Source organism: Centroberyx gerrardi, chromosome 10, assembly GCF_048128805.1.
Source record: "Centroberyx gerrardi isolate f3 chromosome 10, fCenGer3.hap1.cur.20231027, whole genome shotgun sequence".
NCBI lineage: Eukaryota > Metazoa > Chordata > Actinopteri > Beryciformes > Berycidae > Centroberyx > Centroberyx gerrardi.
In genome coordinates, this window is record NC_136006.1 from 27,820,928 (window position 1) to 28,388,590 (window position 567,663).

The 567,663-nt window shown below is 42.4% G+C and overlaps 3 protein-coding genes across 6 annotated transcripts; 2 read left to right on the forward strand and 1 right to left on the reverse strand.

Annotated features, from left to right (window-relative positions):
* Positions 1–1,026: 1,026 nt before the first annotated feature.
* Positions 1,027–68,883, reverse strand: myo1b (myosin IB). Of its 3 annotated transcripts, XM_078285946.1 has the most exons (32): positions 68,713–68,883; positions 58,897–59,043; positions 55,572–55,687; positions 35,350–35,444; positions 32,304–32,408; positions 30,652–30,698; positions 27,583–27,646; positions 24,520–24,618; positions 23,633–23,736; positions 21,439–21,586; positions 20,142–20,260; positions 18,817–18,903; positions 18,634–18,699; positions 16,549–16,653; positions 15,421–15,483; positions 14,858–15,058; positions 13,731–13,957; positions 13,060–13,260; positions 12,382–12,475; positions 11,355–11,504; positions 11,179–11,247; positions 10,977–11,063; positions 10,490–10,576; positions 9,101–9,187; positions 8,034–8,120; positions 6,972–7,046; positions 6,636–6,770; positions 5,957–6,063; positions 5,658–5,790; positions 5,012–5,164; positions 4,258–4,388; positions 1,027–3,636 (listed from the first exon to the last, which is right to left on the reverse strand). In XM_078285946.1, the coding sequence occupies exons 2-32, from the start codon at positions 59,020–59,022 to the stop codon at positions 3,504–3,506; spliced, it is 3,501 nt and encodes a 1,166-aa protein (XP_078142072.1). In that variant the 5' UTR covers positions 59,023–59,043; positions 68,713–68,883; the 3' UTR covers positions 1,027–3,503. The 3 variants fall into 3 exon arrangements, with proteins under 3 accessions (XP_078142072.1, XP_071762719.1, XP_078142071.1); XM_071906618.2 differs by lacking the exons at positions 9,101–9,187; positions 10,490–10,576; XM_078285945.1 differs by lacking the exons at positions 8,034–8,120; positions 9,101–9,187; positions 10,490–10,576.
* A 1,461-nt stretch (positions 68,884–70,344) lies between these two features.
* LOC139917484 (eIF5-mimic protein 2-A-like) lies at positions 70,345–78,933 on the forward strand. Of its 2 annotated transcripts, XM_071906622.2 has the most exons (12): positions 70,345–70,444; positions 71,277–71,350; positions 71,814–71,990; positions 73,576–73,670; positions 73,823–73,888; positions 74,076–74,211; positions 75,893–76,002; positions 76,295–76,465; positions 76,827–76,973; positions 77,344–77,482; positions 77,762–77,884; positions 78,171–78,933. In XM_071906622.2, exons 2-12 carry the CDS (start codon positions 71,287–71,289, stop codon positions 78,200–78,202), a joined length of 1,260 nt encoding a protein of 419 aa, XP_071762723.1. In that variant the 5' UTR covers positions 70,345–70,444; positions 71,277–71,286; the 3' UTR covers positions 78,203–78,933. The 2 variants fall into 2 exon arrangements, with proteins under 2 accessions (XP_071762723.1, XP_071762724.1); XM_071906623.2 differs by lacking the exon at positions 71,277–71,350 and having other exon boundaries at positions 70,356–70,444.
* A 67,778-nt stretch (positions 78,934–146,711) lies between these two features.
* Positions 146,712–399,035, forward strand: lrp1bb (low density lipoprotein receptor-related protein 1Bb). The gene is made up of 94 exons (XM_078285934.1): positions 146,712–146,815; positions 151,044–151,235; positions 154,792–154,847; positions 216,849–216,971; positions 237,217–237,354; positions 252,913–253,032; positions 253,639–253,767; positions 256,098–256,355; positions 257,602–257,764; positions 262,840–263,062; positions 264,331–264,523; positions 264,649–264,792; positions 266,085–266,321; positions 269,362–269,542; positions 273,213–273,432; positions 274,078–274,267; positions 275,599–275,721; positions 276,585–276,728; positions 278,204–278,329; positions 281,361–281,477; positions 285,520–285,600; positions 285,705–285,875; positions 287,788–287,970; positions 291,379–291,579; positions 293,853–294,098; positions 296,954–297,151; positions 297,879–298,083; positions 299,873–300,037; positions 300,343–300,587; positions 305,914–306,045; positions 306,374–306,601; positions 307,210–307,384; positions 307,711–307,805; positions 311,349–311,498; positions 316,872–317,012; positions 317,123–317,248; positions 317,475–317,606; positions 320,471–320,605; positions 321,308–321,437; positions 323,605–323,731; positions 323,855–324,006; positions 324,353–324,477; positions 324,697–325,068; positions 329,502–329,691; positions 332,009–332,213; positions 335,174–335,366; positions 337,691–337,816; positions 339,039–339,167; positions 339,677–339,796; positions 340,783–340,896; positions 341,136–341,285; positions 341,534–341,656; positions 344,462–344,581; positions 345,553–345,681; positions 346,150–346,272; positions 349,136–349,276; positions 349,482–349,669; positions 351,400–351,583; positions 351,676–351,761; positions 354,747–354,869; positions 357,925–358,106; positions 358,400–358,599; positions 359,184–359,372; positions 359,509–359,657; positions 359,941–360,034; positions 360,361–360,477; positions 361,314–361,433; positions 362,805–362,924; positions 366,326–366,442; positions 367,555–367,661; positions 369,905–370,037; positions 371,595–371,701; positions 371,933–372,065; positions 372,630–372,752; positions 372,987–373,109; positions 373,754–373,894; positions 374,195–374,329; positions 375,078–375,197; positions 375,430–375,671; positions 376,211–376,434; positions 377,134–377,240; positions 378,496–378,612; positions 378,909–379,082; positions 380,377–380,502; positions 381,067–381,231; positions 386,085–386,246; positions 386,912–387,086; positions 387,521–387,625; positions 390,321–390,434; positions 393,076–393,152; positions 394,656–394,746; positions 395,105–395,255; positions 396,670–396,744; positions 397,769–399,035. The coding sequence occupies exons 1-94, from the start codon at positions 146,712–146,714 to the stop codon at positions 397,907–397,909; spliced, it is 14,196 nt and encodes a 4,731-aa protein (XP_078142060.1). The 3' UTR covers positions 397,910–399,035.
* The last annotated feature ends 168,628 nt before the right edge of the window (positions 399,036–567,663 follow it).

The window sequence follows — 567,663 nt, forward strand, 5'->3', positions numbered from 1 at the left end:
TGTTGCTAGAGGTTTTGGACAGGATCGTCCATAATTAAATGAATGAATAAACAAATGTGTTAATGAATGTAGACCGAGTGACAAATGCGGCTGAGTCGCTTGTGGTGTAGGCTGGGCTTTGCTGCACTCAAATGAGCCTAGGTGGAGACAGAGGGGAGAATATTAATTATTGGTAGTGTTGTATCATATCCACTAGATGTCGCCAAAGACTGCTCAAAGTCAGAAGCAGCATGATCCCCCCCCACCCCCCCATTTCCTCTCCACTCTTGGTGAGTTGAGTATATTCACCTTTCATTATAACATTACAGCAAGTGTGTGTGTACACGTCATTATTAAGATCATTATGGTCTTTCATAAATAAAAAAACCTCAGTTATTAAGATATTTTCCAGTAAATCTGAAATGAATCAAATCAGTGCCTCTTTTTGCTGGGGACCCCCTGGAACCCCCTTAAGGACCCCAGGACCCCATTTTGGGAACCGCTGTTCCTCGTTGCTGGTTCGATGCAGATCGGCGTCTGTGATTTTGAATACCCGAGGCTTTGCAGGAGATGGGATTGTGCTTTGTATAGTTCCTTGACACTCCCACTGAGGGCTGGATCTCCACAGGGAGGCCGGGGCTCCTCCCTCCTTTCCCAGCCTGCAGAGTGGTGGGAACCGGGTACGGGGCAGCCCAAAATGGTGCGCTATTTTTACCGCTCTGTGCACAATCTGTCGAGGGCCGGTCCCCGGAGACCCGCTGCCGGCAGCTCTCCCCAAGCCGCGGAATTTAACCCGGGACAGCTCTCCCCAGATGTGATGGAAAACATCTGGCCAGCTGTTACACTACAAGGCCTGGCTGTCCACCCCCACCGCCAGCACCCCTCCCCAGGCCTCTCCCAGTCCCAGCCAACCCCCTGTTGATACCGCTGATAAATAGCAAGCCAGGCCCTCCCAGGAATGTGGGATTTAATCTTATGTACTGATGGCTGATTTTACACCGTTGCCTGCATAGTATGCTTATTCACAAAAACTCCAGAGCAGCCAAAGATATTTATTATTGCTTTTTATTTAATTTAAAAAAGATTAATTGTAAATGTTACATTGAGTTCTATTGAAACATTTCCATGTTCTGTCTCTCAGCACAGGCAACATTAGGCACACAACAAGAATGCATACATCATTTTGCAGTTCTATCCATCGTTTACTTCAAATACTAAACAGAGAAGAGACTGGGGGAAAATAGATGTCACCTTCGCAAAGCGGCGTTGAAATCTCAAGCTGCGCAGAGCCGAGGAACAAATAAACAAAACTGGCATTCAGCTCAACCTTCCCCCCACCCCCCCCGAGCAAGGAGCGGGAGCAACCGATTCCTCAAGTCCCCCCGTGTCTTCTGCGGCGTTACAAAAACACTAACTTTTAAAACCAAGGAACCCCTGTAGAATTTGAGAAAACGTGACTAGACCAAGTCTGGCTGTGCCGTTACCTCCTCACGGTCAGCAGAGAAACGATGGTCGACTTAGAAATCGACAGTACAAAACCCTCTACAAAAAAAAACAAAAGCATCAAAATAAAGAATATTGTATTAAATATACTTCAAAATATAGCACTCGGTTGCTTCTCTGGTCATCAGCATTGGCGCGTGTGTAAATGTGTGTATACCAAATTTTGTACATGAGCGGGTGCCAGACGGTAAAAGCTCTTCTGCAAACGTCTCAAGAATCTATGGCCATGCGCACTCTAACTTTGGGCTTTATCCCCCCTTCCCCGCCGAGAAATACACTGCATTTATTATTAGCCCAGAGTGGGTCAAGCACTACAAGTAATAACCCACATCGCAATGGCAAAAACAGAGATATTTCAGCAACACGGCAATAAGAAGAACTAGGATACTACGGCCATGCCGGGGCTACAACTTAGAGCCTATGTACAGCTTATGGTACAGTGAGGGCCACTGCTATATGGGACACAGTGCATTTACCCATGAGCACGCCTCAACTCTCCTGACGACTGTGTGTGGGTTCTCACTCACTACCGTTTTACCGGAAAGCGACACTTGAGACGTTGAGCTTATTTCCCTTGCGAAGAAATTCTGATATCGAGGGTTTCGCTTTTCACCAGAGAAACCGAACAGCTTCGAATCTGGGAAAGACATTATGGAAGGCTTGGGGGACCTTTGAGTCCTTTTTGCGTCTTGTGGTCCTTTCCACTAGAAATGTCTGTCCTACCTAATCGAATCCTCCATTACGCGAGAGGAGGGTCTTTGATTGGTACATGACATACGGTGTGTTAAAGATATGGATCGCCATCGCAAAACGTTGGATGGCAAAGATGCAGTTTAACAATAACTCTGTACATGCATTACATGGAATGAAGCTTGGGAATGGTCAGGAGCTGTAGTGTGCTTGCGAGGACAAGCCGAGAGGAAATGGAAATTGATCACGTGTGCAGTGCTGTCAAAAGAATAAAACGTCGCCACCACAGGTCGATAGCTTCCCCGATTCAAACAGTATTTGGCGTTGATATTAACAGTTACAGTAACTGTATGGGGGGGGTCACTCATCTATATGGTTCTTAGTTGAAGTACACCGACACGTGACAAGTCGTGGGACCCCGAAAGAATACGGGACCTGTCGAATGGCACATAGGAGTTGTGGATACAAAAGTGGTTCTACGATCACTTGGCAAATTACATTTGACAAGCGTTGGCGCTTCCGCTGAACACGCCCACTGTACGTTCTATTAAATTAGTGGGCGTCGGAAAAAAAACACAATATAGAGAATAATAAAACATACAATCAAATACATTTTTTAGACCATCCTCTTTTCTTTTTTTTTTTGATCACACCCGAGGTGAAAAGAAGTGCAGCCGTTACCGCTTTTCGGAGAGAATAAATCCGTCGGGCCCGGCTCAAAAGCTCTCTGTTCATCTTCGTTCTTCAGAGTCTTGGTCGGCGCTCGTCAAGAACGGATGAGTCAAAGCCAGCTGAGACTGCGGCTCGTCGCTCGATTATCCACCCTGACATACCTCAGAAGATCGGTTCAACATACAGGCAAAATCAATCGTCATCGACAATCATCATCATTATTAACATCGCCATTGGTAAACAGAGATTCTCTTGTGCTCCATCAACAAGAAGAGAACACTTTTGTTTTTTCTTCAACTCTTCACCCCAGTTTTACAACACAACACCGGTAAAACTTTTTGAACACCAAAACTCTATGGCATGCAACCCAACAGGGGCTCTCTCTACCAAAAGTGGCGGCGCATGGTTGCCACGACAACGGAGTAAATCTGATCAGAAGAGACTGAAGGAAACGACAAGAAAACAACAAACACAATAAGTCAAATAATTGCACAGTCATTTTTGGGGGGTCAGGGCGGGGCCTGGGGTGCAGGTGCTGGAGAGCAGAGTTCGGGGGGTGGGTGGCGGTTCGGTGGTTAAATGTCCCCGACCTGAATGCTCGACAGTGGCGTTGGAGAGCTGGAGAAGGGGGGGGGGGGGGGGGGGGGGGGGCTGCGGTGTTACGCCGTCGTGGGCACCGACACCTCCAGCAGGCGGTTGTTCTTGCGCTTGCAGGACGCGCTGTTGCCGTTCTTGGGGCCTCCCTGGATGAACTTCACACACACCTTGTCCTGCTTGAACTGCACCAGAAACCTGCCGCACAGAGACATTAACCACATCAGATCCTGAGAGCAGAATAACTTTCCATGCTCTTTCCCTTGAAAAGCAGCCTCATCCATCTGTGGATGGTGAGGTTTTTGACCAAGAGGAGAATCTATGATTCTCGTCTGCCTGAGACAGTGAGATCTGACGTAAATATCGGATCAAGAGTAGAATCAGGAAGGACAGGGGGAAAGTAAATTAAAGAAAAACATATGGGTTCACTCACAATGTGCATCTAAAAGTGGGAGTATTTGTTGTGTTCTTCTATCTTTCTATTTTACTTGATTTGATTCTTTTAATGCAATGCATCTTGCTTGTTCTTTTATATGAATTTTATCTTTTTATCTGTCTTTTATCTGCCTTTTATTGATGTAAAGCACTTTGAGCTGCATGTTGTGTATGAAAGGTGCTATACAAATAAAGGTTATTATTATTATTATTATTATTATTGTACTACAGTCTTTTGAAGCCTATGGATGCATACATGAGCCTTTAGAAATCCATGAAAGAGACATGAAAGGATACAAGTGCCAATTTCATGGAAAAGAACTGCATTTTAAAAGTGAGATAAGGCCAAAGTGGCAGTGTGTGTGTTGGGGGTGGGGCTCTTACTCGTCTGAGATGTCAATGTTGAGCTGTTCCCTGTCTGTGGTGGTGGTCCCGGTGCGGTGCAGTTTGGTGATGATCTCGATCAGATGCTCGCTGCTGAGCAAGAAGTCTCCTTTGGCAGCTGAGGCCGATCCCTGATGCAAAATAATACAGTAAGTAAAGCTGCACCAAGCAACTTTGCACGTTTACGTTACATAAAACTCTGAACTTCAATACCTAGAAATAATGTAACATGACGTCAGTAAACTGCACACTAATGTTTTATCAACCCGGCAGATCTGTGATGCTTGACACCAAAGGAAACCGAAGAGACCAGAGAGGAAAAAGATCTAACGTTGGTGAGTCCAGCTTTCTTTTGGATTTTGTTTTGATTCATCGCTCCGTGGGCAGAGAAGATTTCCCGCCAGTGTCCGTACAGACACCAGAATTTCATTTGGGCAAATAGAGTGAATCTACAGGGTCTCAATTAGTGGGGATGGGACACTCTTCTCTATTGCGGCTGCATTTTGTGATTCAGACTGACAAGATGGAATAAAAACCTTGCCTATTGCAGCTTTAACTGCATTTTATTCACATCCTAGTAGCTGTATGTATAATCAACCTAACAATTCATTGCACACCTGCCTAGTTAAGGGACAACCAATTTTAGTACCTCAATAGACCTCAACCCAAACTGTATCAGTCCATTAACCTCTAATGGCCATGGCTCCACTAATACTAAACATAACGCGTCTCTCCTTGTCCGGGTCTCCCTCACCTCTTTGAGTTTGAGAGCGAAGAAGCCGTCGCTCTGTGTGCTGACTGAAATGCTGGTGAGGTCGGGCAGCGGGACGCTGGCCTTCACCTGGCCCGTCTTCTGGTCAGCCAGCACAAAGCTGTTCTTGGTCAGCAGGAAGATTCGAGCTGCGCCCTGGGAACCAGAGCAGAGACTGCGTTCACCTGACTAATGTCATGCTAATGTTGTGCTACATGGCAATAGTATGGCAAAGGAAGGTGGATGCACAGACTGAAAAGTGTTTTTTTTCCCTCTCAGTGCATGAAGAGTTTCTTTGATCTTGTAAGTGGGACAGCGTACAGTATGATACCTTCTAATAAAAACTCCTGCCCAGACATGTCTGGCATTTTCTAGAAAAAAACAAAATGTACCAGTTGTAAAGTTGTCAGAAAGCATCTGTTTGCTGCAGACCTGGGTCAAACACGCATATCAAAATAGCTGAAATAGTTTTGGTGGGCTTGACTAGGCTTGTCAAGCGAGACGAAACTCCAAAGATACGGTCCCAAAAGTGCAAACACAGCGGGTTGCAGAAAGTAAATGCAGCTTATATTCTTGACTTTCACTTCTTACACACACACACACTGCACAGATGGTAAATATTTTAGTGGGTGTGCTTGATCTCGGTTACCTTGCCGTTGGCCCTGTTAATCTTGTTGACAACGTCGGCCAGCAGAACCTTCTCCTCCACAGCACTGTTGAGCTTCTGGTACTTGGGGTTCTTGCTGATTTCCACGTAGTCTCCTTTGAAAGGCTGGCTCACACTGAGACAAAAGGCAGAAGCAAGGCTTTACACCAGACTTAACGTACAATTAAGAGATTCACTTGCCAATCCCCCACCACCCCCAGTTTCACTCTGCATAGATTTTCCTTGAAAAATATCTATTACAACTAGATGAACAGCACTCTGCTCCTGTGTATTTCCAGTACCTGCTGGGGTAAAGAGCCTTCTTGTCCTTGAAGATCTCACTGGCCTCCAGCTTCTCCTCATACACCGCCTTCCTCTCCTCGGTGAACTGGCTCCTGTACTTCTTGCACTGAACACACACAGACACACACACACACACACAAACACCAAACATACTCTCATTACTACAACAACTAACAGGCACAATACGAACTATAAAATTCCATAACATCATAATAATAAACTTATTTTATAGAGCACTTTTCAAAAGCAAAGTTACACAGTGCTTCACAACAAGGAACAAGTGCAAGGAATAAAAAATGTAGTGCAAATAAAACATAATGCACTGTAAATAAAACATAACAGAGATAAAAACAAACAAATGACAATAAACCAAAGTATATCGTAAATATAAAATTCAATAATGAATGAGGCAGCTCATTCATTACTGAATTTTAGACTTATTTATATTCCCTTGCTTTCAGTGGCTCTTGAAGCTGCTAGTTTTGCTGTTATGTTGTCTTAAATTTGTATCTGGTATTCCATTTTTGTCTATATGATATGTATTTTTATGTTTTTAATTCAAGTTTTTATTGTGAAGCACTTGGTTTTAAAAGGCGCTACATAAGTAAAGTAACTTGGCTATTCAATAATGGTGAATGGGACTTGATAGCAGAGACTAGGTGTGGTTATTTGACTGACCCTCCAGTGGTGGAAGATCCTCCTGAGCTCTGTGTGAGCCCCGTCCAGGAAGAGGTAGGGCCTGGCCGGCCAGTTCTTGTCTATGGGCGACATGGAGGGCACGGTGCTCTTCAAGCCCAGGAAGTATTTCTGCATCTGGACACACAGGTGCACAATGAATACCGTATGGCAAGGGAATCCAGTTGGATTTGTCCACACTTTGGGAACATATTACATTATACTGAATGTATAATGTGTACCTTTGTAGAAAAAAAAGCTGCTTTCATCCGTTTCAGAGCTCAGATTTTTTGGTGTTTATGTATTTATTCAAGCGTAAAACATTCAAGCCCTACTTACAATTCTCTGGATGGTGAAGTCGTAGATCTTTCTGCCGGCGTTTGCCCTGAAGAACTTCCTGTACTCTCGGCGGACCTGTTACAGCGGGGGGAAAAAACAAACAAAAACAAGACCTGTCAATCACCTACTGTCAAGGTAATTGGATGAGGAGCAGGCAAGAAAAGGAAATAACTGACAGAGAGGATGACAGCGACAGACACGAACAGGACACTAGAATAACAGACGTTTGGTTAGTCACAAACAATTACCATGTATGACAGAGACCGACTGGAAAGGACAAAGTGAGCTCCAAGCTGTCGACTTGTAATCAAACATAATAAAAAAAAAACACCGCTCCAAATTAATTGCTGAAAAGTCAATGATGGTTATGGCAAATGACCTTCATGGTGACTTTAATTGCACAAATTGAGTTGTAAACAGGAGCACTGAGAGGTGCTGTGTGGTCAATTAGCATGATGAAAAGATTAAGGCTGCAATAAATGACCAGTTGATAATGAAGACTGTTCCTCTAAAACCGGACAACAGGCACGCAACAGACAGATAACCACCAAAAAAGTAGGACACACACAGACCACACACCTAAAGACAAAGAAATAACAGGTGATACAAACATGGTTTGCTACACAAAACAGGGTTGCTTCATAGGGTTAGTTCCACAGTTCGGCATGCAGAGGATGCAAACATCACAGATAGTTAGACAGGTGGAGAAGAACACATCAGACAGACAGAGAGACAGACAGCCTCTGCCATATCAGTCAGGGTCAGTTGGTTTAAAACTCTGCTGAGAGGGCTGCAGGCTTCAGGAACCCAAAAGAGGAAAAAAAAAAACTTGATGATCAGTTACTTTATCTAAAGCTAGGGGATTACCGGGGGATGTTTTACTTTTAAGAAGCGTTTCACCTCGCCGCTTACACACTTCTGAATCCTCTAGCTGACAGAAATGTGTGCCAGTGCAAAGGGAGTATATGCCAGAATGAAGGTGGAGGAGGTTACATGGAAGGGTCAGGGGGGTTGAGTAGGTGGTAGAGCTGGTGGCGGCTGGGCCACGGGGCTGCTAGGTACCTTGAGTCCCTGCCAGTAGGCCCAAATCACAGCGACGGCGTGCTTACGCCTGGCTTCCTCCTTCAGTCTCTTTAGCTCCCTGCGAGCCTGTCGGGGGGAGGAGGGGAGGGGTAGGCGGGGAGAGACAGAGAGAGCAGGAACAAATGAAGCGAGGGAAAGAGGAGAGGAAGAGGAGGGAGACACTCTGTCTTGCTCGAGGCGAACGCACATACACACACACACACACGCGCTCGCACACATGAGCCCTGCGCGACTGTCAAGAGACTGAAAAGTACTCCTCCAATCTCCAGAGACGGAGGAGCTTGAAGCAAAATATAACACAGGACACTGTGGATCATATAAACATTTATCAGAGCAGCATCTGTGAGAGAAACGGACGTGGCCCTTTTCAGTGGGGCTTCAAGTGTAAAAGGGGATGACCATAAGTCACACAACTCAGGCAGCAGAAGTCGTCTCAAAGGGTCCAAACACTTCAATCTAAAAAAATAAAGAAAATACAAAACCATTCCACAGCAAGCAAACATGCATCAAGCACACGGGAAGAAAAGAAAAGTCATGCAGGTAGAGCAAGCAGCATGCAGGTCAGGTATGGACCTTGAAGGAAGAAGATGCAAGCACACACCCAAGGCATGACCAGTGGACTGGTGTGTGTGAGAGAGAGAGATACTGACAGTAGAGGGCTGCCCCACCTCCTACATTTGGCATGCAGGCAATGACCTTGGAAATGCCCATGAGGCTTAATAGTGACTTTCTTGCTAGCCAGCACTCTTAATGCCCCCAGGTCTGTCAGATCCAAGGGTCACTCACTGGTTCACTCAACTAGTTCTCACATTACCCCATCAAAATAAAAAGTGGCAGAATGGTCCGCTGAGCGATGGTGTGTGTGTGTGTTATGGCACCTTGTCGTACATTATAAATGAAATGGTGGTAATGGGTTGGGTTGAGTAGATTGATAGATATGTTGAGAGGTTATGGCACTAGAGGGGGTGTTTGGGGGTGTTTGGGGGGGAGTGGGGGGTGTTTGATGGAGGCGGCAGCTCACGGACGTCGACGGGCTTCCCAAATACCTTGGTGCCCTGCCAGCCGGCCCAAATGACCGACACGGCGTGCTTATTCCTCGCCTCCTCCTTCAGCTGACGCAGCTCTCTCCGGGCCTGGTGGGAAGCGGTGGCGGTTGTGGGAGGAGGTTAATTTCAATGACATTCAATTAAGTGTCCCAGGAGAGGTATTGAGTGGGTGTAAAAATCATTTTTAAAAAAAGCATTAAGAAGCAACACATTGACCAAATACAACAAAAGATGCTACGGTTAGGATTCCCAAGGCACTGACTGGTTAACATGAAGGTGTGAGCAATATTCAGTAAAGCAAATAGATACCAATTGTAGAGCTCATGTTTTGTGACTTCCGCCATTTTCTGTGACTGCGGTGGGACAGTCTGGATTAGTATTACATTATCCGTAGCTCTATAAAGACGTCGGCAGATAAGATGCCTTTGGGTTTGCCAAGAACGGCGGAGTACTGAAGTTCGCGGCTGATTACTTCCGTCTGATTTGTCAGACGCGATAAGCTCCGTGTCTCTGCCTTAGTCATGTAGCGCAGAACAAATAGGCTTTAATGCCATCTACAATGAGTCAGTGGAAGCTCTTTGATCCTTATCAGAAGGAGGCTATGAGACCTTGAGATAAGATGCTGATGAGTAGCAACTACCAAAAGATATCTTAAACGATAACACTGTAAAGTATGGAATAATATATATTGTGCAAATGGTATGCATGCAGGCTGTAAAAGTCTGCGCACAATCGCCGAGCAGATCCCAGAGATTAGACCAAGCCATTGAGGCTTTAAAAAGTGCCACCATATGTGCCATTATGTGGTCATGATGGCATGATTATTACTAAGAGCCCCCTGGTGTGTTGGTGGCGCTGTATAAAAAAAAGAGAGGGTTCTTAGCATAATCTAAAAAGGACACTGCAGAGAATACATCGACTGCATGGTGGGCACCGATGGTTGAACAAATTGATAGATTAAAGAAGAGGAGGGACAAACAGAAATCACCAGATTGGGGACAAACAAAAACCAAACAAACACTGGGATGAAAAAGATTTGGGTGCTGTTACTCGGATAGTTTGGCTCCAGATCCACGGAAATCCAGTTTTGGTGTGAAGTTAGAAAAAAACAAACATAATGTCAAAGCTGTTAGTGGGCAAACTTTCACAATACTCCCACACGTTAACACCTACGAGACGAAAAACGGGATGAGTTACAAACACCAGGGACATTAGTCAGACCAGTGGGTGACAGAGGGACGGGGAGGGATGGGGGGGGGTTCATTCAGAGGGACTGATTCTATCGGGCGGTTCCACAGTGGGTTGGGACAGCATGTGGGGGGGGGGGGGGAGCGGGGATGACAGGACAGCTGGGGAACGGCGACACACACCGCAGCTGGGTTCAAATACCTTGGTTCCCTGCCAGTACGCCCAAATTACTGTCACGGCGTGTGTATTCCGCGCCTCTTGCTTTAGGCGTCGCAGCTCCGTCCGAGCCTGGCGGGGGCGTTGGCGGTGGCGGAGGGGCGTTAGGGTAGGACAGGTTGAGATGTGAGGAGGGGGAAAAGATTAGAGGAAGGAGAGAGGAAGAGAGGAGCGGGAGAAGAAGAAGAAAAGTGGCAGTTGTGTGATCAGCCACCGAAGCAGAGGAAACAGCAGTAATAACGATAAGCATAGATTTGTGGAGGAACACGATGCTTGTAATACTGTTATAAACTTGTCTAGGTCATTAGCTGGAAGCACTGGAGTGAAAAGCATTAGATGGGGAAAAAAAATAGAAAAATGACTTAATGTTTTAAGACTTCGAGATCATGAATAGACAGCCTGTATCAAAGCAGTGGAGACCGATGCTCTGGATCGACTCCCCATCCCTTGCAGGACTTGGACGCATCAGTACCTGAGTTCCGTGCCAGAAAGCTGCGATGGTGGTCACCGCCTCCTCGCATCGCTTCTGGTATTTCAGTTCTCTCAGGAGCTTGCGGGCCTGGTGAAAGAAAGCAACATGCATACACTTTAATGTCGTTTCTGTACTGATTTTTGCACTGTTTCTATGCTATATTTCATTCAAAATGAAGTGAATTCACAGGAAGGGGACGCACCTTCCATCCTCTGGCGAAGGACTGCATCACGATGGTGGAGCTCTTGATCTTCTGGTATTTCTTTTGTTGCTGCGAGATGCAAAGGGAAACGATATGAATCACAACTTCATCTTCTATCAAAAATCACTGTATTTTGCGGTTACGTTTTTGAGTGCGGTTTCTGGGGGGAGCCTCACCGCATATCGGCGGTACCACGCTGCCACCACCACCTGACTCTTCTTCAGCAGCAGAAACTCGGTGCGGCGCTTCCAGCCGCGGTAGATCTTCTGGATGAGCGTGGCCAGGTCTTGCAGGCACTGCCTCCTCCTCTCCTCCAGGAAGAAGAGCTGCAGGGAGGAAGAGAGGATTAGACATTAAGACCCGGGGCATGTTCTCTTTTGGAAAGCACAACAAAAGGGGATCAGCCGGTGTCTTGGTGAAACTTTGAAATAAGACGATAAAGGTTTTCTTTATCTAGCGAAATACTTTTATCTGAGAAAATTATGATTCAACAAGTAATGTTATGACGCTGCAGAGACGATAACCATCTTGAAGACTTGTGGAAGTCAAAGGTATGAGCAGTGAGTGGGTGCTACTCATTACCTGCCCCAACACATCCTCACCCAAAAAACACTCCGAGAGACTTTTCCAGTACAGAATGATTCAGGAGACATGAGAAAAACACGGAAATCTGGATGAACACAGCTGAACTAGATGAACTATGTGGATAGCATCTCCGTGCAGCTGGTAGATATAGAAGGGAGATAAGTCGATTCTATAGAGATAGCGATCGTGGTTTAAAAAAAAAAATCTCTTCTATGAGATCATGTTATTACAAGCTTTGTTTGGTCTCCTGCTGGCTGGGGAGAAAGTCCATTCTAACGCTGCAGGCTTTAAGAGCCCACATACAAGCGCTGAGTAAAAATGCTCATTTCCCATGCTAGATGGGATGGCTAAGTGAAGCCATGTGTTGTGAGAGTGGTGGTTCCGTGCTAATTGCTGGAGTGGGGGGCCTCCGAGAGCAGCCCTTCCTGCTTTAGAAACCTCTTAATGTGAGAAAACGGGGCGCCGGAGCTCAACAGCCATTCAAACACACAGCTTGATCTAGCCGAGTGTGAGCAACAGAAAATCCACCCTCGTCGCGGATGAAAACAGCTGGCTGGAAAAAAAAGACAAGCTGAAGGAATCCAGGAATGTTTTATGTGTGCGTTATGTGTTTTCTACCGTTCTGGGGTTCCTGATGAAGATCTTGGAGCGGCCATAGGACAACTCCTCCGCTGGGATCTGGAGGTCTGCCATCAGCACCTCCACTCCTTCCCTATGGGAAGCCAGAAGGGTCAGAGGGATCATCCAAAGCACACTCTACAACTCAAACATAGTCATAACCAACACAAACATGACAGGAGAGAAGCGGTGGGAGGAAAATGGACCTAACAGAGAGAGGAGTGGGTGCAGAAAGAGAGATAACAGAACATAGATGTATAGTATAGATGAGGTAGGGTTTGAGAAAGAGAGAGAAAGAATGGCATTTGGAGTAGATACCAATCTAAAGTAACATGTGGAGGGAATACATGATGTGACAGTGAGGGGCTTGTTAAGGATCGCTTAACTACAAGATACCAAATGTCTGGTACAGCCATCAGATAGAGTCGGTGCTTTTACCGACACAATAGATGAAACATGCAGGCCTGGCTGATATGGGATGGCAGGGGGAGATAATGATTAAACGTCTCAACATGTCACGACAGAGAGAGGGGGGGGATGCTTCAGTTCTGACGAATGGTGAATGACTGGTATTCGCCCGTGCGTCAAGACCGCTGCTAGATTCTGAGAGGACATAAGAGAAGCAGTTCTCTGCCCCATAGCATCCCTGCTTCCAGACAGGCAGAGCTGGACTGTTACCTGGCGGGCCCTCTCCAGTGGGGCCAGGTCTGCTTGCAGAGCATCTTGTAGCGCTCCAGGCAGGGCTCGTAGGGCTGGCGGAAGGCGTAGCCCGCCCTCCTCACGCGCACGTTCTCCATCAGGCCCAGGTAGCGCACCTGATGGCAGACCAGGGACTCGGTGAAGATGTGGGCCGCCTTCTTGTCGTTGGGCTTGATGCACCTGAGCGACCGGATGAGAGAGAGGTCGCACACGCACTTGGGTTAGACTAAAAATCGGATATGGGCTAGTTATATCAGATTGGCATGATGCAGTCAAAATAAATGGTAGTGTCGGGGTTTATCCAGATATGGGATGTCAGGCATTCATGTAGGTCGGCTGGATGGGAGCCTGTTTGGTCCATTTCCCATGCATGCCAATTCTTTGAGCACTTATTTTGCTTACAAGACTTTCTGCCAGGTTGGCTTAATGGGAATCTCTCCTTTGATCTTTGTACTATGTTAACTAATCTGTCCTGCCAGGATTGAGTGATAGGATTTTTTTTCAAAAATTTGGCAAATTGTACTTTTATTACATAAAATCTCTAATAAAAATGCGAGGGACTGCAAACTGCACACACCCACACACACAGGATCCTGGAGTCACTGAGTAATAATTGATATACAATGACCATATAAATGATGGGACTTTACCGGATGTAGTTTGGGTTCTTGGTCTGCAGGTTCCTCATCAGCGTGCCCACCGACGCCTTGAACTGGAATCCGGCAGTTGGTGGTCTCTTCAGGTTGACCTTGGCAGGGTTGCCTTCAGGGAACAGCTGTTTGATGAGGCTCTGGTTGGCCTTGTACATGGCCTGCGACAGGTCGCGGTACAGCAGGTCATTATTCTTGTCCACGAAGCCCTCGACGCGGTACAGCACCTGGATACAGAGAGAGGAAAAACACCGATCATAGAAGTCTTTTTCAATTTATCATGGAAGGGAGTGCAAATCGCTACAAATGAATCAAAATATCAACTCTCCTCCCAGCAGCTTTTTATTTCAAAAGTTTCAATATGTGATCTGTGCATACTGACCACAGTTTACACAAGTCAATACACTGAGTTCAGGGTATCAGGATCACCCTCCTAATATTGAGTTGCACCTCCTATCAGCACAATCCATGTCTCAATTATCTCCAGGCATAAAGCTGCACTAGGTAACTAACCGGCCAGTCTGTGATGCATTATACCAAAGGATACCAAAGGGACGAGAGGAAAAAGATCTAAATTTGGTGAGTCCAGCTTTGTCTGGATGGAGTGCTGCTGATTGCCATTCAGGAGACACTTTGTATTTCATTTGGACAAATACGGTGAATCTACAGCATCTCAGTGTATATTAGTACTGTAGTTGATTGCTCAACCAAGCTGAGGAATTGCAAGTTCACCAAGCATTTAACTGCAGCGTTATGTTGACTGAGCAGGGATTAAAGGTTTGTTTACTCAGAAAATCCCCAGCTTTCCAGCTACTACTTTTCTTCATATCCACCTTAACCCCCCCAACACACACACACACATACATACACCACCCCCACCCCAATAACACCCGTGACTGCACCTCAGGTTAATCAGAATTTACATGCCGTGGTGGGGTCTCCAGCGTACCCGTCCCCAGTCATTTCATGTTCTCCAGTAGTGTCGGCATCCTGACGTGGTCATGTTACAATCTAAATCTCCTCAGTCTGTTCTGCATTTCCATGATAGCACAAGTCTATCCCTGAACAAACTTCTATTTGATCTGCAAAAATCCCTACTGCCCTGTGCGCAGACTCCTGTCCAGTACCTTGCCGGCGTAGTGCTGGATGCGGAAGCAGCTGTGCGGCAGGCTGTGGTCGGTCAGGAACTTTGAGTTCTTGCTGAGGCGGCTCTCAAAGTGCTGGTGCTCGGCGCAGATGGTGTTCAGCTTGTCCAGGAACGTGTCGTCGGTGACCGTCCCGGGCCTCAGGCACTCTTCGTCCAGCATGGCCAAGATGCCGTTCTGGTTCTGCGCACGGAAGGGTGAAGAGCAGGTAGGGCGACATAAGGGAGGTGGCGTAAATTGTCAGACATAAATGAATTCTAAAACATTGAAATTTGGTTCAATGTTTACTTACTGGCTTGTATTTGTTGTCTGTAAAGCACTTTGTAATGGTTTTGAAAAGTGCTACACAAATAATGTTCATCATTATCATTACTGAAGTTAAAACTGCACCGTGAGGCCTCTTTACCTCGGTCGTAAATCATCTGCCAATGCTGACACAATCGCGCCATTTACCATTACTATGTCGGACTCAAATGAAGCGTGGATTCCTGCTAAATTGGTTTGTTTGCTTTCTGAGAACCAGGAGACACCCCCGACGGACTTACATTCTCAATGAGGTCGCAGATGATGGCGTTGTTGAAGTACTCGACGTTGGTCCACTCGATGCCCTGTAATAAAGAGAAATGAGGGTCACAGGGTCAATGTTTTTCTCTTTCTCTCACCAACTTTCCCCGGAGTGAAAGCTCTCCCACATTAGCCAGACACAGTTATACAGAACTGAGTGGCTGACTTCTTGACCTTACCTGCATTTAGAGAGCTAATTGAGCACCCAGTCAAGCACTTAAGGAAAGACAGTCACGTAATCACTGTTGATCTCATCCAGGCCTTTTGCCCACTTATTGATGGCCTCCAGTCAGACAGACAACTTTTGCTAAGTATGCTGTCGTATTTGGTGCAACAAACGCTGTAATATCATATGCAGTATATGTATATTGGTTTCACAATCATTGAGTCTGTTGTAGGATGAGGTTTCACAGCTAATGAAATGGGCTGGGAAAGTGGCTTTGGCTGTTGAGAGCCATGTGACTCAGAGGGACAAGTTTTTTTTGGGTGGGCGTGACTTGAGATGGGTGACTAGCCATGTGAGCTGCTGACGCCTGATTGGTGGTCCTCCCTCCTCTCTCCCGGACTGTGGTATTTTCCCATGCACTATATTGGATAGCAGCCAGGGAGTGGAATATTATTGGTGGTGTGTGTGCAGAGTGGTGGGGTGTGTGTTTACTCTCGCTGGAGTGAGGGATCACTTCCGTCCCCAAAAGTCCATGGAGGGAGGCGGGCGGAGGAAAGCGACGCATAGAATGATGGACGAACGACAGAAGCAGTGAGCACAAGACGCAACTGTAAAGCAGAATTACGACTGGATCGGGAGCAAGAATGCAGATCTACCCTTAAACAGTCCAAAAGGTTCAACAGATGAGTGACATGACTGGGCTGAGATCATAGCTCACACGCTGCAGCGGCCGCCGTGAAAAGCTGTTCACACTACAAATTGGCGTGCTGACATGTGGAATGATGTAGATGTGGGGAGCGGGTGAAAGAGGGCTTCCAGGGCTAAGGGCTAGACCTGCTGGGAAATTTCTCCCAGTGTTACAGGAGGGTAACTCTCCACTATACCCCTACTCTAAATGTATGGATGCCCAACAGTAGGGGAGGTGGGGGTACTGCTGACCTACCTCTCGAATATACTCCTCCTGCTCCTCGCGCAGGGTCAGCTCGATGAAGATCTGCTGCAGCTTCTCGTTGCAGTAGTTGATGATGAACTGCTCAAAGCTGTTGTCCTGCGGGAGCGGCCGTAGGGGGAAAAAACAATTAGTTCCATCTGTCGTTAACATGCTGAAGTCTCCCCTCCCCCTCCAGATGCACGCAGCAGGATATCATGAGGCGCTACAGTACATACATAGTGCCGGTGGTGGTGGGCCGCAACTTGCCCTGCCTGAACTTATGTTGCACTGCGGTCTTGTTGGCCCTTCTAAATTCCTCTGACAACTCTTCTGATGTCATGTTAAAGAAAATGTCTCTTTGCAAAAAAACCCCCCAAAAAAACCTTGACTGCATCTGTCTGCTTACTCCCACATCTCTCCTTTAGCATTGTGGGAACTGTTTACTGGCCATAAATTTTACATAACGCTAGCAATAATCAACTTAGACAAGCTAGAACCTACAGCTCTCCCTTTGCTGGGAGATTTACAGCCTCATTGCTTTGACAACCAGAGTTCACCAATTTGGACAGTAAATCTTCAAGGTGTTACGTGCAATGATAACCCTTATCAGAAGAGGTTCCTGTAAATTGTTAGGCAGTTCATGAAACAGTGATGGATTGTTAACCATTTGAAAGCCTCACCCACTTTTACTCTCCACTTCTCACCAATTACTGTCGATTATGAGCATTTAGTGGTGAGTCGTGCCTCTTGGCTGGTGGTGACATTGTGTGCTGGGTTAGGTGATGTTCATTTGCTTAGGATACTTGTCGCTATGGTTAGAACAGCATGTCTAGTCTACAAGCTGTGAGTGAAGGACATAGCTGGGTTTCTCAGCAACTCGGAAACAGGCAGGACACATGGCCACAAGGGGAGTGGCTTTGACCTTTAAAGGTATTGTTAATGTGTCCTCCATTTCCCTTGACAGAGAAACCAGGAAGTCATTTTCACCTCTAAAAACACACATACACACAATGGCAAATCGAAGCATATCTATCCCCGAGTGGCAGCAGACAACAGGCTGAAATGTGACGAGCTCATATTGTAACCCTGTCATGGTTCGTGACAAGCTGTTTACGATAACTTAAGGAAGCTACCATCTTGAAACTATGTTTTAAAGTCTATGGACCTGCTCTTCAGGGGCGTTAATTCACTAACCCTAAGGTGCAGTAAAGTCCCTGCATCATTTGCCGCCAAAACTTTTATTGCCTACGTTTCTGGGAACAAATTGGAGCAATAACTGATGACGCACTCATTTGGTCAATGTGATAAAATATGAAATGTGGCTCACCAAACTACAAGCTTTTTCTTTACATATGGCTTCAAATAGATTTCTGGTGATTTTTTTGCTTGCTCTCCATTTGCCCTCCATTACAATGATAGAATCATAAGATTTGCCACACACCTTGTTATAACCAATTGACACCCATGCTGTTCTTGGATATCAATTAAGCCTAGTGCCTGACTAAAAACAAAAAAAAGACAACTTCTCTGAAACTGAACTGAAATTAGCCTTGGCTATTATTATTAAACTGATTTAATGCGTTTCCAATCAGAAAGCACAGCAGTTTAGCATAGCAGCTATATTTTTGCCATAACTCAAAATGGTGCATTAGGCTCCATTAGTCACATTTTGCAGCCATCGTCTTTTCAGCCCCGGGTGCCCTGTGTCGTCTTTAACGAGGAGCTGAATTAGAATTAAAGGGGTTTTAGATCACAGCATGCACACTGGCACGGCAAACGCCCATCGGCAGGTGTTACTTACTCCGTCCTGGAGACCCAGACACAACACAACAGTCAGGAGAGAGGGAGGACTTGAAAGTGAGTGGGGGTATGGAGAAGACATGCACTTATGGAAATAACGGTTTCATCAACCCTCAGTTCTTGTAGATAAGCATTTGGTGAAGTATCTAAACATGCAAACGGTTGCCAGCGGCCCAGGGCCTCCTGCAGGCAAACAGCCTGGGGCAAAATCCTTTTTAATCTAATAAAATGTTTGGGTGGTCAGATGCCGTCTGCATGCCTGATCAGAACGAGAAGTGTGTGTTTGATTCGCCTTACCTCAAATATCTCAAAGCCGTAGATGTCCAGCACACCCATGACCTTGTGGCGAGTTTTGGCTTGAGCCTGCCGAGAGACAATGGTCAAGGTTAGAAAGACAGTGGGATTCTGGGGAACTGCCAGTCTGAATTGGCAGGGCTAATGGCAAATGACAGCAAAAACATATAGTAATAATATACATACCTTGATGCTCCCATTGATCCTGGTGACTAGCCAGCTAAACAGACGACTGTAGAGATTTTTGGCAAGTGCATCGCGAGCATAGTAGGCCTGTAAATAAACATACAATATCGGTTTAATACATTAACAACTGACAAGAAATACATCTTCATTTACATGCAACATATTGCCATGCGAGCCTGTTTCAACATGGTAATGCATCAGTCTTAAACTACTAGGAGGAGGCAGCTGCTGTTAAATATCAGGTCAAATACATGTTATTACACATTATAAGTCATGGCGATGGCAACCGGAGGCTCAGAATTCTGCAGCCTGTGGAAGTGAAAGTGCAGAATAACATCACGCTTAGTACATTCCAGCCATGACATTTCCCCCCCCATTCCAGGCCTTCCACGGCGCACCGGGGAAATTATACATCGAGCCGTCTGAGTGGGCGCGTTGCGAGGATAAATACTACTCCTATGGCTCAGGAGGGTTCATCTGCTGGCGGGCTGCCGGCCGGGAGTAGAGTGCCTTGTGTAAAACTTGGAAAACTAAACCCAAAGACAAGTAAGTGGAGGCAGGGAACGGAAATAAGTGACCCTGTGGTGACTTCCGTGCAGCAGCCAAAACCCCAGACAGATAGGCACTTGTACAGGTTGGTGTTGAAATCCGCCAGATTAGCTGGATGCCGTTTCAGATTTGTCTGACTACTTCGATGCTTATTGTATTGTATTGCGAGCGTGTAATGAGTGTCTGCCGTTGTTCCTCCTTTTTTTTTTGTCCCCCAAGCTCCTTGTTTGCGCTATCGGGCCGGATGTTTCTGTGGAGGAGCGAAGGGGGTGGGGGTGGGGGTGGGGGGCTGTTATGTGAAAACCACCGAGGAGTTTTGAGATTTTCTACACCGACTAAAATAGAGTACAAGGATTAGAGGACCTTAATCTGCAACTGTGGATGTTCACATTATTGGGAGGTCAGGTTGATCCCCGGGACCATTTCCCCCTTTTTTTAAGCGGCTTTTGAAGCAGGAGGACCCGTGTCTGCCGCATCCCCTTCGTATCAACACTCCCCGTGAGTCTGGGTGAACTCGCTAACCTCTCAAATGTGACCTACATTTAAATTTCCAGGAGGGATACCGCTCATCTATAATGGAGGGGTTTTCGTGTAGCGTTGACGCGGATGTGGGTCGGCAGCCGCCGGAGCAAGTCGGGGGGAAGTAATGGCGCCTTTATCTTTTCATGCGCTGTGTGTGTGCGAGCGTGCGTCTCCCCGGTAACCTGTCGGCGCGAGCGGAAGAAGACTGCATCGCTATAAACGGAGCGAGACGGATTGGTAGCTTTCCCTCTGACCTGGGCCACGTTCAGTGTGGTGGACACTTTCTCCATCTTGGCCTCCACCGTGCGGTAGCTGAACGCCCTCTCCAGCACCGACTGCTCGATCCCCAGCAGCTCACACATCTCCTTCAGGTCTGCAACGGGGCCAAAAGGGAAGATGTTAAACGACAAGACACCATTAACGATGAGACACCAGGGGAGAGGAGGGAAAGACACAAAAGGATATGACCATCATGTAAAATACAGACTTATCTTACGCAAGTGCACCCTGCATTTAGGGCATGTTCCTTTCTCTTGCCATGCATGTTAATATCAAGCTCTATTCTCTAGTTTAATGCTGCATGTGAACATGGAACTGATGGAACAAGTAGGTCACCATGATAAAAGGAGGTCAAGTCTGTTTGTCAGCCACTGACACACTCTTTACATAAACTCATTGCTAAAAGATTTTTTTTAAAGAAAATTTAGACCAAACCTGGCTATCCCACCCAAATTTGATGAAGTACAAAAACAGTCCCCAATTCTCGGAAGCTTTCTCCAACACCTCAACCTTGAAAATGTTGTGTCGGGAGGCCACTGTGATGCTTTATTGTTGCAGTATAAATAAATCTTACGCAAGTATGCAACTAAGTGGAAATCAGCATCAAAGGCTGTCTTCTTTCCTCTCTGATTATAGAGCAATGAAGCTAACAATTGTCAAATACAGCAATGTTTTGAGAGGAAAACTAACAAGTACTAACTGTGACATAATCAAACATCTACAGACAAATGGCTCAGCCTCCAGCTGTCAATAAATGGATTTGTGTGGCTCTGATGACACAGTAACCACACTGGTAGAGACATGGGAGGCAAAATAAGCCAGTACAATTTTGGAAAGTAGAGTATAGGACTGAGTGTCTTCCATGACCACAAAGTTGAGTTCAACATGATAGTGTATGATTAACGTGGATTACATGCATTTTTCTTTGCAAAAAAGGATGGGTCATCCTACGGCCTGGCAGGGAAACATGTAAATGTAATATTTGCCTAAAAGAGAACAGCTGGGTGAGTGATAAGGATAGCCAGTTCTCACCAGGTAAATCATCAATCAAACAAAAATACACGGTGACAAGGACGAGGGCTAGAGTCAAGCAACCAATAGGTAGCAGTGGTTAAACAGCAGCCTGACAGATGAAAAGGGAAAGCAAGCCAAATGGACTAAGTGTGGGTCATAAGGCTTATGTCTACTTGGCTTATGTGTATTATCTAAACCACAAATTGTTGGGACTGAGGTGAGATTTAGGTTTTGACAGGTATGATCTGTCAAACCCACCATTTTTGTCTTTGACACGGCTCTCGTCGAAGCCGTTGCAGCGAGACTCGGGCTTGAACTCGATGTTGCCCAGCTTCAGCACGGCCGCCACCAGCTCCAGCACCGACTGCACCTCGTCCTCCATGAAGCCCACGATCTGCATGGCATTCTGAGAAGGCAAAACAGGACGAGCGGGTCATTGATCAACTGATATTCATTCACATGGTAATGGGGAAACATGGACACAGAGTGGCGAAAGGGTACCAGGTTACAAATGCATCAGATTTGGAGAATGGTACCGCAGACAGCAGTTCATGACTGAACAATGATTATGCATTTGTTGCACACTGTCAGCATAGTAACTTGAGTTGTCACGATAACTGAAATTTCAATACTAATTCAATACTATTGTGAAAGACTGAATTTAATATAGAATTTTATAAATATATATTTTCAGTAAATGTGTTCTGCATGCTGAAATTCCGTTCCAACATCACCACCAGAGGGTGGTAATGTGTAGATTTGAATAGTTAAAAGAAGAAGACGAAGGATTGCAATAGACAGTGAGTCTCTTGACAGTGGACTGCAGCAGTCAGTGCAAGATTCAATTAACAGCTGAAAACATCAGTATCAAACAGTCCACCACATCTTGAACTGGATCCCAGTCCACCTAAACTGGTTGACAAACTGGTGCCAAATATGGAGCCATTTCCATAACCAACCGACATGAAACCCCTGTGCAAAAGCTGCTACAAAGCTGACCAAGTCAAGTATGGAAACACACTGCTTGATGGTTTTTCTTGTTTACCATGGAATCTAAGTAGTATAACATTTTTAGATATTACACTTAGTGTTGGTACTGAAGTCAAAATTCTGGTATTGTGACAACACTAAACGTAACAGAGGTTGAGGAAGGGGAAAAAACTGTTGACCGGCAAGGCTCCATACCCTGTGGAGAGACCCATTGTTCAGACGGAACGGCCTCTATTGTGTTTCCATTAGTGAACCGCAGCTGTATGGGGAACGCTAAGGAAAACTCAATGTGAGAGGTGTTGAGAAGCAGGATGTGCTGGGATGCAGGAGGAGACGAGTACGCTAGAACAGTGATAAGCAAGCATGTGCCATGGAGGGCCAAGAGTGCAGGTTTTCATTCCAAACAGAAGACTGCAGCAGGATCCTTGCCCATCCCTTCAGTAGAATACAACAGAGCGGGAGCAGAAGGTAGTAGAGCTTAGTGGAGCGGGACTGACAACAACTGAGTGCAGTAGAAATGGGCTCTTATAGACACAACATCCTATGAGTCATCATCAGTGGGGACAGGAGTGGCACTGTACATGGAGACAAGGTCTTGTGTGTGTGTGTGTGTGTGTGTGTGTGTGTGTGTGTGTGTGTGTGTGTGTGTGTGCACGCGTAAGCATGTATAGATGAATAAGGAAGCAGCTGCCTTTTCTCCTGTGGTTTTCCCACAGAAATGCCGCTGCCACTATGCACTGTACAAGCTGAACCGTTGATGTGACTTTTGTTGTGTGTGTGTGGGGGGGGGGTTGCAGATGGAAATCCCCCTCTTTCGTTATTGCCAACCTGCTAGTTCAAAGTTCATATGGTTATGCAACAGGTAGGAGAGAGGCTGTTGAGTGTTTTCACAATCAAGAGAACAGGAGCGATGTAATCCGCTCTCTGTTTGTTGTTTACATCAAGGAGATAAGGAGAGATCAGACCACCTCCACCCTCTGTAACAGGGCTAAGATGAAGCTGGCTGGTTGCAACGAATGACAAACAAGTATGGAATGCCACTGAAGAGACACTGTGCTTGTGATGTGTGTGTGTGTGTGTGTGTGTGTGTGTTCTTGTACTTCTAAAACTCAAACTGGTTCTCACAAAAACAGAACTTCAGAACTTTTTATTATTATTTATTATGTACATTACCTTTATTTTTATTTTATTCTATTTTATTACCTCTTTTCTTTTATTACCTTCCTGTACTTGATTTCCTTGGCACTGTGGCACCTGAATTTCCCCAAGGGGATCAATAAAGTGTCACCTTATCTTATCTTGTGAGAACATTTTAGCAAGGTGGGGTCATTTTGACCGGTCCTCCCTTCTTCAGTTTAGGACTTGGGTTTAGGGTTAAGATTAGAATTAGGATAAGGTTAGGGGAAGGGTTAAGGGTTAATATTAGTAAGACAAACGTGTACAGTGTGTGCGCAGTACTCACTCTGACTGTCCTGAAGTTGGCGGCATCGTCCAGCCCGTTGACCGTGGCCGAGTCCAGGCTCAGGTAGTTGTACTTGCTGAAGTCTCGGTCTAGCTTCAGCTTCTCTGTGAGACACAAATTTTGTATTTAAACCACATTTAGCCTGGCAGATTGACTAAATCCAAAGAGCAAATTGAATCTTATTTACATTAAATGCCAAGGGGGACCGGTAGCAAGACGATGGACAGTTACACACCTACATACTGCACAGTAAAACCACAATCTTGTAATGGTACCTTCATAAAAAAATACATTGACCCATGGTTCAAGGAGAAGTTACAAACTTCTCTAACCTCCAGGCCACTGCCACCCCAAGCAAGATTTCTATGCAACGCATCGAGTCACAAAGCTGCTGTTGTGCGCATTACTCTGGAAGATCGAATGGCCCTCTTAAAAGCCCTGTATCTAGTATCAAGGAAATCTATTCCTCTCGCCGCCGCATGTGTCGTATTTGATTACGGGTTGCATTAACTACAGTCGAATCAAGCCCCTCTGATGTGTGGACTCTGGTGCACTGAGTCAATGGCCATTATATTGTTCTCCTGTGTCCGGGACATAAAACAATGCCCCCACTCCGCTGAAAAGCAAATAGAGGGAACAGGTTTCAGGGCCTGTCTTTGTTCTCTGCTGTGTTTGTTAGGCAAGAAGAAGACGGTGTCATTAATGCGTTAACCACGTGTGCTTACAGCGCCAAGCTTGCTGGAAAATGCCTTGCGCATAGCAAAATCTTGCCTAGTGCAGCTAAATATATTTCTATCTGCTATGACTCTCAGAGACAGTTGGAGAGAAATTCCATTTGTGGCATATGCTAATCTTCAAATACGTCTCCCCCTGGTGTTGCGACTCACTTAGTGTGTCCTCAGAGGCTCCAGACAGGAGCTGGTAGAAGATGTGGAAGTTCCTCTCTCCTCTTGGCTGCTTCACCACCCGCGACTTCTCCAGCAGATCTGGAAGAGGAGAGGGCGGGAAAAGGAGAACAGCAAAAGGAAACAATGAGACACAACAGTCAAGTTCCTAACAATAGACTTCAGTTAGGAAATGTTAAAGTGGTGACTCACAGAGGTGTCCTTCAGTAAGAATAGTGTGGCAGATCTGTTACAGTAAGTATTAAAGAGGCGAGTGTCCAGCCCACATCTGTATGGAGCTTAGATGGGTCCCTGGTGGTCCGAACAAATATTTGAGTTGCCAAGACGACAGAGCCAGTGTTGGTTCTCCCATTGTTCATTATGTTCCTGAGTGTGTGTGTGAGAGAGTGTGTGTGTGTGTGTGTGTGTGTGTGTGTGTGTGTGTGTGTGTGTGTATATAGCTGGGACAGGACAGAAGTCTCAGAGGAAGAAACCACACGAGGAGATCAAACGTCAGCTCCTTCTCCTGGGCTACCAACCAAGTGCAACACTACCTGATTAAAAGGCGATCCATCATCTGTTCACCGCAATGGACTTCGCATGATTTAATTAAAGACCAATTACAGAACTGAGCAGTGACTGCGGTTGCTTGAGATCTACTGCGCTGCCACTCCGGCTGGACAAGAACTCTCCGTTTCTCCAGTTAGAAAAGCATCTTATTTTATGGAGACGGTGAGATGTGAGGTATGGCGTTGCTTTGAAAAGAACAAACTTTTTAGAATAAAACCTACGGCAACTGCTATCGTCACTAACACTGTAGTCCTAGCCAAGCGAGAGCCGCTCCGGGTCTTGTTGATCTTCAGTTCTCACCTTGCAAAGTCTGACTCATCCACTCTGTGGGCAGTGAGAGGCTGGGAAGGACCACTTCACACCGCATTTATAGGTGCACTCCTACCAGCGTCTCACCAAAGAGCTTTACCGAGAGACCCAGGGTTGTCTGCGTTGGTGGGCGAGCAGGCTGAACATGAATCTGTGGCGCCCACTGGCCCTATATCGCATTAAGTGGCTCTAGAGCGGCCAGCTCATCAATAATACAAGGTCTCTTTAGTGAGTGGCTGGCAGCAATACGGAGCAGTGATCAAAAGAAGCAGAGTGGGAAAAAAAACAAACTGAAAAGCCACTTACTCTTTCACTTAATGTTTCTCTGTAAAAACTTTTAAATGTGTGTATTTTTAATACACTAAATCCCTGTTTTGCTTTGTGCAGATAGCCATCTGCAAGCAGGCTCCAACACAACATAATATGAAGATGCAGGAGGAAGGGAGGGGGGGGGTTCGATGAAGAGTTTTCAGAGACATTCTCGCCCTAAGGGGCTCTGATGTGACCTTCCACCTTTTGTACAGCCAAACAGCTCAGTCCTCTTGTTATTACTTTTTAGTACCACAGCTAGCCAGCTCTCACATGCCTGCTGTAAAGCATCCTGAACGGTATTTGTGGCATGCTGTGTTCAGGATATGCGCCTTTAGATAAGCAAACATACATTAAAGTAGCAGTGTGGGTACAAAAAAGGCCCCCATATCCTGTTGTGGTGTTTTGACTAAAGGCTTTGGCTGTTTGGCTGCCAAAAGCTCTGAGCTTAACCACACTATCATTACCAAAGCTACTGAGCATTGGCATCGCAAAAATTATAGCTGATGCTCCTCTCTCTATCCAGCGACTCTGCCGTGCCCAGTTAGTCTTAGGCTCTTGTTTTTCTATCTCCGTTATAGAAAGCGCTGCGGGCCCAGAGGCTGCAGAAAGAGGGGAAGAAAAGGAGGCATGAGCTAAAAGGCAAAGAGCAAGCCAACTGGCCCTGCCCTCCAGGAACATCCACATCCATCCGTCTGTCCAGACAGCCAGCCAGCCCCGTCTGAAGCAGTCACATGTCCGTGGCTCTCCTTCAGTCATTTCCTTGTGTTGGACTAACTCAACAGACTGACAGAGGCTCATTTGTGCCTCCGCCATAAGCGCCTCTCTTTGTTTCCGTGACCTCTGGCAGAAAACTCAGCACAGACAAAACAGTGTGAACAGAGGCAAGATGAAACCAAAACAGAAAAAAAGGGCTGAGAGGAGAAAAGTGAGTGGGTGGAACGTCTTCGTTAATCCGTCCGTAAATGTCGCCGATTAATTTGAATGGAGCATTAATCAATCCTAAATACTTGATAGAAAAGGTGCTACCTAGACTGAAAATCTGAATGAAGGAAGAATGGATACGAGGAACAAGACAGAAACATGTTTACATTATATTACATTACATGTAAATAGAGGGAGTGTCGGACATGTTCCAGTCCACAGTGTGTTTTTAGTGCTGTGCCATTGACCCCTCCATTGACTGGGAACAAAATCAAACTATTGATCTAGCTCCCTTGCTCACTTTGATGGGGCAGCAGGATGCATCAGGATACCGGTATGCTTTCATTGGCCCTCTCGCAGCATGTATCATACATGTGTGTGTGTGCGCGCATGCGTGTATGTGTATGTGAATGTCTGTGTGCATGTAACCTCACATAGCCACAACTCCGGCTCAACAACAGAAGTCTGGAGAAATCTTAACACAATAATGATGGAAACTTGTTCTACCTGGGCAGAAAAACAAACCGGAGGCGCCGTTTCCGGGAGCTTGTGCAAGAAACCTATTTCAAACCCAGAGCCAATCAACGCTGCCTTTGGCTCAGCAGGGTCTTGTTATCCCCCATTTTAAGACCTCCGTCGTCTGAGTCGGAGGTATGGCTACGCGAGGTTAGTGTGTATGTGACAAGCCATCCTCAAAGTGGGATGCCTGTACGGCTTGATGTTTAACTGAGCTAATTGTGTCACTGGGAGACAGCACAGCAATCAGTCTAAGGTTCATAAAGATATCAGAAGAGGAAGGAACTTGTCTTATATGAGAAAGCGAGTGAGGGAAGATTGTGTGTGTGTGCCATTAATCATTCCTGCGCAATCACTTACAGGAAGGAGGTTTTTTTAACAAGGGTTTACTAGGACACACCATTTTATAAAAGGGACATTCCACCCAATAATACTCACAGTTGCTGATGACTCCACCCAGAGGATCTCCTTTGAAGTCAAACTCGATGTCCATGTACTTCCCCTGTGGACCAGAACGCAGCAGTTAGTAGAAAACTTCCTGAAACCAAAACACCCTGATTATCATATCATAGATTATCATAGGCTTCTGAAAGAAAGAGTGGTCTCATCTTACCAAGGCAATGACCTTTTCTAGCCTCTAGGCCATTTGACACACTGACAAAATAAGGTAAAATGGACCAGTGGGATTAATTGAGTCCCTGGCCCACCTCTTGATGACAAAGCTTTAGTGGCGTGAGTTCACAGTGAGAATCTCCGCGCCCCGCAGTGAACCACAAGCCCTTGAAGACCCAATTACAGTCCTTTCCCTCAAACTCCATAAAAGTCACAGCCTCCGGGCGATAGATGTATTCATAAAACCAGCTGCCAATCACAAATAGAATTGCTATGAAATAACTGGCCTCTGTGGAGGAAATGACCTTTTTTTTCCCTCCTCTTTCTCTCTGTTGGAAGAGTAAAACAAACCATCTCAGCCCCGCTTTCTCCTTCTGTTTGAAACTCGGGAGTTAGAACAGTGAGTCCTGTGTGTGGGGCGGTTTGATTTTTTCCCTCTCTCCTTTATTTATAAGCAGACAGGCCCTCAGAACAGGCCAAGCTCAACCGGTGAGAGGGTTGAAGCCAAACTCTATAAGTTTGTCGCCCTCTGCAAAATGAAGTGACAGTTTGATTCGCAGGTGATGAGCTATGGCTAACTGGCATCCAGTGGCGAGGCCTGAGGTCCTTGTCCAGCGGTTTATTCCAAGGTTACCTAAATATAAACAGGTCAGGGTCATAATCCTTTATAATACTCCCTGTTATGACTGCCTGTAAGCCTGAGCATTGGGACACAGACAGGTGTTATGTTGCACAGCTTCATCAGTGCCGCTGCACATGGAAGATGGCATATGGTGCAAAAACAGAAAAAGAAAGAATTGGGAAAAACGTAGATTGGCACTTTGGCTGCTAGCTGGTATTGGCTGGCATACCAAATTGCCATTATAGCGATACTAGGGAAAAATTCCTTAGCCTTACGGCAGCAGTGGAGTGTATTTTGATTTGACATTTTTCAGTTGGGATCTATTGGGAATTTCTTCAGCCTTATTGGACTACTCTTGCAAAAGTCCACAGCAAAATAAACATTCATGTCACAAAATTCAAATGAACACAAGTTGTAGTGTGATGCCTGCTGTGATGAGATGATGTCAGGGAGGAATCTGAACCAGACTGCTGCTTCCAGCGGGCCTCCCTGGACACTCTGGACTGCCAGCAAGCGTGAGAATAGCTCCCCAATAAAAGCATGTTCTCCAAAAACGAAATGTCTCGTTCCATATTGCCGCTGTCTGGAACTGAATTTCAACTGAATTTCTGGATTAGGGTCTCTAACGAAAAGCTCTCTGCAGAGACGATGAGACGGAGGTTGAATCATTCTTATGATGCCGTCTCCGTCTACACTCATCGGGTTTCTTCGGCTTTGTCATCCTCAAACCACAGTACAGGGTTAGCAACGGGAAGAGCTTGAAACTTAAGTGTTAAACAAGTGCTACCTTGTCAAAGTGAATAATGTGTGGAAAAACATGGAAAAGGGATGAGAAAAAAGTAGAAAATCAGCACAAAGCAAAAGAGAGTTTGCTTTCTTTTTCTAGTGCTAGATCACAGAACATGTTAGCCAACTCAGTGGAGAGGGACAAAGTGACAGCCTAGTGTTTGTTCTGGCATTCGGCCACAGTGTGTAGTTGATGAGCGGCAGCGTAGGTCAAAGGACATCAGATGAATCAGAGTTCGCAGTCCCCTCCGCCTCTAACAATGCCTGCACACTAGCACAGACACAGGCTATTCTGCATGGAGCGCAATTTATTAACTGTGCTGTAACCGAGATGACGCCCGGTCTGGCGTAAGACACGGGGGTGGACACATCAGGAGCTCTTCAGTCATTCTTCCTTAGGAAAACACGGGAGTGGAAATCTTGGCAGAATAAAATGCAGTAAGGGCTTCCTCAAACACAGCAATATCTTGGAAGAGACCTGTTGCAGACAGCTGGTTGTGGCTGCCAAAACAGTTAGGGCTGTCCTGAGTTTCCACCCTGTGCTGCGCTCAGCTCTGTTACTGTAACTGCTTGGTGTCACTTTGTGTCTGTGTGTGTGTCATGATAAAGGCTACACATGCTGCATTCACGTCATATGGGAAGGATGGTAGATACAAGCTTCCGACTAGAAAATACCATTAACATCAGTTTCAAGTAATACTACTTGGAAACTCGGGGTTTGGCAATGAACAGCAATTTCTTGGACTTCCTGATTTCTGACATCATCACAAAGACAGACAGAAATACCCGTAGACAAGTGTAGGAAATGAAAAATTAATTTCAAGTAAAACAATCATGATGAATGATTTTAGGTAAGCATGATTTTAAGCATGAGTTATTTTGTGATCACAACTCATAATGCCATTGCAGAATACAACTACATGCTGGGTTTTGGTTTTGTGACATTGCAGTGTTTGGTTTGCTATAAAACTTGAACTCAAATGTATCAGTCAACAGAAAACTTCCATCATGGCGTCTTGACAGCTTCAAATGAGTTTGAATGCGTAAACACTTCCAAGTCATTGCAACGGTTATTTCCATGTGATATGATTGCAGCAACATCAGTCATGTGGTCTGAATCCCAAATGGAATTCCAATAAAAAAAATAAAAAAAGGGGGGTGACACCCATACCCTTACCAGGAAATAGAAGAAGAAATAGAGGAGGATGTAGACAGGAACAAAGAAAAGCAAGGAAGAAAGAAATACTGTGGGGCGTAGTTCGAAGGAAAGAGAAAAAGTAGAGACAAGAGAAAGAGAAAAAGTAAATAGAGACAAAACAAAGAGAGAAGAAAAGACAATAACCCACAGGCAGGGTTTGTTTGATTATGCTGACGTCTGGATCAAAAGCTAGCTGTGCATAATCCTCAGCAAATAAAGCCTTTGGCCTTTATTAGGGGAGCGCTCATCTAATCAAATGACACACATCAATGGTAAAGAGGATACTTACGAATCTGGAAGAGTTGTCGTTCCTCACTGTTTTGGCATTTCCAAAAGCTGAAAAGGAGGAAAATCATAATTGGACATATTAGAAAAAACATGCGTAATACAGACAAGCCATCTATGTGGTCATAGCTCATAAAGACTGAGATGAAAGCCTGTTTCTAAGTACGCCTGAACTTATTAATGATCCTGAACGCTGTGCCTTCACTCCAGCTAGCTGTCAATCATGTAACGAGCAGATCTCAAAGCCATTTGTACTGATGAAGCCCCATAATTCTGTATGGATTAAGCAAAGCACTGGGGCTTTCCAGGCTTAGGACGGGCTGAACCTAGCAGTCACGCCACATTGAAGTCAAAATGCTTCAGTGTGTGTGCGCGCTTATGAATAAACAATAGTAAACAATGTTCAAAGGCGGCGTTATTGACTATGAATACTTTCGTTTTTATGAGTACCTTGAATGCGTCATGAACAAGCGTGTACATATAGACCTTGTCTTTTGTGCATGAGTGAACCATTTACTATTGTACTCTTCCCCAATCTACGCCCCTCTCCATTCTGTTCCAACCACATTTTTACATTAAAATGCTATTAGCGTGTCACTCAGCACACCGCCGTCAGTCTAACAGTGCTTAATTGCTGATAATAGCTGATTAACGCGTGCTGAAGTGAAGTCCATCGTTAATGTGAGTGTGTGGGCCGCTAGTCTGCTGCGACGGCAGCCGGAGGGCGAGAGAGAAGGACCGAGAATTATAAAGGGACTGAAAGCGATAAAGTTAAAGGGAGCGAGAGGGACAGAGGAATCGGAGAGCGAGAAAGACAAAAAGAAAGAGCAAGAGCAAAAGAGTTCCAGAGCAAGCGAGAGCATGACAGAGATTACATTATGATTGTGAGCAGCAGGATGGCCGCTCCGCTCTCTCCCTCGTTCTAGCGTACGGGGCCGTTACACCGGCAGGAGCTAAACTCTTACAGATGTGCCGGGGCTCTGCAGCAGCTCAACCCCGGGCACGCAGCTCCATCATTCACGGGCATTTCCTGTCTACTGCCCCCAATTAAAACACAGCTGTTCCTGTGCCAGCGCTGAGCCGCGTGGGGAGGGGGGCTTTTCCCCCACGTGTGGTATTACTGGGGATATGCTGAGAAAAGAAGGAGCGTATTATGGAAATGACTGAGTGAAAGTTTTACAGGGCTCCTGCGTATTTTTTTGCATTTTCGGGACTAAAATGTGTCAGTGTCTCTATCCAAAGGTTATGTTTTGTTGTTGTTGCAGTTTAATCTCTGATTTAGAGATCTTATGTCTTCAGTTAGCTAAAACTATCACTCAGGAATTTTGCAATGAGGAAATTTATTTTTGGGATCACTGCTCCTTCTGAGGATACCCAGATCTACGAGTATGCTTGAGGTTCACCATTTTTCTCCCAAACCAGACAAACATGTTTATGAACAAAATGACAGTTCCAAAATGTTTTGGACATATATCATAGCACAGTAGTGGGGTGAAATTTGCATGCCCAGAAAACAATTTCCAGATTTCTTGACTTTTCTAGTATGTAATCATAATATGTGGGTGCGATATCCCAAATGTATTGTTAGAGCTGCAGCCTCTTTGGACTCTGTTGTATCGTGCCAGCCAGACAGAACGGGCAGGGCCCTTCACTCACCCTCCAGTACAGGATTGGACTGCAGCAGCTGTTCCTTGACCTTGTTCACCTCCTGGCCCTTCCCACACACCGCCGCCACGTATGACATCACCAGCTTACTGGCCTCTGGAACACACACACACAAATATTAGGTCAAGGCCTCTGCTAGACATGGCTGAGGAACAAGTGTGACATATCCACCCCATCTCCCCATCCCCCCCCCCCAAAAAAAATCCCCCTTACATCATCCCCCCAGAGCCCCATCATGGACAGGGTGTGGAGCACTCATTTAGTCTGGGGCCCCGAGTGGAGAGTGGAGGAGGCCCCATTTCACACACCTCATAACGAACACCCACCTTGTTTCGTCAGATGGTTACCATTATTACATCAAGTTAGCATCATCAATAATACTGACTTCACTGGGAACTGAGAGGACTCTTATGAGAACCAAACCTTAATTTGGCTCTGCTGAAATTATCCCCCGTCCACCCAGAATCCGTTCTCATGTTGGGACTGAGGCAAGTTCAGAAGGCTCAGAGAGTGTGTGTGTGTGTGTGTGCTGATGGAGAAAATGGAATCCGAAAATCATTTTCTGGATGGGAATAGTGACACAGGCTTATAGGATATCTTGCTGTCTGGTACAACATGACATGCCTTGTAGGATGAGGGTGTCTGGATCATCTCTCCTGTCCAGCGAGACAACAGTGACCCAGAACTGATGATGTCTGAGATGTGCCAAGGCAGGATAGAGAAGGGCTTGACAGCAGTTACTGGCACAGACTGCTGATGAGGGTACAGGGCACAGAAACGGGTCCAGACACACTTATGTTCCTTATGGGACGTTCTGGGCTAGAGGGTGATAGGCCAAACAATTGTGGCTGCACAAAAAACTACTGTGATAAAAGGTGGATAGTGTTGCTGAGTAACAAAGGTATGCACTGTATGACTTTTTTTTATTAAATCTCTTAGAACAGCAAAATAAAACGTCCTTGGTCATCTCTCAGACAGCAAAAGTATGCAGCATCTCCTGTAGACTATGATGGCATCTGATCATTTCCTTTGTCACAGTTTTTCATTCAACAGAACAAACCACGGCTAGACAGATTATTACAAACACTGACCAAGAGATGAGTGCCGGTGACCCCATACTGGAGAAGCAGGCACATTTTGGTTGGCCTCATTCCTCTACAAAGCTACTCAAATTCTACTCAAATTCAACTTCATCTCCTTGACTTGGCTGACCAGCTTCCAGGAGTGGATATTTCTTAACTCATGAGAGGTTGAGGGTGCACAACAAAGACTAGCTGGTGTGCTACATGATCTGTCAAATTGTATACAGGGTTTGTGAAATTCAAATTAGTCAATCAATCAAAGTAGTGATAGAACAACAAAATGGGTCCATGGGTGGCTGCTAAAGTGCTACAGGGAAGTTACATTCTGAATTTGAACTCCGACCAGATGTATTTCCAAAACATCTACAGCATGGAGAGGGGAGGGGAGAGGAGAGGAGAGGAGAAGAGAGGAGAGGAGAGGAGAGGGAATAATTCACATGAGCAAGGGTTCAAACTAACCATACAGCCATTTCAGGGACGTGGGATCACTGCTGCTGTAAACACAAGTATCAGCGTTCCCACTCTGCTGAGATGCAGGCCATGCGTTTCAAGTTTTAATGGGGACCAAATGGAGATGAGTCAAGCGAAGTGACACTGCGTTAATCATTCCCTACCGCACTTTATAGAGCCTTAACCTGGCAAACACATGCATATCCAGCGTGGCAGATGACAACTGGCCATGGTTAGAGTTCAGACTGAGATTCCCATTAACATCAAGTCTAGGCTCCAATAACTGCAGTGCTATGATGAAAAAGGGCCTTGGGGCGGAACCATGAATGAGCGAACAACATCAAACAGTATAGCGCCCGTTTCATTTTTGGAGACTTCAGAAGTCACACTGACAAACAGTAGTGTTTAAAAAAATCTCACCCATGGTTTCTTATTATCAAAGCAGAAATGAGACATGAATTGAACTAGTGAAACCAAAGAAACTAACATTACACCTCAATGATAGCTCTGTGATAGTCGATAGCTTTGATGGGAGCAAACAATCAGCCAACCTTGTATGACAAGAGCAAGGTATAAGATTTACATTTCTGTGTAAGAGTGTGTGTCTGCTGTACAGGATGATATCATTCTATAAAGTACCTTGCGGCTGCTTTCCAACAGTTTGTCCTCTGCCAACTCAGTATGGCCTGGAACACAACACTGCCAACATGGCAGACTAAGAAGTGGGGAAAATCCATTCCTCCAGGGTTTCTGTATGGTATGCAGAATTTTATTCTATTCGAAAATATTAGAAACTAACAGAAGAAAGGGACCAAGGGCATGAACGCTGCATTTCTGAGTTTCCTAACTGCCAAGTGTGGATGTTGACATTTGGACTGTGTACTCTGCAAGGCTGGTAATGTCACCCAACCAGGACACCACCAGCTTTATACCGCTGGTCCATTGTGATTTGTCTACTGCTATCATTTTACATGCATTGCATATGCAGGTCAGCATAGATTCTAGCTCAAGTTTCAGGAACAAACATGACGCTTGTGTTCCCAAAACAAAACTGGCATCCAGCTTTTAGGGTAGATCTAGATTCATCTCTGGGCTGAGGGCTTGTGTTAATGTTATGGACTGATCTATGCTGAAATGGGAAAAGTTTGCAGTGTAGGCCACCATCTGGCTAATATGGGTGGCTGGCCTTGCCCGAGCAGTAGGTCAGCAGCATAGGAATGAATAGATGGATGTGAATTATACACGCAATGACCACTGGGGGCACTAGACTTCCTAAGGATGTGGTAAAACCTGTAATATAATAGTCAGCATGTCTGTGTTTTTTCCCCGAACGTCATGAAATTTGGTACACAGGTTTAGTAGCAGCATCAGCAGTAGTAGCAGTAGTACTGGTAGTAAAAGTGTGCGGACTCTATTTTTCAAGGAAGGTTGATCTTATCTCTGCCCAGCACCTGTAGTTAAAACCTTTGGATGTGCGTGTTCTATTAAAGTTATTTATGACTTACCGGTTTTCCCAGCACCGCTCTCCCCTGTGATGAGGATGCACTGGTCCTTGTCCTGGTCCCTTAGTGAGCGGTAGGCCTCATCTGCCAAGGCATAGCTGGAACACAGAGGGACAAGTATGAGGATGTTGGTTGTCATATTAACATTACATGTTCCCCACCCCGCCATCACAGAGATTAAAAGAACTGCACCACCAACAATGGAATTGATTACTGAAATTGTGCTTTTCTGTGATGAGAGGAAGTGAGAGGCGCTTTGCCTGTGCTGCCTGCCTTACATAATACCTTCATGTTCAAGTGTGCCTATTTCCAAGACCATGATCTCCTGCATATGTGAATATCTGGCATAGGAAAACAGAAAAGTGATTGAGTTGTAGTTTCCAGAACATCTTTGATCGTCCAGGATATTTCTGGGTTGACAGGGAGGTAATGGGGGTAGTAAAAGTTCAGATAGATGGCATGCTGTTGTGCCAGGCCACATGGCCACTCGCCTAATCAATAGCATCTGGCTTTTTTCGAAACTAGGAAACTAGGTCGCATCTGTGGGACAGCCACTAGACTGCTTAAGTGACTTGTAGCTTTATTTAGCTGCATTGGCTGGTTCGCATTTGGGATTTGGCTTTAATTGTTTGGAATATTGACCATTTCCTGCTCGATCTCCGAAACTAATGCTGCAAAAGCTTGTGCAATCAACAGCAGGAAAAGAACAGTTATATGCTTGAAAAACATGTCAAAATCTTCTCATACAAGTGTGTATGTAAACTAACGGGTATGTAAACTAACTAACTTCAACTGTCACATAATCACTGATTTGAGTTATTTTTTATGCAACTTTAAATTACATTTAGTTAAGAGCTGAATCTGCTATATCATATTTGTTGGCAACAATTTGAATAATGACATTGTTCAATGAAAATGTGAAATAACATTCCATCGTTTCATGTTGATTGAATGACAAAGGTTTGTTCAGCCCATTGTCACATACATTCCAGGACAGTGATACAATGGGAAAGTGGGACAGATTATTGCTGTTTCACCACCAGTGGATTCCCAAACAATAGATGATTTGTTATTGTGCAGCTCTCTTTATGCGAACGAATGGTTTGGGAGTGGGGTGTGGAGGGTCATATTGCAATGGCAGCTTCTTATACTGGGCAGGGCGGTGGTCTATGATTTCAATGTGAAACGCCCATAGAGGAGGAACACTATAGGGTGAGGCTACAGCAATATCTCTTTACAGCTCCCATTTGGCAGGGAAACAGTTATCTACAGTGCTGCAGGAACAGGGTTCCAACTTTCTCCTCCAACAGCCCACGAGACTTCAAATTAGCCCGCTAGATGTCCCGTTTTCCCCCCCATCTGTACTTTGACATTCATTACTTAGGAATTTTTTCCAAAGCCACCACTAATAATAGCTGTGATTGTGGGGAAATGCTGCATGTAGCTTCCCCTTTTTTCCTCTCGACAGACGCAAAACCTCTTCTCTGTTGAGAAAATACGGTGATAGTTTGAGACAAGGTAAAGTGGATTTGGCATATGTTGCGAGACCTCCCCTAGGAGCTATGCTGTCATTAAGGAGTGAGCTGTCTGCGCTGGTGGAGACATCACAGAACTGATGGCAAAGTGGGCTGCAGGGTAACGTAGTAAGTAGGGAGATCATGCTTGGACCAGAAGGCTCAGGTTCAAGCCCCTGTGACTGCAAGCATCCGCCCTGCTGAAGTGTCCTTGAGCAAGACAATGAATTCCTACCAGCTCTAGGAGTGGGGGAAGAAAACAGCAAATGTCTCCTTTTTTTTTTTATATATATATATATATATATATATATAACATGTCACTCAATACTGGTAATTTCAAACCATCAAAAATTCCCCCCACCCCTCTTCTAAATAACATGTTAAGATCGACAATCATAAGTCATATGTTTCACAGTAAGTACAGTGTAAACATAGCTCGGGGTCATTTTGGAGGAATGCATCAAAATAGCCTCTCCCAAGTGTCTAATTTGGCCTAATTCCTTGCCCGGGGGGGGAGGGGGCACTCCAAGGTTCCCAATTTTGTGAGTAATGTCATTAATTACTTATATGCACCGAGTGTCCTAGACTGTAGGAATGCCTGACGCCCACAGCTTCAGACAGAGACTTTCACACACCTATAGCTGGGTCTAACATGGGATATATCTTGACTTGTACACAATACAGACAGGGCGAGTTCATCAACTTTGCACCAACTTGTACAAGCAAAGCTGCAGCCAAACTAAGCCAGGCAAGTACACTACACAATGAGTGGCAAAGATCGGCAAGTTACAGAACTGGTTAGGCAGGCTTCAAAGCCGTTTCTAGGAAAGATGTTCATTATGAGTCAGTATACTGAATAAAATGCATAATGATGTTTTATGTACTGCAACTTCATGACAAATGCACACAGACATGGAAAAAGAAACCCAAAGTGTAGTCTAAATCTAATTTGAGGCAAGGCAACGAAAGGGATAAATATATTAGTGGAGTCATTGTGGCTAGGAGCGTAACTTGGGAGAGTATAATCACACAAAGCTGAACTGCCGCTGACCTCTGATGCAAAAAGCGGTTGATTGCGAGTAAGCAGCCATGAGAGAGTAGGGGCCAGAGATGGATAGCCAGATGAATGCATTCCAGGCCACAGTGCCGAGTCAAAGCTCAGGCTGGCTAATGGAGCTTCGGGTTCTGCACCATCACACAGCGTTCTGGACCAGAGACCCCACCGCCCCGGCCACCAGCGCCCCCTCCCACCCTCTCCTCCAGCCCCGAGCCCAAGCCTTCCAGCACCAAACCCTCAGGAAAAAAAAAGAGTAATGCACGTTTTGTTGCTTTAACGGTGCCTTCTTATCAAGCTGGTGAAGTTACTTATTAAGCCTGTGAAGTGATATGATACCCTTTATATATACTGAGAGGGCAGACTCAGTTGTAGCCCTAACGCTCCAGCATTTTTCCTTGTCCATCCAAGCCCAACCCTCGTCCTCAGTCCCCACCCCTTCACCCCAGCCTTCTCCTGTACGCTACCCCTCCACTTTTGTGTGGACCAGACGGGCCGGGGGACATTACGTCACTGCTGAAAAGTCCAGGGCAGCGCAGCAGATGTCGGCTTTGTGCAAACAGCCCCGCTGCCTGACATGATCCTGACAATGAGCAAACCATCACACAATTATCTTGCCCCCAGAGGAGGGCGGCAGGCCGGGGGGGTACCAGGAGTAGGGGAGGGTCTAGAATAGGAGTGGGAGGTCCTCTGCCAGGAACCTCTGCCCAATGACACACACGCACACAGCTGGTCATATGAATATGAATGGGCATAATCACAATATGAATAGACCTGAATGAATAAGAACGTCCTAACCCTCTGGGGCCACAACCAAAACTCTGCATGACATCCCTCATGTTTATAAAATATATATGAAAAAAAAACACAACTGAGATCAAATCTATACTGTGGACACGCCCTGCGACAAAGGGCAGAGAGATGGAGGAGAGAGAAACGGAGAAATCGGAATTAGACATAATTAACATCCCTGTGGCCACAACTTCATGCAATCATTAAGACCATCAAAGCGCTGTGAACAGCAAACGGATGCAGCGTTTCCCCAATGTGGAAGTCAAAATCATGACCAAGCACCAAGAGGTCACCATCAAAGGCGGCGGAACCGGCGAGTGAGGCACCACAACCCCCGAGGCCACCCTGATCAGAGCGCGGAGGCCTGGAGCCGGGCAAGGGGGGGGGTAGGGCAGACTGGGAGAAGGCCTCGGCCCAGGAGTGGTGCCTGGCACACCCCCTTCACATCTGCCAGCAGGCTGTAATTTGGACTTGCACGTGGCAGCGGTGAAGGCAAAGCCACACTGGCATGAGGTAAGTGGTAGGAAATAGTCATCCTGGGTCCTTTCTACTCCCAACCTCTGGTAACTGGGACAGGGGAGGAGATGAGGGGCCAGCTGAATCTAAAAAGGGTGGGGCACCTTGAGAGCCAATCCAGCACACTTTGAAGACATGATTTGTAGATGCTAATGGAGTTATAATAATGTATGGGCTGGAGCACAGCCCACCCAGCTACTAGGAGATGACAGGCCCTGCCCAAACTAAAAGTTGGTCTTTCTAACTGAGAAGCGATTAGCCAAGGCTTCATACTGAAATTTTAGCGCAACAGAAAAGGGCAAAGCTCTGTTCAACTCTATTCTCTGCTGTCCCGCAGTTTGGTGCTAAATTCAGCCAGCGTCTTGGCTTCTACGCTGTGTGTTTGTGTATGGGGGTTGAGGGCTGTACAGTAGCCTGTGATCTCAGTGTGATCTGGCTTCTCCAGAGGCCAGCCGGCCTCAGGACATCCGCCTGCCGCTGATGGAGCAGCCAAGGAAGCAACTCTTTCCTGCTGCCGTAGGACCAGGTGGCGAGAGTGGGTGGGAGCTGCACTAAGTCACACACACACACACACAATAGAGTACTGCCACAGAGATTGATGCCTCAACTGCAGGTGTGGGTAGGCAGGGAGCTGTCACACACACACACACACACACACACACATATAAACACACAGAGCACGGAGCACGGATCTTGGCTCCAACAGATGTGGCCCATCTGTGTACTGCTTTTGACAGTGCGTTGCTACAAAACATGCCGCGAGGGGAAGTTTGATTAGGACACAGGAGAGCAGAGCTATAAATATATGACACAAGATCATAATAACAATAGTATTATATTCACAACAGCATTCTCAATGTGTAATATGAATAGCTCTGCTCCCTCAAAGTGAAATAAGGTGACGTACCGCTGCCCCAAATCTCTAATTCATCTAACGCACTCCGGAGTTCACTTGAAGAAGCTGCTGCTGAATTACTCATTGATGCCACCCCCCCCCTTCCCACCCCATCCCAAAGTCAGACTTCGTGGGGGTTCAGGGCTTTAATTTACTTTACTGTGCAGCAATTTAGCGTTCCGCAGCGGGGGAAAGCACACATCCAAGTTGTTTGTCTGATCCTTGAAAAAGCAGGGGGAAATAACCATGCTGAGTAAGGTAGCAAAACATCCGCAAAGGAACACACAAAGCAAAGCTTCTTCTGAGCCTCTTTCAGAAGGTTTATGTGCATGCGTGTCTAACACACTTCATAGGAGAAAAAAAAAAAAAAAAGACAGAGTTATGGGGTCAGAATTAAATTTAGCCACAGAAACAACTAGATTATTCAGCTGCCCCCCCCCCCCCCCCCCCATTGATTGCCCTTTAAAAAGGACTAAAAGAGCTTCAGTGAGTTGGCCGAGTGATGAGATTTCATACGATGAGGAATGAAACAAACGCCCCAGGGTGCTGGCTAACGGCTTTAACCTACAGACAATTGAGAGTGTGTCTGTAGTACATTATTGTGTTGGCGTGACTGGCTTGTGTTCTGAGGGGATAACCCCACCCCCCTTCGCCTTCTTCGCCAGAACACACACACATATACACAGGATGTTGGAAACAGAGGGGATAAGTCTGCTTTTTTTAGCCCAGAGAGCTCCAGTCCCGTCAGGCCCGAGGACTTCCCCTCCTGGTCCTGCTCTGCATGACTCAGCCGTCCTCCTGTAGACGTGCTACTGCTCCACCGGTCACTTCATGCTCTCAAGAGGCCTCGCTGCCCAAAAACACATCTCAGCACTCAGGTGAATTATTATTGACCTTCAGTGGAACAAACTACTGTCCCACCATACACATAACAGCTTGGCTTAGGATTCATTTAGTATAGTCTGGCATGGTTAACTTGTCTAGAAATGCTAACAATTTCAGGGGAAAAAAATACTCAAAACACTAATGTTTTGTGAATCTATAATGGTAAGCTATAAAGAGTGTATGATCATTAGACAGAAGCTTACCGTAGAGTGAATCCTGGTCACACAGCTGACCAAAACCAAATCTGTTTTCAGTCACTTGGACGTTTTACTGAAAACAACGTTACTGTGTTGTTGTTTTTAAAAAAAACTCTACAGCCAAAAGCATCAGGAATTTATCTGGGCAGTCTTAATTGTGTCATCTTGAAATCTGAACTTGGGGACAAACAATTAGGGCTTAGTTCATCACCACAAAACTGCCCCCCCATCCCCATATACACACCATTACACAAAGACGGCATAGAAACAGACAAACTGTGTCGCCTAGTTTAGCACAACATCACTTGACATGTCTTGGAGGGAGCAGCGGCCTCAGGGTGACCCTGTATGGACCGCTGCAGGATCCCAATGCTGCAGCTCAGCAAACTGGGCCCAGTCAGACAACAGACGGAGCCATTGTGGGTCTGACTGGCAGTCTAATGTGGGCCCGCATCAGCGCCACACTGGAGGATGACCGCTACCCTGCTCCGAACCAGGAAATGAGGAGGGGTGCAGAGGGGCAGGAGATCTAGATGACGGGAATATGGTGGGGGGTACTTTTTTTTTTTTTTTTTCTAGGGCCAAAATAAACAGCGATGGAAATATTAGAGCTGAAAGGTAAAAGAGAAAAATTACGCTGGTTCATTCAAGGAAATTCAGAAATACAGTTAGGGTTTGATAGAGTTACAGTGCAACATTTTTGGTATAAACACTGAACCATTAAAAAAAAATAAAAAATCTCTCCACAGCCAAACTGCCACAGCCCACTGAATCCTCAATCAATCCAAACACAGCAACCAACTCTTGAGTTTGCTTGGCTCAACAATCACACGCCGCCGCGCCGTGACCGCGGCGACACTCCTCAATGGCAAGAGTGCGGGATGAAGGCTTTTTAAATGACCATGTTAAACCGCGGCCCGAGTCATGGGAAGTACCAGTTTGGAATGTAAACAATGAGAAAAGCAAACACGACGCTGGCCCGACCGTAACCCGGGTCGGAGGTCCCTGTAAGCCCGAGAGCTCCATGAAAGGGAACGACATGTGCTCTTCTGAACGTCGGCTGGGACTGTAGGAGGGGACGGGGTTTCGACAGTTGGAGGGTCATCGTATCTCATTACACTCATTTCCATAAATTTAAAATGGAACAAAGACGGTGCTGGTGCCAAGATGCTTTTGGGAATCCCAACCAAGATTGCAGATCATATCGACATAATATCAGTTATAATATAGTTACAGTTAATATCAGCCTGCAGTTCAGGAGGTTTACCAAGGTGCGCTTCAAATGTTTCTCAAATTTATAGCAGTAGTGATAAGAAACTGATAGCTTATTTCACAATTAGTACTTTCATTTATGGACCGATCACCATTTACAAGCCTAAAATATAATGGATATTAACCAATGCTACTACCAGCCCAGTAAAAAAACACCAAAATATTGGTCTCATTATACATATTGTCTGTTGGCCCCTACTGAAAATATGAGTGCGTTTGAGGAACTAGGCAGAAAAAAATTAGTCATGGACTAAAGGTTGCATGGTCCAAGTATGTTGTTTTACTCAACTGAAATCAATCTTATCAATTTGCCTCCATTTTGTTTTGCTTGTCAGGTATGCTTATGTAAGCTGTGTACACAGATAAAAAGGTCCATAGCCATTGTTCTGACTATGAATGGAGAGGTTTCATACTGGTGTTGGGCAATCACAGACAATAGAAAATCTATAAAATCTTATGCTCACAAAAGCAATAAATGACTGAGGGCACGGCCAAGTTTAATCCATGTGTTGTTTAACCATGGGCAGGTGGATACAATATCTCTGCAAACAATGGATGAACTCATATCTTTTCTATTAATAATTGCCACAGGTCCCCGAGTAATTTGAGATGCCAAATCTAACAAAACAGAGCTTGGTTCATACTGTGTAAGAAATTTGTAATATATGCAACCTGCCTAAATCCACTAAGATAGAAAAATAATACATCTTGCTAAGTAAATGCTAGGAAAATAGCATTAAAAGAAAAAGAGTAAGCATTGTGCCTCAAATAATTTGTAGCTATTATCTATCTCAGTTTTTCACCTGGGATCCATAAGCTCTAGGGAAGTTAAAGAGACCAGGACCACTTCTCTGTATGTGTGTTTACATGAGAGTATGTGTGTGTAATAAAGCAAGAGTGTCTGACAGAGTATTACCTATATCCACAAATGCAGCAATTGATTATAAAATGGTTGCCACTGCCACAGAATTATTAAATTTTATGCACTGGCATTTACATTTGCATTTTATTCTTGGTTTGTACAGGTGGGTGGAAAAGGGAACATGCGCGCACACACACACACACACACACACACACACACACACGCACACCTGTTTCACCTTCCTCCCCAATCATCTCTCTCTAGGTTCACCTAGCTCACCATCACGCCAACACACATGCTGGAGAGGACTCACTCTGCCCACCCGAGTCAAAATGCCATTTCCACAAGAGCCCACTTAAAACTACCTACGTACAGGCAGGTTCTGTGCGGCTCTGCAAACACAGCTTGCCTCCTCTAAATCAAAACAGTCTTATTTATGTAATACCAAACACGCGGGACACGTGGCATGGGCCTGTTGCTAAAGATCCGCAGAGACGGATAAAAATGGGTCAGATGCATAGTCCACTGAAACACTTCATGTGTCCGGTAGCAACATGGACCTGATCAAATACCACATGTGGATCTTGTACCAACAAAAACCTGTCTTGCAAAACTCAGTTGCCCTGAGGCTTTCTTTGGGGGAAGAGAGTGTGCCATGTTTAACACGTCGTGGCTGTTTGAGCTCCAGGTCCAGATCTTTTTATCGGACGAGATGCAACAATGATATCAAACCAGAGCTCGTCTTATCACGGATGTCCGTCCATATGTGCTATAAAGGAGATACTCTGTAATAGGGCTGCACGATATTGGAAAAAACTGACATTGCAATATTTTTTTTTTCTGCGATATATATTGCGATATGAAAAAATACAGAAATTTTCACCAAATGACTTGAATAGCTCTATCAAGCCTTGCCCCTTTAAGAAGGTGGCCTTGTGGGTAACCTGCGCGGGTGACGTAGTAGGAAGTGAGTGTGTTTTTAGCCGCAGCCAGAGTGAGTTGCAGGATGCTAAGTGAGTAAAGTTACCATAGTTAGCGGGAAAAGAGCTTAGAACATCACCGAGAGACTGTGCATTATGTTCGCTGCTGTACCGAAATAAAGTGCCAGTTCTCCACTGCAGAGTCGGTCCGGACTCTTAGTAAAAAGCTTGTTACCAGCTACGAGCCAGGCTAAGCTAAAATAGGCTAGCACAACACCAGAGGCTTCCCAACTACGGTTCGGGGCCGTGAAAGCTGGAAAGGTAACATACGCTACTCTTACAACAAACCCTTAAATCGGAGTAAATTATGTTATATCAGACAGACTTCTCTTGTAGATTAGTCATAGAAAATGAGAACCGTGCGAGTTTTCCTTTTGTATCAAGCAGCAAAAAAGTTGTAGCATGACGTGTTTGAGTTAATTTGCCTTACTTGACATCGCACGTCCTGCGATGTGACTATTGCGCATGCGCACATCGCGATGACGATGCTGAAACGATATATCGTGCAGCCCTACTCTGTAATTAGGATTCTTTTCTCCTCACTGCCTTTTGAACTAAGCGTTCCAAGCTGAAGACATAAGAAAGGCAAACAAAGGTGCGAGGCCGTGATGCAGTAAATGGGTCTGAAGTCCATACTAGCCACTGACACAGTGGGGAAGTCACCATGGGTCATCCATACAAAACGAACACGCTGCATGTAAAAGGACACTCAACCTCACGCAGAATGACTATTCAAATGCATCCCGACACAAATGGGCAGTTGGGGCGATTGTGTTGCACCATAAAACAACATCAATTTGCTGTTGTGAGCTTGGCAGCAGTTCCACAGTGAGACGCCTGCAGTGATGCCAGGGCTGCACAGCGGCGATGGGGCCAGACATCTGGCAAACATTCCTGGATGAGAAATGCTCCACACTACTGTCTCTGCACGTGTGTGAGATCTGGCACTGGGAGACCAAGTCAAACACAGGACTACACACACAAATTAACTCTACTTCTACGCCCCATTCAGAGGAGGATATAAACCAACATGTTAAGGATGTTGTGTGTGCCCCACATTGGAAACCCCTTCCTTTTCAACTGATGCCCTGGAAATCAGATAACCTGTTGAGAAACATCTCACACACATAAACACACACACACACACACATATACACTGTGTGGGGGGAGATAGTAGAGAGGAAATGCTTCTCGGCACAATGCTGGTCAGGCAAGCACTCCCTACAGTTAGCTTACTCCCACATGAAATCTCTAGTCTTAATCAGTGCTTTTGACATGAAGGCACAGGCCTTTCCCTGGAAACCACTCTGATGGCAGTGAATCACGTCCAGGTAATCTGCCCTTCATGTGCTCAGCCAGGAGACATGTACACACTGGAGATTGTTGGTTTTGTGTTTATTTTAACCGGGACAGTACCAATCTAGCATTTTAACTTCAAATTTGCCATCTTAAAACATGACTCATGACATTCAGTTATGAGAAAGTGTCAAATACTATTATAGATTACTATGGAGGTAAAGGTGTAGGTATCTGATGGGAGCAGTCAGAGGCCACTGCTACATATCTGATCTACATAGAGTTTTTTTGTTGTCGTCTTGTATTACTGCCAGGGATTGAGTTCCCAAAACCATGGGAGCCAAAGTTGTGCTTAGTTTCCCGTGTCTCTCGCACAGCCTCAACATGGTATGGTTATCGAAAAAATATTGCTCATTTCAATCACTTACTAAAACTTAAGTCACAATGAAATGAAAATGGACTTTTTCGCATTTTTTTTTCTTGTATTTTACTTCCTGGAATTTGTTTTGTATGTTTAGTGATTACGTCATTGTGTACCAGTAGGTGTACTGTACCTAAAAATTACCATCACAGATTTTTGAACAATCCCTCCTCCACCCCATCCCCTCCACCCCTTCCATCATATAAAACCTGTGTCAGAAAAGTGACAGAGTGTCAACATGGTATGTATGACACCATGGTTGTATCCCAAGATTATGTTCAAAGCATTTCACAAGGGATTGCTTCAGCAACTACACTGCAACTACACAGTATGCAATGGGCTTTTCTCTTTCCATGTTTGCTCTGGTCCAACCCTCCCACTCTTGAACAACCCATCCCCACGTTATGTCCTGCCCCAACATCCTGATTCAAATTCCAGAAGCAAGGCATCATTGAAATGCTATTTCTTTGTGACTTTAAAGTGGTAATATGCAACATCCATGTTTTTTTTTATATTATTTTGTCCGCATCTTTGGTGTCAAGCATTTTTGCTCTGCATAATAATGTGAGATCATGCATTTTGAGGACACAATGCACCTGAAGAAAAACACAGACTCATCAAAGCCAGTGACGTTCTTCTGCGTAATGAAGCAAATTCCCCATATAGTCTAATGAGTAAAGCCATCATAACCATGTGCAAGACAGCTGAGAGCCCCATCATACGCCTTGCATCAGGCCTCTCTGCTCCACCAGCCAGCACTGACGCCCCTGTGGTCCACGCTCTAGTGGCACTAGGTACCGAGTGCTGAGAGCACTGGGGGTCTCAATACCTCATTACACATTGGGGAAATATGATCCCACCCTGGAGACATGGGGCTAGCTGCCTGTCCACACACACACACTTACTTCTCCCAATCTGTGTCTGGCTTGGCCGCTGAGGGAGTTACAACAGACGGCTCCTGGCCATCTGTAAGGCTGCTGTGCATGGAGAAAGGCCACTGATTAGTTCATCTCTAATGCTGCAGTGAGTGTGTGTGGAGGGGAGGGAAACACCTGCCAGTTTAATATGAGAGGCCTCATCTGGGCAGAGAGCATTTTCCTAAATTAGACAGCGGAGGGCATGATGGATGGACAGATGGATGGTCCTCTGTCTGTACAGATGGATGATTGCTATGCAGGTCTCTGGATAGACGGATGAACTCCCATACAAGTATTGTTTTGTTAATTGCTATGTATCAAATTAGAAAAGCTGAATGGAAAGGGCAAAGTTCAATCAAATTTCCTCAATGTCGCAAAGAATTTTTCATGCCCGCTTCAAATGATTTTTTTTGTCAACAAAGAAACTATGCAGAAAATAGTGATGGAGACACATTTGTTGGATAAATTATGACATAGGCTTGGCATGAACGGCCCAATAAATGGCAATAGTTGAAAAATGGCTCTGCATATCCTGAAATGTTTTCTGTAGAATATCTGTCAACCACAACCTCCTTTTTTTGATTTACAGGAAGCCTACTTATTGGCTTCAACCCAGCTGATGGAAATATACCTAATTTACATTTTATTTGTTGTGACATTTCTAAGGTTTGTGTAAAATTTGCTTGACAACTGGATGGAAACAGCTTCTGTCTTTGTGTGAATGGATGGACGTCTACTGGTTTCCAGCCTGGGCCAGAGTGACATCACCGTTCTCCACAGTAATGGGTTCTGATTGGGACGGAACTTAATAAGAGGCAATTAGTCCACTAACAACCTTGGAGATGGGAGACCAGCTGCAGGGCCACACATGCACGCACACACACACACACACACACACCTCTTGGGAGTACAGGAGCAGGTGTGACACTACAAACGTGTACGAGCGTGCACACACCCACACAGGTCCCCGACACGCACTCAGAGACACAATGGCAGTGCCGCACATGCAGGAGGTGCATAAGACGGCCGAGCAGATGCAGACACACACACACACACACACACACACACACACACACACACACAGGCTGAGCCAATGATGATGCAACAGCATAAAGCGACAGCAACTGTATTACAAAGGCTCTAATCCTGCTTAAACACCTTTTCCCGTCATTCAATCAATAACCTTTAGCTGCATAATCTTCCTTTTATCTCTGCCAGATAGAATACCCAGAGTGCTTAACAAATTTCCATAACACCAACAGTGTTAGACAATGAATAAACACAAACATACACAGGACTACAGGCTGTGAGGACAGAGAGGACCAGTGATTATTGTTTTAGTCAGACCATGTGTTAGACCAGCTGACATTTTGTCACCGTGGATGGCTCTTCACAGTGGGACCAAGTGTGGAAGGACGTTGTTCTCCAGCCAAGAAGTCAAAGAAAACAGATTTGTGTGTGGGCCATACACTGAAATGCTGACATGGTGCCATCCATGACATGGTTGTGTCCAAATTCTACGCCCCTAAACTCCAAACGGGTGCTGCCAATTGACACAGCAGTGTTATTTGCACTGTGTGTGTGTGCGTGTGTGGGAGGGGGGTCTGAAGTTGGGGTGAAAAGTCATCTGTTGCCTGCTATTTGTTCATTATAAGGATAATACTGATGAAGAATTTTGTATAATAGTTCTTTCACTTAATGTGGATTGATTCAGATACGTTGCCATTTTATACGAGATTTATTCCTCCAAATGACAACTTAATCAATAGTTGAGCCTGGGGAGTTGGGAATGTTACGAATAGAAGTGGGTGGTGTTGTTAAAAGTGACTTCTCTTGTGGTTCATTTTCTTTCTCTTCCCCCTGCATCTAAACTCCCATCGGCTGTTGCCAGTGTCTCTCTCAGATTTTAGTCTTGGTGACAGTCGGCAGTCTGGAGCCCGTTCACACTACAAGATCATCTGTGTCGACTGTTGGGCCTGAGTGCCTCTCCTAAATAAAAAAGGTACATCTTATGATCTGCAGGATTACTGATGTGCCTTAAAAGTTAAGCCCATGACATTTGCACCTTGCAGTACCAAGTTATATCCAGACAGAAGATACAGCTTAGAGTACATGCAGAAGCCAGAGAAAGACATCAGCCAGGCTTAACAGCCATCTGGTGTGACAGATAAACCATTTTTGAAAATATATAATCCTCTGATGCATGAAAACTTCACTGTAAAGTCATTCTTGTATGGAGACAATCTGCAAAATGAACATGCAAAGTGTGGCAAAATGTGATGTGTTTTACGTAGCCATCGTATTCGTGCAGTTAACTCTGCTGATGTGTAGACTTTTGCTCCCGAGCAGGCATCCAGCCCAGCCACAATAAAAATGACCCTGATGACTTGGCTTCACTATAAACCACTGCTATCGTGCAGACAGGGTTTAACCTAATGGTCCAAAGGGAACTAGAGTATATCACCAGTAATCACACAATTCAGGAGTCGAGCCCCATTTCTTAATCTCATATGTAATCTGAAAAACTCTGACTGGACCAGCATCCACTCCGCTGGAAAATACTTGCAGTGCCAAAAGGAGCAAATAAATTAGACAAAACTGAAACTGGGGCAATAAGAATCCTGCCCCAACTACACAAGCTATCAAATCCATGGTTGATTCAGAATTTCATATACTGAGAGTCTTGTAAATAATATACATGACCTTAGATCTCCCCTTAGGCCTACTAAAAAACAAAACAAGACCTCATTCAGACCTCATAACTCCTCCAGTTAACTTGTCCTGTGCCGTTTTCAGGGCTAGTCATAAAGCAGCTCAAGGTGTGATGGGTTCACCAGGGGTGGTCTGCCTGCCACCTCCCTGTATGGAGGCTCACCCTGGTCATCATGGGCTGCAGAGCTAATGCCCTGTTACAGCCCTCAGCTGTGGCAGCTAGAGACCGAGCTCTAAATGGCATGAAAGTGCCTTAACCAAAGCTCACAAGGAGTCCCGTATTCATGTGGCCTTTATAAAATGCTGAAGAATAAGTTCCTCTTCATTAGGTTTTAAGAGTTGTGGTGAGCCTGGCCTCACAAAATCATCTGTTCCAACCTCTACTGTATAAAAAGACTTCATTTAAAGCTTAAGGGTTAGTTTATTTGAGAGATGACGATCCAGCTAAATGCTGAACACGGGCTTCTCCATACTGGCAACACCCAAAGTCCGTGGAAGACTCAAAGGCCCAGGCTGGATCCTCTGGCCCTGTCTGCTGCGACCTGTCCTGAGCTGCTGATTTTAGACTGTTCAAGTGTCTAATGAGGATCAAAGCCAGGAGGAGGGAGACCCCCCGGACCCCTGGTGTTACTTTAATTAAAGTCCAACACTGATCCCCCTCAGCACTGACCAGTCACAGTGGACACAATGCCCCGCAGCCAGTTGAGGATCAGCCATGCAAAAGCAGGGTCATGAAAAAACAGGAACTCCTCCTGGTTTGGAAACATTAGGAGGAGTCTGAAGTCATTTCTGAATGAAGACACATTGACTGTGGGTTCTAGACTCATCTATTAAATATTTTCATCCAAACAGCAGACAGCAGTATTGCCTCCTGGTCCCTTGGTCTTCAAACTAAGCCGCTCTCATGTGTGTAATCAGGCAGTGACGAAGTAAAAGCTAAAAGTTAAATATAGATCAAATCAAATCGTTACATATGAAGATGTTACATATGAATTTGCCACATGATGTCAAACCAAAGCCGACACTGTCAGGTAATGAATTGTGCAAATTTGTTTAAACTCTGTCGCATGCAAAACTTGCATGCATGTGTTCAAAAGTGGCCTAGCAAGTGCCTGGCTCAGCAATGCTGTGTATGCGGAGCTCTGGCTAAGCTAATAAAATGTTTGTCTTTCATTTAATCAAGTTGTTTTACTACAAGACCAAACAACCAGAGGCACAGTTTGGTGAGGTAAAACAAATACTTTTCTGTGGAGGAGCGGCTAATTCTCCTGGACTTCAGCCTTTGAACACAGTTCTCTCTGCCGTGTTGTACACGCTGCACCAATACCTGCTTCCCCTTCTGCTGAGGCCTTCCAACAATTTGACTGGACTATTGAACTGGAAATGTTGACTTTTCCCCAAACTGATGTAGTAATAGTAAGAGAAAAATCACTTCTGGACAATGTTCTCCAACCAGAACCTTAATCAAGGGTCCTTTTCTGAGTGATAAGAATCAGTATTGTTGGGGTAAAACCAAAAACAAATGAAACGAGCAGTAATGCACTGGTTTCCACTGTAAGAGGGCAAAGATTGGAAAACCAAGTAAAGCCCACAAACTTTAACGTAATGTGACGATAAGTATCTGGTGGACACATATACGCACACCAAGCTGCAAGTCTCAGGGTCAATTGATACAAGAAGTCGTCTTTTCTATTTTTGCTGAAGACCAACAAATTTTAATTTCTTCATTTTTAATGCCATCAGTGTCACACTTGGTAGGCCGTTGCAAAGTCATCATGTTGATACTTGTGCCAAGTTTGGTAGTGATAGGCCAGTCGGAGCCAAACTGATAATATATTAAACACTTCATACCCTAATTTGTATTTACGAATTAATATTTGGGCTATTTTTTGACAAATTGCTTTAACCATGAGGAGATGCACATATGTACCAAGTGGCATGTTAAAGTCAAACCCACATAACTGACACACTGTTCGATTGATTGAGACATTATTTTAGCGCCCCCTATGGGCACACTAGTTGTAATCCTTGTCGCCAAGTAGCAAGGGGCCCCAACATGTGCTGAAATAGAGAAAAAGTACCGGTGCAGGGCCGAAATACTGGGCAAAATAAAGGGAGAAAGAAAAGCAATTCCCGCAATAACAATAGGTCGCTCTGCTTTCTAGTGGAAAGTTAGCAAAGTCAATTTGCTTCTGTGTTCATGGCTGAAACAAAACAGGCAATTACATCACCTGCAGTGCTGCTTACTTGCTGTTCTGCTTTGAATACCAGTCAAGTCAAATTCATTCAAATGGCTCCATCCAAATGTGTTTCCAAGCCACAAATATGCATTTCCAGCTGGCTCGAGGTATGGCCGAGTACTTATTAAAACATTAGCCCGTGGAACATTTAGTTCCTGGAATGCATGAATTATTAAACTTTCATATACATTCTTAGGAAGACAAATCAGATCATCTGATGATATAATGTGGTCCTGTCTGTGTCAACATGGATAGAGCATGGCACCAACCCAGACATAATTAGTTTCAGTTTCCACTGGGGACAGCCATGGTAAAAATATATGTACTCATGTTATTTGTTGGCGCTTTGGATTAAAGTATCCACCAAATGGCATATGTTATTAATAACAAGATTTTGGCTTGTGTTTACCAGCAGCTACCCAAGTATGGGGCTGCATGAAGAAAAATGTTTAATTCCTGAAAAAAACAAAAGAAAAAAAGAAAAAAAACATGAAAGCAAGCCCACTACCCACTCCCCACAACCAAGCAATCACTATTAAGGTACGGGAGGGAAACAGTGAATTGAGGTGAATCTACAGCTTTCTTGTCTATTGCACATCAGCAATATGAGATGGAGATGAGGATGACAGCGCTGACGTGTTTGACTGGAAGAGGGGTTTTGTGTTACATGGGGCTGATCAATGTAAAGCCACAAAGCCGGTCCAGATGGCCTGACAGGAGGATTAAGATCAATTTATGGAGCGTTTTGAAACAATCTGGCCTTGACTGGCACTTCAGGCCCACTGCAAGAGCCAGTCCAATTAAACAAGGCTTAATCTGCTTTGCTTAAAGGCCACTGGCAAAGACTTTAACAGTCTTGTTTACAGGATCTATGTCTCTTCGACAACAGGTGAAACATATCTGTTTGCCAATGCAACCAAGTGATCCGTCACCAGAGCTGCAGAAATGAGGTGGCTTGGAGCAGAGCTGGATCGGAGAGGGACGTCCCAAGCTTCATTCCTGAGTCATGGTTCCTGGTTTATCCATTTCGTGATACTTCTGGTTTGGACAGACATTTTTAAGGTTGTTTATGCCCTACACCCATTTCACAGTTGGTTCAACTTTAAAAAGGGGGTGGTGGGGAGACAAATTGTTGTTTTAGCCCTAAATTGTACAGGGGATATATTTCATGATGGGATTGGGGCAAAGGAAATGCCATCTGCATCCGTCCCCACTCACATCGCCCCTTGCCTCTCACCCCGGGTCAAAGCTGAAACATCTTAGCTGCTCTGGTTTAACATGAATCCTTCAACCTGGCTCGGAGGATTCAAGGATGGCTTAGACATGGTCCTGAGTTTCAACTTAACTGCAGCCAGATTGGTTGAAAAGGATCAGACATAGACGCCAAAGAGTTGTCGAGCAATAGGGTCTTATACTAATCGCACAAAACCTCATTACCTGAAACAGGAATCCAGTTTAGTACTGCAACTGTCCCTAGACAAATGACAAGCAAGCATTATGTTTGTCATTTGCTTGTCATGGGCTATCCCTTAGTTAGCAGCTTAACTGCTACTTGACCAGCATTTGTGCGGGGCATGAAGAGGTCAGCGGAACGCGTCTCTGGCCTCTAGACTGTTACACGCTGTGAGGCTCATCATTCTACACTGGAAAAGATATCCCTCTTAACAAGTCATTTCGTCTAGTATTGAGCCGTAAAATCTTATTTTTCTTAAAACAAGTGAAAAAATCTGACCATGGACTGGGACAATTTCCAATGCAAACTGACTTCTTGTTTCTTTAAGACCCAATACTAAACTAAGGGCATTCTCCAACCTATAGTCTATTTGCTTTGCTCCAAATCAGGGGACGTGTTGTTACTTTGTTGCATTTGCACATTGGTGTGGTTACGTCTCACACAACAAAATTTCAAGTGAACCATCAATTATCAACCAAAGCCATGTGGGAGCAGTCATTTCCTTTATTTCAGAAGCTTGGTAGGGGAAAGGACTTTATTCCAGGGTAAACAAACACGGAGCGTCAGCTGCGTTTGTGGATCATTGCACTTGCAGTCATTCATTTGGGTCGGATCACGTACTCACTACAAACTGAGCCCTGCAGGGTTTGCTTGGAAGTGTACCGAGAAACCTCCATCTCAACAAAGTCTCGGCCCGACTGCTGTGTTCTCATACAGCCAAACAAACCCGACTAACGGGGAACTCGCTCCAGAGTTTAAAATATCAGCTCTGAACCAAGTAGTTGTGAAAACATCTTAAACAACTTGTTAAGATGGATATTTTTTTTTGCAGCGTAGACCCTTGAATGTCAACCTCTCCTGCTACGGAGGCTCTGACTCTGGGCCATCATGGTCCAAGTGGCTGATCTGGTTCAGTGCCAAAACTCAATCCTACACATGGCTTGAGAGTTAAGAACGAGAGAGAGAGCCTGACATCCCTTCACTCAGTCCATTTTAAAACATTGGGTTTATGTGGTGGGGGAGGGGCTGGTGATGACTGAGCTAATGGAGAGATAATATACAGACCAGCATAAGGGATCTGGCGAGAGTAAGAAACTTTTATTTCCCGACAGACAGACAACTGGACACCTTTGCCATGTTATACGTTCTCCTGTTGTTCTGCCGAGTCCCTACTAGTGTTGAGTCATAAAAACGGAGATAGCCTGAAACAATGTCAAGTGGTCACTCCTGTGTAGTTGGCTGTAAAGTAAAGCCAGGCCCTCGCTTTTGTCCGCGGGGAGTATGTCAGCATTGAGACAGGGACTCTCTCTCTTTCATTGAGAGAGGTTTCTGCTGCAGCCTAGAGACACAGTAGGCTAATTGACGAGTGCCGGGCTTTGTTTTAGCCTGGCAGCCGGACAGCAGCGCTGGCTCGGCGTTAGACAGACAGATGGCTCGGCGCTCTGAGTGACCAGTAAAACCACCAGGCTGACTCTCCATACAAAAACCAGTGTCACTCTCTCTCCCTGCCTCCCTCCAGCCCATTAGTCACTGTATCCAAGGTGCTAATCCTTTATCAGAAATGTGCGCTGCGTCAGACAGAGGTTTAAAATTTTAAACCAACACTCAGACTTGACGATCCCTGCTCATAACATTCAGATTAACATGTGGCCTTGAAAAAAACCCTGGGAAGTGCTTTTGTCACTTGATCTCAACAGCGACAAAAAAAAACAACTTCACATGTACAGAGCCGAGTTCAAAAGCTCACTGTCCCACCAAGGTACTTGAGCAACAAAAGTCCAATTCACACAGGCCTATCGGTATGTGATAAACTCATGTAATTAATGAATCACCCTCCCAGCCTCTGCATTTCCTGAAATGCATTCCCACAGGATAATGAAAGATCCATTAAGATCCATTTTTCGTGACAGGAGGAGGATAGAAATTGTGCATCTGGAAGAAGAAGGAGAAAAAGATATTGCATGCCAAAATCAAATTATGGCTGAAATGACAGGAGTTTGATTTGCACAGGATTAGAATTATTAGGGGAATTCCGTCTTCACCGAAACACGGCAAGTAATTTGCACTGGAATTTTTACTTTACAAATTACAGACAGATCGGCACAGGATAAAATATTAGTCCTGTGGAGGAGTGTGTTTGAGTGAGAGGGAGGGAGGAAATAAAGGCCGTTTCAATAAAGACAAGGAGGTTTTAGAGTGGACCCGGGTTACGGACTCACATGTGTGGACTGAGCTCATAGAAGTTCCTGTTGCGATACTCCTCCACCTTGTCTGGCGTGTAGATGGGCAGGGACCTGTAGGGGTTCATGGAGATCACCACACTGCCAATGTATGTCTGGAGGGAGAGAGTGGGGGCGAAAGAGAGAAACAATGAGCAATCAGTGTGAATCCACGTGGCATTTTCATAATATTACACACACACTTAACAGAGAACAGCAATGGCTTCGACAACCCTCCCTCCCCCTCTGTCCATTTGGGAGCCGATTGTAACCTGAGGTGAGAGGAATTCTGCTTCCCTCAGCTTTTCCCAGCTGGGAATTCCTGATGCATTGTTCAGGCCTGCAACGCCTGAAGTGAGAATGAAGACATGCAAAAACAAAAGGAAAAGCCTGTGGAATGCTTGGACCCGGCAGCAGACAGACAATGACGAATGCAAATGAGCAGTGGAGGTAAAGGTGTCATAGGAGGATCTATTTTAATCGTTTTTTGGTGTGTGTGTGTGTGTGTGTGTGTGTGTGTGTGTGTGTGTGTGCACTCATGCTGCGTGTGTATTCACGATGCCGATGTCGATGATGCGACCAATATGATTTTTTGAAGGCAATACCAATATTTTTTGAAGGCAATACCAATATTTTTGGATTGAATATTCAATATCTTTAACTTTGACCATTTTCATGCCAAAAATAAATAAATAAAGTATTTAGTGTTTCCCCCAGAATGTTGTTCTTGTCAGGATGGAAAAAACCTCTGAAACAGCATTTAGACGATGAGACACTAAAATTCTCTATTAAAATCCAGGATGATAAAAATTAAAAACATATTCATGCATTCTTGTTTAGACTCGGTTGCATTAGAATCAATTCAAGCTCAGGGCTTCCCATAGACAACCAATGTAGTACTGATCAATTCTACAACAAATATGTAAGTCAGACAAACTGCATCATATCCATCATATCAGAGGTGGACTGCAGTGACTGGCCAATATCCATTTTTTACAGGCCAATATTGGCAACTGGATGTATATGCAAACCCATATATCATGTAAAGCATTGTTTTACATGTTTTTCTTCATACATAAGACCAAAACACTATAATGTTCTGATTGCAGCAAAGGATTACACTCATCAGTTATTTCTGAAAGCAAATGTAACCAAACATCATGCTCCTCCTCCCACGCTCCAAACAGAGCCCAGATAGCACTTTCAGCCATCAATCTGAACCTCTCCCTCGCTTTCTGTGGTAATGGCTGTTGCATAATCCACTCTGACAAGAGTAGAGCCTGGCCTTCCCCATGGCAACGCCGCCACCTCCCACGGCCTATTGTTCAAAAGTACACAGGAGGCAGGACGGGGCCTTTTGAGGTGCTGGGGATGGGGACAAAAAGGGAAAGAGCGTGTGCAATGTAAACAAACAAGGGGTCGACGAGGGTCCCTCCTGACTCCGAGCAGATATGAGTATGCAAAAAGCCATTAAAGTCCCCCCGAAAAATAAACTCTTTCCAGCCTCTGCAGGTCACAGAGAATAAACACTCACACCTCCCCATGGCCCCCATAATTACTTCATGAATACTCTCCCTGAATACCTTCAAGAGTGGTTACCAATAGGGCCACTGGAGCGTACAATAAAGGTTCTCAGCTGGGTGGAAGATAAGGGTGTTGTCAGTGCAAACATCACCACAGCCATGAAACAGGAAGGACAGCGAAGGGGCTTTCCAGGTAGCTTTACAATTGGTATCGAATGATGGGTGGGAATGGAGGCTTGAGCCACTATGTGAAAAACACAGGTGGTGATATTTCGCTCATCAATTTAAGACAGCCAAGTTGTGAACAAGACAGACAGACTGCCAGGACTCGGATACCGTTAACTGTGAAAGTGCAAGACCATCTGTGTTAGTTCCACCTCTAAGTGGGAAAGAGTGATAGGCAAATTACAGAGGGGGGGGGGACCAATCTCCGTGCAGCAGTTTGTAATTGTACTAGCTGCAAAGAAAAATATAAACACGGACTTCCTCATTGCACAACTCTGCCTCAAATGCCAAGGCCCTCAGGAGATTGAGAATCGGTGAACTCATGAGAAACATTTTCTCTCATATTGCTTGCTCAGCAAAATCAGTGAAGTCAGACATGGGGAGTGGCGTAACAGTTAACAGGGAAATTTTGATTCCCTTTGAATTGCCAAGGAGTTATCCGACACACGATACTCTGTCCCTCTGGAACACAAAGCCATGTGTCTTCTGCTGCGTTCCCCCGGTCATATGATACACTGGGGGGGATTTCTAAGGAATGACGCCTCATAAGGGAAACATACTGTTACATGCAAGGATGTACACCACAGATTTAGTGGATAAGTGTAGGCTTCAATGCTTTGACTGGTCACCAATTTGAGGTGCAGCTCATGCCACCCAAACGCTCCCATTATAGACTAAGCAGAACCATGTGATTTACCTTTCCATGAAGACGTCACTTTCTACTTCCACCTCACACGCAGCCATTACAGTAGAAGAATGCTTGTACAAAATTTGCTAAAACAGTGTAATGGAAACAAATCCCTTGGACAAGCTTGTATTAGACATAAATAACTGTTTAAAATGCATTGCTACGCATGTATCCTGAACCTAACTCCATGAAAGACGCGTCAGCGCCACACTGGAAACAAAAGAGTTCTGAGCTTATACTTCAGGACAGAGAAAATTGAGGGCATCTGAAATGTCAAAACACCACACCATTCCCATTCCTCAGCAGGAAGTGGGCTACGGCTCAATATAATATCGAGCGCGCCGCTGAGCCAACCGGCGCTCCACGAGGTGACATCATTCCCTGGGCCCCAGGCCTTCGTCAGCCAACGGCAACCAGAGCAGAGCTGTAATCATCTCGGCTGACGTCTGGAGCGGCCGACCTGCAGAGTGGAAGGATCATGGAGCGCCGGAGCACAATGCCCATAACCAATGCTCTGATCCGGGGATGACAGTTCGCTAGCCTCCCAACACCCTACTTCTGCAGATAAACAGCACAGCCAGCAAGGCCCAGTGGATCTCCTTGTCCCTGAGCTCTGGATTTCTGCCTCATTTAAAAAAAAGGCATCATCTACATTCCTCTGTGATGTGATTTATTGATTGGTTGGCTACTGTGGTCTCTGTATCTGTGCCACTGTTTTCTGAGGCCAGGGCTAAAATGATTCAGAGTGAGTGGAGAAACAATGGAGTTATGAAAAGTATCCGCATGTTTCCTCAGGGAAGTGTTTCCATATCCCTCTTAGGAAGTAGTGGTAAACACAGAAGGGTGAAGGACAACAAAATGTGCTCAGTTACAAACTGCGCAGACTTACGTAGATCTCGTTGTGGTCGAAGCGGTTCCTCAGGTTCTCCAGGAACGAGTCTTCGCTCAGGGGCTCTAGGAGGACCATGTCGCCCACCCCGATCATGTTGTCTAGAAGTGACGTCTTCACCTCCATCTTGGCTGCTGGTGTGCCCCCCTGCAAAGAAAAACGGCAAAGAAAAAAAAAAAAAAAAAGACATGAAACATACATTCCTCAGAGGGAGAGAGACTACCTTGTTTTCAGCTTCTCAATCAGTTTCAATACATTCAAGTGGCCATTATTTTGCATTTGTGTCAGTTATTACTTGTGAAGTCTCTAGTGAAGTCTCCAGAGGCGCTCTCTGATCAGCCAACAACAAACAGTGCTAAACTTAGCCAACGCAAATAAACTCCGGGGAGGACATGTTTGTTCAGCAGGGGTTTGACTCCACGGGACGAGCGGGACCATTTAATTGGCTATTGGGCCTCGTTCTACTGCGGCACACTGTGGACCTGAGAGCGTCCCCTCGGGAATACATAACCGTGGAACTTTGCCCTTGACCTCTGGGCGTCCGCTCGGCTGGGGTTCACTATTGTATCCGAACCCTGCGGAAACCGAAGAAACACCCCAAAAAACAGTAAACGGCCTCAGAGTTTTCTTTCCCACTTGCTTGCTGCAGCAGTGTGATATTTAGGGACGGTAAAGGGTCTGGGCTGGAGGGTGCCCAGACAAAGACACTGCTGGGGGTGGCAGTTTTCTGTCCAGTGTTGCCCCCCGTCTCCTTTGGGACAGTAATCCCGGAGCTATAGGGCCGGAGATAAAAGAGGGGCCTAGAGCACATTCAGGGCCTTGATACCGGGCTTTGCTGTACCACAAACCCCATGTCTGCTGTTGTGACAGAGGGGCCACAGGGTGAGGCCGTGCACTCATCTTTTGTTCACTGCCCTCTCTCTGCACAGACCTCCCTCTTTTAGATCAGCAGAAACAGCCACTGGCATGGAAGGAAAATAGAGCAAGGCTACATATTTATAATGCACTTCCTGATGTTTTGGATATGCTTTTGAATGAATAAACCAGTTAGTGCAGACTGCAAGAAACCCCAAAATTATCAACATCTGATGCTCGCCCAGCACCAGCTGAGAAACATCGCACAAAAAAAAAAAAAAAAGCATACGTTTTCTCTATAAATTAGTCTCAGACAGCCATTTGAGAGGTCAGATAGTGCAGACCTGGACGTGGCAAGTTAATGTGCAGGGATTAAACAACTGGATTAGCGGGTAGCATGCGATCTGAAGTGAAGGGTGGATACGGTGGTGGGGTGGGGGGGTTGGGTCAGGACTAGAGCTTGTTTTATCAGGAGTGTGTTTGTGAATAAGGCATGGCCATGGACATGATTGCAAGCCACTGCTGGACCAGAGAAAGATGCTGGGTGAACATCTAGTCCTTGTTATGGCCATCCATCCCTGACTTCCATTGAGTAGAGGTCCTGGCCACTGTCGGGTGAAGTTACTTTTAAAAGTAATTACTTACGACATTATAATTTAAAAAGTAACTAATAACGGATTACAAGAATAGAAAAACCAATGCGTTATGCAACTAGTTAGAACAAAAATGTAATCTGAGCAACCTATATTTGAATCTATGCATGGAGCTAAAGTTGAACAACCAAACAACTAGTATTAGATCACATATCACACGCTACTGTCCAACGCACACGAGCGGTTAATATTCCACTATTCAAGCCACTGATGTCGGTAGCCAGCCTAATCTCCATTACTACACATCTAGGAGAAACAGCTGAAATATGCCTTTGAAGCAGAGATAAATCATTTACAGCCATACATAAAGATAGATAAAGAGGAGTGTTTGTCTTACATGGCCCCTCACTAATAGGCTTGCTCAAAGCCTTATTTTTTTACAAGGCCCTGTTGGCGCAGTCAGGCAGTTGCATCTCCAAGATGGGAGCTTGGAGTCTCCAGGCGATGAGAGGGGTTTAATTCATAGTGAAAGCTCTCTATAAAAGAACAGGAGGAAGAGAGGCTCCAGCATTTTAGCTAGGGAAAACCCCCACTTTGTTTCCAAGATATAACTCCTTGTAAGTTAGGAAACCAACTCCAAGGTTTAGTTTTAGCAGTGGCATAGCAACAGCGTGAGTTCTGTCAAAAAATGGACTCCCTGGGTAGACCTCCACTTCACTTTTTCCCTGGCTTCTGTTCTCCTGCAGGGCACAGTGTTATGAGCCCATAAAAAAGTCGCCCGGCTCTTGGTAGGAGGCAAGACTCAGGTTCCAAAACCACTCATTCTCGCACTCAGCGTGAACACAAAACCTTTAAAAAGGTAGGCCAAAACAGATGGGGATAAAATGTTGCAAAGACTTTTCCAATTTTAAGTGCAGCACAATCCCCATACACCATTCATCCATCTGCAGATACCTTAACAAGACAGGGGTCTAGACTAGATTCCTCAAAATGTATCCCCACAAAACAGTGATGTTGATGATCATTTAGAGAACAATTACCAGCACACTTTACAAGGTTGCAACAAACCAGACAGTCAGAATAAGAGATAGATAGATAGATAGATAGATAGATAGATAGATAGATAGATAGATAGATAGATAGATAGATAGATAGATAGATAGATAGATAGATAGATAGATAGATAGATAGATAGATAGATAGATAGATAGATAGATAGAAAAGCTTAATAAAACTAATTAATTAGTCTACCTGTTCACAGTAGCAGGGAAATACAGGGAGACAAAATGGCACCAATATCCTCTGGGTTCAAGCCAGGTGGACCTTCTCCCTCTCTCACTAATTGAGGAAGGAAACAGTAATCCACCAGTGAATTTAGAACAGGAAGCTGGATGACAGAAAATGTCCTGCTTGCACCTGGCTAGGGCTTAGAGACACCCTCCAGCTGTGATGGACTGGAAGCTACTGACTACTGTAGGCGTTTACTCCTGGCGGACTAATCACTACCAACGGATATTTGACAGCGGCGGCTGTGAGGCGGTTTGATTACATATTTATTGCGGAATTGATCGATACTATACTGGTCGTCTGTGGGACGCGATTGTGAAAATGCTGAGTCTGGTCTCTGGCATTGAACAAACAGTGGTTGTAAGAGCATCAGCTGTGTGGCACCTACTCCTCCTCAGAGCACCAAGGGGAAAAAAATGCATTAATTAATTTAGAAAAAAAATGTGCTGAAGCCTTTCGTTGACCTGGGGGAGAACATATGTGTCCGTGTCGCCTGAGTATTTGAGTAGCAACATATTGCGTCTGCCTGCTGCCTGGATGCCCACAGCTCCTCCGCTGATAACCCACTACCCCAGATTTGGAGCTTGCTTCCAGGCAGCCAGTGACACAATCCCATTAATAAGAGTGGCTGCCTGCTTGAGCTTCCCCACTGCTGTACTGAATCAAAAGAGAGGGGGGAGGAGAGAGAGAGAGAGAGAGAGAGAGAGAGAGAGAGAGAGAGAGAGAGAGAGAGAGAGAGAGAGAGAGAGAGAGAGAGAGAGAGAGAGAGAGAGAGAGAGAGAGAGAGAGAGAGAGAGAGAGAGAGAGAGAGAGAGAGAGAGAGAGAGAAACCTGACAACCTTGATTAAACTCATACGGGATTATCCCGACTGCTGACTGGTAGGGAGATCAGCATAGTGGAGAAGTAAATACTAAAGAGTGATTTTGTTGTGCATGACCCATCCTGATGTTGCATCTTTTTCACATTCCAAAATAGAACATGAGGAGGAAGAAAAGCCAGGCTTTTTGTTGTCTTTCCCCAATTGTCAAACTTTTTATGGTCTATTAAAGCTGCATGATTTTTATGTAACAATACACCCGTTTAAAATCAGCCTAAATCACAAAGTGGGGCTGCAATAGAGAAGAGGGTTCCATCCACACTAATTAAGATGCTGCACATTCACTCCATTTGCCCAAATTAAATTCTGGCATCAGGTATGAACACTGGTGGGAAATCTTCTCTGCACACAGAAATGACAAAGAGTGAAACTAGGTTATCCATGTTTCACTCTCTACTGGCAGCCTGATGCATTTTGCTTTTTATATGAAGGTAAGCATCACATACTGTACGCTCACATGGCTCAACTCCTATAACTCAATTTTGAGGAAATCAGTGAAAACAAATCTGGTGTTTCCAAACTGTAGTCAAATGCCCCATTCTGGATTTATGTTGTCTAAATAATTGAATGTCAAGTGAAGGGCACTACTGAATCACTGTTTAGATCATACATAGCAAATACACATTAAGTCATAGAATGAAATACTAAATTAGAATCTTAATCTATAATTCCCGCAGATTAAAGCGCTGTATTTATAGAAACTCAAACTGCCCCAAGAAAAGGAATGAGAGATTTTGTCATATGGAAAGTCTGTGTTACTGATGAGTGGGCTGGACCTGGGATTATGAAGTATGTCACCTACAATATTATTATGAGACATGCTTTGCCTCCTGCGTTTGACACTGACCCAGATTCCCCAGCCACAGCTACAGGGAAAAAAACCTGATATATATAATTTACAGGTCCTAGACTGAGGCCTTGTGTGCTTTTCCACCCTTATCTTAAGTGTGGAGAAAAGTCTGTCTCGCTCACCCAAAGGCGAACAACAGTGCAGGCACACACATGCATCCAAACACATGCATGCATGCAAGCGCATACAAGTAGTGAAAATAGGCAGAGCTGAGCCAATAAACCAGCTGTTGTTTATTAGGATGCTTGTGTTTTAATTTTTAAAAAAAAGCAGTTCAGAGTTTTGAATGAGTCAACATTTTCATGACGAGCTAGAATGAAACCCCACAGTCTAAAATGACATTAGTTCTGTGGGAAAATAGATGCATATTGTGCGAGGTATTATAAGATGTGAAAAGTGTCATTCTACCTTGGGAGTGGCTGTTTGAGAACACAGTGGTGTCTGTCTGCGCAAACAAATGATATTAGACTCCATTATGCGGCGTAATAGACTGTAAATCCCCCAGAGATGGAGCTGGCCTTGTCACGGGCGGCCGAGTCACAACATCACAGCCTGTTGGCAATCATGCAGATTAAAGCCCTCCCTAATGGAGCAACAGCAGGGCATGGGGCTTTGCCAAAGAACAGGCCGGGACAGGGCTTTGGAGGGCCGGGGAGCGAGCTGCTGCCTGGGAAAGTGACCTGGAATCCAGAGTCCTCACCGCTGCAGCAGGGGCGTAGGTATATTGCATGTGGCACTACTGGCACGGAATTAACTGTAGATAGACTTTCAAGACAACTTTAATAACACTCTACCCGAGTTTTCACACCACATAACCTCCCAGTCTGGTGAAAACACAAACACTACTACAACACACAACCAATACCATCCAGAAGTGGCTGACCAGTTCACACTAAAGGAGAACATCAAAACTTGTACAGATTTGAGCTGTAAAAATCAAAACATGTTTGAGATAATCCTGATGGTCCCAACTGGATCCCAAACTAGCATGGACTCCCATCTTGAAATTCAGTTGCACTGGCCAAATCTTGGCTATAATTGGCCTGTTGGACCTACAAAAGTCCTGTTGTGTGTCCACAGCCTTAGGAGCGATTCAGCAAGGGATGTGGAAAGTTGCCTTTTCCTGCCAACCGTTTATCATTGACACTGGTGACCAGAATTTGCTGATGTGTGATGATGGGGAGCTGACCCCTCTTAAAATGGCTCTAGTGCACAGGGAAACTATAGTGTTGAACTGGGCTTTGGGCTAATGGGTGGTAGTTTCATACATTGTGATGGTAAGCTAGAATGACAACTAGAACGCCAGCATTCTGCAACCCATAGACCGTTTTCCGTTGTGAAATACAAGGAAATAACAAAGTGATGCCTCATAGATATTTTTTGCGAAACACAGAAGCTTCTCATACCAGGCCACTGTCCTCTGACACACAAGACAAACCCCATCTGGAACTTCCATAAACTCAGTCCTCTCAATTATTACTCTAATTACTGTTACACAAGCGCAGTGCGGCTTACAAAACCTGAAAACCCATGTGTCCAAAAGAACATCTGTCCTTCAGAAGAGGCCATGAGTCACATTACGTGGAGTTAGGACAGTGCAGAGGGACACTTAATCAACACACTGAACCACTGTTGGTTTTAGGATTCATGTCAGTATTTACAGCCACTTGAGGAGAAAGAGTTATGAAGGCTGCCCCGACCATCTTCACGACTAACTGCTCTCTGACATTCCTTGTCCAAGCCGAGGAGCCGTGCCAGCAATAACCTTTGTTTTACAGTCGGCTTCAGACATTCATAAAAAACATGTCGTTGGAGAAAACGCCTTCCAGCCCGCCCCGCAGGAATAGACGGCAAGCCAAAGTAGGCCAGAAAACAGTACATGTGGTGGTCATGTACAGTACAGGTCTGGCTTCAAAACATGAACCTAGCATCAGGAATCACGTTTATCATGTTTACCAACCCGGCTGGTCTGTGATGCTGTATACCAAAGGGATGAGGGAGGCAAAAGATCTGATGTTGGCGAGTCCAGCTTTCTCTGGACACACTGCCTATTTTCACTGCTTGTATGAGCGCTGCACACTGTCGTTTAGGACACAGTTTGGATTTTGTTCTTAAGTTTCCATTCGTCACTTTCTGTGGGCAGCAAAGTGTCCGTACCCGAGACCTGAATTGAATGTGGGCAAACAGGATGAATTTTTACACAAACAAAATCTTGCTTAGTGCAGTTTTAAAGAAGGATGTTTAGGCCATGAGTGGTCTGAAACACGGATTGTTTAAAAAGGGGTGAAATTCAACATTAGCAAGGAAGTCTTAATATTTTGTATACAGTTTACATGGGCAAACCATTCTTTCTGGATCCCCAGGTTTCACATTCTTGTTGTACTTCACCAGTAACAATGGCTCTAAAGTGACGTGCCCACTCATGTATTAAATAAATACACACAGCAGAACCCTGTATGGGAACATTTTCCATTGGATATAGCCTACATGAACACATGAAACTGTTCCACAGCCTGTTCTGGAGCTGCAGGTTCGGTGTCGTCTGCACTGCAGGCGGTGCAACACTGTGGCTTGGTCACACAGCTGAATGGAGAAAGCAGCTGTCCTGGACTTCACAGAGCAGTAATGGGCCGAATCAAAATGTACAGCATTATTACTCCGGCCCTTTAGGGAGACCAGAGCTACCGGGCTGAAGCAGTGAAATCTAATGAGTGGAAAAAAAAAAAGTCCTGAGTCAAACAGCACAGGGGGAAAGTATATTTTGTGAGGGTAGTAGACTTTTATTTAAATGACATGTCAAACTTAGGCAATTTGTGCCATTTTTACCGTTTCAACTCCCGAGTAACATAAGGCAACGCAAACGTATTCACAGATACAAAGGTTTCTGGTTTGCTGTGAGGCTGATAAGGCGTAGGATCTGAAAGTGCAATTAAATTTCCGTTCCAAAGTCTTTTGATGCGGCATTGCATCAGAAAAGGCTCCCATGTGAGAGGCTACTGAAGGCTTTAGGTGGGGCATTGTCCCGAGCTGCACACGTGTGCCCCCCCCCCACCCCCCCCCACCCCCCCATCTATCTCTGTTGGTGCAGGGCCAACGCAAGACGCACGCCTCGCTACACTAAGCCGCGAGGGCAGACAAGTGCAAACACTATTCATCACCATGGCATTGGCTGAGGGACTTTGGTCCTCGACAACACGCCGCATTAGGCAGCAGCATCTCACCCAACACCGGTGTCGGGGCGGAGGGGCTTTTGGCACGTTCAAAACGGGACAGAGTCGGAGAGAGAGAGCGGAGAGCGGGCCGCCCCAACAGAGTCCAAGAGTCCCGTCTCTACTGCGCCGGTTCACATTGAGGAGCGCGGCTAACAAGGGTGGCTATTTCTCCAGCAGGCCCACACGTTGCCCTTTTTCCAAGTCTGAGCTAAACGGTCGGTACTGCGGCCAAGAGTCTCTTTGCAGCTCTGAAGCCTTACCGCACTACCTTCCACAGTCAGCTTACATCACTGTTTGTTTGATCAGCGCGGGTAATAAAGTTCCCATCTGGTTCCCCCGACAGAGCCTTTGGCCGACAGAGGCAGTACACATTTGTTGAAAGCCACAGAGAAAGGGAGAAACACAATTCTTCCACAAAAAAAAGGACTTATCTGATCCTGTTGGGACTTCAACCTCACAAATGGAATTAGAAACTGCTTAACTGGTGGATTCAAAGTGGAGCCAAGCATAAAAAAAACACAGGCATCAAAAGGAAGCCGAGCGACGAACGAGAACACTTAAAACTTCATGAGACACCGAGTCTTTCACATCTCACTATGCAAAATTCATGTTTTGAATCCGTTACGCCGCAATATTTCAGTCGTGTCAATATTCTAACAGCATGAAAGTATGGAAATGTTGTTAGATTGGACCAAACCGTAGCATGGCAACAAATCAGGGTCAGAGGCAAGGACAAGCTCATGTTTTGACTGAATACAATCAGCAGTCTCTGCAGGCCTTGAATCATGTTTGAGATTATTTGCGGCACACCGGGTGGTTTTGAGAGTTTCCACCTAATATCATGACATTGATTTGAGACCATTGTAGCTCGGGTTTCCTGACGAAAAATGCAAACTTATTGCTATGCAAGTAAAAAAAGACTATTATTACTATTAGAGACTTATAGTGCATCTGTGATACTCAATAGTGACTTTACAGCAGCGTCATTATACTTTTAGGTACTTTTTAACCTCCTACAGTAATTACTGTCTGTTTTTCCCTGTAGTAGATGATATGATATTTTTATATTTTACTGTGATATCATTCTACAATTTACAATAGGATTATCGTAGTTCTTTTTTCCAGGGACGCCTCCCCTTGTTTCAACTTCTGAGTGCCTGGCTGGATCCCAAAGGGGACCCCGGCAGAAAGAAAGCAGGTTGACTTTTTGACAAGGGGAACCTGGGGATGTTTCTCAGAGAGGTGAGCAACAAGGGTTTTATTCATGCAGTCGATGCTGAGCAGTAATTTATTCCAGTCAGTTGCATAAAGACTTCTTAAAACCAGGGGTGTAGCGGAGGGTAAACCCACCTACACCCAGTTTACCCTCCTTTATAGGCTGACGTTGATCTCTTGGAGTATAAATCATAGTACACTAAGATATTATATAGTAGCCTACATACAAGTACTACCAAACTGATGTAAGTTATAAGGTATTTTAATGAGAAAAACTTTGTTTTGTTTATCACTACATCACGGACTCAACCATTCCTACAGAGAATGATACAAATATTTGCAACAGGATAGCCACTGCTCTTCCGAATTGCTGTGGCTATGGCTATGCGCTGAAAATGCCCAAATTCCCAAAAAGTAGCATGTTAAAAGGATGAATTCAATGTGTACCTGAGTATATTTCAAAGACTTGGTACATCTGCTACTTTCTTCGGCGTTGGGGTTTGCACTGGTTTGACTTTCTCCGGTCTCAAAGGCATGGTTCCGCTCGCAGATGTTGGCAATTAACGACCACGCTCTTGATTAACAATGCTAAATGAGCCTTGATTTGGATTAAGGACGAGAGCAGCAACAAAAGTACACCCAGAGCTACCTAGACCTCCCAATTTTATCCCCCCACCGTTTCATTTCTTGGACCCCCCCCCCCAAAAAAAAATCCCCAACCCCCCTCCTGCACAAAGTGAGGAGGAATGAATGAGTTTGGGGAAAGGCGTTGTGTGAAGTGTGACTTTTTAAAGTTCAATTTGAGCAAAGTTAGCACGAGCGTTGCAAAGTAATGCACGCGAGTCAAACAATAAGCGAGGACTTGCACTTAAATTTGAAATTCAAGCACCGAAATAATAGTGAAGAAGATGATATAGCCTACTTGCCTCTTTATCTCTTGAAGAGTTGTTCCCCCTCGTTGTAATCCACTCTACGGACAATGTAGGATCCCAGGGGTGCTTCTCCCGGTCTGGAGTGGCTCCTGAAGCCCTTCCCCGCTGACTTTAGTTCAACTTTACCTACTGTGCTGGATGAGGCTAGACGCGTCTCTCATCCGGCTCTCAGGACTTTTGAATGGAGCTGCTGTGGAGCGGGTTGGGACGCAAGGGTCCGCCGGCGTAGGGAGTGGCTGAAGCGGCGTCTCTCTGGGCTCAGCGTCCCCTAATCACCTCCAGTGAAGGGAGGAAGGAGGAGGTGGTAGTGGTGGGGGGAGATTATGCTGCTTTCAAATGCTGTCGAAAATACAGCAATTTCAACTGGTGTGCACATGAAAGACCTAGTGGGAACTTAAGGGGTGTGTCCTGAGGGGAGGAAAGTCGGACGGTGTCAGTAATAATAATAATAATAATAACGCTCTGAATAAGAGGGTTAAAAATAATGAATGAATGATTGAATGAATAATGTGTATTAAGAAAAGAGTAAGAAAAAAACAAAATCAACAGCAAAAGCAATATTGCTTTTGAATGGAATGAAAAGCAAGGCAAGAACATAACAACAAAACAACAATAATAACAGATTATTACATGAAAGCAAGTCAATAAAACTGACCTTTAAGAGGTGACTTAAAATATGATTCTGATTTAGCCTGCCTAAGCTCCTCAGACAGGTCATTCCAAAGTTGATGCAAAGGCCATATATACTACTACTACTACCACTACTACTACTACTACTACTACTACTACTACTAATAATAATAATAATAATAATAACTTATCAAAATATGCACTGTTTGTTTGACATTCTATGTAAACAATTTGTGTTGTATTCTTCTACCTTCGCTCTTTGTTAAACATTTAGTTGCCATTTTTATTATTTTGACAGTACAGTGGAGAGAGACAATAAAGGGGAGGGAGAGAGGGGGATGACATGCGACAAAGGTCCCAAATAAAACAAATTGCTACAGGGTTCATTTAGTTATTGTGTCTGACCAAGTGCGACAAGTCTTATTTACAACTCCCTGATCTGGGAAACAGGAGTTTACAAGGTGCAAGTGAACGCAGCATTAAAGCACCATCGATGCTACAATCAAAATTAAAGGCTCTGCTACAACCATCTCACCGGACAGCACAACACCCCCCTCCTGTGTCATATTAGTAGATAGCAACGAATGAGCTGACAGATTTCATTGTTAACCTGTACTGACCTTGGGTCAGTTTTATGTTTTACTCTAATAGTAGAAGATGGTTATATAACCCCATTTCTAATGGGAGGGAAACTGATTCTGGAGCAGTTTTCTGGGGGCGAAACTTTTTCTCTGCCCCCTTAACTAAAGACAAGAGCGTGAGAACTGTATAGGGGGGTTAACTTAAAAAGATGGTCGTTATATCATTTCCACGTAATAGATATGAAGAAAATCTTAATCATATAATACCACATGCTATATTTATCTGGTAAATATATAATTTTTATGTTGCTATAACACATTGTGTATCTATTTTACATGTTTGTAAACTGTACTCCACCCACACAAGTCTAATGATCCAAGTCGATTCGGTGGTCGCGCATGCGCTGCTGGTCACCATTTCCTCATCTCCGGAATTTGGGTCGTATCCAGTAATTCAGTTTGTGTCGCATTACTTTGTGTTTCACCGACTGTTTTTGATCATAAATAGGATTTCGGTAAGCTGCCGTTCGTTTCCGTGTAGTCTAACTAAGCGTGGGTCTTATTATATTAAAACTTTTTATTAAGGCTTTGTTTGGGGGGAAAAATAGGGAAGCTGAATCTGACTATTACCTGGTGTCTAGACATCCGGGTCGGGTCAGTCTGGTTGTTGGAATGAATGCGGTTCTGCCACAGTATTATTTTCCCTTTTGTCGTTTTTGTGATTTTAACATCTCTAACAATTTAGAAAATATGTGTGTTGTCAGATAGAATCATATCAAAGCAGTGACTGTTGCCATGAATTCACGGCAACAGCCGTTATACCCAGCGAGGTAGAGGTAAAGGAAACGGTAGGTAGAACTGTGACCTCCAATCGGTTAGCATCATACGGAAAACAACCACTAATTTCAATAAAACGTGACAATACTTTCAGAAAAGCACTTCCTTAAGTATTTATCGCTGAAAAGACATTATATCGGTATAACTTCATCAGTGTGATACTACTTGCTGTTATCTAGGCCTATGCTATGAATTTATGTTGGAAAGATTTAGGCTATATCATGCTAAAAGGGTGGGTAAAATGAGTCTAGCCGGGTTTACCTTGCACTGCATCCCTGATTATACCTGACATTGCATCCACTTTGAACTCAAATTTCAGTTTTGTTTTGGAGTGTTGTGTGCCATCAAGGCCCAAGAGTGTGCAGGTTTTTACTCCAACCAATCATTACACTAGAGATGAATAGAGAGTGTGTGTGTGATTGAGTACAGGTGATGGAGAGAGTGATTCCTTTGTCACTGCTGACTTGTTGGGTGCTCACCCTGATCTCTCTTCATTCCTTTGTCTTTTAGGGTGTCTTTTATGAGTAATCAAAGGCAGCAGAAGCCTACGCTTACAGGCCAGCGTTTCAAAACTAGAAAAAGAGGTGAGATAAATAACTGCTTCTTTTTATTATTATACCTTGCATTTAGCAGGCCAAAATGGAGGCCCTATGTACTAGTGTGTGCTGCATTTTGGTTGCACTTAAGGGTATTATTACAATCTGACAATATAGGATTTTACCATCTGAACCTAGAAGATCCAAAGACCATGATGCGTTGCCAGTTTGATCTTTCACTGACTAAATGTAATCAGGATGTACAAGGTTGTAATGTGGGTGGTGAGATTCACCCTGAAATGGGAAGTCGAAGACTAAGCACACAGTAAGCTTGATAACTTAAGGCTTGTTGGACTCTATTCAAAAGCCTTATGCAAGGAAAAGCATACACTACGCTTTGCATGTGCATGACATGTTTAGGCGTTTGGGTATTGAAGTATTTCCTTATAAGTGGGCGTAGGGTTAGTAATAAGCAGGCAGAAACGTCACTAAATGCCTGTTCTCTCAACAGATGAAAAGGAGAGGTTTGACCCTACCCAGTTTCAGGAAAGCATCGTACAAGGTCTGAACCAAACTGGCACTGATTTGGAAGCTGTCGCAAAGTTCCTTGATGCATCTGGTGCCAAGCTTGACTACCGACGCTATGCCGAGACGCTCTTCGACATCCTGGTGGCCGGCGGAATGCTGGGTAATGGGCAGGACTTTGTCGTACATAGTTGCTCTGCCTCCAGTAAGACAGTGCACATTCTTTAATATAGCAATAATACTCGAAAGGGCGCTTTTTATTGAGGTTATTGGTGTGATGGTGATAAAGCTAGTCCATTGCATGGTTGAGCACAGTTGGCATCACCAGAGTACCAAGAATCTCAGTAAACAAGTGCATAAAATGGCTTTTATGCAACGGTTACCCAACAAATTAAAACTGTTTAAAAAGTTTTCTTCAAAATAGTGTACGTACATTAAATGTAAAATGGGTTGCTACAAATTGGAGAAACAGGTTGGTTCCCCCAAGAGTTAGAAAAACATCAATTCCATTTTTCTGAAGAAGTATCAACACAGCTGGAGGTGTTCTTAGACCAATTAGATGGCTTGACCGAAAATGTGTGAATGTAAAGTTTGAGCCTATAGCCCTAACACAGACAATGAAGCCTCACCAAGTATTTGTAACATGTGAAATGGAAGGAAAAAAACTGAGATTTCAAAATCTTCTGCACTCATCTTGGACACATCCATTATTATTACATACTGTATGAGATACTGGCAAAAGGTCAAACCTATTAAAGACTACAATTAGCATTGAAATGATTCTGTGTGCTCACCCAACAGGGATTACAGAATGTAGGCTAGCTGTTGAACCTGCTTGACCTTGTCAAGGAAAGATCCCCCTTAAAACACTTTAGCACTGTCTAAGAAAACAGCGATGTACCATTTTTATTTGGTGGTGTATTTTATTTTTTGGCTGACTTATAGTTTGACGTTTAAGTGTTGCTGTTGCTTTGCCATAGGTGTCCACAGCGGTGTGAGCATTTATAGTTCTGCGTTGGTGATTCTGCACGTAGACCGAAACACTAGATGGCAGTGGCGTTAGTACGGAAGTAATAGCCTAACAACAGAAATAGTAGTATTTATTTACATTCTCTGAAACTCATGTTCTGGATATTTCTCGCCACAAATTCAGTGACATCTCGTAATCTTTATAATATGGGGATGAGGTGTCATACAAAGGAATATATTTGTGGATATCCTCAGCTAGTGCCACTTTGACCTGCTCCATGTTGTCTTCACTATTGGCGGACATCAACCGGATAGGAAATACGAAGCGACCCAAGTGGGCCAATAGTTCTTGCGGTCTTGTGTCGCGCAGTTACATTTTTGGAGAGGTGCACATAAGCTACGGCAGCACCACCGACACCAAGATGCCTTTATTCCTGTGGATAACTGGCCAAAAATAGACATGACACCACATCAAGATATCTCAAGTGCAACTGCAATGGAGTTAATCTGAGAGACCAATTTCTCTGCGGGCAGTAGCTTCAATAGACTAGAATACAATGCAGCTACAAGACTTGTGTTTTGATTGTTTCGATCATAGACACGCCCCAAGTATTTTATTGGCATGTTTTGTTTCACTTAATGTGAAAGCTCTCCTCTGACATTTAAGCATTCAGTTTTGATGCGGTTAGAGATACAAAATGGCGCAAATGAAAGCAACTCATAGGGGGCGTGATGCGTAACACTTACAAAATAAAAATAAATAAATGTTTGTTTTGCAGCCCCAGGGGGAACCTTGTCAGACGACATGACCCGCACAGAGTTCTGTCTCTTCACAGCACAAGAAGACATAGAGACCATGCAGGCATATGCACAGGTGAACGACTCCAAATCGCACTGAATATGAGCACACCATTTCATTCGTGCTCCATTTTCACAGACTCAAGGTTGATGCATCTTACATTCTTTGAGGGAAATTCCAATGATAATTCTGCAGTGGATAAAAAAAATGTTTTGTGTGTCCTTTAGGTCTTCAACAAGCTCATCAGGCGTTACAAGTACCTGGAGAAAGGGTTCGAGGAGGAGATTAAAAAGGTTAGTTTTTTGCTCGAGGCATCTTCACAGGAACGCTCGGGACCTGCACAGTTCAGGTTTTTGCCCACTCTCCAATATGTTTTCTTCAACTCCCAAACTTTCTCGAGTATCGCTATCGAGTGTCTGACTCAATTCAGCCTACAGATAAATAAAGTTAGTTTTTTTCCTTCTGTTTGCTCCTCGGCAGCTGCTGTTGTTTCTTAAGGGCTTCACAGAGTCTGAGCGCAACAAGCTGGCCATGCTAACTGGGATTCTGCTGGCCAACGGCAATATCTCTGCCTCCATCCTCAGCAGCCTCTTCAACGAGAACCTTGTCAAAGAAGGTACCTAGTTTTCTTGGCAGGCTCAGTTATGTTGTCCATTTCAATTCCGCAAATAAGGTCCAGAGGTAGAAATGCAGATCAAATGAGAAGAATCATCTCAGTAGAAGCCAGTGTTGTTTTTCCCTCTTCAGTGCCTAGCATAGATTTTACATCAGTGATGGGCAACTGGTAGTCAAACACAACTCTGCTACTGGAGTCCGTAAATCCTGCTTCTACATGAATTCACTGCAATTTCGGGGCACTTATTATCCTCTAATTTGCATGCATTTGGTATAGCCGCAGAGATAAAAGTTGACTTTTATTTGATTCACACACTGCTCAAACGAAGCACTTGGATGCGACCTCAGTCCTGTCACCTTGCTTATTTTTGTCTCTTTCGATATAAACCATATGCTCTCTCTTGGTTTACTTTACTGTGACCTCTAGGAATGTCATAGCAAAAGATTTACAACTGCGAGACACTTAGAGGACCATAACGCCTCAACATTTTAAGAGCACTATGCAGTCGTGGTAGGAATGTTTTTGAGCCTTGAAGATAAAAACTCTCTCTCTCTCGCTCTCACTCTGTCAATCAGACTCATGATTTACCAACATTTATCTAAGTCTTAAGCATAATTGCAGTTAACACATGACTTGGAACACTTAATGCTCACGCACAATGTTACAATGAAACTAGTCACCCAAAAGCCTTGAGTAAAAGTATCCAAAACATTTCATTTTCCTAATTTCTATGTAATGGGCAAGCAGTAGATATATACAGTCATCTGTCATCAGTGGTAATCTGAGAAAGACACGTTAAGTGCAGAAGATGTTGCGAAACTCTCCTTGTGATTCATCCAGTAAAAAAAAAAAAAAAAAAATCCATGGACCTCAAATTATTCTGTGCGGGTTGATAAATGTGAGTAGTGCATGCTGAGAAACACCCTCAAGCCCATAGTGACTAATGACTCCAGTCTCCCACTGCTGCTACTGACCCAGCCGAGTTTTACATCCACCCACGACAGCTAGGATTCTACTCGATTCCTCAATTTTGGCTGGGTCAGTTTTCTGTCTTTGGGGGACTGTTGTGTTTTTTCTCATGTTGATTACTCACTTGGAAATTGATTCAGGTCAGTCTTGCCATTCTGGTCAAGGCTTAACTGCTTATTACCCCGTCCCCTTCGAACGCAAGCCAATTTATTTCTGGTACACAAGGAAGCCATTATCCTCAGCAATACCAATGAAGACAGCTTTTGAAACGATGGAATACACACACAGTCACGAACTGAAGACTCTGGGCAGTTTTCAGATGCACTTGGAAACTATATTGTTGTCAGTGGGCAGTCACGACATAAACACAACTTGAGTCTAAAATACGAACATGCGAACAAGCTTAAACAGATATGAGATTGGGGGACTCTCTTAAGCAGATGTGCTCCTCTGATTCACATTTTCATATTTTGTTATGAAAGTGGCATTTTTAAAAATATACGTTCATTTGATATGCCTTTGGTCCAGACTTATTTTGCCGATTCTATGACCCCTGCATCATCTTGATTCATTCCTTGTTTTCTAGGCTTTGTGCCAGTTAAAACCCGCCTAATCGCATCCCGTGGAGTTTTGTTTACCAATGTATTACCGTTATCCCGGCAGGTCTGTTGGCAACAGCTGACTCCCATTTCATCCCATTTCATTTGTTCAGGTGTTTCGGCAGCCTTTGCTGTGAAACTCTTCAAATCCTGGCTTAATGAAAGGGACATCAACTCTGTCGCCGGCAATCTCCGAAAGGTCGGCATGGACAACAGGCTTATGGTGAGAGCATGACATCTTGAATACAAAGTCTCCAACAGGCTAAGGCGAAGCGTATGCTTCCTGTCATTGGCTGAAGGTCAAGAAACATTCTGTCTGCTTAATGATGTGCAAGCCATTTTCCTGATTAATAAGACTGTTGGACCACAATGAAAGCTAATAATCTGCATTAATGTAATGTAGTTCCAAGCTATCAGGGGATTCAGCACGCAGGTTTTGAAAAAAGGCCTCTTACTCGCTGGAGAGGCCTCCTCTGCTGCGTTGGGTCTAAACCCACGATTGTGTGCCTTTTCAGGAGCTGTTCCCCGCCAACAAGCGTAGCTGCGAGCACTTCTCAAAGTACTTCACGGACGCCGGGCTCAAGGAGCTGTCGGACTTCGCCAGGAACCAGCAGTCCATCGGGGCCCGCAAGGAGCTGCAGAAAGAGCTGCAGGAGCAGATGTCGCGCGGGGACCCCCTCAAAGACGTAAGCCCTGTCACAACTCAATCGGCTTCTCTTCCATTTGATTAGTCCCCTTTTCTTTTCTTCTTTACCAAAGCAGTCAGTAGTGCACTTAAGATTGCTTCCTTCTTAACCTCCGCCCCTGTTTACTTTGAGAAGTCTAGGAGAGAAGGATGCATTGAATCAGTGACAAGTTATTGAAATCCACTCAACCTGACCGTATTATCAGCTCCTGCAAGCTCTCTCAAACCCTAGCTCCCACTAGGGTTCGCGTACCCCCGGCTTCTGCAGGATTTGATAAGCAATAAGCCTCAACGTATGTTGGCCATGATTTTGCCTGCTTTGCCAATGATATGCCCTCTGTCCCCGGGTTTGGGCCCCGCAGAGCATCACCTACATCCGAGAGGAAATGAAGAAGAGCAACATCTCTGAGCAGACGATGATTGGAATAATCTGGTCCAGCGTAATGAGCTCCGTGGAGTGGAACAAGAAGGAGGAGCTGGTCACAGAACAAGCCATCAAACACTTAAAGGTGAGAATCCCATTATAAGGCTGTCACAACAACACACTCAACACGGGAGAGCTTCAGAATCTTAAAGCTGTCACACAAATTTCATCTCAAAGGTTTTTTTTTTTTTTTTAAATCAAGGCTGCTCTAGGCTTTGAACCTGGTGGAGGAGATACTCGATTTTCTATCCCAGAGGCGTTCCACCTCCAAAGAAGAAGTGATGTTTTTTGTCCTTTTTGTGCTCATTTTCTTCGGCCATAGTGATGGTATTCTAAAAGTGGATGATACCCCCCCCCCAACTGATTCCCACAACCTGTCTGTTTCAGCGTCTGAAAGCATACACCTCTAACTCCAACATCTACATCTTTCCCCTGTTGTTGTTGTATGTTTTCAGCAATACAGCCCTCTGCTGAAGGCTTTTACCTCCCAGGGCCTCTCTGAAGTCACTCTCCTGCTGAAGATCCAGGAGTATTGCTATGACAACATCGACTTCATGAAGGCCTTCCAGAAGATTGTTGTGCTGCTCTACAAAGGTAAAACCTGTTTGTGTCAGTGAGGCTATTTTTTTATTTTTTTTTCAGCCACAAAAGCATGTACCAAACTATTCATCAGCGTGTGGCAGTCGCATGTATTTGTGGAAAGACTATGTAGGCATGAGAGAATGATGCCAGATGGCTAGAGATTATAGCCAAAAGTCTGCCTTGATTGATGTCGTCAACCTGCTGGGCGACATTTGTTTTTCAAGCACCTGTGGACGCATCTGTGCTGTTGGCGTCATGTTGAATAGACTTTTTTCGCGGGTGTTTTCACAGCGGATGTCCTGAGCGAGGAGGCGATTCTGAAGTGGTACAGCGAGGCCCACGTTTCCAAAGGAAAGAGCATTTTCCTGGAACAGATGAAAAAGTTTGTCGAGTGGCTGAAGAACGCAGAGGAAGGTGAGCAATCCCACTTGTAGCCTTTTTATGTTTTGCCAGTTGCTCCTACCTCCCATAGCCATAGATTGCCAGAGAAAGTGGTACGGCTTTATGCTTTAAGCCAAGTGTGCCGGAGAACAAATGGAGACCATGTGTTTGATGTGTCCCCTTTGTTTGTGTCTCAAGCTACCATCACCACCAAATGTTTTGTTCTGTCACATTCAGCTGCAAGTTTGTATGATTAGCAGTGCGTAGATGTTTGTGCATAATGCTGACTCATTTTTATTTATTTTTTTGTGTTTTCCAGAGTCCGAGTCTGAGGAGGAAGAAGCAGACTGAGGACCTCAAGCCAACTATCATAATCATTTTGTAATTTTTTTTTTCCATTAACATAGAACTGCAGTAGAATGTTTTGTTACAGAAGTCTCCGTCTCTAGTTCTTTTTTTCCTTTTCTATTCTACCTCCTCTACCATTAAATCACGATGTCTAGTTGTACTGTAATGTAAGGGCTTTTACATCTCGTTCATTTTAGACACGTTTTTCTATTGGAACCAATGCTTGTAGTCTTCTTCTACTCCTCTTCAGAAGCAGGACACAACGCCACATTTAGCTAAAACTGACCGAGCCCCCTTTGGTTTACGAGTCAAAAGGGGATTCTTTGTAAAGATGGTTCCCTTTAAAATTAGCCAGTTTACAGGCATATTTGACAGCCATCTTTTTTAGTCGTAGGATTCTTATTGCCAGAGGTCAATATAAATTATCTGTGTTGCCATGATATCTTGGACCTCTGTGAAAGGCATACAGTTTTCCTTACCTCATTTTGCATTTCTGCCAACTATACGACAACTTTGAATTTAATGCCAGATTTTAGCTCCCGTCTCCGTCTCATTTGACGGAGCTGTGCCAGTTTTAACTGCAAAGGTGCTGGTGGCAATGCCCCTCAAAATGAACTGTAACTCCTCTATATATCTTCTGTAACATAACCATGCTAGCTCCTAGATTTAATAGGTTTCTTTTTCTTTACCCTACACTTTGACTTTTTAAAATAAAAGTAAATTAATGGTTTTCATTGCTGGTGTATTATGGGGATTTTTATTAGTGTTATTGCCGGATACATTTAGTCATATCGGAGAACATTTACTGTCAAAGTGGTGAGCAATTAGAAAGAAATTTACAATCGTATGATAAAGCATCCAACCATATGAAAAGTTCCTTGCAGAGATTGAGGAAAATCCCTCTGTAGGTCACAGATCAGCCTCTGTCCACCCAGACATTTTCCGCTGGTTGATCACCTTTAGCCTCACCTAATCATGTAATCAGGAAAGGCGGTGCGCTCTGCGTGACGTGAGGTACAAACAACCATCTCATTCACCTCACTTCTATCCCACTTTAAATGGTAATTACGGCTCAGTCAAGCATGCGAAAATGGGAACGAGATGGTGATTCAAGATGTTATGAAAACGGAGGTCACTGCACATACTTCATGACAGTCATTTCACAAAAGATAAAAACAGAACGGCCGTTTTAATGCTATGGAACAAAAAAAAAATGTATTTTGAGCGGGCATTTTTACGCATATATCTTGGTTTAGGGGGTTAAGACAGCAAACTTAGTTTTAGCTGAATCAATCAAATTTATATATTTTATAATATTTCTCATATTATGGCTATGCTTCAACCCACTGTGAAGTGTAGAAGCAGGACCACAAGCAATCCCTCAGGCAAGAAGCTCTTCATACTTAACATGCTTTTTTTCCCCCTAGGGAACTGAAGTGTTCCCTTTAATAACTGTACTCTTATATAAGAATTCATCCATGCCTTGAATGCTGCGGTAGATACAGTTGACATGTATTGTGGAAGCTGAATGGATGCATGTGGCTGACATTTTCTAAGTGTCTTTTTACAATAGCCTTGTTATTTCACCTATAGAAATAGATATATATATATAATAGCTCGGGCCAGCTTGTAAAATACAAACACTGTACAGCAGAGCACAATGATCACATGCGACTGATGGTCGGTTTCACACGACACCAATAGATGGCAGTAAGCCCTTAAGAGATACACACACTCTACTCTTATTAAAACCTCCCAGAGTTGTATTCAAGCTTTCAGAAAGTAGAAAGTGCCATTTTGAGAAACTAGACTAGAAAGTATTAGACACAGGCAGAACTACAAAGTATCAGACACGAGTATTTTCTCTGCCTCCGTCCCTGGAGGATTTGTTTGCCTTTTGGTTTTATTTAGTCTTTCTACAGAACATGAAACAATTTGGGAGACTGACACGCCGGCGGGGGGAAACACGGCTGCTTTTGAGATTGTGTATGCATGCGTGAGTGTGTGTATGTGTGTGTGCAGTGGTGAATGGCAGTGATGCCCACCCCTCCCCTTTCTGTAAAAAGCATTGGCAGCACCATCTTGGTGGGACTGTTCTCTTGCTTGTCAGCAGCGCTGCCTCACCAGGCTGTCTAACACACACACACACACACACACACACACACAGCTCCTCCCTGCATGTCATAGTGTACAGGCACAGAGTATTGCTGCATATTGAAGAGGGCTTAGGTATAATGAGCTGTGCATGTTGCGGCCTGCCACATCTGCCTGTTGTTTTGTTTGTATGCCCCATTTTTTTTTTGGCATCCGCATATACTGCTGGATATAGCTCTGCCTACATGAGCCTGTTTTTTTTTTCAAAGGTGTACCATCTCTCAGGATGCCTCAAGGTGTGAAAGTGGATGCCGCAAGACTATCAGGGTTTAATTTGTTCTTTTCTATCAGTGACAGGCAGTCCGGAGGTGTTCCCTAAGTCAGTCTTTGGCGATGTTCTGTACCTGTTGTCATTTCATTACCATGCAGCACAGAAGACAGCGTGTTGGCAAAACGAATAAATAATGTTCTTTTAAGCTTTATTTACCCGGAGAAGTCTGACTGAGGGAGCATGCTCTTTAGCAGGAACACCCTGCTTCATATTAACACAGTTATTCTCATTGGAGAAAGACAGAAAAGACGAGTGAAAGAGGAGGGTGTCACAGGCTGGACTTCATGAGCGCAAGGCATTCACTTCAGTCTACTGATACATGTGGAGTGCCATTAGTTGAATTTCTATTTATGTGTCATGTTGCAAGGGTCGTGCTGCAACTCTATAATTTCCCTCAATGACATTGAAAACTGCGTCAGGGAGAGAAAATTGAAAAAAAAAAAAAAAAAAAAAAAACATTTATTTTGGGAAATTTCTATCTCTGTTGGACTTCACTGCATGAAGCGAACAGAACAGCACAATATGCCAGGGGAGTTGTGGAGAGCAATTATTCTGGATTTCACACTGCGGCTTTGGTCAGTAAACATGACTCAGACTGCAATGCAGAACTCATCTGAATAATGCTGTCAGAAAAACAGAGGGAGACAGGGCCATGGTTCCTTATGAATGAGAAGAGAGGGACTTGAGATAATTACTGGGTTTTCAACGGCAACCGCTACCCCCTCGGACCGCGCCGCGACACGCCGGGCACAAATGGCAAACTGTTTTTGTTTTTCGGCAAATTGCAAGTGATATCTGTATGCTTTGCATTTCAAGCGGGCCGGTTGCGCGTGCTGTGCCGCTGCTGTTGTATTTATGGAAGAGCACTCATCTGCTGGGCCTAGCAACCAGGTGAAGTATGGAAATAAAGATCAACAAGTTGACTCACTAAATGCCGCCAATTTGTCCTTGGCAGGGATGGCCGAACATCCTAAAGCAGTGCAGCCTCTAAACTCCTGTGTGGCCGTATTATGGACAAGTCAGCACCTCTGTAACAAGGACTATTCACTAAGCTCTTAAAGCCAATGGGGCTGAAGAGCTTTTGGGGTTATGGGCTAGCAATCACTGTTGCCTGTCAACTCTCCCCACTCAGTCTTTCCCTGGAGGTACCATCCTCCATCCTCATCAGCTTTGTCTCCTGGAAGCTGGCAGCACAGTAATGGGGGGCTTTTTATTGTAGTTGCCGGGAACCATTCTATAACTGTCTGCTCAGAGTCATTCCACGTGCATAATGCTCCTCGATTCAGAGGCGGCTTAAAAGATAGAAGGCGAGGTGTGGACCTTCAAGGCCGCGGCTGCCGTCGAGACTGTAAAGGTACCGTGTCGTTTGAATTTCACTCTCCTCCTCCTAGAACCCGTCTGAGAAAGGTCTCCATCGTCGCACAAAGGAAGGAAAAGTGCAGCATTTTCCTGTACGATCCAAACACGCGGTGTATAATGCGTTTCTTTCAATGGAAGCCTATAAACGGGGAAATCAATAATGATCTCAAAAAGTGGAGGGCCGCTCCGAACAACACAATTGAGGCCGTCATGCTCTCGCATCATCGGTCTTAGGCTAATGGAGATTGGAGAATGGAGATAAGAGATGAAAGCAAGAGATAGTAGCGAGAAAATTGCTTGGCTGTCATTTGAAACAACCAAGCAAGACCGCAGACTCTTAAGGTGAGCGCCGCAAACTACGGCGAGAGGTGAAATAATTGAAATGGTGAAATGTGCACTCTGTGCCGAGTGGGCTGAGTGATCCGGCGGTTGCCACAGCCTCAATAATAGAAGTATCTCCCCCTCCCTTAAAGTCCTTCTGCCGGCTTACGGAGACCGCACCGAGTGTGTGTAATGGCCTGGCTGCGAGAGTCCAGGGATTTAGTAGCTAACCCTGAGTCAACACCGAGGCTCATCACAAACATCATTACTTTCCCTCAGCCTGTCCTCTTTCCCTCCTCGGCGGCCCGGGTCCACTCGCTGTGTACAGACGACAGGGAGCGAAGGGATGGATGGCCTGGTTTGATAAAGAGTGATGGACTCGAGGGCCGGCTGTTGACTGGGAATGCGGCGTTTCTGGAGCTGGCCGTCCAGAGAAAAGGGTCTTGAAGGGTCTCGGAGAGCGAGTCCGTCATTAGCCATCTCGCCTAATGGAAGAATACGTGCGGACAATCCGTGCCCTATTACTTTTTCACCCTTCAAAATCAACGCCACGAGGGCTGAACAGGCCACCGCTGAAGCTAACTGCAATCTGTTGGAGAGGAAGGGGGGGAGGAGGGGTGTGTGTGTGTGTGTGTGTGTGTGGGGGGGGGGGGGGTATAACTGAGCCCTCCTGGGAACACCACTGCTACATCACAACACTTTGGCTGTGACAAACCGCACTGATAACTTGCAAATGGAATGAAAGTTTGGATCTCCAGAATGTTTTTAACGAGTCTCCCTGGAGTGTGGCATAATGACTGTAACTCTGGAATGGAGAGAGAGAGCATCAGAGAGAGAGAGAGAGAGAGAGAGAGTTTGAGTGTTAGGTCTGCATGCAGCTCTCTGCTTTCTTTTTGCCCGTTTATGCACCAGCGGCTCTGGGGACTCAGACAGCAGGCTGTGGAAAGACACACGAAGAAGCCTCGACAAAACTGTTTGTTTTTGTACGGAACGGCAGAGCGGGGAGGAGGAATCTACTTAATATTAAATAACCCGGCACGATTTTCACAGTTCCGAGGGTAAAATATTCAATAAAGGCCAGCCAAACCTGTGAAGGATGTTGACATCAGAAATATAATTAGCAAAACCTCACCATAATTCCATTAGGATATGGAGAGGGTGTTTTGAGGCTGCTGCATTTAAACAGCATGGATTTTTTTTTTTCAGGAGTTGTGAATATTTTGCAGTTAAAGTGCATATGTGAAACATTATGTCGCCATATCTAAAATATGAAATGAGCTCCCTTGAAGAATATTTCAGTCCGTGTTTCCTCAGTGACAAGTACAGATCCTTTTCGATAGGCGCAAATGTATTTTTCCCTCTCTGCATTGTTGAGGAAAAATAACATAACTGATATCGAAGGGAGAACTTTATCTCCGACAAAGGCAGTTATTCTTTTTCGAGACCGGCATTTTCCGATTTATGAAGGACTATTTATTTCATAATTATCTAACTCGCTCAGGGAGGAATATTCAATGAAAAATCAGAAAAAGGCATATAAAAGCAGATGTGAACATGGAGTGGGGGGGTGGGGGATCTCTGTAACTACCCAACAGCGTTTGTTTGATCCAGTTTCCTTCTTTCATCTTCCCTCCTTTAAGAGACTTGGATTACGTTGACAGAATAGCAGAGGCCTTTTGAGGATAAATTGAGAAAAAGCGCAATGTGAATCATTTGAGATACGGTCTGATCCACTGAGCATTGGATCAATAAGTGGGGGGAAAAAATCAAACATGATCAATGTGGTCATCACGCCAAACAAGGACATGAAACAGATTGGAATATGTGTTTTAATGAAGGGCAAACAAATTGAGAGTTTGGTTTCAATCAGAAGATCAATCACTGGGGTCAGCACACATGAACTCTTCTGTTACTGGACACTGATTTGTGAGAACTGAAAGAGAAAAGTGTGGTTTTTACTGAAAAGTAATGAAATAGTCATGATAAATGTGATTCAAACGTTAACGCTAGGTACACCTACAATATTTGAAATATTGTGGATTTTATTTATACCGAGAAGAGGTACAAAGAAAATTCGAAAACAATTCAAAAGTACATTAAAAAAAGAGTAAGGTTAAATTTTTTTTAACTCGTACAGTCAGAGAAGTGACCATGTCATCTTTGCTCGAGTCCCAAGTCAGTCTCAAGTCTTGAGGCACAAGTCTCAACTCAAGTCCCAAGTCTAAATGTAGATTACCAAGTCAAGTCCAAGTCAAGTCCATGTCATTAATGTCAAGTCTCAAGTCTAAATGTAGAACAGCAAGTCAAGTCAGAACAAATCAAGAGTCCAGTATCAATTTGATATCTTAAAGAAAACTAAATATCTAGGATTTTTCAATGCAATATGGTTTTAATAGGATAAAAACTTGGTAAGAGCATCATGAGTTTGATTTCTATAATCAGTTTCAACTTCAATAAATTCAATCATTCCATACAAATTCAGAAGACAGAATTTAAATTCAGTCGTCTGCTGGAACAAATCTCATCACTTTCAATCTAAGTAATTTACACAAACACAAGATCTTTTGTCAAGACTTTAGAAACCTTTTCAAGTCATCAAAGTACCATCAAAGTCGAGTCCCAAGTCACCAGAACCCAAGTCAAGTCAAGTCTCAAGTCTTCTCTTCATGCATCAAGTCAGGTCAAGCAATAGAACTGTGACTCGAGTCCAAGTCATGTGACTCGAGTCCCCACCTCTGCCTACAGTACATTGAGATGGTGTCTCCAGTTTTCTTCCTACTTGTGTTCCATGCCACAGCACAGCAGGATGGTGTAATGTGGAGGATTAACCGGATCGCCGGGGTTCAAACCTCCATTCTGCTTGAGCAAAACACAGATTCTCTCCCAGCTCAGTCGACCCTGACCTCTGGCCTCAGCGAGAAAATAATTTCCCTATGAAGATTAATAAATGATTACCTTTCTAACTCCACACAGGGCCTGGTATTGGTTTATTTTGCTGCGTTAAATAAATGATACTGATCCTATTGACAGTTGACTGATACTGAAAAGAGAAGCACCAAAGCATATTTTGTATTTTTTGAGTCAGTATTACCCCATAGGCTATAAATGTTATCTGTCAAACATTATGGCTCACCATATTTGCAGTACGTCTCTTCATGATTTGTATGCATTCAAATAATTTGTTTTATCCACACAGAAGTGTATATTTGGCATATGCAATTGTTCTGAATATGTTGAAATATGCTATGCTTGTAGCTGGGCATTATGGGAAATTGTAGCACTACCTATTTGCCTTATGTATAGACATGTACGAGCATCTATATACACACATATACGTTTATTTCCTCTTGTACCTGTTTTTATTTTTATGTTTATTTTTATTACTATCAGAATATTTACAGTATATCTGTCACTGTGGAGAAGAAACCTGAAAAATGTTGAATAAAACCCTGTTCAGTGTCTTTGTAATCATTATGGGAGCCAGCAGCAACATCCTATATACTGGCCCATGCGTATAGAAAGCACATAGACACTCACATTCTCCTCCCGTACTGAGATCCTTTGATGAATTTGGTCGAAATTGGTCGGAGAATATTTTAGCAGGTTAGGTTTCATACAGCGCACAAACACATGCACATACATACATTTTTTAGTTTTCTAGTCACTAGGCTCCCGAATGGATTCTATACAGGGGATAAAAATATGCGCTTGTACCAGTTTTCAGAACTCGACTGCATGTATTCTGTATTTCTCTTGCAGGCCTCCAAAGTTGAGCTTGTGAGGTGTTGGCATCGTTACCTGCTTCAAAAAACATCGTAACATCTATCAGCCTATGACATTATGAGGATGTGGCATGTTTGTACAAGCTGTTTCCCGCAGTACACGTGTGCATGTTCCTTCTTATCCATGCATCAGTGCACACCATGGGCAAACAGGTCAAAGCGGTTCCAATTAAAGCCGCTTCATGCTGCCGTCTGGTCTAGTCTAGGTGATATGTATCCAAGAAGTAATTAAATAGTGGGGAAATACAGCAGTAAAGTGTTATGGGATACAGTGTTAGCTTTACTTTACTAAGGCGTAAAGTTGTATAGAGTCATCGGGGAATAGTTTTCAGACTGTAGGTCGTAACCTATTGGTGCGTCTCAGTGTTGATATTTGCATGAACTAGGTAACTTTCTTATCCAAGTCATTTATCTTCACTAAAATGAATTCAGGGTATTCGGCCCTTGATTTGACCATAACATCCTTCACTGCATAGCTCCTTATGATTAAAGGAACCCAAATGAAATATCTTTAATTTAAGTTGAATGTCTCTATGTCTCTCAGTGTAATGTTAAAGTCAGCACAGCTTTCAGCTAAGGTGATCCTCAGCTAAATGCTTTTAGCTATTCGGGGTCCACAGCTTTGAAAAAGAGCTGTACTATAGAGGTCAATTCATTTCCTTTATTCAAAAACATACGATCCAATTCGACCTAAGGCACCCACTTTGCAGGTTGTGTGCAGCCTGACGCGGAGTGAATGCTGGAGGGTGTCCTAAATTTGAAAGTACGCACTTTTATTGAATAATGGAACAGACAGAATGGGAATGGTGGCTGATCAAATCGCCGGTCTTAGCGTTCAGAAAGCGTGGCCGCGGGGGCCTCATCTGGGTACGGCCTGCCTAATTCAAACCAATCAGGTCAAACTCTGATTTTTGCAGCCCCAGCCTGAAGTTTTGTTTTTCCATTAAGTCAACTGACGCTCTACACACTTATCCGGAAATGGTGTTGCAGCGTACACAATTCTAAAAGAGCAATGTCGATACCAAGAGCTTCTGAAAGCACTAGGGTTTACATCTTGGTAAAAGTGGACATTGTGTTAGCATGCACGTTCATAGATGTGCGTGTATAGAGCTCAAACCTGGGTAACCTAAATGTAATTCAGTTTTATCAGTATCATTCAGCAGCAATATACTTTCAATGCCTGTTCATACTTACATTCAATGTTGAATTTATTGATAACCTTTGGAAACAGTCGGCCTGTACAGTCATAATGCTGTAGCTAAATCAAAGTGAGCACAGTAAGCACTGTCAGTAAACTAAGACGAACAAACGTTACTTAGCCAACTAAATATAGTGAGAATAGAAAAAAAGATGAAAAAGTGTTATCTAATATGCATGTATCCAAAAGCACGAGTGGCTGTTTATTGGCAAAATAGACAAAAAATATAGCCGCAAGTGGCCATGAAAGGGGTTCATGCCTTTTCTGAACGGTACTGACGTCGCAAAAAAAGTGTCAGTGGTTCTGAGGACATCATCCAAATATATCCCTTGATATATCTGCCAAGTTTCGTGATCATTGAACAAACGGGTGTGGAGTTACGGCCATTTTTGTGTTAGGCCATGCCCATTTTCGGCGTTTGTGGTGCCCCCTTTTGGTCGAATTGGAGAGAATTCGGTACACATGTTAGAAATGCCATTCCAGACAAGGCTGAGAAGTTTGGGACTGATTATGCAAATAGCCTTTGATTTACCGGCTGTTACATGGTTATTACACCATAGGCCCCACCACTTTCACCAATGATGACAAAACTTCTGATTTTGACTAGTACATCCTCCCTGAACATGTGTACCACATTTCACGCAATTTCTTCATCTGGATTAGGAGATACAGTTTTTTGGCATTTGTGGGGCCCCCTACTGTTCAATCTTAAAACAGCTTTGCACACATGGTTATTGATGCTATCTGAACATGTTCACCAATTTTCATGATGATTGGACAATCTGTCATGAAGTTATAACAATTTAGCTGACAAGCCACGCCCTCTCACAACTTTAAAAATGTATATTTTCAAAACTAAAGCAGATATCAACAATCCAAAAAAATAACTTATAGAGCTTGGTCCATAGATGCTACTGACCGATTTTGGTGGTGATCGGTCAAACGGTGTAGGAGGAGATGTTAAAAATGTGTTTTTCAAAACTTTCAAAATATCTCAAAAATTTTCCAGGTGGAACTTGAGGGTCCAAATTGCAAAATTGTAGGGTTATGTCAGCTGGATATGTGTACCAAGTTTCGGACAAACGGTGTACGAGTTATGGCCTTTAAAGTAAAACCTTTAATTATAGCGCCCCCTTCAGGGCGATTGGGTAAATATTTGTTGAGCTAGTAATGGGTCATAGTATCTGTCATTGGGCCAAATTTGATGTCTCTGCGATGTACCAACTCACAACAGGAATTTGCGCCAACGCGGATGAACAATAATAAACCAGCACAAAAACAGTAGGGTTTCAGCCCTACGGGCTTGAACCCCTAGCAAGGATCTTGAACGTAGCCTACCATGAGCAATGAAGGCTAACTCTTAGCTAAGCTAAGCGCTTAAGCTAATGGAAGTGATGTCCTGTTCAACTCGTCTCAAACAGAAACGAGAGAGGAACCACTTTTTCCTGGCACAGCAACAAGTACTCACCAACCACAATAAACTCTTAGGAGACGCCACAATAACACTAACAATAACCAAGAGAACATTAAATTGCCCTTAAAGCAACAAATTTCAGTCTTTTCATTGGGTGAATACAGTGTTTTTAGTGAAAATGTTTGATTTGTGTTTTTCCCTGCAGCTCCAGAGATTCTTTTCAGACCACTGAATTCACTACATTCACTGTGTTTGTATCATTTGAAAGGTACTTTGTGCCAATCCAGTACACAGAGTCCAGTACACACCAGATTACCAATTTGGCACGCACATTTAATGAAAGAATACCTCATTTCTTCATCCTTCATACTTCATTTATCTGTTAAAAACACATGAAGTGCATTGATGTTCTGAAAAGATTGAGCGAAATGGGGGGAAAAAAGGCTTTAAAAAGTGACTTTCCAGTCGACACGCATGTTAGTTTGGGTTTTCAAATTTGAAGGAAAAAAAACAGAAAAAAAGAAGTATAGCGCTCAAGTTCCAGTCTGACAACCTTCATTTGTTTTTCATTGTTCCCTTTATCGAAAAACATGAAGCATTAAAGTATGATGTTTGCCTAAAACCTTCTTTTGTTCATTGGAGTATTTTACCCAAACAGGGGACCCTCTTTTCCATATCAGCTGCGCCACAGAGGGCCTGAGTCAGCCAAACAAAGATGTCTAAATCTTGTCTGTCTCTTCAACCATAGGATGAGGGATTTGAATTAGAATAACTGTTGCAGCTTGTAAGCTGGGTAAATGTGTTGAGAATCAGAATAACCGGCGCTGTCGGTGCCTCAGCGAGCGCCCAACAAGCCCTGATTTATCTCCGCTGGCTGATAGGAGACAGTGGGACTAAGTCATGCAGACGGTGTGTATTAAAACAGCCGCACTGTGACTTCATAAACCGCACAAAAAAAGCGACGACGGTGCTACAACACACACACACGCACAGAGCTCGGACGTGCACGCGCACACACACACAAAAGTCATTCATTCACGGCGAGGGATGGAATCTGCAGAACAGTAGGCGTTTTATCATAAAATGTTTGAAATCGTGCAAATGTTTCTCAGATTTATGCTCCTCCGAAAGAATCGCGCCGGATCCCGGCAGTTATAAATTTGCTATGTTTGAGTTGAGCTGTGCTCTGTAAAAACTACGATGCTGATGAGGACATTTATTTCAGAGGCTGTTAGAAATTTGATGACCGTTCTCCACCGTCAGTTCTACTCAAGCTGAGGACTCCAGATACAAGCTATTTCATTACGTTGCCTTGGTTGCTAAGATAGAAATTCCTTCCCTAACATCTGCATCCATCACCCCGCTGACACTGCCGAGCACGGATGTATAAAGAAAATCTCACTCGAGAGTTAGTTTGAAAGTGAAGTATCCAGGGAATGTATGTGTAAGGCCATTATCAAAGCACACAATGTGAAGGCCCGGGTAATGATGTCATCGCCAGGGCTGGAAAAAAAAAAAGCTTGTCTTCTTTTCCTGAGAGCCTGGCAGCCGGACAAAATGAATAGAAGAGAATATATCGCACCCAAAGATGAAGAGCGAGAGGGAGATGTGATAAAAGATGTAGTGCATGAGCTCATCAGCCGGAGCCGCTGTAATAGCTTCCGTGACTATAGAGAGGTGAAACTCCCGTCTCTTTGAATAAAACATCCTCTTTCCAAAGTGTGTACTTGGAGTGGCATCGATGAATATATCAGGCCCGGCCCCCAAAGTTTAAAAATGTATACACCCCGCGCTTCCCTGTGTGATTTTGATCTCCATTAGATAGAAGGGCCAATGCATTCTTTCCTTTTAATGTCAGAGATGAAACGATTAATGTATGGAACGGAGAGGCAGGAAGGGAAGCCATACTGTGACCCCATGCCGAACGAGGAAGATTTGAGCGAGTACACAAGTGTGTTCGCGGTGAAGAGAAGTTCTTCAGTTCAAACTATGAGCTTGGGGTCTTGACCGTTGGCCGCCGTCTGTCTCAGTGAGGCAGTCTGGCTGCTGCTCAGCGGCAACCAGACTTCAGCTGGAACAACAATGCTAGATGTCCCGAATCGAAATCGGCATCCTAGCCTGGTTTGAAAAGAGGTATGATGTAACCTATGGCTTTTAAAGGATAAGTTTGGCGATTTTGGATCTATATATAATTTGTCTCTTACATATACTTGGACCCACAGAGAATATTGACTCCAGTCAGCTGTCGTTGAAATGGCTAACCTGTTGCTAGGCCTCTTACTGCTAACAATGAGTCCAAACGAGGTTTGTCAAAATTTGTCCAAAAAAGCAATTTGTAGACTCCACAGGAGAATTGAGAGTAAACAAGTCATAATTACACACACTTCCACTAATCAGGAAATCACAGAACTATTTTTCTCTGCCACAGCACAGACCGCTGTGGGGGGAAAGTGTGTTACTGGCGGCGTGATCTAGCTTAGCCAATGGTCAGGTCAGATTGTAAACAGTAGAGTTTGGTAGAGTTTGGTAGAGTTTGGTAGAAGACTATCCAATGGTGTGGTGTCGCTGCTTTCTGATAGAAATACATTGGTTGGTCGCAATATCATTTTCACAGACTTTTTTGGAGATATTTTGGCAAACCCTGTTTGGACTCATTGTTAGCAGTAAGAGGCCTAGCAACAGAGCTCGCTGTTTCAACTGACAGCTAACTCTGGTAATATTTTCTGTGAGTCCAAGTACTGCAGGTATGTAAGAGACAAATTATATATAGGTCCAAAATTGCTGAACTTATCCTCATTGGTCTTTGGCACAATAGAGACAGCAAGCTAGCTAATAAGAGCAGAGATCCAACAGAATCATAATATATCACCATGCAAAATACTGTAATAGCAAAAAAAAAAAATCCTTTAAACTTGTGCTGGATGGGCTATCGGTTAACCTTTTATCAAAATCTTGATCTGATCAAATTAAATTCCATGTTCGCATACTGTAGCTGACTGTTTACTGTCTTGATTTTCTTACGTGTTTTTTTCAACCCTCTTAGTGCAAAGTGACCAAACCCTCTAAGCCCCGGGGCATATATACTGGCACCACGCTGCTAAAAGCTCCCGGCTTATAAATGCAGAGGACTGTCAGGCATCCTGTTTGTACTTCCAGACTGTCACTCTCTCCGTGCGTTCAGAGCACATTCTGGCACTCCAGCCAAGGAGGAGGTGTGCAACAAAACATTCAAATGTTTACAGCGGCAGCCAGCGATATCAAGCCCACCAGCTGGGTTTACTAGCGAGTTATCCGCTATGCTACGAGGGAGTGGAAGGAACAAAAAAATGAACAGATAAAAATAGATGTGAGGAAAATGCTTGTGAATTGAAAACAAGAGTGATGAAAATGCATGTGGATTGAAAAAACCGAGTGATAAATTGTCAAGTAAGGTGATAATTCTACTATAATTCACATGTTAACCACAGGGTTTATTAGGCTAAACGTGTAGCTGGCAGTAATTCAGCACTTTCCACCTTATCATTATATCTTTGTGCACTCAAAGGACGCACATATGAGCTTACAACATCCTCAGCATCAGAGATAACAGACAGCGTGTCTATAATTAATTGACAAATACTCTCTATTTTAACAGCCGTCTCCACGTGGCTGACCCATATACTGTAGTAACATTTATAGCTCATAACATCAGCGAAGGGACTTCTTTGATTAAGCCTGGGTAATGTACAAGGCAGAAATGCACTGTAAAGCACTATCGTACTGGCTCCTAATTGCCTGATGACTTTAATTAAACTTCAGGCTCTTATAGTTGACTAATCGCACAGCCACACAGCTCCCACCCTCCTTTAAATGGCGCTCGCATGACTTTTTGCAGATGTCAGCATTCCGTTAATAGGAAGTGGGTTCAAAAAGGGGCACTTAACAGGACTGGTACACTGTACACAGATGAAGCCCAAGTGTAGTCAAGTGAGACAATTTGTCAGTGCTACCATTACAATTTGTCACCAAGCAGTTACCATGAAGTATAAATCAATATACTCTCAAACAGCCACCAATTCCATTACATTTTTCAAATTAAGCACCAATTTATTGCACATTACTATTACTCCATAATTTCTCAGTAACAACAAGTGCAAGAGGCAGTAATACCCTTTCCTTTCTGTGCAAACCAAACAATGCGCTATCTGCCGAGGCGTTCATCAGAATTTGTATGCAAGCGCCGTATTTTGTTTTAATGATTCAGATAAAATTGTTCTCCCTGCAGTCGACAGAGAAGGCACTCTGAGGGAAAGCTTTTATTTGCAGAGGTCCAGGAGTTAATGCCTTACTTATATATTTTCTGACCTTTAAAATGATGCCATCTTTGTGACTATTCTGCACACAAATGCATCTGGTCTGCCTGTAACCTTTGGAAAATTGCAAACTAGGGGGCTGAAATCATTCAAATTATTATAATTCATCTAGGATGGTGTGGAGTTTATAATAAGTTTTGGTGCTGGACAAAAATACATGAGGTACATGAGGTTATATTGGCATAATGTGTGGACAATATAGATTCACTTGCTTTTTCAATTTCAGCAACGCTTTGCTTAATATAGGTCTACATGTTGAATCACTAATGCAAGTGAAATGGAAACAGAATGACCCATTACAAACTCTACTGGAAGGTTATTATCGACATCAAATTATGATGATAGAGAGGAAAATGGGAATATCCACCCAATTAGTAAATATGAAATATATGTTTTAAAATTGAAATTTAACTCTAGCAATTTATTCAAAAGATATTACAGCCTAATTTTAAATTAGAACAAATTTACATAGTATGGAGGGTAGGAGGGTTCAAAGAATACAATTTCGCATCATAGATGATTTTCTGTTTTAAGGCACAGCCAAAGCGGAAATGGTTACAAGGAACTGACGTACAATTCAGCTGTGATACTTTCCAATTCATTAAATATCAAAATGAACAGAGGAGAGAAGGTTTTGAGCTGTTTCGTATAATCACCATCTTCAAGTAACTCTCCCTGCCATCACTGGCTTTTTAAAGCTGCATTAAAGCTGCACCAGGCGAGATTTTTCTGTAAAAAATACCCTCGTCTTATCAGCCTAAATCACTAAGTGTAGCTGCAACAGAGAAGAGCCTCCCATCCCCCCAAATTAAGATGCTGTAGATTCGCTCTGACGATTTGCCCAATTAAATTCCAGTGTCAGGTATGTACACTGGTGGGAAATCTTCTGCACAGACAGGACGTCACAAGTTGAAATTTAAGAGCAAAATACAAAAGTGTCTCCTAAACAGCAGCGAACGAGCCCTCCGTCCATAGAAAGCTGGACTCACCAATAACGGGTAATGAAGTCAAACTCTCAAAAATTCAATTATCGCTCGCTGCCCCTTGGGGTTGTTGCACAAGTTGCCTTGTGCAGCTGTAATGGTCCCATATTGTGGAAAACAGGATTTCGCTTGCCTCTTTGATCATAAAGGAGTTGGATGTGCTATCTAAACATGGTGAAAGTATCAAAACGCACGGTCGCCAACTAAATCCACACAATCCATATTAGAAAAGCGAGCCTCTAAACGAGCCGTTTGGACTTCTGTAACTTTGTGGCGTCACAAAGGTTCGCTCATTATCATTTTTGTAAGAAATAATAGACTAACAAAGTGTTTTTTTCAAAGCGGTTGAGCGGTTGTCATTGTTTATTACCGGAGAGTTTTCCCTACCTGTAGCTGCTGGGCTGCGGTGTCTCACGTTTCACTCTTGAAGCGGTTAGCCAATCAGAACAGAGGGGTCGTTAATATTAATGAGCCTTAAAGACACAGCGACAGAAACAGCCTATTCTTGGTAAGGCTCAGAGAGATGCTGGAAAATGAACGTGTAAAAATGGATTGAGAGTGTTTTTGGTACATGACACTACACAAACAGCTTTGAATGGACCTCAAGACATAAAATAAACATTGGAAAGTGTAGAATATGGGACCTTTCAGAAAAAATACACTATGTGCAGATGTTGCCATGGCAGAAATCCTCCTTCTTACTGCATGGATCACATGTAGCCTAATGGTGATTGAGTGAGAAGCCTGAGAAGAACAATTTAGAAATTAATGAATATAACAAATGAATGTAATGAAAGGTAATTAATGAATGTGTTATATATGTATTGTACATACTGTTTGTACTGTAGGTAGATATTTGTTTATATTTTCAGCTGTCAGAAAGCAACCACAATTACCTGACAAACAGATCAATAATAATAAGAGTTACATATTTTATGGTGCAACAGTGCTACTGCTCAATATTTGAGAAGAAATTGGCTGCTGTGGGGTAGTGAGTAGGTGCATGATGGGAAACGTCCTTGATAGACACCGCTGTAGTAACCATGATTTGTTAATGAACATTACATAAAGGCCAGTCTGTAGAAGTGTGTCTGTAGCTTTTTCAGCTTCAGCTTTTTCATATCTTGCAGTCAAGAAATATGATGAATTGACCTGTGGTTCTGCTGCTGCTTTTTCTACCCTAACGTGGCCAAGAGTAGGAAGGTTGAAGATCAGGTTTCATGTGACGTAAAGCAAAACTTGTTCAACTCCACTCAGCTGAACAAAAGGCTCTGTGATTCCCTCAAGCTGTTGGGCCCTCGGAGACATGCAGCAGCAGCAGCAGTAGCTCAGTGCGGAAGGTGAAAATGAGCATTGTCCAAGGCCGGGTGATTATTCCTAGCCAGTCAGTCATCACCAGCACGCCTGAAGAAGAATGAAGAGCATTCATTATTCATGGCATTGCGCAGCTCCTAACATATTGCAGGGACAAATCGCATGCAAGCAATATATCCTACAGCGCGCGCGCCGAGCACTTCTGCATACTTTGCGCTCGCTCGCCGAGGTGTGTGAAGTCGTCTATCACGATGAATCCGACAGACAGGCGGTCCAGGTTATTGATTTTAATGGGGAGGCTTGGTGGGAGAAATCTACGGGTGCCATCAGAGACCAGAGAAGCTTCTGCTGCTTAACATTTATAGGTTCGCTAACCCGCTGAAGTTTCCTGTGGTTTTGCCCTGTTTAGACGGTAATGTCTGGAAGATCAATGAAAGACTTTGGGCAGGAATCTAAAACTTCACGGTCGGATAGTTTTGGACCCATCAATTGGACTAGCATCTGACATGCAGTAAAAAGAAATGATTGCTCATTGGTGCTGCTGACTGTTTAATTGGGACTACTTTCATACAAAAACTCAGGGTCCAACCTTGTTATACAGCCTCCACAGCTATGGACACATCTTAAAGTGATGCTGAACTTTGGTAGTACCTTCGGTTGTGTAGCTACCTGGCCATGATATAACCGAAAAATCAACAATTCTCTGTTATCTGTTTTTGGAAAATCATACTTCGATTGGATATCGGTGTTACGCTTGTTCAAACTGAAAGGTTTAATAAACATAAAGAAAGCGATTAAAAGCAATTCAGCAGAATGACAAATCTTTTATATATATTTTCAGAATCTGCTTTGGTTTATGTGCCAGAAGTGTGATTTTCAGACCTGTTCCACCATACAGTGGCAGTCAATGGAGAGAGAAAAAAACAGAATTCTCCAATCTCCTCTATCGGAGCAACAGATAACAGAGAATCGCTGATTTGGGGGTTTTATCATGGAGGAAGATACACAACCCAAGGTACTACCAAAGTTCAACATCACTTTAAGGTGATGAAACATAATCATCACAAGTCATGAGCGCTATGCTCACACAACTGACAGTTATATCTATCCAGAAAAAAAAGCTTTACTTCCCAATATTTCGAAGATTCATTCTCAAAACAATGTATGCCCTTATCATTGTCACCTACTGAACCGTTGCACAGTCAATATGACATTCTGTTTGTAATTCATGTAACTCAGCTTACTTGACAAATGATCACTTCAGGGTGCTTCAGCCCATCTAACTCCGGAATGAATAAGTGTAGAGCCATGAATGTGCTGTCACGCTCAAGTTCAAGTTCATTTATTCTATAGCCTTTCATCACAAGCATGTCTCGAAGGACTTCACAGAGAATGAGCCTACCTAGATCTAAAAAAAACCAGAAGCTGACCATACGTGCCATAAACAGTTTAGCAGATGCTGGAGTGTAGTAGAGATAACATATTTAAGAAAGAGAATGCTGCACACTGCTGCCAGCACTCCCATATATTTATTAATTATCAATTCATAATTTCAGTAGGTGGTATCATTTCCTGATCACATGATTCCCTACTTTTAAAACAGGTCACCTCATAGAAAAATAGGTATCATAGGTAAAAATTGGATATCATTAAACAAATATCATAATATCATTAGCAAAATATATCATTAGAAAAATATATATCTAGCACTTTAGTACAAAAAAAACATCATAACATCACAATCACAATCCCTGTATGAGGTTGAGTACATTTATATGTAAAGTTTGGTGGTCTCTATTTTTATTGGTTGGCCTTCCTATGATTAGGGGCTGTATGGGTCTCTTCTTCTTTTTATTTGGTTATGATTTGTGTGTATGCATGATTTTATGTGTGTATTGTATAGGTTTTTATGTGTTTTTATGTGTGTATGATTGTGCTATTTTATGATGGCTTTTATGGGCTCGTCTTCTCTTAAACTTGTTATGTCTTTCATGTCTTTTTATTTTATCCTCTTGTTGTAAAGTGCTTTATAAACTGTGTGTCTTACTTACTTACTACTCTTAAATACTGTAAGCGGGGAGATATTTAAGATGTTTTAACTGAGAGTCTGATTCAACAATATACCAGTTTTTTTTTATGGTTTCTCTGAATGCCTTACCCAATGGGGAGTATTGGGTCAAACGGGGGGATATAATCTGGGCATATGCTGCGTTCAGGTCATATGGGAGTTACCGTAATTACTAGCTTCCAAATGGGAAAAAACATTCAGGTCACGGAAATATGGGAACTTTCTGAAGTCTCTGATATCTCAGGCCTGATGGTGAAAAACATGGTTTGTTGGTAGGCTACAATACAATTTACAATATCAGTTTAAACTTAAAAATACTGTTTTCATTTCCTTTGCTCCTCCAAGTCATTCAGAAGAGGGCAGTAGTATCAGTTGATTGTAAAGTACCTAAGAGTAAAGAGAAGGAGCATAACAACAACTGAGCACACAATCGCCATCTTGATTTTTCCAATGAATGCAACACCTGAACACTTCCAAGTCGGAGCAATGGGAAGCTTTCCCATCATTCTGCTTCCTTCCATACGACCTGAACGCAGCAATATACCCAGATGTAAATACCCGACTTAGATGTAACTAATCAACAATCAATCACAGAACAAAATGATGCTATCCAGTGAGCAACAAAGTAAAACACAAGGAAACAAAACGGGCACAACACACAAAATAGCATGCTGGAAGACATAACAGGCCTAACCTAACCTACTTAGCTGAGCCAAGCCTCGGAGCCACCAGCCTTAGACCCTCAGTGAAGACGAGGAAAAACCGTCAACAAAATTGAAGAAACCTTGGGTGGGCCAAGTCAAAAAGGGATCCTGCAGCAGGAAAGCTGAGACTCCGAAACTCTCTGTAAGGTTGATATGAGATCCTTCTGTCTATTTTCCTATTGACTTCCAGGGGGGATTTGCTGGTATGAACCTCCTCCCAGAATGCCTTCGGCCTGTATATTTATCCACAGTGGAAACAGTGTGTCAGCTTTTGGTTATTTTGCTCTCTCATAACTTCAACTCGCATTGTCTATACAATACATACCGAGTAGGAAGTAACAAAGTTTGGGACATTTTTAAAAGCCCTCTTTGATGTATTGGATTTGGCCAAGTGCTCAGTGACCCCAAGCAAAGCGAGGATGTAAATTAGCCATGCAAGAAAGGGAGCTAGTAATTGTGATACCCCTCTCTTTGAGGTTAACATCTGTAAGAGATTTCAAACTTTAGGAAACCAGTATAATCCTGCAGAATTTAATGAGTTAGAGTTGAAGTTGATCTTTTATAGCTTTTTCATCACCTGTTCGTCAGGAGTGCCGATAATTCTGGAGGGAGCTGGACATCCAAGAGAGTCCAGTGGATTCCAGACTATGAGGCTATAATAATAATTTCTGCCTCTTGGTGATAATTTTAAAATGACTAAGAACTGAACTTGACAACTGAAGGTCTATCTTGAAATGTGTAATGAGCCCACGCTGTCAGTGATGGCAGTTGTTGACATGGATATGCATGCACACACACACACACACACACAGACACACTCAGAGCATGTGGGCAGGACCCTCGCCGGTAATTATTCGACTTGCAGGGGCAGACGTTTCTCATCTGTTGATGTACACACAGTGAGCTGCAGCATGGTGGGTATCGCAGCCCTGCCATCACCAGAGACAGAGGGATTAGAGTGGACTTATGCTAAGCCTTGATTTCCATACACCGGCGCTAGATGTACTTCCTGGCTCTATCTCACTTTCTGTTCACACGCTGAATAGAGATGGGCTCGCTGCCGAGGGGGTCAGGTGGCTCCCAGGTGCTAGAAGCAGTGCAAGCCAAGTCACCAACAATCAACAATTATTGTGCTCGACTAGTGGTAGGGTAAGTGATTTAAAGCTGCGGCAGGCAAGATTTTTAGTTAAAAATACAGCCATCTTAACAGTCTAATTCACAAATTGAGATGCTGTGGATTTGTCCAAAGTTACGTTGTGCAGCTTTAAGGGTAAATGTGAGCTTTTTGTGTATTTGCTTGTTGCCTGTGAGGAGCTTTCAACATAACAGTACAAAGGGGGATCTACCTTTATTGCTTCTGGCTCTGGCTGCTTAAGTATGGCCCTAATAGAGGTGGAGGAGTGGCGTAGAATCCACTGATGTGTTTAATCTGTGATGTCCAAGGGCTCGGCGATGGGCCTCAGCAGGGGGGCGGAAGGAGGCGAGGCGGCCTGATTTCCGCCGGTCGATTGCCGGGGCGTGGAGGAAGGGGAACAATGGCGGTGGAGGCACAGATATACTATCCCCATTGATCTGCAGTGGCCCGAACGGCACTCGCTTTACAAACACATTGCCGTAATGGAGTGTGAAAGTGGAGAGGATGAAAAGTAACAGATGAGGAAAAATGAACCTGACCGAGTACACAGCCGCCGCGAGACTCGGGATCCATTCTAACGATTCAATAGTGTCAATATTTATTACTGTAGCTCCATTAGCGGCGACCGCGGCTCGTTAATATGTGCGAGAGCGGCTCACGGTGACCTTCACAATTACGCCGTTTCCTCAGGGGTTCGTCTCCTGCGGCCAACTACATCAGATGGAAGAGGACACGTTGAAAAACTAGGGGGAAACTTCCTTTGCCCACTGGCATATGTAGTTTAGCCCTTAACCATCTGATGCGGTCCTGCCATTTAACTCTATGGCATTATATCTGGTATATGTCAAAGGTGGTAGGTTCTTTAGTTAAATCATAGCAGCTTTGCCTGTAATGTTTAGCTGCCCCCTGCTGATTTAGAGTCAAGGTAGTTATAAATAAGCTGAGCGATAAACCTTGTTGATTGTCACTATTCTTCATGCTCGCACAAGCCTGGTGTTGCCTTCAATTTGCAAAGCCAAGAGTTCAATCAAAGGGACCCACATTAGAGCTATTGTAAGCTGCGACTCTCATGAACAGGGTGGAAAGGCTATAAACTGCTGCAACTTCACAAGTGCTGATGCTTTAAAATTGTTACATGCGAGGCTAATCAAGGTTTTATTAAGCATGTGGAGACGATGTGTTATGGCGAAAGGGGTCTGTTGACTGATGAGACTAATCAGGGCCGTCCTTCATGCGGCCACACTTCAATGAGAGCAAGGAATCCATGTGTGGAGCTTATTCACTCATGTCTTCTGTCTCAGAAAGTTTGCCACTACCCACCCTGCCTATCTAAATGGAAATGACCTGGGGATGCAGCAGCGCTAGCAAATCTGCAGGTGAAGGATTGGATGCACATGAGCCATATTTCCATTGGGATCACCTTGCGACTCACCCTGCACAGCTGAAGAGTTCTTTCTTTTTTTGTCAAGTCTGATCACCATTCCGCCATTGTGCCCTTTATCCCATGCGTCACATCAAACAGGACAGAGTCAGCAATGACACACAAAGATAGCATAAGTAGTATAAATAGTACAAAGGCCCCTCTGGCATTGTTGTCTCTAACTGAAGAAGTGTTGGAGTGCATTTTGAATAGTTCATGAACGAGGCCCGAGGCCTCGAGTCAATCACTGCCTCGGTGCTCAGATGGCAGCAGCCGGCTCTGAGATGTTAATTAGTGATGATTTCCCCTTCTGCCTTCGGCTGCAGGGACAGGTGAGACAGCTACAGTAAAGGTGAGCTACTGCAGGGAGGGATACAGGAAACTTCCTAGAGCTCGGTTTAGCTTTTGATCTGCCGGGATCATTCTCATCTATTGCTCAGTTTCATTTAGTGGCACAACATGGTGATGAAAGCGGAGCCCCTCTGACACCCACTGCACTGCGCTGACGGCATCTTAAGAAGGCGAGGTTCTGCTGTGAGACGGCACAGCGTCACCCAATGGATTGTGACTTCTTACTAGAGATTCCATTTGGAAGTCATTTTTTTCCCTCTAAATATGTCAATGTTTGACTGTGTGCATAAAACATCTATTGCCGATTGACCCTATGCAGCGTTAGCGTGGCTTGTCATTCAATTCAAATCAAATCTGTATTATCCCACTGGGGGATCTTGGCTTGCAGCCATGTAAAAATATGAACACATCAAATTGGTATCTGCAGTCACAACAATAGCAAAGAGCAAAGGCTGACTCAGCTACAGCAGATGCGTTTCTGTTCTGTCCACTTGTGTCAGGTCAGATACGCAGCCATTTACTTCCAAGCAGCTGCTCCACTGGCCGTGTACGCAGCACAATCTGAAACAGAGCCGCAACTCTGGAGATACGCATGACTTCTATTTTTGTTGGACTACACAGCTGTCTGTTGCATATTTGAGGCATATAAATGTATAAATGCACTGAAATAAATGTTGGAGATGAGGTTATCTATGGAGAGCTGCTGAGAAGCCTGCTACTTGGCTACAGTATACACTGTCAAAAAAAAAGGGACATAAGAGCCCTATATGGTACATTAATGATCCTCAAGGTACAAGTTGAGATGTTTCTGGACAACTAAGAAAAACTATTAAGGCCTTGTTCAGAGGCCAGCCCAAGTCGGATTTTTGGCATATCCAGATTGGAGTCGGATTGATTTTATCAAGTCTGAACAGCAAAAAACCACATGGAAACTACATTTGTATGTGGTTTGAAATGCGATTCAAATCGGATTTCTGCAGATGCGTCTGTCTGACCGCTCTAGCCGCTCAAAACGGTTTTCAAACTGTCATTAACGTCACTCACAGCGCAGCACGTGCTGTCGGCGTCACATCCAGAGCGCCAGAAACGAAAATGGAGAACGTAAACAACAGCCTTTACCGTCGGGGGTGTTGTTCTGCTGCAACGAGGAATTCCGTACCGCAACTACGCCATCATATGGCGTAGAGGCAAAGATGATAAGCATCCATTCTGCATTTGCAGCTTTTTGTTTTGGTTCAGTGGCTGAAAAACGTGCCGTCAGTTACCGTACGTACGCACGCCGACGTCGTTACCATGGCAACCACTGCAGATAGCTTAACCGTGCCTGAATACCCAAATCCGACCTGGTCACTTACAAATAAGTGTGGACAGTCAGAACTAAAGATTGGATTTGAGAAACAAATCGGATTTGCCTGCAGTCTGAACAAAGCCTTGTTTGCATGAGGGCAGGAGATCAAACTCTTGTAGAGGGTTAAAAATCCTGTAGAGGATCGTCAGGACAATCCATACATTAAGTTCAAATCCTAATTTGTTATCTTGAACTGTACCAAGGTATTGAACCACCAGCTTGATATCAGAACTTTTAATGACAGTCAGTTTAGGGCTGGGTGATGTGTCCATTTTCTCTGGGCAGGAAACAACTACAACGATCAGGACAAGAACAATACGGCTTCCAAAAGTGTGAACAAGGCCAGTCGATGTCAGGCTCTCTAATGTGGGCGACGTCTCGATGAGCGCCGCATCACCACAATTAGACGGTTTCGTGCCCCGGCGAATATATAAATAACGCAACCCGCTGATCACAATAAGCCCCCCAGAGACGGACTGCACCTCTTTTCAATAAAAAGCCCTAAGCCACGCAGGAGCAAAAACTGAGAAGCTGCAGACATGCTGACCTTTCATTACTCAGACAGTCATATTTCCTTGTGCTCTTAAAGGGGGGGACAATGTAAAAAGCCCTCGAGGCTAACAGGAATCAGCTCTTAATTAAAGCGCTCCGCACATTACACTGTCCACTCCCCGCGGCGATTAATTCCGATGATGGCGTGGGTTTCCGAACTGTACCCCTCCGATCTGGATATTCTCAAGTGGAGGGAAAGTGTACATGTTGATGACTTGATTCAAAAGAAGGGATTATCTCACCGAGCCCCGGCGTGAATGTGCCCGGCGCAATAGGATGTGCCAGTGGTAAAGGTCAACCGCGCATTATTTCTGAGAAGAGACGGCGTACAGTAATTAGTTTTTATCGATTCCACTGTCAGTCGCGTCCACTTTTCCGTGCCACCGTAACATCAGCAGCCTTGGTACGGGGAGGTGAAATGCCAGTGGAAGAAGTAAATCTTGGATGAAACTACCATGTGGCTTGTGAGTGCGTATGACTTGCTCCCGCTTAAGCATATCCCCTATTTTCACTTCATGTCAACGCGCCGCACTTGTAAGCAACTTGCCTCTAGAATTCAGTTGCTCAGTCAAACAGATGGGAGCGATTTCTGTTTACAGACATGTGGGTTTATGATCTTTTTACAACACGGTACGTTTGTGCGTCCGCATGCGTGTGTGTGCATACACGCGTGTAGTACGAGTGTACAACTGTACAAAGTATGCCATTCTTCACGTGCCGCTGCTCCCCGCCGCTCCAAAGACTCTTAATTCTGCAGGCCAAGGGCATAACTGAATAATGCAAAAAATCGTAGCCAAGCGGACTACTGAGGTACGAATGCGATTATAAATGCATGATACAATGTAGTGAAAAATACGCTAGGCACATCATTATGTTACAGCTTGTTATGATGGCAATGAATTTATAAACATTTCAAGCATGCAAACATCGGATCAATATTATACCCAAAGTAGTTTTTGACCTAGAGGTTGCAGGTAATTGGAAATAAGTATTAAAAAGTTTATGATGTGGTCTGTTTTTTAAGTTATTGTTTTAAGAGTGTCTGTGTGCGCATGTGTGTTTGTGTGTATGAGTGGTGGTTACAGTATATTTTAAAGATGCTGCAGATTAATTGCATTTCATATAATGACTGTGCTCATGAATTTGCAGCAAATTGTCCTCATCTTTATGCAGGTGCCTCACTTCTACTTTTTAACATTTTCTTAATGGTAAATGTGCCTAAAGGAAAATGAATAATGCGGTGTCACCTTACCGGCTACATCGATGTACATATTCTCTCTATTGCAAAAAAAAAACCAACCTAAATATATTTCACCAAGCATCTCATTTCCCATACAAGTGGAAAAGATGTGGAGGAAAAAAAACAGACAAACTTTTCATTTTCACTCATTGCTTGGAAAGTATGGGCCTTGCAGCATTTCCACCATACAATTCCAGATGGCATAACAGGCGAGCGAGAGGCATAATGCATGCAGAATGATATGCACCCCAGCCTTTGACAATCCCTCTGTTCCCGTTTTACTTTGTAAATCATCTGGATCACTTGCTCATTTCATTTAGAATCGGAGGCATATGTGAGCACAAAAAAGCCATTATAATGTATGCATAATATCACCGCGGTGCATTCATACACCGACACCTCGCGTCATATGCTGCGTCTTTACTCGCTGGGCAAAGTTATTGTTGCGGGCCGGAGAAATGACAAGTAAAACTGGGTTGGGATTTTATAGAGGAAGGGGGAAAAGATGTTGGCAGGTATTCACTGAAAGCTCCGATGAATCTGGCGATGGCGTGCCTGAGAAATGGGGATAAAACCATTGAGTTGTCAGATTGCCACCTGATATAACATACGAGGCAAGAGATGAGCATGAAATCCTCATAAACCAAAATGCGGCAGTCTATCATCAAAGTGAGATGAGGAGGAAATGTTTCATGCAAGGTCACAGCGAAGCAAATGTGACATTAAAAACAGCTCAAGACGTTAATTCATTCTAAATGTGCCATTTATATGCCATGGCAAGCTTACCTGACAATATATGCCTTGTAAAGCTTTGTGCAAAGGTCATTCCAAGTTTCCCTGACACCATTAGAAACTTTTAGAGGCGTTACTTTGTTAAAGTGTTGACTGGAGACATCAGAAAAACATTCCTCAGCATGGTGCGGCGCCATTTTCGGCAAAACTGTTTTAATATTTGATCAGCGGCTCACAAAGACAGAAGAGAGACTGATTGCTACAGCCTGGCGATTGATGGCTTAATTTGTAAAGCTACTGATCTTATGGCAGCGCTGCCAGAACAGCAGAGTCTAGATGCAATAGTTGTTGATGGGGTGGGGGGGAGGGGAGATGTGCAGTATAGTATTGCAGTGCACTGCAGATATATCCTCTCTCCTGTAATTTGTTAGTATTCAGTAGAGGCTGTGCTGCAAGCAGGCTGAGGAAAATGAGGCTGAAATTTGTATTTTCACTCATCTTCCGCCCGGTGGTTTGGCCGGGCGGATAAGGCTTTGGGAGTCCCGCCCAAGACTTCTTGATCTGTCGTGGCAGATGCACCGGCGGCGTTCAAAGGCATTAGCGGCGGGGGCAGTCAGGTGTGAGGCGCGAGGGGGTCGGACCCGGGAACTCGGGGATGTGTATGAGCAAGACAATACCTGACCTTGGCCTCACCATGCGAGCTGCTTGGCGAGGTGCGCGCCCCGCCGTGAATGCGAATGAAGAGGATGAAGGCAGAGGCAGAGTAAACGCAGGGAGCAGAACAAGCTACCTGGAACACTGAGTCACTGCACACTTTGGTCCCCCCCCCCCCCCCCCCTTTTTTTTTTTAGCATGCAGTAAGCTTGTGCTGCGCTCTAATATTGTGCTTGTCTTCCTATAAAAGGATTGCAGCCCATGAAAGGATGTGAACAAGTGCACAATTTGGGCAGAGGAAGTAAGGCACTGGGTGACTGAATGACTGATCTAAACCGGTTTTTGTAATGGTTTTCATCTGTTCCCCGGGGAGACGGTTGTCTCCTCAGAGAGCTACTTGAGTTGGCTCTTAGTGTTAGCCTATTCATCACAGCGCTGCTCTGAATTAATCTTACCTTCCTTAAGGTTTCTCCGGGCTCCCTTCTCTCTTCTCTGTGTTTACTGTGGGCACCGCAGCTTTTGGAATTTGAATCCTATGGGCAAAAAAACACTTCCTTCTTTCATTTTTCGCGATTAGAATAAGCTTCAGCGCTATTTCGACCGCTCTTAATGATCACCTGGAAACGCGGCGTATAGGTGAGCCACCGCCGATTTGCGAATTGAAGAGTTTATGGCTCACTTAGTCGACGCGGGAAGGAAGCTAGATGTTTAGAGCGTATTAAAAGATTATCAAAAAAGGGGAGAGAATTTGCGCGGAAACATCCATTTGCAAAGTATTGATTATACAGTGGAATTAAGTGGGATTAATGGCAGGATTTAGAGCTGTATTCCTCGACATCGCCGGCACACACACAGTCTTTAGGGACTGCATGTGGCATTTCTGTTTTTCCACAAGAGAACATAAGTGTCCTGGATCCAAAGTGTAATAAGTATACCACACAGTGACATTTTTGCATGCGATGGGGGGTATAGGAGAGTTCCTTGGAGCTTTACATTTAAAGTAGAGTTGGAGATCCCAATGTGCTGATGATTACCAGGGGAGAAGGCACAGATTTGCCTCTGTACAATGTAAAGACTCCCCAGTCAGTGATGCTGCGGTGCCACATCGCTTTTAAAGGCGCTGCACCTTTGTGCCACAAATTGGAATTTCTCATTAATCCACCTATAGATAACTCACTGGAATAGAATTTAAATGATGAGATCTCAGACACCATGGCATATACAATCATCTGTCAGGAGCTGAATTCATCTCACCTTTTCATACCGTTATAGTGGTTTTAATTTTACATGAACATTTAATGCTAGTAGAGGAGCTGTGCATTTCATGTCTTATTACAGTACAGAGCAGGTTGTGAAAGGACCTGAGCAAATTTCACATTTGTAATTAAAACTGGGGAACCACTGACCGCAGGGACATTTTTAATGCATTACTCTCAACATCAATTTTCGGGCAGTGAGCGATTTTTCAATGAAGATCACACACTGATGCTTGGGAAAAAAATCAGGTAGCAGTTTTTTTGCATTATATAATCATCATCAAGCTCGTGCCATTTTCCATGGTTCAACCCTTAACAATTCATTCAGAACAACTCACATTTATGTGACATGCTCACATACAGGTTTTCAAAATGTTCATTCAGAAATATGTATATAATTTTATAACTCACACCCCTCTTGACTTATGGTCCAGAACACGAGAGCCGTTCATTTTTATATGTTTGAGCAACAGCGGTTTTTCAAATCATTACCCCATCTGAGATGCTGAATTTGAAGGTGTTTAATGCCTTTGTGCATGTGTGTGTGTGTGTGTGTGTGTGTGTGTGTTGGGGGGAAGGGGGGGGGGGGGGGCTGAATAAAATCGCATTCATCAATTTATACTCAATGGCCTTTTTTTCAATTTTGGGATTACAGTTATCGCTCTGCTACATTACATTGTATCATATTACATAACCCATGAATGTGGGATACATTTGTAATAAAAAACTGTAATTAACGCTGATTGTTCATTCATGAACTTGTCATGAATCATGTCATCAGCCCATTATGAATGTACAAAATGATAACATGTTACAGCAAAGAATTACATTAACAGTCCCTAGCATTTCCCATGGCATGCTTTGATATTTAGAAAAGGTGAGGGTAAAGGTTAGGCTGTGAGCTTAACATTAAATTGTCTTGAAGAAGTGAGAAAGGCAGTGGTTCAGTCGAATAACGCCCTCTTGAAAGCCATTTTCCACTGTCTGTCATATGATTGCCTCCCTGCGCAGACACCTTTTATTATGCAAAGGAACGGCAGGAAAACTGTGTTGCCCAGCCCTCTATTTTTAGAGGTCATGGATATTGATGCAATCAGGGAGATGACACACATTTTCATAGTTGAGTGGGTTTGGCTCTGTGAGGTGAGTATAGAACCACTCACGTGAAGACCATAAAATCTCAGCGTAGCCACTTTCTGTTCCACATCAGACCGCTGCAGACAGAGACGTACTCTAGTTACTGGCACGGAAAAAGCTTCCAGTAAGCCGCATTTTACCTGAGTTTCTTGCAGACATCAAGAAGGCAAAATGCACAAGAATATAAAAGGAAGGCATATGATCTCATTCTGCAATCACGTCAGGATTTCACCGTAACAGTCTCGTGAAAGCATTTTGACAAGATATTATCGTAGCGATTAATTCAGTGTGGTGGGGCCGAGAGAAAGAGTGGAGATAATCAATCCGAGGGATTTGAAAGTCACCTTCACTGATCATTTACAAGGCTTCCACAAAGCAACAACGCACGGTTGACGGAACATGTGGGCATTGCATATTTGCCCGATAACTTCTAATGAGGACAGTAAGGTTAACGAGACAGGTGATTAAGTTTTATATACAGTAAGATATGAAGACTACCCACACTAGCCTGTAAATTTCCGTGCAAATCCCATTTTACAGCTCAAACATCTGCTCCGTTTAGACTTTCCCACTTTGAAAACCTTACACAAACGCTCCATTCACCATACAGTATGTAAACTCATGCAGCAGGTCAGCACGGCCCGTTTGAATTACTGATGCAGAAATCGCATCGTCTAACTGAGTGATTGTTTTGTACCTGTGAGTGTATTTTTGCTGAACGCTTTTATCTTAAAGAAGTGGATGCTTATTTCCATGTTTTTCAGCCAGATATGCTACAAGAGATTCAATGGAGCTGCCAGGTTGTGGGGTTGTTGGTGGGAACACAAAGCAGCGCATTGTGAGGAACACAATGCTTCACCATTTTGTTTGAAAATCATGTTTTATGCAATGGCACCCCCCCCCCCCCCCACACACACACACACACACACACACACGCACACACATACACACACTCAATCAGCGGGGAAATCTGTCTCCCACTCTTTTACATCATCCACACTAATCAAAGTCAACGAAGGACAGCGCAGAGAATGCTGCACTTAGAAAAGTTCCATTTATACATTGAAAAATGAAAACGGAGAATAGACTACTAGCCTTGTGGCTTAACTGGATTCAGACCTTCCCTCGGGCTAAATGTGCCGCTAAGACCCTGCGTTGATTTCTTTTCAGGAAGGTGGAGAGATCGCTTTCAAGTATTTTCACTTCACGGACGAGCGCAGAGAGCCGTTTGCCGCAGAGAGAGACGTTGGACCGCTTGCTTTCAAGCCTCCAAGGCGGTTACAGAGAAAGAGTTATTTAGCAGAGGAGAATGCCTGATTGAGCCTTCACACAAGAGGATAGAAAACCGCTCCGCTCTCTTTGAGTCGGCCGCCATTGGAAGGAAATGCATGAGCACAGCTGCATTCAACACTAATTTAGAAAGAGGGGAGCGTTTATCTGTTTTAACGACAAAGCTGATATGTGGGATATTAATGATAATGATGATGATGATGATGATAATCACGTTTTGGCGTCCTTGATGTATCTTACTGCCTTTTATTTATCAGAAGAAGAAGTTTGAAAGGTGCTATTCAAATGCAACTTCTCATTCTTATTCTCGTGACAACGAGGACAGTCAGGGCGATGATGCTGACGATAATGATTTCGATGATGATGATGATGATGAATCGCAGCGATCCTGTCCACTCATCCTCCCTGTAGAATGAGCTTGAGCGGGGGGACGGTATTCGAGATTGTCATTGATGGCGGGAATTTGTATGGAAATTAGTACAAGCCTGACTTCCTATGAATCTGAAAATCTTCTCTCGGTGTTTCCATTCTCTTCGGCTGTCAGAGGGAATTGATGGAGTGCCGTGCGGGGTTTTGAGAATGGAAAGAAATAGTGCAAGATAAGAAAAAAAAACCCGCACCGCTGCTGCAGCGAGGCGAAGAGCATCCGGTCTCGGGAGAATCCATCGAGCATTGACTCGGTCCGAAATTTAAAAGCCCCAACAACCTCTTTCTCCCTGCTGACAAATTGAATACTGTAGCAATCACTTTTCCCAATGGCATGAGGAATAGTTTCTTTACAGCGTGTTTCACCGGCAAACAGCTACGGCCCGTTGGAAGGACAATTAAAACGCACGTTATGCGCGATACCGTCTTTGTCTCACTCATAAAGTTTGAAAGAGTGAGAAAGTTAAATAGTTTATGGGCCTGCTTTGTTTTGATTACACTGTGCTATCATTCTCTCCTCACACAAAGCAGACAGCCTGTTTACCAAGCCTGAGCAGAGTAGATGGATCCAGTGTCAACACCTTGATTACTTTTCAAAGTAATTATTCTGCCCTAATTAGACGAGAACCTGGATAAAGAGGCCTGGTTCTATACATAGGACCATTTCTAGGTAAAAAATGAATAATTTGATATTATGCGCCGAGTCTCTACAAGAATTCGTCTTTTAATTGGAGATAAACATCCAGTAATATAATTAACAATGGGAATAGGTTGAAATCCCCTCCTCAAAATGGAAAGCCGTTGGCAGCTGATGCAGGGCGCTCGCAGTGTGCCGAGGTGAGATAAGCACCTCCTTGAGGAATGAACGCACCTGTGTTAAACTTGGTTCTTCCTCCTTGTAGACAAGAATTTCAGGTTACATGTCCATTTTTGCTCTGACCCAGGAAGGTTCTGTTTCGTGTGGTAAGCATTGCGTCCAATACGTCCAGAAATGAGCGAGAAAAAGGTCTTTGATGTCACACCAATGCATTAAATGATAAGTTTGTCGATTTCGGACGTAATTTGTCTCTTACATGCCTGTAGTCCTTGGATCCACAGAGAATATTGACTCCAGAGTCAGCTGTCAGTTGTCCAAGTACAGGTATGTAAGAGACAATAGGTTATAAATAGGTCCAATAATTGCCAAACTTATTCTTTAAAAGCCCCTTAAAACAAGATGGAGACGCTACACCAAGAGGGTTTTCTGTTATTTTGAACTGTCGCTAGTAAGAAAAAGTAAGTCTCTCCAACAAACATCCTTGAGTCCACCAAATCAGTTTGATATAAATTGTCAATGGAGCCCCTCCAGCCTGTACATCTCGTGTCTCCGGTTTCCTCAGGAAGGAGAGACGGGTGAATTCTTAAACTGAGGTGTATTTCCCTTTAAGCTACCGGGCCAATGCTCCGGCGAGGCTCCGGCGTACCTTTCAAAATTCCAATCAGGTTTGAGGACAAGGTCTGAGAGCACAATGAAAGATTTGTGGCTCTCCCTTCATTATTCTCACAATCCCTCATTAGAAACATTGTCTCTTTCAGGGTTTTATGAAAGGAGAAGTTTGTACTGTCTGCACGCTGCATTCTTCATTATCTGCCGAAGCTTGCTCAGGCCACATAAACATTGACAACAGGTAATGAGGTGCTGGTGGAGAGACCTGACCAAACAGAGAAGTTATTGGTGTGACAGGCAAGCTAATATGAAGGATGGAGGACACTGGTGAGTTCCCAAGTCAACAGAAAAAGGGTTCTGATGGAAGACACACTCCATTTCCTCTCTTTTTCTCTATTTGTTGCAGCCTCTGCTGATGCCTGTCTGCCCACCTGACCCTCTCGTCTCTTTTTTCTTTCTCTGACAACTAATATTTGAAGGTTTCCCTCCCAAAACAAGTTATCCACCCTGTGCAAAAAAAACGAAATTACTACGACTCGACGACAACAAAATGAATGTTGCCGTGAAATTGGGGCACGTTACACAGGAGGTTACCGCTAAATTATGAATCTTCTTAAGCATACAAAAACACTTAAGCCTATGCATGCTTCTGAGAAAAAAATATAATTAGATTTGTTTTTTAAGTACTGACTAATTAATTTCAGGTGGTGTTTTTTTTTTATCATATGGCTTAACAGCTTAGTTTTAAGTTGCATTTGTGGTCATTGACATATTGTATAGAATATTAAAAATCTCATAAGTTTAGATTCAGGTTGACGTAACTAATAATAGTAATAATTATTTTACATAACAATTATTAACAAAACATGACTATTAACACTTTAAATACACACCAACTGGCATCACATATCCAGTGAGAGCAAAACTTTACACAACTTTTCCCATTGATCATACCTACTTGTGTCAATGCAATCAAAAACCTTATCGTTTCTTCAACATGAATGTAATTTTCAGCCATATTTCACTAGTTATAAATCAGTGTTTTTCCAATTTACAGCAATCACTCTCTCGATCTCAATAATTGATTGAAACACGCTGGAGGTTTGGGATAAACATCATCCTCCAAATTGATCAAAAAGACTCCATCGCCACGTCTTGATGAGGTTTGTCAGGTCACACTGTGCAGGGTGCATGGCAGTTGTCGGTGGTGCCAAAAAAAAACCGGAAAAAAAAACCCAACACTCCTCATGCATTTACTCCAAATTGGTTCAGTGCCTCTCCACAAGCACAGAGTTCCAGACCGGGCTTCATTAACTGATAGCAGCGGAGACGGAGGCATCGGCAGGGACTGTCAGCAGTCAGATACACGATAAAAGGGACAGAAGACCCACAGAGCATTAGGACACACACTGGCTCTCCAAAAGAGAACGAGTAATATACATATACACATACAACATACATTTATATATGTTAGTGATGGGACGATATGTTTATCTCACGATACGATTCGATACACGATATGGGGTTCACGAAATAAAAGACCAATGACAACAAAGTCTGACTGTGCAGAATCATGTTTATTTCTAAGCCACAAATATAATTTCATTGGAGAGCTTGTGAAATTGTGATGGGCAAGCCGTCTCATCTGTGATTACTACAGTAGAATAAAATGCAGCTAATATCACGATTCATTTTTCTGCCCCACGATACATATTGTCACATTTTTGTATTGCCATATATTGAATTTCGATATATCGTCCCATCCCTAATATATATATATACATATATATATTTTAATTCTGCATGGATCCTGTGACGATAAGTCAAGGGCTGCTTTCAATTTAAAGGTATACATCAAGCTTTGGCTGTTGATCAAGTTAAGTGATGAGAACATAGATGACAAATTCATCCATGTGTCCCCGCTAGTAGATGACTAAATCACTGCTGCATTCCGTTAAAGACTGAACCATCATTTGGAAAAATAGATCATAGATCATTCTTATTTAAGGGCTAAGAACACGGAACAATGACAGACAGGTAGTAGAGAAAAAACAACACCCGAAGTACGTACAATGTTCTCATTCTCTGGCAATAATGGAGTAGTCACTATAGTCTATAAGAAGAGCGAAAGAAGTCTATGGGGGCAATCCAGCATCCCTCTGTGTTTCTTTTGACTGAGACAATGGGTGGGACGGGAGAAAATAACATTGAAGAGGACACAGGCAAGAAGGTCAGGGCGAGATCATCTTGAGATCAGCGGGGGTGTGCGGTTCAAGAGACCAGAAACAGCTGGAGAGAGCGAGCGGCGAGGCAGCGGTCTTCAAGGGAAAATTGACCCAAAATCAACTTGCCGAATTAGTTTTCAGTAGAGGCCGGCGTTCAGGCATCCAAACACCCGGGACGCGGTACGAGTGCAGTGCGGTTGCGCAGAGTGGAGAGTCTTTGCTAGTAGGAGTCTGTGCACTCTGACCCCACCCACAGCTCCCACCACAATTACTCCGCACCCGTTCCAAGGGGACAAAGCGAATTCTGGGAGACAGAGAGCAGCATCTTTACACAACTGAAAAGGATGAAAAATGAATATCTCAGAAGCGATGCGGGAGCCTAAAATACAGCATTCTTTCTGAGAGTGGTGCTTTTGATATGTGGCACCTTATTCATTATTTGGGTTGATTTCTCCCTCCTCTCCGCAACACAAAGGCACACAAGGTGAATAAAAAACAAGCAGCAGTCTGGGGAACACAGTAAACATTAATGTGATATGCCACTCTGAAAAATGTTTACTTTGCCAGAGTTGACTAATGGTCCCTATTTTATGCACTGGGATGTTTGTGTAACTCATTTAATCAGTGTGTGCCTGATGCTGTTTTCTTCAGGCCATTACAGAGGATTAAGGATTACCTTTACCAGCTGTAAGCAGGGGTGTCATTCAGTATTCAATGCATTTAAATCAAGTCATTCTACCATGGCCGGCCCGCTCAAAACAGTGAGTAGTAAGTGTTTATATGGAGAAGATATTCTCTATTTATGATGTTGCTCTTTATTGATTCTTGCAGCCTGGAGTGTTGCAGCAGAGCGGCTGATGCAGGAGGCCAATACGAGACTGGAAGAGGACCTGAAGAGGCTCCATCACGTCCCCAAAGCCAGAGAGTTCAGTTTAATTAGAGGAGCTTAATGCTGCCTTTTATGAGGCCTGGAGGGGCTCCTCTCCTCCTCTTCCTTCTGCATATTCATGATTCCTGTTTTGTTAGAAGGACCAAAAGAGGAACATCCAGATCACAGCTCTGGGAGTTCCGCTGTGTTGTACAAGACAATCTCCTGGATAGAGGTACAATGCTAATTAATCTTAACAATTGACCAGAACACAAAAGGTACAACACTGAGGGAATTAAATTGGACCATGTTAAAAGTATTAGCCTAATTGTGCCTTTGATGTACTATATAGTGCATATAATAATATAATGGTTCACTGATGCAATGTCAAGAGTTATTGATGACACACGAGGGGTTGGGAACCTCTCTCATGATGATGGGACATGAAAGGGTCAGTATAACACACAACCACATTTTTCATTAGAGGATAATTGAAGTGAATGTAAGACCGCCGAACACCAATAGCGTTGTCCGGGCTTCAATTATAAGACATAAAACGAAGAAGAAGGCGCGTGGAATAATTTTGTTTATCATATAATAGGTCGGTGTTACTAGTCTAATGGGGAAATAATCCCACTATAGGTCTAATAGGTGTGACAGCGTTCTCATCACAGTGTTCTCGTGATTCAACATGGCCGTGATACTGTATATGTCACATATATAAGCAGCAACCACAGGGCCGGCTGTCGCTAGAGCTGCTGTATAAAAGATTCCTGAGCCACCGCTGTTGTTTTCCAAACTGATTACTGCCACACTGGCAGACTGACAGCAGACTTGTGTGAGCAGCCACTGTCATAACCTTATCCCAAAATAGATGGTTTTATTACCATAATAGAGACCAGTGGATCTTGAGCTGAAGCCAGGAGGGGTTGCCACATGTCAAGCAGATGACAGCGCAGACGTGATTCTAATTGATTTCAATGATTCCGTTGGATTTTAATCGCCAGGGAAGTACACACGGAAACAGGGAACCGGTGTGTTTTTCTCTCCCACTTTCGCTATGGGACAGTGACTCAGACTCGGGGAAATATTTGCACATCCAAAGCAGTGGTCTAAGTGCACCAGAGTAGAGGTTACATATCATAAATTGAAGAAACTTCAGCACACCACTCTTGCATAAACACCACTCCAGCAGACAAGCAGTGCTTTAGCGTTCCCTATAGAGCATAGGGCTAACAGAGCTGAAACATTAGTTTTGAAACAAAGTGGTGCTTTAGCAAGAGTGAAGGACTTTCTTCAATTTTGTGAGATATAGTCCTGCCGCGTAGATGTCCACAGACAGCAGATATATGTATTGTCTTTCGTCAATGTCAATATCCAGCAAAATATCTGTAACGGCTTGATTCACTTGGAGAGCTGCTGGATTCACTCAGAGAAAATACACATTATGTAGCATCTCTCTACCTCTCTCTCACATCTAATAAAGCAGAAAATCCATCTGTTTGTGTCTTAAAAAAAAAAGTATGGGAGAGGTGGAGCGAGAGAAGAGAGAGAGAGAGAGAGAGCGAAGCATCATACATACAGTATATCTCCATTCATCCAAATGAATTGATTGATTTTCATGAATTTTCTGCCTAAGTAGAAAAGATCAAACGGAGATAGAGTCACAAGCCGGATTCAAACCCCGACAATCATCAGCACATTGTACTCCTATGTGCCTTAGCGCCACTCCACTGAGCCGCCATTTTCCCCATATTTCCATTCAGAGGAGAGACAGTTCGCAGTCTAACAAGAGTGGCTGTCAGAGTTAGCGGCTGTCAAAGAGACTTTCTGTTCTCCATCCCACCCCATCATCACACCAAGAGAGAGGGGCTGCACCGCGCAACTTAGGGTCCTTTCATCTGGGTGTGGAGGTTTGTACGCGCCGCGCTTATCAGAGCTTTTAACAAGAGGGCAGTCGGTACCCCACACCGTGTCACTGCTCTTTATTGTTCCACATGAAGTGGTGAAGTCCTCCACCAAACACCGCAGACAGCCTCTCCGGGTCCCTGAGGAGGTCATTACGATGGGGATGAACAGCTCCAAACCACTGTAAGACGGACAGCAGAGTGACAGCAGGGGAGGACAGGACACAATATAGGAGACAAATATAAATTGGAATGTGCTGAACTGAAATAGATCAGCTTTCTGTTGAAGTAGAAACTTTTGACAGTTTGGGATCTTGCTAGCATCAGCAATCCTCCGGTTGAACAAATATGAGCAGAGTTTCTCTCTGAAACTCCAAACCGGTAATCAATGCAAGTCAATTTACTTGTATTTAAAGTTGAACTACGCAACATTTTTATATAATTAAGTGTCCGTTTTGCTACGCTCTATCTCTGATTGATACAGTATAACACCATTGTGATTCAGACTATAGCCAGTTCATGAAAGTTTTTTACATTTGCTGTTCCGGTAGGCCTTTCCTGCAAAAACACAGGCGCATAGTATGGTATATCGCATGGTAGTCAATTGAGCCTAAACGGCTAATATGGTCAACTGTATCATTACAGGGTTCTTAGCCTGGAAATAGTCTAAAGCAACAACATAATTTCAGTGTCAATATAAAAATACAAATGGCAAGATGATTTCTTGTTGGGTATTTTTCCCTGAGAGTCCATGTTTGTACATGTCAATGTTAGCACTGTGGCTAATCAGCGCTCATTGGATAAAGTGGTACATGAATGATAAGTAGCTGGCTCTCATGTCCGCACGACCCATTCACGAGCCTTGCTGCCGGCAATCTTGTCAGCAAGGCTGCGGCTATTAATTCTGTTTAGCATGAAGTCAAAGTGTTAATCCCAGGTATAATCACCACAGTTCCACTATCACATAGCAACGGATTATTTACAGGACGTCACCCCCAGAGTCTTCCATACTTCCACACTTAGCAAAATACCACTGCCGTTAAACAATTTGCTACTACTGGAAATTATGTTGATTGACGTCATCGTATGTATATGAATTATTCATGAGGTAATGGACAAAAACAAAACATATGATCAAGCTTTACATCTAGAGGAAATACTACCTGGGTTGTATTATACATGAATTCAATCCACATTTGGAGGTTTCAGTCATTCACAAGACACACTTTTATGCAAATCCTCCTTATGGCCCCATTCTATCTGGTCTCCCTGTGAGAGAGAATACTACCATATTTGACCACTAGAGGCACAAAGGTGCTTTTTTCGGAAGAACTAGGTAGCATGAGCAGCGATAGTGTAGCGATACCAGGGAGACATTTGCAGAAAGCCCACAACCTTTCTGTTGCTTTCTTGAATCAACACCAAATGGCCTATCACAACAAGTAGCCATAAAGGTGTCTATTAAGACACAGTTCATGGCTCAAGGAGTTGAGTCTATGCCAGCCAGAGATGTCTCCACAGGACAGCTCATGAAATTAACGACAGGATACTACCTCGGCAAAGAGGTTTGAAACTCTCTCACACATTCCACAATTAACGACCTTTATCTTTCAGCCATCAGGAGGAGAAGGACTCAGGAACTCAGGAATACTAATGAACTATACAATCACACATCCATACTTTTCACACATCTGAATATAGGAAATCACCCTCCTTTCTTCATTTGGAGTACCAGACTGTTCTGATTAATCAAAAGGGACAGTCACCATTGGGTGAGAACGGGAATACACACCGTGTCAATACGAAGGAACAAAGACTGCTGTTGACACTTTCCAGAGTCTCATCACTACCTCCCTCTCTGAAACAGGACAGTCGTAAATCTCTCCCCTTTTCACATTCCTTTAAAACCTACTTTCAACTATATTTTCCAAATGTCTTTAATGAATTTATTATGTAGTTTGAAGTATACTAGATGTGTTAACTATAGGCCCATATATACACTCACCGGCCACTTCATTAGGTACATCTGTTCAACTGCTTGTTAACACAAATATCTAATCAGCCAATCACGTGGTAGCAACTCAATGCATTTAGGCATGTAGACATGGTCAAGACGATCTGCTGAAGTTCAAACCAAGCATCAGAATGGGGAAGAAAGGTGATTTAAGTGACTTTGAATGTGGCATGGTTGTTGGTGCCAGACGGGCTGGTTTGAGTATTTCAGAAACTGCTGATCTATTGGGATTTTCATGCACAACCATCTCTAGGGTTTACAGAGAATGGTCCGAAAAAGAGAAAATATCCAGTGAGCGGCAGTTCTCTGGGCGAAAATGCCTTGTTGATGGCAGAGGTCAGAGGAGAATGGCCAGACTGGTTGGAGCTGATAGAAAGGCAACAGTAACTCAGATAACCTCTTTACAACTGTGGTGAGCAGAAAAGCATCTCAGAATGCAACACGTCGAACCTTGAGGCGGATGTCACTTTGGTAGCTGGTTGACACTGAGCTGAAAGCTGATACCTACCCAGTATTAGTAAGGTGTTCCTAATGAAGTTGCCGGTGAGTGTATGTTGAAGATGTTTAAACAATAGCTAAGTAACATGCATAGACAATGATGTGTTAAATTATTGAAGTGTATAAGATATTCACCCAGAAACACTCTCCCATTTTCATGGTACTACACTGCCACCTTGTGGCCATTTATAGTAACGACATGTCAGTATAAAATGTCAGTGCGTCCGAATGTATTAAATGATTAAATTGTCTTTTGATATTAATCACGCAGTTAGAAACACAAGTTACATATATGAGCCACAGATTTGACTAGGAAGGTTTATTTGATGTCCTTATATTGATGTGCTAGCTATATGAGTTTGAATGTAAGTTCACAGGTTTTTATTATTTCGATCAATTGACAACAGTAATTGGTGGAGATGTAAAATACCGACGTATTATTTTAAAAGAAATCTTTATTAAGATCACTTAGTAATGGATCCCAAAATAACATTCCGCCCTCGCCAAGAAACCTGCTGAAGCCAAGACCAACAATTTAGCTACAATTCGACTTTAGCTGAAACTTAGAGTTTGAACCTGGAGTTAGAGACGTCTTCTCCAGATGAACTTAAGAATCGCGTACAAGAAGTTTGAACCTCGCGTCTAATAGTTAAGAAGTTATCAACGCTCGGCCAAGCGAAGATCATTTTCGAAGCTATTTAGGAACGAGATCATTTAGTTTATAACAGTTAGAAGAGCTAGAAACGTCAACTCTTCCAAGACCAGCAGTCAAACACTGGTTCAACATCGCCGCAGTGTTCCACATCCAGAGAGGCCTGTTGTCTACAGCTGTGAAAAGCCGGTAGCGCTGCTTGCCTCGTGACGATAATACATCAGAGACCAGCTGTTCCACCAGCGCTGCCGTTGCCAGGTAACCGGCCACGCCGAGTCCGTCTCTCCGAGCTCAGTGGGACCAGACAACCCGACCGGCAGGACTTCCCAACTGAACAAAGTAGGCTCTGATTATCCACGTCTTTACTGCTGAGAGTTGATGCAAAAGCTTAGATTCAAATTACTTAAATAGATCAGGAAAAGTTAGGCTTTTATAGTCTAGTTGCCCCGTAGCTTTCCGCCTCGTTTCTCTGGTTGATTGATCCATACATACCTCCATTTAGTGCTGCCAATTCTTATTCCCACATTTCATTATCATTTCCCTTTCATTCTTATTTTGTTTCATTGCATTTCATGTCTATTTTTAGTCTATAGTTTCCGTGCTTCATTCTGGTGATCAATATACGTGCCTTATATTGCTTATCTCATTGAATATTGTTATGCTTGAATAGATAATAGATAATAAATATCCCCATTTATTACAAAGAAGTTGTTATGTGTTTCCTTACTTGCAGAATAAAGTAATCCCTGAACTGAAAAGATTTCATGATCTTTAGACTGATGACTGATTAGTATAAGTAAAGGTCCTTCATCTACGAAGGTGGTGCCCCTTACAAGTGTAAATTGATATATTGATCAAAGTTTCATATTTTCATACCTTTACTAAATTCTAGATTTGATCATTTCGACTCTACACGCTACAATAGCCACCATGGCTGAACAGACAAAGAAAAGAGCGCCATCTACAGAAACTCAAACTACATCAACAGAAAATCCATGCTCCGCCCACATTACTTGATTGACAGGTGATGTCTGGGAAGTGCAGTGCAGAAAGACCACAGCAATGAGCACTTAGCACCAAAGATGGAGACTAAATAAATACAAACAATCAAACAAACAAACAAACAAACAAGAAACAAACAAACGCGGATGTCTAATTTCTCTCGTTTCTAATTTAGCCTGGTTTTAAACAAAGAGCATCCCACTGAGAGCAAACACTCTCATTTCCAGGCGCGCCACAATACACAAACAAATAATTAACAATACTATGCAGTATGAGTGCATGATTCATTAGATAGATTCCTGAGAAATTTTGTACTTAAGGTATACACAAAACTATAATTTATTATAAGAACATTTACAGTTCTCAAAATGTGGCAGAAAAGTGCAGTTATCACATAAAATCTCTAGTTCACCTATAGAAACCCATGTTACAAGTCTCTTAAGAGCTTCGAGTTGTTCCTGTTATATAATCAATTACAGTTGTTGAGTGTTATCTTATTCTGCTCAGATGTGATAAATAATTCTGTGGAAGGCAGAATATGAGCTAAGCACTTGAAAATGAAGTGTTCAGGATACTGCTACACAAGTCTCTACTGAACTTGGGCCAGCACTAAATATTACAGTGACGCAGGCATTTTTCTATGTAGGTGTGGATAGCAGAATACTGTCTAGATTCATTAATAATAATTACTCAAAGTGTTTCTTATGGTGAAAATGACTGCAGCGTTCACCTCATAGAGATACATCATAGGTGCAATTGAAAGATGAGATGTTCTTTCCATTAATACTACTTTTACCACAGTGTTTTTTGCATTGCATTGCAGGAATTTATTAACAATAAGGAGTATAACAATTTACAATTTCAATTTCAGCAATAATATTACAGTTACCAATCAAAACAATAAATGATTGGTGTAATAAGACTGTAGTAGAATTATCCAAAAACTAAATCCCACCTCCCCCATCTCCTGATTCATTTTCGTTAGAATTAGTTGTCATCCTCTCACACTGAGCTAACCTAGATCAGAAAAGGCAGAAAAGTTTACTTTCTCAGGGTGAAAGTATTCCCACTACTTAAATGAGAAATGGTAGACTGAGATCAGAAATGGCAGAAAAGTTTACTTTCTTTGGGTGGAAATACTCTTTCTGCTTTGTATTTTGTCCAGACTAGAGCATTGGACATCAACGCTGTTTGGTTTCCTGATCATTCACAGGAGAGGGAGCCGAGTTATCCTGATTTTTGATGGTAAAAGAGGTTGCAATCGCCATTTTCACGGTATAACTACTCGTTTAAAGAGTAACTGTACCCCAAACCCAAATCTGTGAAGCCTGACATCTAATGGTGAAAAGTAGGGTACTGCACTGGAAATCTACTATAGGCTGGTCTTTGGTGCCAGGTGATGTCACCTTCTATAGAGTACAACAGGTGGCACCAAAGATCAGCCAATAGCAGATTGCCAGTGTAGTACCCTAGTTTTCACCATCAGTCTTCACCACAAATTTGGGTGGGTTTTGAACAGACTAATATGTATGTAAGCATTACACTGATTATTTTTACAGTTACTGTTTGAATACGCTGTTACAACACCACCAATTAACACTTACTGGAGGTACTGAAGGGTTCAACAGCTAGTCAGTTTAGGTTCATACGAGGCCACTGCAGCGGCCAATCAGGCTAATCAGACACCAGCCCTCTTCTTGTAGCATGAGAAATATTTCAGTACCGTCCCTTGCGTCCGGACCATTATATCCTGAGCATTCTTTCACGGATGACATCTCCTAAAATGCGAGGTCAGACAGGAATTCAAAGTTTAAGCGCACTTAACGTGTAAAATATTCATCCCTTTAATCTCCGAGTTGAGTCAGGGATCCCTGCTCTGTTTGGGATCAAGTAAACTTGCTCGCTCTTCGTAAGCTATTAGGCTGTGGGTGGCTTTCTCAAGAGAGGCCTCTGCCAAGTAACAACCTATTAGGGCTTGAAATGTTATTGATTTCCTCACAGCCAGCTTATGTAGTACTGTTAAACAATACCACCTATTTGAGCCATTGCTGTAGATACTGCTGTAGAAAACCTGCAGAATGTACAGCAAAGAGTTTCCGTTGAAGGATTACATCGTTAATATGCTTATTTATGAGTTTGATTGTAATTATCTGAAAATTCCCGGGTGTCCTATCCTGAGAATAAGCCCTATTTAGTCATTCATTAGTTTCTGCATTATACATTTGTACTGTATTTTTGCATATACCATAAAAAATGTTTCCATAGAACACATGAAGGCAGTGTAAGGCAAACACACCAAAACTCAGTTTAGCTAGCTTTTATTTGCAGAATAGAGTTTATCCACCTTTTTTAGACTGACATGAATCTTAATGACAAGAATCCATAGTTATAATTCAGCTAAATGAATGCTCTTCTGAAAAAGATGTGGTTGTTTGCCTTATGGTGCTCTCCCACCTTTTTATTTACCACTACATCGCTGCACAGGACCTGCTGACCTGGACAAATGATTACTAGCCCAGTAGATAATATAATATTGAAGTTGCACAGTCACTCCTCATCGAATGCTTTTAAAAAATATATACAAATGTTTTTCTTGAACGAGTATAACATGATAAAGAATGGTGCCCTTGCTTTCCCTATATCCCTTTCATTCCTATCGTGTTATATATGTTGTCTATTTATATGTTATGTACAGTATTATTGATTCTTTTCGTGTTATTTTATGTAGTGTCAATTGATATATTATTGAGTGGGTAGGTTATGTATTTTGTGTGTGTGTGTGTGTGTGTGTGTGTGTGTGTGTATGCGTGTGTGTGTGTCTACTCATATGTGTGTGCAAGTATACAGGTGGATGTGTGTTTGTAGGCTACATGTATGACATAGGCCTACTGTTAATGTGAATTTATATAAGGGATGTATGTAGGTTCTTTTTTACTGCAAGTCCTTGGGGTTTTCGGCATTGTATACTATTATATACTGTATATTTGTTCATATTTTCTCTTTTCCAAATTGCACAAATAAACAAAAAAAATAAAGTTTAACGAGGCAGATCATGCTCTAAAATTATATACATACATAAAAATCACAAATTTGTGTTGTTTTTCATGTATATATCATATTTTATAGCTCAGTATAAGTAATGTAATGTTCAATTTAACAAGGTAAATCATGCTTTAAGCTTATATTTAAAATGCTGGTCATGCTCTGTCCATAAATGCTACTTTAGCAGGTGACCAGCTTGGGCACTTTTATACTGCTCTTAGCTGGTCTACCAGCATCAGTGTTCTCATTTCCCATCTTCACCACTCCAGACCATCTCTGCCCAGCTAAGAGCAGCGAAAGACCAGCAGAACCCATCAGGAACCAGCTCAGACCATCATCCAGCTGCATTTTTTTTGCAGCAGGGATACGAAGCTTTAAAGAACAAAATCGTCTTATCGTGAAAAATACTATTGTCAGTCAGAAATTACCCATCTACATTCAGTCATAGTTTTGCCTTTATATCATGGACTTGAAATTGTACACTTGCTCTTGCCACCGTGCCAAGCTTCCATGGATGTCAGATTATGGCCTGGTACCCTGCAGTGATATGGAATTGAACTGTGCTGCAGGGATTTGGTGAGGGAAGATTGCACTGCGCCTCCACACCCACAGTAGAGCTGCTTGATACCGTTATGCTTCCATTTTACCCCATCAAAACTGCTCAGGGTTGTTGACTGTTTTCTGTGTATGAGCAGTAGATAGAGAAGGTTAGATAGGATAGACAGATGGACGGACAGACAGAGAGATAGAGAGATAGCCTTGTTTTAAACAGGAAATTACACTGAGATTGGGATTTCTAGTTCCAGGAAAGCCCTTTGTGTGCAGACAGACAAAAGCAATAGTAATTGAATATTAAAATACCTGGAGAGAGTGTTTCTGTTGAGCTTGGGTGGGAGTTAGCGGGTGAAGGGTCCACATGTTCATCCTTTTGTTAATGTGGATATTTACATGCTGATACTGATACTGAGATTTTTAGACTAAACTTGTCAATGTATCATTACAAGGATTCATAGTTTGTACCAGAATTTTCTTCTTGTCAGGGTGGAAAAGCCTTTGAAACAGCATTTAGACCATCATGGGACACTAACACTCTCCATTGAAACTCACACTAATGAAATTCTTTACAGCTCTTTAAGGTTTCAGGGAAGAACCTCCATCATATCACAGGTGGATGACACTGACTGGCCGATATCCAATATCTGACATTTAATAAAAGGCCAATATCGGCAAACTGATATATTGGTCTACCCTTAAGATACACCTTCACATGATTTTGTATCAAAACTAAATTAATTCTTCCTCCTTAATTTTAACAGGGCCCTTTAGAGCCCCTACGTGTAGAATATTAACTTCAATATATCATTCTCAAATTAATTTTGATAGCATAGTATAGGCTAATAGCTGTAGAAAAATGAAACTGAGATGTGCAGGATTGACTTACAGCACAAAGAGAGAGCCTCAACCAAAACAGAAAGAGGACAGTTTGAATTGCTCTACTTGTTTGTATGGGAACCAATACAGACAAGTCCAGATGCTATCCAGTCCCACGGCGCCTAGCGAGCTGTGCAGCATCAACTGTTGCTGTAGTTGAAGTTACTACATAATAATCAGGATAACCACATCATTAACCAATGTTTTGTCAAGAAGAATAGATCTACTCTTCTGCCTTCGCTCTACTACTGCTACGCTGTGGTAGGTTAGCTGTCTTTCAGTATCATAGTAGCCTGTTAGCCAAAATGTTTCGTTAGCATTGACCAAACTTAATAGATTCCACATCTGTTGGGCAAAACAGCTCTGCCAGCTCAATCTAGTTGTAACAAAAATATTCGCCAGCAAAAATATTTTTTGGTTATGCATAGATTAGCCACCGCAGTGACAAACGCACATTGTGATACATAAACTGGGCAAGCGAGCATCACTCAGTATGAGGTGAGGGAGTGCTGTTTGATTGACGGGTCGACTGACTTTTGGTCTTGTGCTGTGGGGAAAAATAACATTTTGTCAGATTGCAGAGAGAAGACCAATATGTCACGCTGAAAATAAAGGTGCGAACTGGAACAGACAATGTTTCTTTGGAGTGACGCCATAGAAGAACCATTTCTGGTTCCACAAAGAACCATTTCTGTACTTTGCTTAGACACCTGCATTGTGTTTTTGTCTATCTGCCCTTGCATAGCCTCATTTGTAATTGCACAATATATACTATGGAGGAGTTTGGTTATTTTCCACATTTATGCCATCATCCAATACCTAAGAATTAAGAATATCCGTTCTTTGGGATATTAAAAGGTTCTTGAACGGTTCTTTGTGGAACCAGAAATGATTCTTTGATGGCATCACTCTGAAGAAGCTTTATTTTTCTGTGTGTATACAGGATGCACAGGGCTAGACAATAGCATTGTCTGCTACAGCAAGTGAGTGAGGTGGAAATACCTTGAGAAGAACAGTGCTCCGGTAATAGTGAAAGCAATGAATTCCTATTTCTGCCCAGTTATAACCGCTGAAACACTTAGGATATGTTATGTTTGTATGCGAGTACATCCTCAATACAATGCCCTTTGTGTTTGAGTGCAGTCTTGAAAATGTGAACTTCACAAGGTTAAAGTAAGTAATAGTTGAGAGACTTCGTTTTATATTTCAAGTGTTTTGCGTGCTCTAAACATTCCAGCAGTAGATGGTTAAACATAAAACAAGATTTAGAGGAAAACCATTTGAATAATGCAGATGAAGCTGAACGATAATAAATGGCAAGTGAATTGAGTTAAATGGCAAAAGCTCGGGTGTCAGGCTGTCGATAATGTTGTAATTACATTGCAAAGTAACCCAGTCTGCCAGCATTGCTGACAACTTAAATCGCCAAAGATTAACACATTTGGTTCCCATGGGATTCTTCATTCCCTCTGTCAGGTTAGGACTGACATGCCATAACACCCCATTAGGACAGAATTTCACTTACCACCCTGTTTACAATTGGAATAAATGGGCACAAATAAGCTAATAATGTGGAAAGCTAATGTGATAGCACTGCAGCAGCATCCTGAGCTCCACATCCCCTAGTCTGAGAGTTGAGTCATCTATGTCATATGATGTCATCTGTTACAGAAATAGGCTTGAACTGTCAGAGCCAATGATGTTAGAAACAGAAATGTGGAACCCTCTGAATGTCAATGAGGGATGATTGCTGCAGTGTTGCATCAAATTGATGTGCACAGAGTGAGATTGTTTGAATAAATTTCACTCGAGGTGTGCAGGGCTGTTTGGCATGTGGAATCATTCGCAATAATAAAGTTTGATTCTATTAAAAAGATGTAATTGCATAGTTCCCAATTTTAATACAGTTTTGATTCTGCATTTGAACCTTCTCACACACCAGACAGACGAACTGAGCTGTCAGTGCAACTCTTTAACATCACCAGCCCCATTGCCTCATCATTTTTAAAATTATTACCCAAATTGAATCGTCTATTTCAGTTTGATGACCTCTAGGAATAAATTTAATGAGTGAAATGATTTGAGAAATCTAAGGTGCCAGTCAAGGTATGATGCAACCTGGTGCCAACATGTTGGGGAATTATTAGAAGGCTCCTTGAAAATGATTTTTCTTCACTTTTTTATGGTTTTGAATAAGTAAGTAGCTGTAACTTAGCTGTCAAAATACAGTACATCATTGTACTCTGATTGCCTGAGCATATCCCTAGGTGGCTTGGGTTTTTATGTTATTCCATTTTTTTTTTTTTCCTGAATAGTAAATATTGGATCAAATTGTGAGGCAGCTGGTGATTTCCAGCCCTGGCCAGATTTGGAAACTGTACTGCTGGTGCTTAAAGCAATATTTCACTCAGGTATTTTGCTGGATGTTGAACTTCACATCACTATGGGAACAGTCAGTCTTCATCTTTAACTTTACCTTTGGACTGTGTACAGTATGCAACATAAGCGCTCAGATTTTTTTCGGACAAAAATTCCTTCTGGGAGGAATGAGGAATAGAGAAATATCAGATTTTGATTGCCCTCTATGTATCGTTACATTGTCCCTATGTGTTAGAGTGGTATGAGAGTGTCTTCTGCTATGCAAAAAAAAAAAACATATTATGCAAATTATGTCAGCGGCTCCACTCCTAAGTTTTCAGCTATACTAGTTTTCAGCTACACCACAGATGCTCTCATGTATTGACTCAGCTGATTCATATACTGGCATAGTTGCTATGTTAGAAGAAGGATTTTTAGACTAACTAAAGCAATGGGTGACATCTGGATAACCATATGGGAAGCCATTGTCAATGGCTCAGTGTTTATGAACCCGCATGGCGATATGCATACCTTAAACTCCAAACATTATGCCAAAGTGGAACATTGCTTTAAAGACACAATCTGCGATTTATGGAATTGTGCCCCCCATTGACATTGCATTGCCCCATGCACGCAAGGGTGGTGTTGGGGGAGTTTGGGGGGGCTGGGGTTGGCAGAACAGCTATGGTGGCAGAGAGTGGAGCTGGATTAGAGATGGCTAAACTGAAGTTGGCAACTGACCATTGTTGGGCCAGGCCATGTGGTCAAACAAAGGAAAGGCCTACATGTAAGATTAAAAGCCTAAAACCGGCCTAGCAAGGGAATCAAAAACCTGAACTCTAGCCCACCCGCTGGGCTGGGACCTTAAACAAAGGAAAGCAGCGCCAAAATTCCAACAGGCCCTGAAGTTCACACCTAGGTGCGAACTGGCTGAAACCCAACCTCTGGTCTCTCATTGGACGAGACTCGGGCGAACCCTGGGATGTCCCCATGACATCACCAAGAGTATAAATTCCAGAGATACCTTTCCTCATCGCCCCTTATTGCGACCCCGTTGCTGAACAAGGTGGTACCTGAAACGTTCGAACTGTTCTTTTGTTTAGCCGAGGCGCAGTCTTCAACTCACGGGACGAGACCAGACTGTTTAGTGTTAGCCATAACACTGTTGGATCCAGAAGGATTAGACTAGTTGTTCGAGTATCCGACATTCTAACTCCTTACACGCACTGCCGTGTGTAGCAGACCTGCAGAAGTGGACTGGAAGAGAATACAGCTAAGGACACTCCTTCCCTCCAAGAAGACAACGTAAGGATACGTTTCTTCAACCAAGTCGACTCCTGGCTGACATCTTCGCTGCCTACGAGGAAAGCCAGCTGGCCGTTGTTCCGTGCACGGAGAGATAACGGTCCCGCAGATTCGCCTGGGAAAACCCCCTCAGATCGATAAGACGGACTCAACCACACACCAATCACTCGAGAGTGATTCCCAAGTAAGAGGCTTTGGTTCTGGGCAGAGACTAGAATAGGTGTGTTAAATAAGCTTACTGATCAGAAGCTGTATTTGTGCGTATTGGGAAGCGCATCGGACCGCCGCATCCATATTATGCTGTATGAATAAGACCTCAGTCATTATGCTTGCTGCTTAATTTGATTGTGTTAATGTGAAGCTGATTTGTGTTCAATTGCATGCCGCTGAGCTTGCATCCATGTTAGTAGCCACCGTATAAAGCCAATATACTGCATTTTACCAGTTCAAAGACCAGTAACCCGGCGTACTATTTCCAAGTCGTACCCCGAATTCCTGTGTGGTAAAAGGCTATTGTGTCTCTAGACGGCGAGTAGAACCTCTAGGTTTACCCTGAGTGTTTCCCCCTTTCTCTCTCTCTCTCTCTCTCTCCCTTACTAACCTACACACACACACACACACACACACACCCACATCTCATTACACATTCATTGCTACCTAAGAATTAGATGGTGTTAGTTTAGCTACCTAACTCCAACCCCATCTTGGTTCGGAAGCCCCTGTGTTCAAACTCACACAGCCACAGCCGCCATCTTGAACTCTCGCGAGACGTCCCACTCACGTGGTCACGTCCGCCATCTTGCCTTCTCTCTCTCTCATCTCTCTCTCACACACACACACACACATACATACGCACGCATCCATACGTGCCATATGCTGTTTGTGCCTTTATGCTTGCTAGTTAGACCTATAGTTATAGTTGTATAATAGTTGTTGATTAACTGCAGTGTTATTGATTATTGATTGATATTGCTAAAGTTAAATAAACTCTGTTATACTTTTAAAGAGAAGTTGTCTGTGATTCTTTGTGTATATGTGTTGCAATAACGGCTGGTTGTGAGGGCCTGTGTACGAATTCACCCTTCACTGTTCACTCATAAATGTACAGTGGTACTTAAACACTGTCATTTGGGGGTGAACAGCCATTTTGAGACTGTATTGAAGGTTCGGTTATTGGTCCCTGATTCCAGGGTGGTGCCCCGTTAATATTGACTCCTGTCAATAATTTTATGAATATTAATAATTTCACAATTATTAATTATTGATTGCTAATAACCAAACCTGCCCCTATCAAAGCCCAACACCATCTAAAAAGATTAGATAATGATGTGTAACCCGGGACTGTCAGACTCTACATCTACTGATCCTCCACCTACGTCTCATGGAAAATAAACTTGTGCATGACCGTTCCCGGCACCGAATCAATGCTGGCTCAGCATGTGTCAAATGGAGAGCACAAAAAAAGAGTTTTCCAGTGAAGAAGAGCTAGCTACAGTATTACTATACTCCAACAAGACTGGCACTGTCCCCGGATTTCCCACTCTTCGAACAGCATTAGTAGGGGAGCTCCGGTACGAAAGTAACACTTTTTACTTTTTCCCAGTTTACTCAGGTATGGTGCGAGTAATAAATATCATATTATGTAAGAAACAACATGCATGTGTCCCCGTTCAGATGCAACTTTCCGTATGTTTCTGAGTTAAATGATGTGGACATAAACAGATGGAGAACACAACTTGCGCTGTGTTACTTTCGTACCTCCTGTGTGGGACAAAAGTAACACAGCTGCGGTGCGAAAGTAACAGCTGTCAGAAAGAGTGTAAGATGCGTCTTATGATTATTTTTTTGTGATCTTTACTTTTAACAACGAATCTTGCAGACCCAGTTTTATATTTGTGCCAATTTACCAAGCCAACATATTAGGCTACATAGCCTAAATACTCTTTGCATCAAGTTACCAATGTTGCATTAACACAATATTTTGACGCATGATAAGAATGAATGGCAACAAGCATCCTATTTTCTCACTTTCTACCAAAGTATTTAGTGACTGAGGTTGACAATTCTATTTCAATTAACTAATCAGGCTGAACTTGCAGCTTAGTTATGAAAATATATTGGAGCACTGTGGCGTGGCTAGTAGTCAGAAAGAAGAGTGAGACAGTAATTCCTTTTGCTAGCTCAAGCGAGCCCAGATTTATTCCCTGCCACAGCGAACAGTCTAGCTTTTACTAAAAGCTAAATTCTGGGTCGTATTTTTTTGTAATTCCTCTTGCACAGCGAGAGGCTGCACATTAGCACAAATCGAGCACAAATCACAGATCACATTTGAATGACATGGGGAAACAACATGAATCCTTTTTGTTCATCAGTTAGCACCAAACAGATGCTTGTGCAAAGTGCTGCTTGTTATACAACTCAAAACACATTTGAGGTGTGACACTCTTTTGCGAAAAGTTGACGTAGCTATAGTATCTATTTTATATTGTGGACACACACCGTAATACTGTAATAATTATCGCTCCAAAAGAGAGGCTCAAATTAGGGAGCTTTGCATATGGAAGCTGCCAATAAAAAGGAAGGGAGAACAGGAAAGACTCAACAGGCTCCCTAACAAGCCTGGAAAAAAGGTTTTGTATTGTCTCAGACAGAGTTTTGATAGACTGTCAAACGCTGCGTGGTGCCTCAGAGAAAGTGTCGGCATCCGAAAGAGTTTGGACAGCCCTGTCTGCAGCCCAGGCATCACTTACGGACAAAAATAACATTTGAATTATGTCATGTCGTATTCCAGAAAGGTTAATGTTGACTTAAAGCTATTTATTAGAAGAGCTAGGTGAAGATCACCAGTGGAAGCTGTTATCAGTTGGTCAGAACATCTCGTTTTTTACACATTCATGTTCAAAGTGCTCTTATATGTCAAGTATTTGATTGAAAAATTGCTTAACCGTTCTTTCCAAGCGATGGCTATGTGCAGTGCAAAAAAAAGGCACTCATCACAGTCACAGGCCACAGAAGAAATGAAAAACGTACACCAGAGATTCTGCAGTTAGAGGTGGAAGCAGAACAAAGTCTGCCGATGGAGCCATGCTTCTCTCATTTGTTTTTTTCTGAAAAAGGAGAGCATTGTCTCTGCACTGCGGATGCACATTCACCGCTTTGTGCCTGTCTGTGGTGTTCTAGCCTTAGGGTGACTCTCCCCCTGTGGTTCAGATTGGATCTGTCTGGGAGGAAATGTTCCCTCACAGCCAGGCATGACGACAGCATGGGGAAGACACGACCCCCTCGAGCTACACGGAGCAGCAGCCTGCTGGCTCGCCTCTGATGAAGCAGGAGAGACAAGTATGTTGCCATTCAACATGTATATTATATTCTCTGCGTTTGGCTTGAAGATGTCTCCTTGAGACTGAGAAGGAAACAGGGTGAGGTCAGGATTTTAAATCCTCAATTTGTTTCGCACAGTGTGTCATGCCGGTTGTTTGTACTGTGTCACAGCAGCGTACAGGGAATGTGAAGTTGATTTGCACTGCACTGCCAACACCTCCTGCACTGTAGTGGTATATAATAGTCTATAATAATAATAATAGTACTAATAATATATAGCCGCAAGTGGCCATTAGTGGGGTCCAAGCCTATGGGGCAAATTATTTGACAGTGAGAATATATGTTTGATTCATCATTATGGAAAAATTCTACATCTCAGTGATAGAACATTTCAGTGACTGAAACTGCAGGTGAACTGTTGCCTAACACACTGCCATTTGAAAAATTGCCAATTCGTCCTAATGGTGGTGAAATTCATCATGACAAAATGTGGTCCTACGCACTTTGGAGCCTCTAGCATTAAGCAAGGAAATATGCCTCCATTCCTGTTTGTGCATCTTTGCCGTCAACTTCTTTTGTGCGTCATGGCGTTTTGTCCGTCAGTATCAAAATTCTGTGATACAAAGATGATGTTAGTTGAAATATGCTGTGTGTAAAATTTGGCAACTTTGTAGGAGAAATGTTAAAAAGTAGTTGCTGTTGCAAGGTTGTCCTGATAATGGCGCTATGGAGCGTGATGAAATGTGATCTGTCACACTTGGGGGTCCATTCCAAATATGTATCTGGTTTGGGGTTTTTTTTGTATTTGGTTGCTCTAGCATCAGGTGTTTAGAAATGTCACACTTGATGTTTGCGCGTCTTCACAATTCATTTGTGCACCACGGCCAAATGGTTTGGATTTTCAAAACTCTGGATAATTGCCATAATCTAGGAAGTCCATATATGCTGTGTGCAAACTTTCACTGAGATTGGATAAACTTTGCGGGAGAAATAAGTTTTAGATAAAATTCAAAATAGTGGAACAACGTTTGTGTAAATGTATGTGCAGTGGATTCGGCTTGAGCCAAGGAACCCGAGGGGGAAAAAAATCTTCTAGACCTTATGGTTCAGGAGTTAAAACATAAAAAGCCAAAACATAAAACATAAAGTTGTTGTTGGCCATCATCTGGCCAATCAGTGTAATTTTCGTTGCCTGGGTAGTGGGGGGGAGAAGAAGAAGAAGAAGAAGAAGAAGAAGAAGAGAAAGAATACTAACAAAAACTAGAAGGGCACTCGGAGAGCGCAGACCTCCGCCAAGGTTCGTGCTATTATTGCTTGTTCGTGAGTCGGATCTGGATCTGCTCCAAAATTTAATGGGCTCTTCCTTGGCCCATGCTACACCCTTCCACGAAGTTTCATGAAAATCGGGCCAGTAGTTTTTCCGTAATCCTGCTAACAGACAAACAAACAAACAAACGGCACCGAAAACATAACCTCAGCCTTACGGGCTTGAACCCCTAATGAGACAAATGTAAACATGTCATCCCCGCCCCCCCCCCCCACCCCCCCCCACCCCCCCGCCCCGGGCCAATCAGTAACAAATATGTCACTTGTTTTGACCTGTAATTGCATAATTGCAGCTCCCCCCCTTTGGCCAATCAGTGTAATTTTGAAAATGTCGGAATGCAGTAATGTAGTAACACCAGGCTACAGATGCCTGTATTCAACTATGTTCACAAGACCTTAATTATCATGAATTAACATAATGCCACTGCCTCAGAAATACCACATTAGGCAAAGGAGAACACCCACATTTATAATCTTCTGGGCCAAAATGGCATTGAAGAAAGTGAAAAATGTGTCGGTCTCTGGAATTGGTCCAATGGGGACAGCGACATCATACGCAGCGACTCAAGGGAATAGGCCTCGTCGGGACTGTGGGTTGACCGGTGGGCAAATGTTTCTTCCCCAGCTTCTCAATTCCCTCTGAGTCCAGATCATTTGGGACTTTGCAGCGTTTCAGCCCTTTAGTCTAGAAATAGCATCTTTAACAAATGATTTTCTTCAAAATATTTAATATAATTTGAGAGAAAGTAGGCATATGTTCAAAGCAAATGAAAGACTTGACGTAAAAGACAAACTGCAGAGTTTATGCAAATCCTACGTGTGGTCTCAGGTTTTAGTAAATTTCCTTCAGATGTCCAAACAAGTTGGACTCCTGAAAACCACGGCATGCCTGTAAAGAAATTTACAAGAGATGATTGTCTATTGTTCTGGAGATGAACAGGCTGCCACACCAGCAACTGGCGCCTGCAACTGAATTCAGCAATTGAACTGCAACGCAAGCGGGACCACATCACCAAGGAGGACCCAGGAAAGGCACGTAAGCATTACCTGAACCTGAAGCACTCACATTGGTAAAATGACTTCAACTAAAGCACCATTAAAAATATTGAACTCTCTACATCAGTGGTCTCAACGGCAAACCACTACACTACAACATCAGGGGTCTCAAGCCACGGCACATGGTCTACATAGTGTAGGACTATCTGTCCTTCTCCCACTTAGTTCCACATTGTCCTAGCTCTGATCATTTGTCATCATTCAGAACCTTCATAATGCATTATTTCCCCCCCTTTGTTATGATGTTAGTTTGTCTTTTGTGTGAGTAGTTTGTAGTCAAATGTGTGTGAATTACTCCTTTGGGTCCTCTGTGTAGATGTCTCTATTTCGACAAGAACTCAAGTACCTTCAGGATACATGCAGAAGGGCTATCATTATTTGAAATCAACTTGATTGCAATAGATTCCCAGGCTAACTGGGTGGCCCCCTGACTGATTTGTTTTATTGAATAAATTGATGATTGATAATCCTAATCAATTACATAATAAGATTATTAAGGTAAGGTAAATAAGGTAAATAGTAATACATTATAAGGTAATTATAGCACAACCTTGCCAGCCTAAGGCAAGATAAACTACAGTGAGATGCATCATTTCTACAAGTTTCCTCAAAACCCGATCAGTGGTGTCTGAGATATTATGCGTGACACGTGGATGAATGAACAAACAAACAAACAAAAGATGTACCCCCCTCCCCACCCAATTTTGGGTTAAATACTGTTATTTTAAAAATGCTGGGATGCAGTAGTAGGATGCATCATTTCCCCAACTTTTGTTAATTCACCAATTTCACTGTGGGGGATACTACTACTACTAGTAGCATTATTACTACTACTAATAATAATAATAATACAGTCCATAGAACATGTTCCAGTAACCTGGCCAGGGCTAGCTAAATACAGAAAACTTGACAATGGACTTTAACATCTGAATCTGTACTAAAGTCAAAAGTAGTTTGCTCCTAGCCAGACATTTATATCCCAGAAATTGTAAATGCTCCAAAGCCAAAGAAATCTTTGAGCAAGTGGCATTGTTTGGGGATAATTGTGTCGGGAAACAAAGAGCTTACAACACAATGATGAATGTGGATGCTCTTTTCCATTGAGCAACGCTGCAACAAGGGAAGTATAGGCTGACCCACTTTAGACCCATATGTGAAGGTGATATATGGAGGATGTTGGGGAGGCAAAGAATGAGGCACCGTGAGAGGGCGTGAAAGAGAAGAAAGCTGCTGGGATTTCCCTCCTGTGTTTAATTGCTGAAGTTTATTGTTAGTGGATAATAATCATGTGGGGCACATCATCTTCTTTCTTAATGTTCAATGAAGGGATGGTTACACTGCTTCTCAGCCTTTATCCTGCAACTCGCCAGAGACGCAAGCGAGCAATAATGAAATGTACCAGAGGGACTTCAAAAATCGTAGTTTTTACAATGACAAAATATACCAAGTTTAAGTTCAAGTTCAAGTTTGTTTATTTATATAGCCCTTTATCACAAGCGTGTCTCAAAGGACTTTACAGAGAATGAACCTAACTAGATCTAACTGATCAACAATCAACCATAGAACAGAATGATAGGACAAACATCAGGAAGAGCAAGACACACAAAAACAGATTATAGCAAGACATAACAGCCTACCTACCAAAACATATTCACAATTTTTCCTATCACCACACCAAGACAGGCATCAGAATGTGGTTCCTACATTTAAGACTGCTTCGCAAACATCCATCAAATCATCGCTGGATTAACTTTAAGAGAGAAGCAGGAGAAAACAATGAAAAAATCAATGACTTAGACCACTGAATCATTGAATGCTCAGCACTGTATGTCCTAGCAAGTCTTTGTCAATATTTATTGACATTTTAGTATTTTTGACAATAACGTTAAATGCACTTTCTACAATCTGGTGCATTCTTAATATATTTACCATTAGTATAAAAAAAAACAGCCCATATTTGAGGTCAAACTCTAATGTGGTGGCTATGTTTGGCCTGTTTGGATCAGCTGGGATTTGTGAGGTCCACAGATGGTTGCTGGGAGTCAATGATACATGATGCCTATATGGATGCGGGGTAATTGCCGGTTACGTTGTGAACATGACAAATTGCCTCCACCAAAGTGAGGTCCCTCAAGTGAAACGAGCAGCCATGAGGTCACTCTCAGGTTAAGAGCGTTATCGGCTGTTGACCTTGACTACTCAGTCTCACTTATGCGTGGCAAGGGTTGGCAGGGGAGCGAGGCAAGAAACATGAATGCCCGCAGTCCGCCTGAACACAACACTCCAAATGTCGTGTAAGTGCTGCATGCGCAAAAGCCTGAAGGTACATGAAATCAACTGTATTGTACTTGCCCCCGAAAAATTCAAATGATTAATGCTTGTAGATTTTGGTAATTTTCTATTTACAATACAAAGGGCTGGTTGAATGGCCTGCCTACGTTTGACTGCAACACATTATTCCCTTTCTCAGCTATGAGCGACTATCTAAAGACTCCAATCCTGTTAAAGATTAAAGCGTTTACACTTGGGTTTTTGAAATCCCTTAATATTCATAATTCACGCGGCATCAGAAAAATCGGTAAATACATTAAATATAGCCGCTTTATGTCCCATCTTTAAGTGGAAATTGCATGCTGTGACATTAAACTCAGAAATATCACAGCGGAGCTCTTTCAATGACCTATCAATATTTCATTTGTCCACTTCAAATTGCCTTTGGAGCTCATATTTTTAGATCAAATTTGTTATGCTATATTTCAATGGGTGGTACCCCATGTGTATCCAAATGCAGAGCGCGGTGCATGGATGATAACTTGCTAACTCCCTTGATCTTAGGTTGGCTTGCCTCCTCGGCTGAATCCTACTCGGTAATGGTTGTCGCTATTTTAAACAAACCATGGGGGATGCATCTATTTTGCATTAAACCATTTCATTCTGACAAGTCTCCCTGGGCTGCTGACAAATCCAAGTTTCAGAGGCCCATTGGATAGTTGAATACATGAACATATTAGACAAGGAGGGCTTTGTGATATTTCATCCATGGCTCTGTTTGTAATGCATCAAGGTGTTTTTTGAATGTATGTATGCCAAAGACGTCTGATTCTGTCATTTTAATGATGTTTTGGTCCCCAGCAAATGGGAGACTCACAGACCGAAGACTTACACATCTTGTTATTGTCTTACCCCTTTTCACAAGATGGTTAAATACAGCCGAGTGGAGAAATGTCTTTGAAATCAAGTCCTCATTTTCCTGTTGTCTAAATATAACACACTCAGTCTTACCTGCCTGTTTGTGTGGAGGCAAACATACGGCCATTGAACTCCTATGGGTGCGAGAGGCAATTATTTGGAGAAAGCTGCGATGTTGCAGTTGGAAGGAGGGGTGTTAATTACCTCAGTGGATTCACAAGATGCCGCTTCTTCCCTTTCTTTTGTTCAGATCCTTTATGGGCTAATTAATTATGAAAGAATGCACAGGTGATTCATCTGAGAGCAGGGAAATGTTTGAACCTCTCTTCTCCCTTCCACACATCCACAGAAACCAGGGGAAGGCTCTTTATCTTATATATCAAGAGGTGTGCATAACGGCGCATAAAGTACAGTAGGGGAAGCATTTAATGGGGCATCTAAATGACAGAGGGCTTAGCTCATGGGAGGAGAGTCCTTTGAGGTGCAGACGTTAAAGCAGTGGTTCTCAAACGTTTTCGTACCACGGATTCCCAAATAGTCACACATTTGGGCCATGGACCCTCATTTGATAGGATTTTGTCCCAGGGATTCCCCATATAGGAGGATTCTCTTTGCTTTTGATTTAGTACTGAATAGTAGAACTGTCTACACTGTATCTCAGGAGGTAAGGATGGTAAAAGTGAAACCTATGATTACAGTAGTTATTCTTACACATTCTTTTTTTGCCGTTTTTGCCTTTATTCAGAAGTTCAAAGCTGAGAGAGACAAAGGTCCCAGGCCAGATTCGAACTCAGGACATCGCATTTACATAGTACACTCCTTAGACCATGTAGCCACCAGGATTCCCCCATTACTAACACATTCTGTAACTTGGATAATTCCTAGTGAATAAAATTGTAGTGAAATTCAACTATTCCTCAATTTGCTGGTGGATCCTCTGGAACCCCCTCAAGGACCCCTGTGAGTCCCAGGACTCCAATTTGAGAACCATAGCGTTAAAGGACCTGAAGTTGGGAAAAGTAGTTTTATCAATGGTGTGGAATTGATCGGGAATATCAAACCGGTGCTCAACTGCAGTGGAGCAACCCCAATCACTATTACTATTAGCATCTGTAAGATAAATAAAACTAGATGCCGCCGTCTGCCCTCCTGAACCAGACAGAGGAACAGTAGCCGGGCTTCTCTCTCTGTCGTCTGTCGGAGGGCCGGAGCCCAGCCTGGAAACTATCATGAAGATGATGTGTCTCTGGAGACGGAGACGCCTGGGGAGAGAGGCAGCTCTTAATCATCAGGGACCCACTTCTCTGGCGTTTCTCGCATTGTCGGGGGACACTCACCTCTTTTGGTAAATGTGGGAGGGTGCCCCTTGTGCGCGCAGCTTCTGACTCACAAGCGCTTTTATTAGAATTGGCATTGAGAGCTCACACTGGGATGAGCCTCATTCTCAATCGGTTTAAAGTTTTTATCAAAGGAGCTACATTTAGCATTTTAACATCATTAAATTATTACCACATTAATTTTAAGATACTGGTTTAATTACTTTAAACAAACGGGACCATTGCTGAGAAGCCTCTACTGGCCTCCACACTGCATTTTACATTGTGTGCCACAGAGTCAGATTTGGTGGGGAATCTGCTGCTTTGCTTTATGGCACAAAGGAAGATTGCTTTATGGTACAAAAAAGGAAGAGTGTACTCTTCTTCCAGCACAAACAGAGCTAAAGCTTACAGAGTTTCTGGCGGTGGCAGATGGTGGAAGGAGTGAAAGGCCAATGGAAAAATTACTTCCAACATGTTTATCGTCTTCAGTAAGGAGAAAGAGAAATGAATACCACTGACGTAAGATAGAGGTACCAATCGTCTCGACCGTGATCTCATTTGTTTATGGTAATTATACCATGGTATCACAATTATTTTGCCAATGACATACTGTTGTTTCAAAATGTAACATATTGCAGCTTTAAATTGGTCATATTAGTGGTAGGTTTTTAGATGTGTCTCCATGGGCAGAACAGATGGGGGGATACTTTCAAAGATTTAAAAAGTAGTTTAACAAATTTTTATGAGGAATCCATTTAATTCAATTTGCTTTTTGGCACGAATGTGAGATGAACAATATTGCCAAAGCATCTAAATACAACTGAATGAAAATAATAAAATTAAATAACTAGTACATAGCAGCGCACATCTGTTCCACTTGGATGACTGTGTGTGTATGTGTGTGTGCGTGTGTTGCCCTACCTTGTTAGTGAAGGATAAATCATGGTGAAGCACATGCCCACATTGTGCCTGTTGCTCACAAAAGCCTCAAGAGCCTCTTTCCTGTAACAACATAATTTCTCTGAGAAATAAATACTTCCTTAAAAACTTTTTAGTCACTCTAATTTTTTCCCCACTCTCTGCTACTTCAAATTCTACAAAAATACATCCAGAGTTCAGTAGCCTTCAGTAGCTTCTTGGTGAGCAGAATACTTCGATTAAAGATTAAATTCTTACAAGTGGCCTTTCTCTGAACATGTCAAGTGGACAAAACATGCTCAAGTGGAGAATGACAGAGGGAATCCATCTCCGGCCATCTCCTCCCTCCATTAGGTCTGTATGGGAGCAGCAGCCAGCCACTGTGGGCTATTTCAGCTGGGCTGCAGAGAGCAGCCAGGAGGACCATCATTTGTCACTAGTCAGTCAATGAGGCTCCAGACCACACTGAGGCTGGAGGTGGAAGGGGTAGAGGAGATGTTGGTAGACGGATAGACAATGCATGAGGATCACAAATTCACAAATTCAGAATCAATTGACTGATAAGTGATACTGAGAGGCGGGGGGGTAAGGACGGGGAGAGGGGAGAGATCTAATCAAGGCTAGGTCACACAAGAAGATTTTTTACGCTGATCTTAAATCCAACTTACTTGATATTCAGACTGAATGGCCATTTTGTTCCCACTCCATTATTACCTCCGCCAAGGAGGTTATGTTTTCGGTGCCATTTGTTTGTTTGTTTGTCTGTTAGCAGGATTACGGAAAAACTACTGGCCCGATTTTCATGAAACTCATGACCAGGGCCAAGGAAGAGCCCATCAAATTTTGGAGCGGATCCGGATCCGACTCATGAACAAGCAATAATAGCACGAACCTTGGCGGAGGTCTGCGCTCTCCGAGTGCCCTTCTAGTTCAGCCTGAGATTACCTCCCCGTTTTGAGATTGCCTCCCCGTTTTCTGTGTGGTGGGGGGGTTTATTTTCCCTGAACCAATCACTAGTGACTGACCGCTCTGATGTTACTTCAGTCGACACTGATGCAATCGATACATTCATGTTTAGTCATCGGATTTACCAACTTTACCAAGCATGTCGGTCGATTTTGACAAAAATATTGTCTTTGTAAAGACATCTTTCTATTCTGCTGAAACGTCAATGAAAAACTGTTGCATGAACGGTTCAAACTTAAGTCCCGCTTGCAAAGGAGCAGATTGGCAAGACATAACAGCGTACCTATTCTACATAGCCTAACCTACCTACCAACCTTAGACCCTAAAAACATACAAGGAAAAACCTCCAAGAAAACCTTATTAGGAAAAAAAATGAAGAAACCTTGGGTGGGCCAAGTCAAAGAGGGATCCCCCAACAGGACAGCTGAGTGTGCAATAGGTATAAGGAAAAACAGTGGAATGGATAATGACATGAGAAAACAGATGAGGCAGAGAGAGTGAAAAGCAGCGGAGAGATGGGCCACAGTGCTAATGTTAGACAGAAACCAGACCAACTCCAGACCAGTCAGAGTCAGAGATTTTTTCCAAACATGTTTGATTTAGTCGGGTCGATGTCTGGCCGGGCTCTTGTTGTGTGAAGCCGTCCAAGACCCACCAAGACTAAAATCTGAGAGAGACCCTGGCAACAGCCAATGTTGACCAGAGAATGAACAGAGAGAGAAGTCGCATTACAAAACTCCTTCCCACAAAGACATTTTACAGGTCCGCTTGCTCCGTTCTTGATAAGTTGTATTTAGAGGAATAAACCTCATTTACAATGGTATGAAATGGCAACGTGCCTGAATCAATCAACGTAAGTATGAAATTACAAATGAAGTGAAAGAAGTCTCATGCAATATTCTTCATCAGTGTCACTTCAAAATGCAGTTGTAATGCAAATGTAATCTGTAGCTTCTGAGCCATGGAGCAAGAAACGGTAGAACAACTATTTTGTAATTGTATTTACAGTGAGCTGCTGGGAAAAAATCAGGTAGTGTGTGTTCCCTCGTCTTCATCTTTGCCCTGCCGTCTAATGTGAACAGCTTCCCGATGGCATGGCAAGTATGTTACTCAAGAACTGTCGTTTAGTCTGAACTGCCCTCGAAGGGCAAGTTTTTAACAGTCTTGTCGTCTGACCTCAGCTCCAGAGAGAAGAAAAGAAAGGAGAAAAATAGAAAGAAACAGAGAGGGAGGAGAGGCAGGGAGGGGCGGGGGAGTGTTCATTGTGGATGAGCCGGCTATTCTTTTCCTCAGGTCACATTGATAACCTGCAGCTAGTCTGCACAATGGCCTCTGAGGGCTCATCTGATCTGCGCATAATGACGAAGCATCGCGCCGTGAAAACACCTCCTGAAACATTGATGCCTGCACTCGCCTCTGCAAAATTCCAAATGTACAGTACATAACAGAGAATACATTATTCATCTAATACTGTTTTTGAGCCATCAACCTTGTTCAGAGTCAAGTTAGCGCTGCATAAAGGGTGAACTGAAGAGATGGATGTGGTGGGGGGGGGGGGGGGGGGGGGCAGACATGGTCTACTTCTTTACCCGCTCTCCATCAATCATAACAGGCCATCAAGAGAGGCGGCAAGCCACAACCACAAAGTGTCAGCTTCCATAAACACGATTAACACAACTCATGTGCAAGATAAACAGCAGAAAGAAAAGGAGAGGGACAAGAGGGAGGAAGAAAGGCAGGAAGGATCCTAATGGACACACAGCATCAGTGGTCATCCCCAGATATTAAGTCTTTATGAATGATCCGGTGTGTATGCCAGTGCCGATGCAACATGGTGGTCGCTCCTTATCTTACCCTTTTCATTTTGTCAGGCTCTCAAGCTCCATATGAATTCCTAGATGTCCTAGATCCTAGATCCACATGTCTGGAGACGCATTGTGGCTGATAAATTCATTGGTTGAGTTAAAGCTCAATGGGCGGAACCAAAGAACCACAGTTTTAGAGCACAAGTTAGCGAACTGGCAGTTGAATGGCAAAGAAGGAACTCTGGTCCAAATATAAATTAAAAATATAAATGCCAATGACTTCTTTTTTTAAATCATGACCATGGCATTCATGATGTTGGAAGGTCAGCAGGCTAGCTGACTAGCTTACCTACGTTGCTACATGCTAGTATGGCTAGTTTGAACTTGGAAGGTCAGTTAGGCTAACTAGCTAACCAAGATAACTTAGTATGGCTAGATGGAATTTATTGAATTAGTAAGAACAATGCCAGGCTTGTTAGCTACCTGTTAGCTACCTCCTCTACCACTTGCCTTTTTACCCTTTTCACCCCTTCCCTTTGCTTCAGTCTAATGTTACTCAGCCAGGAAAACTGCGGTTCTTTGGCTCCGCCCATAGGTTTAACTGAGGTTTAAATATTTTATTTCTGTTCTGCCTCTGAGAAATGTTTGTAGAACTAAAACTCCAGTCTGCACAGATTTCAAGGTAATCCAGTTGTGGAACAAACCTTTACTTTCCCATTTACTTCATACTTTGCCTATTTACTTTCTAGCCTTTCTTTACTCCCCCGCTGCAACACAAACACAAACACACACACACACACACACACACACACACACCCTCAGAGATAGGAAATAGACATGTTAAGGCTGCACACACATGGCACCATGGAGTTTTGATAGCAAATTACAGAATTGATCGGGAGCTCAGCAGGCATTTATCAATGTAGAACCTCAGTCATGCATATCAATGAGCCCAAGCAAAGAGAAAAAAGCAATGTAAAAATCTGTTCCTGCGGCAGATTTCTAATATTCTTCATTGTGCGGCTGTTTTGATATCAGTACCTAGGCACTCTGGGGTGGAAATTTCCAGATCACTATTGTATTTGATTTCCCTTACTGATCAGAGGAAACCAATTTCTGACCCTTCACATAGCGCATGATAAAAACCTGCAGTATAATGGATTATTTCCTCTCCCGGTGACCCCGCCTCCTCCGAACCTCCAAATCTCTTAGCTCTCTCTTTCTCTCCTGCTGTTTTTTTTCTCTCTCTCTCTCTCTCTCTCTCTCTCTCTCTCTCTCTCTCTCTCTCTCTCTCTCTCATTCAGAGCTGAATAAATAGTGCAGGTCCGTATATGTACTGTGGACACCTGACTGACGATGAAGCAGGCCGACCTGTTCTAACCATCGACATTATTGGCATACTGTTCCCTCCGACAAGGCGACGACAACAATGAGGCTATTCATCGCTAACCTGGCTGGCAGTCGGGAGCCACTGCTTGTTGATAGGCAAGCGAGGCAAAGTCTCCCCTCTCTCTCTGAACGGCTGTCGACTTGGAAAAAGGCAATTAATATTCCTTTGCTGAGTAGAGGCTTTAGTTTTAGGCTGATCACGTGGATCCTGCTGGCTGCCACCTCCCCACTCACACAAGTCAGATAATTACCTATTTAGATGTTGCTGAGGAGCTGTGTGTGTGTGTGTAAGTGTGTGTGCCCGCGCGTGTGTTGGCCCGCTGCCACGGCTTGTGAAAAGAAGCACCATGAAGTGGATCTGTCAGTATGAGTTAGAGAAGGAGGATGGCTGCCCACTAAGAAAAAAAGGCACAGGACACCGCACTGAACTAACAAGGCCACAGAAACAGAACGTGAATATTTTGCGCTCTGTCTCGTCAAATAGATTCACATCTGGACATTGTTTTTTTTTTTTTTTATCGTTGTTGCCGTTGTTTTGGAGATTCGACATGCAGCAGCCCACAAATTTCATTAGCGTCTTCGTTAATTATGTTGGATCTAATTAAAAGCTGTCATATTCCGACGGCTAATGGGCTCTGCGTGGAGGCTGGCGGGGTGAAGGGCTTTCGGAAAGGTCGGCTGACTCACCGCCGCCGCTGACCCCCCTCCAACTCAACCTACCCACACCTCTTAAATCTCAATCACGGAGGGGAAGCGCAGCCATTACTCATTAGCCAGGTATCCAGCGGCTGTCTCTCTCTCCCTCTCTCTCTCTGCTCATCTCATCCCTCACACTACCGCCGCCACCTCTGCCTCCTTCCCGCTCCTTCCCTTAGAAACGCTCTCCCTGGACCCCCTGGAGGGCCCGAGCTGCCTGCCGCCCCTGCTGGGGAACCGCTCCTGAAAATCAGCTGCCCCCCTCTCCTCCCCTCCTCCCTCCTCACCCCCAGCCTGAAACCATCGCCATCCTCCTGCGCCCCCCTTGCTCTACTCCTCCCTTCTCCTTTTTCCCCCTCCTCCACTGCCAATCTGAGGAACATTTCTTACAGGGCTACTTGTGGCAGCAGCAGAGATTGACAGCGAGAAGGAGTGTGTGTGTGTGTGTGTGTGTGCTTGTGTGAGCGTGCGCGTGCATTTGGGCAACAAAGTCCCGCACTAAGCTGAGGGCGGCTCCGAGGTCCCCCCCTGAGGCAGAGCTGAGATTGAGTTCATTATTCAGTAGGAGTGGGTTCCTGCTGTGAGCGGAGAGTGATGGCGAGCTGCACTGTCTGCGCCGCGGCTCGTCTAACCCGGCCGTCCACTGGGAGCCGGCGAGAAATATTGCGAGGGAGAGAGACTTCAACTGTCGCACGCAGATGGAAGGACAGCGTTTGGGCTTTTTTCCCATTACAGTCTTTCACGGTCAAGCAGCGGGACTCTCCGTTTACACAGGCACAGGCTTTATTTTCCAAGATAAAGCCACGCATAATCACTCGAGCACACTGAGTGATCTTTTCTGTTCTCATTTGCCTTTTTTCTCCCGGTTGTACTTATATGGTTACATACTAATATACAGTATGCAGTGCACCCAATGTGAAATTGATGTGCATGGTGCAGCACTTAACCAGAATTCTCATGCATCCCTAGATGGCAGTAGTAAGTTAGACATCAGAGTGTATTGCCCGCCATGGCAGTGAGTGTGTGTGTTCGAGTGCTCGCGAGCATGTGTCTGCTTGTATTTGTTTTCCCTTGAGGATGATAAAGTGTGTTGGTATAATTTTAAAAAATAAATTTAAACACAAAATTAATAATAGGAAAAAAAAATCATAACTGGAAAATGCTCTTGTTTTGGTGTCATGTTGTTCCTCACTTACCAAGACCATGATTGCTCCTTCACTCATGAATAAATAGAGGTTGGTGGAGGTTTTTTTTTTTTTTTTTCAGTTTTCAAACAGAGGTAATTAACTTGAAATTGCTTTGTTGAAATTGGTCCTCAAACGGCTTTTGCGCAGGCACAGGAAACGCCATCACAGTTGTTCTGTATTTGTGAGAATTAAATGTATGATGCGCATCTCCTCCGAGATGTACATGTGAGCTGCTGAATAACAGAACAATCAACTCACACATCTCTGTGTTGTGTTATACAATAAAATATGTTTGTCATTTCACAGTGAGACCGGCTGTGGATGGGTTTTCTGTATAAAGCAGATGAATCGGAGCTAGCCAAAACAGCTTCTGTTTGGTGCAGGAAACACGAAAACATGCCATTGTTTTATTTATGGGCCGCTGACTGTGGTTGAAGACTCCTAAATCAATTTGATAGTGGTATATCCCTGCAGCTTGTCATCCAGCACACACACACACTCACACACACACACACACACAGCCCTCCCCGCACACTACCCCAAGAGGGGGCATCAAAGGTACAGTTTACATCCCCCTTTTCAAAAAGTGCAAGTCATTTCCAGCATGACGAGAGTGCAGTGATTCATGCAGCAAATGGCCTGTCATCCCACTGCTTGATTAACAAGCCCCCAGGCCCCGGGGAGCGCCACCAGATCCTCATCACTTTACGGCCCTGGCAGAGCGGTGCGGCTCGCCCGCCGCGGCGACAGCGAACCGGCCTACGTCCATTGGATTTCCTGCTTCTCCGTCAAATAACTGTCAACAGAAACAAAACACACGTCAGACCGGATTTGGGAACCATATTTTGCTTATTCCTCATTTCATAAAATTGCTTTCGACTTCTGAGGGGGACTCTTGTGGTAAGTCAGCCGGGCAAGAATGCTGAGGCTATAAGCTGCGGCGAAACCACAGCGGCAGCGTTATTAGGCTGATAATGAGCCTGCGACTATGACAGGGTCAAGCAGGGTCAATGGCTGCTGCTAATTTTGGGGGATGTTACACTTTCGACGGCAAGTATCCGAAGCCAATGTAGCTCAGGCGCAGCAGAAGCAGTGAGAGAGCTGGCATTGGGGGGGGGGGGGGGGGGAGAGATGGCAGTCAGCCATCACTCATGTCAGTCAGGGAGAGCGGCTCCAAGGACACGGTGCTGGAAAACGACCCGCAGAGCATCACTCCGCTCCACGCGGACGGCGAGATCTATGACCCCGGGGTCACGTGGGGCCGCCCGCCCGCGTTGCTGCGTGTCAGTGTGTGTGCATGACAGGTGGGACAGGCCCCCCCATCCGGCCCCGCGTGTCAGGACCGGTAACGCAAGTGAGTGACACGCGCGATGCGTGAGCGGCCTATTAGGCTGCCCCGGCCTCCGCTGCTCAGCAGCACCGCCGCCACCAGCTCTTGATTCCCTCTGACACATCTGCACCGCAGCCAGGCCTGCCGCTGAGCATTACTCTTATTGACAGGTGCAAGCCCTCTCTGTACATGGCAACGCTCATTATTAGCGCAACGGCTTTAGATTTAAGCTGATGTGATTGTGTATAGGTGAACGGCCGTCGCTAATTACGGCTAAAGGTGGAGAGGAGAGGCCGAGAAGGACAGCAGATGCACAGATGCAACACAGCTCCAGTGCAAGTGCATATGAATCATTATGAGCGAACGGAAGAGGATTTTTCCATGCTCAGAAAAAATGTCAAGGCAGGTCAATCAAATTGCAGCCACCATAGTTACTGTGGAAAATGCAGCCTACCTTCAATATTCACACATAACACCCACAGTGTGGTCTCACAATGTGCTGTCCTCAATTTCTATTATTCAACTTGTTTTTCTGCGAACCAGAAGACGCTGCAGCCCTGGCAGTGAGCAATAGCAGAGACATCGGTGTAAAGTAACGTCCTTGAAGACTGGGACTTGCCCATTCTTTTGTGACAACTCAATAATGAAGCATGACAGATTGTTCCGAGTGATATTTAGGCATGTTGCCATCTCATCTAAGATACATCTCTTCGCCACCTTAAACAACGCTCGGCTTAATGAATTTAAAACAGCGTGACAAGGTAGGGTTTGTTTGTATTTGAATAGCGCTAACTGCTCAATTCATCAGTGTGGGAGCAATTAGTATGTGACGCAATTTCAAATGCATTTAGTAGATGCACATTTGTACTGTATGGATAAATAGTGTGATGTAGAGGCTCTCAGCTGTCCAGTCCAAATGTCTACCCAGGGACAGTCTTACCATTAGGCAGGGGTAGGGTTAGGTAAGGTAATCTAAGGTTAAGGTAGGCAACTGCCTTGGGCACCACAAAAGACAAGAATAGAACTAATGTATACTCATTTTTAATGAATTTATTATTGAAAAACCCCTCTTTTTGTTACAATAAATTATGACAATCTTGAGTCATGGCCACCCCCCCCCCCCCCCCCCCCCCCATACTCAGTCAGGCTACAGCGATTTTGCCACTTGACTTTAAGCTCATTTTCCCTTGCCACTGCATAACTAGCTGAGAGAGAAGATACAAAAAATATAATAAGCAAAGCTACCCAAGTTTACATATAGAAAAGATGGAGAGATTTGGGATCCAGGGGGCCCCATGCTTGCCTTTGCCTAGGGCCCTCAAATCACTAAGTCCGCCCCTGCGTCTAGGCCAAGAGACAGTCATCAGCAAAGATTATGCCTCCTGAGTTTATCAGCACTACTTTTCACCAGAGTTTTTGCTTGTGATACTCCGACAGTCTAACCTGAGCGCTGGCAGAGCTATGCAACACCCAGCAAATTGCGTGAGGGAATTCGCCAAGACTTGCCAAAGGTCCAGCGAGTGCTCAGAGTGGGATTGTAGATGGATTGTAGTATCCCGTGGCCTAGCCGTGGGCTGTCTGCTGTGTGGGCACTCTTCACAAGGCTGAGCGCTGCCTGTTTACTCGCCCGTTTCCACAGGTTCATTCCTTCTGCGATACTTATCCAGTCCGGGAGAGAACATGACTAATAGGATCTATTCTTTGTTTCTTCTTCTTCTGCTCCTTCTTCTGTGCTACAAGTGATAGATGACGTAAATGCTGGCATTTTGATGTTCAAAACACCCCTGATCGATAACCTCGCGGGACACATTTTCAATGAAAGGCGTCCCAGGTAGAGCACATGCAGAGCACATTTCCTTTCATGTATCTTTGGATTGAGTGGATTGTCGGCCCATCTGATCAAGAGGATGTTCCTATGCAGGGAATCTAATCTGTAGTTTATTGGAAGAAATATTGAATGCCCCATACTTTTCATCAGTCACTCCTATCTATCTATCTATGGGCTGATCAATAATGATAATATGTACCTTCCTTGCAATAACTAGTTTTTAATTACTATTGATTTACTGTACAATAAAATAACAATAAAAAATATATATTGTTGCAACAATAACAAAGAACTACCTCTGGCATAATTTTTCCGGAACAAACACAGCTACTTTTTGTTGATGCTAGACAGCAGAGCATTCAAAGGCCTTTCTGTTAATCATGTTAAAATGGATATAGTTAATCTACAACAGCAGTCTCCAGCAAAATGCGGAATACTTACATTTCACTATATTTCATTCACTAGAATAGTGATTCTCAACTTTTTTTATTTCAAGGACCCCTAATTTAGTCCACATTAGAGTCACGGACCCCCATTTGATGAGATTTTGCCACTTGGACCCAAATCTGAGAATATTTGTCCAAAATTCCATGACTATCTGTATTGTAGGTAGAAAGATAACACTGAAACTATGATCAAAATAGTCATTCTTCTACATTCATAATGGTGAATTTTAACAATTCATCAATTTGCTGGGGACCCCCTGGAACCCCCTCAAGGACCCCAGGTGGTCCCCGCACCCCACATTGAGAACCACTGCACTATAAGTTAGAATGACAGATTGCATAAGAGCGACTATTCTGATTGGAGGTTTCACTCTTCACTCTCCCCACTGTTACCTCCCCACCAACAGTATAGACAGTTTTATAGATCTATACTAAATCACGACTAACTGCTAGGGATGGGAGGTTATGCTTATCTCACAAATTATGTTTATTTCTGAGCCACAAATCTTGCTAGCAATGGCATTGGCTTGCTAGAATGTAAACAACAATTTTAAAATGTCATTACAAAGTGCAAATAATATAATTTCAATGGAGAGCTTGTGAAATTGGGCAAACTAACTCATTTGTGATTACTACAATATAGTAATCACAAATGTACAATAGAGTAAAATACTGCGATTCATTTTTCTGCCCCACGATACCTATTGTCACGTGTTTGTATTGCGATATATTGAATTTCGATATATCAGCCTATCCCTACTAACTGCACATTTGTTTTTCTCAAATAGGGGATTCACTGGGACAAAATCTTATCAGTGATGCTCTGTAGTCTAATGGGTATCAATTCGGGGCTGTTTACATGAAAAACTTTGGTAACCTCCTGGTCTACAAATGGATTGAGAGATTCAAACAATACAGCTCAAGGCTCCACAGATGTTTCATGTCACGGACCCATGGGCAGACACAGATTAGGTTACGGACCCCTATTTGATAAGATTTTATCCCGGGGAACCATATGGGAAGATGTTTTTTTTTACTGTTGATTTTGTATTGAATTGTAAAACTGTCTCCACTGTAGGGAGATAATAGGGGTGAGAGTGAAACCTATGATGAGAATAGAAATGCTGTATCTGGATCAATCATAATGAATTAGATTAGGGCGAAAATGAATTATTCCTCTTTTTTTCTGAGGACCCAATCGAGCTCAATGTGCACTTCAACTGGATATGGCAAGATGCTGCACTCCAAATTTGATCCTGCAGTTTTTAATGCATATAATGGCAAGCAAATACCATTCAAAATTACCCAGAAATCTATTTGGAAGCCATATCTAATAAAAAAAAAATCAAGCACTCAGGACCAATATGTTCCCTCAAAGATGATAGTTTTGTCTAATAATTTATCACATTGACCAAATAATAATATCTTGTCAGTCATCAGCCATTGCTCCACCAGAAATCTATCAGGTTAGCAAGTTTTAGTGGCAAATGACATTAGATGCAGAGACTTTGCCATAGGTTAGTGGTTTGGTGATGGACCCCTAAGGGTCCCCGGACCCCACTTTGGACACCAACTGGTTTATACCTAATCAATGGGATTCATTCCAGACTATCCGCACCACCTCGATGGCATTTAATCATTGAAATAAGACAAGAAAGACGCACTCATTCTTTATCCTCCCACACTCCCACCCCGCCTCCTCTGCTCTGCTCTGCTCTGCTCTCCGTCCCTCTGCCTCTCTCGTCGCTCCTGCCGTCTCCGGTGCGTCTGCTCACTGTAGAGCGGCGGTGCGAGTGTGTCGGGGAGCAGGCGGGAGCGCTGCTCTGTTCTGCGCACTAGTTCCGCTGGACATCACCGAATAACGGCGCTCGACAACCAGGTGGTGGTGGAGGGGGAGACTGGACCCGGATCCGGACCCGGACCAGGACCAGGAGCAGGAGAAGTACCGCGGCGGCTCTCTATCGCCCGCTCTCCGCAACCATGTCCGAGTTTTTTCTCATCGCCTTCCTGGCCGTATTCTCGGGATTATTTCCGCGCGCCGAGCCCTGGACCGTCTCGGACGAGGAGAAAGGTAAGGATGAACCGGGGATGCGCAGTCCGCTGAAACTTGGCACCCCGGCCGTTGTTAGTGCGGTCCGGGGTTATTACTTTATCACCTGCGCCGAGCGTTTTGCCGTGGCTGGATGTAATCCCCTCTGTCCTTTAGCAGGCAACCTTCATCATTTGTGGCTTTACATGACAAAGAGTTCATTATCTGAAATTGCCCGTCGTGCTTTCGGATCGGTGTGTGATAACCACGCTGGAATGCGAGCCTATTGCAATTTCTGCGCTTTTATCATGCAGGCTGTGGTGTTATTAAATGTTAAGTGGCCGGTAAAAATCATGCGTTAGTGTGTCCCATCTGATAAACCAGAAATTATAGACTCATCACGCTGAACTTGACCCAACACTCGGGCTGGAGCTTTGATTTTGCATTTTCAGGAACATTCTTGAGGCTGTCGGAGCCAGAATAGACTCAGTAGGAATGACTGCAGGCGCATAGCACCACTATCCTACAATGCAGCAGGTGAACATGTCTCCGGATTGCTGGGACAGAAGTGAATTTTGTCTTTTTCCTTCAAGCCGTCGCCTATACATCCCCGCTGTAATATCGGCAATTGACAGGACTCAGTCTTATGCATGGCCAGCTCTACAGCGAGGCGTGTTGCAGCTTAATAGTGATGTGGGCACAGCAGGAGAGGGAGGGGGGGGGGGGGGGGGGACTCATTATAAAGCAACATATTGACTGGTTGCATGCTTGAATTTGAATTGTGGGACAGAGTGACAGGCTGTCTGGTGTCTGCCATGCTGACTGCTGTTTCTGAGGCTTTTCCCAAGATCAACAATCTTCAAGCTATTCATGTTGCTGCCATATAGACATATAGTGCAGGGTGTAGGGATGGAACGGATGCTAAAGCCACCGAAACTCACCGTTAACCCACTATTTAATTTGCAGAACAGAGTTTACCCACCTTTTAGGCTTTAAGACCTAAATCATAGTATATATCAGAGTATACCTTCATAGAGTGCGTAGCATGAAACTGATGTAAGTTTTATGAGGATGGGTCTGTTAAGGAAACAAGCATAAAGCAATGCCTCCATGAAAATAGAATTGATTTTTGTTTATAGTGATGGCCATTTGCCTTATGATGAGTCTACTCACATTTGGGGAAATTGCTATTATAAAGTGTATCATGTGAATTTTTAAACATAAACGAGTCGTATGAGAATAACGCAAGTCACATGAAATAACAGAAAATAAAACATACATTTTGAAAAATAATGTATGAATATTTTGTTCCCATCGGTCACTGACCTTAAGGTGCTCATGCGGTGTCAAGTCTGCTTAGTGCTGTTGTGATACCGTCCCAAATGTCACCAAATACCCCCAACACAGCGTGGAGAGCAGGGACTCAGAGTGCGCCTGGCAATCACAGTAGGAGAGAAAACACTGTTTACCTCTCTCTGTGCATGAAATGAAAAGATGAATTTGTATCTTGAACTCCCTGAGGATGCCCTGCTCTGGGAGGAGGAGAAAAAAAAAACAACAACACCCACCTGAAATTCAAACGACTTGGAGTTTGTGTTTGTCAGCATTGCAGCACTGTGCTATAATAAGGCATCTTGAATCAAAGTGGAGAATTATGTGCCATCATCTGGTCTCATCTGGTCTTCAATTGAATTGGTTTTCTAGCAAGGCACGATTTAAAAAAAGAGGAGTACAGTGCATCCACCCTTCCAACCACACACACACACACACACACACACACACACACACACATTCAGACACATACAAACACGTGAAAATGAGTAATTGGTACCTGCATCTATGTCAATATAGCTCCAGGACAGAATTCCAGGTGTTGTTCTGCTCGTCTGCAGAACATTTTCCCTGAGAATAAATGAAATGAGCTCATATAGCAGCGTCCAGCAGGAAGATAGCGATAACAGCATTTCATATTTCTTCAAACACCGAAGCTGATTGTTAGCCCAATTAGTCTGAAATTAATTTGCTTTGTGGTGGTGGAGTTGTTATGGAAAATGCCAAGTGGAGAGCCCATGGTTTTCTCTGCATGAATCCTGAAGCATTTCCAAACGCTCATTCATAGAATTGTCTCTTTGAAAAGCCTCTGCTGGGCTTCGCTCTCTATCAGCCGTCTCCATCTAACATTGAGCAGGTTGACCCGGCCGGGGCAGTGCTGATCTGACAAAACGACAGGCTCAAAGAAGTCAAGAGAGCCCACACCGCGTCGTATTTATTATAATTTTTTTTTTATTTTTTTAATCAAAATACCCTTGATCTTAAGCGGTGACCGCAGCACGAGATAAGCATCATCCAGTACAAACAGCTCAAGGTTGTCTGAAATGTATACTCCATTTATAAAGTGGTGGTATGGTGGAAAGGCACAGATAGGTCCACTAATGCAGGGGAGGGCTGCCTTTAGGAGCTAATTAAGTGAGATAGTGAGATAGCATCGCAAAGTGTATGTCTGTGTGTGGGTGTGTGTGGGTGTGTGCACGTCCTATAGGGTCCAGCACAGGAGTTCAAGCTGATCCATATGAAGAAATGAGTCCATGTCTCTGTGCTAGATGTTGCCCAATACAGATTAGTGTTAAAAACAGCATCTATAATTTATCTGCATCGCTTCATGTTTTTGAAGGGTTTCACTTATAGATAGAAAATATGTTTTATGGAACTTTAATTCATCATAACTAAAAGTACAAGCCTGTTTAACAGCAGTGTTTCCAAATACTACAAATCCAAACTATCCTGAAAATACATGTCAGTTCAGTTTCAATTCAATAAATGGATTTTCTTCAAAATCCTTTTTTTTTTGCCATAAAAATATCTACTATTATTATTATCACAGACATGACTGAGAATGGAATCTCTGTTATCACACAAATTTCAGTTAGAATTAAAATTAAAATGATGAATTGAAAATAAATTGACCCCAACTCATGATTTAAATCTCATGTTTAGCTGTCATATACTATTAGTCATACAGACAATACAATTCAGCATTAAAAATTGGCTTCATTTCACTAAATCACTATGTAAACAAAGCCAGGGTGTTGGCGGTATAAAAGGGGGCACCATGCTACAATTAAGGGATTGGGGCATTAATATCCTCTGACGTTTACACAATGGCTATCTATAACAGTTCTTCCTTAATGCCACTGAATAAAATACATGTTCAGTCTGCTTAATATCACCATTGTACTCATACTCCTTAATAGATAGCTTGAAAGCAGGAAATTGCTTACTAAATTGTAGTCGGACATGATAAATTGCGACCAAATGGAGATTATGTAAATCGCTTGGCTTTAGTAATGCTAAACCAAAAAAATCAAATTGTCTGTGATTGCCCAGGCTCCTCCATCACATTCGCCCTGCAGTGAGGTTGCGTAACACGGAGGGCAGGACGCAGACTTTCCAGGGAAACTGCTGGGTAGTAACTAACTGTTGACCTTCTTAGCTCGGGCTGAATTCTGTTTTCATAGCTGCTTTGCGTCTTCGTCTGGAAGGCATTAACACGAAAATGAGCCCACCGGCTGTTATGGCTCTTTTTTGTGTTTTTTTGCAGCCCCGTTCCTGTCCGCATCCTGTTCTGGCGTGGCAGCGAAAGCGCCCACCTCAGCAGTAGGTGATCCTCGGGACGGTAGCTGGCCCCCATACTGACGCGGGCCGCTCCGTCTTCACCGAGCGATCGGTAGTTCTGGATTCCAGTTGAATCTGGTTTTTGGAAAGAGTAAATAAAGCTCGGCGGTTGAAAGCCGAGGACTTGCTGAAAGGTGGGCCGGTCTGCGGAGGAGGTGACGCACCGGGCAGCCGCGCCACGTTTCATGTGAAGCATGGGGAAGTGACTCAAGCGACACCTGTGGAGGAGGGCACCGGCTGCTGTTGTCGTTGGCATTCAGGCCCGGCGTGGCTCATGCGTGTTTTATTGACTCTCACTGCACAAGTTTGAGTTGGCTGGAAAACCAGATGAGTCTTCAGAACAGCCTGACGCTCGGTAATAGGTGGAGAAGGTCAGCTTCGGTTTTTTACATACCGATTGTGCTGTCGTATTGAACGGCAGAAACCGGAGGCCGTGTTCAGCAATTCATTTATTTATTTTTACCTAAAGGTGCTTGAAACCTCACCCTTTTCATTACCGGTCCCAAAGGTTAGCAACCGAGTCTCTTTTTTCAGATTCAGGTTTTCCGAGGCAAGCGATTCACTGCTTAGACAGCATTTCTGTGGGATTGCATTGAGTCTTTCATGAGCTATGAAAAGATGTTAGAACAGCTGACACATCTATCCAGTGATGTCAATGAAGTGTTGCTGTCAGTGGGCCCTTACATCTATCTCAGGGCAGAGGCCTCCAGCTACAGGAGGCAGTGGGGAACCAGGTGCTCCCACATCTTTCATTATGTTGTGTGGCGGTGGGGCTGGCTCCCGCAGAAGGCAATTATTGAACGATGAACCCATTGGATTTTGATTGTGTCACCTTTAGTATCACCTCGCACACGCTTAATGGGATACAATTGAATCAGCGATGGATTGGCCCGACTTGTGAAAGCCATCGGCTGTAAATTGACTCGGCGGCATTGATCCCCCGGCCGGAGGAGGAGCCACTCGTTCGACCCGCATGATCTGTTTGTGTTTATCTTCTGGTTTGACTTAATTATTCGGGCAGCGCGGGGTTTGATATTAGATTTTTCCGAAATGTTATGGAATCGGAAATGCGATTAATGAATCAATGAGTCTTTCCTCAGAAAAGGCCCCATCTCGGCGGAGTTGAATCAAAGTGCTGGGCTCAGCCATATACTGAAATGGCTGCTGGAGAAAAAAAAAAAGCACAGTTCAATTATTAATGAGGTAAAGCATAACTGTTTTATTGCCAAATATGCTAATGAAAATAGGGCCCGTAAGAGCAATGGCGGGATAAACCACTCGTCCCGCAAGTCGAGTTGAGTATGAGGTCATTAGCGGGTGATGGATAAGATAGAATGCATCATAAAATGAAATATAAGGGTGATGTAATGTGAGAGCTGCACTCACATGGCCAGCTGTGCATTGTTAACTCTTAGCTGGTGCCTTGTGGAAAGCAAAAAGCATTGCAGCCTACTGGACGATGGAACAGAAGTCCAACCTCAGGAAAGAAATCATCTGTGGCACAGCAAATATATTGAGTATTACTGCGCCCTGGCTTGTCCAAGACTGTAAAGGTTAAAGTTAGTATGTGGCTGGGTGTGAAAAGTGAAGACTGAGTTGAGCAGAGCTCTTTCTGGAAGTGCCCCAGCGGGGAGGGGGGGGGGTGTCTGGGTCCTGGGCTAAAAGTCTGCCTGTCAGTTTGAAGGGGTGAACGGCCAGCTGGATGGAAGCAGCACCCCAAGGAGACGCCCCCCCCTCATAACACTGTGTGCTCGGCATACACTGACGTTCCCCTGTGGACCGGACCCGATGGTCGACGGTCTCACTTTGTTCCTTCTTCTCCTCTTTCCAGACCGGAACGCGAAGATACGCCCTTCTCCCGGAAATGGGGAGCCGCCGGGGCCGCTATTTCTTTTGTTTAGCTTTTGACCAATTTGTATGGTTGACCTTACGCCCGACAGTAAATGCTTCAAATGGTCGCCAAAATACAGAGGTAGCGGGGACTTGCTCATGCAGAGGCTGCGTTGCCATGGGAATAGTGGTATCGAGCACTGGCCAAATAGAGAGAGAGGGAGAGAGAGAAGGAGAGAGAGAGGCAGCTTAATGATGCAGGCAATGCAAAAACTCTAGTTGAGACACGGCTGTTTTTACCAATCAAAAATGTCTTATACATATACATGCTTATAGATTCCTTGACATGTAAATGATCCACGCTTTTTTTTAACATCTCTTTTGGACGACTGCGATTCTCTTTACTCTCGTCTCAGTCAGAATTCTCTCCCTCTCGCCTGCAGCAGCAAGGCTTTTAACTAAATCTAAGAGACGTGACCGTATTAGCCCCGTTTTAGCCTCTCTGCACCGGCTGCAGGAGAATTTTTTAGAATTGATTTGAAGATTTTACTGATCACCTTCGAGGCTCGTGCTGGACTAGCACCTAGCACCAAAATCCAGGCTGAAAACAAAGGGGGGCCTTTGTTCTCAGGCAGGAGATCATCACAGCTTCTCCAGTGTCTTCTTTTAAATCACTCCTGAAAACCTACTTTTAGAAACTTGCTTTTACTTTATTTTTTTGCTTAGATTGATCACTGTCATCTTTCTCTTATTGTTATTTTATTATCTGTTTATTCCATCTTTGCTGGTTTTTTTTGGCTTGGTTGTTTTCTTGTCTGTTGTCCTGTGAAGCACTTCAAAAACTGCTCTATAAATAGTTTTTCAAAACAAAACAAAAAGTAATACCAAAAATTATAATAATAATAATGTACATGGCAGCATCAAACATGGCTTGGCTCACCATCACTTCTTCACAGATTCACCACCATTAATTTTTTTTAAAGGCAATTTATGTTTGGCAGATAGTGTGCTTCATTAAACTTTACAATAACATTATTATCAGCTGAAAACTGTCTAGCATTAACTCCACTGTGCAGTAGCTTAACTTTACACTTGAGTGGCTAATCTTCTTTTCACTGATGTACGTTGTCTATCCTTGCAAAAAGGACAGTGCCAGAAGCCGGGCTGAGCTCCCTTGATTGATTTGCTGTTTGTTTGTTTGGTATTATGTTAGTTGACCTAAATCAGTTTGGTGGAGGTAGAGTTTTTTTTCTTTAATTCTCCACTGAAAGAAAAAAGAAATCCCACCAGTAATGCCTGTCAGAGCTGAAAGGTCCTTCGATGCTTACATGCCTCCACTCACTGTCTTTTGCCTCACACTGAAAGTCAGTGAAGTCCTTATTGCCAGACACAGAAAGTCATTAAACAGTGCTGTCCATAATAGCGTCATGAGCCATACTGTGCAAACAAAGCATTAGCAATTAGTTTACTTTATGACTGCTGGACCAAATTAGATTTGTGTTTCTATCTGGTTTGCATAGTGACAATGTGGTAAATTGCACTGCTTAGCTGTGATGTGGTAAACTCTGAGAATGTTTGAACATGTCAGTCCAAAAATGAAGTATCATCATTGAGGACATGCTTTAGAAAAGACTTTTACATTGTGGAAAATGGAGGCTACCTTGTGGAAAATGCATCAGACAGATCTGATTATAAGCAGGACAAATACTGTGTTTGTTGAGACAGTGGTTTAGATAAATTGCATCTGTTTTTACATGAGAAAAATGACATTTAAAGCTGCACTATGCACCTTCGCACACTGGCAGCCCCAAATGCCAGCAAGAGGTAACTTGTTTGAATTTTGAGAAGCCATGTAACGTGTTGGCAGTAAACTGCACATTCCTGGGTTCTAAATGTCTTCTTCTTAGTGTCTGGATGGTTCAACCTTTGTATTTTGTTCTTGAAGCAAAGATCTACAACATTTTCACATAAATAAAAGTCTCTGTATTGCTGATTGATTTAACACAATAGTGATATCAGAATATCAGTTCATGAACCTTTTACATTTGCTGTTCCAAACACCTGGTGTCTAGTAGGTCTTTCCTGGGAAAAATCCTCTAGCACACGGGAAGTGATGCGTTTTACATTCTTGGTTTGTTTGGAGTAAACAGAAGAAGAACTGGGTAGTTAGCATGAGCAGTGATAGCCACCATGGCTGAACAGACAAAGAAAAGAAACAAAAAATCCAAGGAAAGAGACGTCACAGTACTGGGCACACTGTTTGATTGACAGGTGATCTCTAGTGACATCACAACAATGAGCGCTTAGCAACAAAAATGGAGACAAAATAATATAGTGTGATGGTGTCAGTATCATCTCTGTTATAGCCTATATAAAGTTGGCTTCAAATACTAAGAATGTATATGAGATATGACAGCTGAGCAGCATATTAAGCATCCACAAAAATATCCACCACTGCAATGACTGCTTAGCAAAGACGTCAATAAAATCATACAGGACTTGGTGTCCCTAGTGAAGGCTGGGCCGGTCCAGCCAAACCTCCAGGCATGCACACTTCAAAATGTTAAACTGATAAGATGTTAAACCCCAGGGCAAAGTAAGGTGCTGCGCCTATGGCCCAGCCCAAAAAAACAAGTATCTTGTGGATTAGCACTTTAAGTTTTGATTCATCTCTTCCTGTGGGCAGAGAAGATTTCATGCCAGTGTCCATACAGAGACCAGAATTTAATTTAGAGCAGATCTACAGCATCTAAATTATCATGGATGGGACGCTCTTCTCTGTTGCAGTCGCACATTGTGATCTAAGCTAAGACGGGTGTATTTTTACAGAAAAATCTCACCTAGTGCAGCTTTAAAATGATGATTTATTAAACGGCGGCGCATAATAGTCACTGGTTGACCAAAGAAATTCTTAACTGTGGCCAGCCGTGGTCAAAAGGCAGGTGCTCAGACAGGCAGACTGGCCGCCGCAGATAGACCGTGACTAGTCCGCGGGTCGGACTGTGACCGGCGTGCGGGTCGGAGGCGCCGGTGTCGCGCCCCTGGCGGCAGCGGCAGTGGCTGAGGACCAGAGCGAGGGCTGCCGAAGCCTGGCTGGGGACTCTCTCTCCCAGCTGCCACCTGGCCCAGGCCAAGGACTCAGAGCCCCATCATACAGCCCTCGGCCCAGAAAACCAGAACAGGGGAGGGATTCATCCAACCCCCAACGAGCCTCATTCAGCAGACAAAGTTGGCCAGTTGGTGATGCTGTACTGTGTCCTTCCTGAAAGAGAAATCGCTGTACCGGGCAACAGAGAAATATCGAGCCGTCCGAGTGATTCATGTTAATGCACAGCTCTGTAATAGTCTATAATTTTCCTTTATGGATTCAAACATAAAATGCTTATGCAATAGCACACAACCTAAGATATTTCCTTCTTGGCCTGATTTGTTTTCAGTCATACTCACAAGCCATTGCCTTTAAAGAGTTGCAGTATATTGCAGCTATTAACCAGAATATAGATACATAGGAGTTGGTGGTGTTTAGCGAAGATGCAGAGAAGTGCATGGTATTTACATAAGATATATTACGGCATGCAGTACACACACTATGCACACACAACCACACACACACACATGCACACAATGAGCTTTTCTAAAATGAGTGTCTGTCCATGTTGTGGCTGCCTTCCCTGGCAAAGCTCCCTGTAGTCCAGTCCTGAGAATAGGAGGGTTAGGTTGAGGATGGAAAGGGGAATTACTGGCATCGTTTCCACTCCCCTGTGCAAAGCAATGATTGGCTACGTCAAATCTGCGGCCAGTTTATTGCCAGCTGCTCAGGATTCTTGGGCCGCGCTGCGAATATACCGGTCTGATCCTTTCAATATGAAGCCGGAGCCGTCGGTCGGAGTATATGTCCGAGCCTGACAGCGCACTAAGGGAGGTTTTTTGGACCTAAAATATTTGTGAGATTGCCGCTAAGGATGAATAATTCAGTGCACTTTCATGGCATAGTGCATGAATTGAAAATCATAGCTAAAAAACCGCTCCCACTCCCGCTGCCCCCTACACCTGCAGCTGTACACAGTTCACTCTCAACAGCTGCTGACGCCGACCGGCCCAGGAGGATTCGGTTCAGTCTTGCGGCGGCACTATCACCGAGTTACTTTGCGTTAAAATTAGATTGCCAAATACATCACCAGTAGCTGTCATCAATCTGATTCAGTATGATTCCCTAACATGCTTCCGAGCCGCTATTGATCTCTGATCCCCGCCGCCCTCCCTCCTCGCCCCGGTGTTAGATTGGGAGTCCTATTAACCGCGCTCCCATCAATCACGGTTCACCCGTGTTTGTTTGTAGACGTCTTTGATACGATTAGAGCGTCGCTCTCGGAGTTTCTCGCTACTCGGGTTCTCTTCCCCTTCTGTTCCCTCTCTCTCTCTCTCTCTCTCTCTCTCTCTCTCTCTCTCCGCATCGCCTGATTTGAAATGCGCGCAGTCACTCCCCTCCCGCTTTGGTGATGTGCCTCGCTGCACGGTGGAAGGGACCAGAGATTAAGCACTTGGGCCTCAAACATGTCGGCTGTCACAGGTATCTCTCACTGCTCGACGCCTGATAAGGGCCACTTGCTCCTCAAACAGCCCTCGCCAAGCAGAAAACCCCCGAGAAATAAAACACCCTCTAGACTCACTGACATTTAATATATTCTCTCAAGAACTGGATTACGAGTGTTTTTTGGGCCATCTGAAGATAAGTGCCTACCCCTCTTGTTTTTTTTAAAGGACCATTCCATCATCCAGTTTTTTGCTCATTTTTCATCTAATGTTCCATTTAATGTTAATTCGGACTGCTTTTACATGATGCGCCACGATTAAAGATGTTTTTAAATCAAACCTCTCATTCAGTTTCAAACCGCATAGAAAACAACTTCTAATTCAGTAAAGGTAAAGGTAATCCATCATTGTGAATGAGAAACCAACAATCGCGTTTTGCAAAGTTGATCAAAACTAAAATCATGAACTCTGTGAGAGCCAAATGGGACAGGAGGGCCTGTGCCAATGTGCAAACCAAAACAAGGCGCTTCTGCCAGCTATAGTCCATAAAATGAAATGGAAATTAAAGCGAGATTTTTACACGATTACAGCAGCTGACCCAGCCGCATGTTTTTGTGCATTATCTTCTAAATCTTTTTTTTCCTTCATGTAACATTCCAGGAATGTATTAAATATGTTGTTTTTGATGTTCACAAACCGTAGTTGTAATTCTTATTTCTTTCTTTTTGAAGCAGAACGACTTTTTGTATTACTTTACAGTAAGTTTAGCGTTGTGGAGAGTATATGGGTGTGTGTGTGTGTGTGGGTGGGTGTGTGGGTGGGTGGTGTGTGAGTGGGGGAAGTATGGGGGAGTGTGACAGCTGCTCAATTCAACAAGTTTTCATCTCTGGAATGTAAAACGCATGGAAAATATAAACACTTAAACACATGAGATTGTCATAAGTGTGAGTTTTGTCATGGCGGTTATGTTTTTTTGTTATATGTTATCAGTGAAATTTGTATTAAATATCATAAAAAAGAATGATTAAAAACAAAACAAATATTTCCAACATCAAAGTCTTGAAGGGTCCCTATCACTGCTCAAAATACTTATTTCAAAAAAATGAAAAGTATAATTTGCCTTTGTAAAAAAAACATACAACCCTAACATAATGCATTCTAGGGGAGTAGGGTTACCCATGCTGGCTAGGGTTAAAAACTTAAGCTACGTATTGGAAGTCATAAATTAATATATGTTAAACAAACCATTTTCAAAAATGTTGCTTCCAAATGTAAATTATATCATGAATAATTTATAATGGACAATATAGACTATTAATAGTCTCTGTGTGTGCGCACATGTAAATGTGGTGTGTTTGTGTGTGTGAAAATCTGTTAATATGTCTGCGGTGAGCTAGATTAGGCAGAAATTGAACTTAGTGCAGTGGGAGGCGGGTGATCAATGGCAGAGAATTAGCAGCCAAAGGTCACACCGGGATACTGTTGGACTATTGGCAGCGTGTTAGCACCCATCACACTCACCATTAGATGACGTCATGAGCTGTAAATACAAAGCATGACAACATCTCATGAAGAGCTTGTTTTGCCAAGGTAGAGGAGGTTGTACTCGGGGCGCACTCCGGCCTTGATTTCATTAGTCTTCCCATTGATTGGTGCGAAAGCAAGATGTGGCGATCTGGTAATTTCCCGCCTCACTTGGCCCAGTTGACACATTGTAAGTGAGCTGTGTAAGACGTCTTTTCATGTAAACCAATCAGGCCGGAATGGAGGCTGGGGTGCCTTTGGCCAGGGAACTAGAGAGGTTAGTAGATCAACTGTCTCACATAGCGCTCTTGTTTTTGTACGCTGTCTGTCTATCTGCCTGTCTGTCTCGCTCCCTCTCTCTCTCTCATGTCTCACACCTCTTCCCGTCCTGACCTAAGGCAATGGACCCTTTCCACACTTGCGGATTCTACGCAACTGAAGTCGTCACAGTAGGCGTTTGTGAATGAGAATGCTACATCCATGGAAGACACACTTCGAGTACTTTCGTCCTCATTGCGATATCTACCAGATTTTTCAACAAAAGACATTGTTCTTTTGGTGGACCAGTTTCCGATTACAGAGAGGACAAAGCTTGACAAGGACTACAAGCTCTTTTTTGAGAATTACCTCCATGACAACGAAGGTAAAAGATTGAGGACTGTCTTCCATGGACGTATCATTCTCATTCATAAACGCCGCCGTCGCTGCTGAGTCCCCTACTATGACGACTTCCGTTGGGTAGAATCCGGAAGTGTGAGAAGGGTCTCTTCATGTATTTCAGTGGATGAAATCTTGGATGAAATTGTACAGGTGAAGGGAGACAGCTGAACTAGAGGCACCTAGGCCAGCACAGACAGCGAGGGAACACAACGTCTTTAACGGAGAGTCACGTCGGCTTATTTGTTGATTTTCACGAGATAAGAGAGATGAAAAAGACTACCATCTTCGCAGCAAACGATTAATTACTGTCAAGCGTCGGAAGCCTCCACGATCCATTCCTCCGTGTTGAGGTGACATTTATGTTGATGTGCAATTAAATGGCATTGTTTGGAGCAACAGATTGCATGATATTGTTTGGTGACTCGGGTGTCGCCCCTGTGATTATGAGTGCTTTTCTTGTTTGTTCCTCGGCTTTTGAAGTAACAGTTTGAAATTTCCTATGCTGATGCGCAAACAGCGGTTGGAGCTTTTTTTCCCTGTCAACAGTTTTTGATGTTTGACAAATTATTGTCAACTCTGATTGTTCAAGCCCTTGAGGCAAAAGACTGCCTGTTCCTCATAATCAAGCCGTGGTATGCGTCCCAGCAGAGACACGGCATCTGTTCGGATCATTAGAGACTCACTTCATCCTCATTAGTCAGGAACTGCCAATAGGGAACCTGGAGAGTTTTTAAAAAAAAGGTAAAGTGACAGGTGTCACACCTAGACCACCTCACATCCCCACCGTTTACTTTGTTGTCAGCTTGCCTTTGTGGTTTTTGCAGTTTTAGGACTTCCAGTAGTTTCTGTTTTGTTTCAGTTCAGTTCTGTTTCATGGTTTCAAGGTTTCTAGCTAAATAATAAACTGTTACTCTGAGCAATACAGGCAAAGGTTATGTTGCCCTAATGATAAAGTTCACACATTTTGACACAACACTTTCCCTTTGGTAAAAGATCATTGCATGACCAGTGGTGTTGCAGCAGCGTTTTACTAGACACACCGTATACAACATTGTTGGATTCAAACGATTCAGCTAATGTTGGCAAGCTCATTAACCCTGGATAAAGTAGTGCATGCCCTTTGGGGATGCCAGCGGGTTCAGGTTTTTTGGAAACGAGCTCATGAATGTCTAAAAGACATTTCCAGCAGTGAATTACAATTCTCTCCCAGGCTATACCTTTCTGAGCGATCCATTGGTGGTGAGGGGCTGTGGGGACCCAGACTGGGCCCAGACTGGTACAATGGTGGACAGGCAGATTTTAATGAGGGCTTGGAAAAATTTAAGGGCTCGTTCTTATCGGGGACTGCTTCACTGAACTTGGCAGAGTGGCCTCTTATGAATGACTGTTCTATAGACAGACAGATTGGAAGATAATGCCATAAAATCAGAAAAGTACTATTTTTACAAAGTTAAAGATTCAGGAAGATTGTATTTCTCAACATAATGACGTTGTACCTGAGAAAGGATTTGGTATTCTACATTTATTAAGGTACTTTGTGGTCTTTATTTTCTTTGTTTTGCTTTGTGCAGTATTTATTCACCCTGGAAACAAGATCGATTCAATGCAATATTGACAGGTTCATCAGCCTGAAACATCCTGCACAGGGTGCAGATTTAGTGGTGGTCATATATTTTCAGGCTCAGATCAATTATTCCGTGCCTCCTGTTATTAACCTATGAGATTGTGCAACAATCACGATTGACCTGTCTCGTGTGCATTAATGTGAGACATTGTAAATGACAGTAACTGGCTATATGATGCTTCCACCTATCCTCTGATGCAGAGGTGGAGATTACCTGACAAGGGGCTTTTAGAGCTGAGAGACCTCTCCTGAGATGCATCTCATGAACCCAGCCCATTAACTGTGTTGACAAGAATGTCTTCTTGTCAAGCTCCTTAAAAGTGACTGCATAAAAAAAATCATTTCTAAAAATAAACCATGTATGTCTTGCAAAAACAGTGTCTGCGAGGGCTGTCATATCCAATTGCGACAAACTGGAATTTGGACATGACAACATTCATTTTTAGCTACTCCCCTGTTGACCTCCGTCTTGTTAAGCTAACCAACATTTTCATGTCTGACTCACAACTACCTCGGCGCTCTGATTCATCATTCATAACAGTCGGTCAAGACAAGGAATATCAGCTCCCTTAAGTCTTTGATGTGGTTGCTACACTCAAGAAATTAAGTCTGCAGAGAGGTTTTCCAGGCAGGCTGTGTTGTCTCCGTGCACCAGTTTTTCGATTGCGCTGCCATCATGCCAAGCTCCCTGACACAGTTATCTGAGGTCAGGCCTCAGCATCTGTCTCCCCGAGACACTCCTCAAACAGGAGGCCGCTTATCTCGCCGGTTACAGCATCCCGATGGATGCCTCGGGGTGGTGTCTTAGCCAAAATCGAACTTTGTCAGACATTGTTTGGACATGGCCAGACGTCAAACTACGATCTAAAATGATGAATTGGGGGATATAAACTGGAATGTTAATCTAAGCTGCATACCCTTCATAGATGTGAATGCATCCAGCAACCTTTGATTTTATGGTGAACAATCAATTCAATATATCAAACTAAGGGTCAGAGGAGTGATGTTGTTTCTTATTTTTTTCTTATTGCTAAAAAAACAGAGGCCACAAAAAGATGTAATCCTCACTTCACTGTATTGTGCAAGTCAGCTGCATGGGAAACGCGCGATACGGCTTGAATATGCTCGGAGCTTATCAAAGTGTCAAACTGATAGTCAGGCTCTGTGGCTTAGACAGTGACATGAATCAAGTCCTGTTACAGGGCTGTTTGAGAATAATATTGAATATGCCACTTCTGCAGCAACCAGTGGAGCTGCTAGTCCTCCCGTCTAAATCGCTACCAAAGGCCTAAATTTGGATGTTCATTCAAAGCCTGGGAGTCTCTGAGGGGATTTGCATCTGCCCACTATTTTGGTGTGCCCAATTCCTCACAGTTGGGTTTTTCTACCAGTACAGGGAGGATGATGTCTTTTCTACTGCATGTTGTGCTTTTGTTTTGTGGCTTAATTTGGTTCCTGGAATCCTCTTTATATGCTTTCGAGCATGGGAGGGTTTTAATGTTAACCACTCCCATCGCTTGTACTGACTGTAGACACACGTGAATGAATATTTTGTTCTTTGTTGAATCCGCTGTCTACAAACTCTCGAGCAGGCTGTACCAATTTCTTTGTGTGAAATTGGACTCAGTGTGAGTTGTGCAGATCTATCTGCATATCATTTGAACCACTCCACTCAGGGCCATACGGAGGCTTTGCAGGGATGCTAGAATCTGATTGATCGATATATTTAGCACTTCGCCTCAGCATTATCTGTGTTTTTCAGACAGCGAGGCTCGAGAAATATAATTTAGAGCGACAATCTGTCAGAGGTTGAAACGCCGTCGACCAAATCAAACAGCCCTCGTCTTGAGGTGCAGTAGCCTGCCAGCTTCCGTCGGGAGAGTGGAGGGACATTTCTGCACCTCAAAATCCTTAATTTCCATAGCCGCCTCAATGTGATCGCCTGCTGCAGGCGGCGTTTCCCTGTGGAACACAGGCTCTTCATTATAAAAGGCCCCTCGCCGACCATCCTCCACACTTCTCTGACCTAATGACTTTCTAGAGAGCAGAGTCTCGGTTTAAAGCTCATCCTTATTTTCCTCTCTCTTTGTCTTCCTCTGGAGATGCAGCCTAAGCACTGCATCCTTATTTTTATACCGATGGGTAGGATGAGAAAATGGGATTGCCCTTTTGTGGCATTAAATATTGATGTACACTCACACAAACAGGGATAAGACTGAGAAGTAGAGAACTAAAGCATAACTAGACAAAAGAGGGTGCATCTGATTTACATGTTAAGTAAAAGTGGCTTTTTAATGAGCGCACTGTTATCATTGTAGAGGAAATGTTGTGAAGCACCATGTAGTTTCGGCTGAGGTTTCTCTCTTCCCATTGTACTGTCTGGTTTAATTGTTGAAAGAAGTCCCATTTAAACTGGAATATGTCACAAGGTTACATGTTGAATATTAGTGTAATGGAGGCTTTGTTTTGAAAGATTGATGTTGGCCTTGTAGAAGCACATTCAACAGAAGTGCCTTCTCAGTGTGGGCTCATGAAAAATTAACAAAACACGACATCAAATTTAACAAGTTGAACAAATGATTTCATTTTGTATTCTGATTTTTGTATTCACTATAATCAACATAATCTAAATCTGCACTGGCAGATAATTTTGCTGCTTTCAGATATAATTGTTTGTTATTGTAAACTCTATCAAGGCAAATTTGAAACAAAATAAATGGCCTTAAGACATTTTTTTAATTTCATGGTTTGCTGTTGAAGCAACTCATATTATCATAAACATATCATATTATCATCAGAACCTGCAAAATTTGCTATTTGTAGATAATTTGATTTTAAAATATCTCAAAATAGTGAATACAAGGTGCAGTCACTTCATTTAATAGTGAGTGGAATGAATTCACAGAACAGAGTGTTTGGATCTTTCATAACCGTGATGTTTGATATAAATTCCAAGGCTTTATTGGAGTTGAGCGGATCGTATCAAAGTGAATGGTATATTGAACTGCTATTTGTTGAAGTTATGTTCAGCGGGAGTATTAACACAGAGGCTTGTTAAGAAATCTCTGTCATTGCAGCAGCCAGCAATTTGCAGCCATCAAACACCAGACGAGGGTGATGCTCTCCATCATTATTGTTATACTTCACAAAATAATGTGAGGAATGAATAATTTGACTCATGGAAAGCATAACTCCGTCCATTTTTGACATAGACGCGATTTTCCCCATCATTTTCAATTCTGCTGATCGATTCTGACCAAAATCTTGTCAATTGCCTCCCAATAGAGCTTACTTACGTCTTGCTTGACAATGACGCTCACTCTCTAAGGAGATTTTCAGTGTATCCATGACCTGACAACTGACAAAAGACCTGACTTCAGATCATTTTAATTTACATCCTTTTACTGACATGTCTTATTACAGAGAGAGCAGTCAGTGTGTTGAAAAAGATGCTTTTGGGGTTGGTTTATGGAGTGTCCATTAGCCTGTTAGGACTGCATCTATCCGCACACCCAGGCAAGTAAGATGTAAGCAGCTCTATGGCGAAGCAATTGATGAGATTTTGGTCACAATCAATCTGTATGATGGAAAAAGATGGGAAAATAGGGTCCAGGTCGAAAAATGGCCTGAGTTATGCTTTAAATCTGAAGAATGCTATTATGTCTTCTCTTCATAACATACAGTAGTGCCTTATCTGGAAGCACAGTGTCTACGAAATAGCTCTTGAAATTCCTGTTGACTGAACGTGGCAGAGAATTGTTATTGTTGAGATGAGACTGAGGGAGACAGAGCGCAGATGTCTCCAGAGCTTGTTAAGAATGTTGAAATTGAAAAGGAAGGCACACAGAGCTACACCTGGGTGGCGTGCGACGTCCCGGCAGCACTTACTGTCACCCGAGCTATTCTAGGATTTACATGACCGATTTCTGATAGTCTACCGTGATTAAAAAAGGTGTCCGACCGATGCACATTGATTGAACGGTTGCTGTCATAAACTGTGGCTCACCCTGTTCAGACAGTCAGGATAGCACTTATCCGCCATGGTGGGGAAAGAAAACAACAAATTCAACTGCTAACGAGATATAAACGATTTTTCAGAAAGTCTCAAGATCCTCTTCACTTTGTTATCATGTCGCCCACAAAGTGGTTTTGTGCTTCTCTTTTGTTTTTGCCGGGGGGGGGCTTTTCATCATTTTGGCAGTTGAAGAAAACAAGAACCCTAATTCCCAAAATGATATCGGACCCCCACTGCAATAATCTTTAGACCAGCTGAGCCTTGTGGAAATCAGTTAGGCGGGGAGAACCTCTTTTCGGTGGACACATTACATCGGCTTTGAATGGAATGAAGAGCGCGGATAGAGCAATTTAAATGCTTTCCATGTCAATATTTAATGTCATCTGCCATGTTCTTGGCATGCGCCTTAGGCCATGCACGTGTTTTTCATGTCTGTAGCATACCTGACATGTTTTACAGTCTGGAGAATGACATCCTCCCTTTTTGCCAAAAATACTCTCTGTCCTTAACTGACTGAATCCCTATTGTTGAAACGCACATGCACGTAAGTCCCTTTGTGTAGGCCATAGATATGACTAATCTACATTGACCTATGTTTGTTTAGTTGGAAATAGCTAACGGCAGAAGAGAGGAAAGCTATCATAATTTCATTTAGTTTACCTTTTGGTGTGTCCTTGCTTGTATGCATGGATGTAAGGATGTACTAACTAAGGAGTCTACTAATATATGTGTAGATTCAGAGCCCTCCAATCCATTTTCCATGCCACATTTTATGCCACAGCAGCTGTTTTAGGGCACAGGGCATTGCCAAGAGCCTGAAGATGTTGCCCTATGTCTCATTGGCTTTCAATAGGGAGGAAGTATCTTCTGGAACCTACATGAAAAGAGGGTCCAGTACCATTTATGGACAGAAAGTCATGGGTCAAATGTTTCAGTCCCTCACAGACAATGTTCCCCACAGGCTGCATTTGCGGTCCAGCTAAACTAGGCTTGTTCCAGACCGAAGAGTACACAGAAAAGTGTAGTATCATCAAGACAATCAGCCCTGCCCCTCCCTATACACAGAGTATGTGCTGTGCTTAGGGCCCAAGGAGGTTTTATAATAGGGTCCTGTCTTGGCCACTGAGCAAACTTGTTGTTTCAGCCATTTTTTTCAGTAAAATATTAATATTAAAGTATCATATTCTGCCAATATTTATTTAAAAAAAAATCTGCTGCCCCATGCCCAATTGGTGGATGTTCAAGCAATGAATCACTGTGATGCAATTTTGCATATCTAATGCACAACAGATGAGAGAGAGCAAGAGTGAGGAGAGAGGGAGAGGGAGAGAGAGAGAGTCTCGGCAGAGCGAGGACTGACTGGGGAGTAAACTTGATGGGGCTTTGTCGTCACCTTTTGGTATTATATAGACACAACAATGATGGATTTTATAGAGAGGAAATTTCTGTTTTTGTGTTAGATGGTAATTTAATGGATTTGCAGTTGTATCAATCATGGAGGTCCATTGGAGAATTGGCTCTGTGCAAATAATGTCTAAACAACCAGGCTAGAAAAAGTAAGGCACCTAAAAAGACAGTTGTGGGTTGGATCAGTCAATGATCTGATATTGATATTGTAGATTTGTTTCCAAATTTAGGATAATGTGTGCCCTAGTCTCTACTCCACTACACATTGTATTTTGAGAAGAGTCAGCTCAGTTAACCTGAACAGTTTTTAGCTTTGTTAGCTAGCTAACTACCCAGCAAAGTAGCATTAATGTTAAAATGCAGCTAGCCACTACTTGCCCAACCTGATCTCATAAAATTTTATGAAATGAGCAGACAACGTGTTATGAACTTGAATTATGTGAAGATTACGTTCCACCACAAATTGGACACGCGTTTTCTTTTATTTAAGGTAGGGTTAGGTTTGGTTATGGTTAAATAAGAAAAAATTAGCTAAAAATTAAAACTTCACTCACAGTAGAAATCTTCTTTGTATGAGTTGGGAATTGAAGTGGAGTTGAAGGCAAATGTTTACACCCATCCAACACCTCGACCTCGCTATTTCAAAGTCTTACTACTATATCTAGTTGTGCCTCCTTCACCTAATCCTTTCATCACTCTAATCAGTCAGCGTGAAGTCTGAAGGAAGCAATGGCGGATGAAAATGTAAACACTTATCTTGTGACTGAAGCAATTATCAAGAAACTGAATACAGCTATACCTGCACTATACCTGCAATATACACTGTTAAAAAGATTTGGTTGGGGACAAGATGCATTATGGTGTCTTGTCAATGGACTTCAGTAAAAGCCGAATTTATCAACTAGCCCCTGTAGTACATGAAGAGATGGGTAGTGATAGGCCTGTTATTATGATAGTTTCTCCAACAGTACACAAGTACACCAGTACAGTACTTTACTTCAATTTTTTATTTTTTAAAATGTATTTATTGATTCAAAAACACAACCATTATGTATTTTATTGCATATTACAGTGGTAAATCTGGTTTGCGAATGGTGGGCTCACAACCATGAAATGAACAGGGGGTTGTGTGTGTGGTGGCAAGGGGGGGGGGTTCGGGGTTGCAAATCAAATTCTGCTTAGGGCCCTCATTAGGCCCAGGGCAGCCTTGAGTACAGTATATCTCCCCGCTATCTTGCATGAAAATATGATTTGTCCGGGGCAGAAAGGAATTCTTATCAGGAGAATGTGAAACTCGGCTGCCAATCATTGTCCCACTGCACTTTTAATTAAAGGAGAACATGAGATAGTGTGCGATGGCACCTTGCCCCGTGGGGAGCTACACCATTTCATATTTCATTTTATAGCTCGTTGTATTTTGCAAAGAACCTTCACCTGGCACCTCTACCGGTGCTGATCATAGACAGCAGTTATTTGAGGAGAAAATTGAATTTTTATTCTGTTACACGAATGGTTTCGATCTGAAGGCGTGACAACACAGGAAGAAACTGTCCCTGCTTCTTTTTTGGCACATCTGCACCAAGGGCTTTTAGATGGAGAATTCAGCTATGAAACAGAATACTTTAGTGTGAAGGAAGCACTGGCAATAGTGCTGGAGTGCCATGACCAGACATTTTCAAAGCTATTGTTCCTTGACAGCTTACACATTTGTGTTGTGTGTGCATGTGTGTGTGCGTGTGCGTGTATGGTATACTCATGTGTTTTGTGCTCTTGGGTCTAAATGTTTTCGTGTGTGCAGAGTATGTACCTCTACCCACCATGCTTGTATCATAATTTGAATAGGGTGTGCAGTCAACTGTTACTCTCTGTAATCTCGCCGAACGACTCAGACCACTAGTCAAGAGGCAAATTGGCTGGAACAGCTGGAATCAAGCTGTAAAATGGCTAACTAGAGGGCGAAAAATCTCAGTAATCTCAGTATGTTGTGAACCATTTCAATCAGCCCAAAGCAGTGGGAGACTGCAACTTCCATACTCAATATGGTTATAGTTCCGCGCAATATGGCCGGCAGCGATGAAAACAAAGAACATCATGCAACACCCTGCTGTAAAGTCTGCAGAGGCTGGAGTCTTCTGAAGGCTTTGAATAGTGGATAGTGTTTGGCAGTTCCAACATGAGCATTACTTATCCACATCTGTGGAAGCCGCACAATATTAGTCCACACTGCGAGGATCAAGGACCCAGTCATTGAAATACCAGTGTATTGAGTGACCTGCATTTTTAACATTGAACATTGAACTCAATTTTTGGTAAAAAGCACCTGGAGTTCTGGAAGAATGCTCTATGGTCAGATGAGCCAAAAGGGGGGTCTTCCTGGCTGTCATGGGCCCCATTATGTCAAACATTGCATTTCACAGGAGGAACTTCATACCAGGCGGTTAACATTGTGGTTTTGGGATGCTTTGCTGCATCAGGACCTGGACAACTTGTCGTCATTGAAGGAACAGCGAAATCTACCATGTATCAGAGTTCCACTGGAGAATGTGAGGCCATCCATCCGTGAGCTGAAGCTGAAGCTCGGTCAGTGCAACAGCAGGGGCAAGTCTACCTCAGAATGGTTGAAGAACAAGAAATGTAAAGTTTTGGAATGGCCTAGTCAAACTCCAGGTCCAAACCTTCATGCTTGAAAACCCATATACTGTATGTCACTCAGCTGAAGCAGTTCTGCATGGCGGAGTGGGCGCAAGTTCCTCCATGTCTATTTAGGTTCATGCTGTATGGTGAGGATTAGCAGTTATGAACCAGAAGAGATGTATTCACTCAGAATCACATTAGAAAAAGAAGAAGTAGAGCCTCAGTCTCCAAATGCAGCTCTTCTCCTGTCACTGTGAATGACTTACCAGCCGAGAGTTTAGCATTTACTTCATGTGCGGTAATGTCACAAACTTTCCACATTGAGAAAAACTCTTTGACATCAACTGATTTTCTTGCTAGACCTGACAGCGAGAGTGAGAGTATTTTAAGGCTGTGGGGGTGTGGTACAATATGCCATTGTCATCTTGACTGACTGGAAGACAACATATTGTCTTCAGTCGTGCCATGGCACCGCCTTTGTGATTCCGTCAAATCATTTTTAGCACCGGAGCACGTCGGCAGAGAGAGCCTCGCAGACACGGCGTCCGGCTCTGCTGCTCTGTGATGGGATTTACTGATAATGGTAATGCGGTCCAAGCACCAACCCCCCCCCCCCCCCCCCCCCCACCTCCACCACTGCCCACCAATGAATAAGTAGTCCTGGACCAGAAAATGGAAAGCTGATACACTGAGCCAACACATTCGGTGTGAAACAATGTGTTTACATTTAAACGGTGCCAATTTACTGCTTAAGAGCAACCGTTATCAATTCCATTGAGGCCAAGATAATTGACTCAGAATTTGATTTTCTCAGTCCAAACATGATTATGGTGTGGCTTAGTGGGTGTCTGCAAATGCTGATTTGTTGCAGGTTGTTGAGGCTGGAATTCAATCAAACGCACCCTATTGATAAAGCGTATTGCTCCGGCTTGGAGAAAATTGTGCTCCAATAGCTATTCACAATGTGTTTTCTTTAATTTCAGCAAATAGATATTAGTGAAATGGAACATCAAGATAATTAGTACAAATCAATTCCGTTTGATTATATGTTTTTCTTCAGCAACAGAATGAGAATTTTTTTTTTTTTTCAGTGTCCACCCTCTGTGATTCGATTACTTTTCAAGGCCAGGCTATGTGATTTGATTAATAATATGCATCAATACAAACTACATTTGTATCCAGTTAATTCCAAATGAAATAGTGATAATATAGTTGCATTATGGCTACGGTATACGAATGTGACACTGGGTAAGTCCTTGTCACAACACTCATTGATTGGAATTTTGATTGAAAACCATTGGTAGTGATTGAAATTCCCCCAGCTCTAAATAACCCCCATCTCTGTCCATCATTATTATGTACTTGTCTGAGGGAAACTGGCAGCAGCTGCCATTGAAGCCTGTTGTAAGACGTCTCAGGTGGCAGCTGCTACCATAAGGGCGGAAGCAGGTGGCAAGGAGTCTTTGACATTGACTTAGAGGAAAGTGCATATTAATCAGTGTGAGAGAGTTCAGCCTGACTTTCACACTTTCACACTAGACTGGAATTGTTGCTCTCTTTTCTAAGCCTCATCTTGCTATCTTGGCCCCTCTTTCGTGCCAAATAAAACACAGAATATTGCTCCTCTCGCTCCACTGCAAACACACTTTCTTATTAGCTTGGCGGGCGGTATTACTTTAACCTCACTATCAGCCTCATGGACACACACACACACACACACACAATATGTTCTAATTTACAAGGGGGATGGTGGGAGGCAAAACATTATATCCCCCACTTTTTTCCTTAAATAGCAAGGGTAGCAAGGGAGATGCATAACCCATTATATGACGTTCCCCTTGTGTTAAAGCCCATGAAAAGGTAATACTGTGGCTGCCTTGTAAACATGTAATTTGTGGCCTCATGTGCATATAAAAAGCATCTAAAAAGTACGAGAATTCAATTACAATCCAATTTTGAAATCTCCAGCACACATCTCTCTCTTTTCCTGACACTGGCTATAAATTAGGCCTGGGTGTTCAAGGAGATGGTCGACATCAGCAGTGTGCTACCAATAATAATTTACTATCATTTATGAACAGTTACAGTGTGGAGCCAGCATTACACGTGTAGCTTTGACTACGAATCAGGTGTCTTTGCTAATGTTGTATGCTTGCATTATATCAGTGAACATGGCTAGTGCTATGAATTGTGTAACTCACCATTTAGTTACTATCTGACCAGAATGAGGACCTCTGCATTAATACCTCAGTATTTAGCAAATGTGAATCTACAGCTTTATACAGATAAGGCTCTTCATAGATATTAAGATTTGTTTGTATTCATATTTGGTGGACACTTAAAATGATGCTCAACTTTTTTTGTATTAGAAGCCAACTTTGCAGAGGCTTTAACACAGAGGATACCTCACCCAGTATTAAAATGTAACACCCGCCATGTGCCAAATTTGTCACCCATCACACTGGCAGATGATTTTGACACCATAAATATGAATGTCTCAGTTATATACCGTTTTTGGTGTTTGCCTACTCTCAAACTTTGTCCCTGCTGGCCACTGTAGACTCTCTCTGACTGTGAGCCAATCAAATCAAAGCGAAACAACAGCTCTGCATCAAAAACGCTCCCAATTGGCTGCCTGTTACACTGGCTCTACACAAAGCAATAGCATCCAAACTACTGCAAAATTTGACATGTTCCCATTCAAAAGTGATATAAATTGTTTTGGCTGGTACATTTTTTTGAGTTTACCAGCCCTTGGCGAGTTGAGGTGAGTCACCGAAAGTGTGTTTTTTCTGGGTGTGGAAAGGTTCAATATTAAGTCACCAGCAAAGCTTTTAGATGGCAGTGTATCATCTGTTGTAGTGGAGAAGGTACTCACGCTCTCTCTGCTGCACCTGGGCTGTGATACTGCACCGCTGTAGTGACAGAGGCATCAGTGAATGGCTTCTAATCATGTCTAATGTTCCATGTAAGAGTCTACCCTGTCTCTGTCCTTCCTCATCACAGAGACCATGCTATGTCAGTGTGTGTGTGTGTGTGTGTGTGTGTGTGTGTGTGTGTGTGGGTGTGGGTGTAAGTGTGTGTTTGCAAGGCTGGGCTTGACAGCAACACATTTGGCTTCTCAGCGGACCATAGAACTGCGACTCAGACTCGGAGTGCTCCGACGTCTCTTCATAGCCAGGTCTCTTGGCGCATGACCTTATTCCCTGTGACATTTTCAGCCATTAATCTGCAGACGTATAGTGATGGAGTACCTCTCCTGGGTTACATTGTGCTCGTGTCACACCATTTTCTGGATGGCACGGAGGTCACGCAACCCTGTGGTGGCGACACCGGGACGAAACGTACCTTTGATTCAATCAGCTCCGATAGGAGGTCGCTGCCGGGGTTATTGATGTTTTTTCTTGATCATAGCATCGCTGGCACAGGTATTTGTCATGCCAGTGGACATGCTGGATGGCATTTTCATAATGCTGAACATTGGAGGAGCATGGTCGAGATAAGATAAGGTGAAACTTTATCGATCCCCGTGTGGAAATTAGGTCGTTGGCGGCAGCAAAAGTGAAAGGGGTCAGTAGGGAAAAACGACAAATACAGTATAAGCACAAAATTAGAGTATAAAATAAGCAATAAAACAGAAAAAATAGTAAAACAATAAAGCAATAAAATAGATTCTAAACAATAAAGGGTCTGTATCAACATATGCTAAGTAGAGTGTATGGGTTACTTTCATATGAGGATTAACTTACAGTTATTACGACTGTTTTATTAGCATTAGTATTTGCTTACTTAAATATGGAATACTAAATTTGAAATATGTGCTACATATAAATATAAGTAGGCTATTTATAAACATAATGCAATAAAAAAATATATCAGTATGTATACTTCTGCCCATGCCGATCAGAGGTAGGTTCCAGCCTCCCATGACCCTAAATGGGAATAAGCTGGTAAGGATAATGAATGAATAAATGAATGAATCAGTATGGATACAGCATGAAATAGTGGAACCATTATAAAAAATATCATTAGTGTATGCAGAATATAATGATGAGAGGGATATGGCAAAGCTGCAGAAGCAGGTATCTGGATTTACAGCAATGTACATGATGTGCAAATGTGGATTGTATTCACATTAACAAATGGACCGATATACATACATAAGGTGTTGTGGCTTAAAGAAGTGTGTTGTACAGAATGTGTCATTTGGGTATAAAGTGTCCAGGACAGAGACAGAGTGCAAAAACACGTGCATTATTATTATCCGTTCACATTATCACCATATTATCAGAACATGCATTCACTCTCATAACATCAATCCTTTTCTTTTTTCCAGGAAATGGTTCTTGTTCTTGTTTCCCCCCACCATAAAATGTTTCTTTATTTGACATTCTACCTTTGGAGCTGAATTGTTTTCAAAATAGATTAGTTATTCTGTAGATATTTCTGAGATCTGTTTTGACAACCGCATCACTTCAGACTTGTCAAAATTGTCATGCTTTCCCTTACAGAAAGGACGAGGACTGTAATCTTCGCATCACTGACAACGTCTGCATCTCCAGCAGAGCAACTTAACAGAGCATTGAGTAATTATCTTGACAGTTGTGCTACTTTTTGTTTTTTTCCTACTGACCGCACTATACGTGCGTTACAAACCCGCAGCTCGTATGGCGCTCATATGACTTCAACATTGTTTATTGGTTTCTGCGAGATTTCCCTCCGGGGGGAGCTGGATAGATGGCCATCAGTGATTTATCATCTCTCGCCGGAGCAACAGCACAACAAGGCAACCAAGAAGAGCAGGCAGATTTAGGCTGTCAGGTGTGTTGCAGTATATTGGGAGTAAAAGGTTAGGCCTGTCACTAAAACAGGGGCTTAGAACAAAGCTGATGGGTACTTACAGCAGTGAATCCGTCCCCTGCCATCGGCATTGTTTTATCTCGCTCTGTAATAATACTTTATGGATCTGTTGACGGACTGTCCGGAGCAGTCGTTACACGCCGCTCCTCTCTTATCACAGTGGGCCGAGATTGCATTAATGTTTGTTTTCTGTTCACTGGGCATTATGGCCAGGGGGGCCGCGGCAAGCCGGTGCCTCGCCGTTCCTGCATGGCGATATGTTTTCCTGATAAATTGTGAAATCAATGCCGCCGGTGGAACACTTCAATCCCCAATGTCAAAGCTGTGCCTTTGCATGGAACATTTATTCCGGTGGCGGCAGCTGTTGCTACAGTCTTAATGCATTGGCATCGGCCGACCTGGCAAGTATTTAAGAAGACGAAAAACCCATCAGGCTTAATTTAAGGACATTTCTAAGTGCTCCGTGATAATGCCTTTCTCTATCATAGTCATTTATAGAATCATGTTGTTGGTCTTGCAGTGTTGTGAGGAATAGTAAATAATAAGCTGTCTTACAGAGGTGGGAATGTGCTGCAGCCTAGTGCGATAGCGTCTTCCGTAACAAGGTTGGATCCCCTCCTGAGCTTCGTTTATGTGAGCGAAAACTTGCAGCTTTCAACTTTTGAAAACTACTTTTGCCGTTTATTGTCATGGACACACCAGAAATTTGGATCCCAGTGGCTCTCCGCCTCGACCCCTCATGTGGGCTGTAACCTCCATCTTTTCGGTGCGGGTATTGACAGGCAGGCCGGAGAGAAAAGCCACAGTATTACTCCTCCAGCCGCACCATTTTTCTCATCTCTGCCTCTGAAATGATGCTGCAGCTGCTGTAAGCTTGAAACTGAATTAATAATGAACAAAGTCAATAGGTCTCAGGATCCTATTCTCCCAGGATTCACCTTGAAGTGACTTTGCTCAGGTATTGAAGTATCGAGTCCAGAAGGAAATCCTACATGTATTTACTACTAGAGTTTGGGGGGGTCTGTCTGTTCCCCATTACTGTGTGAAAGTCTAGCAGCCCCCCGTTGGAGGTTTTCGTCGGACCTCAGATTTCACCCACAAGACGGAGGCTCTATGGTTGAGAGTGCAGGGTAATTTTCAGCATAATTAAACTCATGTCGAACAGCAAGTGGCCTCTTTGTGTCTTTTAAAGCAAAGCCTTAAAGGAAGTGTCCTCACATTGCTGTCACACCTTTTCATTCCTCTCATTGTTCGGGCCTTTTGTAATCTCTGCCGAGAGACATTTCAATTTCGGTGTGCGTAAAGCACTCGGAAATTAGATTGTTCTGCGTCTGTTTTGTTTTGTGCAAACTAATAAAATATGCATCAGCCGAGCGCTATTTAGAGCCCCACTGATCAATACGCATGCCTGTTTTTATGAGAACTCTCCGAAGAGATGCCTTGTCAATCTGTCAGAGATCATTAGCGAGGCTGAGGGTGTGATAGATTGTGGCTCTGATGGGAGAGAAAGTCAGGTAGGCCTGACATTAACATCCCATTGCCAATTTTCCATCTGTCTCGTTGTTCCCGATTCACGCCGCTGAGAAATAGATTCAGTAAACACAAACTGCACATTTCTCCATTCATCACTGCATTAGAAAGGCAATTCTGTCTTTTTGTGAAAAGGTGGATATTGTAGAACTGAAATAATAAGCCTCTGTGCATCACATAGCCTATTTGATGCATATCCCGCTCTTTGTCTCTCTCACTGTTTTCTAAGCCTTTATTATACCAGGCAAAAAGCCTTATTCACCACTAGATTGGGTTGCCCCTTTCACAAGCACCTTCAGTCAGAGGATATGCTTTATTTTTTTTGCCATTGTCTAATTGGTGCATAATGCTACTTAAAGCTGCTCGAGGCAAGGTTTTTATGCAAAAATCTATCAGCCCAAATCACTTTCTATGTCCTAAAGCTGGACTCACCAACGTCAGATCTGTTGCCTCTCTCTTCTCTTCGGTATCCTTTGGTATAAATTATCACAGATGAGCCCCACCTACTGTATATCTTCATTCTCTCAGTTTGCACAGCCTGAGGAAAACCTGTTCTGGTTGAAACACATTGTGAGATCTGTTGAAGATGCACCACGCCTCGTGAACTTTCTCAGTTACCGTGTGTATTTATACTTCATGAAATAGCATTTTCATTTCATCACAAAGAAGCTCTTTTCATTTTGTATTTCACGGGGCCACTTGATCGTCGTTTTTGCCCACTTTTCGTATCTCCTGAAATTCATGAAATGAGCACAATGTTTTAAAATGCAAATACGTGCTCATGAGAAGTGAGAGGGTGGATACATTTACCTTCAATTCCCACAACTCGGTTTCAATTCCCAACTCATGCCAGGACGTTTTCTACCGGGAGTGAAGTTTTCATTCTCAGCGAAGGTTTTTTCTTATTTAACCATGACCAAAACCTTAGCCTAACCTCTAACCCTAACCCTAACCCTAACCTTTACTTGCTTAACCTTAACCCTAATCTAATCTTAACCAAAGTTTTCGTTGCCTAAACCATTACCTACCCTAACCTAACAGGAGAAAATGGCCTTTCCAATTTGTCGTACTATCACAAAATCCAATTCATGCTATTCACGCTATCACATAATCCTGGTGGAGGAATGCAACACATTCCTCCTCGCACCTTGTCAGTGGGTGAAGTTGTGCCAGAATACCTTTTCAACAAGATGAATGTAATCTTTACATAATTCGTGTCTACAGCTTGTATTGCAAAATTTTCCGAGACTGTTGTGACAGATTCAAGGGACTAAAATCACGGACGCGCCGCGGTAACGATTACGTAACCCTACCTCCTCCGTTAAACTAATCCCATCTGACATATTCACACCCTGCCCGGTGAAACCACAGTCTTGTACTGCTGGCCACAGAGCAGTTCCACTGGAGCAGCTGAGGATGAAGTAAGTGTCTTGCTCAAAGGCAGGTAGTTGTTAGGAGAATGGAGACTGGCTATGTCTGAATGCTATTCAGTACATACAGTGCAGGCTGTACTGTGTGTACTGAATAGACTGAATGGACTCCACTGTGTGCTGCAGCTTTACACAGTCTGTGGAAAATTTCAGCATGGAACATTGCAGTTTAAACAGACTCCATTCAAACCACATTGCTTTGTGTCTGGCATATCGTTTTTTTACTCTCTTTATCTGTTGTTAGTATTTTGCCGATCTACTCAGTAAACCTGGAACACAGTATAAACAGTATAAACAGTATAGCATTTACGTTATATAGATCTTGGAGACAAATGTGCGTTCGAGATCAAGACTATTTGTCCCAACTGGGGAAACGTGTGGATGCTGCAACGCATAAATCACATCACATACAACAGACAGGAAACATAGAAAACACATCAAGTGAACAATGTAGAGTGCAGAAAATAACTGTTACGGTTGAGCAGGCATTTTAGGGCATGTGAAATAAATCATTTTAAATAGAAATATGCCGAAACAGCCGACTGATCAACAGGTACAACGCACAATTTTGACAGGGAATGAACTGTATGTTGTGTTCTCTTCCCCTTCCCAGATTTTCCCAGGTGGTTTGGGGATTTGGGAATTCTAACCCTAACCCAAGTAAAAAATGAAGAGTTATATCAAAGTTCCATATATCGCGATACAAAAATGAGACAATATGTATCACGGGCCACAAAAATGAGTGGTGATATTAGCTCCATTTTATTCTGCTGTTATAATCACAAATGAGACAGCTTGACCATCACAGTTTCACAAGCTCTACATCCAAATTATATTATTTGCACTTTGTAATGACATTTTGAAATTGTTGTTTACATTCTAGCAAGCCAATGGCATCGCTAGAAAGATTTGTGGCTCAGAAATAAACAGAATTCTGCACAGTCAGACTTTGTTGTCAGTGAACTTTTATTAATTACATCGTATCATGGTTGTATTGAATCATGAACCTCATAACGAATCGTATGGTGCGATAAGCCTATCGTCCCATCCCTAATACTTTCTCAAAATAGCTTTTCTTTGGAACCTTGGAGGACCTGCTGAATCTTCTTTTTCTATGTATGAGATTAACACTTTGATTTTTTTTTTCACTGAGATCGTTTCATTGTTCTTGGAAGTGCTGTAGGTGAAATGCTTTCAGAGCACCTCATATGCCGGTTGGTGGATGCTTTCATCAAAAGCACCTTGCAAGTACCTTGAGTGCATCCATTTTTTAGCGTGGGCGCACCCAGTGGGAATGGAACCCCTAACCTTGCCAGTGCTTGTACCATACAATGTTAATGCCCCTCGAGTTACTCTCCTGTCTTGATGCTTTTTTTTTGTGCTGTGAGACCTTTATTAGACGAAGCCGCCGCTCTCATTCTCTCGCTGCTTCTGTGCTTTAAACATTAGTAAAAGGTCTAGTGTGGCGAGATTATGGAAATAGTGTTTTATTCTTTTTCTTTGGTTGAAGGTAGTCAAGGGTGTGTGAATGTTAACCTGAAAACATTTGCCAGTCAGACGGCTCCAATAACCCATTGGCTCTTTTTCTCTCTCAGTATAGCAGTGAACAAAAAAACATATGCCCTTTATCCCTCCTGCAAAATTCTGGCAATATTGAAAGCTGATAGCAATACTACAAACCGTCATGGATCACTTCTTGTTTGTTGGTGTCTAGCTTTGGCAGAGAATTCTTTTCCAATTTCATAAACGCTGTTTGTTCTATAAAAAGAAGAAAAGCATGACCTTGTAAAATAACAGGTACTGTATGCTCCGCTGCTGAAAATTAATTTTGTGAAATGTCCATGGCCGAAAAAAAGCAGTCAATTGGAAAAGTGTGAGAATCACCTTAAATTAATCATGGGATATAATAACTATTTCATGACAATGTATACCTAAATTGATCAAATATCACGCTGTACTTCAAACATGTGAGCTCTAAAGCCGGATCTTTTTTTTTTGGAGTGAAATCAGCCATAATTGATGGTACAGAAGAAGAGATGAGATGCAGGAGTTCTAAGATCTTTATGGACCTTGATGGGCCTTATTCATAGAGCCGGTGCATTATGTATGTTCAAATCTAATTAATTTCCTACTGACTGAACAATGGGGCAAAGGGAGCTCATATTAAAGCAATATCATCCCATAGTAGTAGGAGTATGTTTCCTCCTCCAGAACTATAGCTGCTCTAGGGATTCTCTGCCATGTCCGCCATTCAGGATATTCTCCGTCAATATAGATAATTGCAAAGGCAAAATTACCTCTCCAAACCTTAAAGGCAGGGCAGAATGAAGCAAGTGCCTGCTTCGATTTAGATTTTTTTTTTGTGTGTGTGTGTGTGTGATTTTCAGGCCCGGTTTTTAAATTGAAAGTAGGAAAAGAAGCGCCGCTGATTATGGGCCCTAAGAGCAGCCAATTTTTGCGACTGAACTCCTGCAGAGGCACGAAGGAAAAAGATGCGAACGCTCCATCCGATGTGTCCGTGCGGCTCGGCTGACACGGGAGTACCTCGGAGGCGGTGTGAACACAGACTTGATTGAGAGAGATGCAGCTCATGATAGCTTATCAAAGGGTGAGGATTCTGCCGGCCAGACACTCTGGGGAATGAGCCTCTTCCACTGGGATTTCTCCAGGAGGAAAGAGAGGGGTTGGGGGGGTGTAAGCTATATTGTCGCGATCTGGCCTTTTGCTCTCACCGAGAAATGGAACGGGATGTATCGCCGTCCCCCCCTGACAGTCTACCTTATCCGCAGACTTCTTGTCTTATCCTTTCAATTAATGCCACCCAGTGTATGATTGCCTTAATCCGGGAGTAATCTTTCATCTCGAGAAAATTAGCCGATGAAATGACTGACGAGACAAGTCCCGCATCCGTGCTTATTGGTATGCCGCGTTTGTTGTGGCTGTTGTGTGTGTGTGTGTGTGTGTGTCTCTGCAGAGAAAATAATAACAGCTAGTGCATTGCCACGGGTGCATTAGTCATTGAGATCCTTGGCTTGCGTCCCGTGGATTTACCTAGACAGCGAAGGCGGGGTGCGGGGGTGGGGGGGGGGGGGGGGAGAAGCACGTGCGGGGAGAATGATTGGCAGAGCTAGTGACAATTAAACTGTAGCTGTTAAGCAAAAGAGGGGATTTGGATCTGGAGAGATGTCCGCTAATGTCCCCCGCGCGTGTCAACCTCGCCTCCGTCTCCTCCGCGCCCCTCCAGGCTTAGCTTTTTTCCCCCCGCGCCGACGCCGGCTGTAGTGGGCAATTACGCTATCGCGTCCGCCGCGTCCGCCGCGCTTTTGCCCGCTATCTTTTAATTGGAGGAACGGGGGAGTCATTTTACAACGGAGGATGAAGGAGATGTGTTCTACCTGCCTTCCGCCGGCTAAGAATAGAGCAGAATAGAATAGGGATCTCTAGCCGGCTCTGTAATGTGATTTCACCCCGGGCCACGGTTTTAATAGTCAGGGATAGCGCTCCCATTGAGGTTACTTTCATTTCACAGGCAAGATGCTTCCTTTGTGCTGGCCTTGCACAACGGGGATGTGAGGATTTTCGCCAGCTTTGTCATTAACGTTGCAGTATTTAAAACTCGCCGCTGTATTTCTGGAGGGTCCGTATTCATCATAGCGGTACAAGGTGTAGACTCAAACCGATGGTGCGTTTTTTTTAAAAGTGAAAGTGATAGAATTGAGGTTCAAAGTGATGGGCGACAGACCCCCCCCCTCCCCTCCTCACACACACACACACACACACACACACACACACACACACACACATACATATCAACCCCGTCCTCGCTTGTTGGAGGAAACTTCCCGCGAATTAGCCTGCAAATCATATTCAATTTGATCCCGCTGCCAAATGACATGCTAAATTATGCATAACTTTTTAATTGGCTCGTGGATGTGTGTGGATGTGTGTGGATGTGTGTGGATGTGTGTGGATGTGTGTGGATGTGGGATTTCTCTTTGTGCGCGCGTGTGACGTGAAAGGTGAGGTCGTGTTGCGTCTTGCCGAGGCGGCGCTGGATGCTTTCCAGAGGTCACATATCTGAACAGTATGGGAGCTGGCTGCCTGCTGCGCTGCCTCTCCTCTCCTCTCCTCTCCTCTCCTCTCCTCTCCTCTCCACACCTCTCCCTCCGCCTCACCCCATACCGCCTCTTGGTAGCAGCCAATTTACCCTCTGGCCAGTAAGCGCAACTTTTACCACATGTTCTCTCGCTCTCTGTTTCTGTATAAATAGTCCTAAGATAGTTGCCCTCCTTAAAATGAAGGTGTCAGAGAAAGGACGCGGCTCTGACCGTAATCTGTTAGCTTACAGTGCTTCACTTTCAAAGTGAAAGGCCAAAGCTTTCCCCTGAAAATGTATTCCCTGCATAAATCTACACCTTTTGTAACTGAGGCAATGTCTATCTGAGGGTTTACTCAGTTACTTGCATTAAGTACACATTGCCCTACACTCTATCCAAGTGAAAGCGTTTGCTCAATTGCTTTTATTAAATATACGCTGACCTTTGGCTGTAACATACCTGTGCACAGAGAAGAAAACAAGCAAAGCTCTTACCTGCTGCGAAGCTCTGCTGACATTTGCAGAGAGACAGGGAGCCTTGTGAACTCCTTTAAAAGCCACTGGATATGATTACTGAGATTAGCGACTTGATGAATCACCGCATCAAGCCTTTATAAACCATTTCCAAAAGCTAATATCAGCTCCCAAATATCAGCTGCATCACGTTGCGGTTAACATGCCTATTTAAATGACTTCTCCTGCCGCTATTGAACAGCTAATGGCTAATGAGCCATTAGCTTTCCTAACTGCATAATGTGCTTTGGGTCCGGCGATAGCCACCTCGCCGAATTCATATTCATGACAATGGGAAAAAAAGGGGGACCTCAGAGGCTCGGAAATTTACCTTGAAAACAGACAGCTACCTTTTCATCAGCCGAGTGAAAGGGAACGCGTATTGTCGCGCTCGTCTGCTGAATTCTAAAAAAAAGTGGTGATGAAATTTCGCATCAGCCGTGACAGGCCGCGTGAGATAGAAATTAGCAGCGAGGTGCGCCTGCAGGATCATTCTTCTGTAGAGAGCTAATGGAAATGCGAGGAAACAGGAAAGCTTTTTTTAGATAAGGTTAAAGTAAATGAGGTTGGGCAGGATACTTTGGAAATGTAATTGAAGCCGATAACACATGACTTATCAATGAGAAGTAATGCGTTCCTGATCACTGAAATTTGAACGTAATTAGCCGCCGATTACTTACACTTACATTATTTACAGGCTTTTTGTGTGCATGAGTGAAGGCCTGTCCCTATGCCAAATGCTTATTGTTTGAATCTGGTGGAGTGCAGCTAACCATCACATTTCTCCCACATTAGTTGATGATAATTTGGTGCTTTTCCCTTTAGAAAGAAATTCTCATCCTACATGGAAAAAGCTATATTTAACATTCTCCTTTGTTTAAGTTGACTTTATGTAGCTGGAAGGAATGGCTATACTGTCAGTGAAACTAAGAGAAGGAAACTGTTTTTAAACATTATTATATATTATACTATTTGTTTGAATACACCTAAATAACATGAGGTTCAAATTGATTCCAGATTATATTGATTCATGAAATAATCATGGATTTAACCATAGTCTTTGGAATATAGATTGCAGTTCCTTTATTGTGTAAATATGATGGTGTAACCCAAGCATTACAGTCACAGCTAAGGTGTGATCACTACATACACTCCAGTTGATATGAGTCATCTCACTACAGCCTGCATTTAGTTCCTTTTATCTCCTTCAACCAGGTGATTTAAAGCTGCCTTGATGGTGCAACTTTAAACCTTATCTCTAGTGATGCCTACTGTACTAATGAGTCTCTCTTAAAAGCCAACACATGGCCTGCCCGCCTCGCCAGCGACTGCATAAACGGTGGACACGGCGAAAGATGTGCTGCCAAGGTGCCACTGTGGCTGCCTTCCCACCTGCCGGTGTCACAGGTTCCCCCCTCTCTGTTTCCCAAGCAGTGCATGATGGGAAGGCCATCTGACGATTCTGGGCGCGCGTCCACGGGGCGCGCGGCGTCCTCCGTCAAACTCGGAACGAACAAACGCGCCGGAGAGAAAGAGGCGAAGGCGTCCTGTTAATAGCGCTGTCCTCATATTGTAATGCCATCTGCTCCGTTGTAGGTCGTCTGGGGAGGAACATCAATTTGATGCTGCGCGTCGGAGCGGCCCACTCTGCCTCCGCGCTGTAATATCAGGTGATAATGCTGTTTGTCCATCGCTCTCCGCAAAATGTCAAGGTAGCCTCTGTAGCTATAAGTGAGATATTTCCTGCTGCCAAATTTTGTGTTATGGAGCTGCAGGCATTTTAAAAAAAAAACATTGGATGGAGTCCAGTTGTTACAAATCCCTTTAGCACAGCAATGAATGCCATACCTCTTACTGAAACTGGGCACACGGCGGATATCGGATATTTTTGCACTCGGCTACGTGAATCCGGAGTCTGGTCGGCGTGCAGCTTATCAAACGACGGAAATGCTAATTGCAAAATCCATAAGAGAAACGGGCGCAGGGGCAATTGCTGCGGTCTAACTGTAAAAATTGTCCGGTTTTATTCCCATCGCTTTGAGCTCCGAAAAAGATTAATATTCTCATTGGAGATTGCACAGTACCGACGCTGGAGATAAAGTAATACTAGATTGTAATGAAGCCGAGCGTGCGGGTGCTTGTTTGTGTCTATGTGGAGCGGTGATTAATGCTGACGCGCAGGGAGGGGTGGGGGGGGGGGGGGGGAGGATGAGACATTTACACCCCAAAGCAAAGCCCCCGGGACCCAGCGAGCCTGCAGCCGCGCCCGCCAGGCACACACACACACACACACACACCCCGGCGCTCCACTTCCGATCCGCCCTGGGGGAGGGGGGGTAGAGAGCCGCTCGGAGGTGTGATAACTTTATTCTTCTTTCGCGCGCCGGCTACAATGTGACTTTGAGCGCAAACCGTTGGGTCTCTTCAATAAAACTAAATGATCCAATCCGGTAATGGAGAGATATATTTTTTAAATGACTGCCTCCTCTCGGCACATCACTCACGCCATATGCCAAAAGCCCGCCGCGGCGAGCCTGTGCATTAGAAAAGGCATTAAGGCGTAACTACCTGATCCCCAACGTTGCGGTATCGATGTGAAGGGATGGCGTCGCCGGCGAGATCGTGAACTATAAGTGTCGCCATTCTTCTCAATATTTTGACTCTATATCATTAAAATTGTGGACCAGCAGCCTTGTAAATAACCGCTAAGCAAGATGGGAAGGGATTAACCCTCTTGCCCTTGTTCCCTCCTCATGATAGTTGCATCATTCATACTGCAGGGCAAACCTTTGCATTTGCTGCCTACTAAGTACGCCATCCACTGTTTGTTCCATCTCTTTTGTATGGAAGATATTTCTCAAATAACACAAAGGGAACTGTACAGGGACGCTGCAAAAAGTGTCTGACAAATAGGACGTTTACTTTCTGGGCCCAAAACATCAGAGACTAACTCTTTTTGTCATCTCCATCACAGAAGCCTGTGGCAGGGATTGATTGGAGCACTGCTGATTCCTTTGGACCCGCTGGGCTGTGCAAATGCCTTTTGACGTGGGGAGCATTTCTAATGTGTCAGCTGAGACCCAGGGCTCAATTACCATGAAGTAAATTACAAGCACATTACTCTGGTCCCAGCAAAGAAAGCCCATTTTGAGTCTTTTTGAGGCTAAGTTTACCTGCAGTGCGAGGTGTGGCTTATTGGCTGATTCCATAAATTCTTATTATTTTTAGATGCAAAGCACCTCATGGAGCAGTGAAGTAACTCACTTGAACAGAACTCACTCGAACAGAAGCTCCACCTTGTCCCCGCTCTTACAACCAATGAGACTTGTGCTTTTTCCATGGGGGTTTGTCTTACCGAGGAAGATTTTATGAGAAAAAAAAGGGAAGAAATAGAACAATTGACATCGACACGTTACATTTTTCATGGCCAAAACAAAAGGGTTAGGGAAGAAAGGTAGCTAAGCAGTTTATTGTTTTGCTGTGTGATGAACTACGTTTCTTATCAGCCAGTAAAAAAAGTAATGAACAGTGTAGCTCACTCACACACATACACAATCTTTCTCTCTGTCCCTCGCTCTCTCACACACACCAACACACACACACACACACACACACAGACATATTATTTCAAGAGGTGAATTCACAATGACTATCAATAAAGACATTCAAGAAATAAAATGTATTGTTATGAATGACTGCATTTCTATGACACTTTTCTTGTATTAGGAAATAAGAAATAGGCTGAATTCCCAGCGTGTCACTTTAAGAAATTGATCAATCGTTTTATATCGATAATCACTATAATGCTATAGGCCTAATGAAAGCCAGTTGTGAGACGGTCAGAGTTGCTGCGACAGATCTCATTGGTTGAGTCAGGAGAGATGAGGTGGAGCTTCTGTCCGATCTGGGTTGGTGAACGAGTGACAAGCATCATTTGTTCGTTCATTCATTCATTCATTCACTCACTCACAGTAAGCCTATCTGCCCCTAGTGGCCGTTAGGAGGCATGGCACACAGGATGCTGAAATTCAGTGTTTGGTCTGTAACACTGCTGAAGTGTGTAGGGTGCTTTGCATTTATATGTATTCTTGATAAACATTTTTTTATTTTTTTATTTGTCATTTTTTGCCTTTACTTGGTGGAATGCCCCAACTGAGCCACCAGGACGTCCCACTTTAGGGTGATATTTTTCGGGCACAAAACAAAATAACTCAACTCATGATCTTTATCAGAGCATTTATTGCTTTTAAAGCATTTTTAAAGACATATGCCACATTACAACAGCTTGAAAGTGTACATTAAAAGTACCATGCTGCAATGAAAGGTGTGGAAAACAGCGTGTGTTCGATTTCTGAGGAAGATCATTTTCGGGAAGCGGGGGTCCAGCAGCGGGCTGGGAAACATAACTCGTCTAGTTCTCCACTACAGGGGGTGAAGTTGTGAAGAGCTGCTAGTGGAGCTAACACACTGAGACCTGACCTGCATTCCGCCCACATCGGATGGGTCTATCCTGTTCGCGGGTCGATCTCGTGGTCGGGAACTGGCGGTTGTGTTGGCACGTCATTTTACTTTGCGGCGGCTTGGTGGGCCGCTGTCACGCGCCGCAGCTGGGCGTCCCTGTGTCTGTGGATGGCCGGGACAAAAGCGCAATCACCTCAGCAGCAGCAGTGCCTCCTATTACTGTCAGAGAGCTGAATTCTATTATGCAACTGGGTCCTGGAATATTGGATGAAAATAATTGCACATTCCTCACAGCGCTGAGGCACCGCATATCAAAGCAAACCCATATAATTAAGCCGATCCGTGACATATCAAAGATAAATCTAATCAAGCACAAAAGCCAGTTTTCCATGTACGCAGAATTCAAAAAGGAACAGTGTGTTTTGCGATGGATAATCTCATTACTCCCATGTTTCCTTTAGCGTTCTCCTACAGCTCCACTGACCTTCAGGTGATACTAATCGTCTGTGGCTAATTAGGCGCTGGTCTACCTGAGTAAACAATGTGTTTTTCGTCCAACACTGCAGTCCAAACATTAATCATCACTCACAAGTGAGTAGTCGCAATTAGCTAGATAACAATAATTGAAGTTTGAAGTATGTGATGTCTGTGGCAAGAGAAATGACACATGTAGCGGCGCTCATTATCTAAGCTGATTTTCCAAACAGACAAGTTGTTTTTATCACACTATGGAGCACGTTCAAGAAACTTTAGACTCCAGATACTTTACATTGATCTTTGTGGATAAAATTATACTGGATGTAGCTTTTCCTGTCATCTCTGATACAGCAAGAAGTGCTTTATCAGGCGGGTCACTTAACGCTGTGCTAGGCAAGACTTTTATGTACATTTTTATGCACAAATACACCAGTCTTATCAGACTTAATCACAAAATGGGGCTGCAATAGATAAGAGCTTCCCATGCCCCTTTATTGGGATGATTCACCCTGTTGCCCACATGAATTTCTGGGTGTTGGGTATGGACACTTCTCCGTCCAAGTGATGAATCAAAACTTGTCACAATGAAATGAAAAATAACTTTTTCACCTTGTTCGCTAATTCTCCATATCATAACATACACCCAACATACGCACAATAAATGCTGCGATACTGGGAGTAATCAGCTTAAAGGAATAGTTCACCCCAAAAATCATTATCTACTCACCTTCATGCCAGTTGAAACAAACGCTGGTAAAGTTTGTATGTCAATGTAACACACAGTGAATTGCTTGTGGAACTCTGTAGCAGCCTTCTCCAAAACAACTGCAGTGAATGGAGACCATTTCCAAGCTCCAAAACAGGCAAGAAATGACCGTAAAATGACTCCAGACAGCATGATCTAAGTGTTCTGAAGCCCAACGATTGCACTGTGGGTCCAAAAGTCCAATATTCACCTCATTATCTCCTGGATTTTCCGCCTTCACAAACCTCTGTTCGCCCTTACAGTCGTAAATACAACTGTTCATGCATTCAAGTATTTTTTAGTCAGAAATAACAATATGGACCCTGAACCAAAAGTAGCTTTTTTGTTGACTATTTTAGAAACAAAGTGGTACACAGTTACTTTGTGCTGCAACGGCAGAATGAAAAGGAGAATTTTTGCAGTGGGTCAGTTTTGTAATTGGTAAAAAGTTGTAAATGCGTAGCACCTAAAAGTTAAACTCAAAGTCAACTTTCCCATTTATATTTGCCACTTTATTGGGTCGTTCAAGCACGCTCTACCTGTAATGCAGTATTTCCAACAGCATTTGAAGGCAGCATCTGCTTGCTACTGTAGTGACAGTTGGTGCGGTGCTGAACAAGTGTGGAAAATCTAGGAGATAATGAGGTAAATATTGGACTTTTGGACCCACAGTGCAGTCATTTGGCTTCAGAACACTTGGATGATGCTGTTTGGATTTCTGGGTATTGAAGTTCACAATTTTCAAACAGTTACATCTCACTGCCATTTGGAGCTGTTAACATGGGAGGCTGCCTAGTGTCGCTTTCAAATGGATGGAAAAGTGCAGTGTAAGGGTAAAAAAAAAAAATGAAAGCAGATGACACTCCTCATGGTAAATGTTACATGAATGACCTAGAATAAAACGCCGCCAACGGATTTGTCTTCGCATCGGAAGTGAGTGAAATGACTAGAGGACAGTAGAAGTTTTGCCAAGTAGGCGTTTCAGTGGTCCAGATGGGAACGGCATTACCAGATGGTGAATGCTAGTGGAGAGGAACGGGCAGGCTATGTGTCACCAGTGGGGAAGGAGCCTTCTCTGCTTTTGAGGCTATTCCACCTGCAGAGATTCAGCCCACGTAACCCAGGGCGGCAAATTCTGAACGGAGCAGTATGGCGGCTGTCTTTGTTTTGGATGTTTTGGTCAGTTGTTTTCTGAGGGAACAAAAGGATAGTTTTTCGAAGCATTAGTTTGTGAAGGGCCCCGAAGTAAGTCAGGGAGTAGCAGTGAATAAGCTGCCACAGATGCTCCAGATGTTTTGTGGCAGATGGGCGGACCTGTTTGTCATATGGAACGTGATACATGTTCCTAAGGTGAAAAACATGTTACATGCTCAGAAAAATGACAAAGAGTTGAGCCATTGAAGCACACAGTGGTTTCTTCCCAATCCCATGCCAATACACAAGCTTCATTGTTCATTCACATCCATTTCTGAAAGTCCTATTTATCATTTGCCCCAGGTGAAAACCTCTCTACTCATTAATAAATATCGAAAAAGTCAGTTTTCTAGAATATGTTTTAGTAAATGTGGGTAACATGAACTCCTGCTATGGCTGTCAACCAAACAAGAGAGACCAGCGAGGAATGTTGAGTGAATAAATGTTCCATTTGGAGTTGTTTGCTGTCAGTGTGTAATTAGGTGAGGTCTCTGTGGGGCCATTGCAGTGGAGGGACATCACTTGATTAGAACCATTAATCAAGTCTGTGCGGAGGGGACGAGGATGACTACCAAGCTGAAATGGGCTGTGAGCTTTCTCTCAACGCTTCATTTCAACTTCAGATTTGACAAACCCGCTTTACCAAACCCATCATTCATGCAGCGCAAAACTGTCCAAATGAGTCATTTAGCAGTAGATGCGAGCGCCTTCAACCTATGAAAAACATCCCAACAAATTCCTTGTTGGGCATCAAAACAATTATCCTCACATTGTCGTTTTATTTTGCAGCACTTTGCGTTTTCTCATAGGGCTTGCGCAGTTAGAGATTAACTAAAACATGCAGAATGCGTTAATTCTAGACCTCTATCATTCCCTTTCCATCCGTCCCTCTGAGAATGCTCATAGCCAATTTGCCCTTGAAGCTACATTTTCCTTGTTAAGGCTGGAGGGCTTTGCTTTCATCTTAGCCATGCCCGTACTGCACATTTGGAGTATGCAAGATGTATGTGCTGTGAAAGGCCAAATGGAGCTTTGCTTGGAGTGGAAGTGGGATATGCTGTCATATTTATGAGGAGGAAAGTATTATTTTGTGTCCCGGGGATTTGCATCTATACGTTTGACTAAGTGCTGCCATGAGATGGCATTTTACAGCCAACTGTTCCCACCAAAGGTTCCTGTTAGAAATATATCCATCCAGAAATTACTAAGGGAACCTTTCACTCCTCGCTCATTAGGAGGATTATGTATTCATTTAGAGGTAATTGGTTAATGGCGTTTCAGTCGCAGTGTGCCCATTATCTGTCATACTACCACTAACTAAATTGCATCAATTATATTGTGATATTGTTATGCTTGCAACATACATATGCCACATATACATATACCTGGTTAATGTATACATTCACCAATAGATGTGCACATTCACATTCACATCTTACCTCTTCAGATTGACTTCTGTAGTAAACTGAGATCTGTGAGATGGGGGAGATTCATTCATGTAACACTGCAACATCAGAAAATTGGCAAAGGGAGACCGTGCATTTGGTACATTTTCATGCGAGGCCCTGTTGCATGGAGCGAGGATGGAGAGCATCTGAGGCCAAATGATTTTTCGCCAATCTGGTGGACATTGCAGTGTGTGCCTCTTTACTTTAGGTAGACAGATAAGACGTTGCTGTGTTGATAACAGATGTATTCAACATAGATGCAGTTTGGCCAAGAGATTGATATGTAATTGATTTTGTATTTTAGGCCAATAGTTGATGCTCTAGCCTACACAACTCATTCCTGTTCATTTTTTTGCCTCTCAAATTCTACTGTAACTTTTTCCAACATTTTTTGTCAATATCCTAATCTCATTAAATTCATCAAAGACCCTGAGGTGCAGAACTGTAGTGTTGGACAGTGCGCCCAATACGCAATCATCTGTTACAGTCAGCAGGGTAACACTAGCGTTTCCCACATACATTAACTGGTAAATGTACGTGTTTACCAGATTTAACTAGCAATTTATCTGTGTGAACAGATTATAGAATAGACTTGTGATAGCGGCAGGTATTGCAAAGTGTGTGAGTCTGTGTGTAATTTATTTTTAAACACTGGTATTATTCAGGTTTGCCGAGGGTAAGCTGTGGTCACTAAGGAACTGTGACCAGTGGCATTTCAAGCTGTGGCCTCCCCTGCTCAGTGAGAGTGAGTGGTTGAGAGGGGAGAGAGAGAGAGTGAGAGAGAGAGGGGGAGAGAGAGAGAGAACAGGAGAGGAAACGAGAACACGGTTTTGAGATGCCAGGTGGGAAAACATGTCCAAGAGGGGATAGTGGGAGCTAGAGTCACCTTGCTTGGGGGGCAAAACCGTGCAATTTTGAGAGTAACCCGGTATTGGCACTGAGGACATGGAGCCAGTGACTCATGTTGGCCCATGGCCACTGGAGTCTATCACCTTCAGACGGCCATTTGCCCATTGGTGGAGAGACACTTTGACTGCCGGTGGCCACAGGCTCAGCCTCGTACACAGAGCAGGTGGCAGGAACACGCTGCCAAGAGGGACGTCTTTTTTTGGCTGCGGTCTTTAATGAGCATGGAAATCTTATCCGAATATTCCTAGTCTGAATGGAGGACATTCACTGAACTGATTTTTAATTACAGATAGGTGTTTGACATATTTCATGCGGCATAGCAGAGTGGGGCGATCTATGGATTTTCCCCCTGATCATTAACTCTTGACTTATGAACAGATGGTGATCTAGCCAAGAGCTGGAGAAGTCGTGTAGTAATCTGTGAACAAAAGCAAAGCAGCAAGGTTCAGAGGATCAGCGGTAAGGTGCAGTAATGGCGCTGTTGGCCCATTATCGCACGCTGTTTTATTGTTTGAGCCTTTACTGAGCATTTTTGGTGGAAAAAAAAAAATCCTTTTCTTCCTGTTTCAAATCAATGTTGGAAACAAAGGTTTGAGGGAGATCCCACACAATGTTCTTCCCGATAGCCGGAGCAGTTTGCTGGGATACTGCGGCGCACTGGATGGTGCAGGTATGAATCCTGCGGTGGTGTGTGGGGATATTAATTGAGAACATCAATAACAACAAGCCCTGTTTCTCTCTCTTGAGGAGAGCATTCATCATGTGAGGTCAGTGCAACCAGGCAAGAGAAAATAGGACAGATTTGGCCATAGAGAGCAGGGCCGTGCTGCACTGCAAATCTCCCCTACCCGCACCAAACTGACAAAGTGCCATAACATTAGCCACGTGTTAGTGTGAAATTACTACAACATGTTTCTGCCTGTGGTCATGTGTACGGGTGACAAATCCAATCAGGTATCAGACATGATTCCCCCCCCCCTTTTTATTGTTGCACATTGGTGGTAAGAATTGCAAACAGAAGTAGAACATGCAGGGCCTGGAAGACAACCTGTACTGCAGGTTTAGGAATGTTGTTGCATATCCTTGAGTCTGAAAAATTAATGCCTCTTACGTCAAGGACAGTCAAATCAATATTTGTGAACAGGAACAACTCTCTCTCTCTCAAAGCCAGACTTTAACCTGATTAACATGATAAGCTTGGAGATGTTCCATAGATAATAAATCTATTCAAATCAAAGGGTATTGGAAACTGACCAACACCTTTAAAAATAAAGGCTGTTTGTTTATTGTTTTGTCCAAACTTATTATTATAGCAATAACTCAGCTCCCTTGTCACAGCTGAGCATCTTACCAATAACTGAAACCCACTCCTCCCATCACCCAAGCTCACTCCCATCCCATAATTTACATCAAGGTCCTATGTAATGGAAACATTAAATCACTATTCAGACAAATAGGACCTTATAATGACCTGCTTATTAAAAATCAGATATCAACCAGTAATTGTCATCCACCTCTGATATGATGGATATGAAGCAGTTTGTTTGATACATATTTACTGTAGAATTGATCAATAGTACACTGGTTGTCTATGAGAAGCCCTTTACCTGACTTGACACTGGTCAAGCAGCTAGCTAGCTAACATCAACATTATTTTCTCAAACGGCTACATCTATTGCCAGGCATAACATTATTCATGAGTGGCATTATTGCGAGTTGAACAAGGAAGATGCTTGAATGTGTGACCATGTAGCTGTTGAAATTACTTTGTAGCTACTTTGACAGTATTATCTCTGATTCATCTCTGTTTCCTCTTTTGTGCAGGTTGATTACGCTCGTTCATTCAGTTGGTTGATCTGCTTCAGATTGTCCCACCATTTTTTAGTACAGTTCATGGTGTAGTAGCTGTGGTAGCATGTGCTAGTTTGATACATTAACATTGTTGTTGTGCTGCCTGGGTGCTGCATGGTGCCACCCTGTGTAGTCCCAAAGACAACAGAGCAAGCAAAGAGGCATGTCTATCATTTACTCAATGTCTAAACATTGCATTGAACGCATTAATGTAGGAAAACAATCAAAATGTTTTCTCTGGTCATTTTGTACATTTAATTTAATGTAGGCTACACCCTCCAACCAGTCTGAACCAAGTATTCTCCCAGTCCATTTTGTTGAGTTGAAATCCCTTATTGAAAAGAGCTATAGTGATACTATAATATGTTTTACGAGGATACTATATAACATATCACAGCAAAATTATAATATACGTGTACACTCACTATCCACTTTCTTAAGTACAACATCCCATTTGTGCAAACAGTTCGCTCCTCCTGTCTGTGAGTCACATAAATAAAGCATGCAGATAGGATCCATCCTGCCTGGTGTCAACAATTCAGACTGGTGGTGGTGGTGTAATGGTGTGGGGAATGTTTTCCTGGCGCACATTAGGCCCCTTAGTACCACTGGAGTATCATTTGAATGCCACAGCATACTTCATCCATCCATCCCTCCATCGCTTTATGGCCACAGTCTTTTTCAAATGGATACTTCCACTATAATAGTGCACCATTGTCTCAAGATGGTTCCAGGAACATGACAGTGACTTCAGTTTACTCCAATATCCTGCACAGTCCCCAGATCTCAATCCAACACAGACCTTTGGAATGAGGTGGAAGGGGATGTTCACAGCATAATAAACATAATCATAATAAACTTTATACTAATATAGCACTTTTTCCAAACAACCATTACAAAGTGCTTTACAAAACAGGATAAATAAACCTATACAGTGACCAGCTGAGTCCTAGGAACAATACTTAGCTGGGGGCCGGACCCCGCTGTGCATTGCAAGTTATCAGTAAAATCTTAAAATCAGTTCTAAAACTGACAATCAACCAGTTTAGAGCTGCTAAAATGGGAATGACATGATCCCATCTTCTTGATCTGGTTAAGAGGCTTTCTGCTGTAGAGGGAGTTACAGTTGTCAAAACATGAAGAGATAAAGGCATGGATAATTTTTTTGAGGTCACTAGAGAATAAAGACCTTATCTTGGACATATTTTTTATCTGAAAGAAGCAAGCCTGAACAACCCTGATCTTAACCTGATCATTAAAGGTCCCATATTCTCCACTTTCCAGTGTTTTATTTTATGTCTTGAGGTCCATTCAAAGCTGTGTGTGTGGTGTCATGTACCAAAAACACTTCAACACTTTTTACACGTTCATTTTCCAGCATCTCTCTGAGCCTTACCAAGAACAGGTTGTTTCTGTCGCTGTGTCTTTAAGGCTCATTAATATTAACGACCCCTCTGTTCCGATTGGCTAACCGTTTCAAGAGTGAAACGTGAGACACCGCAGCCCGGCAGCTACAGGTAGGGAAAACTCTCCGGTAATAAACAATGACAACCGCTCAACCGCTTTGAAAAAAACACTTTGTTAGTCTATTATTTCTTACAGAAATGATAATGAGCGAACCTTTGTGACGCCACAAAGTTACAGAAGTCCAAACGGCTTGTTTAGAGGCTCGCTTTTCTAATATGGATTGTGTGGATTTAGTTGGTGACCGTGCGTTTTGATACTTTCACCATGTTTAGATAGACCATCCAACTCCTTTACAATCAATGAGGCAAGAGGAATCCTGTTTTACACCATATAGGACTTTTAAGACAGAGGTCTGAATGAAATACTACACCCAAATTCTTGGCTACGTTACCAATATTGACTTTAACGTGGCTGATAGAGTTTGGGGGCTGAATAGAACAATCTCCGACTTATTTTTGGACTTTTGTGACATGCAGCAATCTTTAAGGCAGTTGAGGGTGCTGGTATCTCCTGGTTTTATGGGTCTGTATGTCTGATTGTCATCTGCATAACAGTGAAAATTAATATTATGTTTGTGGATGATCTCCCCAAGTGTAGGTGTCTAAATGGAGAATTATGGAGGGCCTTAGACTGAACCTTGTGGAACGCCATATATCAGATGAGCTTTACAAGGGGAGCTGCCTAACACAACAGAGAAAGTCATACAAAATAAGACTAAAATCAATTCAGAGCAGTGTTTGTCAGCCCCATCACTTTTCCAGGCGATTAAGAATTTATGATCATACCTACAGTTTGTTTTCTTTGGTTCAAATCCTAGTGCAAAAGTTGACTTTGTTGGTTTTTTTGTATTTGGCTCATTGCGGTTCACACTGCCCAAGTACAGTCAAAACAAATCTAATTCTAGTCCCTGTAACGTTAGCGAAGCATGGCGGACTTATCTGCACTCTCCAAGTTTTCCCTCAGTTAATTTTGTTATGCGAGGCTTTCCAAGTATCAGTAATTGTTGGCAATATCCATCTCCTTATACTAGGGAGACCACATTTTCAAACCCCCAAACCGGGACCCTTAAGTGTACCGCACGTTCATGCACGCGCACATATATGCGCTTATACACGCACCATAGGCGTTTTCATCAGGATGGGGGACAATTATTTCAGCGCTTAGCACACCTAGTGACTGCACCTTTCAACACCATGGACAGCACCTCAGCAAACAAAAAATGATGTTTTGTCTCCAAAAATCCACCAAAACATAGTTTATTTGAAAACTGTATAATAACACTACTAAACACAAAACACAAGGATTGCACTGGTGTAATATAACATATTTTTTGATTGTCAGATACCTTTCAGCTCTGGTTGTGTTTCACCAGATGGTTGCAAAGGTCCCCTCCTGAGCTGCCAGTTTCAGATCACTGTCACTGGCGTTTGCCCCGCTGAAGTAGGTCGCAACGGTGCTACTACTAGCTTGTAGCCACCGCTTATGTTTGGCCGTCTTAATATGATCTTTTATGTCGGCATTTCCACCGTGCGTGACCGAAAATGTACTCTTGCAGTGTGTGCAGAACGCAGCATTTTCGTTGCCGGCCTTCTGGAGGTCTTTAGAAAAGAGCGACTTTCTCTTCGGCATGACAGCTAACCGTTAGCGTACTGACAGATTCTGTCAGACAGAGCCACAAGCATCATAGGCTAGCAACAGCCTTGACAACGACACATTGATTGATTGACACATACAGACAAATCAGTGTTGAATTCAGACGCGTGCTGCATTGTTTATGTTTTTTGATTGGGTTAGGTAATAATGAGCGCGACAGAACATGATGAAAACAAGTATAATACTATTATTATTATTTTAATTGTGGTGAAAACCGGGACAATTTGGTAGTGAATGTTGAAAACCGGGACATTTTAGTGTTTTACAGATATTTGTCGGGACTCGGGACACCCATCTTGAAACCGGGACAATCCCGGACAAACCGGGACCTCTGGTCACCGTACCTTATACCCATAAATCCTTGCGCTTTGGGGTCAATTCCTGTAGTCCTGTCCACGTTCTTTCTCCTAATGAATCGCACCACAGTTCTCTTGGAAGAGGACTGGGACCCACATTTTCAGGAGTCTTGGTGTGTTTATTTGGTGCCACCCTGAGTTCTCAGCTGGCCAACAAATCAAACTAAAGGGGTAAATGCTCCAGAGCTCAAATAAACTGCTCCAAACATGCTTAATATGAACGTGCCCAGACAGACAGATTATAAGTCTCTAAAGCGATATTATAGTGATTTTTAGTTAGGGATAATATATCTGAGTAGTATTCTTAAATTGAGTAGTATTCCCTTTTAATTGAATATAAAAGTTATACAGATACAAACCATCAGTGCCCTCCTGAAGCCCTGTAGGCTACCGCACTCTTAAATCCACTCTCAAACCCTCAGGAAATTCTCCAGGTCCCACGGTCACAAAACATTTCTAATTTTCTAGTTTTCACATTTCCTACAAGTGGGAGATATGACAAAATTGGAGGGAAGGTTTCTGCAGGACACGGACAATGTGTGCTGCAAAAATAGTCATTTCACAGCTGTGTTGGCTTACAGATTGGAAAGTTTAATGTTCCAGTAGGTGGAAGGCTGGTAGAAACCAAAGTATTCATAAGGTAGCCTAATATATGAGGTCATATGTTGAGTCTCGTGGCACCACACCTGTTTCCTGTGCAGACTAGAAAGCAGACATTTGGTGAAAATGAGTCAGGCAAAAGTTTTTATTATTTTTTAGTATTTTCATATTTGCACTGCAGAGTGGATGCGAGTAGATATTATCTGTAGGGCTTTTCTACAGGTTTTTAAGTGAGACAGATTTCTGCGAGTGCAAAAATCATTTAGGCTGTCAGCGCATGAGGCGTTACATGGTTTTTACATCTCGTACCTAATCAGGTCTTTATCAAAGCAGCGCTCCCCCAGCCCTTTATTAAATATGTATAAGGTAAAATTCAGGTGTTGACATAAATTTGCCTTGGGAGTTCAGTGAATAATTTGTTATGTGTTTGAACCGTTCAATATTGAGCGATGTTTCTTTGAATCTCCTGATCTTACATCATTACTTTCTTGTTTATTTCGCCCACAAGGAGGATGCATCCCTAGTCACAGTAGCACTCCACTCCTTTTTTTTATATCGACTCACTTTGAACAACTTCAATTTTGAATGATCGTTTCATGTCTTCTTCTAACACCCCACTGTGCTTGCTCTGCGTTGGCGTCGCAACTGTGTCTGGGAGGAATAGCAAAATGCCAGCCCTTATTCCAGCCTCATACAATAGCTACTAGCTATCTTGTACTTCTGAAAAGCAGCTGTGAAGCAACCCTTAGCTTACATTTGACATTGCTGACAGCCGAGCTTTAAACGATCCGAGACGAGCGAGAATGTTCACATTGTTGACTAAGCCTGATGGGAGACGAGCGCGCAGCGGCATGCGCGCTACATATAAATTCATATTTTATGAAACCGTTAATGTCATTCAAGGTTATTGTAAGACTAAGTTGTTGCATTATTCCGTGTGTGTCTGGAAACGAGATATTAAACTCATTAGGATGATTTTACAGTGTTTGACTAAGGCCACGGAACTGAAAACGGATGCCCAATACGAAGCCAAAAAGCATCATTACTAGTGTTACATTTCCACATTCAGGCAAAGCTCTTTCAGCCCTTTTAGTTTTGTTGTTCTGGCCTTCTCTGACATCGCCAGAAATTGGTGATTAGGGAGCCTTTAAAAAACAGCAGCCTCCTCAAACCTTTGCATCAAAGTGCCATTATTGTCTTTTTCTGGCTGCCATTCACATGAATACGTAGAATACCCTACAATACAATACCCTCTTTTTTACCTGTCAGGTTTTGAAAGCTTGAAAGCCTTCAGCTCCTTTTAGCGAGTGGGAATTACTATAATTTGTCTAAGAGAAAGCAAGACCGAGCTGTAAAGCCTTTGACAGAACAGCGATAAAGTCAACATTTACAGTACGGGGAGCATGTAGGCCTTCTCTGTAGCGGATGGACGCGAGCAGGCGGACGTTTTAGAAAGTGACAGCGAAAACATATCGGCCCAGAGAAATCTAATGCAGAAAGCAAACAAGTCATCATAATCATTTGCGGGAACACTCAGCCGCACGCCAAGCATTTTGACTGTCTAAACCGTCTGACCGGTTTGACTTTTATGGGATGTTTTCCTGATGATTTCAATGTTTTCGGGGTGTTACGGTCGGCTCAGTCGTCACTCGATTCCCAGTTCTTTCTGTGTGGAGTTTGCATGTTCTCCCTGTGTTTGTGTGGGTTTCCAGTCCAAAGACCGGACTCTAAATTGCCCATAGGTGTGAATGTGAATGTGAATCTATCTGTGTTCGCCCTGTGATGGACTGGCCACATGTTTCCTAATGCATGCTGGGATAGGCTCCACTCCCCCGTGACCCTGAATAGGTTTAAGTGGGTAAAAAGAATTGGTAAATGGTAAAACAGTACATCGAAATTTAAACTGTAAGACATAAATTGAAATGTGCAACAAAATGCATCATCTTGTATGTATTTTCATACAGTGTCGAGCGAGGCAATGTTGGATCGGGAATTGATGGATTATTTCTCTGCTTTGGTCATAGCATGGCAGCTTTAACAGGCTGCTGCTCCCACAAATATTTGCTCTATGTTGCCATGACGACTTCTTTTATTTCTGCTGTGTAAACCCCCCCCCCCTTCCTGCTTCTTCCCCAAGCATTTTCAGAAGGTAGTATGATGAATGTCAAATTGGCAGAATGCGTTTTTTTTAATTGCTTGGACATACATGGCCTGATGCAGTAATATTTTCAGTTTGATTTCTATTCTAAAGATAGAGCGATGATTAATCGCCACAACTGTGTTGAGGTGTTTGTATGTATTATATTCCGCTCTATTTGGCCTCAGATATCGATACATATAAATACCACAGATGACATTGGAGCCTTGTTGCTCAGTGTGACATGCACACAGATACATGTTTTCTCACTGTATGTTAACTGCTAACAAGGACCTCAAGTCTCCATATGGCACAGCTCTGATTAAAGCACAGCAGACTATAGTTAGTTCACTCTGAATTTACACTGACGCGAGTGTGAGCGCTATTAGTTATTTGCTTTTACAAGGCAAATACAATCTGATTCGGCTTCCGCACTGCCTACATAGGTCATTAAGACTTCCTGTGTTTGTGTTGAGGGTGTTAGGGCTGCTGAAAGGTCACATGGATCTGTAAGTTGTTTTCCTGGCTTTTTTCCTGTTTACCCGATTTCCCTGTGCTTTATTGGAATTAATAGCCAGTGAGCATCTATGGCGCTATGCATCTTAACAAAGTCCAGAAGTTGCTGACAACCATGTTAATTAGCTGTATAAAGGTCATATACCAAGTAATGACGCGAGTTACAGAATGGCGCTACAATCAGACATGCTAATTTGGAGCAGTAACGCCGGACTGTTATTTTCACACTTAATTGCATTGGAGAAGGGTGTATGAAAAATTATAACTTGGAAATGATTTAGCAAAGGGTCCTCGGTGCTATTCCTCTGCGTCTGCTAGATACAGCCAAATCAAATTGATCACATATTGTTTCCCATCTTAAACTATTAATTTCATAAAGAACTGAGCAAGCCTGGGAAGCTCTTTGCATATTACAGTATCACAATCCTATTGGAAATGAGTAAGGACATGAAATTGGATTAAGTGGATTTGATCTGGCACGTAACGTATATAGGGATATTGGTTTTCATAGAGGAATAATCATTACCATACCATGTTAAAATAGTACTCCCGTAATGTTTCAGTCATATCTCACTGTTGTGCATGACATGGCACATCTGATGACCTCTCTAGTTTTCCCAGTGCTACGTTGTGAATCATGCCGGAGCTGTCATCGCCAGCTCTTGCTCTTACGCTGTTCCTCATTTAGCGGTGAGGAGGAGATGCTTAACAGCCTTCCGTTCCTCATCTCATCCCACCGTCAGCATCAGATATACCAAATCATGTGATAAATTAGAAACGGTTCCTCCCTGTGTTGACTCACTTTCATGCCCTAAAGAGGCCGATCCGATTGACTTTCCCCCGATGGATCCGACTCATAAACGCTCACAGCGCTGTTCGATGCACGCAATCTCTTTCATCTCTCCCCGCGTCCAGGAATGACTGATGCCGCATTTGGCACACGCCGCGAGGTTTTGAACTGTTTATTTTTACGAAATACCTCGATCCCGTGACTTCTCTTTTCCCGAAGAGCAAAGCGTTTGCAGGGTCTGAGAATGCAAGAGTAAGCTGCTCCTAATGGCCGCGCTAGAATAGGGTTCATTCATCTGGGAGGAGCGCGGAAAAGTCACGTCGCAACCACAGTGACACGGAAATAATCAGCGACTGTTTTGGAAAGCGTCTGCCTGCCGTGCCAGATATTGTTTATTCACTGTTTGCTGTTAGGAATGTGTGAAATGTTGGCTGCTCACTGAGTCTAAATATTCGAGAAAAAAAGAAAGAAATACTGTTAGCATTGGTGCTCACAGACACTTTGAAGGACTGTTTCAAAAGTTTTTAAAAGGGCCACTTACTCGTGGATGCCTAGAGGGACTGCGGTATTCTTCACCTGGGAGGAAAAACTGATTTTATAAAGTAAATTTCTAGTAAATTCTGGGAGAAGGAGTATCATATTCAACCATTAGGTCCAGTCCTGCCACAGAAAACCAAAACATAGAAATGGAAACTTCTTTTTTTTCATCCTCAAGCTGACAGAGCTTGCCCCTATAAGGACTGACTGTGACAGCTAATTATTAGAAGTTTTAAACGTGTTTCCGAGCTGCGAAATGTTTTTGCCTTTTTCCTTGCTTGTAAAACAACTGGCTCCAGGGAAGCGCATTCATTTTCTAGCGAATCGAGTTTCATTCAAATGAATTCATTGGAGGAAAACAGATCTGTATTTATTAACGCAGAGTGAATACCGAACCCCGAGGAGGAGAGCCTTGTGGTTTTTTGAGCGAACAATGAAATGAACTCGGAGAACGGCTCGGCCAGTCGCTACTAACATTCTGTCTTTAAAAGAGCACCAAATCGCCAAATTAAAGGCTCCCTCCTACATACAAAAACCCACAGCGGGTGACATTTAGGGTCCCTTATACTGGAAAATAATCGTCTCGCTCAAGTATAACCTTTAGACAAAATCAAAGCGTATATATAGTATATGTGTCCTTCAGGTCCATCATTTGATTGCCCCTTGTCCGTTTTCGGTTTTGCTTCAGATTACAATTAAGATTTGACGTCCCTTCGGAAATGTCTTCTCAACCTAACTTCAGCATCATAGGGAAAAAAAGGGACAGTGGGGATGAAACTGCTGCAGTGGCAATGCAAATGTGCAACAGTAATTTAGATACAAAAGAGATCTGTGTGTTGGGAATAGCCAATGCAGATGAGTAACAAGTCTTTGAAAATAACTGACCAGTGGTTTTAGGACTACATGGCTGAATCCAGCACCACTTGTTGGTGAATTCAGGATTCCACAACTACCATGGCTGTAGGCCTGCAACCCAAATCACATCAAGTGTCTGCGGGGCAAAAATGGATATTCTCCCTGTTCCACCGCTTTGGAGAGAAATTCAGATTCTCTGTTTCAGGAAGCGTTAATGGAGCCAGATTAGTTTTGCTTCAGGCTCCGCTGTGAAAAGCACTCGATCCTCAGCTTTGTTTAACAAGTAATATGTGTTGCTTATCATTTCCTTACTTTCATTAGCTGTGGGACCTGGGGCGGGGAATGAACGCACACGCATGCACGCACACACACGTGCACACACACATACACACATGTAGGTTATTACATAATTGATAGGCATTGGTCCGTTAAAATGGCCTAAGCAGCACCGCCGTTGCAGTTTATGCTGTCCAGAGGATCTGTTGATTCACAGTGGACATATGATCATCAGCAATTACCATGCAACAGCCGACTATAATAAACCTATAGCAACACAAGCAAACACATCGCTGCTTCACCATCCCTCTCCTTAGAAGTTGAAATGTCTCTAATTGAGCCCGCATCCTCCTGGAAAACATGCAGCAGTTCCATAACAAGTAGGAAAAAGACAGGCCATCATTTTGAATCAACCAATTTGCAAGTTTCTAAGAGATAATGTGCTGTACTATTTCTGTGGAAGCGTCGGTTTGGCGGTGTGAATCTTCAAACTCGTACAATACTGAGAAAGTCACAGCGGTAAACTTGCATTATTAAATCACAATCATTTAACGTGCAAAAACTTAGCTGTTATTAATGACCTTTGCTCATCCTTTTGATTCCTCCATGATCACTGTCACATGCACATAGGGATTAATTTAATCTATTTTGGAATTTGTATTGTGTCAAAAACCATCATGCAAGTTGTACCAAGACACAGTATTTCATCTCAAAGATAAACATTCCTAGCATTTAGAAAACATACAGCACTGGCCATTTCTTAATGATTGTATTGCAGTATTGCAGAGCATTTCATTAATATTACACAATGTTAGAACTAAATGAGTATATATGGAAACCACTGAAAAGAGAGCAAAACTCCATTTCTCAAAAGCATTTGTTGTGGGAACGGAGCAAAAGCGCAGCAGCGGCTCTGCCAGCATGCAGTAAAAAGTGGGACTTTACAAAGGTTACGTGTGTCTTTGCCCCTGTAGAGCTACTTGATCACACTGGGAGGACAGCATTATAAGGCCTCTGATCAGACCAGCGGTATATGTGTAGTTCTGCACTAATCAGATCGGGGTGTTATGGTCTGCAACCATTAATAACGAAATGGAATTGAAAGTAGGTAAAACAGTATATCTTCCCATGCAAGAGAAACAGAATTGGGCAAAAGCCACTGCATAGTTTACACTCTGTAGTCTTGTTTTCTTGTATTCCAATAAAGATTCTAACTTGGCAGAAGACCATGGGGAGGATTTTGTTTCTTCGTGAATTTAGAGAAGTCACAGAAAGACGTACGGGAGGGTGAGAATTTGTCGCGAGATATATTTAGATGCATTTTTGCCCATTTTCTGATCACACAACAAAATAACAAAGCGGTGGCATCTGACCCGCGGTTTCGTCAGTTCCTGGCTCACATTAAAGTTTAACACAGTTGCTGCCACCGCTGCCTAATAAGGCTGGCTTGTGTTGCGAGGCACATTGGAAGAGACACGCGCTCCCCATTTCTAATGGAACAAAGCTAATCAGATCTGCGTACGCCGACTCCCAGCTGTGCGACTTCGCAGAGTTCACTGACAGTAAAGTGGAAAAACTTAAATAAAGAGCAAGTCCATTCTAATCACATGCTTCTGTGGCCCTGTGGCGCGCAATGAGACACAAATGTCACATTAGCAATGCGTACTGGTTTATTACACCATGTAGAAAGTCAGTTTCTACTAGGGTTAGACTGATATACAGGTTTGCCAATATATTGGGATGATATTAGCTTTTTATGAAATATTGTATATTAACCAGTCATGCCGCCCCCTGCTGATATGATGGAGGTTCCTCCCTGAAAAATCTTCATTTTAAGTAACACTTTCTATGAAGGCCATGTCTATGATACATTATAAGCACATTCATAACACGTTATATAATACATTTAAAAGGCATTATAAAACACGTTATAAATGTTTATAATCATGAATGACACCATATAAAGTATTATAAGTTGTGGGCATTTTATAACCCCAATGCCAAAGTGACAACAGTGTTTGAAAGAAGAATGTGAGTCCTGGGTTACACAGCACATTATAACTACCAAACCATAGCCAGTTATTAAAACACATAGAGAACTGCTTTAATGTAGCCTATCATAACAGATGATAAATTCTAAGTCTCTGAAATGGAAGAATGTCTTATAAACATCAGTAATACGCTGTAGCATTTAGAAAAATATTTTTCACAATGCTTATTGATGCCATTTGTTAAATTTTAATTATAACAGACAATGGCATTATCAACCTTAGAGCTAGTTTGCTTTAGAATATAGATTATTAACCTAGAAAATTTTTTCAATGCAGTCATACAGTCTTTATCAATCAATAGAAATTCTATTGGAGCTCATCAAAGATACAGACTGTTAATTGAGTGGCCATAGAAAACGACAGGTAACAGCAGTAATAACTGAGAAAGTCTGATTGTCAACAGACATCAGTATAAAGTTATTACAGACCAGAGAGACTACAGAACCTACAACTCCCCTGGGCACCAGACCTACAGGAGGCACCAACTCATGTGGTGTCAACCATCACTCCTTTTCCTTTTCCAACACCTAGAGAAAACTGCCGTAAGTACTAAAGCAAACAAATGAATCAACTTTATCAGAGCATTCCCAAACTATCTGCCTCTTTAGACAAAGGAGGTTCTATATTAAGATGTGAGAATCATCTTAGCAGCTAACGTTAACCACGCCGCAAACGTTGGCTAGCAACAACCAACGTTTGAGTTGGAGTGTTCTGTACTAATGCGTAATTATGATGGTAGGTTCAGTATGTGGTAATACAGCATGAAGTATCAGTTATCCGTTCTGTATTATATAAAACATTGTTTGTTTGCTTGCTAACGAGCTAGCTAGTTAATGTAAAGGTAGTGACAATGATAACGACAAACTACTTCCGGCGCGGTTTCAAAATAAAATCCCTCAGACCACTGTTCTCTGGTCTGTAATAACTTGATGTCTGTTGACAATCAGACTTTCTCAGTTATTACAGCCGCTACCTGTCGTTTTCTGTGGCCATTCAATTAACAGATAGATAACTCATCACGATCAGAACAGATGTTCATGAGCTCCAATAGAAATTCTAGAGAGCTCAATCAACTTGTGTGTGAAACCAGCCTAATGTGTTAAACATTTGTCTTCTGACAGCCTCTAAAGAGTGAATCATTCAGCCATAGATCTGTAATGTTTTAGCTCCTCCATTGCTGCTTTTGGTATGAAGAGCTTCATGCACCAAAGGCTTGGATATTTATGAAGATGCAAGAGTAGACATGCAGCATGATGAAATTCAGCATTTATCTACTTGATTAAAATCAATTTCCACTTGACGATTTACAGTAGCAAAATCTTGAATTTGTTCTATGCTTTGTTGTATGCATTTTGTGTTTTTTACCCAGTTGTCTGTAGGGAAAGTGTATTTGTTTTGAGGATTTAGAAGACATCCCTCCGACTTACTAAACATCATTTTTTAATCTTTTCAGCGTGTTCTTTTTCAATTTCAAATTTAGATTATCTTTATCCAGGTGCTGCGATTTGATTTACAGAGCAGAAATACATCTTCGCATTTTTATCATTGAAAAGGTAGTGCTATATTGGCGAGGTACGGTATAGTTAGTACTGTAGCGCCTCTTTGTCAAAGGGACCTTCTTGTACTGTTTGCCAGGTAATATGTCACTTGCCAAGGTGGATATGTTGTTGATAAGTAACGAATGGCTCATTCAGCGTCTGCGGCGGTACAGTGGGGCCGTGGAGGATGTGATCCCTCACCGTAACAGCTCTCACTCCACTCCCATAATGCAGTTTAATCTGGAGGCTACACCCAAGGCACTGACGCCCCCCCTGCAGAGTATCAGCCCGCACTGGACGCGCCCAGTGGAAACCTTGACTGGCACTTCACCCCTCAATGATGACAAAAACCCTGTCTGCTTAAGCAGGTATTACTCCACCTGATTGGTAATCATGACGTGGGCCGGGGCATAAATCCCTCTGACTGCTCCTGGTTAAGATGGAGGTCTTTGAAGGAACACGGTGATTAGGTGACCTTGGATGGGGCATGGAAATGGGGCAGCGGAGAGGGGGGCGGAGGGGGGGATGAGTCTTTTCGATTATTGGCGGTATAATGACACACTCTCATGCAAATGAAATTCACATAGGCGAGGCTCAACGGAGTGAATAGTTCAGAGGCCTCAAAAAAAAAAAAAATGGAACGTGTTCTTATAGTGTTAATATACTTTTATTGAAAGCTGCGCTAGGCGAGATTTTGATGTAAAAAATCCAGCCGTCTCATCAGTCTAAATCATAAAGTGGGACTGCAGAGAGGAGCGTCCCATCCCCATCCCATCAGTCAATAACCAATTCGCACAGGAACTCTGGAACTCTAGGTTGCCCCTTTGACAAGTCTTTTTCTTCTTTTTTTTTTTTTGGCATCGTCTAGTTGGCATAGGCCTGCTTAAGCTGCACTAGGCAAGATTTTTATGTAAAAATCCACCCATTTTATCAGCCTGAATCACAAAGTGGGGCTGCAATAGTCCCATCTCCCCTAATTGAAACACTATAGATTCAGCCAAGTGAAATTCTGGTGTTGCGTATGGATACTTTTCCCATAGAAAGTGACACATCAAAACTTAAGAGCGAATATAAACTGTCTCCTAAACAGCAGTGAGTGATCTCTCAGGCAAGAGAAAGCTCTATACATCTGGGTTGCAATTAAGTGCAATTAACTACCTGGCAGGATGGAGAAGCAACAGGGCCAGGATTGAGAAACACTGCTCTGTACGGATGGTGGTGCTGTTCATCGATTATTGCTGAACTGTGTTTAGGTTGAAATTCCCCATTAAGGAAACCTTTCCAACACATGCTGAACAGCAGATATTGCTTTTAATTACAGTTGTATTCTGTAATGACTTTCACACCTACCTTGTTTGGTTGAATTGAACCCTGGAGTGTTTTTCCTCCTTAGTTTGGTTCAGCTGGGGAGATAAGTACACCAAAAAACAGCCTCTGGTCTCTCTGAGAGAGCCTCTCTCAGTGGTTCATTCGAAGTTGGAATGCAATCGAAGTGAAGATAGGAAAACAGCCAGGGTATTTAATGAGGCTGATCGGCTGATTTTTGTCAACAAACTTAGATTAAATCAGGCGAAACTCTAATGATCCCCGTGGGGAAATTGGGGAGTCTTCCATGCCTCAACTAAACTGGACAATATAAACAGTGGTAACATTATTGCTGCTTCTTAGGATTAAAATATGTGTCTAATTTGACTTGCACAAGCACGATTTTGTTCACAAAGCAAGCTTCTTGTGTTAGTCGGCCATGGGAAAAATAACCAAATCGATGAACAACTGCAACAAAGTAAGAATTTCACTTCTGAGAAATCATCTCGCAAAAGTTGAGTGGCTGTTGAGACAAAACATTTTGAAACCAACCTTTAGATGATTCTCAGAGAATACAAAGAAGAGCACCGCCGTGGCAAATACAACAATTACTACTGCGATGATTCAGTAACCCTTGGGATATAGTGCTTTCTCTGTGAATGCATTGTACTGTAAAGCCTTCCCTTGCATGTGGAGTAAAAGGGCAGCAAACACCACACAGCGATCAGTCTTATGAATCATTCATTGTTTACTGGTTCGGGGATTTATGCCAAGGAGCAGGAGGCCATTCCAGCATTGTCTTCTGAAACTTTTCTTATGGTGCTCCCTTTTAATAATTTGTTGACATGCCCCTGCTGTTGTTGAGAAAATAAAAGTGACCTCGCTCTGTGGTGAAGGTCAGGCAGTGTCTAATGAAGGCCCCATAGTCCTGCCGCATTGATTTCTTACCCATTTCATGGCTAGAATGCAGAGTTGCTCAGCGTTGCCATGGGGAAAGGCCCCGGGTACGAGCCGGCGTTTCCCGGAGCCAGTTGCACGCCAGAATCTGTAAACACAATTACTTTTTCCTCTCTTAGTGCATCGTTATTTTCTCTCTCCCCCTTTCATTCGCTAACTCGGGTTGGCTTAGTGATCTCTAAGAATTCTTCTTTTTTTTTTTTTTTAATCTTTCAAGGATCCAGCAGAGAGGGACGTGGGCTTGCTGCAAAACTGACGCTCCCAGATTTGTGCAAATGTGGGCACGCGTCCAGAAGCGGCGTGACATTCTGAAATCGTTCATCAGCGCGAGCAGAGTCATGGTACTCTCTCCAGTCTTCATATTCTGATCAGACTTGACGTGGATGGCATTTAAGTCTAAATACCACATGGCGTATGTCACTTCTAGAGATACGCTTGTAATAAAGATTCATTATAAAGGTGTGAGGCATCATTGAGATGCGTCACACTGCATTGCAACTTTTGGCAGATTGAAGATATGAAGATTAAGGGAGAGAGCGCATTATACTGTGGTTATACTTAATAACCTGCTTAGTTTGGCCCACAGCCCATTACTCATCCATAATGCATATGACCTGCAGCTGGCCAGGAAGCCAAGTCTGCTCTGATACTCTGAGAGGGTTTGCATACACTAATCTATGTTTGTGCACGTGGGTGCAGGTGGGTTTTTGGTATGCGAGTGTGTGCATGTGCATTTTCTGTGCTCCTTGTCCTCATTAGACCTGTGAAAAATACATATTTGAACTCTTTAGATCCACTTGATTGGTGCTACGCAGCCCATGCATCTCTTAAAGGAAAAGTTCCACCCTCGGAAACCTCTTGCACTTTTGTGATGAAGTGTTGTAATTTACTGTTTTGCTGTACCCACTTTCCCTCAACCTGCCTCGTCTACTTCTGCTTCACTTAGTGATTTCTTACGTTTCCCAGAATGCCTTTTAACAACCCCCAGAGAAGGGGCGTGAACTTGTTGCAGTCAGCTGTGGGTTTTATGTGCAGGCGGTGAGCAGCAATGACGATTTTTCCAGTTTTTCCAGTCGAGAAAAAGCCAGACTCACGCCCCTTACTCAAAACACAGACAAATTGGTCTCTCTGCCTCTTCTACGATGGAGTGCTCCCTGTATGATTGTGGAACGTCGGTGCAAAACAGTGAGTCTGGAAAGAAGCCTATGCTCTTTGATTCTGAGGGACTGACACCAAAACCTGACAATTACTGTTGATGTTTTAGATAGCTAAAAAAATTCTATTATAGCTGATAGAAATATCTGGACTTCACGTCGTCTGTTTGGCCAGTTATGCACGTAAGAAAAACACCCCACCAAACAACAAAATAGACCCAGAAATAGTTGTTTTTAGCATTGTTATAAAATGTTATAAGGTGGATTTTCCCTTTAACATTTAACGTTACATTTTCTGTGTGTGTGTGTTTGAGCGTAGTATTCAAATGTATTCAACTACTATTCCACTATTCTATTTTGCCCCAAACTGGTCGTTGGGTGACCTTGAGTGCCTTGAGTGTAATACAGGTCTAATGGACTATCACTGACCTGTCAAGTTCACACACTGCTTTCTATGTTGAGCCGGCCAAGTTGGATGAGCTGCAAATAGCTTCCTGAGATAGCAGTTATTTCTCAACCTGCAACTCTAAGATAGGCCCGGTTGAGGAATATTCTGAGACACGTTCTTTTTTTTTTTTTCTTCTTCTTCAGCTCAACAACATAGCTGACATTTAATTCAGCGCCGTAAGCAGTGTATTGCATGGCTGCTTTTAGAACATGAGTTTTGTTTGAATAGGCGTGTGGCTTAAGACTTATCCACTCTAACATATTGCTGGACCGTGTGTATATTGCGATCCAGCTGCATGTGTGACGCTGTAGTGGCTCCTAGCTTTCCTTATTGGAGTGTGGTATTGTTTAGGAAGAGAAATATAGACCTAGGCAGTCTCTTAACACAGATTTTAATAGCAGTGAGCAAATAATCCTTGATTAGGATGCTAGAAGCTGATGAGGATGCGGTTTTAAAAATGCCAGATTCAGAGGTTTGCTGTATCTAAGTGATCATGTTGCAGTGCTGGATGCGTTTAGTAATTGGGTCAACATTCTAGAGTGCATACCTCATCTCAAAGCAAAAGCCGAAACCGAACTTGATCAAAATGTATGCTTCTGCAGGGAGCGCTGGCTGGTCTTCCTTTTCCCCGGTTTGCAAGCCATCTTCCCTGCCTTGCCTGTCTCCAAATGACACTTTGTTCTTCTGCAAAAAATCTGGCACATTTCAAAGGCTCAATGGCTTTAATGAGCCACAGTGTTGTGCCAGTGGTGGCGGTCGGGTGTCAGGAATGAAGCTCATGATAATGTGCCCGGCTGAGCTCCGCTGAACGTTTCCCACTGTTATGGTAATGGGACCAGTTTGTTCCCCACCCTCCCCGCTCACTAAAGGCTGCTGACATTTTTTTGCTGTTCTTACCATAGCCGCCCGCTTGTTGTTTGCACAGAATTATCTGCAAATAACCATACTGCTTAGTGATACACCGCGCCTGCATGTATCTTTCTCATGCAAATGCAGTGGTATTTTAAACCTGGAAGAGGACAAAAAGAAAAATGGACCGGGTAGTTTCCTTCTATTGCGTGTTTGTCCCCGTTTTTTTTTTCTCTATGCCGCCCTCAAAGCTGCAGCGACAACGGAGTATGAGTCAAGGAGAGGCGTTCGACAAATCTGAAGGGGAAGATGAATTGACATAAGAGGTCATTAGGATGACTCATATTTGGCCCTTTGCTTTCAAGGCAGAGTGGCATGAAAGAAGGTAGGACATCAATAGGTAGCCGGGCTGCGCCGAGGTCCAGGGGCCATCTCTTTCATGGCTTCTACCGCCAGCTGAGGAAATGGCCCCTCTGCCACCGGCCTTATGCTTTTCAATGGTAATCAATTCAGCTTCAAAGGAGTTAGAGACATTTCTACAGAGACTTCTGCAAACCGAGCACGCCTCCCCCCTACCCCAAGCCCAGGCTGTGTTTATTGATGTGTTGCTCTGGTGAATGTTCTTTTTTTTTTTCCTTTCTGGAAATGTGAATAATGTTGGCCGTCTTCATATCTACTTTAAACATTATTGGCTCACTCAGCTCATGATGAAGCTCAGTGCCGAATACAGGGTACTAGATGTTATGTTAAAAGTGGGAAGAAAAAGAAAAGAAATTCGACTGGACCACTTATTTCTGCTGGGTCCCTCATTACAATCGCTTGTTGCAGGGCCAAGCTTTGTTCAAAACCCATAGAGCTTTATTTTAAATTCTAGCCAACATCCCAAGGTTTCCAAATATACCAAACATGTCATGCTGAATTACAGGGGAATGTGAACAAAATGATGCACAATATATCTAGGTTTTTTCCATTTGATGTAATGGTGCAGCCATAAAAATGGCGCCTTGGGTTTGAATATTTCACTCAATTTAAGCAGCCGGAGCTTCAGTGAAGCGTTGCAACGAGCAGATACAGAATATGTATTGACATTGTTGTACAGTATGGAGAAAATGGGTTAAAGTGGGTTTTTTCTAACTTTGAAGCGACTGAAGGGGAATTTAAGGTGGAGCAAAGGGTTAATTGATTCACCAATAGCAACTGTATGTGCAAAGTTTGGAGTGGAAAAGTTATAGTGTTAAATACAGTGCTAAAGGGCAAGGGAGGTTAAAAAAGTGTACTCTACCATCAGTCTGGACACGTCACGTACTGCTTTCTCCCCCTGTCATATAAAAAGGCCTATGCTGTATCATTTTTATAGAAGTGACAATCTGCATGGAGGCTCTCAGCTGTTATCAAGTTGTCAACATGTTTAGCTGAAGATCACAATATTTTGCCGCTCGGTGATGGTTTAAGAAAGCGCATCTTAACTGCAGCCGGCTGATGTTCATTTGGTCTGAGATGTATTTTGAAAGATATACTTTTATTTTGGTTGAGAACATCGACCTTGCTCCATTTTTTTGTTACCAAAAAAAAAAGAAGGCCAGTGCAGCATTTTCTCATGCAATACCTACCTTGAGATGCCATTTTTTCCCCTGCTCACCAGTGAATTGAAGCCTCTGTTTTTGGCATGACCAGTATGCTCACACTTTTAAGAACGTCCCCCTTTTAAAACGCACGGAGAGAGAAAAAAAAAAAAAAGGCTTTGAATATTTCAAAAGAGACCTTGAATCAAGTTGCAAGATTTCAGATAGATTGCATCGGGGGGGGGGGGGGGGGGGGGGGAGTAGAAGAGGTAGAATGGATGAGATGTTTGACCTTTTCAGATTTGTCCCTGGGTAGTGAATTTGCTGGAGGGTGCCGGGGGCAGGGAGCAGTGGTGCGTTGAATTATCACTCCCACTGTTCAAACGCCGCGGACCCGCTCTCCCGCTCTCCCACTCTCCCACTCGCTTCCACTCCCACCGCTAATGGGTTAGGAACACACTGGGAGAGAGGCGGAGACGGAGGGGAGAGCGGGAGGGGGGGGAGTTAGCGCCTGTTTGATTGTCTGCGGGTTAAGCTTAGAAACAAATTACCGCTCCTCCCCGGCACCGAGGAGAAGGTAGCGGTAGGTCACATTGCGGTGTCAAATCTTTAGCAAAAGCCCGTGTCACTCCCCCTGAATGATCGAGCCGAGTCTCTGACAGCTGCTGGCAGGAAACATGTCAACACTCTGACAGATGCTTGCTATATTGAAAGGCTGCGATGACTTTTTAGTTGACTGGGCTTTCACTGCCCCCCCCCCCACCCCCACCCCCCCCTCCCAAAAATCAAAGCACAACGCCCAAGGAGGCAAAGAGATAAGAACAAACTTACCAACGCTACTTTGTAATAGTTTGCCAAGGCACGAAGGACATTACGTCTTTGTTAGATTAGAGCGGCTGTCACAATCACAATGCCTGGGCGACTTCTGTGTCGGCCTCTTCAGAGGCCGCCGCTTTTAGCCGCGTTCCATTCAGCTGTGTGCTTCCACTGCAGATGACCTGCAGTTCACAATAATAATCATTCGCTAGGATCAATGCCATCTCACCCACGCCATTTTGCTCGGTTCTCAAGCAAATCAAGGTGAAGCCACGAAACATGCGATTCACCCATTCGCTCCCCGTTCACCTCATGCTGCATCTTCTCTGTGTCTTTCTCCACCTCTCCACCCTTCCCTCCCCTCGCTCCATCCAGAGGCCATCTTGTGTGACGTAGGGGAGTTTCACTGTCACGACGGGCAGACCTGCGTCCCCGAGGCCTGGCTCTGCGACGGCGAGCCCGACTGCCCCGACGCCTCCGACGAGACCGGCAAAACCTGTAAGTCGCTCATTTCCATGCCATTCTTCACTAATGCCGAAGCTGTCATACGGAAGGCTGCCACAGCATCTCATTTGTCAGCGCGTCTCATAATTACAGAATAAGTGCCGGTGTGACAGATGTTAACATCTATCTCTGAGGGGGAAAAGTACTGTGGCTTATTACATGTGCTATTGCCTGGAATGGTCTTCTTGTTACACTTAACAACAAGAAACCTATAAATAATTTATTGCCAAGAGATTGCAATGGAAAAATCATTTTTCCTATATTTCTATATACAAGACCACTGTTTTGTTTTGTTCCAAGGTCCATCCGGTACTTCTGTTCTTCCCTGCACTTGTGTGAACTGCTGGTTGTTTCTTTACCTTCAAATAAATCTAATATTTAGAAGTGAGGGAGCTGCAATTGACAGGGTGCTCCGGTTGCATATGCAATCAGTCATAATCTCAGAGTTTAACTAATTATGCTACAGTCAGTTGACAAAAATCCTCAGGGATGCCATTATGAAACTAATTACATACTGCCTTTATTATAACAGACTTAGCAGCTATAGGGAACACCAGTTACGAGGAACAAACATGGAATGGGGTTGTTGCATTGATGTACAGTCATTTCATTTTTTTGTTCATTTTTTTGTCATATCACTAGCGCAACTGTCATACAAATGTGTAGATGAACACTAGAAAGGCCAATGGATTTGGGGGGAGGGGGTCCAAGAGAAGGCACACTCCTTATGAAATAAATGTAGCATTTCTTTAGAATTTAATAATGTGTCAACTACATAGACTAATTTGTAAACTGTGTGTGCATTTTATTTGATGCCACTAAATTGTGTTTATTACCATCATTTCCATTGTTTACTACAGGGTTATTATAGTTTTTGGTGTTATTCTACGTTCTCTACTCACATTTTCCCAGGCAGTTTGTGGATTCAAACTTCTCTTAACTCTAACTTCTCTCTAACCTTAAAAGGGCAACAAAGTAAGATTTTTACTGCCTCATACAACAAAATGACCATAATTGTGGGGGCTGATAGGGTTGTTGATCAATACTAATACTCAACTATTACATGACCAGCTGCTGAGACTGAGACTTGTGTAGCAGATAAGTTCTATCAATGTTGTTGCAATTTCTACTGGTCGCCCATCGAGGCTGATCGATTACTTAATACTCTTTTATTTTCCAAAACAATGAATTGCAACAGGGCCAAAAGTGTCTTTAGATAGGCTAAATGGAAGACAAACAGAAATAGCTGTGTTTGAGCATTTATCACATAATATACTAAAACTGCGAGGAAATAAAACACTAAATGCAAGCAAGAGCGAGTAGCGTAATTAGCGCTGAAACAGTCTTCCGAACGTGAGGAAATAAAACACCGGTTTCAGTTTAGAAGTCTTATTGTTGGGCCAGTTTCTCTCAGCACTTAGAGTGCTGATGTGTAATGGATCTTGGCGTAGTGTCTCTGCTGTGTGAGAGAGAGCTTCCCTGGCCGACATGCAGCCTGTGTGCAGCTCCTTAGCTTGTTGCAGGAACAAGTCATACCAGCTCATCTTCTTAGTCACGCGCTGTTTATACAGTATAAAACCGAACATGTAAATTGATAAGTGCAACGTCCAGGATCTTGTAAAACACCAGCGCAGGGCAACGACGGGTAGTTGCGCTGGACTTATTCCCTCCATTTTCATCCCTGTGGAGCGGACATCTGTCTGTGCGAGCTGGGTGGCAATTGTTGCTTGTTCATTGTTCCCAATACAATATAATTCTCCACTGATTCACTGATGGAAGGGTGTTTGCCGCAGGTTAGGGATGATGGTCCACTGCCAATTGTTGGTTGGAAAGATTTAGTACACTACACAAATGCATACAGCATGTTCTCACAATAGTCCGACTACACAAATACGTACAGCAATGAAAATAAGATAGGCCTACATCCTTAGAAAGATTTCAAACAACTTTCACAATTTCAACAGTACAGTAAAGTGCATTTGTGAGGATTAAACAGTAAACTAAAGTCTGTGCAGTCAAAATTAAGAAAGAAAAAGAAAACAGTTTGATAATACCTACCAACCAGATAAAAAGTGATAACTAGATAAAGACAGCTTGTAGCCTATTAGAAAAACGGTGTAAAAATTGTTAACATTTTAATAATTCAGTAATTTAATAAAAGGGATATTTGTTGGTTGGGCATGGATTTTGCTGCATTGAAGAGACAACATTTTTAATTTTCCATATCCATCCATAAGTCTTCAACATAAGTTTGAGTCAGACACAGAGAAAGATCCGTCAAAGCTGTAGCAAAAGAGAGATATATAAAACGAATACTATTTCCCAGTCATGGAAAGACGGCGTCTCTTACAGCTGAGATATTTTAATTCTAAAATTTAAGAGCGCTATCAGTTGTTGCCTTGACTTTTCAAGTGTTAAAACTCCATCAAAGTGCTTATTTTTTCCTGCCTACCTCCTCAGTCGTCTGTCACTTCCTTAAGAAGAAAGTAATTGGTAACAATGAGTTGTGCATTGAAACTTCTTTCAGAGAGCTTTAAGAATATTTGAAGGCAAATGCCAGAAGAAAAAATGTGTCCACTTTAATTAGTCAACAGTTGTTTGAACCTTGCTTTTTTTTATACTGACTGTATAATGCTGGGCTCATTTGTCAGAGAGTCTTATAATTACAGAATGACAGCCTGCGTGACAGATGTTAACATCTACAGATTCAGGACCTCTGTGGTAAAAAGTAGGCTGTCCTACACAGGTGCTATTGCCTGGAATAGTCTTTTTGTTGCACAGGCATAGTGGTCCTGTTGCACGACAATGCATCTTTAAATGCTTTCAAATCTGTTTTTTTAATGGGAAAAAATGGTGCTTTAGTTTTGAAATTATCAGTATTATTTAGTGTTTCTTGCTTGTCTTGCTTCCCAGTGTTTCATGATTCAAGACTACAGTGGAAATATGTGTCAGACTTTTCTGTCTTTTCTGTCCATCTTGTTCTTCTGTTCTTCACTACACTTGTATCTTTATCTTCAAATAAAGCTAATATAGTATTTGGAAGCAAGGGAGCTGCAATTGACAGGGCGCTCTGCATGCATTCAGTGATAATCTCTAAGTTTAACTAATTATGCTACATTCAGTTGAAAGAAAATCCTCAGGGATGCCATTATAAAACTACATACTGTCTTTATTATAACAAAGACGTACCAGCTATAGAGAGCAGTAGTTATAAGGAACAAACATGGGATAGGGTTGTTGCATTGATGCATGTTATTTTCTATATTCTTTTATACATTTGGATAAGCTACACTATCGTGAGGTAATTAGCATCTCTACATAAAAAGAGTCAGTACAAAGCCATGTAGTTCACATTGAGTATTCTCTATTACATAAATTGATCTTAGTCTGTAACATTACTGCAACAAGTGGTAATCCTCAATTTTATGTTTTGCCACCATGGTACATGGTGTGCTGGACTTTTAAGTGGCGTTTATCATGGTGGCGTCTGTCTGTCTGTCTGTCTGTCTGTCTGTCTGTCTGTCTGTCTGACTGACTGACTGACTGACTGTCTGTCTGTCTGTCTGTCTGTCTGTCTGTCTGACTGACTGACTGACTGACTGACTGACTGACTGACTGACTGACTGACTGTCTGTCTGTCTGTCTGTCTGTCTGTCTGTCTGTCTGTCTGACTGACTGACTGTCTGTCTGTCTGTCTGTCTGTCTGTCTGTCTGTCTGACTGACTGACTGACTGACTGACTGTCTGTCTGTCTGTCTGTCTGTCTGTCTGACTGACTGACTGACTGACTGACTGACTGACTGACTGTCTGTCTGTCTGTCTGTCTGTCTGTCTGTCTGTCTGTCTGTCTGTCTGTCTGACTGACTGACTGACTGACTGACTGACTGACTGACTGACTGACTGTCTGTCTGTCTGTCTGTCTGTCTGACTGACTGACTGTCTGTCTGTCTGACTGTCTGTCTGACTGACTGACTGTCTGTCTGTCTGACTGACTGACTGACTGACTGACTGACTGACTGTCTGTCTCTCTGTCTGTCTGACTGACTGACTGACTGACTGTCTGTCTCTCTGTCTGTCTGTCTGACTGCCTGACTGACTGACTGACTGACTGACTGTCTCTCTGTCTGTCTCTCTGTCTGACTGACTGACTGACTGACTGACTGTCTGTCTCTCTGTCTGTCTGTCTGTCTGACTGACTGACTGACTGACTGACTGTCTGTCTCTCTGTCTGTCTGTCTGACTGACTGACTGTCTGTCTGTCTGTCTGTCTGACTGACTGACTGACTGACTGACTGTCTGTCTTGTGCACACAATAACTCCAGAACAATACATGATAGAAACTTCACACCACAGGCTCCCCCTGCTGCACCTTGCTGCATAAATTTGCATAAATGAGGAAAACTGAGTTTGCTCAAACTGCTATAACTCCGTAATGCGTTAAGATTTGGAGTTCATATTAATACCACCGACGTGTTATGTGAAGATGTATGTTGACCAAGAAATATTTGCTAATTACTGCATTAATTAGCCTGACTAATACCCTCATTAGCATAACTGGTTATGTTGAGCTCAAGTGCCTCTTGTTTGATGTTGTCTCCATCTTTGTTGCTCAGCGCTCATTGCTGTGGTGTTTCTGCACTGCACTTCCCACAGATCACCTGTCAATCAAACAGTGTGTCCAGTACTGTGACGTCTTTTTCTTGGATTTTCTGTTGATGCAGTTTGAGTTTCTGGAGGTGGCGCTCTTGTCTTTGTCTGTTCAGCCATGGTGGCTATCACTGCTCATGATAATTACTCAGTTTCTCCTCTATTTATTTCAAAACGTATCACTTACTGTGTGTCGCTGTTTACAGTAGAAAACGTAAAAGCTTTCATGAACTTGGTCTAGGTTAAATTACGATTGTGTTATATAAATCAGCGATAGAGAGTAGCAAAACAGTTTCATAATTTATATGAAAATGTCGCAGATTATTACTTTAAACTGGAAAGCAAGGGACAGCTATGACATTAGAGTAGTGCATGTTATAGGCCAATAAATATTTAAGATGAGCGTGAAAATAATTCAGCCTTTAAACAAATGCCTCTTCAAGGAACATTTAGATGTATGTATGCAAATGGACTACTCTGGGGCCCTGTTGGCTCCCCTGCAGACTTTTTGATGGATCCTCTGATTGCTCACCTATGATCTCTCTCTCTCTCTCTCTCTCTCTCTGTCTCTCTCTCTCTCTCTCTCTCCCTCTCCCCCTCTCTCTCCGTGAGTCATGTTCTGATATTGTGCTAAATTATTGGATCTCTCCAAGGTTGCTGTGGGCCAAGTCGTTTAATCTCCACAAGGTATTTCATTATCATTTCGATTAATGCTGGCTCCATTTTATTTACAATGCCTGCGGAGAGAAAACCTTGCATATTCATCTTGGGAATTCGGCACAGCTCATTATCATGGATTATGTATTGATAGAAAGGGGAATTAGATCAGCTTTGCCCTGCAAACAGAAGGAGGGATTGGAATGGATTTTGCCTCCTTATACAACAGCAAGAGCTTCCATAACCTGCGCAAAAATAGATCCTTTATATAGGTTGATGTGCGCTGAGTGAAGCCATAGAGGATTAAAATAAGGGCGCATGGAATTCAGCAAGGTGTGAAGTCACCGGTGCTTTGATTTCAGTGCAAATATTTCGGGCCGTCCATGTACTGTATAGAGGAATTTATTATCTAAAGAAAAAGGCGAGGTAATGCGTTACGCTCCTGTCTTCTAGAAATGTAAAAATGGTGGCCTCTCTCCTCCCCGCTCTGCCTCTGTCAGGGAGATGCAATCACTGCATCTTCAGACCCCTGTGAGGAGGAGGAGGAGGAGGAGAGGGAGGGAGGGCGGCCTTGTGTTTTACTACCTAGAGACTAGAGGGAGGCGTCGGTTTACCCGCTCAGCCGCGGGCCTCCCGGGACTGGACAGCTGACGGTGGTTATCCAGGGAGCCGGGGAAAACAGCCCGCGCTCCAGTAATGGCTAAAGAAAACCCAGCAAAGTGGCAATTCTCCAATTCTGGAGCGGTCCACGCAGGCGTTTTCTGTGCAGTGAAGAGTGGAACCTTTGCTGTGTTCGGAGACAACACAGCAGAGGTGCGGCGAGGAAGATTTGCCTAGGCTAGGGTAATCGCATTCCGAGTTTGTGCCTCGTACTTACAGGGAACTGTCAGGGCCGTCTGGGGACATACAAATCAGCTGTTTACTGCGCGTTTGAGATAAAGTGCGAGAGCCATAATTCACTTTCTGCACACACCCTTTCTATTTTTGTTTTATTAAAACTTCCACTGCTAATGCCTACAGGCTGTCAACATGCAACTCTCTCCCAATATTGACGCTGCACGCCTGCTAACAGTGTCTCAGAACTTAAATCCTTCATGAATCCTGCAGGAAAAGATTTCATGGATGTTCGGCTCGTCTCAGTAGTGCTGCCACGAAGAGCTTTGCGAATCTCTTGGTGGAGATGGAGACCGCTGAATCCCCCCTGATTGAATTGTCACCCCCAGAGGACGAGACAATAAACGGGGTCAGCAGCTGCCTTCAAAAAAACATGGTCACGGAGCGTTGCCAAGGCTCCGTTTCATGGCTGCCGCTTGGCTCGACCCGATCAACATTGATGTCGATCTCGGCGTCCCCGAGGCAAGAGGGAGGGGACTGTTCAAAGGCGAGTCTCTCCGGGGTTTCTTCCACTTATTCCCCTGCGTCGAGAGGGGAGGGCAGGGCTCCCCATGCCTTCCTGTAAAGTGCCCGGCTCTCTGTACCGAGCTCATCAGTATCTTAGAGAGACCGAGACACAGAGAGAGGGAGGAAAAAAAAGCAGCATCCTAGAGGAGAAAAAAAACAACATCGAAAAGTCTCCCATGATCCAACACAGATTACAGAGGATTGCAGGGTGTGTATTTCACTGTTGTGCCTCAGAGTAAGTTTTAGTAATTGACTTCTTTTTTTTTTTTACAGTGCGGTTCACTCCATGTGAGTAATTATGGCATCTGGGCAAGTTGTGGAAATCAACGAAGCATTTACTTTGTTTTCCTTTAAATGCGCAGGCTACGGCTGTAAATAATTGCTTAACGCACTTTTGATCTAGCTCCATTTTTCTGAAGATAGGTATTGGGTGGCGCATTTTCGCAGCAGTGTGCATGCTCAAACTTTCAACCAAGCTTTTAAAATGGCGAGAGATGAAAGATGCGTTTCAAGTGTCAGTGGGGGAGTGCCAAGCGTAGCTCTTGAGCAACCCCCATATTGCAAGATAAACCAAGTGAGCAGCATGAATCCAGTTTTACTCTTTACTGTCGAGTTCAATATGAAAATCATCATTTTTGATCATTGGAAAATTATCCTTGGGAGTTTATCCGCGGCGCATTAGAATGTTTGTGTGGCACTTGCTCTTGTAGGGTCGCTCTTTTTATTTTGCGCGGATGAAATATCCAAGTACGTGTTTTTAGCTTTAAACTTAAACTCACATTACCAATACAACATTCGGAAGTAGCTGACAAAGCCCCTGTGGAAACAGCACTTAGGACCGCTGAGAATAATGTGGGCCTGCCTGCGATGAAGCTGCAGTAACTATATATGCAGTGTATTTTGGGCTGCCGATCAACATCCTGCAGGGTATTTTATCTGGCAAGTCCCATATTGAAATAAATGTATCACAAATGTGTCTGGTCCCCATGAGAATTGGCGCCAGTAGGATGGAGGTTTAGGGGGTAATGTAGCGTAGCACCTTGTTATTGAGCTGAAGGACAGGGCCTTTTGCATTATGTAACGTTTACTTTCCTACCTCTCCGTCTTTCTCTCCGCGGCGAGACGCAACCCTTCTGTTGACTCATCAAAAAAAATCAGAAAACATGCCATTAGCCTCACTGGAGCGTGTTTACATTCAAATACCGCTTCTGCATATTTTGACAGCGTTTTTTTCCTTGAAAGCGCTCGGCTGTCTTTGACTGCCTATATTCACGAGCCCATAAAATGTGCATGCTTTAGCTTTCGCGTTGCTGTGTCCTGTTAAGTAAGGGGCGAGGGCGGGGGGGCGGAGATCTGCTCGAGGCATGAGAATGCTTCCAGGTGATGTTCTCATCGCACTATCCCTACAACATTTAACATGGGATTGGAGTGTCAGTGTGGCTGAAGGTAATTGGATATCGTGTTTGGTTCCTCAGCCCTGCATCTGAAACCTCAGTGTGATTAGAGATCAAATGCAGCTCGTTGGCCTCTGCTGCCATCAGCGTCTTCAACCTGCCTCGCGCGGATCCTGCTTGCAGTCGTCTTAATCTGCTGTTTTTGCAGCCAGAGAAAGGGATTCTTCTTCTGAGGCACAAGGCTTTGAAATAAGACTTTTAATTTAGTCTCACTCTCTCTCTGTCTCTCTCTCTGTCTCTCTCTCTCTCTCGCTCTCTGTACAGTTGGAGCAGAACTCGTATACACTTCCTCAGGCTTGTGCCATCTGCTTTACCGGTAGCGCTAGTAGGCGGGAAACAGACACAACAAATATGGTGTGTGTGTCCCCGTGTTGCTGTGTGCGTGTGTCCCTGTGCGCGGCTGAAAGCGTACGCGAGCATATGTCCATTTCTATGTGTGAAGGCACTTGATGATTCGAAGTCTCGACGATTAAGACCTCCTCCTCTGCCGATGCACGGTTTTTGCATTAACGAGAGAAGTCGACCGACCTCTTTGCCCTTGAAATATCATTTGCTCGTATTCCCCCCGCTCCGCTGCATCTATTTCTGCAGTTTAGCAGACTGTGTTTGAGCATTGTTTTTTTTTGGAGAAAGCGTTTGGTTGAGAATGAGTTTGGCTTCCCGGTGTCACTCCGCCACCCATGCGATGTCTCATCCATGTCAGAAGTGATACACTGGGAGGAGCACACCACCGCTTTGTCTTCGCTCTCGCGGCGCCTGTCTCAACAGTTCGCTCCATTGACAGATTTTCCTGTTTGTATTCCTCCCCAGTATGAGCATTGTAAAGGACAGCATCCTGGCTTGTCACCTGAAGCGCCAGAGAAAGAGCATATTTTATAACCTGACATGCTTGCTGTCATGGAACCATAGTGTGACATTAAAGTACTAAAGCCTGCATTAGCCCCCTGTTGCTGCGACGGAGAACAGAGCGGCGGAACGCTGCGAGCTTTAAATCAGAACAAACACAGATGACACATGAAGACCGCACCGCACAATGAAAGCGAGAGGCTGCAACATCACAATGGCGAGCGTCGGCCGTTTCCCGTCGCTGCCACAGCTTTAAACGCAGCCTGGACTTGGCTCTCGATGAGCATGAATCACTGGCACCGACCTTCATTTATTTATTAATCATGAATAATGGATAATATAATAGATAGAGAAAGGGATGAGCTAATGCCATTTCTTATAGCCACTCGATAAACAGTGGTCATAGTCCAATGATAATTCTCGGGGAGTTGGGTTAGAGCCAGAGGTTATTTAGAGAAAAATACACATCCTCCCCCTCACTGTGTATATTCTGCTTTAACCACGATCCTCATTAAAGATGCCTTTCAGCAAAAAATGACTTATTTACTCCCTTATGATCAATTGATTCACACTATAGGCCAGTGCACCAATTTGGTCCCTGAAACACATTGCATAGTGCAAAATATAAACAAAGTCAAAGGTCACAGCTTTCTACTAAAACTATTACATTTTTAATGAAGGAATCCAAGGCCAAGGGATCGGAGGGTTCCTCCATTTTATTTGAAAGACATATGATCGAACTGCCCTCGATGGCACTGAGGTCAGTTCACAATGTCACACACACGCATTCAAATCACATTCTGAATTGCTCCTTGACCTTCCTTGATCTCAAATGTGGTTGCCATGTCTTGACTGTAGTGGTGCATATCTAGGAGAGTGGTTGTCACAGTGGGGTTTGGGTTGGGGGGGGGGGGGGGGGGGGGTTGTTGGTATGAATAGAAGAACTGGGTAGTTAGCATGAGCAGTGATAGCCACCATGGCTGAATAGACTAAAAAAAGAGCGCCACCAGAAACTCAAACGTCATCCACAGAAAATCCAAGAAAAAAGACGTCATTTGATTCGTTCAGTTCAAGCCAAACCTTTACATCAGAGTCTGCACTAATGACATTAAGTTAGAACACATCAGCCATAAAGTAAGACTATTATGTGTTTATTCCTCTTATGAAAGGGTGTCAGGATTGAATACAACACTGTATATTGTACTCTGAAGAAGATAATTGTTCTCAGTGAATATTGGTTTTAGCCCCTCTGACTGCAATATATGTATTATTCATTTGAAGCTGGTCCCAGAACAATTAGATTAGAACATTTGCATAATGGTCGGTCACAACAGTATCTCTATTGACTAATTATGTCGCTGTTTTCCAAATAATATTCAATTGGCCTTTTTGCTGTTGTTTGTATGATGCTTCTGAAACGCAGCTCTAATGGATTGTCCCCGGCTCCACTCGTTCCTGTCTGTAGGCTGATGTATGGCTTCTTTATTGTACAGTAGAGCCAGGATGTATGGAGGCCAACACAATGACAGCTTCATTCCACTGTACACTGGTGACATTATTCCTCTCCATCAAATGGGTTTGATTGAATACTCAATATAATTTACAGCAAATTTTTAGTTAATGCACACAAGAGTAATGAGGTGTCAGTAGGGCCGATCGGCTCTGGAACGTTAGTTTTATGATTTTGCTCTCATTTACTGTACATAATGCATGTAGCATGTGTTGATTTGCATTTTTGGGGTGAGATATGGCCGTTAGGAGAATTAAATTATGGTGGAAAAAGTTTTTATTAGGGAGGAAATTAAAATATTTTAATTTGAGCTGATCTGTCGTCTATCAAACTCTGGGTTATTCTTGTAAATATAAGTGATACCAGCTATTAAGCTAAAAAAATCAATCATTCCTAAATGTTTATGCAGCGAGGAGAGAGATGAAATTTGCAGAGTTGACTTCTGGACAAATAGGCTGACAGCTAATCTCTTTGGCATTTAAAGGTAGATTCACTTATACATTCATATGGATGCTGCTGCCTCTCAGATGGAATGCATACTGACTAGACTTGATGCTAAGCAAACATTTACAGTAACATAAGAAGGCAGTCAGAGGACTGCTGCATCCCACATGCCCACCTTACACATACTGCCATTTAGGTAACCATGGCCAATACAGACTGGGCTAGGCATCTATCAAGTTTGGTCCCATATTCCTACTTAGCATTCTGGTTTTAGATTCATAGCTCTATCTTGAACATCTGCATACAGGACATAACTATATGTTTACAGCATACAGGCATGTATGCTGTATACAGATGGAATTAACTCTTCCCACATCCTCTGTTTCATTGTTTGCTGCTTGTTATTGACTAGCACATAGCCACAAATCTGTTCAAATTACTAAATCAACGAACAAATGGAAAATATCAAACATTGAACATGTGGTGGAACAGGCAGAAGAGACATGCAGACCAGAATCAGCATGCAGAGCTAAGATGCATTTCTGTCGGTTTACCACTTTGTGGGAGGGAGCACCATATGCAATGTATTGTCTCTCATATGAATGCAGAATTTGTGACAAGCAGGTGACAAAATTAGGTCTCAAGAAAAGAAGAAAGGTATCACTTGCTTAGCAAATATTAGGTAGCCTATATACAGTATATCTTGCATGGAAAGTGGCATATGTTTGCTCAGCATGCATCTTATTCATGAATTCCCAAGTAGGCTACACACTCACATAGTTATAGAGGGCTTTCAGGTGATGTAACGCACCCACTGCCGGCCATATTGGAGGTCCTCAGCTCTTGGGCAACAGTGGCTGTGAACAGTTTATTGCTTTTCTAAATGTACAAGTTGGCCGTCTCAGCACAATTATAAAATATGCTGTAACTGATCATTTTGGCACAGTATTTTGATAATGTCAGCTTGTTAGCTAAATAACCATTGCATCTGGTTAGCTAAGTATTACTGTCCTGTTGTGAACATTTGCACACTAGGAACCACATCTAGCTAGTGTTACAAGTGGCTAGAAGTCGCATGTTAACATTAATATCAGTTGCTTTGCTAAATTAGCCTGCTGCCTTGCTAGCAAGCTAACAATGCCAAACAACTATTTGTTCAGGTTAACTGAGCTGACGCTTGTAGCTCAGTAGTTGTATACCTCAAGATACAACTCGTAGTGCATTGAATTAGAGACTAGGGCTAAAGGAAAAGCCATCTCCTGTGTCACTGTAACCTAAATTTCCCCGGTTGTTGTATATTCAGCCATTATTGATGTGTCTTGTCCATTTGTATTATATTCATCTGTACCACATGCCACCTGTTTGTCTTATCCTGCTGTGTGTCTTGCCAGGCCATCCTTGCAAATGAGGTTCTTGGCCTCAAGGGTTTCTTTGCCTGGTTCAATAGGTTTGAATGAATGAATTATTTGCACACAGTCTGTTTTCCAATGGACCTCCAGGATGGCACCAACAGTGGTTGCTAGGACATTTGACACGCAACAAAGCTTCTATAAAGCTTATGTACACATACAGAACATATAGGCCTATGCACAAACATTTTCCCACCAGGGAGGGATTTGCAACCATGTCATTCTTTTCTGAGGTGAAATTAGGGTTTCCAGATTTACATCTTGGTAACACTGGACATTATGCGAGCATGCACACAAGTGTGCGTGTGCGCGGATGTGCTTGTGTATAGCTCAAACCTGGTTAACCTAAATGTAATTCAGTTTTATCAATATCAGTCAGCAACAATATTATACTTTCTACGCCTGTTCAATATTACATTCAATATTATTGATAATAACCTCTGGAGACCTTGCATTCCTATATGATTTCGCTGAAACAGTCGGCAGCACTTAGTCATACCAATGCTGTAGCTAAATCAAAGTGAGCACAGTAAGTCCTGTCAATAAACTAAGATGAACAAATGTTACTTAGCCAACTAAATCCAGTGAGAACAGAAAATCACAAAAAAGGAGGAAAAAAGTGTAATCAAATATGTGATTCTTCTTATGGTGATCTTACTGAGCTGTGAGTGTGAGCTTAATCCAGAGCTGACATTTTTTCTATATGAGTTATTGCTTTGTGGAATGGTAAAATATGTATATTCCCTCGAACCACTCCGGTTGCCTAATGTTACGATTAGATGTGCATGTGCCCCAATCACATATATATTTGATAACAGAGTCTAAACACACGATCAAACCACATTTTTGATTGACAGGTGTCAATCGCTGTCATGATTCAGTATTTGCTCTCTTTTACAGAGTAGAGTGATCTTATGTACTCTACAAGCTAGTAAACATTATATTGCCTCCTGGCTTCTGCAGCTAGGCTACTTAGTACTTACAGAAGCAAAAAACACAGAGACGCACACAGTCACTTCCGACAACATAGGGGGAAATCCCAGTGCAAATAACACACACACACACACACACACACACACACACACACAGACACAGACACAGACAGAGAGAGAGTTCACTTACCTTTTTATCTCCATCATGTAGGACTGCTGATAAATAAGCCTATTAAAACTTTGCACTATGCCCACACAATAAAACACACACCCACGTGAGGTGATAAGGTGACTTGTGATTGGTGGAGATTACCCCTACTCTAGTCATGGGCCTATCAAAACGCTTTTATCTTGTTAAAGCAACAAACACCCACCCAAGATAGGGAAATATCGGACCGGACCCCGACAATGCATCTGAAAACCAGACTGTCCGGTCAAAAACCGGGCATCTGGCAACCCTAGGTGAAGTAAAACTTGTAGGAATCTACAGCTGCAAAATAGGATCTCAGTCTTTGAAGGCTACATCTTCTGAAAAATTTGCCTCTTTATCTGGGGTCAGACATATACAGCAAAAAGACTTTCTGGCTGAGTGCATCGTCTCAAATGTCAAGGATGTAAAGGTCACACGGGAAAAAAACTCCGGCGAGGAGTCCTTCATGTTTAGGCCACTGCACCGTTTAAAAGTAGAACGGCCCGGGGAGAGCTGTATTTACCACTGGTGAAACGCGCTCAGAGCTGCCACCTAATGCTGTAATGTGAACTAAAATCTGCTCTTGTTTATGCCATTGTGCTATATCCGGGCACATGTCAGCAGTTAGCTTTGTTTCCACGGAACTGTTGCAAGTCTTTGCCAAATGCCTCAAAAGATGCACATTGCATATGACAAGTAACAAGATAAGTATCGCACTACCACACAACCAAAATTTGTTTAGGCCAGGGTTTGTTTGCCTTTGAGATATGAGTTATAGCACACAGCCTGGTACAAACAGGCCCTGTATCCAAATCAAGCTGAGATACGGGGGGGGAAATGGCTTTCCAGTAGCAGTTTTTCAGATGACAGTTATAAATATATCATCCCTCTCCATCAGCTATTCAAGTCAAGCCACAGCATCACATCGCCCAGACATCTGAAAATCCAAACATCCTCAAGCTTTAAACATCGCTGGTTGACACGTAGGAAATTGACAACAATAAGATCACCACAAATAGAGAAGATGCGAAGGTGAAGAGTTCACCGTTTCCCATGAGTTCCTGAAGCTTCAGCACGCACTCAGACATAGAGATACACACACACACACACACACACACCAGCAACTACACTGAAGTCTTCATGCATTTTACACTTCATCTTTATTCTTCCAGACCAGTGACACTGAGGCTTAGGAGCCCAGAGATTAATGTTCACAACATTACACCACTTTTGGCAGCATCTTCTCTGTCATCTTATTTTTGAACAGCTCCATGCACTTCATGGAAGCCAACAGTAGGCAACAGACCTGTTACTCAGTTTAGGGTGCCAGGATTTAAAGCCCAAGTAATCACTTCTGTTTGAATCGGTTGTGCTTAAATCTCCTGCTACGGAATCAATCAATGTATCTTTTACAGGGCCAGGCAGATTGTAATAGTGGCTGCTTATGTTCATCATTTCATGTATATATTTCTGAAGGGAGTGGTGTCTTCCAGGATGACAATGCAACTCATGAGTGGTTACCAAATGCTTTGAAGAGCATGATAATATTGCTAGCTATATGCTACAGCCCTCCCAATAATGAGATAGGGAAATCAATTCCATTTTGACGGGAAATTATATTAGTTGAAAAAGTATTTTCCATTGATATCTTGAAGAAGGGCGAGAGCGCACAGATGATGACTCAAATCATTATGTGGCAGTGATTACAGCTGGTAGGGCCCTACACTATGTTTTCCATTTTGCAGATGCAGTCAAAGAATATGAATTCAAAACCATAAATTTAGACTGTTTTGCCTTTTCCTATTGTGGTTTTAAGCTGAGCAATATTTACATTCTGGCCCAAATAACAGATAGATCAGTATCTGGATGGGCGGGCAGAGCATCACTTATTGATTCCTCATTCTCGTCATAACTGTATTGTGGCAGCGGGGTGGGGATTACCCTTGATGCATTGTGGGAAGGCCGCCTGTGTTACTGTGTTACTGGTTAGTTTTGCCGTAGTAGTTAAGTTCCCTGTTATTTAGTGTTTCTCTTTACCTCCTGTGCCTTGTCTTTGTGAGTATGCGATATTGTAGCATGACACCCTTTGTCAGAATGTCAAGTGGAGATCACGCCCGTGTATATGCATGTCATTATGCCTTTTGCTAGACAATAGTAAAAGTTGTGCATCAGACCAAATAGTAGACGGCAGAATTTCACGTGGCAGATTCTTCCAGTGATGCTGGATTTGACAGCTGGTATTGTGTTGCACTGATTCAATAGCTGTGAAAATAGGCTTATTGTCATTTGAGCTTTACATACTGTTCTTTGATAAGGTTACACTGAGCAATAGCCTGCTTGATATTGTTAACGTCCCTGTTTGATTGGTTGGCTCTTAGCATGGTGGGTAGGCGTATGTGATGAGAAAGATGTACAATGTACTGTCGGCAAGCCTTTCTAATCAATGCAAAGTTTTGGTTTAGGTTTAGATATACCCAAAATGATTTAAAGCACTATCATCATGCTCACAATTAGATTTGAGATATTTGTAAGAACAACAAGTGGTGTATTAGCTACAGCAAAACAGGGAGATTTTAAAATTAAAAAATCTATAAAACTCAGAATCTGTGTAAAGAGAAATGTGAAAATGAATTTGGGAAAAATAAAAGTGAGTTTCCATAGGGCCTTGCACTGTTCTTACCCTCTGAGATGAATGTGGGATTCACCATACCACAATAGTGCCCTGTACTGCTATGGAGCCATTACAGGAAGTCTTTATGCTGCTGTTTCCTTTATACTGACTAGACCCTGTGTGTCTGGCAGGGCATGTCAAGATAGGGAGCCTCAAGTCAGTGGGCATGCTACTTTGATCATCAACTTGGCCCAAAAAATAAGAAAATGAAATCCATCGGCACATATGCAAATGATAAGTTAGGGATATGGCGAATCCCTGAACAGAGGAGTTCAAAGAGCCCCCCCACCCCCCATTGATAGGTTCTCAATTATTTTCTTTCAAGAATTCATCATTCCACACATATACCGGTAGAGTGGCTCTGATTAACGTGATAATCATAATGAACATAGCCGCTGAAATTCCACCCAGAAGCCTTTCATTTCACATTAAATAGAGGGATTAGCTTGGCCCAGCTGATTCCTCCTCATTCACTTCTCCAAAGTGGGTAAATATCACCATGTTTTTTAATTAAAAACACTATGTGCAAAGGATATATGATCGACAGTTTGTTTTGTTCACGCTGAAAACTAATGGGACGTATAGACATTTTTTGAAGTTGAAAAGGGATAGATGCTTTGAATAGTGCAGACCTTGCTTATGGGAAAATATTTGATCTTCTGACGTGTGTCATTTTAGCAGAAAATAATAGATGAAAATGTATTCTATAGGCAGCATTCACCTGATGTATTGAACTGATATATACCACTTATGTTCCTTCATAATTCTTGTGCTGAAAATTGTGCTTTATAATATTTGTGCTTCATAGTGAAGATGGTTAGGCTACAGTACAAATGAAGGTAGCTTTGCTAGTGGCACTAAAATATGTGCAGTATTTACTGTAGATGGGAATGTTTCATTTTAATTTATAGTTCTGTGTTATTGTAAAGTGAGACTTTAATAAATATCGATGCAGATCGTAAATGTTTGCAGCTTCGCCTGAATAAGCATCTCACACTATCATTTTTTTAGCTTGCCAGGGGAACATCCGCCTTCCACTCAAGGTGTTGTGATTAAACTGGTATTTAAGTGTGCTTGCTTGTTTCATCTCTGGACATTATTCATTTATCAAGCCATTACTGGGGCTGCGCAGTTCTCATCTAAAATAATTGGAGATTTATACATCAGGAGTTGCTTAATACATGTGGGACCTACTTCTCCAACTTTCCCAGTTTGTCTCCCTTTTTCTCCTTCTCTATGACTCACTACTTCTACCTACCTACCTACCTTCCTACCTACATTCCTACCTACCTATCTACCTACCTTCCTACCTACCTTCCTACCTACCTACATTCCTACCTACCTACCTACCTACCTACCTTCCTACCTACCTACATTCCTACCTACCTACCTACCTACCTACCTTCCTACCTACATTCCTACCTACCTATCTACCTACATTCCTACCTACCTACCTACCTACCTTCCTACCTACCTACATTCCTTCCTTCCTTCCTACCTTCCTACCTACCTATCTGTTGGACCATTTGAGAACCACTTGGACTCAATTACAGCTATTCTTGCCATGCAGTGAGCTAAAGCCGTTTTGACTTCAAAATTTGATGTGATAATAGAGGCTTTGCAGGTGTGTCATAAATCTCCTATCAACCACGGCTGGCACCATCAGGTCTAGTTGACTACAGAACAGGCTAATGGTTACTGGGCAAGAAAATAGATACCTGAAAAAGATTGTTGTGTAGGTCTATTCAGTAGCTAATGTTAAGCCCATGTTAAGTAAAAGTGAATGGTCTGATGAACTAGGATTTTTTTTCCAAATGTAGGTTAACATGCAACTATTAGCCACTAGCTACTAGCTACACAAGCTGCTGTGCAATGCAGATTTGTTAAAAACAAGAGTTAGCCAACCAATGGTTAGCTAACAAGTTAAACATGTCTATTCCATAATGTTAAAATGGCTGAGTCTTAAGTTTAGAAAACAGCTATTCTTGGCCATTGTTACCCAAGGGTGAAGCCCATCAACATGGCTGCCAGAAAGTGTGTTACATTGTATGAAAGCTATAAGCTATCTATATATCTATATATCTATATGCAATGTTGAGCAAGTGTGCACAACATACAGTAGCTGGGGAAGTTGACAGAGCAATCGTGAGCACCTCAGCTGTTGAGAGACCATCTGTGTGCCCCTGCATGACGGATCAGAGCCGCTGAATATTCATGCCCCATCCCTACCCTCATCACATTAGATCAGGGCCCATGCGGCGAGAGAGCAAGGGGAGAGGCTGACAATGCTGTTACGTTGTCAGAGACCCTCACAGCTGTGTGTTAACTAGCACATTTGCCGAATGGACAAGTGCTGTGTTGTGGCGTCGGGTTGAATGCTGTATGACAGTGTGTCACTTTTCCTCAGTGACCGAATGCAGGTTTCCTGTGTATTTTCAACTGTGTTGATTGGTTACTGGCAAGCTGTAGGATCCACCATTGATTTCCTGGAGGGTCTGTAATTGTAAAAGAGTTTAATTCCAAAACAAGTCCACTGTTTCAAAAAAGAACTTCTTCTTTTATAAAATGATTGCTGACATGGCCATTTTAAGCTCATTGCCTAGTGAATACTGACATTTTGAGGATAGAATCATCTACTGTATATAGAAGTCATAGGAGACAAGTTAAGTCCTGAATCCTCTGTATTTTTGAAATATTGAATGTATATTTAAATATGTAAATATTATGCTTTAGAAATGAGGTTTTTGTATAATATACTGTCTGGAAGTAGAAAGGCGTAAAGTGCAATCTGTAAAGTCTGTCCTGAAATGAAGTGGAAGAAAAAGCTGAAAGACTGACGCTTAGCGAAAAAAGATCCCAGCAGATGAGGCTGCCAGTGTGCTCATGTATGAAATATGAACTGCGGAGACAAGGTCACTTATATTTGACTCGCCTAAATATGGTGTAAAGTGTAGCGGATCCTCGGGGCTCGGAGAGATAGCCAAGAAATGTACATTAAAGAAGACGATCTCCCGCCACCCTTTTAAAGCAATAAAAACGCTCGAGAGGAGAGGCGAAAATGAGTCATCATTGTGTCAATACAGACACACTCCTGCCGGTCCACAAATCCGTTCTTTAAATCAGTGGGGAATGACAGCCCTCTTTGTAATAGCCACCTTAATTGTGGCATCTCTTACCTTATGAAGTATAAATGGATGCTGTGAATAAGTAATTGCCCAGTCGGGATGGTTCTAGTGTGCTGGGATGCAAGTTCTGAGGTGCGGGGAAGAACTCTTGGGATTCGTAACAGATCCCGTCACGTGAGCGATAAATCTCCCCGTTAAGTGGCCGCGATGGCGCATTGGTAATTGATACCAATGTAGTTAAGGTGGAGATGTGACACATTTACAGTGCTGGCACGCCGGTCAGATGTGTTTTATGTGCTCTCGTGGCTGTCACACGGATGAGGGTCACCTATGTGCCTCATGAATCCTTAAACAGATGCTCTCCGCTGTTTGCCTGGTTGGCAGGGAGATCCGGGGCAGTTTGTTATAGGACTCCACCGGCGTGGCTGCGAAGCAGCGCGGCGAACATCTGTTGTGTGTAAAGAACAATGCTGTGAAGTGTAAATACATTTGCATATGCATACGTTCTCCCGCCTCCCATGTACGCGGTCTTGAAGTATCAGCACTTTGAGAAAGACACTCGCAAAATATGAAAAAAAAAATGACCTCCCCTGCAGAAAATATAAATGATAATAATGAAGAAATATGCACATTTGTTTCATGTTATTTCAAGGTTTTGTGTTTCCTGGGTATCATTCCAAAAGCTTAAAAAAAAAACTTGTTAATACTCATTTTCAGTGGCTCTAAATTAATACAGTACCTGATTGTGTTCCCTAAATTCCCTGTGTATTCCCTGAAATATCACAACTGTAAAATTCTGACATTTGTGATGGACTGGCAACCTGTCCAGGGTATTTCCCTGCTTTCTGCCCAATGCATGCTGGGACAGACCCCAGCCCCCCCATGACCCTGAGAAGGATTAAGTGAGTTAAGACATTTTCAGTTTCACGACAGCTTCTTGTTTCCCTGCTTTAGGTGTGCGGGAGGTGGTGATCAGATGTCCCCTCAATCACATACAGTGCATCGGGACGAAAAAATGTATCCACTTCAACAAACTCTGCAACGGGGCCAGAGACTGTGAGGATGGATACGACGAAGGAGTGCACTGTCGAGGTAAGAGGCACTGTTGTTATGTGCTTAATGTTAGCTCCGCATTAAATGTGTCAAATCTATAGCTCTGTGGGAAATACTTCACTTTGACATCCTGTAAAAGGGCTTCACAAAAGAACTCCATTATTCCAGACTTCTTTCACAGTCAGGGAAAGGCTGATGTGTGCTCTGACATGGCCTGACAGGCACTTGAACCGGCTATAGTGATGTTTTTCCTTGTCTATAAAGCATCATTTCCACCTTCACCTAGCAAAGATCGCCATCCTTTTATCTTCCCTTGGTACATGATGGTCCATAATCAAAATGTGCTTTTGTAATATGGCTTCTTGGTCTGGCAGTTGGTTTTTTGGCACTGCCTGTCCTCTCTGGTTAAATTGGTAGCCAAGGTGACTTCCCATCAGCCCGCCTGTCAGAGCAGACGAGAGGCGCGGCGGGACGGCAGCACCAGGTGTTGTGTTGTACACGGCTTTTTGTTGTTGCTCGCATTCTTACCGACCATACCAAGCTGCTATGGACACCTGGCTTCTGTGATGAGGCAATATCTGCCTAGCGAGCGCTGCAGTCTGGGCACAACGGTAGCCTCTGTCTGGCGGAAGCTGACCTTTACTGACCCGCAAGACAGGTAAAGTCATGCTGGGCTTTGTCTCTGCGTGAGCGCTAGGTGCGAGGGACGGTTCGGCATCGCGGCCTCTGCTTAGCAGCTGAAAAGAATCCAAAGGTCTGTTTGTTGGCACAGGACTGAAAGTGCCTGCTCCGGTGTTGCGCTCCAGCACAATAATGCTTGCATTGATAAATTGACTTGGTAGGTTGCCTGGGTGGAGAGATTCAGGGATTAAATTAATATTGATCTCCAAGTGGGTGGACATTGTAACCGTGTGCAATATAAGTGTGTTTGGGTTTAAAAATGGCAATTTAAATGTATGATTTGAGTATATATCACCTGTACATGAATCCAGTTTTGATAAATGACATGTTTAAATGCTGTATAAAACCTTTTTTGGAGGGTATGGAACCATCCATTTAACTATAATACCACAAATTTGATGCTGCACTGGGGCTACTTTCCATCTCTGCTGAAATCTTCCAGAGCAACACACCAGTATGTGTGGTTTTTAGCGACTGCTAGCCACTGCTACATTTCAGTACCTGTCCTTGGAGGAGGTTGGCATATAAATGGAGATTAGGTGCCCTTTATAACTGTGGCAGTGCTGTGCCAATAGTAGTGGGGATCAAACAACCTTTCAACAGGTTAACAGCCTGTTTGTGCATTCACATTGCGAGCACCTTGGTGGATCTGTTGCTCTATTCTGACCGAATGTGGGCAGCGTGAGAGGATCTGATTGTATCTGTGTAGCGGTCAGCAGCTGCAAGAAGTTTTGACCAAGAAAAATAAGCAATGTATATTATACCGCTTTTGTTTTGCCTTTATAACATTACATCATTTCAATGAATTAACAAGTAAGCGCTAATTAGGTAGCATAAATCCAAAATAAACAGAAAAAAATCGATAAAATGACCTCAGAGCTTACCTTTGACCCCATTGATGGTTGCAACCTTTGTCCAAGCATTGTTTTTGAGACGTTTATTCCTGTCGTCTTTCAGATAGAAGTAGTAGAGAACTGGGAAGCTTTGAATGGCTGGAATCAACTTCTCGACCATTTTGCACTGGCCAGGCTATTGTTCACGAAACAAAATCAAATAGGTAGGGAAACAAGGAAATCTGATTGGCTGTTGACGGCCGATGACCGTGAAAAATTCAGCGGTTTCCAATATAGGAGCTCCATAGGAAATTAATGGACTTCCGGTGACTTGTCGATCGTGTTGCTCACAGTGTGAATGCACATTGAGGACATGTCATGCCACGCTACCTGCTTGTGTGAGGAAGCCATGGTCACAGCCACATATAGACATTTTATATTGTTTGTATTATCACATCGAACCAGACAGAAACCACAGAATGCATTGTTTGTTTCTGGAACTTTAGACTCCCAGTATCTTGGTTTCAGATGCTGTTTCTTGTTTAGCTCCTTCTTTATTATTTATGTTTTAATAATGAGGTAATGGTCAAAATTATGAGATTCATGAGTCACCAACTCATTTAGAAAGATTTTGTTTGGTTTATGAGTTGAAATGCCGGGGTGTCCATCACGTTTATGACAGTGCCAGCCAGCAAACTGATTAGACTAGTGTAAATGGTGGCAATAAAAATGAAGAAAATGTCAGCCTAATGCATGAGTAGTAGGCCTCACTATACTTGCTGTATCTCACTGAGAGCGTTGACGAGTCGCTCCGATGGCAACAAATCCCCCAGAGAAAGTGAAAGAAAATTGGAAAGGAAATAGAGGAAGAAAAGATAGACTTCTCCTTTAAAGGATTTCTATTATTGAATGTTTCATCTAGTTGCAAAGTCTGTCGAATAACTAAAAATGGACTTTGTGTGTTGCTGCTGAGTAGGAAGGTTTAATATGTGTGTGTGTGTGTGTGTGTGTGTGTGTGTGTGTGTGTGTGTGTGTTTTAGCTCTAATATACCGTTTGAAGACAGAACAACAGCACTTTAAAAACCCTTTGCTCTACCTTTGAGTACCTCCTACAGTTTGCTAAGAGATGTGAATTAAAATGTGACATCTCCGAATGCAAATTGCTTCATCACAACTTGAGAGTATCTTTAAAGGAAAAGTGGAGCAACATAATGGGACTCGTCACTGCACAAATTTCTAGCTTTATTTTTGTACTTTTCTTTTTTTTTTCATGATTATAACTTGTGTATCTTATGTTAGCCAATGCTACTGTAAATTATAATCAAAATGTGTGTATATCATAATTAAGAATTATCATTAGGAATTAGGAGTTGAAAATCTCATTATTTATTTGGTTATCAGATAGGTTTTTCTGATAGTCATTGCTTTTTCTTTTTTGAGTTGCTAAAATAGGATTCCACAAAGTGTGGACATATGATGTGATGATAGAAGAGTAATGAGTTTTGGCGGGCCAGCTGCCAACTAAAAATATGTGGGACAACAGCTTCTGTTGAACCATACAGTGATAATTACAGTTTTGTACAATAGATTCATATTACTTTTGGATACACATCTTTCTCGAAAGTGATTCCTGAGTCTGATTAAGGTGATTCTCTTTAGACCTACTAACTTTTACACACTACCTTTTACCTACAAGACCTACTAACTTTGGTTTATTTAACTATATTTTTTCTTTGCATGTCATATTTTACTCTACAAGTTAAAATGCAGAGGGTAAAACAAAGTATAGAGCCACAGCTCTCTCACTTTCAGGCGATAATAGCCAAAATTGCCAATAAATCCAGAAGCAAACTCACTCTCATGCAAATCCTGAGTTGGGCTGCACTGCTTTGCTTTTCAAATTTTTCGTTCAAAGCATCAGGGTTAGCTTGTCAGTATTTCAAAGCCCACGACTACTCAGAATAATCCCAACCAAACGGGTCATCTGCTGCACAGTTCATCCTGCTCGCAATCTCTGCCACATGCCATCCTTTCTTTCCCTTTAATAATTCAGGGTACTTTCCACTGCACTGTCACATTCATTACTAACACTGATAATGCATAAATTAGGCTGTGAAATCAGTATAGAATTCGTTTTAATATTCTAAATACAAATTGAGAAATTTTCTTTAATGGGGCTGGCTGGCGAGGGAATGCTGCTGCACCCTCCACACCTCTACCTCCTGCAACCTTGAGATGAAGGGGCATTTTACTACTCCTAAAAATTTACTATGGCGATACATCGTAGTAAATCATACATATTGGCTACTGCGGGCCTATATGGATTTTCGCTGAGAGCCAGAGATCTCACCTTTAACAATTTTTTATTTTTTTTTGGCTAGAAAATGCAAGGAATCTATCAAGAAGATAAAGTCAGGTATGTCAGGAGTATCTGACTTTTCCTTCATAATAGATTTCTTGAGAAAAGAGAGCTTTGGCTTGCAAAAGTTGGTGACTACTGCTGCAGACAGAAAAAATATGTGTATTTGGGTAAATACTTCAATTTTTGGCCATGCTCTTTATAGGCATGGCAGCCATTTCTCCAACAATGTCCCCTTTTGTATTCAGTTTGTGTCGTTTGTCATGGTCCATGCTGTTTTATAACCTTGCTGCAGCCTTCTAATAAATAAACTTACTTGTAGCTTTGAATCACTCCTGCAACTGCTTGAGCCCGCTCTTCACTGTCAGGCCCGGCTACTCTTCAGTAGCGCTTCGGGCATCTGATTGTCTCTGTGCTCTTAACCTTCCAGTGAATTGCATGTGACAGCTACATGTACAGTGTCTGTCTGTCTCAAGGGGCTATGCAAAGTAGCACATTCCTTGTCAAGTCTATGTGTAACATGGCAACTGGCTGCTCTACCTTCCTAAAAAAAATAAAATCAGATGTGGGTGCTAGGGATCGGCTGATATATCGAAATTCAATATATCGCGATACAAAAATGTGACATTGCGTATTGTGGGGAAGAAAAATGAATTGTGATATTAGCTCCATTTTATTCTGCTGTAGTAATCACAAATGAGACGGCTTGACCATCACAATTTCACAAGCTCTCCATCCATATTATATTATTTACACTTTGTAATGACATTTTTAAATTGTTGTTTACATTCTAGCAAGCCAATGCCATCGCTAGAAAGATTTGTGGCTCAGAAATAAACAGAATTCTGCACAGTCAGACTTTGTTGTCATTGAACTTTTATTTATCACAGTCGTATTGTGAGATAAACATATCATCCCATCCCTAGTGGGTGCTGTTACATGTGATCCACATCCTCGGATTGTCCACCTACCTCTTAATGCAGCACTGCAGCCAGTTGCTTTGGCAACTGCCTTACTTAAAAAAAAAGTAGACAGATTTATTCTTCCTCAAGGTATCAATTTGTCTTGCCGCGACTGTGTGAGATTGTCTGCTTTCTAACGGCCTCCTGTGATTTATCGGAGTTAAAGCTAATACGGAATGGTCCCTCTCAGTTTGTGTGGCACCGACCTTCTGCTTAAGTTCACTCGGGGACACATATGCTCAGTCCCGCTCGGACAGACCAGACTCATTGGGAGGCAGGAGAAATTGAGGTCACCAAAGAGAAGTTTTAGGCAACCAGCTGGGTCTCTCACAAAACTTTTTTTTTTTTTTTTCGCCTCCCTTCCCTGCCCACCTCTTATGAATATACATGCCGAATGTCCCGAGAGGCCTTGATATGAAGGTGCCCAGATGGAAAACCACCAAACTCTTTTCGTTCACCTTCAGGAAACTTGCTCATTCTTAATCGTATGCTCATGGCTGTGCCGTGGGATCTCTGCAGTCTGCATGATCAACACTTTCCACACTGAATCACCTGTTTCTGTTTGTTTAGAGGGTTTCCTGGGCACGGTGTTTGTACAGTAAGTCTACAGCGTGCATGGAGGAAGGGGGAAAAAAAGCCAGACTTAAAGGAATATGTTTTATTATTACGGCGGTTCAAGCAAGTGAACATCAGCGTGAAGATAGCGGAAACACCCAGGTTCTAATCTGTGATGTCAACAGGATGCACGGCCTGGAGCTGGCTGGAAATTGAATTGGAGACTTTGTCGACTCGTATGGCCAGTTTCACAGACGAGCGTTAAGTCTAGTCCTAGATTTAAAAAGGAAAGCTTTATTCTGATGCTGCGCTTAATCCACGTCTGTTCAATCAGCTTATTGAATGTTTTCACTTTTGCACCCAAATGTGTTGCATTTTAAAGCGATGCTTTCAGTTCTGAACCAGAAAACGCGCCTTTATCCTATATGGAAAATCACACTGGGTACTGTCACAGTCACCTTTTTTCGTCTTTGCCAATGAAATCTCAGCGGAGCATGTCTTATTGCTAAGGGAGCTGATAGATGGGAACAAAGGGAACTGGCTTCAAAAAGAAAGCAAACTTTTTACAAACCCTTGATGGTAGAAACATGGCTCGGTATCAAGCTTTGGGGTTAGCACAATTGTAAATGACATTTTTCAGACAATGATGGAGTCATACTAGAGACTGCCTCATGATAGCACATTTACATCAGTGTCATCTGAGATCACAGCTAGATCGAGACACACTCAGCTATCTTGCTGCTGTCTTAAGGGACATTGTTGTGAACGTTCGCAAACACAGACTGTACCAGGGTTTAGGAATTACACATCTGAATGATGAAACCCAGTGGTATTTTGCTGTAAAGTCGACGGGACCACAGTATTGTTAAATTTAGTTAAAGTCTTAGTCTTTTGATGAAAATAACCTTTAAATTTAGTCAGATTTGAGTCATGGCATATTGTTTAAATTTAGTCAATCACACAAGTTCAGCCTTAGAATAGAATAAAAACAGCACCACTCTTTTAGTGTAGATTACATTTGCAACATTTAAACACTTTCATATTTTTAGCTGCAACCAGCAGCTAGTATAAGTCTGTCGGGCAGTCGGTTGGTCCCAGAAATGTAGAAAATACATAACTGCGCATGTGCCATTGTAGGACACAGCTATAAAGACTCTATGAGCCTGACTGCTGCATGGCTTTGAGTTTAGCTCGGTTGGTAAAGCATAGGTTTGCCACACCAGACATCCCAGTTTGGCCAATGACACACAGCCATGTTATCCAATACATTTGACTTCTGGGTGTCTCTATGCACAATAAAGAAAATAGAAAATCAATATATTACATATATATATATATATATATATATATATATATATATATATATATATATATATGATCCCTTAATTTTTCCCAATTTAAGCCAATGAATGAATGATGATACCCACTCATTATAAACTCACTATTGAGCACCATAGAATATTATATTATAATATTATAGTGGTTTTTCGCTTGGTGTTTTTAGGCTGTAGCTACCTTTTCTTTCTGGGTTTAATTGCTCTGTAGCCTAGTTCATCTGTCTTCTGAGCTCTGGACTTATAAATGAATGCATAGCCTAAAGTAAATCAACTAATTCTAATTTTCCCAATTAGAATACCTGAGGTGCAACATTGCACCTCAGGTATGCATTAACATTGCGCAAGTGAGAGAGCAGACTGTGACTCCCCACTGCAGCTGAACCAGAGGCCAGGAGGTGAAGGGTTGACATCTCAAGTTCTGTTGGTGTGTGGGTATGGCATGAATCCTCCTGGTCCAAGGTTCCACTTCCTTCTTCTGTAATTTCTTTTAATCTCATCCTCTGACATTTGAAAGAAAGTAATTCTCCAATTAAAGTCTCTTATTTCTTATTATTCTCTTTCCCATTTTTCTCTCTCTGCCTGTGGTGCCTTAGAACAAATAACTCAGCAGTCATGGCTTTCTCAGAGTTATGATGTGCTTCCTCTGGCCGCTAAATACGGTGCACAATTATAGTTTAGTAAATAGATCGGAGCGATCCATTTCACTAATCTCCACCTCTGTTTTTGCGCCCCACCATCGCCACTCCTCGAAATAACTTATTAATTGGGTCAATCGCGCTAAAAGTCTCCTGCCAGGTGTCCAACCCATTTCCATGCACCAACTACTTGTGTGCACAGGTTAGTAGATCAGAGTCTGCATTGTTTACACGCAAAACTGCATTAACGCCACCGCAAGCACTTAGTAAATATGACCTGTAGTCATTTTTCTTGTGAGAATAATGTCAGAAATAGTAATTAATTTAATCAGTCAAGTAAACATCATATGACTGTGTACTGTGGATCTAAATAGCCAGGAACTTTACCTGTATCAATATATCTTCAAACATTGAAACAAAACTTAACACTCCAGGACCATCTCCTCCATCTTCTCTTAGTTCCATCTCACTTCAGTTTATACCAACCTGGTTCTAATTTGAGGTATAATTTGAAATTAGAATTTGTAAAATCTGGTGTGCAGATGCGTAAAACATGACCGCTGACATCAGAGCGTCATGCAGTTCATGAAGTCTTTTACCTCTATTGACATTTTGATAGCTCATTAGTAAGCATATGTGGTTATTTCCACCTCTAACCAAGCTTGAACCGAAGCATTAATTCCATCATTAATAATGCGATTAAGAGTAATAGCTCGTAATTGCTTGACATTTTCCGCAGAAACACCCCATTTGTTGTGGGTAAAGTGTTGAGCAGGTAAAATCCTTGTTCACGCAAAAAAATGTCAATTCCAAAGATTAAAAACGGTACACAACAGCTACGATTCAGTCTTTGTTAACCTTCCCTTAAACGCAGCAATATTCCTGGAGAATAGCTGTCTAACGGTGGTATTGTCTCCATGTGCTTTCAAGACAGTTGCAATATGTGTATTCTGAGCAGAGGTTCAGCATTCACTGACACAGACGGAAACACAATTATCTCTGATTTAGATTTTGAGAGATACATGGATGGAACACAATGAAATTGGCGAGCCTCAAAACCGTTATTAAATCATCCTAATCTTTCTGTTTTAAGTGTCTGCGTGTGTCCCGCCACCGGTTGAAAGCGTTCGACGTCGAGCCGTTACACCTTTTTTGAGAATCAGATATTTCAGCATAATACATATTGGCTCTGATCTTTGAAAAAAAAACGACTACTGTGACATTAATGAGGGACCGTTAGGCGAGACAAAGGGAAGAGGCGCAACACAACGGCAGCCGCGAATCGCTTCCTGGAGAGCGCACTTGATTATGTGTGTACAGATTTGATTGGACTTCCGCTGTCAACCTGTGCCAATCTCACTTACGCCGGCGGAGGAGTCGTCGGCGGGAATAATCCTCCGAACGCCGCAGAATATTACGGTGATGAGGTGTAGCCGCCGCGAACGTTGCTCTGTTTTGACAGCCTCTCATGTATTTGATCCCGGGAAATATGGACTCATTTCTGCCGCGCGAGGGTAAACTGGGCTTTTATGCGGCGATGATTCCCCGTGTCATACCACCACCTGTCAAAGGCTTGTCTCCGCTGGTTTGCCTCTCCGGAGGAACGGCACATCTCACTGCTTTAAGCTATTCGGGGGGGGTTTCAAATCACAGTTGCCCTCTGAGAGTATCGGGTGAAGAGTAACAAGAGCCGTTCTCATTACTGATGGGGGGAAGAAGTTCCGCAGCATTGTCTCTCCGGTTCATCTCTCTCGGCACGCGCGTCGTAATCTTCTCGTAAAGCGCGAATAAATGGACTCTGACACTACAGCGAATAATACGCAAAATATTACCATGCACTTTTCTTTATTTTCCTTTCCGGCAACACATAAAGCTGCCCTGATCGAATAATGAAAAACAATGTCAGACATGCACCTTCCCTCCCACCCTCTGTCTCTGAACAACATTCAATTATCTCACTTGATTAACTTTTCATTACGACAACTCAAACAAACAAACACTTTTCTCCGGGGTGAGGGAGCCCGTGATAAGCGATGCTCCTGTTCCGAGACGACTAGCCATGAATACAGCTCAAATTATTATTTTTTTTTGGGGGGGGGGGGGGGTTTCTCTGCAGGTTAAAAATGTGCTGCCAACCGGCCTTGTAGACTGTAATATATTAGCATATTTATTAAATTTTTTGCCCCTCTAATGGATGGAACATTTACAGTAAGCAGGCAACGCGATCGCTCTCCGCTCTCCTGTGTTACAGTACAGTGTGCTATGCCTTGTAGTTATTTTACTTCATTGCAGTCACTTTATTAGTGGTTGTATTTAGAGTGTGTGAATTCTCGCTTGTGTTTTCAGTATAATTGCAATATTTTGATTTGATTTGAACATTTGAAGGTCATTTCCACAGTAGTCCTTGTATCCAGTTTCCAAGTTTAAAGTTGGATCCTGTGTGAAATTTTGCTGCGCTGTTTGACAAATTGAACTTTACCAAGTCTTGTTATCCTGGTAAGACTGGTTAAGGTTGACTGTCAGGCCCCAGCACGCACTATATAAACAACGGCAGACTCTGGCAATCAATATTTCATGCGTCTCACTTTGTTGTTCCACAGTCTGGCAAGATATTGTCACTCATATCATTACTCTCCCTAATATGAGGAAACAATCTGGTGTCATCAAATCCTATTACAGCGGATTTTCTTCCTCAGGAGTGGTTGGAATTAAAATTTCATTGTTCGCTGGAAGATTTCGACACCCACACCCGTGATGTTTCCTCCAATATTTAAGGGCATGTCAGAAGCTTGGCAGTGCACCAGTTCTCAAATCCCTCAGCAAATTGTGCTTTGAGGGATTAACAACATTTACTGTCACATTTGAGCCCTAGTTTCGAGCTGCGGAATTACATTTTCTGAAAACTACATGTACATTGCGCGTGCATCTCTCAATTCCTCGGGAAAATGATACCTTCTAGACCATCCGGACAGTTCTATGTCACATCAAAGCTGACACACTTAAGCTCCCCGGATAACTTCCTAAAACCTCTTCAATAAATTGTGTCGCCGCAATCATCGCACATCTTATACGAACAATATTCCCTCGCATGCACTTCTGACGCTTCTTGAATGTTTGAACCCCAGAGAGATGAATAACATTAATGGCCCAATTTCATCTTTGAGGCATCAATGTTGTCACTCATGCCACCCTGAGGACAACGACCGCAGCGACAAACCGGCGGAATGGGTTAAACCGCTAATTTGTGAGCAAGAAAATGCATTCTACGCTTATTAAAGGTCCTTCAGCCAGCCACGGATGCACCTCCTGTGTTGGGTCAGCATCTTAATTTGGTCTCACATTAATTAGAAGCCTTGAGTGCAAACAGAGAGTTTGGGTAAAGGCTGGCTGTCCGGAGACAAAGGCCATGGCCGTCCCTGAAGGGAAGCCATAATTAGGCCAGATGGGGGGAAGCTAACTATTAGCCTGGGCTTACCCTTCTCCAGCCCATGGTGGAGCTTCTTGTTTGTATTGGCAGAGGAACAGTGCCACGCTCGCCATGCATTCTGCCATCTGTGTGGCTGCATGTGGAGGGTCTGAGAATCCTCTGCTAGAGCGGTCTCAGGCGGACATCTGCCTTTTTCTTTGAGTGATTTGGTCCAGTTTTATGCCACAAATAGGCTGAAATTGAGTGCTGAATTTTTAATGACGCGAATACATTTGAAGCATTTAAAGGTGCAATAAGTAAGATTTTTAGTATTCTGTAGCACAGAATGACCACAACTGCAGGGGGGTTGATAGGGTTGTTGATCAATACCAATAACTCGAGGATTACTTGGCCAGCCGCTGAGATTTCTGGCTTTCAAAACTCACTTTACGGTCTGTACTCCTCACCCATTGGAGTTTCAAGTCACTCCCATCCCCCCCCACTCATACTGCCATTGTCACTGCTCAAAGTTACAAAATTTCGTTCTCAAACTAAAAAAGCAAATGCCAAAGAAGTATTATTATTCCAGCATTTAGTATGTTGATATATCACCTCTTCACTAGACGTTTCTGTTGGATCTCTGCTTGAATTGGCTACCTTACCTCTCTCTATTGTGAAAATCTGACTTAAGTATTTATGTCATTTACAGGCTACCGTAGGCTGTGGCAGAGACTTCCTGAGGTTGTTGCACTACTGGACATAGATCACTTAATACCCCTTTAAGAAATAATGTCTGTTTTTCTTTTAATACTGTACATTCTTTGAAGTATGGTATTACTCATATGTACAGTAACTATCTTACATGATAGCTGTGCTTTAACTAGAGGTGTTACAGTAGGACCTCATTAATATGAACTGCAGATATCTCAACTGATCGGTTGTTTTGAACAACCATAATTAACACATTTGCATCACTGTGAAAACAGATGGAATTAATTTTGCGCAGTTGCTGGAATCACCTTGTTGAAACATTTGATAACAGCAGATTAGACCGGGCTTGCCATTGTGAACGCACATGCCTGTGTGTTTCATACTAAATAAGCTTTGACAGTATGTGTTTCAGCAATTCATTTTTTTTTTCCCATTTTACAAACCTGAACTATCTCCATTCTTGAGGGGTTTCAGATTATTGAGCACGTACTGTTTACCGCTTTATGGCTGGTTTGTTTAGCAGCTCTCATGAATATTGTTGCGAGCGCTCTGTACTTGAGCAGTCATTTTATTTTTAAGTTACAGTCATTCAAATTTATACTTTTCCAAGAAGATAATAAAAAAAATAAGTATGCCGTTTCTCACATCATCTTTGTGATTACAAAGCGGAATATGAGTATATTCTTTCCTGGCTATTGTGTCTCTCTCCTCTCAGCCGTATCATCCACTTTTTTCATTGTGCCTCATTGTAGGGAGTATGTCATCTATTGTTGATGCAGTGCTTTAAGAACTGTTTTAGATTAATACTATTTTAAAATGTCCAATACAGACCGCAGAAAATGAATAAGCACTTGCAGACTTACCCGAAGCATATTTCTTCAGCATACGTCTGTGGCCCATTGTGTGAGGGCAACCATATGTACTTTGCTACTGAGTAATGTTGATAAAGGTAGCACTTAATAGCGCTGTGTGTGAACAGCATCGCAGCAGACTCTGTGGCAGATAGACGATCCCTCCAGCACAGTGTTTGTCAGGAGGGAAAGCTGATCATCTGGTGTCTGTGAGCAGATATGCGGATTAGCTTTGAATATCTTCGGGCCCGGCGTCTAGCCACTTTGCATACGGCTTTCTCACACAATAGGGGAGTGTGTGCTAGTTACCGTGCCAGGCCATGAATAATAACGCCCAGGTCACATGGGGTCCACACACATGCGTGAGGAAGACGAAAGAGTATTGCCCGGAGGCGGTGTCCGAAATTCATTTTTTTTCGACCCACCTGCCAAGGGCTGGCCGAGAATAATTTGTACCACTCGACATAATGAATATACATACATAGTTTTTCAAAGAAATATGTAAAAAATGTGCAGACGTCTGGATGCTATCACTTTGTGTAGACACATCAGGAGCCTGTTTGATACAGGAAAAAAACAGACAAAAAGCCATTGTTTTGGTTTGATTTGATTGGCTTACAGTCAGAGAGAGTGTACGGTGGCCAGCAGGGGCAAAGTTTGAGAACAGGCAAAGACCAAAGATTGTATATTCGGGCAATTTTGGAGACGTTCAAATGTTACCCTCTCAAAAAGTTTCCGGCCAGTGTGGCAGGTCACCATTTATCACAAGGATGCATTATATCATAGTGGCCAGAAAATAAATGTTTTAGCAGGACTATGTAATAGACTGTTGCATTCGCTTGCAGAGTCTACTACTTTTATGGTGTCCTTGTTAAATTGAGCAGAAAATACACTTTGATTGTGGATTTGTGGAATTGTGGATACAGCCGGGAAGTGACACATATGTGTGTGTGTGTGTGTGTTTGTGTGTTTGTTTGTGTACGTGTGTATGTCCATGTGTGGACATGTGTCATCAGAGGTTTTTATACAGTTTGCTTTACTTTACATAGCTGATGGATGTGGATTTTATATCATTACTACTGAACAAAACTGAGGTCTTTCTTATTGGCCCTAAACAAGTCTCTGTACAAATTCAGTCATCTCTTGGTCTGCAGTTTAAGTCTGATTTAAGCATTTTCATTTTTGATCAATGTTTAAGTTGAGCAACATACTAAAAAACTGCTTCAGACATGTTTTTACCAATTTAGGAACATTGCAAAAATTAGATTAACATTGTATTTTAATGATACTGAGAGACATATTCATGTTTTTTTTATATCATGCCTTGGCTGCTGTAATGTCTTTTTCACCTGTGTCAATTGATTAGCTCTTCACTATATGTGAAGCCTTGCTACATTTTGTCCGCCACCTACGCAAAATTGCCTAGTCATCATGGTATAAAGTGATAGCCTTCCAGTGGGAGAATGAATGGAGTATAGAATTGCAGCAAAATGTATGATCTAAATAAACACTTTGTCACAATCTGCCAATCTATTCAGTCATTATCTACTCAATTGTCAGTGAAAACTCCATTGAAGTTTGTTCAAAATCCGAACACACAATGAGCTCGCCCCCATAGTTCCATCTCTTTTTCTTAACTATTGAACAACAGTAACAATAACAACAATATTTCATACAAACTTCAATGGAGTTTTTTGGATTGATTGACATGGGGGTGAGTAGTTAATGACTGAATTTTCATTTTGGGGGCAAACTATTCCTTTTTGGGGGCAAACAACTTAATTTAATTGATAAAAAGCACTTTCATGTTTGAGTGTAGGAACTAGTAACAGTGAATAAGCGTGTTTGTGTGTGTGCATGTTTGTGTGTGTACATGCTCATGTGTGTCACTGCTTCCACTATTCCACTGTCTTCGTCATTATCAGTTCCTCAGTCTTTCAAAGTGTGCAATAAATCTTAATGTGTCAGTGAGCTAACAGCAAAGACAGATACAGTAATGAAAAATGGACTTCTGACAGATCGACAAAACTCTAAACTCCAAGTCTTTCAAAGTGTCACCCGCCCGCATGACATAATTCCAATTATAATTCCTAAAAATCAAACCCAAATAACATGTTTTAATATTCTTTGGCAAATAATAACTGAAGCTTTGACTGTTGTGCAGCCCACACTTTGATGAGAACTGTAAATACATGCTGTCATGGAATGAATTGGTCCGCTGCCGCAACATTTCATAATGGCTTGACATGGTTTGCCTATATCGCTCTGTTGTCAGCAATGGAAGAGAGCAAGGACAATCAATGCGAGCCTTCATCCTCTGGGCTGTTAGTTGACAGTAATTAATGTTCAGCAGTGGCATATCTATCTTTGTGCAATTAAAACTTTGTCTGTTTTGAGGCCTATTCTTTGAATAGTGTCATTTATTCCGCTGAACGTTTATCATGCCATAATTTGCTGCTCTTTGTTCCTTTCTCTGCAAAGATTGGTGTTACACAAAGCATCATCAGAAAACAGAGCACTTGAGCGCTGGGAAATCGCCTGGGAAATGACTATGTTGGCTGCTTCTGAGGGCTGCTACCAGTCAATCAATGTGTCATGTGAAGAATTTTACAATTCAAATCTTGTGTTATTTTTGAGTCTTAGATTTAGTCTAGATTTATATGGTCTATACTAAGGACAGTTATGTTCAAATGGACACTAGACTGATTGGATTGTACTTGCATACTAGCATCGATCGCTCTTGGAAAATGTATTTGTTTTATTCCCTTCACTGCACTGTACTAATCTTCAGTGCACACCATGAGGTGTTTATTACACAGCCGAACCAATTATATTTGAAAGTTGCAATGATATACATTTTTATCCAACCCCTCTATCTTTCCTTTCAGTTCTATCCTCATTCCCTCTATTAGTTGCTTTCATTTCTCAAGAAGTGTCGGTTGGAGTTCAGAGAAGCATGCAGCCAACTTCAAAGTGTCTGCAGTTAACAGTTACATGAAAAGCTTTTCTTTTTCCAGCGTTGTTTCCATGTGGCATTTCCCAGATACTCCTGCCTAACTACTATTGATCTCCGTTTTAAGCTCAGGACTGTCAACTGGCAAAGTCAAAATTCTTTTGCCAATGGATAAAGGAGGAGGCATGAAAAGAAAGAGCCATGAGGACAGGAAAATCAAAAAGCAATTTTCACCTTTTCCCTTCTCTCTCTCCCCCTCTCTCTCTCTCTCTCTCTCTCTCTCCCCCTCCCTCTCTCTCTCTCTCCCCCTGCAGAGCTCTTGTCAGCCTGCCACGAGCTCCGCTGCCGCTACGGCTGCGTCATGACGAGGAACGGCACCTTCTGTTTCTGCGCTGACGGCTTCGAGGTCGGCGAGGACGGGACGAGCTGCAGAGGTAGGCCTCATCAGCACCGGCGGGGGCCTCCTGCCACGTAAGCCCCCGCCCCCCTCCACTCCCCAATCTCTCCTTCACCCTCGGCCAGACTTCCTTCAGATGAACAAGCAGGAGGTGCTGGGAATGAGAACCATCTGTCTGCAGGCAGGGCCTCATCTACATCCCCATCCCTCCCTCCCTCTCTCTGCCTCTCTCTACTTCTCTCTCTCTCTAACCCTCCTCAGACCTGCCATCAGCCCGGCTTCTGACAGCCAGAAAAGGGGCGACACAAGATTTTTCTGGGGGGGTCAAAGGTGCCTCTAGTGGTGCGGTGTCAGATCTGGACTCGGTCCATGCCTTACACCAGGCACACGGCATAAAAACAGTGTAACCGTGCTGGAGGAGAGGGTTTAACGAAGGTAGCAGCGCTGCCTGGATTTGGGGAAGACATAAGAAAGAGCAGTTTGTAGAGTAGGATACTGCAGCTCCAAAAAAAGGCTCATTGGTTATAAAAGTAATTATGTCTGAGGTGCCAGAGTGAGGCCACATTAAGTATACTTTATGTATTTGGGTCATGTTTGAGCACACCTAATTTGTTACAAATGACTCTCTTCGTTTCTCCATAAGATCATGATGAATGTGCCGTATATGGCGCGTGCAGCCAAACCTGCATGAACACCTACGGGTCATACAGATGCAGCTGCACAGAGGGATACATCCTGCAGCCTGACAGGACGTCCTGCAAAGCCAAACAAGGTGAGCGGCGCGCTTGCATTAGAAAACAACATCATCTGCATAGTATGTATGTTTCTATTAATAACACGGGGCGGGTTTTTCCCAACCAGAGTGGAGTTCTAGTTTATCTTCTCCTTGGTTCTCACCAGCTTTGGTAGAGCAAGATTAATGTGGTTTACCAGTGACCACATCTATCACCCACATGGGAACGGGTAGACGTGGTCAGGCCGGGATAATGATAAAATTAATGAGCGTGAGGTTTTAAGTGGGAGCAGTCTGGAGTATTTTGTGCGGAGACAATGCCCAACGTCACCTTGATTTATGTTAATGTCTGATGCTGGTAACAAATCTGTCCCAATGAGTAAAATAGCCTACTTAGAAATTAAACAACCAAAAGAGGTATTGTGTTGTGGTGGTCCGCCATCCGCGAGTAAACAAGTTTAACCTTGTGCAGTATGTATTTGTGTCATGCGTCGAACCATGAAGTGAAATCTATTTTTTTAGGGTGTTGTAGCTATGGCGCATATGGGTTGAAAATAGCTAGAGGCACAGCACACCTAGCTGGGGAGAACACCACTGTTGCAGCTTTTAATCAATGTGACTGGTGTCCTACCAGGAATAAACTGAATATGATTACCCATAAACTTAACTGAACCCAATGCTCACACACATTAATATTAATTTAGCAGAGAGGGATTGCGGTACGGGGATAACTATGGGGTTACCATTAGTTGTAAAAGCTCATGAATATAAATTTCAGATAGTGCTCTCTGAGGCCAGAAGATGGGGAGCAGCAGGGTATGAAAAACATATTAAGGTGTTCGCCGTACGATTCAAGTTAAAAGTCTGCCGCACAAATTTTCTTTTTGGAATTTAATCTTGATTTAATCTTTTCTCATTTGGCTCGGACTAAAGTGAAAGATATAACATTTTTTATCCTATTTGTACACCTAACACAAATCTGTGACTTTACAGCACCCTGGTGGTTTTGCATTTCTGCTTGATAATGCACTTCCCTGATCCATGCTCAGTATGAGACTATAAATGGAAGTGTGGGGAGACGCATGTTCCATACAAGTACAATTGTATCACCTTTACTAACTAAATCATACATTATATGCTATATTTAATGGCAAGAACACTCTGGATATACAAATAACTTAAAGCAGACTCTTCACTGCATGCTGCATTCTTCAAACAAACAAACAAACAAACGGTATTAGTTTGTCAGCCTGGTACATGACCTGGATAATGATTATTTGAAAGGTTTCAGCCAAGCTTTGCTGTTATTGCAACACGAGCTACCACAGTCTGAGGTACGTTTGACTGAAAGCCGGGGCAGATCTCTATCAGCGAGCGCGACCAAAGCCCCATCCACCCCGCAGAGCGAGAGAATAATGGCCGGCTCCCTAAAAGTTGATTCGGCGGGATAAGAGAAGTGGTTTTGTGAGCAGACATTCTGATTTATTGCCCATATTAGGGGAGCAGCCCCTGACTTGAACTTGTGTGGGAGATCAGGATAAATAAGGGCTTTTTTTGGGGTGAACTTGATGTCAGGGAACGTACACGGTCAATTAAGCCCATAAAGCAGGTTATGTCAGTTTTACCACTGTGCACTGCGCTGCATTCCGCCGTAGCTCACAGCAGGGGAGGAGGACAGGAAAAAAAACACACTCTTCATTTGTCCGCCACTTGTCCTTATGTTTATGTGCCTAACGTGCTAATCAAAGAGCTTTGCTAACCTAATTGCTGCCTTGAATAAATGTACCTTTTTGATGCTGCTTGGTCCAATGTAGACAATAGGGTTAGACTGATCGGTTTGCTGATATATCAGGCCGATATTGGCCTTTTATTAAATACTGGATATTGGCTAGTCATGTGGTCCGCTTCTTATATGATGGAGGTTATTCCCTGATCACAGCTAGATAAAAGCAGTCTGTAAAACCTCCAATTATTTTTTTCTTTGCACAGTTTATTTATGCATTTAATTTTTCAATTATGTTTTTATAAGTTTCCCTTGCCATTTAATAGATGCAGTGGGTTTCCCTGCATTAAAGAGCTGCTAATCCATATAAAAAAAAAAAAATCACTCTTATGGGTTACAGTGGAGAGTTATAGTGTCCCATAGTGGTCTAAATGCTGTTTTAGTGCCTTTTCTATCCTGACAAGAATAAAATTCTGGACGAAACAGTGAATCCATGTTATTTTTTAATAGTCTATATTGGCATAAAATATTGACTTTGGTCTAAAAATATCAGTGTTAGCCTTGGTCGAACCATAGTAGGCATTTTTAGGTTTTTAGATGGTAGGTAAATCCTGAAATCCCCTCCATGTTCCTCCCCCCGCCTCAGACCCTGGCGACAGCCCTCCGATGCTTCTCATTGGCGGCTCGGATCGTATCGTCAGCACCCAGCTGAACGGATCGGGCCTGCAGCCCCTGAGGGCGCTGGATACAAACGAGACTCTGGCGCTGGATTTTCAGCACAGCCAGGAGACGGCATGCTGGGTTCTGTCGGCGGAGTCCTCGGGGCGACTTCGCTGCGCTAAGATGAGGAATCTGCGTGGATTCACCCAGGAACAAGAAATCAAAACACTGCAAAGTTTGCAAAGTGCGTTTTTTTTACCTCCTCTCTCTCCCTTTTTCTCTCTCTCTCTCAGTTACCCAAGGGTCAACTGTCATTCTACTCACGTTGCCTCTGTTTAGTCTTTTCATTTATGATGTAGAACAAGTTAATTAGGGTGAAAAACACTCATCCTTCAGCAGCAGTGTTATTCCACAAAATATTACCTGTGAGATCCAAACCAAGGTTATCTCCTCTGGAAAAATATTGTTTGCACTTTCTATGACTCCCATATATATATTGTGCATTACATGGGCACTCGTGAGGAATTGTGATGCCCTCATAATACCTTAAGATCACGAAAACATAATGATTATATACATTATATGAGCAATTAGTAAGCATTATACATATAACTTTTAAATAATTAATACGTACAGTGGATGGGGGGTTGTGATATCTCAGGTGATATCTCAGCCACTACCCGACTGATTTTGATGAAACTTGGAGGGATGATGCCTCTTCGCACTGCACTCTGGTGTTTTGAAAAAATACACTGATTGGCTTAATGAGGGTGCTGTGATTAAAGGTCAAAATTTAAACAGAAAAAAATACCATAACTGCTGCATCACCTGTCCAATTTTGGTAAAACCTGTCTTGGAGGGATGATGCAAGTTCAAGTTCAATTTTGTTTATTTCTATAGCCCTTTATCACAAGCCTGTCTCAAAGGACTTTACAGAGAATAAGCCTAACTAGATCTAACTGATCAACACTCAACCATAGAACAGAATGATATAGGACAAATGCATCAAATGCATCTTGTTACTGAGTGGCCCAAGGGGAGCCTGCATCAGTCATGGGGATGACATGCATTATCATGCATATGTATTTCGTATGCATTTCACTTGACTTAACGCTGACAATGATAACTTATGGTGCTGCATGGATTGTTTTATTATACTATGAGAACTTACAATACTTGTGTGTTTGTAACATGAGTCATATTGAAATGCAAGTTGACATATATTATAACTAGTCATAAACATTCATACGATACTTGTACTTCTAATTCATTATAAGTTATATCTGTAATGTTTAATGCGTGAGTAAGCATGTGTTCTTACAGCATAAGCATGGTCACAAGGCATTATGAGTGCCCTTCTAATGCTCTATAGATGTGGTAGTCATAGAAAGTAATACACAAATATACAGTATATGTAATGCAGTAATAGATGTTTTTGTGCAACTGTTTTATACCCGCATCTAATGTAACCCGTGTTGTTCCCCTTGCAGATGTCGAGCACATGGCCATCGACTGGCTGACAGGAAACTTCTATTTTGTAGACCGGGTCAGTGACAAGATATTTGTGTGTGACCGCAGCGGGGACACATGTGTTACTATCCTGCATCTAGACCTGCTGAATCCTAAAGGAATAGCTGTGGATCCTCTCATGGGGTGAGTAATCCTCGGCCTATATAATACATCGTCTCCGAGAGCTCCGCGAGGCTCATTTATCATCATGCATCTTTTGTTGCAAAAAAAACCAAAAAAACTCTTTTTATCACGGAAGGGGAAAAAAAAGAAATTCAGACCACGGATAGCCATTGGACTTGTCTGGAAGAATGTGAGCGCGTTACAGTGAAAGAATTTAAATGACTCCCTGTCCTTCCACTCAGCCCGCTTTCTGTTTGAGCTGCGTAATTTGGTGGAGAGCTGGTGATGCTCCAGACAGCTCCTACTGTCTAGACTTTCATTAGTATTCACTGATTTCACCCCGCATCCCACAGAAGCAAACGCCCCTGCAGGACTTTCCATTTGAGGATTTTTTTTGTGTCTGCAGAGATCACACGGGGAAAAAAAAAGAAGCTGAGCCACTGTGGAGGAGAGAAAAAAAAAAAAAAAAAACCTGCACACTGCAAACTGTAAATACTGAACGATTTACAGTGGCAGTCGACAAAATGTACAGCACGGGGTCGACAGCGGTGCGGATCAGCGCGTTGCAGAACTGGTTAGATACGTCGGTTTCTTAGCGGGTTTTTCTGTGGCAGGTTGTGTCATCATGCAGCAAAATGCAAAACACCTTAAGCAATTTAGCAAGCAATGCAACTGTCGTGGTTGGGGGGGGGGGGGGGGGGGGAAGGAACTGAGTCTTCCGAGGAGCGAATGCTTGCCTGATTATTCCAGTTATCAGCAGCTAAAAGCCCCTTCTGTCCTCTTATTCCCAGTGAGCAGGAGTTGGGAGCTTTAAAGGAGAGGAGAGGAGAGGAGAGAGAGACAGTGTCATTATATGGCTGAGGATACAAGGAACGGGCGGCAGGCTCGGATGAAAGAAGCTGTATGTCAGCGCCGGAGCTCATAGCGGAGCAAAGACCACTTGCAAACAACGCGACAATGAAAGCATCTGGCCCCTCGGCGCTGATTGCGTTAAACGGTGTCACGGCCGGCCCCCATAAGGCCGGGGCAATAATAAGCTCGGATCTTAGCAGAAAACACCTTTGATCATCGAAGCTGGACCATAAAGCTTCTTTATAGATTCCAGATTTCACTTCATACCACACACTCCACTGTATTGGATATAAAGAAAATAATTACTTGCTTTGTGCTTAATGGCACCGAGATTTTTGATTTCTTTGGCAGTACGTTAGTGTTCTCATTAAATACCTGTCAGCTACTGAGGAACAATATAGCTTGAAGTGAATGTACATTAGATTTTCCAGTGAAGCTGGCTGGCTCCCTGCGATTCGCCTTAAATAAATAAGGCTTGCTGTTCATTGTTCGTTGTTGGCAAGTGAATGGAACGACTTCCATTTAACTTCGAAGAAAATGGTGCGTAATTGTTCCTCTGGTCAAACTTGCGTGTTCCCTTGACCTTAAAAGTAGGTCGTAATCATGCATGACACACACACACACACACTCTCTCTCTCTCTCTCTCTCTCTCTCTCTCTCTCTCTCTCTCTCTGGTGCTGTGCTGTGTGCATAGAGGGATGATAGTGTGGATATAGAGTGCGCAGGCCCACGGGGGAGCTGGGCACGGATGCTGCCGGCTAGATTGGCTATATAAGACACAGGCATTTTTCAAGGCTTCTTCTCTGCCTCTAATTGGTGAGACATGGGTACAGCTGTTTCTGAGGAGGCGAGGCTGAGAGAGGTCTGTCAGCCCAGAGCAATGGAGCGAAAACAAAAGAAATCAGGGCGGTTTGAGATAGCGGCGCAGCGTGAGGCACAGTGTTTACAGAATACGTTCTGGCATAGCACTCCATTTTTATTGTTGTTTGATTCTCCCTCTCTGCCTCTCCGCCTCGCTCTCTCACCATCGGATAAGGCGTTTTGTTCCTTAACTTTGCCACAGGAAAGCTACGTGATGGACAGCCTATTCTTTCTTCCTTTAAAAGGCCCTTTGCAGGAGAGTTTGACGGAGGGTAAGGTTTGTTCGACTGCTGAAATTCTTATCAGCGCTATTAAATTGGAGCTTTCCATCAGTCCCAGTTTAGTGTATATGCCCAGTGACTGGAAAGGATACACTTTTTGGGAAATTCAATACAGTTGTGCCGGGCAAGATTAATGAAGCCCGGAAGGATAAAAGTATGTCAAGTTCACTGTTGTGTTCACTGCACTCTTGACTTAAATTGGTAAGTGCAAGAATCCAGAATTCATGGAGTTATTGCACTCAATGGATGCCAAAAGTCATACACTATGCAAAATAATTATTGCAATTGCAAAAACTAAAGTACAAATGTTTCAGCGCTCTAGCCATTGGCGCTATAAAAAATGTGAAAAGATTATTGAAGATTGCAAAAAAAAGTACATTTATTGAAATTAGGCCTATTTAGTGGGAAAGTGAGAAACAAATCTAAATTTATACACACACACACACACACACACACACACACACACATATATATATATATATATATATATATATATATATATATAAATACATACGGAGCATTATATATATGCATACTGAAGATTTCAAAAACAGATACCATGTAGTTTTACCTGAAACCAATAGACTGTACAGTGGGTAATCCTTCTCACCGTGATATTCACAGTCACAGTCTACCATTCACTTGATAATATTCAGTTCAATTCAAATCTGTACTGGGCCATAAGGTAAATTTTCTTTGCAGATAAGCGTTACAATCAAAACACAAAACAAATTTCTGCATTATAATCCATACAGATAAGAATCAGTCGATAAGGCCAGAAAGGAAGTTAACAGCGTGATACAGGACAAAACCAAGTCGCTCTTTAGTGCCGTCTACAATGTTCTTATATAGACACAAGAGGCTGCATCATTTCATGTGCAAATTAATCAATCTAACTGCAGTGGCTATATATGAGTCCCTGTGCTTTTACTCTGGAGAATAACATTGGTCTACCTCACACAGTCCTCTTAGAGATTTCACTTAGTTATGACACGTGTTAAACAGATTCAATAAAGCACTGATAAAACAAGGTCATCATTTTACCACACAGGTTAAAAGAGTACATTTTCTTCAGGAAAAACAAGTGCTACTGTAACTTGTTAAAGATTCCACATACATTTGTGTTGAAACATCATTTCCTATCAGCAGCAGATACTTAGAATTGTCCACCAGCTCAATTTCCTCGCCTTTAATGATAGTGGCTTTACCATGGCAGTGCATTAATTTCAGTATGAAAAGCTTAATTCTGAATGCAGAAGCTGAAGGACATTTTCAGGAATCTAATTATGTCCTACCACCGTTGTACAATGAATCCATAATACAATGAGCTCAGGTATGTTGTGAGCTTTGTGCAATTTTTATGTTTGAGGAGAATGGACTGAATGGACTGCAAGCTAATGATTGGAGAAGAAAAGAAGAACGCAGGAAATACCATGGAGGGTTCAGCTAAATCTGTTCGGTCTTCAATTCGACTATGACACTTATTATTTTTCAGTTTATTCTATCAGGACTGTTGATTCCCAGCATCCGGCACAGACCCGGTTGTGGCTCCGGAATGCGCAAGTACAGCGTCAGCACCGTCCTAATCCCAGAAAGCCATCATTTGTATGCCACGTGGAGGTGCACCTGTTCGGGGAGCTGGGTTTCTTGCTGACGCCGGCTGTTTTCCAGCACAGCCTGGGCTCAGGTTCAAAGGTCAGCCCATCTCTCCCCCGACTTGACTTGTGCGGATTAAGTCGGCTACCCGCGGCTGTCTGGCTGCAGCTCGTTATCGTCGGAGGCCGCCGGGTGCTCCGTCCTGCAGCCGGAGTCCTCACAGAGCCGCAGCGAGACAGCATGGTGTGCCTCCCACAGCAATTAAGAGCAGACCAGTGCAAAATAGCAGCTGAATACATTTTGAATACTTAAAGCGGTCATCCGTGAGAGCCTCGCTTTTTACTGCCATCTTTGGTGCTAAGACATAAGGGACAGTTCAGTCAGTGCTGTGGTGTTTTTTATTTTATTTTGTCTCCATGTTTGGTGCTTAGCGCTCATTGCTGCACTTCCCAGAGATCACCTGTCAATCAAACAGTGTGTCCTGTACTGGGATGTCTTTTTCCTTGGATTTTCTGTTGTTGAAGTTCTTTTCTTTGTCTGTTCAGCCATGGTGGCTATTGCTGCTCATGCTAACTACCCAGCTCTTCTATTTATAAAAAAAAACAAAAAAACGGAAATGTAAAATGCATCACTTCACTGTACACCATTTTTCCAAGGAAAGAACTATTAGACACTAGGTGTTTAGAACAGCAAATGGAAAAGCTGTAATTAACTGGGTATAGGTTGAATTACTATTGCGTTATATCAATTGATGATAGAGAGTAGCAAAAAGGACATTTATTTATATGAAAACGTCACAGATTATTACTTTAAAACTAAATGCGAGAAATGGCAAGATTTATTCAGGCTGTCTTGCAAGATTAACTAGGTCAACCTGAATGTGTTCAAATATTTGAAACGCTAATCAATAATAAAATAAATGTTTCTATCCAAGTATGCGTTTGTGTCTCTTGCCAACATTCTACAGTATATACTGTATGTATTCTGAAGGGATTAAAATTAAATTGCCAGACTTTATTGTTAGTCTTCTCAATTTCTTAACTTTTCTGCTCTGCTATTCTGGTGTTGGTTTCAAAATGGTTTACTATTGTAAGAACGGTTGCTGCCTGTTTATCCTCTTGCCAGCTATCATCACTTCTCATAAGACCTTATTTGATGGCTTTGTATGCCAATGGCAAACTCATACAGAGCATGTTACATTTACCAACATAATTACTGCCTTAATTAACATCTTATACCAGCAAATGTTCATACCGGTTTATCTAATAACTAATAATAAATGTATCATCACGTTACACAAGCCTAAATAATGAGGAAACATCTAGTGTAATGTATGTCTCTGCATATGCTGTGAATTATGTAATAGGAAAAGGACTTGGAAGACCTGGAGGTAAGAATGAGAGAGCTGCTCAGCCAGCAAAGTAGACAGCATCATGTACAGCATTGAAACTGACTGCTGTGCTCCCCCCCCCCCCCCCCCCCCCCCTCCCCTCCCCTCCCTGCCAGGATGCTCTTCTTCACCGACTACGGGAATGTGGCCAAGGTGGAGCGCTGCAACATGGACGGCACCAACCGGACGCGGCTGGTGGATGATAAGACGGAGCAGCCTACCGCCGTGGCGCTGGACCTGGTCAAGAAGCTGGTGTACTGGGCGGACGCCTACCTGGATTACATCGACGTGGTGGATTACCACGGCAAGAACAGGCACACCGTAATCCAGGGGAGTCAAGTGAGTGTCGGATTTCACTGTAAGCGCCGCTTCCGTGGGCTCCACATCACAAGGAGCCATTGTGGACACTTGCACGGGCAGACGGGGTGGGGTGGGGTGAGGTGGGGTGGGGTGGGGGGGGGACAATTGGCTTCTCTTATCACTACTTTTTCCTTCTTCAGCTGAGAGACTCCAAATTGTTACATGAGGAGTTCCTTAACTAATTTTCTGATTTTGGTTATTATGTTTTATCACCGCATGACAGGCGGCATATTCATTGCTTGTTGCCACAGTTCACTCTTCATTTTCACAGAAAGGTCTTTTGAATGGGCTATCCATAGTTAATTAAATTGAAGGAGGCGCGGCACACGTGGGCTGCGTCGGGCTACAAATGTGCACATCATTAGTCTCTCTCGTACACTTTTGAGGCCTTTAATTAGACTATTCATAAAAAGACCCCTTTCAAGCAACTTAAACTAGTGATTCACCCTCTCTGATGAAGGAAAAAAGGACATTTCAAGCACCTTATTGTATGTGCAGGTGTTCTTGGCATAATAGAGCCTGCTTCACAAGCTTGTGGCCTCTGTAGACGGAGAAGGTTCACCGCATTTCATCTACATGACAAATGCAGGACAGCTCCTTTCCGCCGCTGTTCAGTCACGAGTACCAGTGCAACATACACTGTCATTATATTGATGAACTGCGGCACTTAAATCACAAATACATTACTTGATCCATGAGAGCATTTGAAAAAACTGCCTCTACAATCACTATGTAAGGGGATCCTTCTAATTAAATCATTGCAAGCTTTTTTCCACCTTATAATGTTACTTATGCCTACAAAGCACCAGGTTTATGTAATTTTATGTAACTTCTCATGCATAGTAGGAATTATAGAAGTACAGTATATGCAGTCAGTAGGAGTAGCATATGGCGGCTGCTTTGAAAGTTGTTGTATTTGAGACCGGGCGCCAAGGTCACATCCGTAGAGAGAGGCGGTCGAGTGGTTTGCTTATTTATTATTTATTTATTTATTCTGACGCATGTTTCTTGGTGCCCCCGGTGCTAAGGCGTGGCCCAGTGGGCTTAGGTGTACTTCCTGTGAGCACAGCTCATCCAACCTTGTCTGTTCGTGCATGGGGGTGTCAGCCTGCTAAATGTAGCATGGAGGCTGGGGTGTCAGGGCCAGTGGAATCTTTATAATTTATTTGCTCTATTCCTCTTGTGTTCTTGAGTTATTTTTGACTTCAGGGGTGAACTACAGTGCGCTGGATCTTCTTGTTTTCCAGGTGTCGTATATTTACGGATTAGCTGTGTTTGAGGACTACCTGTACGCCACCCACTCTGACCCTTCCAGAGGGACCACCACCGTGGAGCTGCTGCAGATCCATAGGTTTAACATCACAGTAGAGCCCAGGACACTAGCCAGCCTGGGGAATTCTAGAGGAATCCGTGTTTACCACAAACTCACTCAGCCAAAAGGTAAAGGACATTTTATACGCGGATTAACACGTGCAAACAAGCGTCTAGAAGTCTACTCCCGTACTGAAAGAGGATGTTTCATAGGTTGATAATGGATTCCCTGTCTCTCCTGATTCTGTCTACAGTCAGGAGTCACGCGTGCGAGACGGATGCGTACGGGAAGCCAGGCGGATGTTCCCATATCTGCTTACTGAGTGGCAGCTACAAGTCCAGAACCTGCCGCTGTCGTACCGGCTACAGCCTGGGCTCTGACGGACAGTCCTGTAAAAGTTAGTACATATTTCGCCCCGACTAGGTGTAACATCGTGTATCATCATGTATCCTCTGACAAAGTCGTGTTCTTCCCCATGTAGTAACACGGTAACGCCTGTTCCAAAGGATTGTCATAGCAAGCGCTTCGTATTCGTGATTAGCAAGGATCTGTCTCATGTATGCATGAAAAGGGCAACATAAGGCAGAGGACGTCCTGCATCATTGCCATTTCTGATATTGACATGTGCCTATAAAGGTCATGCGTCATATTAGAGCAGTGGGTGTGCCACACATGCATCAGCCTCAGACTGACAGTGATAAAGATGAACGCCGGTGGACACGGACCCATTTGAAAATGACGTTCCGCTATCGACCTGTCGCGAGCCTGATTCATTATTGCCATAATGGGGTTTTAAGTTTGTCTGCATTTGTTGGCTGGACTGATCAATTGGTGGACATTGTGTAGTTGACAATAAAAGCAGAAGATCAAATTGATGACACAATCTGAGGCCCACCACATTTCGATCGGGGTAACGAAGCGTCGGGCGGCTCGCCGTGACACATTTGATTTATTCCCCTCTCCTAGATGTTCTGATGACACCAGCTCTCTCTTTCCCTCTCGCTCTCTCCCTCTCCCTCAGCATAATGAGATTCGGTGCTAAATGGTAGTGCTTCTTCATACAGCAGTCACGGCGGGGTTTGATATCTGGGTCTCTTGCAATGCTTAATTGTCTCCTGGGTAGTTGGTCTCTCCCTCACAAGATGATAAATTGAAGTGAGGCATGTGTGGTCCTCACCCCCAGCATCCCAGTCTCCTGGGTAGGTGCTGAGAGCGAGGAGAGGTCTGCTTCTCTCACTGGAAGCCCTCCTTCATTCCTCCTCTGCCTCTCCGGAGGATCCCCAAGGGTTCGGGAACATACAGCCCCCTGAGCGGCTGGCGGGCCGCCGAGGAGCTGCCTCAGCTTTCTAGGGCTCTCTGTTTGCCTTTCTACCCAGACGCCATGCTATTTTAGATCAGAAGCAGTGTTCACAGCCAAGGCAAGTATTGCCATTGTCTCTGTTTGCTCAAGCATTTTCCTTCTCTTACTGTCAGGGCAGTTATGTAGCACGAGCGTGATTGAGGGGGTAGAGTATAGTCATTGGCACTGATTACTGGCTCCATTAAGGTGAATGGATGGCCCCGGCTCTGGCTCACAGATAAGAACAATGTGGCCGGTAAGAGGGTTTAATGCCGGGATCAGCATTGATGAATTAGACCAATTAATTGACAATAAGAGTAAAAAAGGGTTCTTTGTCTCTTGCCTTGTAGAGCCCAAAAACGATCTCTTCCTGTTCTACGGGAAGGGGCGTCCCGGGGTCATCCGAGGCCTGGATATGAACGTCAAGTCCAGCAACGAGCACATGGTGCCAATCGAGGACCTGGTCAACCCGCGAGCGATCGACTACCACGCAGAATCGGGACACATCTACTTTGCCGACACCACCAGTTTCCTCATCGGGCGGCAAAAAATCGACGGAAACAGCCGAGAGACGATACTCAAAGACGGTGGGTCTAGTTGCTTCGTTATGCTAAACATTTTGTGCAGCATTTCTTGAAGGTGTATGAAGCTCTCTGCATGCAATATCTGATATCAGTGAGTAATATTTTGTGAGAATGATATAAAGTTACAGCCATTTCACACGCTTTCTGTGCCACAGTCCCCCTACTATATTGTGCATTTCACTTGGCAGGGCTTAAAATTAACTTTTTGGCTCACTAGCTAATGTGGCTAGTGGATTTCAGAGTAACCAGCCAAAGTGCATTTTCACTTGCCAAAACATGATTGCAGCGAATGTAACTGCATGCATTTCATTATCTTTATTCGTAATCATCATGATTAGAGAATGACAATGCAATTTATTTGTATCAATGTAATTTTTTATGACTACTCAGCAATCTTATATTGCCCAAACTTATGATTAATAGAGTAATATACAACAATACAGGAAAAGAAAGTAGGTTTGGGAATTGATAAGATGTTATGAAAGTCGATACCTTGATGATTCATTGTTAAACTGATTCAGAGATCTAGCGTGTAACCATTAGTTCACATTTTGCGACTATTTTTAGACTTTGTGCGAGTAAAAAAATGCAGAGCAAATACAGAGGAGTTCTTCTCACTTGTCAATAGGGTGATGATGTTTTTTTGTAGGCCAACCTGGAAGCTAGCTCCACCTTGGTTCGTTGACCACGACCCCACTAGAACTTCAGTGGGTTTTTGCATGTGGTTTTGGATTGATGTCAAAAATGAAGCTCTGTGTTTAACACAGGCATTATATGAGATAATCTTCACAAATCAACACTTCTTTTGCACATTTTAAAGCGTAAAGGTAATCAATATTAGTAAAAAGCTAATGCTAGGCTAACCTGTGAAAAGATTAACTACAGCAAAGGTCGCATTCCTCCAACGTCATGAACAGTCAAAGCTGAAGGTAACACGTTAGCTAGCAGGCTAACGCTATGCTAGCTAATTTAAAAAACAGCAATTAAAAAAACAACTGGAAAAAACTATAAAGTTGTAAACTTACTGAACTTATCTGCAATGGAATATCATTAATTTTAAAAGAGTACTAAAGCTTAGAGGCTTTAAGGCAGACTATTCAGCGTCAAACCCGCTGTACAATTTCTAAGACAGTTAGCCATTTGTTAGCAACTTACTTTACTTGGGAACATAAAAGCTTCAACTTTCACAAATGGGATGTTAAATGGTTTATTTTATCTCACAGAACAAAACATGAAACTGTCTTAAGCTCTTCTTAACCACAGACCTTATTTCAGGCTTTTAACCAAAGCCCCATTCAAGTCGTAATCACTTTTCAGCCGAGGGAACCCGTGGCTCAAATATGTTAACTCACTTCCAGGTTTTAGGACTCAGGACTGCACCTCTCTATACTGCGCACCATTCACCATATGTAAATTAAGGCTCACACATTTCAAGAGCTTGGCATTGTTAAAACAAAATACACAGTGGGATGGAAACAGATTCAAAGGGTGATACAAAATATATTGAAATTACGTCTCATAGGTTTTCATAGGCTGAGTTGTGATTTCCTTGCATGGGTTTAGTCTCACTGAATTTTTATAGCAATAATTCATGGATTAAGGGTTAAGATTGAGAGTGAGATTTATAGGTATTCATTTTTAATACTAACATAGTTAATAGAATTGACTTTTTTCTTAGTGGTCGACACACTAAGTACATTGTATATTGATCTACATCTCTGTTGCATAATTTAAAAAGCTGTTAAAGAAGCAAAACCAGCATTTGATATGGGTGATTTATGGGTAATTATTTATTGACACATAAAAAATACAACTGCTCAGGAGTAGCCAGCATGTGCGATATTATTGAGGGTTTTGCTAAACAGATAGGCGAATCACCAAAACAGAAAAAAGCCAATGCAACTGCAATTATCACACATGATAGATGATTTTTTTTCAAGAAGAGAAATGCCCCGGACCCCGTGTCACCTCTGCTGCGAAACAGTGATGTCACGGAGGAGAGGTCAGAGGAGGAGGACGAGCCAGGCAGAGGAGAGGAGGGAGAGGAAGGAGAGAGAATTTGGCCTAGTTTTTCCGGATAAGGGGTCTGATTGCTTTTCTGTTGTAGGCCTTGCCATTTTGTGCTAAAAGCATTTTTCCTGTTTTGTTCTGATATTTAAAGAATGGATAAAAAGCCTGAAAGCATAAAGCAGCGTATCAACTTCGGTGCATGTAAAGTCTTTGCATTTCATTACCAGGACAATTAGGATATCTGTAAATGTAATGGGGGGTGAATTTATTGTACATTTATGCTGACATAGGTTTGGTGCCAGTGCAGCACTAAATTATGTACGCCACTAAAAAGTTGGTCTGGAGCCCTGTGATTCCTTTCTTATACATATTATCTTTATAGGCCTTTATAGCAGCCACATTACCAAGTCTGGAACTGGACTGAAATCTGCTACCAGTCCCAAAATAGAAGGAATAAAATTGTTATTAACTGTTCATACCATAATGTTTTAGTATTATATTACTCAGCTCCACATCTCTCTCTTCCCTCGCTCTTCTCTCTAACATTACCATGCTCAATCTGCTGTTATGAGCTTCAGCTGTAGGGAAGCCGCTGCCGTACTGCGTTAGAACTGAACTGCACTCTCCGACTCACTGGAAAAATATTAACAGTCATTTTCACAGCGGACCAGGGAGGAATCGAGAGCAAGGCGGTTCTGTAATCATTTTAAAATTGTCATTTTGTTCTGTTTAAAAAAAAAAAGAGCGACAGAACATGCCACAGCACCAATCCAAGCCTCAGTACTGGGGGGAAGCTTTTTGTTCATACCGACACTAGATCAGAAAGCCTCACCCACCAAAGCAGTTACTCACCGATTTCAAGCCCGGGCTGATCCTCTGGACAAAACCAGATGTGGGAAAACCTATTTGTGTCTTCATACCAAAGGGATGTGTCACAGCTAGCATAAGCAGAGAAAAATAAAAACAAAACAATAGGGGAATATATGAAATTTCAGATGATAATTCTGCTGAATTCTATGCTATTGATTTTTAGACCTCGACAATGTTGAGGGGATCTCAGTGGACTGGATTGGGAACAACTTGTATTGGACCAACGATGGCTACAGGAAGACGATCAGCGTTGCCAGGTTGGAGAGAGCCTCCCAGACCAGGAAGACTCTGTTGGAGGGGGACATGTCACACCCCCGAGCCATCGTGGTGGACCCCCTTAACAGGTCAGAAAAAGAAGCAACCTCCCTCCAGATTTTCAGTTCATTGTTTTATTGCATGTAGAATTCACTCTTGGATCCAACTCCAGAAGAAAAGACAGAGAAAGTTTTTGTGCAGATTTCTCAGTTAAGCCGAAAAGTTGCCTAGCCAAATCTCAAAGATTAAGTGTAAATTATGAAATTGCCAAGCAAAGCATTAGTGCAGGATTTTCACTTTAATCTTATAACGTTTTTTGTTTTTTTTGAGACACACTGATCGGTGCATTCATCACAATCTCACCCCAAATAGATTGCTTCACACATAAAAAGGATTGATATGAAGAATGTACGCCATGGTTGTTCTCATGGTTGTTCTCATGGTTGTGTTTTTGCATCATTTTCTCAGCAAAGTCATCTTTGAAAGTTGCCTTCGATGGCAATGTTGGAATTTAATCAGTCCCAGAATTCAGTGAGAGATCTTTTTTATCTCCTAATTTAAAGCACATCTGCTGCTGTCTTATGAACCGTGAGTGGAAGAAATATTATTTGAACGGAGAGTGTTTCTGTGTCGTGCCGTGGGATGATTCATGGTATCCAGAGCTCTGATAGCATCTGACTGCTGCCAAAAGTGGCATACTACAATCTGTTGTGTGTTCCCTCTTGTGTCGCTGTCGTAGATACATAAACTATGTTTCATGTTAGCAAAGACCACTGTGCCTTTTTATAGATCCCAGCGTCTCTGTGCTCAAGGCTTAAACCGGTGTTAGCCCACACCAAATATAGCAGGCAGCAGTGATTTTCAGGCCTCGAGCTGGGATGTTTCAAACACATCGACCTGATGCAGGTGTGCACCCACGCACACACTCATATCGACAAGCAGCTACACACACACACACACACACACACACACACACACACACACACACACACACACACACGCACACACTCAAAACGAAAAATGCTGCAGTCAGTCTTTCTCACTCATTGAAACTTGAAAGTTGAAAAAGTGCGGTATTTCCCAGATGATTCACTCATTCATTCTTGGCTTTGATTGTCTGTGGCTGCTGGTCGATTCCAGCTGTCTTTTAGGCTTCATTCACACTGAAGGTCTTCATGCTCATTTACACATATCTCTTCTAAGATGTAACTCATATCCAATGCCAATCTGAACTCGCAGGAATGTCGAAAAGACACGCGTGAGCGGAGTAGCAATAACAAAAGATTCATTCCGTTTTTGTAGCTGTGCCCCTCCTACTTGTCACAAACACTTTTCAGTCATAGTATACGCCTTCCAGATTTGATTGAATTGAGGCGTCTCCCACATACCACTCAAGTCTCTATTTGACTTTCTTTCCATTGTTGTGTCTCATTGTCCTCCATGCTAACGCCGCTCGGCCGAGCCGCCGTAGCACCGGAATTCTGACAATTGTGATTGACGTAAGATTTACTTACGCTGGCAAATTCTGATTTGAGCGTTCAAATACAAGTCACATGTAGGTCGCATGCCTCAGGATCCAATTTTGTAGCACATATCCATTTGGTCCAGATCAGAATTGAAAAAATATGACTCCATGCAGCTTTTTGCTCCTCACACTGGAAAACATCAGATCTGTGTCACATATAAGAAAACAAAACTTTCATCTACAGTGTAAACGTGAGACTGGAAATCGCACGCCGGCCTTTATACAGCATTTCATTAAGACACTCTGCCCTGTGATAACTTGCCAACAGTATTGTTGGGGGGAGGATATCATTTCCTTTTGTATCAAAGGATTAATCACTTTTACTCCGACCCTCCCACTGACAGCACACATGATTAGAAAAGCGGGTTTTGGGCTTCCGAGGGAGCGTTCCGCCTGCACCAGACACCCCTTTGATCTCTATCGGCTCTGCTGGAAGGGTCTCTTCAGGTGAAATGGATGCATCTCTCCAGCTGATTTCCCCGACTACGTTCTCCCCACCATATTTTCCGCTCGGTTTGTCACCTCCGGTCTGTGTTGACACGATAAGGATTACCAATGTCGACTTAACTCAGTCGCACCTCTCTATCTTTGCCGCATTAGGGCCTCTTAGAGTCTCATAAAGGTATTCACACAAACATCTGCACACAAATACCGCTTTGACTTGAGTGGCGCTGTGCTCGGCTTTGGTCAGTCCTGAAGGTGTGTGTATGGGAGTGTCACGATACGATAGAATTTTGACTTCAATACCAACACTAAGTTTAATATCTAAAAATGCAATGCTACTACGGTACCACAGTAAATGAGAAAAAACATCCAGCAGTGTGTTTCCATGCTTTGTAGCAACTTTTGCTCAGGGGTTTTATGTCGGTTGGGTATGGAAATAGTTGGTGGACTGTTTGACACATTTTTTCAGCTGTTGTTTGCTGACTGCTGCAGTCCAGTTCACTTTCAAAAGCCAGACTATAAATCTCAATCCTATAATACCAAACCTCCTTCTTCTTCTTTTAAGTATTTCAGTCCACATGTACAGGTGATGCCGAAGTGGAATTTCAGCTCGCAGAACACATTATTGACTGACACAGTATCGAACGCTTATAAAATTCAATATGAAATTCAGTCTTTCACAATGATATTGAAGTAGTATTGAATTTTCGGTTATGGTGACAGTGCTGGTGCACGGTGTTGACGTTGTGCCGGTGCGGAGCAGCGCTGAATAATTCATAGGGTCGTAAAGATGACTTGGAGACAGAGGGGGCTTCATTCACCCCATATCCCATTCTGTTTCATGTTCCCTTAGCCGAGCTTCTATCATTGATGAGAAACAGGGGGCCACGTGGCTCAGTCAGCAACACTCAAACAGAGAAAATCCCCTGAGCGCGGTTACTAGAGAACAGATCACGTCAAAGCGTTGACCCAATCACTTTTCAAATACCACAGCCCCGCTGAGAGTTGCAGTCTCGGTGCACACGAGACACGAGACGGAGCGAAAACGTGTTTTTTTTGGTGGGGAATTGGAGACTCGTAATTTTTGCGCTGATGTGCAGTCAGGCAGCACTTTGTGGGACTTGACAAGCCTGAATACCTTCCTAGGTCATGAAGTTCTCCCTTTTGACTGGCAGGATGTTATGTGGTTTTACATATGAGAAATCTAGGTTCCAGTTTATATCTATTAAGTAATTTATGTTTATTGGTGCAATAATTACTGTGTGTGTGTGTGTGTGTGTGTTTGCACATGCATATGTGTCTAAGCCTGTGGCAATATGAAAATTTCATAGTACGGTTAAAATGATCTCAATACACAATATTATCTCAATAATTATTAAAAAGATGAAAACTTTAAAAACATTAGCCTATTGTAGTATGCTTCAATTTACTTAAAAAACTAATTTATCATATCAATTACAAGAGATTTGACTTTTTTTTCTTAAAAAACTAAATTATAAAATGCTGGTTTAGCTATAAAAACGGTAAGAATTGTTTAAAACATCACAAAAAAAATTCCCAATAACAGAATCTAAAATCAAATAAAGTTCAACTGGCCTGCATCCACTTTAACTTAGTCAGCAACATGAATATAACAATTTGTTGATAATAAAACATCAGTGATGACAGGCACGAGTCGCGGTTATCACAGTCGTCATGGTAATAAAAATAACCGCTACTGTTTTATACAGCGATATATAGTAATATCTGTTATTGTCCCATCCCTGTGTGTGTGTGTCTATGTATGATAGCTGGATGTACTGGACAGACTGGGAGGAGGATGAGGTGAACGACAGCATCGGGCGGATAGAGACGGCCTGGATGGACGGGTCCAACCGGCGCATCTTCGTCACCTCCAACATGCTGTGGCCCAACGGCCTGACGCTGGACCACGGCAGCAGCACCATGTACTGGTGCGACGCGTACTACGACCACATCGAGAAGATCCACCTCAACGGCACCGGAAGAATGGTGAGTTTAAAGTAGCTGATCTAACTGAGTGAATTCATCTGCAGGAATCGTGTTAGCTGTCACTGTAGTAGACCCGGGGTTAGTGAGTTAGTGGGATTGCTGGTTTGAATACTGGACCAGAAGGAAAAATATCTGAGCAATCTGAGGGAAAGTGAATGAAATTTGAGCAAGGCACAACAGTAGAGGACTATGGTTGGACTGGGCAGCTGACTTTTGAAAATCAATTTATTATAGTACTTTCAATATTTTTATAGTATTTATTTTAGTATTTTTCTGTGATTGACAGCCTATTCCAGGGTATCTGAACTGTCCTGAAGCAGTAAACTCCACCAATCTTGGCCTGTAAGCATATTAAAATGCTTGTTGAATTAAGAATTATTTGCAAACGCTATTTAATCAACGTCTGGATTCTAGCAAACATTACCGTGCGCAAACAATATTGCGTGTGAAGATATTTGTGCAAAGAAATTGAATCACATTTATAATATAGTGTGATCAAATAATAGCTAAGCCCATATTCAAATAGCTAGATCCTTGTTTGAGATTGAACAATTGAATGTTGTTTTTTTTCTTGACGCCGCCTTGCGTGTAGCTCTCCAGATCTCTTGATGACACTGTATTATGCTCGCTTCCTTTTCGCTGCAGGTGGTGTACAACGGCAAAGAGCTGAACCATCCGTTCGGGATCTCCCACTACCGCAACTCCATCTTCTGGACGGAGTACATGAACGCCTCGGTCTTCCAGCTGGACCTGTCCTCCGGCGACGTCACCCTGCTGCGGAGCGAGCGGCCGCCGCTGTTCGGCCTGCGCGTCTACGACGCCCAGAGTCAGCAAGGTCGGGCCGCTCTCCCTCCATTTACTCCACTGAAGCGTGGCCCCCCGCTCTCAGAGAAAGTGTTTGTTTTTTTTTCCCGAAAATAGAACCGCTCCCGTACCGTTCGCCGCCCGCACATTCACATCCCCTATACACCTTACTTTGCCGGAGAGCACTTCAAATGACACATACGCGGCCGGATTTTCTGTATACGTCTGTCGGTGTCAAATTCCATGGTGTAAACCGGCACGTTGATGAGCGATGACAGTGACTTTACAAGCACTTGGCTCCACTCTATTAAATTAGAGAGACGGGGTGGGGGGTGGGGGTTTGGGGTTGGGGGGTGGGAGGCGTTTACACAGTTCTGTGGCAAATGATGATGGATCCACGCTGTTAGAAAGCCGAATAGACGAACGGATAGCAGAAGTGCAGGATTTGCATGGTTGACGGTGGAGAACCGCACGGGCCTCGCAGCAGGCGCCGCTCTTGTTATCCCGTAATAGGCAGGTAAATGCAGTGCGTAGACACACACACACTCGAATCACAAAGGTTGATGATTATTGTCATCCACTCTCGCTAAACACAGGGCAAATTGCGTTTTACACTACCAAATGAAGTGGTGTTTTGGACTCATCCGTGGCTGTGCATGTGCTCGCTTCATTATCGAGACGTTTTTTTTGCCGCGTACCGGAGCTTCGTCGCCGCGGATTACGAGCGGGGAAAGCGGCCGGGCCCGAGCAGCGTGTGATGCAGACGAATCACCGGCTGCCGTGCACGCAGCCTAGTTCACAGCATGTGGCGGGGAATATTTGCCGGCCGTTCCTCCAGCGTTCATGTCACTGAATAGATTAATTGGCTGTCCGGTCCTCGGAGTATTACTGATTGGCTCTCGCAAAACCGAAGGCTTTATCTCATTGGCTCAGGCGCTGCTTTGGGGCTCTACGTTAAATGAAAGTGACAAAGGCTGCCTCATGCCTTAACTTTATATGTGACAGTGTTTTTTCCCCTGGAGAGTGGGTCGGCTTTGTCCGGAAAGACAAATTATTCCTCCAAGAAGGATAAAAATGTCAAATGTCTCTCCCCAACAATGTTCCCAATAATTCATTTGACGCGTGGTTATAGATGGCGTGGCGTGCACCTGGCACCTCTCTCTGAGGCAGGGAATGAGTTTTGGTATCAAGGAGATATTATATTTTTGCTGAATTCCGACTGACCCTTGAACCGCTTGCAGCTCACCGCTCACAGGAGGAGTAGACCAAAACAACAAGCGGAAACCCGCGGCCGTGGAGGTGGGCTGTAGAAAATGTGGCTTAAAGTGAGCAAGACACCTTATTTGGGCTCTGTGTCTCCAGGTGACAACGCATGCAGGGTGAATTATGGGGGCTGCGGTACCCTCTGCCTCGCCATCCCAGGAGGCAGAGTGTGTGCCTGCGCTGACAACCAGCTTCTGGAGAAGAACAATGTCACCTGTGCAGGTAGGAGGACAGAATGAATCAAACAGAGGCGAGGTGCTCAAGAGCATCTTGTCCCAGTATGCCGTAATCCCGAATTCATCCTACGGGCCAAAGATCACATCGTAATCTTTTCTATTTGCTTGCAAATCTGCAAATAAGGAAGCAGATACAGACAGGAGATCATCCAGGACTTGCTGGAAACAAGAAACCGTGACCTTTGTACCAATATTTTGGTAACACTTTCTATGAAATACGTGTTTATAGCACATTATAAGCACAATTATAATCTTATAGTCTTATGACACTATCTATAAACACCTATAGTGATGTACAAGTTTGTTTATAATGGCTTATAGAAAATGTTTATTACAACATCTAGATTGGGAAATTCTTTGAATGGATCATCTTACTTAAAGCAGACAAAAACTGGTTTATAAGCTGTATAATACACTAAGAGCAAGCATTTATTTCATTTAGTCCTATTCAGGGCCGTGGGGGGGCTGGAGCCTATCCCAGCATGCATTGGGTGAAAGGCAGGAAAACCCCCTGGACAGGTCACCAGTCCTTACACAGGGCTCTAAACACATGAATAGTCAGTCATAAAGTTGTATAATACACTTAAATTACGGTGCAATAATTCCTGTAGGGGTTGCTGTAATACATTAGAACCATATTCTATAAGCCATTATCAACAAGTACTTCTAAAACATTACAAATAAGTTTCATAACCACTTACAAATCACAATACATTCTTATAGACAATGTCATAAGACATTAAAAACATCTTTTTGTGCATTATAGCTCCGCTTAAACACGTACTTCACAGAAAGTGTGAGCATACTTTGTTCTGTTGTTTGTTTGTCTCACCTCTGTTTTCTTGCCAGAAGTCTCCACTGGAGGCTTGGAGCCGCAGCGGTGCAGAAGCGATGAGTTCCAGTGCCATAATCACCGCTGCATACGGGCCTCGTGGAAGTGTGACGGCGACGATGATTGCCTGGATGGAAGTGACGAGGAGGCCCACAGCTGCTGTGCGTATCTTAAAATTGCTTGCAAACACACACCAGGCTAATACGCACACGCTTTATAAGGTTGATTCTCTCTCGCCATCAACTTTTATGTGCCTAAATGTCAGTGTTAGAGCAGGGGTGAACAATGTCCCTCCTCCCCCACCCTCTCCCCTTTTCCTCTGTTTGAAGCGATTTTGCCCTCGAACGAATCGATAAGATAAACACTATGTTAGACGCTTGGATGCTGACTCATTTTTCAGGAAGAAAAATACTATAATGTGATCCTCTGCCAAAATTATCAGAATTGAAAAATCAATTATCTGCTCTGCTGAGATATCATATACTTTAACGATCCTCTAACTAGGTTTGTTTTATTGGCTATGACTGCTTCTTCGGATTTTATCAGAGCAACATTTGACTATAAAAAGGGGAGGATGTGAATGCCAGCTGTATAAAGGGAATTTCAGCTTTGAAATGAACGATATTCCAAATGCCCTGCAGCAATTTGGTCTGTGTTTGTTAGAATTATCTTATTATTATTCTCCCACAGCCATAAACCAGAGAGTAGCCCACTCCCAACCTGTGATTTCATATTGGTCTTCAATTCAATTCTAGAAATTGAGTTGAAAATGATGGAAAAGGTGATTGTGACAAGCTGCAGGATGATTGGCTGCAAAACCAGTCTCCTGTACATGATTTGTTGGTGTTTGGCATTGGGAGATATTTAATTTATTCTGCACATAATCATACAGTATACCAACTACATTGAGAGTTGCACAAATTAATTTGCTCTGTGAGTTATTGAGAGTTAATGAATTTGAATTGTCCTCTGAGTGTTGTCAACCGGATGAAATGTTGTTGTGTCGAAGTTAAATGACATGATGCAGAAGAAAATGAGCGTGGGCTCAAAGTTCCAGTGAAGCATACTGTTGGAAAAATACAGTTCCCAAGTTATTAAGTTGTTTTATATTCTCAGAAGAGTGAAAATGGGCTTTATAGCAATTCAAATCAAAACACGGCACTAAAACCAAATGTCAAATATACTTAAGACCACTGTGAAATCTTCATGAGAGAATTCATTACAACCAAGTTAAGGACAAAGCAGCAAGGATAATTATGGGTGAGATGCCCCTCTAAATGTTATTCCCCTTTATGGTTCCTAATAAGGCTTGGCGGTCTGTCAATGCGAGATTAGTTGAGCTGTGGACTCAGCAGAGATGAAATCCCGCTAAGGACAATCTGTGAACATGAGAGACTTTCTTTTTTCCCTTAAGGAATGAAAAAAATTCAGCTCATCTTGGAGAACAACTGACAAAGCTTCAGTTGCCCTGACGAAGGCTACTGCAGCCAAAACACATTGTTTTTTTAATACGAAAGCTTTGTGAAATATTCTCCAAGTGTAGCCGAATTGTTTCATTCCTTTGTGTTTTTTTATTCATGCACCATGGAAGAACTGCAAGGTTACAACAGATTTTTTGTTCTTTTTTTCCCCCCAGACAACCATAGCTGCCCCATTGACCAGTTCAAGTGCAACAACAATCGCTGCATTCCCAAAAGATGGCTTTGCGATGGAACAAATGACTGTGGTAACAATGAGGACGAGGCCAACGTTACATGCTCAGGTATGTGCTGTGCCAGCTTTATATTTGCCTGCAGATACAGTGCAGCTTCGGCTGCAGTTCAATCATTTTATGACTGTAGCATTTGACAGGGATGTGATTTTTCCGGATTCATCTGGAATTCCGGATTTTCCGACCTGAAAAAAAAAAGAAATTGGGGTGGGTGGGGGTGGGGTGGGGGTGGGGGTGGGGGTGGGGGTATGAGCTGCCCGAGTGAAATGGAGAGGATTTGAGGACATCTATAGGCTGAAGTGCGTGAAGATTTTTTTTCCTTTCCAAGTATCCACGAGGATGTTTGTTTGCATTCAGCTCGAGCTCAACATGCCCAATTCCACACCTGCGTACCCCAGTCGCGCTCGTGCGTCAGTAGGCTCGTTTGAGATGACGACCTGCACGCCTGGAAAACAGACGAGAGTAGCCGAGTGCACACTCACTGCTCTTTTTCTTCTTCTTCAGTTTTGTTTAACGGCGGTTGATAAACAATTTAAAAGGTGCATTACCGCCACCCACACTCACTGCTCTAATGACCCAGACCTTCACGTTACTTATTTTTATTTGAATGTAGGCATTACAGGTGGCATTTATGGAAAATATTACATAGCGTTCTAATAAAATAATATACGGACTGCTCATGGAGTGACATTTTGGAACAGATATAAAAACTGAAGTTTCTTCATTTCACTGTGGGTGTGTGATACAACAACAAGTTCTTGTCATGGGTCATACTCAGTAGTCGATTTGAGGGGGGATGCGAGGGGATGTCATCCTCCTTGAAATAACAATTGTCAAAAACCATCCCCTTTGTAAAACTGCCACCCCCCATTTCATCCCTCTTCATGGCACTAAGATATCATTTAGCCTAATCAAGAAATGTGTAAGCCATTTATTATTGATATTTAATCATTTTAGAGAATATAGCGCATCTGGAGTTTTCAGCAAATCCGAGGGCGGGGGGCACACGCACCTGCATTCAGGGATGGACTGGCCATCGGGACATCGGGCCACTCTAACTTTGGACTGGTTGGGAATATTTTTTGACTAGCCCTGTATCTTTTCACAGAGGAAAAAAGCATCAGAACAGCTTTCCGAGAGTGAATTTGACGAAGGAACGCGCGTTCCAGTTCTGAAAAAGTAAACAGAGCGTTTAAACAACTGGTTCATTTCGTTTTAACACCATAGTTTGCCGGCTGGGCAGTGTTTGGACCTTCGGGCCAATCACAGTGCTTAGAAACGGAAAACTTCACCCAACCGGGAAGCTGGGCCACGTTAAACAAACACACAATCAAATGACAGGTACAGACAGTTCAATTTGAGCCGCGGAGCTGACAGGTTGTTGACAGGTGTTGTGAAACTGTCGAGAAAGAATCATCTAGACATTCTGTCTTATTTTCAGCCCAATGTGAATGATAAAGCAACATGTTCAGGTGAATTTAACTAGTAAACAGACGGAAATATTGTAATTTTCACATGAGCCATCGTTGTAACTGAAATTACTATAGCCTAGTGTAACTATTGCTACCTAGCAGGGCAAGGAGAGTGAAGGAATCTGTAGCTATCTATTGTTGTTTGATTAACTGTAACTAAATATTAGCTTTAGCTAAATAATTTGCAGTGGTGCAGCCTATCATATATTATCTTTGAGTTAAACTGAATATAGTCATTTAAAAAGTCTCCTATAGACAGCCATCAGTCCTGTAACTTCTGAATACATGCACTGATCTGTTTAACAGAGCCTGTCCTTTGCCAATCACATGCCTGATTTGAGCACAGAAGATAATTCTCCTTAATTCCATCAATCTTGGCAAATCTGTCATTTGGATTCATTGACACTGTTTACACTAGAGCTGAACAATTAATTGGAAAAAAAAAATCGAAATCGCAATATGAACGTCTGCAATTTTCGATTTTCTAGGTGTTTTAGAGTTCCAGGTAATCTTTGGTCCATGAATCAAGTGCAATATTGGTGAAAACATTTCATGGTACTCAAACTCAGTAAATCCCGCACACTGACTTTTTTTTTTTTTTTTTTAAACAAAATCACTTTTCTTTAAACAATTTGAAAGTTCTAAAAAAATGTATGACAAGAAAAACTTGTCAAATAATCGCAGTTGGATTTTTTGTCAATATAGTTCAGCCCTAGTTTACACATTGATTCTTGATCAGTGTACAGTACCTAGAGCAGCTTTCACCTTAAGATAGACCTCATGATTATATAATTGCATGTTGATACATGATCACATATTGTAGTTTCAGCAGCAATGACTGTTCTGGTGACTGATGTAGCTTAGGATCTAGCTGTAATTGAGTTAGCAGTACATTTCCATCATGCTTACTGTATGTAGGCCTTTGGAATGGAAGACGAAATAGCTCAGGCCTCTACACAATAAGCTATAAAACATTTCCGCTTGTATCGTCTTTTGTGAAAATGATCCAACTTCGGATGGGTTTGACAGATCAAAGCCTTAAACAGAGGTGTCCTGTGTTATCAGGCTGTCATCCCCCGTTATGTCTTGCGGCTCCGGAGCAGCTTCGGTACAGTGCGATCAATCTCATCGTGTGAAAGCGCTCCCTAGCATCAAAGAGGTTTAGCGCCTACAAGGGGCAACTGTGTCAGAATCACTTACAGTATATCACGTTGCCCCCCCCCCTCCCCCGGCCTCCCAGTGTTACTGTAGCATGTTGGCAGCGGTGCCTCTCAGGAGCTTTTAGCCTTAGAGGTTCAATCAATGGGCATTAGCCAGAGGATGATAAATGTTGCCTTGTCGTCAGATTGACATGCATATTACACGCCACCGAGAGATCACTCGCGTCCATGCGTGTCCGCCACGGCCGCGCGGACGCGTAACTGAGGCCCAGTCAAGCGGCTGCAAATCTCCCACGGCCTTCAGACCTTTCCGCGCCGCGCGCCGTGATTGAGTGATAACCTAAGAGTTCGCGCCGGGCAGACATTGACATCCCCGGTGATGTAGTGATCGTTAGGGAGGTGTTGCTGCACGTCCCGCCTTGACGTACGCTCCTTTTTCGACCGTTTCAGCCCGGCCCTGCCAGGCGAGCCAGTTCTCCTGCCAGAACGGACGCTGCATACCCCGGGCCTGGAGCTGCGACCGGGACGACGACTGCGGGGACATGTCCGACGAGATGGCGTCATGCGGTGAGTCTCGCGCGGCTGTCTGTGCCAGTCATCAGATCGTTCAGGCTCTAGTTTTAGGTGTTCTGTAAGGCAAAGCTGTAATATAAACTGACATTTAAGGCCATCTCAAGCAAAATCATGGGTAGTTTACCTCTCACAGACAAGAATGTCACATCTAATCAGTGCAGTGCATACTTAAATATCCAGTAAGTAAGGATTTTACCGTCCCACAGCACAAAATGACCATATTATATGTGTGGGAGGTTGATAGGGTTGTTGATCAGTACCAATGACTCAACAATTTCTTGGCCAGGTGCTGAGATTTCTGGCTTTCAGAACTCACTTTCTGTTTTGGAACAGAAACTCCCAATGTGAATGATAATATTATGCTAAAAAAAATGCACATTATGTCCTTGTAGCACACCACAGGAGATAGCCCATGCTGACTAAGCCAATGGAAATACTAATATACTTCATGGCACTATTAGCTCATTGTGCTCATTGTGCATGCACACTGCACATTTCCACCTATAATATATACACTGATATGGCAAATGTTTCACTCCAAAGTAAAATACACACTATTTTGAAAAAAGTAGGCAGCTGCTGTGACAAAATGACAGCATAAAATCAAAACAACTTCTGGTACATTTTAAAGGATTGTGGGGTAAGATAAAATTTTAGCACTTTTACAGATACCATAAAATATATTTTTTTGGTAGGAATGAAACTACTGGTACACGATAGCCTTAAGATAAACTTCAATATACCCTCAGTGGTTGATGCACTACTTGTCAAGCATGCAGTAGTTCTGAAATTTGAAAAAAAAAAGAATGCCACTGGCAGCTATTTATCATTTTAGCGACTTCTTGAATATTTCGCTTGTCTCTTTCACATGCATTACTTTGTTCAGCTGAGAGAGTTTTAGGAGTTGAATTATTGATGCTGTGTTCTTTGGACCAGGAACTAAACATGCACTCACTGATGGCATCAGCTTAGAAGGGTGGTGCCAAGTAAGTTGCGCACTGTTATAGTTCACTGTTCTTCAATCCCGCCTCGGTCTCAGCGGTATTATACAATCCATCAGCTTCAATGAGTCAAAGTTATTGTCCGTGTCCTGGATTAATCTTGGAAGAGAAAAACGAATGTGAAAAATACATGGCTGCCCATGATGGCCCGAGCTCGTTATTTAACCTCTTTTTATGCAAGGTTTAAGAGAGGTTAGGGCTGTAAAAATATGTTTTCAGTGATGTGAAGTAGATGAATTACCAGAATGCATTTAAACGATGGGGGTAAAGGTTTTAAGATCCCCCCCCCCCCCTTTTAATCACGATTTGTATTAAATCAGCCACATTGCAGTGTGTGATGTTTGCCAAACGCTGCACTGTGCTGCGTCGCCTCAGCCACCCTTTGTGTGTCCTAAGCCGCTTCAATACGCAGCCACAAACAGCCAGGGTGTAAGCAGTAATTAAAGTTCATGCTCGGCTTCATTCAATCATAATCAAGCTGCGCAGCAAAACATATTCTCTCCCATACTGTTGTCTGGGCTTCCTCAGGCATTACTTCTCTGTAGGAGCTCCACAGTGCTGCTCTGGCAGCTCACTTAGCTCCACCGGAGCTACTGTGGGTTTTGGAACACCTGAAGCTCAGTGGTGGCCGCCTTGGAGATTGATGCTAATTTGGATTTTGTTTGTCAGTAGTTTAGTAGTTGTCATACAGTGTCTCATATTGGGCTCTCTGTTTACTTGAAGCTGCCATTATTTATGGATGCCGGTGCTTCATTTTTAGCCAGGCTCTCTGTTTACTTGAAACCTCCATTATTTATGGATGCCGGTGCTTCATTTTTAATGAATGTTAAATTCCAACCAGACGTTCGCTGTCAGTGAGACGTAACACATTTGAGGGGGAATCTGGAAGACACTTGTCTGATAAAGATACAATATGTCTTCCCCCTAGTGCCTAAGGTGTCCCGAGCAGCGGGGATCCCAACAAATCAATTCGAATGTAGACTCGCATTTCAAACTGAAGTCAATAAAGCTCCAGGCATCCAGTGAGAATATTTGAAAAATGTATGTGCCCAAATCGAAAGCTGGGATGGTATGTGATGGGAATGTAAATGCCAATGCTGCCAATCAGAAGTCCGCAGAGTGCAGTGGACTCTACATTCCTTTGCCTGCTACAGCATTTATAGGGAATATCGATGCCATAATTTCTCCATCAGTGCAAGCGGGCCAGTTTAGTTCATGGAGTCTCCTTGACCGCGGTGGTGGATCTGGGCAGATGTTGGCTGACTGCGGAGGTGGTAATTTGTTTTCAGCGGCTCGCATGGCGACTGTCACTGCGCGGCGACTGTATGTCAACCCAAGGGCTTGTTTTGGGATTTTCCTCAACCCGCTAGGCTAAGGCGATAAACTGCCAACAGGCACATAGTTTGTGTTGTGTCAGTAGGCCCGGCTGCCGCTGCCATTGATTAAAGTGTTTAGGCAGCCAGGCGTTCAGTCAATTACATTATTCAGATTAACCCCTAAGAAAAACATCTACAGATGCATCATTCTTCTCGCCCTCCCTGCCTTAATGTGGTGATCAGTTGTTGTTGTTGTTTTTTTTGGTTCTGAGAGCGAAACTTGTTACATGTAGTTCCAATTGGATCAGACTAAATTGGAAATTTGTTATGTCTAATCCTGTGATTGGAGGCATTGATCATAAGGGGAGACTTGAAAAGTGGCACGCCCTGTTATAAACAGGACAAGCCAGCACAAAGCTCCTTTTAAAATACACTGTAAGGCATTATCCAAAAGGGGCAATTTCAGATTTCACATCTTCCATAGAGGGCCGACTACAACAGCAAATCTGACAAGCATATCTAATGATTTGACACAATGAGTAGGATTCAGATTGCAGATCATAATTCTAGCTGGTTGCAACAAAATGGCTAAGCACACACTGTCAGATTTTGGGAGTGACTATCGTATTTATGAATGAGAGTGAATGCCATTATGTATTATATGTTAGAGCAGAGTGACTACACTGTGTATGTATGGGCAAAGGGGGTCACTCCACTCCTCCCATCTCACCGTGGCTGTAAATAACATTTGTCACTGTAGCAACATTTATGTTTCAAACCGATATGGCTGTTGCAGTATTTTCAGTAATTTCAATTCTCTTGACAATGCTAGTAACCAGAGAAGAGTTTTCATAAACCGCCACCAACAGCGGCATCATATTATCTTTCTTCTTACAAACCTGTTGCTCCCAGACTGCAGAAACAAACCCATTGAAACCCATGTGTATTGTTTATTTCATTGGCTTTTATTTATTTATTTTTTCATTATTGTCTGTAAAACACTTTGTAATGGTTCAAAAAGTGCTATACAAACCAAGTTCCTAATGAATACTGTGCTAGTGAGGAACACATTATTAACTGAGAAGATGAATTTAACCTCTGACGGCATCACACTGAAAAGAAATGAACAGACATGAAGACAACTAATAAGAATCCTGCTGCTGCTTGTTTCAGAGATGGCCTCTTGGAAATGAAACTCTCTCCAAATTAAAAGTGCATTCCCTGATTATGATTGTCAATTACAATATCGTTGGCTTCAGTTTCTGATTAAGTTCCATTCATTAGATTACAGCTCAGCACAATGGCAGACACACACTGAAGTGATATAGGGCCTGTGTATTTTGGTTTTCACTTTGTAAAGCCACATGTGTGTTGCTGGCTTTGATGCAATGACTAAGCGTAATGTCACAGAGGTGTAATGTTCATTAGAGTGAATTGAGAACATTGACAGATCATGATTGGTAAAATCTTTGAAAAGCCATGCTTTGTACATTATGATGTGCATTGCATGACCTAAATTGCAATTTACTTTGTTGATCATTTCTTGTATTGTGGACATGAATACGGTTTTCTCAATCTGGACTGGAGGATTCAAATTGACACAGTGTCACATCAGGGAATTCATTCAAAAACGTCAATGGACAATTGACGACAAATGAAGACAGCTTACTTTTTAAGTTTGATTTGAATTGCCGTTGACGTTTATGCAAACTTTTTCAGCCTTCCCAACCTGTGAGCCCCTCACCCAGTTCAGCTGCTCCAATGGACGCTGCATCAGTGTGAAGTGGCACTGTGATTCAGGTAAAGACCCAGCAAACTTATTTTGCAGACAAATCACACACAGAGTACGTCTATGATGATATTTCCACCATTCAGTTTCTCAACCATGATATTTGTGTGTGCAGATGACGACTGCGGCGACGGCAGCGACGAGGTGGGCTGCGTCCACTCCTGCTCCAACACCCAGTTCCAGTGCTCCAGCGGCCGCTGCATCCCGGACCACTGGGCCTGTGACGGCGACAACGACTGCGGCGACTTCAGCGACGAGAACACGACCTGCGGAGGCTCCTCGGCCAGTAAGAACGCTCGCGTTACCTTTTCAAATGCTAAACAGTGAGTTAGAAAAGCAGCAGGTGGGCTCCAATATTGCCTCATTGGACTGAGAGGAACACATCCCTCTGGTATAAGATGACTCTTGTTATTATTCACTAGTTTTGACATCAAAATGTTTGCAAAAATAAGACGGGGAAATGATAATTATCTTATAATAGATTCAGTCAATGCCGGAGCTTGTTTTCCTTGATAGATGTGTCTCGCAGCAGGCTGCTGAAAGTACAGCTCCATCAGAAGGGTGTTGTTATCCTTATATCTGTAGCATGTAGTGCGTTAGTCATTTGATTTGCAATTCAAATCGATCTAAAAATTCAGATGTTGCAATTATGAGTTTAATGTAACTATTAATCAGCCTGGGTCCAATAACTTTAAGCGCTCACGCTCACGTGCGACCAATCTTATCTAGTCTCCGTTCATGGGAGAGCTACCATCAAGAGTCAAATCTTTTAATCTGCTGTAATTACCTCAGAAAGCCCATGCCAGCTCCGAGGAAACTCACAGCTCACTAGCTTGTCACTAGAATGTGGAGACTATTCATCACATCATTTCCTGATGTGAACTGCAGCCTCCTCCACTCCCCCACGTCTGCTCCTGCTCCCACCGCAGGAGAACGAGCCTCTGTTAGTTTGGCCTCGGCTGCTGGGAAAATACTTTCTGGTGTTTGATTTTTAAGTATTCGGCGAATAATTCCGGGACGCGAAGGCATTTTTTCAGCGGCTTAGTGTGAGTGTTGTGTCTGGTTTGATCGGCCGAACGCTCCATCAGATTCAGAGCATCATCTTTAAAAACGAATGCCGTTATCATGATTAATGTGTAATGGATTTATGTTGCTGTAAACTATGTTCTACACAAAGCTCCTGGGACATATTGTGATTAAACTGCTTAAGCGTGCTTACTGACCAAATGTGATGTTATTTCTGGCAAAAATGATAATTTACTAGTATACCATATTATGCCAGTGATGAGCTACATAATTGACTAAAGTGGTAAAATCACTTATTCCAGCCACACTGTTTGGTAGAACTTTTTTTTGTTTGATAATTATTAATTCAATACATTATGAAAACCTCACAGAAGGTTCTCAACAAAACAAGGTAAAGCAAGACTGATACTTTTAACAAGCATTTAGCTCAGGGATCCATTATCAGCGTAGGATGAATGCAACGCATCTGCAACAAAATGATGCAGCGGCACCAGCTTCTCTCATTTGTAATGAATGAACTCCTGCTGGAGAACAATGTAGTGAACTCAGAGTGGTTAAGTGCAACCGTGGCAAAAGACTAAAAAATAATTTTCCCCTTTGGAACTAACTAGCTTATCACTGCAGCGCTTACTGAGGAGCCTCGCTTGCAAGCAGAAATATATGCCCTTCCAGCTGAAATAGATTTTTTTTTTTCAACTTTCACGATAACAACTTTTTTAAAATAATACTAAAATATTCGATGGTGTTATGTTGTGCCTTCGCCCACTGCTGTATGTCATAGAGCAGTGGTGCTCAACGTGGGGTCCGAGGGCCACCAGGAGTCCTTGAGGGCGTTCCAGGGGGTCCCCAGGAAATTGATGAATTGTAAAACTTCACCATTACTTCATTTACAAGAAGTGAACACAATTAGAGAATGTAGAAGAATGACTGTTTTGATCATAGTTTCACTGTTATCTCTCTACCTACAATACAGATAGTCATGGGATTCTGGACAAAATCATATCTAACAGTAAAAATGTTATCAGATTTGGGTCCGAGAGAAAACATGTCACCAAATGGGGGTCCGTGGCCCTAATGTGGACTAAATTAGGGGTCCTTGATATGAAAAAGGTTGAGAATCACTGTCATAGAGCATGTGTGATACAGTAATCGTTGGATGGCTTCTGTTGCAGTGTTGCCCCCTGTCATTGAGTGCAGCGGGGAGGAGTTCCACTGCGTCGCCGACGGGACCTGCATCCCGGAGCGCTGGCGATGCGACGGAGACAAGGACTGCGAGGACGGGAGCGATGAGGCGGGCTGCGAGGGCACCAAGAGGATGTGCGACCCCAAGGCCAAGTTCACCTGCAAAGATACAGGTAGGAACGCGGTGTTCCGGTGCTCAAAGAAAAGTCCAGCCTCAGATACTCAGATACTGAGATGTTCAGTGCATCCCGGGAGTTATTTTGCGATGAAGTGTTGTGCTTTACTTGTATGGTGAACCCACTTTCCCTCAGCCTGCCTCGTCTACTTCTACTGCAGTTAGTGATTTCCTACGTTTCCCAGAATGCCTTTCGACAACCCCCAGAGAACAGGCCCAAACTTGTTGCATTCATCAATAGCAATAGAGATAGGCGAGAGTTTTTCCTCTCAAGAAAAACCTCAACATGTCTTGCATTCTGGTCTATTGAGGCTACTGTGGGAGGAGAAATTGGTCTCTCTCCTCTTCTCCGATGGATTTCTCCCTGTATGATTGTTGAACGTCTCTTGGTGCAAAATGGCGGCTCTAGAAAGAAGCCCTCGCTCTTTGATTCTGAGGGACTGACACCAAAACCTGACGTTGATGTTTTAGATCGCTAAACATTTTCTGTAGCTGTGGGAAATAATGTATGTTTGACCAGTTATCCACAGGAATAAGAAAAACACACCACCAAACAACAAAATGGGCCCAGAAATGGAAGGTACAATGGCCAGTAGCTGTTTTTAAAAGGTGTTTAAGTGTTTTAGGGTGGATTTGCCCTTCAATAAGTATTTTTCATTGCCAATTATTTTGAGTAGATTGGAGAGTTGTTTGTTTCATAGAGCCGATATGGCTCTGGGGCAGGCTGTTCAAAACTATTTAAACGTGTTAAATTGACTCTGATGGATATGGACTCATATAAACACTGTCACAGTGTTGATTATTACACTTTCTGAGTCAATTTGACACGGACATTTTTCCTGTGTATGTGGTACAAGATCAGATCCCGAGGCACGCAGACTACATATGACTTGTATTGGAGCGCTCAATAAGTAAATCTTCCATCATTCACCTGAGACAATTGTCTTAATTTTGGCGCCACAGCAGCTTAGCTGAGCCAGCATTAGCATTGATTGATTGGTATGTGGGGAGACGCCTCAATTAAGGCAGCTGTAACTGAAATGTGTTGGAAACAAGCTTTTGTTATTGTTACTCTGCTCACACGTGTCTTTCTGACATCCCTGTCAGTTCATATCGGTATCGGATGTGAGTTACATCCTAGAATAGATCTGAACAGTCATCCAAAAAAAGCCAGATATGAGCAGCATTTCGGAATTGAGCATGAAGGCTGCAGTGTGAACGTAGCCTAAGGCTTTCACTTTCATGGGGAGTCGAGCAAACCTATTACTTTGCATTAATTTGCGATTGATCTGCTTTCACTTTGGTTACTCTGACTTCATTGATGTCCGTCTCAAATTTAACCTTTGCAGTGAGAGCTGTCATTAACAATAAGTTGTCAACAAGCCACATAAATGATTCATTTCACTCTGCCCTTTTGCCCAGGTCTCTATTGAAGAGGGGAATATTTGGATCATTTCATGGATATTTGTATGTGTGTATGCTTTATGTGCCTGTCTACTGATGCACAAACTCTCTGATAGACTAAAACCTGAAATGCAAATAAAATCAGTTGCAATTTTGCAAAAGAGAACGGGATTTGAGGTCTTATTTTAGTCTTTTGAATGTCCATCAGAGAAAACAAAAACAAAAACATGCAGAGGAGGCTAACAGATAATGATGCTCATCAAGATAGGATGAACTAAAAGCAAAAGTAGCAATGGATTTAATTATAAATTAATAATAAATCTTTAACAGTGACTAGAGGAGGGACCCACAGACATAAAAAAAGGAGCACTTGAAGAGAAAATCCATCTGTGGATAAGTTGCCGCATTTTTTGTTGAATTAAATATGAAACTTTAAGAGGTTTGGTCTTTTCTATATTTGGGGGGGAAAAAATATAAAAACTTTTTTTCAAGGTTTTTGTCAAAGCAATGTGGTCATGATGAAAAAAAAAAAGAAAGAAATACTCCTTCCCTTGTGTGGCTTCCACTCCCTGGATAAAAGCACATCATCTTTTCCATCTTCATCTTCATCCTCATCCTCGTCTCCTCGTCTGTTTTCTACAGTTATAGGCACTTGAAGTTCTGGTTTTGTCAATCATAGGGATAATTAACCTCCTTCTCCATCGTTGCACATTACCACTGATATACCTTGATATTCTGATTATATTTAAAGTGAAAAAATTCCTTGCCCCGCTTTCTTCCATATTATACACATGCAAAATGTTTGTGCACGTGGATAGTACATGAGAATCTTCCATTTTTATGAAGGGTTAAATCAAGAAGCGATAGTCGAGCACACACACACACAAACACACATGCACACGCACCAGATTCCCACACCCTCACCGGTCTCTTAAGCCTCCCACTTGGTTTGCACTGATCCAGCACCAAGCATAAACCAGTGGGATCCCATCGCTCCGTGATGGAGCTTTGATGGAAAGACTATAAATTGGAATATGCTGCGATCCAGGCTTCACCTGGCAGAGTGCATTAACGAATCCTGGCATATCTGTGTTGTTTTCTTCCCAACCCCCTTCAGTGGTTCCACCTGCCTCTTTATAACATGTACAGTGAGGGAATTACAGATTACCCCCGTGTGCAGGTATCAGGGGAAGGTGTATTGATCTTCTGTGGATTTTCGCATGAAGTGGAGCATTTAGCGCAGAACTGAGGCGGTGTTTGTTGTTGATTGAAGCTCCCCAGGAAAAGAGATTGGCGTTTTTTGCTACAGCACATCTCATGTTTATTCTAAGGGAGTGATTTTGGAGCTGAGTAATGAAACATATTTCCAATCCCAACACAATGGCATGGGAAAACACAGGCATGGGATGTATTATGGAACGTACTTGAGAACGAGAACTTTCTTTTTGAACACCTTCTGGATTGAGTAAAAGTCATTCAGACTCCACAGTGAGGGTACATATGGTGCATTACATTATACTGTATACTGTACATCTGCTGTGAAATGCAAAGGCAAGTGTATGGTTCCCATGCAACTTAATAGACCTGGGAATTGTATTTCCAACTGGGGAAAACATATGGGAAACAAAAAAAAGAAAATGAAATGTCATGGTAAACTTTGGATTTTAGAGAAAATCAAACAGGTTGTCGACCTCAAAGCCACCAGAAATTAGCAGTTAGGAACTAGTTTTAAAAAAACGGAAGAAAACTTCTTCCCTCCTGTTGATTTGATCCAGTGGTTATTATACCACTGATATCACCATATCTTCCTTCTGTAATGGCACCATTAGATGCAAATTGAGGGCAATGATGCTATTTGATTGATTCTGTCCTGAAAATTCTTAGAAACCATATGGCTTCACATGTACTTGTACGATAGACTTTTCATTGTGCAAATCAATTTTATGAAGTGCTAGCTAACCATGTGTTATGTCTTCCTACTTCCATATATCACACTGTACAGGCAAGTGCATCACAAAGAGCTGGGTGTGCGACGGTGACATCGACTGCGAGGACCGCTCGGACGAGGAGTCCTGCGAGTCGGCCGTGTGTAAGCCGCCCAAGTACCCTTGTGCCAATGACACGTCAGTCTGCCTCACGCCCGATAAGATCTGCAACGGCAAGGTGGACTGTGCCGACCGCTCGGATGAAGGGCCCATCTGCGGTAATATTTGTCTTGTTTGTGCTTGTCATGTCTTTTTTCGGGTCACACGTGTTAGGCATGCAGGATGTCACAGTCCTCTCTGTGTTTGAGTTTCTTTGGTTGACGTTTGTTATGCAAGGGTACAATGGAGTTGGTGGAGTGTTTTGAAGATAAACTAGATGACACTCAGTAGAGCGCATAACTCTGACAACACTATGCAATTGTCAAGGTATGCCAGTTCCACATGTCAGATTTTCACCAAAAGTTAATAATTTCTTCCATGCCCCATTGCCCCATGACTGTACCTGCAATGGGACATGAGATCTGCCTGTTCAAATTCTTGCCACTTATAAGCATTTTTAGCCGATTATCAATCAATACCACATGTCCATGATCTGTTCAGTGGCCATTAGTGCTGCTCTTCTACCACTGGACCAAGTTATGTCTAAACTGGAAATGAGCTCTCCAGTGCCTCCGTGTTGTTTGATTGGGTCAATAATGGAGGGTTTGCCTCTTCTTCTGTCTGCTGATAGACACACAAAGTTTGATGGTGTTGCGTGAATTCATTTCTTACGTTGCATGCCTTTTTGTGAGATGTCACGCCCACCACCACGCCCCCCTTTGGCCAATTGGTGTGAAAAGTAAATCAGTTCTTCTTTGCCCCATGACCAATCATTCCACAAAATTTCATGCAAATCCATTGATAACTTTTTGAGATATCCTGCTGACAGACAATCAGAATGGGGCGAAAACATAACCCCCGTTCAACTCCTTTGGTGGAAGTAAAAAGAAAACAAAAAACAGCACCAGAAAAGTATGACAAATAAATAAACCATATTCATATTGTAAATGAACACTCCCCCACACTTCTCTGTGCGACTCTTTATATTATGACCAAAAGCTATTTCTTCCTCAGCATTACCTTTCATCAACTGGAAGCTGCTTAAATAATTAAGTGGAAACATTGTGTCGAGGCGCTGTCGACGCCCTCCATTCCTCTACGTCGCGGTTCGGAACACGTTACCTGCTGAGGCCCCTCGGCGCATTTTTTGCTAACTCTCACTTTCATTTTTCATCTCATATAATAACATGGGATCTGAGGAGAGCCTCTCCCAGTGGAGCGCCGCCATATCCTCTCCTTCACATAGCTTAGAGCCTGATGAGGCACCAACATTTGTTGACTCAGAGACCAAAGGGAGGGAACGCGAAGCGATGCCCCGGCATTCCTGATGACGGCGAATGTGGAAGTGTTTGTCCAACGGCCTTCAGAGGGAAGGAAAGGGATCTCATGTGACCAGTCCTGGACGTCTAATCTCTTCGAGTGAGCAGTGTAAACATAGAGGTTCATTTTCAGGAGCGTCACTAACCGAGCCTCAGGGGGGGCTCCTATAGGACCCTGGAGTCTCTGTGTTATCACAGCTGAAAAAAGAGCTCGTGCTGCACCGCCTGCTCATAGCCAATTAGGTCGTGTTCAGGGAGACCTTGAGGGTCTGATTGATTTGCACCAGCTCAGCAGGACTCACTCCCCTCCTGGAACCACTGGGAACACACTCTCCACCCCCCCCCCACCCCCCCCCCCCCCCCCTTCCCCTGTTGAGAGAGTACAATCCTTTTCTAGCCCACGCTGAGAAGATGGGCTTAATCATTGCGAGCAAGGGGAAGCCTGACCAGTTTCATTTTCACCAATATGTTTTTTCATCTTGACCTGGCAGCTTCTAACGAGAACCAGGTGCCTTGGGGGGGGGGGAAGAAAAAAAGAAGCTTTCCAATAAGATGTGAGAGCACGCAGAAAAGTTATTCTTGTTTTGTTTCTTTTTTTTTTCCCTCCCTCGTCTCTGTCTCTGTATTGCTTCTGAAAGGACCGGTGCGCAACTTTCGCTTTCCATTTTTTTCTTTTGTTTTTGAAGCCGTGACGGTAATAAAGCCGTTCTCCCCCAGGTCATTCCGCGGAGAACCAACTGAGCTGAGGAGGCTCTTTCATTATGTAATAACTTTCTCTGCGTCGGATAATGGATTGCGGAAATATTCCATCATCATGCTCGACTGGTGAGGTCTAGCTCCGAGCAGAAAGTTGCGGCGTTGTCCTTGTGACATGTTGTCCAAAAATATAAAAAACAACCTTTTGAATTCCCACAATTGTTTACACCCAATCAGACTTTCTCATATAGCCTGCATAATTAATTTCATGCTCAAACTACAGTACATATTCTGTTTGAAATCTCGCCTTCTCTCCCAGTGTTGCTCTGTGCAGTTTTCTAAGACCGGAATTCCTTTGGCCTCTCTCCACCCTCCAGATAAGTGTCTCGTAGCCAGAGGGGGCTGCAGCCACCAGTGCACAGTGGCCCCGGGGAAGGGGGTGGTGTGCTCCTGCCCCCCGGGGCTCCACCTGGACTCCGGCAACAAGACGTGCGAGGCGGTGGACTACTGCAGCCGCCACCTGAAGTGCAGCCAGGTGTGCGAGCAGTACAAGACCACGGTGAAGTGCTCCTGCTATCCGGGGTGGAGGCTCGACCCTGACGGAGACAGCTGTCACAGCACAGGTACGCAGACGCCGGCCTTTTTACGCCGGTGTTTGATTGTTGTCGCGATGCTGCTGGCTGTTTTCAGTCGTGGTGGCGATGATGGTGTGTGCACGTGACTGGGTTTGAGTGTGTTGAGCTGTGGTCAGGGTGAAAGTGTACTTTGGTCGGAGCTTCTGATTCTGATTCTGATTCATATTCTATGACACAAAAAAAATCAGTAATGCAAAGCTTCACTAAGGCAAGATATTTATGTAAATATACACCCGTCTTATCAGCCTAAATCACGAAGTGGGGCTGCAACAAAGAAAAGTGTCTCATCCCCTCTAATTGAGACACTGTAGATTCTCCCTCTTGACCCAGATTTGGAGTATTATTATTCTGGTGTGGGGTGTGGACACTGGTGGGAAATCTCCACCCACAGCAAGTGACTTATTGAAACTTAAGAGCGGAATAGATTGTCCAGAGAAAGCCAGACTCGCCAACGATGGCCGAACCCCTCCGCCACTCCCGCCAGACGCTAAGAAGAGAAAATTTACATGATTGATGTCACCTCACCGAAACTACCTGTCGAGCGGCGGAGGCTAATGCGCGGAATTGCCTCATGCCAGTTCATTCTGTTCTGATTTTTCCCTTAACGATGATATCAAATTTATTCATACTCCATGTACGCATGCTATAAACTCTTTAACTGAAAGCCGGAATCACCGCTCTCATCCCGTATTCACGCAGTGGCGTTACCTTTCACACAAATAGCATCGGCGCATAGCACTGTAAATAATTGGAGGCGAAAAGGAAAACATTAAAAGTAAAACAGCAGAATTGGAAGGTGCTCGCGTTAGACAGTGTCTCAGAGTGCTGGGGAAGTGGAGAGGTGGTCTGGCGAATGGTAAAAGATGGTGATTTAGGGTACTGTCAGTTCAAATTTAATCAGTTTCAAATCCGTAGAGGCATCTGGGCGATGAGTCCTGTCTGTTCCTATCTGTATTGATACAGAGTGAAGGAAGCACTTTCTCCCTTCCCCAGCCACCAAGCTTTGCTTCTTCACTCGGCTGTACAGAAGTCCTCTTCAGGCCTGATCCCGTACAAACCCAGACGCTTTGCCCAGTGTACTATCACATTATAAATTCAAACTTTCCGCTGCTCTGATTGTTGTTATTGAATAATCTATTCGACGGGCCTGCTCGGTAACCGCTTGGAAGAGGATAGGTACACACGCATACTCTTGGCTTGTCACATTCAGATTTATGGACCTCGTTTTGATTACTCGCTTCTCTATTTCACTTCCAAGATTGATGGCAGTTGCGGCTCTAATCTTACATTAAAGTAGGAAAAGAATATGCAATTTTCTCTGGAACCAGATCAGAATTGTACAGCTCCAACATAAATCAAATTTTGCATACAAATACAAACATCCTCATTTAATCTTGACAAAGGTGTTATTGGATTCATTGTGAAGTCCCAAGCACACCTCTGCGCTTGCTTTTGCATTGTAGATCCCAGTAATAATGGATTTGTTAGAAAGTGCCGTGGCTATCCACAGATGCTGGTCTCTCCAGTTACATTTGCGCCAGTTTGGCTACAATATCAGGATGTGTCTTTGGAGCAAGGACACCATTTTAATTGCATTTATGGCACAAAACAGTTCTGTTCCCCAAAGTGTTATTTGGTCTGGAATGTTGTGGAGATAAGGCTTGCAAAGGTGCCCATTTGTGAAAGATAATGAGTGTGTGTGTGTGTGTGTGTGTGTGTGTGTGTGTTTTTTTGTGAGTGGGTGTGTGTAGGGTGGGTAGATGAATTTGTATACATCTGTATGTGTGCGCGTGTGGCAGATTTTGAGTTTTAGTTCTACAAACATTTCTCAAAGGCAGAGCTGCTCGGAAGGCAGAAATAATCTGATTGGTTCAGCTAAACCTCAGTGGGCAGGGCCAAAGAACTAGCTAATCGGCACGCAAGCACTGTTGCCAACTTGACAACTTTGTCACTAGATTTAGTGACTTCTCAGATCCCCATGGCAATGTTTTTTTCTCAAAAGTAGTGACAAATCCAGCTTCTTTTTCAGACCATGGGGAAACATGCCTTGACTCCCGAAGCATTTGGCGACAGATTGGCTGTTGCAGATGCATGTGAATGCACTACTTGCTTGTCTAAACCGAGAGGTGTGATTCAAAGCACTTCTTGTACACAGTGTAAATCCTCCCTCCACTAAGACTGAGTGGAGAGCAGGATCAGTGTAATAAATATATTCATATGCAAATTAGTGTATGATCTCATCTGTCAACTAGTGACTTCTTGAGCAGCCAATAGCTACTTTCCTCAGGAGAGAGTTGGCAGCAGTGTGTGCAGCTTAGCTAACTGGAAACTGGAATGGCAAAGAGGGGTCTCTGGTCAAAATTTAAATTAAAAATCGAATAATAAGGGCAATGACTTGGCATTCGTGATCTTGGATGGCCAGCAGGCAGCTAGTTAGCTAGTTTACCTAGATAGCTACAGGCTAGTATGGCTAGTTTGAACTTGGAAGGTCAGCTAGGATAACTAGCTAACATAAATGACTTGCGTTAGTAGCAAGAGCGCTAGGCCTTTTTCACTGGGCTTCAGTCTAATGTTACTTACCCAGAAAAGCTGTAGTTCTTTGGCTCCGCCCACTGAGGTTTAACTCAACCAGTGACATGTTTGCCTCCAGAGAAGCTCTGCCTCCAAGAAATGTTTAACTACAACTCCAATCTGCGCATGTGTATGTGTGTGCACATGTATCCCGTGGGAGCTCCTGGTGGGTGTTGGTTGGTGTGTGGTGCGAGTGTGTGTGTGTGTGTGGTTTTGCGGTGGCACCGCTTCAGATACAAGCTGCTCGTTTCCTGTCTCTGCCCCCTGGCCAGATCCCTTTGAGGCTTTCATCATCTTCTCTATCCGGCACGAGATAAGACGGATAGACCTTCACAAGCGGGACTACAGCCTGCTGGTGCCCGGGCTGAGGAACACCATCGCGCTAGACTTCCACTTTAATCGCAGCCTCCTTTACTGGACAGATGTGGTGGAGGATAAGATCTACAGGGGAAGGCTCTCCGAGTCTGGCGGTACATCCACACACACACACACACGTACACACACAGACACACAAACGTTTGCTATATATCTAAATGCTGCTGTGATGCATTGGCTGAAGAGAGTCACGCCTTCCCCGTCGGATCCCCAGCGGCTGTAATGGAAGTCCAAGACGCTCCCGACGATAACGCTCTCAGTTTTGTTCTACTGTCTTTGCACACACTCAGGTCTGATACAGCGAAGCGATATTGTCTCTCCCAATGAGAATTTATTTCAGGTTGGCTAAAGTAAAAAAAAAAATGCTGAGGGACCAGAAGTCCTCAAGTCTTCTGGTATCTCCCCTCATAAAATGATGAATTAGAATTTCTCCCCGGCTCTGTATTTTTGTGAGTGCCAGTGCATTCAGTGAGCGCTCTTGCCTTCATATCCCTCGCCGGAGCCATAGAAATCGTCTCTTAGCTGTACCTATTCCTCCCTTTTGTGAGACGTACACAAAAGCCCCGGCATCCGAGGATAATTGTAAACAGCTGGATTATAGACAGATGGGGAAAACCCTTTTTTCATGTTTAATGGAACGCTGTAGAAAGCAATCTCCATTATGTTAAAGTGCTTTCTTCAAGAGTTTTCTGAGTTTCCTTTTTTTGGCCATCGTAAAATGTTTTCCCGAGCGCTGTAAATAGACAAGCTCCTCCGGCGCGACCGGTGCATCCTGACGACGGCGTACGTCAGCACTACACAGTATGGTTGATGTCGTTTCAGGGGTGACGGGGATCGAGGTGGTCGTGCAGCACGGCCTGGCCACCCCGGAGGGCCTCGCCGTGGACTGGATCGCGGGGAAACTGTACTGGATCGACAGCAACCTGGACCAGATCGAGGTGGCCAAGCTGAACGGGAATATGCGCACCACGCTGATCGCCGGAGGCATGGAGCACCCACGGGCCATCGCTCTGGACCCGGGGCAAGGGTACGCTACGCACCGACTCCCGCGCACAATGTAGCCTGCCGGCAGCTACACTATCCATCAGGCTCTGAGATTATTGGAATAAAGTAAAATTACAACCCCCTTGTATTTCTCACATCCGCATCTGCTTTGATGTATGAAGATGTCTGCTATGTTAGGGTCCATTAAGGCCACAGATATAGAATACATCAATAACAGTGCTGTGCACTGCGTTCCAGTAATGACAAGTGATGAAGCTCATATCGCCTCACCCCCACTTCTCCCACCCCACCCCGCCCGCCTTGTACCCTTTACCACCCCCTCCCTTCTTCTCTTGTACACTATTTTTCTCGAAAACCATTTTAAGCGAGAACTCGGATTAAAAAGCCCAAAATAAGTTTTGTGCTTATTTGTGCACCGTGCCCCGCGGTGCCCAATATCCAAAATCATGTTTGTTTATTCTGCTGAGATGCACGGGGAGAGTGTTTGTAGACTATCTGTGGCTCTGAAATGGCAGGCTCTGCCCCTCAGTCAGCGGGCGTTCTTTACTGGAAACACAACAGCATTGCATTAGTGTTTCATAAAAGACAGAAATAGAAGTGGAAAGTTTTACGCTCTGCAGAGTGGTTTTGTAATTGATGTATGGCAGTACAAATCATAAATGATGTACATATCCGTTTTCTTTGCTATCAGGTGCGCTCTATTGTCATTACCTCGGTTGCACTGTACATTATGGCACACATCAGGTGCTGTGTGGCTGTTGAGAGCAGTATGTCACTTGGTGTAAATGCATCTGCAAACTGGCTAATGACTGTACACAGCGTCCAGTATATCTCAGATTAAAGCAAAACCCAGACATTCCTAAAATCAATTTAACACTCTTAAGAAATGAGTAATCTGCTCATGCACTCACTCCTATAGTACTCTTTCACATTTGGGAGGATGACTACATTTCATGGCTGTACAGAGTAGGATTAATGGACGCTTTTGGTGCCTAAAGGCGCAATTCCATTCCAGGGCAATAATTCTAATCTAATTACTTGAATCCACTCAAAGGAGTGGGCCATTGATCGGGGAGGCCTGATCCAATGAATACGGCTATTGATCTGGACAAGGATATTTCTTCCTAACACTGTTTCGTTGTCGTCAGTGTGTGATTTAAGCCTGAGCGCCCACTTGCTCTTTCGTTCTCTCTGACTTTGTGGACCAAGGCAAGACAGGGGCTGTGTTTCCTGGGTTTGAGTGGGGACTCGGAACACTATTGATGGTCAAAGCAATGACAGTGTTCATTTTCAGGCCTCATTGAGCTGTGAAAAGTCATAAAAAAGCAGATGGCCTCCCTTTCCGAAGCCAATGTCACAGATGTTGAGGGTTACACTGGACCACTGGTGCTGTTCTTGGACCGGTCACCGCTGCCAATGTCTGTGTTTATGGGCCCAATTACAACAGCATTGTGTACGCCATTATTGCACTATGCAATTCAACTGCATTGACAAACCGGTGAGAATGGCTGACGGATTGCTCTCAGATGGTCATTACATTGACTGAGGCATCTAACAGCTCTCGTGTTTTGCTAGTGGTTCTGAGAAAATTAGATTTTCTTTTCGCTTCAATTTGTGCTTTTTGTCCGACTCAGATAATTTTTATGAATTATAGTGAGGAGAAATGATTTGGTCCTTTGTTCGCGTGGAAAAGTGTATTCCCATTATGTGGGGCTTTGTATTTTCCTCAGATGCTTGTTGTTACCTGTCCTTTTAAAAGAAAACAGACAATAATGCGAGACTAACCGCTGCCTCTGGATTTCTGCTCCAAGGATCCTGTTCTGGACCGACTGGGACGCCACTTTCCCCCGCATTGAGGCTGCATCGATGAGCGGAGGAGGCAGACACATTGTGTTTAAGGACATGGAGATAGGGGCCTGGCCTAATGGACTGACACTGGATCATCTGGAAAAGAGGATTGTTTGGACGGATGCACGGTACACTATTAGAGTCTGCTATCATGTTGTGTGCAGAACATTGTATGCCTTTATTATAGCTTCAGATAAATATATTACATTATATACTGCTCTCTGTTATCCCAGTAGGCCTCAAATAATGGAGCACATGTAAGATTTAGAGATATAGTAATGGCCACATTTGGTATTAGTGGATCTTGAATAATTATATCACTTACAGGCACTTTGATCTGCCTACTTCTACTTTGTGCATTTTCAGAGCAAAGTGCATTTTCAGAGCAAAAACAAACTTTGATATGGCCCTTGTGTCTGTGTCTTTTGAACAGTTCCGATGCCATCTTCTCTGCGCTCTACGATGGCAGCGGTGTCATCGAGATCCTGAGGGGCCACGAGTACCTGTCCCATCCCTTCGCCGTGTCCCTCTTCGGAGGCAACGTCTACTGGACGGACTGGAGGACCAACACTCTGGCCAGAGCCAATAAGTGGACCGGGCGAAATGTCACAGTCATCCAGAAAACGAGCGCCCAGCCTTTCGACCTGCAGATCTTCCACCCCAGCAGGCAGCCTCAAGGTAAGAAACCCCTTTTTTTTCAGGCCTGACTGCTGGAAATCAGACACTTGTAGAAATGAGACATTTGCTGTGTTAGCTGGATCTGGGCCAAAATATAATTTGGCTGGATTTGCTTACTTTTCTGGGATAGGCTTAACTTTTCTGGCATAATGGAGCCATTTGGATCACCCTAAAAGTGCAAACTCTGCCCATCGCACACCACAGGTAAACAGAAGGAAATATTTAAGCCACAGAAAAGGATTTCAGTTAATAACTGAATTGGACCATGTGTCAACAACCGACTTAAGATTTTATGGAGGCGAGAGCTGAAACTGACTATCCAGCTAAAATTTGGCTATAATAAGCTACCTGAGCACCACTGGATATTGTCTGAGGATGCATTCTTTTTGAAAGCACACATTCTCGTGTTGCAAAGACAGTGAAGAGAGCATAATATAATTAATTTCAGGCTCCTGGCTCTGCCCTCATTGGGCCTGTCAATCATGTGGCTTCCCAGCATGCCTACAATGAGCATGTGTCTGAATGATTGAAAAAGGTGCTCATGCAGAGAATTAGCTTGCATTAATGGTACCTCTGAATGTGTTTTTCTCACCGCCCAAATTAGTCTAATTGGTTCATACTACTATATCAGGCCTTTTTTTTTTCTGAAAAATTAAACCAAAGTGAATAAGGGGAACTGCAGAACGAGAGCCGTCTAAATTACCTCTGCCAGGAAGGATAGAGCGCTGCTTTGTGTGTGTCTATTGAGAATTTAAAGGAGGGCATATCCACTAATCAAATCAATTAGTATTGCGCGGAGTGTATTGTGATTACAGGAGGTATAAGAAATAGTTTTGCAACCATCTTTTTGGTTATTCATTAATATTCCAGGCAATGTGATTTCTTTTCAGCGAACATCTCTGAATCTTTCGCAGTAGAATGGTTAATCAATTTTATGGAAAATAAGCCAAGATTCTGTCCACAAAAGATACACTCAGATATCCTGCCTGACAGAAGGCCTACATATATAAGCCAATTTTTATTTGATATGCAGATCAGCTTGCAAGGTATTCTGCCAAGCCGAAATTAATAGCATGAAATCTGTTTTCAATTCATTTCATTGTTTATTTTTTTTCTGTGAATAGGTTATTTGAAATGGAATTATATTTGTGAAGCAGATTTGCCAAAATGAATCATCGGAATATGCAACATTATGTCCATGTGTGCCTCGACCACCTGGTTGATGGTTCAGTCTCCATCACAACTGCCTTTTTCAGCATTGCCAAGTTTCAAATTTACCCCTCTCAGCTTCCTACAGATGTAAGCCACCATCCATAAATGGGCATTATTACGGTGGTAATCGGGTTTGCATCTATTCAGCAATCCCGCTGCTTCGCCAATGTGGCAGGAGTTAATTTGCTTGTTTCCTTCCTGTATCTGCATTCTCATGACTGTTCGCCATAGATAAGTGTGAGCAAATTGAACCGCATTTCCGAAGAAGCCAGTAAGCACGTCTAATCCCATTTTAAAGAGCTCAACTGGGTGGGGGTGGGGGCGGGGGGGGGGGGGTGCTGAGCTGGCTGATTTCCACTCCAGCCAGAAACCAAAGCTCGGAGATGGTGCTAGACCCTGCAGATCTGGACCAGAGAGACCAAGAGGAGCAGGGAGGGATGAAGAAGGGAGAGCTGAACTGGTCTCGGGGCTGTTCGGCCTCGGCGGAGCTTCACTAGAGGCGTCAACAGTCTGTAAATGCATTATGTGCGGTTTGGACAGGGAGGCAGTGTTTTTTTCCGAAGAATGGGTAACATGAGGCAGGAAAACTAGGAGGTTGTGCTGATGTTTTAGGGAGAAGTCCAGTTCCAAGACCTCCCAGTTAGATTAGATAATTGATTTGTTATAGCCCCAATATACTGTATATATATAGCATCACAACGAAACAGTCCCCCATTACACCATTTTAGAGAGAATAAACCAAAGAGACAGTGAAAGTTTCACATATTGTGATTAATGAAACAATATTCATGTCTGGGCTAGAATTCTTTGGAGTGCGATTGTATACTTATTAATGTCAACCATAACACATGCTACTAAATCGTAGTTAATGGTTCCGAACGCGTCTCTTTTCAGACTTCAGGGTTCCGCTTCTGAATGAAAGTACAGAATTTACCGTGTGAAGCTTTCTCCACATCTCGGCACTGTGCTCTGAGACTTCTTTAAGGCCGATCAATATGTGTTGTACAGAATGGTTCAACTAACATGCACAGTGACGATACTTGCTCGCTTCTGATAATGAGTTTGTTTTATGAGGAGAGCCGGCTCCTCATATTACACAAAGCAAACAACCTGCCTTTCTTTCCCCCGCACTTGTCCTATTCCCTTGAGCGAGTGAAGGAGAAAAAGAGGCGGGGCCGAGGATAATTCAAGCGGATCGCTCCGCAGTTACAGTCGTTGTTCTCAATGTGCAAGCTTAACACAAACACTGTGTAATATTTATGGCATTTAGAACATGCACAATTATTTGCAGGCAGAAAAAAAAAAAAAACGCATAGTAATTGTGTCAGCAGTAATATCACTGCAAATACGATAGGCTTTGGAACAAATAAGAACAGCAAATATGGGTCTCTCGGTGGAAAGAAGCGCTTTGCATACTAAACAATGCTCCCGCCACTACCTTGGGCCTGCCATGAATATGTTTGTGTTATTCAGAGTGAGACTCAAACAGCGTCCCCAACAGCCATTAGGCAGCTTTCTCAGGTTTGGATTGGAAAGATCTGCGGCTTTTTTTTAAGGCAGCACCGCCCTTGGTGCTGTCTAAGCATGGCAGCGTATTCATTTTTTAATTTATTTGTTGCGACGGAGTCTGGCAGTTTAGAGCAACACCAGTGACACCTCGATGCTGTTGTTGCTGTCATCCCTCAAAACCGGGATTCAGGCGAATGCGGCGCTGTATCCGCACAGATGACTCCCCCACTCCGCATACTGAGTCAGTTGTGTTCCCTAAGTAAGCCGCATCTGTGCTGCGTTCACCCACATTCTCCGTTAGCGTTAGCAAACGAGCTCAGAGAATGAGCGCCGAATGAGCGTCTTTGACACGAATCACCCAAAATAAATATTTGTTTGTTGCATGAAATGTGATTGTGGCATGACAGGACAAGAGTTCGTTCCGTTTTGCTGAGGTGATTTATTCCGAACAGGGTGAGAGCGAGGAAACAGTCTCTTTTCCGATGTATTGCTGCTTGTGAGGTTAAAGCCAGTGCAGAAACTCAGCTAGCTGTGTATAATTGGAAGATGTCTGGGGAAAATGTCAGCAGCTCAGGGTTTTATATACTGGGCTTAAGTTGGAGGCAGCCTGCTATCCTACAATAAGAGGGCATAATGGAAGAGATGATGTCACTCTTAATAACAGAGTGGACAGAGAAAGTAGAAAGCTAAGCTAGAAAGAGTTTTTTTTTTTTTTTTAGAGTGGAAGAGAACAGTCTCATGAACTATTGAAATGTCACAAGGCCTCCTGGGATGAATGCATATCTGAGTCCATCTGAAGTTAAGAAGTCACCCACCGTTCTCTGATGCTGGTTGTACTGGATGTGTGCCACAGTAAATTATGTTGACTAATGGGCGTATAATTCAGCACTTTGGCCAGAGTCTACAGGAAAACGTTTTTTGGATGACATTTCTATATTTTTTAACTAAGCATGCTGGGTCAGCATCACGTAGGCGATATATTCTGCGAGGACGTCTCAGCCCTTCTAAGAGTCGCATGCCAGTGGTCTAAACCACTTGAAAGCAGCAGTTCCACAAGAGGCTAGTCTAAACACACGGGCATGGGCAGACGGGTGGAGACCTACCTGCCTCTGTGTGCCTGTTTCCAATCAGCAAACCAGCATTTTCTCTTTGCAATAAAGGGCCTTCCAAAACATTACACCTAGTTTGGCAGCCGCTCACTCATTTCCTGTCTGCGACTGTGACCTTTACTGTAAATGAGTGTGAGAGTTTTCAAATTTCCTTTTAATCAGGATCTCCTGCGGGAGCCAAAGCCATTCGGTGGTTTTTAGCTTTCATGCTTTATATCACCGCCAGAATGAGCTTGCTTTTGCTGTAATACAGCTACAAGTACAGATGCTATAAAGTCCCAGTGCACCTAGCTAGGTGTGCAGCATCAAGTGTTCCTGGAATAATCAGGATATCCACATCATTCACCCAATGTATTGTCAAGAAGAATACATCCACTCTACTATACTGCACTGCCCAAACTTAAAGGATAAGGCTGGTGTTTTTTTCAACAAATCCTATGAAAATAACAAAATCAGCAATGAATTAGTTTTTTCTAACAAGTCTCGTCCATGTAGCTGATGCCCAATGAAGCCATGTCCCAGCAGCCATAGAACTCCATTGTATTAAAAAAACGATTAAAAACACGTCAAAGAGCCATGCTGTTGCTCTGGGCAACATATTTCATCATCACGATGCACCGGGCCGGCCAACTTTTTCCTCAAACAACTTAATAAGCCGACCGTAAACACGTTTTCCAAAGTAGTTCCGTAGCATCGAAAATAGTCCCCGGCGTAATTCCCACTTGAATTTGATTTGGTAATAACTACAACAGCCTGACTTTTCATGGTAACAGTTAGCGATTTTTAAAATTGAAACTATAGTCTTTGTGAGCTGTATTTCAAGGTTTTTAGCTTACAATTGGAGCCAATGACTTCCGGGTTGACGGCTAAAAACGGTACGTGGGAAGTCAGAAAGTAACGGGAGTAGAGCAAACGCATTGTTGATTTTGTTATTTTCATAGGATTTGTTGACGATAAGAAATGTATTTAAAAACACCAGCCGTATCCTTTAATAAATTACATACCTATTATACAAAACTGCTTTGTTAGCTTAATCTAATTGTAACTAAAGTATACACAAGCAATTTCTGTTATCATGTGTTAGGGATGCACTTTAAAAAAAACCACAAAAAAAACATTTGCACTCAAGTTAACGATCAAATATCGATCGATGTGCTCATGTGCACCCTCCCATGGATGTGCAAGAGGAATTACAAAAATGTATGTCCCAACTGTGGGGAAAAAGCATATCATAATCATAGTTCTTTTCAGCATAGCGTTTGAATTATATGTGAAATGGAATATTGAAAAAAAGGAGCTTCAAAGTATGCTTTTACTTTGAATGGCACAAATTGGAGGCCTATTATGTGTCACGCTACAAAGACTTTTTGTTCAAATTCATATATTTATCCTTCTTTGCTTGGTTTCTTGCCTTATGCTGAGTGAGGGTTCTGAAATGTCTCTCTGTCTCTCTCTCTCTCTCTCTCTCGTTGTCCCTCTCCTGCTCTCCCTATCAGCATCTAACCCGTGTGAGGAGAATGACGGACGTGGGCCCTGTTCGCATCTGTGCCTCATCAATTACAACCGCACTGCGTCCTGCACCTGTCCACACCTCATGAAACTTTCGCCCAACAAACAATCCTGCTTTGGTGAGCGACGTCACCTTCTTCCGCCGGTCCGCAGATCTGTGTTTTTGTTATTTGAGTGAAATTATGGAAAAGTATGCAATCACAACATAAACAACTTGAGAGTACATCTGCATTATTTTACATATTTATCATTGCCCTGACATTTAAGTGCACCTCACCGTACAGACTTGGGGTTTGATATAAATCAGCATTTGCAAGTTATTATTATTGCCTTTACCTTCATAGCTGTATCTGACTAGAAAGGTCAACAGCTTCAATAGCCGCCGTGCCGATTCATATTTGAATTCCGGTTCGTGTGATTTCATGTGCGATTTCATCATTTCACCAGCGCTGAAAAGGTTCCTGCTGTATGTGCGGCGCTCTGAAATCCGCGGCGTGGATATTGACAACCCGTACATGAACGTGATGACGGCGCTGACGGTGCCGGATATCGACGACGTCACGGTGGTGGACTACGATGCGGAGGAGGAGAGGATCTACTGGGCGGATGTCAAAACCCAAGCCATCAAACGGGCCTTCATCAACGGGACCCAGCTGGAGACCGTCATCTCTGGAGGTGAGATACACAGCAGCATCGACGCTATCTTCTTGCTCACCTGCATATACTGTGCAGCCCAAACATGCATACAAAATATCTAAGGCTGTGCACGCTATGCGCTGAGTGTCTATCGGCTAGAATTGATTTTTAAGTGTTTTAGAAGTCAAATTCAGTGCCGAGTGGAAGGGCAATCTGCCCTGTTGTTGTGTCTGAATCACTTTGACGAAGAGCTCGGTTTTTGCCATATCGTCTGGCACGAAATAGCAGACGATAGCAACAGTTCAGCAGGAAAACAAATTGAAGTTTCTGAAGTGCCCCTCTCATTTCCTTTGATGAATGGTTATACAAGGCATTCTAAATCGTCCCTTTGGAATTCAAGAGATTTTAATTTCATGACAACTGATAAAGAACAAAAGCCTACCTGTGTATGCTTTTCGGAGAGACACGATTGCAAGGTCCAACATTTTTCACCATTTAGTCTCCAAAGTGTCTGCTGCATTTGTTGAGTGCCATTCATGAATACCAATTTTGTTCGCTAGACGCTGATTCTCCGGAGCTGGTGCATGTTATGTCTTTCTAAAGCACATAGGAGTGACATTTTCTCCACCCCCATCCCCTCCCAACAGACATAGTGAACTGCCGTGGTCTGGCTTTAGACTGGCTCTCCAAGAACTTATACTGGCTCAGCTCTGAAAATGACGAGTCGCAAATCAATGTGGCTCGCCTTGATGGGTCCCTGAAGACGTCCATCATCCACGGGATTGATAAGCCAAGGTGCCTTGTAGTGCACCCCGCCAAGGGGTAAGTAGATTAGTGCAACATCTGTGCACTTCATTATTGCATCAACCTCAATGCATATTATGAAGACACCTGGCAAAAGGCCTTACCTAAATAAAGAAGGGGAACAAAAACCTGTCAGTGTGAAGAGAACGATTTGTTGTTGAAGCTTGCAAATGTTTGTCAGTAGAGCTTGACAAGGTTGTCAGGTGGAACAAAATCTATTGGCTTCCATTCACTTTTCAGTTCTAATTAACAGCAACATGGCATCCATCGACTATGTTGTAAACCTCATGATACCGTGTGCCTAATGGGATCACTAACCATGCTCCTCACACCCCCCGACATAGGAAAATCTATTGGACAGATGGCAACACCATCAACATGGCCAACATGGATGGGAGTAACAGCAAGGTCCTCCACCAGAATCAGAGGGAACCAGTTGGTCAGTATGGCAGCTTTGGGTAGCGCTTCCAGGGTTTTATTTCCCACCAGATATGTCACTCAAAAGAGGGAAGGCAGTGTCATTAAGTTGCTACGCACCTGGAATTTACCTGATGTACAACAACATGGCGAACATAAATATTGATGCAGGTGGATTTTTTTTACATGTTGTAAAGTGCCATTTATTTTCAAGGTCTGCCCACACAGTCTTCATGAACTTTTACAAATTGAATCAGTTGTAGCGTTTGCACCTGTTGACATTTTCTCTCTCCTGACAATGTCAAGATGAATCAGAAAGAAGATGCTCCATTCACAACAATACCCGCCTCCTCAATAGAGATGCTGTTGCTGTAGGCAGCATCAAAGAAAGTCCCCAGACTCTTTGGGTCAAAGAGTCAAACGGCTGCAAGCGGCTGCGACGCTAGGCATTAGCTCTACCCCACAAGTACCCAGATGACCTGTGTATATGTACAGTATTCCAACACCAGGTCTAGGTCTCTAAGACTTTAAAGGGTAACTTCGGTATTTTTCAACCTGGACCCTATTTTCCCATCTTTTTGTGTCTAAGTGACTAAAGGGGACAACAATTTTTGAAGTTGGTCCAGTATTGAGCGAGATCGCTTCAGCCGGCAGCCGCGAAACGAGCTGCAATGTAATCCGACGGGGCAAATCGCACCGTCAATGTACGTCCACTAAAAGTGCTTGGTCTGTGTGTAACTTCCTGCAACAACTCAACTCTCGTAAGACTGGAGTGAGACTTGGTTACACACAGACCGGATCAAGCGAAAGGTAAAGAAAAACGTTTCATTTCTCTGTAGGGTCCTTTCCATAATGTTGTCAGACACTTATAATAACAATCTGAGCCTGTCAGTGGCAAAAACAAGAACTTTTAGTGGACGTACATTGACAGTACGATTTGCCCCGTCGGATTACATTGCAGCTCGTTTCGCGGCTGCTGGCTGAAGCGATCTCGCTCAATACTGGACCAACTTCAAAAATTGTTGTCCCCTTTAGTCACTTAGACACAAAAACATGGGAAAATAGGGTCCAGGTTGAAAAAAGTTACACTTTAAAGCTCCACTGGGCACTTTTGCACATTGGTGACCCCAAATAACTGACTGCAACAGCCAGAAATCATATAACATGTCAGTAAACTGCACACAGCACACTCATGTCTGCCCGGTCTGTGATGCTGTATACCAAAGGGACGAGATTCCAGCTTTCTCTGGATGGAGCGCTTGCTCTCTGCCGCTTAGGAGACAGTTTATATTCTTAAGTTTCAGTTTGTTCCTTACTGAGAGTGGAGAAGATGTTCTGCTAGTGTCCATACCCGACACCAGAATTAAATTTGGGCAAATGAGGCAAATATGCGGCATCTCAATTAGTGGAGATGAGATGCTCTTTTCTGCGCAGCCCCGCTTTGTGATTTAGGCCAATAAGGGTGTATTTTTACATCAAAATTTTATGTAAAATCATGCACATTTAACAGAATTGATTCCTCTGGAAAGGGAACTAATTATAACTCATTTGACCAAAATTAGTCATTGGAGCATTATTTTTTCTGCGCATTCATAGGGCTTGTATATCTGAACGATCATTCTTTTTTTTTTTCGTTTTTGAGCGTGAACTCTTGCCCCCCCGCATGATGTATGCTCGAGTGAGCAGTCGCAGCTCGAGTGAGCAAAAACAATCCGCAGGTCTCCATCTCTGGCAGCTGCTGTCACACACCTCAAGGTCAAATTCTCCCTTTCTCACACAAACAGCACCATTGTTTTCACTGTATTTTCTCCACTCTCCCGGGCCTGTCAGCAATACAGATAGCGGGGGGCGCCGTATTTCATCGGCTTCATTTATGATTATGGGGTGGACTGGGGGACAAGAGTAAATTAATGACGCGTTGTGACTGTGAATCTGCCAGACATAAATCCAACACACGGTGGGAGACAGTGAGGTGTCCGGACGTGCACAATTGAAATCGCTTCCAGTTGCCACCATCAATAGCGGTCCTCTATCAAAAACCATCATGTCGGCTGGGAAATGGATTTAAAAGTAGTCTGTCATTCTCTGGTCCAATTATTTATGATGCCAGCTGGAGGTCATATAGAGATATCCCCCGCAGAGTTGAGTGTACCCACCAAACACACATACACAATCACATTTCTATCAGCCCTCGCCCAGCAAGATGCATGCACAGTGTGTCCTGCATGGGTGCAAATGGTGCTGCTGCTTGACTGTTAAATCTCTGTCAGATCGCCAAGCCTGATGAGTGTGAGGATACTTGGATCATAACTCAAACATATTCTTAAAGGTGCTACGTGTTGCATTTTGAACCGGCAACATACGATACAAATTACTGTAAACAAATCTGAGCATGGTTGAGCTGATTGGTAGCCTCTATCTCATGCCAGTGCTATTGTTAGTGCTAGTGTTTATCTAAATTAAGACCATGTTTCCCATAAACTCCTTCCTGCCACAAAGAGGATGTCGCCACTTGTCCGCCCTCTCCCTCCCTGTCATCGCCCCGTTTGTTTTCTCTCTGGCTTTACTGAAGACGATAAACATGTTGGAAGTCATTTTTTCCATTGGCCTGATTTTTCCCACGGCGCAGCTGAGGGCATCACAGGGCAAATTCAGGTCAGGCAGTCAGTCAGTCAGTCAGGTAACACTTAGTGAGATGATGCGCTTCATCAGATGGCCTCTAGAGGGCGATTTTGACTGTGAGATGCAGTGTTTCCCATACAGAGGCACAAAATCAAAAGTTGCTCAGTGTATAGAAATGGATCTAAATCGATCTCTAATGCGCCTGACATCATGTCTGTAATTTGTCAGACAGAGTCTCCCGGTGTGAAAACAAAAGTGAAACTTTACATTCCACAGTCAGTAACAGGGATTTGCAGACAGTAACTCGTCTTCGCTGCCCTACAAACTTTAACGGTAGGTGACGTCATCTTGTGGTATTTAAGTAACATTAGTGGAATTAGGCAATTTAACTGTGTCGTAGTGCTTCAGTGCAGAGAATTGAACACAGGCGCCGTGGGTCTGTACAGGATCTGTGCTTCTTTCACTCCTTCCACCATCTGCCACTGCCAGAAACTCTGTAAGCTTTAGTTCCGTTTGTGCTGGAAGAACAGCGCCCTCTTTCTGTTTTGTGCCTTAAAGCAATTCCCCTTTCTGCCGTAAAGCAATACAGCAGATTTCCCAACAAATCCAACCCGGTGAAACACAATGTAGAGTGCAGTGTAGAGGCTGACAATCTTCTCTTGTTTGTTTACAGTATTTGCACTAATGTCTCAAAACGAATGTGGTAATCAATTATTAATATTAAAATGTTAGCACCTTTAATTTTGATTACAATTTATTTACTACTTTACAATATTGTTTGCCATTGACATGTTTAGTCTGTATATCTGTGATGAATGTTTTGCTGCTGATAACCAACATGATATCTACCATCTTAGTGCCCAGTTATGAAATGAGTCTCTGTATCCCAACAAGCCATCATAATAAGCACTAACCCTTCCTCCTCTACTCACCTTCCACTCAGGTCTGTCAATAGACTACGCTGCCAGCAAGCTGTACTGGATAAGCTCGACCAATGGCACTATCAACAGGTGCAATCTGGATGGCAGTGGGCTGGAAGTGCTGGAGACTCTGAAGAAGGAGCTCGCCAAAGGCACAGCGCTGGCCGTGATGGGTGAGTGGAGCTTGTCAGGAGAGCATCAGATGGCCACTGGGGATTAGTCAGAGAGTGTGGAGGGATTACGTGTCTCACCAGTTAAGTGGCAGTAGAACGGAGCCATTTAGCCAGTGCTTTGCAACAGTTGTGCTTCACTTTGTGTAAAATAGCCGAAGCATTAGATAATTAAAACACTGGGCAGCAGTGATTGATGATTGATTTTTTTTACTCCCCTTTGTAATGAAAAGGGAGGAGGATGTTCATTATGGGTTGTTTCTTGGTATCAGCGCTGAATCCAATATGTGGCACCATCCATCACCTCCAGGTTTCATTTAGAAATCTCCTGAAAGCTATCTCCTAAGCCAACAAGATGTTCTCCTCTCCTTTATAAGAACGCAAAAAAATCCTTTTTGCGTTTCTGAAGGCGGCATGTTGTCATCACACCACACAGGCTGCAGACCCACACACGACTGAACCGCTTTACAAAACATAGTCTGTCAAGGAAAAATAAGTTGAGGTGAAGCCGAAGTACAAGGAAAACAAAGTTTTACAGGGAGTTGACTGGAGAAGACGATACTTTTCAGTAGACATTCCAAGTAGGAGAAAAATCTGTTTTGGTATCCCATTCTTTCTCTCCCCTGGCAACTCATGGTAGGACTTAAAAAGGAGAGGGAAGTGTTTTTTTGGACTCGGAGGATGACAAAATATATACAGCAACATCAAAAGAGGGGAAATCTTAATATGATTGATTTCAGACCAGATGGCTCGGGAGACGTTGGACCGCCGTGTCTCTTAAGACGTCCAATTCAGCACATGGCATCTGTGTTTTTAATTACATTACACTCTGAATATATATTTTTTTTCCTACAACAGATTAGAATTTTAAATGGTCTCACTTCCATACTGCTGCAATCTGGACAATTGGGAAGCTTCTCGTTGAGCTGTGCGAATACATTTCGCTTGCCAAGACTGGTAATGAGTAGGGAGCAAACGTGCTGAACAGAGGGTTGTTTTTCTGTGTATGTGTGCGTGTGTGTGTTTAGACCAGAGCATAACTATTATTATTATTGGGGTTTCTTTTGTTTTTTTTGAGGCAAAATCAAGAGCATTGTCAGAGTGATACTTTGTCTTCTTGAAGTATGTTATTAGTCATGGCAGGCCTTCCTTTTCCTGTGTGCTGGCTGTCTGTCAGCATGTTAGACAGTAACGGAGCAGTTGTTTCGTTAACACTTTGCAACTTTAAGAAGGTATGGTTCATTTCCTTATTGACATTGCTTACAGTAAAATATTTGACTGTGGGAGACTGTTTTTTTTTTTTTTCTTACACAGAGGATGGAGACTTCATTATAGCATTTCACAAATGGGAGATAGAACGTGAGGTGACATAGAGTAATGGCTCGGTTTCCGCACAGTAGCAGGTACAGCAAAACAGTGAAATGATGTCTGCGAGCCGCCATCAATCACAATTAATGACGTTTTGTTGTGTTGGGGAAATTGCATTGAATGGTAGAATGAACAGCGCTGTACTGTATATACTCTGCTAAATAGAGAAATTTCACGGTGGTTTCGCCGTTTATTTGCGGCGTGTTTATCAATTACAGAAAGGAGATAGTCATCTGGCGGATTTGTACGTTTGCGCTGACGTTCATGCAAGCGTGAAAAGTGTAAGACATATATGTAAAATTTCCTTTTAATTGTAACTTTGCATTCATAAGCCCTATTGTCAAAAGGGTGTCACAGCTTCACCTGCTGTAAGGTGTAAAGTAGGTGTAGATCTATAAAGTATTATAAGGATATTAATATTTATAAGACACACAGAACAGCTCATACCCCTTTTTTTATCAATTACAGGACTAGATTTCAGCAACAATGGACCAGTTTCCATAAAGTGTGTCATAACAGCTACTGATGCCTGAGTATTACAACAGTACAATCATTATACTCTTGCATCAATGTATATATTATTATATACATTTCTACAACATCAATTCTAGCTGAGCAAAAGTCACATTTGTATCTCCCCTTTACCTGAGAACAGCATTTTCCATACTGTGTTGCTCTTTCATGGTGTGTGGACTTTATCTCTTGTCCTTTCAGACCTTCAGATTCTCATACCTCAATGACTTGTGCAAAATGCTTCCCTCCTTTGCTATAGGCCATTGAGCCTGGCTGCACACGCTGCGGAGGGAAGGTGAAAGAACATGTCATTTTCAAAGCCTGAGCGTCTTCTGCTTTTGGCAAGTGAATGGACTATTGATTTTGCTCACCACAGAGAGCTGCCCGTTCTATACCTGTTTTGTTTGGTCTCCATGGTGAGAGATATGACTGATTGCATTTGCTGACCGTCCACTCTGTGTTTGCCACACAGCCTCTGATCCCTCTTCCCTGTTTCTGCCCTAGAAGCCCATCAAACAGTAATATGGTGACATCACATGCTTACTGAAATAAGGACAAAAATGTATTACACCCAATTGGTATATTCATATGCATGTGATTATATATGCCAATTTGCTTTGGTAGGGAAATAGCTTGTTAGGCATCGTTAGCTGAACTGTTACTTACATTTATGGGCTTGTGGGTCGTGCGCTGTGGTGATTTAGCCAATCAAAGTTATTGAGCGTTAATTAAACAATGGTTCCTTCCTACCAAGCCTCTTGGTCCGTGATAGCTTGATCGATGGGCTGCTTATGTTTGAAGTGGTTAGGGTTGTTCCAAAGCATCATCCTGTGTAAACAAAGAGAGATTGAGTTCTAACAGGGCGTTGACCTGGATCTATGGCTCCCTCGCAGCAGGGAGCAGAGGCGGGCAAGCAGAGACCATTGATGAGGGCTTCGCAAAGGTTATTCCGATGGAGAGATTTTGTTCCTGACTGCATCACAGCAGAATTGTATGACCTTTTTCTGTAAAAGGTTTGTGACGGCACATCCAAGACTGACCGGCTAAATCAAACCCTAACTGTCAGCTGTAGAAAGCAAAATTATTGTAATCGATGGAACTGTCATTTCGTGTGATGAGCATGCCGCAGCCTGTGAAAAGGCAAATAATGGCGTGTTTGTATTTCCTTTTGGCTTTTTCTTCTCTGTGCGTATGTCTTAGTGATTGCTGAGGCTGGTTGTGAAATGGGTATAATGAAGGCACTGTTCGTGACACAAGGTCGATCCACTCAGCTCCTAGGGCGCTGTAGTAATTGGATTGGCCCGAGGGAGAGGTGAGGGCTTCTGTTTAGAAGGTGTGGGTGATCCATCAGCCTCGCCTTGCCTGGAATCAAACCAGTGGTTGAGGTGGAAATTGAATATGATGAGCCACAAGCGAGCAATCACAGCTAGCCAGCAGTCCCAATGGCATCAAATTAACACAGGGTGCAAAGCTAATCTAGGCTAGCATGCCCTCCAGGGTCAGATGTTTTGTAAACTGCATGTAGGCTGTCATTCTCACTCATGGGAATTTGTCTGATTTCTGAAAATGAGTTTTACTCTCCCTTGAAGGATGACTTTGAGCCTGGAGCTATTAATGCAAGCAGGAGTTGTTTCTTTGCTTTTGAAAAAAAAGAAAATAACAAAACAACGTCTCACCTTTGGAGAGCGATACTGTGAAACCTAACAGGGCGCATGTTTTTGTTGTTTTGTAAATATAAAGATATGTTGCTAAATCAGTATTTAATATCTGTTAGCTAGTGTCTAGTATCTAAAGGCAGCATATTGCTTTACAAAATGCTGCTTTCCTCTGGTGGCAACAAACAAAAGTTTGCTAATGCATGAAGCTAGAAACACATGCATCACAGCTTGTATGTATTAATCCAGATGTAAATTAAAAATAAAATGACAGATGCAGCTCAGCATGGTTGAAATAACACAATCCATAAAATATGTAATTACCTGTTCACGACATGGCATCAAATCAATCAATGTGATTCAATTAACAGTACATACATCTGTCATTGGCATTGTATCATAGAGCAGTTTCTCTGTATAGACTTGCTGTGCCTCTGAAAAATAAATGCGTTTTGACTTGCTGAGGAAGATGAACCTTTGCTACAGGCTTTTTTCATTAGGTATCTGATAAATATAAATGTGTCTTTCCATTACGCGGCTTATTTTAGGGCATCCCTCCTCAGCGTAATGGGTCCTTTTTTTGTAATTTTGGCCCTTTCTAAAAGGACCAAGAGCATGTCCACCTCCACAGCACTTACGTGGTCTATTCTGGAGGGAATGGACCCGCCTGACTTTTCTCCAAAGGGCAGTGGTTTCCTCACTTTGCACTCCACTGGGTTTTACAATGGAAAGCTCCTGTCACGTCTGTGGAGACTGTGGCAAAGTGCCTGGACTGTGCATCGCTGCTGCTGAGGATGGCGGGAGGCTGGGGCGGTGGTGGCGACTGGGTGGGCTTTGGGTCAGGAGCCCATTGTGCCTGTGCCTCTCTTCAAAGATACACTCATCACTTAAGCTCATGATACAAGCACTCTAGCCTGGAGGCTCGCTGTCACACAGTGCCAGACAGGCTCGCCACTCTGTCAGGGAGTGGACACTGACATGTCATGACACACCAAAGCTACAGTACATGTACTCAGTTGCTCTTTAGCACTTTATTGTGGCTTGATAACATAATGTGTACGTCCACCTGCAGCTTTATGCCTTTAAACTCGTTATCAAAGATTGTCTTATGATACAGCAGTTTTTCTTCAAGAAGTGCAGTATAGCAAAGTCACAAATCAAATACGGGGAGGCTCTGGCCCAGATTCACTAAAGTTTAGTGCAGGGAAGAGCGCGCTATAGCACCACAATGACCAAATCAGTATGCCATGCTATTCACTAACCATGCACAATGAGTGGAAAGCTGCCTAATAGCGCTGATCAGAAAATAAAGCCTCTTTGTACCGGTCATGGTCATGCATATGCAAATTATATGTAAATCTCATTGTTTTGCCCACATAATACTTATTTGTAGATGAGGCGATGCAAATCGAGATTGCGTCCAATTCACCAACACTTCGCAATACCAACTACCCAAAATCACTGTAGTGCATATTGGATCCTGTGAAAGGTGGCGTGAAGACTCGCCGCAAACATCCACTTGTTCAGAATGGCTGCTATCATTGCTGCAACACACAAGGCATCAAGTCAGAGAAGTTTAGTAAGGGAGAGGGGTTTTCCATCCCAGAATCTAAAATCAGATCAGCAAACACTGCAATTATAAAGGTACTTTATGGCGCAAGAGTGCCAGCCATGGTGGATTAGTCTTACAGCTGAAGCGCGCAGTTTATACTTGCAATTGGTGAAGGGGCTATTTGCTCGTGCAGTGCTCTCTATGAGGGCTTGTTTGCACCACAACCTGATTTGCATACATTTCTTAGTGAATAAGATTTTTTTGAGATAATGACTTTGGTGGTTATAGGTGGCAAACTCTGGTGGGCCGACGAAGAATCGGCACAGCTGGGAACGGTGACCAAGAGAGACGGACGAAACCTGGTGATCCTGAGGAACAAGACCAGCGGGATGGTTCATATGAAGGTGTACGATAGGGAGGGGCAGAAAGGTAAGCAGGCACAAACACATCGACACACGCATGCATAGATAAAGGCGCGCAAACGCACACGCCGCCCACATACACACGCCTTATTTCTGGCCTTTTTGCTTGACATTCAGGCAGGAACCCATGCCAGGTAAACAACGGAGGATGCTCCCAGCTCTGCTTCCCCACTTCGGAGAACAGCCGAAGCTGCTCCTGCACCGTGGGCTACAACCTGCGCAGCGACCGCATGTCCTGTGAGGGTAAGCGTCCCATCCGTTTACTCCGGAGTCCGCAAACAATCTGCGTTCCTATCAGCTTTTTATTCTCTGTGATTACAAGAATAAAAACCTTTTCTTTTTACGCCGTTCATCGCTCAACTTGGGAAGCCTTCATATTTCAATTCCCATGATTAATTTACAGATAAAACACATAACTTATACTCCCTTTGTATAGTTTGTGGTATAATGGGTCACTGTTGTTCTGTAGGTGTCGACTCATTTCTGATGTATTCCATCCACGAGGGGATCCGGGGAATCGCTCTTGACCCGAATGACAACATGGAGGCCCTCATGCCCATCACAGGGACACTGTTCGCCGTGGGAGTTGACTTTCATGCAGGTACAGTACTGCGCAGCACACAGAGGGATTACCTAATGAGTTAAATCACTCATTAGATATAAACTATTTAAGATGCCGGAGCTCCATCAGGCATGTCAGGCACATCACATTTGTGCAGTGGCACGTAGCGGGTTTAGCTGCTACACCAACAACCTTGTTGAGCTGTTGCCATGTTTTTGTTGACACAGCCACAAGAATTACTCACACAGCTTTAATTTTTGTAGAGCTGCTTTGTCTGATCTATGGGTAAGTGAACATATATGCTGTTCGTGACATTTTAAAATAGAAATATGTTACGTTGTTTAATTTGTATGGGTTTTTAATGAGCTATTGTCCATTTTAAGTGGAAATACCAGCCACACTTCAGGTGGTTTAACAGCCAAACAAAGTAGGTCTATGGACTGAACTGTAGCTATGAATAACATCCCTCACCTGATGCTTCAACTGCAGATGCAATTGTTTTCCAGATGGCATCCTTGTGTTTTTTTTGGATGTCCTTGTTGAAGGCATTACTGGGAGTATTTCTCCACTTCAGCAATCACCTTCACGTCGTCCATGTTGTTCCACAGCACACAAACTGACGGCCCATGGCAACTTTGCTTTTCAAAAGTTCAAGGATAAAACGTCACCACAGAGTCACCGCGACCAATACAATGTGATCCAGGGTTTCCCATCTCAGCAGTGTTTCAATAGTCTATTTAAAATAGACGCCTTGGTGGGTTATACACTTCACAAAAGCATTTATATATGTTTTTCTAGACCATTGTGTGTAATAGGGCATCACAAAAGCGTGTACACTAGGTGTTTGGAGTAGGAATCAACCAATTGCGCAACAATAGAATTCCAGCGGAGACGTGTGGCTTCCTTAGCTGGTGCAGCGGCTTTCATTGATTACTATGGCAGCGCTCAGCCGCGACACACTGCGAGTAGCATCTCTAATACATCCAGTGTAGCAGGTGTTCAATAAGCTAAGACACATACCATCTACTTGAGAACTTTGGTGGGTTCAAATCACAAACCCTTTGTGCAAAAGCAATCGTTTGTGGGCAGCTTGAGCAAGACGCTGAATCCCTACCAGCTCCAGAGCTGCTGGTCTGTAGTGGATTCATGTGGAGGGAGGATTTTCCTGTGGGGATCCATTGTATAATATCAAATAAAGCAGAAATCCCTTAAAAACAATCTTGGAAGTCCATCTTACAGGTGATGATTTGTTGTTAAAATCTCTGAGCTGAGGTCAGTGAACAGTGTTTGTTACTGCTCCTTACTGTTACTGTTACTGTTACTGCAAAGCCAAGCGAGTCCAAACTGTTTAGCGCTGCTGCTAAATATTGCATTACACAACACCCTCCTCTTCCCTGCCTTGATTTCCTACAGTACAAACCATTTCTAATCAAACATCTATCAGGGAGAGGGAGGAAAAGGTCTTTGTTATACTGGGCTGTAACCTTTGAATAATGGTCTGTGGGCTTGTGGAGTGCAGCACAGATGAAAGAGTAATAAGTTCACATTAGAGGGGAACCTCAGCATGAGTAACAACCAACCTTTTCCTCTCAAGCCGCTGAAGCACTCCTGATGCAAAGCAATTCCCAAGATATTGTATCAAATGAAGGTAACGTGCATTGCAAAGCATAAACCCAATAGCTTGTGCTGTCATTTGTTATATCCCTGGTTCCCTCTGCATAATATATATATGATAAATATGATAGATTTATTACACTGACGAATGCTATGAATATAGTATAGGCTGGGTGCATTCTTTATATGTTATAGGCTGGCCCTGATGCGTGATAACAAAAACGGTGTAAGGGAAATTGGATGCCGTGTGCCAAACAAACTACACACGCATGCATACATACATACATACAAACGCTTCCACACACATGCACACACTTCACTCATACACCCCAGTCGCATATAGAGTCACTCTACTAGACACAGACTTTTCACAAAGTCTTTTTCCCCTTCCAGATAGAGTCACAGGGTGTGGGAGAACAAGAGCAGGTGGGGCCGTTCATTACACAAAGTAATTGTCGCGCGCCACTCTCTTATCCAAGAACCACGGCGACAGCCTGAAATCTTGGGAGTGACCCCGAAGGTCAACAGCAATCTTGATGTGTGACCGCAGCTTTCGGGAAAGGAGGAAATAAGCCGGGCCCGCGCTAAAATTAGACATCGCCCGGGTACAGAACGAGGTTGGCGATTGCCCTCCCCCTTTATTACTCGGTGCAGGTGAACATGCAAATACGCCACTAAGCCCAGCCAGCAGCGGCTGATAGCTCACGCATATCATTTGCATGTCATTATGGGAGGCAAGCCGCCAGAGCATGAAAGGATGAAAGCCCTCCAGCTGGATTCTGTCACATGTGAGATATGTGTTAACAGAGTGTGAAGGCAGCGTAAACAGGAGAGTGCAAATAAACATATAACGCCGCCTAACCTCTTAACAACGTGTACAGGAACGACTGACAGGCGAGTGCGGAGTATGTGTAAAGACCAGACCCGAAATGAATTACATGCTATTTCATGTGCTTATGAAACAGCGCAGTAAAATGGGAAAGGGTCCATAACAGTTTTACCAGACACCGTGTTTTGCATGAAGCAATATATTTTCCAATAAAATTTGGTCAACAATTACCTTTCCCGTCGAGGCACTACATGTCAACACACGGAACTGTGCATGAGCTGTGTGGGTTTTTCTCATCATCATACTTTATATCCCCCCACCCACCATTTGGTGAAATGGGCCGTGCTGCAGTAAAATACGGTTTCATGAGCTGCTTTGTTTGAGGGCATAAATACTTTTGTGGCAGGCTCGTTCATCATGCCATTTTCTCTCGTCATGAATTGTGCGGCGCGTTCTGCAGGGAATGACACGGTGTACTGGACGGACATGGGCCTGAACAGAATATCCCGGGCCAAGCGCGATCAGACCTGGACGGAGGACATCATCACTACTGGCATCAGCCGGGTTGAAGGCATCGCTGTGGATTGGATCGCTGGTCAGTATTGGGACTCTTTGGGAAATGGAGTCTAGTAATGATCCACAGGCTTTGTCGAGTTGGTACGGAAAAGCAAATTGAAAATTCTCCTTGTATATGTGCACAGTTACGCCCCCGGTTATGGCTCTCATGACAATAATGTCTCTTCTTTTGTTGTTTTTTTCTTTCTTGCTGAATGAACATCAAATCAGAATGATAGAAATTGTAATAGTACTGACTAAAGCCACAGTAGTGATATGCAAGTAATACAAAGTTTTAGCTTTTGTGTATATCTATATGTACATCTATATATCATACGTCCCAGTCATTGGTGGAATTGATTCTCTCGGGGAGGATTTTAACTATAGTCGTTAGTTCATTGTTAGTTTTGATTTGAATTGCTAAGAAAAATTATTCACATGTGAAGTATATTGAAAAACTATGGTCTCCCAAAAGTATGCCTTGGTTAGACTTAAGGCCACACAATTTATTTATTATTTTTTCATTTTAATCCCTTCTCTGATCTATATTTAACTCATTAAACAGCTAAGTGTCCTCCACATCACAGCATTCATAGGGCAAATTCAAAAACACATTAACCTCAAATGGAAAGAATTTGTGTACGTTTTTCAGTGAAGTGCCCCTCTAATGTATGTTGTCCCTCTGAGGTCCAATAAACCTCTGCTGTATTTAAACACCTTACTGTGGCTTCTCTCTCCATAGGAAACCTGTACTGGACGGACCACGGTTTCAACCTGATAGAAATCTCCCGTCTCAGCGGCGCCTACCGCTCGGTGGTCATATCTGAAGGACTCGATCAGCCCAGGGCCATCGCCGTACACCCGCAGAAAGGGTACGTCTGAGCACAATAGCTGAAAGTCCTGTCTACATCACATGTGTGGGAGTGGGTTCAGTGCGTCAATGCACTATTTACTGTTATCAATAGTTTCCCTATTACTGGCGGGACGACAGTTTTGCTTATTGTAGACGGATGGGCCAGAAGCCGTGTTTAATCAGCAGAGTATCGTGTGACACAGCCACTTCCAGAAGCTCATATAAAGGTGATGATGGGTAGCGAGCGAATGCATGCTGTCAGCATAGTGGAAAACACCAGGTAATGGCCTTAGACAAAAGCTACTGATCGCCAGCCTCTGCAAGACCCCGCAGTGAGCATTCATCTAATGGCACTGCCATGCTGATGCAGACACGCCATCATCTGATTACAGACCTGCAGTCTTATCAAGTTTTATTGGTCAGGGTGTTGCTAAGTGATCAGATTTGGCTTCCCGTTCATGTGTTAATCACCACAGCTGTCTCTCTTAATGCCATTTCAACTCTTTGAGTGGCAGCAGTCCAACAGGGAACTTTACCCAGTGCCTTGCAAACGTATTCAGACCCCTTGACTTTTTGTTGTGCTATTAAGTTATTTCAAAATGCATTTATTCTGGATTTTTTTCATCTGAGTTCTGTGCAAAGTAGTAAATAAAGTAAATAATAAATAAAATAAAGTTAAAATTTATGTTAAAGTGTAAAATTAAAATAACAGAGAATTCAGTATTCAAGTATTCAGCACCTTTGCTTCATTTGGGTCTCTGCCACACTAGCAAAAATTTGCTCAACATTTCTTATCATCTGTTACTCGGATGTTAATTTGTATTTCTTGCTAACAAAGCTGGTCCCTTCACTCGATTTTAATGGGACTTAGTGGGATTTTATGGTGTAGGATGGACTCTCCATTAGAATACTTAAGCACAGTACGGGATATATGGTTCATTTATGGTTTAAAAGAAATACAAATCATCCCTTTCCAATCATTATACTTGAAAGTACAGAATGTGCAGTTTCAGTGCCTTTTTCCATTTTTCCAGTCTATTTTTACTATTGACGTCAATGGAGAAATTGTTTTTCAGCTTTCACAGAGGGTGGGTGATGATTTATATGTTCTTTGAAACTTGAAGAACTGGATGCAAATTTCATCCATAAATGTACTGTTCTCTTGGATGGAGAGTCCAGCCTGCACCTAACATCCCATTAAGTCACATTAAGATGTAGTGAAGGGACCTGGTCTCAGCTTTGTTAGCAAGAAAAGTCTGATGTGTGACAAAGTCAACGTTGCTCGAGCCCCAAGTCAGTCTCAAGTCTTGAGGCACAAGTCTCAAGTCAAGTCCCAAGTCTAAATTACCAAGTCAAGTCCATGTCATTAATGTCAAGTCTCAAGTCTAAATGTAGAACAGCAAGTCAAGTCAGAACAAATCAAGAGTCCAGTATCAATTTGATATCTTAAAGAAAACTAAATATCTAGGACTTTTCAATGCAATATGGTTTTAATAGGATAAAAACTTGATAAGAGCATCATGAGTTTGATTTCTATTATCAGTTTCAACTTCAATTCATTCATTCATTCCATACAAATTCAGAAAACTAAATTCAGTCGTCTGCTGGAACAAGTCTCATCACTTTCAATCTAAGTCATTGACTTAGAAAACACAAGATCTTTTGTCAAGACTTTAGAAACCTTTTCAAGTCATCAAAGTACAAGTCAAAGTAAAGTCCCAAGTCACCAGAACCCAAGTCAAGTCAAGTCTCAAGTCTTCTCTTCAGGCATCAAGTCAACTCTCAAGCAATTGTAATTGTGATTCGAGTCTGACTCGAGTCCAAGTCATGTGACTCGAGTCCCGAGCTCTGAGAAACACATTTATAAAAAAAAGTTTGAAAGAAAAACATTGTTCATAACCGCTAAATACAAACGCAAGGTGCTATATCCAGTGATAATACTTACTAATATTGATATATGCTATACAATATATATATATATATATATATATATATGTATGTATATGTAGAATATATTGATTGGAAGTTATAATACATCAATAATATCAGTGTTTGTAACGTTATGGCTCTAAATATAGCGTTTCTTAATGATATCACCTCTGTCTATCTAATACACACTCTAAACGCTGTGGCAAAATGCAGAAGTTGATTCATCCAACCATTGTGTTCTGTAACTATGTAACCAGGTATCTCTTCTGGACCGAGTGGGGGCAGAACCCCTGTATAGGCCGCTCCCGCCTGGACGGCTCGGACCAGGTCACGTTGGTCAACTCGGGCATCGTGTGGCCCAACGGCATTTCCATAGACTACGAGGTACAGCCCGTTGCTCCACTCCACTCTGCATACCTTCCTCCTCATCTTACTCTTTTGTGGCTGAGGTGTACCCATCCCTAAGAGGACCGCTGCGTGATGTGCATTTTTCAAATTACTTTCCAGGAAAATAGATTATACTGGTGTGACGCCCGCACAGACAAGATCGAGAGGATCAACCTTGAGACCGGCGAGAGTCGAGAGATTGTACTGTCAGCGGCCAACGTGGACCTGTTCTCCGTGGCTGTGTTCGGGCCTTACATCTACTGGTCTGACAGGTAATTTATTATTTCCTTAAATGCACACACATGCATTGCGTTGGCCTGCAAAGTCGGCAATACTAACCTGGCATTAACCCTTGCCTGTGTGTTATTTGCACATAATGAGGGGCACAACCTATTTATGTAAATACTCCAGGCAGTCTTCAATGCCAGCAGCAAAGGCAGATCCTTCCACATCTTTCTGTCAAGCCAGGCGCTTAGCTCACTTTAATGATACCTTGTTTCATTTCAGGAAGTCAATAGCTTTGTCATTACTCTGTATCGCTGAAAAGTCAGAAAATGCTTTCTAGTCTTAAATGGCAACCGCTCATTTTCCACCCCCATCTCTCTCGGTGTGCTGCAGGGCCCACTCCAACGGTTCAATCCGACGAGGCTTGAAGACTGACACCGCTGAGGCGGAGACCATGAGGAGCGGCCTGGGGGTCAACCTGAAGGATGTGACAGTCTTTAATAGAGGCCGGGAGAAAGGTTGAGGTTTCAACTTAATGGTCTTATTGATTCACACCATCACCCGCGTTGTTGCATCAAGGCCTATGCTAAATGGCAGAAGGCCGTCATAGCATGCACATATGTACTTTACATGATTCTTGTCTGTAATGCATAATCACATATAATGTAAACATGAATGATGACCCGGGCGAAGTAGTAATTGTACATGCTTTGGGTTTTGAATTCTTGGCGCCACAGGCACCAACCCCTGCGCCAGGAGCAACGGTGGCTGCCAGCAGCTGTGCTTCCACCTGGGCAGCGGCCGCCGGACCTGCTCCTGCGCCCACGGCCACTTGGCGGAGGACGGCTTCGCCTGCGAGCGCTACGAGGGCTACCTGCTCTACTCTGAGAGGACCATACTGAAGAGCATCCACCTCTCGGATGAGAGCGACCTCAACTCGCCAATCCAGCCCTTCGAAAAGCCGGCCTTTTTCAAGAACGTCATAGCCCTGGCCTTTGACTACAGTCAGAAGACAGCTGGGACCAACCGCATCTTTTTCAGCGACATTCACTTTGGAAATATCCAGATGATAAATGACGACTGGACAGGAAGATCGATTATAGCAGAAAGTAAGTGTACTTCAGATTCAGTCCCTTTGCCATGTATTTAGACTATTTGTACTTTTTTGCTGCCATTTTACTTTGTGTAACTTAATCAGAAAAGAAAAAAGAAAACTTGGATACATTTTGCCTTAAAGTGCCCCCCTCCCACTTCTCCCCTCCTTATATTTATGCCCTGGTCTGGTGGTAAACACACACATACTCACAAGTACATTTCTACACACCCCTACACACAACCCCCTATCCCCGCCTCATCAACACCTTCACATTTGTTCTGTGAATACTGATGGCGGCGTGCTGCGTGTAGAGTCAATGCAATATTGTTCTTATTTATAGAGCTATTTCAGCCTTTTAGCAAGTGATTTTGCAACCCACTCTCTATTGAAAGATTAAGTGAACAGCTGTTAATGTAAAGGTCTTTTTGTAAGTTGGACACATAGCTGGGCTCCTGCGTCAAGTTTCAACATAAAGGCACTTGCATTCATTTACTCAATGGAACCAATTTAGCTGTCAGGTTGGATGGATTGGATGGTTATATTTATCTGGTTAATTTAATCACTGACACCATAGTTTATAGCTGTCAGATGCTCTGATTAAAGAGGTGATGTGGTAACTACCTCATCACCCTATTGACCCGAGGAATAGAGTAACTACAGAGTAAAATCAGTGTAATATTGAGGTATCAAGCCTGACTTTACTTGGCAGTACAGTTCCCATGGTGTTACCAAGTACTTTCATAATAGGCATTAGAAAGGATCGGTAAGCAAATGTTTCCAAAGTATTATTCAGTAATGATTGCACAACTTACTACATTAATGTAGTAGCTGTTGTCATGCTAATAATTATTTATCACCAGAAATTAGCTGCATTTATCCGATAAATTACACATAATTGCTAATTGCTCGTTATTACGAGAAATTACCTGATAATTTCTATAATTTCACAGTAATTACGCTGTAATTTGTGTACCGTAATGTAAAGTGCTACCAGTCTGGCTATTGATGAACTAAAATTTTCCACTGCATTCAAGGCAGAATAGTAGGGCTGGGCAATATGGACAAAGTTAATACCACGATAATATGTAATTACATGTTAAATATTCAAATTGATGTTAATTGCATTGAACTGCGTGGTAATTTCAAGTATGACAAAACTATTTATCTTTCTATCTATCTAGTTTTCAAATATTTGTAGCAGATTTTAACTAGTATTTGCTTGTCATTAATGTAGACAACAGATAACTCAATATCGTTATTTCATTGCAATATGATTCTATGGAAAGGTGATAATGCGATTGAATTATTCCCCAGCTGTATGAAATAGCTATTCAAAATCTGAGAAAGTGGCCGTTTTAGCCAATAGTTTTGTCAAGATCTGGAAATGGACAAAAATAGATTTGTCATGGGCACTCGCTGGAAAGTTTTACACCTAAGAGAGTGTGAATCATCTCCCTGTCTCCAGATGAATAAATTATTACAGAGTATGGTCTAATACCTATTTTGAAAGCATTTCGCTGACTGATCGCTACAGATGGCACAGCAGGAACAGTCCCTCTCTATTCCTTCACTAAAGCTCAGTCAATCCCGCCTTGATAAGCATGACTGGAGTCAGATGAACAGCAAAAGCCTCTGTTCTGCTCGGCTAGCATCCTCTGCCATCCTCTGAAGTCTCCACTGGGAGCAGAGCTCAGCATCTTCCCACCCCCTCCTCACACTGGGGGACTGGCGGGGTCTTACTGATCTACTCCCCCAGATTTCCCTCCTGTTGGCGAACCAACGCAGAGCGAGCTTTCTCTTAGCCGCAATCAGGAATTATTATCCTCGAGGAATGAACAAGAACTCTTAGGGAACATCTGTTGGTGTTTTTAAGTGTCCTTCACACGTTTGCACTTGCAAATTATGAAATCCAAGTGGTGAGAATAGCTCATTTGGGCTCATTTTCAAAATTTCAAGCCCATGATACAGTATGTTTTTTTTGTTTTTTTTCACAAATGATGATCAACAAAACTGTCTGTTGCTATATACAGCAGTGCTGCATTTTTTTTTAGGGTTTTCCAGGTTAACATATATCGTCACCTCCCTTGTTTCCAATTAGCTTATTTGGCATTAACAGAGAGCAGCACCTGCAAAGTGAGCTGATCCGGGCCACGCTCCCTTTGAAACAGCCACCACCCTCAAGCAGCATCTAACCCTGTAGATAAAAAGCAAGACTCTCCTCTCCTCCACTCCCGACAAAGTTTCTGTCTGTGCCCCGTCATTGAGGAAGGGTGAAGATGTTAATCATCCATATTTCCCTAATTAAACTCCGCGTCCCCCATTAATTACTCCCCGGCTTCGCCAACAATTTCTGGGAAACTCCAAGCTGTCAGACGCCTTTTATTGCAAACTATTAATTAGCAATTGGCTGACTCAGGTAGTGTCTTAAGTATTCCAGTGTATGGTTTATAGCTTTTTAGATGACCAGATTCAGCCCATATCTCCAGCATTGGCCACATGTTCGCCATTAAGACCAATTAGGGACTGCATTCACAGACGAAAGGGTGTACGCAGTAGACTTACAGATGCAGCATAGAGTGAAGATGATGAGATCGCAGCCAAGATCCCGGCCAAATGGTGGTGACAGATGTTCTGTGAACACTAGGGCAAAACTCCTTCAACTCGGAATGAGTCCATTCCCCTTTGAAAGATAACATTCAATTTGTTCCATGTTCTTGATTTCAACTTAGTTGCTATAAATGACCTGAGCCTCATGACTGGGCAGAAGATGCACAACTGTGATAAAGACAACCACAAAAAAACAAGTCTGATAGCTTAGGGTCTCCCAAGGCATGGAATTTCTTGGCTATTGTTTATGATTGCTGCAGGCTAAGAAATTAACTTATTGAGGGCAATTTTATTGGACTATGAAATAATGCATTTGCATTCCAATACCAATAGCAAATGAACAGTTGATTTGTATCACTAAGACATTATGTTACTATGCATCCTACTCTTCTTTCCACTGCTGAAAACTGGCAGCAGGACTTACAGAAGCAGATGCTGCCATTTTCCCCTCTCTGTCCCCAACCAGTCCATCTTCCACCCCTCCACTGTTGATGTTTTTCCGATATTGGTTCTTTTATTTTTTGTTGACTCAGTGGTTTGTGTGGGGTCGTCATTTTCGTCTACTGCTGGCGATGTGGTGCCAACACTGCTTCAGGCTGCGTACTCGGTTGTTTTCTGATCAAAAAAACGCTCCATTTTTATCCCACTGGAAATAATCCCCTGGTCAAACGCTCCCATGAATCACCTACGGTGGCCAACAGGGGACAGTAGTTGTGATTTCTGACCCTGCTGTGCCCTCATAATGCAAAGACCCTGGTTGGATAAACCCATTTCAAATCAAACAAAGCCATCTGTTTGATGGAAACTGCTCTAATTGGTATGATTCCTATTGACTCATACCTACAAAAAAAACAATACTCATTTGTTAATAATATATATGCTGCAGTTTTGTGATCCATTAAACCAAAATGAACTAAAGAAGATCCATAAATGACTCACAGGCAGATGACCTGCATCACCAAGGTGAATACCTTCCATGTAAAATGCTGAATTAGTTGTTCTAACCTTGCTTCCCCACCTCAGCACTACAGCACCATCCCAACAGTGTAGGTCATATTTGATAGATAGGGTAATTTATTGAACCATCGCAAAAAAATCAAAAGTAAATTACTGCCCATAAATATGTACAACTTCTCTGTCTGTGCTCAGTCTCTCTCTCTCTGGAGGCTCCCTCCCTGTCAGTCACATTCTTGCACCAACTAGGGAAGCCACAATGGCATTGCACATCCAATGTTTAGGAAAGTGGTTCCTGATGAAAACATACTCAATTTCCGTGCAACTTTTGCATCAACAAATATCTGTCTGTCCAGTGTAGTGAGGCATAGAGTTTCCTCCCTGTCAATCACCAAGGAAACATAGTCCCAATCCTAACACTCTTGAACACTGCCGACTGTTATGAGCAAAGTCAATATTTTCACCCAAAGCTGCACTAGGCAACTTCGCAATTTGGTGGCCCCAAGTGGCAGTGTGACATCAGTAAACTGCACTCCTCTGACCTAAATTCTGCCTTCTTAGTGGCTGGTGGGGGAGGAGGTGGTGGGACAAAGCGCTCACTCATTGCTGTTTAAGAGACACTTTTGTATTTCACTCTCAAGTTTCAAAAACAACACCAGAACTTCATTTGGGCAAGATGGGACACTCTACTCTGTTGCAGCCTGACTTTGTCATTTAGACTGATAGGACGGGTGTATTTTACATTAAAATCTTGCTTAGTGCAGCTTTAAATGGGATTACATCTCCAGCTGGCTTGATTTGTCTTTGAGCCATGCTTCTATGTATGTCTAAGTTGGGGTATTTTACTGGAAGATGAGCAACGCTTTTACCTGTCTGTTCTCTTAGATGTGGGTTCAGTGGAGGGCCTGGCGTACCACCAGGCCTGGGACACCTTGTACTGGACCAGCTCCACCACCTCCACCATCACCAGGCAGACTGTGGACCAGACGCGAGCCGGTGGCTTCAGCCGACAGGCCGTGGTCACGCTGTCGGAGGACGACCACCCACATGTCCTGTCCCTGGATGAGTGCCAGAAGTCAGTGGCTCCACCGTCTCTCTCTCTCTCTCTCTCTCTCTCTCTCTCTATCTATCACTCTCTGGCCCAGATTCACTAAAGGTTTGCGTAGGAAAGAGCTATGTCACCAATCAGAATGCCATGCTATTCACTAACCATGCACAATAAGTGGAAAGCTGCCTAATAGCACTGATCAAAAAATCAAGCCTCTTTGTGCCTGTCCTGGTCATGCATATGCAAATTATATGTAAATCTCATTATTGAATAATGAGATTTATATTAATAGTTATTTGTAAGCCTGACCATGCAAATTGAGATTGCGCCCAATTCCCTAACACTTCGCAACACCAACTCCTCCAAATTATTGCAGCGCATATTGGATCGTTTTTATCATTGATGATTATCATGATTATCATTATCACTATCATCGTCACCAGCAAGTCCGGCAAGGGAGAGGGTTTACCATCTCAGAATCTAAAGTCAGATCAGGGAACGCTTCAAATAATAAAGGGGCTGCAGGGCGCAAGGGTGCCAGCCTTGGTGGTTTAGCCTTACAGCTGAAGCACGCAGTTTGTGCTCGCACTTATGATGAAGGGGGCTATTTGCTGGTGCAGTGCTCTTTTCGAGCGCCTGTTGCGCCAAAACTTGACTGCCATAAATTTCTTAGATGAAAAAACTCTCAGCTCAACTGAGCCACAAAAAAATTTACAAATTTCCCTCGCAATCTTAGTGAGTCTGGACCTCTGTCGTTTATTCATTGTGCAAAGTATTCAAATGAGCTTATCCCTCATCGTCCTTTAGTTGGTATACATCATATTTGTCATCTTGCACCTATAGAAGTGTTTGTTTGTACCACAGATATGATGATGTCAGGCAGCTTCGTACTTTACCACACTGCCTGAAATTGGATTTAGAAAGGATCCATTACATGCCAAAGCTTTATTGCATTATGCTTTCTAGAACCCAAATTGGAGAGCTTAAACTTGGTTAGATTCAGTTTCGTTAGATGTTTTTGCACTTCAGGAGTTGGTATTCTGATCTCTACCTCGAAAAAAGGCGATTGCAGCCTCAGAGCTTTCAAGCACTTGATTGGTTTGACACTTTCATTTGTCTGCCAGTTTAAAAGAAGATGGGGAAAAGTGCCAGAGGTGTGTTTTTGTTCTTCACACAGCAACACGTCAATGTTCCTGTTACATCTAGTTAAGATTTAACAATCGCATATTCATGAACATGATAATGCTGCAATGAGCAGTCTGAAAAGACTGGCTAAAGCAGTGAGGATCTTGCCCTTATTGCAGTAACTGAATTAATTTCTTGACCTCAGACTATATCCTTGGTTGGCAATTTGGCACCATATCCATCCCACTCCAGAAATACTGTCTGATAATTAGAATTCAAACTGAAGTGATTAATTAGCAGTCCCTGGCTGTGGCTTCTGACCGGGATCCTTATTAACCCACAAGAGTAGACTTCCACGTCTTCATTATGGTATGGAGAGAGAATCAGTGGACAATCAATTACCTCACCTTGTTGAAGTTTACCCAAGGGCTGAAAAAGTCTTTTTTTGTCACACATTAGGCAAACACATCCACCTCTTTTGTCTGTGGTTTATCTGCATGGCTGTGGACTCAAAACATGTGCACCATCCATCTTGCAAAACCCATATAACCAAGATATAAATCTTTCATTTATTTACTCCACTGCTATTATCTGTGTTTTTCATATTCTTAGAAGTCCTCACAGAGGGAAATATGAATAAACGCTCTGTATCTAACAACCTGTGATGCTAATCGGTTTTATCAAATGGAAATTGAGAAGCACAGCAGCTGCGCCTTATCAGTGATGAGCTCATACAGGGCGAAAGGGGGAAGCAGATGACAGGTCATGGAGGTCTTGGCAGCTATGGGATCATGTTGATAACTGACTGACACCGCTGCATCGACCTCCAGCAATTTAATGCAGCCATGAATAATTCCCCTACCCATTAGTGTTAGTTTTCCCTGGCAAAGAGGAGCCTGACATGTTACTATTGCAGCTCTTTTAAAGTCATCATTCCTGCTCCCTGATTCAATTTCAGACTACACATATTTGTTTTGTACTCCTTGCTGAGGGGGTGTGAAGTTGTAGTGGAGCGGAGGCGCTTTTCCGGAGAGATGGGGAGTCTGTGGTGACATCTACATGTCATGACGGAGCAAATTGCTACGAAAGGACCACAGATAAGAGACTGTAGATGTAACATGCCGCTTTAATCTTGATACTCTGGGTCTTGTAGCACTGAGGCGATGCTGTGCCTGCTCGTAGTTAATCGTTTCTTTCGGCTTTCCGTCGCACATTTCAGCCTGATGTTTTGGACCAACTGGAATGAGCAGAGGCCCAGCATCATGAGATCCACCTTGGCCGGCAACAACGTGAGGGTGATCATCAGCTCCGACATCCTGACCCCCAACGGACTGACCATTGACCACAAAGCGGAGAAGCTCTACTTCTCAGATGGCAGCCTGGGCAGGATTGAGAGATGCGACTACGATGGCTCCAACAGATACGTGAGTATGACAGACCTGGTCCTAGTTTAGACAGTGTTGTGGAGCGGTACATCTGGAACCATCTTGGCCAACCGTGTCTCTCTGTCTTTCCTAATCATTCTCATTCTTTTTCAAGTATAAGGAAATAGTTGGGGTTGCCCACTTTCAGACAGTAGCATTCTAAACCTCCTGACATTTTGTTAACAATCTTTAGTATTCACAGTGCATGGCAAGTGTTGGCAATACAAAAAGAATGAAAATTAACACAAAGCCCACTGCTTTCAAAACACAATCAGATAATTATTGAAACTAGTGATAGAAACTAATTATCATTCTATCATTATTTCTAGTATTATCCAAGGTATGCAATATGCAATGCAATATGAATTGAAGTTGTACTTTTTTATATCGTACTCTTTGAAATTACTGTTCAAATGAATCAACGTTAAAGTCAAAGAATCAAAACATTTTTACGAACGAGGGCCAGTGTCTTTTAGAGAAAATGTATTTTTAATATTTCAAGGACCGCGTCTCTCAATGATGGACATGTTCCATTCTCAAACATCTGAGACACAAGGGCACATGTTCTGGGACAGAATGTCAAATTGATCTGCCCCTTTTCAGCTGAAATGAACCAATTTTCTGTCTGCCATATAATCTCCCATCCCCATTGAGCTCCCGGGGACTTCAGCCTCCATGCAGTGGGTAGGCTCTGAAATACCTCTCGGCATTCTTCCTCATATTTCATCACTGAGAGTGCCGATGGTTTACTTAATTATAGAAGTAATTTCCCCGCTAAAGTAAAGAAGCTCAGTGAGGGGGTTCTCATTTTATCCGCGAGAGGTTGCATGCATAATGTATTTTATCCTGAAAATCCGAACCGGGTGTGTATCCTTCTGTATCCTTGGCGTGTAAAGGATTATGGTACGCCGTGGCCTTTTTTGCCGTGGATTTCAATTTGCGCTTGACATGACCTCTGCGGCTCGGCACCCCGGCCCATCTCAATTAGTTACCCATACGTTTGCCGAGCGGGGTCACAAGGCTCAAAAAGTCCCCGCCCTTCGGGTCCCCACCTGCCCTTGCCGCAGTCTAGTCCCGCTAATGAAGGCTTTGTGTTGAGACCCCTGTGGGCGTAGATTCCATCTCCGTCCCAATTAAAATGTGTAAATTAAACAGAGGTAACTGATTGTCAACTGCACAGCACTAAGGCACTCTGGAGTGACGGGATTCATGGGACAACCGGTCCATTGAGTGTCACAATTCAGATTTTCTTTTTCCCTCACATGTGACACAGATGTGATGTTTTCTAATCAGTGTGAACATCTAAAAGCTGCATGGAGAGACATTTTTTCAATTCCAATCTGGACCACATGGATATGTCGTACAAAATCGGATCCCAAGGCATGCAATCTACATGCGACTTGTATTTGAACGCTCACATCGAAATTTGTCGCCGTTGCCTTGACAATACATAAACCTTACGTCATTTACGTGAGACAGTTGTCATAATTCTGGCAACCATAGCAACTTGGCTGAGCCAGTGTTAGCATGAAGGGCAAAGCGACTCAACATTTGGTATTCAGGAAGACGGTGGCAAGATGTGTTGGAAACAAGTCGGAGGTACAAAAACAGATGTGACGTCTTCTGTTATTGTTAATCTGCCAGTTCATAATGGAATCGGACATTGGTTACATCCTAGAATAGATATGAACGACCATCTAAAAAAATCCGATACGAGCAGCAGTTCTGAAGCGAGCGCGAAGGCCTGCGGTGTGAACCCAGCCTTATTGTATGGCAGTGGAGTGTCCTCGCGGGCCCGGCTCCTCCTCGCCACTGCGGCAGTGTCATTACACGCTGACAGGGAGGCTGGTGACAGAGAGGAGATGGAGCTGTGGCAGCGGCTCCACTCCTCTGTGCCATTTTGAGAGTGGAGAGCCGTGTCATTAGCGGAGCCAGAGCTCCAGAGAGGGCGACGGAGTGCGTGTTGAGGGAAGATGTCAGCGCGTTTAGCAGGGGGAAGACGACCTTTTTCACGAAGAGGAGGGAGAATATTAATTGAGAGCTGCATGAGGACGGCTCGCTCCTGGTTAGCATCATTTGATTTATGTCAATGATGTGAAATCTGGGCGTGTTGATATTGCCATGTCAAACAGAAGCTCAGTCAGAGTAATCAGTCACGAGGGGCATGGCAATTGATGTACCATGTAATAATATTGTTGAATAGTAATGGTAAATACAACACGTTTACCAAAAACATGAGTAGCCAACATGATATTTGGTCTGGAAGTAATTTGTTGCTGGCCGTAAACCAGGTAATGTCTCCCAAATCTAATTTCCTATCAATATGTTCCATCATACCCCATCTGGTGTTCTGTCCTTCCCTCTCTCTGTCTCTCTCTGTCTCTCTCTGTCTCTCTCTCTCTCCGTCCTGATGGCCAGCGGTTGCCTCCACACGCTGGGCTCCTTTAATCAACACCTGTCCTATTAATCCCAGTATGGCACAGGGCTAATGCGATGCTGCTTACAAGCCTGTCCCACTAATGGCCGAGAGTACGGAGCCGCTGGAAGCCCTGATGCCCCCCCAGCCTGGAGAGTCCCTAAAGGAGGTGTCTGATGGATTCCTGCCTCCCTGCCAATGACACTGTCATTTACTCCCCCAACATCTGGGTTAAGCAGTCATGTGGGCGGTGGGGGTGATGTGTTGATTAATGACTCGAAACATTATCACGCTCCCTATTTATTCCTGGGGCATCACTCAGAATTCTGTTGATGTTTCTTCCAGAGCTGCACTCGCGGATGGAAGTGCAAATATTTACGCAAAACGTATGGATTTACTGTGCGACAGCTGTGTCGTCTCTAAGAGGATTCAACTGTGGCTTCATGTGCAAGATAGCATAAGATACAACCGCAATAGCAACAGACACCTGCAGCCTGATGGAGAGCAGGCCTATAACATCAATGCTCTGCTGTGTAATTTGTAGGTCATAGTTAAATCCGGCCCGGGAACCTTCTTTGGGCTCGCCATCTACGGGGACTTTATCTTCTGGTCGGACTGGGCCCGCAGGGCTGTGCTGCGATCAAACAAGTACACAGGTGGAGACACCAAGATACTGCGAGCAGACATTCCCCATCAACCCATGGGAATTATAGCTGTGGCCCGCGACACAAACAACTGTGAGTATTCCGACGCCTGGAGATGAGATTCAGTTGAATACCAAGGGACGCGGTGTTTGTGTTGTGTCTGCAAATGTTTGCATCGCATGTGTGCAGGCGCCTATGTGTGCATATGGGTACAAATTCTCGCATGCGTATGTTTATGTTGCTTATATGCACTTTCTACTGCAATGGACTGAGAATACTAGAGGAAACTGCTGTGATCTGCACCACTTGTAGAGTTTGCACGCATTCATCTGTTTCATTTTGTTCTGTGGGGCCGGTGTGCACTCCCGTCCCCTCTTGGCTTAATATTCTTTTTCAGCGCCACGACGCTCAGCTAACTCGCAGCAAAGGATCTAAAAACGCTCCTCATTTTGATGTGCGAGAAACAGCGGGAATGATAAATTAGGGTGGTCTTATTTAGCAGTGGGTAGAAACTTGAGGTTGGGGTGTAATTAATAAAAAAGTACCCTATGTTGAGAAGGGAGTCTCTAAAGTGTCGTGTACAGTTTTATTTCCAAGTAGGACAAAGGGAAATGGGCTTAAGCGCGTCCCAATGGTTTGATTCGGCTGCTGAGAGCCACTCTGTCTCCTCGTTTATCTCGTCATGGGAAATAATCACATTTCCAGCGACCTGTATCAGCTCAGCCACAACACTATAATGCGAAATGGCAGGCTACGTAGGATTTAATAATCAGTTTATCCTTTTGGTCATTATATTTTTAACCCCTTATTATATTCTGCTCTTACCGAATGTGCTCGCCATGAATAATCAGACAAGTGGCTGAGCTGGGCTCTGCAGAACAGAGGAGTGGTTTCTTCTCTCATGAATAAAATACACAGGCTGCAGGGCAGGTAATAACCGAGGGTTTCCAATGGTCATGTATCTCTCTGGTGAATGCCGGCACTTGATACTGTATCTCTCGTCGCTAAACCTCTTCTCTACATTTCTCTCTTTTTCTACTGGTCTACTACTGACATTTTCTTTCCTGGATCATGTCTTTACTTTGATCTTTACTATAGGCAAGCGGCAGCTTTGTGCACATCATGATACACACGCGCGTTACTTTCCCTCAGAGCTCCCCGGGCAGAGAATGCCAAAACATTGTAATAGGTTTCCTTTGGTTGCATAGCAACAAACTCGAGCTCTTTTGGCTACCCATCAGTGGACAGAAGCATACCTGTTTGTAGTCGGTAATTGTGGGGCCCTTTAAGGATGGACAACCCCTTATTTGGGTGGGTGGAAAGCGGCACTGAAGATCCTTCACATTAAAACAAGACGTCAGTGCAGCATTTCATACTTGTAAAATCACACCCATGCTTATTAAAAGGAAAAATCCACCCTAAAACACTTCACTAGTGTTAAAAAAAACAGCTATTGGCGATGTTTCTTGACTTTCTGGGTCCATTTTGATGTATTTTCTTATTCCCATGGATAACTGGTCAACTGATGTCAAATTGAGATACAGTTTGATGGCAGAAAATGTTTCAACTAAAACATCAAAGTTAAATGTCAGGTTTTGGTGTCAGTCCCTCAGAATCAAAGAGCGATCGCTTCTTTCTAGAGCCACCATTTTGCACCGACATTCAACTATCATACGGGGAGAAATCCATCGTTGAAGTAGCAGAGACACCAATATCTCATATATAACAATGTATGTTCTTGTCCTTCTCAGACCTTCAGAGAGTTATTCGCACTTTCATTTCCTTCCGCCTCAACTACTGTAACTAACTGTTCGCTGGTATCAGCCAGGCCTCTCTCTCGCCTCCAGCTAGTCCAGAACGCCGCAGCCAGGCTTTTAACCAGATCCAAAAAGCACTGGCTCGTCTCCGTCAGCTATAGAATTGAATTCAAAATCTTACTGTTTGTTTATAAAGCCTTACATGGTTTTGCACCTGATTGCATCTATGAAATTCTGTGCCCGTACCGTATATCTAGGCCCCTTAGGTCCTAGATGTACGGTCAAGGTCTCTTATCTTATCGAAGTCTAAGGGCGATGGAGCCTCTGCTGGAGCCGCCCCGAGACTATGGCATCGCCTTCCTTTTAACATCAGATCAGCTCAATCTGTTGATTCATTTAAGACAACTAAAAATATATCTTTTCTCTTCGGCTTTTAATTGTGTCTGAATTGTGGTTTTTCCATTTTACTGTATTTTCCATGTATGAAAATAATGAATATGCTTTGTCTGCATTCTCCTTCCCTGTTTCTGTTCTGTACAGCACAAGCGCACGCACTGTAAAGCGCTTTGGAGCAAAGCTGTTTTGCGTTAAAGCGCTCTATAAATAAAGTTGACTTGACTCGACTTCGTGCTTAACCATGCCGTTTGCCTGCTTTTGCAGGTGAGTTATCCCCGTGCCGACACATGAACGGAGGCTGCGGTGACCTTTGCCTCCTGACGCCGTATGGGAGGGTGAATTGCACTTGCCGCGGAGAGCGTGTGCTGTTAGACGACAACAGATGCGTGTGTAAGTCTTGAGGTGCTGCACATTTAATTCCGCAGAGCCTATCATGGCTATTAGAAACTTTCTCAAGCTATCGATTATTCTTACTCAGGCCAGTTGCTTGAACAGCATGGTCATACCATAGCGCTCTTTATGCAACACTGTATTAATAATGATTTTCGAAGAGGGTCGTTGGCTAAGTTTACATGCATAGAGCAACCTGGCTCTTACTCCGGGTAAGGTCTTATTCAGTTTAAGCTATTTCTATGAAGCTTTGATATCCTGCGATTGAATATCTCTCTGTTGCCTTGAACCATTCAAAAACATTTAAATGGATATCCCTGTCCACCGGCAGAACAGTTCCCTACCACCAGCAACAAGGTATGAAAAGGTTCAGCTGCCAGCTTTGCTCTCCCTCAACCTTTACATGCAATATTACATGCAATACATTGGAAAGAAATGATGATCCTAATAGTAATAGTAAGTACTGCTCGCCAACATGTTTTTTGGTGACATCAGAATGCACCCATAATGCTGTGCAAGTCTGAGTTTGTGCAAAAATGAAAGCAGTAAGACAAGGAAATGGCTTTTCAATGGTGTCTTACTTCTGTAATGCGAGGTACTTCTGGTTCAGACTGGCTGCTGCGTGTACGGACTCTTCAAATGTGGGCAGGTCGGACCACAACAAACTGAGTGGAAGAACTGAATTCTAGCCTGTATACCATTGTAGAGGACCACTGACCTCCTCCCACACCTCCATTATATCCATTATTGGAGCAGCCAGTGGACGAAACCATGGTGTCTTAGGAAAGGGAAACAGGGTTTTCACTTCCATACCATGTTGTCACTTTGAAAGTTGTGCAGTTGCAGGATATATATGATGGGAAGGGCGGAGGGAAAGATTGTTAAAATATCTGTGATTGTAATTTTTATGTACACCTTCTGGTACATGATCAAATTTTCTTTCCACTGTGACTTTAATATCAGAATAGGCCAGGCATCTTACAGCCAGGTTTCTCATAATTGGAATATGACCATAACCAGTTATGATGTTTCCATGAGTCAACACAAAGCTGGGTGACTTGAGTCACAGAGTTTACTGTGCATGTAAACATAGCCATTGAGGTCACCTGTGTATGTATGGTGTGTATACACAGTTGTGTGGCTTGACTTTGATGCATAATGACAGGCAATTGAGTTGAAAGCGTTACTCGCTCACACTCCTGCTCGTGCTCTTCTCCTGCAGCAGAAAATTCCTCCTGCAATATCCACACCGAATTTGAGTGTGGCAACGGAGAGTGCATCAACTACCAGCTAACGTGTGACGGAGTGGCCCACTGCAAAGATAAGTCAGATGAAAAGATGCAATACTGTGGTAAGGAACACTTCAGAACACTGTTTAAAGCATTGGTCAGATTAGAATGTATCAGAAAATTAGATACGCAAAATGTCTAGATACTCTAACATGGTCAAACCCAGCTGGTATCAGCAATCAGTTACAGTACAATTTCCATGTGGATGCATAAGTACACAGTATATTTATACCTGTGTTAAAAACCAAAGAGGGTCTGAGGCACAAAAACGGATTTGGCTGAAATTTGGTGGACAGATAGCCCTTGGCCCAAAGATCAGTTAATTAGATTTTGGTGGTGATCTGCATCTGGGATTTCCCACCACTGGAAATTTTTAGTGATAACTATTATGCTGCGTTCATGTCCTGGTGGGAAAGTCCGACATCCAAGTTAGCGGCTAAACAGCATTGCATTCACACGCTGTTTTGTCAGAAAATCAAAAGCCTGAACACAAACAATAAACAAAACAAAATTTCTGGTACCACATAGCGCTGCTCTTTTCTAATATATTTCTGCATTTCACTGTGTCCAGACAACAGGAGCTGCAGGAGGGGCTTCAGGCCCTGCTACAACCAGCGCTGTGTGGCCAACAGTCGCTTCTGTGACGGGATCGATGACTGCGGGGATAACTCGGATGAAGCTTTCTGTAGCAGTGAGTCGGTGCCGTTTGATCTGCCGCTCGATCCTCCCTGCCTCTGAGGGCGCGATCCCACCTCGCTAATGCTCATGCTTATACTCCACGTTAGGCTACACGCTGCGCTAAGCCCCCCTCTGTCTAATGAGCCCCGGGATCACACAGCGCCCGCAAACTCAAAGACGCCCTCCGCCCACCTCTGCCCAAGGGAGAGCTGCCTTTGAGAGCCCAAACAATGCTTCAGGTCTAAATTGTGAAGTTTCCCTTCAATTTGGCCAAATTGACTGAATATTGCCCTGACCTTGAGGGTGAAATAATCCGGCAAAAGCCACACGAGTGTGTTTATTGCGACTGTTGAGCAGTATTTGCAGGCGTTTTCACTATTTATTCTCCCCATCATTTTCTGTTTTTCTCTGGTGTAGTGGGACTATAAGGTATTGTGGACTCTCAATACATTATAAACCTGTAGGAGACTACAGGGTTACAGTAGTATTCTCATAATTAATGTGGACCTTTCTCAGAAAGGAGACTGGGATTTCAGGAAGGAGCTTATCTCGCCGTGATGTGTCTTGCCTGGAGCATGCATTCAATTTTTAATGGGGCATCAGCCTTATGTTTATGTCCATTACTGTTAGAACATTAAATTATAGCATATATGTGGTGAAATGGCCAGTACCATTGCACAGTAGATGGTAAATGAACAAGAAAGACCCAAGCCACCACTCTCTTAACTGGATATCACATGTAAAATTTGCTCTTGCACAGCACTGCCAGGGCCATGATATCCATCCGTTTAACTAAGGTTTCGGCACAGGTGGTCCAGCTGCACGCACACTGTAACTCATCACCATCCTTTTCCGTCTGCCTGTCCTCAACTTGGAGCTCATTTTCATTCATCCCTAGACAGAGACGCTAAATATCGGTGCCTGAGCTTTACCTGTCGCTGTCGCCGAGTGCTCCGCTCGCTCTGTTATCTTTTCTGAAATGCTAATTCCGTCTCCCAGATGTCACGTGCGGCTCATCTGAATCACCGTGCCAGGACGGGAGCTGTGTACCCGGCTCAGCCTGGTGTAACCAGGTCATCGACTGCGCCGACGCCTCAGACGAGAAGAACTGCAGTAAGTCCCTCCGACTTGCGCTTTGCATTGCAAATGCATTTTAAAAATGTAAACAAACAGCCCTACCTCTAACGGATCAATTGGATTCAGTGACTTAGATCTGTGCTTGTCACTCGCTCACATCAAATCCAGTCCCCCCCCCTGCCTCCCCCTAACACACACGCACAAACACACACACACACACCACCATCACCGCCATTGCGCCAGACAGTGATTGCGGTGCTGTGTTTTGTATTCAGACCACACAGACTGCTCCCACTTCTACAAGCTGGGGGTGAAAGAGAAAGGTTTCATCAGCTGCAACTCCACCTCGCTCTGCATCCACCCCTCGTGGATCTGCGATGGCGCCAACGACTGCGGAGACTACGCCGACGAGACCAACTGCCAGGGTGATTCCCCCCCCCCCACACACACACACACCCAAAACCGCCCTCCACCGTGTGCATAGCAAGACAGATCGAGGGAGCCCGCTTCAATTAGAAAAGACTTAAGAGAGTGTTATAAACCGTCCAGATCTCATTTTCGGGGGTGATTAGGACAGCGGAGCTAGAGATTCAGAGAGAGCTTAGGAAAAGATAATGACCTCAATCATCGCTAATACCCGCAGGGACTGACTTCCCTTTGTTGTCCGTCACAGTTTCCCATGGGCAGAAGTGCGAGGAGGGCCACTTCGCCTGTCCGAGCGGCAACTGCATCTCCAGCGTGTGGCTGTGCGACGGCCAGAAGGACTGCGAGGACGGGGCCGATGAATTCCAGTGCGGTGAGCCTCGCCATGTTGACACATCTGACCACACACGAGCAGCTTCCACGCACTAAGCTGAAAGCAAGCTGTGTGTGTTTTTTGTTTTTTTTTACAGGGCAGAAGTAGGTCAGGTACTATACAGAACGCTGTCAGCCGGTGGAAAGATATTTATTTTCCATTCACGGGAAGCTATTCGTTGTAATGTGTTGTTATTTTTTTTGGAAAAGATCATTGTTTATCATGTCACAATTTCTCCGCGCTTTGTTTTGCTTCCCCTCATTGTGCGTTTAATGAGATTTCTCAACTGAGTGTTGCTGATTGCTGGAGAGTCTACCTCCAATCCTGCATTCAGATCGAGGCTGTTGAAAAGGACACCGTTTTTTTTTGTTCCGCTCTCTTTGAATTAACAAATACTTCCAGTGTAACAATTAATTAATGAGGCAACAGTCATCGCAAAATGGTTGTGGGTGATGGAAACATGCGGGTTCATTGGGAAGTGGTGACATCTGAACGGATTACACATTATCCTGCCGCTCCCCCTCTCCCCTCACCAGAGGCAACAAGAGCACTCTTGCCCATGCTTTGATCCTCGCTAATGTATGCATAAATTACCATGACAAAGTAAAGGTCTCTCCAATTAGATAGGAAGACCGTAATTAAGTCATGGTGTGGATAAATATAATTTGCCATCAAAACCGACGGCATGCTCCCGTATCCGTTCACGTGTCATTGCTTTTGGCATCAAAGCAAAATAAAGAGGGGTGCTCTAATGTATGTGGCGCGATGGTGAGCTTCGTCACAGTTCTCACAGGAGAAAACACACACATCCAAGATAATTAGATCTGATGGAGCGGCCCACACACACAATATCGTCGCACTCGCTACCTGTCTTTGAGCTATCAGCCCATTGCTTCTTCGTCTCGCCTATTAAAGAGGAGGAAGTCATGAAACTGTTAGCAATTAGCCCTGTCGACAGTGTGGAGACCTGGAGGGGTGTTGCATTACATTCTCTGTGAAGTAACAAAGCTATAACTTCTGAAATTATGGACAACAACCCCACCCACACACACACACATTGAGGGATTTTGCAGCTGCTGTTTTTCATTTTTTCATATGATTCATTTCCCCTTTAAACCAGCCAAACCCTAGCAGTTTGGGACTGATGACATAAGTGTGTATTCCGAATTTTAAGAAAAAGATCTTTCATAGGTACTTATGAAACCGAAATGTGGCCATCAGAGCCTGTTTCATTGTAGTGGAGTGTTTTTGACTGAAGTGCTGCAGAGCTTTTTAGTCCCGTTTCCTCTTACTTTATAATTAACCAGCACCTTTGTTCACATTTCAGTAGCAGCCAGACAGATGAAGGCGGTTCAGCGCAATCCACTTTTCATTTTAAATGCTATTCACATGTTATCTGATTTATTTTGTAAATTGGCCGTGAATGCTGTTCGAGAGGCGCATAACACACGAACATCATTTCCATTCCTTTATCTTGGAGCGTCATTTGTGGCCCGCGCGCAACGATAACATCTCGAGCTTCAAATGTGCTTATATCAGAACCGATATGAATTATGCCACGATTCTTTTAGAACTTCTGAATTGCTTTTTCAGGACAAATAGACAATATTCCCATTCCTCTGAGTTAATTATCATATAAAAAGCTCCAGCCACTGATAATCTGACGGCGAAGTGGTTTGAGGAAAATGTCATTACATCTCAGAAATTCCAAATTCCACATCTGATTAGATGAAACACTCATCTGTCGGTGCACAATGTCTAGTGTGCTTTTCCACTGAGCGAAACGCCATTGAAAATGGGAGACATGAAAGACTCACTTTGATACATTTAATGTGCCACAGACCTACTATTTTGTTATATACTCGAAGCAGCTGTTGGTATTTGAAATGCAAATCTGGTATCACGTACACAAAATCTGAATAATCATGATTTCCAGATTTTTGCGTTTACCTCGTCCTTATCTCCCGTCTTCGTATCAAAGTAGGTAAAGCCGGTGTGATGTACAAAGACTGACAGGGAGGAAAGCAGCGCAGCATGACACCGCCCCCCCCTTCCGACACACACACACACACACACCCTGGTAGGATCCATAATTCCTTGTATTGCGGTCTGACCTGGAGCACCCCCCCCCCCCCCCCCCCCCCCCCCCTTCTCTCAGCATCTCATCAAAGCCCTGGCAGACTTTTCCAGGCCTGACATCTGAGAAAAGGGACCGCAGTACGACTCCCTGGGGAGAGTGGGTGGCTCTGTGACACAAACTCAGCACAGATTATGAATACATCCACTCTCATCCTCATCTCTTTCACACAATGGTCTTTCCATGATGATGATCAGCACAAGGTTGTTCGGTCTAGTCGGCAGCTGACTTGTTTCCCTTCCCAGCCCTGGCATCTTAGTTTCTTAGCAAATGAAAAAAAATGTATCTCAGTGATCAATATTGAAGGTAATTGCTTGGGTATACTTAATCTACACATTTGTTTTGTGTCAGGAAAGATTGGTGTTTTATTTACAATAACCAGCAGCAATTCTCCATTGTCAGAAAAGGCTTCTTTCATGACAGAAAATAAAAAATAATATGCACAGTCCTTTGTTTGGAGGCTATGCTGCTGCGCGCTGTAAAGCAAAAGAACTACAGAGGAAAACAACAAGGCTAAGGGGCAAACGGGAGCCAGCCCACTTGTTGTGTTTTGATTAAAAACACTCTGCCCCTTCTATAGGGTATGCCGCTTTTGTTGTTGTTTCCTCTTCAAAGTTTCTTTTTTTGATTTATGGCATTGAAATCCCCCTTCCCGCCGCCCTCCGCAGACTCGTCATGCCTGTGGAACCAGTTCGCCTGCTCCAAGAACAAGTGCATCGCCAAGCAGTGGCTGTGCGACGGGGAGAACGACTGCGAGGACGGCCTCGATGAGAGCGTGCAGATCTGCGGTTAGTGGCCTCTCAGATGTCACGAGGAATCTGCCGTCGGTACAAAAGGTCACATCCACTTTATTACCCGCGACAGCTCCGTGTGTTGCTGCAGCGGGGCTGGGAAAACGAACGGACAGAAATGAAACAATGTTAATGAGACAACAAATGAGACCGCAGGCATTTCTGATGATTCGAGTGGGCGCTGAGGCAAATAGATTTTTCATCATTGAGGCCCAAGAGGCACAGCTATTTCAATGGGCAAATGAGATGTATCTGTAATGAATTCCACAATAAAAAAAAAAGGAATCCAACCACAATGAATAGAGAATGGTTGCTGTGAACATTGGTTGTATAATTGGATTGTAATGGAATGTCAAGGAAATATTAATGAAATAGCCCAGAGGTTTTTTCATGCACAATTCCAATCAAAAACAAGGAAGTGCATTTTAGCTGGGTATGCCTAATTGAACTACTGTATTTACCTTTGTTTCACTACACAATCCATTTTCATCCACTGGTCTGTTGTGCCTTAAAAGGCATTCTTAAGTCAAAGGGGAATCTTGCTGACTAATCCTTATTTAGAATAGTCCAATTATTATTTGTCAATATTAACAACGGGAGCTGCTCCATACACAATGAATATGAGACTGTGGTTCAGTTCAGATCTTTAATTCTATGGAGCTCTACATTGGTGTGACATATAGGGTGCAGGGCAAATTCTTCTCCCTTGTTTCTGCTTATGGGAGATACTGGTAAATGTTCACGGATACGGACGGTACAATGCTTAATTCGACTGCTTAAGTTCAGTGGTTTTCTCATTTGACGTAAATTGCGCATGTTTGATTCTCGGTGCCCGTCGTTTGCCACAGATTAGTTTAAAAATATACCTCCGCCGTCCTCTGTAGTTATTCCCCCTCTGTGGTGTGTTTTGACCCACTGTATCCCGTTGGCGTTTGAAACTAGAGCATATGCTCCTGTTTTCTCCTTAGGCTCAGTGACATGTGCTCCAGGGCTGTTCAGCTGCCCAGGGTCGTACGCCTGTGTTCCCAAGCGCTGGCTCTGTGACGGGGAGAGGGACTGCCCCGACGGTAGCGATGAACTCGCCGCTGCCGGCTGCGGTAAGCTCTGCCTTCTAGTTCCGACACGCTGAATAGCTTATCGCTGTTAGAAGCGCTGTGTACGTTCTCCAGCAATGAAGAATGGATGTATTTGTTTCTTAAATTACAATGTTTTTAACTCGCTCAGCACATACTGTGAATCAGCACGTACAGTTCAACTCAAGCAAGAAAAAGAAAAACACAATAATTGGAGTTATAAGGTTTTTACCCAATTGCAGCCTTCTCTCAGTGCTGTAATCTGCTGTCTCCCTTAAATAGGTATTGGGTTAATCAACTGAGCATTTATTGTTTCTAGTTTGATTCGAGTTTACCAAACTACTGTAAAACATTTGAGAAAAACAACTCAGACGAGTGGATTTGTTTTAGGTTGACCGATGTCATATATCACATACAGATATCGCATGCCAAGTATGACTAACACTGTGGATTCACAGATTATCGCCTCATCTCATTTTTCTCATACATTAGCACCCAACAACACATGTGATGACAGCTCATTCCGCTGCCGCAACAAGGCCTGCATCCCCCAGCGGTTTGTCTGCGACCACGATGATGACTGCGGAGACGGGTCAGACGAGTCGGTGGAATGTGGCAAGTAGATCTTCGTCACTCTCGCTCTTACCATATGAATATGGTCTCTTTAAAGCCACAGTAGGCAACTCTGCACTTTGGCGGCCCCAAGTGGCAGCGAGAGATAGCTGTAAGTAAAGAAAGTAAGTAAATCTTTATTTATGCAGCACCTTTCAACACAGGGGTTATAAAGTGCTTCACCACACAAAAGGAGCAACAACAATATAAAAGAAATGACACGGTAAAATCATTGGAAAACTAGCATAAAAAGATGAGTTTTGAGATTCTATTTAAAACATTCAACTGTGGGGGAAGCTTTGGACCAGGGGATGACCAGAAGTCTTTGGTCTAAAGATCTAGCTTTGTGGGGGGTCAATAATTCACTAATATACTATGGGGCCAGACGGTTTAATGCCTTATAAGTAATTAAAAGTACCTTAAAATCCATCCAGAATGCCAGTGCAGGGAGCCCAGTACAGGAGTAAGCCCTGCATGGGGTCTTTGTAATAAGTCTCACAGCTGAATTTTAGACTAATGTAATCTACCTATGGTGGCTTGAGGCCTGTGAACAAGGCATTACAATAGCCAAGGCAGGAGGAGTTTCTTTTTTTTCTTTTTTTAAACATAACTATCAAATTTAAGATGGGAGTCAAAGATGACCTCCAAATTTATTAAATTTTTAAATGTTGACGTGATGTCGCAGAGGACAAACACACTTTATGATTATGCCAGTTTTATGATTGGGGCCAATAACAACAACCTTAGTTTTATCAGAGCTAATTTGGAGGAGGTTCTGTGCCATCTAATCCTTAATTGCAGCAGGACATTGATGCAGAGTAGCAACTTTAGTGGGCTCCTATTAATTGCCATAAATTACCACACAGAGCTACAAAGTACCACAAAGAACCACAAAGTACCACAAACTATCACAAACTATGACAATGCTACAAAGTAGGCCTACCACAAAGCATACCACAAAGCACCACAAAAAGTCGTAGACATAAATGTGATGGCTTGTGGCTTACTTGGGACATTTGGAAATTGCTTGAGACTTGCTTGTGACTCATACATGATACCTGGAGACTTCCTTGTGACTTGAGGTATGATGACTTAGGGGAAGTATGTCTACCAAACACTGATTAAAATGCCCATGTTGGAACCTTTGCAATACAAATATTGTATTCTTTCCTATAACATTCAATTTGAATTCAGCATATTCTACATCAATGTACCGTACACTCTAAAAGCAAATGTTCATTGCTTAAAGTTGACTCGACTTGATGTATGACTTGACTTGATTTGATTTGACTTGACTTTGCTTGCTTCGCTGGGACTTGGGACTTGCTTGTGAATTGGAACCCATGACCCCAAGTGCCACAAAGAACCACAAACCTCCTGGGGGCGCCCTGGTGGCCAACCACTAGAGTGCGTACCATTAAGGCTAAGTCCTAATCGCAGTGGCATGGGTTCAAATCCAGCCCATGCCCTTTGCCGCATGTCAGCCCCTCTCTCCGCCCTGTCTTTCCTGTCTCTCTCATCTGTATCTGTCAAATAAAGCAGAAAAGCCACAAAACACACACCCTTCCAAGCCTGCAGTATTCCATGTCTGTAGCTGTCCCCCAAAACCTCCATGCAACACTTTCTGTTAGTGGTAGTTTTGTGGTATGCTATGCTGTGCTTTGTGGTACTATGGGGTATGTTTGTGGTACTTTGTGGTATACTTTGTGGTAATTTGCTGTACTTTTCTTTCTGGTAGTTTGTAGTACAGGTTGTGTTACGCTTTGTGGATCTTTTTGGTAGTTTGTGGTATGCTTTGTGGTTTTCTGTGGTACTTTCTGGTACTTTCTGGTACGTTGTGACATTTTGTGGTAAGTTGTGGTACTTTCTGGTATTCTGTGGTAGCTGGTAATTCTTTATGGTACGCTTTGTGTTACTGTGTGGTTCTTTGTGGCTCGGTGTGGTAATTTGTGGAGATTATCAGTACCCCTTTAGGGAGGTCATTGGGTTTTACAGAAATATAAAGTTTTGTATCATCTGCATAACAATGATAAAATATGCAGCCAAAGCTCTAGATAATGTGCCCCAGGGGAAACATATACAAAGAAAATAAATTAGGCCCAAGAATTGACCCCTGGGGCACCCCGCAAGTCAGCGGAGCATAAGAAAACTGACAATTTCCTATTTGACAAGTATGAGGAGAACCAGTCAAGGGCACAACCAGGCTAGGCTGCGTTATGTTGGCTCTGATGAAAGTTATCTTATCATCAAACAAGGATGGACAGAGCGCTCACTCACTGCTGTTTAGGGGACAATTTTGTACTTCATTATAAAATTTTGATTTGACACTTCTTGTGAGCAGAGAAGATTTCCTGCCAATGACGATACCCGACACAAAAATATTTGCTCAAAGAGGACAAATCTACGGCTTCTCAATTACAGTAGGGGCAATTCTCTGTTCTCTGTTCTCTCCTCAATTTGTGTTTTAGGCTGATAAGATGGATGTATTTTTACATAAAATTCTTGCCAAGTGAAGCTTTATTTATTTATTTGTGATTTTTTTAAACACAGTTAAATATGGCCATTGCTACTATTACTACTACCAATAATAACATAGTTAGTAGTAATAGTAATAATAGCTTTAAACATGATTACACCTGACTGGCTTGATTTATCTTTGAACCTTCGTATAATATAATGTAAGAGTTAGGGTGCTACAATGGAACATGAATAATGGTCATGAAAATCTTGTCTTGTGCAGCTTTGTCTCTCACAATTTGCAATCTAGATTCTGCTGAAGTTGAACCTCAGATTGAAGATTAGAAGCTGTGCCTTGGCGCAGCTGGAGTGTCAGTAGATGAAACAGTGGCTATCTCTCTTTCTTCAGTCTATCGCTCCTGTGGATCGGAGGAGTTTCGCTGCGGGGACGGTCGCTGTCTTCTCAGCTCGCAGTGGGAGTGTGACGGCTACGCAGACTGTCCGGACCGCTCCGACGAGCTGCCTCTGAACCTCAAATGTCTGGCCGCAGGTAAGACTGCTGTTTGGCTCTCAGCTGGAAGCTCTTCATCAGTGTCAGCAGCCCCACCACTCCACCAGGAAACTGGGGGGGACATATGGTGGAAACAAAAGGCACTATAGACCAGGGGAGCGTTCCTGAACGGAATTAATCTGTCGAGAAGTGAAAAACGTTTTCCAGCTACTGTGCCAATGAGAGTTACGTATTGCTCTTTCAGGGAGTTTGTGCAACGGCTCCTTCTTTATGTGCTCCAATGGACGCTGCATCTCCGAGGGGAGCCTCTGTGATGGGAGAGACGACTGCGGAGACCAGTCAGACGAGAGGAACTGCAATGTGAACGAGTGCCTGAACCGCCGAGTCAGTGGGTGCACACAGGACTGTCAAGACCTTCCTGTGGGATACAAGGTAGTAACCAATGGACTAGTCACGGTCCACTAGCTTGGATAACTGTCCATGTCTCCCCAGAATCACTTGCTACAATTAGTCCATAAGCCCTGCAGGTTAAGCCAAACTGCACTAAAAGTACAGTTGGAAAGGGATTACAATAGGGGTATTGGCAGCATAAATTGGTTAAATTGTAGCTGTAAGCCAATCCCTGTGGTTTGGCACTGAAACCAAACCAGACTCCACTCCAAAGACTTCACTATAAACGTGTGTGTGTGTGTGAATCCATTGTGGAATGCAGTGTTATTTAGTAAATCTGTGTCACAGTGTCTATGATAATAATAGCATGTCGGACTTTCTTTCCTCGGGTTGAACAGGATCCATCCTACTTCAGACAGTATGACTTAAGTAATATAACTCAAACTTGAATAATACTATTTAAGTGCCATTGATTACTTTTTTGAGTGAAAGTTCTGAAGCTTGCACTTCCACTTCTAATTCAGCAAGAGGGAAAGTCTGAAACTTCAGTCGTGTGGGCATGAATGATTAATGAGAGATAATGAAACAAGCCCAACTTTGCACATCATTAAACAGATAAAGATGGGTGGGAACACACATACAGTTAGTCTTTCATATCTGAAATAACCTTGATCGCTGTTAAGGGGAGTTTAATGGCCTTGGTGAGGCTGCCGGGCATGCTATCCTGCAGCATGTTCGAACGCTGAGATCCGCCCTGACAGTGCCAGACAGTTGCGCCGTGCCTGGCAACGATGGCCCCCGATGTTAAGATCGAATCCAGGTCAAGGCCGCGTCACCCTGAAGTGATCCGGCGGCCATCATCATTGGCAGACTGCAGTACTTTGTGCCTTCAGCCCCGGGTTTTCCTCCTCCCACCCTTTTCGTAAGTCGGTGCTCACTGCATCAGAAAAGTGGCTGAAAGCACAAAAAACCCCTCTCGTCCCTGTCATGACGGGGGCAAAACTGGCTAGAGAGCACCTCAATACAGACCCTCAGCTCATCCGTTTGCGGCCTGAACAGGGAGATCAGCAGAAAAGGCCTCAAGGTTACAACTTTGGCTAAGAAAGAGATTTGAACCGGGTCCAGTGCAGCTGATACAAGCACTTTGAGTTATTTTGGGGGGGCCATGGTCACTGAAATGCAGTGGAATTTTTGTGCCATGGTATGTCTACATCACGACTTTGATGTCATCATATTATACAATTGGTCGCTCAGGTGTGTGATACATTCTCTGCTGACCTGCATTACATCGATAGACTTTAATAGAAGCTATTTGACAGCCACAAATCTATTATCTATTACTGCAGGTTGTTCCAAAATCACTGAAAAAGCAGTCTCTCATGGCTTATTGCTTTTAATATAAAACGCAAATAAAACGGCATTGTATTAAAAAAGAAAGAACATAATTTGTTCAATAAATCTTTTATGTTTAATTGAGAATTATTAAACGATAATAATTACATTTTTATCTTCCACCAAGGAGTGTAGCTCTTGAACTAAACAGATTGCTGAGGGACATATAACTAGCAGTATGAGTGGTAATTTTCATGTATTAATTTTTCATGTATTAATATTTAAATGAGCTGTTATGTGGTCACAGGTGTGTGGTTATATGTTATGATATTACATTATTAATATTTAACGGTTATGCAGTGAAACAGAGGCTCTCTTTCTGAAACCGTGTCCACATTCATCATCATATCTCCATTCGCTGTGTTTTTTTGTGTGACCAGTGTAAGTGTTGGCCTGGTTTCCGGCTGAAGGATGATGGGAAGACTTGCGTGGACATCGACGAGTGCTCCTCCAGCCTCCCCTGCAGCCAGCGCTGCATCAACACCTACGGCTCCTTCAAGTGCCTGTGCGTGGACGGCTACGAAGCCCTGGAGCGCAACCCCAACACATGCAAGGCTCTCTCAGGTCAGCTTTGTTTTCTGACTCTCTCCCGGCTCGCCTCAGCGTGAGGTGCGAAGTCCCGGTGGTTATCTTATGCCGTGTGTCCTTCCTTTCAGTCGAAGAGCCCTTCCTCATTATGGCAGACCACCATGAAATCAGGAAGCTAAGTGTGGATGGCTCAAATTACACCATCTTGAAACAGGTGAGAGACTTCTGCATCATCGCCTAATGGTGTCGGTGGATCGACTCATAGCTAGGAGGCATCTATGTCAATCACATTAGCATGTTGTCTCTCTCTTTTTTTTTTACCCTTTTAATTGAATCTCTCCTGCCTCCCGTCCCCAGCCTGTCATCTGCACACTGGGAGTATGGTTTAAATGTGATACTGTGAACCCCACCACTGAATTAGTGTTGGCTGTTAAGTCTTTCTAATGAGTTAGACAGGGTCACGAAATGGCCGAGCCTTAATGAAGCAACAGTTAAGATGTGTGGTGCCATTACTCAGATAACAAGGACCACAGTCGGGGCCAGTTTGGAAACACTCTGATTTCATCAGATTTCAGTGGGCTGACTGTGTCGTTATGTAGACCTGCTAAATGTGTGGGTACCATGCAGTGGCTTTGTAAAAAGCAACAATACATCATGATGTAACTGATACCACATCACATTGTGAAGGCATTGTAGCATTTTTCTTTTGTAGGAATGTTTGTAAATCATGCCATTTGCTGCGGTGCAATGTCTTAGGATATAGTACAACATCTTCAACATTATGTAAAACTATTTATGCACTGTGTAACCTGTGTAAAAAGTAACTGAACAATACTGAGAAGATTAGAAGGACTGTCAGAAGGAATGTGTGTGTGTGTGTGTGTGTGTGTGTTCTCCACCCTCAAGGAGCTTTTTTTTGTAAGGCAAGGGAGTTCAACATCAATTGGAAATAGCACACAAATCTAGAAACTATCCTACTATTCGAATCCTGGCACACCTCGCAGCTAGCACTCATCTCTGTTTATGAGATTGTCCGCTGTCCTTCATGATTTCCCAGACTCCCACCATATGGGCAGATGATTCTGGCCATTCTGATTGGCAGAGAGCAAAATGACCGTATGGAGGACCCCATGGAAAAGCCATTTCAATCATTTCCAGGTCTCATCGCGGCTGTCGCGGTCATGGCTCGAATCTGACTGTTGATTATCATAAATCGCCGTCTGAGATTTAAATCAACCGGCGGGTCCCCCTGGAGAGTCTCCTCTTAAAGCCATGCTATCCTCTCCACTCACTGTGTGCTGACTGTATTGGGGTTCTCACCAGCCACAATTCACTTTAATCACTGCATGCTAGCGTTAATGGAAGCTAGAGTGGGAGATATGCATATGGGGCTGCTAAGTGGTCCTGGCGGATACTCCACTGACCTCATATCACTTTACCACACCATTACATACCCTGTTCAGATCATACGTTCATGATTTTATGTAAATCTCAAATGAGCCAATCAGTTTTTATTATACATTGCCGCTGCTTTTAACATAAATTTATTTTGCAACCACAAACGCCGTTGATGCATGATATTACACTATCACTCCACGGCATTTTTCAAAGCTCATTCAACAGTGTGGAGTCACCATGAGTTATCAGATTATGAACAACTATGTATCTTCCTATATCAGTCAGTCTGATTTCTGCTTTGTCTTTTTGTCTTTTGTTCCTGAGTTCCTTGTGAAATACTACACTACCCACAAGCTTTAGCAACTTCCCACCAATTGGACAGGTTGCTGTTACCATAGAAACGTTCCTCCTCACAAATCAGTAATCACTATTGCATTATTATATTATTAGTTTCACTGCTCAGTATGAGGGAAAACAAATCAACAACATACCTGTAATGCTGTATGGGTTGAGAAGTTCATTCTCGCTTTAAAAATGTTACATACACAGTCTTGTACTCTTACCCTTTTTTTTCAGTTTTTCATGTTTTTCTGAATCTATTGTTACAAGCTCATGATTCATTTTGTAGCTGGTTAGTTTGGTGTACAGCTTAAAATTCTCTATATCATGATTTTCTGAATTGTCTATGGAGAAAAAAGAATGTGAAATCTACTTCTGGAACCAGGAACCCGAAAAAAAGGGTAGTGGTCACATTTCATCTCTATAGCTGGTCGTCAGAATAGCAGCAATGGAGGGGCCGTTCCCCCAGGACCCTTTGGTGCCTGTCTGTGAGGGTGTTGATGAACTGATGAAGACGTCTCATTTCGCCTGTCAGACTCCCTGACACCTTTTCTTGGCGCCCATAGCGCGAGACAGCGGGGGCAGGGGCGCTTGTTTGGGGAGCGGCTCCGTCTGACTGACAGTGGGGTCTTGTGAGCATGACAGAGAAGGGAAGTACCTCACTCCTCTGCTTTGATAGGGCTTCAATCTGCTCTTCACCGGCTCCTCACATGCTTTATATAGCTGAAGGCAATGGAACCTATGGGGAGCACCTCCAAAAATCAATATTGCTTGTAAATATCACAGGAGGTACAGTAGGAGTTAAGCTTTCGGTGCAGCTCGATGCTGACTTGACGTGCTGTCCTGTTTAAAGTTCTCATTGTTGGCATTTCCATTAATGTGCATTTACAGTATGTGTATAATGAATGAAATTGGATTTAACCTCATTGCATCGGTTTCATCTTGTTTAGTGTTAGGGTTAGCAGCTGTTTATATCGTCTGGTTACTGCACGTTGTTTACAATAAACAACATGGTCTGCTCCTGCTAGAGTGCATTACAGTCTAGGACTGTTTGCGTCAGGTTTATGAATTAAATCCTGGCTCAGCATAAGAGCGCTCATTAGCCACTCATCCATGTGCTCCAACAGCCTTATGCCATTCTATCTCTTTTACATTGATTTTTCATTCCGCTTTTATTTAGTCAGGTTTGCATCATAGAGAGAAAGAAGTTCAAAGTGGGGTTTGGACCTAGACCACTTGTTTTATCGACCCGCATGCTAACATAACTTTAGCTTATTATCATCAAATTTTTATGCACTCCCCAAAAATTCTGATTTACCTCTGTTGCCACTGAAAGTACCTCGAGGTTTATTCAACTTCACAGAGAACTCAAGATCACTTTAAGCTTCATTTGTATTCAAAGTGTAAATGAGAGTTTATCTGTTGATATCTACCTTATGCTTTCTCTCACTGTGATCCTCAGGGTCTTAACAACATCATCCACATAGACTTTGACTACAGGAAGGAATTCATCTATTGGGTGGACTCGACCAGGCCGAGTGGTCGCAAGATCAACAGAATGCGCCTCAACGGGAGCGACCTCAAGGTACGGCGGGTTTAGTCGCTATGGCCTCACCATATGCTGCCTTGTGCCACTTTACCCAGGAGTCCCCGGCCCATTACTTTCCCTGCTCCCTCTCCACTTGGATCATGCTGCCATCCAACTCCTGTTTCATGCTTTTTTTGAACTACTATAATCAAATTATGAAGATGTAAGTCAATAACAGATTTTACAATTTGAAGATGTCACTTGTGTGGTTTTGGAAATACAAGAGTGTCGCTTCAGTGGCTCATTTTCATTGTCAGTGTTCAACTGATGATGGGCACCCTTCATCCTTTTTAGAGACAACATAATGGACTTTTACTGCCCGCAGCCAACAGCCTGTTAGCTTCACAATGAATGTGAATTAATGGTGGCAATATCACCAATGGCTTTCAGATGAAAGTAACAGGCTTAATAACACAATGGCGCTCTCTGGTGTAATCACCAAGGTCTGTCTGGGTCACGGGATCGGAGCCCAGACACTGGGACGTCAGCAGAACACCTGCTGGGCACCCCATCCCACATCTCATTAGCATTGGTGTGTGGGGGCAAAAGGCTCATTCAGCTCAATTACTCCCACAGTCTCTGTTTGAGCCACCGCCACAGCGCAGCGAAAGCACAAACTGTTTGAGGTACAGATCGGGGAGGTTCTCACACTGGGGTTAATTAGAAGAGCCAATGAGATCCAATGCCGCTGGTACACGCCCACCATATGAGGAAGTATAGACTGGGGAGCAGGAAGGATTTCTATAGGCCCCTTTGATGCCAAGATAGCAGAATTTTCATCCAACGCTGACACAGAGAGCGATTGAAGTGTATGGTTTCTTTAAAACAATATTTGGGAATTTTATTTTCACTTCTCTTGGCACTTGTTACCTAGTGGATAAAACAATAAGGAAGGTCATGATCCGTGTTTATTTTTATTTTGTTTCCATCTTTGGTGCTCACCACTCATTACTGTGGTGTTTCTGCACTGCACTTCCCAGAGATCACCTGTCAATCAAACAGTGTGTCCAGTACTGTGACCTTTTTTTCTTTGGATTTTCTGTTGATGAAGTTTGAGTTTCTGTAGTTGTTGCTCTTTTCTTTGTCTGTTCAGCCATGGTGGCTGTTGCTGCAGTTTAGAACAGCAAATGTGAAAGCCTTCATGAATAGGTTGAATTACTGTTATGTTACATCAATCAGAGATAGATAGTAGCAAAACGGACATTTAATTATGTGAAAATGCCATAGCATCAACAGCTTTGATCAGTTGTCTTGGAAAAGTTTTAGCCAAGCATACAATACTGTAGTTGGTTTTTTTTCCACCGCACAGCTATTGAAGTCACTTTCAGACACGCGTGTTTTACCTCGACAGCCAAAAGCAAAACATTTGTCAGCCGAAGGTGAAAATACTTTCAGTGATAGTATGTATCAGATATACTGTGGATCCATCGGGTCTTTATGTTTTGATGAGCCACATTCAAATGTTGACATTTCTCACAAGTTAACCTTCATTTCCACATGAAGCAATCTGTTGGATCAATACAGTGAGATGCGATGGAGTAATGCCAGAGGCTGACTCCATGCGATGAATATTAATTCCTAAAAAACTCCTTTTTGCTTGAGGGGAGGGCAGGCGCTTCTGATAGAAAACAACGCTCAATTTGTGACATTTTGACTGTTTTAAGCTCAGTTTAGTCCAAATTGCTGCTTAGGGGACAGCCCCGCTCTATTGGCAAGGCTATGTATTTTCTTGCAAACGATGACAGAGAAGGCCTCAAAGCACATCATGTCCCTTAATGGCAGATTGCACGGGTGCCGGGGGTTTGAAATAGTGTTTTCAAGGCACTGGTTTCATCTGCCAGCTGGCACAATTATTGTTTATTCCTAACAACTGGTTTTGATAACTTAAAGGCTAAGCCATCTCGGGGATATTGATGGATTTCATGGATAGTTCCTAGATCCATTTTTTTTTTCATCATTAAGATACCTTTGCTCACTTTTTTTAACGAAATCCTTCATTAAGATGAGAGCAACGAGATTAATGAGAGCATTAATCAGGATGTTGTTGCCACTGCTTTGCATTTCTCTTCCTCCCTCTCATCTCCCATATCTGCCTCTCTTGCTACATTTACATTTTACATTTAAAGCGATTAGCAAATGCTCATACGCAGAGCAGCCTACAATGTGCAACAGTAGAATAACCTTTAAGGGACTTGTTCAAATTAGTTCATGTTGTTGCTGATTATCAACACCAAGTCAATACTCTCGGATTGCGCAGTCTCCTCGTTGGAACCAAGATGTCTGTGTTTTAGAAGATAAACACATCAGGGGGTAAAAAATGTGACAAAAAAAAAAAAACTTTGTCTTTAAAAGTTCCTCATGTGCCTATTTCTATATATTTCGTAATGAGAATATATCAAAATCGTCAAGTTCATCAACCCACATGCAGTTGGTAAAGATTCTGATTCGATGAGATCTGACTCACCTTGTTTTTTCTGACTCATCAGTTGGTTGAGTAACAGGCAGTCAATAACCTTGTATTGAGCAACTGCTTATTACCTCATTCTGACACCTATTTTCTCATCGAATTTACATGATTTGTGGGTGACCCATTTTGGGATGAAAATGGTGAATATTACCAAAATGCGACACTCAATACTAAAAAACATCACCTTCCGGTCTGCAGATATGACCATTAACCCTCACGCTGCACTCCCCTCTTGCAATTTCGCCTCACAGATGAAGCATAAATGTTTCCGTCACCATAGCAACAGAAATCCCTGACATAAAGTTGTTTTTCTCAAAAACTACTTATCACAATAAAGTCAATTTTAGCTCTAGATGTTACATGTGTGTGGTATCTCGAAACAGGGTCAGAGTGAGAGCTCTCTGCTTCCTTCTCCTCTCTGCTATTTTTCTAATAGCACACTGGCTGATCCCTCATACAGCCTATGTTTTAGTTACTGCTGCCAATCTTCTCATATATAATGGTAAGCTGATCAAGGAGATTGTTTGCAATCCTAAGGGTCAAAACTAGCTACTGAACTTGATTTCCCTCTCCCTGCATTACCAGATAGTCCACAGAACAGCGGTGCCCAGTGCCTTAGCAGTGGACTGGATAGGCAAGAATCTGTACTGGTGCGATGTGGAGAGGAAAACGCTTGAAGTGTCCAAAGCCAATGGCCTCTACCCCACCGTCCTGATCAGCTCTGGCCTCAGGAACCCTACTGACCTGGCCCTGGACCCCCAGACTGGGTAGGCATATTATCCTTGCTCTGATTGATATCTGTATTTTCTCTGAATTTCTTTGTCTTCTCTTAATGTGTATGTCCAATCCATGAATTGGCCATGGTTTAATTTCACAGCTTGAGGGCAGAACTAGACTTGCTCCTTCAAATGCGTAACCTGGAAACTCGTTCGATCCAGCTCTGGTTGGAGAATTTTCAATTTGTGTGGGAGATAGGGTTACCTGGTCATTGATTTTCATCTCTCTAACGTTTGCTCACCGTTTGGCATAGCTTTCTCAGCTGTACAATACTCGTGCCTAGGTATGTGTTCTGGGTGGACTGCTGCGAGGCCCCTCACATCGGGTGTATTGGCATGGACGGCCGAGGGCAGGCGGTTATCATTGACACAGAAATCTATAGCCCCACTGCTCTCACTATCGATTACACCAACAAGAGGCTCTACTGGGCAGACGACAACCACATCCTGTTTGCCAATATGGATGGCACCCAAAGACACAAAGGTGAGAATAAATTGTTGTCGGTGTTGGCAGACACCAGTTGTGATAGGTAGTTGTTGAATGCTTTTGAGGGCAGCGGACACACCGAGTCAACATTTTACATCTTTTATGTTTCAAAGACAGAACCTTCACACCTCACAATAAGCTCTACCAGCCCTAAAATCTGGTTCATGAATTACTTATAAAGGTCTAATAGGCATCTCATAGATGAGTTAAACTCTAATGATAGAATTTTGTGTGCTTATGAATGGCTGTGTTATTATTTATTAATGCTGTTATGATGTGAAAATTGTTCACAATGTTAAAATTGGCCGTGTTTGAAATATAAAGGTTTCCAGGGATCTCCCCACAATTTTATGACATGATGCCAAATGAAATCAACAAATATCAAATTACCCCAAATACCCTGACAAATGGTTCCGTCGTGGATTTGACCGATTGGAAGTTTCAAACGGCGTTGCTGCAAATTTCCAAAGCCACTGTTGCTCAATTAGGGGCGAAGCCTGGCTAGCGAATTGAATCAAATTGATTCAAATTGAATTAAAAGCTCCCCCGGGCCGCCCCGTGGCCATTTGTCCCTCTTCCAGTGTCCTACGATCACATCCAAGGGGTGATGGCGCTGACCTTGTTCGAGGACTTCGTCTACTGGACGGACGGGAAGTCCAAATCGCTGCGACGGGCCCACAAGACGACCGGGGCCCAAGGGATCGAGCTCCTCAACTCCTGGCAGGCCATCAAATCCATCAAGGTCTACCATTCCCTGCGCCAGCCCGAAGGTAGGAAGTCCATCTGGCACTCCACCCCCGCGCCGAGCAGTGGTTACAGGTCTCCTTTACAGTATTAAGAGGGAAATGGTCTGTGTAATACAGTTCGGTCGCCCACTTACGCGCTCCTCTCTGTCTTTCTGTGCAGTGCCCAAGCACCAGTGTCAGGTTGCGAACGGCGGGTGCAGCCACCTGTGTCTCCTCTCCCCCGGCGGGGAACACAAGTGCGCCTGTCCCACTAATTTCTACCTGGCCGCCGACAACAAGACCTGCCTCTCCAACTGCACTTCTAGTCAGGTCAGCCACATTCCTCTTCCCTCCCAGCTGTTTTTTTGTTTTTTTCCCCCATCCAGATCAGTTCTCTTCTCCCCCCTAAAGGCGAATCATTTGTTTCATTGCCTTTTTCTCTTTGTTGATCCGCTCTCGCACGCTACGCTCCCGTGGCATCGCTCCCATGAAAGCAGTGGCGTAGCGCTTTCTACTTTGGCTTTTGAAGAGCGCTTGCAGTTAAAACACAGAATCCAGTTTTCATGCAGACTCTGAATTTGGTATTGCTTGTGTTCCGCGGGGCCCCCGATAGTTTCGCTGCGGGACGGATGAGTGCATCCCGTTCTGGTGGAAGTGCGACACGGTGGATGACTGCGGGGATGGATCGGACGAACCTGCCGACTGCCGTGAGTGCCGTGTTATTCCAAGGTTGTCCTTATAATGTTGGCATACCAAATGAAGTCAAGTGCTATTTTAGTGTGCTCCAAGGGATATTCAAATTGCACTGAAACCTGAAAGGACTGAAATCTCTGTCTTTGCTGCTTATAGAACTTTCACTTTGATGACCTAAAAAGACCACTCTTAACTTGTTTGTTGTTTAGGTGTTAAACACTTGGCGGTATTTGCTGCTTCTTTTCCTCTTTCACACATAAATTTATGCAGTTGATGTTGAAAGTGCATTAGTATTGGAATGTGAATTCTCAGAAATAAGTGGTTGTTTTCCTCTAAACAGCGGAATTCAAATGTCAGCCCGGGCGTTTTCAGTGTGGTACCGGCCTTTGTGCTCTTCCTCCTTTCATCTGTGATGGAGAGAATGACTGCGGCGACAACTCAGATGAAGCTAACTGTGGTAAGGATGGGACAGCTATACTGTTTAGAGTTTTTTTTTTAGTTGACGTCATTGCGCTGCACTGTACTTTCTGTAGGTGACGCTCATTTCTTCGTTCAGACATGGCTATCGCTGTTCATGCTAACTACCCAGTTCTTCTTCTAGTCATTCCAAACAAACCGCAAACGTAAGACACATCACTTGTGATCACATGTGCACTACAGGATTTTTCCCAGGAAGGACCAACTAGACACCGGGTGTTTAGAACAGTGAATGTAAAAGCTTTCATGAACTGGATATAGGTTGAATCACTATTGTGTTATAGTAATCTGTGATAGAGAGTAGCAAAATGGTCGTTTGTTTATCTGAAAATGTCATAGATTATTACTTGAAACAAGATTGTTACCATAACATACCATATATATATACTTAATGATTAAAAATAAAGAAAATAACATCTTATTTAAAAGGTGGGCAATACTATTCCCTCTCATGATAATAGCTAAATAAACAGGGATGATATAGATTTGAGTCTGTTTAGGATATGAAATTATAAAATGATTGGTTCCATACACAGTGGGACAAGCAGAAAATGGTCTGGTTCAATCAAGCAGCAGGATAATCATCTCAATCATCCTTTGATTCTTAAAAGATGACAATACTAAAAGCCTTCAAATGCATTTTGAACCAATCTCAGTACCGTTCACATAAAGCTTACATTATCGACCTGTTTTCTTTCACCAGACGCTCGTGTGCGAGTCAGACAACTTGTTGTATTCTGCTGGATGTTTTCTTTGGACTCAGAGCCCTGCTTAATTGTCCGCCCTCCCTCTGCTCCTGTCCATTTTCTCTCCCAGAGACATACATCTGTCTGTCTGGCCAGTTCAAGTGCACCAGGAAGCAGAAATGCATCCCGCTCAACCTGCGCTGCAACGGCCAGGACGACTGCGGCGACGGCGAGGACGAGACAGACTGCCGTAAGGCTCTCCGCTATCACTTTCAGACCCCATTGTCTTAGAAATGTCTTTACTGCGCTTTTGGACTCGGAAGCTTATGGACTTATCCCGTTTGCGATGGCCCTGTTCCAGCGACTCAGCAAAGCCCGAGATGGAAGTTATTATGAGAAGTTTTTTTAAAGATGGAATCTAACGGGTTAAGATAAATCACCTTAAAAGTCTTTATTTGACTTGGCGAATCCATTTCAGAGCGTGGACAGACTATGCGGCACCTTTGACAACGTGCCGTCGTGCTTAAGTATTCCAGAGGCAAGCCTGGTTATAGCCTGTTCCTGTGAAAGGGGATTAGATATCATTGAATCACAGAGAGGATGAGAACAGAATTTCTCCGCCATGATGTAACTCTTAACTATCACAATATAACCTCCGACAAGTGTTTCAGACTGCCGTATTTGTCTTGCGTGTGATTGCGAGAGAGGGTGAGAGGGGGGCAAGGAGAGAGAGGGGAAGAGAAAAAGAGAGGGAGAGAGACGAGATTTGTCTAAGCTTTAATTAAGGTGAAAGCTAATTACTTCACCCCGTTTCAAACTTCCAGCATGATTGGATGTGGTTTTGAATGCAGTTTTGAATGCACTTTTTGAAAGGACACTGCAACGCTGAAATTAAAATGCTATCTGTAGCCACTGTGATGTTTTACAACAAACGATTGCTGCATTCCTGCTACTTGGTCTTGTGTGCAACACAACTATACTCTAAAGGGATGCTGAGGGTTTGGGAGAAATTCAGGGAAATTCCCCACCGGTTCTCATATCACTGCATTTTCCCCCTGATTGTAGCAGACTTTCAAGTTAAAGTGATATTGAACTTTGGCAGTATCTTGGGTTGTATAGCTTCCTGGACATGATAAAACCCCAAAATTTGCGATTCTCTGTTATCTGTTGCTCCGGTAGAGGAGATTGGAGAATTATGTTTTTTTTCTCTCTCCATTCACTGCCATTGTATGATGGAACAGTCTGAAAATCACACTTCAAGCACATAAACAAGTGCTAACAAAGCAGATTCTGACAATATAAAAAAAAACTAGTCATGCTGCTGAATTGTTTTGAAGTGAATCGCTTTCTTTATGTTTATTAAACCTTTTAGTTTGAACAAGTGGAACACCGAAATCCGGTCGGAGGAAACTTATGATGGAACAAAGAAAATAGTACGTTTATCAATTATTGTAAACAGGTGAAAACTTTTTTTTCACTTTTTTTCACCTAGTTACAATGTTACTACCAAAGTTCAACATCACTTTAACTCTACGAATCCAAATTTCATACCAGTTGATCATCAGTTGCATGGTCTTGTCCCCTCCTCCTTCCCACACCCTCCCTGTCTCCCTGCCCACAGCGGAAAGCACTTGTTCCCCGGAGCAGTTCCAGTGCAAGGCTTCCATGCACTGCATCTCCAAACTCTGGGTGTGCGACGAGGACCCGGACTGTGCAGACGGGTCAGACGAGGCTAATTGTGGTGAGTTGCAGAAGCCCACTTAATCATAAATCACACCACTCCACTTGTTTTTCAGTTTTTCGGGGGCCCGGGCGAAGAATCTGATTAGGAAATGAATTAATTTTACACTTGGGTTCACTCCGGTCCGACTCGCTCCCTGTCTCGACTCGTTCTCGCTGCCTCTCTGGTTGTGCTGAGACTGAAGGACAGCTATCCATAGTCAGTAAGAGCTTACACAAATAGCATCAGCCATTCATTCTGTGCAGCATTTTGCTCAGTCTAGCCTTTCAACATCCCCTTACACACACACACACACACACACGTTGAGTTTCTTCTCACTAGCATAAGTCTTAGGTCAAAGCCATTTTTATGAGAGCAGGTAAACAACCTTGTGTCCTTTTTTTTCCTCAAAAGAAATCAAAGCCCTGCCCAATAATATTAGATTTGCTTGCCTTCTCCTTAGCCGGCATTCTCCAATCCAGTTCACTTCACTGTGAATGCAGAGCTTAGTAAAGTTCAGCACATAAAAAATGAGCAGGTGAGCTGATTTCACCGTCCTGTCGTGCAAAAATGAATTGGACAAGCAGCTGATAAATAGGCGGCATTGATCTTTTTTTAGTGAGATATTGTTTTTTTCCCTCCCCATTTCATCCTAGTGGCAATTATCTTGGCTCGGTGAAACCGCTATTCCTTTTGAGGTTATCAATCAGAGATCAAATATGTCTTCACTGAAGAAAATGGTTGCAAGCTGCCAGCTACTCCGTTTGCCATATTGTGTATGCTGTAGTTATTTATCTTGATCCTTTTCCTCTCGAGCGGCTGCTCTAAATAAAAATGGATGTAATGATGAAATATCTGAAACCAAAGCACCAGTTCAGCACTCATGTACCAGAGCATTGATGATATTAGAAACATTTCCCTTTTTGCTTGTTTCTCCTGTGACGATGTCTACACTTTTTTTTATCAAGCTTGCCATTTGTAGGCAGGGTTGAAGCAATAGCTTTGTTTTGCATTCCACTTTCAACCAAGACAGACGAATAGTTTTAAAGCTACAATATGTAACTTTTCACCTTGAGGGAGGAAGTGTGTTGTTAGTCCCGCCCTCCTCCCTCTCAGTTGGTCACGTGCCCGCCCCGACACTTCTAGCCTGAGGCTGAGGTGAAGAGGCAGACAGCGAACGCAGCCAATCTGCAATAAACGCAACGCTGATGTTCACTGTTTCTGAATGTTTAGCTTCGCTGTTCTTTCTTGTCTTACTGCTCTCCTCCATTGTTGTTGTTGCTGGGACTTCTTGCTCTGTGGCCACTAACCTCACCTTGATAGCCACAACCCAGCTCACTGCTGGCCACAACCACAGCAAATGGTATACGCCCCAAAAGCTGTTTTCAATAATTTAGGGGGTTAGGCATGAACAAAGGGTCACAGACAGACACAGACGGATAATGTATAATGCCTAATATATCCTATTTATTGTTATCTTTATGTGAAACAAGTATATGCAGTGTGTATGTGTGTGTGTGTGTGTGTGTGTGTGTGTGTGTGTGTGTGTGTGTGCTCGGGCCAGGTGGTGATGCTTCTAAGTGGTTGTTTAAGTGGCGTAATGTTGGCTGCAATGTTATCGGCATATGTGCCCTCATGCAGCAGGTTATTTACACATGAAAAGTGCATTTCTGCTGTGATGCTGCTTGCCTAATACCTCCTCTCAATAAATTTCTCTGTTATTATAAGCCCATTTCATGTGAAGTTTTTGCTCTTTAATATGTGTTATTTTTAATATCTATATCTCAGCTTAATATCTACTGACTTACAAAGACCCCGATGTCAAATTTGGTACATTTTTATCCCGGTTGTACTTTATGTAGCTTATTGATGCTTGATTTTAGCACCTCAAACAATATCATCAGCAGTGCTTGTCAGTGTCTACATCTCAAACTGCCTCACCCAGAAAAGTTGTCAGCGCTTAAAGAGCATGCAGAGGAGATAATGCTGATTTTATGTCATCTTATTATTCACTTTCAATTACCACAGCCTTTCAAGGAAGTTTTGCTTGTTAAGTTTGGCGACGTAATGAGCTCTGACTGAGAAGGGAAATATTGCCTTTTGCTGTGTCACGTCTTTTATGCGCCGTAAGTGACTGAGCGGCTTCCTAATGAATTGCCGCCTTGTGTCCTCTGCTCCCGCGCTCAGCCGTCTCCGCCGCTCCTCTCCTCCCGCTGTCATGTCGGAGAGGGATCCAGCCAGAACCTGCCACCTTCCTCTTTTGATGCATCTCTTCCCTAACCGATAGCAGCGTTACCTTGGCCATTATCCCCCCGACGACGTCTGCGCTCAAATGACTTTTTAAAAGGGAGATCTTAGCGTGACTTTGAAAAGCCATTCTGAGGAATTCGGATAGAAGTAGCGCTGGAGCAAATATCAAAGCGCTGGTTCTTTTTCAAAGCGACGCAGAGATTTCGAATAATTCTAACTCTAATGACCATCGATGTTTAACACTAGAAAGCCCAAGCTGTCAATTAACAGCTGTTTTTAATTTTAGAAGTGAAATATCTCAGCTTTCAAAACGAACATCTCAGGCCCTCCATGACTTTTCTTATATCAACTTTGTATTTCTTTTGTTTATGATTATAACCCTTTGGGCAGAGCAGTAGTCAATTGATGGCAGCTTTTGCAAGTTGTTCACATGGAAATGGACTCACAAGCACCATGCATCTGGCTCATTCCTATAGCAAGCACAAAACAGTTTCAGCTGATATGAAAAAGCAAGCAAGAAAAAAATCATTCCTGCTTGCACAATTTTTGTTTATGTTGTAGGCAATACACTTGGAATATCTGATACGGAATAATAACTTTATCAGGCATTTTGAATAATTCTAACTATAATGACTTGATGTTTAACGGTAGATACAGGAATGCGGTGAGCTGAGTTACAACTCAGTAACTAAGGTGCTGTAATAGTCTGCAGTAGATATTATAGATTGGTGCTACAATAGTAATACCTCACTGTCATGTCTTCTGTTGGTATTTTCCTATTTGTTGTCCTGAAGAGGCTAAGGGAACAGCAACACTTTGCTTTTGGCATCAAGCATCATCTTACAAAGCCGAAATCAAACTCTTCAGCATTTGTTATGTTCTCGAATTCTGTTGGATGTTTTAAAAAAAAAAAAAAAAAAAAAGTTCAATTTTGCCAACTTCGTGTCGCATATTCTGCTGAGGATCATTGGTAGCGCAGTCAGGTATTTCATCTTACGGTGTGTTAGCCTCTGGAGTGCGCACTGTGTTTTGAACTCGGTGTCAGACTTGCTCAGGGAAACCCTGAGGAAATGATGATTACACGTAGAAAATATGATAGCTAGCACACTATTAATATTCATGCTCTTTGAAGCCATTTTCATCTGCGTGTTTGTTTGCTCCTGATGAAAAAGATGAAAAGACCTGCGGACCTCATGAATTCCGCTGCGAGAATAACAACTGCATCCCGGACCACTGGAGGTGTGACAGCCAGAACGACTGTGGAGACAACTCAGACGAGCAGAACTGCAGTGAGTACCCGGCTCCTTCGCTTTCTGTCAGCGCCGTTTGTTCGCTTATATACACGTTTGACGTTCTACAAGCACTTAGGCGGCGAGCAATTGGACCTCTTTGAAGATACCTGACTTTCTAATGCCCACCCCCCTCACCCCCAAACCCTGTCTGTGGCTAAAGTTTCCCGCTGTCAAAGCGAGCCAAGTTCAACTCACCTCTCCCTTTCAAGCGCACACCATTATCTGTGCTGTTTCTCTGAGAATAATTCAAGGCTCAGGCTCCTGAGCTCCTGCTATCATCTCCTCTCTGTAATTTCCCAACCTTGCGCTCCCTTTTGTTTAGATATTCATCATCACTTTTGCAATAGAACTTTTTTATTTGCCCATGAAATGGCACCGTTAACCCAGCAAAGTTCATTTTTCATATTTTTTTGGTGCGTACACAGGCTTGCATGTGCGAGCGTGCTTTTGTTTGTGTGCTTGTACATGTGCGCGCGTACTATACTGTATGTGTTTTTGCTGAGTGCGCATCATTTGTGTGATTTATTAGGTGCTTATTCCCCATACCTATTAATGTCACTTAAAATGCAAATAAAGGCCAGTCAAGTGTTGGATGGTGAAGAATTAAGCAGGTGGGCCGGCAGACAGTGGAGAGGCTGCAAATCAGATTGTGCTGCAATGCCTGCTGGGAGTCTCCGTCGCAGCACAGCTCATAACACACACCCTGAGTTAGCTAACAGTCCATGATAACAAGAGGAGGGCCCAGGCACTGGATCTAATGCAGCTGTTTAAATACGGCCTAATATTGTCCTCAGGGACACAGACTTGCTCTAAATGGGTGCAATGGCGGTTGCCAGTTTTTTGGCTTTAGGGAGTATGCTGTCCCCTCCGTTGTGAGAGCGGCTATGAATGTATTTACATCCTGAGCAGCCTTGCCAGTTACTCCAGTTCCAATACAAAATGACTCTAATTAGCTAACAAATTGTTATTGCCAAGGCATTAGCATGTGATTCTAAACACAGAGCTTCTGGCTAATAACTGCATCTAGGGCTTTCTGTTTGTTGTGTATTATGCTGGAAACAGAATCAGGTTGGCATGATTTTGTATCTTTTGTATTTTTCCCGACTCAGAGCCAGTTACCTGTAACCACAAGGACTTCGCCTGTGCTAATGGAGACTGCATCTCCTCCCGATTCCGCTGTGATGGAGACTACGACTGCTTGGATAACTCAGACGAGGCCAGTGTTTGGAAAATGTTTACAACAGTCTTCTATTCATTTTTGCCCCTGAACGCTCTGCAACAATATTCTGGTATTTCAATACAGCTATTGGGTTTGGGGTTTTTTTGCCACATTTTCAGTATGTGCTCCCTGGAAGCTCCTTTTTCACGGTTCAGTAACCTTTTATCCACACTATGAGCACCCGAAAGAGAAATCAGAAAAGATAACTCCAGCAACAGAAATAACTAACTATAGCCACACTAAAGCCAAAATCATTGAAAATTGAATATATAGGTAATGCCACATTTTTTGGTCGTCCATCGCTTGGAACCAAAACACTTTAGTTTTAATCAATGCTGCTGTCTCCACCGGCTCCATCTTTTTACTAAAGTCTATTTTTTTCTACCTATGTGCATAAACCCCCTTTAAAACTATTGCCTAGCCTTTTAACCATTTAAATACCAGTATTTTTGTGTACTTTCTCCATTAATCAGATGATAGCTGAGAATGATCCCATCTCTCCATTGTCATCTTTTGAAAAATGGTTTCTTTTCCATATTCCTTTTGGTTTCAATTATAGGCCTACATATCCATCATTGACTGATGACTGAACATTGCTCTTTTTATTTTTATATCTATTTTAACCCTTAATTAAATTCCTTATACAGTGGTAGCTTTTGCAATCTCATTTTTCCCACTATAATAAAATCACTCAAATAGCGATTCCCTAATTAAAAGAATGAATCACTTTTATGAATGGTAGGCTATGCAACTGTTGTTGCACTGTTGTTGCATGCTGGAGCCAAAGAACCAGTGTGGACACAGACAGAAGTGTACAGTACATGCTGCTGACGTGCTGCTGCGCGACACCACCGGTGTAGACAATGAGTCAGAGATCTTGATTGCTGGTTATGGAGCTTCAATTACCACTAATATATCTGAGCTTGCAGCCCAAACACAGATTACATATTCCAACTGGAGTCGGATGATCATATTGCTACTTGCATAGCAATCAATCTCATTCCAAACTAAGCATAATTTATTGAGTCTAGCTAAACCTCCCAGTCATGGTCGCTTCATTTCACAACAATGTGATGAGTTATTGTCTAAGACAGAAAATATCACTGTGATGAGTTCTCGTACCGTCAAGTACTTTAGTGCATGAAATGCCCCATATTCATTTGCTCTTGGAAATGCTAATCCCTTATTCCCACCAGCAATACAAAGAATGTTCATTGCATACATTAATACGCCTAAATATTTGAATGTGTAAAGCTTGAAAATTGGCGTTATGATTTTCTGACTGTAAATACCCACCTGAACCAATGATATAGAAAAGAATAACATTTGTCACTCTTCAAATTTGAAAAGAAATTAACTTAAATGCGCATTTATCTAGCATTGCATGGGGGTAAAGAGATTTTTGCAGGGTTGAATGATTCATGAAAAAAAAAAAAAAAAAAATGCCCAATCAGTAGAAATGATTCACTGTACAATGCATAATTCAAGGACAAAGACTTGTTATTACGATTCATTATTCTGGCTAATTTATTGCTCTGTTAAACATTTGCACACCGATTTTATATATAATCCCTCTCCATGCGTAACAATGCAACCCTAATTAACCCTTTATTATGTCTCTCCCCAGTGCCAGCTTTCTGGGTCAGTGCAGTCAAATAGTTTCAGGAAAGGAAGTTGCCGTTCAATAACCATTAAAATCCATAATGGTTATTCACTATGGTTATCCACAATGGCCACCATGGATTGTTACCCAATTATTCTAAGTATTTTTATTCAACTCCTGGGTTTCTCGGGTAGAATCAACTTGATGCTTTTACACCGCTACAAATGTCCTACTTTTCATTCTAATACTTTTAACACAAGCAAATAGCAGTGATGGAAAGGGGTTAGCATCCAAAATGTGATCAGTTACTAAAACAATTCAACTTTAAAAGAAAGCATGACGACTCGTTTAACACTGGAAGGCACTAAAATATCAGGAAATTGTATTATACATTTACTTTGCATTTGATACTTGAGTACATTTCATAGCAGTTGCTTCAATACTTTTTATTTCAGTCTTATTTTGAATAGAAGACTCCAGAGTGCTCTTCTATCAGGGTATTTCAAGCAAACAAGTAAAGCTTGTAAAGGCTTATTTTGCCAATGACCCTGGGCTGAATAACAGAGTGCGATTCTGGTGGTGATCTCCTGATCTCCACTGCCATTGAGATTTACTTTGTTTTCCTGTGTGTTTACAGAAGGACTGTGAGGCGCGCTGTGCAGACGACCAGTTTCGCTGTCACAACAATCTCTGCATCTCGCTGAAGTGGCTGTGTGACGGCCAAGAGGACTGCAAGACGGGGGAAGACGAGAAAAACTGCCAGGGAACAGGTGCCAAATCCAAGGCCTTCCAGTTCGTAAACGAATGGAATGAACTCAAAACTGAAAAGGGAAAATAAATCAAATTCCCAAGCGCCACAGTTGATACGTAGAATGTTTTCCAATCTTGTGTAGGGGAGAGCGGGGATAGTTGCCACATGGGCAAGTTGTCAAGTTGTCTCAGTGGCTTTATTTGTGAAACGAAATATTTTAAAAACAAAAGTCCAATTATACAAACATTAACTTTCTTACTACAGTCTAAGTCAAAACACTCTAACAAAAGAACAATTTTGATACCTGAAATCTTAGTGTTTTTCTTCTCATTTTTTTTATTATAAAGGAATCAAAATAATTGTACATTGTGACATAAAAGCAAGGGTCAGCTATAACGTGATGAATTTGAATGGTTTAGTCAAGCTCTGTGCTCAGGGAAGGGACCTTTGTCAGGATGCCAGGTTGGGCCATGTTGTCACATTGATTTCGGGGCGTGTTGTCATAACTATCCAAATTATTATTCATATTTTTTTGGTTAGAAATAGCTTTACATTCATTCTTTTCTGAATAAATATTATTTTGGTACTTGAACCCACAAACTTTGGCTGTGTAGCAAGTGGCCTCTGCTGGTCCACCGTCACATACAGCCACAGGCAGATCAAATGAAATGTGTATATATTACAAGTACATTAATATATCACACTGTTAGAAACTGTATCAGAATTTGTTTGTCTGTGCATCATTTTTGAGATGAAGTACGTTGTTTTCAATGCAAGAGTATGTTTTTCATGTTGCACACTTGTCTATGTGGCAACATGCCCCATCATGTGTGACAACATGCCCTGACGTGGGGTAAGTTGTCACAAGTTGTCAAGTGGTATTTCATCAGTAATAACTTTTGCTTCCAATAAATTATTCAAAACGTAAATATGCCATTTTTAGAGAAGACCTTAATCTAGCTAGAAAAATATATACTGCTGAGAAATACACCAAGGAGTAAAAAGCGTGACAATATGCCCTGGTCTCCCCTATTCAGGAATTATTTTTTCCGGTGCTCAACAGTGGTGTTAATGGGATTCAATAATTTTTTTCAGCACTTTTCTGCACTGCATGTGACTCAATCTAAGACTCCGTTTCGCCATAGGCCACGTATTGTTATCCCAAACAGGTGAGGAGTTGAAAGCCCTGTATGGAGGTGTACAGAGCCGGACTGCTGCTGGTCTGATCCGCTCTGTTGAGTTTCAGCGCTGATGATTGGCCAAGTAGTTTCGAGTGGCCACTGAAGCACTTTGCACAGCAGCAGGTAGCACACAGTGCGCTCTCTCTCTGGCCTGCGGGAAGACATCATATTTAGAAGTGACAAGTTCCGACAAGTTCCAACAAGTTCCGTCCACGCGCCACATTTTCAGCCTTGATGTAGCGGCTAGAATTTTCCACTCATTCATGAAACTGAAAACTGGAAAGGTCATACCCAAGTGATCCGTAGGCGAGAAGACAGGGTTTGTTACCGACTGCATGTTGTGCATGTGGGTTTTTTTTGTCACAGCCAAGCTGATTTGATATGCATTTCCTCAGTGGTCCCTTCGTGTTCCTTGAACGAGTATGTCTGTGCCAGCGGAGGGTGTGTTTCAGCCAGCCTGCGGTGTGACGGACACGACAACTGTCTGGACGGCTCGGACGAGGTCAGTACGGCCTTACAGGACTCCATGCGCTGCATTTGCACCGACCTTGTTTTCCATGATTCCAAATTCAGCCGGTACACAGTGCCTTTTAAGCGGCGCGGCTTCTCAATCACTGCTACTTGTTCAGCCCAGGTTAAAACATGAATCGCTCGGCGTCTTGCTTTCCTGTGAGTGTGTTTGACATCTCCCTTAAAAGAGTTTTGCTGATTGACTGCGCTTGTGCGCTGGCAGATTGGCTGTGTGAAGGAGTGCAGAGAGGATGAGTTCCTGTGCCTGAATCGTGCCCACTGCATCCCGCGGCGCTGGCGCTGCGACGACGTGTTCGACTGCGTGGACCACAGCGATGAGGAGAACTGCAGTCAGGGTAGGAGTGGGTCTGACCCACTTATATTACACGTGTGGGTTAATGCATTGTTGGATACTTTCGATTACCGCTGCATGGATTAAAGCTATCCTTGATGTCTGAGAGCAAGCATGATTCGCAGATGGTATCTCAAAACTTTACACTGCAATTATTAGAATTTCTGAAATAATACATCACATTCAAAAGCATTTAACATTAAGGAATGGAGACATAATAAAAGAATGAGTTGGGAGCAGCTTGCTAGAGGTAGGGATTTCATATACAGTGAGCGAGAGAGGTTTGAGATGAGATTGGTAGATGATAATGGACTCAGACTTTGTTTTTACGAGGCAAAATGATCCAAAGCTGTCTGGATCATCCTGTAAAATGCTCTGTCATCAGAATCTTGCTATGTGCTTTTTTTGTGAGCGATATCTCATGCAACCTTGAATGCAATATTCTACCAAAGTTAATGGCCTTACAGTTTTAGAAGAAAAACTGCGAGAGAGAGAGAGAGAGAGAGAGAGAGAGGGAGAGAGAGAGAGAGAGAGAGAGAGAGAGTACCACTCATCTGTGTAATTGCAGGCGCTTTCTTCTGCCGGGCTGATGAATTCATTTGCAACAACACCTTATGCAAACTCCACACATGGGTGTGCGACGGCAAGGACGATTGCGGAGATAACTCTGATGAAGACACCGACATGTGTGGTGAGTCGAAGCTGTCACTCTCACTCTCAAGACGTTCCTCTTAGAGGCATTTGATGCATATTTTATGAGCTACTACTTTTCTGTCTCCCAAGAGGGCACATTTCATTGTTGAGGCATTACATTGTTCAAAGGGATGGTCTCCTTCATGCAATATCTTTCTGTGCACTTATTTTTCTGAGAGAGAGCTTTCTATAGACAGCATCCCTGAAATCCAACACATCTTTTCATCTACAGCCAAGCTCCCCTGCCCTCCTACAAGGCCGTTCCGCTGCAGAAATGATCGCGTGTGTCTGCGCACAGACCAAGTGTGCAACAAAGTGGAGGACTGTGGCGACAACTCAGATGAAGAGGAGTGTGGTGAGTATAAAACGCACAGACTCAGACCTCAAAGCTGCACTAGGCAAGTTTATGTAAAAATACATGTCTTATCAGGCTAAATCACAAAGTGGGGCTGCAACAGAGAAAAGTTTCCCATCCTCACTAATTGAGACGCCGTAGATTCAATTAAGAGCAACATCCAAACTGTCTCCTAAGCAGCAGTGAGTGAGCCCAGTGAGAGATCCGTTGCCTCTCTCGTCCCTTTGGTATAAAGCATCACAGACCGGCTGGGTTGGTAAACATCAGCATGCTGTGTGCAGTTTACTGACGTCATTTTGCAGTTACAGTTGAAGTCCTTAAATTTCAAGTGGTTACCTCTTTCTGCCTTTTCAGGCCACCAATGTGTGAAATTGCCTAGTGCAGCTTCAAAATCACTATAATAATAATAAATGAGATGAAATTGAAAATCCGGAGACCCACTTAGCTTAAAATGCCAGGCTTCTGGTATTTTCTTCTAATAGTGCGTCACCTTGAGAAACTGAAAGAAGCATATGTTGCATGTGTAGCTCTTGTTTTCTGGATAGCTTTTTTTTTTTTTAAATGACAAAGCGCTGTTGGTGCTCGGCTCTCGGTCGTCGGTTCTCTTGCTGTCCTTTGAACTGACATTGTGTGTACTGAAGCAGAGGTGGTGGCCGGCAGACCTCGGCCTTGTGGGAAGACGGAGTTCACCTGCAGCAGCCAGCGCTGCGTCCCCACCCAACTGCAGTGCGACCTCTTCAACGACTGCGGGGACGGCGGCTCGGACGAGCAAGACTGCAAGGCCTGTACGTACCGCGGCCGCCCGGCGGCACGAGCACGCACATCAAAGTGGCATTCGGGAGAGATGAAAAGCACTGAATGTCACCGCGATGTTATCAGGAAGCTCAGCAATCTCCACATATTTTGATGTGATGTTTGGTTATTTATGGTAATATATTTGTATGCCCATGTTTGAGGTGTGTTGTATACTGTATGAGAGAAGATGATGGCCTCATGGCTTTTACACATCAAAAGGAAGGCACAGCAGGCACCTAAGATACAGAGGAACACAGGTGTGTAATCAAAGTCCTGTCTTTAATTTCCAGTTTCTAACGGAGATGTATGTGGAAAGAAAACAAATCCATGCGGAGAGGATGCAGTTTGCAATCAAACAAATGCTAATGCCATATGCCAGTGCAAAGCTGGCTTCAAGAGGAACCAAAAGACAGGCCAGTGTGAAGGTAGGGTATGAACTATTTTTCTTTTGCTCAGTATAACAATACAGGGCATTAATATTAATGTTATGGCTAGAAATGTACAGATGTGATGGTTGAGGAATGTTTACTGTTACACTTATTGTAAGTCGCTCTGGATAAGAGCGTCTGCTAAATGCCTAAATTGCATGTATCAGGACCAGTATTCACAGCTTGCCATTATATTTCCCTACCGAATCTTACATTTGATTTCCCCCCCGATTGAGGTTATATTTGTTTGATATATCCACTTTCAGTCAACTTTACCAATTACAGATACAGTACTTTTGCATACAGTCATTTAGTCTTAAGAGATGATAGCTGCAATTATTTAATCAACCCCTCGACCTGGTTCTTGTTTCCCAGTTAATGGCTTTGTGTTGGGTAGTTATTGCTTCTGTGCAAAGGGAAAGTGTCATTTACTGAGTGGATATAATTTCCTCTTTGGTAATGGGTCAATGCCACTGCTTATCTACAGGGAAAATGAAATCAAGCTCATCTGCAGTGTCTTTCTAACCCTAGCCGCCATGCATATCATGCTGTGACCATAACTTTTGGCCTCGACTCTGCTCTGTGTCTGTGTGGAGTGTTGTTGTTACTCATTACCACCTGGATGTGTGTGATCTCAAGTGTTTTCACCCACGATGGCTATAAATAAACCCTAACTTTACAGTCACCAAGTAACTTTTCCAAAGCAACCTGTTCCCAAGTAAACCGCTCTCTCTTTTCCTTCCAGAAATGAATGAGTGTCTGCAGTTTGACACATGCCCTCACTATTGCACAAACACTAAAGGATCTTTTAAGTGCACATGTGATCGAAATTATAAAGAGATCAATGGCAACTGTATAGCAAAAGGTATGGTCTCAAAGTTTTGATTTCAAATATCTTATTGTGTTCTCTGCATTAATTGTTCTTTCTTAAATGATTACTTTATTGAATATTTTAAAGTCAATGTACTAGTGTTGAATTGGTGATATGTTAATGTTAAAGTTGACTTGTTTGTACTGTGCTCAAACTGTTGTCTAATACCCCCAATGGAATTTAGCCAATTTTCATTTTTTTTGCATATTAATAACTCATCGGGCAGGACCAGAAGATCGAGTGCTCTACATAGCTAATGACACTGAAATCCGAAGTTTTGTGTATCCGTTTAACCAGAGCCATGGACACAAACTACTCACTCGCATCGAGGACAATGCCCGCATTATTGGGATGGATGCTCTGTTTCACCACCAAAAGTTTATCTGGGCTACCCAGTTTAACCCTGGTGGACTTTTTTACAAAGAAACCCTAGACAGAAGTCAAACTAAAACTAATGTCAGAAACATTGTAAGTATATCCAAGGTGTGGGTGTACAATTTACTTTTGTTTGGTTTTTTCCCCTGACAAAGATTCAATGGACAAAGGATATTTTTTAATCTTTTGATTATATAGAAACACATGGATCTGTGTTTATTCTAAATCCATTGAAGCTGTGTCTCGGCTGCTTTTGATTTGAAAGTAATTATTGCATCAAGCTCTTATGTTATAATGTAACTTATTGTTTGTGTGATAGGTAGAAAAGCATGGTGCAAATTGTTGTTTTTAATTTAACATGTCTCAGATTATTCATTTTTCTTATTTTACAATCTGATAAGGTGGGTAAAACCAACCCATTATATGTGTACTGTGACACTTTTTCAATAGTAATAATGTTGTTTATCCATTCAAGATAATGGCAACAAAAAAGTATTAATTTGTGGCTAATACAGTAGACTGCATTGTACTAAATCTCACATTACTATTTCATTTGTAAGAAGCACATTTAAGTAAATCTATGTACAAAAGCTGAATAGAGCACCTGACTTTTTGACCATTGTTGGTTCCAGTGTTCAGACTTCCGTCGACCCAGGGATGTGTCCGCTGACTGGATCACAGGAAATATCTATTGGACGGACCATTCTCGGATGCACTGGTTCAGCTATTACACGGCCCACTGGACTAAGTTAAGGTACTCCATAAACGTGGGCCAGCTCAAGGGACCCAACTGCACCCGCTTGATCACTGACATAGCGGGAGAGCCCTACGCCATCGCTGTCAACCCAGCCCGAGGGTGAGTTTGTCCTTTTGTGCATTGCTACTCTCATCCATTATTGACTTCCTCTTTTGTTTCCAAGCAATGTTGAAGGGTCATGCCCCATAGACAGGTGTGTAATGTTGAGGCAAACATTAGGTGAATATCACATCCAAGAAAAGGCAAGTCGATACTTGCGTCCTGGTGGAGAACGTTCTTCCCACGTTGAACTCAAGAACGCGTCTTTGCAGTTTGAGAGGGGCTGGGTGCTTGAATTTGTGTGATCAGTGAAGACACACAGCTGTTCGTTTTCCCAGCCAATTCAACCGGATCTGTACTATAGACTATAGAGTTGTAATGTGTCGTCGTCACAATGAACCTTGGGGCTTCCCATTTGTTCTTTATTGTTGGCCACCATCCACCATCAGTCACCACTTGATGCATCCTCGGTTGGCAAGTAAACATCCGAGATCTTTATCTGTCCTCCATCCTCAGGTTCTTTTGTTTTGGCATTGTACTTTGGCCGTTTGATATTACATCAAACACATAATGGAGGCACACTCAGGACTGCCCACTGAGAAAGACCTATTGTGTCAAAGTGGCTGTGATATTTTTCTTTACTTATTTGTTAGGCCACATACTACGGCCACATATTACGAGACATACTATTTTTATGCATGATGTATACAATTATCCATGTGTTGGTGTCAGAGAGGCATTTCTATTTGTCCCTTACAGAATGATGTACTGGAGCGTAATAGGCGACCACTCCCATATAGAAGAATCAGCCATGGATGGCTCCTTGCGCAGAGTGCTGTTGGAAAAAAACCTCAGGAGACCCACCGGTACCTATTTCCTTTAAAGCCCACAAATTACTTTGATTGCTTAGATTTCCTGTTTTTCTTTTATTTTGGTGCCTCAAACTCTATAGGAAACACTTTTTTCCTGCTGTGTGGAAAAATAAAAAGTATTCTACTAGGGGTGTACCTGCAGTATTGGCACTGATTGACACTCAAAATGAGAAGCTATACTCTCTGTTGTGTATGTATGTTGTTGTTATAATTATTCAACATTGTTACTTTCTTTTATTTGATTGAGGGTTGTTATACATTGATCAGTGCATAATTCGATCAAATTAATATATAAATTCAATGCGCTTATTCCTGTAATTGTTTTGTAACAGTATTGTAACCTGTACACCTCTAAATTCTACAATATCACTGCAAACATATATTGCTATTTCATTTGGACTTGCATCCATGCATAGAGAAACAATTCACATGTATATATGAATACATAGATGAATACAGTACATTTTATATAGTATGTAGCTGAAATTAATACAAAGACACACATACCGTACATAGATACTTTGATGAATGGATATAGAGTGTACTCAGCTCCACATAGTACTGGATATACAGTATATAGTCCTTACATTCATAGGGTCCCATCAATATAACTAGAGACTTTAGAGATTTGAGATGGTAGCTAAGGATATAAGAAAACAAGGCCAAGGAAATAAAAAAATAAGGAATATTTTAGAGCCACTCGAAATCTGTTGGTGTGTCTTTAGGGAGACACTTAGTGCTGATCTAGTTTTGAAGAGCTGCTTTGGCCTCCTTTAATTCAAGGGACCCATGCTCTGTCTTGGTCACAGAAGGAGGAATTCATCATCTGTGGAAAAACGCAAACCTATTTAATCGCCCCAGCCAGGTGTTCAATTATCCAGTCAGACTTGTGTGAGAAAGTAAAAGTGAGTCTCTGGTTTGAAATGGTAATGTAGGCACACCTAAAGTCTGCCATAAAAAATGCAATAAACTACAAAATGGTAGAGTTATGTTTCCGCGCAAGAAACTTTCTCAACTAGTTTGCTGCACACAGAAAGTGAACAGCCAAAACGAGCTAGATAAAAAAAAAAGATTGACTCCACATGCACTTGATCTTCTACATGTAACCTTGACACCTTAACTGTGCAATTGTGTTTGAATATTTCAAGAAAGCCATTGAGACCTGAAGGTCTCCCGCGTTGAAGGAATCCATATTGATCTCTGTACAATTCATAAGGCAAATAAATCTCTTCCCTTCATCCTCCCCCAGGCCTGGCCATTGATTATTTCAACCAACGTTTGTATTGGGCTGATCCTGAGCTCTCACAGATAGGGAGCATGAGATTGGATGGCTCAGACCCTCTGGTGACAATCAGCGACAGACACGGTAATGCCAAACTGGGGAACAAAGCGCAGCTTCTCTTTCCAAGCACATACTATTGAGGTTGCCCTTTAATTTCCTCAACTTTTTTATCAAAAGATTGCAACAATAACAGTGTTTGTGCAGCTCTGGAGCAGTAAGCTTCTAAACAATGTGTGTCGAGATCTATCTACCCACATAGCACGTTCTCGCTTCCTCTAGCCGCCTCAGGATACAAACCTTCATTAAACCATTGCTGCTGGTATGTGGACACGGTCACTTGTTGATGTTATCTACTTGCTTTTTCGCTTCTGAATTTACAGGAATCTCCCAGCCATATAGAATTGATATATTTGAAGACTACATATATGGAACCGGGCTAAAACATGAGGTCTTCAAGATCCACAAGTATGGCAAACAGGCTGTGGAGTTTTTCCATTTGGGCGTGGAGAAGCCCACAAATGTTTTGATCTCCCACCGCTACAAACAACAAGATGGTAACTTCTCTTGACAATTTATATCTTTTCTTTAATATAAAGTAACAAGCATTATGGAATATGCATATAACTGTTATTTCAAGCAATTAGACAGTTAAAATCCCAAGGTCCAAAATAATGTATCTAAATTTGAAGTCACAAGGAAATTGCATTTCAATGATTTCTTGCCTGTGTAATTCAATGTATTTCCAGTTGAAACTTAATGATTAACTTCCTGGTGTCCTTTTTCTTATACTGTCCATTTATAGTGTCAGAAGTTTCATTAGCTATGTTCAGTTGCAAACAGGCTGGTTTTGTCAACATTGTTCCTATGTTGGTTTTTAAATTTGCCCTTAAATTTAATTCCAGGTAGCATTAAGAAGATCTTAAACCGTCTTAAATTTGGCTGTCTGAAACCTGCAGATACCCAGAAAATCCTAACTGACAATGCGCTGCTCTCCAAGTTGGTTCTGTTATTCAATACCTGCAGAAAAAGCAGGCGTTTTTCCAACTCCGGGTTGTATCCAGCCCTCTTTGAAATACAGCAGTATGTTATTTCTTTCAGGTGTGTGACATGAGAGTCATCAATCGATACAGCCTTGTCTTTCCTCCCCCTTTTCTCATGTGGTAGACCTACTGCGGTTATTTGTTACATCTGTGGTGTTAATGGTTGTGGAGCGTCAGACAGATCAGTCTTGGTCAGAGTTTTTCACTTAAAGGGCAGCTGTTCCATTCCCCAGTGACTCATTAGGCCAGCCGTGTAGTGTGTAGTCCATGGACAGAAGTTGTGCACAGCTAGCAGAAAGCTATGACATGAAGGTTTGATGTCTTCAGCAAAACGCTCACAGCCGTTTTCATTTTTTTCTTTGATCCCCGTGATTTCTGCAAGAAATCTGAACGCTGAAATGTATGTTACATTTACAGTATAATCTGACTGAAAACACAATACCCACACAGAGCCTTTATCATCTTATCAGAGCAATAGCTGGCGATGGCAATAGCTTGCTCTTCAAAGCGCTGTTCATCAGCCGGACAAACAGGAATTCTTACCACGTTTCTTGTTGATTCAGTCTGGAGATGAGGCCTGTGTGAAGTTAATCATATGCTTTAGCCTCGCGCCTCTCTATGCTTCAAGAAAATAACACCCTTCAAAGGCAGGAATTAAAACGCTTTTGTTTGTTGTTCTGACAAAGAGATTTCGCCGTGATAAAATTAATAGCTTTGCTCTGAGAAAGAACAAACACACTTTTCACAAACAAGCTTCTCCTGCGTTCTGTAGCTCGGGCCAGAGTGACAGATTAAACTTTCTCCACAGCGGCCAATCCGTGCCTGAGAATGACTTGCGACTTCATGTGTCTGCTCAACCCGACGGGCGCCAAGTGTACCTGTCCAGAGGGGAAGGTGCTGGTCAACGGCACCTGTGGTGATGTCAACATCTCAGGTAGGCCTACTGCTGTTCTCATGCCGCGTCCAAGATGGCTTGTTGTCGCATGATATACAAGGTGGGAACTCTTGCTTGTGCTGTGTTAATCCAGAGAAGATTCTGACGTTGAATAGATGTTGATACTCCAGCCTACACCAATATTGAAAACCCATGTAAATATAGCACCAAAATGAAAGTTGTGACAGTATCTAGTCGTCCATAGCTGCTCTCTGCATCATTTTGTGAAATCAGGACCTAAATATCTTTCTGATACCAGTTAAAAGCAGTTTCCAAAGCTGTTTCAATGAATTTCTACTGTGCCGTAATATCACAATGTGAAGATTTAATGCTTATGTAGGTTGACGTTGAACTTGGCTGCCTCTTGCACGCCGCTGTCAATCAAACGCTTGCTTGGAAGTTTTCTTGGCAAGTCTGGACAGGCTGCGCTCACTATCTTGAAATAATTCAGGTTTACAGCTCAAAGGTTGCCGCTGTTCGGCATTTGCGGCGCAGCGCAGTTTGATGTGTTGGACTGCTACACGGTGCAGCACTGTAAGTGATGCGGGCTTGACTGTTTTGAAGGTGAGCTGTGCCGCCCCCCCTGCGAGAACGGAGGCCGTTGCCTGGCCAATGAGAAGGGAGACTGGAGGTGCTACTGCTGGCCTGACTTTTCAGGGGAGCGCTGCGAGGTCAACCACTGTACAGACTACTGCCTGAACGGAGGCACCTGCATGGGCTCACCCCTGGGTGAGTCAGCTTCAACAATATACTGTCAAACACCAATTGCAGTGCACACATGATATCCCATGATTCCCTCTGGATATAGATAGTATGGCAGGGTAAAGGAAAACCTGGTATTCTAGTCTAATGAGGCTACTGCCAGTGGAGAAATTGGTCTGTCTCCTCTTCTACGATGGATTTCTCCCTGTATGATTGTTGAAAGTCAGTGCAAAATGGCGGCTCTAGAAAGAAGCCCTCGCTCTTTGATTCTGAGTTTTAGATCGCTAAACATTTTCTGCTATTGAATTCCAATGTAGCTGCACTAGAAATATCTCATGATGTCATGCGATGTCATGTTGTCTATGTTTGGGCAGTTATCCATGATGATAAAAAAAAAACAACAACCAGGAAATATCGAAATGGGCCCAGAAATGCAATGTTATTTGTTGTTTTTTTAAAATTCTGTTGAAGTGTTTTAGTTTTTTCCGTGAATGTGCTTAGCCGTTGAACCTACCAGTTTCAGATATTCAGCAGAGGGGATTAGTCACATATTTGACGATTTATTTCCTTTTTTTTTAACTTGTTGTGGAGAAACTTGTCTAAACTGACAATCCAGAATTTCTCACAAATACCTGGGTTCAAATTTAGTGGTAAAGAATGCCATGGAATACATTCAATACCTTGCTGGTGGTCATGAAATCATTGAGTGACAGCTGCCGTGTCATACTAGAAGTCCTCACTGCTACTACATCAGGAAGGAAACAGTGGTCATGAAAATGAACCTCACACTAACCTTTACATAGGGATGTTGGCCTATAGATTTATTTTGCCATGTGCCATATACATTCATCTTTTTGTCAAGGACATAGTGAACAGTAATTCAGACCGTACAACATTTCTCCGCTGCTCAGTAGTCAGTTATTTATGACATTAACATCACTGAGCTCATAAACATCCAGTGTGCGGTGTAATGGATGGTTCATGTGCTGTAATCCTGCTCCAGAATCCCTCTCTGTTGAACTCTGGACAGACTAAGCTTGCTGAAACAGACATTTTCAATTCAGAGTTGCCTGCCCACTTCACCTCGCACGCTGAACCAATGCATGATGGCTTTCGACCGCATTTGTCTTCCTTTCAATTTCCACACCTGCCTCATTTTTGCTGGAATTTGTAAAGATTCATCTGGCAGTTGAGAAGTTGTTTTTTCGCCAATGACGCTTCTAAAACACTTCTAAACTGTATTCTGCTCATCCCATGCAGCTCCGCTTCAGTCAGAGGAATCTAATTATAACTCGACTCTGTTCACACATTCATATAGGCCTACCGCATGTACAGTATCTGCTCTGGTGTTTATCTAACAACACGGCCCTGGAATCCTGAGATCTATGTTAAGATTTGGCTACGAGCGCACCGCTCTGCAGAGAGAGCCAATGGCTGAGGACCCAGATCCATTTTCTCACTTATTATAAACCTGGCAATGAGCTTTTTTTGTAATTGTCGCAAATGCTTTTAAAGTACTGCCTCATTAATTAGGCAGTTTTGTTAGGCTATGCATTAATGTCAATTGTCCAAATAATTCTTAAACATAATATTTGTAGGAGCCTATTGTAGCCAAGGTATAAATAAGGTTGTGCCAAAGAGTGGGCAGATTCAAATGTTGGCTTTTGATTTGTGTTTGAAGTGTGAGTTCATCACATCTCATGAGTCCATCTTTCTCCCCAGCTTTACTTTGGTTCATTCTACCTTCCATACGCTGAGCTGACAATGACAGACTGATGTTGTGCATAAATCTGCGACCAAGTCAACCTAACAAATAGAAATGGAAATATTAGATTTACAGATGAATGATATAAACAAGGGGGAAAATATGACCGGGATTTTCTATGATCCCCAAGTTGCAGAGATGTCATATTTATGGGCAGAGATCATGGAAACCTTGTCAACTGATGTTAATAGTTTTATTTTTTTTTATTACATTTTGAATTAAAATATATATACAGTATATACCCCATATATAAAATCCCAACCACATTTTAAAGATTCTACAAAGATAGGCTATAATAATTCTTAATTCCATAATAATACTTTGTTTGTGTCCATATTGTGAGAAGCGGGGCGGTGGATGGAGTATCTGTGGGTCAGTTGTTGTTGTTTTTTTTTATCCCAGTCTGCCACTGGTGTACAGTGTTCCACGTCTATGACAGTGTGCCCTTGTTTGTTTGTTTTGTTTTGATAAAATGCTCATCCTTTTAAATATTCTCCATTTTCCACTGGTCTTAAATTCCTCTTTTTTACTGCTAGAAATAAATCTGTTTCTATTTGTTTTGGCAGTTGAGAAAAATCTCTTCCCACCAGGAACTAAACAGATTTTTTTATTTTTTTTTATTTAACACGGTGTCCTCAGCTTGCTTCAAGGTGTCAGTGTTTGGATTTTTAAAACAGCTATACGTGACTTAAAAGCAAGATTAATCCTTACTGCTGCTCATTAAGTAAACTCAATACTGTAGCCTCTCTTATAAGATATAAGGATCATAGTTGATGGTTGCCATGGGATCACTGCAGTATGGCTAAGGTACTGAATTGTTGACAATCAGTCTTATTTTTTGCTTGATTCACCAGCGAAACCCCACACGCTGCACTGCATGATGAACTGTACTCCTGTTTACACCCGGACAGCGGAGAGGAGAGTGAAACAAAGTGTTGCGATATTTGTTGCGCTGCTGGGCATACATTGTCTGTTGGTTCATTCATGCTTTGCGATTGACTGGTTTTTCATAAAGGGAGAGGTCTCGCTGCATTGAGCTGCATGTCCCCCAGGCAGAAGAGTATTGGTCTAAATGAGTGATCGAGGATGAGCGAGGGAGAGTTTATTGTCAAATGAGTTTCCTCATGTACCCGCTTTGGTGATAAAGAGGGACTGCAGGCACCCTCGCAATCAATTAGAGGCTGGAAATTTTCCAGTTGTATCAATGAAAACTCCAGCAACAAGGTTTTATTGAAATCTTGCTTGCATGGGCCTCTGATTGGCAACCAAATTCTTCTGCCCATACCAAATCTGCTGTTTTCTGCTCATTTGTTATTATGTTGTAACATTAAAGGGTGATGTAATGCATTTTTTCATCAGAAAATGCTCTAACATATAAAAACCCATGCATAAAAGTAAATGATCTCCTAGTTCACAACAGGAAAAGTCTTTCATAATGGCAACATTTTGGCAGAATGTCCCTGGCAGTGGATGGTATTTGGGGCCATAAATGTAGGCTGTGATTTATTTACAATTCAGATCTGTGCCATGTCTCTCAGCGGACTTTCAGCTATGACTTACTTTTGCTTCAGTACTCTGGGGGTGTGATATATTATCTCGTCCTGTGATGGAGATGTATTGTTTTTGTTGTGTCTGTTTCACAAAGACATCTTTATAATCATCCATGGTAAAGCTAGGAAACTTGAACTTGAAACAAAAATCAGAATGCTCAGGAGTGACACTACTAACCCAACCGGCCTGATGAACATCCTGTTATCAGCTTTGTGAAAAATATTTTGTTTTACAAAAGTTTAAAAGGCAATAAGGTCCTATAATGATGGAAAGTGGATCCAATAATCATGAAAGTTGACGCACACATGCAGCTGATCTTGTTCTCCAAATGTGTCTCATTGACAAATCTTTTTTTTTTTTTTTTTTTTTGCTCAGCAACAACAAACCTTTATTCCTTTAATCTCATTTAATCAATCTCCTCAAATTTGTGCTAGGAACAAATATCAAAATTGGTGTGGCCCATCTCATAATGCATAGCCTCTGTCAGTATATACCAAGTTTCAGACATGAGCTATGAGTTCTGCATTGCCAGACATCTGCGCTGTTGCCCTCCTCTGACTACATGGCTGGCACTGTGACTGACTTACTTTTCACATCCTGAACAAGTAGCTAAAACGTCATTCTCTTGCCACTGTGCTTCAGCTTCACATGGGTTTGGAGTGATGTGTCATCAGCCTAACATTCTTCAATGTGAAAACTGAGGCACTCATGAGTTTCCCATCACTATCAATATTAGGTACGTTGATAGCTTGGAGCCTCATTCGCTTGGGACCTGACAACTGAGTCAGTGGCTTCTTGCAGATAGTTTCTTATTTGAGTTGATTGAAGAAATGGCATCAGGTGTCAACCTAGCAAACTTGGCGAACCCCATGGAGTGTTGAGTCAAAGTCCACTGCATATGGATGCTGAATCTAAGCTGAGTCATCTGAAATTTGCTAATGAAATACCCACGCTCAGTGTAAATTTTCCTCTTTGGTTTAGTGCAGGTTGACACCCTGGTATTACACAGCAACGACTATCTGCCATGTTTGTTTAGTGATTTTGGCATTACACAAAATCATTAGCTTCTCAAATGTAACTAGCTAGCTTGCAACAACAACAGACTGGTTACACTCATGCGGTGAGAAGGAGGGTGGTGTGTTTACTGGGACGAGGGAAGGTGGGACAAAAAATACAACCAATGATATTAAAATGAAAATGTAGAATACGTCAAGAATTTCATCCAATTCTAAGCCAATTATGAAACCACCAAGAGCAAGCCAAGGTCTACAATGCTTATTTAAAATATCACAAACTCTGATTTTCAGTATTCATCCACGCCAATTTACAGGCCAAGTGCCACATAACTGCGCAGAGAGCCAGAAAATTGCATTGCAAAAGTACATCATGTTCCACAAAGTTTTTTATAGCATACACTCTGCATACATATAAGCCATAAAGAAACACAAAAGTGAATAAAAAACAATGGGATAACAAAGCTGAATACAGCGGCTACCATTGCACAGTAGTAATTCACGTACTGCCCTCCATCTTTCTCTCTCTTTCTCTCTCCGTCTTTGTCCAGGTAAGCCTACATGCCGCTGTCCTGTGGGCTTCTCGGGGCCGTTCTGTGAGAGGAGGGTCTGTGACAACTACTGTTTGAACGGAGGAACCTGCGACGTCAGTCAGGGGAACCAGCCGGTGTGCCGCTGCATGGCAGAATACACCGGAGACCGCTGTCTTTACCGTGAGTCCCGCACCTGCTGCTTCCGAGATTAACACAACAGCAAACACAACAGCAAATGATGATTATCGTGCAACTTGACCTTTGACCATTGACATTAACCTGTCTTTCAAGCCGAGCGGCGTATAGAGCAGCGACAACAATGGCAACAACGAGGCATTCATTTGAATTCAGTTATGCTTCCTGGAAGTCTATAGAGCTAAGCATTTCAAAGTTCATAGAAAAATAGAGTGGCAACAAAAACAACATCCTAAGGCATTTTCTTTCCACAAACACCACATTTGCCTCTATTTGCAGATAAAGGAAATCAAAAAGCGACTGTCAAACAACCTTTGGGTGTTTCTGTGCTGTAGTGATAATGTATTTTCCTTTTCGTTGCAATGCTTTGTCATAATGGGTTGTGGGAAAACAATTTCAATTGCACACCATTAGTATTTTCCTACTGTTGCATGCCCAAGGGGTGATATGTTTTCATCTGTGGCTGAGATGTCATTTGATGCGGATAATTAAGTCCCATTAAAGCCCTGTAAAATTCCAATCAAACCAGCTTAAACTATGCTCCCAGTTTCTCATTATACACAACTCCCTCTCTCTCTTTGTTCCCCTGTCCCTCTCTCTCTCTCTCTCTCTCTCTCTCTCTCTCTCTCTCGCTCTGAATGGTTGAACAGACATCTGCCATCACTACTGTGTGAACTCCAGGGCTTGCACCTTATCCAGTAGCGGCTATGTGGAGTGTGTGTGTCCCGCCAGGTTTGAGGGAAACAAGTGTGAGGTGGACAAGTGTCTGCGATGCCACGGAGCTCCCTGCCTCATTAACGAGGAGACGGGAGATGTGGTCTGCAAGTGAGTGCTTGGTACCCGCTCACTATTCTTGTGTCTCGTCCTTCTTGCCATAATGCTAAGGTTTTAAAGTCCTCATCAACTGAGCAAAAACTCTCAACACTGTAGTATAATGTACTGTTATTCTCTACACTGCAACTAAATACAGTAATTGACAACAAGCTTGTTCCACACAATTAGCAAATCCACAGGCTGGATCCAGCCAGACCAATTGATTTGATTAATACTGAAAAATATATCCCTACCAATACACATTTGGCCCTAGAGCAATTTAGATTTTGGTTACATCACCCAATTAGAAAGCAGTTGAACACCCGTTCTTTATATCAAATAAGTACATGGTGGACAAAAAAAAAAATCATTGCATCATTTTTGCCTCTTGCAAAAGTATAATTTTCTGCTTGCTGCTAGCATCCATTATTTCTGCACCCCTCCAGTTGCACAAATGGCAGAATAGCACCCAGCTGTCAGCTGTGTGACGGATACTGCTACAACGGAGGCACCTGTCACCTGGACCCCGACACCAACCTGCCTTTCTGTCAGTAAGTCATCGCTTAATGGGTGGAGGAGAGTGGCAAAAAAAAAAAAAAAATCCAATGTTCTCCACTGTTATTCACACTCTCTTACCGTTTGCATTCAAATGCTGGCTCTATACCCCGAGACAGACTGGCCTTAAAAGCAGAACTGAAACTCTTCACTGGATACCATTTCGCTGGTTGGAGGAAAGTACAAGGTGGCTGTCTTCCTTTGGGAAGAAATCCTTAAGTTGAGGGAAGGTTTGATGCCACTATGTGGAGGCCGTGGCACAGCGGGGGGCTGAGTGCCGGCACACCATCACAGGCTGAGTGACACTTAACTGTGCCTTAAGGTTTTAAGCAGATAAAAAATGGCTTCAGACCCCTTCAAAGCTTACCATTCTGAACACATCACACCGTTCCGCAGTTAAGAACTGATGTCAGGCCTCAGTGAGCCTCTGCAGTGGTAGGTTTTAGAAGTCTGCTCCTAATAAGATCCTGAGCAGCGAGGTATGTGTCACTCTGGGTGTCCATGGCATGAGGTTCAATGGCAAAAACTTGTAGCAGACAAAGCCTTGACTGGCAGACATTAGGAAATCATCAAGTAGAAAGACGACTGAGAGTGTTGCTCATAGATTAATATCAGCTCAGCTATAATCAGGTGTGGTGCTGTTAAAAAGCTTCCCGTGGAGAAAATTGGAAATCTATTTCTAAAGCCAACCCTCAATCTCTTCTTCTTCTTTTTTTTAAACTGCCTATTGTCCACTGTAGTTAAAATGAAATTTGTGGCCATCACTCGCACATTCCAAGGGATAGAATCAATTTCTATGCAAATGATCCCATCTCATATTCCACGAGGTTAACAGATCTTGATAATGTGGTTTATTCATTTGCTGCGAGGCACAGAGATTATGTGAGATGATGGATATGTCTGTGTCAAGAAATCATAATGTTTGACCTTATACTCTGAGTAAATGTATATTTCATCAAGCCCACCCCCAAACCAAAACCTTCCAGGGCAGAGCTGTTTCAATTGTAATGATAATTAGCGAGAGTGAGTTAAGCAAGTTGCTAGCTACCGCACACAGACGGCAAAGAAAATATGCTCTTGGAAAAAACTTTTCAGCGATAAAATAGCTCTCCACAGTATCAGTCTCAAACCACTGCAGCAACTGTGCTGATCAGTTAAGAAACAAAAATATTTTCCTTACGAGCCTGTAACCAAGTAAACCACAACTCAGGTTATCAACAGGTCACTTTAAGAGCAGGCAGAAAAAAGGCTGCCATAGCTAACTATGAAATGAAATACAGAAAATAAGTAAATAGATAAAAGCATGTGTTATCTGACCACGACAGAACTCATGCTAGTCAAAGGGATGGACATGAAACCAGCAGCTCACCTCTAATCTCACAAGTCTGATTCTAATGTTACCATATTAAATCCAAGATTCAACTCTCGCTTTAACTGTTTCTGCCATTCTTTTCACAAGTGTAAGTATTCTTTTCACGACGGTATTTTATAAGGTCATAGAGTGGACCCTCGGTTTGGACAGGTCCCACTATCTCCTCAAACACAATAGTATAACATGGTTTTATAATAACATTATGAATTTTGCTGCAATGTTGACAAATGTCAATAACTTTGGACAGAGTTTTGGGTCCCAAAACGTATTCTGCCACCTCGTTTATACTATCGAAACATTCGTCTTCTTTTTTTATACCAATCCTCCACTTACACTCGGAGTTAAATAGCAACTTTACCACAGCAGTAAGTTTTCAGGGGGGTTCTGTTTACATGCAGCCCTTCCCACTTCTGATTGGTTGAATCCATTCAACAGCCAAACAGAGGCGGGATTTGTGGTAAACGGCGTGCTACACGGCGATTTAGGTCGCTGTCAGTTTTTAATATGGTAATATAAAAATTTGACCTTTGAGATCACCCGATATGTCAGATGGCTGTAGCGCAATGACATGAGCGTGTGAACATTTTTTTTTTCACTTGATTCAATATATATCACTTCAGGTGCAAGGCTGTGAGAGACAGTTCTTCAACATCACACTAGGATTGAGTGTGAGTTCTCAGTGCATGTGGCAGGATGTCTAGTTGCATTGATGTGCAGACAGCAATTTTTACATCTGAGTCTGACTTTAAGGCAAAAATTAAAAAGATGTGAACATACTTTTTATCATATTTTGAACATGTGCATCATGATATAGCATACACTACATATCTTCTACAGCATATATGTATGCCTTTTTTCAAAACATGTACATCTTGATACTGTATGCATATTTTATGACTTTTATGACTTTTCTGCCATTTGCTAAACTCCTGGGAATTTTGTGAAAACAAACATCTGAGATTATATACTCATATTTAAATAAATTTAAATCTCCGGCATTGGTTGTCTCATTACAATTACATGCTTTATTTATCAAAGAAATCAACATCTAAGATGTGAAACTGCTATAATAGATTATTCTCCTGCAGATGTTCTCTATAACTTGGCAGCTAAGACAGTCCTGCAGTGGAGATGCTTGTGTGGGTTTTGGAGGACTGTAATTTGCTTAATGCAGACACAACTTCAGCTTACTCCAAGTTATTACTGAAGCTGCTGAAAGGGACCAAACAGTGTGTCAGTCTCCATTCATCAAGGAGCCAACAGTGCAACGATATACATTCTCTGGGCCCTTTTATCACTCCCAACACAATGTTTTGCAGCTGCACGTCAGGGTTCAAGAACCAACGTTGTGATGAGCTGGCCAACCCCTGCGATTACTTCTGTCAGAATGAGGGGATGTGCACAATAACAGCCCTTAACAAACCACGCTGCAAGTAGGTCCCTCTCAACTCTCCGGCTGCATCCAGAGCCCACTCGCCCCCTTTCGTCCACACCCTCACCCCCACTCCATCCGGCTCCATTTCAGCCCCACACCAGTGTACGGTCCTCTTGTCACAGTTCCGCCTTGTTGCAACTGATAATGTAATAACTGCCGGATGATGCAACGACCTGTCAAAATGTAAGAAAATGAGCCTTTACTGGGTTGACAATGTAACAAAAACATTAACCGGCGATTATTACTTCATAAGGTCATGATCACATTGGATGCTTTTTGGACAGGTCTGCGCCTTTATTCCAGTCATCTTCATTGATTTGGTTTCCTCCAACCTATGTGCCTTGGCATTTTGGACGGAATGTGTTTTGTGGCGCTGCTCTGGGCTCCAAGTTGAACATGTCAAATCTTTAACCACACTGCACATTATTGCATCCTCGGTTTCACAAGCTGAACAAGCCGGTCGAGCCGCTGCACTGTCAGGTGAAAATAGCCCTTTGGAAGAGGCACTAGGCTGTAGGCAGAGCTCTTGTAGGAGATGCTAAAAGTCTCAATGCTCTATTCTCCCTTGGAGGACGTCATGTTCCCGCATCCTCCACCTCAGAATGGGCTCCTCATCCTCTTCTTCAAGAGCAAGCACTAAACTTTCTCTTATCCATTTATATTTTCAATGTTATGTCCTTTGTTACTTCAGGTTAGCTAGCTAAGTCTAATTAGTTAGCTTGCATTGTTGTCAAATTCTGTTTTGCTCTCTGACCTCTTGCTCTCTGTTACCAGCAACGCTCACAGCTGCGCCTTGCTTTTGAGCAGGAGGAAAAGCCTCTTATTTGATCACAGCCTTAGAGATGTAGCATATGTTTAAACGATATGTTCAGCGATTTTGGACCGATATATAAGTTGTCTCTTACTTACCTGCAGTACTTGGACCTGCAGAGAATATTGACTCCTGAGTTAGCTGTCGGTTGAAACGGCAAATTCCTGTTGCTAGGCCTCTTACTGCTAACAATGAGTCCAAACATGGTTTGTCAAAATATCTCCAAAAAAGCCAGTCTGTGAAAACGATATGGCGACCAACCAACATATTTATATTCACAGCCTGGAAAGTAGTGGCACTGCACCACTCAGTTGATAGTCTTCTACCAAACTCTACTGTTTACAATCTGACCCACAAACCACTTTTGGACTCATTGTTAGCAGTAAGAGGCCTAGCAACAGGTTAGCCATTTCAACCGACAGCTGACTCTGGAGTCAATATTCTCTGTGGGTCCAAGTACTGCAGGTATGTAAGAGACAAATTATATATAGGTCCAAATTTGGCAAACTTATCCTTTAACTGATGATGTAATAATATTGACTAATAATGAAATAACTCAAAAGATTAAGAAGACTGTAATGACTCAAGTTATTACATTATTAGTCAGTACTATTATTAGCACATCAGTTGTTACAACCCCTATAAAGTAATAATCACCAATTAATGTAATAATTTCTAATAATGTAATAAAGTAATGTTATAACATTATCTGGCTATTTATTACATTAACAGGCTGTATTACATTTGTGATGCATTTAGAGCACCATTTTTGTTACATTTTGACCAGTTATTACATGATCTGGCAATTATTACATTATCAGTTGCTGCACGACTCCACTCTGTACCTTTACTGCCCCTCACTACCACCCATCCACCCATCCCATTCAGCCCTTGCCTGGCACGCAGGAAGCGGGGGGGACACTCAAAAGTGACACTGTGTGTGTGTGATGTGAGACTGTGATGTGGGCATCAGTCTGCATCTGCAACCTGTGCATGATGGCAAGTTGAATATGGTCCTTGTTAGTTATTGATCGATGATGATGTACGCGGCTTCTTGAAAAAGGTTGATATACTGTAACACCTTGTCAGTGGTTGTTGTTTATTTTCCTCAACATTAATACCGACAATAGAGGATAAGATGAGAATTTATTTGTTAATTTCTTAAGGAATTGCTGTTTTGGTGGTTTACGCTTCCCAAAGGAGACTCCCCGCTACCCACTGTCGCCCATTAAAATTCATGCTGGTTCTCGCTGTGACATTTCGTTCTATGAGGGCGTGATTCATTTCCCGTATGTATGGGGGTGCATTCTTATTTATGATAGCCTGATGTTCCGATTCTTAGAGTGCATGTAATTTAGAGTAATTTCATTCTATCATCATCCAGTTGCACCCGCCAGATCATTCATGCTTTACGGACCCATCTGCGTCAATCATGTGAAATTGGATATCACCTCCTCTAACAAGGGTCATACATCACACCCATCGGACCCCATTCGAACGCAAATGAGATGACGACTTGTTGTCCTGCTGTCTTCATGTTTTTTTTCTCCCACTGAATATTCAACATGTTAATGTTCACGAGCTGTTTATGGACACAGCATGTAAATATCTAGTGTATTTCCCTCCAGGTGGTATGTTGTTTGTGTTGGATCAAAGCACTCTGTAGAAAGACTGAAACGTCTGTATCGTAATGCATCGTGTAAGCCATGGTCGTGCTGTTCAGTTCAGTGTTGTGTTGTGTGGTGGTTTCCCGGCAGTCTTTGATGCTAGGAGAAGGCTGCAGAGCGCTAACAGTGGTTGATTTACTCTCTCTGTTGACCTCCTTCAGATGTTCAGCCAATTGGGCAGGAACACAGTGTGAGAGGCCCGCCCCTAAGAGCAGCAGATCAGACAACACCAGTGGAGGTGAGTACAGCCACTTACTCAGGATTTCAAATTTGTCTGTATTTATGTGGAGATATGGTCAAAGATGTTTAATGGAGACATTGAAAATTAGATTTTGTTTGAATGGTTAAATGTAAACTCCTTTTTCCCAGGCAGTTTCAGACTCTAGGAAACGCATCACAACTGGACTTGGTCCTGATTGGCTCCCCTTCATTAAACAATTACTGAAATCCAATTACTGAAAGCCTCCAGTCAACACGTTTACCTCATTTGAATTAGAGGAGCTGGTGTTGGCGGCAAATCAGGGTCCAGTATTGTGAGGACTTCACATTCATTCAATACCCTTTTAACTAAACTACATTTATTTGCAAAACATTATGAAGAACATTATTCTTATCCTAAGCTGTAGTAGATTTGAACCTTGAAATTGTGAAACAAATACCAGGCCTCATTTGCTAGACTGGATTTAAAGATTTTTGTTAGTGTTCAAAATTACCTAAGTGGTTAAATAGTACCTTTTTATCACTTAAAACTTATTAGTGCTTTCTTTAATTTATTTTTAATCATACATGTTTATGACTTATTTATTGTATATTTATACTAGCTGACCACTACTATTTACAGATTGCTGCTAAACAGAATTCTGTTGTACTTGTTACAATGACAATAAAGAAACTAAAGATGATGCATCCTGATAGTAGCTTGACACATCGTTCTATAGCTTGAGATTATCTTTACAACAAATATAACATGTGAAAGGACAGTGGGTCTATGACTGTTGGAAATGTGTGGTCATTTGTGTACTGGTACAGAACAACCTTTGCTTCATACTTTTCCAAACTTTTTGTCTAATTGCCACACTTTGCCAGACCTGGAAATGGCCAAATATACAGTATGTTCCATACTTGTCTAGACTTTCGAGACCTGTGCAGGAACCCTTAAAATGAAAACCCACATAGCATATTGCCTCACCTCAGAGCTGGATCCAAGTCCGAGCCAGAAAAGCTACCTTGTGGGCAGCAGCACCCTTGAGGTTAGAAAAGGAAGCTTGTGGCTGGTGTTTTAAATTCAGTTGGGGAACAACTACCAGCAATGTACTTTTCAGTGAGGCATTGAAACTCCAGCCGCTTCGCTGTGGCTGATCATCGGCCAGCAGCAGAGGATTGTCAGAGCAAAGGGAGAAAATGTAGAACAAATTAAGCTACTCAAGGTCGATGGATGCTCTAAGAAAGCGCCTTTATTGGTACAGAAAAACCGACCCGTTTCAGCAGAAAGCCTTCAAAGAGACAATGGATCTTAAATGCCGTTCCAAAATGTTCATTTCAGTCAGAATAAAGGGAGATTTATATCCGCGGAGAAAAAGTGTGCAGTCAGCCTGCCCCGGTGTTTTTTTTTTAAAATATGGTCTTTTTTGCAAGATCTACACATCAGCTGTGGTTACACATAGCAATATCTGACCCCATCTCACCTCTCTCCCATCCCTACTCATCTCTCCACCCCGTCTCTCCTCTGTCTGTGCCCTAGGGAGCATAGCTATCATTGTGCCTCTGGTCCTGCTGGTCATCTTGATTGTGACGGTGGTGGCAGGCGTTTTCATCTGCAGACGGAGGCAGAGGTAAGAAAAAAAATAAATAAAAAAAACATAAAAAGCTTGAATAAACCGTGCACACAGGCTAGCCAGCCAGCAGATGTTGAGAAATCCAACGCTGCATTTCACAGCTTTGAAGATCAATAGATATCTTTGCCGTATAAATGAAAAGTTGTCAGTTTGAACAGATTGGGTGGAATGATTGCCCTCTGCAGTAGGCCTCTGATTAGAATTCAGCTTTATGGACTGCTCAGTCAAATTATGCACTCCAGGCGCGCTAGTTGGTGTGATGTTATTTGTTGTGTGGAGCCGTGCGGCGGGCCGAGCGGCGCGGCGCGTGTCACGGTAATGACGGCTGGCTGTCCTCCACCTCCCGTCGCCCCAGGGGGAAACGCGTGCAGAGGCAGCCCATGACGAACGGAGGGATAAACGTGGAGATCGGCAACCCGTCGTACAACATGTACGAAGTGGACCATGACAACCACGCCGACGCAGGCAGCCTGCTGAGACCCAACTTCACACTGGACCCTCATAAGGTTGGTTCCTCTGGCTTATTAGGATAGGATAGAACTCTCTGCCACTACTTTCACAGCAACCTGAATCTTTACATCTGTCCTGGAATCAAGCTTGATGATTTGAGTCTAATGTTAGTTATTTTTCCATCCCCAGACTCTTATCATATTGTGTGGAGGAAAAAATAATACCTTCAGTTTCCATAGAAATTATTTGTTAGTTATTTGTGCTCTTGCAGATAGCAGTGGCACTTGGGTTCAATGAGGAATGTTCACAATGCTGTCAAGCCATTTGTAGAGAAACTAAAGGACAAATTCTTTTCCCACAGCGACACACCTGAAAAATGTTATGTTTGTCCTTCCACTACTAGAATAGAACCTTTTTAGCCAAGCCACTCTAGGAGGTGAAGGTTGTTCATGTCAGGATACAAACATTTGCTTGGATTACTGAAATACAATACACTGCAGGGGCCAAAGCGTATTCAAAATGAACACATATATACTGTATGCATACATAGCAAAATCATCAGTGTTAATTTGACGCTGAAAGTGTTCAAATCAGCACTTGAGGATGTGGATACATGACAGTTCTATCAGTCCACACCCATCAGAGTTAATATAACACTTTTAAGACAGAGCCATATCAGCTCTATGAGCAAACAAACACTCCAGTCAACACTTGTCAAGTCCAAATAATTGTCACTGAAAAAACAACACTTATTAACACTGGAGAAATTGTTGTGTACCTTCGTTAATGTCCAGTGCTGTCTAATTTTTGGCTTAATTGTGTTTAAATGCAAGAATGCAATGACATCAACCAGCCCAACATCAACTAATAGAATACTGTGTGCATGTTTTTGGTTGTTTTTGCTCCAGTAACTGGGCAGATGTGGCACCTAGTTGGGATAAGCTAGGTTCTATCACATTAAGATTTGTACGTTGTGTAAACCACAAGGTGATGTTTCATCTAGCTGCTGATTTATTCTGTACATAGACCTCAGCCCCGCACTAACACTCAATATCAAATGAATCATAACACCTTCACTGATGTTGTTATTTAGCTCACCCGCTGGAGCTTCAAGCCTAATGCTATTGCTTCTTGCCCTGCCAACTTTGACATCTGCTATTGTCAGTCCAATCTGGCTGTATTTTCAAGAGACTCGCCGGCTTGAATCTTAACTAGTTTCTCATATTCCACTATCTCCTCCTCATGTGAATGGAAGTGTTCCAGCCCGATTTCCCTATTTGAAACTGTTGAAACTAGTACAGTTTCCATTTCCTATTAAAGATTAGTCATGTAACCGACAACCGGATCGATGGTAAATGCCTGTGTGTGTACATGTGGATCACCGGTTTTATTATTCAGTGCATGACATTGTTCGGTGTAGTCAAATTTACCTTGGTATGATGAACAGAGGCGGTGCTTGTTTTGTTGCAGGGCTGGTGTGTAAAATCCACTGACCCTCGCGCCTTAGGCAATCATGCTGTGCCCAAGGAGGTTATCCCTGGACAGGTGAATTTTCCAAACTTTACCCCATATTTAATTGATTAAGACAAGGTTAATGCCTACGTACTCCTACATAGGGTATGCAGGACATAGCAGTGTGCGCTGGGAAGTTACCTAGCAAACATTTTGACGTTGATACGATGGCCTGTACCAACGCTAAAAACCTGTGTAAATTTAGCACCAAAATGAAAGTTGAGATGAAGTCCATAGTCGTCCATAACTGCTCGTTTTGTAAAATCTGGACCTAAATATCTTTCCAATTCGTTCAAAACAGTTGCCAAAGATGTTTTAATGTTTTTTTTACTAGGGATGGGACGATAATCTTATCTCACGGTACGAGATGCAATGCGATATGGGGTTCACGATTCAATACAACCACGATATGATGTAATAAATAAACCTTCAATGACAACAAAGTCTGACTGTGCAGAATTCTGTTTATTTCTGAGACACAAATCTTTCTAGCGATGGCATTGTCTTGCTAGAATGTAAACAACAATTTAAAAATGGCATTCCAAAGTGTGAATAATATCATTTGGATGGAGAGCTTGTGAAATTGTGATGGTCAAGCGTCTCATTTGTGATTACTACAGCAGAATAACATGGAGCTTATATCGCGATTCATTTTTCTGCCCCGCGATACATCTTGTCACATTATATATTGAACTTCATTATATCGTCCCGTCCCTATTTTTACCATGCCATGAAATCATGAAGTGAAAATTCAGTTCATGTTAAACCACCTGCTGCACGTCGCCGTTTGTCAAATGCTTGCTGGGTAATAAATTCCACTAATATGCATGGGCCATTTCCTTTTCTTGCCTCTGCATTGCTTCAGCTGTAGCACAACTCAGATTTACTCGCCTGTTTATTCTCTCAACATCTGAGTGTAGAGCATTCCCCACTCAGCCGAGACATAATCGCAGCGACCTTTCCCTTAAGATGATAACTGTTCTGAAGTCATCTAGGCAAATACTAAAGTCTCTTCTCTTCCCTCTCCTTGCTTCCTTCCTTTTCTCCTCCTGCGCAGCCCATGAACTACTCCAACCCAGTGTATGCAAAGATCTATATGGATGGACAGAACTGTCGGAAGCCAGTCATCAATATTGACGAGAGGAGAGAGCTACTCCCAAAGAAACTAGAGGGGACAATTCATGAAACCGCCGCATAGCCTGACTTTACACTTTCTACTCCTTTTTTACCACAATGTACAAATGTATAAAACGAAGGAGGAAACAAGAATTTTCTATTTCCTATCAGGCTCTTGGTTAGGTTTTATTGGTTTAGCATCAGCATAATGTCCTTGTTTGTGTGCTGAACAGTTTTTTTTTTTTTTTTTTCGTTCTCTGTTTGCTTTCTAATGTTTGTCAAACATTAGTTTTACAGCGCTATATACCGTATGACATTGAAGTAAAAGCTGCTGAGTTACAAAAAACTTTATTAACACCAGAATCCACACTTGTGCACAGTTTAAACCTTAAGATGCAGTGCTCAAACCTGTACCTGTACCTGTCTCTAGTTCGAGCGGAACGGACACGAAGGTGACGCCAAGGTGACGGAATGCAGGTTTGGCTCAATTTTCTGAACAACATATAAGTATCTTAGAGAATAGTTACGTGGTTTATTTCTGATAGAGGCAATTTTTTGTTTTTTTATTTGCACACATCACGTGATGTACGGATCATATTATAGCTTCACAACAGCAGTGGAGCTTGATGTCTTTACGGTTTTTTTTAGTCTCGGGACACGACGCGATGGATCGACCTCGACTGGATTTCCGGTGAAGGCCGTCATCTCAACACGCTCCTTTCTCCACGTAGTATCTAATTCCATAGGTGTACGGTCTTCTCTGTGTTCCTTTACGTCTGTTTTCCATTTCCACGGATTTCAGTTCTGCTCTGTTACGACAGTAGAACCCCGTACAAACTTGTGCTTTGGTGAAAGAGATTGAAGCCCACCTTGAATGTTCTGAGATCCACAATCCCAGATCCCGTACTGTACACTGAAACGACAGATACTGAATACCATATTTTTCTAGGTCTCGTGTGTCAGCAGACGGCTTAAGGATGTAGACGAGGAAGAGATTTACCACAGCTACACAAAAAGGTTATCGAGAGAGTTATTATAAAAACACATCTGTTACTTCGGAAAAGGAAGACGATAAATATAAGAAATTTTATAATTTTGTATTTGATTTGTATGTTGTTTGGCTGCTTGTATTTTGAAGAAATGTATTAAATGTAAGTAATTTTTATATAAAATGTAAATCGATATCGAATAAAGGGGGCTTATTTCCACTTGAAGTGTCCCTTTCAGTTGAATTTAGGCCGCGGCAGATCGCCACACACCTTGAACATGATCTAGTTGCTATTGTACAGTAGTACTTCAAAGCAGTTTAGTCATAAGGTGTCAACAATAAATGTAATTTACTATCCACCTATGATAGATGTGTTGGAAAAGTGCAGGCACAGCCCTAACCGCCTGTCCAGCCAGTGATCAAAGTGGCAGAGATGTTATATTTTCAGGGTTCACATGGCCACTGACCTAACAAGTCAATCAACAGTGTGAGGCATCTTACCTGCTGTGTAAAGGGGGCAGATGATGGGGGATTATTGCCCTCCCAGTGTGTGCAGGAAGGCCAAGAGCATTCATTACCTGGTGGGGACACGGCATCAGCGCCACCCGCTGAATAATAATTCAGTTTCTATTCACTTTCCTCACAATGGCTGTCTCTCCATCCCTCGGCACTTCACCTCCCGCCTCACCATGGCAACCGGAGGAGGCGGCGGCGCTCCTGCCCTTTCTCCGTCTTTCTCTGCTGTCTGCGCTATCTGCCGGATCTGCCGGCCCTCCCGGCCCATCACGCCACATGTTGATGATGGCACCAAATAGGTGTCTGCAGGTTCCAGCTTCCTGCCTTGTCCTCTGCAGTGAACCTTTGTAGGAATGAAGAAGCCGGTCAGAAATCTGCCATGATAATACAAGGCAGTCATGTTCCAACCTGTAGGCCTAGTTCACCTGGAAACTTGAAATGACAAAAAAATATATACTAATAATAACTCAAGTTCATCAGAGATCAGTTATTTTAGCTTGGTAATTAATTAAAATAAGCTGCAAAAATAAATACAAGTAAAAAGTATGTTTTTTTCCTGCCCCATAGCTCCAAATGACCATATTATATCTGCAGGGGGGTTGATAGGGTTGTTGATCAATACCAATGAGTAATGATTACTTCAGCAGCTGCTGAGATTTCTGGCTTTCAAAACTCACTTTCTGGTCAGTACGCTGATTTGGAACAAAAACTCCCCACCCACTGGAGTTTCAAGACACTCCTAATCCCACCCAACACACACACAGAAATACACACACACTTACTGCCATTTTCAGCTGACAACGATGGAGGACAGTGGTGACATCTAATGACATTTAATCTACGAAGGCTAGAAAGTCTCATTCTCAAGCCAAAAAATAAATGACAAAGTAGTATTATTATACCAGTATTTAGCTTGGTGATATATTACCTCTTCACTAGATGTTGGATCTTGGCTCTAATTAGCTATCTTACTCCTCTCTATTGTGAAAAATTCACATTATTATTTATGTCCATTACAGGCTACCATACGCTGTGTCAGAGACCTGTCAATTTTGTAATTCCTACTGGTCACAGATAGTGCTCGATAAGTCATAGATTACTTAATGCCACACAAATCAATAAAGGGCAGTGATTTATATATAACTCTAACAAAGTCTCTCATTTCTGATCTTGAGAACAGCAATACTGTCCACCAAAACTGAAGATTGAGTCTTACACATTGATAAACACTAGAAAGGCTGTTAAACTCCAGTCTGTGGCCTGTCCAGCATTAATGTCTGCATCCACTGCAGCCTGTTGAATAACTGCTACCAGCCCATATGGTGCAAAATCAAGAGTGCAAAAGAGGGCAAAACACAAATAGGCAAAAACCATTATGATGATGATTTACTAAACGTTTTGAGAGACAATCATTATGAACTCAGTCCATTAATGGGGGGAGGCTTTCATGGACACCAAACCAATTAAACTGTGAGTGTAGTGGATTTTGTGTGGAACTGATATACTATATCAGCTGATAGTTTACTGTACTGGAAAACAAAATGGGGCTACAATTCACAAATTTCTGTCATTATTGCATATCAGAGTAGAGCAAAATGTAAATGTGGCACAGCTGAGCTGGTTGCTACCAACTAACCCATAATTTATTTTAATTTTGTTGAATATCTGTTGGTCTAATTGTTCAATTTACTTGCAATTGAGATTAGTGAAAACTCAGTAACCTATTTCTATAACAGTCAGAGTTATAGAAAGCACTTTTTTCTATTTTTGCCAACAACTTACCTGCTGCAATCAACAATGCAAGTGTGTTTCTTTAGGCAGATGATTCTACACTGTATCATGCTGCTCCTTCATGCAACAAACTCACTCAAGTCTTGTCAAGTAAGCTGCACATGGTATCAGTATGTACCATCACATGTTCTGGGTCAAGTCTCTCAGTCTTTAATTTTAATTTTAATTCAATATTTTTTGCTCATGCTGTACAGCTCATGATGCATTTAATGTCATATAGATAACATACTGAACAATAATAGGTTTCAGTGCCAGCTTGTACTGTGACTTAGAGGTATTTTTGTATTTTTTTTTTTTCATGGTATTTTCCAGTGTTCTTTAATTCAGTTCTTGTCGCCTAATTGGTTGTACCTGTCTGTATGTTTTTCTTGTTGCTTTAATTTAGCTCTACTTTATTATACATTTTTTTTCTTTTATGTAATGTGATGTTATGTGTAGACTCCAGGAAGACTAGCTGATTCCAATGGCATCAGCTAATGGGGATCCACTACAGATAGAGTAAGCACTATGCCTTCAATTCCAAGAATGTTATATAGGGTTTCATCATTTCATATCTAAAATATAGAGGATCCAGTCTGTAAAAGTGTTATCATTTTGACTTTACTATCCTCTGAGAAGTGCCATGAAGTTTTACTTTTTTCAAACTGTCATGTCTACTGTAAAGCTTTACTATAAGGTGCTATAGTCTGAAGCGTTAATGGATAAATCAGATGATAAGTTCAGTATGGGGAAATCATATAGCACATAAATGAGGGGGAACATTGTCTTTCAGATACTGAGACTGCTGCAGAGATGCTGTAGTTCGGTCCACCAAAATAAACACTCTGGCTGGAGTGTTGTGTTCCAGCTGTAGTAACCCTGCCTAACACCACACAAAAAGTCTTCAACTAATGAAGACCTCCTGCTCAGCAGCGCTATAACTCAGCTGCACTGGAAGAAGTGCGGAAAGTGCTGGCTGGCCCACTCGCTTGGCCCCTAAAGTGCATCAAAAGAGGAGAAAAACAGAAATTTGAAAACAAGTCCTGAACCCAGAGAATGCCTGACGCTCCCCTCCCCTCACCTTGGCTATTGATTTATTGTCTCTTTTCCACTTAGCAAGCATCACCATCCTCCTGCATAAACATCAGAAAAACCCAGAGGACTCATCCCCCGGACAGAATCAATAACAGCAGGAGTCGTATTCACATTATAAACAACAGGTCCCGCATACTCATGCCACCGCCTGTGCCGAGGAAGGCTGCTTATCAATCCCCGAGCCATGAGAGAGGGAGAGAGACGGCGAGAAAGACAGAGAGAGAGAGAGAGACTGTAAGACGGAGAGAGGGAGAACCGAGCTGCAGGCATGGAAACAACTGCAGAATTACCTCCAGTCAGCGTAATAACATCTCAATAGCCACAGCTGCGGTTTGAGTTATTCACTGTGGTTTCTCAGAACAGGTGATGCCAACCCCTGAGATGAATTATGGGAAATTCACAGGCAATTAATCGATATTACTCTCCGCTTTAGATACAGTGCGTGGATGTTTTTTTCCTCCTGCGTCCAGCAAAAAGTGTGAGTGAGAAACGTCCGGCCAACAGTTTTTTTCTGATTCCCAACAACAACCGCTAATCGCTGCTTGACATTTGAAGCCTCGACACTAGAAAGGCCAGTGGATTTCGGGGTCAAAGGAAAGGTCAGCACACCATCAGTTGAAGGGGGTTAAATTGAATTATTATAATAAAATTACAAATTATTTGTACAGAAAGCGGGTCCAGGAAAAGTCATGGAGGGACATTTTGCGAATGGAGATATTTCACTTCGAAAAATTCAATCAGCCGCCCGCCAGTTGACCACGACTTGGCCTTTCTAGTGTTAATGAACATCCAATAATCAATAAAATGAGAAGACCTTCGAGCAGTATGGTCACATCTGTTAACACTTGTCCAACATTTTTTATGTCTGAAAATGAAAAACTTTGGCATCATTGCAAGTGTCAAGTCATGTGCTTTATGTTTACAGAAAGCAACAACAGCGGTTTATTTTGAATAAATATAACAAGGCAGAAGAAATATAAGAAGCCGCAGTCTACTTCAAGTGTCTTTATTACTACAATATGTTGTTGTCAGGGTCGACAAAACTCCAAAGCATTGACTGCTTACCACCAAAAAAACAAGAATCTCATGGATTATCACTTAATATTTAAAAACTAACAATCAATAGGAACTACTATGTGGCCCAAATGTTTTACAGTGACATGTACATTATGTCTGTCTCATGTTGTTAAACATTACAATGCACACTAAACAGCGGAAGCCAACACCAAAAAGTCCCATTCAGCTGAAGTCATATATCTGGTGGTGTGTGTGTGTGTGTGTTGAGGGGGGGGTGTGGGGTGTGTGTGTGTGTGTGTGTGGGGGGGGGGGGTGTTGAGGTTGGATGTGCTGACCTTGTAGAAGTGGTTTGGAAATCACGGTTAACGAATTATATCATCGACACGGTTCATGAATCTGTTTTATTACCAAGCATTTTAGAAATAGCCTGCGCTCTGTCCTAGAAAGGGCTGTAAAACACACCGCAATGCTTTACTACCCGCTCCTATTTATCTGATTTTTTTAAAGCCCGTTTACCAAAAGGATGGATCTTTTGTTTCTTCGGTGTTGGTCAACAAGTCGTCTGATTTGCATGCAGCAGAGACGGCCTTAAGTGGAGGATGTTCTGTGTCCTCGCAAACCTTGACTAATGACCGGATTAAGGGGGGAAACGGGGCTGAATTGTAATCCCCCGCGATGAAAGCCGGACTTCTGGTAAGCTTGGCAAATAAATCTGTGGGAGGGCCCGCTCAGTGTCGCTCTTTCATCCGCCCGTTTTTGTGTTTCTGCGACAATTCTGCTCCCGGCCCTTGATCGCCGCGGCGAGGAGACGGCTTTGTTTACCGCATGCTGATAGGGTGCCGCAAATTGCAACCCCTTAATTCTGACTCTCTCTCACACACGCTGACTGCCATTTTCTCAAATAATGATAAACTTTATTTAAATAGCACTTAGCGAAAAACAGTGTACAAAGTGCTTTGCAGCGAGTGAGACAAAGGAGGCACAAAAGACAAACGGTAATAGAAAACAAATGGCAACAAGATGAGATTAAAAACAAGAAAAACAATGCATTAAATGAAGGGAGCGTTGATGGACTAAACCGCCTTTATATAATCCAGTTACTCCTGCAACCTGGTTTTGGTTGGACAAATGTAAACGTCATAATGGGTTAGAATGACCTGGTAAACTCATACTGTGATTATGAGAAACCTGGTTAAGATTCCTGGCTTACTCCCATATTAAACAGGTTACTGTGGCATGGAAACATCTTACTGCTCTCACTGTTGGTTTTCTGCATCTGTGCAAACTCAGACTCGCACAGCATTAAGGGAACATTTTCAAAATCATATTGGCGAGCAGAACTTACTGTTACTATCACTGTCACTACAGGGATCATCATTCATCTCCCTCTGTATTAGAAGCAACCTAATATTGTTCAGTTTATTGATGGCAACAGAAGCATCAAAGGTTCATATAAACAACTTATCCCCAATCAGATCCTAATGGGTCAGAGCGTGGCCGGTAGCCGGGTTCCACATGTATAAATAGCCGCCGTCTCTACTGTGTCTCAGATGTATTGCATTAGAGAGTGGGGAGTCTATATAGAAAGAAAGAGCAGAGCGTTCCCTCCCCATTACCACAACATAGCCTGTGGGTGGGAAATGAGAGAGGTGGGCTGGAACAGAGGTGCTGGTTTACCTTGTTTGTTCTGATAGCAGATATGCATGGCTGGAGGGACTGTACACAGGGAGTGGACACATCTGACCTATTAGTCACAGGCTGGCCACCTCCACGGACCATTACACGTGATGGATATACCCTAGCATACTGCAAGCGCGTGCCAGCCAAGCCGGGTGGTATACTCCTCTCTGTAAACACCATCGCCCATGCACAATCACTAAAAAATGTTTGGATTCCAAAAGTAGTAGGTTTTATCTGTCCGTTCCGCGGTGCCAAATTGGCCTTTTGCAGCCCGGCCCGCTCTGGAAGCCTTGTAGGGCGGCCTGATCCGGGAGAGCGTCCGAAGCCTTTTGGCTGATAATAGTCGGAGCGGCCTGCCTCTCTGTGCCACGGACGCTGTTGGCACGTCCAGGCGCTGTCTGGCTGCAGCTATGATCACGCTGTTGGTTTAAATCTCCACGTCGGACGCGTGAGGCCCTGCCAGCTTACAGGGAGGCAAAAACCTGCTGCGGCAGCAGATGTTGAGGAAATGATAAGTGAGCTTTTTCCGTGGAGTCTCTCCTTTATTTGTGCCCTGCAGCATACTAGGAGGCACCAGAGATCCTGACCCCTCCCGCTGTGAGAGGAATGAGGAGTGACGGTCAGAGGAAGTTCAATTCAGTTCCCCGGCCTGGCCAGAACAGGCAGTATGGATACTAGACAATCATGGATCCTGTCCAGGACTCCTCAAGTTCATAGTATCCGGCGCACGTATCTGTCTCTCTAGTCGTGGGCTTAGCTGAACAGGCAAAACTCTGTATTCCGCTTCTGATCTTTTAAGATCTGTCACTGTGAGTGCGAACACTCCCATTTGAAAGCCTGCTGACTTCTGATGTCTGTCTTGTTCTGTGTTGTTTAATGTGTAGCTTTCTGTATGCTGCCCTCATTGCCAGGGCTCCTGGCTTACAAGAGGTTTCCCACTCAATATGATATCTGTGTTAAGAAAGAAACAAAGAATATATATATATATAAGAACCATGGAAAGTCAGCACAGGTACTGTTACGGTGTCCATAAATCCACCTGTCAACAGTTTGTTCACAGTTTGGTTTGGCATGGGTAGTGTTTGGCAAGTAGGTACATATATGCATAAACATAACATATGTGTACAGTATGAAATAGTGGAGCCATGAAAATATCATTAGTATTTGCAGAATATGAAAACAATGTGTGAAAACGTAAGAGGCAGGTATGTGAATTCACAGCAACATACATGATGTGCAAATGTGCATTTTATTCAGATTAACAAGTCTACAGAAGATGATACATATGTACAGCAAGTGTCATGGCATATAGACATGCAAACTAAGGTTTTATACAAACTATAAAACCTTATCAAATATATTCAATTTATAGATACCCGATAGAGAGAGCAATAGAGAGAGAGAGAGAGCCTTGACCAATCTATGGTCAAGGTGCTCTTGAAAATGCAAGTGCTGATATTAATTAGCTCAAGTTAATTGCATGTGCCCTAAATAGCTGAGCATTTTGCTAATTGGTGGCTTGTGTAGGTCTGCAGCATTTGTGGAAGCACTGGGTGTGGGAGCCACATTTTTGACTTTTGATTAATTTGTGACTTTGATGGAGAGGAATGGAGTGATGTGGTCCAGACGGGAAAGATCAGTGCATTCCATTGATTTTTTTTTCTTTAGCAGTCTGTGTGTGTGTGTGTGTGTGTGTGTGTGTTACTGCCACCCAGAAAATAATGTATGTCCTTTTCTGTATCCCTGGAATCAAGAAAGATCTACCAGCAGCGGCCTCGTGTTTGGAAAGAAAAAGTATCTATATCAGTCAAATTGCAGTGTTAGAAATAATCACGTTATTTTTGTCTTCCTGGATAGTGAGTTGATGAAGTCCTGTCTAAAGAGCTACTCAGATCCACGCAATGCTGATCAAAAAAAAACCTCTTTCCACTGAAAATGAGACTTGTAAATTGAGTTTAGTGAATGTTTCCAATGACTCTGTGTGCATGATTTGATTTATCATCCAGACACTGAGAGCCAATGTGATGATGAATCAACAAAATTATGGCACAAGCCCAAGAGTGGATAAATGTGAGTTAGCCTGACAAAAGTGCGTAATACATCATCAGTCCATTACCTTATTACCTGCATTGCATGGTAATACAGTATTCGCTCTTGCCCAACAGATTTCTTTTTTGTCCCCAACAGTCTACTGGACAGAGAAAAAACATACACTTTTCTTTCTTCTGGCCCCGACCTTACATGTCCTTGATCAGAAATCTTGCGTCTCAAGCCGGCTGAATTTTCCTGTAAATCCACTTGTTCTTTCTCTTTGTGTTTTTGAGAGGCTCCATGGCTGAACAGATTTATGGAAAAAAGGGCACAGGTCTTAGAAGACATGAAGAGGGTCTCTGAGTTACTAAAAGCTTCTAGCAATATTTTTTCACCATTGATTTTGTATTGTACAGGGGAGAAAGAGCACAAAAAATAGGTAAAAAGCAGGAACACAGAGAGCAGGAGAATAAAAGAACGCAGGAAAAAACAAGTAGAAAACAGGAGAATACAGGTAGAAAGCAGGAGAATACAAGTAGAAAACAGGAGAATACAGGTAGAAAGCAGGAGAATACAGGTAGAAAGCAGGAGAATACAAGTAGAAAGCAGGAGAATACAGGTAGAAAGCAGGAGAATACAAGTAGAAAGCAGGAGAATACAGGTAGAAAGCAGGAGAATACAGGTAGAAAGCAGGAGAATACAAGTAGAAAGCAGGAGAATACAGGTAGAAAGCAGGAGAATACAAGTAGAAAGCAGGAGAATACAGGTAGAAAGCAGGAGAATACAGGTAGAAAGCAGGAGAATACAAGTAGAGAGCAAAAGAATATACTGTATGTAAAGAGCAGGAGAATACAGATAGAAAGCAAGAGCATACAGGTAGAGAGCAAGAGAATACAGGTAGAAAGCAGGAGAATACAGGTAGAAAGCAGGAGAATACAAGTAGAGAGCAAGAGAATATACTGTATGTAGAGAGCAGGAGAATACAGGTAAAGAGCAGGAGAATACAGATAGAAAGCAAGAGCATACAGGTAGAGAGCAAGAGAATATAGGTAGAAAGCAAGAGCATACAGGTAGAAAGCAGGAGAATACAGGTAGAGAGCAAGAGAATACAGGTAGAAAGCAAGAGCATACAGGTAGAAAGCAGGAGAATACAGGTAGCGAGCAAGAGAATACAGGTAGAAAGCAGGAGAATACAGGTAGAGAGCAAGAGAATACAGGTAGAAAGCAGGAGAATACAGGTAGAGAGCAAGAGCATACAGGTAGAAAGCAGGAGAATACAGGTAGAGAGCAAGAGAATACAGGTAGAAAGCAGGAGAATACAGGTAGAGAGCAAAAGAATATACTGTATGTAAAGAGCAGGAGAATACAGATAGAAAGCAAGAGCATACAGGTAGAGAGCAAGAGAATACAGGTAGAAAGCAGGAGAATGCAGGTAGAAAGCAGGGGAATACAGGTAGAAAGCAGGGGGATGCAAGTGGAAAGGGTCCTGAATGGTTCTGTCAATTGGAGAATGTCAATTCAGTATCATGCTATGGAATTCTCTTAAAAGCTTAGACTGATGAGTGGGGCATCACTGATCTCAAAGATCTTATTGCTATATATAGAGCTTCTAAAGCCAACGCAGATAAAAACGATGCTATGTAAGACCTGACTGATCACAGTAACACAGTAACCCAACAATGAATCAGCTCAGTTCCCCAGCTGATGCACAGGCGTCTAGTTATTAAGTGGGGGCAGATAGAGCAGGGAAAAAACAGTCTGATCCTTACCCATCTGTTGGAGGTCAAAGGAACTCCTTCCCAAGAAGATGATTTTCTATTAGACTTTACCCTTATGCTCTCTAATTAATCATAATGAGAGCTAATTCACTGCTCCACTTTGGCACAGAAAGCTCACCCGTGTTAAAAAGCCCAACTTGACGCCAAAAACATCCCAGCACACAGAGGAGACTGTACATGAGGCATAAAGGGATGATGCAATCGATGCAGCAACAGTACCACAACAACCCAGGCATGTGGTGGTAAATAGACGTTCTACACTCATTTGGATAAATGGCACAAGCTTATCATCTCACTGCGTGCACCATATGGGCCATCAGATCCTCTTTCTCCTTTTCACATGCTTCGGGAAGAGAAGAGAAAAAAAAGATGAATCATCCTTCAAAGGGTGTAAGTTGTGCGCTAGTTGTATTCGACTTGCTACTGTACTTTACTTTTACTATCTGGTTCAAGTCAGTGGGATCAAGGATCTGGATTTGAATCTAACCCCTTGGGCTGGCTTACTTTGAAATATGACTCATATAAAAAAGGCTGCAAGGGACATGAATAAATCAAAGAGGAGTCTTTTTTTCTGCACATTTCCCCAGTGGATGTAAAGAACTATAATCAACAGGCCAGGAAATGGCATTTGCAGCCAAGGCAGATGCTCCTCCACAATGGTAGATTTTAATCACCCAAAAGCAATAATGCTGACAGTTTGTACACAGAGCCTGTAACTGCTTTATAGTTTCCACACAGTGGAATATACAGGATTAGGATATACAGTACACTATTTTGCCTAATGCATGCATGCATGCAGAATTGCAGAATATGAACATTAGCCTACATTGTTCTCATACTGTTGAGACCTGCCATGGTTATCATGCTCATTTTGACACTAAACCTAAGGAAGATTTGAAGGTTGGTTATGATGGTTTCAAGGCGAAAAGTAGAATGAATAAAGACACTCAGCATCTTTTCAAGTCAACAGGCAGTCATTACGTTTCCTGAGCAATGTTATTTGCATACACATTGATCCTGACACAATGCCAATAGTTGACTCCTCCAAACTGGCTGGAAAATGAATAAACCTAGACCTTATTCACATGGCGGCCATTTTGAACAATGGATGGGAAACTACCTGGAAGATAGGCATATACATAAAAGTAGCATTACTTAAACACACAAGTGAGGACAAAATTAGCTAGCAATCTTGACAAAACAACCACAATGACTTTTTCAATTTGGCAGGAGAGTTAGTTAGCTACTAGCTAGCTACTTGGGCTAGACTCTGGTAGCCTACTAAATATATTAAAATGTATACATATCCCTCTCATACATAAACATATCCCTACAGCTCCATTCATTTTAAATATGTTTTTCAGTGGGGAATATGTGAAATGATAAATGTTTATGATGCATCTTGGTACACAACAGTAGGACAGAATGGGATCGACTTGCTGTTCCAGGTAGAGTTTCCCATCCCGAGTATTCAAAATGGCCACTGTGTGAATGAGGTCAATTGTCTTTTGGATGATGCAGTCTCCCTCTGGGATAAAAAGTAATGTCACCTTGTTTTGACCTGTAACTGTAGCGCCGCCTTGGGTGTAATTCTGAAAATGCCAGAACACAGTGGTGAGATGCATCATTTCCCCACGTTTTGTCAAAATCTGATCAGCGGTGTCTGAGAGATCACACATTAGTGGAAATAGCAGTATGAGCGAGAGTGCTTTAGGGGCCATTACATCACTACCGAGAGTTCATCATTTCTGCTCCAAGAAGGAGAATATTGGTGAAGCTCACAGCAGCATCAAGGAGGAATTCACCATTTGTGCTCTGGGTGACCTGAGTGCCCTTCTCTAATACCAAACTCTTTACCTTGAGCAACAATTTCTGAGGGAACATCCAATTATCTAAAATGAAAGCCAAGCAGGGTGAGTGGACAATCAAATGATTAGGGCCCTTGACAGGTTTTTTTTTTTTTTTTTTTTTTTCCGAAAGGTCACACCTGAGAAGGATCTACTGATTTTTCAGTGATGGGATGCCCCAAGGTACACGTTTTATGGCTTTCATTGCTGTGCTTGGAACGTTTTGGCCTGGAGAATCCTTTTTGGAAAAGAAGGCTTTGAGAGGGTTCTCCAGGAAAAAAAAAATGTTCCAAAAGGAATCATGTACATGTTCTTCTCTGAAGGATTCATGTAAATGATTAAGAGAGAACAAAGGAAGAATAAAAATGAATGAATTAAAATTAATTAGATGATAATCTGCTCTGATAGTGATTTTATTTTTATGATTCAAAATTATTCTGATTGCTAACAGCTTAATCTCCGATATGAGCAAATTATCAAGTAGCCTTGCACTACAGAAGAACTAGTGAGAGAAGTACAATCTTTGATAATGCTAATAGCCTCATCGCTAATGTTAGCTTTCAGCTGAGTTTAGACAGTTTGCTAACAGACTCATCTGCACAGTGCTCAAGCAAGTGTGACACAGTTTACGGCCTTAATGCCCAGACTTGTGTTGTCACCATAGAAATGAACCCTTAAAATTCCATAATCGCCATTCATGCTGTACTATAGCCATGGTAAACTGGAATGACTGACTATCCATTCAAGTCTGTGTGATAAACAGAGTACATCCTTCTGTATAATGAACACTGAGCTGCCAATTTCTGCACAAGACAAAATGGTAAGGACCATGAAGTATATTGTGTCACCTAGATGTGCTGGTGATGGACATCGCCCAGAGCAGGGGAAAAGGCGAGTATGCACTGATTCGCAATTTTCTCAAACAGTTCACATAATCATAAAGTCTTTTAGCAAGATGTTCAGCTAAATCAGTTCATCGGGGCATGAAGTTATTAAGCCTTGGTGGCACTCACTTGGGCCAGCACCCTCATTTCTCCAGCATGTGGAGAAAAAGCAGCATATTTAGTGCAATCTGAGTGGCTCAATAGGTAAGAGTGCCTAAAACACAAACCAGTCCTGGGTTTGAATCTAGAGGAGGCAATCAGATGACATTCGGCAAAATACTCACTGTCATGTTTGCAATTGACTATTCTCTCTCATTATTCTGCCTTAAATTGCACAAAATTCTGCACGCAAGTCTAGCCCCATGCAAATATCATATTATATGGATGTCTGCATGCATGTGTGATTGCTTCTACACGCACGTAAAGTTTGTGTGTGTGTGTGTGTGTGTGTGTTCTGTTAATGTATGTGACTGTGTGTGTGTGTTTGCATGGATATCTGTGTCATGCTTGCATGCATGTGTGCGTGGTTTTAATGTCTGTTTGTATGCTTGTGTGCTGTACTGTGTGCATGTATGCAGTGATGTCTATATGCTTTCTCTTGGCCCCCATTCAGTACTGCTTACAGCTTTAATTTCAGCTAGTTTTCAAATGGCATTTGCTAGTTATAGTTTGTTTCAGTTTTCGTTTTTTGGGTTTTTTTTTTGCCTGTATGGAGTGTGTAGGTAGTTTGTTTTGTTTACATACTGACAGAAAACTGTCTTTGGATAATGTACTGACAGTTACTCAGGGCCCATTTATTATGACAGGATTCTTTCTGCACCTCACAGTAAGGCAACTGGCAAAAGACTAAAATTGAAAAGAAATTAGGTTCATTTTTATTTTGTTTCAGTTTTGGAAGCAAACCTTTTTTTTTCCCTTTTAGATTCAGTTTTTAGTTTTTATTTCAGTTTACTAAAATTATTGTTCATGCCTAGTTAAAGTCTTAGTTTTAGTTTTAGTTAACTACAATATCCTTGATGGCAATGCCACAGCTGCCAAGTATGCCTCCATGCTAACACTTTATCATACACTGCGTTGAGTGATAGCAGGCTCCATGCTAACACTTAAGCATACATTATGTTGCATGATAGTAGCCACTAGCATTATCTCAAAAGTAAGAACTTGTAGCAGCTCTAATGCCAAACCTAAGTGATGTTAAATGACATAAATCTGGCAATTTTGCGTAGGAGATTGTACAGAAAATATACACAACAGAAACAACTATGGCGGCAATATGTCAGCATTGGCCGTATATCTTCTATTATTTCAGAATTTGAGGGCATAAATGCATTAAAAGTAGGGATGCACCGATACCTACCTACCAGGCTAAAATGGAATATTGGTATCGGAGATTTTACCCAAGACTAAAATCTGATACCGAAAGCCATGAGTAACATGTAAGAAATAAAAGCAAACTGTCTTGATTTTATGCATTTGTGGCACATAGAAGCCTGTATTTCTCAAACAGTGGGAAAAACAAGGATTTTATCTCAATAATTTTGTCCATTGACCCCAAACTAAGGAAGTAAGCCTGCACTGTTCAGTAAAAGTAATGGATCAAATCGGTACTCAGTATCGGCCGATACTTAAACTTTCATACTTTTTCAATCGGCATTGAAAAAGTGGCATCGGTCCATCCCTAATTAAAAGACAAACAAATAACTGCAATGGAGGCTTTTGTGAGAGGAAATACCGGATTCAATGTGTCACATACAAATGGTAAATATTGCTCCCATGTGCTAAGCTACGTAACATTGTTTACCACTGTTTAACCTGGTGATTTCCATGACGACAGCACTTGTGTGTGCAGCACTGTGCCTATACTTCATATGACTTGTTCTGATTGGTTAGATCATTTAGCATAATGCAAGGCGGCAACACCCCCGAGTGAAAGTGCTCTCAGGGAGATGGACGCCACACGTGACTTGTCTGGCTTGCAAGGCTGTAATGTAAATGTAATCCAGCTAAATCATATCTAGACACAATCTATATATACGCTTTCCTTGCACTTTTCAACTGTCACTGCCACAAAGTTGTCATTCTACCTTTCAACTCTGAGCAGAGCAGTAGAGCAGATACGACAGCAGCTGAGGGACAAACCCAGTCAAGGTCACCCACTTGGTAGGTAGTGTGTGGGTTTATGAAAGCTGCTGGGGTGCCCTTAATCAGTGTGTCCAGGACACAGCGGGTGGCCATAGTGGGTCACAGACCCAGTGTAGGGGCCATAATATCAACCTTTAAATGAATTCCAGGTGATTAAAATTGCCATGATTCCACCATCATTTATATGCATTCATGAATTTTCATTGTTAAAGGAAAATTCCACACTTGAATATTCTGGATACACGCTTGGAGACTCGCTTGGACACACTGTTACATATCAATCTGTGATGTTCAGTGCATTCCAGGAGTTATTTTGTGATGGAAATGTTGTAATTTACCTCTTTGGTGAACCCATTTTCCCTCAATCTGCCTCGTCTACTTCTACTTCAGTTAGTAATTTCCTAGACTTCCCAGAATTACTTTTGACAACCCACTGAGAACTTGCCTGGACTTGATAATGATAATGATAGCAATGGCAAGAGACTGAGTTTTTCCAGTCCAGAAAAAGCGAGAATCACACCCATTACTCAAAACACAGCATGTCTTGTAGCTGGGTTGCATTATGGATTACTGAGGCTACTGTCGATTGAAAAATACTAAGATAAGTTTGTAGAAAAACGAACATCATTGCAGTGCAGGGTCAGAAACTACCAGGGGCTTGAGACAAAAATTGCACTTGAAAGTTCATAAAATGCCCGTGAAATTAAAAACAATGACTGCGTTTACATGGACTTGAGTATCCCATTTATGAGGCTTATCCCGGTTTTGATCATATTCGGGATATGGCGTTTACATGGAACACAGAGAAATCTGGTTATTCATATCCCTGTATACATGATAAATACTAGTATCCCGGTTACTGATTACTGCATGCTATTTGCGCAGGCGCCTGTGATGTTTACAACACAAACCGGCAATTTTGAAATCGTTAATCTGATATTCCTCTGTAACTGTTAACCTTAAATTAATTTGACTGTGGCTATTGAAAATGAGACCACTTTGGATTATAGCGGGCTATAAGCGGCTATAAGCTATATGTAGTATTTTCCACCGTGACCTGACTTGCTCCACTGTACGTGTTGGGAAACCGGCGTCCTGTAGTCTGTATACTACAGACTACAGGACTTGAATAGGTCAGCATTTCGATGCTTTCTCCCATCTAAACTGCCAAGTATATTTAATTCTTTCATCACCGAAAGACAAAACTCTGTTTCCTCATCGCTCCAGAAGTGAGACGCTCTCGTTGCCGCCATTGTTTGTGTTTTTCTGTCACTTGGCTGAAGCCGCGCCTGCGCAGGTAGTCGGCAGCGGTCAGAAACCGGGATAAGATAGAGAAGAGAGAGAGAAGAGAGAGAGCAATGGCCGCACCTTTGTGTGCATAGTTTGAGTTTGAGGAGGGAACGCTGGCGCACAGTGGCTGCCGCTCCTCCATGACACTGACTTGGATTTTACTGCTTGTGTGATTTACGTGGCCTATCTGCTTTTTGCCTTTTGCTCGAGCTTTTTGTGTTTTCTGCGTGTCTTGATCGCTCCCTGAGTTGGAATACGTTCTATCGAACTGGCGGACTTTGGATTAATCAACGTAAAGTGCTGCCTACCTGCTCTACTGGGATCCCTGTTCTCCGGAGGACAGCGGCTGTCTCCTCCTCCAGCTTGCCGGCTCAGGTGCGCCTGCCGCGGCGTGCCACAAGCCCCGTCCTGCATTCCCTATCAGCGTGGAGATCTCCCAGAGCTGGGCTGTCATTGACGGGCTCTAGTGACTGGGTTTTTTCTTCGATTTGAGCTCTCCTGATGTTTTTTGTAATGACCTTTGATGTGATTTTTAGACTGTTGGAATTTTGCAAGGGTACACCAGCTAAAACTAGCGTTGGACAGCCTGTGGCTGTTGCCAAACGATGTGGTTTGTTTGGTCTTTTGTTTTTATCAACTACGTTAATGATGATCTCATACACCACCCCACAGCTACGGCGTTTACGCAGCTTCGTAATTACACCTGACAAGGGGTTTTTAACCCGCTGCCAAAAGTTTGGGATTTTAAGAAACAGACCTCGTTACATCCATAGAGGCTCGCGCCGCGGTTTCAATGTGGAGTGCGGAAGCAAAACAAACCTGGGCGTCATCATTGGAAACATCGCGAGACTACCCTATACTAGGCGAGATGCAAAATATGGGGCGGATCACAGTGTATTGCGGAGTTTGCAGAGACTTCCATCCTCAGCTCTGTCTCCTGCCACCATGGAACTTCTTAATACACAATCCCTCACTAATAAATCCCTCCTCATACATGACCACATCTTGGACAAGGGGCTTGATTTCATGTGCCTAACTGAAACCTGGCATAAACCAGGGGACTACTCTGTGCTTAATGAGGCCTGCCCTCCTGGCTATAGGTACATGGAAAAAGCCCGCAGCTCTGGCTGTGGTGGTGGTTTAGCAATCATACACCGGGCTGAACTGAAACTGTCTCCCCTGCCGATGCCTGATCTTTCTTCCATTGAATGCCTTGCTCTAAAATGTAAACCTCCATACTCCATGACAGTGCTTCTCATCTACCGCCCCCCCAAACCAAAGATTCCAAAACACAGGAAAGGGTGTTGTTATCCTTTGTGCAAGCACGTACAAAGTTCATTGGTGGTTGGTTGACCTGTATAAGAAGACTGGGGGGGTAGTTTGAATTTTGGGACGCATCATCAGTAGTGCTCCTCCGGATCCTAGGGAGTTTCGGCCTTTCACACTATACACCCTCACCAGAGGCGGCCGGCTGCAGGGTGATCAGTCCTGAGCCTGCGTCCCATGCCCAATTATTCATGAGAGTCACCTTGTTGTTAAGTGGCAGACATCTCATGGGACTATGCATGGCAGGGTCGTCCTGTTCCCTGAGTCAAGCCTAAGCTGACCGCATACCTCCACTCATCCTTCCTCCCTGAGATACACGACCTACTTACCTCACTTGTCATTGTTGGTGATTTGAATATTCATGTCGACAACCCCTCCTGTCATTTTGCAGCGGAGTTCCTGAGTCTGATTGAGTGTCTTGGCCTGAAGCAGCATGTTGATGTTCCTACTCACACCAGGGGGCACACACTTGACCTGGTCATCACTGACTCCGCCCCCATCAATAACCTACAGGTCTATGATCTGGGTGTGTCTGACCACAAGGTGGTCTCAATGGCCTTGACATTCCTGTCGCCCCCTACTAAACCTAAGCGTCAAATGTTTTTCCGGAACTGGAAAAGCATTGACCCAGCCATCATGACTATGGACCTCCAGCACATCACCTGCCCAGCCTCTGCATCAGTGGATGAAGTAGTGGAACTCTATAATACATCTTTGAGCAGCGTCTTTGATCTCCATGCCCCTGTCAAGACACGTGAGGTCAATTTTTCACGCTCTGCCCCCTGGTTCACACATGAACTGCGGAAAATAAAAACAGCTGGGCGTGTCCTGGAACGACGCCTCAGACATTCTGGGCTCACTGTCCATAAACTGGCCTTTCGTGAACATCAAAGGGCTTACTCCAAGTCCCTTAAAGATGCTCGGTCACAGTTCTACTCCAACGTAATCAATAACAATCCTGGCAACTCTAAGCATCTTTTTTCCACCATAAACCATCTCCTGAAGCCACAATCATCTTCCCCAATCGAGGCTACAGAAGAACGATGTAACAGCTTCATTGACTTTTTCAGAGCCAAGGTCAACAACATCCGTTCTCTGATGTCCAGCTCTTCCTCTCTGCCTCCTCCTGTCATCGACCCCCTGTCTGGGAGCTTGCCGTCTCTCCTCCATTTCGCTGGTGTCCAGCAGAGCCACATTGAGGAAATCCTCAGGAAAATGAAACCCTGCACTTGTGCCCTGGACCCCATTCCCACAGCTTTGCTCAAGTCATACATCCCCATTCTCAGCCCCTTGATCACCCAAACGGTCAACCTCTCCCTTCAAACCGGTAGTGTTCCATCTGCTCTCAAGGTTGCTGTCATCCGCCCCCTCCTCAAGAAGCCCACCCTGGATCCGGAAGTTCTAGCCAACTACAGGCCTATCTCCAACCTCGCTTTCCTGTCCAAGGTGTTGGAGAAGGTGGTTGTTTCTCAGCTCCAGGACCACCTTAAACACAACAACTTATTTGAGAAATTTCAGTCAGGTTTTTGTTCAGCCCACAGCACTGAAACAGCTCTGCTCAGGGTTACGAATGACCTGCTGATGGCAGCTGATGCAGGGTCCCCTTCTCTTCTGATTCTCCTTGACCTGAGTGCTGCGTTTGACACTGTGGATCACATTATCCTCCTAGAGCGCCTCCACACCACCATTGGACTGTCAGACTCTGCACTTAAGTGGTTTCAGTCCTACCTTTCTGGCAGGACTGAGTATGTCTCATTGGGAGGATGCAGGTCTAGATTGCTCCCTGTCACCTGTGGTGTTCCGCAAGGGTCAGTTCTCGGCCCCATCCTGTTTACCCTCTACATGCTCCCCCTTGGTCGTGTCATCAGCAGACATGGGATGTCTTTCCATTGCTATGCTGATGATACCCAGCTGTACATAAAAACTGCCCCAAGCCCTTCTGCAGCCATGTCATGCCTCAGCACCTGCCTTGAGGAGATAAAGGCCTGGATGAGCAGCAATTTCCTCCAGTTAAACAGCAGCAAAACTGAAGCTCTCCTTGTTGGCACTCCACACCAGGTTCAGTCATCCCCCATACCTCATCTCACCTTTGACAACCAGGACATCCCCCTCTCCTCCTCAGTCACTAATCTGGGTGTTAGGTTTGACCCTCACCTGACTTTTCATGACCATATAAAACATCTGTGCAAGACCTCTTTCTACCATCTCAAAAACATTTCCAAACTCCGCCCCACTCTAACCCTGTCAGATGCAGAGAAGCTTGTCCATGCTTTTATCTCCTCAAGACTGGACTACTGCAATGCACTCTTCACTGGGATCCCTGGCAGGAGCATCCAGAAGCTCCAGTATATTCAGAACAGCGCTGCCAGGATCCTGATGAGAGTGCGAAAACACGAACACATAACACCAACTCTGCTTTCATTGCACTGGCTCCCTGTCTCCTTCAGGGTCGACTACAAAGTCCTGCTACTCACCTACAAATGCATTAACAGACATGCGCCTCCCTACCTACAAGAACTGATCACCCCACAAACCTCCACCCGCACTCTCAGATCTACCAACAGCTTGCTCCTCCGGGCCCCCAGTACCAAGCTCCGCACCATGGGGGATCGGGCCTTCTGCTCAGCTGCACCGCGCTTGTGGAACAGCCTTCCTAACCATCTAAGGGCAGCGCAGACCCTGGACTCTTTTAAGACAGGCCTAAAAACCTTTTTATTCAGGAAGGCTTTTTCGTGTTAACTTTTGTTAGCGATCTCTTTTTTCTTTGTTTTCATTTTTTATGTTTTTAACTCTGTAGCACTTTGAGATTCACTATGAATGAAAAGTGCTATACAAATAAAATGCATTATTATTATTATTATTAAGATGTATACATGCAACAGTATCCTGGTTTCTTTCGGAGTACTCCTGCTAGCATAATCGGGTTTCTCAAAACCGGGATAAGGGCTTATCCAGGTTTCTGAAATCGGGATATGATGTTTACATGTGCAAACACAAAAACGGGATACTTCAAAAACCCGATCATAACCGGGATACTCAAGTCCATGTAAACGCAGTCAATGAAGCAAAAATGCCCCTGATAGTTAGTATCCCTTTATATATTTCACCCTGTCAACATTTTTTCCAATGAGTTGTCAACTATTCGCATGAATGCCACAACTGCCCCCTGTGGGCCACCGTAACATGATTCTGTGAGAACCTATTATTGGCTGATTGTTTCCAGTGCATTCTGGGCACGAAAAACGGGGCGCTTCTGGATCAGAAAACAATGGAGCATGCAGCCTGAAGCAGTCAAACATGTTGGCAACTGCCGACCCCACACAAACCACTGCGTTGTCAAAAAATAAAACAACCGATATGGTAAAGGGGTGGAAGGTGGACTGGTTGGGGATGGAGAGGGAGAAACGGCAGCAGTCTTGTTGCCAAGAAGTTAAAACATATCTTAGTGGTACGAATTGAGTATTTATTTGCCAATATGGAATGCAAATCTTTCATAGTTACATAAAATTGCCCTTGAAATGGACCAAAAAATACCCAGCCAATGATAACCAAAAACAAAAGGAGTTGCCATGAATCCAAAAGACTGCCACTTAAGACTCGTGCCACAGCTGAGGCCACCAAACAGACACGACGAACGCTCTCTGACATAGGCAGAGGGTATTGCATGTAAAATCGTTAATCCTCTGTAAAAATGACATTATCGTCGCATGGTTCCAATTCTAATCCGGCTAATGAGATATTGTTGCTCATGAATTGTGAGTCACAATCCCATCCTCGGGATAAAACTCACAGATCTCCCATTTCCCGCCGTGTCGTAAAGGGAAGTGTGTATACGGGGACTACGGTTCATTCTAGTGATTAAAGGCTTTTGTGCGGAATATTATCTGTGGCACGTCGAGGGATTAAGTGAGAGCGCCGCTGTGCGTCTCTTGGAACGTGATATCACTTTCATATGAAGACATGCGAAGGACATATTGTGACGTGCGCTCGTTTGAACGTGCTCCTCGAGACCTGGAATGGAGATATCAGGTCTGTGACTCGAGGTGCAGATTTCATAACGCTCTCCAAAGATAATAAGCACCTTTTGCTGTAACAACTCCCTCCACCGTCTCTGGCAATTTTCCTGCTCTTTCAGCATGCATGGCTGCCCCACTCCAGCTAAATTGGGGATGAAAACCCTTACTGAGCTTAACTGACCATGATGAAAGTTTGGCAGGAGAGCGCGTAGGCTTGAGGGTCACTTGCTTGAGGGAGGAGAAGAATTTTAACTGTTAAAGTCACAGAGTCATTCTGGGAGCCATGCTTCCTCATTTTTCGTAGCTAATGAGTCCATTGAGACTTCCAACTGTCTTACAACGAACCATACATCCGTGTATTTTTAAGACCATTAGGATAAGCAAAATTTTGCATTTTAATATGAGCGGAGATAAGGATTACAAATTGTATTGATAAGTGAAAAGCAGCTCCAGGGAGACAGAAGGTTGCTATATATACATGCACGTTTACAGCTGGGAGCCTGGGGTTTTAAATTCAACTGTACTGGGTGAAGATGCACAATGTACTTCACATTCACTTCCCCCACCCTGATGATCTGAGGATTCAAACTGGTGAACCTCTGGAAACAACAATTCTCCTCAAACCCACAAACTACTGCTGCAATATTAAGGAATGGATGAACAAAACAAAACAAATCTGTTGTGTTCAATCATTTTCTTTTGGTCCCTTCTCATCTTTTTCTTGAATGTACAGTTAATAAGGTGCTCCACATTGTTGTCTCAAGTGTGTATTTGGGCTGCAAGTCAACATTCAACATTAGGCCCACCTCGGTGTGGTGGTAGTTGGTCAGCCATCGTTCCATAGCATACACCATATTGTGGAAAATGGGATTCCCCTTGCCTCTTTGATTATAAAGGAGTTGGATGTGCTATCTAAACATGGTGAAAGTATCAAAACGCACGGTCGCCAACTAAATCCACACAATCCATATTAGAAAAGCGAGCCTCTAAACGAGCCGCTTGGACTTCCGTAACTTTGTGGCGTCACAAAGGTTCGCTCATTATCATTTCTGTAAGAAATAATAGACTAACAAAGTGTTTTTTTCAAAGCGGTTGAGCGGTTGTCATTGTTTATTACCGGAGAGTTTTCCCTACCTGTAGCTGCCGGGCCGCGGTGTCTCACGTTTCACTCTTGAAACGGTTAGCCAATCAGAACAGAGGGGTCGTTAATATTAATGAGCCTTAAAGACACGGCGACAGAAACAACCTGTTCTTGGTAAGGCTCAGAGAGATGCTGGAAAATGAACGTGTAAAAATGGATTGAGAGTGTTTTTGGTACATGACACCACACACACAGCTTTGAATGGACCTCAAGACAGAAAATAAAACACTGGAAAGTGTAAGATTTAAGATTATGGACACTTAGGTACAGTAAAGGACAGCCTCTCAGCCTGTTATTCCTATAATGATATGGACACAGCAGACTGTAAAGGCAGAAACGTCACAGCAGGAAGTAAATACAACAGTGACAGAGAATATCATGATATAAAGGTTACATTTTTTATTTCATGTTCATAATTAAAACGAATGACCGCATACAGAAATGGATGTTTAAGGTGTCAGGAGACAACCTTAACATTTGGAGCACCTTCTCCTTTGTGGAAGAACTCCTATCCTATTTCTAATATGCCCATCAATCGGGTTTTAAATCTGCTACCTGTGCAGCATAACTCAATCTTAAAAGCCCATTGGTATTTAAAGGATATACCAACGTCAAACCGGCAAAATGTTCTGTCTGAACAAAAGCCTAATTGTCAAGGGCATTCAGTAGCTCAGAGGGCGAAGAACTGAAAAGGTACGCTTGAATGGTGATAATTTGCAATAAGGAGATGACTATTCCAAAAGTGCCCCGCTGTAGAGTGAATCAACTGGATCATAATGTTATATGCCAATAACTCTGAAAATTACATTCTTGGTAAAATAGATCAATCTCATCCCATCATCCTTTGAGGATCACTACACCACCCTGCTAATGCTGGGGGAGTTGAAAAAGAAAAATGATGGCAATTTATATGTCTCATCTTTCAAGAGATGAGTGCAGCACACACTAAAAAAAATGGGGGTTCCAAAGAGGTTTGTATGTCTGATTGTGCTAAGAAGATTTCTGTTTGAACAACCCATAAGGGAAAAGAAGGCTCTGTGAGACGATGGTGTCGCTACACCTCTTTCTCACACTGAAATGCGATGGATTGAACTAACTAAAACAAGAATCTTTTCAGAGAGATCTTTATATGTGGTGAATAGAACTAGGTGAAAGTGTATGCAGTCCAATTTTCTTTCTTGCCACTTTTTTCTCCTGAGCACTTCTACATTCAAGCCTCCAGGAGAAGCACAATTACACCATATTTTTTTCATATTTCTTTCTAAAAATCATGAAACTAAAACATTGCAGTTATGTTCATGAAGCAGATTTCCAGACAGACCAACAGACAGAATTCATTTATCACAGTAGTAACAGACTTATACACAATGAATACAATACACAACATTAAGTGCTAAAATAAAATCACCTAACCTATTGATGTAGAAACCTATGAAAGAAATTGCACAAATCCGTATTATTGTGCATAGTAACACACATGGCACGGCATGATGAAGTTCAATCATGAGAACATTTTCTCATTGTCTTTAATTGACCACCTGCTGCCTTCTTGTGATTTGTTTCCCCCTGCTTTGGGGTTTTTTGTGTTTCAACTATGATACACACACCTACTCAGTTCACTTTGTCATTCACACCTGATTATATAGTTTATGTAATTACTATAATCAGATTATAATCAAAAGTCACGTAACACTAGGCTACAATATACCTACTGTTTTAAAATTTAAAATTAACAAAAGCTGATTCTAACTAGGTTAGCACTGTTGCCTCGCAACAAGAGGGATTCAGGTTTAATTCCTGGCTTTCGACCCTTTCTGTGTGTTGGCATGTTCTCCCCGTGTGTGTTGGTTTCCTCCCGCAGTCCAAAGACATGCAAGACAGGTGATTGGAGACTCTATATTGCCCAGAGGTGTGAATGTGAGCATGAGTGATTGTCTATCTGTGTTAGACCTGTGATGGACTGGAGACCTGTCCTGAGTGTTTCCCTGCCTTCTGCCCAAAGTAGGTTGGGATAGGCTCCAGCCCCCTGTGACCCTCAATAGGAATAAGTGGGTAAAGACAATGGATGGATGGATGAATGCACACCTACACTGGATGCATGAGGTGCATCCAGTATAGGTGTCATAAGAGGTAGTGTAGTGATATTTTAAGTGAGACTATTAGGTTAACAAGAAGTAATTCTAAGTAAAGGTAGAAAAGATGCACAAGGTGCTCATCAATCTAATCTCTGTGTAGCCTAACTTCACTTCCAAATGTAAGCAGTGGTGTACAAGGATGGCTTCAACTGCAAACAAAGTGACTATGTAAGACACCAACTAAAATAATGCAAACCCTTCTTCTCATCACTGGGAGTCACTGAGAGGAGTAATTGTCAGGGACTGAGCCAGAAAACTGTATATCACCAAACTAACTGTACATTTTCATTGTTGTCACATAAAATATAAAACTATATATATCATTTTTCCAAATGCTACTCACAAAACTCTCCAAACAAAGGTCCATGCTCTCAAAACAATTCACCCAGCTGTCTAAACTCTATAACTAACTAACTAAACAGTACCTTTAACTAATAGTCTAATAATACATTTGTATTGTTTTCACCCAAATTACAAAACTAGATAGGCCTATACCATAAATCCTCTAGCCTGTCAGAATTTAAAGGGTTAAGGAGGAATAGAGTCATTGGTTACAACGGTAAACTTGGTTGCGGTCTTTTGGAACAAACTGTGATTCATCATGTTCATCAACACTTCTACGTCCTTACTGTACCACACATAGACAAACATGTGAAAATGATATGACTTCACCAAAAAACTGACAAATCCCTACAGTGAAACTGTGAAATATTACATATTAGAGGATTTTCAAAAGTGTGAGGAGCAGACGTTTTGCTTACATTGAGGAAAACGTTTCAGCAACAAATTGTGCGTGTGTCAGTATTTGGTTTTTATGAAGATGTGATCTGAAAGGAAAGCAGCACTTTTTGCGGTGGAGTTGGGCTGTTTTGCAAAATGAGAGTCTGGTTCGATGGCTGTGTTTACTGTTTTGAGAGCATGAACCTTAGTTTGTGTCAAATCAATTGAGAAAAACTGTAATCACTTCCCTATGCACTTCAACGGACATGACAACTTGAGCAAATATTTGATTGCATAAATTTGTCTGCAGAGTACTAGACTATAACATAACAACATTTACAGACACGGAAACTTTAAGAAATGCCATATAGCCTGATCAAATGCCACTGTTAATGTAAATTAACTAAGTAAATGCTACACACTAGGCAAATCTGCAAAAATGGAAACCTGTGCTGCGATTAAAAACATGGAAACCACCATCCACTGTCAAGCAAGAACAACATGCATGCCAACTCAACATACAAACCACACCGAAATGTGTGGAAAGTGCAACACAATGCATGGCAGGCCAGGAAAAAAATACAGAGATGGAAACTGTCAAATGAAAATGCTTTTAAGACATCAATGGGATAGCTAAATGAAGTGTTACTCGTTCACATGTTCATATATTCATAGTCTTGATCACCACACGGCCATCTTGGTAGGAAAATAACAGGTGATTGCAATCAAATGACAAACACAGCCAATGAGCAATGTGTATTGTAAAGCGCCATATTGGTAGGAAATGCATGTGACACCATGGGAATACTATGAATATCCAGTATACTATCCATAAACTATAATGGCCAGGGCAAAAGAGAGCACCAGCCTTTACTATAGACAGGCTATTATTTCTTTTGGCAGGTCCACAGTACCCAGTATGCATAAATATATATATATATACTTATATATTATTGGTATAGTATAGACAAACTGATGTCAGATACTACTACTACTACTACTACTACTACTGCTACTACTACTACTACTACTACTACTTCTACTACTACTACTACTACTACTGCTACTACTACTACTACTACTACTACTACTACTGCTACTGCTGCTACTGCTACTGGTACTACTACTACTAATACTACTACTACTACTGCTACTGCTGCTACTACTACTACTAATACTACTACTACTACTACTGCTACTGCTGCTACTGCTACTGGTACTACTACTACTGCTACTACTACTACTACTAATACTACTACTACTGCTACTGCTGCTACTGCTACTGGTACTACTACTAATACTACTACTACTACTGCTACTGCTGCTACTACTACTACTAATACTACTACTACTACTACTGCTACTGCTGCTACTGGTACTACTACTACTGCTACTACTACTACTACTAATACTACTACTACTACTACTGCTACTGCTGCTACTGCTACTGGTACTACTACTACTACTAATACTACTACTACTAGTACTGCTACTGCTGCTACTGGTACTACTACTACTACTACTACTACTAATACTACTACTACTACTACTGCTACTGCTGCTACTGCTACTGCTACTGCTACTACTACCACTACTACTACTATTTCTGTGATTATTGGTAACATACCAGTATGCTACTGGGTATATCAAGTCAGAAATTGCTACCAGGAAATATGATTCGGACTCCACATTCAACAGAAATACTCAGTGGAAATACAATGTAGATCATCATATTTGCAGCACAGAAGTATATATTTCACAATCAACCTACCAATGTCTTTACTGTTGTTGTTCTTAGTACATGTGCACTGATGATTAGACGTCTAGTAAATATTTGGGATGCTTAGACAGACAGACAGACACAAGAGCACTACTAGTTATATATTTATACCTTTTATACTCTGAAATACGTTGGAATAAACTCTGGTGCAATATTCTCTAGACCTGTACATCTTTTTCTATCTTTTTTTTCTTCGCTAATACTGATTTCCATTGCTTGAGTGCAATTAGTCAGGCTCCAACAGAGAACCATGTGCATACTATAGGCTATAGATAAGAGTCCTATTTATATTTTTACAGTTTATATACAGTGGCTTTAAAAAATATTCACCCCGCTTGGACCTTTTCACATTTTACTGTGTTAAAACATGGAATCAAAATAGATTTAATGTAGGTTTTTTGTCATTAATAAACACTAAGTATTCTATACTTTCAAAGTGGAAACAAATATTTTTCCAAATAAATTACAAATAAAAACAGAAAACCAGTGATTGCATAAGTTCTACCCCCCCCGAGTTAATACTTGGTAGAAGCACTTTTGGCAGCAATTACAGCTCACAGTCTGTTTGGGTACATCTCAATCAGTTTTGCACATCTGGACACAGCAATTTTTACCCATTCTTCTTTGCAAAATTGCTCAAACATCAAGTTGGACGGGTGCCGTTGTTGAACAGCAATTTTTAAGTCATGCCACAGATTCTCAATTGGATTGAAGTCTGGGCTTTGACTCGGCCATTCCAAAACATTGACTTTTTGGGTTTTAAGCCACACCAGTGTGGCTTTGGCTGCATGTTTTGGGTCATTGTCCTGCTGGAAGATGAATCTTCTCCCAAGTCCCAGGTCTCTTGCAGACTGCAGCAGGTTTTCCTCCAGGATTTCTCTGTACTTTGCTCCATTCATTTTGCCCTCTGTCTTCACAAGTTTTCCAGTCCCTGCTGCAGAGAAGCATCCCCATCACATGATGCTACCACCACCATGCTCTACGGTAGGGATGGTGTTCTTAGATTGATGTGCGGTGTTAGTCTTGCGCCAAAAATAGTGCTTAGCGTAAAGTTCAATTTTAGTCTCATCAGACCATAGAATCTTCTTCCACGTGGTCTCAGTCTCCCACATGCCTTTGAGAAAACTCAGAGATTTTATGTGAGTTTTTTTTCAACAAGAGCTTTCTTTTTGCCTCTCTCCCATAAAGCCCATAATCCCATAAAGGGCTATTGTTGTCCCATGCACAGTTTCTCCCATCTCTGCACTGGAAGATTGTACCTCCTTCAGAATTGCCATAGGCCTCTTGGTAACCTCTCTTACTATGGTCTGTCTCGCCTGGTTACTTATTTTTTTGACGACCTCTTCTAGGCAAATTTGCAGTTGAGCCAAATTTTCTCCCTGATTGGTGCTTTTCAAGAACCTTGTCCCGGAGTTTGGAATGCTCCTTTGACTTCAGTGTAGTTTTAGTTTGGAAATGCACCAACCAACTGTGGGATCGCCCAAGGACAGGTGTATTTATTCAGAAATCATGTGAAAAACCTCATTTGAACACAGGTGGACTCCACTGAACTAATTATGCGACTTACAAAGAAAATTGGTTGTGCAAGACCTTATTTAGGTAGGTCATAGCAAAGGGTATGCAAGCACTTTTTTCTGTTTTTATTTGTTTTTATCTGTTTTTATTTATTTGTGCAGTACAAATAGAAATATGTGCACATTTGCTAGCAAGCCAAATTCAACCGAATTAGACAAAGGGGGGTTAGAAGGGTGTCTAATAAGTATGCACGGGGGTGTCCACTGAGATTTACAAGCTACTTAAAATGCTTTCTAAAAGATGCCCAAGAGCACTGTCCAAAAGGGACCGACAGAAAACCCAAACAAAAAGAAACAATGGAGTAAAAGAAAAGCAGAAAATACAAGCATTGAGTACTGGCTTGTGGAAAAAGCACCAATGTGTGGTGTGCTCACAGGGTTCTTAACAGCTCTACGGGTGTGCCCCCAGCAGCATCAGCGCTCAAACTACAGCGCCGGGCTAGCGAAGCTTAAATCAGCTCAGCTGCCAGGCAGAGGTGAAGGTCATTCCAACTAATGTAGTGGCTTGGGCCAGGGGGCACCAAACAAAGCCCGACTCAAAATGGAGAGTGAATGTTAGGGTTGCCAAGCCCCATAACAGAGGGAAACTATTAGAGACACCTCTCAAAATAAGGAAGCTGTACTCTAAACAGTTCCTTTCCTCAGAGACTGAGCTCAATAATACTTGCCCTGACCAGCGTGCCTCACAACTGGTCCAGAGTGTGGAGGTGGAGGTGGTGCTGAAAGAACAACCACAACTGCATTCAGTGTCCGAATTGAACTTCTGGCTCACCTCACTAAGGCTGGTAAGCTAGGAACATTTAACCGTCAAGAATAATTGATACCAGTCAAATTAATACACATTTTTCCTAAACACAGTATGTCACCCTTCTCATTTTCAGTGCTATTTTGTTTCCAGAATCAGGGAGATTTAAAGCATGCTCACTCACTTATGCAATGGATGTTTTTTGTCTCTGTCTTCATTTCTTCTTTTTTGGTGGCCTCACACCTGCTATGTGTCGGAATAATGTTAAGTTTCAAACTGTCATTCCTATCCAGGCAGCGGAGAAACAGAAGTTAAATTAAGAAGCTACCGCTTTGCGCAGAGCAGCGTAACAAGCAGCCAATCGGGAGTGTGTTTGATACAGAGCCATTGTTTTGCTTTGATTTGATTGGCTCACAGTCAAAGAGGGTTGACGGTGGCCAGCAGGGACAAAGTTTGAGGACAGAGACCAAAGACTGTATACAACTGAGCTATTCAAATCTTATTGTCTCAAAATATTACCGGCCAGTGTGGCAGGTGACTCATTGATTTACCCGTCAAAGAAAAATGTTTCTGGCACTTTGCGCTTGGCAGGTGTTAAACTCAAACCCTCGCCGCGTTTGAAATGAGGTTTGTGACTTTCGGTTGCTTTCCAAGTTCAGGGAAATTATTTATTGGGAGAGCGGACAGTGTCTAAGAGAAATTATATATTTCTCAAATTCGACACCCACTGCTGAGCAGATAGTAATAATTTCCCACTCTGAGTCGATTTCTCAAGGTTTCCATCAAAAGGATTTGCAATTGGGTCAGTGTTAACTTCAATTTAGTGTGCTCCTTCAGAGGGACAGGATTGCCTATCATAAAACGTTGCAAATGCTGGATATAAAATAAATTGGGTTTTGCTGTAGAAACTGTTTATTTACCTCTGTATATTCTAATTAAGATTACTTGTCTAATTAAGATTACTTGTATTTCGTAATCACTTTGTAAGGGCAAAGGTCTTTGGTTGACATAGCTTGTAATTACCGACATTATCTTCAAAGGTTAAGTTGTGGATACAAAATCTGTGGCAGTCAGAGTAAAAAACACTAAATATTTATTTTCCGACTTCCTTTATTCCACAGGTAAAATCGCTTTGCCTTTATGATCCACCATTATCTGCAAACAGTTTCAATAAATACATGCTATCTTGGCCTTGTGGGCATCACGGTTCTCATTCCAAGCCAAGAATCATAGTATGCTAAATGAAGAATAAACAGTGACTCGGTGCTTGTATACTCCACTCCATTAATCTTTAAATCCTCAAATGTCTCATTGCCTTTGGCTGGCTGCATTTAAACCAGCATCAAACCAATTAGTAACGTTGCTTGGAAAGAACATTTGACTATCTACATATCAGTGAAACATATTGCATTTTACTCTTCCTCAATATGATGTGGTTCAATACAATCTGGACTACATGAGAGCATATAAACTTCACTGGAGGTGAGGCAGCATACTAACTACGACCGCATAACCCATTAATTTCAATTTTGCTGCTAATCACTCAGCGTCATATCCTCATGAACTGCCTCTCATGTTGTGCCAGAGATGAAATTTGACATTTGAGAGTGATTACAACATAACCGCATAGCATATATTATGCTCATAAGACAGTAAGTGCGTGCAAACACATTTTAATGAGCAAAATTAAGCAGCCTATGTTTTTTATGCTGATGTACGAGCGGGGAAAGATGTGATATACAGGCAGCCTTCTGAATTTCAATCCAGAAAATTGGATTGAATTAATGAGAAACAGTCCAGTCACTGGTGTTGCTGTGATCCCAGCATGGGACTGGAAATTTACCATTAAACCCCGACGTTTCCAGTGGATCTGCTCGGTGACTAACGGTATATTCACACATAGGCAGTTCCTATGTGTGAATGCATGTGCTCGTTTGCAGCAACTGCCTCTCCAAGCAGTTGCAGTAAACAAGAATGTGTCCTCACTAAGCATTTCCTGGTTGTGTGAGGGATAAAGAAGAATAGGAATTGTGAGGTGTGAGACAGCGCCGGAGCAGCGAGGGCCTCTGTGCTCATTAACATGGCATGCTAACAAGCTGAACAGGGCTCGAGCTTCCCCAGTCGGTTCTGCCTTGAATTTCCAAGTTCTCCATCTGTCAGTCTGCTGGCACACCTGTTAAATTGCAACCTTTTTTAATACAGCATTTGGAGTAATAGCAATTTTCAGCTAAGACGAGGGACTGCATCCTCGCCTACATACTGTACAACAGATCTTCTCTGGCAAAATTGGAAATGCGGCTCAGATCGCGCCTCACCTAGCTCCGGAAGTCGACTCCAAAATGAATATCCAAAGCCGTGGAGTCGATTCCACACAGTACAGAAAATGTAGATTCCCCGCATGCGCATGTACGACTGAATTCCAGAGCCGAATTCCTGTATAAGTGGCTCAGTTTGCCCGGCAACAGACTGAGAGAGTGGGAAAGGGAGAAATTAGACCAGGTATTAGACACTGTCGCTGACTGTTGAGAAAACGTGTAATTCTACACCACACACATCAGTAATGTGGCGATATTTTAGTTTAGAAAAAGATGAAAGCGAACGAGCGAGAATCAACACATTTTTTTTTGTAATCGATTTTTCAATTTCTAAATTTCTGGAATCGAACAGCCCTCCTTCCCATATCGTCCCTACTCTCCATCCCCAATCTACACCAGAAGCGATTTTTCTAGTTGCCTGTCTCTCGGAACAGAAACACTCTCATTTTAATCGGTGCTGCAGTCTACACTCCCTCCGTACAGGCACGTGTTTCAGCTCACTCACACACACGTCACTGCCACCTGCTGCATCGCTTTACGCTTCAAGTCTATTTTTTTGTACCTACGCGCGGAAATGTGCCATGTAAAACCCATTGCATTGCCTTTTTAACCATTTTAATACCAGCATTTTTGTGTGTTTTTTGTATTAACACTAAAAAGGCCATGGGCCGAAGATTTTAAATTAAAATTTCTCGAACACTGCAAATGCTATACTTCGACAACGGCTATAGACAGGTGAGAACGTCTCTCCCTCTCTTTTTTTCCACTGATCATGTGAGCTCCATCAAAACTCCATGTAAAGTAATTTCACACATATGATTACTCACAACCTTTAGAACCTTCCTTGGCTATACATGACCAAAACATAGCAACTTTTAAACAGTCCCAGAAACAATGAGTTCCAACGATTTGCTGGGGTCAATTTTGTTTAATATGTGAGGTGTTCTATGTTGCCTGGGTAGTATCCTATATTGCATCTCCTTGAATTTATTACAAAGAAAAAGGGAATGGGAGGATTGGATACTGTCTTCCCAAATATTCTTATCATAAACAGTTTGAAGATCCCTTTCCCATCATTCCACAACTTTATCTATATTTTGCCCATTATGGCTCAGCACACAAAATAGGAAATAAAACCTTTCTTTCTTGTGTAGTTAAAGATACATTTTTCAATTTACTGTCTGTATTGATAAAATGACAAGCTTGAAGATAAGCAAAAACATCTTTCTGTGAAACTCCAAGTAATTCAGACATCGGCAAAAGACATAAGTACATTGTTGTCATCAAACAAGTCTCCTATCACTCTAATGCCTCTATCATACAAGTGCGAAATACAGCACTTTTAATACCTGGAGGGAAATCCCTGTTGTTTATGAGCGGTGTTGAATGTGCTTTTCTATTACTTGTGAACTCCAGGCCTCAGGAGGGTCTGGCTCCCCTTTAAAATAGCTGTGAACCCATTCAGAGATACTTCTACTATGGCAGGCCCAATTATAATATATATTTGGAAATCCAAGACCCCTTCTATCTTTTGGTAGCTGCAAAGTCTTCATACTTAATCTGGATTTTTTTTGCCATGCCATACAAACGTTGAAAATCTCTTTCAATCTCCTTTGCCAGTCTCTTTGAAATATGTAGCGGTAGCATTTGCATAGGATAGAGGAGCTGGAGTAATATATTCATTTTTATCGAATTTATCCTGCCCATCCATGGAATTGGTAAATCTGTTAAGGTCACTTCTGATACTTTTAAGTGCTGTGTTAAAGTTCAAACTTAAAAGGTTTTTGATATTGGGAGTTATAGAAATCCCTAAATTCATAAATCCTGAGGTAGACCAAGAAAATGGAAGTCAGGTAAATCTTGTGTATCCTCATCATACCTGAGTGGCATTGTTCGTTTTTTCAAAATTAACTTTATACCCTGAGAAAGAGCCAAAGTATGTATAACTGACATTATAGCTGGGATGGATTCCTGAGGGTTAGTAACAAACAATAAGACGTCATCCGCATACAAAGCAATCTTGTATGTAGTAAGCCCCATTTGGATTCCTGATATACTGCTGTGGCTTATAATAGACTCAGCTAATGGTGCAATGGCTAATGAAAAAATAGGTGGGTATATAGGATCCCCTTGGTGAGTGGACTTACCCAACAGGAACTCTGAGGATTGCATACCATTAACCAGTACACTCGCCTTGGGTGAATGGTATATCAGCTTAACCCAGTTAATAAAGCCCCCACCGAGGCCAAACCTTTCCATGACACTAAATAAATAAGGCCACTCTATTATATCAAAGGCCTTCTTGGTGTCAAGTGAAATGATAAGACCTTGCATTTGATGAATGTTTCTATGATAAATAATGTTTAGTAATCTTCTCAAATCCTATCTTTAATGAAGCCTGTTTGATCAGCCTTGATTAAAAGAGAGTTTGTTACTGTTTATATTTTGACTGCTTAGTTCTTTCTGCTGTTTTGCTTACTTAAACCCAAAAGGGCTTTATGCCTGTAATATTTGATCAAGAAATGGCTTATTCCTATTTTCCCTCTGTATATATTGTGTTTTAGAAATAAATACACAGACACTGATTTGGTTGTGATGTTTTTATTCTCCCCTATGTACATTAGGTTATTAGATGTGCTGTGGATGCAGACATCAGCTGTAACGCTGTGCGGTCTGTTGGCATCTTTGCTTGGCTGGCGAAGCCTTTCTAGTCCAGACAATAGCTGTGAGTGATCTCTCCATGGTCACCTTCTGAAAAATGGTTTCTTTTCTATATTCCTTTTGGTTTCAATTATAAATATTCATCATGGACTGATTAAACATCCACATCATATTTTTCCGTCTATTTTAACTTGTCTTTATAGGCTACAAGAGCTAAAATAGCTGAAAATAACTGAAAAAATAATTGAGTTATGAATGGTAGGCTTTTTATCTTGCTCCATGGTTCCAAGCCTTGCCTTCAAGTTCAAGTTTAATTAGGTATTCAATGACTTTAGCATTGATCACATATACATATTTCAATATTTGATAGGAAAAATGTATAAACTAGGCATAATTACGTATCAATAATGCATTTCAATTTCTGCTTGTGTATTTCAAGGCTTTGTGCTTGATGTCACACTTTTGAATGTGAGGCTACAACACAACTAAAACAGAACCAGTGTGGACACAAACGAAGAACTCATGCATGCTGCTCATGTGCTGCTGACACGACCTGCTGTGACAATAGAGAGAGAAAGCACAGAAAGTTTAAAAAACATCCTGTGTATCCTGGTTACTCGGTGGTCTAGGGCAGTGATTCTCAACCTTTTTCATATCAAGGACCCCTAATTTAGCTTAATTTAACTACACATTAGAGCCACAGACCCCCATTTGATGAGATTTTGTCTCTCGGACTCAAATCTGAGAATATTTTTATTGTTAGATACGATTTTGTCCAGAATTCCATGACTATCTGTATTGTAGGTAGAGAGATAACAGTCAAACTATGATCAAAATAATAATTCTTCTACATTCTCTAATTGTGTTAACTTCTTGTAAATGAAATAATGGTGAAGTTTAACAATTCATCAATTTGCTGGGGACCCCCTGGAGCCTCCTCAAGGACCCCTGGTGGTTCCCGGACCCCATGTTGAGAACCACTGGTCTTGAGTGCGTGCCATCTAAACGCAACGTCCTGGGTTTGAATCTGGCCTGGGACTTTGCATGTCATCCCCCTCTCTCTCCCAGTCTTTCTCGTCTCTCTCTACTTTGTACTATCTAATAAAGGAAAAAATGCCATGAAATAATCTTAAAAAAAAACCAAACAAAAAAAACCATCCTGTACTTGCTAGCTTGTGAGAACAGGAAGTATCCCCTGGGGAGTTTCTTTCCTGCATGTGCAGAGCTCTTAATTACACCTCACTGTTTTTGCTTGCAACAGTAATCGCACTATGAGCGCTATTTTCTTTTCTGAGGTGTCAGACCTGAACTGAACCAAGCAGATCAGGTCTTATGATTGTGCTGACAACAAGTAATTCTGATCACTGCAGAGAACACCGAGTCACTGTAGGCCAGAAGATGAAAGGATGACCGCAGATTGACATCTCCATTTAGATCATCAGGATTTCAAAGAGGCGGGCTAAAAGGTCCACAGGGATCACTCCCTGGCCCATGGGTGAGGTAAAGCTCATCACTGGCTCTGGACATGAATAGAGCAGGAATCTCTATTGGCTGTCTTGCTCCTGGCAAGATGTGAAAGGCTGCAATAAAATCTTAACTGTGACTCTTACAGGCAGACTAGGCAGGAAGCAAGTAAAGCAAGTGTTTATTGAAGTGTTTAGTTGGGGGAGACACGCATCAAAAATGCATGCAATTTTTGCTTTGTTGTCTCAAACTGTTGGAAATGCCAACAACTTTTTGGACAGTGATACTGAGTAAAAGAGGTGTGCCATTACACACGGATGAGAAAGTTCCCAGCAAACATTTTTTAATAGATTTTGATATGACGTCCTTCACCAACATTGAAAACACGTTCAAATATAGTGCCACAATGACAGTTGATACGACATTGCATGTCGTCTCAACGTGCTATTTTAACCATTCCCACAACGTCATCAATACAACCATAGTATTTAAATGTGTGTTGTGTTCATAGATCAGTGCCTAAATTGCTAGATAATGGCCGGTTACTCTACATCATGGGTCTCAAACTCGCGGCCCGCGGGCCAATTGCGGCCCGCGAGACGATATTTTGTGGCCCCCACCTTAATATGAAAGTTTAATGTTAGTGCGGCCCGCGAGTTTTATATGGATGGCACTTTACAGTATTGTGTGCGGAGCTGAACGAACCTACCAAATCACGGTGGGGTATATGGCTCTCGGGGGTGGGACATCGACCGGGCTTGATGCAAGCAGAGAAACATTTCTCAATGAGTGAAAGTTACAGCAGCGTTGCCATGGAGAGTTTTCTTCCGTGCCTGGCTGGCTGCCTCGTTTCTATTGGGCACACGCGGACATTCGTCCCAGCGCGCTGCGTTCACAACACTTCCAAAAAAAAGTTTTTAAAGTTGCTGCCCAGCAGGACATTATACGTATATATGTCTCTCTCTGACAAAATAAATCAAAGTGATGCGTACGCGGCGGGATAAAAGAAAAGTAAGGAACTCAATGTAGCCTAATGTAGTCTGCAGTCACATAGCGACACCTGTCCGTCGGCGATAACAGTCCCCGGTAACCCGGACCAATTATAGGGTCGCACCGTTATTTGTGGGTCATTATTTTTTATTTGCATCGCGCTATTTGCATTGCCTCACACGATGAACACTACATATATTTCTATATGATGTCATTTGTTTTTTTTGTTTCTATGACTACTGCCAGGTCTCTAGCAGCAAGGAGTAGGCAAGAGAAGCCATGTTCAGAAGAACAGTTCATGTTCTTCAATGTTCCATTCATGTTCAGGACAATTCATATTCAGAAGAACCCATTGAGGTCAAAGAACTGTTAATAAAGACGTTTAAATCTTATTTTGTGTTAAAAAATAAAAATAAAGACATTTGAGAAGATTGGAATTTTTTTAACAAAGCTTTTCTTGTGGAATACCTGATGCGGCCCAGCCTCACCCAGACTCTGCCTCCAGCGGCCCCCAGGTAAATTGAGTTTGAGACCCCTGCTCTACATCCTATCATTTTCAATATGCCAAGCCAGGCAACTACTGGGCTTCAGGCTAAACTGAAGAGTTTTGAAATAGACCTATAGCATAAAAACAGTGGATAAATTCTTCATGCAAATCATTTATTTAAGACAGTCTAACAACCAGCAATTAATGCACTATCAATAAACCAATGTCCTGACCTACATTTATTAGTATTATTATTATTTATATCTCATCTGCTATGGAATTTTCCTCAGCAATCACACCACGATTATGACATTCATTCTTTTAATAAGATAAACATCTGCCAATTACCACTAAGTTAACAGCAGCATGAAAAATAAGCAATAACCAATCCACCAAATAACCAAAACAAGGACAAAAAGTGCAACAGGTAAGCAACAGGTAGGGCTTGACAGCATCTGCAAAAGAAAAAGACAAAAACGATGAAGACTTGAAGCTTGATTATTGATCAGTTATCCTACTGGATCTTTCAACACCTTACAACCTAAGTTTACAGTTTTGGTAGCCTGTGTGACTAGTGTGGCAGTGGCAGCCACACAGACAATAATACTGTCAAACACCACATGCTTTCCATTGTACTTTCCAGCAAAACCTTGAAGGATAATTCCACCAACATTAATAACCTAACTCCCATGTGCTCTGCCAATGCTAGTACTGTCCAGATCGATGCTATGTGTTTCAGAAAGGGTGGTTCCATATATAACTTAAAAAGGACACATATAAGCATACATATAAGCCTATTTTTTACTCCTAAAATGGTTCCATATGGGACCATAAAATCATGCCTAAAAAAAGCTTGTCAATTTTGTCAATAAAATGTAACTCACCTTTGAAAACAAGGATAAAGCTAAAAGTATCTAGTTAACGTTTGCTAGCTAAACTTGCAAATGGTTGTTGACATCTTACCTTAGCTAATAAACCTTAGCTTTGTTGTATCCCTTTTGTGCTTTGCTAATAGCTAAATAGTAGTTTACCAAATATAGCCTGTACAAGTCTGTGCAGTAATGCTAAAGTGGCATTAAGTAAATACATAGGCTACTTAGGTCGACGTTATTATGGTAATAGTTGTCTTGTTATTACGGTAATAGTTGTCTTGTATGTGCCTTTGCAGATTCAATAGAAGAATATAAGTGGAATCGTAATAAATTCTTTTTTTAGTGTAGTTTTAGTGTGTGTGTGTGTGTGTGTGTGTGTGTGTGTGTGACAGGCCTCTACACTGTTGAATGAGGAGCATCAGAGCAGAATTAATCTCTCTCCCTCCAAGAGAGTGGCAATTGATCCAATGCAGATGTCAACGAAGCATATCAAGACAGCAAGATGGAGAAATTTGGTCACATGAGAAGAGGGTGAAACTTAAGGGGGCTTGAGGGGGTGAGGAGCAGTAGAGGAAGGACTGTGGAGCGTCTCTGCTGGAAGTGTCTACAGATGTTGGTGGTGTGTTGATCAAAACTAACTTCATTGTCCAGGGTGATACCAAGATATTTGAAGCTCTACACCATCTCAACTGTCTCACCATTAATGGAGCTCAAGATGGGGGGTGCAGGGTATGTCTGGGGAGCCAATGAGCAGTTCTTAATAATAATAATAATAATAATACCTTTATTTATATAGCGCTTTTCAAAACAAGTTACAAAGTGTAGCACACGGCTCCTAATACTACTGGTAGTAGAGGTAATGCAGTAAATCAATAATTAGTTAGTAAAGCTTACAATTATACTGGACCAGAATCAGAGGATACCAGATTCGAGCAGGAGGCAGAAAACGCTATTTGCAATATTCAATGACCACACAAGACAAAGAGCTATGAACTGGTACCTTGTATTGTTTGAAAATAAACAAAATAAAATAAATGACCATGGGTTCAGTATACAGTTAAATTCCACAAAGATACCTCAGTTTCAACTCAGCAACAAATTATTTCTTTTGTCACTCTTTCTTTGGTTTTGAACCAGAGTTCTTTTCAACTACTTTTCTGTCTGACTGGGTGCACCCTAATATAGGTAATTCCAAACCTCAATTCTCAATATTTGGATCCAACATTAGGTAGGTAACAATATTAAAACAATACCCGGTTCAATATTATCACTTTACAACTCACTTCAACCTTACAATAGTTCACTATTCACTGTATCAGCAATAACAAAATCACTGTAACCAAGGCACAATAATACACCATATCAATAGTATAAATACTCAGTCCATTCACTTAAACCTGTGATGGTTACTACTCAGTCCTTCCGCAGGCACAGGGAATGTGTTTGAAGAAGAAGGAAGAAGGTAAATGTCTTTTCCAAGTCAAGTCAAAAAAAGGGGAAAGTCAGAGTCTGGGATTTGGGGTTGTGCAAGCGGGGCTGGGGGTTGAGTGTAAGAGTGGTGCTGGCCTTGTGCAGTTTATGATGTTTACCCTACCGCCGTGGCAGGAGAGGGGTAAGGTCGGCAGTTCTTGGCTCTGGCTCTTCAATTCAGGGACCTTCAATCCAGGGATCTAGAGGTCTCGTCTGGGTTGGCTCGCCATCAACTTCAAATCAACTCAAAAAACCTGACCTGCAGTCATTGACATGGCCAGAATTGTTCATTAATCAATTGCCTTTCAAATGCCTTTCTGATTTGTCAGGAATTGTTAATTCCTTTAACTTCAACAAAATATGTACATATAATGTAAATTGTACAATCAACATATTTTAAATAACCTTTACAGTAAATGAATTCCTGAATAAAGTGAAACTTAATTTCTATTTTAAATTAACATTGTATACATTTTTAAACTTAAAGCAAAACAATGTTACATGAATTACAAACTATATAGTGTAAACTTGACGCAATATTGTTATGTCTTCTATTCTTTTTAAATCAGATTCACTATACCAATGAAATAAAATACCTGACAAAACATGACTTATGTTGCTTCAGTATTAAACAGTTCAGTAGCTTTACCTGCCAGAGAAAACATTGAGCAATTAAACACTCCATATGTCCAGGGGCGGAAATCACGGGGGGGACAGGGGGATCCGGACCCCCCCTTCCTGGGACTAACAGAGAGTTGTCCCCTTCAATATATCATTGTAAACATAACTATATAATTTTAAATAATATAATAATATGCATTGAAAGCACTTGTGCTAATTATAGACGCAAAACAATGCGTTTTTAAGTTTCGAAAGATTGCATCCCCCCCTCATACGCCTCACAGTGGTTTGGTCCACTGCCTACCTGCCTCCCCGAACCCCCACACACATCAGCCCTCGGTACGAGTGTCTGTGGAGGATCTCTGGAAGTGTGTCAGTGGTGGCTGACCTCCAGTAAGAAGTTACTTTGCAAAGGTTAACTTAAAACAAAGGATGTGTCAGACATTTTTCTTTACTTCTACCACTCAATAGAATAAAACACATTCGCAATTGTAACCAGACTACATTTTGTTCGCTCCATTACCTCGCGGTTGAATCTCGTGCGTCAGCGTGTTGGTACGGAGCCGCGTCTCCTAATGCATGTATGTGTATGGAGGCAGGAGGTCTATCCACAATTAAAATCGTCATAACTCACTGAATTTTCGACCGATTTTCAAGCGGTTTGGTTTGTTACAAATGCCAGACATGTATTTATGATACAGGATACTTGGTTAAATTAAAATGCGGGTTTTCATACCAAAATACTTTATCTTTTGTAGATGGTAACAGTAATATTTCTATAATATAATATTTAAGATTAACTTACCCTATGTAATTAGGTTCTAAGTATATTATTTTTTTCTTACTGCATGTAAAATGGCTGCCACTATGTTATTTTGTTCATAATTTTGGAAATAAATGAAGACTTAATTAATAAAAAAGACATAATTACAACAAACATTATGTTAAAATATAAGTAAGTTTCTGGCAGGCTTCATAGCGTTCTGGACTTTTACACATTGACAGCAAAACATTAGAGATCTGCTTTTTCGGGAAAACTAAATCTAATTAGGCATATATTAGCTTTAGTTCAGTTAATGGGTGTTGCATCTCACCTACTACTGTAAATAACCTGCATGCTGTGTGTGTGTGGGGTGTGTGTGTGTGTGTGTGTGTGTGTGTGTGTGTGTCTATTTGTCAGCCAGTCAGTTAAAATGGCAGAGAAAAGAAAAACAGACATCCGATCATTTTTCAGTGCACCGAAACGCCAAGTAGAAAGACCCCAGTAATATCAAAGGCAATTTGATAAACTCTTCATAAGAAAGGAATCAAGTGCTTATGGAAATGTTTCATAATGGACCTCTATATACATTTAATACAACAGTACTTTTGGCGGCACCTTTGGTGTCCCCTTCAGGAATTGCTCTTGAGAAATTTTTCTGTTTATTGTCCCCCCCAACAGTGAAATGAAATATCCGCCCTTGCATATGTCACGTTTTTATATTCTTTCCAGTTGAGTTGTCAAACAGCTTTACTTTAGTTGAGCTCTACAACAGTTGGCTAATTGCACTGTTCATCACTTACTGCTAATTTTGTTAGCTCTAGGCCTATCACTTGGACTCGCTAGCCTAGCCTAGCACCTCGTGGCGCAGCATTTATTTATTTATTTTTACCGCGACTCACCAATTCCGGAGTTCCTCTGTGTCACTCGGCAGTTTTCAGTGAGCAGGGCCTGTCACACACATACACCTACGAGCTACAACAAAGTACAGGCTGTTACCGTTCTGATTTGACAACGTTATATTGTGTTTTTACTGTTTTATCGAAGTTACATCTTTACCGTTCAGCAGCAGGTCCTCTCCCTACAGTGTCACCCAGCGTCTGACTAGCGTAAGCTGTCTAGCCTGCCTACGGTGCTGTGGACCTGCGTTCTGATTGGCTAAGGCACTTCCATGTTATTAACTCTTTGTGACCTGGGTTACAAAAGCACTTTACATACAATTAGAAAAAAAGGCAATGGGCAAACAATAAATAAAAATATTATGATAAAATACAACAAAAGATAATAAAACAAACAGTAGAATAAAAAAAACAAAAAACACAAACAAACAAACAGTAAAATCAATAAAAAGCAAGTCTAAAAAGGTGAGTTTTTAGAAGTGACTTAAAAGAAGACAATGTGTTAGCTTCCCTGATCTCCTCTGGCAGGTCATTCCATAACTGAGGGGCCCGAACAGAAAAGGCCCGATCACCTTTAGTTTTAAGGTTAGACCGAGGAATGGCCAGGAATGACCTATCAGAGGATCTCAGGTTGCAGTTGGGCTTGTAGGAGTTCAGGAGGTCAGCTATATATTCTGGAGCTAACCCCCTACGAGCCTTAAAAGTGATCATTAGAATTTTAAAATCTATTGTAAAATGGACTGGGAGCCAATGAAGTGATTTTAAAACCGGTGAGATGTGTTCTCTCTTGTTGGACCTGGTTATGAGTCTGGCTGCGGCATTTTGAATCAGCTGAAGTTTATTGAGGTTTTGTTGTGTGAGGCAGGAGAAGAGTGCATTGCAGTAATCTAACCGGGATGAGATGAATGCATGAACTACTGTTTCTAAGTTCTTGGCAGATAAGAATGACCTAATTTTTGTAATTTTTCTAAGTTGGAAAAAACAAGATTTGACAACAGAATGAATATGCTGGTCGAAATTGCGATGGTTATCAAAGATGATACCGAGGTTTCTACAAGAGTTAGTAATGTTAGATGAGAGGGGACCAAGATGGGAGGAAATGTAATTCTGTGAAGAGTCTGGACCTATGATAATGATCTCGGATTTTTCTGAGTTTAACTGAAGAAAATTTGATGCCATCCAGTTATTGATATCTGCATTGCACATGTGGAGGTTGTTTAATTGATTGGTGTCATTAGTGTCAAAGGAGAGATATAATTGTGTGTCATCGGCATAGAAATGGCAACTGATATTGTGTTTTTTAATAATATGACCAAGTGGTAGCATATAAATGGAAAATAGTAAGGGCCCAAGAACGGATCCCTGTGGAACTCCATATTTTAGCGGTACTGGAGCTGATTGATAGTTCCCAATTTCCACACAGAATGACCTCCCTAACAGATAAGAATAAAACCGATCTAAAATCAAACCTGAAATGCCCACCCAATTTTTAAGACGTTCAATTAAAATACTATGATCAACAGTGTCAAAAGCCACAGACAGATCCAACAGGAGTAGTACAGTGTGTTGACCACGGTCAGCTGTTAAAAGAAGATCATTTAAAACCCTAAGGAGTTCTTGTGTTTTGGAAACATTCAGGTGCAGATAAATGGGGAATGGAATGCTCATGACATGACAGAGCTAGTGTGTTTCATGAGTGTCATCAGAATATTTATTTAAAGGGCAACTTCGCCGATTTTCAACCAGCATTGTATCATTACAATATGGGTAGTATATGCAAATGAACAATGTTTAACTTCCCTCCATGTTGCCTGCACCCAGAGCTCCCCGCTTATTTGCTGGCAAAAGTCCGCCGGGAGATGCAAAACACGTCATCCGGCGGACTTTGGAGATCGGCCTTAGACTACAAACTACGTTTCCGCATTTTCTGTAGTGGTGCCTTCAAGGACGGTAAAATGTGGGTCTCCCAAAACACTCCCGTCCCATGCTACGCTAGTGATAGGGAAAAGCAGACACTAAAATATCATACTACTAAATACTTTAAAATATCAGTATATTTGGAAGAAAACTAGTTTCATGATACGAGGCCGAATATCGCGCTGTTGAATCAGACACAACAGAGTCTGGAAGAGGAAGCGACCACCGCACCGGAGCGATGTTTCAGCCGCAGCTAAACTAAGCTGCTACGTTTCTCCGTGATTCATCCAGAAGAGCTGAATCTAACACAAAAAAACAACTAGCTTTACAATATAATGTCGGAGCAGAGATGTGGCGCCACTATTACAACTTATGAGGCCAAATATAGTGCTGTGGAATCAGACAAAACAGAGTGTGGAGGAGAGGGCGACCACGGGAGCTGTAACAGCGTCAGCCGAGAGAGACGCGCCTGAGAGAGCCGGGGGAGGCTGAACACCTGTGAGCGCCCGGTGATGATCGTCAGGGGGACGGACAGAAAACTCCGCGCTGCAACAAACTTCACGGTGCTCTGGTGAACCTGACTTTGTTTTCTGACAGAATATTATATCGGACTTTGCCAACTCTGAATACAGAACAACAGCGAACAGCGACTGTGTTAACTTTGCCTGTAACTTGCGGCTACATCCAGCGGCACCGTTCAGCACTCGGTAAGTTGATCCACATAACGTAACTGACTCCAGCGCGCTGGTTTGTTTTATGATCCTTTGAAAACAGGTGCGATTTATCCAGACTCGATGAGGAAAAACGTTTTGTAAATGAAAATAAGCCTCAGTAAAGAGATATAATGCTGCTTTGTCTCTGCTAACTTTGTCTTTGGTGCTACATTGGCCGTGAACACACCGTCAGAGTCAGTGACATGCACAATGCATTCTGGTTGTTGTAGGATTCCCCCTTAAGAGCGATATGGGGAATCTACAGCCGTTTTCTCAGTTTTCTCTGGTCATAGGGCTCCAATTTCAAAAATAATTGCACATTTCTACTACATGGGTGACCTAGTTTTAATAAATCATCATATTCACAGCAGTGAAGTAGGCCTTTAAGTATGTGGTGACAGAGGAAGGGCTGAGACAGTCACCAGACAATTGTTATAATTTTTGGTGCATTTCTGTTTCATTTGCCTGTGTGGAATCCACTGATCAAGTCAAAGCCAACAGCAGGAAGAGGGCCACAGCTAGTTTTGCTTAATTTATCAGCAGTTACCACTGGTGCAGCCAGTGCGGTTGCCCCGGTTCCCAGAGCTCCAAAGGGCCCATCGACCTTCCAAGGAATCTGTGGTGGGCCACCATATCCCACGGATTGGCCTCCAACTGGTTAGAACTGTCACTGAGACATACAGTATATAATACACTACCAATCAACTCTACAGACAGTATATGTATCCTTTATTCTCCATATGTATAATACCTGCGGTTGCAAACAATAATTATATGTTGGTTGTCATTGTCAACCTATACTTTTTTGTTGGCCATTATTCAGTTTTAAAGCTGTAGGCTTATGAGGGAAGTTGATTTAGAGATTAAAATTAAAGATCATATTTCGATACTTACCTCTGGTTCATATTAGAATTTAAGATTAGTTTATTGATGCGCCATATCATATTGCCTAAAATGCAGGAAATTGGTGGTAAAAATACAAAATTTCCCTTGCTCCCACTCCTTCAAACAAAATCAGGCGCCCATGGCTGCAGGTAAACTTGGCCATCATACAGCACACAGAAGCAGAGAACAGTGCCAGTAATTCAAACTCACCTCAAGCTAGTCACTCCAACCTGAGCTCCACTGTTTTCCAATTGACACAGACAAAAAGGAAAAATGAGCGTCAGAGCAGCAATACCATTCAAAGTTATTCAGATAGAAAACAAAAAAAAAAAGTTTTTCATTTGGGTGATTTGATAACAAAAAATGACCGGCCACTAGGTGTACAGACCCTGTACCTTATTTTATGAGTAAATTGTCCTCTTACCAGGCACTTGTAATAAGAGAGTGATTATTATAATTATGATTAGTTGAGGGCTTTGTCTGATTAACAATGCAGTATAGAAAAATATACTTACCCCTTAATCAGTCCTGATGGACTGGAAATAATGAAATGAAGTGGAAAAATATCAATTTCAGCAATTTGTATATGCAATGCAGACAAAAAAAAATGTAAATGTGGCCTTAAGCCTATACTAGGTTTAAGTTTTACAGCTGAGTTTTACATAGTTTTACAGCCGAGTACCTTTTCACTATGAGTAGTGTGTGCACCATAATCTGAAAAGGAGGCTTACTGATTTAATAAGAGTTAATGATTTAAGCTCTTTGACAAAGCCATTCAGACAACGTGTTGACTGCAACATAATCAAATCAGCTCATGGAACACATGTACATGCTCAGTAATCTCTGCTATCATCGTGGCATATCACTTCTTTGACATTGAAATTAATTATGTAAGTTAAGTTATGTAGGTGAATAAATCAGCGTGCCATCTCATTCCTTCATCCCGAGTTTCAGGGATGATGAAATCATGAACTCCTTCAATAAAACCGCCCAGTGTGCGTGGGTCAACAGGAATTTCATGTGAGCTCTGCTATTACATTTACTCTAAAATTTCCTAACACAGTGTAATGTTGATATGAAAGCAAAAGAAAAGCAATTCTCTCAGCCCAAAAGGCAATTTGCTTACAGCATGAGTGAATTCAGCGCTTGAGTAGCATTGTAGCGGAAAGTCATTGACTGGTGGATTTTCCTACGGTGTGGAACCCGGGCCATTTTAAAACACCTTGTCCCTGGGGATTCTGTCCAGCGGTTGGGTCAGACCTCTAAGTGCATGCTCTGCTCTGCCTCCCTGCTTAAGCAAGGGTCCCATTGATGGAGAGGGAGGGAATGCTCAAAGCAGTGGCAAACCCTCACCGAGCGGAACGTATCACAAATGAACTTCTGCTGCTCAGAAATATAAATGCCGTCCCCCGCTTGCCTCTCTTTCACGCATCAGTGGCTGTGTGAAGGATGACTCAGCGGGCCTCTGGAAGAGCTCCCAACGCGCACAGGTTGGGAGCTCTCGTATGATTATGGATGCTCAAGAAAAGGAGGGGATTTAATGAAGATGAGCGAGCATTCAGGCAACAATGGGGGAAAAGTGAACAAGACCTCCCCAGAGCGTCGCGCGTTATTTTCGTGTGTCTCCGCATTGTGCAGCGAGTCACCCCTGTGCTCATTTGGAGAGTTAATCCATTACAGTTACCTTGCATAACAACACACCGGGAAGCTCCTAACTTCTTCAATTCAATTTCTCTTGATCTGGCATCTTAGTATTTGAATAACAGGCCTGTTTGTTTGGCACTGATGTCACTTATGACTTTTCATTACAAGCGGGATCCACTCACCAAAGTTTAACGCTCAAGGTTTTGCCTTGAGGAAGCAAGATTGTATTACAGGTCCACAAAATTGTTCCTTAATGAAGATGTTGCGTGCCTTAATGAGTCAATACAGAATGCCATTTGTTTCGTATTGCCCTATTTAAATGACGAAAGTGTGATTAACACAATTATGACGAGTTTCATTCTAAAATGTGACTACAGAGCAGTGGTGGTCCTGCATATTTGGTGCCCTAGGCGAGATCAGGAAAAGGAGTTGACATCTTCATGATGCAGGAGGTTTTTCATATCTCAATTTCTGTGATGCTCCTTGTTTGTGTATCATCACTGTCGTGCTTGACAGAGATTCCCCATCCGCCTGTCAATCAGTGGCAATGTCCCAAGTACAGTATTTCAACAACTTTTATGTCTTGTACAAATCATGCAATTTGAGGCTTTTTATGAGCTATTAGTAATAGAGTAATATTCCATAAGTATTTTTTTGTGTTAAAGGGGAGAGAGGGGGTGCATTTGAATGTTGTTCGTTGATGACTTTTGATATAACCTTTACTCCAGTGCGGTGCGGTGCTTTTTGACACATATCGCTCCCCATACCTCAAGTAGACTGAGTGCTCCTGTCCGCACAGAAGGCAGGTACCGAGTGGGAAGATGAGGGTGGCACAGCTGATGGGGCGCACGGCACGAGCACAGGAAGGGAACTACATTGAAATTAATAATATAATAAATAAAACAGCACTCTGCCGCCCCTTGCCAGCTGCTGCCATAGGCAATTGCCTATATTGCCTATGCACCTGACCACCACTGGTACAGAGCAAATTTGATGGCAAAAACTAGAGTCGGCAGGCAGCTCTCCCTCCTCCTCAGTGTACTTGCTCACTCTTTGTGTGATGTGTTTGTGTGTGTCCGCATTGGCTATTGCCAGGTTACAGTGTCACAAGTGGGAGGGCGGCGGAAGTCGGACTGACATTAAATGGTCTCTTCTTCAAGCCTTCCTGTCAAACGCGAAGGATTGTAAAAATATAGAACATCCATGGCTTAACAGTGCGGGAGACAATGAATACAAGGCACAAATGCAAAGTGATCCACAGGGTATTTTCTGTTGCCCATGAAGGAATATGAGACGTTAAGCAACACGCGTCAGGAAATGGCCATAGTCAAAATGCAAAAATCCAGCAGCGATTGGGTTATTCTCATGAAATTCTGGTATCACCCAGACACCCAAAACAAGATTTCATTGCAATTTATTACACTACAAAAAGATGATACTTGATACTTAATACACATATAAGGAATAAAGCTCCAAAATTGATTTATTTAATTGTATAATTTTAATAAAATTTAGCATTTTGTTTCTGCATTACTGCTGTTCTAGGATATTTGAAGCTTTATTGATGAAATATGTGTGTATAGTCTGCTTGAAAATCTTAATTAAATATTTTGCCTGCAATTATTCAAAAACATTGGAAACTTAGGAAACAGGTGTTTCAGTTATGATAAAAAGGTTGCGAAAGTGAGGTTGATGATTTTGGAAATTAGAATTAATATACAACACACACTAACAAAACTTGTATCTGTCTATGTTAGGGGGTTATATTTCCTCCACACTTTAAATATGTTTCTCGGTGTATATTGACTTTTGTGTACTTAAGGAACTAACACAAACTTGTATATACCAAGTCAAAATTGTTTCAGTCCATGACAGTGCATTTCAGTCATTCTAACTGCCTGATACCATGATAGGGAAAAAAAGAGGGGAAACTGCTCCATTTTTTTTTTTTACATAAACCTTTTAAGTCTGTAAACAACAACAACAACAATAATAATACACCTTATTTATATAGCACCCTTCATATATAAAATGCAGCTCAAAGTGCTTTACAATAAATAGAGGAAAAGACAAATTAAGGTAGAATGCAGAGTGAGAGAAAAAGAGTGAGAGAAAAGTGGAGAGCATGTTGTGGATCTTGGAGATGTTGCACAAGTGATAGAAAGCTGTTTTACAGACATTACTGATATGGTTCTCGAAGCTGAGATCACCATCAAGAAGGACTCCAAGATTCTTTACATGGTTTTTTGCCTTCATGGATGAGGAGTCTAGATGTACCAGCAAATCTTTTCTCTGCGCTTCATTTCCAATAACAAGAACCTCTGTCTTATCTTTGTTCAGTCGCAGGAAGTTGATGTCGTCTAAGCATTGAAGCAGGGAGCTAATAGACCTGTGAGCATCAGGTGCTACAGACAGGTAAAGCTGTGTATCATCCGCATACTGATAGAAGCAAATGTTACGTACAGTATGTCTATTGATTATGTCGGCAAGTGGAAGCATATAAAGGCAGAATAACAACGGCCCCAGAATCGAGCCTTGGGGGACACCACATGATAAAGCATGGCACTTGGAGACATGAGTACCCAAACAAACATAATATTCACGGCCAGTAATTTAGGATCTGAACCAGGCTAGGACTGAGCCAGAAAGGCTGATCCAGTTCTTCAATCGGTCGATTAAAATCTGAGATTGAGGAGAACTAAGACAGACAGGCTGCGTGAGTTTCTATTAATTCTAAGATCATTTAAAACCTTGAGAAGTGCCGTTTCAGTTCTATGGTGGGCCTGAAAGCCCGAGTGAAATATTTCATTAAGATTATCTGAATTTTTTCAATTAGCTTGATGGACACTACTTTCTCAATTATTTTTCCAAGGAAAGGAGGCTGAGAGATTGGTCTATAGTTATTTAGCACTGTGAAATCAAGATTCCTTTTCTTCAGCAAAGGCTTAACAATAGCAGTTTTAAGACAATGTGGGTAAATGCCATGCTTTAGCGATTGATTAACAATATTAAGGACATCAGCTGATAGTGAGCTCAAAACTTGTTTGAAGAATTTGTTAGGTATAGGGTCGAGAGCACAGCTGGAAGATTTCAATAGTGATACAACTTTGGTTAGTGTATCAGGATCAATGGTTGAAAAAGTAGACAAATTACAATTTGCACCACAGAGTGGTGGGGGAGAGACTAAACTATGGGGGCCTGTGATCACTATCTTTTCTCTTATGGCAAAAGTTTTATCACTAAAGAATGTAACAAACTCATTGCATTTTTCAGCACAGAGGAGTTCGGGTGAGATGTCAGGAGAGGGGTTAGTCTAACAATAAAGGAAAAACGGAAGTTTGGGTTGTCTCTGTGATTTTCAATCAGGTTTGAGAAATAGGATTTCCTAGCAAGTTTCATCTCTACTAAGCAATTTCAAATAATTTTTGTGCAATACATGGTGGACCGATAGCTTTGTTTGCCTCTATTTTCTCTCGGCTCTTCTGCAATCTCTTTTTGGTTTCAAAATATTGATTGTGTACCTCCAGGGAACTTTGACTTTGCCTGAGATAGTCTTAGTTTCCAGAGGGGCGAAAATGTATGCAATCAGTTAGTCTAGAATTAAATTTGTCAACAAGAGTATCACAGGATGATGCTACTACAGGAGGCAGAGACAGCATGAGATTTGTAAAAGTGATTTTCTTATCGCTCTTTTTGTTAGTAGAGACTGACATGACACTGACAAGAAAACACAAAAGTGGTCAGAGATTGCCATGTCTAATAATTGAATGACTCTAACCTCTAAACCATGTGAGATAACCAAGTCCAGGGTATGGCCTTGATTATGAGTGGGGCCTGAGACATATTGCATGAAATCAAAGTAACGCCAATGCCAGCTTCAGCAGATATACAGACTGTCCTGGACTAAAACAAGCATATAATTTGTGATAAGCTGTGACCTATTTGGCTCAGTGAAACCATGTACAAAAACCTATTTCGCTAACTCTGGGATTAGAAACCAGGGTCCCAGCATGAAACTCTGCTACCCTACCAAATGAGCTAAGGCATAGAAATTAGAAAGCTTAGAAGCTTAGAAATTTTTGGGACCAACTGACAGAGTGACTTATACTAGTGACAACAAAAAAATTCTTAGTATACTAAAACTCATAGTCAAATCTACCTTTTCTACAATATTATTTACATACAAACATGTTAGAGTTTATTAAGTGTAAAAGGCAATCAAAGATGCGTTGAAATAGATAGGGACGCATACTGGTAATGACAGTTTTGCTTAAAATGTTTAGTTGTGGATGGTCTGTGGATGGCTGGGTAATGGTACGCTCAGACTATGGGCTACAAAAGCTACAAAACGGTCTGACATACCAACCTACATTGTCACCAACGGAGCAGCAAAGTGTTGCCCGGGTGTTCATTGACAGTTCATGACGTCATCACTTTGGGTGCACCAACAAATAATGCCATACTGTCATAGTTTTGCATTTGTCTCGTTTTTATTTCATTTGGCAAATACTCGTTCTTCTTAATCATCAAGTCAATAAAAAGAAAGTAACTACCCTACGCTACCCGAGCGGCCAAAACCACGGGTGAATTTTGAAGCCAATGAGCCATGCAAGTCAATGGGACCACAACCCAACTTCTCACTCACAATATAAAGTCAATAAATTATTTTGACACAAAGTTATGGTCTCAGCAGCTAATTTCACTTCTTCTAATGTGTGTCCTTATGGCAATTTGGACATGAATTATGTGTCCACAGCACAGGAATTACATTCCTTCATCTCAAATTGGATTCTGTGGCAACAGCACGAATTGGATATGGCATTTTCAGCTAAAGGTTGGGTAACGGTCAAGTTTAGGTTAGCTAGAAGGCTAACTAGTTAAGATAGAATAACAAACAAAAGGTAAAGTGCCTACATGCTAACGCTAGCTAGCTCCCAGGCCAAGGAGGACAGCGAGTGCAAGGCAAGTCTTTATACCATGTGCAAGAAAGAACACATTATAATTCCATTATATTCCATTATAATTTAATTGTACTGCTAAATACTGATTTTTACATTGAAATGATCACTGCCATAGTATTACATTGGTATCACGAGAATAACCCAATTTCACAGAGGCATCACCTGAAGCTGACATGGTAATGAGTTTACACTGTTTTTATTTTATGTATGTATGAACTGAAAAACTGGATTTTAGGTGTCTGTTTGGCTGTCATAATGTCATTGTTGTTGTAGTACTACACACTGGAAGTGCAACATTCTATTTTGGACTATTGCATAAAATGTGCAAATGAGCAACATCATTGCTGCTTATATTATGTACAGTACAATCTGTCATTGATGCAATTTGATTAATGATCATAATGATTCCAGTAATTATATAATTAATATTGAACAACTAAACAATGCTTAACTAATTATGGAAATGACAATGTTCCTGTCTCTGTGGTTTTAATGATAATGTAAATATTTTAGCAGATATTAGTAATCACATTCATAACAGCTTACACAATTCATAAACATACACATCATACATTTATAAACAAGAGAGAGACAGAGGATTATTCTAAATGGTTTTTCTATTCAATTAAGCTTTATTTGTCTAGAACTTTTCACAAGCCACTTAATAGGTTTAGGAGCTTTATTCCAAAAGCACTTTAAAAAGAGAGGGTTAAATAAGGGGAGAGGGGACTGTTAAAGGGATAAACATTGTTGCTGTTGATGTTTTGCACTGATTAACTTCCCTCAATTTGTTGTTATTGCTAATCAAAAGACTATTTACCATTATAGCAGTAAGCCAATATAACAATAAGCAGTTCAAACTATAAATCTGGGTATATTTTATTTGCAATCAGTATTCTACTTGATTGGCGTACAGTACCATTATACATGCTCCCATTATGTGCATTGGAAGCAGGTCCACTTGTCATCCATGAAGAGGCATATTAGGTTTGATTTCATCCCATAGCATCCTAGCTGTCTAGCAGTATACAAGCCAGCTCTGCATCATTCAGCCCTTTCACCTCCTTTAGATGGCACCAGCATAGAAAAACGCCAATATTTTTGAACAGGTCTCACCTACTGCACATTTTAGCTTCGCTGTCCTTTCTTTTCTTACTTCTTTCCTCCATTGTTGTTTTTGCTGTGACTTTCCTGCTCTGCGGCTGCTAGCCTCACCTTGATAACCACAACCATAATATATCTTGTTGTTGATTAATGTCCAAAAAGTTGCATGTTGCAGCTTTAATACAGTCACCTTTCTGTCATCCCAGAAACATACGTGTGAAAAAGGTTTTGGTCTGAAGTCAAATGAGTGTAAATGACAGTGTCATTGGCAGGGAGGCAGGAATCCATCAGACACCTCCTTTAGGGACTCTCCAGGCTGGGGGGGCATCAGGGCTTCCAGCGGCTCCGTACTCTCGGCCATTAGTGGGACAGGCTTGTAAGCAGCATCGCATTAGCCCTGTGCCATACTGGGATTAATAGGACAGGTGTTGATTAAAGGAGCCCAGCGTGTGGAGGCAACCGCTGGCCATCAGGACGGAGAGAGAGAGAGACAGAGAGAGACAGAGAGAGACAGAGAGAGAGACGGAGACAGAGTTGCAGGACCAGATGGATTCGGATGGAACATATTGACTCGTAACCAAATTTCATCAGACCCTGTCACTGAAGATGTAAAGCACAGTAGATTGAACAAATGTGTTTCTGATGTTTCTTTTATCACTGAGGCCTTTCATTCAGAAACCATCAGCTACCTGTGCTTCCTATGGATGTTTTTCACAAGTGATTTTTAGATTGGTTCTTGCGTGAATATCCATGAACACAGTCATTAAAGTGACGTTTTAAGTGATTCCCCATTTTGTATCTGCTTCTGCTTATCTTACTAGGTTTGAGAATGAATTGAACAATAAAGCTAATGTTTCAGTGATAAATGTAGTTGCAGTGGTATGACAAAATCACAGACCAATCAATTATGCCTGAATCATTAATAATCAACAAATATGTACAACTGTTTGGCTTAAACTAATAGATAATAATGAGCTCATCAATAACAACCCATTCAATATGAATGATTAAAACAGGGGTACAGGTCTGACAGGTAATTATAATTATCAATTATATTTACTCACCTAGTGTTAGTGTATGGAATGCATTAATAAGGAAGAATGATTCACTACTTTGGGGTGGGCAAGTACTATATTCTACTTAACTACTTAAGTTAATGTATTTTCCAGCTTTCAGGTGCTGAGGTTCAAGGTCTATTGTACATGTTCTTTGTGTGGTTGTTTATCAGCCCCTAAACATAATGCTAGCTTCCTGCCTGGATTTTCTGCATTTTTATCTGTTGTGCTGCACCATGACAAAATCATTACTGGTGATCATCAAATGGCTTTGCTACAGAATTTTTAAATATGTCGCATGACATCTTCCTCTCTCTGCAGTCTTTCCTGTCACTCTACTTTAAACTGTCAAAGAAATGCCCAAAAAAACAAACAACAACCATAATTATGGCCATACCTTAGATCTAGTTTTCTTGGACTGAATATATATGAGTTATGTGTCTCTGGTCATTGATGCATTGTGTTTCTCAAGTTGTCATGAAATACCATGAGAGTACTGTTCACTCTTGCGTCTTTAATGGCCTTTCATTGCTACACTGATCTTTGTTCTTCAGCCTTAGAAGCTATTGCAAGGACGCACACACACACACACACCACCCCCACAAGTTGGGTTTAGCCAGGAAACCTCTCTTTGTTGTGGAAGGCCGAATTGACTAAGACCGCTGGAGTATGGTTGTTTTATTCTCCTGTTTGTAAGTTCATTTATTTATTTGTATTCTCCTCTTTGTTTTTTTCTTTCTTTTTTGGGGGTCTGTGTGTCTGTATGTATAGCTGTGTTTGTATTATGTTCGTATTTTCCTGTGTGTTTGCGTGTGTGTTGGTATGTTCTCATGTATACATATAATGTGTGGGGTTATGCATGTATGTAAATATGATGTGTCCCTGCCCATGGAGATCAGGCTAGCAAGCTGGGTATCATCCTTCAAATCCCTTCTTAAAACTCACTTTTATAAGCAAGCTTTTTTTGTAACTGTTCTTTACCTGCTTTATATGCACCTTACTTGCTGTCTTTCTACTCTGTTTTATAACCTGCATTGTTTCATGTACTTTTAATATCCTGTTTTTTATTCTGTTCTTTTTTTTTTTTAATCTGTCTGGTTTTTTTTTACTGGTTGTGCACTTTGTAAACTTGCAGAAAGCTGCTATATAAATAAAATTATTATTATAAAAATCATTTTAGAATCATTTCATGAATGCAGTAATTTATTCATTGTTTAAAGACAGAATTATGAAATGAATCATAAATACAGTTAATGAACATTCTAATTAATCACTTTATAATTTTTCACTTATTATTATTTATTCATTAATCACTGAAGTTTATGATAATAAGGTTGGCACACTAGAAGCTCCATATTCTTGGAGGTGGCTCTATATGCTGATGATATACAGTTACATTGTTTCTGACTGCATGATCAGGAGAGCAAGAAATCATTGCAGTGTGGTAAATGAAAAAAAAACCTCTTGAGTGTTCAATAATAAGATTCAGGGTTTGCAAACAAATGAACAGAATATAAAGCATTACCTCAATATGCCCAGGCCATGTTGAACGTGAGCCTCCCTTATTATTTTGTTTATCAAATCTGGTACACAGTTTAGTTGTGGAATAGCTTCAATATGTGGAGTGACTGAGAAAACAGGATCAGGTCACTTACAAATTTCAGTTGTAGGCTGAGCTCCTATTTTTTACCCTTGTACATTTTCAGATACAATACAAGGGTAACAAAGAATTTCAACCCAAGGTTCTAGTGAGTGTTAAACAAATTGGTTCTTCTCAGGGTAAAACAATTGTAAGACTCCAGACACCCAACGCCAGGCAGATAGACTACAGAAAACCAGATAACATCTAAAAGATCTATTCTAAATGATACAAAACTGTACACAGTGAATTAGAATTCAAATTTTTGAGTTTGAGTGTGCAGAGTAAAATCCATTTCATTTGGCATGTTCTATTCCTTTTAATTTGGAAAAAAGGTGCAATACATACAAATAAATAAATATATCTGTTAACGCCCATGAACACAGCTATCAATCAATGCAAGAGGCAATCCCATTGAAATACACATTTTTGAGCAGTCATGTTACTAAATCCCTAGAGAGATAGAAAGCGTCACTGCAGACAATACATTTAATTAAATATCCACTGAGTTGAAGAATTCCCATGTTATTCCAGTGGCCACAGACAGTTTAGCCTTCTGGATGGGAAAGCTGAAGCTGCTTCATGGACAATAAATAGTATATGCTCACTTTATGGACCCATACATTTGTCATTTGAGCTCTTACACCCCAGTGGGCTTTATGTGTTGGTTCAGAACTGTTGTGTTATTAGAGTATAAAGCACATGCATGGTTCCACAAAGTATAGCACAGCTCCAGGTTTTCCAGCTAATCGACATGGACTAAACTGTCCTAGTCCAGTGGAAGAGCATATTCAGTGGTATTCCCCTTTAATTTGTCTACCAGAGATGTGCTGATAATGTTGTCATGGAAATAAACAACGATACTGTACATGAGAGTTCATGTGTGCACGTTCACCTTCTCTCATTCATTCTCACTCATATTTAATTATTACATACATATTTCTAAAAGTGTTCTACTGAGGCCAATATTAAGATGTGTTTGAATGACAGACAAGGTACAAATTAGATAGCAGTGTGGTACAGTCCATTTGGGAGTATGTTGGAACTGCCACAGGTGTATCTGTATTTTCTGAATCGTTAGGAGCCACTCTTGAAGTAGGCATACAAATAATCCACCATGCAGCAATTTATTTCAACATTTATTTCAGCCCGTATTGGACGGTAGCGAGCAGTGTGAACCAACAGACCTTTTTCACAGCAGCCATTTTGACGTGTCATAGCAGGTAAACACAGGTGTAACTAATAACATTAATGATGGTTCCATTCCATTTAGGTGCTCCAGTGCCAGGGCCCTGGTGTTGTGCATGCTGGCTCATTGGAATGGTGGATTATGTGTATGCTGGATTGAAGAAAGGCTCCTGATGATTCAGAAAAGGTCTTGAGTCACAGTTTACAGTGTCAACAAAACAAAATTTTGAATGGAGTTCTCGAGAACTCCATTCAAAATTTTGTTTTGTTCTCTCTATACGAGAGAGAACTCGTATGGATGGGATGGGTTGTGCTCCTGCATGACTAGACACAAATATAAACTTAAACTCTAAACTCTGCTCCACTACGTTGTTAATGTTTTATTCCCACTTAGACTGCAAGAAGAGGCCATTACCCCGGATGCAACTAATAGATTCCATACACAGGTACAATACTATTAGTCATATTGAATGTTTAATGGTTTACCATAAGCATTTTGTTAACATTAAGAGCAGCAGCACCTCCTGCTCACTGAACCAACCAATAGTTCACATATTCATTCATCATCAGAGTGGATGATTAGTCTGTGATTTATTAATGATGACTTCTCCATTCATTTGTGTTTACTTAAACTTTATTATTGAATATCTGAATGTTTCCGTGGCTCAAACAATCATTACTTTTTCACCTGACTTTAATTTTTACAAGTTTTGCACTCCTTTTTTTCCTCCTTTTTTTTAATTATTTTCTAAAAATAGCTTGAATGACTGTACTTCTGATAATGACAATATTACTTACAAACACTGCCAGTTCTTTGAGGTGTTCAAAGAATAGATGGCGGAAATCACTGTAACTGCAATTTACTGCACTTAAAGAAAAGTACTACTGTACCGGAACCTTTTGGTTTCAACAATTGAGTCAGAAAACTCATGATGGTTACAGCCTCATACGAGTTAATGCTAGCCAAGCTGAAAGATTCTGTGTCTAAATTCACTGAAATGTGGGGTAGCTTCCTCAGATTTATTAATGGTGGGGATCACTAGATAGCAATATGTAATAGAAAGCCTTAATATATGTCATGTAGGGTGTTGTGTGTTGTGGTGGGGGGGGGAAATGCTGTGACCTATCATGCTGTGCTGTTGTGTTTGCTTTTGTTTTTTGTTTTTGTTTTCTATCTGCGTTTGTGTACTTTGTTACCTGTAGACTACTGCATGAAAAGTATGTTTTGTATTGTAGTGTTGCAGGGTGTTTAAAAAACAGAAAATTTAAATGAGAAAAAAAAACAATGAGTCAGAATACTTACTTTCACTTGGGGAACAATAGGTTTGACTGAGAATAAGTGATGTATATAATATATATAATAAGCAATCTCATGAATGCATAGAAGCAAAAAAGAGCAACAGTTGCAGTCGTTGGTGTGTATCCTGTGATATAATTGCAATTAGTACATTTTAGCACCGCAATTACTTGTTTTTGAAAAACAATCACATAGAAATTAGGATTGATTAAAATGATGGTGGAAGTGAATCAATCATTGTCATATCCTAATATGTTGCTTGTTTTGCTGTGAGACTTACGCAGAATATTGATGATAATCAAGGCGCACCACAATCTCAAGTCAGCAGGTTAACTTTGGTTTTACTATACTTGTCAAATACAATACTAATGGCGTGTTTTACCCACAGCTGCTCTCTACATTGAAGACTGTTCATGGAGTGGAAGTATAAAGAAAATGTTCTGTTTAGCTCTTGTGGCAGAGCATAGCATTACTAATAGCATCACTGTATTACTTGTTCTGTAAAATAATCCTCAATATTTCCTGAAACCTCTTTTCAATCATAGCAATATCAAAAGGAAAAGCAGTTGGGGAAGATCAATCATGGACAAAATTTATGTATTTATTTGGAGGGAGGGGATCATTATTGGCTCCTGTAACCAGTGTCCCCACAAATGGAAGCCTGTTAAGATCGTCTTATCAAGGGTGTCAATTAATCATCTTTGGTTAATTTTTAATTAACCGGAGGCATCTCAAGACCATTTGAAAATCTTCCAAATGACTGCCTTGGGATGGACTCTCAGGGGCAGGAGGTTTAAATTAGCCCAGTCAGTCCGTTTCATCTTGAACCTGAGGTCAGCACAACGGCAGAATATCAAGTCTTATCAGACATATCCTCAAATTTGTCTTGACAAGCTCTTCCCATGAACATAATGCATTATGAAAGAAAATGCCTATGGTTAATAGAGGATAACCTCATTTATCCAAACTTCAGATATCCCAAAAGAATGAGCGTAATGAACGATATATGCGGCATATTCATATATTTTTTGTCAGGAATGGGATGGAATGGAAGTCAGTGGACTGAAGAGTTTGCAATATTAAAATGCACTAAAATATCTGGATCATGGCCTTTCCATTTCTGCATGCTCTGCCTTGCCAATTTACAGTTACTTTAAAATGCTTTAATTGCATTGATTGACCACAAAGAAAATGGATACAAAATATATACAGTACATACTGTATGTGCCAAAGTATATTCATTTCTGCACAAGCGCTAGGTTGTCTTTGGTAAGACATACAATTACTGCATCTTAAAGTAACTGCAAATTACATTGTAAGTCTTGGAATGGCTGTGCATGCTTTATTTTCGTTCCTCCAACCCATTTTTAAAAGAACTTCAGGAAAGGCAAAAAAATATTGTCATGATCCACCAATAGGAAACTTTTCATTATGAAGGTAATAGTCAACAATAATTCTCTGTTAACACATTTATCAGAGAGACCTTGTTTATAGTTGTCATCTCATAGAACCAGTGGCAAAATTCATCTTTTACTAAACTGGTTTTGTCCATCAATCATTCTCAGATGTGATGAAGATGTGAACAAAATAAATTAAGCTGTAATATTTGTGGCAATACTGACATCACTGTCACTATTGTGTGTTGTTTGCTTGAATTGGCATATTGACATTTTCAGACTTGGGTAAAGGTGTATATACAGTATATAAGTCACAGCAATTTCCAGGCTCTTGATGATGATGCGCACACTTTCCTTTATTGCTTTACTTTATTACTATTATCACTTCTTACCATTAGACAATTTTATTTTACTTGTAGTGCCAATATTCCAGATCTTTAATATATTCATATATTAATATTTTGGGACTCACAGTCAACCTCATCTGCATTCATCAGCTTCACTTTAATATCTGCTTTTTCTGTTTTCCTGACAAGAATACTGAATAACCGGAGTGAGAAATTTAATATAGGAGAGTTTCAAGAGCCATTCATGGCTACCCATGAGAGTTGACAGCATGTGTATTTAGCTTGTTCCCATGCACAAAATCCACCGCTGTTTGTTATAAAAAAGACATGCATAACAGTGGTTTACACAGACTTTCATACTGTAAATCTGGGAATAAACATGCATGCTTTGACGTGTTGTGTACACAGGTTTTTGGTGCTGAATCTATGCAAAGGTTTTATTCATGAAGCCCCTGCTGATAAGATTTTAGCTGCAGGATCTACATGCACTATCTCCCTCATAAGCATTTTACAGATGACACATCAAGTCACTGTGAATCAATTACTGAATGATTGATGGCCAATTACAGTATGCTATTAAGTATGGTCACTACATGTACAGAATGTGATGAATAATATACAGTTTTAGAGTGCTGATTATCAGGTGGTGCAGAGGACACTCAATCCATATCACATTTAATGTTATGATCAGGGGTGTCATTGGGCCGGAACACATCTGTACGCCGTTCTGGGAGTGAATTTGACGACAGAAAGCACGTTCCGGTTCTGAAAAAATAAATACAGAGTAGTTGTACCAGTTTTTGGCCCGAAGGTCCACGTTTGGACCTTCGGGCCAATCATAGTGATGTTTTTTATGGATAAGCAAGGTTTCAAAATTAAAGATCTTGAGGTTAGCTCAGCACCAAACCATTTTGACTAACTCTTTTCTGTCAAAGTGTGATTAGAAATAATAGATGAATAGCTTAAATAGCTATAAATAAATAATAGCTAGCTGAAATGAATGAATTAGAGTAATCGTCCCAAACAAACTGCGTTGTTGTGCTTCTCTCTCTTTCAGCAGAAGATGCACCTTTAGACCTAGGTGGACTTAGCCTATTTATACTTGCTGTGTACAAAAACACTGGGATTTTCATTTGTCTTCATTCCCCCTCAATGTATGAAGGGCTCCAACAAGTTTTTGCTATTGTTTGTTGATAAATGCCCCGGTCAGACTTTGGAGTATGAAACTATGAAGGCTGCCAGTATGTGGAGGAAACGTAGAAGTGATGTCCCGCGGATAATTTGATATCTGCCTTTTCTGAGTCGTGTTATTTATTCACAACTTGTTAGTGTTTGAATTCACACCGTGTTAACAGTTCTCTCACATGTGACAGCATCCAGCTGGAAGGCCTTCATTTGCCTCACGCTCCACTAACCTGCCGCACATCAACATGCAAATAGCGCCCGTGTAATCAGCAGCTCATGTTCACTCACCTGTTGCTGATGCGGCAGAGCTGCAGCGCTGGGGACTGAAATGGAGGAGCTCTGTCCATCTGGAAGTTTAGCTCCTCACTGTATATCATTACCCCCTGTGTCCTTTATGACTGCTGTGCATCATACACAACACGTAGCAACTTTTATTTTTCAAAATGTATGTGCTTTATATTCATGCCAGTAATACAAGATTTGCATCAGTACAACTGCTCAAATATGGAAGAGAGCGCTATGAGCGAGCAACCAGCGTCGCATCACATTTCAGCTACAAAGGCTAAAAAGCCTCGTTCTCAAGCCAAACATGAGACACTTGAGCTGCCTGCCATAAACACCATGATATATTAAACATAACCAGTTACGCTGATGAGGTCATTAATTAAGATAATTAGTGCATTAATTACAAAATATTTATATGTCAGCATACTTGTCTTCACATAACACATGGTTGCTACTAATATGAACTACATATCTTAAAGCATTGAGGAGTTAGAGTTAGAGTAGTTTAAAGAAAATCAGTTTTTCTCAATATTCAAATGTATGCAGTAGGTGCTCCGAAATCCAATCAGATCATCTTCTCTATGGGGGAACCTGTGATGTAAGCATGAAGTCTCTATCATGTATTGTTCTACAGACACGACATAATGTCCTGCATACCATGTACCATGGTGGTGGGACATATAAAGCAAATGCCAAAGTACTATTATTATTCCAGTACAATGTGATATTAGCTCTTCACTGGACATTTCTGTTGGATCTCTGCTCTAATTAGCAAGCTTACTCCTCTCTATTCTGAAAATGTGACTTTATTATTTCTGTCAATTACAGTAACTTGTGCCAGAGACCTGATGTGGCAATACTGGTCGCCACTAGAGGTAAAGTCATAGATTACTTAATGCAACTACAATATCTCCTACCGCTTTCTTGTCATGCTAACAAGCAACCATGATGACTGGAATACAGTGAGATATCAGGGTAAAAGTTGAGATTGTTGAGTTGCATAATGAATGCCTTGGCTGTTCAAACTGGATGCAAAATCCTCCTAGCTTACAGCAAACAGGCCAGACCCCATACGTTGCAAAACCATTCTCTATACTGAGGCTGTGTAACAGCAATATGCATAATTGCCCACTTTTTCTAGAGACACGGTTATCACTTTGAATTCAACAGGGTCTTGGGTTTGTGGCCTATGTTACGATTAACTTCCCCCCGGTGTGAACAATTACAATAGTGGAAAGTGGGGTGAAATTAATCACCAGTGGAGCTTCCTCAGAGGTTAAACTGCTGAAGTTATTTTGTGAAGTTTCAAGCAGGCTTTTTAATCAGGCGCAGTTCAGTTTGATGTGTCTCTGTGGGAAGCGCAGGGGATTCTTCAGCTCAGCTGGAAGCCAGGGCCTATGGGAGGCTAATCACATACTGGCTAAAATAATACGATATGAGCGCATTCAGTCAGGCAGGCAAGCTCATTAAATAATCACAGTGGAAACCTTCATCAGTATTTCCTTGAGTATTCATCACTCAGGTCTACCCCTGTAATGAATAGGAGGGGAGCACATGATTAATGTCAAACAATGAAGCCTATTGGGCAACATCAATGACAGATACTCACAGAGGCCCCGGCCTCTTGTGTCTTGTGTGCATACAGTAAATCACAGATTCTGATGATGGAGCGGCATACTAAACAAGAGCCTATTGAAGCCTTACAAAAGCCTCCCTGTGATACCCTCTTTAGTAAGAGCAGAAACTTTGAGGATAATAGCTATTTTGAATGATAAATTGCTGCAATGCCAGTGTCATTTTAGATACACTGGCAACTACATACATGCATAATAATTACCTTTATGAGAAAAGGCAAGGAATCCACACACTACTTAACATGATAAAGGCTAAAAAGGGGCAGAAAAACTCTTTTCAAGGCATTAAGCCATGTTCTGCTCACCAAAATGTGCAAAAAGTGCAAAATAATCTCTTTATCATCATGCAAAGACCCTCACCGTTATCAGCAGGTTTGAAAAACACCTCTTATTAATCAATGTTCTCAAAATCTCATGTTTTTTCTTACCCCTGTCATGTTTGTTAAAGCAATATTCCTCTTAGTTTTACCATGGGGTTTATTCAGCACTTGACCGCCATGAAAACCAGAATATAAACTACTCACCAAGATCAGATGCAGCTAGATGAGTTTGTAGCATTTGAATGGGGCCACGGAAATAGCATGAAAACTTACATTTAACAGATTCAACTACAACAAACAAGTTTTCAGTTTATTTTCATGGCCTCATTCAAATGAATGGGAAGTAAAAGTCCGAAGGCTACAAACTCGTCCAGCTGCATCCAATCTTGGTGAGTAGTTAATATTTTGGTTTTCATGGAGGTCAAGTGCCGAGTAACCCCCATATTAAAACTAAGTGGAATACTGCTTTCAATTGTTCCAAAGCTTTATCCACAAGTTTCATGAAGGTATCAATAGCCGAATTGTGTACTGGAGGACAGAATACTTACTTTTCACTCTCAAGGAGCCCCAGAGGGAGGACGGTGAACTTGAAACTTTTCATTCTTGTATAACCATTTAAGCTTTATTAAATGATTGAATTGAACATTTCTACCTTAAGCTTGACGGGATCGGTGGTGGGAAGAGGGACATATGACAAACCTTTGTTGAGGTGATGCTGTGAGATGTTGGACAGGTTGTAGATTAGGCCCTGTGTTTGGTCCAGTGTTGGTTTGGGTGTGGTTCTGGGCATGGTTTTGCCTGATCCTCTCTTGCCTCTGTGTATTTTCTTGATCTTGTATTTGGGTCGTCCCTCTTCTCTTTCGCCTAAAAACTGATCCAAGCCTTTGGGATATTCTGAGGTGCTAGAACACAAGGTATGGGGAGTTTGTCTGAATTCTTTGTTTTCACTGTAGACAATTGATTCAGCCTCCATTGGTAAACACAGTTGTCCCGATAATCTATAGTGTCTCTTTTGAACGTACTCATCTTTTTCTTCTGTTGTTGTTCTTTGTATGTAGTCATGGCTGTGCTCAATTCAGTCAGCAATGACTGGAACGCAGTCTCATCTATCAACCTACTGATTTCCCCTCGTTTTCTCAATTTCCTTTTTAGTTTCGGATAGTTCATGATGTGTGTGCTCAATAATAAGAAGCATCAAATCCAATAAAGCTTTGTTTAATATCTCACACCATTTGTTACAGAATTCCTCATCATTTCGTCCCAAGGTGGGTACCTTGAACAACTGCAGGCTCCTTGGAATCTGTTTCGCACTCACTTAATGTTGTGTCATGGAGTTGTAGTCTGGTCTCCCTCGGTTGCAAATGTTTCAGTTTTCGTGAGAGATCTTCTGTTTGAAAGACTGGTGTGGATATGGTACCATCAGCAGGGAAAAGAATGCTTGCTATATCCATCTCTGTGAATGTGAGAGCCTGAGCATTAGTTAAATCTCTAATTTCTGCAAAAGTGGATATTATAAACCACAAAATCAATCAGTTGTGGCAGCAGGCAAACAGTAAACTGTGAATCCAAAGCTATTCAGGGAACTGTTGCACCTATAGTCAGTCCTTCAGTGTAATTGCCAGCAGGTGCGTAGGTTCCAATTAGTAGAGACTTCATGAGAAAGGCAAGGAATCTGCACACTACTTAAAATCAAAAAGGCGAAGTATTTTCAAGGCATTTATTAAGACATACTCTGCTCACCAAAAAGTGCAGATACTAGCAGACAAACGTTTCAATACTACATATTCATCAGTGTCTTACCAGTTCCAATATCAGAACTCCTTAGGTAAAAGACTATCACATGATAGGATGGCATAGTCACATGATACAGCGCCACACCTTGTGAATCATTATCCAGATTCTATACATCTATTTACAAAGAGGATATATAGCATACAAAACAGTGGACAAATACATAACACTTTTCTATAGACAATCCTTGATTTGGCGGCACAGTGGCTCAGTGATTTATACTGTCGCCTCACAACAAGAAGGTTGTCAAGAAGGCCCCGTGTTTGTGTGGGTTTCCTCCCACAGTCCAAAGACATGCAGGTCAGGCGGATTGAAGACTCTAAATTGCCAATAGGCATGAGTGTGTTTGTGTAGTATGGTATATGATGTATATGACATAGTATGAAGTATGTATATGATGTATATGAAGTATGTAACCTATATGATATACTGTAGTATAGGATGTATATGATGTATGACATAGTATATGAATATATATATATATGTATATGTAGTATGTATATGGAATGAACTGTATATGATGGCCTTTGAGACATGCTTGTGATAAAGGGCTATATAAATAAACAAGACTAGACTAGATTATACAGTAGGACGTATTAAGACAAAAGTAAGTATAGAATAATCGTTAAATGTACAAATAGTTAGAGATAGATTACAAAAACATTGAAGGGACAATTCTTCATTCAAGCCCTGAGCTTGTAAAGCCTTTAGATATAAAACAACACACCGGACACACCTGCTGCCAAAAGGTTGATGCCCAGAAACGTCCCAAATATTCAGAAATGAGAAAATCCAGGCAGAAGGCAGGGTCTCTGCAAACACACACTGTCACAGACCAATGGGCAATAAGTAATGATTGAGTAGGATAATTTTTGGATGAGTTTATACTATTTCACAGGGGAAAAGCAATTTTTGTCCCCTGAACACTACTACTTATACTTTTTTATGTACTACTTATACTTACATACTACTGGTTTATATATTACTTCTAAAAGAGACCTTTTTCCAAAATTACTATTTTTATATTTGATGTATTACTTTCATAATTTTTGTGTTGTGTTATGTTTAATGTAACCTACACTGAGTAAAATTCCTGTCAATTCACTTTTGTTGGTAGCTGAATAAGTGTCTACTGTCTCTGCACCAGTTGTTCGGATCGGTGAGTTATTGACTTGTTTTTTTTTTCTCACATGCCACACCGCTGCCCAAACTACCACTAACTACTCTGTATAGACTATGCAACAAATTGATACAATTAAATAGCCCTGCACATAGGGTGTAAACAGAACATCTTAGTCTTAGGTTGAAAATTGATTCATTCCAATGCAGGAAGAGAGCATGTTTAAAGTGCTGTCATCAAGAAACACAACCCGGGGAGGACTCCATATATAACAAATTGAAACCATTAACAATTAACAGAATGTTTACACTTTTTTTTTTTTTCTGTGTATTCCCTGCGTGACATTACATGAAAATCAAGTTTACAATTTACAATTTCCCATTTGGCAGACGTTTGGGAAATTGTAAGTTGTAGTCATATCAAAGGGAAATCAGTTACATATAAGTAAAAAAATTGAAAATAAAATAAAAATAAATAAATTAAAAATGCAAGTAACATCAAGTCCATGGGTAGTAATTGTGTTAATAACTAAATTGTGAAAATAAAAATAGTGGTAACAGCCTGTTATGCACAAATAGTAATAATAAAAGTGTTACCATAAGGTATGATGCTAGTGAGCTATACAGCTATACTAAATTACGTGTCACTAGAATGTTTAAGCTTTAACACTAAAATGAGATTTATTTCAGTTTTGTTAACTGTCTTGAAAATGAAAATGTGCCCACTTATTGTCACTGGAGTCTTCCATCAAACACACCAACACTAGTCTTTGTTTCTTGATACCGTCACAGATTAGAGTCAGTTTCCCTTGTTTCTAGCTTCGTGATAGCGACTTTTCACTCTATACTGTCCAAGACCATATAAATCATGTGTGAATTCCTTTATGTATGGTAAGAGCTAATATGTACAAGCAGTCACAAACTAGATCAAGACGAAGACAGTTTATGTACTGGTGTATGACGTCACGCGCACAATTCTACAATGAACTGTGTACTGATGGCCATGAGAAGGGAGCAGCAGTGCTTGTCGCTCTGTCCAAAAGCTTGTGAAATGAGAGTGAACAGACTTTAACCTCCCTCTGGGACCCATGGGGCCTGCACACTCGACAGCCACCATGCCTTACAGCAGTAGATGGCCCATGGAGATGGTGATGCATTCACAAAGCACTGTGGTGTGACCACCAATGTCACATTTCTGCTGCAGATATGGAACCAATTGCCCCGATGCGTTTTGGTGCTTGTGTTTTTCACTAAAGGCATGAGTGGGCCACAAAGCACCTCCAGATTATTGCTGCCAGCACACTGCAAGTGAATGACATTTTGTGGCGCTCAAAGTCATTGTATTGCACTCTGAAAGATTTCAGACAAGTTAGTCACTATGGGAACACAGATTTTGAAAAACTGAAGGACATCGTGGGAGTCAGAGTTCGGACTGAAACATAAAATTCAATAATATGTTTTAATTGCATCTGAATAAGTGTGCTGGAAACTTTTCACGTTTTGACACAGGGTGTGAAAATACAGAATTAAAGATAAGAAGGACATACTTTTCAAGGTTGCACACCAATGCTACTGTTATAAAGAAATAACTGGGTGCCCGACCACTGCTGCATTATCTCCTAGGAGCTAATGGAGCTGATGGCATGGCTAAAGATAACATGTCCTCTAGCCTCCTCCAGCTAAATCCCCTCATCAATGTTTCACACATCAGGTTGTTAAGGAGGGATCCAGGTCAAAGACTTGTTAGATCTCAATCTCGGTCAATTTACACAGGATGACGGCTTAGTACGATACAATCAACCACCTCCTGGCACTGGGGCATGGACGGCTAATTAATTAACTTAGCTCGAGTCTGACAAAGGAGAGCTTATATGTCACCATTGTTTCATCAGTATTTAATAAATGGATCAGGAGAGAGAACAATATCCTTCTAACTATAGCTGCAAATATGGGAAGAGCTGCTGAAGAAATTAGATAACCACAAAGAAGTATGGCAGCAATTTTCACAAATGCCAACTTTTTGAAGTGCTTGCGTCGACTTTCATCTCATATCTGCCGATATGAAGACAAAAGGTCTGTGCTACCCCGGATGGCACCGCGCCATAGATCCACATTAGGAGGCTGACTGACAGAGAGGATGTAAATCCTCAGCGTCGGTGCCACGGAGACCCTCTTCCCCCTCATTGGAATTCATAGAGCCGCTCCCAATAACAGGAGCACATTTATTTCATTTCCGTACACTCAATCCCATTCATTTACACAGTCTCTAGTGTATGTACCCAGAACATGCACCTTTTCTCAGTTTAACAATCATACCCTGTGCTCGGGGAGAGGCACTGCTGTGGAGAGCTTGAACCAGGAAATCAGCTTACACTGGTAATTAGCTTGCCCATTTGGTTGCTGACAATTGAACTGCTTTCATCAAAATACCACAGGCGGAGGCGCCCCGCGCTGCCAGGTGACTGCAAGCCCCTCCCAGAGAAACAAGTCCTCATCCCTGTATCGTCCTAACTATCTATGTCATCCATTTAGCAGCGGATGAAATCCCATCTCCTGTGCACATTTTCCCTCCAAAGAAAACAACCTCTCAGTGACAGAGATGTCAAACCTGCTGATTAGCTGTGTAACTGTGCTTTGTCTGCAAGCCAAGGCCGTTATTGTGAGTCGTAAAAAAAAAAAAAAAAAAAAAAAAAAAGACCTTTGAACAATGTCAGCTTTTTTCCGCAGGTGTCCACATTTTTTTTCCCTCTGAAAGACTCATTAAATTTATGCAAATGACATTGTCACCCCTTGAAACATGCAAATTTGGTCCTTGCTTTGTGTCGTGACTTAGATGAGAGTTGGGAGAGTGCTTTGCAGAGAATTACATTTTTCTGTGCTCTTGACAGAATTAATAGTGGTGGCTTTCCTGTCGCTGACAAGGTCTGTAAATATTGTACCTTTTATTCTCATTTCCTGTTTTCCTAACATCAATGCATGATGTTTTCTTCCATCCCTAATGTAAGGAAGAGAAAATAGTGGACCCTCTCCCAGCTGAACACTTGATACATAGACATTACCTGCCATTATCTTCTTAACCAGTCAGAACACTCTCTTATCTCCAATTCTGGAGTCCCTCTATCATTTGCTGCACTATCTACAGTGATGCTCTTCAACAGGGACACAAAGTAACACTGAAATGGAAAATGACTTTTTCGCCTTTTTTCATTCTAACTATCGTACCATACACCTATTTGACAATTTATACCAAAAAAATGAACAAAATGTAATTTTATTGTATGTTTATATCAAAATCTCATTACTTTTACCAATAAAACCATCACAGATTTTTGAACAATCCCACCCCTCCGCCCCTCCCATCAAATAAAACTGCCTTTCTCTCCCTAACTGATATCCCATTGGTTTACACTTGTGAATGATCCCTTCCAGCGTTATGTTCCGCCCCAATGTCCTGATTCAACAGGAAATACATCACATTAAGGAAGCAAGAGCATCTTGCAAGAGCATCCACTGTCTCCGGCATGTGTGCATTCCGGCTCCGCGGCTTAGGTTTATTTTATTTTAATGGGTCTCCCCTCTCACATTTTTCATTTCAGTCAGTGGCTTCAATTAGGAAACTGAACTCTTGGCACAATAAAGAGGTTACTTTTTTACCCCCACCTCATCGGAGGACAACTTTATTTAGTGCATTCCAATTATATACGTGCATATACATTACATATTTTTACATTCCTTTTTTTTATTATTAATATTATGTTAAGCCGCGCCGACTACATCCCCTGTGACCGCCCCCTTAACCCAGATTTCTGAAAAGAGAGAAGAGGGGAGAAAGAGAAAAAAATGTGATGATAAAATAAGATAAGAATACATTGAGAATAATAGAGTGGGAGGAGTATAAGAGAAAGAAGGGGTCAAACAGTAAAGCGAGAAAGGAAAAGAAGAGGGAGTGAAAGGGAGAGAGGGAACAAACAAGGAAGTAAAAGTAAAGAGGTACAAACAACAGACAAGGACCAAAGGAAGAACAGACAGTAGACAGGTAGACAGGTAGGCAAGTTTAGATTTAGGTAAACAAAATGACAGATAGACACATGTACTGTACATGTGCATAGAGAAGATGTGTGGTGAATAATTGGTATTGGGAAACTGCTGTGTGGGGTGAGTTTGGGTATAGAAGTATATCTACGGCTGCAGATAGTATTTGTGGCAACAGTATTAGTAGAGACAAGAGGGCAGTCAGTCAGATTCTAAGTGCTCATTGCTGTGGTGTTTCTGCACTGCACTTCCCAGAGATCACCTGTCAATCAAACAGTGTGTCCAGTACTGTGACGTCTTTTTCTTGGATTTTCTGTTGATGGAGTTGAGTTTGAGTTTCTGTAGGTGACGCTCTTTTCTTTGTCTGTTCAGCCATGGTGGCTATCACTGCTCATGGAAACTACCCAGTTCAGAGGATTTTTCCCAGGAAAGAGCTACCAGACACCGGGTGTTTAGACCAGCAAATTAACTTTCATGAACTGGATATAGGTTGAATCACTGTTGTATTATATCAATGTGCTTACACTATTATTTCTTAGTACTGCAGTAGCTGCTCCTCCATAGCAACTCATAATTGATCATACATGACTATCACATCAAGAATACTCCAGTAAAGTCCTGCATTCAAAAGTTTGCTTAGTAAAAGTATAGAAGTATTAGCAGTAAATTGTACTTAAGGATCAAAAGTAAAAGTATTCATTCTTGTGTGTGTCGAGTGTTAAATTGTTGATGCATTAACCTGTAAGAAGTGTTTTATTGTTGTCGGTCTAACTGCTCCATATACTGTTGGGGAGTTTACACTCTAACTATGCAACATATTTTATGAGCTTATCATATGCATGTAAAACTTTATTCTGCAATGTAACTAGTAACTCCAGCCGTCAGATAAATGTAGTGGAAGTTAAGTGAAGTTAAGTGCCAGTACCTCAAAATTGTGCTGTACAATACTTGAGTAAATGTACTTAGTTACTTTCCATCTCTGTAAATCATATCTAATTACAACATGATTAAATGAGAAAAATGAAGACGGTGTTATTTAAAAGGTTACCAACTAAGAAGAGGATATACAATTCTATTAACGTTCTGGAGTCCTAATTACCTTGGCTGAGTGTCTCTGTCTTAGTCTAATTGGCCTTGGCTGTTGTCTCGTCCTTCCTTCCTCTGCCTGAAGTACACTATATCATTCTTTTCCACCCTGTCTGTGCCATCCGTGATCCCATCCTTGCCTCCAGTGTTGGCCACACATAATGTATTTACAACTAAACTGTTGACGCCTCCAGTGAAGCTCCGCTGTGGCACCCGCTGAACAGCCCCGAGACTGGTTGCATATTGCCGTTCAGCTCTCCCTTCTTCATCCCTCCCTGTTTGTCTTGGTCTCTCTGGTCCAGATCTGCAGGGTCTAGCAGAGCACCAGCATCTCCAAGCTTTGGTTTCTGGCTGGAGTGGATATCAGCCAGCTCCCCCCCACCACCACACACACACACACACACACACACACACACACACACCCCGTTGAGCTCTTTAAAATGGGATTAGATGTGCTTACTGGCTTCTTTGGAAATGCAGTTCAATTTGCTCACACTTATCTGTGGTGAACAGTCATGAACTGATGGTAGAGGAATGAGGGGACAAAATTAGCCATTAGAAAATGGGTTAAATAGTACATAGTCTGTTGTAGCTGATATGGCTTACAGTAGAACCTTGTTCATCTGATCCTCTCAGGAATGGAGGTCATAAATGATTTAAATACTGGGCCAAGCCGGCTTTACTGCTGCATTTTCAGTTAAAAAAGCCTTTCATTGCCTCCATCAACAAGGAGATTCCAGCAACTGTGTACTGTTAATAGAATATTTTATTAATCACTACGCACTTTCCTTAGATTCCGTTAAGTTGTCGGCCGGGATGTTTAAGGTTGCAATGCAGAAGGTTGTCCTGCTTTCACAAGCCCTCCATCAATAATAGCATTTTACATAGAGAGCTATGAAATAGAAAGAATTGCTGTATGTAGAAATAAGAAATGATGTTTGCAACAGCACAATTTTTATATTCAGTAACAGTAGATGCAGTGATTGTTACTCTTAAGAAGTTGGTCAGGATTTTAAGCCTGCCTTACTCTTTTAAGACCTTAAAAAATAAATGAATAAATAAATAACACACAAAAAAACACATTTTAACGTTTTATTTTTTCTCTGGTAAACGTCTCCAGCTTCCTGTTGGAGTTCGGTAATGATATTAGTTCAAGTCAATAACTAAGTACAAACTAACTCAAATTCCCTTCAAATAATTTTCTTACTCACTTCTTCTCTTTTCCTACTGCTAACGGAAGCAAATTGAACAGTTTGCGTGTGAGGTGGCAACGAGGTGAAGAATCTCAATGCTCTGTTTCTGTTGCTTTAGCTATATCAGCAACAAATTCTCTCATTAGAGGTAGTTTAAGGTAAGGCAACAAAAACCATGGTCTTCAGACAAGCAATAATTACTTCTAAGTTGAATTATCTACAGCCTCTGATGTATAGTTGGGAAAGAAAACAAAACTGTTTGGTTAAGTTTAGGAAAAAGATATGGGACATAGACAGAAACGTTAGAAACCCTGGTACCTTTAGAGGTTATCATTTCAAACTATCTGACCACCCCAGCTGTCCACCCTCAGAAATGCTTCACCCTAGGAGATTCTGTAAACGACATCCCAATTTTTCATACAGGCCTTATGAAACCAGGGTGCACAGTTTTCTATGTGGTTTCTTACTGCCTACCATGAGATAAGGTCTGTCTTGCGAGAGAAATGCCTTGGATCCCCGTTGACTTGCTTTACCCACAAATGCTAATACCAGGCAGCAGCCAGTTTCTCAAAAGCCGAAGCCCTGGTGTGAATCATCTCGAAAAGGTGTCTTGGATCAATATGAAGACTCCTCAAAATGCCAAGCCTGCCCTTTAACAAATGAGCACTTGGATGCAAATAGCTCAATGTGATGTTTTTATCAAGCTGGAATACATGATATGCCGGTTGTCAAAGGGAGAGCCGCAGACATTTCATATCACATGAGAGCAAAAATAGATGTGCATTTCTAGTCTGTGAATGAAATCCCACTAACCTCTATTAGAAAATGTCAGCGCAAGAGAGGATCTGTCTTTCCCTCACCCGATATGATCTTCTCCAACTTATTGGTCAAACTGCAAAATATGACCCGCGGCCTTATTGTCCACAATATATCATCCACCTGTAAGTACTGCTGTATTTCACATTCCCGTAGCCCACGCTCTCGTCCACAGTGCCCCAACTGCCACAGGCGGTACAGTAAATTGGAGTGATAGCATGAAAACATGATTACCCAGGCGATGGCAATATATTCTTTGAAATGAAAGATCTAAATTTTTCCGAGAGCACCTACAGCTGTTTAGGGTGTAAACGGATGTATTATTAAGAAACATAGAGGTTGCTCTGATCAAATATCAAACAGAATGAGAATTTATGATAGGCTTCCTGATAAATTCATCCTCGCGCACCGAGGTGAGCTCGAGTTTCACTTTGTTCCATCTGACCTCAGTCCTATACACCCTATCAGATTATCTGAATCCGATACATCTCATGCAAGAAAATCATAAGCAGCATTATGCGCTTAGGTGTGATCTCTGACACGACAGATGTTAATATCATTCTCTGAGCTAGTTCCTCGGAAACCTGGGAATAAATTACAGTGATTCTCAAGGTCAGGTAGAACCTATCTCTCCATGTGAAATTCCCTTGAGACTTTGATCCATCACCATAAGGAAATCCTTGAATTTTATATCCCGGTGTCCTGTGGCTGTGTTGCTGTGACAGCCAAAGTCATGCAAAGTCCAACTTATGGGGCTGACATGGCATGAAATTCCATGCTACCACACTGTGTTTGTGATAACACCAAGATCACAGATACAGATTTGATTCCTCTTCCTCTTATTCGCAAGCACAATGAGATGTCTTATTCTCAGTTTTGTTGGTTTTCAAATACATTCATTACATCATTGTAAAAAAACAAAAAATTCTGAGCGTTTATGCGAACCACCTGTCATAGTCAACATACAAGTTGAGGAACTAATAATGCGGAACTATTCTGATGTGGTTTTGTATTTCATTACTGTAATCTAATGGCAAACTTTGGAACACAAGAACAGTACTGTGTATAAGCATGTGAAGAATTACTAAGCCCACGCTGGTATATGAATCTTTGCATTGGTTTTGTTATGATGTTTTTACATACGTCACTTGGCGTAATGGTGTTTTGTTATTAGGCCCTTGAGAGCACCACTATAGACCTTATTCACACGGTGGCCACTTTGAACACGTGGGGCGGGAAACTCTGCCTGGAAGATTGGCATATGTATAAAAGTAGCATTACTTAAATACAGTACACTTAAAGTGAGGACAAAATACAGATAAACCTAACAGTTACCAAATTAGCTAGCAACCTCGAGAACAACAACCACAACAACTTTTTGAATTAGCAGGGAAGTTAGTTAGCTTACTTGCTAGTTAGTAAGCTACTATAGCTACCTAGGCTAGACTCTGGTAGCTAGCAATAATGGACTAAATATATTAAAATGTAAACATATCCTTCTGGAATCTTGAGTTCCATTTGTTTCAAATATGTTTTTCAGTGGGGAATATGTGAAATGATAAACGTTTGTATAATGTATCTTGGTACAGACAGAGCGGGTTGTTCATCGAGGTAGAGTTTCCCACCCTGATTATTCAAAATGGGCGCCATGTGAATAAGGTCAATAAGAGCCAGGCTGTGTGTGTTTTGCTAGTTTGTTCGTGCAAAATGCCTTTTGCAATGCGCATTGCTTAGGGGAATTACAATATGCACAAACAAAGAGCCCTGCATAAGGGAAGTACAGTGTGTGCTCGTACACCAGGCATGGTACATTGACATACCAGGAAGTAGGCTAGCTTGGTCATTTTCCAGCTGTAGTGGCTAAGTCAATGCATGAATTAAATATTTTGTTACAACAACACTGTGCTACCACAGAACTTTGGTATTAACAGATGGAGTTTTTCATGTCAAGGTACTTGGTCAAATCATGCATATCCCACACCCCACCCTACCCCACCCCTCCACCCGAGCATCTATAAAGCACTAGCACACTTGTTAGTGTTATATCTAAGAGTTAACCTGGTGCTAAGCTGGGTGGTAAGGTCACGGTGAGCTCTAAAGGACTGAATGTTCCGCCCTACACCAGCGGCAGGCCATTCAGCCATCCTTCTTTGCATATGATGACATTTATGATATGGCCCAGAGGGAGCCTGAATATGGAATAAGGGAGCCAATGGCCAGGTTCTCCTGAGAAACTCTGCGCTAAACCCCCAAATGAGTGGTAATGTCACTCTTCCTGCCAACATTTTTATGGTAAATGTAGAGCTTTGTGTGAAATTGTGGGCTGGATCAATACTGGCTCCCCTCGGATTTCTTCCATTCAGGCTCACCTTATCCCAGCAGAGCCCACCCCACCCCCACCCCCATCCACATCCACCCCACCTGATGTGAATGACGAGGAGCTAAGGCCTTTTCCCATGGACGCTGGAATCTTGCAGTCATTATTGTCACCAGACAAAGGAGCAGATGATGCAGAAAAACATACTGTGGGTTCTTTCTCAATATGTCTATTCTTGTGTCCTCCATGACACGTCCCACATCACATCTGACGTCTGAAGTGCAATTCCAACACAAAAGAACTTCAAGGATGGAAGACGGATAAAGATTCCGATGGTTTACTAGCCGATGAGGATGCATCGGATGGTGACTTGGCCAAGGAAAACAAATGGGAAGCCCCAAGTTTCATTGCAAGAATTCCGCATCATGTCCAAACAGCTATAGTCTGTAATACAGAGCAGGTTGCATCAGCTGTGAAAATGAACACCTGTGTGTCTTCATTGATCGCACACAGTCCATCTGTAACTGTAAAGATACCTCTCAGATCAGTATCGTCTTTTAAATAACTTCTCAAAGCACACACAAGAAAGCAACCTTATAATGTTCATTTATGTCCTGTTGTAGTTTTGTATGTATCCTTTATTTATATCTTGTTTGTTTCCTGTATTATTATCAGAGTTCCATGCCAGGTGTTCATTAGGTTGCACGTTTAAAATTATTCACATCGTGGTGTAATTACGAGAATGCCTTGGCGAGACGTAGGCTTTTGTGCGAGTTCGACAATTGCCCTCTCAGTGACCCCGCTCACATATGGCCTAATTTCTCATCAAGCCCGATCCCCATTAAACAGGGAGGTTGATGGTTTCCATCCAGAGGCCCAATCGTCAATAACGATCCATAAAAGCGACTCTTATCGGGACCCCCCCCCCCTTCCCCGCCCCTATCGCCGGCCGAAGATTTCAGCGTGCTCTGTCGGTTAATGAACATTTAACGGCTGTGGTTACAAAGTCTCCATTATGGTTATTGTCTAACTCTGATGGCGAGGGTTGACATTTCAATTTAACGTGTGCCGTTTACCGCGCTGCTGCCCTGCAGATTGTGACATTCAACCATGTGGAGGTCAACACCCGGAGCCTCTCCATGGCCTCCAGAGAGGGGGAAAAAAACCCATCACCTCAGAATAGATCTCTGTTTACTTGTGATAGGAGAACCCCGGAATGCCCCTGACTCATGAAACTGCTGCTTCAATTCTCTCACCCCCTCTTCACACAGCATAATGACTGATCCAATAAGCATAGTTCAGATTAAATGATCTGCTACCACATATCCAATCAATATGCAGTCAGGCCGTGTTGTGTTGCGGATCTGCCTGCGGTTTTACAGTTTGCAGGGATACGGTGGACAATCTTATGGTGGACTAACTCTTTGACACGAGAATCTGCATGAGAACGCTTTTGATTTATTGCTTCCTCATCTCTTTGACAAGACAGTAAGCTGCAAGGAATTCAATGACAGGCTTCCGCTATCTGTAGTAATTACAACAGATTAGAACTCAAATGTGGAGGGTAACCGTCATAAAAGGAGATTAGATAAGATATGTCAAGTCAAGTGACGAGGACACGGGCAATTTACATCTGTTGTTTCAAATTCATAACTTGTGGGAAGTAATCTAGAATGCTAAAGTTGGCTGTATGGCTCTGATGAGGACTTACGCAGTTTTCACTCATTGCATTGTGTGGCTTTGCTGTAGATTTCCTGCCCACCAAAAACAAACTAAAGCTTGTTGTTGCGCGGAAGATAAGGAGATATTAAAGGTAGCCTGAGAGGCAGTTTGTGAAAATCAGTAGTCTCAGTAGCTGCAATTATTGAATTGTATTGGAATTAAATTTATCAAGCAATGAATTCCATTTGAAAAAATAAATGGACACACATCCCACAACACCTTGTGCAGCTTAATTGCTTTGAATGGCTCAAAATACAGTTTTGCATCATTACATGTTCTATCTTGTCCAATTAGTTAAATGATCTGCTGAGATGCCTTAAGCATAGATGAGCAAGGTTGTAAACCATTAAAGAAATGTCACTATTGTAGTAATATTTATTTAGTGGTGGGGGATGTCTGAATTTAAGATCTGAAAGGTTCAACTATATTTTCCTAAAAGGTATCACAGAATGCATCAAAGAGGTTAGAAAAAAATGAGACCACATACTGCATGCACTTCAAATTATCATGGCCATTAACATAATCCATGTGCTGGCAAAAGGGGAGCAATATTGAAATTCACATTACGAATTTTCCTCCTCAAAGACACAAACAAATCTATGGACAGACAAACACTAGGAGGGACAAGAGAGAAAGTAGACTCATGAAAGGGCTGCCAGTTATTAAGTTGGACTTTAGGGCCGCTGAAAGGTCTCAGTCTTTCAAACTACCCAAGGCAGCGCCTGAGCCAATGAGATAAAGGCCTCTGTTTTTGTGCGAGCCAATCAGTAATACTCTGAAGAGACCCGAGCCAATTAATCTCTTTGGTGACATGAGCTTTGGAGGAATGGCCTGGTTAACTCCTGGTGGCGTGCTGAGTCTGGATCGAAAAACCCTGCTGCTTTCCCTTTCATCTGGCGGCGCACAAAAACCGTGAAGTTCCCTGCAGCAGAGAGAACTTTTGAGAGGTGTTGTCTCCGTTTGAAACTGTACCTGTTCTTTCAAGCGCCGAAAAGACGAGCTCTCTCCCGGAATCACTTCAGCGATCTTTTGAAGAATTTTGCTGTCAGAATAATTTATGCAAGTGCAGTATGCAGACAGTTACAGCGTCTTTTCAGCTCCCTTTTCGTACCTCCTCTGTAGTGACATACTAGAGTAACTGGCGGGCCAACATGTCTCCTCTCCAACCCCATGTAGATCAAAGCTGAGGAGACAGTTGGGTGTTCCACATTCTCTTCCAGGTCTGGATGTCACATTGAGTCTCGCTCGTTTTGTTCAATTTCTCTCCATCTCTCTCTTGGAGCTTTTTTTTTTTTGTTGAGGCTGCCTGACAGCGCACCATCCTAGGTCCTAACAATTTTAGTAGGCCTGAGGGGCGCAAGCGTTCTGCAGATGCCAAGGGATTTGCTCGCTTATAAAGCATTGTTATTCTATATTTCACAGTCTGAATCATTGGCTGTCGGTGTTAAAACGAATTGAATAAAACAAGCTTCATCGAAGGGAAAATAAATGCAGCATGATGCTAATTCACTGCTCAACGGCACCCTCTTTTAAAACAGAATAATTGCATTCAATTGATTTTCTTTTTTTGGATTCGATTGAAATGTAATTTAATTTGGAAAATGGAGCCAATCGCACACTTGAACTTGAAAGTACCCATTGAGTACATCTCTTTCTGCCACAGCTGGGGTTCCAGCCCATGTTGCAGCCTAGATGAATGTTGTGAACATATGGTAATGCACGCTCTGTTATTCAAGGTGTTCTCTGTCACAATTGCAGGGTGGTGCAGGAATACTATATCATTCAGACTCGCGGTTCAATACCAGACAGCAGCGGCCTTTTTTGGATGGGGAGGGATCTTCACCCAGAATACTAATAAATCAAACAATTCACTTACAATTTCTCTGCTTCTAAAAGCAAAACACAGACGCGACTGCTAATGTTTCTGTTGAGGTTAAAACAGTGCAATGCTGCTTTCTTTCATAACAGAACGCTCAGGCTGAACAATTTCTGAATGCGCTGACAGTTCAAAGATGGCAGGGAGAGCATCAGTTAGTACATAGAAAATGATGCGTTGTAATTTAAAACTTATCGGCAAATAATCAGGCTGTCCCAAGAGCTTTCAATGTCATTCCTCCAGGGCGAATGTAAATTGGGTCAAATATTAATGAGTGTATTATTTATTCATCAGCATACTTAAGAAATTAATAGATGCTCTGTGAATTCGGCTTGGATATTCAGGTCAACGACCATGAACCAAGTATTTTTGAGTGGAGGCGGAATTAAAAACTTCCACTTCTGAGGCCTTGAGGGGCCGTCGTTCAGAATTCGGCGGAAACGGGGCTCGCAAACATGACAAGCAACACCGCATGCAAACATCCACTCTGACCACTGGTCTCATGGTAATAGCTGGGGCCGCGGCATCCGGCGGCGTGTGTTGTAATTTGGAGACGAAACAACATTTTCAGGGCAAGAGTGGTAACTAACAGCAGTCTGGAGGAGTTCATAAGTGGGTGAGGCAATGTTTTGACAGGACCCAGGCCCCCTGATAACCAAGCATAACAGATCTGTCTGCTCTATTTGTCCATCTTCGCTGAGTGCATAATCCTACATGTCTGTTGGCCAAACGAGCCTCACTTTCAGTTTGATGCATGGAACAGAATGTGACAGAGGGGGTAATGGAGCAGGCGTGCTGTCCTCATGTATTCAGGGCGCACACCCCATACACTTTGACGCCGCTCGCTACCCGTCATCCCCACCCACGTGCCGCCCTGGACAGGACCTGAATCAAAGTGAGGTCAGGATGATTGAAGTTAATCTTGTGTCTTATCATGTTGACTCGGATATGTGACACAAAGGAGGAAGAAAGGGGGAGGAAGGGAAGGGAGGGGGGAGAGAGAGAGGTAAACGGTGATAAAACGGAAACAGAGGCACGTCGCTCGCCGTGGGAGTTCCATCCACGGGGGGATAGATAGACATCGTCTTGCTCTTGTAAAGAATGCGCAGCAGTTGGAGGACGGTTTGTATTTGGGGCTATAAGCCACAAAGCGCGGGCCACGCTTCATCACAGCGCCTCGGCGCTTTCAAAGCCATCGCTCCTCTGAGGAGATAACTCGCAGGCTTGCTTTTCATATTCAACCGGGTCCTGTGTGACTCGGCATCCATTCATGTCATGGGTTTGTCTTCTAAAGCCCTACATCATACCGCATGTAGACTATTGTCTCAGCGTATATAAATTATGGAAAGGAATGGTATTAGTCAGTATGAATATTTGCATATTCCAAATGAGTTTGGAGAGCATTATTAAAACCAACACACACAGTAGGATTTTTATTCATGAGTCATTTATTACTTCCAATCATAAATGCAGTATCACAGAACCTCTTGGCAATAAAAGGAGCCATTAATATTTAGACGCGGCACCCACTGTGTATAGAAAAGTGTATGCAATTTCCAGCGCGTTGGATCATTACAGTAGGCAGCCACAATAACAGAACAATACTCCACTGCTGTACCCCAGCTGAAGAGGATCAGGACACTGCAATATCTCCTCTTCACCTCCCAGGTATAGTGTATGCGATTGCCATAATGTTCAAGCCCCTGCTCTGTCATCCGTACACCCAGAAGGCTAATCGCAGGGTAAACAAACAACTCCAAATGCCTTGTAATGGGAGCTCAGCTCTCTGGCGGAGGTGAGATTATGATGACAGTGAATCAATGGCCCTCAATAACAAGGCTCTGATTTAAATCCATTGTATGGGCGGAAAGCCCTGCTGTCTAAACGCATGCCTTAGTAACCCTTTTCTCCGTATGACACTAAATGATGCAAAGGGATTAATGTGGTGCACACTTTATGCTCGCTGGTGCGCACTCTATGCTCGCTGCCCTTTGAAGTATCCAAACCACTGTGATGGAGAAGTTTAGGGTCGAGTTAATGGAGAAGATGTTGCCCAGACATGGAAAATGGTTGAGAAGTTTAAAGGCAAGGATTTTTACCATCACAAAATGAGCATAATATATCTGCAGGGGGGTTGATAGGGTTGTTGATCAATACCAATGACTCAACGATTACTTCTAGTTAGTAGCTAGTAGATTCTAGTTTTTAAAATTCACTTTCCGGTCTGTACTCCTCAACCATTGGAATTTCAAGACTCTCCCAACCCCCCACCTGCTGGCATTTTCAACTGCTCGCTATGAGCAAGTGACTGGCGTCCAAACTGGCAAATGACAAAGCAGTAATATTATTCCAGCTACTCTCTGTTGTGAAAATATGACTTTATTATTTATGTCAGTTACAGGCAGTGGTGGAAAGAGTACTATAATGTCCTAGTCAAGTAGAAGTAGTGTTATTTTGCTGATATTTTACTCACACTAGTACTAGTAAAAAGTACCTCATTTAAAATGTATTCAGAGTAAAAGTTACTTTTTAGAAAGGAGAACATTGTTAGCTGTGATCTTTCCCATGCAATTCTAAAAGGACCAGAGGACAGAGTTCAAGCTAGATGCTTTTAATTGGAACATTTGGAAATTACAAAATAAAGTGCTCAAACAAAGTAAAGTCAGATTACTCTTCTCACTATGAACGGCTGGTACGTTGGTCCAGTTTCTGATGCTGATGGAAAGACACAGAATCAAGTACAACACTTCAGTAAAAAAAGCACTTATGTAAAAGTAAAATTATTGACTTTAAAAAATATTCAAAAGTACACAAAAAAGCTACTCAGAGTAATGTTAGTAAATGTAATTAGTTACTTCCACCCTTGGTTACAGGCCAACGTTAGCTGAGACCTGTCAATGTTGCAGCAATTCCTTGGTTGCCTGCAGAGGTCGATAAAAGTCATATATTACTTTATGCAAAGGAGGAGTGAAATAAAGACCCAAAGTCTGAGAGGAGCCTGTGGGAAATTAATGATGCGATCATTACTAACTCACTTACCGCGATCAATTAGCAAAAGACACCATGAAGAAACAGCCACACCTGCAAAGGCGCCTTAGGAAATGAAAGAAGACACTAGGAATAACAAATGACATTCAGGCCCCTCTGGCAGTGATATAGGGAGCTACAACCCATGGGGATAGGTGGGTGGGCGATAATGTCCTCCCTGAGGCCCCGCTACGCCCAGCACCCCAGCTCCCCCCAGGAGAGAGGATAGGTTGTATATATACACAAACACATACACACACACACACACACACACACACACACACAGAGTAGGCTACCGTTATCCACCCAAGAGACTCCTGAGCCGTAGGTGAGACCACACATGCATCACTTCAATTTATCATTCTTACAGGGCAAGCTTTGCAAACACACCGTAGCGGCGCTAGTAGATAGGCTGATATGAAACATGGCCAGATGCCGGCTTCCTGGCATCTCAATGTGCTGAGATGGCAAAGGCACGGTGTCAAAAATGGGGATTAAGTCATTGTGGCCTTGCAGCGAGCATAGACAAACATATGGCATCAATATAATCCTATGTAACATTGTTATCTCTGTCCCAAAAGGTGTTGGGTGACAGTGTGTTTTTTTCCAAATGTCTGCCTGCTAATGCCCCACAGTGTCAGTACTATGTCAACATGTCAGCTGGCTTTCCTGTTAATTTGCACTTAAATCCAGCCCACTGATTTCAATGTTTATTTTCCGTCGAGATGCAACTTGTAAGATTGGTCTCGCTGTGAAATGACTTTGGAGAATATAACATGTTGCTAGCAAAATGATGGGGAAAAAAAGGAATAGTAATAAATAGTATTCGCTGGTACAAACAGCACTCCCAACAACTTAGCTTTATGCTTTCAATTTTCCGATTTGGAGGTTCTTTCCTGTGAAATCTAAGCAAACCATTCCAGTAGACGGGCGTGTTACGCATCAGAAGCTGCAGGGCCGGGAAATAATAGAATATGCCAATAGTAAGAGGCTGATGGTGGCTATGGAACACACCACCGGTGGTTGTTATAGCAATTCAATGATATATTCAGAGAAAATCCCACACCGCTTTCTTCTGAGGGAAAATATTTTCTTTTCTGTCATTTCTCTGCTAGCACAAAACAACCTCGATTGTTGTTCAATGCATACAGCGTGCAGAGAGATAGCCTCTATACAATTCTGTCTGAAAGTCTTAACATCCTTGTCAAGTCCACTATAAGACTTGATTTGAAAATGGACAGCAGGTAGTATAAAATATACATGCAGAGAAGGAAATGAGGCACAAAGGTCTGAAGCAACAGTAAAGCACAAATCCACCCTTGGCTAATTAGCATGTTCTGTCTATAGTGTCTTGGACTGATACGTCTATTGTCCCAAATGTGGATCAAGGCTAATCTGTGGTTTGGTGCAGTTACCAAGATACAGCATCTGGAGCAGTTTGATTGTCAGTGAATTGGAGACTGTCCTTGTTGATACTTTTACACAAATTTGACCTTAATTTCATACAACTGCTATCGCTTTGGACCCAGAATGTGTGCCCATATCACTGGAAAATCACCACAGGTACGCAGTAACTAAACAATACTTGAAGATACCAACAATGTTAAAGATATTGACCTGGTAGTAATGTTGAATATACATTATTCCCCTGGGTCAGAGCTTCTTTACTTTTGCTGGTTACGCAAACCATTCTGTAGTTACTGAAAAACTTTATATAAAATCCCTCTTCCCATAGTGTTACTCAATAATTTTGGCCACTGATCAGGTAATATTGAATAAGCGATGTTGTTTCGAGTGATGCTTTTTGTCTTTGAGATTGTTAATGCCACAAAGTATCAGTTACTGCAAAATATCATCACTTTATTTTACAGTCCTCTTTCCTCAGTATTATCCATGAATAACACAGATATTAACCTGGTAACGTTGAATTAGGAGTACAACACACTTACTAAATACAATGGACCTTTAATGTTAATACCATTAAGTACCTGGTATTACTACTTGTTACCACATACTTACCTGGTAGGTTTCCACATAATACACTGATTAATTACCTGGTATTTTTTAGAACTTAAAAAAATAATTGCCAGTAATTACTTACCTCTTACCACATAATTACCTACTACATGCCAGGTATATATCACACTGTAAAAAAAAGTGTGACCCACACTATATTTAAGCAATATAATTATGTAACTCATTGTTCTTTTTTATAATTTTTATAATGTAGTTAACTGCTACTCATCACTCACCACGGACCACACACACTGCATCAAAAAAACACATGAAAGGGCACAACTTCAACTTGGACCAGGGGCCAAAAGCCTGGATTTAGATTAAATCAATGGATGATGAATTCACCAAGGGAACCAATTTAAGTGGCCTTAAGAGTCCCAGCTAGTGTTCAACAACAGGAGAACCGTCGTGGGGTCACTGCCAAAGCCATGGAACAAAATGCCGGCCAATATTAATTTTCCTTGGATCCTCAAATTTGTTCTCGTACTTCAAATTTTAAAAGCTCAACTGGCATAGGGCAGCAATAAAGTTCAGCCTGCCATATTAAAATCAAACACATCATATAGTGCATCCACCAAGCCAAACAGTGCAAATTCACCCTGGCATCAAGCATCTTATTGCACTGCAGTGAGGGACAGTAATCGCTTGCAAAATGATGTTGCACTGGCCTTCAGAACCCAATGCCTTTTATTTTGATGCTGTAGCGGTGCATAAACGCAAGGTGCTGCACTGTGTGCAAATGCAAACACAGCACAATTCCCTGATAAGGATAGACAGTCAAAGAGGAGAAGCCTATTTAATCCATGCAAGACGAATCAGGCGAGGGAGAGATATGGTGGCCTTTGAACCTGAACACCGGCTCGGCTGTGAAATAGTCGCTGTCAGCGGAAAAGTCAACTCCCAAAACAGGTTGGGCTCCGTACGGCTCAGGTTACACGACTGTACATAATCACCATAGGGGCTTACTGCACCGGCCATGAAAAAAACACCACTCGTATAGATGGGGGTGTTGTCGTGTGGTGACGAGGTGAGTAGTGTTCATACCTTGTAGTGTTGTCTTAGTGACCACCGTGCATAGGAATGTGCTGAATGGTCAAAATGGATGCTCATGATGAGCTCAGGATACAGGCTGAGGCTCTGGGTGATGTAAAGAATCACCGCTGCACTGGTATCAAGAGACCGAATCTGCTCAGTTGATAATCCATAGCAAAGTGGCGTATTATAACCGAGCGGTGTATCTTACAAAATGTGGAGGTTTGCTAATATTGGGGGAAACTGGAAGCAGTAAAAGTAAATGGAGGGTGATCAATGTGTACCGTGTCTGTCTCGTACTGTGCCGCTATCCCCCCCCCCCCAATTTCTTTTGTTTTCACTCCATTGCTCCCAACTGACAAACCCTCTGCTCTCTCAGTCCTCGTGTCCTCAGCAACAGCTGTAGCCCTGTCTCACCAATTAGAGGGAGAGAACAGCCTTGGAAATCTTTCCTCGGTACCTCTCTCTGCCTTTCAGCCCGGGTAATAACTTGGATATGCCAGTCACCGGGCGAGTCACATTCATGCGCGCGCAGCTGAAAACGTGCTGATCGATACTTTGCACAGCATCTGTAAATGATTGCGCTCAGAATAGCCTGCGTGTAGAGAAAATGATCAAAAAAATACCATATAGTCCTGGTCATTTTATCTTTTGATGAGGCAGAAATGATTATTTTGCAAAGGAGCACAGTGCAGTAAGTTCCATGAAGGCAGGGTTTTAGGACTTCAAACCATTTATGATCCCTCCTACAGTTCTCATTCAGGACCAAATCGACTCTCCATCGGGCCGAATGGGAGAGAGAAAATGAATCTTGAGATTTTAAGGAATTGTATCAGGTCCACAGTGACCTGACTTGACACAACTAAAATATATATATATATATATGTTCAAGAATTGAGATTGACAAAGGAAACCAAATATCACTTTCTAGTTTAGAACTGTGCTTTCAACAGCCAGAGTTTCATTCAAAAGATAAGATAAAAGTTCCAGTGATCCCCATGGAGAAATTGGGTCACTGCAGCAGCACATCCTAATCAAATTTAAATAAGAATATTGGAAATTGGGGTTATTTAAGCATACACACAATTTCAACACATTTTTTAACAATATACAGGATGTGATATAATAATACATTGTGCTGTAATCCAGGATGAGCATTCATATAGAAGTCCAATTCATAATATCGTACGGCTGAAGTGCAATTTCAAAATTTATGAACACGAGGGTGGATAAAGATCCCGGAAGTCATTTGAGGAATGCATCAGATGGTGACTTGGCTGACGAGAAAGAATGGGAAGCCTCAAGATTCATTGTGAGAAGGATGCATCACGTCCAAACAGCGCTACAGTCTATAGTGCAGAGTGTGTTGAAACAGTTGGAAAAATGAACACCTGTGTGCCTTAACGGATTGCATGATGTCAAGCACACAGCCCATCTCAAACTGTAAGGATGCTTTCTCTGTTCCCACTTTCTTGACAAGTTCGTTCTCTCCCAGACAACTTGGTGTTCTTGGATTTGATTGCCAATAGTTGTTACTGTGTGCTTTCAGCTCCACCCGCAAATGCCTAATGCACAATGTCCGATTTTACCAAGATATAAATCTGGCAACCCTAGCTAGCTATGAAAACCTTAAAACAAGTAGGTCTACTTACGCTCAGCTCCTTAGTGTAGTAGAGTCCAAACAAAATAATATAACATGCCAGTTGAGAGATCTTTTTTTGTTTTTTTTCAAATTATCGAGCTGAAATGAATGAAACACTGGAAATAAGATGCCAAAAATTACATTCTGGGGCTTATATTGTTGTAATTCCCTGCACAGCCATGAGAGGGTGCACTCAAGCATATTTAGCACGGTTCAGCAATTTCATCTTCAAAATAAAAGCACGGAAATTGACACTTTTGAGAATAAAATGTATTTCAGTTAAAATCTTGTGAAAATATGCAGGGTGCCGTATAATTTCAATCTAGATTGAAAATTGAGCTGTAGAGTGGATTCAAAAAGGACTATATGTTACTATGGTGATGACACCATGAGTAATTTTAATGGTGAACTGTGAGTTTGAATGGTGCACTGAATGGTGTTTTGGAGTAAATTAGGCTACACAATATTTTTTTTTTTGCATAATAAATTCATTTTTGGTTCATATTCCATTGTGTAGTATCAAAATCGATATCTCCAGCATGTCTTCTCCCTCCTTGCCAGTTGCCAAAAGGGCAGTATTTGCACTCAGCCAGCGGCTTTTTTACGCCCAGCCATGAGCAGTCTGCAGCTGGACATCACTCATCTTTACAAATTACACTGATTGGCCTCATGAGGGCACTATAATTCAAGGTCAAAACCTGAACTGAAAGGTAATCTCTCACCACTGGTGCAAGTTTGACGAAACCCGGAGAGAAGATGCGTTTTGGCAGTGTTCTGGCTTTTTTTTTTAATTACACTGATTGGCCTGATAGGGATGCTATAATTAAAGGTCAGAATTAACTAAAGAGCCAAAACACTACCTGGCCAATTTTGATGAAACTTGGAGGGATGATGCACCTTGTTGGTGATTGGCCCAAGAGGTGCCTCCGTCATACGTGGGGGTTTACGTCTTGTTTACGTCTTCAGTTTCACAGCTCCCCCCAGCCAAGTTTCTTCCTCTCCTACACTTCATCCACTGGCCCTGCTTTGCGGGAGAGACAGCTCTAGCACACCTTGCTGCTTCTTGCTGCCAATGGATTTGATCCACAACCAACTTTCTTTTCCCCGACGGAGTTGTCCATGACAGCCCCATGCCCGGCCGTAATCCTCCCTGCCCTCGTTGCACCTGTCACACAGTATCCCCATGTCTAAGCGCTGACTGTGCCTGCTCAACTGCTTCTCTTGGGTTCCATTTTCACCCCGCTGATACAGTAGGTGCTACACTTCTAACTGTTAAGTCTTCAGCAAGCAACTTTCTAGCTAGAATATGTTAAGAGGCACTAATGCCCCGCCGTAATCATATGGTAACCAGTTATGCTTTTAAGATTAATTAAGCTAATTAATGCATGAATTAGCAAATATTTCTATGTCAACATACTTATCCTAGGTATTAATATGAACTCCATATCTTAAATCATTACGGAGTTCTAGTAGTTTCAAGAAAATCAGTTTTGTATGAAGCATGAAGTTTCTATCATGTATTGTTCTGGAGTTATTGTGTTTAAAAGAATGTGTCTGAGACAAGGAAATAATACAGAATATGTATGATATGAAAATATACCAAAAATATTAAATACTATATTCAGTGTGAAATAAGTGGAAAATTATACATTTATCAATATACTGTATATGCTATATCTAAATAAGAGGGATATGAGAATATGAGGAAAACAAAATTCATAATTTACTGACAAGTTGGAAATAGACTGGAGACAAAATGACTTTGTTTATTTTAAACTACTTGGAGATAAGTTTAACTGGCCATCTGTATTACATGACCTATGACCTGTAGTAAGAAACTTGTCTGCTCTCATTCTCTCCACACATTGTAGTGTGGAACTAAAATGTACTGCTTAGGATGTTGTGAAGCTCTGGAAATGGCCTTTAAAGACCAGCTGAAACGGCATCTTTACTTCCTTGATTTGATGAATTACCTGCTGAAACAGGATTTTGGGGCAGGACAGTGAGGGATCACTCAAAAGTTTAAACCAATGGAATATCAGTTAGGGAGAGAAAGGCAGTTTTATTAGATGGGAGGAGCGGGATTGTTCAAAAATCTGCGATGGATTGAGTTTTTATTTACGCCTACTGGTGCAGCATGAGGTCACCATTAAAGATACACTGTTTTCCAAGAAGCAAAAGTAATGGGAGTTCATTTCATGGGGACTTAAAAAGGAAAAAACCCCACTGTGTTTTACTTGTCTTTTCCCTCATCACACCTCTATGTTACCACATCCAAAGGCCACTTCCCACTGCATGGCTTTGCTGTCATGATCTGAGGGAAGACCCCTTCAATAGAGAGATTACGCTACTCCGTGTTGACACGCTCCTGCAGCGTCCCTTTGGTAAACAAAAAATGTAAAATAAAACTGTACTGCCATCAACTCAAATGCGAAAACTGCGCGCTTTGATCCAAATCCTACTTATTTGCAGCCAGATCAAAGTTAGTGCCTGAAAGGAACATGGAAGCTATTTTTCTGCACAAAGGCGACACAGTGGAACAATAATGGATCATGGCTTTGGAGTGATAATGATGCCTGTCGCTAGGACATTTGATGGAGCTTTAATGGAGTTTCCAGGACCTTTAAGAGCCAGAACAGTGCTTCAACATCGAATCAAGCATCTTCCCATATATATATGAGACATATACATATATATGAGATAGCAGAGACACAGCAGAGTTGAGCAAAAAAGTAAATGTATCATTCTTCTTATTATGATTTCTGTGACCTAGTGGGTTGCAGTATTTACCATCTAATATACATCTGTAGCACAGGAGCACACACAATTTATGCACAATTTATAACTCATGTAAGCACACAAGGCAACAAGTGTCAGAGAAATTGTCTCAGTATTCAACAATGCACGGCTCCATCTGATGATGTGCATTGGTTGGTTTTTAGTGGGAGACTTATTTTTAAAAATTCATCTGGGCATATCAATACATTGCATATCTATGTTCCATCCATTGGTACATTTGTAGTAAACTGTTGAAGTGTGTTATTGCTTATGTATACATTGAAAAGGCAACCCACCCGCCGCAAAACACACACACACACACACACACACACACACACACACTTAAGACCAAAGGAGGCTGAGACACGGATGTCAAGCATGGATGAATGTGACAGTACAAAATATACAAAACGATACGAAACTGTCTTTGAGGTGACATCATGTGAAGAATCAAACCCAGGCGGCATAACACAGAACATCACTAACACACTGTGTAACTCACATGACTATGTAGGTGATTACGCAAATGTTCTCAGTGTAAATCCCAGTCCATGACATTTTCAAAATGCTCGATGTTGGATTATTCTATGAATACATTCTGCCAAATGATATGATGAATGGTGATCAAAAGGCATTGGAATTCAGACGGTGAACCGGTGGGTTCAGTCAGACTGCGTTCAATTTTTAAAAGTTAGCTGTAGGCTGTCTAGGCTGCAGACTGGGCTACATTTTCTACCTTGGAAAAATTTTACAAATAATCAAATAAAAGTTTGCTGGTGCTAAATGCATGCAAAGATGTTGCATGACAAGACAATAGCACCCTGCCCCGTACATTTTAATGCTATAATGTGCAAATTTTCACCTTGAGGCAGGAAGTGTATTGTTAGTCCCGCCCTCGTCCCTCTCAGTTGGTCCCGCCCCGACACTTGTCACTCATCTTGATGATGTCATCTAGCCTGAGGCTGAAGTAACAACATCCATAAAGCCTCCACAGGCTCTGAAGAAGCAGACGGCGAACGCAGCCAATCTGCAATAAAAGCAATGCTGATGTTCACTGTGTTTTTTAATGTTTAGCTTGTTCTTGCTTTTGTTACTGCTTCTCTCCATTGCTGTTACTATGACTTCTCACTACTCACTGCTGGCCACACCCACAGCAAATGGTGGGCACCCCAAAGCGCCCACAACATCATTGAAAAGCCAATTTCAGGCAAATGGGGGATTTGATAATGAACACACAGAGTCACAGACAGACAGACTGATGATGTAGCTTTACATATTTACAGGTTTGATATGATTGTTTTATGCTGGTATGAAACATCTTGCAGTAAAATCCATATTCAGAGAGAGTCCACTCCTTTTGCATAGGAACAGCATTTTATCCTACGCATCATCCCAACATGAACATTCTCACATTCTGATAAGCCAGTTACAGGCAGTCATGTTGTTTTCTCTGTACTGGTCTTTGCCTCTCTGTGAGCTCCAGTGCTGATATACAGCTTCTTCCAGCAAAGGTGTGTCATTAAAAAAAACTGCTCTGAATCCCAGCCTGCTGCCTGTCCTTGTATCCTCATGAATATAATGGCTCCGTCTCCTTCAGAGCTCACTGGGAATAAGAGGACAGAAGGGGCTTTTAGCTGCTGATAACTGGAATAATCAGGCAAGCATTCGCTCCTTAAAGTACTCTTTTGGGATATTAGTCATGTTTTATGTACATCCTTTATGTGATGGTAATTTAGCGAATAAATACAAATTTAAATCACCAGCCCGATCGGCATCATGGGTAAATAGGTATGTTAAAAGAGAGGCATCGAAATTCTTCGGGGGCTTATCACAACGTGGGAAGTGGTGGGAGGTGGAGACAAGGACTAAATCATGGGAACATTGGTATGCAGAGGCAGATGCTCTGCATTTTAAACAAGCAGAGATGTTTTAAGGTTAAAAAATTCAGCACAAAATACTTATAATTTTGGAATTTTGAATTTCCACACCAGTTCTCAAAAACAAAACCCAGCGAGAAAGCTGCAATATGGCTCTGTCTTTCAGCTGCAGCAAGTGTGCAAGGACAATTTCATGTGATGAAATGCATTGCAAGCAGATGGCATATTGGAATAAATCAAAACAGGGATAACCAGTTCCAATGCAAATGTATCTATTTCTCATTGACAGAGTGGATTGAGATATCACTTTGCATGCGGTGCTCTGTGTCTGAAATCTATCATATGTATTTTGTAATGTAAATAACGGAGGTGGTAATTTGTCCTCAGCAGTGTCCTCCTCTAAGGAACGGCAGTATGTGTGGGAGTAATGCTCCAGGGGCTGCTGTCTGCCTTTGACATTTAGTCTGATAAGGCTCTAGTGCTAGTTATCCATCTGCCCAATTGCAAACCATGGCAATTACTCAGAGGTCTTTAAAATGTGAGGTGATTAGGATTGTGCATGCCACCGAACTTAATCACTCCTAATTCCATTACAAACTCACTCTCTAAAACTCTCTCTCTCACACACACACTCATACACACACACACACACACACACACACACCTTGATATGAGTCATAAACTCTGAGTAACACCTGGGAGGACTGTGACAGAAATTGTCGTCAGCCAGCGTATTTGCATTCCTCCATTAGCATAAAGTGTGGTAACAGCATCGAAGAAGGATGGCGTGAAACCCCAAGGACTGTCCTCCCAGGTGGGGCCAAGGTTGGGAGATAACCACAGCCAATTGGTCCAAAGATGAAACGGCCCGGCCTGAAATCTAAGTCGAGCGTTCCGTTTATCAACGTTATAAGCTCCGCCGACTTCAAAAGGAAATGGCAATTAGAAAGGAACTTCAAAGCCAATGATATCTGCATCAATAAGCAAACATTATGAGGTGTTCTGCAGTGACAGTTGCATGGTTAAACTCCATGTTTGATCGGTAGAGGTCAAATGAGGAGTGTAAACCCTGATGCATTTTGAACGTCTGTCACATTGGATGTTGTGGCCTCTTTGGAATAAACGGCGCATGTACAGTATGTCAATCCTGGCAAAGGTCATCTACACTCAGCTACATTTACATGCACACCAATAATACAATTCTAATGTGATTAAGGCAGTAATGTGAGTGAGGTGGAGCCCATGTAAACACCATACTCTGATTATGTTCATGTGATTATGCTCATAGTCGGAATAACCATAATCACAGATACATCGAATACTGCGGTTTTAATCGCATTTTAAAGGCATGTATACACCTTAATCGCATTTCTTCCACTCTGACCAAGTTGTGCATGTACCAAAGATGATGTCACACGTCACGCATATGGATAAACGTCACACGCAGGTAACCCACGTTCCACGGGCAATGCCAGCAAGGTTGGGATCAGTTGATCAAAGACTCCCAAAAGTGTCAGGACGACATTTTGCAACTGGAATAGGCCGATAAAAATGGCAGCAACAGATATGAAATGGGAGAATGATGGTGGGACAATAGGAGTAGAAAGTGGGGGGACAGATTTAGAAACTATACCCACAAATACCCTGCAAATAATCGAATGCAGCATGTAAATGGGATTTAAAGGAATTGCAGAGTCATGCAAACATCTTAATCGGAGTAATGCCTCTCTCTGATTATTGGCAATAATCGCATTATTAGTCTGACATAAAGCTGGGGAATTGCACACTGTGAGAATGCATTATAATGATAGTTCACAAAAATATCAAGCCAATGTTGTTTTCTCTCTGTGAAGAAAATTTTAAACAGAATCGTCAGTAGCTTTAGGATGCGGATACGAGTTCAGCAACAAGTGGTCAAGGTCTTAAAATTCACTAGCCAAGCGTTCTCCCAGAAAACAATCAGTAGCCCGTCAATGGGAGTATGCTGGGCGAGTAACACTGTATGTCACAGATGCCTATACTGTATATTGTCTCTGGATGGCGAGGTGACTGTGTGTCCATACAGGCTTGGATTAGCCATGCTTTAGCCCCGGGCAAAGAGCTGAAGATTAACTACTGCAAGTGGCCCAAGGCCAGCAGAACTGACCTCTGGGGCCAAACGGACTGTTATATTTCAGAGCAGAGGTTCAGTCGGATCAGTAGAGATTTATTCCTCTCTCCTACCATGGTTTAACTCTGGGGGCCACATTCTAAACCAGTGATAAATCAACACTGCTCCTTCTGTGGAAACACTGCTCCTTCTTCGGGCTCCCTCATTTAATGCTAATTTATTGTTGATGGGAAATTCACTCCCTGTGAGGGGTGGAAGTAACAAATATTACATGGTAAAAATAGATGCGATGAAAATGCTTGTGAATTGAAAACAACAGTGATGAAAATGCATGTGAATTGAAAAAATGTCAAGTGATTTGATACATCCAAAGACATTTTCATTTATCAACACTTTCTATCATCATTTGTCATTTAAACAACAAATTGCCATTTATCATTACATGAGCAACCTCTAGTGCCTACAAGGGTGGATATGGGGCCATTATTGTAGCAGAACTATTTGCAAATGTGTGGAGAGTTGTGTAACTGTATCTCAATCCGTGTGTGCGTAATCAGATTTGTAAATGTGTAAAAGAATCTCTAAATGTGTACAGAGATTTGTGAATGTGTACAGGAATCTGCAAATGTGTATTCAGAATCCGTGTGTGCGTAATCAGATTTGTAAATGTGTAAAAAAATCTCCAAATATGTATTCACATTTGCAAGTATATTGAGATTTGTAAATGTGTAGACAAATCTGTAAATGCGTACATAGATCTGTGAATGCGTAGACAAATCTGTAAATGCGTACATAAATCAGTAAATGTGTAGACAAATCTGTAAATGCGTACATCCTACTATCCTACTATAGAATCTCTGTCCGACCGTTTGTCTGTCTGTCTGTCCGCATCCATTTTGCTCCTCAACGGGTTGGCCAAATCAATCTGAAACTGCACATGGGCATTGAGCATTGGCATAGGCAGGGACTGACAGAGCTGATTTTTCCATTTTCCCAAATTTACGCTGTTTATGCGCCTTTTGGGCAAGTCTGCACGTAGTTGTGGCGCGCGCATCCCCGGGCATGGACTAGTAGATATTAATGGCTGAAAAGTCTAAGTATTTTGCTCCAAGAGCTGGAAATACAGACAAGTCATCAGTTACAACTCAGGCAGGCCTCTCAATTGGCTGTCTTTTTACACGTGATTTTTGCTACACTTCTGCCGTGGCAGAGATCTGCAAATGTGTGTGGAGATTTGTCTGTACCGCTCTGCCCGCACTGTGCCTCAGTAGCTATACAGCCTACATACCACCAGTCAGCGGTAGCACCCAGTGATTTTAAGCGTGACATTGCTGGGCTGGGTAGTTTATGGCTGCAGTTGTGCCGATGCAAGGCAGACTATAGGGCCACTGTAAAAAAAAAAAAAAAAATCTGATTTCAAGAATAAAGTCAAAATACTACGAGAATAAAAGTTGAAATATTACGAGAATAATATCGTAATATTTCGAGAATAAAGTCCGAATATTTCAAGAAAAAAGTGGAAATATACTATCAGCAGTAAGGACCTGACAGAGAGAGAAGAGGAGCAGTTCACTTCCTGACAGTCCCGACAGCTGCCAGCAGCTCCCAGCATTTGAGTTATTGTCAGCTAACAGCTAACGTTACATTTGCTCAGGTAACTTTTAATCGATTTATCAGTGTTTAGACGTTTGGTAAATGCGATTTCGGTCGTGGTGTAGTAGCTACTACGAAGGTGTAGCCTAGCTAGCTACTAGGCTAACACAGGCTGTGCAACTTTGTTAATAGACATGTTTAGCGTTAGCCTACTTGATATTGTAGGGAAATTGTTTGCTAACTCGTCTAAACACTGATAAATCGATTAAAAGTTACCTGAGCAAATGTAACGTTACATGTTAGCTGACAGTAACTCAAAGCTGTCGGGACCTTGGTCGGGACTGTCGGGAAGTGAACTGCTCCTCTTCTCTCTCTGTCAGGTCCTTACTGCTGATAGTATATTTCCGATATTTTTTCTCGAAATATTCTGACTTTATTCTCGAAATGTTACGACTTTATTCTCGAAATATTACGATATTATTCTCGTAATATTTAGACTTTTATTCTCGTAATATTTAGACTTTTATTCTCAAAATTACGACTTTATTCTCGTAATATTTTCACTTTATTCTCAAAATCAGATTTTTTTTTTTTTTTTTACAGTGGCCCTATAGTCTGCCTTGCATCGGCACAACTGCAGCCATAAACTACCCAGCCCAGCAATGTCACGCTTAAAATCACTGGGTGCTACCGCTGACTGGTGGTATGTAGGCTGTATAGCTACTGAGGCACAGTGCGGGCAGAGCGGTACAGACAAATCTCCACACGCATTTGCAGATCTCTGCCACAGCAGAAGTGTAGCAAAAATCAAGTGTAAAAAGACAGCCAATTGAGAGGCCTGCCTGAGTTGTAACTGATGACTTGTCTGTATTTCCAGCTCTTGGAGCAAAATACTTAGACTTTTCAGCCATTAATATCTATGTACGCATTTACAGATTTGTCTACACATTTACAAATCTCAATACACTTGCAAATGTGAATACAGATTTGGAAATTTTTTTACACATTTACAAATCTGATTATGCACACACGGATTCTTTTACACATTTGCAGATTCCTGTACACATTCACAAATCTCAGTACGCATTTAGAGATTCTTTTACACATTTACAAATCTGATTACGCACACACAGATCGAGATACAGTTACACAACTCTCCACACACATTTGCAAATAGTTCTGCTACAATAATGGCCCCATATGTGGAAGTAACAAACATTAACTGATACATGCAGAGGGGATGGAAATGAATGTGAATTGAGCAAGAGTGATAAATTGTGAGGTCACTTGATAAATTCAAAGGCAATTTGATGAAATAAATGGTGATTTCAATTTTTCCTTTCATTCATCACACACTACAAAATTGCCATTGAGGTCGTTTATCGTTGGCGAGAGTAATTTTTATTTCTTCCACCCATTTTTTGTTTACCATGAGCCATTTTTGTTACTTCCTCTCTCATACCTAAATGTCAATCAAAAGCCATGCCCACTGAGGCTCAGATGCTTGACTTTCAACTGTTCCTGTCTACAACAGACTCGTCAAAGGAGGTTTGTTACTGGCAGTCAGTGTTGGGGGTAATGCATTACTGTAATCACATAACTTCTTCCTGTAATGGAATAAAGTAAGGCAGCAATTTCAGCAATCACATTACAATTACTGATCTAACAGATCAGTCATTACTTATTACTACTCTTTATTGACGTAATATCTATGAAAGATTCCCCTTGTCTTTTTGTGACTTCAATTCATATTGGAAATAATCACAAGTCACGAGTAGAGCACACATGAACAAGCCGACAAAGTGGTAAATACTCGCTGAAGTCCCAGATGTCGGGAGTTTCCCGCCAGCACATGAATGCACTAGAAGATCTACAGACTTTTCAAATCAATGTGCGCATTCAACTAAATTACCACGCAAAGTAACTGACAAAAATAAACCTGGGCAGGATTTTCGCTGATGGATTACCCATCTCAAAGTCCACACAGTCCATCTCAAATTATAAGGAAGCTTCTCTGTACTTACTTTCATGAGAAGATCGTTCTCCACAAGACAACTTGGGAAGAACATTCTCCAGTTACAAAACTCCAGTTACTCTGTATTAGAGTTCAGGACCGCTACCGTAGCCAGTGTGGCTTTTAGATGTATGATGTATTCAGCAGTGGTTTCACCAAAAGGTTGATGCCCAGAAACGTCCCGAACATTCAGAAATAAGAAAATACAGGCAGAAGGCAGCAGGCTCTCTGCAAACACACACACTGTCACACACTACTAATGGACAGTCAGTAATGACTGAGTAAGGTAATTTTTGATGAGTTTATGCTATTTCAAGGGGGAAAATCCTGCTGAGTATGCCTTTAACCAAAGTTATTTTAGTTGCCTAAACTTAACTGTTAGCACACCTTTAGCTGAAAATGCCGTGTCCAGTTTGTGCTGTTGTCACAGAATCCAATTTGTGTTCTTGTCAAAGAATCCAATTCGTTGTGGAGAAACATAATCTTCACATAATTTGTCTACAGCGCATAATCTGCGTATCAGAGTCCGTGCTCATTTCACAAACATTTATGAGATCCCGTCGATACATCCATACCAGCACATGCATACGCGTGCACACACACACAAATGCACACATACCCCCACATGCCCACAAACGCACACACAGGCTTAGATCTGATCGACTAAATGTATTAATTTTTTCTTAATTATTAGTGGATACTCATCCAAATTGTAGAAATGTTTGATCGGACGTGTGAAGTACGGCAAACATTAGTGATCATTAGTGATCTACCCACACCTCAACCCATATAAACTTTCTATGTTTTCACAGGACGTTCCAGACACTTTGTCTCTATGAACACACCTAAACATGTAAAATCACCTGCCGGTTTTGACAGAGAGACAGAGGATATTAAAGTCCTTGGATAGAGAGGGATGTTGGGCATTATCATGGGCAGTATAAGATTCCAACAACCACCCAGACAGCTTGTATATTGCATCTGCCATTTATCAAACGGGACAATTCATCCTAATGTGTCAGCAAGGTAACAGCAAGACACACCATGAAAAATGAACCTAGGATAAATCTATAAATCATTTCTTGCCATACTTGCTTGATTTAGAACCAATTGTGAATGACGGGTGATGTCCACCACTCAGCATCAAATCCATGTATACTACAATGAGGCTACTAAAAGTGCTTTGGAAGCAATCCATCCCTTGTCGCTTTGAAGTGTTTTTGTCAGCATGCTCCAAAAATGCTTGGCTTCAGCTAAATCTAGGTATTTTGCTCCCCTTTAGAATGAAATGAAGAATTTGAAAATCAAGACTTGAAAATCACAACTTCGCAACTGTTAGTAACTGAGTCAGTCACTCCACGCAGAGTGCCAAGATAAACATGAATTCAGCAAATTCAAAAACTACAAAATGAGTTGTAACGCTATAGATGTAAAGATTTTAAACATCCTCATACTGGTAAAAGATCCCTATAAAAATAATAATTTCTTTAACTTCTAAAGCCCTCTCCGGATGGCATTAGTATTACCAGGGGAGGTTGGTGATTTGGTTTGGCCCTTGCACATCTGTAATTTCATCCAGATGGTAAAATAATTCAATAGGGGACAGTGGCTAATCCATGAACCTGCCCATGTGAAGGTGCATCATCCACAGTACAGTAAAACCAGCAAAACTCTCTTCAAGTGGCTCCATATCTTTGTAACTAATTTCCCCATGGGGATCACAAATCATCTAATCTCATCTAAAGAGTGATGCTGCTCTTCCCCCGCCACCCGCCACTGGTTATATGGCTCTTGTAATACAGATGCCAGATGTGCAAGTTGGCAAAATTGACACCAGATGTCGATTCAGACGGGATTAAAATGTTCCCAGGACGTCAGAGTTAACTCAAAAAACAGCCGGTTATTTCAGTCAAAACTTTTACCAGAGTAGCCGGAGAAAATCTACTGACATGTTTTCCAAATGGGATGAAAATGGTCCTGAGGTAAAAATTACCAATCACAAGACCCTTGACCCAAGACCCAAGCGGACATCAGGATGCAACTGAACAATTCTTTTTGCCCTGGGAAACCAGAGTCTGAAACCACAAGCCTTGGCCCCCTGCACAACGTGACAATCCAAAGGAGTCCAAGTAAGACTAACAACTGGGCATACAGCATGGCAAAAGCATTAGAAAAATAACACTTACGTTCATTGAAGTGAATGTAATCTGTTTGCTATTGTTAAACTTGTTGTGATGCACTGCATTTACAAAACTGTTGATCTGTTCAAACCAAACAGCCATCTTCCATGTTAGATAGGATAAATACACAAACATAGTGTTTGTGTGTATTTTACCTCCACTAACGTGATCTGATTTCATGATCTCATAATATCAAATAATTGATAATATCAAATAATCATTATTGTCATATTCCACTGAGTTTAGCCTTGCTACATTCAAAGCCTCCGTCATCTCTATGTTTGTCTTGGTGCCAAAACCCACAACAAAAGACAAACATGCACCTACCTGGCTTTGCGCCCAGCACGCTCGCACATAGCCTGTAGACAAAGACACACACATAACAACACATTCACACATGTCCATACACACACATGCCTGGACATACTCTGTGTTCATTTGTGCTAAATTTTAATCCTCTTGTTCAATACATTGTGTGTTGATTTAAAGGGTTCTTGTGTCTGTATTACATGAGATATGAATGAACCAACCTCTGTTAGAGACCGCACATTATCCTTCAACCCTTAGTTAAATGATCATTATTATTAATTTAGTGTTAACTAAAGATATAATGTTGTAGTTTCAGATGAACTATTGCAATTTTAATAATAATTACTAGTTGAGATCTTGAATTGATTGTTAACTTGATGAGACTGACATGAGATTGATTTTTAGATATTGTAGGAATATCTTTATTTATCTTGTGCCACCTTAGAAAAAATAATTCTTCATAATCAGTGCCACTCTGTGTAAAGACCCCATATTCCTTGCATTAACATTACGTGGGAGGATATCCCCTACACCTGGTCATACTAATACCATCCAAGATTATACATGGCGCTAATATTAGCAGCATGTATAATCTTCCTAAACCTTTAGGAAAACTTTTAACATGGGAACATTGGGACAGGTAATTGCCATGTGACAGTGACTTTAAAACCCATTGACATTTAGCGCTGAATGCTGAAATGCTGAACTGAAAGAAATTAAATTTTGTTCCACGTACTGTTCTGCTTTGGGTCTGTTCAAAAATCTCAAACTTGAATGTCAATTCTGTGAGACCAGGAGTGGGTGGAGAGATTCACCTGTCAGTGCACAGGGGAGGAGTTTAGAGAAGGGGAGGTTATATAAGAGCTGGGTGTGTTCTGTTCAAATCCTTTGTCTAAGACCATGCAGCGACACCAGTAGGTTCGTTTGAAATGATTCCAATTTGTTTTAGATGACTTATTGTTTTAGTTATGTCTACATGCTATGCATCCTAATTTAATGTGTGTATCTGACTTCCTAACAGATCATGATGTATTGTTTTGGAGCTGTTTGATATACTTACCTGTGAGATAAACCTGAAACCTGTAAGTAAGGCAAACTGTCTAAATTTAAAGGAGAAGCGGTTGTATATTTGCTATCCTGTATTTACTTATGTTTTCTGTAAATAGGATCCTGATGAAGGCTTGAAAGATTCCTTCTTAACCTTAGTGGATGCATTAATAATGTAAGCTAACTTATGTACCTTTGTTTATTATTCCTAGTTATGCTATGCATAGCCATATATTGATTCATGTTTGTTTATTGTACAGAAAAATCATCCATTCATCCATTCCCCTCACTCAATAAATGGTTAAATGGCTCTTGGATCCTTGTGTTTAAATGTGCACACCAGTTAGAGGCTCTATGGTCCAGTCACCCTTATACTATCTAATCCGGCAATATTAGTCTAATTTACATCACGTCAAGTTTAGATTATACAGTCTTTTTCAGGGTCTTTAAAAATACTTACTATAATACTCACAGGCTTAGGGAACACATGCAGTCAGTATTGTCAGCGACATCCTCAGAGTTTTTTTGTCATTGCATTCATTGTATATTTCCACAAAGTGCTGAGATACACAAATACAAGGCCATCTTTTTACATGAATGAAACTAACCCAACAAGTATAGAGGATGATATGGAGGTGACACAGAAAGCAAAAAATTAGAGAAAGAAACTCTTATATTGCAGAAGCTTCTGTGAGTGATGCAGAGAAATAATTCAGATGTGAAAAGAAAAGGAACATAATGGGAAGTGAAGGTGAACATGTCAGGTGGGGTGGTTTTCTCTCTTGTTTCCAATGGGCACAACAGAGAATGTTCTCTAATAGAGGATGAACTGTCCAGGGAGAAAGGAATAACATATTTCAAAGCTGAAACTTAAGTCACATTCAGTTTAATATGAAAAAGCAGGCCTCTTAGCACAGGCTGCACCAACAACCTTCTACTTAGCTGCAGCTGGATTTGGAATTCAACTGTACTATTTACCAGGTGCTTTGCGAACTGTAAAAGGACAACTTTTGAATACATACAGTATGTGCTTAATACACTTTTGTGTTTATCAGAAAATTGAATTAGATGTAGAACCCATTTCAGGTGATTGGGGATCAATCGCGACCCGAACGGCATGTAATTTTTGAATTCAGCATATTTATCTTGCCAGGAATCAGCCAGAATTGCCAGAAAAGTGTAACTAATGCAAAATATATTCCTGGGCAGCCGCACTTTGTCAGCGCTGTTAAAGTAAAAATGTTATAATGGTAGAATAACTTCTTGGCAGTTTATTTACGACCATGACGGTGCATCAAAGTGATGGGGAAAGTATAGTTTGTCTTTGCAATCAAGCTGATTTCAGACAGCACACTCAATGGAAACTCTCTGTTAAAACCTTTTTGTATAATACGGATGTCATTTCCAGTGTAATAAAGCAAGACGGGTCAGCAGACTTGGGCAGCCGAAAGATGACTCAAATACCAAATCCTGAGTATAATTAGCTTTTAAGCCTTCTGATATGTCTTACTGCATGATGGGAGCCTTCAGCTCCTGTGACACATGTGATAAGCAATTCATTATTAATTTTAGATACACCCACACTGTCTTGACTATATGAAAGCAAATCTAGCATTTGACATTATAGGAGCTCTGTTCTCGTGGATTCGTCTAAAAGCTCCACTTTGATTCCCAGAAATATTGGTTGGATTTGTGACATCGCTGTTACAATTAATTTTAATGAACCGTCATTACCGTTAAAAAAAAAAGCCCACACACACACATATCTCTCCTGGCAGGCTTTTGTTCCGCTCGTCAATAAAACCATTAGGTACAGTAATGTAATGACATAAATGGCAATTTGCCCCGAGAGGCAGTACAAATATGTCAGCCCTGGCTCTCTTCCACAGCTCCACCACTCCACAAATGTTACCTTGAGATTAAGACACGTGGGACTGATGCATTAAAATGAGAAATCAATCAACAACCATGACAATATTATTACCTTTTTGCTAAAGAGCCTCCTTTGTTTCGATCCTAATCGGTCTTCTATATGGGTTGCCGGACCAGTGAGGAGCCAGCAGTGTCAACATGGAGAGTTGCAAGGGAGAGCATGATAATTGATATTCTTGTCAAGAATTAATCGCGTCATGCATATTAAAGTAGATACATACTCTTCCATCTCCTTTGTCAGCATCAGGAAAGAGCAGGTGGGCTACAGAGATCCATTAGTGTTGTGATGCATTTGACACTAAATATCAAATGGGAAGCCACAAACATCCTTTTCAATTGCACTGGATCTTATATTCACCATGCTGTTGGCAGACATTTCATGTTAAAAACAAAAGCAGAACCAAATTTTCAATTTTTTGGCCCGCAATGAATATGGAGTGATTTAGGTCCAGCGCACAAGGAGCGGACAGATGGTCTCTCTACAGCCGAGAGATGAAAATGATGAGAAGCGGCCATCTGAGCCCAGGGCTAAACCTCAGCCTGCCTGCAGCAAGTGGGCCTGGCCCTCCCTCAGAAGAAAACACCACATAAAGAATAAGAGGGGGAGGGGGAGGAGGGAAAGCAAAATGTCTTCAGCTTTTTATGGCATAATCTGTTGTTGATAATCATGAGGAGCGCAAGGAGCGTGCACTGAATTCTGGCAACCCCTCCACCCTCAAGCTTATTTTTACTTGTACTATATTTGAACATGGAAAAAGAAACAGCAGACAATGACAAATACGACCACAATAACCCTGTATGATCTTTAAAGGAATCATTCTCCTGTGAAATTTTGCACAAAGGCAGGAAGAATCTTTCTCTGAATTTATCTGACCTCAGACAGTGGAAAATTGCCCAGCTGACATATAAGAGGTGAGGTTCCATTTCATGGTCTCATGGTTACCACCCAGCTGTCTTGGAATATCATTTTAGTTTGCTCTTCCCTGTAAACTGTTTCTTCCTGGATTTCAGCTCTGCAGTGCTTATTTCTGTCCCACAATTTCCAAAATAACAACTCATGCATATGCAAATGAAATCTGTTTTTGAATAGCCAATCAACTGTGTTGTCAGTTTTGCCATAATGCAATGGGTCAGGTGGATAAAGATGTCTGTTACAGTTTGGATGTCATGCAGTCTTCCACTCCACCAAAAATAAGTGAAAATGCAAAAATTTTATCAAAAGCTTAAAGGAATACACCAAGTTTTTTGGAGATTGGTCCATTGGTAACTAAAATGTTAAGTCCTTCTATATTTTGGGGTACATTTCACATCAACCAAAAAGTGCAAAAATCAGTGTTGTTGTTTTTTTTTGCTTGATCAAATGTAATATGAACTGAGCACGAACTGTAATATGGCCCTTTTTATGAGCAGAATTCACTTATTTCCAAGTTTAGGCTCCAAGGGCTTTTTAAATATTTAAATGAAAAAAAACAACATTTTGATTGAACTAGAGACAACAGCTGTGTCATAAAAGACTTGAATGAAGTAGCCTACTACACATTAAAGAAAACATTTGTTTGAAAGCTCTTGGATGCATTCAGAAGGGGTTTTGAGGATGTCTGGATTGTCTTTTTTTAAGCCATTTACATGATTGCATAAACCGACAACTCCCCATATAATCCTGTTTACATGACTGAAGTATACTTATTTCAATTATCCAGAGAGAAAAAAAAAACTTGTTTCCTGTTTCGCCACTATCAAATTTAACCAAAACTATTACAGCCATGATTCTGCTCTACCATGTCATGTTGTTTATCGTTCATCTCTTTTGCAATTAAGAATGCAATGCTTAAGGTGCTACTTTTGGGAGACCCATTGGAAAGAAGGAGATGAACGCACGCAGCAACCCAGCGTTTATGGATGAGGAAATTGAGTGATGATTGGTGGGAATGGGTGGTGCTGAGGGAGTTCAATGACGTAGTGTGGAGAGAGAACTTCAGAATGGAGCTGTGTGAACTCCTGTGTCCAGTGCCTCCCCAGGATGTCACTGTCCATTCTCTTGTACCCCTGATGATTTTTGTATTCTTGGAAGCTGTGTGGAATAGCCTGCCGAGTTACAGACAACCAGTTTGGTGTGCACAAAAGCAAAGACGTTTGTGTACTTATTTTGCCACAGCCTGGTGCTAGCTAGATTTAATCAAGGTACCCACATTGAAAGAGGTGTGCGTAATTGCACGGTGCTTTGAAAATGTGCACCACATTCCTCAAATTAGAGGCTGCAGATGGAATGCACATGCCTGTCCTGCCACCTCCAGATAGATATAGGGATTTCATCAATTGTAATATATCCTACAAGCAGTTGTGGATGATAGATACTGGTTAAAATCAGCCCTTACAGGAATAGTTCACTCAAAAATGGAAATTCTGTCATTTTCTACTCGCCCTTGTGCCAGTAGCCAGTAGAAAACTAAAGTCAATGGGGGCCAGTTCTTTAGAGTTCGAAAAAGGGCAAAAAATTAACATAAAATTACTCCATACAGCTCATGCAGCATAATCCAAGTCTTCTGAAGCCAAACTATAAGTCAGTCTGTTGCTGCTCAGCTGCATCCCCACTATAAATGCTGCTGGTGGACATTGCATCTGCAACCCCAACGGGCCACAGAGCCAGAATGCACACAGGCCGATTGATTGATTACTTTTTTTTACCTGCTAATTATGTACATATGGTGGGACTGGAACTGTGGGATTGGACCGATTGTTATATCTGATCATGCAAGAATATGTCTAGCGTTTTCTTTGGGCCACAAACCAAATACACAGACGCACTGGAAATTTCATCATGGATAAAGACTTTAAAACCAAAATGCAGTGTTGGATTACAAACTATACAGCCGATAATGATGACTCACAGGCTAATCCTGCAATCATCTGAGATGCAGCAAAAGCTACTCTCAGGGGCTACATAATCTCTTATGCCTCATTCAGGAGGAAAGAGAAGATAAAACAAAAGCATGAACTTGAAAGAGAGGTGGAAAGGTGTGAGCATCTACACAAAAATGTGACAACTGAGTAAAATTGAGCTGCAAGAGCTAATTTGAAATTTGAAACAGTATGAATTTGGAAAGAAACCAAGCAAATTACTGGCCTTTCAGCTACAAAATGAACAGACAATAAAATAAAGAAGCCATATATGATCCAAAGCTTATTAATCAAGCTTTTTTTTTTATTTTACAAGGATCCTTCACTCCTATTTGAATAACACGCCTTTACCTAAGATATCTCAATCAGATAAGCTTTATCTCAATTCATCATTTACATTAGAAGTTTTTGAAGCTATTAATTCCCTGCCTATGAACAAAACCTGATCCAGATGGATTTCCAGGCAAATTTTTGGCCTGAATTATGTCCCATTTATTTAGCCATGGTGCAAACTTTTTACAATGGAATTCTTCCAGATTCAGTGAATCAGGCAGATATCACATACCCACTGGAGTGCTCATCTTTCCGCCAATAAGTCTTTTAAATTTTGATTATAAAGAAGTTTAACTCATCGCCAACAGACTGGAAACAATTTTGCCTTATGTGATTAATCCAAACCAGACTGACTTTGTTAAGGGGAGATATTCCTCATATAATCTAAGACATCTTTTTAATGTAATTAATCATCTTGATACCTGCCAGATGCCCTCTCTGCTCCTATCACTGGATGCAGAGAAGGCATTCGACAGAGTTTAATGGAGTTTTCTGTTTGCTGTACTTGAAAAATTTGATACAGGATTAAATTTCATGGATAAAAACTCCTCTCCCTACGCAACTATTAATTACTAATGGGAACAAGGCAGGGCTGTCTTCTATCCCCATAGAAGTTTGCAATGGTCAGAGAATATAAGAGGCAATGAAAAGATCAAAGGACCCATAAAAAATGAAGAGCACAAAAATTCTTTATATGCAGACAACATTTTGCTTTACATACTTGAACCAGGGAAATTTGGGAATCTCTTTAGATATATAATTTTGACAACAATCCAATAAAAGAAATTCATATGCAGCTGAACGAGAGCTGCACTTTTTGTACCTGAAGCTCTCTAGATATAAAATAAATGATAGTAAATCAAGCACATGCCACTTTCAGATAAGTTAAAATCCCTCTCCTTAACATCATGAAGTCTGATCTTTCCCTGTTAGGATGTGTCAGCGCAATTCAAATAAACATTCTGCCAAGATCTAACAACCTCTAACAACTTAACCAGAGGTTTACATGCCGTCTCTCTTTTCACTTGTTCAAAAGGTCAATAAATATATGTTTAGAATATCTGTTTATGTTCATATGGTGTAACAAAAAACCTATGAAGTTTGCAACATTCACAAAACCAGAGTTACAGGGAGGTCTTGGGCTGCTTAATCCCCAGCCTTATTACTGGTCTGCACAATTCCGAAACCTGCTGGCATGGAAAAATACATTAACACTTTTAAGAACATGTCTGAACATGGTCAACCCACCCACTGTGCCTCAGTCTTTTTCAACATGCATGTTTGTATCTACCAGTTGAAGTGATGTACTGTATATGATGGTCATTGCCCATTCCTCCCCTTTTGCAAACATCTTGTCCAGCCAAAACAAACATATACAACATTACACTAAATGTTAGGGCATTTTTTACATAGAGCAGTTGGTCTGTAACACTATAAAAATTATAGAGTCTCCAGCATCCACCATCTGCTCTTCGTTCTTCATCAGCAGACCTGCATTGTGCACCTAAGAGAACCCCCCACTACGGTGTATTATCTGCAAAAGCGATAAATACACCAGTGAGAAATTAAGTAGAAAAAGGATACAGGAAAAACAGTGTGAGACAATTACAGCTGGAAAGTTACTCACAGCTGCAGAGGACAGAAAGGACGAAAATGTTTTGTTGCATATATGTGGCAGGGATCTTGTGGCCTCAGAAGCCAGATATCACTTCAGCTGTTTCAGGGACTAAACTAGATACTTGTCAGCCAAACGTCAGCCCCTGAGCCAAGACAGCGATTTGTATGAGGGTGGATATAAGCACTTCTCTAAGACAGTGGCTGAGGGGAGACTGCTAAAAAGAAGGGAGGTGCTACGCCTGTGTAAGTTGAATTCGCTTTTCAAAAAGATTAGTTTATAAAATAGAGGGGGTCAACATTTCTTCATACAAAGCATATTCGCTAAAGTCCGACTACAGAAGTCTCATCCCTTTCTTAAATTTCAAAAATCGTCTCAGTGCTATTTTGTTTATGTTGATGACCTTACTACAGAGAAGGTTGTGCATGAGGCATCCACATCCAGAGGAAAGCAAGTACAACTTACAGCAAGATATAGTTCAAACAGAACATCCTGTGTGGGATCAAAATAAAGCACTAGGGACAGATGCAGACATCTGCACAACCAGACTGCTTTATCATGCAGCACTGACACTGAGGCTAAGGTAAATACAAATCTTAAACTCTCATGGCCTCTGATAGCAAAGGATTTGACACTAGAAAGTGCCATGAGTCTAGTGCCTTATGAACTGTTAAATTTCATTGCTTGGACATCAGGTATAGTGACAGAGCCAACGTCAAATAGCATGCAAGATAATGTAAGTGTAGATGAGACCAATAAGATACTCTCTATGTGTCGAGACATTGTCAATCTTGCGACAAGAGGGAGGTGTCTACTGTCAAAGCACTGTTCCTTAGCCATGGCAATACGACATATGACAGGGTCTTAGCCACTGCTCATCAAACTCCCAGGCAAACTCCTCAAGACTTCTTCATGAAAGCCAGTGGTGACCATGTTAGTGTCCTTCCTGGATGGATTGGTTTTAACATCCTGCTCCAGAGCGAGAATATTCTGCCTCTGTGCAGCATTCATTGATGCGAGCCCAACATTCATTCAACAGTGGCGGGCACTGATATGTTGATAGTTTTAATGCAGAGTTATGGAGCTATATTTCCCCCAAAACAAATCGTACGTAAACCCAAGATTGTGAAATGGTTCAATCGTAAAAAAGTAATCTGAAAACCCAAAGTCAGTTTGGTAAATCTATAAACAGGATTGTAACCCATGCTTGTTTGTTCGCAAAGTGTATGATTTTTTTTTTTCACTTCACATAATTTTAGAAAAACACATGTAAATGGTATTTGCACAATATTCACTCCATATTAACCCTTCTTCACTTTTCATCTGCCAATATAAAAATGTGTTAAATCCAAGAGTCTGCAACCCTTCCATTCTGCAATTCTCTCTATTGTGTTTACATGTCAAGCACCCCTAAGCTAGCAGATAGATGTGTTTTCTGGTCTGTAATAAATTTACACTAATTGCTATTGACAGTCAAACTTTCGCAGTTATTATTGCTTTACAGAAACGGTGACAACAAAATTTCCCGGACTGGCACCGGCTAATGTGAAGGCATTCGTCCATCAGAAGTTAAACAATGCTTTGAAGCTTAAAGTGTGTATGAGTGAGAGAGTGAGTGAGTGAGTTTGTGTATCTATATCTGCTATCGGCTCCACGAGCTACATCACCACATTGTCACAGTCATTCCCAATGGTCGAGAAGCATATCTGCCCAGGTATGGAAAACCATTCAGCATATATATTTGTTTGCCATATACTGTGTGAGGTCACCTTTATTTGACAGAAGGCCAGACCGGAACCCAGGACGCCACGGCCACGTGGCATACGCCCCAGCTAACCGAGCCACCAGGATGCCCAGGTGATCGAGATTTTGATGGGAACAGCTGTTCATCTACCGTAATGTTTTCCCCCGGCTTCTTCACAAAACTGTCCCAAATGTGACATCAGTGCGAAACTTGTCGGTCAGATGATGCACGGGTTTCTCCTCTCTGTAGTCAAAATGTAGGAGTTACATGATTTCTCTGTAGTGGTTCCGTAGAATGGTCTCTGACAAAACTCAGGCCAAACTTTCCTAACCCGAAACTGTCCACATCCAAGTTTTTCCCCACCATATATTCCACACACATATAGAAGAGCAATGAATGCTGTTAGTTTGTCCACTGACAAATCCCACATCTCATGCCCAGGAATTTTGGACACAGACAAAGGAAGCTATCGAGTCTGCTGGTGATTTTCATTTTTGCATGATGTGTGGGGCCTGCTGTCTCCTGCGGTGTCGTGAGAATACTATGCGAAAGCAGTTTACCAGGTTGCGTCTTGCCTGTCTGTTCCGTCCAAATGGTGCCATCCTTTGCTGTCTCCTTTCTCACCATAGCCATGGAAAGTGGAGGTGTGGAAGGTGCATCAGACTTTCTTCTTGCTTTTCGCGGTGAACTGGAGATGACACAGCCACAGGTGTCTGCTCAGGCTTGGATTCAGATGAAGATGCATCATCATCCACTTCGAATTCTACTTCTGACCCTGCTTCAGAATCCATTGGGTCATCGCTCAGCAGTACAACCAAGACTTCATGCGCATCCGGTCTCTTTCTTGATTTTGCCATGGTGTAGTCTATTCCAAAAAAATTCCATAGCCTTATCTTAGGTGGATTATAAACACTATCTTTTCTTTCTTTGTGAAATAACACCCACAATTAGTCATCCCTCCTCCTCCCTCATTCCATAGTCTTCATCATATTCATCCCACTATAGTTCTGAAATCATGTGAGTAATTATATGTGTGAATGTGGGTTCAATGGCGATGTCTTGAAGAATAAATGCGGCATTCAGCGCTCTGGAGGAGAGCAAGGGACATTCACACTTCTGGGTACCAATGCCCAGTGGCATATTGTGTGGTGCTAATGAGGGTGTTTTGTGTGGAAAAAACTGTGAAAACAGACTGTAGTTACTTTCCAAGTCAATGTTTAGAAGTCCAACAACAGAGGCATTTAAAGTCCACATATTTTGGAAAAGTCATGGAAGAACAAAAGCATTGCATTTATAATACTGCATTGGCACATGGCCCTTCTAACCCTAACCCTAACCAACCCTAACCTGACCCTATTTCTAACCTTAACCCAAACCTAAGATTAACCCAAAATGAGACATTGTATATGTATTGAATGCTTTTCACTTTATTATCATCTTTAACTCGGTAGACTTTTTAGTGACACATCATAGTCACAGTTACTTCATAGTAAGTTGTGTATCAGCATTGGACTATCCAAATAAAGTGTGACCTAAATCTTATCATTTTTCTTGATTCTAAGTGTGTCTCCCTCATGGCCTTTGGAGCCAGGTTATCACAAGAGAGTGGTATATGTCTAATGGTGTATGTCTTAAGGAAAATGCATACATATATACAGTATGTATATATATGTATATATGTATATATATATATATATATATATATATATATGTATATATATGTGTGTGTGTGTATGTATATATACTGTATATTTGTATGTTGTAGGATTTTGTCATGTCATATCAATATACTGTTTAGGATTATTGGTTCTGCATTACTCCATACTATATATTCTCTATATATTCTACTCCATACTATATATTACTGTGCCACATGCTTTGCAGTGGAATTTGATTTATTGTAACGGTACAGTGACATGAAAATGTGTAGGTCTACTACCATATATGTATTGCTGAATCAAATTACATCCAAACTGATTGCAAGGCAAGAGCAGAGTGAGAGGTTTCTTGTTCTTCAGGGAGCTCACTGCACAACTAATTCTTCAGCCTGTCAAAGTGGATAATCAGTGATGATGAGCTACTTCTCCATGTCCTTACAATATACATGGCTCTTTTTCAAATGCACTTTAAGCAAGATGTGGCCAGCCAATTCAATCCTCAATATGAGGTACTTATTTTCCAATCCATGTGTGCAACACTGCATATCATCTCCCTGTGGGCGAAGACACAGCAAACCTGGAAACAGGGAGGCAGTTATACACAGACAGGTAGGTATCTGTTAGCGTGTTGACGTGTCTTTCACCGGAGGCAAGATGCTACCGATCAGTCCAAAGATTGACAGATGCTTTTTTCCCCCTGAAAGATCTGCCCCTCCCCCACCCTCGCCCTATCCAGCACTCCCACTTCTGCACCCCAAGGCCTCTCTGCTATCCTTAGGAGGGTTCTCAGCAGTTAAAGCAGTCATGTGTTACTAAGCCGGGTCTGTGGACACACAAGTGCTTTCCAAAATTACTGAACCAGCCAACCTGAGGGATGAGTGGGAGGTCAGGGTTTCAGAAAGCTGAGGAGATCATGATAATTCATGTTCTGTGCACCTGTGCCCTTGAGTCAAAACACCACTGGGGTGTAAAGCTAACGCACCTGCAAGCATTTTCATGTCTAACTTTATTTCTGATTATTTCAAAGTGGATTTTGACAGTAAAACAGCAATTTGCGCTCATTTGTTTTGTGTTGAATATATTTATATACAGTATATCACCACGTTTGTACATTAGGTCCATGCACTAGGCAACTTTGCATGTTGGCGGCCCCAAATGGCAATGAGATGTAACTGTTTGAAAAATTTGAACTTAAATTACTCAGAAATCCTGTAAGGTGCAGTTTAAAAAGCCGGCCGGTCTGTGATGCTTTATACCAAAGGAAACCAAAGGGACAAGAGAGGAAAAGATCTAACATTGGTGAGTCTAGCTTTCTCTGGACTTCCTCTGCTGTTTAGGAGACAGTTTTGTATTTTGCCCTTAAGTTCCAATTCATCACTTCCTGTGGAGAGAGAAGTGTAACACATCTGACACACCTGAAAATTTAATCTGGGCAAATAGAACCAATCTACAGGGTCTCAGTTAGTGAGAACGGGACGCTCTTCTCTGTTGCAGCCCCACTTTGTGATATAGACAGATAAGACTTTTAGATTTTTACATAAAAATCTTGTCAGGACCAGGACTTCGGGATCACACATTCACATGCACAGAGTGGCCTGGCTATTGTCCATTCTCTGGTTAAGGTCTTACTCAGGTTAAGCTGTTTACATGAACCTTTGATACCCTGCGGTCGAGGTTCTCTGTTGCCATGAATAAACCAGTTAACAGAATATTCCCTCCACTTGTCCATCAGCAACAAGGTATGAAAAGGCTCAGCTGCCAGCTTTCCTCTTCCTCTTTGACTGAGCAGTAGATTACTGGTAATACAGGGGAAAGAAATGATGGTCTAATAGAAATAATAAGTAATGCTTGCCAACATGTTTTGTTGACATCAAAATGTACCCATTATGCTGTGCGAGACCGCAAAAAAATACTCACTCTAGGTCACTCTAACCCAGTTATGACGTTTAGATGTGTCAAACCAAAACCGGGATAAGAAGCAAACTCTCTGTGCATGTAAACGTAGTCGTGATGATGATGCTCCATCTAAGTCAACATACTTCTACTCTCATTCATACACATGAACGCTCATTCTGAAGTTGCTACTGCAGCCTGGTGCCGGTATAAACTTTGTTCCATTCCATATGGACCCATGTGGGAGTTAAAGATGGTGCCAATCCCTGCTAATCTCAAGCACGCTTTGCTCACTTAACCTAATACAGGGAGCAAGGGAGTCAATAACGTTAAATATAACTGTATTACCCTCTTATTGCTGTAAATGGTTAAAATTGTGTTAACAGATATTTTGCACACATATTACTACTGTGTACCTCCCTGTGTAAGAGACCTTACTCTGTGTGTTCACCCTGTTAATTAATCTGAAATAAAATCTATCAGTAACAGTTTCTCGTCTTTCCATGTTGACTGGACTTGTGCAACCCAATTTTGGAAATCAGTTTTTACCATTGTATTGGTCCTTCTGGAAACTGGCAATTCTACTTGGGCAAGCCCTTCAATTAAATAATGGCTAAACTCTGACTGGGAGAGTGTAATATGGTCACACCTTAATCCAATTCAGCCACAGTCTTTTCTTTTGGCGTCACTGAAAACTACTTTGGTGATGGTCTTCTTCAGAGTGTGTGAACGCTTGCTGGGTGCGTGGGTGGAGGGAGGAGGGAGGAGGGGGGGGGGTTAGGATGCATGATCAGCATGAGTGAAACTACATTGGCTTTAAAAACTCTACCTGTTAACTGTGAAATTCTGTGGTAGATCAGTGTTGTTGGAACTAAGACAATCGCTGAACAAAATATTTAATAAGCACCTAATAATTAGGTAGAGTTGAGATAAAAGGTATATTTGGGTGTCTGTTGCAGCAAAAATATGAGTTTAGCCACCTCAATATGAACCAAGATATTGATATATATTTGTTATTGATTTGATATTGATGTTATATTTGTAGGACTTATCACTAGGATTAGATTGAAAATGTCGATGTTGAGGACTTCTTGAAGACATTGATGAAGACATTCTTTCTGTCCCTTAATAGAAAAGAGCTCTGTTATGGCTGTCTGACAGATCAGTGCAATCTGAGTGAATGATGGGAATAACATGGCCTCTGGATCTCAGTAAGGCTACCTATCGTTGCTTTACTCATGTTCATGTCTCCTGGAAAAAGCAATGTGATAGAGATGACTGACACACAGTCTCCTCTCTACATGCCACTAGTGCACGCTGACATTCCCTCTGAGGTTACCCTTGGAAACAGAAAAGTGTGAATTAAAAAAGAGGCTGAGTAGAGCACTCCATGGTTTCTGTTGAAGAGTAATAAACCTTGAATAGATGAAAAGATCGGAATCAAAAGCAGTGAGCCCATCAGTGAACACACCAACAGCATTAAGGTCTTATCTGAAAACCCAATACAAAATATTTCACCTTCATGAAATGTGTTTCGTCAAAGGCAAGGACGAAGGATGGACGGGTGCGACAGCACCACATCAAAAAGTAGGCTACAAGAAAACATATTGAACAATATTTAAATAGTTTCTGTAGCATTTTTGGGACATATTTTAGGATGTTAGTAGTGTTGATGATGAATATTTGCCTCTATATTCAGTGGGCTATGCCTATGGTCATCAGCTAAATTCATGTCCCTGCCAACACTCTTGTAAAGATAAGGGTTTCTCAATGACACTTGATTTGCTACTCAAATTTTTCATTTTCTTCAATGTGCTCCCATATTGCAGTATAGCTGCCAGTCTAAATATGTTTCTGTCACATTCTGTGCTGGGGTGAATGGTTTGTGGATTTATCACAATTAGCAAGAGGTTTAAGAAACAATTGAGAATCAAATTTTTCAATGCTTTGTTGGGTCAAAATGTAAAAAGTAGCAAAGCCGCCTACTGTAACAGTGTTGCATAATTGGATTGGTAGGCTATTTGTATAGGTAATCACCACTTGAAAATGATAACACATTACTGATATGTCATTTTGTTTTGCTAACAATTTCATTGTCTTGTTAGGATATTACGATATTGAAGAGGAGGAAATTATGAAATATGACATACAAATGTGATAGATTTATAAGCAAAGCTTAAAGTAATAAACTGTGACATTTGCATATAAATACATGTTTTGCTAATCTCTATCTGTTTGCTATGACACAACATTGATTCAACCTATACTTTGTTCATGAAAGCTTTTATATTTGCTGTTCTAAACACCCAGAGTCTGGTAGCTCTGGTAGGTCTATCGCGTGATGCGTTTTAGTAAACTCAAACTTCATCAACAGAAAATCCAAGGAGAAAGACGCCACAGTACTGGACACACTGTTTGATTGACAGGTGATTTCTGGGAAGTGCAGTGCAGAAACACCACAGCAATGAACGCTGAGCATAAAAGACCAAAAAACAATCTCACTTTACCACTTTAAATTACAAACCAAAGAATCACAATAAAAGCACCATTTCTTACGCTGTAAAATGTTACAATCCAACCAATAAACCAATTCAGGGAGCCCACAGGGAACAGACAGACTCCCATTCTCCTCTGCCAGTCACCTCTCAAAAAATATACTGTTTTTGCTCTGCCCATGATGTAAAGTAACCCACTTAAACCCTTGTCAGACGTATCTGAGACATCTCGACGTCTGATTTTCAGAACCAGTTACAATAAAAATGTTATAGACAGCACCCCTGTGAATCATATAGATGAGTTTGAGTGGCATCTGGCTTACACTCTGGATGCTGTTACAGCCAATTAATGCTCCCACATCAGTGTGAATCCCATTTGATACACCGTGGGGTGTGACTGTCGCCTCGTAAAATAAGTTTACAATCCAGCTGCAGGTTTTATTTGAGGCTGAGGCAAACAAAGCTCAGTCACATTTTGGTCATTGTTGATGGATATTTGCCGGTTCCACATGACATGAGTCTGTGTTGGCTGTGTTATTTATATTGCTCTCTACATCTGAATGAGCTTTTTACTGAATGACACAATGGCTAAGTCAAGGATTTTCTTTTTTGTTTCTCCTCCATTGCATAAAATGACAATAATATATCTGTGTGGGTCGATAGGGTTGTTGATTAATACCATGACTCACTGATTATAATGCCAGCTGCTGAGATTTCTGGCTTTCAAAACTCACTTTCTGACCTGTTCTCTGTTTTTGGAACAAAAACTCCTCACCTATTGGAGTTAGTTGCAAGGGCCAGACACTTGTATAGGAGGATAGAACTTCTGCTGGTGTTGTTGTAATTCTTACTGGTCACTGATAGTCGATAAAGGTCATAGATTAATTATGCCCCTTTAATAACTCCATCAGGCCATCAACTGAACAGGGTAAATATAATTATGGCTAAAAAGTAACAATGCTGGTTTGTACAAAAGGCGGAGGGACATTTTAAAAGCTGAGATGTTTTAATTCTCAAATTCAAAACAGTAATTTAACGCCATTTGGTCTTTCTAGTGTTAAAAGCTTTCATGTCTCTCTCTGGCTTACTGTGTGTGTCTCCATCTGACACACACTCGCACACACACACAGACATGCAGACATACAGAGGAACATGCATATGCACACACAATCATAGCAATCTTGAAGAACAAAGCTATCATAGATTGCTCTAATTAAGATGCACTTGGCTCATTTGAGATTTTCAAGTTTCTAGTTTATTTAGCTCTGAACACGGCGTAGTCGCACAGCTGGAAGTCAGCGTTGGAGGATTTGATTAGTTTCGTTTCATTATAAAATTGGGGGCCACATGTCTTGCCTAATGTGCCTCAAAGTATTCTTTCACAGCCTTATTAACCCCGCAGGCACTAGTGTTGTAATGATACTGCATGGTAATTTCCATGTATGAAACAAAGGGCACATTAGTGCTACAGTAGTAACAATGATCAAGTGTAAGTAAGCCATGTCTCTCTGGAGTGCGAGGATGAGTTAATGAATAACTGATCAGAACGGATTGATCGGCGGTCCTTTGTTGTCGTGTCTGATCGGCCCACGGATTATCAAAGGGTTGGACACTGATGGACTCGCCTCTGCTGAGGAACACTGCCATATGAGAGGTCAGTAACATTCATTCCAGTTACCTTGGAGAGCCACTTGCTGTGTCCTCAAACTGAAATCTTAGAATAGAGACATCTGTAGTGCCAATGTTTCCCTACCACTTGCTTTGTTTATGTTTGGTTTGAAGACAGTTTTTCACTCTCAAATCAGCTGACTTACTGCAAAGACTGACTATCTGAGACAGCGAAGCATGACATTTGAATGTGTTTTGAAGGGATAAATGGTTTATTTGTGTACAGCAGATCAAAATAAGTCTGCATTTTTGAGTTATGGTGGACCATTTCTATCAAACCGTAAACCGTAACCTTGGAGATTTTATCTGTATATACCTAATTGTCTTTAAAAGTCAGAGATGAACAGAATGTGCTCCCGATTAAAACATACCACTCCGTCTGGCTGACATGACTCATCAAAAAAGGCCCAGCAGTGAATAAGCAATTGATTTGGTTGGCGGGAGGTCGGAGCTCAAGCTGAAATTGGGCATTAAAATGACACAGTCCATTGCTCCCACTCGCAGTATTCCTCCTCATGTCGAGGGGGACTCCATGAGACTGCATGATTAATGCTCACAATCAGGCAGAGACACTCGCCTCATTCAGTCCCCCACTGTCCCGGCCTGCCAGGCAAAATTATGCAGAGAGCACAGCACAAAATCACAACATGTAATTGGAACTCCTAAGACTGAACTCTTGTTGACGCGTGTTTTCACTGACATGACAAGTTTGGATCAAAGGTGAAAGTGAAAATGTGTGGTAATAGGGGGTGATCACAGAAATTAAAGTTAAGAGAGAAGTGAGAGCTGCACCCTGGTGGCTCAACTGGTAGAGTGCATACTATTATGGCAAAGTCCTAATCGCGGCGGCATGGGTTCGAATGTGGCATTTGCCCTTTGCTGCATGTCTTCCCTCCTCTCTCTCTGTCCTCACTTTCCTATCAATCTCTACCAACCTATCAAATAACAAAGAAATGAAAGAAAGCGAGAAATGATAGACATTCCCCAAAGTTTTAATTTTGCAGTTCTTGAGCTTAATAAATAGTGCTTTGCTGCACTCAAGACGTAAGGTGTGGGTCACCAAGAAACATACAATGGAAAATGACTTTTAGGGGTTCACACTCAAAAGACGGCTGTAGCTGCAGAATAGGCTCAAATAATTTCATGAAGAGCAGAGAGTAATAGGTACAAACGCTTCAGCCTGTGGTCTTCATCAGTGTATTGTGGATCATGTACCTCTCCACCTTCAAATATGCTTTTCCAGGGTCATGTGATCAATCAGCTGAACCACCTGACATAACTGACATGGGCAGGTTGACATGATATAGAAGTTTAAGATTACAAAGATTAGAAAATGTAGAAAATTGCATAAATGTATAAACATTAATGGAGGGGAGGGGGCGGGGCTCTTCAACAGCACATCAAGCAATTACTTTGGCTTATCAGGCTCTATGGCCGTTCATTAACCAGTGAACACAGAAATAGAGTGAGGACAAGTTCCTCATTCAAACCCTTTGGGAACCGAGTGTCCAATTTGTGAATCCACCTTGCCTCTCACTTAAGTAATGATTTGTCTGTAAAGCTTATGGCAAGCCAGATGATCATCAACACTGTGCTGAGGCCTTCAAATATTCATCTATCCACGTCTCTCACATCACGGCGTAAAACCAATATATTTCCAAGAGGACTTGGGCCATTTCCGAGAGCAATTCTGGTGAAATGAACTTGTCTTCAGTACTGCCATGCGGCACATCTGTCTGTTCCACTGCTGGCTTTGACTACAGTTTGGCCGTCAGTCGTCCCCACTTCAACTAAGTGAGAAATTAGTGAGAGCACTCATGTGGAGAGACTCTTTTTGGAGACACAACAGCCATGTGGGAAGCCAATATTAGGCTGGAGACCATTTAAAAACCGAAGAGAAAGAAATTAATTTGTTTGTTAGATGTATTTGTAGGCACTGAAACCTCCCTGCATTTCCTCCCCGGATGAGGTCAGGCGACCTATTGATATGTGTGCTTTTCATGTAATACCAGTGCTTTTGTTTATCTCGCACTATGCAGAAACCTAATTTCTTTTGCTTTCCTGGTGATAAATTATGTTTACAGGAGTGTGTGAAGAAAATCTATTATCTTCTGTTTTCGATTCAATAAAAAAAAAAGGAGAAAAATTGACCCCCCCGTCCTTTCAGGCACAATAATAAGCATTTAGTGGCTCATAATAGAATGCGCACGCACACACACACAACACACACACACACACACACACACACACAAACAGTCTTAGGAGATATTACATTAATGTTCTCAGAATGCCTTTGCAAATCTGGACTCTGCATCAATGAATTACACTGTTAGTCTTTTTAAGCCGTTCGTAATGCATACAAAGCTACTATGGAGGCCCAGAGAGACAAGATTTGGGCCATAATGTAATCCAGCCACTAACTTCATGAACTGAATCATAATGAGAGAGTATGAGTTGCAGCGTGGGGTTAGGCAATCCCTCGCAGAGCCTTCCACGGTTATTTCTGACACGTGCGGACTGCCGCATCTACTGCACACGAATGCCAGAGCCCTCGTCGCACCGAGTCTCTTTCTTCTTCTGAGTCTTATTTTCCCCGAGCCGCGCCAAAGTAAGATTGGAAGGTTGGGAAAGAAAAGGATAAGAGAGAGAGCATGAAAATTCAATCTGCACAGTCAAATTGATGGCGATCCCCTTGACGCCCTGCCATGGAACAGATGGTATTACAATATGAGGACAGCACTATTAACAGATCCATCCATTGTGCGGCTTGTGTCGGGAGAGTAGCACCACCACTGTGGAGGAGCTCGCCGAGCCAAAATTGTCAGATGGCCACTCCACCATTCATGTGAATAGGGAGTTAGTCTTTGCAGAAGAGACGGCACACAGAATGTATCACTATTGCCAAGTGGCGTCGCTAGTTACTATGTGTCTCTTGTTGTCTCCTGATTAGCATCGAGAACATGAAGTAGAAACCTCGCTCTGTAACTATTATACCAATGTAAGTGACCATATGCCCCCATCCAGGCTCTGAAGTCTGGTCTGAATGTCGTGCAGAAACTTGTACAGTAGCTGTAATGGGATATTTCGGCGTGCAAATATTGCCAAGATCTGTGAAGTACTGCGTAGTTACCACTAAAAGTCCTGTGATTGATGGCATATTTGGGGAGAAAGGCAAAGTTAAGTGCTGCATGAATATTTCAGATCCCCATTGTCTAATTACACTTAATTAGCGTGATTAAGAATTTAAGGGAAGAGAGTTGCTGCTGCAGCGAGTCCAGAGATGAAATGGTAGCTGTCAGTTCTGTTGAAAATATTGAAAAAAGATTTTTTTGTTGCCATAACCTATCTTACATTTGCATTTAAAGGTGACCCGTTGGAACATTATGTACATAGGGAAGCTGGGAGGAAGGGCCAGAATAATTTGCAAAATGGACATTAATTGCAGAAACCCAATTCATTCCTTTGTGCTCTGGCTAAAAGCTTTTCCGAGTATAATGCCAGATATTAATAAGATGCTCAAGTCCAGAGACAAATCTGGGACTTGCACTAGTAGCAGAGAACAAAAGTGAAACATTTCTTGGATACGGATCTGATAAAGTATGGATCCTGGTCAGCAGCAGCTGATACCAAAAAACTCTTAAGTACTGTTTCATTCCAAATGCAACTGCTGAGTAGCCTGAGTGTTACCAAAGGTAATGTCATAATGTGTTCTGCTCTTTAGAGAGATTGCAGGAGTTATTGGGGTGATTCCTAGTTCTCATTTGGCAGACCAATCAACTTAATCAAACTATAGGCACCAACACTGATATTCTACATTAAAGGAAAGTACAACTCACTTTAAGTATCGCTTGAATGTCATAAATGTGATTCAGGTGATTCTGACAGCCTGGGAAAGTCAAACCAGTATTTGGGAACATGAAAAATTGTATCCCAAAACTAGAACTAGTCAGAGAACCAAGACTTTGATCTTGGTATGTTATTAGCTGCACCTCAAGAAGAGCTGTTGGTCAGCGCTGACAGAGTCTGTGTGTCTGTAGGGATATATGCATAGGATTATTGATGCTAGATGGCATTAAGATTGGACATGGGAGCGTGTGTATATTTACTGTTAATCTATGTCACTCCAACAATGCAGATCCCCTGAGCTCGTATTGATATATATAGGCTGGAACTACTCCACTGGCAACGAGCGGGACTCGTTTTGAGAATGACTGAGTTTTTACAGCCAAATGAGCTTAATACTATAGTAATGCTATTAATTCTTAGTAAACATACCCCTATTCCCAGAAAGCCATCCTTGTCATCCTGTCACTGTCACCTTTTCTATCTTTTCCAATTCATTCTCTATGGAGCCGTATATCGATATGGCATCCTGGATTGGAAAGCAATACAAATTCTTCTCCCTAGTTTCTGCCTAAGGGACTCAGAGGATTTTCATTAATAAAGGTCAAACTGTCCTCAGGCATGAGGAAAACGTGATGTTTGAATGTGGAAGTATTGGCAGTATTACTTTCAATTTGATTGACCATTTTGATGTTCAGCAAAACAGTTACTTCATTGGCTTGTACACTCTGCTGTGACTGCTACTGATAACTAAGAGTGGTTGTTTACTTGCCCCACATGCATGGTTAACTGTAGGTATAGGAGCCAACAACATTATTAATTATCCTGGGTTGTGGCTGAGCCAAAGCGCTGAAACTACCGCAGACTTCCTCCCACCCTCTGCAACAATCTGTTCATCATAGTAATTAAGAAAGCCTATTTGAGTCACTTGTGTCACTGAGGCTATGTCTACCAAAGAGAGGCCAATGAAATGAAAGAAATTGCTTTTTTTTTTCTTTTAAAAGGTGCAATAAGTAAGATTTTGGTCCTGAACTTTGACACCACCTAACAAGAAAATCAGCCTTAGTGGATAATTCTATGGAACTTAAAATCTCAGGGATACAGGACAATATTCATGGTTAAGGGTTCAAAGGGCAATAAGTAAGATTTTTCCTGTCCTATAGCACAAAATGACCATAATATTGATAGGATTTGTTCATCAATACCAATGACTCAATGCTGAGATTGCTGGCTGAGATTTCTAGCTTTCAAAACTCACAGTTCTGGAACAAAAACTCCCACCCAATGGAATTTTAAGACTGAAATGTGAAATTATTGTTTTTGTCAATTAAAGGCCACTGTAAGAGACCTGTCAATGTTTTTGCAATTCCTACTGGTCACTGACAGCTAGACTGCTTATCAAGCCAATTCATATCCTGTCTGTTGTTTCCATTGTGATGGAAAAAATGAATCAGAGCACCCACTTTCCTCTGTGGCAATTCAGTTTCTCTGCACAGTAAAACAATGGGGAAAGGGAATGGAAAATCATAATGGTGGCTCTTACATTCAGTATGTTCTCAGATGATGGCGATGTTGGCTAGACTGCCATTCACCATTACATCATTCAGAAGGGGGTGAAGATCAGCGTGGGGTTATGTATTCTCATCCCACCCCATTTGAGATTAGAAAAGTTCAATCCCAATACAGCCATCTTCGCTGGGGAGAAATCCCAGCGGAAGAGCCTCATTCCCCAGAGTGGCCGGATGGCAGGAATCTCACCCTTTGATAAGCTATCATGAGCTGCCTCTGCTCTCAATCAGTCTCTATGTGTCCACCCTGCTGCCCGACTCCTGCTCCCCTCATTCCCTGCTTCACTGAGGAGCGGCAGCATCAATACTGTTTCCACCCCACGCTGCTCAGAGAAAAGGTCCATTCTCCCAGAAATCGATAGGGAATTCTTCAGAAATTGAAAACTCTGAACTGTCCAAAGAATTTAAGGGCCAGAGGAGTTCTTGTTCTTTCAAGAAAAGTTTTTTTTTTTTCCCCTCAACACAAGACATCCACCAGTTGAAAAGACCGGGTGCTAATCCGAAGGACTGCTGCCAAGAAAGTAAAAATAGAATAAAATAATGTTTAGTTAAACTTAGTGGAATTTATTCTCTTACACAAATCTCAGGAATAAGAGAGACCCAGCAGAAACATCTTGTGAAGAGGTAATATATCACCATGCAAGATGTGAGTTTTGAAAGCCAGAAATCTCAGCACCTAGAAAAGTAATTGTTTGAAATATTGCCCTTTCTTCCTGAGATTTTAAAGCTGCAATAAGTGATTTTCCAACCACTAGAGGGTGACAGAAACCACAACGCATTTGTAAATAAAGCACAGCAAAGCCACTGCACTATGGAGGACCCTAAGGACAAACCTAGCAAAGCACCATGCATAAACACTAATAGCTAAGCTAAACGTACCTATGGAGAAGACTCGCCGGTTGCCAGTCTCGCTTTGCCAGATTTTTCTGAAGGTTACATGTCCCACAATGACAAGTGAAGAGGCAGGTAGCAAGTCTACTAGTTTAACAAGTTTACTTCCTTGGTTCATCAATTTTTTTCAGGAATGGGAGGGGGAGAGCGCCACTGTTAAACAGCGAGGGAGGAGACAAGCTAGTTTTTAAAAAAGGAAAAGCTACTGAATGGGCCGGGACAAGGTTCGAGTCGGTCCGGATTTTGACAACAAGCTTTAGAAAAGAGGTGAAAACAGCAACACAGCTGGTCCACTGTGTGGATATTGGTTTATTTCATTATGTCTCAATGAAATCTCCACATAGCACATATTAGTTTCAGGATTGGTTATAAGGTCTGACATCACTTATTGCAGGTTTAAATTCCACAGAATTACCCACTATGGCTGATAACAGATTTTCTTGCTAGGAAGGTGTTAGAGATAGTGTGACATCAAAAGAAATAGTTTAGTACTGTGATGGTAAAACACAATGAAGACTTTTACTCTCTGCTTTTGTATTCCCATCATCTGTGTTCAAGTTTATGATGTATAGTAGAGGATTATGGGTAAGGTTCAGGAAACTTAGTCAGCATTATCGAGTGTCGAGTCTGAACATGGGATGAGCTTCTCCGATAGGTCTTCACTTTATTAAAAAGCAGCACAAGCAACACAGGTGCAGGAATTTCTTCTGCCAGTGAGTGATATTCAATTGTCTGTACTTATGGTTCCATCCAATAAACTTCGGTGATACAGCATGGGTGTGTGTGTGGGTGTGTGTGTGTGGTCTTGGCTCATAAACGCACACCGGAACAAACAAGGCATTCAGCAGCATGAGCAATGTTCTGATTGGTCAACTCACTCAATGGGAAAACTGAGTCTCTAAGCCTTTTGTACAACATGAATGAAGTCCTTTATTTGAAAAAAATGACAGATAATGATAATGATATTCCCAACTGGAATAACAGGTTGTATTGATTAAGAGTTGGCAGTCACAGAAAAGTTTTTTTTTCAGGCCGACGTCGGAAATTGAGAAGTTAGCATATCACATGAACCCCTGAGGCTCATTGTGGCCAAGTCGTCAGTTAGAGGAAATGTGCATACATATAAAGACAATGCAAATAAAGTTAGTTAGCTCAAGCAAATATTGGCCTTGATTAATACAATTTCAAGCCTCAGCATCAACTGTCGCGGTTTTTAGTTCAATACCTGAGGAACACAGTCTCTCCAAGATGAATCCTGGGAGAATAGGATCCTGAGACCTATTGACTTTGTTCATTATTAATTCAGTTTCAAGCTTACAGCAGCTGCAGCATCATTTCAGAAGCAGAGATGAGAAAAATAGTGCAGCTGGAGAAGTAATACTGTGGCTTTTCTCTCCGGCCTGCCTGTCAAAACCCACACCGAAAAGATGGAGGTTACAGCCCACACTCATAGGGGGTCAGTGCGATATATATATATGCCTGTGGGACTCAAGGACTCCAAATGTATCTCTCTGATAAAATACCTCCTAAGCAGTTTTGAAAGATACAATTTAACAGTCACAAATATGTGGTTGTGCAGCAGGCGGCCGAGGGATAACCTTTGAAAACCTTACGACCTTAGAACTCTGACCATCCTAGGAGAACCTAAACCTTAATCAATTGTGATCATTCTCTCAATAAAGCATAAATCATATACAGCATTATTAAAGATATGAGCAAATAGTTTTCATAGCCGATAAAGAAAAGCTGAAAAGTACTGCAAATACAAGGATCACATTTAATCAGTATTCCCCATACTATGATGAGAGGTCAGGCTTATAGCTTGTTTTCTTCAGCTACTGTTATCATCCAATCCATAGTTTGGCGCCTGTCCATCAAAAGATCTATAAAATGTTATTGCAGGCCAATTTCTGATCCTGCCGATAAAGGGTGCTAGTAATCATGGTAAATGCCCAGCAATTTGTTTTTCTCCCATAGCAGTGTTAAAAGCACACTGTGCCCCAACCACAGACAGCTTAAGACCTTGAGGTGTTTGTTTTTTTTTACCCTCAAACTCTCTGGGAATACAATGAATTTTTCACTTCAGCTTTGAAAAAGTCAATTATATAAGTTGTTCTATTTAACAAAAAAATAGAACAATATTTTATATCCGATGCGAGAGTTCATACAAGGTGCAGTGCGCAGCATGCAAAAGAACAGAGAGATAACATCGGCACATCAAAGTCATGCATAAAGCTCAATTTAAGCAGACACTGCAAAAGATCTGTGAGGGAAGGTGTTTCGCTGATAGCACGTAGTTTGAATTAATCCACTCTGCAATAAAAGGGAGTGATCTGTCATTATAATCTATCCAGAGAGAGCTAGTCACATATAAAAAAAAGTGAAATTCAATTTTCTCAGCAAGAAAATTATCAGGGTCTGTGATCGAGAAGCAAAAGACAACTGTAGAGAGTCCCACAAATTCAGACTGACAAAGTGGCATAGCTGGATAATAACCCTGAAAGTTTCCTTGCACCAATGATACCTGGGAATCATGAAGTGCCAGCCTGCACGCCGCAGGAGGCCTTTGTGCCCACAACACTGTGAATGATGTTTCCTCCCCATGCCATGTGGTGTTTATGCATTATCAAACCATTTGGTAAAAATAGCCCATTCTGGTGTGAGCCTGGTAACACAAACAGACTGTTCTCCTCCTTACCACATGTTAGAATGAAATGCCCCCCCCCCCCTCCCCCTCAAGGAAACCATTCAAGGAAACCCCTTAAACAATGTCATGCCCATCTAGAAGTAAACAGATGCACACGTCACATCAAGGTAACTAGAAGGGGGGTATTCAGGGGTTTTTTGGGGGTGGGGAAGTTTGTGGGGTGGGGGGGGGGTCATTACCTGAAATGACACTCATTCTGAGCGTCTGTATCCCATTGACTTTGAAGCATGGTGTGATCCAATCATTTGACATGGAATGGAATGGAAGCATCAGCCCATCAAAATGTGAGCAGATGCAGAAACGGCAGATGTTGTTTGTTAGTTTCATTCACTTTGAATGATCCACAATGGTTTGTGTGACACGTACAACCACCATGTCACCAAGTCATTTTTTTATTTACTGCATTGGGTTGTTGTAGGTGTATTGTTGGTTGTGAACACTATAACGTTTTCTAAAAGGCGTTGATAATGAGATTGGTAACCACTGAAAGACCTCCATCTTCCATTCTTTACCTATCTACAGTATGTAGGGCTACCGTTTAACAATAGCTACTTCATTTCAATGCAAAAACACCTAACAACTGCAGTCTAGCTGAACTGCTGAAGAGTCAACAGGTTTTATGAGGAAAGTGACAGTTACCACATGACCCCTGTAATGTTGGAGGTTGAGCTAAATAGTTTTAACATTAGTCGCCTATGCAACTGTCAACAACTGTGTGAAATGCCACACAAACACGACATGTCTTAATCTAAATAAATTACTATTTTATTACTGTTTATCAAAGCTAATATCAAATTCTTGGCTGGCGGTGCTGCAAATTGAAACACAATCACAGCAAACTTTAGACTGTGGATTTTTCTGAATGCAATTCCAGATAGAATTTATATCAGGGTAGCTGGGGAAAATCAGTGACATGATTTCATATGGGATAAAAGTAATGTGCGGTTACGGGGTAACCGGGTAACTCGGGTAATAATTACCATCAGCAGACTTCTGCTAATGCTAGTGCTGCCAGGGGAACACTATATATGAACCAAGAGGGAATCTGAGCATTCAATGGTGGTCAAACAAGCCAGACCACTTAACAGTAAAGGCCAGGGCAGCCCCCGCCACACACACACACACACACACACACACACACACACACACACACACAGAATCACACTATCCATCTATTGCAGACCATAGACCACATACAACCTATGGGAAGTCTATGACCCCACATATGTGATCTCTATTAACTTATACAGCTTACACGACAGCGTAAACAGAGGGGTCACAGAGGGCTGGAGGAACGTAATTCCAATTTCAATGCCTCAGGACTGACCATTTTTCAGATGAGATGTGACTCTGGACATATATCTATATATCCATGAGTGCCAGGATGATTTGAGGTCCAACTGTGGCTGTGACTTCAGAGTTGACCTAATTTCTTTGCCTGAGCCCAGTCATGTCATGCAGTTGTCCCCTCTAAAGGTGTAAGCCTAAGCTTTTTTGGTTTAGCAATTATCTTTACTGATTTGTTCATGTTTCATGGGTTAGGCATATTTCCAGGAACAGCTCTGGAATAATCATAATATCCATAAATATGCAGTTGTGGCAAACATACACCATACCTAAAGTTATCATTTGGCATGATCATATTCAGTTGCAGGGGGAAGAGAAAAATAACAAGAGCAGATTCACTGATTTGTTGATTGAATAAGTTATTCAATGAGATGACAAAACCCTTTAATTAGGAGGAAACCTAACACTGTATATTTTAATGGCTTCAAGACTGTCAAGACTGCACTGATGCTGATTGTACAGTCCTGTTTTGTATCTATTCATACCATGCATGTCCCAAGTTGCAAACCACAAGGTCACTCAACTGAAATTTGAATGGCAGCACATTGGTAAACAAATCAGTTACACACTACAAACAAATAATTTGAAATGATGAGCCTGTCCTTAATATCATGTCTTTGATTAATATTCATTTGCAGTTGCCCATAGACAAAGACTGTTGAAGGATACCAAGACTACTGACATGTTTTAACATTTCACAGAGGAGCTGAATAAAGTGACTCTTTGATTACTTCTCTTTGTAAAGAATGAGGACGGAAATCAGCTCGGGACACTGGAGCTGCACCCAGCTGATACAATGAATAAACAAAGCAATAGACAATGAAAGTGTCTATTTCAGACAAGAAATGACAAGGCACAGCAGTAATTGGTACAGAAAGATTGTCTGTGGATTCTATACAGGTAATTTCTTCTTGTGTGTTGGTTTTATGCTTAGATACATGCAGTGCAAAGAGAATTACCTGTTCATTGTTTGTTCTTTACCCAGATAATGCCTGTCTCCTTTTATCAGGGGACAAATGTTTGTTTGCAAAAGCTTTTTCTAAAAGTCATGGGAACAGAAACCTCTGCTATGCATGTGCTGCACGTTTTCAAATGTAGCCTATTACTAAATGAACTGCCCCCCCTGGAACTTGTTAGTGTTAGCCAGGTAGCTAGCTAACTGACGTGTTACAGTTGTTGGTTAGTTAACACCTAAAGTTAACCCTCATCCAAATCCCTTTGCCAATAGTAATTTAATCATTATCTTAGCCATAAAAGGACAGGGGTGGACTAGGTTCAAAATATTATTCACTAAACAATTACAAGTTTTACCACGGTCATAACTAGTTGCTACTAGCTAGTTCTTAGCTAGCTCTGTCACAAGATGTTACTTATCTTGAATTTCGTAGTTCCAAAAAAAGTTCTTAAAAGTCTTAAAATGCAAATACGTGCTCTGTGCATGAAAAGTGAGAGAATTACATGTTCCCGGCACTTATTGTTTACATGAAGGAGGCACAATTATAAACAGGAAAGAGTCACACATTGAAGTAGCATGGTGGAAAGTAAGGGTGTGGTCGGGGGTGGATGGGCGGATGCATTTGCCTTCAATGCCGGTGACCGAAGTTCAGTTCCCAGCTTGTACAAATAAGATTTCTACTGTGAGTCGAATTAATTACATTTTTAGCTCAAGGTTTTCTTATTTAACCATGACCAAGTAGTTTTAGTTGTCTAAATTTAACCATAACCATAACAACCTTAGCCTTGAACTTGTTCTACTTAACCATTAGCCAACCTGTAGGTGAAAATGGTGTGTCCAATTTGTGCTGTTGTCATAGAATCCAATTTGTGTTATTGTCAAAGATTCCAGGTGGAGGAATGCAATCTTCACATAATTCATGTCCACAGGACGTAAATCTGCGTTTCAGACTTCATGCTAATTTCACAAATTTGTATGAGATCATGTTGTTATGACAAGTGAAAACTGTCACTAGCGAATGTTTATTAAATTCCGATATAAATCCTGTATGATGAACCTTAACAAACATTCTATCTCTCTGTCTTTCTCTCTCTCTCTCACTCTCTCTCACACACACACACACACACACACAAACCAAGAAACCAAGTGCCATATCAGGGGACCTGCACACTTGTCAACCCTGACAGTTCAATGTCAAAAAAATGAATTCCCTTTAGAAAGAAAGAAAGAAAGAAAGAAAGAAAGAAAGAAAAAGAAAGTACTAAGATGTACCTATTGGTGTACAATGTAGCCTCCTATAAAAAAGTTTTTAGAAGTTGATTCACACATCACTTACAGTCAGCCAGCCACATTGCAGCAATGCCTTTACCTCGATCAAACTGTAAACCCACAGCCCAGCAAAATATTTTGCATTGCCACAGTCTGCTCAGCCAATAAAACTAAAATGTTAATCAGAGTAGGCTACTATTTATAGCTGGGAAAGGAAATCATCCATTAATGCATCATGTCTAAAATGCAGTGGAGGACATTCAGGCCTTTATTTTTTCAAATAAATTAAAATTACCACTAGCGTCTTATCATGTACAAGTTGTTACAATTAATTTTGTAACTTATTACAGCTGTTTTTAAAAGATCATTCTGTCTCAGTTGCTACCATAACAAGTGAATTGGAAATGCGTTTTCTCTCATCAGTTGCAGTCCACAGCAATCCCCGCCCCTAGGGCCTTGTCTGGCCTGGACTGCAGGCCCCACTCATAGAAGCTGTGCATTCAGTACAGTCTGGCGTGATGACAAAATTAGCATTTTAGATTTTTGTCCTGAATGAACACCAGACATCAAAATGTCTTACAAGGGCAGTTGCTTGCAAGTTCTACATCTGTGAGTAACAGTTAATGATTTTTGTGTGGTCAGTGTCACTGAAAATAAAGACGTTCGGTGACACGTGTGGATTTACAGTACGGATTTAGTGTCAGGTTAGTGAAAAAAAAGTACATATTTTGACGATCATATGAATACACATTATGAATTTCAATCTGATAATCTCTCCAGTCTTGAGCCACTTGAGGCTAATGAAGTCTTTGTATGTTCAGAATCTGCAAGTCTTGACCAAAGAATGTCTTTGAATCAAAAAATCTAAAATGATCTAATGGCATATGTTAAGTGCTTGAAGTCAAACATTAGGTGAAGTAATAGCATGTGTTAAAAATGTACAAGTATTGGCCATTATACATGCACTAAGCTGCACAAGTGAACGGAATCCTTATGATCAGAATCAGCAATGTTTGAATCTAAATAATCATAATAATAATAATAATAATGTTATGTGCTTGAGACTCACTGGGGATGTGCTGCATATTAAAAGCTGCACATGTGAACTAGAAACAGAAAAAAACACTGTTTTATACAATGAATCTGATATGATACATTTAAAATGGTCCACCATTGAAGTAACATAACATTTAAATGCAATTAATCTATGAAGTTGATTGGAAGAAAAAAATGCTGGTTTTGTAAGTTGATGATGATATATACATAAAGAAAATACACAGAATACACTTACTGGTTTCTACAGCTTTGTTTGCAGCATTCCTGATGAAATTCAGTATGTAGAGAACACTTTATATCTGTGTATAGTTATGGATAACACATTCTGTGTCACTAACATGACTAGTGTGATGTAAATTTGACACAAACAGAAACATACAGAAAATGTGTTAAAAATAGCAAAAATCACAGATATGTGTGTGAGAAAACAATACAATATGTGTTGGTTTTATGTGTCAAGACTGCAGTAAGCTTAATTATTAAGATAATTATACCAAAAGCTGAAAAAGGTGTATAACTGTACACTTCTGCTACCATAGCTATGCCATCATGTGATGTATAACTCCTGTCTTGATATAATGTATTCATACTAGGGCCCCAACTGTTGTCCTTTCTTTTCTCCCAGAGCCACTGGCTGGTCTTTTCAGCTGTTTCAGAAGCTGCCTTTGTGGCCTGCCATAATTCTTGACTATGAATCCCTAACTCCCTGAGTAAACTGGTACAAATGCACAGCAACCGACTTCCACAGGGTGCATACCGGCTTTCCAGCCTCGCTGTTAAGCCTCGACTGCTAGCTCAGTATATCTAAGCTCCATCTTTTTACATGTCTTATTTATCACATCTTCCCATGGCACAGTGAGATCTACAAAGTAAATTTGATGTCGTAAAGCATTTCTCAATCCTTAGCTTCCCCTAAAAGTGCTAATTTATGCTTAGTCGATACACACAGATTAATGCAGGGCTTACCTGAGCTGAAGCCCACGGGCCCAACTCACAGGTTTTGCTTGCTGTCTATGCTATGAGCATATTTAGGGCTGGGTGATAAAATGATACTGCTAATTATATGAATACAGGTTTCCTCAATATGAATATAAAAAATGTTCGACAAAGTTAAAAGTTATAACTTCTTTTTCAGGTTTGACAGCAAGTGATACGCAAACCTGAATTTCCCTAAGGGGATCAATAAAGTGCTATCTTATCTTATCTTATCAGCCTATCGTGTGGTTAGATTAGAGCTTCTTACAACACTTGTTAAGTTGCACAGGGAGAGGTCAAATACAAATTACAATATACTCAAAAGTAATTAAATACGTATTTCAAATACAGTTAATTTAGATACGGCCTATACCTGCCCACGGACTCAGATAGGGAAGACATTGATAAGAGCGGCCTTTCATCTTGGCAGTGTGGAAATATTTTGGCTCCTTTAAGTCTAATAGTATCCAGAGAAGTGTGTATTCTAAAATGTGTTGAAGATCCATGCCAACAAAGTCAGGTAAAACTATGAACCTGTTTCATCAATTGAGACAGCTAACATCCTTAAGACCATGCAGAATGTAAACAATTGCAGTCCTAAATGAGCGCTGGTAACTGACTGCCAACAACCAGTGAACTGCTCTGTGCAATTAACATTACTTCTCAGCCAGCCTGGCCACCCCAAATTTCGTGAAATGAGTACGATGTCTCAAATACAAATACATGCCCTGTGCACATGAAAAGTAAGAGAACGTTTTCCCACCACAAAAGGATTACATTGAGACACGACTAAACAGGCAGTAGTTTGACATTGAAATAGTGTGGCGGAAACTAGGGTATGGAGGTCGGGGGGGGGGCGGGGGGGGGGGGGGGGGGGGGGGGGGGATCGGCGGATCCATTTACCTTCAACTCCAGCGACCTGGGCTCAATTCACAACTCGTGCTAAGAAGTTTTCTACTCTAAGTGAAGCGTTCATTTTCAGCAAGAGTTTTTCTTATTTAACCATGACCAAAACCTTACTCTAACCTTAACCAAAATGTTTCAGTTACCTAAACTTAACCATATAGTTTTAGTTGCCTAAAACTAGCTTGGTGCTAATTTCAACCTCATCACCTGTTTTGTCTGTGAAGCTGACCACTAGATCAGTGTAAAGTGTCAAACCCAAGTATATCAATTGTACATTCAAAATTCCCAATAATTCCCAATATCTAGGTGCTAATGACACAAATAACAGAAATCAAGAAGACCCAAGGCAACCTGCTTAGGCCTGTAAATGACTGTAGTCTCAGAGAGGGTGAATCTTCAAGTGCATGGCATCCACATTGCATTTTTCCTCAGTTTTCATAGCAAAATGTTCTGGATATTTTGTTCATTCATCTATATAGGTATGTGTATATGTGATAGAGTGCCATAAACTCTCATGATGTGATAAAGGTGCCGATTATCTTGAATGTTTGAATGTTTGGTCTACTTAACTTAGAGATTGGATGTGTATGAAGATTAGCTCTCGGGTATTAACACATTTGTACTAGTCCTGGTTTAGGCAGTGACATTTTTAAAACTATTTGCTGAATGGGAATGAGAGTAATGTATCAACTTAAAATCACAAGTACTCCAAGATGTGTCAGTTATTTTAAGTAGCGGCATTGAATTGTGTGCCAGGTCAAATTTTCATTGTTATGACTTGCGATATCTTACAAAAGTAATGGCATTTTAAACAGTAACTAAACCCTAAATCCAAATCTGTGGTGAAGCCTGACATCTAATGGTGAAAAGTAGGGTACTGAACTGGACATCTGCTATTGGCTGGTCTTTGGTGCCAGGTGATGTCACCACCTGTTGTACTTTATAGAGGGTGACATCCCCTGGCACCAAAAACCAGCCAATAGCAGACGGCCAGTTCATTCCCTACTTTTCACCATTAGGTGTCAGGCTTCACCACAGATTTGGGTTTGGTTTAGTTACTCTTAAGAATATCAATTTGTACTGAGTTTGTGTCCCAGCCAGTACGTACCCTGCATTCAAGTGATGATGGGTCGCACTTTTCTCCGAGTCGGGAATACGTCACAACTCGGCCATCCGACTAGTTTGCGTTCACATGCTTTATGGAGAATGTTTCCTCAACTGTTTACACACATTGCCTTCTAGGCTAATGTTAGCAATCGAGGACCGATAGCCTAGCTAGCAACCAATCTTCGGCTATTTCTGGGGATTATGAATGTAAATACCAAAATAAAATTGAATGCTGTAGCACTATAGTTATCAAGGAATGTCCATGTCTTTTAAATTTGTACTTGTGGTTTATTTTTGGCTTTATTGTATGAAATTTCTTACGTTCACGTACAACTCACAACTCGGCTAATTCATGCTGCTTCTACAATCCCGATTTGAGTTTACATTACATTGAGTAATGTTATGTCCAAGTGATCTTTGATTCATTTTGTTCAGTGTTGTCATCATGGTCATCTGACAACTTGAGAAGTAGGCATAATGCCAAAATTCAAAGACTACTAAATTAGTAAACAGGTTAATTTTATGACGATTTTTACAATGTAGTGCCATTTTTTGAATGTCTGAGGGATGAAGACAATCCCACGAGTTCTGACTAGAGTCCCAAGAGTCTGCCTCCTCTGCTACTGCAGCCAAACTCTAGCGCTGAAGGCGGTGTGAATTCCTCTGGCATAGCTCAATGATTGGCACCGGATGGATGCGTGGAGCCTGAGGCAGTCCTGTGTTGGTGGATATCAATCACTGCTGATAAATAGCCCTCTCCGGTGGAAACAAATGTCCCCTCTTTCACCACTGATTTAGACGAATCAGCCAAAGGACATCAACATCCAATTGGCCTGGCCTGCACTCCGCTCATCAAACTGCATCTGCTAGCTGTCTCACGGTGGCTAAAAATTGTCCTCTAAATTGCTGAAAAGCTTGAAAATGGTTGCTTTTCCAAGTATGTGGTCACCTACGTAGAAAAAGCACCTATGCGCAATCATCCAGTCGTTTCTTACATGAATTGGACATTGGCATAGTAATTTCTCCTTGATTCATTATTGACATGTCTGATAGTGCTTCTCCTACTATGTTCAGTTGCAAAGGCTTCAAGAGGCTCTGGCTGAGGGCTGAGCTTCACCAGCACACACACACACACTCACACTGCCTCTGACACTCCCTCTCTCTCCCCTCTCTCTCTCACTCACCATTATTCACACAGCGGCCCTTCTTCACTTGCAGCAGAAAGGCTGTCTGGGTGAAATCTAAATAGGTAATTATCTGACTTGTGTAAAGCAGAGAGAGAGGCAGCCAGCAGGTCCCCGTGATCAGCCTAAAACCGAGCCCTCCTCTTAGCACAGGCATATTAATTGCAGTTCCACTCTGTGTCTTGGGTCTATACTGCATCCCCTTGTTTTCCCAAACAAGCTGAAATGAGGGCGGCTCTCTGCCTTCCCACATTCACTCATTGATTGTTTACTTAGCAGGTTAGCATTTGAGAGGGTTTTCATCTCAGGCATTGTTAATTGAGTCCCTAAACTGACAATGAATGCAGATTTTTTTCCTTTTCCTGTGTGTGTTTGTGTGTGTGTGTGTGTGTCTGTGAGAGAGAGAGAGTTGAGTTGCCCCCTAGTTATCCTTGCTTAGCTAACTGACTGAATAGACTACGTCTGTTTCTGGTACCTTGGTGCCCCCAATAGGCCACAACAGTAAATATCAGAACATGAATGAGAGATGGGCTGTTGCTACTGCCAAGGTCAAACCTGGGTCACACTGTACTTGCAATATAATTTTTATGGTTTGTTTTAGTCTTCTTTGGTGTGATTTGCAACATGCAATCAGTAACAAAAGTTTAGAGGATCACAGGAAGGTATTTTTAAATGAATATAGCATACATTTCTGTGATTGATAACTTATCGGCCACCATGTTGTCCAAAACAAATGTTCAGAATTATTTGCAAATACTATTTGAACCTGGTCTGGCCAAGGTATATATGTCATATTTGTGTACAGTATTATATATGCTGTATATATACCCCTATATGCATGTTTGTGTACTGTAAAGTTACTTACTGGCCTTGTGTTTACCTAGGTGGTGCTAGTGCTGGTACAATTTGTGTGCCCATTTGTACGTTGAGACAGGTATGTCAAGGTAGAGACAGATACAAATGAGTTTTGCCAGAGGCATTGATTTATTTTGAATTCTATTTTGAGTCATATGAAATTGTGTTGGCCTGCTGCTTATACTCATGGGCCACTTTTTTTTTTCTTTAGCTAACAGTCCCATCTACTGTATTGTTCAAAAAGGTGATTTTGATATAGCATCATTTGAACCTGAATTTACTTTTCATCAGTTGTGGTTAAATTGAGGTTAAACATGTCACTGTATCACTCCAGGTGACACTCTTGGACAGTAACAACCTCAACCTCCTCCTTGCCATTAGCTAGTTTTGTTCAGCCGAAGACTCCTGTTGTATGTCCATTAATTTGCATGGCCTCACCTGCAAACAGATACTGATGTTGCAGCCGCCCAGCAAAGGAAATGCAATGGTACAACTGATAATAGACACATGCACTGACCAATTTGTAAAAAAACAAAACAAAACAAAAAGATCTATACTCAGAGTCTGGTACTATATAATTCCTATTGTGAAGCTTTATGGGTTAAAATATCCGCAGGCCTGGCAGATTTACCATTTCAATATGTTACAGTGCTCATGGATTATTCAAACGCATGTTCCCATTGATCACATATCACATCTAATTCCTCTCACAGTGGGTGTCTGTCAGGCTGGCCTAGGGTCATACCACCTCCACCTCCAGTCCTGGTGTGGTCTGGAGCCTCTTTGACGGACTAGTTACAAATGATGGTCCTCCTGGCTGCTCTCTGCAGCCCAGCTGAAATAGCCCACAGTGGCTGGCTGCTGCTCCCATACAGACCTAATGGAGGGAGGAGACGGCTGGAGATGGATTCCCTCTGTCATTCTCCACTCGAGCATGCCAGACTCAATTTGAAGAGATGAGCCATGTTTCAGTCCGAGTCCCTAATTAGCCACGTAGGCCACTGCCTTGTTCAGAGAGCTATAATACTGCCTAATAACACCCACTGCAGAGCACTGCAAGGAAATAACTAACACTCTCAGTTTAGAGATGCCATTGTCTTGAAGTCCAAAATAAATGGGAGCACGGAATCGCATTTTGTAAGGATTTGCAAGTATGCAAATAGCATTAGAAGGAGATATGTGTGCATGAGCTGGAGCGTCCCCCGACAATGCGAGAAACGCCAGAGAAGTGGGTCCCTGATGATTAAGAGCTGCCTCTCTCCCCAGGCGTCTCCGTCTCCAGAGACACATCATCTTCATGATAGTTTCCAGGCTGGGCTCCGGCCCTCCGACAGACGACAGAGAGAGAAGCCCGGCTACTGTTCCTCTGTCTGGTTCAGGAGGGCAGACGGCGGCATCTAGTTTTATTTATCTTACAGATGACTCTACCACAAGGCCTCGGTGTTTGACTTCACAGCTTGATGATTGAGAGGGTGTAGCACTGATCTGATCTCCACACTCTCCCTCTGTCTCTTTTTTCTCTTTTTTTTTTTTTTCTTTTTAGACACTTAAGATTCATGAGGCTGCCTCCCATTAGTTCCAAAACTGTATTTTTCTTCACTTGCCAGCTCTCATAGAACATGCCGCTAATCACATTTGATTCGGTTTGCATTTCAGCTCCTATTCTATTAAAAGACACCTCTGTGTAATGAAGAGGCCTCAGTGTGTTTCTATCTTTCACTTCACTTTCTTCAACAGACAAAAACATGATCCTAACTTCCCTAATTAGCCAACACAGGAGCTCGTGAAGGAGAGGGGGAAAAAATGAAACACGGATTGTCCTCTGAGTAGAGGTAATTAGCACCTTTTCCTTCACAGCACACAACATCACAGGTTTCCTAAATAGTTGTTTCTCATTGTTGCCCCAGCGCCCCCCCCCCCCCCCCCCCCCCCCCCCATCCCCTGCCTCCTATAGAGACTGACCTATATGGAGAAGAAATGTCAAGCGTGAGGCAGGGAACAGATGAGAGAAACACAGCGGAGAGAGGAGACAAAAGCAGACCAAAGCCTGCGCTCAGATCCACTCATGCAGGAAATGGAAAAAAATAAGATCCACTCTCTCTGCGCTCCCCTGGAGAGTTCACCCCTTCTCAGTTACACAGTGGAAATGGTCAGGTGTGCGCCGGGTGCCACATCCCTTTTCTGATTGTTAACAAGATCAAAGCGTAATTATAACCAAAGGGATTTCTTTAAAAGCGGTGCGCTATTAACGACACGTTGGTATTTTACATATTCCAGGTAGTCTGCAGGATTGCATTGCACTCCCTCTGTGTTGTGACTTGTGTAGCGTCCCAGCTGTGCAACCTCACACTGTGGATATAGAGGAAGAGACAAGAGGCGAGCCTTGTTTATTCCGTATCGTTATTTCTGCTTTTTTCATACACTGAAAATTCTGTTCTAATTCAGTTATCAGACAATGACTGCATATGAGGCGGACCGGGCTCAGGCCTTGAAAACACATGAAGGAAATACCAGCAGACGTGACTAGCCACAAACAATGACAACTTATTAACTTGCCTGGCACATTGTAGGACTCATTATTCTCGTGGCACCGCTTCATAATATGCCAGCCATTTCGGAGGCTGTAAAACGGGAGCCGGCTGCAATGAATCCATCAAGATGCAAACACATCCCATCAGAAGCGGGTAATAAAAAAGTACACAGCGCAATGTGCGCGGCTCTAGACCTAAGACTCTCCTTGTTTGCTTCAGTGAATAAGTGGCAGGGAAATAATTTCACTGCGCCTCAGTGGGTTTATGTCACCATCATCACCATCTGTAGTTGGGACTTTGGCTTACTTCACTTGATGTCTACAGTAAGGAGGGGATAAGAGCCGCCATTAACATAACAATTGACAGTCAATCCACGGAAGCCGTTGCTATTCATTTTATTGTGTCAATCAAGCAGCTCATGAGGCTCTTCTCAGGAGATATGCTGAGGTAACCATTTATGAAGATTGACAACCGGGTTGGAAAGATGTACGACAGGAATGACAGCCCTTTAAGAAAAGAAGGTGCCACAAGCACCTAAAAATACACATACGCTTGTCACCGAGTCATAAAAACTATAAACTTCTAAGAGGGAACATTTATGACATTTGTGCCTTAAATCCCCCAAATCACATCTGTGGTAACCCTGTTTTTTTTTTTGGAGAGTCATTTTTTTCCTCAGCAGTGTTAGAATCTCTGCATTAGACTGCATAATAATTCATCATATTAATGGTAGGTCATTTTTTATTTTGAACAAGATATGACCAAGTTCACGTTATTGTAAGCTTTTTCATATTGGTTGAAAGGGATTGAAAGAAATGATATTGAATGAGATCCTCTGGGATGTTGCATTCTGTCTCCGTTCTTTGATGATGTTGCTTTGATAATGGACACACACACTGATGCGTATCCACTGCACATATACTCTAAACTGTACACTACATCAATATTAGCTCCTGGCTGAGCTCCACTGTGAATAAGCAATGGTGGAAAACACTGAAGAAGCCTTGTAAGAAGCCATAAGCATAGCATAAATGCAGAATGGAATTTTAGTTATACAAACATTTCTCGGAGGCAGAGCTGCAAACTGTTGATTTTTGAGCTGCAAAAAAAATATTTTGGAAGGTCAGCAGCTAGTTAACTAGCTTACCTAGCTAGCTATAGACTAGTATGGCTAGTTTGAACTTAAGGTTAGCTAGGCTAACTAGCTAACCTAGATAGTAGGTTAGCGTATGATTGCATTTTTCAGTTAGTTGTCAGAGCACTAGGCTTTATAATATTAGTTACATCCTCTAGCCTTTTGGGCTTCAGTCCAACATTACATAGCCAGAAACACGGTGGTTCTTTGGTTTCGCACATTTAATTTTTTTTTCAACCAATGAGATTATTTTTGTCTCCAGAGCAGCTCTGCCTGCAATAAATCTTTGTATAACTAAAACTATAATCTGCACATAAAACACTATCAGATTTGGTACAGAACAAAGTGGCAGGAGAAAAAAATCATGGCATTTCATTTTGCACAAATGCTAATTTTGGATTCCACATGACCTTTGATTTCTCAGAATCCTGAGATGTTTGCTCACGTGTGACCTTTGACTCATGACCTTTGGCTTGTCCATTAAGCAGAACCCACAAGGTCAATGGCCAATGTCACCTCCCTGTGTCCAGTATCGACCTGCTGCTTTGTATTGAGCAGTGCATAGGGACCGAGACCTCAGTGAAGGCAATTTGTCATGTTCATAAGTAACTGGCTTTAACTCCACTGAGGCTCCATGCATCATCGGCCTGGCTACAGCATCTGTCGGAAAAATTCCTCAAACTGCCGAGCTGTAGCTACAGTTTGTCAAGGTGGCGGTGGACACTTGAGGTCAAACCTGTACGTTTGCGGCTCTGCGAGGCACTCTGTTAATGATGGCGAGAGTATAACCCCCTTCCAATGAACCCTTATCAAAGTCACACTGGCATCGAGGGTTCCTTTGGCTGTTAACTCGGGCTTTAATCAAAATCAAAACAGCCATCTTCGGCTGTAGCTGTGCCAGACCGTGCTCTTCCCCTCTGCAGCCTCAGCTTGTTGGCAGTCTCTCAACGGTAGGAGATTAGTGGACCTACACTAAGTGTCTCTTGCTTGCATCTTTTGTAGTTCTTCTCCCAAGCATAGAACACGTCGCTATTACCTGCAGGAAAGAGCCTGCCAAACTCCTGACAAAGACAGAAGTGTCTGGGTGTATCAAATTCAGAAGAAGAGCGTCTGGGAAAAAGCAGTGTGAAGGTGGCTCTAACAACCTCGAGCATTTTACTGAATTGTTGGCCCCAGTACTAAAAGCGAAGTACCACAAATATCTGCAGGCTGCTATAAAGTGCCACAAACAACAATCTACCGGAAATATCCGCAGAGTACCACAAACAACTACAAACTGCTGCCGCAAACAAGCACAGTGATTGCAAATTAAGGTACTCATTGTCAGATTGTTCACATTCCAAATATTAAAGTTTTTCTGTCTTTAATACTTGAATGATGTTGCTCAAGTGGTGCTCTGCAATGTAGGCATTAAATGCTTTTTTTTGTAGTAAAGTTAGGGGTTAAAGTGGGCCGGAACGATCTGGAACGGCGTTCCGGCACCTTCGATTAATAAGTAAATAAATCTGATTGGCAGTTTCATACATAATAATGTCAAGCGAGTTCACAGGGCTGCCAACTCTCACGCATTGACCGTGAGACTCACGCAATTGACATTTTTCACACTTTCTCATGCCACAAGTCCATTTTCTCACGCAGTGAAAAACAAATTCATAACTGATAATGTCGCGGCGCGAAAAGAGACACTGACAGCGCACGGACAGACAAGACAGAGCAGCACTGAGTTATTCAGACCATCTGAATAGCGAGAAATATACACAAATCTATTATATTGTAATTTATTCCCATGCATGCTGCTCAGAGTAATGTCAGTCAGCGGCTCTTCTGCGTCTCTCCCTCTCCTCTCGCGCCGTGCACACGCAGGCAGGAGTGAGAGTGAGTTACTATGGTTACGGGGACGCACTGTGTCTTTGTCGCTCTGAAACTTTCTCGCGATTCCCAATAATAAGTTTTTAGGTTAGTATGCCTATGCAAAATCATGAATGTAAGCACCTCAATGCTGAAATCTAGTAATATAACATAATTTTACATTTTTGGTTAACATTATACAGGGTTGCTGTTTCTTGACTTAATCCAAGAGGTTAGGTGGTGTAGAAATGCAGGAAATTTGTTTTAAATTACAGGCAACAGTAAACATGTGTAACCCACAAATGATGGGGACCCCCTCTGCGTCAATCAATAACAAGTAAATAAACATTTCCCCCCTTAGGCCAGTGCAATTTTCAAAATGCCAGAATGGAGCAATGAGACACATAATGAAATAGCAGAGTATTTTTTATGTTTGAAGTATGTTTTTGTATCAACCTCTTTTTTAAAACTTTCATTTTAACCTTTGACCTTCTGTTTAATCTTCATATTCTGGCATAAATAAAAATGAAAAAAACAAAAATAATAAAATAAATAAAAAGCTTCACTGGGAGGAATACATCTTTGGCTAGTCAAATTTCTCTAAGTGTGGAGCAACACAACATCCTGCTGTACTGACCACTCAGAGGGAGGGAGGGATCACGCTGCTTCCCAAAATTGGCTGCTTGATGGGAGTGCCACTGAAATAACATAGGCGATGTCCCAATAGATGATTGACAAGTGATCTCTTTCTCTTAAACATAAACACAAATTCCTCCCAAATATTAAAACCCAATGTAACGTCTTCCTGGGTTTATTTCAAACTCTGGACGAACAGTAGTTGTGTATAAACACAGGATGGTTTGCAGCCATGTTACTTTCATCTGCCATGGACCGAAGGCTGCACCTGATTAGTGAACGCACCACTCGTTGGGCTGTCCTTGGTTTCTGTCTCCAGTTTTCAAACAGGAAAAACATGGAAACTTTCTCTTATTTCCATAAAGTAGACTAGACCTCAACTTTATGCAAATGTGGAGTGGCCAACATGACGTACCGCCTCTGGAAACTCACTGCCTCACTACCACAATGCATTGCACGGCCGCTTACATAGAAAATGAATTGGAAGCGCGGAAATGACGGAACCTATGAAAACATACCATCAGGAAGTCCAGCATGTTTCACGGGTTGGTAAGCCCACCCACATGTGTAAATGACAGGTCACCTAACAAGACTGACAAAAAGAGGAACCGACCAGAGTGTGTGAAGCACATCGTAGAGAAAGAAGGGGTTATATATATATCCTTTTTTTTTGTCGTCTGTGGATTGGGTCGGGGATTTGCGGGGGATTTTTCATCTCTCGTGGGTGTCAGGGAGTTCATATACGAGAGACTCCTGAAGCTTCCGGGAGAGGTGGGATGTCTGCGCTGCACACAAGAGGGAATTCACTATTCATCCCATTCGGCATTGCAAGTGATGTCATCGATTTCCTTTCCTGCATTTTCAACAGTGATACTAAATAATGTAATGGTATAACAGTGATTACAAATTTGTATTTGTAATGATTTTTGTCCCTGAAAAAAGACATCATGTCTGACAGTAAAACTAAGGTGGAGCGGTTGTAGTCACTGATACAGGTGACTAGCTGACTAATGTTACTTTATTCCGGTCTGCCTTCCGACCACACACAACTTTGGAGTGGGTAACGTTTCCATCCTAACAGTGGTGGGAACTCGCTAAAGCTTGTGGGTAGTGTAGTATTTCACAAGGAACTCAGGAATAAAACATGATTTCTTAACAACAAAGCTAAAATCAGATTGGCTGATGGTTTCTACAGGATCATATATAGTTGTTCACAATCTGATAGCTCATGGTAACTCTACCTTACACCACTGAAACATTATGGCTAGTAATCATAGTCCCTATTGGGAAAAGTGAATGGGAAATTTACTTCTGGAACTTGATGCTCTGGGGCGGACCGGCCATCTGGTGTAGCGGGTGTTTTCCCGGTGGGCCGGTCGACCTGTAGTGGTAACACAATAGATTAAAAAAAAGTCCCATGCTGTTTGGTCGTCCTACTGTTGACTAGCCAACCGGCTCCATAGAGGTGTGTGTGTGTGGGAAGGTTTAAGTTCATCACATCTCATGAGTCCATCTTTCTCCCCCCGCCAGTTTTACTTTAGTACATACTACCTTTTATACGCTGAGCTGATAATTCCAGACTGTGTTGTGCATAAATTGCAATTGAGTCGACCTAACAAATGAACATGGAAAAGCAGCAGACCAAAAAAGCAAAAGTGGGACTGACAAACTAAGTGGAAACAGTCCCTTGGGGCAGATGTGACCCGATGCCACAAATTGATTCATTTATTTGGTCGCACTAGAACTGACAGTGCAACATGCGTCAGTTCTGCTAACATCAACGCGCAGCAGCACAATGTTGCCACATAGCTGGTATTCTAGCTATTATGCTGCTTTCATGTGCTGTCGGAAATATCAGAATTACGACCTGAACGCGCATGATGGATATAAACAAGGGGGCAAGTATGACAGGGAAAGTTGGGATTTTCTGTGATCCCCAATTTGCCAAGATGTCAACAACAAAAGGTAAACATGATTTATTTTTTATTATTAAAATGTATCACCCCATATGTAAAATGCCAACTTCATTTTAAATATTCTAATAGGCTACACATCCAATAATACTTTGTTCTCCATGTGTCCATATTGTGAGAAGCAGGGTGGTGGATGGACTATCTGTGGGTCAGTTGTGGTGTTTTTGCTTTTATCCCAGTCTGCCACTGCCGATGCATCAGCTCTATATTCGATCATTTCCTTGGTTTGTCATATCTCTCCCGGCGTTGATTTGGATGTCTGCATTTAAAGCGACATCAAAGTCCTTGCAAACACAAGGTGTGTTCTTCAACCTGCTGCTGCAATGGAAGGGAGACAGGTGTGCACTGTTTTGCCCCATCAGCCTGGCGATTATCCTTCTGTAGAGGGCCATCGGCAGCGGCGGCCCTGACAAGCGACGGGATTAGCGAGAGATGCAATTAAGGCCTCGACGGGGAATCTGCGTCTGACACACACAGATAGGATTGGGGCTGCATACACACATTATGCTCAAACTGTGAAGTGGAAAGCACACCTTCAGTCGCGTCAGATGACTTCGCCGTTAATTTATTTGTCTGTGTCGTGCAGTTGGTGGGGTTCCCGGATGCTTGGTCGCTGGCAATTACCTATTCACTGTTGCAAACCAATTACCAAATGCAAATTAATAACACTGGTACAAGGGTAAGATTATCTCTGGGATAGTAAAAATAAAAGATTAAGGGGTACAGAGGCTCAAAGCCTTCAATAAGCACAGGAAATGGTCTGTAGTTCAAAGCACATGTCACATTAAGTATTCATTGGGAAACAACAATGGCAAACTAAACCAATAAAGCTTATTAAAGCCTACGAATAAGGTTAGTAATGTCTCATCTCAAATTCATCCTCACAATATCTGGTCTGTCACTGCAGCTCGGTATTAGATCAAAGTACGTTACCCAAACTAGCAATCAATAATTCAAGCAGAGAAAATAACACAAGGGTGGAATTCTGTTGCAAAACTGAATTGATACACCTGACCCATATTCTAGTAACCTCCACTCTTTTCAATGTTGCAGCATAGGAAAACACAAAAAAGTATTGAAGCCTGTGAAAGCAGTCAAGCAAACATACTGTTATGTGGTCATTATGGACAACAAATGCTACTTGATGGTCTTTGCGGGGAGCATCAGTTGTTCCCATGGGAGTAGTTTGAGCAGGCAGATGAGCGTTCACTGCTCTGCACAACAACCGGAGGGCTAGCTAATGGTCAGAAAAGATCCAATAGAACTGTATTGCTTTTTCAGAAACTCTATTTGATTGCTCCATCATCCAATGTTCTATTTTTTTTCATGTGCCCAATGCTTTCCAATTGTTATCGCTGTCTCCCATTATTGCCCTCTCCTTCACTCGCTCTCTCTTGCGCTCTCCTCCTCTCTTGACTAGTACACCCACCCACGCACAGGCGCACACACACACACACACACACACACACACACATTCGCCCTTCTCTCTCCCCTTTCTTCTGCTCCTGTGTCAATGGATGCTCCATATTAGGAGAAGCTGTTCATCCTCATCGTAATGACCTCCTCAGGGACCTGGGGAAGCTGTTTGTAAATCCCTGGTTGTTTGGTGGAGGACTTTGCCATTTCAATAAAGACTTGTGACAGTGTAGTGTGCAGACCACCCCCTTGTTAAGAGTTCACATGTCACAGCAAAGATGCCAACATCCAGATGAGGGGTCATTAGCGCAAGCTACAAAGCACTCTGTTAATCTTATGATTAGCGACACGAAAGTTGACTTCAGGTGGCATGGAGTGAACATGCCAAGTTCTTGCCACAGCCCTCCTCTATTTTACTATAAAACAGTTTAATCCTACCACAGGAAAGACTGATAAATAAATAGGCAAATTAAGACTTGAGCTACTTTAATGCATTGTTTGTAATTGTCGCCGTTCCACTGGATTAATGACATCTGAAACACGGGCGGGAAGCAAGCAATCAATGGAGAATGCAGAGTTTGCCCCTTTGATTCGACAAATTGTGTGAGAAGAAATCTCAGAACGCTTTGAATTTAATCTCAAGCCAATCAAAGAGTCTCTGAGTAACTTGCAAGAAAATTTTATGACTAAAGTACAAGAGTTGGAGACCACTGCTAATGCCATGGAGACGACTACAAAGATCCTAGAACAGGAGAATAAGTGTTTGAATGCAGAAATTGACAAATTAAGAGGAAAGACTGCGGGCCTTGAAAGCCATCGTAGGAAGTTTAATCTTCGGATAACTGGACTGCCAAAGGGAACTGAGGATAAATTTAATAAGGGCAAACTTAATAAATTCCAAACCTTTTACGCAAAACACAGCTCTGCTAGCTCAATCTAGCTGTAACTAAACAATTCGCCAGCAAAAATATTTTTTGTTAGCATAAACTAGCGATTGCGGTTACAGACACACACTGCTACAAGCCTTAGTCAAGCCAGGTTCACTCTGTACTAGAGAGAGACAAGCGTCTCCAGCAAACTTGATAAATTCCAAACCTTTTATGCAAAACACAGCTTTGCTAGCTCAGTCTAGTTGTTATTGAAATATTCACTGGGAACATGGAATTTTAACACTTTACGTGCCACCAACACATAATTTGGTGTTAGCAAGTCGTTTTCATTTCACGTATTTGTTGATCAGATTGCAATGTTTCAATGTTTCTTTCTGCTAATGTATGTGTGCAGGTGTTGTCATGACTCGGAGTTGCCTGTGTGTGCGTGTGTGTGCACATGCGTGGGTGCGTGCATATGAGAGGATACATTAATGAAGGAGAGTAGGAGTTACAATAAGAAGGCTGATGTGTCACAGCTTTGCAAGGTGAAGCGGAGCAGGGGCAGAGTTGGCGTCTTAATGGATCTAACGGGAGGGCACTCAGTTTCCCACAGGGTGCACATATTGTAATTATGATAGGCCTAAATAATGTGATATATAGTATGGGGAGGCATAGCCAGACCGCTGTTCAGGTAATATAACAATACAGAATGAATAGGTTAGGGCAGGAAACTAAAAAAAAAGGCTTACTGAATAAACAACACAGCAACATAGCCTATAGTTTGCCATACCACTGATAAAAAATGTTGAACCTATATATATAATATTGAACCTCCTCAGGACAGTGTCTTTCCACTCATTAGTGCACTGTCAGGTGAGATCTCTCTCTACGGCCAGTGGAACTAACTTGGCCTCAGGCGTCCTGTTGGCTCGGTGGTCTAAGGTGCGTACCATGTAAACGTGACAGCTTAGGTTCAAATCTGACGCATGTCATCCCTCTCTCCCAATCTTTCCTGTCTCGCTGTGCTTTAAACTGTCAAATAAAGGTGAAAATGCCCCCCCAAAAAATGAAAACAACTAACTAGGTCTTGTGAACATGGAGCATGGTCCGTAAAAATGTTTCTCAGAGTAGAGAATGAATTTTTAAACATCGCCGTGGATGCACCAAATGTCAAAGCATGTTTGAATGCAATCAGTACGCTTGCCATAACCTGAAGAGTTTTGTGTTGTGTAGAGAAAATATGTTTAATAGTCCACTTTCCTTCCACTGTCTCTTTATCCATTTGTGTACGGATAAACTGCTTTGTAACTACATATTCTGCTTCAATGATAGGTGACTGTGACAGCTCCATGTTGTGCTTTATAGCCATAGTATCAAGGAACGTGTCACTCTCTGGGTCCAGCGTTCCGCACCTCATAGAACTTTTCCTCATATTGCAGTTTGTGAACACACTCTGTTGCACTTGCCACTAGGCCCAATCCAGTCAACAGGTCTGTGTGCTCTCGCTGTAGAAACTTGCTCGGGGGATCCAGTAGGAGAAGCACTTTGCGCACCAAGTTTGCAATAAATAAGAAGCTGAGCTCGGTCACCTCTCGCAGCTGTCCGACTGCCTCCATCCTAAGCATCCTAAGCCATGGGCCCTCGCAGTGTCTGTGTCAGTCAGCAATGATGTGATGTCAAAAGATTTGAACATTATGGACACAGTGGCGAGATGGCCTGTCCATCTCTGGTCAAGGAGCCACTTAAGTCGTTGGCTTCTTATAGAATTTATACAGAACACCATATATTAAAGAAATCCACTATGGCTGCTTCTGCTGACATGGCTTGGACAACCACGAAATGTAACTGGTGGTTTAAACAGTGAACTTAAGGTATTTCTCATTCTAGTTTCTCTTGGAGGAGCTTTTGGACACCACCATGCCTCCCGGACATCAAAGAGGTCCCATCATACACCTGGCTTAGAGTCTTTGCGGTGCTCAGCCCAGCTTTGGTTAATTCTGTTATTATGGTGTCTGTTAATGTCTTTGCATCTCCTGCATCAGCAGTAGCTATAGTAAGAAGGTGTTCTGTCACCTCATTTGATTCGGCTACAAAGCGAATGACAATGGATAAGTTTTCACATCCTGTGGGGTCACGGGTTCCATCGACTTTGATCGTATACCACGAGTCGCCAGCTTCGTCCACTATGGCTCCACTCATCACACTGCTTAGTGTACTAATCAGCTTGTACGTACATTGGCCAATTCTGGGTCTGTTTTCATTGTATAGTCTCATAATGAAAGGAAAAGCCCACTACTTACTTAAGACATGCTATCAAAAGTATCTAATTTCCCCCTTAAAGGCAACTAGTTTTCAGCTAAAAATGCTAGAACATTAATAATGGAGGAAGCATAGTACCTATTCTTTCTAAGTTGGTTTTTGTGTTGAGGTTTCCTTGATTCTCTCACTCCTTCCACATGGCATAGCAAGTAAGATAGTCCTTAGAGGTTGCATGTTTGTAAAACCCCCTATCTTTCTCAACTGCGTGCTTCCAGTTAAGGTAGCCAGTGACTGTGAACAATGAGGCCGTTGCCTGGGCACTGGTACTGAATAGTCGGCAAGGAAAGCAGAAAGCTTCATCTGCCTTGACACTATATTCAAAGGATTAGGGTTATATTCAAAATTAGGCAAATGGGAGACCATATGGCTTTTACATACTCCAATTTTTAAGAATATTTTTTTGAATATAGGGGGAGAGCCTATACTTTCCACAGTGGCAAATCCTAGGGATTGACTCTTTATCAGGCATTATGAATCACACAGGTTTGAAATCCTTACTAGATTTGAAACACACTTTCAATTTGCCTGGGTCATCTCTCTTTTTCTACTTGCAATTGCCTATTGCCATGCACACTTATGGGGTACCATGGAACCTCATGACATCCTCAAACCTTATTGTTGGCTTTGTACTGTATGTCTACAAAAGGATACAACAAAATGCTGTTGATTTTATGGGAATCCTCACTGTCTGGAACACTGAGCTCAAAGACTATGTGGAAAAGAGTGTGGGACAATGTTTCATCTCGTAATTATGATAATCAATTTTTGCATTACAAAATTATCCACAGATACTACCTATCACCAAGAAAGTACTGCCAACTACAGATAATTGCTAGCCTTATTTGTTTATTATGCCCGCTGAAGGCTACTGGCACATACTGTATATTCATATGTTTTGGGAATGCCCTGGTGTATGGTTTTTCTGTACTCACTGTGCAAGTTATCTGATATAATCAGCACAGCGATACTTTACCAAATGTAATTTTGTTGAATGACGATTCTTCTCTTAGTTTATCAACACAACAGAAAATAAAAATGCTTTCAGGTCCTACAGCAGCAAAACAACTCTTAGTAAAGAAATGGAAACCACCACACCAGTTAAATCTTAATCAGTGGTTGGCTTTGTTTCATACTTGTTGTAGAATCATTGGTAGCACAGGTAAATGCCACAAATGTACAAACATTAGAAGCACTCACAAATGCAGCTGAGTTAGTGAAACCCTTGTAAAACATCCAATAGATGAATGTATAAGCATGCAATTTTGAACTTGCTAATATGGCTAATAATAATACATATGTTTATTTATATATACAGTAAGTTGTACATATACTGTATATGCATGAGTTTACAGTTGGTATGCATATGTATGAGTATATGAATGTTTAGGTATGCTGGCAGTATATGCTAATCATGCTCACCAATATGTGGGTGTATGTGATGATATTGTGAATATTGTTATTCTATTCATACCTATGACTTATTGCATATTATATAGTTGGTAATGGCCTTTTATTATATTGTATTGTATTATGTATTGTATCGGATTTGTATGTATATGTTATATTGCATAATATTCATATTATATTATTATAATAAAGCTGGTATAAATATTGAGAAGAGTACTTTATATTTGCGGCAGGTAAAACATCAGTCAAGTCTGTTACATAAGAATGACTGATAAACTGATCCAAGGAGTACAGAGTTCCTAGAAAGTGCTGTTTGCTTTTGAAAAGCTATGTGGGGTTGGGGTAGGGATGGGATAACAGCAGAGTGTATTTGTTTCTCTCTTCTTTTTTTCCCTCTGTATGCTTGGCTTTTTGTATCTTCCTTTTCATATTTCTTTTTCCATTTTTGTTGTTAATTTTATTGTGGATTTCTAATCCACAATGTGGGGAATTTTTTTTTTCTGCATTCACATCATATCTGATCTATCATACACAGGGAGAAACTGTTCATGTCAGGCTTCTACTGGTAATTGCAAGTAGGACAAGAGGGATTTTTTGTAGGCTTCGATATATCCCACTTTGTGTCACAAATCGTTAGTGTGTCAACACAGGTGGTAAACATTGCAGCGAATACACCAACGTCAGCAATCCAAAGTAATGAAAATCAAAATTATCGGTACAATCAGCTCTACCTATGGAAAGTGAGTGATGTCTGCTGCAATTTATTTATGGTTGATTTTAAAGCTGCACTAGGCAAGATTTTTATGTAAAAAGCCACCTGTCTTATCAAATCACAAAAAACAGATGAGGACGTCACCTTACAGGATTTCTGGATATTGAAGTTCACATTTTTCAAACAGTTACCTCTCACTGCCATTTGGGGCTGGCAACATGTGAAATTGCTTAATGCAGCTTGAAAGTAACATAGGAGTGTGATAACAATTGACCTTACAATTGCTGTCTTGGATGTGGGCATTCCAACCAGTTAAACATGTCAGTGCTTCCAAGTTGTAGCAATGAGATGTCATCCTGAAACTTGAGTGTCATAATAAAGGAATAAGAGTGTCCTTGGGTTTCAAAATCAAATCAGCCACTCCACAGCTCATTGTATTCAATCTCCACACAGTTTCCGAATCTTCTGACAAAACACCGCTCTCAAATAATAAGGAACACACACTCAAGGTATAGCTTTTAAGCTCAATAATTGCCAAGTGTTCCCGTGGCTTAAATGAAAAAGGTCTGTCTGCTTTGCTGAATGGATGTGAAAATTTCCTAAAGTGGGGAAAATCATCCTTCTAATGATGTGTTGTCAGTAATGAATGTCAGTGGCCAGACGCCTGCACACAGCCTGGAAATGAAATTGGCACTTTTTCTAGCAGCATCCCTGCCAGTCCCGAGGACTCGCTGCCTGCTATTAAATCTGTCACACACAGCCATTATATGCAACAGTGACGATTATGAAAAAGGACCCGCATCCTTCCAAGGCACCCTGTGTACTCGGCTGTTGATTAAAAACAAATCCAACAAAGTCATTGGAACCCATTAAAATCATTTTTAGGCTGTCACCTGCCTGACATGTGGTAACCCCCATTGGTTTCAACCCTAGAATCAATGGCTTCTCCGATGGTAATAGAATCATCTCTGGGAGGCGAGGATATTGCTGGTAAAAAAAAAGACTAACAGGAGTCACTGTCGGTCCACCCTGGTATAAATTGCCCATAATTCGGTTAGGGTATTAGAGATGACAGCAGCTAAATGATATTGCATTTTTCCCCACCTAACCCTTACCTTTGACAAATGTGACTCGAGGCGATATCCCCTACAGAGCCACTGTATTGACTGATTTGTTATGAGCATTCTGTGATGAGGATGTTCTATCAAATGCTGTGTTATGTTTCAGCAAAGTGAGTGATAAGGAGTGTCAGTAATACAGAAGTCATGCTAGCCTAAAATAAGCAAATAACACAGAAATTTGACAATGTAAATGCAATGCCACAGCAATACTAATTAGGATAGGGGAAACTGTTCATGAAACCGTTCTCATTTAAGAGATTTACTGTCAAGGCTGGGCATTTTGAGTGACACAAAATATTGCTCGGCAGCCATTAACAGTGACCTCTCATTTGGTGCCTGGCTTTTATGGTTGCCATTATTGAGATGTTGTGATGATCAGTGCTTTTACGGCCGGATTCCGCTTCGGGTTATTTGAAGAGATGAATGTCATTTTGAAGACAAATCGTACACCATGCAGTTTCGCCTGCAAATTTTTATGTCTGCCTGTGTAAAACACGAGGCAGTAAATCCTCAGCGTAAGTAGCATTGTCGCGGAGAGCGTGTAATTAAAGATTTTCTGACCTGTTGCGATTAACCCCCGCACTTCAGCTTGCATCACACCTTTGAGCTTTTCTAGAAACGCTGAACCTTCCAAAGCTGTTCCTCTCTTTCCCTCAACATAGGAATGTTCGCATCATGCGTGTGCAGAAGGAAGAGGAGGAGAGGAGCCCCTCCAGGCCTCATAAAAGGCGGCATTAAGCTCCTCTAATTAAACTGAACTCTCTGGCTTTGGGGACGTGATGGAGCCTCTTCAGGTCCTCTTCCAGTCTCGTATTGGCCTCCTGCATCAGCCGCTCTGCTGCAACACTCCAGGCTGCAAGAATCAATAAAGAGCAACATCATAAATAGAGAATATCTTCTCCATATAAACACTTACTACTCACAGTTTTGAGCGGGTCGGCCATAGTAGAATGACTTGATTTAAATGCATTAAATACTGAATAACACCGCAGCTTACAGCAGGGAAAGGTAATCCTTAATCCTCTGTAATGGCCCCAGGAGACCAACTGAGTCACATCGATTACCTGATAAATCACACAAATACCCAGCGCATAAAATAATGGCCAGTATGCTGTACTGGAGAGAGAGGAGAGTGTGTGGTCGGAATGTGGCATTTTCATTAGTTTCATTAAATTCAAGACAAACATTTCAGCAACAAGTAAATAAAGACTATAGTAAATAGTGTCGACATTTCTAAGCTATTTGTTTTTGTCATTTTTAGACTAATGACATTTAGCTGCAGTCACCCATTTAGCCTGAGGGAGAAAAAACACCGGCAGAATTCCTACAGATTTCTGAAACTAATTTAGCACCAAGTTGCCTTCTCCACCAACTTTTCAGGACCAGTATGGATGTCAGAGATGGATGTCAGAACGACTACGACATGGATTTGTCACCCGGATCTCCTAAATTCACGAGGGACTTCCTCACTGGGGTTATATATTGGAAATAAGTGGAGAAAATCAACTCAAAGAACCCAGGGGAACTCCTGTATCAACATTATTCTCAGTGACATCCTTGTTGTGTCACGATCTGAACAAGTTGGATGGATCGTACAGATGGGGCTGGAATGTTTCTTAGCGTCTAATGTTAAAGATTGTGTGGTTGGGTGCTTTATGGATAGAAAAAAAAAAGTATCCTCTGGTAATTGTGGAAAAAAGAAAGATCCCCGGCACTTTTCTTTTCACAATAGAGGGGAGAAAGCTCGCTAATTAGAGCAGAGATCCAACAGAAACGTCTAGTGAAGAGGTAATATATCACCGAGTAATAATACTGCTTTGTCATTGGCTTTTTTAGCTTGAGAATGAGGCTTTTTGGGGAGTTTTTCTTTCCAAGCAGAGGAAAGTGAGTTGTGAAAGCCAGAAATCTCCAGCAGCTGGCCAGGTAATCTTTGACTCATTGGTATTGATCAATAACCCTGTCAAAGCCCCACAGATATATTGTGGTCATTTTGTGCTACAGGGCAGTAAAAGCCTTACTTATTGCACTTTAAAAAACTGCCCAACACGTTTTAGCCCCACGGTTTTCATCAGGATATAGGAAATCTGGTGTTTTATCACCCTTACCGTATCCATTAGAGAATTGTTTGTCTTAAGCCTAAAGTTAAGACATACAGTCTAGTTTGCACCTGAATCATATGTTACTCACAATCTAACGAAAGGTAAAAGATCATTATGTGCACACTGCACAGTTGAGATCAGGAACATTACCCCTTGCTAACCAGACGATACAATAACACTCCAGAGGAGGAGCGACTGTGTTCACTCTGAGGCTTAAATGAGATTGAAAATGAAATTCACTTAATGTTTTATTGCCCTTTATAAAATGATGTGAGAACTAAATTGTGCAATAAGCTACTTCGTTGTGATTTATTTCTGATGGAGGATGAATACCTGTTTAGAAACCATGACTTTGACACTGCCCAATATATCTCTAAGGCATGGGAAACAAGAAAGGAATCCTTATTTATTTTGAATTCTGTATGAGATATTGGATACTATGATACTGAAATTGATTGTTTGTAATGTAATACCCTAACAAAACAGCATTAAAAACAGGTTAAGTATACTTAAAACTAACAACATAAATGATATGCTTCTCTAAAAAGGTAAGTCTTGAGAAGTGATTTAAAAGAATCAACAGTTTGTTTCACAGTGTCTTGTAAGCCCATGTGGACTGGGCACCAGTATGGTGTATTCCACTATAATAAAATTAAATCAATCAATCAATCAATCTGTGTTTTGCTGTTTGATCAATCTGTGCCTTTTATGATCTTAATAATACAGCGGGAGGTGTCTAAGGTAATGTGGCGGGACATAGTGTGTCCCAGGTGGGAAAGTCTTTCCTATCTGGCTGCTTTCTCTCTCTCTCTCTCTCTCTCTCCACGCTCATGTCTCCATGATGTCTCCATCTCTACTGCTATCAGTTAATGAAGCCCAGTCTACAGCGGCGAGCAGCACTGAACCCATGTGGAGGACACACACAAGGAGTGGAGGGGATTTGTGGACCGAAACACACTCATCCAGCTAGCTAGGAGGCATCAAGCCTCAGTTTACCATCTGATAGTCTATCTTTGACTCTCTGCATGCCAAATTGGAAAAAAACTAAATATGGTAATAGAATATATGGCCTCAAGATTCGCTGTATGTGTAGTAAGCGTGGATGAGGTGAAAGTATGTTGCCGGAGTGTAAAAGTCATCTCTAATCGCCTCGGCAGCGGGACCTCTAAGCGAAACAAGTGAGAAAAAAACGTTGAAGATGGGCGGGGGCATATATTCCCCTAAGGTGCCATCGCCCGCACCAATAAGGAAGAGGCCAAGCCCCGCGGGTTGAAGGTGCAGTCACGTTCATTGAATTTCACACAAGCAGCCTGTCGGTCGGAATATGACTTCTCCGGAGAGAGAGACCGGATCCCCCCGCGCTCGACTGTCTGCGGCGAGGCTGTTTTTCTCTCTGGGGGTAATTTGTGGCGCGGCATAGCGAGACATCAATTCTTACTGACGTGTCGAGAAAATGGGAACATTTAAAGGCCTTTGTTTGTCATCATTTTTCCTCTTGAGACATCCAAGCTGGCCTTGAGACATCTGAGTTGGAATTATTGTATATCTTTTTCACGCTGGGTGAAAAAGGGGGCTTGGCTATCTCTGGTAATGACTGGACTTCAGTAAATACACATGCATTTGTATGAACTGTGTCAAAAAGAGAAAGTAGTTGATGCATATTTACGAATGTCCCACCTATTAAACTTGTTGACGGCTATTTTGCACTTACTCCCAGATTCATTGTTATGCACATATGCTTATGACACAGATAATCGCAGCACTCGGCTTTCCTGATAATTATGTTAAAACACTTAGCACAGAACAAATCGGTATATTGTCCATAAAGATGGGAAGAACTTTTAATATGCTAAATGGGCGGGCATGACAAATATCATTAAGTGCGAATATCGCTTAGTGAAAATTACTCAGTGATACCGCAAGAATATATTAAACACATGATATCTAATTTATTCATATCCTTGATTTAACAGCAATTCCACTTTGCTACAGCATCTTAACAGTTGGCAGCGGAGTTGAGATTGAATACACGGTGCAATCAGCTTCTGTGTCAATTTGACTTGGTTTCTCAAACTTCCCGCTTGAGTAAATACTCCATCTGTCTGAATTGATCTCATCACCAACATCGCATCTAATCCTCCTCCTTACACATCAAACTATTCTCCTCCTCCGAGTGGAATGACATTCTGGCTCTCAGCAGGGGAATCAAACCTCGCCGAGCCTTGAACAGCTTCCAAGGTGACATTTACAGCTGAATCCTCACCTCGCACTGGATTTCTCTTCCCCACCCCACCCCCTACCACCCCCCACCCATTCTGATTCCTGCTTTGTTAACAGCAGCGGTGCACAAATCCAGCCTCATGAGACGTAATCTATTCCTGACGCGTGTACACATGTACGAGCAGACACATACACAAAGCTCTATGTGCACACATTATTAATATTACACATAGGACCGACTTAACACATGCATATGCAGGCAGAAACACGGAAACGTACGCAGACACACAGCTTAAGTAACACTCCGAGAGAAACACACACACACACACACACAGACATTCTCCATACCCTCCATAGAGAGCCAATAACTGTAAGGGGTGGAGGAGGCTCACAAGGGGAGTAATCTAGCACCAGGGAAAATGCCAAGTGTCTTATTAGTGGCTCAGTAGAGATGGCTGGGAATCGATGAGTGACCCCCCTGGTCACAACATAGCACTCCCAGAGACACACATCATGGCGCTCAGTCTGCACTATCCATCATAAAAAAAAACACAGTCCTCCTCAGCTAAAGCAAGATGCCTTCTCTCCCTCTTATCCCCCCTTCTGTTCTGTGCTTTGGGAGAGACGTGAGAGCGCTGCCAAGTGAAGGGACGGGCACATAAGGAAGTCCCTTATTCTCTGCTTTGGTCCTTGGAGATGGTGCTCCTCTACCCTGCCTCCATACTGCACACAAGTTTTCTCAACAGAAGTTGTTTTTTTTTTATGTTGTTCTAGAAACACTTTTGATCAAGCAAAACTTTTTAATGCCTTTAGTAAAGGTTGATCAAGGAAACCGTGTCTGTGTTTTAACCCTGTCTATGTACTGATGTGTATCCAGGTAGTAATGCGGTGCAGCTCACAAACTAGTGATGCTAGCAGTACAAAGTCGGTTAGAATTACAAAGTTAGCAATTAATGTTAGTTTAAAGTCTGTTTTACAGTCTGTATTTTACAGCAGCGACAGCAAAAGAAACCTCAATCCATCCATCAGGGTGCGATGGATTCTCCTCCTACACAAGTCCTCACTCCACCCCCACCCCTCCCGTCCCTTTTCACAACAGAGAGCAGTAAGCTAGTTAGGTAGAGCAGAGATCCAACAGAAACGTCTAGTGAAGAGGTAATACTGAAATAATAATACTGCTTTATCATTTGCTTTTTTGGCTTGGGAATGAGACTTTTAGCCTTTGACGCCGGTCACTCTCTCATAGCAACGTCTTCCATCTTGAAACTGACTTTTTTGACTTGTTCCAAAACAGCGTACAGGCCAGGAAGTGATTTTGGAAAGACGGAAATCTCAGCTGCTGGCCATGTAATCACTGAGTTATTGGTATTGATCAACAACCCTATAAACCCCCCCTGCAGATACATTATGGTCATTTGGTGCTATGGGACAGGATAAACCGTACTTACTGCCTCTTTAAGTGTGAGTAAATGTGAGGGAATGGTCATGTAAACATCACCTAATCCTCAACCATGTCCAACTCTCTCCCCGATTTCAGTCATAAACAGAGCTGCTTTGAGCCTCAATGAAAAAGGTGGGATGAGCAAGGTTATTCCTCATGATAGGTGTGCAGAGTACATGGCTACAGTGTAACAGACAGGGAAACAGTTGGAGGCTAATGAGGTTTCCAAAGGAGAGCTGCTGTGACGTTGACCATCACCCACACTGCACTCTGTTTTCCGCTAATGCTTTGACAAGGCTTGGCCTCATCATGACTTCCTGATTTACCTCTGTCCATATCTGCACTCAGCCAGAAAATGAGCTCTAAAATGCCAAGGTGGCTCTGGAGGCCCATTTTAAGAGTTGCCAGATAAAGCACAGCCACTGAAATAGCTGCCTGTCAACAAACAGCAGACGCTCCTCCGGCTGCTCTTAAGCCCTGTCCGCACGGGACTAATATTACCTGGGAACGCAAAGTCATTTGTAATAATTGCGGAGATTGTTGGTGATTTTAATCAGGTGTGAATCTGCCATGTCTGTAATTTGTATAGTAAAACTTCTGGAGCAAATAACCTCCCGTATTTTGGCGAAGACAGAGATAACCTAATAATCCTGTGCGAATCGAACTCTCAAATCAAAATTGAATGTCATTGATTTTAATTTGTTTTTAGCGAGCAATTTCTTTTTCTTCTTCTGCTAGACGCACAATTTCAATCTTCTTCCTGTCATGCAAAAAATGGAGGCAGTTTTTGAACGCATTTTTGGTGCGAACTTCAAGTTTTGCTTTCTTACGCCAGAAAATGACAAATTATAAAATCTTAAATTTATAACTGAATCTATCTAGGACACTGGTGATTTCAGCGAACTTCATTATCCAGTGCAAATGCATTTCAGGAAACACAGAGGTTGGTGGGTAACTCATTAATTACACGAGTTCCCCACATAACGCTAGTCCTGTGCGAATAGGGCTTTAGAAACACTGCATGGCAGCATTGCAGGGCTCTGCATCTCCTCCTCCTCCATCAATTAATGATCCTTGCTTAGGAACCACCTGAGGAAATGATTAACAAAGAGCCATCAATTTCCTTCTCTGTGCCATGCATTCTGTTAGACTGTAAGCGATATGTCCCGTAATGAGAATATTGTGTCACTGCACTCGCCCTGCCGAGCTGACAATGTGCTATTCTTTATTCCTCACCCATTTCTTATCAGGAATCCATCTGTCACAGTTAATACTTCGACAGATAGGGAGTGCGCTGCGAGATCAACAGGAGAATACCAGCTTCTTGCTGAACAAAGAGGGTTTGTGTCTCAGCGCACTTGTGAGAGAATTCATTCGGTTTCTAGTATTTTCTTTAACTTCTGCAGCCAGTAACCGACGTAACCCACTGGTCACTTGTTGGTTTTCGATCGATCTCCTCCTCCATCTCATGGATGTTTGTTTGCCAGCAGCCAAAGCCACTTCCCAGGTCTTAAGGGGCAGTGCGTGTGCCAGTACAAAGCATGGATGCAGAGCTAAATCCTGCCATAAATCCAACTTAATTCCACTGTTTAATCAATATGCTGCAAAGGGCCTCTTTTTACACAAATTCACTCCTCTGTTCTGGTAATCTTTCAATGCGTCTTACAGAATCTCAAAAGGAAAGCCTGTGGTCCTGCCCATGTTGGATAAAGAGAAATATCACTGCATGTCTGAGGCTGTGCCACTAAAACTAGTTGACCTTGTGCTGGTTAATGTGGAGAATGGACTTGCATTAAAGGAATGTCATAGGAATTACATTTCCAACAACACACAAAAAAGGGCATGCTATGGGTTATACTGCCCATGATTAGCTGTTTGTGTCAGAAAACATCTAGTGGTAGTGACCATAGAAATCCCCCCGCAGACATCTAAATCAAATCAAAGAAACGTTTCAGTGCATTTTACACAGAAATGTCACAGTCCACTTTACACAGGCCTTGGGAGCAGTAATGAAAGAAAGCAAGGAGGTTAGAGTAGGAGGTTAAAACCATAATATTACAACAAGAACTAATACAAGTACAACACAGAACAGAACCAAAAAACTGAATTTAACAGCAACCACAGTGGCAACACCCAGATACATTTATCTGGCATCTATCCTTCGTTAATATTGGAGCTGCTATTGTGTTTTCTATTCTATATTGTATTACCAAACATCCAAAATTATTCCATGTGTGTTTATGATAGCATAGTATAGTAGTAGTGGACTGTTGCATGCACTGTATGCTTTAAAGTGGGGCTTCTCTGATGACTGCAAGAAAATATATGAAGGCTATATATATGATAAATATGTATGTTCAATTCTAAAATTCAATATATACCTTTTGCAAAAGGTGATGCACTCTTTCCAAATGGTAGATAGCACAAAAGCTTGAATTAAAGCATAGAGAATAACTGAAGTCATTGGTTGACAAAAGGACACTTTACTGAATCATGAAGTCCATATAATGTTTTTCTTTCCAAAATGGATACATAACTTTTTGGAAATTAACTCAGATATTCTGCTATTCCTTCTCTGCAGTAAGCCCAGAGGCAGAAGGGAGAGCTTCACCCTCTCTCACAATATAGTCTAATCCATGAGGCCGAACCAAACAAAATCGCCAGCAGCTTTTGCATTAGTGACTACCATCCAGTCACTCTAAGCTGGCAGTGTGATGGCTCACGTTTGCATGGATGAAGCCAATTATAGATTCCTGTTCTTTTTCCATTGATTCATGGAGGTTTTCCTCAGTCAGACAAATATCCGCCTGTTCAAGGAAGTTCAAGGATAATGAAAGTGTTAAACCTGAGACCGAAAACAGACGGCTTCTTCACGTTGTTCATTGGTTGCTTTTACTGCATTCTGGCTACAAAATACAGTCAACCTGCCGCGACATCTTCAGAAGCGTTTCTCAACTCTCGCTTTAATGCTGAATGAGCGGTGAGTGGCGACGGGGCATCGGCCAAAAGCCACAGTTGTCTAATTGGTGTGCGCATTTATTTCAATGGGGCTTTATTTTCCTCAGAGGTTGCTAAATGAATAGTATTTTCCAGGCGACCTTCACCTTCCTATCCAACAGTCTTTCCTATTTGTTGTTGCGTGAGTGAAATGCACTTCAAAATGACTGTTTTTCTAGATCAAATGAGGCATAAAGTGACTGTTATTGAAAACATGCCACGTGAAAAGCTATACCGGAGAACTAATGAGCGTGTGCGTTCGCAGTTTGTTTGTGTGCGGCCGGCTACCCGTGTGTGTTTAAAGCCCCCAAAAAACAAACATGGTAAATCATATTCTCACTAAGAGCAGATACAGACGTGATGTATGCATAATTACCACGGAGCAGACTGGCAGGTTGGAGGCCCGACTTTGAGATGCCGTCTTGCCATGCCTTTCTTTCTTTTTTTCTCCTGAAGGACACCATTGCCCATGGCTGGGTTTGATTGGCAGTGACCAGGATGCCAGTGAGGCTGAGCGTCAAGCCTCCCTCAGCAGTCTGCTATCGCGGCTGCATCTTCGAGTTCATCCGAATCCTTGAATCTTTCATACAATACGGAGGCACAATGCAGCCGATGCACTTTATGACAGAAAAGATAAATCACTTTGGACATTACAATACAAACCGGAGCAGAAGGTTGCCCGTTCTTTGATCAAAGTCCTGTGAGACCTGGACGGATGGCGCTTTTGCCCGGGAAGGAGTTCATCCGATCTGAATAACTATTGGATATCTTAGTTATGCATGGTCCGTCGTTACATAATTGCCGCCTAATTTTCCAGTCTGAATGCACGCGGTATGGAAATGTTGCGCTTTCTTTTATACCTTTATACCTGAGGGAGAATGCTGCATAGGTGTGCAAAAGGCCACCCGGCAGCAAAGCAAATGGAAAAAAACGGGAAAGTCTGCTGATTAGCATGGAGATCGAAAGAGGCCAAAGCTCGGCTATTCCCGCGGGCCCCGCCGGCTCGGTCAGCACCTCCCAAACAAACGCGGCGGAATCGGTCACGTGGGGGGGGGGATCAGAACAACACCCATTTACGCATTTCATAAATATAAGCGCATAAAATATGGATGATACACCTACTCTACATAACGTGTCTCTTCTCAAGGTCATTCATTGCTGTAAACTCCGGATGTAGCCCGCAGTGTAACTTTCTATCTGCGAGAAATAACAACATCAGGTGAAGAGACACAATATCAGCTATTCACAGGAAGCGTTTGACGGACAGGAGGTGGCAAAGTTCAGCGTCAAACCCAGAGGAGCGCCAAACTTTCACAATATTACAAATTCATATTCAGCTTTGGGAACTGGAACTGAAATCAGACAGATATTTAGATCCTGATTTCATAAAACCATGCAGGAGGCAGCTATGGACGACTACGGACGTCATCTCGACTTCCATTCCGCTGCTATATTTACACCCGTTTTCAACATCGGCGCGGGGCCGTCATCAACGTCTATTCAACGTCAGACTGTTTGCCACATCACTCACATCTCATCACACCTGCCAGCCGAACGCTCTGGCATCACGCCCCCGGCATGAGAAGGCCCCGCTGTGTCGGGGTTTCCGACGCCGCGCCCCCTGCGGCCGCGCTCGCTCTCTAACTCAATTCATTCCTTTTTATGGCGCGGGCAGAAACGCCCGAGTTCCTGATGCAATCGTTGCACGCGCGCCTCATGCAGATCGCTGTGGATGGTATTTCTGTACCCCGCTGCCAAATGTCTCCTGCATTCGACCAACAGTTATGAAGCTGCCCCGACACACACACACACACACACACACACACGCACACGCACCACCGTCATCACCGCATGCTGTGTCCTGTCACTGACGTCTTATAAATAGCCTCTAATGAGTCGTAACTTCCAAGCCCACCCATCCACCTTTGACATGAGTTATGTGTTATGTTGGTTATGAGAGCGCGCTGCCAAGTATCATTAGAGAGGATAATTATTGCCTTCTCTCAGGGATCATCACTCGGTTCAATCTGGCCCGGGCACGGCCCTAAACACCGCGCTGAGAGTACGCAGAGGTTTTTGAGAGCCGGACAAGTCTTCTCCCTCCCTCTGCCTCTCACTTTATTGGCGTTTTGAACTGAGAGCCGTTGCTGCTGTGGTGGGGTTCATCTGGTCCTTCACAGGTCTCCTTTTGGGCCTCCGAATGCTTGATAAAATACTAATTTTCACTACCTGCTTAAAGTGATGTTGAACTTTGGGAGTATCTTGGGTTGTGTGCCTTCCTGGTCATGATATAACCCCAAAACTCAGCGATTCTCTGTTATCTGTTGCTCCGGTAGAGGAGATTGGAGAATTGCTTTTTCTCTCTCTCCATTCACTGCCATTGTATGGAGGAACAGTCTGAAAAACACACTTCGAGCACATAAACAAATGCTAACAAAACAGATTCTGACAATATATATAAAAAAAAACTAGCCGTGCTGCTGAATTGCAGTTGTGAATCGCTTTCTTTATGTTTGTTAAACCTTTCAATTCGAACAAGTGTAACACCGAAATACGGTCATAGGAAACTTATGCCGATGGAAAATAGTACGTTTATCAATAATTGTATATAGGCAAAAAAAGAAGTGATGCATGAATCGCTGACTTTGGGGTTATATCTTGGCCAGGAAGCTACACAACCCAAGGTACTGCCAAAGTTCAACATCATTTTAATCCTTTTCAGAGTGGCAGGGGCTGGAGCGTATCCCAGCATGCATTGGGTGGCGGGCAGAGAGACAGTCTGGACAAGTCGCCAGTCCATCACAGGTGTTTGGTCTACACTGATGCTAAATAATTAGACTGATTTTGAGATTACTTGCAATACCTTGGATGAACTCCATGATGGCAGAAAAACCCACTGCAATTCCCATTTGTTACATTTATAAATACTCATGGTCCAATTACATTATTTGCCCTAATCTTCAACAGCCATTTTGTCCCTTTGTCCTCCATGTCCATGTCTTTGTGTCAATTAATTCAGTATAAAATCCTACATAGAGCACACATCACTACCAATAAGCTCCAGCATATGGGCTACACTGACAATAATACTGTACATGCACACACTATTACACTGTAATAGATGATTACTTTCATGCCTTTTGACTTTGCAAATCATTCATATCAATATCCTTAACAATTGCAAAGAAGATTATTACTAAATTGGAAGGACAGAACAAAACTATCCATAGACCACTGGCTGATTCCTCACCCCCCATTGTTCCTAAAATATCACAAATACCACATAGACCAACAACATACTCTAATGTACAAGACTTTATATTACACAGTGTGCCATACCTTATATGTTACTTGTATGTTGTACTTGTTGTATTACTTTTTTACCCCTATTTTCCACTTGACTTTGTACAGTACTTGTGATGTAATGTTTTGTATTTGTCTTGTTGAGTGTTAAGTTATTGTGTGTTCCCTATATATTATCCCCTGTCCTTGTATTTTTCTTGTGATATCTTGTTGAAATAAATGAAAAAGAAAATTCCTGATTTTGAAGGTTGTTGTGCACAAAACAAGGGACACAAAGCCCATGGCATATGCATACATTAACTCCTGTTTGTAACTTAGAATCATGATGTCATATTCAATGGCCTTTGGATTTTTACTCAACCCCCCTCCCCATGTGTGATGCACTGGTGTCCACTGCTTATTCAGTTGACAGTAGGCGACGCCAATGTGCACTCAGCTGTTTGATGAAAACTAAATGGAAGGCCGATGATTGGTGTTGCTGCCTTTGTTTGGCGGTGTCTAATAGGTTACTGCACTGTCAACACGTCTGTGCCGCCTGAACCTATTGTTGTCAATATGTTCCGTCAAGCTTTAGCAGAATAAACTTCAAACAGGGAGGGACATGATTTCATTTTATTCTCTCGTCTGTCTTTTTATTGTTTACCGCTTTTGCTTGGTGTCATTTCATAATTTAAGTTGCTCTTGTTTAGAACTTGTATTGCTCTGCTGTTGCACTTGTCTGTCTGAACTGCTCTTATATGAGGTTGGAATGAGGAGAATCAATTGCTTTTGTGTTTGTGCTGAATGGTTTTATTGCACAGCTCTCTCGATGAGGTATTCCTGATGCCGTGTCCCATAGCTGTTCATTGAGTGGTTGTTGTAATCCGCTGACTGGCCTCTGAATTGCAGTGTGAAAGGCTAATTGTTTCAGCTGGCACATGATGCTTGTTCAGTGCTTGATTTATATAGATGGGTTTTGTTGTGTGTAATATAATGTAGTGCAAAAACTCTATAGTGTTGTCACGTAATGTACCGCAAAACTCTCTCTCTCTGTCACTGTGAGTGTTTGTGTGTGTGTGTGTGTGTGTGTGAGAGAGAGAGAGAGGTCAGTGTTCGCTCTGTATGTTGACAACTTTAACTGACTCAAGGACGAACAAATCGTCAGTCTCGAGAAAAAGAGCTCTTTGTCATGTTAACTTCAATGATTGTAATAATGTAAAAGTAAAGGTGAATATAATCACATGACAAAAAAAAATACTGTTCAGTGAAAAAAGGTGTTCATTCTGCAGTAGTGTGTGGCTGCAGATGGCTGGAGAATTGAAGCTGGAGATGAAACACAAAAGGTGTAAAATGATAATGTGCTAGTCATTTAAATGGGAGGGAAAACCACAGGGAATTGTCAGTGTTTATTGGTTTCAAGGATGGGTTGATTTTCTACAAGCTGGCCTAGAAATCTTTTTAAAAAACAACACAACAGTAAAAAAGCATTTGGAGATTGTCAAGTTGGGCAGTATTCAAAAAGGAAGACATTTGGGCAACTTGTTCAGTAATTAAGGCTTAATTATTTTGTGATAAAGCATTAACTAACTGTAAACATGTTAGGTATAAAATATTCTTCACTCATGGTTCAGATTATTACATTAACTCTGCAGTCAACATTTGTCATTTTCTCCAAATTGAATGTGCATCATAGCTCAATTTGTATACTAGGTTTGGCAATCTTAAATCATAGGTAGACTGAGTCATAATTACTTTGTACATAACTGAAAACTTCATGAAATTCATGAAATTCATGAAGAGTGAATATGAGACCTGTTTTTTTTTTTTTCCAGAAGGTTGAGCCGTCCCATTAACCTACTGTTACTCTGTTGTCTGTTGTCTGTTGCCGGCTGAGTGTGGGCCTCAGTGTAAGTCTGATCAGGTCTGCTGCAGATGCTGTGGGCTTAATTCAACACAACACCTGTAATGGGAGGTGTTCATGTAATAAATTAAATGACATACTTCAATTCACACCCTTCCCTTTAACATCCAAGCTGTGTTACTACATGGGTGCCTTCTTTCATTTTAAACCACAATGGATAGTTACATCAGATTTGATTTGTGCCTCCCTCTTTACTGTTAATGTTAATTTAAGGATGTATGCAGTGATTCTCAAACTTTTTCACATCAAGGACCCCTAATTTAGATAATTTGATGAGATTTTGTCTCTCAGACCCAAATCTGAGAATATTTTTATTGTTAGATATGATTTTGTCCAGAATCCCATGACTATCTGTATTGTAGGTAGAGAGATAACAGTCATACTATGATCAACAGTCATTCTTCGACATTCTCTAGTTGTGTTCACTTCTTGTAAATGAAATAATGGTGAAGTTTCACAATTCATCAATTTGCTGGGGACACCCTGGAACCCCCTCAAGGACCCCTGGTGGTCCCCGTACCCCACGTTGAGCACCACTGCTCTAGTACCTTCCAATATTGGGCAACATCACAAGTCCAATCAATACCTGTAAACATGAAACCCAAATCCAGAAATTATAGTGCTGAGACTTAAACCTGTGATGTCATCATGGTTTAAAGCCTGAAGACTGGGAAAGATGGTAAAGTAAGTGGAAATACGGATTTGTTTCCCGTTTCAAATTTGATAATAGGCTACTACATTTAGAACTGTGTAGTTGGTGAAAATACAATCTGTACGCCCATAAAAGTGCTTGTTGATGGAGCAGCTCCAGATTTGACATTTTGATGACATCACTGGCTCACATCTCAGTTTTCTATTTCTGGCTTTGACACATCCACAAATATTGATTTAACTATCACTCGACCAGGAGGAGTATATAGCATATAGCATATAGTCGCCTATATGAATCCTTATATTAAGTCAGTGTTTCCATTTTACTTCAATCCGCTGAAAGAAATAGACCTACAGGCTTTTAGCATATTGGTAACAATTTCACAGGTAAGCTATTCCACCTCTCCCGTCTCATTCAATGGACTGAATCACTCAATACTAGTGGAAAACATATACTCAGAGCACTGCTGAGCCTGAGAAGCTGCACATGGGGGAACGGGGGGCCTGTACAGAATGGCGTGACTGCCATCCCATGGCCGAGGTGCGAACGTGTTTCGCCCCCCTCCGAGACACACGGCACGCAGACAGCAGGATGTGGCTCAGTCGCTAAAATAGGAGTTATTCTCTGTCCATTGCATTTATCTTATAGGTCGGGAGCAATTCCACCGAGTATGTTTCTCTTTCTGTATAATGAAGGACTGTGATGGTGCTTTATCACTTGAACATCCTCATCCCCAACATTAGCTCAGATATAATGAGGGTTACTCAGAGGACGGAGGCCCTCTCCGCAGAATGATAAAAGACCGGGGAGTGCGCTGGTGACACCGCATCGGTCATTAGCCCGGCTCACTTTGCCCTTTCATATATTTCTAAATAAGTGCCTTGCTGCGGGCCTAACGGACCACCTAATCTGCCTACTTAGAGAGTGCAGAGGAAGTGAGGAAATCCAGGAGTTGAGTGTCAGGCAGGTAGAAGTGTCTCTGCTAATCAGTGCTTTGACATCTCTGCTGGTAATGCTGCCACAGGCTATGATATTGGACCCAATAGTTTTCCAATAGTCACATAAAATGGGGGGGATTAAGCTGTTCGCAGGTTTAAATCCCACGTCTGCACTTTCAGATTGGCACGCTCTATCTGTCCTCTATCTCTTTAGAAGGTGAACACCGCTGAATTTAAGAATTCGCTCGGCGTAGGACGGTCTAATCAATATGTGTAAATGTACAATTCCCTCCAAAAGACAGAGAGGAACAAGGCTCTAATCTGTGATGTCATCAAGATGCTCAGCCCGGAGCTGCTCCGCTGAAAACAAAATGGGCAACTGATTTGTAGACACATAGGATATGTGGGTGTTTATAGCTAAAGATGCTTAGTGCTAAAATAGTGTTATCAGTTCTGAACAAGATGCACCTTCCATTCCCTGAAGATCATCCTGCTCTATACAAATGTCACAGCAAATCTACAGTCCCTATAGGAGCATTATAGGAGATAAAAATACCATAAAGCAGAATAAGGTCACTATAAACTCACTATTGAGTACCACACACACTATACAGTATGTCCCCATAAGAATATTATAGTGATACCATAGAAGATAAAAAAAAAAAAAATACCATAAAGCAGAATAAGGTCATTATAAACTCTACTGAGTGCCACAGACACACTATAAGTCCCTATAGGAATATTGTAGTGACTTTTTGCTGGCCGACTGTCAGGCATCTTCTTTATCTTTTCCATTTGAATCTCAAAGGAGCAGTGCATCAGCATATAAGAGATAGTGGCAGACAAACTCATTTTTGGGCTGTAGAGGAGGTCATTGGATGCGCTGCAATACAAACTGTGTTATCAAAGGGAACAAGCCCAGCACACCATTCCTAAAAGTTGGTGGTATTACATAACACCAAGAGAAGTCATATGGGTGAACTCCTCACCCCCCGCCCCCCTGCCCCCCCCCCCCCCCCCCGCCCCATATCATATACTGTATATAGAAAAGGATGTAACCCTATTAAAAATATTAAAAATACTGGTGGTATGTCTGTCAAATTTCAGAAAAAGGCCCCTTGGCACTTACAGGGGCCACAAACTGTCCCAAAGGGTTCATATCAGTACAATTAAGTAGTGGTAATACTTCATTACCACTATCAGCCAGCAGAGGGCAATGTACAGCATCTATGGTTGGGGCCAATTCACTTCCAAT

Bases quoted from the DNA above. Each gene is read 5' to 3' on its own strand.
- myo1b (XM_078285946.1), bottom strand. From the start codon at position 59,022: ATGGAGGTGAAGACGTCACTTCTAGACAACATGATCGGGGTGGGCGAC. The intron at 32,409-35,349 runs GTAAGTCATAAA...TGTGTGTTCCAG, and splicing joins GAGCGGTGCTGGGAAAACCG to AGGCCAGTAAGCTGGTGATG. The intron at 16,654-18,633 runs GTAAGGCGAATC...CCGCTCCCGCAG, and splicing joins ACGGCTTTGAGATATTTGAG to GACAACAGCTTTGAGCAGTT.
- LOC139917484 (XM_071906622.2), top strand. From the start codon at position 71,287: ATGAGTAATCAAAGGCAGCAGAAGCCTACGCTTACAGGCCAGCGTTTC. The intron at 73,671-73,822 runs GTGAACGACTCC...TGTGTCCTTTAG, and splicing joins CCATGCAGGCATATGCACAG to GTCTTCAACAAGCTCATCAG. The intron at 73,889-74,075 runs GTTAGTTTTTTG...GCTCCTCGGCAG, and splicing joins TCGAGGAGGAGATTAAAAAG to CTGCTGTTGTTTCTTAAGGG.
- lrp1bb (XM_078285934.1), top strand. From the start codon at position 146,712: ATGTCAGTCAGGGAGAGCGGCTCCAAGGACACGGTGCTGGAAAACGAC. The intron at 273,433-274,077 runs GTGAGTTTAAAG...TTTTCGCTGCAG, and splicing joins TCAACGGCACCGGAAGAATG to GTGGTGTACAACGGCAAAGA. The intron at 379,083-380,376 runs GTAACTTCTCTT...CTTTCTCCACAG, and splicing joins CCGCTACAAACAACAAGATG to CGGCCAATCCGTGCCTGAGA.